Genomic DNA, 525,152 nt, shown 5'->3' with positions numbered 1-525,152 from the left:
TACTCTAATTAAGGGTTATCTGAGCAAATGGCTCACCAAATCAAATAATTCATAATAGAACCTACAAAGTATATAAAATTCTAAGACGATCTGGCGATGTCCGTCTGTCTGTTGTAATCACTCTATCTTTCGAACGAATTGAGATATAAGCTAAAATTTTGCATACATGCATAGTTTACCAGTAGGCAGGTTAAGTTCGTAAATGGGTTGGAATTATTTAAAATGTCCTATTTGAAGTTTGTAATGGGCACTACAGCCTATGACAAAAATTTTTGTATGCAGGTCCAAGTCTTCGTATAGCTCCCATATAACGGTACCTCCCGATATTCGGTATTTTGATGATTTCAGCAATATTATTCATCAGAATCGTTTCAAATTTCGTACTGGAAGATGCTAATGGGTATTACAAGCTATGGCAAAAAATTGTGTATGTAGGTTAAGATCTTCGTATAGCCCTCATATAGGTTAGGTTAAAGGACGCGCAGTTACCATTTGGTAACTACTCCACTCGGAGACCTATAGGTCCATTGTGTTCATCCTAGAAGAATAGTAAGAAAAAAGGAAGGAATGGTTAATAGAAGGGGGTGAAGATAGAAGATAGAGTTATAGAGTGTGATCTATGGCTAAGGAATTTGCGTGTCGTCTTTAGCCACTGGAATCTTCTGGCTAATTGAAAAATTACTATAGGGTCAGAATTAGAAAAAGAAGACAGATCGTGTGACACTAGTTCACCCACTAGCCTGTGTCTTACATTAATGAGTGCTGGGCAATGGCAGAGCAAGTGTTCGACTGTCTCAATTTCTTCTTCATCTTGACAGATCCTACAGTAGTCAAGGTCGTCGCTATCCCATTACCTTACAGTGACCTGTGATGATACCCACCACAAGCCTTAGATCAGGTTTCGACAATGACAGCAGAGACCTTATTCTCTTCTCTGAGAGTGTGGGCCAGATTCTTTTGGAGATGGTGCAACCCATTTCGTCCAGCCATTTTTGTTGGATTCTCTCAGAGTAATGTCTGTGAATAACCTTCAATGGTGGTTGATTCGGATCGTAGCCTGGCCAATTCGTCTGCAGTCTCGTTACCTGGGATGTTATAGTGACCAGGAACCCAACATAGCTTGGTGGACACCCCAGTGTTTTCCAAGGCTTTTCTGCAGTTCAAAACAGCCCCAGACTGAATGGTAAAGGAGTTTAAGGCCTTCAGTGCCGCCTGACTATCGAAATATATAGTCACCGGACCGCTAACCTCAGTATTCCTCGTGACCAGCAGGTCTTTGGCCTTTTTGACCGCAAAGATTTCCACCTGAAATACGCTACAGTCATTTCCAAGCTCGTAGGATTCACGAACATTAAGGGTATCACAGAAGACACCAGCTCCTGTTCCACAGTCTATCTTTAAACCGTCGGTATAAACAGCTATGCCTCTCTGTTAGGTATGTGTATATCAGGTGGCTCAAAGCTCAACCGTGGTGAAATATAGTCACTTGTATTGGCTACCACTTCCACATTCCTTACACGTTTTAAAATCGCAGAATGTCCAAAGGGTTGACTGCGCCATTCGTTTAGTTCTCTGAGTCGAAGAGCACTCCTGAATGCCTGTTCCTCTACATGTATGCTTAGGGATGGGGCTCTTTGAACTTTGTCAATGTGTCGCAAGTAGGTTGACTTCTTCAAGGAATGCCACCATACTGGAGCTCCATAGGATAGATGGGGCAAACAATTGACTCATACATCCATTTAATGATTTGTGCTTTGAGGCCCCAGCTTTTACCTATGGAGTTTTTACAGGAATAGAGTGCGACCAAGCCTCTCTTAGCTCGTTCCTCAGTGTTCCTCTTCCAACTTAATTGGCGGTCGAGGATAGTGCCAAGATATTTGGCTTCTGGAGAGAGGTTTAAAGTGACTCCATCTAGCCTCGGTGGTATAAATGAAGGATATTTACGTTTCTTAGTGAAAAGGACGAGCTCTGTCTTTGATGGGTTCATGCCCAGTCCATTTGCGACGCGCCCATCTTGGTAGGATGACTAGAGCTACCTGGATATAACGGTACCTCCCGATATTCGGTATTTTCACGATTTTAGCGACATTATTTACCGGAATTATTTCGAGTATGAATTTCGTAATGGGTACTACAGCCTATGACAAAAATTTTTATATGCAGGTCCACGTCTTCGTATAGCCCCCATATAACGGTACCTCCCGATAGTCGGTATTTTGACGATTTCAGCAACATTATTTACCGGAATCGATTCAAATTTCGTATTGAAGAATCTTAAGGGGTACTGCATCTTATGGCAAATAAATTCGTACGCAGGTCCACGTCTTCGTATAGCCTCCATATGACGGTACCTCCGGATGGTCGGTATTTTCATGATATTTGCAACATTATTCACCGTAATTGTAATAAATTTCGTATTTGAAGTTCGTAATGGGCACTATAGCCTATGACATCGTATAGTCCCTATATAACGATTTTGTGCAGATATGTAGAGCATATGCAGGACATGTGGGGAAGATGACGAAACATTGGAACATTTTCTCTGCCAATGCCCAGCTTTTGCAAATATCAGATCCCAATTCTTAGGGAACGACTCCATACCAGACCTTAATCAGACCATGGTAAATGATATAAGACAGTTAAGAAATTGCATAAAGGCAACTGAATTTCAAATATAACAGACTGTAAACTGCCCGTCTTCTTCAAAAAAAAAAACGCTTAGTCTAGAGCGCACAACAGGCCTATACTGGCTTAAGTGTATGCCCAACAGGGCATGCGGCGAATTGCTTCGCCCCTCTTTTCAACCTAACCTAACATATATCATTTAAATGGTAGTTTTCGTTTTTTTTTTTAATTTTTCAATTTTCTTCGAAATGGTGGAGGGTATTAAAAGTTCCGACCGGCCAAACTTAGCAGCTTTTTACTTGTTTGTGTTTATGATTGTGTTCGAGTTAACTTTTAAGTATCGAGATGTCAATAAAAAATCTTAAATTGTTGATGTTCTAACATTTAAATATGGAGTACTGAGTTTGTTCGACAGTGGAAAGTAGTTTAGCGTCGTCTTTATGTATGTGATCGTGGAAAATGGGCCCATAAAATTTTATATGTCGTTAGGATCTAAGGGTCAAGGATGGACGGGCGATGCGTGGGAGTAAAACCACCAAACTCGCTTGTTATTGAAGTACAGGGTGTTTGTAATCGTTTTTTTTTTTTTTTGAGTACGTCAATGTAAGTATTAATTATTCGTCCCCTAGGGCTACGGTGTAAGGGTTGGAACTGTCCTGAAGAAAAAGTGCGTCCCTGAGCTTGCTGGTAATACACCGTAGCACCACTGTAGGTGGTACATAACAACACATGTGCTTATCTTGTGTGATGAAAATCGTCGACCGAATGTTTTTTTGTAAGTATGTGACAATTTTCTCTATTTATGTCATGGAGAGAAAACTCTCGTCATGTTATGCTCTGTGTGATCAAACGCATAACAGTACGTGACATCCAACCAAATGCTCGATGTCTTGTCATGTCGGTCAGACTCAAATTATTGAGTAGACAATTGTTTCGAAAAAACCATAATTCATACAATTCGTCTAGTGCTGACCTTTAATATGCACTGATCTATAACTGCAAGAATGTAAATTTTTTACTACGATAAGCCATTTTCCCTTTATGTGAAAAAACTGAAAAACTTGTAGATGCTTGTAGGTACTGGAACAGAGCAACAAAGTTAGTAGAATAATTCGAGTTACAAATGGAAGCATTCGAATTTCAAATGAAATAATTCGAAATTAATATGGAATCTCAAATTAAAACTAAAATGTTACGTTTAACAAATGGAAATCTCGAATTTCAATTGAGATATTACGAATTACAAAAGGAATTCTCAAATGGTAGGAGGTAGAACAGCCCCATAAAACTACAGAATAATGAATGAAAGGCCTATATTTTCTCTTAACAATATGATCTAAAGTTTTCAAACGTTCCATTAAAGGCGAAACTGTTTAATATATATCAGAATCCGTTGATATGTCTGTACGAGTAGCAAATAATGGGGTTGCCAAATTCAATAAAAATTCCAATAAATTCTATGTCCTCAAATTTTGTTAGTTTGACCGCTTAACCTTTTTTTACAAATATAACCTTTTCTGTAAATTTGGTATTTATCGTAAACGATTTCACGTTTAAAAATGTATGGCTTAAGCCACGTGATGTAATAGTCATACTAGTAAAGAATTGTTTAGTTTTTCGAAGCTTGTCTTTGAGGTAGATGAACTAAATTATCTGATCTTTCAACAAATTCTTTGGCAAATGTTTCAGCAGGCCGATATTAGTTTATCGGAAATTTCTTGAGGGACAACATGTTTGGAAGAAATTCTACTTTCTGAATAGCACGAACGAAGTTTGTAATTCTCCAAAAATATTCACCTTCGATATTAGATTTTGTATATTAGTTAACGTCCTCAGCTGTAGTGTCTGGTGCAAAGCTTTGATAGTTTATTGCCACTTTGCGATGTCTGTGCTGAAGCGGTTGGCGGTAAAGGTGCCCTCGCAGAAATTGGTCTGGTTTCTTTTCTCTTAATAGAGGGGGCCGATGAACTCGCTTCACTCATAGGATTAGCAGAAACTCTTAGGGTTTTACACACTTCTTAGCTTGGAGAAGATATACTTGCTACCCTGGAAGCAATAGTAAAAGCTGCAACGACCACTGCTGTGGCAGCGAAGACTTCTTAGTATGCCATTTGCGCTTCGATTCAGACAACAACTCATCATCACCTTAGTCCATTAAATTCTAAATTAAGTGCATCGGGGTTATTCATCAATTCCGACTCAAGTAGCATGTGACCGTTTGAGGCACAACCAACACTCGATTGTCTCATCGGAGCGAAGTCTGTAGCAATAGTACAATTGTCAAAAAACTCGTAGCAGAAAAGAAAATTATTAATTAACAATAAATTGTGTGTAGAAACCGTCAGTAAAGAAAACACACGGGGTATTTTTAGCACTAAATATATTAATATTTGGAAATATGTTTGAGAATTTTCATTATGTATTTCAAAATTATTTTGAAAAAATGTATTAAACGTTACCATTTAAAAACGAGTACGGCATGTGATGGATTACATCGAAAATTCAATATCTTGTATATACTTCTGCCTGTTATTCCACGTACTACGTATATCGTATATGTGAATTTACTTTCCTTACATTTTTATGTAGACATTGATATTCAGTTTGCTTTTTTTCATTCTTATTCAAATTTTTTCATTATTAAGTTTGTTTGTTGTTGTTGCTAATGATGGATTTCAAGTGAAACATTATTGAGTGTATGTAACGTTTGTTTCATAGTTAGGGAAAAGTGTACAGCGTATTGCAGGAATTTATTCTACCACTATAAATACGTCGAATAAAGTTATCTGTTTAGGTTTTGATTAAAAGTCTATGGTATTAATAACGCATAGTAATACGATAATAAGATAGTAAACATTAATTGCTGCATTAACTTTTCGTGTGTGCCACACAGAGGCTAAATTATTAAGCAGATGTGTCGTTAGCATCCTTTTTTGGAATCTTTTCATCCGAAGCACATTCTTCCGTCTCGGCGTTATTGCCGTCTCCATCGGTATTGTCTTTGCCCTGTGAGCGACGACGCTTTCGGTTTAAACGCCACGGACGCGATGGAAATTTTGGAGCAGGAAGTTGATCCATTCCAAGAACTTTGTAAATTTGTCGGAAAGCCATATAACGTAGGAACAGCTGGGCCGATACTGTCAGATCTTCACGCTGCTGCTTAGACAAATCCTCTAGGGCATCTTGTGGCTCCTTTTCACAAGGATCTAACAGGCCTGGACCATTTATAAGGAAACCTGACGCCAAGGCCTCCATAATGCGGCGCAAACAATCACCCGGTGAAATAGGAAAACCGGCGGAAGAGATTACTTTCTCTACAAACAACTCCATGGACCATTGTGGCAATGCTTGCCAGGATTGCACACGTTGGCAGAGATCACGTAATATGCGAATAACCATAACACATGACTGTAAACCAGTAGCACGGGCCTGGAACCATTTAGCATGGCGCAGTTCAGCCAAAGCCTAAAAACAGAACAAAACAAACGGATTGATTAAATGAAGGCGATTCAGGGGCAATGAAGTGTTACTTTACCCTAAGACAAGGTTCTCGGGGCAACAAAGCGGCATCACCACTGGCGTCACCATCATTGTCTGTAGATTTGGAGCTACCAGTAGATTCGCGCAACAACGGTGATGTTAGGGATATTTTTACAGAAACAGCTTCGTCTTGCACTAACACAGCGGATTCTTCAGTAACAACGTCAACTTTATAATCAACAGGATTTTCGCCTAAAAAGCAAAAAATTGTAGGTAATTATGAAAGATCTTGCACATGACTATGTAAATTAGGTGATGTAACTCTAACAGCGTACATTTCATACCCAACATTTAAATGTATGTTGCCGGAAAAAAATCTGCAGTGTTTTATTGTAATTACCAGGAATATTAAATACTACTTTGTTGTAAACATAAATTAAACTTTTCAAATAAAATACCTCAAAAAATCCCAACTGTTTCGTTCAAGCTTTCTGGCATTGAACTGTAACAAATAATCAGTACTGTTTTTATTTAATTATAAAATAATTAAATATTATTTATTATATACTTGCAAATTATATTAGTTTTGTTTTTAACTTAGTTGAGATTTCCCAAGGTCGTCGTTTATTTAATTTTTCTTAAATAGTGTAAAAAAAATTAAAGCCAATAAAAAATCTTGAACTATGGAAGAAAAAAGATAAATATTATCCTATGAGTATGAAATGCGCTTTGAACTATCATTTTTAATTTTAGATTGTACACGGGGTGGTATATTCCACTCATCGAAGGATTCACTTTTGTAAAAAGAGTTGCAAAAATATGAATGTTTTTTTTTTTATTAAAAGAAAAGGTATATTCAATGAAAAAAATGTATGCTTCAAATCAGTTGGTTTGGATCATCTTGCGACGTATTTACACTATCACCCAAAACGCGAGTACAATTTTTTCTAAGTGTGTGCCCGACTTCTGTCACTCCTGAGTTTGTATTTATGGATTGTATAAAAAACAACATTCTTTGCAGAGCGCGAGTAGAAGAATTCAACCAGTTTTGCATTGGAAATTAATACTGAAAATCATTATTTTTTTATTATTTATAGTTTATTTTAAAAATGTATACAGAAAGAGAACATGACATTACCGATTATAGAAACACCTCTGTAACGGCTGCGAGATGTATCGTTTGAATCTAATTTATTAGATTATACATGTTGTAAATTTTCGATTTCCTGATGATCGAGAATGTGGATTCTGTATTCTAGTAATATTGAGCTCAGTTGTACGAGATTTTTATGAATGCAAGCACTTCATTTGCACAAAAAGAGATCAAAAATTTAAAATTTCTTCATAACAATTGGTAAATGTGTAAGCATGGTACAATGAACCACAACCAATAGATTTTGATTTATTATTTGCTTGTCAAATTTAGTTGTGTATGTGTGTGTGTATTCCTTTCAATTATACGAAAGTTGTATAGAAAATATTCAAATTCAGTTGCAACCAAAGTGATTATTACAATGAATGTAGGGATAAATTTTACCCTTTTTGTGGCGAAATAAGTCTTTTGAGAGTTGTTTTGAAAAGAAATCTTGAACTTTCATTCAGTTTACAAGTTTTTTGTTTTTGTATTGAAAATCAATGCAACAATTTGTTTTGTTTGTTTAATAACTTGTTGCATTTTTTGATAGTAATTCTGACATTACAATCTATACAAGTAGGCCTCTTTACTTGCAACATTTTCCAACTTAGCCTATCATGTCATTAGGACTCCCAAACAAGAACAACTATTCACAACCCTTTACAAAGAACATTACTTTCTGGAGTTACCATTAGATGTTGTCTAGAACATTCTCTCCAAGTTTAAAAAAAAAAAAACTTTATGAAAATCAAGCGTGTCAGGGCGAATTGACAATAGCTACCTGAACAACTCTATAACCACAAAAACATCATTAAGTATTTCTTTGACAATTTCTATTTTTTCTTGTAACAAGGCATCGTTAAACATCAACGAATAAAAAGTGGTTTGTTGATTTATTTTTTCCAACAATAAAAATAGAAATAATTCAGGCTCAAAAGCCTGGCTACAATGAAATAAAAATTGGTATGATACAATGAAAACAAGGTAGAAAAGGTTTGATAAATACAACAATTTGTATTTGTTCCGTTCCAGAACCTGCAGAAATCTATTATTTTCGCAATTTTTTACCTTCCACCTTGAAAGGAGGGTATATTGTCATTCCGTTTGTAACATCCCTAAATATATTCATATTCAGCATACAATTCTAAAGCTGGAAATACATAAAGAGCATATTTGGCTGGCTTAAGTCATTGGCTGGCTTCTTCGGAAATGAACAAAGGAGCCCAGGGCTAAAATCGAACTAAGTCAACCTAAAACTCCTTTGTTCATCTACGAAGAAGCCAGCCGATGACTTAAGTCAGCCATATATGCTCTTTATGTATTTCCAGCCTAAGTCGATTTAACGATGTCCGTCCACATTTTCCACGGATTTCTCTAAAAATTGGTATTTGTACAAAAAATGTGAAATGTTACTACGATCATCGTTTTTTCCTTTATGATACGAAAAAAATCCAAATCTAGTACATAGTTGCAGGTTCTGGATTCACATGCCAATCCTTATGTATATTCACAAATCTAAAACAAAAAGGAAAAATTGTAGCAACAGAAGATCCCACGTAAAAAAAGTTAGACTGGCAATGTTTACGCATCAAAATTATTCAGCAGCCAAATTAGTTTGGCCGATTTAGAGTAAAAATGTAAAATAAAAATCTTACATTTTCCGACACAAGTGCTTGGTTAGATTTTGACTTCAAATGCTTAGTTCCAGAACCTGCAAGAATTTACGGGTTTTACAAATTTGTTTTCGATATCATAAAGCAAAATTGGTTATTGTAGTAAAATGTTTTACATTCCTGCAGTTCTGGAACAGAGCAAAAATATCATATTCAATAAGAACGGCCTACATTTAATGTTAATTTTTTTTATTCGACCAATAAAAAAGAAGTAACAAACATAACTGACCTTTAAGACACATAAATATCAGTGAAGGCGCCTATTGTTATTATACGAGTACATTCATTTCCACTCTGATGCAATGTTGCATTTCAAACCAATTATATTTTTGCACGCACACTCTTCGGAAAACATACAAGTACAACATTTAAGAATTTCATGCATTGTTATAACGGCGTTTTTGAGCACGATACTTACTTCGTATACAGATAAATTGACGTTCTGGTAGTCTGTTAATTTATGTATGACTTGTCCTTTGTGAAAAAAAACTGATTTACTTTCCCTTATATCGTTTCATTTTGCAACTCTATTTACATAGTATTTTATTAAAAAAAAAAAACTTTTCATTTCGAAAATATTGGCCGAAATTCGTGATGCCATTTTACTGTGGTATTTTGGCGGATATTTGTAATTTCAATGTCAACATTCGTGTTAAAAATCGAAAATACGCCCCTCAAAATGTCATTTGTTAATTTCGGCCTTAATTCTAATTTTACTATCTGCAATCGTAACAACATAGCGCCGCAAAACACCATATTGTTTATTTTGTATTGAAAATCACACAAATATTAAGCATGACATGTGGGCCCAAAGTTATGGGGCGGAAAGCAAAAAATAGTCGGCTAACTGAAAGGCATAATAAGGATCAAATTTCGAAAATACAAAAATACATACATTCATTATGCTTGATTTGTGTGATCACATATTACAAACTGATGGTAGGTAATTACTTAATGTCAAATTAACCCAAGTTCAAAGGACTTTATTTACACAAAGTTTCTTTTGTGGCTTTGGCTGTTATTCATTCGGTTGTCGAATACAGTTTTCACTGTTAAGACTTGACCATCTTGTCGGAAGAGTGAACACGCTACAGTTGGAAGTATTAGGTTATCTAAAAGCGGTAGAAGATTTATATCGTCTTATCGAGAGCACATTTGTGTATAGAGGAACGACCCTAAACTTTGTATAAATATATTCCTTTGTTGGTAGGTTGGTAGGTTCGTATAGAGCCCACTCGCTTGTGAGACACGAAGATTTGTGTTACCGTTAAATTAAGTTATCCTCATTGCAGCTACGGACCGAATGTACGAAGATACTTTAAGACCTTTTAAGGCGTTAAGTTGGTGGTTCAATGGATGGAAGGGATGATTAGAAGCAATCTCAACATGGCCATGAAATCATCCTGTGAAAAGAGCTGAAAACACCAAATACAGTTTTTGTTTATTTCGTTTCTCATACATATTTATATTGTTGTTTTTCTTGTTAATGCCACCACAATTTCGGTAATCCAAACTTTCAATACTTTTTCCATACAAATTGCCATCGCTTAATAATGTCGCTATTCTAGCTTTTCATATTTTCAATCATTCAACTTTAGTTTCTGTTTCCGTTTCATTTCATTCCATTTGATTGATAACAAAAATACAAATAAATAATCCACAGATATCGAATGGATATTTATCTTTCGATATTGTTAATATTATAATTTCACTTGTTTCACTTTGTTAATTGAAATAATGAAAACAAATAGTGTTGTTTGTTTAACGTGCACTTCTAGCTATTTCTTTGGAAAAAGTTTGTTGGGCAGGGTAGTAAAAGGCTTCGGCTCATGCTTGCAGGGAAGAATGCCACGTCAGCCTTTTCTATGATCCCTTCCAGCAAATTTCTTGTTAGGCTTTTACATATTTTAGCAAATATATTTTAGTCTGATCACTCATAGTCAAACTTACCTGCAACTTCTTTGAGTTTTTGTGGTAGTTCAGAGGCGACACGCTTAAGTAGACCCACGGTTGGTTTTTCGGAGCACAAAACAACAAGCTCGACGGCATTGTCGCCCTGCAATAGCAGTCCTTTGGCCAAGAAGCCGACGCGCATAACTCCTTTAAGAATTCGTAAGTTACCAGTGTCGGCCTCCTTCTGGAAAGAGAGCATTTGGTTATCACGCCCATCCTTTACAGTATTACCATCCGCTTTTTCTTTTTTGGCAGTCGATGGGCCGTTGTCGTTCGGATTCTCAGCTAATGTATCTGAAACAAATTTCAGTGCCCGCTCTGTATGTGACACAATGCGCTGTATTAATTGCAACTCCTCCTCTTTTGGATAAATTTGAGCATGACGAGCAATAGCATGGCGATCGTCATTGCTCTCTGGCCGACGAATACCAGCTCCACCGGGAATCATACCAAAGAATGGCGGCGGTCCATTGCCCATGCGACCTCCAAAACCACGCTGATTACCTGCGATATAAAATCTGAATTTCAGTAAAAGTTTTCACAAGTTTTACTTAAACAATTATTAAAGGAATAACATTTTTGCCAAACAAAGTTCATTCAATTCCCAATCAATTAATTTAGTAAATAAAATATGTAAAATGATATGTAAACACTTTGTTTTAATTTAAGGGCTGTTCCAGAAACTGAAGAATCTACTAGTTTTGCAATTTTTTCGATATCATAAAGGGAAAATCGGTTATCATAGTAAAAATTTTTACATTCTTGCAATTCTGGAACATAACATTATTTTTCAGTTATATTCCTACTTTTTAACGTTGATTATTTGGATAATACATAAAAACATACTACTGATAACAACAGGAGAAAAATACGATGATACAGATGCAAAATACCCAATTACAGCACTTTCGAGTGTTACAGTATTACCCAAAAAACCAATCTTTAGTCCGAGCAAGTATTTGAGAAATCATCATCAATTAACGTACCAAATACGAACACATTCCAGATTTTGTATTTGTCGCACTGTGGCAATGTGAGGCCAACACCTTAATAAGAAACATTTGTTACAGGATTAATTTGATACATCTATCGGTACTATTATCCGATTTTTTTGTACAACCGCTATGAAAAGGTGTGTAATGACAGAAAAAAATCAGACATATTCGAAATTTTAATGAAACTTATTGAAAACCAGCAAAGAAAGACTAAATTCCGCTATGCCTACTTAGTACCCGACAAAATTGTTCAAGGTATTGGAATATATAACGAAAATCACTGTTATGGAGTACATATTTCGGTTTTGGGAGACTTAAATATCGAGATTAAATGTGGGAGCTGTAGCTGAAGGCCTGTTTCTTGTTCTTTGCTTACGTCCCAGAATGGATAGACCTTACAACCGAATTGATAGACGTCTTTCGGTCATGCCTAAATCTACTCAGAAGTTGGTTCTATAAAGATCACCACCTCGTTTCCTTCTAAATGTTACAAACAAATGAATTCACATGACAATTAATGCCATTCGAAATTCCACCCTTAAATTGACCATTCTTTTCAAAAAGCTTGAACATTTTACACGAAGAATAACTCATAATTCTTGTTAGCATACCTCCAAAACTGCGAGCCAACCAGTTATTATAGTCGTATTCGTCATCAAATTGTGCCCGCCTGCGTTGTTCGTCTCCCCAATAACCAGGCTTCTCTCCAAAATTGGCATTTTGACCACGATGAGAACTCATTAACGCACGCTGCGCTCTAGCTTCAGCGAGACGGCGTTGTCTCGGGGTAGGCTTAAAGTCGACCACCAAGTCTGGTTGTACTTTTCGTTTATACTGAAGACGATGGCGACGTCCTTTTGTATGCATTTCCTTGGCATTTGGATCATTGAATTTACAGTCGCAAAGTTTGCAATTGAAACTCAGGATTTTTCCTTCTTCATCATTGACCTCTTCAATGTATTCCCCACCGACCGGTTTAATATTATCCAAGTTTTCAGTTGAATCGTCTTGGTTTTCTGTAAATATAAAATGCTGTTAGACCAAGTACGCACAAAAATATTTAGATGCAAATGTACCTTCATTTTTAGATTCATTCTGGTTTTCGGCAGATTCTCCTTCTTTGGTGCTTGCGGCGCCATCGGCGGTACTATTGCTACCACTGGCAGGGACAAAATTAATTTTGCCCATTTTCTTGGGCTCATCGGCTGGTATAGGTTTGCCTAGCTTCTGGTGCAACTTGACAACTTTCTGATGTTTGGCGCCCCGAACATGGGCAGCATAAGCATCGGTTCCTGTACATGTAACATCGCATAGTTCACAATGGTAGTTGTTACCCCTGTTCTGAGTTGTAGTTTGAGCACTGGCCTGCATTTTCAATGAAGCTTCACGTTTCTTATGCTTTTGACCCTCCAAATGTTCACGATAGGTCTGTGGTCCAGCACATGATATCTTACAAACCTCGCAATAATGTAATTGTTGGGGACGAGGAGGTTGTTTTGGTCGCGAAGTTTTATTTCCAGGGCCTCCAGGACCACCTTTACGATATGGTGGCCAGTTACCACCTGCGCCCATCACACCATTTGATTTGCCAGGATTTCCCCCTCCCGCTCCATGTTGAGAGGGCTGGTGTTGTTGAGCCACATACATCGAAGCAGCACTATAGAGGGCAGCATCATAGTTAGTGTAGGAACCTGATGCTGTTGTAACTGTTGGACCTCCCATCTTTCCTTGTCCACCCGGTCCGCCCTTATCTTTTCCGGACGAAGGTTTCGTTCCAATTGGGGTGACATTTTTTACTGGTGGTGCCGAATAATGAGTCTTACCAACTGTAGATGATGGAGCGGTGTTGTAGCTGGAGGCTGCTTGCTGGTAAAATGTTTTTGACGAATCATAGGCTTGCAGAGAAGCATAGTCGTTGCCATATCCCGCATAACCGGCTGCAGCGGCACCACCTCCAGCTGCATAACTTCCGCTTCCAGCAGCTACAGCAGATTGATAAGCAGCGGCATTAGCGAATGTCGCATTAGTTACAGCCGGATAAGATACAGAGTTGGAACTGTACGTACCTGGTGCACCAGTGGATGTGTACTGTGTACCTCCGTAACTAAAGCCGGCGTAATTGTTCGCCATGACAACCTGGAGATAAAATCACCAATTAATAAAATTTAATAAATAGAAAGGCGAGCCGCCGAATGCAATTGCATCGGTAATTTTTGCAATTACTTTTTTTCAAATATCACTTCTTGAAAACAAGCGGATTTGCTCGGCAAAATAACGATGGCTCAACTTTGTTATACACACACCAATTCGTTCGTACGGTGTGTCGTTAGAAAATTTACCCTCAGCACGGCAAGCCGGTCTAGCCCACTGATTCTATTGAAAAGAATATTTTTCTCCAAAACAACGCAAAATAATTATGTTACAGAATTTTCTATATTTCTTCCTATAACAAAAATAGGTATATTATATGTTTATCGATTTTAAAATGTCTAGTAATGGCTGCGGTTTCGCCAAATTTTTGTCATTTTTCAGACTTTTATTCTAGACCAAAAACTTTTTTTGTAATTACGGAAAACATTTAGCAAAGAATTTTTTAATTACGCCTGATATGGCTACAATTTATTTATAATAATTCATCAAATTAAGCTATTCTATCATTAAAATATATAATTACCAAATAAATTTTCTCAACACAGAAAGCTGGATGAAAATTCGCGTGAGTCCCTGTTAAAATGCTTGTCGGAAGAAAATTAGTTATCGATAGTTTTCGATAAAAACATATGTATAACCAAATTGACAATAGAGGCTCATCGTTGTACTAAAAAGTATAGAAGGCGTTAAAACATGCGTGACTTTTTATGCAAGGACACCCAATACCGCACTACCGAAAATTCGACGTAGCTTACATAAGTATTTAACTTCCCCACCATGGTAAAATATTTTATACATCCGCATTTCCCAAACACACCAGGTCCCTATCTCAAAATCTACTGACTAATAACGTTGTAAAAAGTGATAGTTTTTAATATTCGTCCAATTGTTGTATATTCCAATTATATTCATTTATGTTTTCTATTTCATTCATTCCCATGCAGCGTTTTAAAATAAACAATATGGTACTGTACCGCAGTGTTCTGTACCGTTCCTAGGTTGAGTGGTACACTAATGGTCTGTTCCAGAACTGCATGAATGTAAATGTTTTTACTACGATAACCGATTTTCCCTTTATGATGTCGAAGAAAATTACAAACTAGTAAATTCTTGCAGGTTCTGAAACAGCCCATATGTTAATGTACCGTACCGGAGAACAACCCTTAAAAAAATTTTAGTGATACTGTCGCAGTCGGAGCACTAAAAACGTAGTGTACCGCAGTCGACGCACTACAAAAACGTAGTGTACCATATAGCAGAACATTAAAAAAATAATGTACCGGTAGTGTACCACATATGTGTTGTATACGATTTGTGAAAAAATTAGATATTTGATGTTTTTGATAATGCAAAAATTACTAATACAATTCAATATTAAGAAAATAAAAGCTGAATTTATTTTATTTGTCATATATGTTTAGATTTGTTGCGAAATTGAAGAAAGTAGAAAAATATCAGAATAGGTGGAAATAATAAAAAAGGACAAAATCTGAAGTGATAATAATTTGTATTGAACCATTTAAAAAAATTTTTAATTTTTCGCGAAAAAGGGTTGTTTATTGGTTGCGTTGTAATGGTTATTATATTATTACCTGTTATTATAGGTGTAAAAAACTAAATATTTTACAAAGTATTGCGCGAAACAAGAATGGAATTTGGGGGTTATTCCACAAGATTGAATCTAAAATAGTAGGAAATACAGTTTTACCACAAAAGTGTACAATTTGTTACCCATTTACGTCGAAATTTTGCAACCAAATTTGAAATATTTTCAAATGTTTGTATTTTTTATTTAAAACAATACATACACATACACAAAATGTGTGTATGTTTTTGAGAGAAAAAGGGCACCAAAAGAAAAAAATACATTTAGGGGGTAGCTTTGTTCTACCTTCTGTAATTATGCCATGTTCATTCCTATTTTCAACACACAAAAAATAAATTATTTCTATTGTCAAAGTTGAAAATGTTCAACTTTGAAATTTTGTGCGACCAACGTATTTGTGTAGCACTCGTATAAATACATGTGTTTTACTTGTGTGGTGAAAATCTTCGATCGATTACGTCGAATTTTCGGTAACGCCGTTATTCAGAATGTAGCAAGGGATAATGAAAACAAGTTGGGCAACATGGCCCTTTTCCATGATACAATGAAACCCATGGTACAATAAAAAGGTAAGGTATAGCTACCAGCTGATTATAATTTTTTTTCTGAGTGTGCCTATTTTGTATATGTATTTATTATTTTGAAAAATAAATTTCGTATTTATTTTCAAAATCAATGATTGGAAGAAACGTAGATTGTGGGTGGCGCTTTGAAGATATTAACCAGTTTAGCCATGGAATTGAAAGATTGGACACTCTGGATCATATTTTTGAAATAAAATCCAGGCACTTCATTCTTCTTTCGCTTTATTTAAGTCATTTAAAAAATGAGGAAATAAATGAAAACAATTTGTTGCATATAATTATAATAGGGCAGAGCTATCAATAGATTTTAATTTTTTTATTTTCTTGGCTTAACATGTCATCTTAAGTTGTGTTGTATGTGTATCTTTTCCACTTTTAAGGTGAGAATACTTAACATGCTTTCTGGATTTAAGACTGGCTGGCTTCTTCGTAAAGGAACAATATCGTTTTAGGTTGACTTAGTTCGATTTTGGGTCGACGCTCCTTTGTTCTTTTACAAAGAAGCCATCCGATGAATTAAGCCAGTCAGATATGCGTTTTATGTACCTATTTTACGCTGATCCGGAATATATATATATATATATATATATATATATATATATATAAAAAGAACAAAGGAGCGTCGACCCAAAGTCGAACTAAGTATATATATATATATATATATATATATATATATATATATATATATATATATATATATATATATATATATGTGTGTGTGTGTGTAGTGAATAATTTTTTTCGTGCTGGAATTGAGGAAATACAAATTACATTTGTTGTTGACATATTATAATTGTATTTATTATTTTACTCACTTCTTTCTTTCCGGAAGAAACAATATAGTGGAACCCAAAATTGTCCATCTCCGAAATCGATCCATTCTATTTTCTTTTATTTTCTTGAATGAACACATGATAGAATCAAAAAGGTAAAGTCATGCAATCATAAAAGTAAAGAAAGTCTTAAAGTCGGGGCCGACTTTATGATACCCTACACCACTTTGCTAATTTAGTAGAATTCCGCATAACAATTAAAAGTTTTTATGGGAGAATTCAATCATACTCGCTATGATTATAATTATAATTTAAAGTTCAAAGGACTAAATATGCCGAAGCATATGTATCTTTTAAATTCGGACTTGTATTGCCCATGATTTGTAAAATGATTGATTGATGATTGTGCAAAATTTCATCTGGATAGCGCAATAAATGCGAATTGTACTTTGTTTACAAAAATACATGGACAGACCGACGGACGGACGGACAGACCGACGGACGGACATGCATAAATCGACTCAGAATGTGATTCTATGCAGATCATCAAAAGGAACTATGGGTCTATCTCGTTTCCTTTTACCTGTTACAAACAAATGCACAAAGACCACCTTGTGGTGTAGGGTATAAATAAATATTTATAAATCCATTGTAAATACACAAATCAGAGATGGGAACCCAATTTTTTAGCAGTAAATTTGACAAGGTAAATTACAGAAAATGCAGAGAAATGACTTTACCTTCTTAATTTTACTATGGATTAACATGTCCATTTATTATTTATTTGTTTTGTTAATTTTACCACATGCCTTTGAAGAGAAATTTCGACCTTTGACTATGTTCAAATAATTAAGCACTTGCGCTTTCAATCGAAATTGAAATGATTTGATTGGTCTTTTTTCTAAGTGTTTCCACAATTCTTTTTATAACATTCCGGAAACGGCAGCCATCGCAATTGAATATTATGGCATGGCAGGAGTCTAAATTTGTTGAACAATAGTTCCAAACGCCGAAAACGGTATATATATATATATATATATATATATATATATATATATATATATATATATATATATATATATATATATATATATATTCCGGATCAGCGTAAAATAGGTACATAAAACGCATATCTGACTGGCTTAATTCATCGGATGGCTTCTTTGTAAAAGAACAAAGGAGCGTCGACCCAAAGTCGAACTAAGTATATATATATATATATATATATATATATATATATATATATATATATATATATATATATATATATATATATATATATATATATATATATATATATATATATATATATATATGTGTGTGTGTGTGTGTGTGTAGTGAATAATTTTTTTCGTGCTGGAATTGAGGAAATACAAATTACATTTGTTGTTGACATATTATAATTGTATTTATTATTTTACTCACTTCTTTCTTTCCGGAAGAAACAATATAGTGGAACCCAAAATTGTCCATCTCCGAAATCGATCCATTCTATTTTCTTTTATTTTCTTGAATTAACACATGATAGAATCAAAAAGGTAAAGTCATGCAATCATAAAAGTAAAGAAGGTCTTAAAGTCGGGGCCGACTTTATGATACCCTACACCACTTTGCTAATTTAGTAGAATTCCGCATAACAATTAAAAGTTTTTATGGGAGAATTCAATCATACTCGCTATGATTATAATTATAATTTAAAGTTCAAAGGACTAAATATGCCGAAGCATATGTATCTTTTAAATTCGGACTTGTATTGCCCATGATTTGTAAAATGATTGATTGTGCAAAATTTCATCTGGATAGCGCAATAAATGCGAATTGTACTTTGTTTACAAAAATACATGGACAGACCGACGGACGGACGGACAGACCGACGGACGGACATGCATAAATCGACTCAGAATGTGATTCTATGCAGATCATCAAAAGGAACTATGGGTCTATCTCGTTTCCTTTTACCTGTTACAAACAAATGCACAAAGACCACCTTGTGGTGTAGGGTATAAATAAATATTTATAAATCCATTGTAAATACACAAATCAGAGATGGGAACCCAATTTTTTAGCAGTAAATTTGACAAGGTAAATTACAGAAAATGCAGAGAAATGACTTTACCTTCTTAATTTTACTATGGATTAACATGTCCATTTATTATTTATTTGTTTTGTTAATTTTACCACATGCCTTTGAAGAGAAATTTCGACCTTTGACTATGTTCAAATAATTAAGCACTTGCGCTTTCAATCGAAATTGAAATGATTTGATTGGTCTTTTTTCTAAGTGTTTCCACAATTCTTTTTATAACATTCCAGAAACGGCAGCCATCGCAATTGAATATTATGGCATGGCAGGAGTCTAAATTTGTTGAACAATAGTTCCAAACGCCGAAAACGGTACGCGTTGCATATTCGACATTTCCCACATGCTTAATTCCTTGCCTGTAAACTTTTTTAAACATTCTGTGTATATAAAAAGAATGCTGGAAAAGACAGGACGTCGTATCTCCTGATTTTAATGATAAATTCAGTTCACAATTGAGAGAAACCACGTTTCGTCCCAGTTATTATCAATCGTATGGAGAAGATGAAATTATACTTCTTGCTCCCAATCAACTATTTTTCTATTTCACTAACACATAACGGAACATTATCTCCATCTGAGGGGAATATATGATTGTTAACGTGCATAGATCGTTTTACGCGATGGCAAGAAGAACTTCCTATCCCTGATATTAAGGCGGAAACAATTTGCAAAACGTTTGGAATGAATGGATATGTAGATATGGGTGTGCGAATGCTTTAATTTCAGATAGACGAAGCCAACTTTTATAAAGTATGATAAAGCAATTAACAGCATCTTTTGGTACATCATCGATTCTCAACATCTTATCACCCCCAAAGTAACGGTTTGTTGGAAAGATTCAACAGGACATTAAAAATGGGTCTACAATGATCAGAATACAATCAATGGCCAGTTTCACTGTATCCAGTTCTTCTCGGAATACGTGCAAGTTCCAAAGAAGATTTAAAAGCTTCGGCTGCAGAACTGATGTATGGTCAGCCATTAAAACTTCCTGGAGGTTTCTTCGCAATACCACAATTTGATGATCTTAGTTGATCAACATCAATGCATTTAAAAACAAACCCTTTGTAAGCAAGGACCTCTCAACATGCACATATGTTTGGGTAAGAATTTATACAAAAACCAAATATTTTGGTAAAAAAATATGCCGGTCCTTATGAAATCTATAAAATAGCTCGAAAATATTTCTAAATCATGAAAAACGACATATCAAAATAATTGACTTAAAGCAGCGTTTACTGAATAAGAATTATAATATTTTGACTTTAGGTTGGTACCTACATTTGTAGTACAAAAATTATAACATAGAACTCACACGTTTTAATTATTTTCAATACGTTTGTTTTTCAATTAAAAAATTGAATAATTGGATTTTCCGTTCAGAGAAACTTTCCCATAAAAACCTCATCTATAAAAGAAAAGAAATATAAAATATAATAAAGATAAGAAAATTTTCAATTCAAAGCCAATTCAATGTAACAAAGATAACAGACAAAAATATCTATAATTCGAAAACACTTAAATACAAACAAATAAATAACTGCACCAACTAGAATTCAACAATTATTCTGTGGGAAAAACAGGTAATACATTGATGGAATAAATATATATTAATTGTTATTAGAAAGATGTGATTCAAAACACTTCTGGGCCCACAATAATGTACGATCAGGTGATCCGGTTAGTGTAATAATATAATCGGATCTTGCCTTAACATTAATTAGTTCCACAAAGGTAAGTTTTCTGTCACAATGAAATCACTTTCGAGGAATTCAATCATACAATTTTTAACTATTAAGTTTGGATACTACATAAGCAGAGAAGACAATGGAATTTCCCTCCATAGAACCGTGTTCGAAGTTTTACGATTTATAAAAACTGGATCGAAATGAGGTTTTTCTCGATTGTGGACTGAATATATGATTATAATCTACTTCGGAATCTAAAAAATGTGCAGCGAAAAATTAGGAGATGCGACAAATAATTCAATGAACCTCGTTTCTAATTATTTATTAAAATATTGGATCATATTTTTGAGAGAACATTCAGGAATTTCATTCATTATTCGCGCTTTTGACTTATTTTAAAAATAAACTAATAATATCAAATTGATGAAAACAACTTGTTGCATATAATTTTGAGTAATTCTGACAGGAAGCGGGCATAGCCACAGGGCTGTATTTTTCTAGTTTTATGAAGCTGTTCTACCTCCTTATTGTACCATGAGCATAACCTAAAATAATAAATATAATGGGTCGTAAATTTGTGAAAAACAATTACATGTTGGTACAATTTTTTACCCCTTGAGCATAATCGAATTGATACACAAATGATTTAACAATATTTTAATAAATAATTAGAAACGAGGTTAATTGAATAATTTGTTTCAAGTTCTTTACTTACACCCATGGTACAATGAATTCAAGGTAGGGCAGAACTACCATATGATTTAAATTTTTTTATTTTTCTGGCTTAATATGTCAACTTCATTTGCTTATGTGTGTGTCTTCTTTTCAATAATAAAAAATTGTTCAGAAAATATTAAAATTCGGGTGTTTTCAAAATGCTTATTGCAACGAATGCATCGACAAAATCTACAGTTTTTGTCGCGAAATAAACCATAAGAGACATATTGAACATGATATTGAAAATAAATTTTGACCATTCATTCAGTTTTCGCGGTTTTAAATTATTTATTCAAAATCAATGCAACAAGTTGTTTGCTTTTTTTATTATTTTGATAGTAATTCTGACATTACAAGCCAAACAGGTAGACCTCTATACTTGCATTTTTTTCAAAGTTGACCTACCTTCTCTTCATTGTACCATGCTTACACCCATGTTTTAACAGGAATCAGCTGAATTGACTCTATTACCAGTGTCAATATAGATATGACGTTTTGTTATTTAAATTCTAGATATGCAATAGGTAGGTCAATAGATATAAAATCTTCTCATAAAAAGTTTAACTGCAGTTCAATGTGAACCTTTTTTGCCTAATAATTAATAGAAAAAAACATTCAGAAAAAAACAAACAGAAAATGCACTGTAGCATTATAATTATAATTCGGGGATCAAAAAACAATTGGATAGTCTGCATCTCCAAACACCACTGAAGAAATCGGGTTTTTGCAACATGTCTATTCAAAGATTCTATATGCATACATGATAAACGTATTGAAATTTTCCCTACCCGGTTCTGATTACGTTTTTACACGTCAACCTAAACATCTGGCAATAGGATTCGATGGCAACGTAATGGCTGTTTTGCGCATTATTTTCAATGATATGACGGAAGAGCAACTTCATTGCGCTTTGCAATTTGACCCGCTTAAAGTTACAGACACTGGCGATAACAACACTCCTACATATGCCTCAGGACTGCAGTTAGTAGGCTTGAACAGTGATTGACTTGTAAGATTCGTTCTTACATAGGAATATAATTCATTATTATTGGAATCAATTTTTTATGGCATTTAAGAGACTGCGGTCATTGCAGTTGAATATAATTCTCTGCATTTTCGACTGACAACCCGTCCAGTCTAAATTTGGTGAACAATATCGGGACTCGAATGTTGCGATTATTCCTCTCCCTCCAAACGCCGAAGATAGTACGCGTTGCTTAGCTAATAACTTTTTGAACATTCTGTATACATAAAAAGCATGCCGTGGAAAAGCAGGACGTCGCATCTCCTGATTTTTTGCTACACATTTTTAAGATTCCGAAGTAGACTAAAATCATAAATTCAGTCCACAGTTGAGAAAACCCACATTTCGTCTCAGTTATTATTGTTGTAGTCAGTTATTATATGTGTAGAGAATTGTGCGCTTTTTAACGAAAATATACTTCATGTTCTCAATATAGTTAATTTTTCCAAAGATAAACAATCGAGTCTAGAGGCAACGAAAAAAATGTATGAATGAATATTACAAAGCGTTGTGACAGAAGACCTACCTTTGTGGAACTAATTAATGTTAAGGCAAGATCCGATTTTGTTATTACACTACCCGGATCTCTTGAGCGTACATTATTTTGGGCCGAGAAGCTTCTAATAACAATCGAAGTTAGTAGATATTTGTTTCATCAATGTTTTATGTTTTATTTTGTTTTGTGTTTTCAATTTCATTTGAAATTTATCGACAGGAAGCATGGCCCAGGTGAAAGGTGAGAATACATAAAACGTCTGGCTTCTTTGGAAAAGAACAATGTAGGACTTAAATCGAACTAAGTCAACCTAAAGCCCCTTTGTTTATGTACGAAGAAGCCAGAGTCCATCCATGAAAACTGCTAACAAACTTCATTTGGAGTTTCATAATCTGGAGACAATTTTCGTTACAAAACGAAAAATAAAATCCACTGACCGCGACACAATAAACAAAATTGTTAATGATGAGGAACTCCTCAAGAACGTGTTCATTCCAGTTGAAATCTGTGAAACTTAGACCTGTCGTGCAAATCCCATCTAACGAAGTACTTACTAAAGAATTTCTATACAAAAAGTCAAAAGATCTACCAGGTCCAATATGGAAAACCAGGACGTTAGAATCAACTCTGATGCTTACCATTAATGCATGGTAGAAGAATATAGGTAGACGCGTCGACACAGCTGATGGGACAATGAACTGTCAAACCAATTTTGAAATTGAAATTGTTGAATGAAAAATTATTTAAATTTGTAAAAATTGTGGAAAACGCGAATTATAATAGCCACCGAATGACGTAGTATAAGAAAACATATAAAAATCTACTTATATTTGAAAAAAACATTTAATTTTTTTTGACATATCAAGCGTTGATGCATCTACCTGTATTCTTCTTCCATGCATTGATGCTAATAAACTACCTTCACATGTATGTATAAACAAGGAATTTTTCATGGCGAAGCCGTTTATCGGGCGGTGTCTCCAATGGAAGAAATGCTGGAAGTTTGGACATTCGACAAGAGTAAGTAACCGTTCACTGCAATTGTGTCTCGCTGTGATTCGGCACATGAGGGTACTTGCCTTACGATACCAAAGTGTATCAACTGCGGCAAACCCCATGACGCCAGGCCCAATCACTGTGAACTGTGAATAAAGCTTATGAATAAAGACAAAAATGTAGCATATGAGAAAACTCCTAAACTAATTTATAATGTCACGGCTTTGTTCAGCAAACCACCTCCCCAAAACCTTTTTAATCTATCCTAACACGACTTTCCGGAAATCAATGCCTAGAGGTCGAAATCAAAAGGCAGTATGGAAAGGAAACTACTGTAAACATACAGGACATCCAGACCTTAAATTTTGTCTGCTAACATTGGCCCAACTGGTGATCTTTCGGATACCGAAACTCAATCTCTCAGTGCTTTAGAAACTTCGTCCATTGAGTTTAATCCTATCCCATTGGGCAATTCTACATGCGCTGAAAACGGCAATAACAATTTAAAACCAAATTATGCAAACGACATAAGTGACATTCATATAATAAAGAGAAAATTTGTTGTCGTAGTAATAACCATGGTACAATGAAGAGAAGGTAGGTCAACTTTGAAAAAAATGCAAGTATAGAGGTCTACCTGTTTGGCTTGTAATGTCAGAATTACTATCAAAATAATAAAAAAAAACAACTTGTTGCATTGATTTTGAATAAATAATTTAAAACCACGAAAACTGAATGAATGGTCAAAATTTATTTTCAATATCATGTTCAATGTGTCTCTTATGGTTTATTTCGCGACAAAAACTGTAGATTTTGTCGATGCATTCGTTGCAATAAGCATTTTGAAAACACCCGAATTTTAATATTTTCTGAACAATTTTTTATTATTGAAAAAAAGACACACACATAAGCAAATGAAGTTGACATATTAAGCCAGAAAAATAAAAAAATTTAAATCATATGGTAGTTCTGCCCTACCTTGAATTCATTGTACCATGGTAATAACTTTTTTATTATTGGAGTTCTGGAACAGACCATATATTACGACAAAAGAACAGAACATAATCTTACCAAACTTCAATATGAATATTTACTTTAAGCGAACCTACTTGTTCCAAATGTTTCATTCATGGTAGAAAAATAAAGGCATGTACGAAAATAATTAGATTTTTAATTTAATTTAATTTTTCATTCAAAAATTTCATTTCCAAATTTGGCTTGACAGTTTATTGTCTTATCGGATGCGACTACCTGAATTCTTCTACCATGGTTTCATTTCTTAACGTTTGTAAAAGACGCCCTACAGCTGTTGACATTGTTGATTTATTCGATGTAAACAAGGCAAAATTAAGAAGGTGAAGTCAATTTAGATAAGGATTTTCTATAATTTACCTTATCAAATTTAACTTCATAGAAAAAGGGTTCCCATCTCTGATTACAATGGATTTATAAATATAAATTTTGACAATGAGATATTGTCGAATGAATAAATTTGAAAAAAATTTTAAACATGACTTTACCTTCTTTATTTTACCATGATATTCTTAAGTCAAATTTCACTGCATAAAAACTGGCTCCCGTATTCGATTGGTGTACACACAATGGATTTTTGAAGGTGAAGTCAATTTAGATAAGGATTTTCTATAATTTACCTTATCAAATTTAGCTTCATAGAAAAAGGGTTCCCATCTCTGATTACAATGGATTTATAAATATAAATTTTGACAATGAGATATTGTCGAATGAATAAATTTGAAAAAAAATTTAAACATGACTTTACCTTCTTTATTTTACCATGATATTCTTAAGTCAAATTTCACTGCATAAAAACTGGCTACCGTATCTGATTGGTGTACACACAATGGATTTTTGAAGGTGAAGTCAATTTAGATAAGGATTTTCTATAATTTACCTTATCAAATTTAACTTCATAGAAAAAGGGTTCCCATCTCTGATTACAATGGATTTATAAATATAAATTTTGACAATGAGATATTGTCGAATGAATAAATTTGAAAAAAATTTTAAACATGACTTTACCTTCTTTATTTTACCATGATATTCTTAAGTCAAATTTCACTGCATAAAAACTGGCTCCCGTATCCGATTGGTGTACACACAATGGATTTTTGAATAAGCATTTTGACAATGAGGTGTCAAATGAATGTTTTAGAAAAAAAAATACATGTGATTGCATGACTTTACCTTCTTACCTCAATAGCCACCAGTCACAACCCTGTCAACTCCTTCCCGGAACTGTCCCCTTTATACTTAAAACAAAAAGAAAGATCCTTGGCCATGGCACAATTACAAAAGGTAGAACAAAGCTACCCCCAAATACTTTTTTTGGTGCCCTTATTCTGTCAAAACATATAAACATTTTGTGTGTGTACTGTTTCGAATAAAAATACTATCATTTGAAATTATTTCAAATTTGGTAGCAAAATAAATGCAAATTTTCGACGTAAATGGGTAATAAATTGTATAATTTTGTGATAAAACTGTATTATCCTACTATTGGAATAACATACTAGTGGAATATCCTCGAAATTCCGTCCTTATTTCTCCGGTTTTTCCCGATATAAGAATTCTGTAAAAAATTAAAAATAAACAAAGCCAATTGTAGCATATTAAAAAGTCTATTTGACACTATAAGACTCCAGCACAGGGTTGCATTTCTCTAGTTTCTTTGAAGTTGAGCAACCTTTCTTATTGAGCCATGCTTATACCCATGGTACAATGAAGAGAAGGTAGGTCAACTTTGAAAAAATTGCAAGTATAGAGGTCTACCTGTTTGGCTTGTAATGTCAAAATTAGTATCAAAACAATAAAAAATTAAACAACTTGTTGCATTTATTTTGAATAAATAATTGAAAACCGCGATAACTGAATGAAAGGTCAACACTTCTTATCAAAATCATGTACTATATATCTCTAAGGGATTATTTCACTACAAAAACTCTAGATTTTGTCGTTGAATACGTTGAAATAAACATTTTAAAAACATCCGAATTTGAATATTTTCTGAACAATTTTTTTGTTATTGGAAAGAAAACACATACATAAACAAATAAAGATGACATATTAAGCCAAGAAAATAAAAAAAAAATTAAAATCATATGGTATCATAGCCCTACCTTGATATCATTGTACCATGCTTATACCCATGGCAGAAGATTACAGGTAGATGCATCAATTCTTGGGAACATTGATATGTCAAAAATTTTAAAATGTTTTGTCCAAAATAAGAAGATTTTTATATGTTTTCTTATACAACGCAAATCTGAGGTTGTAATGATATGTCTTTTCCAGCATGTTTTACAAATTTCAATAATTTTTCATTGAATGATTTTCAATTCCCAGTTCATTGTCCCACCAACTGTGTCGATGCGACTATCTGTATTCTTCTATAATGTTAATACCCATGAACATGGTATAATTATTACAGGTAGCAACAAATTCCAGTTGATTTGACTCTATAATAATACTAGTGCAAACTCAATATGAGGGTTTGGTTTCAATTTGAAAGGGATGTTGCATTTTCCACGACTTTCTAGCGATTTCTTGGTGTTGATAGATTAGGACCTACAGCTAACAACTATACATTCAGGGGAATGGTATGAAAGCAATCAAATTAACTAATTGATGAACTATTCTTCTGCTTTTTAAATTTAATAATCAAAATTCCAAAAATGTATATTTTTGAAATCAAAATAATTTATTGAAAATTAATTATTTTGTTTACATTTTTGGAAATATAACTCTGACACCTGCATTACTTACAAAAACAAATTTGTATGTGGTTGTTGTTACGATTGTTGTACAACAACCCTTGCTGTTACCTGTATTATTCTACCATGACCCATGAAAGTGGCAACATAGACATAGATGAAATGAAATATCAAAATGCATTATTGTGATTGATATCAAAGAACAAAACACAAACAACAGACAACAGACAAAAATGTAAACAATTTTTGACAAGACTGTTGAGTTGTTGAAAACACTTTTTGATTTCTATAGATGTTAGAAAGTTATTTAGTTTTCTAGATAGTGTCAGATTCAATCCAAAATGTAAATTATTAATTTTCATAAATTGTTTTTATTTTAAAAGTGTATATCGCTCGAAACCTGAATAAACTATCCCTAAATGTTTAATTTTAGTGCTTTCTTATCTTTCCTCTCGACGTTTAGTTGTCAGTTGCAAAGAAATCGTGTCAAGGAATCTTTAGGAAATCGTGGAAAAACCAACATCCCTGTGATCGATTTATGAAAATAAATGGAAGAGAAAAGTAAGTGCAATGCATATATTCGTGAATGATATCTACCATTAGTTATATTTTTCCTTATCAATCATTATTTCAGAGTATTTAAAACGTAAGGAGAAGGCCCTAAAGGAGGGAAATCGCGAAGTTTTGGCGCAAACATGCAATCATCTAGGAGATTTTTACAATCAACAAGGCCGTTATCAATGTGCAGTAAAAGAATATGAGGAAGAGGCAATTTTATATTCAAAATTGGGAAAACAACTCGAAATGGCTAAGGCCCATCGTATGGTGGGCGAAATGTATATGTTGCTCAGTGACTTTGACAATGCAAAATCCCAAATTAACACCTATTTGAGTAAGTTGATGTGAAAGTCGTAAGAGTCCTGGCTATAAAGCCGCAATATATATTTTCAGAAATTGTGAAGAAACTTCAAAACAAAGTTGAGGAGCAAAGAGCCTTTGCTACACTTGGGAGAGCCCATTTGTTACACGGCCAAGCCCTGAGTGAAACAACTGCCTCCAGTTCAATAAATGAGTTGCGTCAGGCTGAGCGTGCCTTTCTCAAGAGTCTCCTGCTGACAAAAGAGTGAGTATTTTTAAGCAACTCAAGTTGCTACTTTATGTTTTGGACTATAATGTTGCGTTGTCCTCTAAGCGTTGTTTACATGATGGTGTGTTTATTAGTAAAATATTTGTCTTGGTACTGTTTATCAATTATGTAGCAAATGCGTTTACGACTCTCAGACGAAGATCATTGAAGGGAGCAATTGTGCGGAGTGGAAAATATCATTTTTCTGTGTTTAATTTTAGGTTAACTGGTCAAATATCTAAACTTGAGCAACTTGATATGCAGGCGCGATGTTATCTCAATATAGGTGTCGTGAAAGAACACATGGAGGATTTCGAAGAATCTATTGCAAATATGGAAAAGGCCCTAAAAATCAGCAAATCGAATGACATATTCGAACTTACTCACACCTGCTACGTTTCGATGAGCCTGCTTTACCATTGCAAAAAGAATGACCCTACGTCGGCTTTAAGATTTTGCAACTTAGCCTTGGAAGCAGCTAAACGACTGCAGCAGAAAGTAAAGAAAATTTGTGAGACGCTCATAATCAAGTCGGAAATCTTGGTAAAGGCAGGAGATTTTGCCAGTGCTAAACAAATTCTTACAAAAGCCTATAAAAAGAACACTCCGGATGAAAATGATCGCCAAGCTATAGAGAAATCGTTGCGCATTGGTAAGCTGATTTCTTTAATTTCATAATTTCTAAACACTACAGTTCATCAGAACAGAACAACAGTAACATTTTATAGGTTGCTACCAGCTTCTTAAATTTTTTTTCTATGGATTGTCATTTAATTAAGTCACTCTACTAATTTATTGTTCCCGTACTTTATGGAAACAGTAGATTTCACGTTTATTATTATTCTGTTGTTCTTACCATTAAAAAAGCTTAGGTTGTCGTCTACTACAACACAAGCTAATGACAGTTTGCAGGAAAAAGTTTTTACTAGGTATTTCTAGTTTTTAAAAAAACTTAATGTCTTTCCCTCTTTCCGGAGAACTTATCTGGCTTATTTTACTGGAAATGTATACGAATTTATACTTATTTAATCTATCCGATTTCTCGAAAGAATATTCAAATTAAGTATATTTTATCTAGTTTATTAGTTAGTGATATTTTTATCATTCCTAGTTGTAAAAATATGCAGGACTCTTGATGAATTGGTGACAACAAGCTCGATCGATTATGAAAAACGTAAACATCTGTACGAAAAGTTAGGTGACTACTGCTGCAATCTGTTTAATTATGCCAAAGCCTTGGAATATTATGGCAAAATGCTTGAGTGTGCCGAACTTAACAATGAAGCAGGCAAATCGTTAATACCAATCTATGTCAGCTTGTATCAAACGTACAAGGACAACAACCAGTATGATGAGGCTCTAAAGTATCTGTGGAAGGAGTTTGATTTGAATAAAGATGTTCCGAAGGAAGCCTTTTCGACACTGTGCACCATCGCTGAAGTTTGTGAAATGCAAAAACAATCGTTCTGGACCATACATGACATTTATCAGAAAGCAAAAGAGCAGGCTATGTTAGCAGGCGACAAGCAGAACAAATTGGAAAAAATAGTATATGCTCGATTGAGGAAACTTCAATTGAAACACAACATGAATGTTCTAGCAGAAGAATTGGCCCAGGAAGCAACGAGCAGAGGTATGTTCGAAAGTTCATTTAACTCAACATTTTTTGAGATTTTTTAAGATATATTAATATACCTTAACTTTTTTGCAGGCATAGATATAAAATCTCTAGAGGATGACAGCGACACAGAATCCGAGAATGTAAATTCGGAAAATGCGGCCCCCGACTCGGATGAAGATATATGTCTTGAAGATCTTACTGATTCCGATACAAGCGACTTGGATGAGACAGAGAAACCAAGGCCGCATAGAGTAACACGGGGAACGCGATCACTAACTATTAAACGCAATAACAAAGGTGAGACACAACTCCACCAGGCTTGCATAGCGGGTAACATCGAGCTAGTCCGTCGTTTAATAGATCAAGGGCATGTTGTCAATGTCAGAGATCACGCTGGTTGGCTACCGCTACATGAAGCATGTAACCATGGTTTCCGTGATATTGTAGAGTTGCTGCTCGATAGAGGAGCTTCGGTAGCTATAAATGACAAAGGCGGTACAAGCTGCGATGGAATAACCCCATTGTACGATGCTTGTTCTAATGGTTTCTTTGATGTCATTGAGTTATTGTTGGAACGCGGTGCAGACGCTACTGTAAAAACCGATTTTGGTGACACTTGTCTGAGTAGCTTGGATAAATGGCGCCATTCAGCCACGTTAACTGAAGGCGACCAAGCTCAATATGAACAAGTGAGAAGTAAACTTATAAAGACATTATCAAAAGTGGGGATATGTTCGTCACAGTCTGTCAAGCCTCTGACAAATGCAAACGTAAGCTACAGCCGAAAAGATCATTACAAGAAAAGCGATCAAGGTCTTCTGACAGATGACGAAAGCAGCAACAACACGGACGAAGAGGAAAACATTCTTCCCACATCTTCGTCGCGATTGAATCGATCTTTGGATAAATGTAGAACAAAGTCGCCAGTTTGTGCTGGAACGGTATACAAAAATGCAATTGAGCAGCTTAAACGACCACTGCATAGGCAAAATTCGTCAGAAAGTGAGATGGAGGTTGGATTAGTGACAAAGAAACATAAACGGGGCGGCTATATGGATATCGAAGATGTGGATGACGATTCATGGCTCATCGACGATATAGGGCCCGACAAGAAAAGGCGCCGATTCCATACTACCCCCACGAAACAGTTACGGCAGGCCATCAAATCGCCTACTAAAGATAATTACGTCAATGAATCCAATAGTTCAAGATGGAGCAGAGAATCCATATCCCCCGATAATGATGCGTTCCAAGTACTTCTAGATGCGGCAACAGGCACAAGTTCCCAACAACGACATAAGCAAGCCAAGAAACTATCGCTGTCGCGAAAATCAAGCACGTGTAGTAATGCAAGTGGTTCCCAAACATCGCATCGCACGAAACCGAAGCATCAGTCTTCTCTTATGGACAGCGGATTTTGCCGTTTTCGCAGCGAAAGTCCCCATCCGTACAGTGAAGACTCAAATGACACAAATACGGCCATAAGTATTCGCACTGAGCCCGATTCTACCACAGCGTCAATACAATTGTTAATTTCGCCAACGAAATCGTCACCCATAAAAGTGCAAACCACTCAGTTATGTTTACCCACAACCACATCTTTTAAAGTCAAAGTTGAAGATGAAATGCTTTTGGTGCCGATCGAAAGGAAAAAGTTAAACGACATAAATATGCGTTGGCTGGCCGAAGAAGCGGCCCGTAGGTATTACAAGTAAGTGTGGCAGCAAATTTCTTATTGACGTAAAAAGTTTAGTGCTCTTTTTCAATTCAAATGATAGTTTGGTCGGTCTGAAACCCACATTACGTCTTAAAACCGCTGATGGATTTGCCTACGAAGAAAGTGACCTTGTAGCTGTGGCCGTTGAGCAAAGCATGATCCTAGCCACAGTTCTTGAATGGCAAATTTCTCCTTTGGGTCAACGCTACGAGGAAATGTGCATCCAGTTACATAGAGGTATTACAGGCAGTATTTTCTTCGATGCAATTATTCCTAAACTTACACTGAATGTCTTCGTATTCTTCTGCTTGTAGATGTGAACAAGGAAGTCTTGGACGTTTTGCAAAGAGCACAGATATCAAATGTTATACATTTAAACGATTTATGGCTACCACCCATACAAACAGAACCCATATTTAAAGCCGTTTTGCACCAGTCTAATTTGAGAAGTTTAGATTTGAGTAATAATTTTATACAAAATGAGGGCTGTCGACAGTTGGCAAAAGCCTTACCGACTCTAAAGCATTTGCGATCGCTGAACTTAAGCAGCAACTTAATTTCATGCGATGGCATTGAAGTATTGCTATCGAGCGCATCCAATTTGAACTGTATTGAAGAAATTATTTTAAGCCGAAATCCTTTGCGAAATGATTGCGTTCGCATTGTGGACCGATTTTGTAGTACAACCGCGGGAAAATCTTTAAGGAAAGTACATTTGTCTCATTGTTGTTTAACAAATGTATACGATTTTGACTTAAATTTTTATGAGCTCGTGGATTTTGACATAAGCTTCAATCAGCTGAAAGAGGAGGCTCTTCACAAAATACTGACAAAATTAAATTCTAGCCGTTTACAAAATCTGAATTTAAACTATATAGATGCAGGTACTAAGAGTGGATGTGCGGCCTTTTCGTCGAGAACAACTGAACGATTAATTACGTTTTTTGAGAGCGGTACATGTGAGAAATTTCGAAATATTTCGCTGGCTGGGTGGCATCTGAGCGACGTTGATATTTATAAAATTGTTTTATGTTTGAGTAGAGCAAACGACTTGGAATTGTTCAATATTTCCGACAACGAACGTCTATCGAATTCTTCCCTTCATTTTATCTTCGATAAAGTTCCGCAACTACGTAAACTTTTGGCTACAAATTGCACACGCCTTTGGGATGTTGACAATTTACAACGTCTTTCGCAATTACAAAACATTCCAAACTATATGTCCATCAGCATGGGATGCGAAAATGCAGTGTCCGATTTAACCCAGCAACTGTCTACTTTATGGAGCTCGTTGTGGGGGGATAGAGGAAAAGTAAAAAAATACGATAATAACATAATTTTATATGTAAATAATAGTGATTTGTTTCATGCGCAAAGTTTTTAATAAATTCAAAAGTGTTCTATCTCCAAAATGGGTTTTAATTGTAAAGAGCAGCTGCGAAATCAACACAAAAGTTGGGAAGCAAAACCACAAATAGTGAAATTGGTCCAAATAATTAATACGAATGTGGAAGAGGAATCATTTGGAAAAAGGTGCTAGGAATTCTTCTGACTGTGGAATTTCTTCTTTTGAAAGAAATTGCTTTCGAAATTAAGTACAATACTTTTAATAATATTATAAAATTTTATATTAATCGATTTTAACAACTTATTTATACACTGTATAATAAAAAAAGTAAAAGCCACAGATGGTACTTCTTACAATACATGTTAATAACTAGATTTGAACCTGACAAGTTTAGTCTCATTGGGATGACTGTTTGGCTGCCTCAAACATGTTTCTTGAAATGATAAGACGCTGAATTTGGGATGTCCCTTCATAGATTTGATAGATCTTGGCATCACGCATCAATTTTTCTACAGGATATTCAGTGTTGAAACCATTTCCACCAAAGATTTGGACGGCATCGGAAGCAATTTTATTGGCCATATCGGCAGCATGACATTTGGCGATTGAAGCATAGTAACTGTTACGGCGACCCTGGTCGACTTCCCATGCAGCCATACGATATGCAAGACGACCGGTTTCTACACCAATAGCCATGTCGGCGAGCATGAATTGCACAGCTTGATGGTAGGCGATGGGAACACCAAATGTTTTACGTTCCAATGAGTACTTGAGTGCCTCGTCCAGGCAACGTTGTGCTAAGCCAACAGCGCCTGCAGCCACAGGAGCACGAGTTTTATCGAAGGTGCCCATTGCAATTTTGAAACCAGCTCCTTCGCCAATGAGTACGTTTTCTTTTGGTACGCGGACATCTTCGAATGTAATACCACGAGTGTCAGATGCACGTTGACCCATATTCATTTCTTTGCGACCGGGGGTTAGGCCGGGAGTATCGCGCTCAACAATGAAACCGGTAAAAGCCTTGCTAGCTGGGCATTTGGGGTCGGGATTTGTGCGGGCCAAAACGAAATACCAGTTGGCAACTCCACCATTTGTGATCCACATTTTTTGTCCATTAATAACGTATTCGTCACCCTTCTTTTCGGCGCGAGTCTTAATACCGGCGACATCCGAACCAGCACCGGGCTCTGTGACACAGTAAGCGGCAACCAGAGGCTCCTCAATTAGACGACCTAAGTATTTCTTCTTTTGTTCTGTGTTGGCGGCGAGAATAATTGGGGTTTGCTAAAATGCGCATGAAAATAGTAAGTACAAGTCGTTTTTGTGCCTGTTGATAATACTTACGCCCAAGGAACTAGCTTCCAAAGCGGTCATGATACCAGTGCAACCGTATGCCAACTCTTCAGCGATCAAACAAGTTGTGAAGTTATCCAGACCCAGGCCACCAAATTCTTGGGGGATATGATTGTTCATGAGGCCCAATGACCATGCCTTTTTGACAATATCCCAGGGGTATTCCCCGGATTTGTCGTATTTAGCTGCAACGGGAATAATTTCCTCACGGGCGAACTTGCGGGCCATGTCCTGCATTTGTTTTTGCTCTTCAGTAAGACCAAAAGATGGCCCGGTTGCAGAAATGTGCGAAACAGCGGCATAATTACGTCTGCCCAATTGGCGCACCGAACTGCCGGCAATCTGAAAAAAGGAATTTGTTTTGGTTGTGTTCAAAGAAGTCTTTAAAAGGCAACTGAGTACAAAGTTAACATTTGTGGTATAGGGTCTCCGTGCTGTTCATTGCGAAAGTTTTATTACTTTATTGTGACTTCTGACTGCTTCTTTCAGAATTCTATACTTCACGAGATAAATACCTCCAAAAAATTTGCTTTGCCTAATCACTTTAAAGTATTCTAAATAATAAAATTTGTAATAATGCTAACGAGGCCCGATTTCTCTTATTACAAACCATCTAAATGTTAAGCGGGGTAAATTTCAAGAATTTCGAGAAAAGGAATTCCGATATACCTTATTGAAATTCAGCAAATATATATTTTTTTTAAATTAAAAGGTAATAAACATATTCGTTACATGAAGAAAAATAATCTATTTTGTTGTTTTAATAAGCAATATTCAAAGGCTACAATGATGTACAATTATATATTCGCGTTCAAGATCCCAAGAGGTATTTTTGGTAATATGATCGTTGAGGGTGTCCTAAACCATACAAAAGAATGATCTATAGTAGGAATTAAAATTATTTATGCAAGTAAAATCCTTTCCATGGTAAAAAGGATATAAATTCATTGAAAATTAGAAAAATATATGGTCGAATATAAGACAGCAAATCATGAATTGTAAATGCAGGCTGGAAGAGTATCATTCCTTAAAAAAAGTAAATAAATCGATCAAAGGGTAAAATATAAACATCAAAATATATGATTGATAAGGAAACAATCACAATAGTAATAATGCAAAATCACGCGTCACAACATATGTATGTACGTATTCATACATACATTGGTATCTAATATAAAATAATTCTGCAAAACAGACACACACAAATATGTATGTACATTGATGCCAGGGTCAAAGTACAAAGTTATGAAGAAACATTTGCGAAATTTTTGACTTGAAATTTAGAATACAAATCGAATTAGCAGATAATAGCACAAAAATTAACAACAATCGAAAAGGTGCCTATAACTAAGCAGACACTATTATTAAAGGAGTTCAAAAATAATATAAAAATAAGATTGATGCCTGTAAGTAGTACAACGTCAGCATTTTCTTGAACAAAGCAACTGTTAATCAATTCAGATGGGAATTTTATACCGACCGGTGCAAAATTGATAAGATCATTACAGTTGATTTAATTACATTTTTGTTCCACTTTTAAAATTCCCTATCTATTCGGAGTGATCGGCGATTTACACATTTTTTTCAATCATATGCTTATATGCTTGTACATTCTACTAAAATACAAATATATTTTTGTCCCACTTTCAGTTTCAAGTTGAATTCACGATGGTCTTAATTTACACACACATATACGTTTGCTAAAATATTGCACGTAGGTACGTACATATGTATTATGGTTTTTGTTTTTAATTTGCACTGTTTTTCGTACTTTCTTTTATATTTTTACTGTTTCTTACTCACTTTATACAAGAGAGACATTTTTGTTTTTATTTGGCCGTGTATCAACCGTCCGCACTCGCTCGCTGCTTGTTTTCGAATGGAGCTGCTTGACTAGCCCCAAACTCATTTGAAATTGCGGCATATTTGTTATCAATTGGACATTGGACCCTCATTGGCTTCTCTTTGCATTAAACAATGAGGCACAGTGACGAACAAAATATGTGCGACCAACATTTTATATATCAAAGGGATGTTGTTAGTTTAATTGTTAAGTTTTTTACCCTGCACCATGTTCAAATTTGACTCACGACCAAATCGGCTATTCTCATAATTCGTAATGATTCGAATTTTATCTGAAAAATGTTTAATGAACATAGGGACAATAGACCTTTTCATTCTAAAATAATTTATTTGTGCAAAAAAATTAATTATCTCATAAAATAATTTGTTATTATTTCATAACCAACTGTCCATGGTAGAAGAATATAGGCAGGCGCATCGACACAGCTGCTGGGACAATGAACTGTCAAATCAATTTTGGAATTGAAAATGTTAAATGAAAAATTATTTAAATTTGAAAAAAATGTTGCAAAACGCTTATTGTAATAACCTTCGAATGACGCCGTATAAGAAAACATATAAAAATCTATTTATTTTTGAAGAAACATTTAAAATTGTTTGACATATCAATGTCCCCAACTGTTTTTTTTTTCTACCATGCAACTGCCGAACAATGTGCGACCAACATTTTATATATCAAAGGGATGTTGTTAGTTTAATTGTTAAGTTTTTTACCCTGCACCACGTTCAAATTTGACTCACGACCAAATCGGCTATTCTCATAATTCGTAATGATTCGAATTTTATCTGAAAAATGTTTAATGAACATAGGGACAATAGACGGTGCCGTGTCATAATTCCCACGGACATAGTCCATACTACAATTATGGGGATTATGACCGTTTTTTTCAGTCATAGCCCCCGTAATAGAATGGGAATTATGTCCAAAAATAAAATCGGCCATAAGAGTAACGGACATAAACCCCATTATGTATGGGGTAGGCATTTTTAATCTAATTACGGCAAAGTATTTTTTTCGTGGGAAAATACCCGGTTATTCGACTCGAAAGTTCGGATACAAATGGAAACAAGTCAAAAATGAACCCATTATGGGATATAATGATCCATATACTTCATTATGGCCTACACTCTTGCCTTTCCTAAATGCTGTCAAATGTGCAGCTATTTATGTAGTTCCAAAGATAGTGACAAATTGAAATTGAGGTTTTCTTCACTAATATGTATTCAACCTTTATAGATTTTTAAATAGCCGGCCTTAGGCCGGGGCTTGATATTTCTTCACCTGGGGTATGTCCAACACCGGCTACGCAATTTTATAACTTTTGTGGGTATGTCCAACATCGGCTACGCGATTTATAGCATTTTGAATCTTTATAACTTTTGAGGTTTTCTCTTCTGGGGTATATCCAACACCGGCTACACGATCCATAGCATTTCGAAACTTTATAACTTTTGTAAGTAGTCGGCCTTCAGCCGGGGCTTGGGGTTTTCCCTTCTGGGGTATATCCAATACCGGCTACGCGATCCATAGCTTTTCTAAACTTTATATCTTTTGTAAGTAGTCGGAATTAAATTTTAAAGCCAATATCTTCGGAACTACAAGAGATATCAATAAATATAACCTAAACTCATCTTCAGCCACGTTTTCTTCTCTTTCTCTTTTTTCCCAAATAAAGTTCGGACTTTATCGTCACATCAAACGGTCATACACCCCATGGGGATTATTTTTTATTATGTGAGTCATGTCCGTGCACCATAATAGACCATGTATAAATCGACTCTCATATAAAAACAAAAAAATTAATATGGGTATGTGCCTGTTTTTTTGGTACGAAGGAAATTTCAACATTTATTATCAATTTGGAGCCTGCTCATAAGATTCGAGGTTGTGTATCAATTTTACATATGATACGCCCAGCGTTGACCGAGTTTAAAAAAATCTTCTGTGGGAGGGAATCAGGCAAAACCATAATAATTAACAACAAACAAATTTAAGAGATAATCTCATTTACCAAATCGGTAATGGCATTTTTTTATTTTGGAGCTCATCCATGGTAGAATAATTCAGGTAACAGCAAGTGTTGTTGTACAACAAACGTAACAACAACCACACACAAATTTGTTTTTGTACGTAATACAAATGTGAGCGTTATACGTCCAAAAATTTAAACAAAACAATTGAATTTCAATAAATAATAAATATTTCGCAGTAGATACAAATAGTTTAGAAGTTTTATTGGCATTAAAAATACCTTTTCATTCTAAACTAATTTATTTGTGCAAAAAAATTAATTATCTCATAAAATAATTTGTTATTATTTCATAACCAACTGTCCATGGTAGAAGAATATAGGCAGGCGCATCGACACAGCTGCTGGGACAATGAACTGTCAAATCAATTTTGGAATTGAAAATGTTAAATGAAAAATTATTTAAATTTGTAAAAAAATGTTGAAAAACGCTTATTGTAATAACCTTCGAATGACGCCGTATAAGAAAACATATAAAAATATTTATTTTTGAAGAAACATTTAAAATTGTTTGACATATCAATGTTCCCAACTGTTTTTTTTTTTCTACCATGCAACTGCCGAACAATGATTTAGTAAGCAAACCACCTTAGTGTGAACATGACAAAAACTTTCGATTACAAAGATCAATTAAAATATGGTACAAAAAAAGGTAAGGTAAAACTACCAGCTGATTACAATTTTTTCTGAGGGTGCCCGACTTCTGCCAATTTTGTGTCTGTATTTATTGTTTTGAAAATTAAAATCATAATATTTTCAAAAACAATGATTGAAAAAAACGCACGAGCATTAAAACTATTAACCAGTTTTGCCATGTAATCGAAAGATTGATCAGTTTATATCATACTTGTGAATGAAAATCTATGCATTTCTTTAAATTTTCACAACAACTTGTTGCATATAATTTTGAATAATTTTGACAGGAAGCGGACATAGGATCAAGGCTGAATATCTGTAGTTTTACGAAGCTGTCTACCTCTTTATTGTACCATGGATTAACATACGACTCGATTCATGGTAGAAGAATATAGGTAGACGCGTCGACACAGCTGCTGGGACAATGAACTGTCAAACCAATTTTGTAATTGAAAATGTTGAATGAAAAATTATTAAAATTTGTACAAGTTCTTGAAAAATGAATATCATAACAACCTCCGATTGGCGTCGTATAAGAAAACTTATAAAAATCTATTTAAAAGTTTTTTGACATATCAATGTTCCCAAGAGTTGATGCATCTACCTGTATTCTTCTACCATGACACGATTCTGTAATCAAATAAACATTGCAAACATTGACCCGAGAAAAAATGTAACATCTGAACATAATCCATGAACTTTTACTTTATTTTTTTTTTAAATCCATGCTCTTCAAATGATATAATACAGTTCCTTACTCCAAAACATACCTTCCTCTTCTGCTTTGCGCTTGCTTTCCTTCCTCTTTTCCTCCTTCTGTTTATTAGATATTTGAGAGATTGTATCTCATTGGGACGCACACTAAATATGGGTCGTGTCATAATGACATCGATGTCGGCATAATGACGCCACGGAGGATCCATGTCTTTCTTCGATTCCATTTCCTTCTTCAGACTATTATAAAAACACTTTATGTTCTTGATGCATGTGGTTATCTCCTCTGGTGAACGATAGTAGCCATAGGTCCTTTCTTATGTCTTCTCTTTACAGCCCACTTTTGTTATCCCTTACTTTAGGAAAAGTGAAGGATAAAGTTCACATTATTGGGTTCTCATTATTACAGGTTTCATTTAAAATATAAGCATTTTTTAAAGAGATTTGGCTAGCCTTTTGTAAAAGTAACTGGTAGTCACTGCATTTTTTACAATGACATATTCATTTTAGTTTGAAAATAATAAACAAAACAAATTTGTAATTAATTTCGTGAAATAACTTTATAATTTAGTTCTTCAATATAAAATAAACGATTTGCGTTATTAATTTCTTTATTTAAATAAATGTTGCTGTTATTGTCATATTATCAATATAAAATATGGCAACATGAACGTTAAAAGATAAAGGGAAGTTGGTCTGGCCTTTCTATTTCTATTAAATGAGACTTGTAATAACGAAAAACGATTTATATGTCCGACAACATCACTTTTTTATCTATCGGAATGATGTAATAACCGGCCTATATGTACTTTACTCATGTATTTCACAACTGAAATGTCGTCCATGTATTGCACGATGCGTGTATCTTCTACGTATGGAAGTGAAGGATAAAGTTCACATTATCGGATTCTCATTATTACATCTTTCGTTTAAAGTATATGTATTTCTTACAGAGATATGGCAAGTTTTTTGTAAAAGTAACTGGTAGTCACAGGATACAGGTAGATGCATCAACGCTTGGAAGCATTGAAATGTCAAACAATTTTAAATGTTTTTTTAAATATAAGTATATTTTTATATGTTTTCTTATACGACGTCATTCGAAGGTTCTTATAATTCGTGTTTTTCAACAATTTTTACAAATTTAAATAATCGGCCTAATTACGGTTGTCGTTTCTATAGTCGTCGTTGACTTTATGTACAAGTCGCCCTAACTGTCGCTTCGATTCAAAAATGGTATTACGGTAAGTCACGGAAGCGACATCGATACTTTAATATAAAAGTTGGCAACAATTAAAAAGCGTTGGCAACACTCCCTTATTATTGACAAAATAAGATAAAATTTTGTTTATATTTTGAATTCTAATTTCGTCTCTTTCAGAAAAATAAAAAATATAGTGAAAAAATCGGATATTATAAATGCGTTACATATCTCAAGTTCAAGTGAGGATGAAGTGAGGATGTATTAGTAGTGCAGCAGCGAGTGCTAAGGCAGCAAACAAACATATTTGCATTGCCTGAATCTTGATTGTGTTGTTCCAAAAGTTTATACCTCCCTTTCAAGAGTTCAATAGTTTCTTCTTTCCTTGATGTCTTTTTATCATTGTTTTTTTCTGGGCGATCGAGAAGTTTGGGGTAGTTATATCAGTCTCGTCATCAACATTGTCCATTGGCTCATTTTCATGATCTATAACGTCTGTTATAATTATTTTTTTCCATATTTTTTATTCCAAGTGCACGACCTGGTGGATTCAGTAACTTTTGACACTGCATTACATTCGCGAAGAACTCCTCCCAAAGCGACAAAGTCATTTGCTTAAAAATACCACCTCCAGTGCTGCTGGTTTCACCTTATTGTGCACAATTGTTTTTCAGTTTTAAATTTTAAATTATTTCAAACGTAGAAGAACTTATGGTAAAATTAAGAAGGTAAAGTCCTTTCAAATAAGCATTCCCATCTCAGCATTTTCAGTAATTTACCTTGTCACATTTCATTACATTAAAACAGGTTTCCATCTCTGATTTGTGTATGTACAATGAATTAATAAATACAAATTTTGACAATAAGATGTTGTCAAATGAAAAATTTTTGAAAAAAATTTAAACATATGATTGCATGACTTTACCTCCTTGATTCTACCATGGAAGAACTTTAGAAAACTAACTAATAAAAATACCAAAAATAATTTTAATTTTGACATACTTTTTGCCAGTCTCTAATCGGTGACCCGTTTGCATTTAATTTTGTAGCAATGGATTCCAATCTGATTTAAAATTAGCTGGAAAATGGCCTTTGGTAAACCCTTTTGCCAAACATGTTTTTTTTTTCCAATTCGGAAACCAACATTTCAAATTGTTTTGCTGTTGTTAATTTCATGGTCAAATATCAAATACAAAAATGTTAAAATATCAACGTCGACTAAAAGAACAATATCGTCAAAATTTTTTACGGCGACAGATTTTCTTAAAAATCGACTTCACGTCGGCTGTTGTATCGACAATTATAATCGGCCCAATTACGGTTGTCGTTACTATAGTCGTCGTCGACTTTATGTGCGAGTCGCCCTCGCCGTCGCATCGATTCAAAAATGGTATTATGGTAAGGCATAGAAGCGACATCGACAGTTTAAAATAAAAGTTGGCAACAATTAAAAAAATGTTGGCAACACTTCCTTGTTATTGACAAAAAAATATATTTTTTTTTGGTATTTTGAATTCTAATTTGGACTCTTTCGGAAAAATAAAAAATATAGTGAAAAAAATGAAGATTATAAATGCGTTACATATCTTAAGTTCAAGTGAGGATGAAGAGAAGAATGTATTTGTAGTGCAGCGGCGAGTGTTAAGGCAGCCAACAAACATATTTGCATTGCCTGGCTCTTGATTGTGTTGTTCCAAAAGTTTACACCGCTCTTTCAAGAGTTCAATAGTTTCTGCTTTCCTTGGTGACTTTTTAACATTGTTTTTTTCAGCATTGTCCACTTGCTATAACGTCTATTACACTTATGTTTTCCTTATCTTCTATTCCAAGTGCACGACCTGGTGGATTCCATAACTTTTGAAACTGCATTATATTCGCGACAGACTCCTCCAAAGGCGACAAACTCATTTGCCTAAAAATGCCACCTCCATTGCTGCTGGTTTCACCCTTGTTGTGCACAAGTTTCTTTTTAGTTTTAAATTTTTAATCTTTCCAAACCTAGAAGAATTTTAGAAAACCAACTAATAAAAACATATAAAAATAATTTTAATTTTTACATACTTTTTGCCAGCCATCGGAGTCTCTAATCGGAGGCCCGTTTACATTTAATTTTGTAGTAATGGATTTCCAATGTGAATTAAAATTTGCTGGAACATGACCTTTGGTAAATCCTCAATCAATTCGGAAACCAAAAGTTCAAATTGTTTTGCTGTTGTTATTTTCATGGTCAAATATCAAATACAAAATGCTTACAATATCAACGTCGACTAAAAAGTACTATGTCGTCACAATTTTTTACGGCGACAGATATTCTCAAAAATCGACTTCACGTCGACTGTTGTATCGACAATGATAATGGCAACCATTTGTCGCTATCGACAAAAAACGACAACCCTAATATCATTATTGTCGCCTCGACTTCATTTTGCGACGCCGACGATAACCGTAATAGGGCCGAATAGCAATTATTTGTCGCTATCGACAAAAAACGACAACCCTAATATCATTATTGTCACCTCGACTTCATTTTGCGACGCCGACGACAACCATAATAGGGCCGAATTTTTCATTCAACATTTTCAATTCCAAAATTGGTTTGACAGTTCATTGTCTCAGCAGCTGTGTCGATGCGTCTACCTATATTCTTCTACCATGGGAAAGATGTAATAACTGGCCATTAAGTATTATATAACACATGGAAACATTCATGCATAATAAAAGTGACAGTATATATTTAACCCTTATAGCATGGTAGAAGAATACGGGTAGATGCGTCAACGCTTGGGAACATTGATATGTTAAAAAAATGTTAATGTCCTTTCGAATATAAGTAGATTTTTATATGTTTTCTTTTACGACGTCATTCGGAAGTTGTCATAATACGCGTTTTTAAGCAATTTTGACAAATTTAAATAATTTTTCATTCAACATTTTTAATTTCAAAATTGGTTTGACTGTTTATTGTCCCAGCAACAGTATCGATGCGTCTACCTATATTCTTCTACCATGCCTTATAGTCTGATAGCAGCTTTACTGAGTAAATGTTACTGGGAAAGTAAACGAACGAACCTACAATTGTGTATCCCATGGTACTATATTTACCTTGCCCTGATATCCATAAACGCTAATAACTGTGTAAGTCAAAGGGCATTTTAATTTCCACATTTATATTCGATTTGGAGCTTGCTCTTAAAGAAAGATTCGCCGATGTTATTTATCGATCTTAGATAAAAATGATACGCACAGCGTTGAGCGAGTTTACAAAAATCTTCTGTGACAAGGGAATCAGGCAAACCATAATAATTAACAACAAACAAATTTAAGAGGTAATCTCATTTACCAAATCGGGAATGACAATCTTTTTTAATTTGGAACTCATCCATGGTAGAATATACAGGTAGCAGCAGGTGTTTTTATACACCACACGTAAAAACAACCGCATACAATTTTTTTGTACATAACAATTAATTTTCAATAAATTATTTTAATTTCGAAAATATACATTTTTGGAATTTTGAGAATTAAAATTAAAATGTAGATGAATAGTTCTAAAAATATTTAATTTTAATGCATTCATATCATTTCCATTTTAGCTGTAGGTCCAAATCTCTCAACACTTCAAGCAATCGCTAGAAAATCGTGAAAAACAACATCTCTTTTAAATTAAAACCAAAAAAAAGTTTATACCTATTGTATCTCAAGAAATGAAATTTAATCATAAAACGTCAAATCGAATTTGACACGGTATGATTCGTAATTCATAGTAAAATAATTCCTTTTTTCAAAAATTTTGTTTGTTGATTTTAATGGGAATTTTAATAAAGTACATTAAATTCTCACTAATATGAATAGAATAAATGATTGTTTTTCTCCCAAAGATTTATTATATCAATAATTTTATAATTTTCATTCACGTTTTCAACTTTTTGAGTAAATGTTGACATTTTGAATATATTTTTGTATTTTTCTATTTTTAAATTCTGCTGGAGAGACACTTGTCAAACATTTTTTCTGTCAATACAAACATTTTGAAAATATTGCCTCTTTTGTTTGCAGTTTTCTGTGAAAATTTCAACTCGTGGACAAAATGCGTACCTCGGATGAGAGAGAAAACAAAATTTACTTTCGTTTGAATGTAAATACGCTATTCAACATTGTAGTTTTCATTCATAATTTTCAGTCTTCCCAAAATTTTTCAAAATTTCATTAAATTTTTCTATTTTCAATTTTTAAATGTCATAATTTATTTTTTCGATAAATGCTCTCATTTGTTAGGGATGGAACATATTTTTTCGTTGTTCTGAGAGTGATTTGATTTGAACAATGTACAAATATGAGTGTTCGCTCAGGAGATTTTGTGTGAAGAATTAAGTAGTTTTTTCATAGTTAAGGGTCAAACAACGAATAGAGAGCGAATCAAGTGCAGTGGAAACGCCACATTACGCAGGCCGAGTGACATATGCTATGTTCCAAAACCTGCAAGAATTTACTATTTTTACCATTTTGATCGATATCATAAATGGAAAATCGGTTATCGTGTTAACAATTTGTACCATGGTAGAAGAATATAGGTAGACGAATTGACACAGCTGCTAGGACAATGAACTGTCAAACCAATTTTGCAATTGAAAATGTTGAATGAAAAATTATTTACATTTGTACAAAATGTTGAAAATTCCGAACTATAATAACCTCCGAATGACGTCATATAAGAAAAAATATAAAAATCTACTTATATTTGAATAAACATTAAAAACTTTTTGACATATCAATGTTCCCAAACGTTGATGCATCTACCTGCATTTTTCTGCCATGATTTGTACACTCTTACAGTACTGGAACAGATATACATATACTTTTGCAAAATTAAAAATATTTAAATCGCAGAACAAGGTATAAACAAATAGATATTATGCAATATGCAAATATTATGGCTATGCAAATTGGAAGGAACAGCTTTTTATTGCGCCATGGCTTGGACAGCGTTACTTAAAATTCAAAGTATACGGTCGATATTTTTTACAACACAAGTAAAACACATGAATTCATATGAGTAAAACCCATGGTAGAAGATTGAAGAAAACAGGTAGTCGCTCGATACAGCTGCTGGGACAATTAACTGTCAAACCGATTTTGGAATTGAAAATGTTGAAATTTTACAACGCAATTGTTGGGATGTGTTAAGATTTGGTCCTGGCGTATTTGGTTAATACAGACGTTCAAAACATTTCACCAAAGTGGGGAATTTGAATATTTGTGTTCGTCGAATTTTAGATTGCGCCATGGTACAATAAGGAGGTATAACAGTTTCGTAAAACTACAGAAATACACCCCTGAGGCTATGCCCGCTTCCTGTCAAATTTACAATCAACAAGTTGTTTACATTTACTATACATTTTTCCGCATATTTAAATTGAGTTAAATAGCGCGAAAAAATGAATGGAATGCCTGAATTTTCTTTCAAAAATATGATCTAAACTGATCGATCTTTCAATTCCATGGCAAAATATGCGAATAGCTTTAATGTGCATCCCGCAATTTACGTTTCTTCCAATCATTAATTTTGAAAATATTTTGTCTTTGTTTTTCAAAACAATAAATACATACACAAAATTGGCAGAAGTCGGGCACACTGAAAAAAAAAATCAGGTAATCAAGGTAGAGCTAACACCTTACCTTTTTATTGTACCATGGATTGCGCTGTGATATTTATTTTGGCAATCAGCTGATCATTTAATTTGGTTATGACAGCTTTTATATTTCGCAATAAAATTAGGTCTCACTACTCAGAACGTAAACAATAACATCTGTATATGACGTACACATTTTATTTGTTTCCTACAGAGAAAATCTATAAAATTCAGTTGTTTCGATCTACCAAAGAGATTGCAATTAACGACTTCATTACCCTATAATTTCTCTATTATCAGAAGAACAGCCCTTGATATCAAACTACTCAACATCCGTTGTGCATTAAACGCATCAACGGAGATACCCGTATTACGCCGTTGACAATTTTCGTAAAAATGTAGTAGTCGTCCTAATCGGTTCTGTAAATGTTCGTGTGAAACGACACCGATTTCACAAAGAGAAAAAGTTGAGTGCGCTTGATTTATTCCATCTTGCAAAGAAAATTATAGACAATCTACGTTGATATGGATAAGCTAAAAGTAAAGGTGATTGGAGTTTTGAAGGAACGCGAATCGAAAGTGAATTATACCAACGACACTGGCCTGAAGATTGCGGCGACAACAATACCCAGTCAGCGACAGCAATTACAACAGCAGCATCAGCAACCTATAAGAATGTCGGCATTAGATATCTCGGGCATACTCAACTGTCGAAGAAGAATGGAATGGACAAAGGAATGGTTGAAAAAGTATCAACACGAGTTCCTAAACAAGGAGAATTTACGAAAAGACTTGCTTTTTCGCAGTAACGAAGTGTATCACATCAATCACTTCTTTAGCATTACAGAAAAACAGTTTCGACACCTAGTCAACATCCTGGAACCTCTTGTAATGGTGTTAGAGCCCCATAGGAGGAAGAAGCCGTTCAGTGCCGAAGAACGGATTGCCATAACACTGAAATATCTGGCTACGGGTAAGCAATAATTGTTTTGTAAAATTGTCACTGAATCCAACAGGAACCTAAAAATGGGAAGATATAATTCTAATACTATCTTGAAACTGTTCAAAAAACAAGCTATATCAGTATCTATTTGTTTAAAATTCCGAAAACCAGATTGCATTGTTATAGAGATCTATTACGAAAATAGGCCGATAAGTTATTGATTAAAAAAGAAAATACAATATTTAGTAAAGGTATTTACAATATATATATTTTTTTTAATTAAAAATATTTTTTTTTTTTCAAGATCAAACAATTGTAATTTTTAGTTTACAAGTTTTGTTAATGGCCACAACTCGGACTGTTTAGAAATGTCGGAAGTCTTACTAGTCGGCCACCTCATACCTTAAGACACTGTTACGAACGGTACGACTTGTTAACTAAGAACGTGTATGAGCGTAGGCAAATCCTCCGTATTTTGTAATTGTTTTGTTGTTCTGCTAGTGCGAAGAATTGAATCAACGACCTCAGATTTTTTAATCGGACGTACCATTTTTTACAGAATACTTTCTCCTTAAAAGTTCATAAAATGGGTTTGTATGTCGTTTGTTGAACCCAGATTATGTTCAAAGTGGTCGCACTTGGTCTGGACTTAAATGTCCTTCGTACTAAAGAAAGAAGCACACCCCTATTAACTTTTTTGCTTTTATTTGTGAGTCGATACATGGTCTATTGTGGTGCCCGGACATAACTCACATAATAAAAAGTGGGAATTATGTCCGCTTCCCAAACGGGCATAATCTCATTTTGGAGTATGCCCGTGTGATGTGGCGATTAAGTCCGAACATTTTTCGGAACGAAGGAAGAAAACAAGGCTTAAGGTGAGTTTAAGGCATATTTGTTGATATCTCTTGTAGTTCCGAAGATAGTGACTTTAAAATCAAAGGCCGACTATTTATAAAAGATATAAAGTTTTAAAATGCTATGGACCGTGTAGTCGGTGTTGGACATACCCCAGAGAAGAATATCTCAAACCCAGGCAGAAGTGCGGGAACTTACAAAAGTTATAAAATTTAGAAAAACTATGGATCGCGTAGGAGAAAATATCAAGCCCCGACCGAAGGCCGGCTATTTAAAAGCTATGAAGCTTAAATACATATTAGTGGAGAAAATCTAAATTTCAATTTATTACTAAAATCTTCAGAACTATAAGAAATATTAGCACATTTTACAGCATTTTGGAAAGGCAAGAATGTAGGATATGGTGAAGTATTGTCGACATTTTAGGGGGTTTTCAGAAAGTTCCGGTACAAAAATACTTATTTCCTTGTGTCAACTATCAAAATGAGTTTATGAGTCAGTCGTCGTTGAGCATTGACCGAGAGCGGACGCATCTAAGGAGCGTAGAGCATATTACATTTTAAACTTTGTATTTATTCCCAGAATTACTTTTATTTTTAAATAAAAACCATCTTGACAGAATCAGAAGTGGGATAAGAACAGAAATCTACAAGGAATTTCATCATTTTGGATAAGAATTGCAGAAAAATACTCAAAGAGCTGAGAAACTAAGGCGTCAAAGTGATGTAGTAGTGAAGAGCTCAATGCAAAGCAACAACGACGACCAAAGGAGAAACCACGCAAAGGCACCTAAACTCAAAAGTTCGAGTGAGTTTAGTGAGAGTGTGTAACGTGCTCAAAGAGAGCAAAGGAGAAAGCATCAATCAAAGGAGAATGTACAAAGGTATACTCAAAAGTGTGAGTGAGTAGGACAACGATAGTACATCAAGGAGATTGAAAGCAAGACATAAAGAGGGGAACCCCGAAGAAGAAGTTTAAAAAGGGAAAAGTTAACGTATATTTTTAGGGCGTGCGGCTTCTAAAAAAAAGGAATAGTTCTAGATTTGCTGAAGTAACGAATTAAAAAGGAAAATTCACAAGGAAAAGTATGAAGGTGAAAATAAGTTCGTTAAAGGTTGCGGAGCTAGACAAATTATTACTGGCAAGAAGCTTACCACGAACAGGAAATAAGTCCGAGAAAATTGCTAGACTCATGGCTTGCAATGGAAATGACGAAGTGGAAGTTGAAGATTCAGAGTCACAGGAGGATTTCCATGGATTTGATGAAGCTGAGACGGGTGATGATTCTCTAACAAGTCAAATGCGAGAGCTAAAGGATATAATGTTGACTCTAGCAAGAAGTGTGCAACAGTTAACAACACTTTCAACAGAAAGGGCTATTACGTCAAATGCAGGGTTAAATTCAAGGGATACAGAACAGCAAGTTCCAGCTGAAGTAATATCAAGACAATCTGGTTCCGGAACATCTGGTTGTTTAAAGGATTACATAGTAATGATACCAGACTTCGATCCAATTAAAGGAAATGTTACATCAGTCCAATTCATTGACAAGGTTGAAACGTTGCAAAGGCTTCATGGATGGTCAGATGAAACAACTTTGTTTGCAGTTCATCATAAAATGAGTGGTGTTGCTAAAATGTGGATAGATGCTTTACCAGTGGTTGAAACATGGAAAGAGTTCAGACAACAATTTTTAAAGGATTTCCCAAGTCGAGTAAGTGTTGCTGACATTCATCGTGAACTTATAGCTAGGAAACGAAACTCGAATGAGTCTTTGGTGGAATATTATTACGCAATGTTGGCCATAGGGAAAAGAGGAAGCGTAGATGAGGCATCAATACTGTCGTACATCATAAATGGTCTCAATGATAGCAGCTTAACAAGAACACTTTTAGCTATGAACCCGCAGACATGTAGTGAATTATTAAGGTCGTTGGAGAATTTGACCATACAAACGTATGCAAGGAAGCAAACAAAGAATGACGAGGATGACAAAACCGTAAGTGTCTCAGGTGGAGCGCCAACCAAGGGAGTAAAATGTTTCAATTGTAACAGGTTTGGGCATATCTCAACTAGTTGCCCACAACCATTGAAGAAGCCGAAGTGTAGTAAATGTGCAAAGATTGGTCACGATGCATCGCAATGCAAAGGTAAAGGTACAACTGTGGCAGCAATGACAGAAGAGTCTAAGGATTACTGCCCACCGGTTATGAAAGATGTTACGGTCAATGGTAAGACATATGAAGGTTTTGTGGACACTGGAAGCGACTTTACCTTAATGCGGAAAGCTGTAGTTCCAGAGGGTTGCGATATGGAAGTAACGTCAAAAAGAATGAAAGGTTTTGGTGGATCTATTGTTGAAGTGGTGGAAATGTTTGAGGCTAACGTTGTCATCGACGAGGAGAGTTTAATGACTACCATTTATGTAGTGCCGAATGACTTGATGCGATATGACGTTCTCTTAGGAAGAGACGTATTGTGTAAGAAGCAAACAAAACTTACAATTGAGCATGGTGTCTTGAAAGTAAAGTCAACAATGCCAAGTACATTTAATGTCGGAGAAAGTCTGGATGAGCATCAAAAGGAAAAATTAGACCAAATACTGTCGTCATTCAAGGACTGTTTTGCTGAAACCCTTGAAGACCTTGGAAAGTGCTTCAATATTGTCACAGATTGCAATTCCATAGCAACAACAAAGGCGACGTCTCCATTACCCCCTCGTATAGCTAGATGGTGGTTTAAATTGCAGGAGTTTGATTTTACCATTACTCATCGCTCAGGTGCCAAGATGACTCACGTGGATGGGATGAGCAGAAGTCCAACGTTACCATCAAGTCAATCCCGAACAGTAGCGGAAAATGTTCTGGCACTCACAACGAACATTAACGACTGGGTCTATCAACTACAAATGTCGGATAAGAAGCTGAAACACATCTTTGAAGTTCTCAATGGTAATTTGCAAAACGAGGCAAATGAAATTAAGCAGATCAAAGCGGACTATGTAATAGAAAATGGGAGGCTATTTCGCAAAGTCAACAATATGAAACGTATGGTGATTCCAGAAAGAGTCCGGTGGCGAATAACTAAGGCTTGTCATGATGATTTGGGACACTTCGGTGAAGAGAAAACTCTCCAAAGGCTTCAACGTGATTTCTGGTTCCCGAGAATGAGACGTTATGTAAAATCATACATTCAGTCATGTCCGGAATGCTGCTACAACAAGGTAAAAGGAGGCAAGGCAGAGGGTGAACTACATATTGAGGAAGTCCTACCAATTCCATTCAGAAGTATCAACATCGACCACATGGGTCCCTTCCCAAAAAGTAAGAAAGGAAATCAATATGTATTCTTGATTGTCTGTTCGTTCAGTAAGTACACCATTATAAAGCCAACCAGGAATACAAAGACTGCTCCGGTTATAACAGCGCTGCGAGAAGTTATGTCGATTTTCGGACAGCCACGAAGAATTGTATCGGATAAGGGAACGGCGTTCACGTCTAAAGAATTCCAACAGTTTGTGGAATACAACGGAATACAACATGTACAAACAGCAGTCCGAACACCAAGAGCCAATGGCCAAGCCGAGCGGATCAACCAGACAGTTTTGAATGCGTTGAAATGTCTAGTAGGTGATACAAAAGAATGGGACACTGAGACAACGACGATACAGTGGAGTATTAACTCGCAGCTGAATGCGACTACAAAGTTCAGTCCAAATGACTTAATATTCAACTTTAGTCTCAGAGATGTCAGTTACAATAGAATTATCCAGGCGGTTGGTGATGAAGAAAGAGAGAATTTCGATGTTAGGGTAATTCAACAGCAGGCTGTTGCTAACATCCAGAAACAAAAGGAAAAATGGAAAGCAAGATTTGACAGCCGTCATTCCAAGCCAACTCAGTACAAGGAAGGCGATTTGGTGGTGATAGACACGGTACCGCAGCCTACAGGAGAATCGCATAAGTTGGATGCGCGGTATAAAGGACCATACATCGTCACGAAAATTATCGGAAACGATCGTTATCTGGTAGAGGATCTGCCGGATTTAAGTTTGAAGCAAAGGAAATATTGCGGTGTTATGTCGACCGATCATATGAAGCCCTGGTGCTATGGTGATCCAAGTCTCGAAATCGAAGATAAAGATGAGTCTGATGATGTTTCGCCCAGGAGGGACGAAGAGTCAGGAGAGGCCGAATTGTCAACTATCAAAATGAGTTTATGAGTCAGTCGTCGTTGAGCATTGACCGAGAGCGGACGCATCTAAGGAGCGTAGAGCATATTACATTTTAAACTTTGTATTTATTCCCAGAATTACTTTTATTTTTAAATAAAAACCATCTTGACACTTGTATTGCTTTGGAACCTGTTCAGACAACCCCGTTTCCATAAGCTTGGAAATATGAAACCCATCTTGTACATATCATAACCGAATTTTGCATCCGAACTTTTGAGTCGAATAACTAACCGGGTATTTCCCCCACGAAAAAATACTTTGCCTAATTAGGTTAAAAATGCCTAACTCAAAATGGGTTGCGGATATAAACGCAATCGTTTTAATAGTAACGGACGTAATACCCATAATTATGGGGATTATGTCCATTACTATTATAGCCGATTTTTTTTACATAATCCTTCTTACTTTAATGGGGGTTATGTCATAATTCTTAATGTTGATATACAGGGTGAGATGAAAAAAAAATGCAACTAATTTCAGACTATGTCATTTCTAAGACAATCGCCCGGCATCTGTATTGTTGACAAGCGTACAAAATCATTTTTCAGAAAAAAAGCTCTTTTTTCAATATTTGCCGAATGGAATATTGCGATATGTTCAGCTCACGAACCATTTTTCGGCCACTGCGACGCAGGTTTCGATCAAGTCGCTTCTTTACTTTTCAAACCATTTCTACTGATTTTGCTGTTTTCTTCCGTTAACTTCCTTGACGTCGGACTACGCTACCAGTATCACGGTAATGAGCTATGGTGCGAGACACAAAAGATTTATTCACATTTAAATACTGGAGTGCTGTAAATATAGCCACTTTTTGTTTTCCAGCCAAATATAATGAAATCATACTATCACGCTTGAATTCCACCACAAATAACTTTTTTCTAGAAAATTCTCACCAAAATGCTTTTGTACGCTTGTAAACAATATAATGAGCTGTTACTGGAATAATTTTAACAGCTGTCGGACGAGTGGCTTAGAATTGACACCAGTCTGAAGTTGGTTGCAGTTTTTTCGTCTCACCCTGTATAACAATTGTATGACCTTTCAAAACTATAAATTTCTACATCTTTATTAGTTAGTAGATTTTAAGAGATGGGCCTGGGGAAGTTGTATTAATATAGGCTAAGTCGAATTCCAGGTAACGCTGTTAAATTTCAACACAGTGTAAAATGTTTTAAGATTATTTTGTACATATTTAGCTCCCAGATTAATTTTTCATCCGATTTCGATCGAACATTACAAATCTCAATGGGTCTTAGAAAAACTTCTCTCGTTGGCGTATTCGTTTTAGAAGAAGCATTTTTTTTTCTAACGGACCAGTTTTATTTTTATTTTATTCCCACACAAGGCTTTGATGTGGCTCATATAAATGTGTAAATTAGGATGCTTCATTGATTTTCAATAGAGTGTTGGGTTTATTTTTATTCATCTTGATTATAGATAGATAAACATGTATGCCCATTGTAAGACACAAATGTATATTTCTAAAAATAAATGTTGTATTTTTATTTTACAGGCGAAGTAAATTCGTGCCGTAATTATTGTTTCCGTGCATCCAAACCAGTTATAATCAAGATGATTGCAGATATTTGCGAAAAAATATATGAATTATTAAAAGACGAATACGTTTCCTTGCCAAAAACCGACGAAGAATGGATTAACGTCATTGGAGGCATGCAAAAATCTCAGCAGATATCAAATTGCTTGGGCCATTTAATAATGCGGCAAGTGGTTTTCCACGCAGCCAACCACCAACCGGCTAAGCCACGTGCTATTTTATGGGATGATGGAGAGGATAAAAGCTGTTCCAGACAACCGCCACTAATATTAACGGCAATAGTGGATGGCAACTACAATTTTTTGCATTTGGATGTGGAAAAAACCAAAGCAAAGTTTTACGATGAAATTTTTGAAAATTCCAAAATTCGAACACTCATTGAAGAGAACACCATGCTTATTCCTGCTGTTGTCAAAGATGTCAATGGTAGCTGTAGATCGTATTCATTTGCCAGCAGCTATTCACTGCCAGAAAAGCACTACTTGAAAGCGATTTCGGAGTTAGAATTCAGTGCAATCAACAACACTGAGACAAATGATGCATTGTGCATGCTGACTAACATGTTTCCTGTGTTGGGCCAACCACTGCGACTTGGCGAAACAGAGGCGCAAAAAATCATTCTTGGTAGTGTAGCACTGTATAATTATTTGCGAAAAACCAATCAAGAATATTGTAAACTTACTGAAAGAATCGTAGTAGGTTCGTCTATTAAAGTCAACACGAACGAAGACGATGTTGATGACGAGTGTATACTAATTGAACAAGACGAATTTTCTCCGAACGTGTCCGATTCCACATGTTTTAAAACTTTAAGAAAACAACGTGGGGATATTCCAGCTGGTTTGGAATGGTAACTACAATCATTTTTACAATTACTACTGTAGTTGCGTGCACCTGTCTGATTTAAATAAATAAGATAAAAGAAAAACAAAATTAACTAAATGGTGAATTGAATTTTTACTCGACATAAATCATAAACAGGATTAAAGGTTCTCTACCAAAAACAAGTTTTCAAAGAAACATATATTTATTTAAAATTTCTATTATTAAAAAATAAAGCAAAATAAAATGCCTGAAATCAAAAGACGTATTGGAAAGTATGGAGATTTGGAGAAGATTGGACTTTCTTATAATTACATTTCAACTGATTTGTGATCAATTAGATCTTAATCAAATAAATTTGAAATTGAATTATTTGTGAGCTTATAAGGTGTTTTTGTTGCGTAATAAACTAACAGTATTTCAAATAAAAAATTAGATTTATACTCACATTCAAGTTTTTATATTGACGCGTACAGTATTCCAGTTAATAATGGTAAGTACAAATTATGAAAACGTTCTATTATCAAATATAGTAACCTAGCAGCCCGTCCGGCCAGTATCCCAATGTTGTCTACTGAGATATGTGATAATTTGAAGAAAATGTTAAAATGTGCTTCATTTAATACAGACAAAAATATTGGTAAGGGAAAAGTTACAGGAAAATCGAACATTTATATCCAGTTTTATGCGAAATTATAAATTCCATATTCATCTCAGGTTTCTGGTTGATAGAAATATTTAGATATAGTAAATTGTAAAAAATCGCCGATTTGATTCGCAAGTTAAGACAGATAAAATATTAAAAATTGTGTCTCTTTGTGGATGAGATGCCAGAAGGGGCTCGCAGATATATATCATCTTTACAACAGACCTTGTGTTGAAAGAATATTAAGATGTACGAAATTTAAATGAAATCGGATGTTAATTTCGCTTTTTATGATCGATTTGGTTATTTAAATGTTTGGCCTTTTGTGGGGGAGGTACCAGAAGAAATGGCACGATCTCTATAATCTTTGTAACAGATCTTGTGTTGATGAAAATATTCAGATGTAAAAAGTCTCAATAGAAACGGAAGTTAATTTCGCGTTTATATGATTCATGGATTATCAAAATTTTGACACTTTGTGGGGGAGGTACCAGAAGGAGTGGGCCGATATATCCTATCCTAACACCAGACCTTGGGTTAATAAAAATATTGGTATGAAAATTGAAGACAATCGGGCTCTTACTTTACTTTTTATAAAAGTTATAATTATTTAAAATTTTGAACCTTTATGGGGGAGGTACTTGATGGAGTGGAACGATATTGTCCATTTTCGCACCTAACCTAGCACTAATGCAAACATTAGGATTTGCAAAGTTGGAAAAAACCGGATTATCATTTCTCTTTCTGTGCAGAAAATATTTTTTTTTTTGAAAAATTCGACCTGTGTGTGGGGATATATGAAATTTTAGGACAATCGGATTCTTACATCCCTTTCTATAACAGTTGTAATTATTCAAAATTTTGACCCTTTGTGGTGGAGGTACTTGATGGAGTGGACCGATATTGCCCATCTCCGAACTCGATCTAAGTTTGACAAAAGTATTTCGATGTACCAAGTTTTGACCAAATCGGATACTCCTTTTAAGAGTTGTCGTGTGCACCAGACGGACGGACAGACATCGCTAGATCGACTCCAAATGTTCTGAAACGGATTTGGTCGAAACAGACCTAGACACTGTCATATAAGCCTTTCACAACAACACCTCAATCCCACGGCGACCGGTTCTATGTACCGGATTGACTCGGAGGCACATATCTCCGACCAGGGGCCGCCAACCCAGCAAATACATGTTCGTGTTCGTCCATTTTTCTGATGTGGGAGCAACATTACCCGGAATGTTTGCTCCGTATTCTCTTGGTCCGAGCCGGGATCGAGACCAACCCCGGACCATGGTTCTGCTCCGTTTGTCGTAATCGCATCCACCACAGATCGGTTTCGGTGAGATGCAACGGATGCATGGAGTGGGTGCATTTCCGGAATTGTTCCGGCCTAAACCGGATACAGGAGTATAGCGATAGGGACTACATTGCTTCCTGCTGCGTCAATGTAGACCCCAGTGAGTCTTCATCTTCGGCGTCCTCATCGTCGTCGCAATATGAGACTCCCCCGCAATCTCCTCAACAGCAACCTACGCAGCAGTTGACGCCACTCATTGCTGTTCAGGTTCCGGATAATGCATCATTTCTCCAATTTAATTGTGATGGTCTCAGAGGTAAGATTAACGAAATTGTAAGCTTTATGAGTCGGAAGAACATCAAGGTCGCAGCGATCCAGGAGACGAAGCTGAGTACCACCTGCAGGCTTCAAAGTTGTGATGTATACAACGTACTGAGGAAGGATCGCTCCAGAGGTGGAGGTGAGCTTGACTCTAGTGACCCGTACATGGAATGTATGGGGGTAGCGGTCAAGTGTGGAACCGCCGAGGTAGAGGTGCTCAACGTGTACATTCCGCCGTTAAATAGCTGTGCCCCACGTTATATGCCTAATATCAGTTCACTACTGGTAGGCAATAACCGTCTGGTGATAGGGGATTTCAATGCCCATCATGAATTATGGCATTCCGTCCTAGGTAATGACCAGAGAGGCATGGCGCTGGCTGAGCAAATCGATAGCTCCACGTTTTGCACAGTGAATGAGGACGCGCCCACCAGAATAAGGGGAGACTGCCACAGTTCTCCGGACATATCCATCGTGTCCCCAGGTCTGACGAATGACGTAACTTGGCAATCAGTCATTTCTCTAGGCTCAGACCACCTCCCCATTATTATCGCCTTCAATAGACCACCCGACTTCATCGACTCTGAACGCCGCACTTTCCTTAACCACGGGAAAGCTAATTGGCAAGAATTCAGAGAGTATACCAATCGCCGCTTCAGAGAACTGCCCAACCCATCTGATGTTCAGGTAGCAGATAGGTGTTTCCGGGACATCATCAAAGCTGCAGCCGCTCGCTATATACCTGCTGGTCGAATACCTGAAATAAGACCAAATTTCCCAGCAGAGGCAGCGGGATTAGCAAACGAGCGAGATGAGCTTCGCCGTACTAACCCTAATAACCCCCGAGTCAGGGAACTTACTCTGGAGGTAAACAGGTTAGTAGGTGAGCATAAGCGGAAAAAGTGGTTAGAACATCTGAAGCATTGCAACATCGGTACCGGAACGAGTAAATTGTGGGCAACGGTTAAGTCGCTTTCGAACCCTGGAAAAAAGGACGATCGGACATCTGTCTCATTTAACGGCGTAGAAGTGACAGATCCGAAGAGGTGCGCGTGTTATTTTAACCGGCAGTTTGTAGAGCACCCCGAGAGTGACAGGGCGAAGAGAAGGATACTACGCCGTGTACGATCCCTTCCAGCCGAGGAGGTACCACCACAATTTACGTTGGCAGATGTTGCACAGGTCATCAGAAGCGCAAAGTCATCCAAAGCGCTTGGTCCTGACGGAATCTCAATGGTGATGTTGAAGCAACTGGATGAACCAGGAGTTGAGTATCTGACAAAGCTTCTCAATCTGTCGTTAGCCACCCTAGTAGTTCCCGATGCCTGGAAAATGGGCAGGGTGGTCCCGCTACTGAAGCCAGGCAAGGATGCCAGCAAAAGTGATTCATACAGGCCGATATCACTTTTGTCACCAGTAGCAAAGACGCTTGAGGCTTTACTCCTCCCCAGCATAAGAGAGTGTTTCCCAGTAGCCGATCATCAACACGGATTCCGGAAATTGCATAGCACAACAACAGCTTTACACGCCATTTCCACACATGTCAGTAGAGGTCTCAACCAGAGCAGGCCGTGCGATAGAACAGTTATGGTGGCACTTGATTTATCAAAAGCCTTTGATACAGTCAATCATGCCACACTGTTCGAGGACATTGAACGCACCACCCTCCGGCCAAGTTTGAAACGTTGGATAGTAAACTACATGTGTGGACGCAAGTCGTACGTGGAATTCAGAAACAAGAAGTCGAGCATCCGTAGAGTTAAACAGGGAGTTCCCCAAGGTGGGGTGATCGGTTGAACGCTTACCTTGTTGATCTTACCGCCTTTTTCACTGCGAGGAATATGAAGATATCCGCCACCAAGTCGACGGCCACTCTTTTCACCACATGGACTGCGGAGATGGGGCTATCCTTGAATGTGCAGGTCGATAGTTCTATTATTCCGACCACCAACTACCCCAAGGTATTAGGGGTCACATTCGATAGCCTCTTTAAGTCGTCCGCGCATACCACAGCTATCTGCGACAAGATTAGAAGTAGGAACAAGGTCCTCAAGTCTCTGGCCGGCAGTACTTGGGGAGCTGATAAGGAAACCTTGTTGACCTCTTACAACGCGATAGGCCGGTCTGTGGTAAACTATGCGGCTCCAGTGTGGTCCGCTAACGTCAGTGCTACGCAGTGGAAAAATGATCAGTCCTGCCAGAATGCCGCCCTTAGAACCGCAACAGGGTGCCTTCTCATGACACCTGTCGATCACCTACATGAGGAGGCGAAGGTCTTACCGGTGCGACAGCATAACAAAATGCTGTCAATGCAATACCTGCTTGGGTGTTATAGACAAAGCCATCCAAATCACCATCTTGTGGATAGGCAACCTCCGCCCAGGCACGTTAGGAAAGACCTTCATGATCTAGAGAGAGAGGTACAGAGGTATAAGAGAGAGCCTCTAGATCAACAGGCCTATCAAGCGGGACTGAATAGTATTCACTCTAATGCGGTCTCAGAAGCCATTGAAGGATATAGAGTGAATACTGTGCTAGGAGACCATCCCCCTCCCGTCGCAGCTGAAGAACGAGAGCTGCCCCGACAAACCCGAGTAGCCTTGGCTCAATTACGATCCGGATGGTGCAGCCGCCTAAATTCCTACTGGGCCCGGATCAACGGCGACGTGCAGAACATCTGCCCAGCATGTGGCACAGGCCCACATGACACGCTGCACTTATTTCGCTGCCCAGCCAAGCCTACTCACCTAACTCCAGTCTCGTTATGGACCCAACCCATTCAGGTTGCACCCTTTTTGAGACTGGACTTAGAGGCAGAACCCGATTGAACTGAGTCAGAAAATGGAAACCAAACGAACACAGATGTATGAGCTGCTACAACAACAACAACACCTTGAGTTTATGACTTAAGGCGAGGATGCATAACTGTTCATTAACATTAATACGCAACGATACTTATGTATCATCACATTTAAACTAACTCTCGCTTGGAGATCTCATGATTTTACCCCGCATAATGTGTGTTTCATAAAAATGTGAACCGTACAAACCTTCTGTGCATTTTCGCCCAAAATCAGATTTTAAATAAAAAAATTGTTGTTGTAAATATTTGACTTGTTAAATTTTATGAATTTGTTTCCTGATAGTTAAAGCCAAATTATCAGGAAATAAATAAATAAAACAAGTTAAAAAGCAGTAAGTTCGGCCGGGCCGAACTTTGAATACCCTCCACTATTTGGAACGAATTTGGAAATTTTCAAAAAAATAAAATCCTTAAATAAATTCTGTTAAGATATTAACAAGTAAAAAAGCAGTAAGATCGGCCGGGCCGAACTTTGAATACCCTCTACCATTTAGACCGAATTTGAAAATTTTCGAAAAAGATAACATTCGCCAAAAATTCTGTTAACATTTTAAAAATACCGAATATAGCCGTTATATTAGGGCCTGTGCGACGTGCACCTACATAGAATATACGAAGACCTGGACCTGCATAGACAATATTCTGTCACAGGCTGTAGCTTCCATTACGAACTCTAAATACGTAATTTGAAACTGCTACGGTGAATAATGACGCTAAAATCATCAAAATACCGAATATAGGGAGGTACCGTTATATGGGGGCTATTCGAAGACGTGGACCTGCATAGACAATTTTATGTCTCAGGCTGTAGTATCCATTTCGAACTTCAAATGCCAAATTTTAAAAAATTCCGGTGAATAATGTAGCTAGAATCATCAAAATACCGAATATCGGGAGGTATCGTTATATGGGGGGCTATATGAAAACGTGGACCTACATCGCCCATTTACGAACTTAACCAGCCTACTGGCAAAATAAACATGAGTGCAAAATTTTTGTCTTCTATCTCAATTCGTTCGAAAGATAGCGTGATTACAACAGACAGACATGGCTAAATCGACTTAGAATTTTACGCTGATCAAGAACATATACACGTTGTTAGGTCTGACATGAGTATTTCGAGGAGTTACAAATGGAATGACAAAGTTAATATACCCTCCATAGTATGGTGGAGGGCATAAAAAACAAGTAAAAAATCAGCTAAGTTCGGCCGGGCCGAACTTTTAATATATAGGACTTTAAGTATAGGACCTTACGGAGTCAAAATTTTGATACCAGATGCATTGTACAACTTGGAGAGGTTGTATTCAAGATTGAATCGTTTGTGGGCTGGTTGTACGAAGTTGTATCTGGGTTGTAGAACAAATGAATTTTTTTTGTTAATTTCTGGCATGTTGTACCAGGTAATTTTATGCAAGGCATAATTAAAGGAGGTAGGTGCCTGTCAAAACATATACAAGAATAAATATACAAGAAAAGATTGAAATTTAGATGCAACAGAAATGCACAATTTCCACGTTAACTGGCATCAAAATTTATAATTTTGGGGATAAATCAATAATGTCCCTATATCTTGGATTCAATTTTGTAAAAAAATCCAATATTCCATTCATGTCTTGAGGATTTTCCCCAAAACTGCGAAGAAAGTAAAATAAAAATAATTGTTGTATGTTTAAAAGTCTATTTGACGCAATAAGACTCCAGTACAGAATTGCATTTTCCTTGTTTATTTGAAGTTGAGCAACCTTTCTTATTGAACCACGATTTTATTTGATATCCTATTCATTGTCAAACTTATATTTGGCAGCTCTTTCTTAAATATGCGCGTTCAGCTGCAAGAAATTCAAATATATCTCGGACCAAATAATTTGCCATTTCCACGCCCTCGTGCTTTTTAGAGGATATAAAAAACAAGAGAGAAAATAATATAAAACAGAAAACTGAAATATTAGCCTCATAATTCATGTAAGACTTGATTATGGAGTGATTGAATTCTGACTCAAAATATAATTTTCCTGCGGCTAGGTTAAGAATGAAGATCGACAATATCGCGCCTTGTTTTATTATATAGCTGGTAGTCGCATTTGCCTTAACGTCATTGTAGGAAATTGTCAATGTAAGATTTCTGGTCTGTTTCAGAACCGCAATAATGTGAACTTTTTTACTACGATAACCGATTTTCCCTTTATGATATCGAAAAAACTGCAAAAATAATAGATTCTTGCATGGTACAATAAAATCAAGGTAGGGCTATGATACCATATGACGATTTTTTTTTGGCTTTATATGTAAACTTTATTTATTTATGTGTGTTTTCTTTTCAATAAAAAATAATTGTTCAGAAAATATTCAAATTTGGGTGTTTTCAAAATGCTTATTGCAACGCAATTGTAGATGCATACTACAAAATCTACAGTTTTTGCAGCGAAATAAACCTTTAGAAATATATAGAACATGATTTTGATAATGAATTTTGATCTTTCATTCAGTTTTCGCGGATTTCAATTATTTATTCAAATTCAATGCAACAAGTTGTTTGGCTTTTTTATTGTTTTTGCCATGGTAGAACTAAGAAGGTAAAGTCACGTATCATATGTTTAACAATTTTTAAAATTTATACATTTGACAGCATCTCATTGTCAAAATCTATATTCATAAATCCATTGTATACACACAAAATCTGGGATGGGAACTGTTTTTTATGCATTGAAAGTTGACAAGGAAAATTATAAAAATACAGAGCTGGGAATGTTAGTTTGAAACGAGATTACCTTTATTTTATTGTACCATGGTTTTGATAGTAATTCTGACATTACAAGCAAAACAGGTGGACCTCTATACTTGAAAATTTTCAAAGTTAGCCTACCTTGTCTTCATTGTACCATGGATTCTTGCAAGTTCTTGAAATCGCCCTGAGGATATGCCCGCTTACCGTCAGAATAATTCAAAATTATAATCCGCAAATTTTTTCCATTTATTTGATATTTCCCAAATTTTTAAAAAGGTTAAATATTGTGAAAAGATGTTATACTAACAACTATAAAGTACTCAATCATATTCAAGTTCGAAGACGACCTAAACATTTTTCATTCCTACAATGATCCGATTGAACAAAGTTTGCTTTAGTTTGACTTGAATTATTTTTACACATGGTGCAAATCTAATGGAACTAAACATACGCAAGTGAAAACATATTTCATTTTCTAGACTACGATTTTTAGCGCAAAATATTATTTTGAAAACAATGAGCTAGAATTTGTAGAATTTTTCCACGATCTTGGTACATTACTTGATTGACGGCCACGTTTTCGTCAACACATATCAGTATTGGTGAACAAAGCTAATGGTGCACTAGAGTTTATGAAGAGATGGAGCAAGGAGTTTTACATCCTCTAGTCACAAAACTACTATATATTTCATCTGTTCGGAGTTTACTTGAATATGGTTCTATTGTCTGGAACCCATGTTATGCAATATACCCGAACAATTTCTATTGTTCGCTTTGTGTAGTCATTGGCGGAATCATGAAACATTACCCTCTAGTGATACCAGACTTTTCTTAAAACTTCCTTTTTTTAAAATGTCGAAGAACAATGCTTGGAATAAACTCATACAGAGCAAAATATTTTCTGACCTGCATGGAATTTTCAACTGTTTCAAGTTCAATTTTATAGGTATAACCATGACATAATCACAGAAGGTAGAACAAAGCTACGTCCTGTGTGTGTATTGTTTTGAATATTGTTACGTTCTTGGATTTTACTTAATCCCGTGTAGACGTTGTTTTATTTCCCAGTACAGCTCGTACCAAATAAAACGCGGGTTCTTTCGGATTACGATTATTACAATGATTTTATTCACACAACTTTACTTTGCACTTTACTTTAACTCGACGGTTTCAATTCGCGATCTGATTCACAACTGACTGACTGCCTTTCCATTTCCCCTATTTATATGAGCCTCGCCTGTCGCTACAGAAGTTTCTAGACGATCTGGTAACGCCTAGATTACGAACAATCTACCAATACAACGAACGCATACAAACTTACATTGAGTGAACAATAACAACAACACATACACAGGCGAGGGGGTAACAAAGAAAGAGGAATTAAGCGATCATCAATGATGACGTTTAACAAGAATTGTACGTCAGCAACAAAATAGAAAATGAAAGAGGAAATGGAAGGATGTAGAAAAATCTATACAGTAGTTGTTGTTGTGAAGTTATTCAAATAAACTGCGTAGTAGAAATTTACGTTACAATTCAAATTCTTAAATTAACGGAATTCATCTAAATTAACTTAAATCTAATGTTATATTCGTAACATTGCCCCCCGCTTAAGCCTGTTCGTCCCGAATAGGCACAGTTCCCGTTCCGTAGGGGGTCAGCCGCTCCAAATGTACAACTTTCATCTTCGACCTGGGACTGTCGCTCCTCTGGATGCGATAAACGACGTCATTTATTTTCGTGACAATCTTGTAGGGTCCTTCCCAGTGCGTTTGTAATTTGGGGCATAGTCCTTTCTTTCGTTGTGGGTTGAACAATAGTACCAGTTGAAACCCATCGGTATTTGCCGCTCGATCGTACCTTGCCTTCATGCGGTTGCTAACCATTTTTATTCGATGTCGGACTGCATCGTGGACTTTACTAAAAGAGTTTTGACTGTCTTCATCTTGGTTCACATCGTCGTTTGGGGTAGCACCGAATATCAAATCGCCAGGTAGCTTTAATTCATTTCCGAACAGAACTTTGGCTGGGGTCCGGGATGTGGAATCATGAATGGCCGATCTATAAGCCAGTAAAAACTTGGGAATATGCTCATCCCAGTCTCGTTGGCCACTGTCCACCAATTTCCGTAGATGTTCTTCCAGGGTGCGATTGAATCTTTCCACCATGCCATCTGATTGTGGATGTAGGGGCGTCGTTCTGGTTTTCTTGATTCCGTAGGAGTCACACATTTCCTTGAAGATCGCTGATTCAAAATTCCTCCCTTGATCGGAATGAACCTCAGATGGAACACCATAGCGACAAATCCAATTTCTGCTGAACACATCCACAATTGTCCTGGCTTCTTGATTTGGGATAGCATAAACCTCTGGCCATTTACTGAAGTAATCCATGACCACTAAGACATACCGGTTCCCAGAGTCGCTTGTTGGGAACGGTCCAGCTACATCCATTGCGATTCTTTCAAAAGGGGCTCCTGAATTATACTGCTGCATGTAGCCTCGACTCTTCCGTGTTGGACCTTTAGCTCTTATGCACCTTTCATTCCGGTGAATAATGTAGCTAGAATCATCAAAATACCGAATATCGGGAGGTATCGTTATATGGGGGGCTATATGAAAACGTGGACCTACATCGCCCATTTACGAACTTAACCAGCCTACTGGCAAAATAAACATGAGTGCAAAATTTTTGTCTTCTATCTCAATTCGTTCGAAAGATAGCGTGATTACAACAGACAGACATGGCTAAATCGACTTAGAATTTTACGCTGATCAAGAACATATACACGTTGTTAGGTCTGACATGAGTATTTCGAGGAGTTACAAATGGAATGACAAAGTTAATATACCCTCCATAGTATGGTGGAGGGCATAAAAAACAAGTAAAAAATCAGCTAAGTTCGGCCGGGCCGAACTTTTAATATATAGGACTTTAAGTATAGGACCTTACGGAGTCAAAATTTTGATACCAGATGCATTGTACAACTTGGAGAGGTTGTATTCAAGATTGAATCGTTTGTGGGCTGGTTGTACGAAGTTGTATCTGGGTTGTAGAACAAATGAATTTTTTTTGTTAATTTCTGGCATGTTGTACCAGGTAATTTTATGCAAGGCATAATTAAAGGAGGTAGGTGCCTGTCAAAACATATACAAGAATAAATATACAAGAAAAGATTGAAATTTAGATGCAACAGAAATGCACAATTTCCACGTTAACTGGCATCAAAATTTATAATTTTGGGGATAAATCAATAATGTCCCTATATCTTGGATTCAATTTTGTAAAAAAATCCAATATTCCATTCATGTCTTGAGGATTTTCCCCAAAACTGCGAAGAAAGTAAAATAAAAATAATTGTTGTATGTTTAAAAGTCTATTTGACGCAATAAGACTCCAGTACAGAATTGCATTTTCCTTGTTTATTTGAAGTTGAGCAACCTTTCTTATTGAACCACGATTTTATTTGATATCCTATTCATTGTCAAACTTATATTTGGCAGCTCTTTCTTAAATATGCGCGTTCAGCTGCAAGAAATTCAAATATATCTCGGACCAAATAATTTGCCATTTCCACGCCCTCGTGCTTTTTAGAGGATATAAAAAACAAGAGAGAAAATAATATAAAACAGAAAACTGAAATATTAGCCTCATAATTCATGTAAGACTTGATTATGGAGTGATTGAATTCTGACTCAAAATATAATTTTCCTGCGGCTAGGTTAAGAATGAAGATCGACAATATCGCGCCTTGTTTTATTATATAGCTGGTAGTCGCATTTGCCTTAACGTCATTGTAGGAAATTGTCAATGTAAGATTTCTGGTCTGTTTCAGAACCGCAATAATGTGAACTTTTTTACTACGATAACCGATTTTCCCTTTATGATATCGAAAAAACTGCAAAAATAATAGATTCTTGCATGGTACAATAAAATCAAGGTAGGGCTATGATACCATATGACGATTTTTTTTTGGCTTTATATGTAAACTTTATTTATTTATGTGTGTTTTCTTTTCAATAAAAAATAATTGTTCAGAAAATATTCAAATTTGGGTGTTTTCAAAATGCTTATTGCAACGCAATTGTAGATGCATACTACAAAATCTACAGTTTTTGCAGCGAAATAAACCTTTAGAAATATATAGAACATGATTTTGATAATGAATTTTGATCTTTCATTCAGTTTTCGCGGATTTCAATTATTTATTCAAATTCAATGCAACAAGTTGTTTGGCTTTTTTATTGTTTTTGCCATGGTAGAACTAAGAAGGTAAAGTCACGTATCATATGTTTAACAATTTTTAAAATTTATACATTTGACAGCATCTCATTGTCAAAATCTATATTCATAAATCCATTGTATACACACAAAATCTGGGATGGGAACTGTTTTTTATGCATTGAAAGTTGACAAGGAAAATTATAAAAATACAGAGCTGGGAATGTTAGTTTGAAACGAGATTACCTTTATTTTATTGTACCATGGTTTTGATAGTAATTCTGACATTACAAGCAAAACAGGTGGACCTCTATACTTGAAAATTTTCAAAGTTAGCCTACCTTGTCTTCATTGTACCATGGATTCTTGCAAGTTCTTGAAATCGCCCTGAGGATATGCCCGCTTACCGTCAGAATAATTCAAAATTATAATCCGCAAATTTTTTCCATTTATTTGATATTTCCCAAATTTTTAAAAAGGTTAAATATTGTGAAAAGATGTTATACTAACAACTATAAAGTACTCAATCATATTCAAGTTCGAAGACGACCTAAACATTTTTCATTCCTACAATGATCCGATTGAACAAAGTTTGCTTTAGTTTGACTTGAATTATTTTTACACATGGTGCAAATCTAATGGAACTAAACATACGCAAGTGAAAACATATTTCATTTTCTAGACTACGATTTTTAGCGCAAAATATTATTTTGAAAACAATGAGCTAGAATTTGTAGAATTTTTCCACGATCTTGGTACATTACTTGATTGACGGCCACGTTTTCGTCAACACATATCAGTATTGGTGAACAAAGCTAATGGTGCACTAGAGTTTATGAAGAGATGGAGCAAGGAGTTTTACATCCTCTAGTCACAAAACTACTATATATTTCATCTGTTCGGAGTTTACTTGAATATGGTTCTATTGTCTGGAACCCATGTTATGCAATATACCCGAACAATTTCTATTGTTCGCTTTGTGTAGTCATTGGCGGAATCATGAAACATTACCCTCTAGTGATACCAGACTTTTCTTAAAACTTCCTTTTTTTAAAATGTCGAAGAACAATGCTTGGAATAAACTCATACAGAGCAAAATATTTTCTGACCTGCATGGAATTTTCAACTGTTTCAAGTTCAATTTTATAGGTATAACCATGACATAATCACAGAAGGTAGAACAAAGCTACGTCCTGTGTGTGTATTGTTTTGAATATTGTTACGTTCTTGGATTTTACTTAATCCCGTGTAGACGTTGTTTTATTTCCCAGTACAGCTCGTACCAAATAAAACGCGGGTTCTTTCGGATTACGATTATTACAATGATTTTATTCACACAACTTTACTTTGCACTTTACTTTAACTCGACGGTTTCAATTCGCGATCTGATTCACAACTGACTGACTGCCTTTCCATTTCCCCTATTTATATGAGCCTCGCCTGTCGCTACAGAAGTTTCTAGACGATCTGGTAACGCCTAGATTACGAACAATCTACCAATACAACGAACGCATACAAACTTACATTGAGTGAACAATAACAACAACACATACACAGGCGAGGGGGTAACAAAGAAAGAGGAATTAAGCGATCATCAATGATGACGTTTAACAAGAATTGTACGTCAGCAACAAAATAGAAAATGAAAGAGGAAATGGAAGGATGTAGAAAAATCTATACAGTAGTTGTTGTTGTGAAGTTATTCAAATAAACTGCGTAGTAGAAATTTACGTTACAATTCAAATTCTTAAATTAACGGAATTCATCTAAATTAACTTAAATCTAATGTTATATTCGTAACATTGCCCCCCGCTTAAGCCTGTTCGTCCCGAATAGGCACAGTTCCCGTTCCGTAGGGGGTCAGCCGCTCCAAATGTACAACTTTCATCTTCGACCTGGGACTGTCGCTCCTCTGGATGCGATAAACGACGTCATTTATTTTCGTGACAATCTTGTAGGGTCCTTCCCAGTGCGTTTGTAATTTGGGGCATAGTCCTTTCTTTCGTTGTGGGTTGAACAATAGTACCAGTTGAAACCCATCGGTATTTGCCGCTCGATCGTACCTTGCCTTCATGCGGTTGCTAACCATTTTTATTCGATGTCGGACTGCATCGTGGACTTTACTAAAAGAGTTTTGACTGTCTTCATCTTGGTTCACATCGTCGTTTGGGGTAGCACCGAATATCAAATCGCCAGGTAGCTTTAATTCATTTCCGAACAGAACTTTGGCTGGGGTCCGGGATGTGGAATCATGAATGGCCGATCTATAAGCCAGTAAAAACTTGGGAATATGCTCATCCCAGTCTCGTTGGCCACTGTCCACCAATTTCCGTAGATGTTCTTCCAGGGTGCGATTGAATCTTTCCACCATGCCATCTGATTGTGGATGTAGGGGCGTCGTTCTGGTTTTCTTGATTCCGTAGGAGTCACACATTTCCTTGAAGATCGCTGATTCAAAATTCCTCCCTTGATCGGAATGAACCTCAGATGGAACACCATAGCGACAAATCCAATTTCTGCTGAACACATCCACAATTGTCCTGGCTTCTTGATTTGGGATAGCATAAACCTCTGGCCATTTACTGAAGTAATCCATGACCACTAAGACATACCGGTTCCCAGAGTCGCTTGTTGGGAACGGTCCAGCTACATCCATTGCGATTCTTTCAAAAGGGGCTCCTGAATTATACTGCTGCATGTAGCCTCGACTCTTCCGTGTTGGACCTTTAGCTCTTATGCACCTTTCATTCCGGTGAATAATGTAGCTAGAATCATCAAAATACCGAATATCGGGAGGTATCGTTATATGGGGGGCTATATGAAAACGTGGACCTACATCGCCCATTTACGAACTTAACCAGCCTACTGGCAAAATAAACATGAGTGCAAAATTTTTGTCTTCTATCTCAATTCGTTCGAAAGATAGCGTGATTACAACAGACAGACATGGCTAAATCGACTTAGAATTTTACGCTGATCAAGAACATATACACGTTGTTAGGTCTGACATGAGTATTTCGAGGAGTTACAAATGGAATGACAAAGTTAATATACCCTCCATAGTATGGTGGAGGGCATAAAAAACAAGTAAAAAATCAGCTAAGTTCGGCCGGGCCGAACTTTTAATATATAGGACTTTAAGTATAGGACCTTACGGAGTCAAAATTTTGATACCAGATGCATTGTACAACTTGGAGAGGTTGTATTCAAGATTGAATCGTTTGTGGGCTGGTTGTACGAAGTTGTATCTGGGTTGTAGAACAAATGAATTTTTTTTGTTAATTTCTGGCATGTTGTACCAGGTAATTTTATGCAAGGCATAATTAAAGGAGGTAGGTGCCTGTCAAAACATATACAAGAATAAATATACAAGAAAAGATTGAAATTTAGATGCAACAGAAATGCACAATTTCCACGTTAACTGGCATCAAAATTTATAATTTTGGGGATAAATCAATAATGTCCCTATATCTTGGATTCAATTTTGTAAAAAAATCCAATATTCCATTCATGTCTTGAGGATTTTCCCCAAAACTGCGAAGAAAGTAAAATAAAAATAATTGTTGTATGTTTAAAAGTCTATTTGACGCAATAAGACTCCAGTACAGAATTGCATTTTCCTTGTTTATTTGAAGTTGAGCAACCTTTCTTATTGAACCACGATTTTATTTGATATCCTATTCATTGTCAAACTTATATTTGGCAGCTCTTTCTTAAATATGCGCGTTCAGCTGCAAGAAATTCAAATATATCTCGGACCAAATAATTTGCCATTTCCACGCCCTCGTGCTTTTTAGAGGATATAAAAAACAAGAGAGAAAATAATATAAAACAGAAAACTGAAATATTAGCCTCATAATTCATGTAAGACTTGATTATGGAGTGATTGAATTCTGACTCAAAATATAATTTTCCTGCGGCTAGGTTAAGAATGAAGATCGACAATATCGCGCCTTGTTTTATTATATAGCTGGTAGTCGCATTTGCCTTAACGTCATTGTAGGAAATTGTCAATGTAAGATTTCTGGTCTGTTTCAGAACCGCAATAATGTGAACTTTTTTACTACGATAACCGATTTTCCCTTTATGATATCGAAAAAACTGCAAAAATAATAGATTCTTGCATGGTACAATAAAATCAAGGTAGGGCTATGATACCATATGACGATTTTTTTTTGGCTTTATATGTAAACTTTATTTATTTATGTGTGTTTTCTTTTCAATAAAAAATAATTGTTCAGAAAATATTCAAATTTGGGTGTTTTCAAAATGCTTATTGCAACGCAATTGTAGATGCATACTACAAAATCTACAGTTTTTGCAGCGAAATAAACCTTTAGAAATATATAGAACATGATTTTGATAATGAATTTTGATCTTTCATTCAGTTTTCGCGGATTTCAATTATTTATTCAAATTCAATGCAACAAGTTGTTTGGCTTTTTTATTGTTTTTGCCATGGTAGAACTAAGAAGGTAAAGTCACGTATCATATGTTTAACAATTTTTAAAATTTATACATTTGACAGCATCTCATTGTCAAAATCTATATTCATAAATCCATTGTATACACACAAAATCTGGGATGGGAACTGTTTTTTATGCATTGAAAGTTGACAAGGAAAATTATAAAAATACAGAGCTGGGAATGTTAGTTTGAAACGAGATTACCTTTATTTTATTGTACCATGGTTTTGATAGTAATTCTGACATTACAAGCAAAACAGGTGGACCTCTATACTTGAAAATTTTCAAAGTTAGCCTACCTTGTCTTCATTGTACCATGGATTCTTGCAAGTTCTTGAAATCGCCCTGAGGATATGCCCGCTTACCGTCAGAATAATTCAAAATTATAATCCGCAAATTTTTTCCATTTATTTGATATTTCCCAAATTTTTAAAAAGGTTAAATATTGTGAAAAGATGTTATACTAACAACTATAAAGTACTCAATCATATTCAAGTTCGAAGACGACCTAAACATTTTTCATTCCTACAATGATCCGATTGAACAAAGTTTGCTTTAGTTTGACTTGAATTATTTTTACACATGGTGCAAATCTAATGGAACTAAACATACGCAAGTGAAAACATATTTCATTTTCTAGACTACGATTTTTAGCGCAAAATATTATTTTGAAAACAATGAGCTAGAATTTGTAGAATTTTTCCACGATCTTGGTACATTACTTGATTGACGGCCACGTTTTCGTCAACACATATCAGTATTGGTGAACAAAGCTAATGGTGCACTAGAGTTTATGAAGAGATGGAGCAAGGAGTTTTACATCCTCTAGTCACAAAACTACTATATATTTCATCTGTTCGGAGTTTACTTGAATATGGTTCTATTGTCTGGAACCCATGTTATGCAATATACCCGAACAATTTCTATTGTTCGCTTTGTGTAGTCATTGGCGGAATCATGAAACATTACCCTCTAGTGATACCAGACTTTTCTTAAAACTTCCTTTTTTTAAAATGTCGAAGAACAATGCTTGGAATAAACTCATACAGAGCAAAATATTTTCTGACCTGCATGGAATTTTCAACTGTTTCAAGTTCAATTTTATAGGTATAACCATGACATAATCACAGAAGGTAGAACAAAGCTACGTCCTGTGTGTGTATTGTTTTGAATATTGTTACGTTCTTGGATTTTACTTAATCCCGTGTAGACGTTGTTTTATTTCCCAGTACAGCTCGTACCAAATAAAACGCGGGTTCTTTCGGATTACGATTATTACAATGATTTTATTCACACAACTTTACTTTGCACTTTACTTTAACTCGACGGTTTCAATTCGCGATCTGATTCACAACTGACTGACTGCCTTTCCATTTCCCCTATTTATATGAGCCTCGCCTGTCGCTACAGAAGTTTCTAGACGATCTGGTAACGCCTAGATTACGAACAATCTACCAATACAACGAACGCATACAAACTTACATTGAGTGAACAATAACAACAACACATACACAGGCGAGGGGGTAACAAAGAAAGAGGAATTAAGCGATCATCAATGATGACGTTTAACAAGAATTGTACGTCAGCAACAAAATAGAAAATGAAAGAGGAAATGGAAGGATGTAGAAAAATCTATACAGTAGTTGTTGTTGTGAAGTTATTCAAATAAACTGCGTAGTAGAAATTTACGTTACAATTCAAATTCTTAAATTAACGGAATTCATCTAAATTAACTTAAATCTAATGTTATATTCGTAACATTGCCCCCCGCTTAAGCCTGTTCGTCCCGAATAGGCACAGTTCCCGTTCCGTAGGGGGTCAGCCGCTCCAAATGTACAACTTTCATCTTCGACCTGGGACTGTCGCTCCTCTGGATGCGATAAACGACGTCATTTATTTTCGTGACAATCTTGTAGGGTCCTTCCCAGTGCGTTTGTAATTTGGGGCATAGTCCTTTCTTTCGTTGTGGGTTGAACAATAGTACCAGTTGAAACCCATCGGTATTTGCCGCTCGATCGTACCTTGCCTTCATGCGGTTGCTAACCATTTTTATTCGATGTCGGACTGCATCGTGGACTTTACTAAAAGAGTTTTGACTGTCTTCATCTTGGTTCACATCGTCGTTTGGGGTAGCACCGAATATCAAATCGCCAGGTAGCTTTAATTCATTTCCGAACAGAACTTTGGCTGGGGTCCGGGATGTGGAATCATGAATGGCCGATCTATAAGCCAGTAAAAACTTGGGAATATGCTCATCCCAGTCTCGTTGGCCACTGTCCACCAATTTCCGTAGATGTTCTTCCAGGGTGCGATTGAATCTTTCCACCATGCCATCTGATTGTGGATGTAGGGGCGTCGTTCTGGTTTTCTTGATTCCGTAGGAGTCACACATTTCCTTGAAGATCGCTGATTCAAAATTCCTCCCTTGATCGGAATGAACCTCAGATGGAACACCATAGCGACAAATCCAATTTCTGCTGAACACATCCACAATTGTCCTGGCTTCTTGATTTGGGATAGCATAAACCTCTGGCCATTTACTGAAGTAATCCATGACCACTAAGACATACCGGTTCCCAGAGTCGCTTGTTGGGAACGGTCCAGCTACATCCATTGCGATTCTTTCAAAAGGGGCTCCTGAATTATACTGCTGCATGTAGCCTCGACTCTTCCGTGTTGGACCTTTAGCTCTTATGCACCTTTCACAATTGGCGATCCAGTCGGCAATGGATTTTTGACAGCCGACCCAGTAGAATCTCTGCTTTACCTTTTCAGCGGTTTTTGCTATGCCAAGATGTCCTCCACTTGGCCCATCGTGAAACTCCGACAAGACATCTCTTATTTTGGAGTCTGGGACGACGATCAAGTTCCGGTGAGATTTACCGTCCTCACTTTCCCATTTGCGATATAGGCAACCATCTATTATAAGTAGACTGTCCCACTGGGCCCAATAGGATTTTAAAAGAGGGCTTTCGGAGGTAATTTCTTTGCGACTAGGTCGTTTGCCCGTTTCTATGGCCGAAATTACTTTGCCCAGAATGGGATCTCTTCGTTGTTCCGTCGACCAATCTTCACCCGACTCAAATTGCAATAGTCGGACATCAACGATATTCTCTTTATTCTCAGCCTTTGAGCAGTGCTTGCATTCTACTTTGCATGGCCGACGAGACAGGGCATCAGCATTACCGTGTTTTCCGCCTTTTCTGTGCTCGATTCTGAAGTCATAACTCTGGAGCCTCTCGATCCAACGGGCTAGTTGACCTTCCGGATTCTTAAACTGCAGCAACCATTGGAGAGCAGCGTGGTCGGTCCTCAGCAGGAAATGCTGGCCATATAGGTATTTGTGGAAGTGTTTAACGCACTCAAGGACAGCAAGCAGCTCTCTCCTCGTCACACAGTAATTCCTCTCAGGTTTCGACAATGTCCGGCTGTAGTACCCGATGACTTTTTCCTGTCCGTCGATTTCCTGGGAAAGGACGCCACCGATGCCGCACGCACTTGCGTCTGTGTCCAGGACAAACTTGCCGCCAGGTATAGGGTATGCCAAAATGGGGGCTCTGCATAGCATGTCTTTGAGCTTTCTGAATGCCTCCTCCTGGTCGTTGCCCCACTGAAACCTCTGGCCTTTTTGCGTCAAACGGTGTAGACAGGCGGCGATATTGGCAAAATTTTGGACAAATCGACGGTAGTATGTGCAGAGACCCAGAAAGCTTCGCAGCTCATGGAGATTTCGGGGCTGCGGCCAATCTCTGACGGCTTGAATTTTCTCCTTATCCGTCGATATGCCCTCCGGCATCACGTGGTGTCCCAGGAACTTCACCTCTCGTTGGAAGAGACTGCACTTCTTTGGGTTCAGCTTGAGGCCTGAAGACGAAAGCTGCTGTATAACATCCTTTAAGTTCTTGATGTGTTCGTCGAAGTTGCGTCCCATGACTATGATGTCATCCAGGTATATGAGGCACGACTTCCACTGCAGCCCTTTTAACACACGCTCCATCAGCCTTTCAAATGTAGCCGGGGCGTTGCAGAGTCCGAATGGCATGACATTGAACTGCCAGAGACCCCCATTTACGCCAAACGCTGTTTTCTCCTTATCTTTCTCGGCGATCTCTACTTGCCAGTACCCACTCTGCAGGTCGAGGGTGGAGAACCATGACGTCACGGCTAATGTGTCCAATGTGTCGTCGATTCTTGGGAGCGGATAGCTGTCTTTCTTGGTGACATCATTCAACTTTCTGTAGTCCACACAAAATCGGGTGCTTCCGTCTTTCTTCTTGACCAAGACCACTGGGGAGCACCATGGACTTGACGATGGTTCTATTACACCACTCTTTTCCATTTCACTTATCAGCTTCTGAACCTCGTCTCTTTTTGCCAGGGGAACACTTCTTGGAGGCTGTTTAATGGGTCTCGCGTCTGCTGTATTGATTTCATGCTTCACCACTGATGTTCTTCCTTGGTGCTCTTTTGTCAACGCAAAGGTAGAGGCATATTTCCATAATAGCTGCTTAGCCTTGTTCCTCTCGGAAGGTGATAATTGGTGTGTCCACTCTTTTATGTAGCCGTCGAGGTGCTTCTTCTCCATGGCAGCTGGCTTTTCGGTGCTAGTTTCCAAATTAACTACAGCTTCAGCTGGTGTGCATTGTCCAACATCGGAAAATTGGCAAATTTGCTCTTGCTTGTTTGACAGGTTCAAAACTCTAACAGGAATTAATCCGTCCTTGTTGCTTTTCACCAGGGCATTCGCTATTAGGATGTTACTGTTTCTGTTTTCTGCTGGTTCCACCACCCACAACTTCTCGGCTCCACAATCTCCATTCGTTGGTACCCATATTATTGCTTCGGCACAGGGCGGTATTATCTCTGGATGGTCCGTGGTCAGACGTCTAATGGGTGTACTTTCATCGTAGCCCACGTTTAACGGAATTTCGACGTTAGACCAGGTCATCACACGTTCTTTCATATCCAGATTGATACCAAAGGCAATCATAAAATCTGCGCCTATTATCACTTCGTCTACGATATCGGCAACTATAAACTCGTAATTCTCCGATTTATTGGCAATAGTTAGTCTCAGGGTAATCTTGCCGTGTACTGCCGCGGGCTCCCCCGTTGCTGTGCGCAGTCTGACTCCATTAAGTTCCGTTATTTTTCCCTTTACCAGATCTGATCTTACGATTGACTTTGATGCGCCAGTATCTAACGTCAGAACTCGCTTATCACCATTGATGTACCCAGTTGTTGTTAGGTTGTGACTTTCCTGTTGTACTATTGCTATGGAGATTGTGGGGCCATCGTCGATGGGAGCCAGTTCATGCCCCGCTGGACTGGCTCGATTTAGTTTAACTGCGACTCATTGGTGGACTGTTGGGCCATTCTTCTACCATCTTTCGTTGGAGGTGGTGACGATGACCTGGATCGTTTGCGCTTAGCTCTGCATTCGCGCGCAATATGACCTGCTTTATCGCAGTTGTAGCATCTAACCCTGGGCTTAGTCATCCCAACTAACTTTGTCTCTTCTATTACCCGCCTCATGGCGTCTTCGATCGAGTTAACGAGAGATTTGGGTTCGCAACCTTCGGTCTCCAGTTGGCGAATCTTGTGGGTCTGGGGCTTAACAACTATTCTTGCCGTCTCTTGGGCAAGGGCAAACGACACAGTTTCGGAAAATGATGCTTTTGGTGACGCATATGTTGCATACTTAATCTCAGGGTCACGTATGCCATTCACAAAGGTTTCGATTTTCATACGGTCCAGCAATGGGTGATCCTCTCCTGGATACGTCATTAGCACCAAACGTTCCACCTCAGCTGCAAAGTCTTGTAACGTCTCGTTTGCCCTCTGTACTCTTCCCCTTAATTCCATAAGGTAGATGTTTCGTTTATGTTCGCCACCGTACTTACGTTCCAGTGCAGCAATAACATCTTCATAGTTGTTTCTAGAAGCGACAGGTATTGTATAACATCAGCAGCACTGCCCTTCAATGCCAGAAGTAGTGCAACCGCTTTGTCGCTGTCGTTCCACGAATTTCTAGAAGCCACTGTCTCGAACTGTAACTTGAAAACATTGAATGACGTAGAGCCGTCGAATACAGGAGGTTTGATTTTTAGTGTGTTATCAGGAACTCGCACCGGACCACCTTTGATTTCCAGTTCCGAAATTTTCTTCTCCAGATTTGTAGCCCTATGGTCGTGGGACAGAAATTTCTCGTCAACCGACTGCACTTTCTTATCCAACTCTTTAATTTGGACCTCCACGGTTTCCACTCTCCTTCCAATAACTTCTGCAATGTACTCGAGTTTCTCGTTCGTTATTCTTGAATTTTCTTCGAACCTTCTGAAATTTTCCTCAAACATTTTGGCTAGCATTTCTCTGAAATCGTCACCCCTGGCAGCTACTGACGAGACTTCCCCACCGTTGGATTCGCCCATTTCCGATAAATCCACTTCATCCTTACTGTCAAACTCATATGTATCGATGTTCATACCACGGCTCTCGAACTCATCCAACAGACGTTTTTGTAGTTCAGCCTTGTTGCCAGTAGAGGACAATTCCAATTTATTAAGTTCCTTCTTCAAGTCTTCCACTCGTAGATCCTTAAACTTCATCGTAGTATTATCGTAATCTCACTTCTGACACCAATAGTTACGTTCTTGGATTTTACTTAATCCCGTGTAGACGTTGTTTTATTTCCCAGTACAGCTCGTACCAAATAAAACGCGGGTTCTTTCGGATTACGATTATTACAATGATTTTATTCACACAACTTTACTTTGCACTTTACTTTAACTCGACGGTTTCAATTCGCGATCTGATTCACAACTGACTAACTGCCTTTCCATTTCCCCTATTTATATGAGCCTCGCCTGTCGCTACAGAAGTTTCTAGACGATCTGGTAACGCCTAGATTACGAACAATCTACCAATGCAACGAACACATACAAACTTACATTGAGTGAACAATAACAACAACACATACAAACTTACATTGAGTGAACAATAACAACAACACATACACAGGCGAGGGGGTAACAAAGAAAGAGGAATTAAGCGATCATCAATGATGACGTTTAACAAGAATTGTACGTCAGCAACAAAATAGAAAATGAAAGAGGAAATGGAAGGATGTAGAAAAATCTATACAGTAGTTGTTGTTGTGAAGTTATTCAAATAAACTGCGTAGTAGAAATTTACGTTACAATTCAAATTCTTAAATTAACGGAATTCATCTAAATTAACTTAAATCTAATGTTATATTCGTAACAATATAAAAGAAAATAATTTTAAATTCTTTAAAATTTCGATGGACCAGAAATGCATATTTTTCACATTAGCGAACAACGAAATGTATAATTTGGATATAAAACGATATTGTCCTCTATCTTGAATTCAAATTTGAAGAAAAACACCAATTTTCCATTCATGTTTTGTGGGTTTATCCCAACATAGTTATTTTTCGATAAAAGTGTAAAAATCCAAAACCACATTTAAAAGTAAATTTGGTACCATAAGACTCCGATATAGAGTTGCTTGTTTTCTAATTTCTTGAAGTTGTGGAACCTTTCTAATTGGATATAACTATGTAAATAATGATCCACTACGTCGCCTAGTCGTCCAATTCAATAAATTTTACAAAATAATTAATCTATCTGAAAAACAAGTAACAAACATTAACATGACCCACAGGTACCGATTTTTAAACATATTCGTGAGAAAATGTGGCAAAAATCATCAAAATACGGAATATCGGGAGGTACCGCTATATAGGGCTATACAAAAGCGTGGGCCTATACATACAATATTTCGCCAACGGAGCTAGAACTCATTATGACCAACAAATTCAGATTTTTAGACAAATCCGCGATAAAATGTGACAAAAATCATCAAAATACGGAATATCGGAAGATACCGTTATATGGAAACTATACCAAAGACCCATTATGACCTACAAATACCAATTTTCAGACAAATCCGTGAAACCAGTAAAGAAAGTCTTAAAGTCGGGCGGGCCCGACTTTATGATACCCTACACCACTTTGCTAATTTAGTAGAGCTCCACATAAGAATTAAAAGTTTTTATGGGAGAATTCAATCATACACGATATGATTATAATTATAATTTAAACAAGTAAGCAAAGGCTATAGTCGTGCGGGGCCGACTATGTTATGCCCTACAACACTACAATATGTTAGAAGTCCCCTTATGTCCAAATCCACATTGGAAGATTTCGCTTTTGAAATTAGGATTTTGACTAGGGACATTTGCCCAATATTTATGGATTCCTTCGGGCTGTTAGTAGTTGTGGTCCATTTTACAGCTAAATATAATCCAATGGTTATCCAAAATGCTAAAATTCTTCCCTGTCCTTAATTGTGTGATCGGAAAAACATTTCTGTTTTTGGTTAATTTGAACCCCTAAATATTTTGCAATCATCTCCAAAAGCAAGAAGTCCCTCTGTATCTCCAAATTTAGACTCATCTATTCGTCAACGAAATCAGCATAAAAAGCCAGAAGTTCGCCTTTTTGTATTTCGGATATCGCCTGTAAGTAATGCTGTTATTTTTTCACACAAAATTAGTGGTCCATTCTACCCGCTGTCCTAAACTCTAACTTTATGCGAGATTTCGTGTCCTTTGGTTTCTATTTGTGACCTTTATAACGGCTGCGAAATCAGGAACATTTTTAGTTGTTGGTCCATTTCAACCCCTAATATACTGCGGACATCTTTGAAAACAATGGGCCTAACCCTCGTGAGGATCAGACGATATTTGCAATACTTATATAATATACCCAACCTGTGTTGTAAGGTGAAAAAATATTACTAATATTACTATTATAAGTCAAATTGAAAAAATCGCATGCGATAAAAAAATATGAAAAAATAAAAATATGTCACAAAATACTACAAAATCTATATTTACATCATTATTGGCATATTTTTCTGCAATTTTTTTTTGATTTTATACTTTTATGTCAAGAGGGCATTCTGAATTGGTCAAAATCGGTCCAGCCATTCTTGAGATATAGGCATTCTAACTAACATCCCTTTCCTATATACAAAGGATTTGTATGCATTTCGCTATATATAACCGATATATTTACTATCGGCATATACGTAACGGTCAGAATTGACCTGTTCGTCTATTTGTGATTTCGCAGGGATTAAAAATATTCGCGGTTAAATGGAAAATTTGACTTTTATTTAACACAATTGTTATGGTTTATTTCACACACTAAATATTACCCGATGACCATCAAAATTGGAAGGCTTCTGTCCAGCCCTAAGTTCTAGCCCCATGCTATCTTCCGCTTTGATTGGTCTATAATTGCGACCTGTAGAGCAACTGCAAAATCAGGAATTTTTTCAGTTTTTGGTCCATTTCAATCCCTAAATATTATGCGATCATCTCCAAAAGAAATAGGGTTCTATTCTGACCCTAGCCCCACCTCCATTCTAAATTTCGTGAAGATCGGGAAATAATTGCGACCTGTAGAGTGACTTGTATTGCCTATAGTAGCTATATCCAAATATGAACCGATCTTAATAAAATCTGGCAAAGATATTTCTGAGATGTATTTCATATATTTCCCTGAATATCGTTGTTACGGAGTGCATATTACGGCTGTGGGTAACAAATATAACAAATCGGATGAACAATATATATGGGAGCTATAGCTATATCTGAACCGATCTTCACCAAATTTAACATACCAGCTTCTAGACTCAATTTGGTCGTAAGTGCCAAATTTCATCCCATTTGGGCAAATATTAGACGTTTGGTGGACAATAAAAGATAAATCGGACGAAGTTGTAAATGGGAGATATATCCAAATCCGAACCGATCTCGATAAAATTTAGCAAAGGTATTTCTGAGCTGTATTTGATACATTTCCCTGAATATCGTGGGTATGCACTCGTTGGAGTGCATATTACGGCTGTGGGTAACAAATATGACAAATCGGATGAACAATATATATGGGAGCTATAGTTATATCTGAACCAATCTTCACCAAATTTGACATACTAGCTTCTAGACTCAATTCGGTCGTAAGTGCCAAATTTCATCCCATTTGGGCAAATATTAGACGTTTGGTGCACAATAAAAGATAAATCGGACGAAGTTATAAATGGGAGATATATCCAAATCCGAACCGATCTCGATAACATTTAGCAAAGGTATTTATGAGCTGTATTTGATATATTTCCCCAAATATTGTTGTTACAGAGTGCATATTACGGCTGCGGAGGTCAAAAATAACAAATCGGATGAACAATATATATTGGAGCTATAGCCATATCTGAACCGATTTCGATCAAATATAGCATACTTATTTTCAGGCCTAATTTGGTTGTATGTGCAAAACGTTTGATGCACAATAAAAGGCAAATCGGACGAATATATATTTGGGAGCTATATCTAAATTTTTACCGATTATCTCCAATTTCAAAAGGGTTTGTCCTTGGGCCAAACAAATGATTTGTGCAAAATTTCATCTGGATCGGGTAATAAATGCGAACTGTACTTTGTTCACAAAAATACATGGACAGACGGACGGACATGCATAAATCGAGTGAGAATGTCATTCTATGCAGATCATCAAAAGGAACTATGGGTCTATCTAGTTTCCTTTTGTCTGCTACAAACAAATGCACAAAGACATAATACCCTGACCATTTTGTGGTGTAGGGTATAAAAATGTGGTCAAAATCATCAAAACGTGGACCTATACATGCAAAGTTTCGCCACCGGAGCTAGAACCCATTATGAACTACAAATACTAATTTTTAGACAAATCTATGAAAAAATGTGGCAAAAATCATCAAAATATCGAATATTGGGAGGTACCGTTATATGGAGCTATGCCAAAGCGTGGACCTATACATTCAAAGTTTCGCCACCGGAGCTAGAACCCATTATGACCAACAAATACCAATTTTCAGACCAATCCGTGAAAAAATGTGGCAAAAATCATCAAAATACCGAATATCGGGATGTACCGTTATATTGGGACTATGTGGACCGACATATATCATTTTCAATACCAACCATGCTAGACACAATAAATATTATTCTGCTAAATTTTGACGCTCTACGTATCGTGATTTCAACAGACAGACAGACAGACGGACATCGTTAAATCATCTTAGAATTTTATGCTGATTATGTGTATTTATACATTATGTGGTCTACGACGAATATTTAGGGATGTTAGAAACGCAATGACAATGTTAATATACCCTCCTTTCCAAGGTGGAGGGTATAACAAGGAAATTAAAATTGCAATATACTCTGTATGTATCTTCTTATAACAATTGATATTTATAAATGTCTATAAGCTTAATAAAAAAATTAAATTAATTAAACGTCATATAAGTACTACACAGGAACTAACAGCACTGAGAAAGTTTCTTTAAGATGAAGGGTTTAAAATCTCTATTTTTTATTATATGTTTAAGCATGGTAGAATCAAGAAGGTCAAGTCATGCAAATACATGTTTAGAATTTTTTCAATATGATTCGTTTGACAATATCTCATTGTCAAAATATATATTTATAAATCTATTGATAGAAATCAAAGATGGAAACCTAGTTTTTATGCAGTGACAAGGTAAATTTCAGAAAATCCAGAGATGGATATGCTTATTTAAAATGAGTTTACCTTTTTAATTGTTCCATGTTTTTATGCATAAGACAGGATATATATAAATCATCATCCTAAGATATGGAGCATATAACAGTTCTTGCGTCCAAAGGAACGCCGAAAATAATATATTATTTGTTATTTTTGTAAAATATGATACTCGTCATAATATATATAATATAAATATTTTACAGCGTTACTTAAAATTCGACGTAACGTACACATATTAAATGCTTTGTACGTCCGTGTTACCCAAATATGCCAAGTCCTTATTTTAGAATCTACCCATGGTATAATTATTACAGGTAACAGAAAGTCCCAGCTGATTTGACTTTATTATAATACTAGTGTCAAACTCGATATGACGTTTTGTGATTTAATTCCATTTCTTGATATACAATAGGTATACCCATGGTACAATGAAGAGAAGGTAGGTCTACAAAAACTCTAGATTTTGTCGACGCATACGATGAAATAAACATTTTGAAAACATCCGAATTTGAATGTTTTCTGAACAATTTTTTTGTTATCGAAAACAAAACACATACATATACAAATAATGATGACATATTAAGCCAAGAAAATAAAAAAATTGAAATCATATGGTATCATAGCCCTACCTTAATATCATTATACCATGGGTATACCCTTTCTTGATATAAAATTTCACTGCAGGGCAATGTGAACATATTTTTTGCCTAATAAGAGAAAAAAAACGCCGTTGTACTTAACAAATCGCCAAAGGCGATGGTTCGGAAACTTTTTTCGGTTAAGGAACAGCGACACCACGTTAGATAATATATTCGTATATTTCATGTTTCCTAAAATTGCAAAATGTACAATACTTTGTGTATGTATGCTGTTTGGTTTGAACTTGAAAAGGATGTTGCCTTTTCCACGATTTTCTAGCGATTGCTTGAAGTGTTGAGAGATTAGGACCAACAGCTAACAACTATACATTCAGGGGAATGATGTGAAATCATTAAAATTAAATATTTTACGAACAATTCTTCTGCATTTTCAATTTAATAATCCAAACGTAACACGTAACTCTGACACTTGTTGTTGTTATGATTGTTGTACAACAACACTTGCTGTTACCTGTATTTTTCTACCATGGAAGAACCAAAGAAAACCATTGTAAAAATTAAAATTAAAATTTTGGCCGCAGACCTTGGACATTCCAACAGGACTTAGCACTATCGCACTCAACATGCGCCACCCAAGAATGTTCACAAAATGAGGTTCCTCGTTTCATTTCCAGCCCACAATGGCCACCAAAATTTCCGGATACCAATCCGTTGGACTATTGTGTCTGGAGTATTTTGGAAAGCAAGATTGGCACTAAAAAATACCAAAGTTTCGATCACCTATAGCAAGCACTTCGCCGGTAATGGGCCAAAATACCGCAGAGCAACATTCGGGCAACGTGTGACGGTTTTATTGGCCGTTTGAAGGCCATAATTCGTGTCAAAGGTGACCAATTCGAACTAATGTAAACTTATTCTAAAATTTAATGGAATTTCCGACATTTTTTGTTTTCATTAAATAAAATTCAAAAAAAAAAATGTAAAAATTATGGCGTTTGACATTGTTGCAGTTTTTTTTATCTCACCCAACATGTGGGTGATAAGGATATATCTGATCCGATTTTCACCAAATTAAAGTACTTTCTTCGAGGCTAATTTTGGTACTATTACCATCCCATTTAGGCTAATATTAAACATTGGGTTCAAACACATGAACTTGTACTTTGACTCAGAATGTGATTCAATGCAGATTACCAAAAGGTCCAATGGGTCATTACACCGCATTGTGCAAAAACACTGGGGTCTTAAGACCTTAGAATACACAAGAAACTGGTTCGAAATTACATCGAAAAATTATTTTCACTTTAGTGGCTACGTCGTCAAGCAAAATCGTCGGATGTGATTAGAAAAAATCAAGAGTTACCGTTAATACGACTTTCCATCCACAAAGTGTAAGTGTTTGGCGCGGTTTAAGGTCCGGCGAGCTCATTGGAACTTATTTTTTGGAAAATGGGGTTTGTTGATATTATCTGCACAGCATTTACCATCAACAACCCTTGTTATCATTCGCATTTCTCAAATGAAGAAAATTTTCTGTGAACACGTAACCGAACAACTTTTATTTTCGGCATGTTTGAATCGGAAAATTAAAAGTTTTACTTTTAAAGGGAGAAAAAAGAAAGCGACTAAATCGAGCTACGGTCTGGATCGCGCATTATCTTGCCACTTTTCCGTCAAAACATCTCTGATACAGAGATCTGACATAATTTTAAAGATACTGACACGCAATGCCCGGCAATAAAAGTATGCTCTTGCTTCCACTGTTTCTAAAGGTATGCATGTGTGTGTACATATACAGACATGTTGTTTTGGTCGTAAAGGATGTCAGGGAATTTTAATACACTTGCCGAAACAGAGGCAGACGATGCCTTCTGTCCTCCATCCATCTTGAACAGGAACATCAGGAATTTTCATTTAACAGAACTCACACAAATGTAACTTTAAAATCGAAAGCTTCTCTCTGGGTTATGTGGTCTTGGGGGTGTATGTGCGTGTGTTTGTATGTGTGTGCCTACTAAATATGAGTATACAAAAACAAGTAATACATCCAGATGGGATGTATCGTTAATTTCTGTGTGTGTGTGTGCGTGCGCGCGCGATAGCATTGGAGGTGGTGTTAGTACGTATGTGCATGTGTTTGTTCGTTTGTATCGTTATGCGAGAAAATCGAGCATAAATACTTAACAGCAGCTCCATTCCAGAACCCGAACAGAGCACCAGTCAAGTATTGAACAGACTGGCGACCAGGCAAAATAATGTCAGTTATTTGACTTTGCTCCTTCTAAAAGGTTGTTTCCCGGGAAAAACGCTCTACGAAGCTCCACGTCACAAACATACGCACACACCAATCGACAAGTGTAGAGAAGTGTTTTGCAAAAAAATTTTCACATATTTTCGGTATATGTGAACAACGGGAAATCCGAATAAATCTATTTGAAAATTAATTGTTTTCAAGTCAACTCGTGTGTTGCAGCGGGTTTTTTGTTTTGTAAAAGCGAAATTTGAGTCGATAATGACCAAGAAAATCCGTGAGTGAAAAGAGAATTTGGAAAAAAATAGATAGTGTCCATATGCCCAGTATTAGAATTAAGCCATTGCTTGTGTAAATATACATATATGTAAATCGGAGCAGTGAAGTTGACAAGTGCCAATAGCTATCCTAAAAATTATATAAGCTGAGCCTTTGAGAGATTCAAAATGGCCCAGTTCGTTACCCATATACAGCCAACTCTGATGGAGGCCTCGCAGGGCCATGTTCCCCATCATCATGCACATCAAGTTGGTGTCCAACATTCGTCGCATTTGCCACACAGCGGACATAATATGCCATCGCCGCCGACAGCACACAATCATCACCAGATACATCACCAACAGCAACAGCATCACTCCAATCATCATGGTCATCAGGGCTCTGTGTCATCGCCACCAGGAGGACACCATCATCATCATCAACAACAACACCAACATCATCCACATCAGCAGCAGCAGCATCATCAACAACAACATCACCATTCAAATCATGGTCCAGGAAAACAGGCTGGCGCTGGTGGAAAACACGAACACTGTCCCAGTGGTCATCAGAGCTCGGTAATAATATAATTATGACTAATTGGGCGGTTTAGCAATGCTGGGAAAATTTAAAATTTTCTATGAATTTCAATCATTAACTCAGCATTGTGTGTTCGTTTGTGTGTGTGAGTGTGAAATAGTTGGTTGTTTCCAAATCGTGTCATCATCATCCATCAATGATGATGTAATGCTTCCCACAATCCGGACATCCTCTTCATGTATATATGCATACATACATACACACATACATTAGTAGCTAGAATCCGTTTTTCTTGGGCGTCGGAAGTGTATGTATCTGTTCAAAGCGAACCACAAGTATTCACAAAATTTCATTTGCAATTCTGCTGTTGTTGTTTTTCTTATTTGTCCGCTGGTGCGAAATGACGTAATTCTTGTTGTGGTAGTTCATTTTCAAAATAAGAAAGGATATTTAAAAACAAAAAACAGCGTTTTAGTTCAAAAGCAGAAGCACAAAATACTTGGGGTGTGAGTGAAATGCTCGACCACCACCAGCAGCAGAGTCCCGATAGTCATCCCTTAATATACACCCTCGCTCTAAAACTTTGAACAACCATTTCTCGACCTCCGCAGTCGTCGTTTGTATTGTTTTGTTTTGCGTGTATCCTTTGAACTCTTCCCGAATCGTTTATTAGTTCAACGCAGAGATTTTGCAAGTATTGGTCAGTGTATACGCCACTGTATGTGAGTTGTTCATGTATAGCAGTTGCAACATTAAGTTGAAGTTCGTTGCTGGTATGGGTTGGGAGGGAACGTTAAATGCGTTGATTCGCCTTCATAACCGTGTTTTATTGTTTATATATGAGGAAAGTGCATTGAACTACTCTATGTGGATATTGAGTTGACCCTGGCGAATTTATTTGTAATGAATAGTGAATCATCCAATATGTAGGTATAGCTATTTTTTCATAATTCAAACAAGTAAAAAAGCGAATAAGTTCAGCCGGGCCGAACTTTTAATACCCTCCACCATTGGAAGGAACTTGAAAAATTAACAAAAATTTCGTAGATAATACCGTTTAAATGAAAACAATTTTAGGTCTTAGATTGAAATATCCATTACGAACTTTAGATACGAAATTTGAAACAATTCCGTTGAATAATGTCACTAAAATCGTCAAAATAACGAATATCGGGAGGTGTCGTTATTTGGGGGCTATACAAAGACGTGGACCTGCATAAGCAAGTTTTTCTCATAGGCTGAAGTACCCATTACGAGCTTTAAATACCAATTTGAAACAATCATTAAAATTCCGAGTATTGGGATATACTGTTATATAGGGGCTATACGAAGCCGTAGGCCTACATAATTAATTCCTTGTCATTTGTTGTAGCATCCATTAAGATCTTGAAATAGGAAATTTTAAACAATTAATTCTTAATACATTAGTTTAATTCTTAATACGAATAGTTCCTAAAACATTTAATTTTTATGCTTTCATATCATTCCCCTGAATGCATAGATGTTAGCTGTAGGTCCAAATCTCTCAACAGTTCGAGCAATCGCTAGAAAATCGTGGAGTAAGCAAATTCGACATTTTGGAATTTTAGGACACATGAAGTATACGACTTTTTACCTAATGTGGTATCGCTGTTCATTTGCAATAAAAAGAAATGAAATACAAAAAAATAAAAAGTGAGCGGTAAAACAAAAGGATAATGGTGGGAATACACAAAACGCTATTTTGACTGGCTTAAATTGCCGGCTGACTTCTTCGTACAGGAACAAAGGAGTTTTAGATTGACTTAGTTAGATTTTGGGCCTATGTTCCTTTGTTCTTTTCCGAAGAAGCCAGCCGGAGACTTAAGCCAGTCAAAAAAGCATTTTATGTATTCTCTCCCTTAGGTTTGCTATTTTCAAAACAAAAATTGCAAACAGAAAAGGAACCGCATCGTGCAAACATATGTAAGATCCATCAAAACATCTTTGGCGTAACAGCAAAAACATTTTGATTGATTTCTTAAATGGATAATCTAAATAGATCATCTTGCGCTCTTAAATCATCTTTACATACTTTTGTACACAAAACTTAATCGGTAAATCCGGGTAAAAATTTAGTATGTAAAGGCGCTAAAAATCGGCGCTTAATAGTATGTTTGCACAGACATTTTATCAGGAGTTATTTGTTTCAACGTCGTTCACACATACGCTCTGTTCTAGGAACTGCCAGAATCTACAAATTTTGCATTTTTATACCCTACACCACATAGTGGTAAGGTTATTATGTCTTTGTGCATTTGTTTGTAACATGGAGAAGGAAGCGAGTTAGACCCATAGTTACATTTGAGAATCTCCCTAGAATCACTTTCTGAATTTATTTATGCATGTCAGTCCGTCTGTCCATGTATTCTTGTGAAGAAAATGCAGGTAGCATTTATTATCCGATTGAGATGACATTTTCCAAACAACGGTTGTTTGGCCCAAGGACGAACCCTATTGAAATTAAGGAAAATCGGTAAAAATTTAGATATAGCTCCCATATATATCTTCGTCCAAACGTGTAATATCAGCCCGAATAGTATGAAATTTTGCACATACAACCATATTAGGCCTCAAAATAAGTATGTCAAATTTTTTGACAGAAAATTGTCTATGCAGGTGCAGGTTCAGGTCTTCGTATAGCTTCGATATAACGGTACCTCCCTACATACGGTATTTTGATGCTTTTAGTTGCATTGTTCACAGTTTATTTCAAGTTTGAATTTGAGTATGGTAATGGATTATGACAAACCAAGCTTATGTAGGTTCACGTCGTAGAAACCCAAATAAAACGGCTATATTCGATATTTTTAAGATTTTAACAGAATTTTTAACAGATTTTATTTTTTAGAGGGTATTCAAAGTTCGGCCCGGCCGAGCTTACTGCATTTTAACTTGTTTAAACATCAATTGTGTTAATTTATATTAGTCTTTTCGCTAGATCATTTTGGCTTTTTACCTCCACCTTGCAAAGATACCCTCCTTTTCAACATTAACTTTGTCATTCCGTTTGTAAGATCCCTAAGTATTCGTCGTAGACCCCATAAAAAAGTATATATATTCATAATCAGCATAAAACTCTTAGGCGATTTAACAATGTCGGTCTGTCTGTTGTAATCACGATACAACCCATGTTATTTGACGTAGAGCTTCAAAATTTGGCACAACTATGTTTTGCGTCTAGGATGGTTGGTATTGAAAATGAAATATATCCTGATATTCTGTATTTTGATGATTATTGCCATTTTTCCATGGATTTGTCTAATAAATGATATTTGTAGTTCGTAACGGGTTCTAGCTCCGGTGGCGGAAAATTGTATGTAGAGGTCCGCGTTTTCATATAGCCCCCATATAATGGTACTCCCCGATATTCGGTATTTTGATGATTTATGCCACATTTTTTTACGGATTTGTCTAAAATTTTGTTTTTGTAGTACATATTGGGTTCTAGTTCCGGTGGCAGAACATTTGGTATTTAAAACTCGTAATAGATAGCAATCCTTGTCATATAATACTGTCTATGTAGGTTCCCGTCTTGGTATGGCCCCCATTTAATGGACTCACCCACTTTATGGTTTTTTGACAAGTTTAACCGCATTATGGTATTTAAAGCTGAAACACATTTAAATGCAGATACCTTTATATAAAAATTGGTCTGTTCTAGAACAGCAAGAATCGAATATTTTTACTAGGATAACCGAATTTCCCTTTTTGATATCAAAAAAGATATTATAAGATGCAAGACTGGGAGATTCTTGCATGTTTTGGATCAGAGCAAATGTTTTCTTTACCCAATGGTGGAGGGTATTAACTGCATTTACATTTTCTACTGGTTATGTATGCATATGTAATCAAACTTTAGCTGAGCGGATCTTAACTAATCAGTAGTAGCTCAAGTGCAACCAATCACTAGGGTGGTTCTCTAAGTATATATAAATATATATTTTTCCTGCAGCATAGTTAACGGATAGTTAACGATAACAGCAATTTTTTGACGAAATACAGAAGTCGGTAAACATAAGGCACTGTTTGTTTGCAATACCATTTTTGTAGTGACTATCTGTGATAAGTGGGTCAATCACAAATGATGTTTTTCAGAACTGCAAGAATGTAAAATTTTTTTACTACGATAACCGATTTTCCCTTTATGATATCGGAGAAAATTGCAAAAATAGTAGATTCTTGCAGGATGTGGAACAGATCAAATATATTTTTGTTGTTGTTGTTGGTCAATTTATTCGACTTCGAAAAAACATTCGAAATGAAATTATTGAGCTTTCAATAATTGCAATTGTTTATTTGAATATATCTCGATGTCATGATGTAGTGGGCCCTTTTTCTATTCCATAGCACTATTTATAGTTTACAATTCTCTTAGAGCCGTTATTATTTTTAACATTTTAGATTTGAGTTGTCTATATTTTCACTCAAACGCCTGAAACGATTATAAGCGTTACACCAGATTTTCAAAATCGGACGAAATGTCGAAATTTGTTTACTGTGTATTTATCATTCATGGTTGTAATGACAATCAGAGATTTGACCACTCGTATAGGTGATCAGCTGCGGTAAATCAAGTATCTATTGGTTGCGATATTCGGTATTCTGATGATTTTAGCCATATTTTCAGTGGAATTGTTTGAAAATTCACACAAAGTGATCCTTTTGAGTACTTTATCCTCTGGAAGAGAATTGTCTATATAGGTTCAGGATATCGTATGGCCACCTTATAACGGTACGCCCCTATATTATGTATTTGGATGATTTTAGCCACATTTTTCAATGGAATTGACCGAAATTCTACACAAGGAGTTCCTTGTGAGTACTTTACTTCCTGAAAGTGAATTGTCTATCCTATAAGTCTATAAGATCCCAAATGGTGGAGGGTTTTCAAAGTTCAGCCCTTCGAAGTTACATGTTTCCTTAAGGTCAGCATTATAGCAGTTTATCATTACAAACGGAAATGGTTTGCAACAACCATGTTCGAAGTATTGACCACTACCTTAAACTTGCCTCGAGTGTGGATATAAAATGTATCCTAACAAGAAATGAATGTGCGCTGTTGAATATTCCAAACTCAAGTGGTTCTGTGTGGACCATGTGTCTGCGTTAATACTACAAGTTCCACATACTCTCGTTAGATTTTAAAAATAGACCACGCCGAAGAGAGTCCCTTATGGATCGCAATGCTCTCTTCGATGTTAAGAAGAGAGCTGGCCATTCTCCGACTTTTTCAAATTTTGAATACATTTTCTTTTAGATTCAATTATTCGAATCTATTAGAAACGACTAGTGTTGAGATTTGCTTCTGGCCAAAAGAACGAGAAAAGAAACAATAAAACAAGTTCATGTGAAAACGGAAAATTTTCGAGGCAAAAAAATAGATTGGAATTTTTGTAAATCCCTTGTAAATTGATCAAATGTTAACTCCGCTGAAAAAACGATTTCCATCGCTGCAAAGTTTGGGCGTAAGTGAAAATAAAAAAATAACTACCTACCTACAATTCCGCAATGTTTAAATATAACAAACGAATAAGGAGCAACGAAAAGCCAATTTAAATAAATTAGAACATCAAATCTGACGAAATTTGTTGAACTAAAATAAGCATATGTATCTAGATATGCTCATACATATATAAGTCTGTATATTTGCGCAAAGTAATGTGGCTAGCTAAACAGCCCTATCGACTGGCAGAATCATAAAAAAATAATTAGTGAGTTTATGTAATGATATCACGCATAAAAAAGTTTTAATTTGTGACATTAATTAAAAAAGTGACCAGTATGCTGCTCACAATTATTTATGATGAATTTAAATGCAAATATGTGTATGTGTACATATACATATGTATGTAAGCATCATGCAGACAGACAGACAGAGGAATATTGAAACATATTAGTCATACATGCAAGGGATAAATACAAGCAAATGGGTTTGGTTGGGAGGGGTGAGGTGGGATGAGATGAGATGTACTGTGCGGTACGCCTATTTAGAAATAAAAGCGTTTTGAATCAGAATGATATACAAACATTCAAATGTATTCATGTTTGGACGGATATGTATTTGTGTAGACACAGCCGAAAAGCAGATTATTGCAATACATACATACATGCATACACATCCATATATGTATTCATATCTATGTATGTTCATGTTTTTTACACATCCAAAGAACGACGAACGAACGCACAAGAAAAACAAACATCCGACGGATGCCAAATATTTCAGTAAATTAATTGTGTAAATGTTTTTCTCTTCCGAAACTTTTCAATTCCAATTTTCGCTTGAGACTTCTGACGATTTGTGTGTTGCCAAAATGCAGGCAATAAATAATCTCCATGTAGGTCATGTTCGAATTATTTACACTCCATTTTTTTAAATAAGTAAAAAAACAACAACAACAGCCAACAAATAGAAAAAGGTTTCAGAAAGCTTCAATTCTAAATTATAAGAGGAATAACGAAAAACAAGTAAAAACTTTTAATACCCCTACCTTAGGGTAAAGAAAACTTTTTTATATAAAAGTATCTGAATTCAAGCATGTTTCACTTTAAACTGCATATACCAATAAGATCGGTTGGATAATGCAGTTAAACTTATAAAAAAAACTCAAAATTAGTGAGGCCGTTATATGGGACCATACCATAACGGGAACCTCTATAGACAATTTTATACTTCAAGTATTGTAATCTATCAAATCTTCTAAAATACCAAATTTGAAACAATTATGTGGGTAAATAGGACTAGGATTATTAAAATACCGAATATAAATATTCAATGTTCTGCCACCGGGCTATGAACGATAAATACCAATTTTTATCAAGATATCGAATATCGGCAGGTACCGTTATATGGGGGCCATACCATATACATACAATGTTTCGCCACACGAGCTAGAACCCATTATGACCTACAAATACCATTTTTTAGATAAATCCGTAAAAAAAATGTTGCAAAAATCATAAAAATACCGAATATCGGGAGGTACTGAAATGTGGGGGCTATACTAAAACGCGGACCGATATATCACATTTTAAATACCAACACTCCTAGACACAATACAAATTGTTTTGCTAAATTTTGACGCTCTACGTGATTTCAACAGACAGACCGACATCGTTAAATCGACCTAGAATTTTATGCTGATTATGAATGATTTGGGCAGAAAACTATTATTAATTGTCATGGTACGATTAAAAATGTAATCTAGTGCAATCATGCTATTAGATTTTTTATATTTATATTCCAAAGTCGCTAATGTTTCCGCGAAGGTGTTCTTTTCCTTGCAGAAGGTCACGAATGTGAATAAACATTTATTTTCTAACATCAATTGTCTCTATATTAGGTTTCTTGTTAGATTAGATAATGTTTTCCTTTTTTGCATTCTCTTTATATCCTCCGAAGAGTGTATCTAAACACACAAGATGCTGTTGCGTCTAATAAATCCAGTGGTTTAATCGTCAATATTATAAATGCGCTTTAAGTACTTCCGATAGCAAAAGTGCTGCCAACTTTAAGTATACTTTTTATTCATGGTCATGGTAGAAGAATATAGGTAGACGCGTCGACACAGCTGCTGGGACAATAAACTGTCAAACCAATTTTGTAATTAAAAATGTTGAATGAAAAATTATTTAAATTTGTACAAATTCTTAAAAAGTTCATATCATAACAACCTCCGATTGGGGTCGTATAAGAAAACTTATAAAAATCTATTTATTTTTGAAAAAAATACAATTTTTTTTACATTACCTGTATTCTTCAACCATATTCATGGTACAACAAAAAGGTAAAGTAGAGCTACCAGCTGATTATAATTTTTTTCTAAATGTGCCCGACTTCTACCAATTTTGTATATGCATGTACTGTTTTGAAAAATAAAAACAAAATATTTTCAAAATTAATGATTGGAAGAAACGTACATTGCGGGACGTGCATTAAAGCTATTCGCCAGTTTTGCCATGGATTTGAAAGATCAAACTTTTTAGATCATATTTTTCATTTTTCGAGTTATTTGATTCATTTTAAAAATGAGGAAAAATATCGAAGAGAAATATAAACACTTATTACATGCAAATTTAACAGGAAGCGGGCATGGCCTTAGTTGTGTATTTTTGTAGTTTTGCGAAGCTGTTCTACCTCCTTATGGTACCATGATTGCACCTATTTATGTGGCGTTTCCACTACACTTGATTCGCTCTCTATTCGTTGTTTGACCCTTAACTATAAAAAAACTACTTAATTCTTTACACAAAATTTCCTGAGCGAACACTCATATTTGTACATTGTTCAAATCAAATCACTCTCAGAACAACGAAAAAATATGTCCCATCCCTAACAAATGAGAGCATTTATCGAAAAAATAAATTATGACACTTAAAAATTAAAACTAGAAAAATTTAATGAAATTTTAAAATTTTTTGGGAAGACGGACATTTATGAATGAAAACTACAATGTTGAATGGCGTTTGTACATTCAAACGAAAGTACATTTTGCTTTCTCTCTCATTCGAGGTACGCATTTTGTCCACGAGTTGAAATTTCCACAGAAAACTGCAAACAAAAGAGGCAATATTTTCAAAATGTTTGTATAAATTCCCATTCAAATCAACAAACAAAATTTGTGAAAAATGGAATTATTTTACTATGAATTACGAATCGTGCCGTATGAACGGGTTAATTCGTGTACATAATTCTGAGAGCGAACAACGTTGTTCGGTTTCCAATGGAAACATGCTATTACTTTTACCAATATTTATCGATAACTCAAAAAATTAGTTTTTGATTTTCTTTTCCAGAACCTGCAAGAATCTACCATAGTAGTGTTGCAAGTTTGTTCGATATTTAAAGAAAATGTAGGTTATCGTGCTAAAATTCTTTCATTTTTGCAGTTCTGGAACAGACCAAAAGTTAACTATTACTCTGTTCCAGAACCTGCAAGAATCTACCAGCAGTTCTGGAACAGACCATATTTTTAAATTTTTGGTCTCCAATGAAACGAAATGAAAACTCTCTCTAATAAAAAAAATAATTGATATCACAACATCCCTGTGGTTACTGTTTCGCTGAAGGCACATGTCATGAAATTACACGATGGTGAATTCCAATAAATCGAGATGTTAGGTGGGGTATTTTCGTGTGACAAACCATAATGAATGAATGATGACTTAATATGATAAAAAAGACTCTTCCATGCTCATTAGATCCTAAAGGTGGGAATACATAAAGCGCTTATCTGGCTGGCTTCTTTGGAAATGAACAATGGAGCCTAGGGCTAAAATCCACCTAAGCAACCTAAAACCTTTAGGGTGGAAATACATAAAGCGCATATTTGCCTGGCATAAGTCATCGGCTGGCCTATTGCTTAAATTTAGGATTACGTTTTATTTAGAATTTGTTTGTTGTTTTAGTTTTTTTTTTAACTTGAAACTTGGTGGATGTAGAATTGACGCTGTCATTACATCAGTTAAATTTAGTTTATATCGGAAAATTTTGCTGGCTTGATTTTTTCATTAGGATTTATTTGACGTTTATGTAAAGGAATTAGCTATTTAAATCCACTGTGTTTACCAAACCCAACAAATTGTAAATGTAATTTTAATGTTATTAATAGATCTGTTCCAGAACTACATGAATGTAAAAGTTTTTTCAGCGATGTTATTAATAGCTCTGTTCCAGAACTACGTGAATGTAAAAGTTTTTACTACGATAACTGGATGTTTCCTTTACGATATTGAAAAAATTGCAATGCTGGTATATTTTTGCAGATTATAGAACAGATCAGAAATATCCTGAAGGATCTTGCCTTTTCCCCATACCGTAAAAATATTTAATACTGGTAACACTAAATTACTTTGACCATGTTAACATTTCAATGTGATTGACGTCGCTGGTTACCGGTTATTGCTAATGCTTGTTATCGATAATCAGACCGGGTATCGATGTCGAATGTTTATTATTTGTGTTTTTTATTTTTAGTTGTATTTTTAAACGAGACGGGAGATATAGTATTGTTTTCGACATTCCGTACATTTTTCAGTGTATTTTTTAAGAAACTAACAAAAAATACATTTATGCCGCAAAAATGACCGCGATTATTCAAAATGACATTCAAAACGATAAAGTATGTTGAATGGAGATAGTATTTTTGTTTATTTTTGCAATTGTTTGTGCATATTAATATAAAAATTAGAAGACTACAAAAACATGTATTTCTAATCCCCGTTCAAATTTGCATTTTTCTTAATCAATGACGTCAATGTGTGTGCCGATCTTCTTTTGCTGTGAATGTTTGTGTACATGTATTAGAATGTAAACGCACAAATAGATAGCTATCCATTAGATACATAGATAGAAAGAACATCATCGTCGCGTGTAAATGTATGCTCATGAGATAATAGCGAATTTATTATGGGGTGTGGTCAGCACTTTAGTTTGCGCTGTTTACGTTCCATCCATTGGTGTTTGTAGTACCCATCAATTCCGAGCGATATCCCATTCAAAAGCCCTATTCCGAATATATCCAACCACCCACTTCCTGTTGTTATTGGTGGCACCACAAGCTCCAAGTCTAATGCCGTGAAAAAAACTCCCAGTAACAAACCTGTCAAACTCCCACAATTTTAGCGGTCCTAATTTAGTAAGTACTTTGGGTGTGAGTGTGTGTCTGTCCCCCAAATATGGATACATTTTCACTTTGTACGTTTTCATTAACATTTGTTGTGATTGTTATTGTTTTGACTGTTCGCCAGTCGTCACTCGCCCGTCGTCTCCCATCATAATCCCCATACATGCTAGGTGAAAATAATTACTACGTTTTCGATAATTTCTAATTTGCCGAAATGAAGGTTAAACTGTGATCCGGAAAAATTGTTTTTTGAACGTGTGTATCTGCAAAATAAGTTAGTACCTATTGTTTTCATCCTATTAGGCCTAAAAAATCTTCGGTGACTACGCCAGACTTGGTTAGACAAATCATTGGAATTGGACTAGAAAGACACACATACACAGCAGCAGCACGCACAAAACCACTAGACAATCGTCTATATGTCCATCGTGGTATTGCTGGCGATCTCAAGAGAAGAGACCGGTTTTGGAATTTGTGATTTGAAATTGTTCTGCTTTGACGCTCTTAATTGTGCAAATGCTATTCGGTGTTAGCGTAAATGTATTCTTTTTTTTTTGTATTTTTGTTTTGTTTTATTACATGACATCACTACCAAGGGGCAACAAATAATAAAATCCGTATATAATATCTTTAATTGGAATACTGTGTACATTTCAGAATAGTAGTATGAAGCAAGCGTTGATGTATGTCTATGTATGTACATACGTACGAATGTGTGTAGTCTCATTCGAAAATGCTGTATCTTCTAATTTGTAAACTCATCTTCTAGCTACGTCTCTCAGCAGAAATATTGCCTGTCGTTGAGCTTAAGTGCCACTTACTATGGCTGTCGCCAATGTCGCTGTCGCAGCTCGCTTTAATTCTACGAACTTATCATCATAAACGTTCCAGTACACAGGCACCTAAAGTGTAACACAAGCTTGTTGAGTTAAACTGTCAATTTTGCAATAATTATTTCTGACAAAAACCCAACAAAATGAATCTTTAGGGAATTTTGCGAGAAAAGATATATAAAATTGTCTTTCTGGTCATTTGCGGCACAATTACTTTTGTTACATAGGCTATAATTTGTCCTGGAATTTGTGAGGCATTGTCGTGATGCGTTTCTAATTTAATTATTTCGCAGATGTCTGGCTTAATCACTGTGTTATTGCTAAATTCGGAAACCCCTAATTTATTAGTGACCTAGCAAAATGTTTAAAGCCTCTTTGGCTAGTAGTGAATTCAAGCAATTCCGGAAAGAAAACATGGTTTATACAAGGGCGTGGTGCAGCTAGAAAGCAGTCTACTATTCATCTGATCGCTTCCAAACGTTTTGCAGAACAAGCTCAAATCATGCCAAATGATGTATTCGTTTCGTAAAATATAACCACGGATGGTCATATATCATTTTAAGAAAACGAGTGGTATACTTAGTCCTTTACAAGGTGGATTAATAAGGTGTATGTATCAGCCACAACAACTAACATTTTAAAAGAACAACAGTGTTGCTATAGAAACTAACAGCCTGTTTTTTGTAACAATACGTTTTCCTTTTGTTTGGAAATTTGGCGAAAGAATATATATTTTGGGGTTTTGTTGTACATGTTTTTTTACTGTCAGTGTCAAACCCAAGAAAGCTTTTTCCCCTTCTATTTTTGGTTTTTGTGATGAAAAAATACAAACGATGTCAGTAAAAACTATAGGAAGAGTACCTTTGTTTTGAACAGAAATTGGCCCTTTGTTACAGAATCAATCAAATTGCGTATGATAAGGAATAAACTTATGAACTATTTTAACACATCAAGATTTTGCTGGCGCACCTTGCTGGTCCATATTCTTCAAATATTTTCTCGAAATTTTTCAGTTTTATTTTACAATTTTTTGATGAATTTTGAATTTATTGGGACGAGAGCTTCCAAAATATTTATAAAAACCCAAATAAAAACGAATATGTTTGAACACGAACGATTCAAGTGATATCAACTTTTTTTTGACAAAAACAGGTTGCAAAAAGTCATGATGACAAATAGTTTTGATTTGAAAAACATAAATAAATAAATAAAAAAACAAACATCTATTTGGGAAATTGGGGATTTCGATGTATCCGTCCGCCTGGTGCCTACCTACATTTTAAATAATAACTCCCGAAATGTGTGAAATCAATGGACGATGTTCCTAAAACTCCGCACATCCAGTATTTTCAACCAACAAATCGTTGCCGAATGTCGTAATTCCTTCTCAAAGGGTCATATGCTGACTAATCGGAATTATCGAAAATGTAAATCTGCGCAGACAATATTCTACTAGAGCAAGTGTTACCTATTTGAATTCCAAATACCATTTTTCAACAATTCTATTTGAATTCATCAAAATACCGATTACAGTGAGGCATCGTTATAAGTGGTCTATGACACAATTTGGACCTGTTGAGGCAGTTCTGTGCAAGAATGTGTTTCCCCAATTTCAACACAAACGGCCAATTAACATCAATATTTCCGGACGGTACCGCATTCGGATGCTAGAGTGATATCGGCAGAATATATATATTTTATGGGATCTAAAACGTTTAATTCTAAGAGTTACCAATGGAATGATAAACGTAATAATTAACCCTCATGTATAAAAAACAGAACCGTTCTGCACATAAATGTGTTGGGTTTTCACACTTTACAGTCAACAGCAGTAGCATCAGGCAGCAAGATCCGGCTGGTCGGCGTCAGCAATGGCAATACTTAACATCCATGCGTAGAAGAAGCCTTTGGCCGATGTTAATTTAGGCACTATTACTGCCACCAAACAGCATCTCACCAAATTCCTTTTCTCCAACATAAGTAGCAAATTCTCCCAAGAACTCCAATTAGCCTCCGAAATACATAAAAAACAATGTTGAATGTAAGCCACACACGAATATATATATATATAATGGGTCTTTCTTCTACAAATAAGTTGCGCTTTAGAATAATTGAAATGAGTACATATCTTGTTTTTTATTTTATCATTTAACATAAGTTGTGATGGATTTCCTCTTATACATTTTATGTCGTAGAATAAGGTATAGCCCCAAACCAAAAGTTGCATGTCTGTATTAGGCATATGACATTTTAAATGAGGAGATCAAATACCTTTCAGTAGAATCGCTGTGATGTGGAATTGAGATCTCAGTAATCGGACATATGGAAGTCAAATTTTATTTTGAAGATATGAATTATTTGAATTATTTGAATTATTTTTTTTGGGTGTGCAGCTAAATATGTTCATAATTGTTATTATATATGTATAACCACACCTTAATAGATCTGTCAATAAAGTTGGGTCTAGTATTTTAAAAACATATAGTTTCATAAAACAGTTATGGTGAATGTAATCAACATAGAAACATAAAGGGTACCATCAGCTTATAGTCAGGTAGTCAGCTTATATTTACATTTTTCTTGCATATTTGTTGATGAATGTCAGAAATATTTTGCAAATAATTGTACATCGATGATGTTGCAACAACAAAAATATTTAATCCAGCTATTGCAATTTTTGATCTTTCTGTGCATTATATTGGTCCGTTCCAGAACCTGCAAGAATCCAATTCTTTTGGTTTTGCATTTTTCTCCGATATCATAAAGGGAAAATCGGTTATCGTAGTAAAAACTTTTAGACTCTGCTTTTCTGAAACAAACACGGTGAGATTAAAAAACTGCAACAAATTCAAACGCCATAATTTTTACATTTTTTTTAAATTTTATTGAATGAAAGCAAAAAATGTCGGATATAGCATCAAATTTTAGAATAACTTTATATTTGTTCGAATTGGTCACCGAATGTTGCTCTGCGGTATTTTGGCCCATTCCCGACGAAGCGCTTGCTTAAGGCGATCGACACTTTGGTATTATTTAGTGCCAACATTGCTTTCCAAAATACTCCAGACACAATAGTCCAACGGATTGTTTGGTGGCCATTGTGCGCAGGGAACCTCATTTTGTAACCATTGAGTGCAGAGTGCGATGGTGCTGAGTCCTGTTGGAATGTCCAAAATGTTTGCGTTCCCAAGGCTTTTTTCGCGATAGTATTCGGCTGATGCCACGGTCGATTAACATGAGCGGAGAGCGACCATCGGCTGTTATGGCGGCCCACACCATCACCATGGCCGGCGCTTGAGTTATGGTTGCAAACTGAAGATGCACATTTTCAGCTGACCTTTCTGGCAAGTAAACACGATCATTTTGTTTGTTTACAAACTGCTGGACAACGAATGTTTGCTCATCGGAGAAATCCAAATTCGGCTTTTCACCACTTTCGACTAAGCGAAGCTACTCTTTAGCTCTTCTGAGTCTATTTTCTTTCTGTTGCGGTGTAAGTTCTTCTTCTTTAATTTCAATGGCTTTACCCCGAGCTCCTTTTTCAATATTTGCCGAATGGAATATTGCGATATGTTCAGCTCACGAGCCATTTTTCGGCCATTGCGACGAGGGTTTCGATCAAGTCGCTTTATTACTTTTCGAATCATTTCTGCAGATGTTGCTGTTTTCTTCCGTCTACTTCCTTGACGTCCGGCTACGCTACCAGTATCACGGTAACGAGCGATGGTACGAGACACAAAAGAATTATGCACATTTAAACGCTGGAGTGCTCCAACGATAGCCACTTGTGGTTTTCCACCCAAATATAAAGAAATCACACTACACGCTTGAATTGCATCACGAATAACTTTTTTCTGGAAAATTCTTCCTAAATGAAAAATGCTTGTAACCAATATATTGAGCTGTCACTGTAATAATTTTAACAGCTGTAGAACGAGTGGCTTGAAAATGATAGCAGTCTGAAGTTATTTGCAGTTTGTTCATCTCACCCTGTATGCATAAACATCGGAGCTACAGTTATATCTAAATACGTTGAGGCGATGCTCACAACAGAGACATTTAAATAACACAAAATTCATACATTGTAGAGAAGCAGGATGAACACAGTTTTGAGTGAACCAAATAGTTGAACTACGTTATTACCATAACAACGGCCAAAAATCCACCTGGATGACTCTGTAATGTGTCCTATATTTATACGTCTATGTCATTGACATCTTTTTGCATAGGTCTATTTTTATTTTGCTTTTCGATCATGTCTCTTGTATCGGTATTAAATTTTTAAAAAAAACCTTTTTTCTACCTTTTTGATACGTTCATTTAAAGAGATATTTAAAAAAAAAAGCTGCCATTGAAATAATATGAATATCAGTACTTCATATAGAACAAGTTCAAATAAATTAATGCTGATGGGCACGAACTAGGATTTTATTACAATATAAATTGCTATAGTTTTAGTTAAAAAGAAACGTATTTATTGAAAAATTAGATGAAATAGTTCACGCTAATACTTTCAATACAGGAACATTCGCATGGTGGGGGCCCTGGCACACTTGAAATTTGTTACATTTATTTGAATATTTTACGTGTACCAGCTCTTCTTCTTTGAGCCAACCTTTCACATCTGCTTTTTAAGATGATGAACATTTTACCTCTACTATTGGGATCGAGGTACTCATAAATAGTAATACATACATCAGGAACTAACTAACTTTCCTCCCACCTTTAGACTGATGTCATCACTTTTACTTCGACTTAAATAAAAGCTGCGAATTTTCCAAGTTTTATTGCGGATGACATATATCATAGAAATGGTTCCAAAAAAAAAAAAAAAAAAAACTAAACACAATCATCGTCACACAACTCTAAATGCATGCGTTGATGGTTTCCCATATATTTTTCACAAAGCCAACCAACTGCTGCCGGTAATTGTAATCAAAACAATAACACGTGCTTGTTTTTATTTCTCTTCGAATTACGTTCGTCACACAAGTCGAACGGGAAAACAACAAAACCACCCCATTTTTTCAGAAACAACCCTTAGTAATGTTGGAAAAATCCAATTCAAAATGTTCCAATACGAAGTGCTCACTGCGCAGGACATTGGGAATCCTGCTGTCAAAAAGAGTTGATGTAGGCTTACAGGACATTTTCAAGTTGGAATTCTAACCAGTCTGGAGTTACATTTTGAGCTAAACGGAAGCAAATCGAAATAACTAAAAACCAAGTGAAAATAACAAGTGAATTAAAATAGAACAAAAAAATACATCTTCCTTTATGCATATACACACTCAAACACACCCCTAACAAAAGGACACACATTCGCGCATACTACCTACAGCCATATATATATATGTCTCTGCATACATATTATAGTGCATATACCTTAATAGTATATAGAAAAGTGAAAAAATTATTTTTTCCCATTTCAAATGTTCAATAATACGTTTTAATGCACCAATTGATGCCAATTTGTGTTAAATAACAAAAAAAAAAACAAAAGAAATTTTATAAAACAAAAAATCCATTTTAAATCTTAAGTAAAAGCAAAGAAAAAATATGACTAAGCAGCTACCGCAGCAGTGACGACATACGCTTACACAATTTCTCTATACCATAGAAGAAAGTGAACCAATAATATTTTAACAAAATTTTATAAAGACCAAATATAAAGAAAAAACAAAACCTTAGATTTAAACAAAATGGTTACCGAAAACGGAACACAGGTATTTACAATTCCATTGTTAATTTCTAATAACAGAGTCAATTTCAACTTTTCCCAATTGCAAAAATTTCAAGGAATACACACAATAGTCGTCTGGCAGCCATGATGGCTGGCATCCATTTTTTTCTTTTCTTAATGGCTATCGATTTTTCACGGACTGATTGAAAATTTAAAAGTAGTTATTTTAGTTTCATATTAATGAAAAGCATTCGTTTTCAATGCAGGCAAAGGCATAATTTTGTAATTGAATTGATTGAATTGAATAGAAAAGGTTTTGAGATATTTCAGATATACGTTAAAACTTTTAAGGTTAGAAAAAAATTAACAAATTTTAACTAAATTCTACCCAATTTGATTTACATTTATTCGAGAAAGAATGTGCTTATTTTGGTTAAAATTACTATTTGAAGCAGTTACTAAATATAACACCTTTTGCAGTTGGTGGTTAAAAATTGTCTTTGGAAGGGTGTGGTTTTTTATATGGGTTGCATGTGTGTCGCGCCTCGTACCACATACAAGCTGACAGATAAACTTTTTTAATGTCCCAAATTTGGAGAGTGCACGAAATAATTATTGCCCAGTTGTGGGCCTATTTTTTCTTTGGATTAATAAAAAAGGAAACTAATACTACATGCATTACATAATTCATGACTCATGTCAGTGTACAGTGTAGTGTTTGCTGTCAGGCGAAGTCGAGGTGTTCGACAAAGCAACCGACGTTAAATGGGTGGCTAGTTTGGTTGGGGATTACGTGATTTAATATATATAAAAATAGCTCTGTTGAATTCGAACTAACCTAAATAAAATCATATAGTATAGACCAATCATCCATATATGGGATTTGCGAAATCGGAAAAAATCCCCTTCATTTCGTCAGTATGTTTCGAAATTTTCCAGTAAAAGATTTGCACGAGTTCAAATTTTTAACAACAACGAATTGTTGGTTTTTTACATATTCCCTAGGCAGACAAGCATCATTCAATTATCGGGGTTATCAAGGTTAAATATCAAAGTTCAGATGGTTGAGTAAACACGCACATTACGTAATCGATATTAGATAGATAGAAATTAATAAACTATCCATTAGGACTTGTTCTTTGTATCAAGGTTACCTACGCTATATTACAACTTCAGTACAATCTAAACATCATTCAATGGCTTCGATTCGCCTACAACAAACATTAGCATTCTGGTGTTTTTTTCTTTTTTTTTTTTTTTTTTTTTTTAACTGAACGACTCTTCTTCGGTGTTCAAAAAAATGGAACTGGAAATTGTTAGTTTTGCATTAATAATTTCTTGTTATACCAGAATTTGTTTTCTTGCTACAAAGAAAACACTTTTTATTTAAATCAAAATAAAAAAGACAACCTTTTTAAAACCCGATCGATTGGATTTTCGTATATTCTAAAATCCACATTCAATGTTGACCAATCGCATTCTTGTCAACCAAATCGAGTGGCTCTTATTGGAAACAACATTAGCATGTTTCCCATATTCCAGTCGCTCTTCTCACCACTCAGTAATCGAAATGTTCTCTCCTTCTCGCAGGTTTTTGTGTTGGAGTTTGTTTATTTTATTTTCTCTTTCAAAATAATGACGCCATTCTTCGAAAAATGAAGGGTAGTTCGCGTGCAGATTTCGAAAATAAAAATTATAAACAAACGTTTGCGCACACAGGCGAAAGACTTACCAATGCCGGAAATGGAATCATGTGTTTCACGATACAACTACAGCCGACCGTAAACACAGCATATGTACACGATGTGTTTTTTTTTTCTTTTTTGTTGTATATTATGTGTGTGAAAAGTTTAAATGTTGTAGGGGTGGGTGTTTGTTTCAATTTTAATCCACCTGCTTTCCCACCCAATGTTAGCAAGCTGTTAAACAGGTGTTTTATTGTCAATAGCTTTGGCTAGATTTTTGCTTATCAGTAGAGGTCATATTGTACCTAACTTTGTAGGTCAACATTGGAACACGTTCGCGATTTTCCTTCGAATTCGAATGGTTTTACCATTTATTCCAACATCGGATACAAAAACGATAACAATACATTTGAACTAAGGCCTATATAAAGTAGGCCAAGAAGACAACTTTTGAAAATAAAAAAACCGCAATATGCCTTTTGACAGCAAACTTAGGTCATGATGTTACCAAAAGGATTTCGTTGATTTTCAAAATATTTTCAGTATTTGCTAAGTATACAAAAAAAAAAAAAAAAAACGTGGAAATAATTTTCCAAATCGGTTTCAGATGTTTGGCTAGTCTTCCTTGTCAATAACTTGTTAAAGATGTATAGTGGATTTTGGAACATCATAATGTGTAGGATATGTACAAATGTGTTGATAAATGTTCTTATTTTTCATAGACATGGTGCAATAACAGGAGGTAGAATAAAGCTAACTCCTAAATACATTTTTTGCAGTTTGTATATGTTTCTATATTGCTTTGAACAAAGCAAAAAAAGAAAACAATTTGAAATTACTTCGAATAAAGAATCATATTTTCAACGTTACAATTTGTGGATTCTGGATTCTGATTCTTGGATTCTGTGTTCCAACATTCCATTTACTCTTGTTCCGGGCGCCTTTGAAATTAAACAACCTTTCTGGCGGTACCATGTTTACACCTTTCAATAAAAATACATATGAATATTTTTTAGGTATAACTTTCTAAACATGGTCACGTGGAAGGATTAAAAACAATTCCAATCGGACCGTGGGTACTTTCAAAATACTTTTAAAGAAGATGGAGTTTTAATGAAAATTTTCTAGGAAATCAAAACACATAGAGTCAGACAAGTCCATGTTTAAATTTACTTAACACGAAAAACACAGAACTTATTATCTATCTGCCCATTATAATCATAAATGCTAGGTAAACGATAATTCTATTAAACATGGACATCGACGTATTGTCCTTTAACTTGTATTACTTCGATTGGGCGAAAAATTGGTTTTGAAATCTGAATGTGATATTAGAAAAGTATAGAGATCCATACAAAAATCAAGTCATTGAAATTTGAAAAGATGAGCGTTTACGAAAACAACTATAGATTTCTGTGAAAAAAGTGGAAACTTGCATACATAATAGTCCGTCTGGTTACCCAAAAAAAAAAAAAAAAAACAAAAAAAGTAATCATTGTTGCAAATCTTTACTGAAATTCTTCTGTTATCACAAAAGTTCTGCATAAAAGAGGTGTCTTGAAAGTTATTTTACAGAGAGTTTGACAAATCATCTGATTGTGTTATACAGGATTGATGTCTGTTTACTTTGAAAATGGAAGAATTTTTCATGTAAAAGTATGTTTAATAAAGAGCGACTCACAGCTAATTACATATTGCTTTTTTGCCCATTACATTACATTTCTATCAAATTTTCATTTTGATATCCATGGAACAACTTTTTTTCTTGGAGTTTGAAAAAAATCAATAAAACAGTATATTGAGTATACGAATCATTTAAATGTCCTAAATCAAGCTTGATCTTTCACAGAAATATGACACTGATATTTCTGCCAATAAGTGTCTAACAACATAAACGTATTATTTTTATTTATTTTTTTTTTAATTTACGTTTTTTAAAATACGTTTTTCTCCAGCCTTGTTTTTTGAGATATTACACTCTTTAAGCATATGTGCTATTGATTTTTCGAGATAAGCTTATTAGATGGGGGTTGCAATACATAAGTCAAGTCAGAAAGATTTAACAAAATTACTATTGTTCTATACATTTTCCCATTAGCTATGGATAGGTCAAGAAAGGCGTAATTAATTCTGTAAAAGTAATTGAACCATTGGAAATATTTTTATCAATTCACTTAGTTAATTAAAGATAAAAAAAGAAGAAAATATAAAGATCCAACCAATGAATGATAAAAGTATCTTTTGATATATTGTTGTATTTCTCTCCAAGACCAATAAATACTATTTATAAAGTACTCAATACCAAGTAGAAATCTTATAAATAGTTATCACACTACACTATTATAAATCGAGCTATAAAAGGCTTCCCAGTTGAGACTACTAAAAAATAATAAAAATAAATCAATAGAGGCATAATAACCCACACAAATTCCCATAATTGCAATACCATCTCCTAATGGAAGCTAATTCGAAATGTGTGGAACAAAATTCATCAAGTCTTAATTCCGTGATCTGAGAAAATGTTTACCGACTATATCAAATTAATAAAAGTTTTTCGAGTTCAAGTGCGGCGGATTATCATCAATAAAAATAGTTTATATGAATAGCTATTGTCGAATTATGTGGAGAGTTTTGCTTGATTACATCTCTACATTGTGTGACTCGATCTGAGTGACAATTAATTTTAAACTTTTCTTGCATTGTTTGTTAATTGAATTATTTTTTTCTATGTATTTCAGGGCGATGGAAACACATCGTTTCTGCGAGCAGCCAGAGCTGGCAACATGGACAAAGTTCTCGAACACTTGAAGAATAACATTGACATTAACACCAGTAATGCGGTAAGTTAAATAATAAACCAAAAATCCGAACAGGCAATAGCAATTATTAACTTGACTTTTTATTATTGCAGAATGGATTGAACGCATTGCATTTGGCGTCCAAGGATGGTCACGTTCACGTCGTCTCAGAGTTACTGAGACGTGGCGCAATTGTCGACAGTGCAACCAAGAAGGGTAACACTGCTTTGCATATTGCTTCGTTGGCAGGTCAGGAGGAAGTTGTAAAATTGTTATTACAACATGGCGCCTCCGTTAATGTACAATCACAGAATGGTTTTACACCGTTGTACATGGCTGCCCAGGAAAATCACGATTCGGTGGTGAAATTATTATTGTCAAATGGCGCCAATCAGAGTTTAGCCACTGAAGATGGATTCACTCCATTGGCCGTGGCAATGCAACAAGGTCACGATAAGGTTGTGGCTGTTTTATTAGAAAGTGACACCCGAGGCAAGGTTAGATTACCAGCCTTGCACATTGCTGCCAAGAAAGATGATGTAAAAGCAGCTACATTGCTTTTGGATGTAAGTTGAATTTGCTAAATGAATTGATGTTAGTTGAAAATAATCTCGAATAGGCAAAATACTTTATGCTAATATACTCTTTGATATTGTTTACATAGTCTCAAAAATGAAGAATACAATTCAAAACATTTACACAAACTAATTTACTAAATTAAACTATGCCAACAGAACTGAAACCTTAACCAAATTAAATGAGATAATTTCTAGTTGCAATCGAACCCTTTCCAATTGAAATAAAACAAGTGTTTGATCTCTTAAAATGTCTGCAAACTATGTTTTTTTGCCAAGGTATTCGGTATGCATTAATTCAGTTCAAACTATATGATTTCGAACTAAAATTTAATTTTCCATTAATTTGTTACAAGTTGGACGAAGCTATTTTATAATTTTATACAATATATTGAAATGCAACTAATTTAAATATATTTTCAATGATTCTTGATGTTAAAACTTGGGGAAGCTATTAAAATGAAATATTTCTAAGACTATACTAACATTAGAAAAATCCAGTTTTGATTTACATTACTAAGCATGGTACAATAAAAAGTTATGCTACAGCTACCAGATTGTTTTGAAAAATAAAAACCAAATATTTTAAAGATATTTATCACTTTTCGCATGGACTTGAAAATTAAACAGTTTGGATCATATTTTTGAAATAAAATCCAAGTTTTTCATTTATTTTTTGTGCTTTTTTACCTATATTACTTATGAGAAAATTATAAAAAAAAAATGAAAACAACTTGTTGCATCTGATTAAGTGTGTATTTCTATAGTTTTACGAAGCTGTTCTACCTCCTTATTGTACCATGTTACTATGGCGGTGGGGCTATGATACCATATGATTTTAATTTTTGTACCCTCCACCATTGTATGGTAAATTAAGTTTGTCATTCCGTTTGTAACACTTAGAAATATACATTTAGACCCCACAAAGTATATATATTCTTGATCAGCATAACATTCTATGTCGATTTAGCTCTTCCCGTCCGTCTGCCCGTCTGTGGAAATCAATCTAGCTTCCGAACGAAATGAAGTAGGTTGATAAAATTTTGCTCAAATGTGTATTATGTCTTCAGGACTTTTGGTATTGAAAATGGGTGATGTAGGTCCACGTTTTGGTATAGCCCCCATATAATGGTACCCTCTTTTTTCGGTATTTTGGTGATTTAAGCTACATTATTCACCGGAAATGTTTCAAATTTGGTGTTTGAATTTTGTAATGAATACTACAGCCTATGACAGAAAATTGTCTGTGCAGGTCCACGTCTTCGTATATATAACGGTACCTCTCTATTTTCGGAATTTTGATGATTTTAGCAACATTACTCACCGAATGTTTTTATTCAAGTTTCGTATTTGAAGTTTATAAAAATAAACCTTTAGAGATACATAGAATATATAGATTTTGAAAATAAATTTTGACCTTTCATTCAGTTTTCAATTATTCATTCACAATCAATGCAACAAGTTGTTTAGTTTTTTGATTGTTTTGATAGTAATTCTGACATTACAGTTAACCTACCTAGTCTTCACTATACCATGGTACCATGCATGTTACTAAGTATTTATTTATTGGAATTTGTACATGCATAAAAAAATTGCCATGGTCCAATAAAAGGTACGGTAGAGACACCAATTGTTTTTGAGTGTGGCCGACCTTTGCCAATTTAGTATTTTTATATATTGTTTTGAACAATCAAAATTAATGTTTGGAAAAATGTACACCGCGGGGCACCCATTGAAGATATTGACCAAATTTCGCTCTTGAATATTGAACAATTTGCTCATTTTTTTAAAGAAAATGTTTTTCATGCACCTTTCGTGCTTTTTAATCCATTTTGAGAATGTCAAATAAATCATTCTGACAGAAAGCGGGCCATAGACATCTATTTCAGTGCTTTACCGCCTTAGTCTACTATTATTACTACTTATAATATAAAACCAAAGGTTCCCTTTAATTTTGGAAGAGGTTTCATTTGAATCGGAGCTTTAGAATATTTTAAATACTGCTCCATTATAGTTTAATGCAAGCCACACACGATACAACTGGTTGTACAACTTGGAGAGTACTCAAATTGTGTGTTTCGGTCACAAACGATACAACTTTGTGTACAAAACTTTACGCAATTTTACTTTTCGTAGAGTTTATTTGAGTTAAGATGACACCGGAAAAAATCATACTCTATAATAGAATTCATACTCTATAATAGCTTGTATTTATTATTAATTTTTGAAATTCCATTTTATTCCATGCCCACAAACGTTACAATCAGTTGGTACAACATGCCAAATATCAAAAAATTTTGATTTTTTTATACAACCGAGAGACAACTTCGTACAACCGGGCCACAAACGATACAACGATACACAAACAAGTTGTACAACCAGTTGTATTATGTGTGGCTTGCATAATAATTAATTGGTGGGCTAAACGTATTAGATTGCAACCATGTTGTGGGGCCTGGAGCGTTTTACCCAAAAATATTTATTTCCTAAAAAACAAATATACTGTTCCGATCATAGTGAAAATATTGTTATTCATTTTTTGTTATTTATTCTTATTCTTTCCCAATTGTTAGTTTCAGTTTTAAGAGTTACTTTCGAGATTGTTTTGCAAATACAGTCGGAATTTTTATACTATGCCAATATACATAATGTTTATTTTCTTTCTTATAGAATGATCATAATCCTGATGTAACTTCCAAATCTGGCTTTACTCCCTTGCACATTGCCTCGCATTACGGCAATCAAGCTATTGCAAATCTATTAATACAAAAAGGAGCCGACGTTAACTTTTCGGCTAAACATAACATTAGTCCACTTCATGTGGCTGCTAAATGGGGCAAAACAAATATGGTTTCATTGCTTTTGGAGAAGGGAGCAAATATCGAAGCCAAAACCCGTGATGGCTTAACACCCCTTCACTGTGCTGCACGTTCGGGCCATGAACAAGTGGTTGATATGCTACTTGAACGTGGTGCTCCCATAAGCGCTAAAACTAAAAATGGTCTTGCCCCATTGCACATGGCTGCCCAGGGAGAACATGTGGATGCTGCTCGTATTCTACTGTATCATAGAGCACCGGTAGATGAAGTGACAGTCGATTATCTTACCGCATTACATGTAGCCGCTCACTGTGGACATGTGCGTGTAGCGAAATTGCTATTGGATCGCAATGCTGATGCCAACGCTAGGGCATTGAATGGATTTACTCCCCTGCACATTGCTTGCAAGAAGAATCGCATTAAGGTTGTAGAATTGTTGCTACGCCACGGAGCAAGCATTAGTGCGACAACAGAAAGCGGCTTGACACCGTTGCATGTTGCTGCCTTTATGGGATGTATGAACATTGTCATTTATTTATTACAACACGATGCTAGCCCGGATGTTCCAACTGTTCGCGGCGAAACACCATTGCATTTAGCTGCCAGAGCAAACCAGGTATGTCAAGGATATTACTTGCAACCGCTGTTCGTAGAGAACATTTATTCCAGTTAGAATTACACATTTCAAATAACGCGATCATCCTGATTTATCGAATTTTATTGCTTCTGTGTCTGTGGTTAAATCACATAATTTAATAATACCTTTTTGTCCATTCTCTTCTTTGTCAACAGACTGATATTATACGTATTTTATTGCGCAATGGTGCTCAAGTGGATGCGCGTGCACGTGAACAGCAAACTCCTCTTCATATTGCATCAAGATTGGGCAATGTTGATATTGTCATGCTATTGTTGCAACACGGTGCTCAAGTGGATGCCACCACCAAGGATATGTACACGGCTTTGCATATTGCCGCCAAGGAGGGCCAAGATGAGGTAAAACAATTAATTGCCAAAAAGATTATGGATCACATTGATACTGTATATTTGATGCAATTATTTTGGATACGCCATCAGGAGTATTTCATATAAATATTCAGAAAGTTGTTCAAATTCGTTAACCTATTTCAAGTTTTATGTCGTCGTTACATAAGTGTTGTTCTTTTCTCTCTGTTATTATTATTATTTATTTGTTTATTTATTTATTTATTTATTGATGGATTATTATTACTATTATTATTTGTAATAGTTTCTCTCTCTATCTCTCTCCCTTTCTTGATAAAACCACTGATAAATTTAACATCATACATATACATATATTTATTGTTGTTATCTTATAGTTGCACAGATTTTTGTTTATTTATTTATTTATTTGTTATTGCTGCAATTGTTGTTAACTTTTACAAAAGCAAAAAAGAAATTAAAAAGAAAATTTAAAATAAAAAGAAGATATTTTAATTTTCATTAGGTATTTTTATTTTAGTGTAATACACAAAAAAAAAACATTTTTCAATTTTGGTCCGCCTGCGGGAACAACGGCAGACCTATGTTTCTGGTAACGGGAATACAATTAAGTCTTTAGCAAGGATGAACTAGGAGACAAATTCTGTGGGGCTATCTTAAGACAAGAGCACATTTTCTGTAATCACTTATGTTGTAACATATTCTGATTGGGCGAAGGTGTAAATTAGCTTTATTTTTCTTTTCATTATGTATTGATACACTTATTTCACTAATACTAACACACACATCTTCATAACTACCACAAGTCAAGCAAACAGTCATCAATCAATAAAATCAACCAGAGACAAGATAATCAAAATATATCCAGTCCTGGCGTATTCCTTAGACACTTCTACTTCATACATGCAAATGACAAACCCGTTCTACATTTTAGGTGGCTGCTGTGCTGATTGAAAATGGCGCTGCATTAGATGCTGCCACTAAGAAGGGCTTTACCCCATTGCATTTAACTGCTAAATATGGTCACATCAAGGTCGCCCAGTTGCTGCTGCAAAAGGAGGCAGACGTTGATGCCCAAGGTAAGAACGGCGTGACACCGCTACATGTGGCCTGCCACTATGACAATCAGAATGTTGCCTTGTTGTTGCTGGAGAAAGGTGCTAGTCCCCATGCAACAGCCAAGAATGGGCACACTCCGTTGCATATAGCGGCTCGCAAGAATCAGATGGACATTGCTACAACACTGTTGGAATATGGCGCCCAAGCCAATGCGGAAAGCAAAGCTGGTTTCACTCCCCTGCACCTTAGCTGCCAGGAAGGACACACAGAAATCTCGAATCTGCTTATCGAACATAAGGCTGGCGTAAATCATCCAGCCAAAAACGGATTGACACCGATGCACCTGTGTGCCCAAGAGGACAATGTCAACGTTGCCGAAATACTGCAGCGCAATGGAGCCAACATTGATATGGCAACGAAGGCCGGTTACACACCACTACATGTTGCAGCACATTTCGGCCAGGCCAATATGGTGCGTTTCCTTTTGCAGCACGGCGCCAATGTCAATTCGGCCACTTCCATTGGCTATACACCATTGCATCAGAGTGCCCAGCAGGGACACTGCCACATTGTGAAGCTTCTTCTCGAGCATAACGCCGATGCCAATGCTCAAACTTCGAATGGCCAAACGCCCCTGGACATTGCCCGCAAATTGGGCTACATTAGCGTTTTGGATTCATTGAAATCGTATACCAATGATCCCGAGGGTTCCGCTCAAGTCCATTCCGATGAAAAGTATCGAGTCGTGGCCCCGGAGGCGATGCACGAATCCTTTATGTCCGATTCCGAAGAAGAAGGAGGTATGTATCTCAAAGGAGTGAACATGTCACACATTTTACATTTCTGTTATCATGGAACTTTGTTAATTAGATTTAGGGGAATGTAAAATTGCACCACATATTTTGTTCATTCCTTATTTAGTTTATTTGGCTCAAACTATGTTCACACATTCTCCAACATTATTACCATACTAAAACTTGCGAGCACACACAGACACACATAGACATATTTTCGAACAATGCTCCAACTCCAACTCCCAATCCTTGAACGTGACCATCCCTCCATTGTACATTGAATGGATGGATAGTCCCCCTCCAAACAAGAAGCCCTAAACCAAAACAGAATAAGAACACGAACCAACCAAAACATACTTCCCACTTGTGACACTTGAGCCGTTACTTGAAACTGTCCCTTCGTTTATAATTGTAAATTGTGATTTCTTGATTGTGTCATCTACATACTAACAACACATGCCAAATATAGGTGACACAAATGATTGGGATCCGTGTTTGGGCATTAAAAGTGACCGCCAAAAGAACGATAGCCACATTTATCTGCCATATTATCGCGGTGAATCACTGTTCTTGTCCTGTAAGTCTTAATCCTGTGAAAATGGGCTCCTCATTTTACTACCTGTATTCTCATATACCTGTTCATTCATATATACCTCTACCAATCTACATATTACCAACGTTCTAGATGTAATTGTATTGTAAACATCTTATGTATGTATGTATGTAGCCTTTTTATTCACGGCCTATGTTCAATTTACACAGAGAGAAAACAACTAATTTTTGTTTTTTTTTTATTTATTTTGTTTAAAAATCTAGTTATGTATATTGTGTTATCAGTTCAGAATATCGATATTTCGAGTATACGATATTTCGAATTTTCAGGAGAGCAAGATATCCGCTAAAGTCGAACGTTTAATACTCATAATACTTGTTAATATAGTTTGTGTTATTTTTTCAAAGGCCTTGCCAAATCTTTACAAAAAAGAGTTAAGTCAGTTTTACAGAAACGGTTTACATTTCATAAAACAGGTTTTTAATTTCGATTGTTTTTGCGAATTCCGACAACGTGATATCAATAACTCAAAATTGGCATGAGTTGAAAGTCGTTAAGTCGTTTTAACTTCCATAATAATACAGTCAGTAACTCGCTCTATGGTAACGTCAATGTACTAAGACATCGCGGTAGTAAAAGTAATTTAACCTGTCAACACTAAATGGTTGGTTTTCAGAAGTCTACCTGAATAGATTAAAATCTCAATAATTTTTGCTATGAGAAGTAAGTAATGTATTTAGGGTTAACCTTCGTTTCAATATAACCTCGCAATCAGCAGTAGTCTACTTTGACACAAAATGACGCCTGGCTTTATTTTTATGAGATTTTTGTCATCATTATGTAGAAAATCCCAGAGCGACAGTGTGAAAATTTAAAACCACTGCAGATATCGCTTGTTTGGACCTTTGTAAAGGTCAATTACTTTGTGAAAATACAAGTTGTTAACATATTTGATGCTCAGGGTAAATGACGGTAAGCACCCTGAAAGTAGAAAGTAAATGTACATTTTCTTTTTTTTTTTTTTTAAATATGGCCTAGTTCTTCTTTTTTTATTTTAAGAAATATGTTTGATGTTTTTCGTTCTTATCATATATAAAAAAATAGAATATTTTAAGGTTGGCCTCTTCTCGATCTTTGGCGTATTCATTATCCTTTCCGGTTGTGTGAATATCCAATGAATTTTTTGCGAACACATCAATTGTTTGCAAATTTAACAAATAAAGTTTAGAAACATTTCGGTTTTTAATAGATTCGTACAATAGGTTGTGCCAGTATTAATGAGCATGAAGATTAAAGCTTAAAATTAATAAGAGTGTATTAAATTTAACCGAGTGACAAATACAAATATTGTTTTTCATATTTTACACATATGGGATATCGTTGAAATGGGTTGAAACAATCCGTGAATAAGAAAGAACTCTGTTCCCTATTTTTGACAAAACTGAACGTTAAAACTAAAAGCAAGAACTATTTCTAACGGTTATATCTAGGAAACTAGTTCAATATTCCCTTAGACCAAGAATGAGGAAAGCTCGTGTAAATCTTACAAAGTGTCTGTAGGTTAAACCTGCTCAAACAATTAAAAATTTAGTAGCCTATTTTAAGTTTTGCCTAATTTTTTGCAAACGAAAAATCTTTGTTTAAGAAACAAAAGTTAAAATGGCTCATCGTCAGAAAGGTCTTCCCCTTTCTTGTCAAAATGACTTCAGATTTCTTATCTTTCCCTTAATTTAATTTTACTGGCATTACAGCTTAGATTTTTATTATTAGCATGGCTATTTTTGGGCATGGCTGTTCATATATATTCATATATATGTACAAACTCTTTTCTGTGTGTAAAAATACATACATACATTTGGTGGTCTGTTTTCGGCAAACCGGAGACAGAATTCTTTTTGAATCTTGTAAATACAAATTGTGTTTTTACTGCCCCCATTTGCCAATGTTTTAGTGCTCCCTACAAAATGATTCGTACTAGATAATTATATCCACAACACCGCTTCAATCTGTTCATCTTATTATCTTATAATTTTATATTTGTATCAAATTAATGTGGCCGATGACCTTCTGTATATTTTAAATGAAATGGATGAGATTCAACGTCACTATGAAACAATAGTTGGCATTATTAAAAATGGATATCCAAATGTGATTACATATGGGATCCATTTTTATAAATTAAAAAAGAGGATTTTCAATATCTTAATTTTTTTAAGGATGCGTGACCATCGGTAACTTTTGCCACATCACATTGAGTCTTTTGTATGTCCACAATCCACGATTACCCATTTCAATCTTTTACAAATCCCGTTTAGATTTTAAAGTAAATTAAATAAAATAGCCAAAAACAACTGCCGGTATAAACACATTTATTATTATTTTAAAACTGTGACTTGTAAATACGTCCTAATAATAGCAATATAATGTTTTCTATATATATATATATATGTATCTGTGTGTGTGTATCATACAATTTTGAACGATGGTCTGAAATCAAATCATTTTCTTTAAATTGGTTAATAACTTGGATTGATAAGTGGTTATGTGAAAATGCGAATAAAATGTATTCAAAATAAGCTAAGCGAACCAACGAATAATTTGCATCGAAAAAATGACATACTGATTTGATTTCAATAAATTTTTATTAAACAAATAATTATTATTATATAACAATAAAAATAAAATTATGGGAAACAAACAATGGTCGCTATAAGTTTATGCATGAGATTTGATTTATACGTATGTATGAATGTATATATACATATACCATATATGTCATTGTCAAATTTAGAAATCAACAACCAAACCGAAACCGAAACCCTAACTCATTCATCATTTTTGTATGTACTTTCAAATATCTCACTGCACATTACCATCATCCAACTCTGCTGTGTTGAATCAAACAAACAATCAATCGATCGAACAAATTGGAATGCTACAAATCGCTAAAACAAACACTACAACCACCAAAATATACCACTGCCCAAATATGTCGCCAATGCTACTCGCTAATGTTTCCATCGATCAGGCGAAGATAATATGCTTTCCGACCAACCTTATCGCTATCTGACAGTTGATGAAATGAAATCCCTAGGAGATGATTCTCTGCCCATTGACGTGACACGCGATGAGCGTGTGGACTCGAATCGAATGGCCCAGAGTGCTGAATACACCAACGCTGGACTGCAACAACAGCAGCAACAACCGCAACCGGCTGTAGAGAGTGCCATAAGTCCCCAGAAGGCACAAACCTACAACGCTGTCCACACGAAAACGATGCGTGATGGAGGCATTTACATATCCAACGATATGTTGAATGGCGATGATCACCAACACGAGGGGTAAGTTAGATGTCTCCACAATTCTCCACAATGTTGTTTGTTTTTGTTTCCCCTTCTTGTTTTGGAGTTTTCCATATCTTGCGTTTCTTAAGTTCATTACAATCGTTCAGAACGACTGCAAACTAATATGCTAATTTCATACATGTGTATATTTTCCAAACTTTTTTCTTGAAATGCATAGACGTAAATTACAGTGGAAGAGGTTTGTTTATTGTCTGGTTAAGCTCAGAGTGTAGATGCTAAATACTGATGATTTTTCATTTGACTGTTTCAGTTTCTTGGTTTCCTTTTTGGTTGATGCACGCGGTGGTGCTATGCGAGGCTGTCGTCACAGTGGTGTTCGCATGATCATACCATCGCGTTCGACAGCCCAACCAACGCGTGTCACTTGTCGCTACGTCAAACCGCAGCGCACAATGCACCCTCCTCAGCTGATGGAGGGGGAGGCCTTAGCAAGCCGCGTACTCGAATTGGGCCCAGTATCTACGAAGTTTATTGGCCCTGTCATTATGGAAGTTCCCCATTTCGCCTCGTTGCGTGGCAAAGAACGTGAAATCATAATTTTGCGTTCGGACAATGGCGAAACATGGCGTGAACATACTATTGAGAATTCCGAAGAAATTATCCATGATGTGCTGCAACAGTGCTTCGAGCCGGAAGGTATGCATTGAAAAAAAAAAACGCACTTGGATGTGCACTAATATTTATTTCACTCTCTCTCTCCCTCTCTCTCTCCCAGAAATCGCCCAACTTGAAGAACAGGCTGGAAATCATGTATGCCGATTTGTGACATACGATTTTCCACAATACTTTGCTGTTGTGACTCGTATACGCCAGGAAGTACACGCTATCGGACCCGAAGGTGGAATGGTGTCTAGCACGGTGGTGCCCCAGGTGCAGGCCGTATTCCCGCAAGGAGCTCTAACTAAAAAGATTAAAGTTGGCTTACAGGTAAATCTTTTTAAACCTCGCAAGGGTGTTGCGCCGGAAAAATTACGTAAAATTAGCGTTAATCATGTACCAAAGAAGAAGCGTTTTTCCCTTATTTGGTAAAGAAAATGGAGCAACACATAGTATTATTATGAACATGTGGTGCTTGAACCATTTAAAGTCCAAAAATTATAAGCTTATTTAACATCAATCTGCAAGTACTTATAAAATATGATTATTACATATTCAACATTCAGACAATAGCAGTATATAAATCATTAGCGTGCTACTACTTTACTTAGAAGCGTTTACATTTTACGTTCCATTCGAAACAAATCTTGGCATTTGGAGTTTCATGCTGTGCATCTTTGAATCAAATTATTTGTTTGCACAGCACTGTACTGCATTTATTAAGTGAAGTTAAAACACTTCGATTTGTTTCCATTGCTAACCGAGAAATGTATTCTCACAATAAATAATTTTTCAAAATGGATGTAAGTGATTATTATGGAAAAGTGAAAACTCAACACAAAGTATGTAATATTTTTAAATTGTATTCGATTTATAAAGTCTATCTATCTATCAACTACTTGTGGACAATAATAACTGCATATTCAGTATCTGTGCGGTATTCAATGACTACCTTGTTGTTAACACGTTTAAGTTTTAATGATTCTGAAGAAGGTTGATATTCAAATTCATATCCAAGTTATATTCTACATTTATTTTGTCACTTCCGACAATTCTAACTCCTGATAATCCATACATATTTTATAACTGCTCCAGATGTCAAGATATTTAGTAGCCATAAAATGTAAATTCATACAAGAATTTCCTTAAAAAAACTAGACATTTCTTGCAATTTCCTGCTACCAATACTCTATTCCCAATGGCAAATATGAAATAACAATAACAAATAATTGATATGGAAACTATACAATAAATTTATGCACAAATATATGACTCAGAACGTATCTTATATAAGTTAATTTAACTCCAAAATCTAACAAACAATAACAAATGATCATGGATCGATTAAAATAGATTGCTATAAACTGTGAAAAAAATAATAAAATCCAAAATACTCAAATATCAGGAAAATATTTTCCAAAACATGAACAATACTAATAAAGAACAGAAATCATCTGGCGCGTCTGAATCTCTTCTGAATATGATTACAATTACTACTACTACTTCTACTATTATTATTATTATTAAAAACTAAAACAAATAATGTAACCCTTTTACTTAACACAACAACAAATATTAACCAACTATGAAACCCAATAAATTTAGTTACAAATAAAAAAGCAATACCAAATTTCGAATGTTCTGATTTGTTTGTTTCGTTCCGTTCCGTTCGACTAAAGAAAAATGCATATTTGTTCCAATAATTTCAACTTCCAATTTGGGATTTATTTTTGGAATTCCGAACATGGGATATTTGTCCACAAATATTTGTGAACAAGACTTAGGGTCTGGTGAAATGGAAGTGCCTTCATTTGGAATGCTTAATACAGAAAGAAAATGATTTTTCAATGGCCCCAGTTTATGTAGGATATCACACATACATACATGTTTATATTTATAAATTTAAATTTGGAATAATAATTTTAATTATTGTTTCCATTTCTATTTCTATTTCGATTTTGTGTTTTGTTTTTATTTCTCTCTTAAGTTTCTTTCTTTTCCCTTCTTGGAGAAACCACAATTTTTATGCATTTTTCTTTGATTTTAATTTATCAATATAGTCTTCATCGTTTTAATTTTCATTATATCATATTGAAGTAGTTGAAATTTATTTGTTTGATAACTAAATTTATTGGGAAATAAAATGGTGTTGAACATTTTTGTTGGGTCGAAAGTCTAACCCAAACTAGTGGTATTATTAATATGTTTACAACTATAAAAAGCTTGAGATGTATAAAATGTTCATCGCCATTTAATTTCTACCGACAGATCAGAAAGTATGTACCTTATATTTAATTAAAAAAATAGCCCCGCTGTATTTATACTAATCCTTCTAATCTAAGTAACAAAATAACACAAAGAATTAACACATACTTATTGCTTGTAAGCGTGTTAAAATTTGATTCAATATTTAAGGTTTAACTATAATACCATTTAGATGTAAATTGGATGCGTTACTCTTTTAAGTGTTACATACACGGTCATAGATTGAAATAGAAAAAAAAAAAATCATTTCAAAATCAACAACTTTTTGCGTTCCCAAATTACTAGTCTTTTGAAATACTTCACACTTAATTGTTGAAGTATCTATTTATTATTAAGAGTTTTGTTTATGATTTTATTACTTTTGTATTATTGATATGACAGCAAAATTTTTATGTATTTGTTACATTTATATATAAAATATAAATTTGAAGGCCCTATTAATTAAAAAAAGAAGAAAAATCATTTTTTCTAAGTATTCAGCTCCAAATGATGTGAATTCTTTCTTTATTTCATTTCATGCAATAGGCACAACCAGTTGATCCAGACTTAACTGCAAAACTTTTAGGGCGTGGGGTTGCAGTATCGCCTATAGTTACTGTCGAACCACGTCGCCGTAAATTCCACAAGGCTATAACATTAAGTATGCCTGCACCGAAAGCTCACAGCCAGGGCATGATAAATCAATATTCGGGCAATACACCAACTCTTCGGCTGCTGTGCTCCATTACCGGTAAGTACTATTAGTTGCCTATTTCCTAGATCAAATTATCCTCCTACTTTGTACACCTTTGTTTTCATTTCTTTTTGTTTGTTTTCATTTCGAGTAACTCTTTTGTTATATTCCTTCTTTTTTTTTGGAAAGTCTAAGGACACTCTGCATTTAGTTTTTGACCATAAAATCTTTTGCGGACGAGAGCAACTGAAAATATGAGGAAGGCAAGGGAGAGTGGAAGATCTTTTAATCGTTAAAAGTTACAAGCCACACTTGGAAGTTTGAGTTCGCCAGTTAGCTCGTATAAGATATCGGCATGATTTAGCTTCCAAATAAATAAATTTCAAATTATATAAGTAACACATAAAGTCCAATGCGGATTCTAAAATTCTAGTAACAATTGTCAATGGGCTTTTGAAATGATTGAATTGAAGGCCGAATTTTTCATAACTATAAATGAAAATATTATATTTATGCATTATTTTTCACTTGATCCCGTCCGAAAAATATGTTCGTGTTGCCCATTATGATAAGCAAAAAATCAATATACTTAAAAAACACACCCAAACATAGCTCTTGGACCACAATCAGAATGAAGAACTATGAAGAAAAGAAAACAAATTATTTCCTAAAAAATACTATTTCCAATAACAGTACAGAATAATAATAATATTAGGAATTGTTTTCGTTTGAATTAATATCTTTTTTTCAACGTATTATTTTGCCTCTTTGTTTTATTAATTTATTTGATGTTTTTATTATTTTTCTATTTTTTGAGTTATTTATTAACAAGAAGTTTTAATTCAAAATATTTGTTTAGCCAAATAGATAATTAGCAGAACAGTTTCCAATATTATTAATTTTTTTTTGTCATACTCATAGTGGACAGTATTGCAGTAAGATAGATAAATACATACATATATGTATTGAAGTATTTAATTTTTAAATGTAGAATAGTAACATAGGCATTATGCATCTGGGATCATTGCCATCACCGAACCGAAATCCCAAGTGATTGCAATGATGTTTGCATTTTGTCTACATTGGCATTTTGACCTTATTATTCCTCACGTTGAATCATTATAAAATAATGTTGCAGGCATAGAAGTATGACTGAAAATTATAGATCTATCTATATTTATATATTGATACAAATTTACTGAGATCATTTTTATTAGTACATACACAACTATATACATACATACATAGTAATATATCTACAATTCGATAGCAATCTTTATTCAACTGAAGTATTTTTCATTACAATATGTGATATGCTTTTACGTACGTACATACATGCATACATACATCTAATCATATCTAATCATATACTAATATGTAACATCACCGAGTACTTTTTTTCTCCTTTTTAACTGTTTGTTGGTTGTTAAAGAAGCTATTCCATTTCCATTCCCCCATTGTAACTACATGATCTGTCATTTTTATTAGAATTGTATCTGTATGTATGTCAATATTTATATATGAATTTTTATTATTCAACTAGAATAGTGTCAATGTAAAAATATTTGAGAAAAATCAACGTCGCCATCATTAATGTTTTTCCCCCCATCACCATTTCTCCCCTCAAACAAAGTTCATTCTATACGATCCATGTGTACATTCAAATCTCCCTTTCATCCGTTCGACATGGCCTAACCACTCATTAAACTGAAATTCCATATATATATATATATTATTTTTTTTAAATTTTGAGGTTTTCACAATGTATTGAAAACAGTACATTTTAAAGTGAAATAATAGACGAGACAAACATGCTTTGTCACGTGAGTGAATGTTTTGTGGATGCATATCTTGATTACAGGGTGCCACGACTTTTTAAAGCTAATTTAAGTAATACTCTTCGAATCGATAACCATCATTTAAATATTGAATCTACAATATTTATGTTAGTTTTGAGTGGGGTCATCGTTTAATTTATTATTGTTTGTCACAAGTAAACACTTTAGAATAAACAAAGCTTCTTCAGAAACATAAAATGATGGGGTTGTACAAAATAAATTCAAATCAAATGTAATAAATTATAAAGGATATATGATACCGGCTCTGCCGTCGGCTTTCTGATTGACCAAGCGGTCGTTCATAGAAAATGTTCAGCAACCTGCTATTACATAATTTTTGCAACACGACACAGCCACCTTCCCTTCCGGAGACTGCGCCTCAAAGTTTTTTCTCCCGAAGCCTTTGCCCGTTGTGCTCTCAACAGGTCTGGGATTTGTTTTTTTATTAGAATTGGCTTAGCAGTGATTGCTTGTAGGAGAAACCACAGCCAAAGCAATATACCGGGTAGATTGAACACTTTTCCGGCAGTCGAAACAATTTCTGCCTTAAGATTGCCAATTTCATCACAGTTACGTCCTAATAGTTTTCCATGTTAGTTAAGGATAGATTGTTACAAATATCATTCGGGATGCTCTCGTGGATCGGTAACAGTTAAGACTTAAGATCACTGCACTGTCATTGTCCCATATGATCTTTATATTCACAAGAACATGACAAGTATGTCTACTACGTGTAGTGGCGGCCAGTCCACACAACACAATCTAGACACCCACATTGATCGAAATACCAATGGATCACGGTTATTTGGCATCGAGACTCCTCCAAAAGCTAAAGCTTCGTGAAGCATATCCATATGTTTGCATCCGCTAAGGCTTTTAAGTTTTTTTAGAAGGGCGCAGCAAAAATGTGTGTGCTACATGAATAAGCCATTACAACGTAATCAAACAAAATACAAACACACTAATTTCTGCATTACCAACAGTTTGAAAATAAAATATACATGAACGACTTTATGTTAATCATTACCTGACGCATCGTCAGCAATCGAAAAATAGAAGACAAATAAAAAAATATGATGGGTTGTTGATGTGAGACTTTAAACAACTGCTTATGTTCGAGACATCAGCGGACAAAACTATTATTATAGCTAAATATTTCGAGTGACATACAGTGGTAAAAATAATTTATTAGTAGGTTGACTTGTATGTAGTTACGACTTCCAAAAATTGTTTTTTTTTTTTGCCCGGGAGATCCTGCCAAACCTTTTCACTTATTTCATGGAAAATTCAAAACTAAGTCCACCTTAATATGTTTGAAAGATGTATATATAATGATTAAATGATCTAGTAAGAACTTGATAATATCGGGCAAGGAGGAAGAAAGGGGGAGGGTGGGTATTATACAGTTACGTGTCTTCATTATATGATTGATTGAAGATCGTTTTACTTGAATATATATTGTTTTTTTTTTTTTTCACCTATATACTTACCTACATAATAAGTACATACTTTATAATCTTTGTATTGGTGTAAAGTGTTTTTTCGGTTTTATGTGTTCTTCATACCACTTACCATACCAGACAAATCATAGACACACACGTACATACTACATACTAATATACATATATGCCATAAACACACACCCACAACCACACACATACATCAAAGAATGTATGGGTGTGTATGAAATGCGAAACGTCTGTACGCGTGAGTGTTTGAAGATGTCCAACAACAACAGCAACAACAGTGTATAAATACATGTCATTTACCTACATATATATATGGATATGATTTTGAAAATTTATTTCCGTTTTGTTTAGTTTTCATTATTATTTTTTGTGTTTGTTGTATTTTAGTTGTTGTTGTTTTTTTCTGTTCTGTTTTGTTTCCTTTTCATTCTTTCGGTTTGATTTGTTTTATTTTTTACGTGTGTGTTTGTATTTGTTACTATGATAGATTAAAACAACAACCAACCAACCAACAAAAACTTAACTGATTATTAAAATCCGTTTACGATTTTTTTCGTACTGATGCGATTCAATGCATTTTGTGCACGCATTCCGTTCCATTCTGTTAAAATTTCATCATAATGAAGGTGTGTTTCGGAAAAGATCTCTAAAAGGTAATTAGACAACATCATCAACAACAACAACAAACTACATTCAACAATTACAATTGAAATTTACGGATCGATTACGATTTGCAACCGATCTTTTAATGGAATGGCCAAGTGATGTTTCATCATCTGGCACTCCGAAAGAAGTTCGGTCGGCAAACAACAATAATCGATTAACAAAATCAAATTCTGACAAAAAACAGCAAAATGTTTAATTGAGCAAAAAGATTAAAAAAAAGAAATTCTAAAATCCAATCAACAATAAACCCCCTTTTTGTTTTCTTAATTTTATGTTTCGTTATGAAATTTTTTTGTTTTTATGCTGCAAAAAAAAAATTAAGAAAGGACAATGGCAATTCTGCATTTGTTTAAAACTAAAAATAATATATCAGCGAAATACTGTTGCAAAAGTTACAAATTCGCAGAAAGTAAAACTAAAATAAGTTCTTTTCATAAAAAATAATTGTACTCTTAAAATATTAACGAAAAATCATAATAAATATATTCTATTTCATTTAATACAGTACAATAAATAAATAAATAAATAAATAACTTTACTATTCTACTTAATATGCTTTGAAGCAAAGTTTTCTTTTTTTACCATAACAGAAGACGTTCCTTTGATTTGTTAATTTCGGCCTTATTTATTTCTTTTTAATGTTAACGTTTGTTAAATTAATTTGATTTCACCATTTGAGTATTTTTTATGTTTTGATTTGGCAATTCTTGATTAAATGGAATCAATAAATTGATCATTTAGAAAAACAAATCAGGAAAAAAAAAGAAAAATTACTTGGTAAATAGAAAGGCACAAAGGAAAACAATTACCATTCCCTTTTCCACAAGGAAGTACCCTATTGAAATGGACCCTTTTAACTTGCAATTTTGAAACAATCACGCCTCTCAACCCGTGGCTCGTTACTTTTTTTTTTTTTAAGAATTGTCTCATTATTGGTCGTTTTTCTAATGATGGTCGCTTTTGAGTTGAATTATATTTGCTTTAGGGCAAAAGATTATTCATTTCGATAAATAAATCAATTTACATTTACATATGTACAGGGTGAGATAAAAAACTGTAACAAAGTCAAACGCCATAATTTGTACATTTTTTTAATTTTATTGAATGAAAAGCAAATTTGTTCGAATTATGGCCTACAAACGGCCAATGAAACCGTCACACGCCGCTCGAATTTGGCTCTGCGGTATTTTGACCATTCCCGGCGAAGCGCTTGTTTTAGTATTTTTTAGTGTCAACCTTGCTTTTCAAAATATTCCAGGCACAATAGTCCAACGGATTGGTATCCGGAGATTTTGGTGGCCATTGTGCGCTGGAAATGAAGCGAGGAACTTCATTTTGTAACCATTCTTGGGAGGCGTGTGCTGAGTCCTGTTGGAATGTCCAAGGTCTGCGGCCAAAATGTTTGCGTGCCCAAGGCTTTTATACACCCTCCAGAATATTTGCGCGATAATATTCGGCATTTATTCTGATGGCACATTTATTCTGATGGCATGTTTTCTCATCGGAGAAAACCAAATTCTGCAGTTCGCCACTTTCGGCGACTCTTTAGCTCTTTTGAGTCTATTTTCTTTCTGTTGCAGTGTAAGTTCTTGCACTTTTTGGAATTTCAATGGCTTTACCCCGAGCTCATTTTTCAATATTCGCCGAATGGAACGAGCCATTTTCGGCCACTGCGACGCGGGTTTCGATGAAGTCGCATCTTTACTTTTCGAACCATTTCTGCTGATGTTGCTGTTTTCTTCTGTCCACTTCCATGACGTAGGGCTACGCTACCAGTATCACGGTAAAGAGAGAGGGTACGAGACACAAAAGATTTATTCACATTTAAATGCTGGAGTGCTCTAACGATAGCCACTTGTGGTTTTCCAGCCAAATATAAAGAAATTACACTATCACACTTGAATTCCACCACGAGTCACTTTTTGTCTGGAAAATTCTCACCAAAATACTTTTGTACGCTTGTAAGCAATATAATGAGCTGTCACTGGAATAATTTTAACAGCTGTCGGATGAGTGGCTTAGAATTAACAGCAGTCTGAAGTTGGTTGCAGTTTTTTCATCTCACCCTGTATAGTATGTTTGCAGTTTACCAGATTTAGTAAGGTTGAGGTGCACAGGGCAGGTTGTCCCAGCAAAAGCCCTAAAGTAAACATACTATTAGATTGCCCTGCTTCCAAATTTGTTTTACATACTTAAGCTATAAAGCAAAAATGATATTCATAGAAGAAAATATTTTTGCTGAAAACGCAAGGACCTAGTTCAATAAAAGGTCCCAACCAATTGTTTTCCCATTGTGCCTTTATTTTTGCCAAACAGATAAAACCTCTTGATTGAATTTGTAAATACATAGTTTCAGTTGGGCAGATGGCTTAGAAAGTAATCCAAGTTTTCAAGCCAGTTCTCATATATTGTTTCATTGTTCCCTCGAAATTAAACATTGCAACATTCGAAACTTTGTTTGGATTTTTTTCGTTTTGAGTACACAACAATCTGTAAAATAACACAAACATTTTAAAATTAATATCAGCACAAGCAACTTGTTAACTTATTTTTGTAACTAAATTCGAATACGAAAGAGTTCTTCTTTGGGCCTAACATTCCACCTTGTTCGCCCTATTAAATGAAAACACAACACACACCCGCAGAACATCAGAATAATTGCAATTATCTGTTTCTTACTTTATAACTTTATAACTTTGTCTGATTGTTTGTTTATGTCATTTTTGTTGATTCCCGATTTGTTTTACTCTTTTTGGTATTGTTTTATTCTTTTCCTCTTAAGTTTTCTCTACAAGATTTTTTGCCAACAGATTATTCTTTTTTATTTCAATTCAATTCTTTGACTGAGAAGACTTGATACTTAGAAAAAGAGTATAAATTATAACAAAAAAATTGTAATGCAGAATTCTATGGAATTTTTTATCAATTCATGAATGTGAAAAAAAAAACAGCAACAACGATTACTTAAATATTCAATCCAATCAATATTCGTTTACCAGTCTTCGCTTTTGAGAGAACAAGCTTAAAATATCGAAAAAGAGTATTAGTTTTTTTATTATGAGTATACTTTTGTTTTTGTTTATTAACATCCTTGTTTCTTTGTGGCCCCAAAGAGAACTTTTCTGAAACAAAACATCTTTCTGAAATTCGTACGACTGTTTTCGAACATAAATGCTAACATTCTTTTCGGTTTAACGCCTATTTTCATTTCGATTGTTTTAGGTTTGATTAGTTTCGATACAAGTAAAAAATCTAATTTCTAATTTCTCCTTCTCTTCTTGTTATTCACCTACATTTTTTATTGTTTCATATTTGATTTTTTTCTATCACAACATTATTACAACTAACCACTAAAATAACAAATAGTATTTTTACTAATTATCTACATAAATACTCGTATTGTTACTTATATATACATACACATACATTTACACACTTGAATTTTCTACGCATGCTCTTTTTCCCAATACCTTTGCAGTTCTTTCTTAATGTGCTATTGAAAAAAAAAAAAAAAAACAGAATATAAAACATAACTAGCTTTACATTTCAATATAAAACCATATATATAAAAGTAATAATTAATTATATTAGAAAGAAACTATATCTATGTCAAGTTTAAAAAATCATATTCAATCACAATAACTATATCTAGTGTTGTTGTTCTCTCTATAAGTTCGTTGTTCTGAAACGTGGGTGTTACACAAAAATGTAGAATTTTGAATTTGATGTGCATTCACGGTAGGACCACAAGAAGCCTATATACCTCACAGGGCTCTATACTCCTGTGTGAGCTTTTATGTTCGGCTTTTTCGCAATAAAACGGTTATAGCAGCATCTTGGATTTAGCCACCAAGTCTTCTAGTCTTAGGAAAATATTTACTTTGTATCGACAACATAATCAACTCTGTCACGAAGAAAATCCTTTATTAATATCCTAGCTTGCATTTTGTATCGTATCGAATCGCTTTAACTACAATTGATCCGAATCTGCTTACACTTACAAAATGTCAACTTTGTGATTGAAAACTATTTTTGTGTCCGAAAAACTAGTAAAACGTTTAATGTTAATTTAGAGAATGAGACCAAGAGGTCGCTAAGGTGTGTGTGTTTTTTTTTAACTTAAAAATATAAAGTAGTAGCAAAAGGATAAATGCGAATAGATGATTGTTTTGACATATTTACTAGTTTCCCGTTTTTGTAAAAGAAATTATTTCTCGTTTCGATACGGAAAAGTCCTTACGTGTTTTCAGGTGGAAATTCGTAAAGCGCTTATTTGGCTGGCTTAAGTCATCGGCTGGCTTCTTCTTTCCACCTTTACGAAGATTCGTCATTATATACGATATACAATTTAAACAAAAACACCATTTACGAATACATGTTCGGTTAAATAAGGCGCTACTCTTGACGATTTCAGCGGCATTGACGGAAATACTATCGTTTGACGGCTTTCCGGGAAGTACACATTTTAACATCTTATTTGAAATTTGTATTTGTTGTTTTATATGAGGGCACAAATATAATGCGAAATTAATTTTAAATTACAAATAACCAAGAAAAAAAATTATCGTCTTTTTCGATTGTAGCGGTTTTACATTTTTTTTTAAGCGATACTTCAAAAAGTGTTACTTTTAGTTTATGAAATATTGAGTTGTTTAGCCTTATTTACACCAAACTTGTTCTCATAAAGCATTTTATTTAGATTGTCCATTCCGTAGATAATGCGCTAAGGAAGTTTCGTATCTTCGTAGGACTAGTAATTTAGGTTTTGGTGTAAGGCTGACTTTTGAGTAGACATTCACAAGTGTTTAGAGTCATACATCGACTAGGAGTCAGTTGATGATAACCTAATTAGATATTTGTCGATTTGATAGAGAATGCCATCTTTTGATGTCCATGGCAAAAGAATGTCTCATTTTCATAAGCAATGGTAATTAATGTCTTCACTTAAAAATCACCCTAATTACATAAATCGTGACGTCAGAAGAAAATCTTTGACTTAATTTAACACTTGATGTGTTAACTTGGTTTAGATGAAGCTAATCAAAATGTATACCGTCAAAAGTCTTAAAGTGTTCACATTCGTTTTTCACTCATCTTGCATTTGTGGTTAATGACAGAGTCGTCAAGTCTGTCACAAATTTGTTGCTGTATTATGCGTTTCGGAATGTGAATTAACAAAGGGCTATTTTAAAGCTACACAGTTTGAAAGACATACTCTATTTTGCTATTTGACCTTTTTTTAATATCTCGCTGTCTAAAAATGCAAAAAGCATTACAATCGCCTATTGATAGCTTAATTTTTGTTATGCTTTGGCTTGACTGGAAAAAGAAAAATACACAAGCACATTATAAAGAAAAATTTCAGACACTCATGATCCCTAACACCACCAATCAACAACAAATATTATTCGAAAATCATTCATATACATACATTTATATAGAGTTGACATATATGTGGTACAATTGTTAAGGTAAGATCAAGGATTAAGGCTCAAGTGTTTTATAAACTGGATGCATAGGTTTTCAAATGAACCATTCGGAACCCATTCTATGGGCCCAATTGGCAGTCAAATTCACTCCTCCATGTAAAACATAGAAAAAACTTGGCAAAAAGAAGCCATTTCGCAGGTGGCTCGTAAAAGACTAACAAAAATACGATGCTGAGTTTCAGTGACAATTTAACAATACATAGCATCAGTTTGATTCCTAACATACTTTCAAAAAAGTTTTTTCAAAAAGCATAGCAAATTTCCAATTTTCGCGAACTAAGTGCATTCGTTCTACGACCACTCACATATGTCCTTTAGTTATGCTAGGCGTAAAAAAATTGTAAAAAAAATATTTATTTTATAAAAATAATTAAAAATTATAAAAACAATCTTTATTTGTAAAACATTCTCTTCGAGAGTGTCGACAGTCTCAGTTCTCTTCGGCAGCAGTGACGTTGAACATCATGTTTTTTTTTGCACTTTTAAATCAAGAATATTACCTCAAGTTGTGCGAAATTTTGCGAGTAGCAAACCACCGAAAAATGCGCGCTCAAAAACATGAGCATCGTTGATGGTGTTGAAATTGTTGACATGCCACATCCACACTGCCTTTTTGTTCTCAAAACACGGAGATAAAAACCGCATCGAAATGGGAGCTGAACAAGAGCTCTAACAGTTGCTTCTTGAAAATGTGAGGATGTGTGCTATATCTGGGGACGATCGTTTGACAAGAATAAGTAAATACTTCTGAGGAAATACAAAACTCACGATACTTTTTGAACGACCTCGTTCGAAACTTGCCAAAATAAGTTACAAGCAAGTGAGTGTGTGTGTTTTTTTTATTAAAATATGTATTTGACTAAATTCCCGCTCAAATATGCACTAATACATAAATATTATTTTCCATATCCAGTTTAAGATTTTTTGCAACGACTATTTGAAATTATTGAAGGACTCGATTAAAAGTTTAAATACAATATGACAAGCAGATATGGTGTTTATAAAGACACTTTCAACAATAGATAGTATCAACGCTTTTCAAGGCTGCATTACTACATTTAATGCATGTCTATGAAGTTATAGAAAACAGAATTTTTTGAATTCGCATAAGTCTACCATAAAAATTGTATTCGCTCATAAACTGAAAAAGAAGATCACTCATTTTATAGCAACGTTTTATTTAGCTTCATCTTATATGAAGCCTACTTTTAGTCAATATCTTGAAAGTTCTCAATATATTTCCAATCGAAAGTAATTAATTCAAATTTTTATTATCAAATTCCGAGCGTCAACGCGGGCTATTTAACGGTCTTACCAAAATGGTTGTATTGTATCCTCACCTTTATTAAGTATTTTGTACGGCCGTATTATCCTAACACGCATTGAACTAAAAGTTCAAATTAAAAGTTCAAAGCTTAATTTGCAGCTTTCTTTGTTCATACGCAATGCGTATTTTGATATAATTAATTGAAAAGCATGTATTTACCTTTTGTGGTGAATAAAATACCTTTATGCGCACGCAAGCGTTTTGGTAAAGGCCTAATATTACATTCATTTAAATCATTGATGTTCAAAACTGCCCAAAAATGTACGTTAGTGACACTGGTTACATGCGTATTCTCTTTTCTCTCATTCCGTCAGCGATTTTGATGTTGAATTCTCAGTTACGCCCATACTCCCACTCTCAATTTAAGTATGCCCATCATTGATTTAAAATTTAAATCATTTAAATTAAATGTAATCAACTTTGCCGAAAAACATGGCGAGCGAATTTCATTTCGATCATATTGCGACTTCTATGAAGTGCTCTACATAACAAATGACTCATTAGTTTAATTTCAAATATGAATAGTTCAAATATGACCACAAATTTACATATGGCCTGGCGAGGCTTTGGTTTCTAAATCTTCAAATAATTTACAATAATATCAACTGATAGAATGTATGGTACAGTTAAATAGCTTAGCCAACATGAATGACAGCCATGATATTAGGTTGGCTAAGAATCGCATCGGTTATTTTATTATTTTTCTACAGATAAAATGTAATGCAAACGAAATAAACCTACGCCTCGTACTTTAAATAAGCACACCTACTCTCACTCACACACACAAACACACTGAATAAGTACAAAATACAGTCAACTAACTGAATGAAAGAGAAACAGACAAACAAACAAATAACTTAATCAAACGTTGAGTTGATCTTTGTAAATAGTTATTAAAAATAAATAATAAAACTCCATTTAGCACTTGGCCGGATCTACCACAATGCATATTGTACCTCATTTAAACTATTTGCAAAATACGTACATACATACATACTTATTAAATAACGTGCATAGAATATTATTTAAATATTTAGCATTTCTTTTATTGTTACTTAATTTAATTGTTTTTATTTTTATATTAATTTAAATTTTTTCTATATTTATTTTACACTTTCAAGTTTTTGTTGGTTTACGTTGATTGAATTAAGTATAGATCTAAATTTATGAAAAATCAAAATAATACCAATCAAATTTATTACAATTTGTAAAATCGAAATCTACACAAAAAGTAGAAACTTAAATTTATTTATTAACAAAAAAAAAAATATAATAAAGCAAAATACGTGTAGATTAACAAAAAGAGCATTAAATAGCTGCGGACAGTGACGTTTACGTTTTCTGACAGGCATTTTACCTTAAGACCATTGCCATTGACACACCACTAATGTTTTGTATTTTTCTTTTGCCTTGATCGTTTTCTCTCTGTCTTTCTCTTCTCTTTCTCTTTTCGTTCGTCTGTATTGGCTCGTTTGGTTTGATCTGCAATAGGTGGTCCTTCGCGGGCTCAATGGGAAGACGTCACTGGCTCGACTCCATTAACATTTGTCAACGATTGCGTTTCGTTCACCACCACCGTATCGGCTAGATTTTGGCTTATGGATTGTCGTAACATTAGTGAGGCCACTAAAATGGCTACTGAATTATACAAGTATGCAACATTTTATACAAATAAATAATAGTAAGACACGTTCACTTAACATAACTCCCCTTCTCCCATATTGCATCCTAATAGGGAAGTCATTCATGTACCTTTCATAGCTAAATTTGTAGTGTTTGCCAAAAAAGTCGAACCATACGAAGCCCGCCTGCGCGTCTTCTGTATGACGGACGACCGCGAGGACAAGACACTGGAGAAGATGGAACTGTACACGCAGGTGGCCAAGAGTCGAGATGTGGAAGTGCTCGAAGGCAAGCCCCAGTACATTGAGATGGCCGGCAATTTGGTGCCGGTGACAAAATCGGGCGAACAACTACAGTTGCCATTTAAAGCATTCCGAGAGAACCGACTTCCATTTACGGTGCGGGTGAAAGACCAGCACGCCGATATTGTGGGACGTACACTGTTCATGAAGGAGCCGAAGGTTGCCAAGGGAGAGCCGCCGCAACAGCCCATCTGTATTCTGAATATTGTGTTGCCGGAGGCTGTCATACCTGATTCGGTTACGGCATTCTCAGACAAAGTCACGCCCACGTACCGCAGTTCGCTGCTGAACTTCAGCAAGCATCAGAACGATCACTACATCGGGGACATACGTATCGTGGACCTGTCGAATCTCCTGGGCAAGGACTGGATACAGCTTGCCACCGAAATAGGCATATCGACCGAGGAGATTGACGAAATCATCAACCAGAACACGGACAGTATTGCTCGACAGGCTCAAAGTATGATTCGCCTGTACAAGGACAAGCCCAATTACGATTTGCCAGCTCTGGAACAAGCTCTCAAAAACATCGGACGTGACGACATAATGAGCAAATGCAAGAGCGGAAGACTTTCGCATTCGCGCGACTTTGATGAAACCGATATCATGAAAAATTCAGAGTCCGTGGAGGAGCTTGTCCGACAAGAAAGTAAGTACCCATGCATAGTGTAAATAACTCGCATGTCCTTTTTAATGGTAAATTTAATTTTCAATATTCTAGGCAAGCGGATACAGCAAATCCATGAGCGCGAGGAAATCAAATACTCGGCCGAGGAGAAAGAAATCGAAGAATCAGAGTCGGACGAGGAATGTGTGAAGCGTTCGGTCGCTGAGAGGCGCGATAAGATTGTGAAACGGTTGTCGGTGGAACGACAAATTCCCGCCTCATCCCAGAAAAAAGAAATTTCCCGCGAAATAACCGAAATCAAACGAAAAAGCTTGATCGACGACAAGAAGGCCATCCATGAGTCGGAAATAATGATGCAGTTGCCTGCCGACAATATCGTGAAGTCTGCCGTCGTTCCCGAACAGGTAATCAAAATGAAAATGGGCAAGAAGGATTCGTGCGAAGTGAGCAAGAGCGATTTTGACAAGGAGCTAACGCACAAATTCAAAACATCCAGTCGTAGTTCCGAGGAGGAAGACGATACGTCGAGTGCGGCGAAATCTCTGAGCAGTCACGAGGAGGTGGACAATTCAAAAATCGTCAAAGATATCAGCAGTGTTGAAAAGCCAAGCAAAATCATTGATTCGTTGAAGTCGGAGCAGCCATCGCTGGCCTCCGGTACCAAACAATTAACACAAGACTTTTTAGCATTTGAAAAATTCACCCAATTGCCATCACAGCAAACCACCGCAGTGCCTGAAAAATTCGTCGGAGAGGTTAAGGATAAGTCGCAGGAGGTAGTACAAACCGCGCACGAAATTGTGAGCGAGACCGTGGAAACAGCGTCAAAGAAAGTAGAAAATATTATTTCAGCATTTGAGACTAAAAAACCTGAAAACGGTTTAGCTGAACCTCTCGCTACGAAGTCAACTTCCAAGATCATAGATGAGACGGCGGAACGCATACAAGACTCCATAATTGCCGACCAAAAGAGTGCAGCCGATGCCGTTAAAAGCTTCTCTGAAACCAAAGTCGACGAAACAAAAGAATTTCTCTTGACCGAAAGCGAATCTGTAAAGGATAAAATAAAAGCTTTCACTGAACCTAAAATTGCCGAGGCCAAGGACACTTCGTCTCAATTTGCCCAAGGTGTAGGCAAGGCAAAGGAATTTATCGAAAACGAATCTTCAAGTGCCGCCGAATCTGTGAAAAGTGGTGCTAGCCAAGTGCAGGACAAATTAAGCGCTGGTTTCGATAAACTGGGCCAAATGTTTGCCGGTGCAAAAAAGACCGTCGAATCTGAGGTGAAAGAAACTTCAGAAACTATAGAAACAAAAGCTAATGAGACTAAATCTGAAACCAAAGAAAAAATCGAGCAAGGTATTGCCGGTACAAAGGACTTCATTGTTACCGAAACGAAAACTGTTACTGAAACGATAAAAACATTTTCCGAACCCGTAAAAATAGAAGAAAAACTAACAGAAGCAAAGGACTCGGTGAAAACAGAAGCCAACAATGTAGCTGATGCTATCAAATCGTTTACTGATAAGGCAGGTGCTGCCATTGACGGGGTGCAATCAAAGATTAAAAAGGAACAAGTTGTTGCCTCGGACAAAATTGACCAGACCATAGCCGATTTTGAGGCCAAAAAGGTAACATACGAATTTCGAGGTCTCGAGCCTAAGGTAACACCAACCACCACCAGCTTAGAACAAGAACCAACAAGCGTTCCTGAGGCTGCGCCTAGAAAAACTGTGTCTACTCTCGACGATTCCCGGGAAAAACTAGAAGAAATGAAATCAATTGTAGCCGACGCCAGGAAACTAACACGCGATTTCTTATCCATGGAACAGGAATCTCAGTTGCCCAAGCCACGATCAGACATAGTGGAAGAAACCAAACAAATTGAAAAAACAACGGTTGAGACCATTACATTCCCACCAGTGGTGGAGACCACAATAAAGGAAGGCAACGATTTATTAATGAAGGGTAGTGAAACACTCCACACAGCAAAACAACAAATTGACAAACATGTTGACGAAGCCAAACAGATTGTGGACGATGGCATTGAAATCGCTGCCCCCATTACCAAGCCCGAAATCACCACTAGCTCTGTCAAGACCCTAACACAAGATTTCCTTAGCTTCGAACAAGCCGGCCCAATGCACGTCACATCTAGCAGCGAACCACGTAAATCGTTGACAGATGCCGAGTTTTGCAAATCAGTCGAGGAGACCATTACCAAGAAAATGAGTGAAGGTTTAATAGAAATCTCGGAACAGCTTAAACTGGAAGGTGAGTATTACGAACTGAAAAGTGGATACCTAATTCATTACCTCGCCTCTACCCCCTTACTATTATAATTATTATTTTTATTTTCAGAGAGCGATATTCCACATTCGCAAACACCACCACCAACCCCTATTGAAACGAAAAACGAAAAAAGTGAATATGCCGAAGGAACACAGAAAGCAACAATTGACGAAGGTGAACATAAGTAAAATTCAAATACATAACAATTTGTGTGTCCATCACACTTAGCTAAATAAAATGAAACGCCAATGCAATACTATTAAAAAAATATTAAACTAAAAGGAATTCTCGACAACAATAGATTCGTCTCTCGTTATCAATCTCCTTGGAGGAAGAGGAGAAGGTTTTGATTATTGTTAACATTTTTAATTTATTTCAATTTGCTATATAAAACAGTATTTGTGATAACCGAGAGACGAATAGTACCGTGTACGGGGTAAGCTGTGCATATTTATACAATTTTCAGTTCTGTTCTAAGTTTATAAAGTTCAACACACAGCCAGGCCTACAGTGCATTGAATTTAACATTACAATGGTGTTGAGATGTTTTTGGCACACAAAATAAAAATGATTGTGAATAATATACATACATATAAAAAATATCGAAAATAAATATTCAATAATGTGTCGATGTAAACAAATGTTATGCACATTTTTCTTTACTTTTATTTTTTTTGTGTTTTTATTTTTATTTTATTTTTTGGTTTAGTTTGTTTTCAACATGATTGAGAGTGGTTAGGTCTTTGGGTGTCTTTAACATTCAGACTCTGCTGACATTGTTGCCTGATATATAATTTTTCATATATATAGAATATAGAACAGAAGAAGCATGACGAAGGAAAGGTGTTTGTAATATTCTGGGTTCAAGTAAACCAAGCCTAAGTCTCTGATCAATATGTTTTATTTATTTTTTATTGTGTTTTTATTGATATTGTTACGATGTTATATGACATTGTCAGTGTTGAAATTGCAGGGTAATTCCTTTTGCTTCACGCACATTTTTCATTTTGTGAATTTTTACACGAGTTTCGATTACTGACTGGCCCTTTTATAAAAATATTAAGAGACATTTTTCTCATACAAATACTTTCTGAATAGAAGAGTTATTAATTTTCAGTGTACTATTAAAAACTTAGCAAAACTGTGAAACTTGCTGGTTTCAATAGTGTCTTTTTTTTCTGTTACTATTTTGACAACATTGGCATAGTTTAGAATGTGGACAATTAAATACAATAATATTTTTTTAATTGTTTGATTTTATCAGATGAAGTCATAGTTTTTACTTTAATATAGACAAATAAACTGAAATTGAGGCCCTCTATGAAATAAGTCTGTTTTTACCCAGGTCATTTATTGGTCCAAAAATTCCAACTAAGAAATGGCTATCAGCTGTATAAGTTAATTGTCATAACCCAATATACCGAAAAAGCTTGAGAATAATATTACAATAAGCTTATGAATAGAATTTATCTGACAATTTTCACAAAAAATCAAAACAAATTTGTCAACAAAGGACAGATTTGAGAAGAGTTTGTGCAACACAAGTGTTTCTCAAACATTTTTGAAAAATGTTTGTGACAAAATATTTTTATAATATTATTCTCAAGCTGTATTATATTTCTGGTATGTTGGGTAACTTCATGATTTCCTTTGTGCGTGCATTCACTTGATAGATTGTATTTTCAACTGTAATGACTGAGTAGAGTGATATCCATACATGAAGGTAAGGTGATTGTCCTGTTGAATTACAATTCCAATTTAGAGCTAAAAAATACTAAGATGTCCGATAAAGTCTTACCAATAACAACAAATATAACGACTCTTTGCTCAAAATTCTCTTTGGTTTTCCATAAAAATATAAAAAATGCTGAATACAAAATTTTTAAATGATTTTTCAATTAAGTTTTTATTAAATTGTTTTTGTTTGAGTATAAAATATCGACAAAAATCTTTAAATTTAAGTCCGATAACTGAATAGTAGTGGCGGTAATAGAATTTAATTTGTTAAGTATATCGATCTAAATAATGTTAAAAAAGATGGGACTCATGTAGTTATTCAGTAACATATTGACATATAAAATAGTTGACTAGTTTTTTTTCAATACGCGCGCGACAACGCTTCAACTTTAGATATGCATGTAAGCCAATAGTGGATTTTCTCGCATTCATCTAATTTCCGGGTATAAAAATCAGCATGTTGGAGGTCTTCAAGAATTTAATTTTGTGTTTTAATAGAATCTAAATTATGTTGCATACATTTAGGCTCAACAAATAATTAACGCCAATCCACAATAGTATTTGTATGTTGAACATATTTTAGGGCATAGACAAGACATTGCCAGTCATTAAAAATTATCAATACCTTACTCTAATAAAATCAACTCATGGGCGATATATTAAGTAGGATGAAACACAAACTCAAGTGTGTCTCTGGTAGAGGAGTACGTCCCATTCAAAACCAATCGTTTTCTAATTATATGTTAAATGACTTTTAAAACATAAATTTGACAACTACTGTGCTCCCTGCACATAACCACAATATGAATTCTTTAAAAAATCTGATATGTATAATGTTAATTTTAAGGTATTGTATTAGATACTTGCAGTTTTTTAGAAAGATTTAGTATTGTATACAAATGTGAATATATTAAGGTTAGTCACGGCATTATTTCCATTCGTATTAGTAAAAAAATACTCTGAACTAAGTTGGTAAATATCATTTTTTGAGAAGAAATCCACACAAAAAATATTCCGTACAAGTGGCTACCCTTAATGTAGATACATTTATAGATTTTTAGAATACGACAGCATGACATTCAAGTCACTCATACCATGTCATATTGTATATTTTCCTCCATTGCAGATAATCTGATAGATACAGTGAAAACTTTACACAAAACAACTGAATCGACATTTGAACGCATAACTACCATTTCGACTACTGGTAAGTGGATTTGAACATTTTGCAATCTCTAGTTTCTAGCTATGGAATACAACATGAAACTTTATTTCAGTATTTGTACTTATGTATTCTTAAGTATTTAAATGTTTTCTGTTTGCCACATTTTATCAACCTATCAGATGAACTAAAAATTATCACATTCTTAATTTTTCTTTGGCAATGTAGAACGTTTATCCATTTTCATTTTCCCGTTTTAGTTTGGTTTTTGGTTATTCGTCTTTCGTTTCGTTTTCTGTTCGTTTGGTGATTTGATTAGTTCACTTGTTTTTTGTTTCTGGTTTTATTTTCAGTTTGTGTCAAATTAGTTTACGTTATGTTATCCTTTTGTTTGAGTTGAAACAGAAATGTCCAAAGGCTTATTTGTGTGTATTTGCAAACATCCATGATATCATTTGAATAGTAACCTAGTTATGGTACATATTTAGAAATCTACAACAACAACAACCAAAATAACCAACTTTACAAGTTTACAATAACTTAAACCATCCATCTAGCTGTTCATTTTTTGTGTATATCTTAATGAAAATTTCGCGTTAAACTGAAATATATACCTACACACGTACATACATTTGTATGTATGTGTGCATGCAAATTTTGAAATGTAAAAGAAGAAATGTTCTTTTTTAACATGCATATATATGGAGCTTGAAATGTATTAGTGGCGGGCAGAGTGGTCAGGTCCGACGTCATCTATTATTTATCATCCACCTACCACACCACTCACCATCGATGTGTCGTCATAACGCCTACATGTAAATAGATTTTTGGGGCACATTTCAATTGGATTAGAGTTGTCACCGAAAGGGCAAGTAGAATTATCAGGATATGTGGTCCGTCGTTCGGTGTCTGTTATGTCAGAGGGTTGGTCGTTTGTGGGGAAGTGGGTGATTGAATCGTAAACTTTGTTTAAGTCACAAGCGCGGGATTTGGATAAAGTTGCATTAAGTATATTAGAACAATAACCACCAAAACTGAAATTAAAATATTCGGCCTTTACTCGGGAAATAAATAACAAGTTTCAGCTTCTTTTCTTCAAAATACTGAATATCAGGAGAGACTTTGAATTTTGCGATTAATTTACTCTGTTGTCATTTGTAAATACTATGATCTTGTAGTACAAAAAAAGCAATTAAATTAATAATTAAAAATATGAAGACTGTAGCTAATACTGGATTCATATGGAAATTGGAGAAAATCGACTAATAAAATTAAAATTTCCAGGCTATTCTATAGTACAGTGCTGGGTTTTTACAAAGAACGAAATGCAGAAAAGGATGAAAAAGATGTTCTGAATTACTTTGCATTTTTGGTTTCCCATCAGCAGAGCTTGCAATCGTCATTGGATTTTAAAAAGTCTTCGCCGTACGAGTTGTTTTTAAATAACTAACCTGAAGAGAATATGCCAAGACAAAATCCGAAACCATGGTTCATTCAAGTTGAGCTATGAATTAAGGAAATGCATTGAAAATGGGAACCGATCAAAGTTCCACGCATATAACTATTAAGCGATATTTTTGTCGCGGTAGTACCTATAACGAACTCCAAACAACAAGTTCAAGACAATTCTGTTGAAACATGTAGTTAAAAGCATTATAATACCGATTATGGGGGCTATACGAAGGCGTGGATCTGTACAAATAACATTTTCTGTCATAGAAGATAGTACCCACAACGAACTCCTAATACCAAATTAGAAACAGTACCGGTGAAAAGTGTGACACAAGTCATCAAAATACCGAATATCTGGTTGTACAGTAATATGGGGACTATACATAATGGAAAAACAAACTGTCAATTCAGGTTTAAATTGTTGATAAAACAACCAAAAAAACTTTAATCTACAGGTACAGTTATAAGGGGGCTATATCAAAACTATATACACTGGTGGCCAAAACTAAAGCAACTTAAATCGCAAAGACAATAAATGTCCTGTAACTTTTACAAAAATAAACAAATCATAATTATTTTTCCAGTTTTAAATGAGGAGTTTAATTCACTTTTAAGAAACTAAAAATAAAAATACAAAAATAATTTTGAACGAAAAATAATATGTGGAAAACTAAAATGATCCAATTTTTGCTTGGTCAAAACTAAAGCAACTTTTGATTTTTTATTTAAAAATAATTAAATTTTGGCTAGTAGTCGATAGCATAACCATTATTTTTGATATCAGCCGCACACCTGACACGAGGCATTGAATCTATAACACGCTCAATTTGATCCTTGGGTGTGCTTTCCCAGGCACCCAGAATTCTTTAGAAAACGTTGTGCTTATTTATTTCCGAATCTCTGTTGATCTTCCTATCTACGATACTCCAAAGGTTTTCTATGGAGTTTAGGTCAGGTGATTGTGCCGGCCATAAAAAAACATGAATTTTTGACTCCCGCAACCAATATTTGACAAGTTTTGATACAAGTTTGGGATCATTGTCATGCTGAAACACCCAAATCAGCCGAATATTTTACTCAGCGTAAGGGAACAACGTGATGTCCAACACATCTTTGTAAACAAACCGATCCACAACGTTCTTTATTTTATGGATAGGCCCAAGTGCATAGAAAGAAAAATAGCGCCACGCCATTTTTGACCCTCCCTCATGCTTCACTGTACCTTTGCAACACTGCGGCTTGAGTCCTTCATTTTTTGGTCTTCTCACCGTAAAATTTTTCACGTCTGAGCCTTTAATATTAAACGTAGACTCATCCCAGAAATAATGTTTTTTCCATTGAGCTTGATTCCACTTAATATTATCGTTTCCGAAAGCCTTTTTGATTTTTTCAGATAAAAATGGTTTTTTGATGTCTTACGGACATACAGACCAGCTGCCACTACTCGTCTACGCACTGATCTCGAGCTTATATCCAATGATTGCTCTCTCACCAATCCAGTTGAACTCTTAAATAGTTGTTTTTTATTTCTCTCACAATTTGTGGGTCAGTACGGGCTGAAGTTTTTCAGGACCTTCATCCGTTATAGACTGTTACTATTGATCCAGTTTCAAAAAACCGACTTAGTATACAGAAATAAATATGAAATCACATAAATATTTATGAAATATTTCTCGGAAATCATTTTCTGTGATATATTGTTTTGATAGTCACTGATAATTTGCTGTTTTATTCAGGTACTGTATTTGCTTCTAGCCATTTTTAAAATTTGGGCAGTACTTAAAAAACGAAAAGAAAAACACATACTGTTGTAAAAAACTTCTCAAAAAGGATTTATGACAAGCGAAATTGTCGAAGGAAGCAAAAAGCGATAAATATCACAGTAAAAACAACAGAAATTGCAGCGATTATATGAATGTATAACAGAGTTGCTTTTGTTTTGTCCACGCCAAAATCGGGTTAATTGACTTTACCAAACATTATTTTTTATATAAAAATGAATTTTGGTTTTATGTTTTAGGGTTTTAAAAAGTGAATAAAATACCCAATTTAAAACAAGAAAAACTTTGCCATTTTCTTAATTTTTGAAAAAGTTACAGGGCATTCATTCTCCTTGTAATTTCAGTTGCTTTAGTTTTGGCCACCAGTGTATATATCTATGTAGTCAATTTTCAATACCAAAAGTTCTACCTAAAACACATCTGAGTTAAATTTTATCAATTTGCTTCATTTCGGTTGGAAGCTACAGTCATTTCCACTGACGGACGGACTGACATCGCTAAATCGACCTAGAATATAAAATCTACTATCGACCTATATATAAAAATAACTTCGGTGCCCTAACAATTTAAATGCCAACACTGTTCTCTTATTAAGGTGAAACTCAGCACGTTTGAAAATGTGTCTCGATGCAACCGTTCCGAAGTATATTTTACAGGATATAACAGTTCCAAATGTCAAATCGGTTGTAGAATGTCCTCCAAATGCCATATAACTATATAACGGTATCTTGAAAAGTGACCATTAATTCCTTTTGTTCCCCTTCATTCATTTGAAGTGCGCTACATTTCAGTGTGGGGTATGATGACGTAATTGGGTAACGCTGACAAAACGAATCATAACGATCACGAAATTAATTACGATATGAAGATTAATTTGAAATTAATGGTTCCGGTTTAGATATATTGCTCAGGCTTCGAGGTCGAGGGCCAAATCAGCAAAGACACTAAACTTTTCTCTGAGTGTTGCTGGTATTTTTGGAATTACGTACTTAAAGTACTTCTATAGCTAACATTTTGACATTTTTGTAATGCGAATTATTCCATTCAAATTCGAATTGTTCCATACGTAATTCATATTTTTCTATTTGTAATTCGAATTATTCTATTTGTAATTTGGTACAAAAGTCGTGGAGAAAGCTCTGAAACTTGGTACTTTACTTCCAACAATTGTTTTTTATTGTACTAAAATTCTAAAATACTACATAGGACATTTATTAGGTGAACCAAGTCATGGTGCTCAAAGCCTGTTGCCAAAGATGAACTAGAAGCTAAAACTAACCTATTTTCTCATAGACAACAGGTTTGTAATGTTCGAAATCAGTTCTTTATTAGATAATGACTAGTGTTGTTGTTATTGTCTGATCCGGATTAACTTTTGCTTGTTGTTTTGTTTTGTTTCTGTTGTAAGGTATTTCAACAGCCTTGCTGTTGCAGACGCCGAGTGAACATACACTCATATTCACACACTGTACTAAGTATATGCCAGTGTTACCGCAATTTATCGATGCTTTTTGGGTCGAAATTGTAAAATACGAATTTATTTTCTAAAACGACACGCTTCAATTTTATGCGTGACAGACACACCCAAATGACAATGAAGAAATATCACATTTTCTTGAAAGCCGATTTTTCTTTTTCTAGACACTCTTAGTATAGGCACAAACCACTTGCTCAGAATGCATTTTGACTAGTATTTACCATTTTGGGGCTTTGACGACATGTTCAAGAGATACACATATAAGTGTTAATGCTTTTTTAATTGCATTAAAAGAAAGAGCCGACGTTCCTAGTCAAAGTTATGACCGCGATGATGCACAGTCCAATTTATTTAAACCGTTCTGTAATCTCAACTTATGAACTATAACTGCAACATAATGTTCAATTATTTTTTTTAGAGAAAAGTTGAATGTATGTTGAATGTACTTCTCCATAATGCGTCTTGCTTAATTTGGAGAGAATGGACTGCACCTTTTTTCACGACTTGAAACTACGTAGCCGAATTCTTTCCTCGCTAATAGATTTATTTTATATTCATGAAGTGAACGCTATTAGCACAAATAACTTATGAAAGATGACCACGAATTTTAAAAACACTGTAAACAGGGTGTGATAAAAACTGCAACAATGTCAAACGCCATGATTTTTTTTTAATTGTATGAAATGAAAGAAAAAATGTCGGAAATAGCATCAAATGTTCGAATAAGTTTAGATTTGTTCGAATTGGTCACCTTTGGCACGAATTATGGCCTTCAAAGCGCTTGCTTGAGGTGATCGACACTTTAGTCCAACGGATTGATATCCGGAGATTTTGGTGGTGGCCATTGTGCGCTGGAAATGAAGCGAGGAACCTCATTTAATGGAATGTCCAAGATCTGCGGGCAAAATATTTGCGTGCCCAAAGCTTTAATACACCCTCTAGAATATTATCGCGATAATATTCGGTATTTATTCTGTTGCCACGGTCGATTAATACGAGCGGAGAGCGACCATCGGCTGTTATGGCGGCCCACACCATCACCATGGCCGGCGCTTGAGTTCTGGTGGCCAACCGAAGGTGCACATTTTCAGCAGACCTCTTTGGCAAGTAAATGCGATAATTTTGTTTGTTTACAAACTGCTGGACAACGAATGTTTTCTTATCGGAGAAAACTAAATTCGGAAGTTCACCACTTTCGGCCTAGCGAAGCAACCCTTTAGCTCTTTTGAGTCTTTTTTCTTTCTGTTGCGGTGTAAGTTCTTGCACTTTTTGGAATTTCAATGGCTTTATCCCGAGCTCGAATGAAATATTGCGATATGTTCAGTTCACGAGCCATTTTTCTGCCACTGCGACGCGGATTTTGATCAAGTCGCTTCTTTACTTTTCGAACCATTTCTGCTGATGTTGCTGTTTTCTTCCGTCCACTTACTTGGCGTCGGGACGGGCGATGGTACGAGACACAAAAGATTTATTCACATTTAAATGCTGGAGTGCTCTAACGATAGCCACTTGTAGTTTTCCAGCCAATAATAAGAAATCACACTATCGCGCTTGATTTCCATAACGAATAACTTTTTTTGGAAAATTCTCACCAAAATGCTTTTGTAAGCAATATAATGAGCTGTCATTGGAATAATTTTAACAGCTGTCGGACGATTGGCTTAGAAATGACAGCAGTCTGAAGTTGTTGCAGTTGTTTCATCTCACTCTGTATTATCATTAAACCTAGACAGATGAAATACAATTTTTCTATAAAAATCCCTTAAAGCTACCCTTTGAGGTTTCTCATAAAGAATCCAAAACTATTTTGAATGCATAGTTCATACATTTAGATAACAGTTCAATTTCTTGCCGCATCTATTTCTGTCGTTGAATAACAATTAAAATGGTCAAAATATAGAATAAAAAGGTATTTTTTAGTTTTAATACCCTCAGATTTACAGATACAGAAGAGAGGGTACATATAATTTGATACGGATAAAACGCGCTTCATCGAAATAATGGTTTTAGACCCGAAGTCTAATTCGAAGATGGGAAGTATTGGTCCACTTCTTCCGGTGCTTCCTCTACAGAGGACCAACATTTTGAATAACAATTCTCATAATATTTTAGCCTATTTTAGGGCAAGTACAACTCCTTCCGGTGGTTCCTGTACGGAGGAACTGTCAACAAGTCGTAGAGTGAGATATACCCTCCTAAAACAATTATTGCCAATAGACAATCTTTGGTTAATGGTTAAAATGGCTTAGTGGAATATTGCGAGTATGCAGACGGGTTTGCACCATAAAATGGACTTAACAAAAACCTTTCATTCCAAATGTTTTTCACCGTTTTACAGTTGGATTTTGGTCGATTTCCCATATAGTAATACGTTTGTTATGATTGAAGGCGATGGCTTCGGGTTGTATTCTGATCATTAGATAACAATACAAATCACATTTTCAATTCATTGTCGTACAACGTGCAGAGATATATGTCTATGTTATTATCAGAACGCTTTTGTATGATAACACTTTTTTGTAATAAAGGTGCTATTGAGTTGTCATAATCTTGAAATGCATGGAATCATGGCGGTCGCCGAGCGGTTGATGAGTCCTCATTAGAATCATCCAAATGGATTCCTTTAAACTTTATATAAACAAACGTTGTTTTTATAAAAATAACAATAAAGGGATTAAGCCTGACTATTTTGCAACAATAAAGTTTGCGAAGCTACGGATTGTAGGCGGTTAGTCATTTTTAAATTTCTTTCCTTGCCCAGTGTACATATTGCAGGAGATTTAGACATTTCTAAACTACGCCTCATTAAAGACATTGGCAACCGTGGGCGACAGACAATTGAAATCGAATTCAGGGTCATGCCTTTTTGCCTCTCCCACCCAGTACTTAATTTAATTTGTTGGCGAGACTCACATTTCAAAACCTCTCGTAGTGATTAGCTATTTCGTTATGTTTTGTCTTTTGTTTTTGTTACGCGATTCAGTCGGTCGGCTGGAAACGTGCGTCCTCAGAAACTTGTGTCGTTTGTAAACTTTTGATTTTTTAACGGAGAATATTGGAACAAAAAGCGAAAAATATTTTTAATTTTCAACTCAAAATTCCCAAATACCTACGTATATATACTGAAGAAAGTACAGAGTTCAATTAGTTCAAAATCATAAGAATTGTATGTAAATTATAAAATAAAACACAAAATTGAAACGACAACGCAACGGTAAGTTTTTATTGATTGATTTATTGTGGAAGCCGAGCAGACAACAAGCGGTTAATATGGGTCGCTCAGCTATCTATAAAGATGTTGTGTGTATGAAACTTCCAACCTCTCTCTCCCACTCACTCAATTTCTTTTTCGTTTCGTTTGTATGAATATTTATAAATGTTTTCAATAATAATTAAATTGTGTTTTTCATAGAAAACAGGGTACGAAATAAAAAAATAATATATTCAGTATTTTCGTTTGAATAAAATCCAATATTCGTTGTGTCTAACTTTTCAGTGTGTGTAACAGATGTTGCTGAGACAGTGACATTCTGTAGCAAGGACGATTTTTAATATTCCATTTTCATTTAGGTTCATCTGTTCTAAAGTTTATTTTAGAAATGTCGAGACATAGCACACAAGAATTACAACAGGAAATCTTCGATTCATGATTTGTATTCAAAATTAACGTTGTAGTTTAAAAACTAAAATATTTTCATAGTTATGTCGACTTATCAGTCATTGGAAGTTTGTTACAATGTCTTCATTAATTTCACTTCTTGGAATAGGCTTCTCTACACTTAGGGAAGCACAAAATGGTTACTTCTTATATCAAGCGATGATTCTAACATACAGGGTGAGATAAAAAATGCAACAAAGTCAAATGCCAAAACTTTTACATTTTTTTAAATTTTATTGAATAAAAGCAAAAAATGTCGGAAATAGTACCAAATTTTAGAATAAGTTTAGATTTGTTCGAATTGATCATCATTGGCACGAATTATGGCCTTCAAACGGCCAATGAAACCATTACACGCTTCCCGAATGTTGCTCTGCGGTATTTTGACCCATTCCCGGCGAAGCGCTTGCTTGGTATTTTTTAGTGCCAATCTTGCTTTCCAAAATACTCCAGACAAAATAGTCCAACGGATTGGACTACTTTTTTTCTGGAAAATTCTCACCAAAATGCTTTTGTACGCTTGTAAACAATATACTGAGCTGTCACTGGAATAATTTTAACAGCTGTTGGACGAGTTGCCTAGAAATGAGAAAACAGGGTACGAAATAAAAAAATAATATATTCAGTATTTTCGTTTGAATAAAATCCAATATTCGTTGTGTCTAACTTTTCAGTGTGTGTAACAGATGTTGCTGAGACAGTGACATTCTGTAGCAAGGACGATTTTTAATATTCCATTTTCATTTAGGTTCATCTGTTCTAAAGTTTATTTTAGAAATGTCGAGACATAGCACACAAGAATTACAACAGGAAATCTTCGATTCATGATTTGTATTCAAAATTAACGTTGTAGTTTAAAAACTAAAATATTTTCATAGTTATGTCGACTTATCAGTCATTGGAAGTTTGTTACAATGTCTTCATTAATTTCACTTCTTGGAATAGGCTTCTCTACACTTAGGGAAGCACAAAATGGTTACTTCTTATATCAAGCGATGATTCTAACATACAGGGTGAGATAAAAAATGCAACAAAGTCAAATGCCAAAACTTTTACATTTTTTTAAATTTTATTGAATAAAAGCAAAAAATGTCGGAAATAGTACCAAATTTTAGAATAAGTTTAGATTTGTTCGAATTGATCATCATTGGCACGAATTATGGCCTTCAAACGGCCAATGAAACCATTACACGCTTCCCGAATGTTGCTCTGCGGTATTTTGACCCATTCCCGGCGAAGCGCTTGCTTGGTATTTTTTAGTGCCAATCTTGCTTTCCAAAATACTCCAGACAAAATAGTCCAACGGATTGGACTACTTTTTTTCTGGAAAATTCTCACCAAAATGCTTTTGTACGCTTGTAAACAATATACTGAGCTGTCACTGGAATAATTTTAACAGCTGTTGGACGAGTTGCCTAGAAATGACAGCATTCTGAAGTTGGTTGCAGTTTTTTCATCTCACCCTGTATTGTAAACATTTCATTTCCACGCTTCAACGGCGTGCGGAATCTATTACGGTAACCTTTTTGTACCTTTGTGTAGACTAATACAGAATTTACTCAGTCAATTGAATTATGGGAAAAAACACGACTTTTTGTTTTTTTTTTTTTTTGCAGAAAAACAACCGATTTTTCATCTGGCTAAAATTATTTAGACACGACACAAAAAAGTTTAAATTTATACTTTTCATATTAAAAAAAAAAAGATTTTGCTTAAACGTCTGATAAAACCCAACTTTATAGTACATATATCTTCTGGCCAATACCAGTAAAGGTGTAGTTACACAGGCTTGAAGGCATAGCTAGGCATATTTTGTGACATTTCATAAAGGGATTACAGAGCCGCACTAAAAACCTGCCGTCAGTTGTCATTATAATTTGACATTAATATGCCTAGTCATGACTTCAAGCTTTTTATGAACTTGCACCTTAAGTTCTCAGTTGTAGAATTAAAAAAGTATCTTCCAAATCTCTCTCTCTTAAACTACAGCTTTGAGTACACCAGCATAATCCAGTGACTGTTGCAGAAAGACTCTTTCATAGTTTAAGGATAGTTTGACGCAGTACAGAGGTCAAATTCCCGACGAATTTCGGTCGAAATTTTTGCTTAATTAAATTGAAATTTTCAATAGAAAATACTAGATGTGAAAATTACAAATGGGTACAAGTTGGGGTTTAATGGTCAAAATTCGAATACATAATTTTCTTATAGATTAAAATTTTAAGAAGGCAAAAACAGCCTTATTCGTTCCAGAACTGGAAGAATGTAAAACATTTTACTACGCTAATAGATTTTTTTCTTTATAATATCGAAAAAATTGCAAAAATAGTACATTCTTGAAGGTTCTGGAAAATGGCAATTGTTAACTTCTTGATAACTTTAGTATCCTTTTTTTTAGATTTATATGCATACAAAGTATTTCAATACACTTGGTGTCCAACAAAATGAAAATTACATAAAGACTTTCGAATTTTGATTGTGAAACTATTTAAAATTAGTTGAAGTTAGGCGCATTACCGCATATGATTAATCTTATTTAGGTTGAAAGTGTCTCTCGCCCTCACTTATTTTTGGATTATGGATCAATTTTTTTAATTCTTTTCTACACACACACACACACATATTCAGTTGCGATTTGTGAGAAATCGACAGGCCTTAAAGACAACATGATTGGGAACAAAACAGCAAAAAACCAAATGCAAAAAAAATCTTTAATAATCAAATCAGCGAGGAAAGGACAAACACCAAATATAAATATATGACACAAGGTACCCTTAAGAAATTTGTGAAAAGTCAATCATGCTAACAACTATGATCGTTATTGAATGCTTATTAGGTTTTAATTTGTATGTATCTAAATCTCTTTTTAAATCTTATTACATTCTTATGACTTTGAGAAGGCTTCGTGTTAATTTACATCGACGTCTGAATTATGCGTTTAACGAAGAAACGTATAGTCAGTGGCTTGGTAGAAGACTATAGGTAGATGCATTGACACAGCTGCTGGGACAATGAACTGTCAAACCAATTTTGGAATTGAAAATGTTGAATGAAAAATTATTTAAATTTGTAAAAATTGTTGAAAAACACGAATTATAATAACCTCCGAATGACGTCGTATAAGAAAACATATAAAAATCTATTTATATTCGACAAAACATTTAAATTTTTTTGACATATCAATGCTCCCAAGGGTTGATGCATCTACCTGTATTCTTCTGCCATGGTCAGTAGCATTATTAAAACATGTTCGGTTTAATAATAATCCGGGGAAACTTAGATATGGAAGTTATAGCTATATGTGAATCAAGTGGGTCCAAGTACGGCCGAATTTATTTTAGTTGGAGGTAGAACGATCTTAATTTCAACCTATTTGGACAAACGTATCATGTTTTTATTTGCATCATCTACATCCGATTCGAAGGAAATATATGTGGGTGCTGCATCTAAATCTATAACGAATCCGATAAAATTGTGCAATGGCAGACTAGAAATGCCTGTGCCCAAAATATGTGCTATGCAGTGAAAAGAAACGCTTGTGAAATAGATATGATTGCACAAAGGAAAACCGACGAAGTCATGGAAAAATGGATTAAAGAAAATTCGTGTGTCGTGCTGATTAAAAATCAATTGAAAATTCCCAAGTACCGAAATCTAAGGTTTTATGAGTGGAAATAAAATGTGAAAATTACAGAAACAATAATAATGTGTAAATAAAAAATTTAGGCTTTTCTCTAAACCCATATTTGGTAGAAAAACTATAAAATCAGGTGTCCGACAGAACATTTAATGAACTTTATTCACTTGTTAATAGAAACGAACTAGTTATTTTCGTTGTGGAGTATATTATAGCTAGTTTTTCATTATCTTTCGATAGTCTGAGTACACGTTTTTATATTTTAATTTGACTGGTACTTTGATAAAAGGCACTCCTTGGAATGAGTTGTATGTGGTAGGACATGTAGTTACATGTTTCTGTAATATTTTACAATCGAAAAGAAAGCCGTCCAAACTTTAGAATCCAGGTTTTAGGTTTTTTATGACTCCATTTGAACTGCTTCAATATAGACAGTAACATACACTGCATCGCTGCGATTCTTTACAAATTACTTTAATAACTTTTTAATTTTATATATGTCATTAAACGGCCAATGAAACCGTCACACACTGCCCGAATGTTGTTCTGCGGTATTTTGGCTCATTCCCGGCGAAGCGCTTGCTTCGACAACTTGAAATCGACACTTTGGAATTTTTGCTTTCCAAAATACTCCAGACACAATAGTCCAACGGATTGGTATCCGGAGATTTTTGTGGCCATTGTGCGCTGGAAATAAAGCGAGGAACCTCAGTTTGTTACCATTCTTGGGTGGCGCGTACTGAGTGCGATGGTGCTAAGTCCTGTTGGAATGTCCAAGGTCTGCGGCCAAAATGTTTGGCTGCTCCTCCAGAATATTTTCGCGATAATATTCGGCATTTATTCTGATGCCACGGTCGATTAATACAAGCGGAGAGCGCCCATCGGCTGTTATGGCGGCCCACACCATCACCATGGCCGGCGCTTGAGTTCTGGTGGCCAACCGAAGGTGTACATTTTAAGCTGACTTCTTTGGGAAGGAAACACGATCATTTTGTTTACAAACTGCTGGACAACGAATGTTTTCTCATCGAAGAAAACCAAATTCGGCATTTCACCACGTTTGGCCAAGCGAAGCAACTCTTTAGCTCTTTTGAGTCTATTTTCTTTCTGTTGCGGTGTAAGTTCTTGCCCTTTTTCCAATTTCAATGACTTTACCCCGAGCTCATTTTTCAATATTTGCCGAATGGAATATTGCGATATGTTCAGCTCACGAGCCATTTTTCGGCCCTGCGACGCGGATTTCGATCAAGTCGCTTCTTTACTTTTCGAACCATTTCTGCTGATGTTGCTGTTTTCTTCCGCCCACTTCCTTAACGTCGGGCTACGCTACCAGTTCACGGTAACGAGCGATGGTACGAGACACTAAAGATTTATTCACATTTAAATGCTGAATTGCTCTAACGATAGCCACTTGTAGTTTTCCAGCCAATATAAAGAAATCACACTATCGCTCTTGAATTCCATAACGAATAACTTTTTTTCTTGAAAATGCTCACCAAAATACCTTTGTACGCTTGTAAACAATATAATTACCTGTCACGGGAATACTAAAAGCTGTCGGACGAGTGGTTTAGAAATGACAGCAGTCTGAAATTGGTCGCTTTTTTATCTTACATTGTAGAACGATCCTAAATTAAACCTTTGACACTAGGGCGTTTATATTGAAATCGAATTTATAAAGTGTTCAATATGAGAAATTTTATTTTGTTTTTATCTGGCCGATTCAGGTTAAGCATTGATGAACATTTCCGAAAAGAGAAAGAAAAGAACATCATTCCAAATAAGTTATGTAACTTTTTTGTTGTTTTTTTCCCATCAGCATACTGAAAAAGGCCCTATGTTTTTTAAACTTAATTTAGTCAATTTTAGTCCTACCATCCTACCCTTTATATATCATTTTTTCTGGAAGTGGAGTTATAACATATTTCTTAACGTCGGTGACATTGTTCCTTAGTAGGACGAATTGTTGATGGCCATTGCCCAAATTCATTCTGCAAGTACACAGGTCTTTCAAAGCATAGTCGTCCTTTACAAAATATAAATATATAAAAAAAATATTTAATTACTTTAGTAATTATATTGAGCTGTTATACCATTCGATGACTTGATTTTATATATGAATTTATGTATGTAACTTTCAGATGAGTATGTATTTTCGTTTGACAGCAAATTTTATTAAGATAAACACTTGCCAAAGTAACAATGATGCTATTGTAATTAAGTTTTGTCCCCATAAGATTTCTTCGGGCCCAGTTTCATTGTCGATATTAAACTCTGTGTATGTGTACGTATTTATCTATAACATAGATTAATGTTGTGTTTGTGTACATATACATGTATCTATTTGGACCTGCACATAAATAACCCCATAGCCATGTATTTTAGAAATAAATCCGGAAAAGGGCTAGTGCTTAAGTCGTATGGACTGAAGTTTAAAAAACATTGGGACCTTGTGTATATATGGTATTGCTGTCAAATCTCTAGAAAGCGTAGTTCAGCTTAACATGGTTTAACAAAACGAATATAAGGCTATGTTTACATTGAAACTCTTTCCGTGATAATAGATCAATCATGATATTAACGTGTGCAATATTTTTTTGTATGCTGATTTCATGGTACAAGCAAAGCCAAATTCGGCCGTTGACCAGTTTCGGCCAAGCGAAGCAACTCTTTAGCTGTTTTGAGTCTATTTTCCTTCTGTTGCGGTTTAAGTTCTTGCACTTTTTGGAATTTCAATGGCTTTACCCCGAGCTCCTTTTTTTAATATTTGCTGAATGGAATATTGCCATATATTCAGCTCGCGAGCCATTTTTCGGTCACTCCGACGCGGGTTTCGATCAAGTCGCTTCTTTACTTTTCGAACCATTTCTGCTGATGTTGCTGTTTTCTTCCGTCCACTTACTTGACGTCGGGACGAGCGATGGTACGAGACCCAAAAGATTTATTCACACTTAAATGCTGGAGTGCTCTAACGATAACCACTTGGTTGGTGGCTTTCCAGCCAAATATAAAGAAATCACACTATCACGCTTGAATTCCATCACGAATAACTTTTTGTCTGGAAAAATTCTCACCAAAATGCTTTTGTACGCTTGTAAACAATATAATGAGCTGTCACTGAAATAATCTTAACAGCTGTCGGAGTGTTTTAGAAATGACAGCAGTGTGAAGTTCGTTGCAGTTTTTTCATCTCACCCTGTAATGATGTGATATTAGCGGTTAGAATGGAATGATAGGAAGAAAGACACCATGACAAACTCATCTTTATGCGACGTATTTCGCCTTAGGTTACGGTGTAGTACTAATGTTTGAACTAATTTATGCAAATTTTCACTAAAGTTAAGACACCGCCGATTGCTGTAAGAATTTTAGTCGCAGTTCAAATGAAGCCAGTTTTATAAAAACAACAAAGTGTCAAACATGTTGTAGTTATTAAATTACACATTAATGGGACCAATTGCATATGTGTGTATATGCCAAACAGACAGCAATTAATATGATTTCACAAAAGATTAAATGCGATAATGACGGTCAATGTAAACATAGTCTTATAGGCATTGTAAATGGTTTCTCCTGTCTTACGTCACATTTGGCAAATCCAAATAGAATTGCCAACAACTGCCAATGCGAGTACTTTTTCATTTTTACTCTTTAATATCTCTGTCTTCTTCAAACAGAAACTTTCCTCAAGTAAACTGGTCTAATCGAAATTGGATCAAATAAATAAAAACAAAACACTGACATATTTAACAAAAACTATATTTTCAATAAAATTTTGTAACTTACAACAGCAGGCGATTGTGCTGTGCTAGCCATCCGGACCAGTTAACAAAATTAGCCACAATAACATCAGTGTTCTCTCTCATTCCAAGCTACAAAAACTACAACAAAATCATTTCATAACTTGCAACTGCATTCGATTTAAATTTATTTATTTTCCGTTTCTCTTTTTGTTTACGTTTTGTTGGTTTCGTGGAAATTGGCATTGTTTTTGTATGGTTTTTAATATTTTAGAAGCTTTTTTCCTATTATTTTGAAACTTCTTCTTCTACTTTGTCATAGATTTGAATGGCTTTTAAAAATATTGAACGTCATAACACTGAATAAAAAAGAATGTATGCTATATGAAAGCGTAAAAATAGAATTTTCGAAAACTTATGGATGTGAATGTTTTCATTTCTTTCTTTCTTTAAGATATGAGAAATACTAATAATACATTCTCATTAACGGCGTATGTTTGTATGTGATAATGAATGTTGATTTCAATCTTTAAAAACATTAATGAAAAAAAAAATCAAAACGTTTAGAATGTGTGATAGAGTTCTGAGGCCATGAAATTTCTCTTTAAACTCAAAAAAAAAAAGAGGTCGCCCCTTTAAAAATGTATTTCTTGTCAAGAAAAGTATTCTGTGTTTGGCTACGGTGTAGAATACAGCACATACATCTAATACGTCGCCCACTAAATGACCGAACTCTCAAGATTTCGATGATGATATGAGGCTTGCTTCCTTCGGGTCCCATAAGTTTTCAAATTAAATGTTGTTTTTGAATATCATCGGAGGTGAAGTTCGTGAACTTTCACATGACTTAAAACAGACATTGTGACATTCATAGTTAGGGTCATTTCCTTTCTCTGTTGTCTACAAGTTAATTGAAAATTTAATGTGGCAGGAAAACATACGTTTTCAACTTGTTGCCTCAAAGCAATTAATTGTTAAAGTTAGGCCGAAAGGAATTGAAGATTGTGTAAAATAAAAGAAACTAATTTATTTTTTATTTTCTTTTTCCAATTTATATTGTTATTTTTCATTTTTAAATTTGTTCTCGCCTCATCTATTAATTCATTCACCTACATTTAATCGAATGCCGAAATTGAGATAGAATTGCCAGATTTCCTTGCGATTCAGCTTTGTTTAGGTGAGCAAATCAGATGCATGGGGTAGTCTCATCAACGCTCATGACCGTATGAATATATAATTTTGTAAAAAACGAACTTAAAATTTTAAATCTCAAATGCTACTTTTCATTGAAGAAATTGTTCAAAATCTGAGAGCGCTTCTGACAATGTAAATACGAGGTTTGTTGATAAAGTATTGCAAATTCGATTCCTTTAAATATCTACCTTTAATCGGGGTTTCATCTCGTTGAACCTTTGCATGACGTTGCCCTTTGAGGGTTATTTATTTATTTATTTATTACGGTGTTTTTTGTTGGTCGTAGAACCCGTTGGCAAGATCTCAATATCGACGACGTCCCATTCAACTGAAAGCAAATTTTACTCAAATGATGAAATTCAAGCGAAAAGAATACAGATCTCTTGCAGGTCATATGATCATAGGTTTCTTGCAGAATATATTCAGAGATGTGTAATATCAATCAACCCCTTCAAAAGTTCAAAATTTTAGTTAAAAAAAAATCGTATATTTATCAAAACGAGTACCCGATTATACTTCAAAATTAAATTCGGTGCGAAATTGATTCCTTCATGTAACTCCACCACAAAAGGCACAATTTTTGGCAGCAAAAAGATTTGCTAATGTTTTCGTGTTGCGATTTTTAGATTAATTAAATCATGTTTTAGATTGATTATTATAGATCAATTATAGGGGTTTAGGTCTTCAGTGTATACATATCTTTATAGCTTTTGGTGAGAAAGGTACATCCAAGTCTGAAAGAATGCAGGTTTGCGTATTAGATACACACGCACAAGGCCCATTAAACAGGTCCCGTAATACTGTCATACGTTGAACTCACAATTCCATGCATTTTGACAATACGAATGATATCAGCTGGTTTAATCGGGACCTAATAGATATGATATGCACACGCATATACCTAGGCATATGTTTCATTCAACATTTTCAATTCTAAAAAATCGGTTTGACAGTTCATTGTCCCCGCAGCTGTGTCGATGCATCTACCTGTATTCTTCTACCATGCATACACATATGTACAGGGTGAGATGAAAAAACTTGCAACAAAGTCAAACGCCATAATTTTCACATTTTTTTAAATTTTATTGAATGAAAGCAAAAAATATCAGAAATGGCGTTCGATATTAGAATTAGTTTAGATTTGTTCGAATTGGTCACCTTTGGCCCGAATTATGGCCTTCAAACGGCCAATGAAACCGTCACACGCTGCTCGAATGTTGCTCTGTGAGGTAAGGTGATCGTCACTTTGGTATTTTTTAGTGCCAACCTTGCTTTCCAAAATACTCCAGACACAATAGTCCAACTCTTTAGATGTTTTGAGTTTATTTTCTTTCTGTTGCGGTGTAAGTTCTTGCACTTTTTGAAATTTCAATGGCTTTACCCCGAGCTCATTTTATATTCAGCTCACGAGACATATTTCGGCCACTGCGACGCGGGTTTCGATGAAGTCGCTTCTTTACTTTTCGAACCATTTCTGCTGATGTTGCTGTTTTCTTCCGTCCACTTTCATGACGTCGGGACGAGCGTTGGTACGAGATTAAAAAGATTATTCACATTTAAATGCTGGAGTGCCCTAACGATAACCAATTGTCGTTTGCCAGCCAAATATAAAGGAATCACACTATCACTATATATAAGAATCACACTATCATTCTCACCAAAATGATTTTGTACGCTTGTAAACAATATAATGAGGTATCACTGGACTAATTTTATCAACTGTCGGACGAGTGGCTAGAAATGACAGCAGTTTGAAGTTAGTATAGATCCACATCAAAGTAGGTCGTTATTATAGGAGAGTGTAACCATCATTATATGGACAATATCTATAGATGTATATGTGGATCTATAGATCTATATAGATCCAAAGCCTGCTTTACACCAACGTATAAATTACGCATTTTACGAAAACATGTCCGTTTTTTATTATATCATTAAATGCGTTACATACATATCAATCACATACAAACATACATTAAAGTCTGCACACAACGTTCATCGCCCAAGGAAGGAAGGAAGGGTATACTAAGTTATATATTCAGGCTTTCATATGGCATACCTACTTAAAACAATAACATGTCACATTCGTATCTATCTATCTCAGCTATGCACAGTTTTCTACGCGTATATTTGTATTGAACATCCAGCTTGTCAAATGTTACCCAAAATACCTAGACAATTTTCAGAAAAATAAAAATATTCATATTTTTGTGTATTGAGCCTCATATACCCGATGTACACATATAAATGTGCTGACAATTTGGTAAGCTGGACGTCCATTACACATACGTCGTCCACGCATTGTATAAAACTAACCTTGAAGAGTCGCTTTTTAACCAAAATTAAAAAAAAAAACTAATTATTTTAAATTGGCCAAGACACAGCCTAAATAAGCTTTTTTGTTTTTGGAAAACAGTAATCATGTATGTGTGTATGCATGTAGAATGTATCATACTTGTGTATGAGAACACGGATGTGCAATTGAATTTAGGAACACATCCATTGAGAGGTCAAGGAGAAGATCAAGTTCATCGCCCAAGGATGTAGTCATTTATAAATGTATTTCTCTATAAATACAAAACATGTGTGACTATTGTTATATTAAACAGTTCAGAAATTTGTATTTATTGGCATTCGAAAATGAATTGCGTAGCATTCCGTCGCTGTTTAATTGCATTTACTTTACAACATAAAATTGTGTAGAACCACATACTATGGTTTCTGAAGGAATTATTACCAATTTCAATGTGATTTTTTTCCGCAGCGAATGAAATATTTCGCCTTACTTTAAAATGAACAAGACCCACTTCAGTCATTCTTGCATCGGATTTATCAATTTTCTTCCGATTTTTAGTCCAGCTAACAAAATCTTGACTTTTTCAAATTAAAATCTAAACAGTATTTTGGCAGCACAATTGGTAGTCAGTAGGGCTTTCTATGTGACACACATTTAAATTTAAACATAGAAGTCTATATATTCACGGGCATTTGTATTCATATTTAACCTCGCATTTTCACTTTAGTCTGCCTAATTAAACTTCTATTTTGGTTCACACTATAAAGTAGTTGTGTGTGTGTGCGTGTCTGGATTAAAGCCCCTTTGACCATTTGTATGTTCAATCATACTTGTGGGCTACAGATAGTTGGAAATAGAATGATTCTTTGGAAGCAACGCCCCAAAAAATACAAATTTGGCATTAGGAGAGAAAAGTTAAATTAATGCCACGTTCGCATCGTGCGTGATTCGCTAGGTGTATGTTCATCCCTTTAAAAAGAAATATCTACATAACTTTCCACACATTTTTTTGTATTTGTTCAATTCAAATCACTCTCTCTCTCTCAAATGCAAAAATGTCTTTAAACTGTTAACATTTTCGGAAAAAAATTAAAGCACGAATGAAAAGTGTGGAATCAAGGTTTTAATTTTTGAAAAGATCCAATTATTTCTTCTGTACAAAACAAAAAGGTGAAAAAAAAAAACAGTAAGGGGCCATATTAACATTTAGCTTTAGTGCAGTTGTTGTTTGCTATAGAGTGCATGATATCACTTGGAGAAGGATTATATTAAAAAATATATATATCGGAGCCAAGTTGCACAAAATGGGCTGATATTAGCCATTATTTCCACAATAAATCTCAAATCGGATTAAGAATATATATGGGAGCCATATCCAAATCTTAGCCGTTCTCAATTAAATTTGGCAAAGTTATTTAGGAGCTCAATAAGATATCTGGTACAAAATATCATTGCTGTCGAGTGCATATTACGAAAGTGACGTTGACGTACTTGCTTCTAAACTGAATTCGGTCCGATATACCAAAACTCAAGACGCTTTGACAAATTTTGGCTATCAGGTGCACAATTAGCCCGAAATCGGTTGAGGATATATATGGGACCTGTATCCAAATCTGAACCGATCTAGATACATTTCTGGGCTGAATCTGATAACTGGTACAAAATATCATTGTTGTCGAATGCATATTACGAATGTGAGGGACCTAAACACCAAATCAGATGAAACATATATATAGGAGCTATAGCAATATCTGAACCGATTTACACAAAATGTGAAGTAGTGGTTTATAGGATGAATTCAGTCATAATTGCCAAAATTCAGTCCATTTGAGCTGATATTAGCCATTTGGTTCACAATAAACCTGATATCGAAAAAGATATAGGTAAAAGAGAGGTATTTTGGAGTCCGGTACCAAATATCATTCTTTTGGAGTCCATATTAAGCATGTGAGGGACTTAAAATGCCAAATGGGATGAACCATATATGTGGGAGCTATAGCTATATCTGATCTTCTAGACTGAATTCGATGGGATGTACCGACAGGTCATTTACAGGTCATTTGTACCAAATGGTAAAGCGTACTCAAAGTTCGGCCCGGCCTTACTTGCAGCTTTTTTACTTGTTATAAAACAACTCCATTTATTGTTTGTCGTTCTTGCTGTACTCCTTGCAACCAAACAGAAGTCTGGTGTTTATGAAATGTATGGATAGACCTGTTCACATAACCAATTATAACAAGTTTGGCAAATATTCACCCACCACATTTCTCTCAAAAACTCTTATTATTTGCCCAGGTTTACGACTTTTTCGACGTATGTATGATACGTCGGAAAAGTATATCATATACATCACAATTTTGCAGAACTCCATAGACGTTACTTTTCTCTACTCAAAACACTGTGGTGCAAGAATAGCAACAGATTAAGAGAAACTTTCTCGATGGTAGGACTATTTCCACCCTTTTAGAATGTAATGGATGCGCTGAGAAAGATGCGTAGAAAAATATAGATACGATCATTTCCGAATGCCAATAAATACTCAATTTTAAACCTTTCAATAAACCAAACACTAAATATGATTACATTTCATTTAAAATCTAGTTTCCAAAAACCTTTAACTAAATTTTTTGTTGGAGTCACATGGCCGTGACTTGTTGCGTTTTTCTTCATCTATACCTTTATTCGTCTATGGTATTATGTGGTTGTGCACCTGTATGTAACAAAAAGTAGGAGGCGAGATAGGCTCCTAGTTCATTTTCATGAGCTTCATAGGATCACTTTTTGAGTAAAAATAAGAATCCACATTTCTTATCCAATTGAGATTCATTTGTTTGGTCCAAGGGTCCTATTAAATTGGTGATAATCGTTTCATTTATATCTAGAGTTAAAACCGATTTCAAGCTTATTGTGGACCAAATGCGTCATATCTCTTCGACTTTTAGCACACGGAGTCAAACAAATGCAACAGCCTAGAAATACATCTGTCCAATATGTTGTCAAATCGGTTCAGATTTCCAATACAAACAGCAGTAAAGCCATAATAGGCATTCAATAACGATCATAGTTGGTATGCCACATATGTTTTCAATTTAAGCGTATATTTGATACAGAAAATCTGTTAAATGTGTGGCGTAGTTGGGCGCCCGATATTTGGCCTTCCCTTACTGATTTTCGTTTCTCCTTGGCCAAATCATAGCAGCCAATCTCCAGATCTACATACGAAAGTGTACTTCATATCTCCCCATCTCCCTTACCGTCAAACTGGAAATGGCGGCAATTACAGTTATTGCCTTCAATACAACCATGATTATAGTACATTCATCTATACGTACATGCATACATATGTACATGATTACCAAAAAAATAAAAAAAATCCAAATGCATATTTGTAACTCTTCTACTAATATAAGTGGATTGTGTGTATGCATGCTCATAGCATATGTATATATATATAGCCACAACAAACTATTTCTACTTCATGAATAAAACACACTAAAAAAAAACTCATAATCTCTGTTATTTGTATGCCAAACCTTATACGAACGTTTACTCCGACTCCGTTGATCGCTTCGTCGTAACTGCGTATGTGTGTGTGTAACTGTAACTGTCAATTCTGCCATTGCTACTGGTACAACTAACTGCTAATTCCACTACTACTGCTACTACTGCTACTACTACTACCGCTACATCCTCCGCCTCTACTACCATACGTTACCGTATGTCCATATGCTTACTCCAATTGTTCGATGGTAATCGATGCTTTAATAACCGCTACTCTGCCTCTACTAATCGATTGCTGTGTGTTGATAAATAATAATCGAAATCATATTCAAACGACAAAATTACCGACTGTTGTGTAAACACGTAACAGAGCACATTAGCATTCAAACTGTAAAACCTTTTGCCTACACTAGCAGTGTAAAATCGCATTCATTCTTTGAATCTAAGAAGTTGCCCGCTGAAATGTTAGACACTAAGCGTAGCACACCTCCAACAGCATTCCCCCAGACTAAAGACACTCCCTCATTTACAGAAATGAGTGAAAGTAGTCAGTTAAGAAGGCCCGATGCTCAGCCACCTACGACAGCCTCTGCATCGAAAAATGACGGCGATCTGCCATCAGCTGTGGAGGCGAGTGTAACAACGATAATCGCCGACAAGGAGCCGGCTTTAAGCGATAGGGAATATTTAGAGAAAATAATGAAGTGTGGTGATGTCAAGAGAAAAATACAAGAACTTGAAACTCAGAGGCAGCGCCAGGACAATGTTCCGACTGGGAGCAAGACCAATCAACTCGAATCCGAAGCGGACAAGAGCGCCTCAGTGAAGGATGCGATACATGCCATGGAAGAGAAACTGGTATCAACGACTGTAGAGGCCGTGCCGTTTGCTGTCCGAAGGCGCGATTCTCTGCGAGCGGAATGTGACCTGCCAGTGTTGGAGAGACAAATTCTCAGCGAAATCGATGTCCAACTGGTCCAGTTGACAAAAGCCGAACCTGAGATTACTGTTGTCAAACAGTCGCCCATCGAAGCTATGGAGAAACAGTTCGAGCAGCTGCAGACAATCGACGAGCCGGTGTGTGAGAAAATATGTCAGAAAAAGAAGGCCTTCGAGGTGGCTGATGGCCGTGTCGTTACCGACACATTGGACTTGGAAATCGGTGTGCATAATAAGACTGAAGTCGTAGAGGAGACATTGCCGAAAGTCAAGGAGGTGGTGGAATCATTCGAGAAAAAGAAACCCACATCCTCGACTCTCGAGGCAATACCATTTAGTCCAAGGAAGCGTGACGTACGACCCAATATTGAAGTTGATTTAGTAGCCGTAGAAAAACACATCCTCACCGAAACAGATGTTCTTTTGGAAAGTTTAGCCCCTGTGCCGTCCAAAGAGGCAGTGGTCAAAATCCAGCCACTGCAAAGTCCCCAAGATAGCACTGGTATGCCCATAGAAGAGGCATGCGAAATTAAGTGTTCAAAGCGTAGAATTAGTGAATTAGCAAAACTTTTTGAAGGTCAAAAACAAACTCAGGAATATGCTAGTGAGGCTAGGGCCGATCAGAATCTTAGTGATACCAAAGAAATAGAAACCGAGAAGACTGCTCAAGATAGTCAATTAAAGGAGACTATAACTTCTACTATTAGTTTAGATAAGCCATTAGACAATAGGAAAACTGAAGTGGACAGGGTAATTTCCCAGTCCACAGCCGATACTCAGAAGCATTCGTGCGACGATACAGAAATGAACAAACTTTCAGTTAGCAAAGATATGTGGGATAACACCCAGAGGATATTTGAGGCGAGCCCAAGTGACTTTTTCGAAGTCTGCGAAATAACAACTGACGGTTTTGCCAAAACCCGCCAAATCCAACACCCTGACTTTAGAAGATCTGCCGAGACGGAGAGTAGGGCAAACGAGAAGCAGCCTTTGAAGGATCATCCATTCCTGAGCAAAACTGCAGTGGAGACGTTTTCATTTATTGATGACGTCACCGATGTTTCTCAGACCAAGCTTCCTTCTGTTGCCCAATATGAGGAGGAAAAGAACACTGTGAGTAAAGTTAAGAGAGAAATATATAGGTATGAGTCCCAAGTAACAAAATCGCATGACAAGCAAATGCCCAGGAGTCCATTCACAATAGACACAAAGGAGAGAACAAGGACTGGAACAACAAACAAATTGTCCGATAGTAATCTAAGAAAGGACAGAATTGATTCTGAGTTAAGTCTCCAGGGAAGGATTGGCATTTTCGAAACAGGGGATGACAATACAGTTATAACTAAACATGAAATTAAGGGAGAAATGGTAAAAGATCTTTCATTCGTAGGACCCGTCTTCACAAAACAAACACCAGTGCCTTCACACTCGACCGTCACTACTGAAGAGAAACAGGGACACTCCTCTTCCGTCGTTGAAGAAACAATAACCTCATCGACAACAAACAAATCAGCGTTTGGCCCAGATATAGACACGGAAGATAAGACCATAGTGCCTTCTATACTAAAATCAAAAACAATCCTGGAAGAAGAAGTTAGGATCTCGGGTAGGCAAGATTTCTATGGGTCATCGGAAACCAATTCTAGAGTTCAGCTTACAAGAGAAGTTGACAAAGAAAATAAATCCGAAAAGGGACACATCTATAGAGTAACGGAAACAACTTACTCTCCTGTGAAGCCAGGCCACCCTTTGTACTTGACGACTGAACCTGATGACGTAATTTCTCATTCTATTGAAAAATCTATAGGGGAAATGGGCAGTACGATATCAAAGAAAACTGCGACATTAACCACCACTGCCCTATCTCAAAAGTCTGAATTATCTATTTTAACACGGACGACAACGGACTTTACTCATGCATATGAAGAGCAGGAACGACGAGGAGAGACAGCTGGAACGACTAAAATACTTGTACCCATGTCACAGCCAAAACTACCCTCAGCTACAGAAAAAAAACAGGAAGACATTCAATTAACAGACCACCAATCTATTCAGACGTTGTCACTAAAGCAAGAAACAAATCTATTAACCTCTGCTTCTAAAAAAAGTTTTCCCACCGCAGCAGAAAAGGGGGGTGCTTCTGATATTTCTGATGCCATAGCTTCAGGAAAGGGCGTTTTTGCACCCTATTCCGATAAAGAAACGGAAGATGACGATGACAGAAAGGTTCCAGAGGTAAAAGAGGACAAACCTGTTCCTTCTTTGCCAATGAAACCAACTGATCCATTGACTACTACAACTAAACCAGGAGTACCCATAGATTCAGGAAAGGGCGGTGTTACACCTTATTCCGATGAAGAATCGGAAGATGTCGATGACAGTAAAGTTCCAGAGGTTAAAGAGGACAAACCTGTTCCCACTTTGCCAATGAAACCAACCGATCTATTGACCACCACAGCTGACGGTGACAGTAAGGTTCCAGAGGTTAAAGAGGACGAACCTGTTCCTTCTCTGCCAATGAAACCGACTGATCCATTGACCACTACAGCTGACGGTGACAGTAAGGTTCCAGAGGTAAAAGAGGACAAACCTGTTCCTTCTATGCCAATGAAACCAACTGATCCATTGACTACTACAACTAAACCAGGAGTACCCATAGATTCAGGAAAGGACGGTGTTACACCTTATTCCGATGAAGAAACGGAAGATGAGGATAACAGTAAGGTTCCAGAGGTTAAAGAGGACAAACCTATTCCTTCTTTGCCAATGAAACCAAGTGATCCATTGACCACTGCAGCTAAACCAGGAGTATCCATAGATTCAGGAAAGGGCGGTGTTACACCTTATTCCGATGAAGAATCGGAAGATGACGATGACAAAAAAGTTCCAGAGGTTAAAGAGGACAAACCTGTTCCTTCTTTGCCAATGAAATCAACTGATCCATTGACCACTGCAACTAAACCAGGAGTACCCATATATTCAGGAAAGGGCGGTGTTACACCTTATTCCGATGAAGAATCGGAAGTTGACGATGACAGTAAGGTTCCAGAGGATAAAGAGGACAAACCTGTTCCTTCTTTGCCAATGAAACCAACTGATCCATTGACCACTACATCTAAAACAGAAGTACCCATAGATTCAGGAAAGGGCGGTGTTACACCTTATTCCGATGAAGAATCGGAAGATGCCGATGACAGTAAGATTCCAGAGGTTAAAGAGGACAAACCTGTTCCTTCTTTGCCAATGAAACCATCTGATCCATTGACCACTACAACTAAACCAGGAGTACCCATAGATTCAGGAAAGGGCGGTGTTACACCTTATTCCGATGAAGAATCGGAAGATGACGATGACAGTAAGGTTCCAGAGGTAAAAGAGGACAAACCTGTTCCTTCTTTGCCAATGAAACCAACTGATCCATTGACCACTACAACTAAACCAGGAGCACCCATAGATTCAGGAAAGGGCGGTGTTACACCTTATTCCGATGAGGAATCGGAAGATGACGGTGACAGTAAGGTTCCAGAGGATAAAGAGGACAAACCTGTTCCTTCTTTGCCAATGAAACCAACCGATCCATTGACCACCACAGCTGACGGTGAAAGTAAGGTTCCAGAGGTTAAAGAGGACAAACCTGTTCCCACTTTGCCAATGAAACCAACCGCTCCATTGACCACCACAGCTGACGGTGAAAGTAAGGTTCCAGAGGTTAAAGAGGACAAACCTGTTCCTTCTTTGCCAATGAAATCAACTGATCCATTGACCACTACAACTAAACCAGGAGTACCCATAGATTCAAGAAAGGGCGGTGTTACACCTTACTCCGATGAAGAATCGGAAGATTACGATGACAGTAAGGTTCCAGAGGTAAAAGAGGACAAACCTGTTCCTTCTATGCCAATGAAACCAACTGATCCATTGACCACTACAACTAAACCAGGAGTACCCATAGATTCAGGAAAGGGCGGTGTTACACCTTACTCCAATGAAGAATCGGACGATGACGATGACAGTAAGATTCCAGAGGTTAAAGAGGACAAACCTGTTCCTTCTTTGCCAGTGAAATCAACTGATCCATTGACCATCACAGCTGACGGTGACAGTAAGGTTCCAGAGGTTAACGAGGACAAGCCTGTTCCTTCTTTGCCAATGAAACCAACTGATCCATTGACCACTACAACTAAACCAGGAGTACCCATAGATTCAGGAAAGGGCGGTGTTACACCTTATTCCGATGAGGTTCCAGAGGATAAAGAGGACAAACCTGTTCCTTCTTTGCCAATGAAACCAACTGATCCATTGACCACTACAACTAAACCAGGAGTACCCATAGATTCAGGAAAGGGCGGTGTTACACCTTATTCCGATGAAGAATCGGAAGATGACGATGACAGTAAGGTTCCAGAGGTTAAAGAGGACAAACCTGTTCCTTCTTTGCCAATGAAACCAACTGATCCATTGACCACTACAACTAAACCAGGAGTACCCATAGATTCAGGAAAGGGCGTTGTTACACCTTATTCCGATGAAGAATCGGAAGATGACGATGACAGTGAGGTTCCAGTAGTAAAAGAGGACAAACCTGTTCCTTCTTTGCCAATGAAACCAACTGATCCATTGACCACTACAACTAAACCAGGAGTACCCTTAGATTTAGGAAAGGGCGGTGTTACACCTTATTCTGATGAAGAATCGGAAGATGACGATGACAGTAAGGTTCCAGAGGTTAAAGAGGACAAACCTGTTCCTTCTTTGCCAGTGAAATCAACTGATCCATTGACCATCACAGCTGACGGTGACAGTAAGGTTCCAGAGGTTAACGAGGACAAGCCTGTTCCTTCTTTGCCAATGAAACCAACTGATCCATTGACCACTACAACTAAACCAGTAGTACCCATAGATTCAGGAAATTGCGGTGTTACACCTTATTCCGATGAAGAATCGGAAGATGACGATGACAGTAAGGTTCCAGAGGTAAAAGAGGACAAACCTGTTCCTTCTTTGCCAATGAAACCAACTGATCCATTGACCACTACAACTAAACCAGGAGTACCCATAGATTCAGGAAAGGGCGGTGTTAAACCTTATTCCGATGGAGAATCGGAAGATGACGATGACAGTAAGATTCCAGAGGTTATAGAGGACAAACCTGTTCCTTCTTTGCCAATGAAACCAACTGATCCATTGACCACTACAACTAAACCAGGAGTACCCATAGATGCAGGAAAGGGCGGTGTTACACCTTATTCCGATGAGGAATCGGAAGATGACGATGACAGTAAGGTTCCAGAGGATAAAGAGGACAAACCTGTTCCTTCTTTGCCAATGAAACCAACTGATCCATTGACCACTACAACTAAACCAGGAGTACCCATAGATTCAGGAAAGGGCGGTGTTACACCTTATTCCGATGAAGAATCGGAAGATGACGATGACAGTAAGGTTCCAGAGGTTAAAGAGGACAAACCTGTTCCTTCTTTGCCAATGAAACCAACTGATCCATTGACCACTGCAACTAAACCAGGAGTACCCATAGATTCAGGAAAGGGCGGTGTTACACCTTATTCCGATGAAGAATCGGAAGATGACGATGACAGTAAGGTTTCAGAGGTTAAAGAGGACAAACCTGTTCCTTCTTTGCCAATGAAACCAACTCATCCATTGACCACTACAACTAAACCAGGAGTACCCATAGATTCAGGAAAGGGCGGTGTTACACCATATTCCGATGAAGAATCGGAATATGACGATGACTGTAGGGTTCCAGAGGTAAAAGAGGACAAACCTGTTCCTTCTTTGCCAATGAAACCAACTGATCCGTTGACCACTACAACTAAACCAGGAGTATCCATAGATTCAGGAAAGGGCGGTGTTACACCTTATTCCGATGAAGAATCGGAAGATGACGATGACAGTAAGGTTCCAGAGGTTAAAGAGGACAAACCTGTTCCTTCTTTGCCATTGAAACCCACTGATCCATTGACCACTACAACTAAACCAGGAGTACCCATAGATTCAGGAAAGGGCGGTGTTACACCTTATTCCGATGAAGAATCGGAAGATGACGATGACAGTAAGGTTCCAGAGGGTAAAGAGGAAAAACCTGTTCCTTCTTTGCCAATGAAACCAACTGATCCATTGACCTCGACAGCCGACGGTTACATTAAGGTTCCAGAGGTTAAAGAGGACAAACCTGTTCCTTCTTTGCCAATGAAACCAACTGATCCATTGACCACTATAACTAAACCAGTAGTACCCATAGATTCAGGAAAGGGCGGTGTTACACCTTATTCCGATGAAGAAGCGGAAGATGACGATGACAGTAAGGTTCCAGAGGTTAAAGAGGACAAACCTGTTCCTTCTTTGCCATTGAAACCCACTGATCCATTGACCACTACAACTAAACCAGGAGTACCCATAGATTCAGGAAAGGGCGGTGTTACACCTTATTCCGATGAAGAATCGGAAGATGACGATGACAGTAAGGTTCCAGAGGGTAAAGAGGAAAAACCTGTTCCTTCTTTGCCAATGAAACCAACTGATCCATTGACCTCGACAGCCGACGGTTACATTAAGGTTCCAGAGGTTAAAGAGGACAAACCTGTTCCTTCTTTGCCAATGAAACCAACTGATCCATTGACCACTACAACTAAACCAGGAGTACCCATAGATTCAGGAAAGGGCGGTGTTACACCTTATTCCGATGAAGAATCGGAAGATGACGATGACAGTAAGATTCCAGAGGTTAAAGAGGACAAACCTGTTCCTTCTTTGCCAATGAAACCAACTGATCCATTGACCACTATAACTAAACCAGTAGTACCCATAGATTCAGGAAAGGGCGGTGTTACACCTTATTCCGATGAAGAATCGGAAGATGACGATGACAGTAAGGTTCCAGAGGATAAAGAGGACAAACCTTTTCCTTCTTTGCCAATGAAACCAACTGATCCATTGACCACTACAACTAAACCAGGAGTACCCATAGATTCAGGAAAGGGCGGTGTTACACCTTATTCCGATGAAGAATCGGAAGATGACGATGACAGTAAGGTTCCAGAGGTTAAAGAGGACAAACCTGTTCCTTCTTTGCCAATGAAACCAACTGATCCATTGACCACTACAACTAAACCAGGAGTACCCATAGATTCAGGAAAGGTCGGTGTTACACCTTATTCCGATGAAGAATCGGAAGATGACGATGACAGTAAGGTTCCAGAGGTTAAGGAGGACAAACCTGTTCCTTCTTTGCCAATGAAACCAACTGATCCATTGACCACTACAACTAAACCAGGAGTACCCATAGATTCAGGAAAGGGCGGTGTTACACCTTATTCCGATGAAGAATCGGGAGATGACGATGACAGTAAGGTTCCAGAGGTTAAGGAGGACAAACCTGTTCCTTCTTTGCCAATGAAACCAACTGATCCATTGACCACTACAACTAAACCAGGAGTACCCATAGATTCAGGAAAGGGCGGTGTTACACCTTATTCCGATGAAGAATCGGATAATGACGATGACAGTAAGATTCCAGAGGTTAAGGAGGACAAACCTGTTCCTTCTTTGCCAATGAAACCAACCGATCCATTGACCACTACAACTAAACCAGGAGTACCCATAGATTCAGGAAAGGGCGGTGTTACACCTTATTCCGATGAAGAATCGGAAGATGACGATGACAGTAAGATTCCAGAGGTTAAAGAGGACAAACATGTTCCTTCTTTGCCAATGAAACCAACTGATCCTTTGACCACTACAACTAAACCAGGAGTACCCACAGATTCAGGAAAGGGCGGTGTTACACCTTATTCCGATGAAGAATCGGAAGATGACGATGACAGTAAGGTTCCAGAGGTTAAAGAGGACAAACCTGTTCCTACTTTGCCAATGAAACCAACCGATCCATTGACCTCGACAGCCGACGGTTACATTAAGGTTCCAGAGGTTAAAGAGGACAAACCTGTTCCTTCTTTGCCAATGAAACCAACTGATCAATTGACCACTACAACTAAACCAGGAGTACCCATAGATTCAGGAAAGGGCGGTGTTACACCTTATTCCGATGAAGAACCGGAATATGACGATGACAGTAAGGTTCCACAGGTTAAGGAGGACAAACCTGTTCCTTCTTTGCCAATGAAACCAACTGATCCATTGACCACTACAACTAAACCAGGAGTACCCATAGATTCAGGAAAGGTCGGTGTTACACCTTATTCCGATGAAGAATCGGAAGATGACGATGACAGTAAGGTTCCAGAGGTTAAGGAGGACAAACCTGTTCCTTCTTTGCCAATGAAACCAACTGATCAATTGACCACTACAACTAAACCAGGAGTACCCATAGATTCAGGAAAGGTCGGTGTTACACCTTATTCCGATGAAGAATCGGAAGATGACGATGACAGTAAGGTTCCACAGGTTAAGGAGGACAAACCTATTCCTTCTTTGCCAATGAAACCAACTGATCAATTGACCACTACAACTAAACCAGGAGTACCCATAGATTCAGGAAAGGTCGGTGTTACACCTTATTCCGATGAAGAATCGGGAGATGACGATGACAGTAAGGTTCCAGAGGTTAAGAAGGACAAACCTGTTCCTACTTTGCCAATGAAACCAACCGATCCATTGACCTCCACAGCTGACGGTTACAGTAAGGTTCCAGAGGTTAAAGAGGACAAACCTGTTCCTTCTTTGCTAATGAAACCAACTGATCCATTGACCACTACAACTAAACCAGGAGTACCCATAGATTCAGGAAAGGTCGGTGTTACACCTTATTCCGATGAAGAATCGGAAGATGACGATGACAGTAAGGTTCCAGAGGTTAAGGAGGACAAACCTGTTCCTTCTTTGCCAATGAAACCAACTGATCCATTGACCACTACAACTAAACCAGGAGTACCCATAGATTCAGGAAAGGTCGGTGTTACACCTTATTCCGATGAAGAATCGGGAGATGACGATGACAGTAAGGTTCCAGAGGTTAAGAAGGACAAACCTGTTCCTACTTTGCCAATGAAACCAACCGATCCATTGACCTCCACAGCTGACTGTTACAGTAAGGTTCCAGAGATTAAAGAGGACAAACCTGTTCCTTCTTTGCTAATGAAACCAACTGATCCATTGACCACTACAACTAAACCAGGAGTACCCATAGATTCAGGAAAGGGCGGTGTTATACCTTATTCCGATGAAGAATCGGAAGATGACGATGACAGTAAGGTTCCAGAGGTTAAAGAGGACAAACCTGTTCCTACTTTGCCAATGAAACCAACCGATCCATTGACCACTACAACTAAACCAGGAGTACCCATAGATTCAGGAAAGGTCGGTGTTACACCTTATTCCGATGAAGAATCGGAAAATGACAATGACAGACAGGTTCCAGAGGTTAAAGAGGATAAACCTGTTCCTTCTTTGCCAATGAAACCAACTGATCCATTGACCACTACAACTAAACCAGGAGTACCCATAGATTCAGGAAAGGGCGGTGTTACACCTTATTCCGATGAAGAATCGGAAGATGACGATGACAGTAAGATTCCAGAGGTTAAAGAGGGCAAACATGTTCCTTCTTTGCTAATGAAACCAACTGATCCTTTGACCACTACAACTAAACCAGGAGTACCCATAGATTCAGGAAAGGGCGGTGTTACACCTTATTCTGATGAAGAATCGGAAGATGACGATGACAGTAAGATTCCAGAGGTTAAAGAGGACAAACCTGTTCCTTCTTTGCCAATGAAATCAACTGATCCATTGATCACTACAACTAAACGAGGAGTACCCATAGATTCAGGAAAGGGCGGTGTTACACCTTATTCCGATGAAGAATCGGAAGATGACGATGACAGTAAGATTCCAAAGGTTAAAGAGGACAAACATGTTCCTTCTTTGCCAATGAAACCAACTGATCCTTTGACCACTACAACTAAACGAGGAGTACCCATAGATTCAGGAAAGGACGGTGTTACACCTTATTCCGATGAAAAATCGGAAGATGACGATGACAGTAAGGTTCCAGAGGTAAAAGAGGACAAACCTGTTCCTTCTTTGCCAATGAAACCAACTGATCCATTGACCACTACAACTAAACCAGGAGTACCCATAGATTCAGGAAAGGGCGGTGTTACACCTTATTCCGATAAAGAATGGGAAGATGACGATGACAGTAAGGTTCCAGAGGTTAAAGAGGACAAACCTGTTCCTTCTTTGCCAATGAAACCAACTGATCCATTGACCACTACAACTAAACCAGGAGTACCCATAGATTCAGGAAATGGCGGTGTTACACCTTATTCAGATGAAGAATCGGAAGATGACGATGACAGTAAGGTTCCAGAGGTAAAAGAGGACAAACCTGTTCCTTCTTTGCCAATGAAACCAACTGATCCATTTGCCACTACAACTAAACCAGGACTACCCATAGATTCAGGAAAGGGCGGTGTTACACCTTATTCCTTTTTCTTAAAAGAGGACAAACCTGTTCCTTCTTTGCCAATGAAACCAACTGATCCATTGACTACTGCAACTAAACCAGGAGTACCCATAGATTCAGGAAAGGGCGGTGTTACACCTTATTCCGATGAAGAATCGGAAGATGACGATGACAGTAAGATTCCAGAGGTTAAAGAGGGCAAACATGTTCCTTCTTTGCTAATGAAACCAACTGATCCTTTGACCACTACAACTAAACCAGGAGTACCCATAGATTCAGGAAAGGGCGGTGTTACACCTTATTCCGATGAAGAATCGGAATATGACGATGACAGTAAGGTTCCAGAGGTAAAAGAGGACAAACCTGTTCCTTCTTTGCCAATGAAACCAACTGATCCGTTGACCACTACAACTAAACCAGGAGTATCCATAGATTCAGTAAAGGGCGGTGTTACACCTTATTCCGATGAAGAATCGGAAGATGACGATGACAGTAAGGTTCCAGAGGTTAAAGAGGACAAACCTGTTCCTTCTTTGCCAATGAAACCAACTCATCCATTGACCACTACAACTAAACCAGGAGAACCCATAGATTCAGGAAAGGGCGGTGTTACACCATATTCCGATGAAGAATCGGAATATGACGATGACAGTAAGGTTCCAGAGGTTAAAGAGCACAAACCTGTTCCTTCTTTGCCATTGAAACCCACTGATCAATTGACCACTACAACTAAACCAGGAGTACCCATAGATTCAGGAAAGGGCGGTGTTACACCTTATTCCGATGAAGAATCGGAAGATGACGATGACAGTAAGGTTCCAAAGGGTAAAGAGGACAAACCTGTTCCTACTTTGCCAATGAAACCAACCGATCCATTGACCACTACAACTAAACCAGGAGTACCCATAGATTCAGGAAAGGTCGGTGTTACACCTTATTCCGATGAAGAATCGGAAGATGACGATGACAGTAAGATTCCAGAGGTTAAAGAGGGCAAACATGTTCCTTCTTTGCTAATGAAACCAACTGATCCTTTGACCACTACAACTAAACCAGGAGTACCCATAGATTCAGGAAAGGGCGGTGTTACACCTTATTCTGATGAAGAATCGGAAGATGACGATGACAGTAAGATTCCAGAGGTTAAAGAGGACAAACCTGTTCCTTCTTTGCCAATGAAATCAACTGATCCATTGATCACTACAACTAAACGAGGAGTACCCATAGATTCAGGAAAGGGCGGTGTTACACCTTATTCCGATGAAGAATCGGAAGATGACGATGACAGTAAGATTCCAAAGGTTAAAGAGGACAAACATGTTCCTTCTTTGCCAATGAAACCAACTGATCCTTTGACCACTACAACTAATCGAGGAGTACCCATAGATTCAGGAAAGGACGGTGTTACACCTTATTCCGATGAAAAATCGGAAGATGACGATGACAGTAAGGTTCCAGAGGTAAAAGAGGACAAACCTGTTCCTTCTTTGCCAATGAAACCAACTGATCCATTGACCACTACAACTAAACCAGGAGTACCCATAGATTCAGGAAAGGGCGGTGTTACACCTTATTCCGATAAAGAATGGGAAGATGACGATGACAGTAAGGTTCCAGAGGTTAAAGAGGACAAACCTGTTCCTTCTTTGCCAATGAAACCAACTGATCCATTGACCGCTACAACTAAACCAGGAGTACCCATAGATTCAGGAAATGGCGGTGTTACACCTTATTCAGATGAAGAATCGGAAGATGACGATGACAGTAAGATTCCAGAGGTTAAAGAGGACAAACCTGTTCCTTCTTTGCCAATGAAACCAACTGATCCATTTGCCACTACAACTAAACCAGGACTACCCATAGATTCAGGAAAGGGCGGTGTTACACCTTATTCCTTTTTCTTAAAAGAGGACAAACCTGTTCCTTCTTTGCCAATGAAACCAACTGATCCATTGACTACTGCAACTAAACCAGGAGTACCCATAGATTCAGGAAAGGGCGGTGTTACACCTTATTCCGATGAAGAATCGGAAGATGACGATGACAGTAAGATTCCAGAGGTTAAAGAGGGCAAACATGTTCCTTCTTTGCTAATGAAACCAACTGATCCTTTGACCACTACAACTAAACCAGGAGTACCCATAGATTCAGGAAAGGGCGGTGTTACACCTTATTCCGATGAAGAATCGGAATATGACGATGACAGTAAGGTTCCAGAGGTAAAAGAGGACAAACCTGTTCCTTCTTTGCCAATGAAACCAACTGATCCGTTGACCACTACAACTAAACCAGGAGTATCCATAGATTCAGTAAAGGGCGGTGTTACACCTTATTCCGATGAAGAATCGGAAGATGACGATGACAGTAAGGTTCCAGAGGTTAAAGAGGACAAACCTGTTCCTTCTTTGCCAATGAAACCAACTCATCCATTGACCACTACAACTAAACCAGGAGAACCCATAGATTCAGGAAAGGGCGGTGTTACACCATATTCCGATGAAGAATCGGAATATGACGATGACAGTAAGGTTCCAGAGGTTAAAGAGCACAAACCTGTTCCTTCTTTGCCATTGAAACCCACTGATCAATTGACCACTACAACTAAACCAGGAGTACCCATAGATTCAGGAAAGGGCGGTGTTACACCTTATTCCGATGAAGAATCGGAAGATGACGATGACAGTAAGGTTCCAGAGGGTAAAGAGGAAAAACCTGTTCCTTCTTTGCCAATGAAACCAACTGATCCATTGACCTCGACAGCCGACGGTTACATTAAGGTTCCAGAGGTTAAAGAGGACAAACCTGTTCCTTCTTTGCCAATGAAACCAACTGATCCATTGACCACTACAACTAAACCAGGAGTACCCATAGATTCAGGAAAGGGCGGTGTTACACCTTATTCCGATGAAGAATCGGAAGATGACGATGACAGTAAGATTCCAGAGGTTAAAGAGGACAAACCTGTTCCTTCTTTGCCAATGAAACCAACTGATCCATTGACCACTATAACTAAACCAGTAGTACCCATAGATTCAGGAAAGGGCGGTGTTACACCTTATTCCGATGAAGAATCGGAAGATGAGGATGACAGTAAGGTTCCAGAGGATAAAGAGGACAAACCTTTTCCTTCTTTGCCAATGAAACCAACCGATCCATTGACCACTACAACTAAACCAGGAGTACCCATAGATTCAGGAAAGGGCGGTGTTACACCTTATTCCGATGAAGAATCGGAAGATGACGATGACAGTAAGGTTCCAGAGGTTAAAGAGGACAAACCTGTTCCTTCTTTGCCAATGAAACCAACTGATCCATTGACCACTACAACTAAACCAGGAGTACCCATAGATTCAGGAAAGGGCGGTGTTACACCTTATTCCGATGAAGAATCGGAAGATGACGATGACAGTAAGGTTCCAGAGTTTAAGGAGGACAAACCTGTTCCTTCTTTGCCAATGAAACCAACTGATCCATTGACCACAACAACTAAACCAGGAGTACCCATAGATTCAGGAAAGGGCGGTGTTACACCTTATTCCGATGAAGAATCGGGAGATGACGATGACAGTAAGGTTCCAGAGGTTAAGGAGGACAAACCTGTTCCTTCTTTGCCAATGAAACCAACTGATCCATTGACCACTACAACTAAACCAGGAGTACCCATAGATTCAGGAAAGGGCGGTGTTACACCTTATTCCGATGAAGAATCGGAAGATGACGATGAAAGTAAGGTTCCAGAGGTTATGGAGGACAAACCTGTTCCTTCTTTGCCAATGAAACCAACTGATCCATTGACCACTACAACTAAACCAGGAGTACCCATAGATTCAGGAAAGGGCGGTGTTACACCTTATTCCGATGAAGAATCGGAAGATGACGATGACAGTAAGGTTCCAGAGGTTAAGGAGGACAAACCTGTTCCTTCTTTGCCAATGAAACCAACCGATCCATTGACCACTACAACTAAACCAGGAGTACCCATAGATTCAGGAAAGGGCGGTGTTACACCTTATTCCGATGAAGAATCGGAAGATGACGATGACAGTAAGGTTCCAGAGGTTAAAGAGGACAAACCTGTTCCTACTTTGCCAATGAAACCAACCGATCCATTGACCTCGACAGCCGACGGTTACATTAAGGTTCCAGAGGTTAAAGAGGACAAACCTGTTCCTTCTTTGCCAATGAAACCAACTGATCCATTTGCCACTACAACTAAACCAGGACTACCCATAGATTCAGGAAAGGGCGGTGTTACACCTTATTCCTTTTTCTTAAAAGAGGACAAACCTGTTCCTTCTTTGCCAATGAAACCAACTGATCCATTGACTACTGCAACTAAACCAGGAGTACCCATAGATTCAGGAAAGGGCGGTGTTACACCTTATTCCGATGAAGAATCGGAAGATGACGATGACAGTAAGATTCCAGAGGTTAAAGAGGACAAACCTGTTCCTTCTTTGCCAATGAAACCAACTGATCAATTGACCACTACAACTAAACCAGGAGTACCCATAGATTCAGGAAAGGGCGGTGTTACACCTTATTCCGATGAAGAACCGGAAGATGACGATGACAGTAAGGTTCCACAGGTTAAGGAGGACAAACCTGTTCCTTCTTTGCCAATGAAACCAACTGATCCATTGACCACTACAACTAAACCAGGAGTACCCATAGATTCAGGAAAGGTCGGTGTTACACCTTATTCCGATGAAGAATCGGAAGATGACGATGACAGTAAGGTTCCAGAGGTTAAGGAGGACAAACCTGTTCCTTCTTTGCCAATGAAACCAACTGATCAATTGACCACTACAACTAAACCAGGAGTACCCATAGATTCAGGAAAGGTCGGTGTTACACCTTATTCCGATGATGAATCGGAAGATGACGATGACAGTAAGGTTCCAGAGGTTAAAGAGGACAAACCTGTTCCTTCTTTGCCAATGAAACCAACTGATCCATTGACCACTACAACTAAACAAGGAGTACCCATAGATTCAGGAAAGGTCGGTGTTACACCTTATTCCGATGAAGAATCGGAAGATGACGATGACAGTAAGGTTCCACAGGTTAAGGAGGACAAACCTGTTCCTTTTTTGCCAATGAAACCAACTGATCAATTGACCACTACAACTAAACCAGGAGTACCCATAGATTCAGGAAAGGGCGGTGTTACACCTTATTCCGATGAAGAATCGGGAGATGACGATGACAATAAGGTTCCAGAGGTTAAAGAGGACAAACCTGTTCCTTCTTTGCCAATGAAACCAACTGATCCATTGACCACTACAACTAAACCAGGAGCACCCATAGATTCAGGAAAGGTCGGTGTTACACCTTATTCCGATGAAGAATCGGGAGATGACGATGACAGTAAGGTTCCAGAGGTTAAGAAGGACAAACCTGTTCCTACTTTGCCAATGAAACCAACCGATCCATTGACCTCGACAGCCGACGGTTACATTAAGGTTCCAGAGGTTAAAGAGGACAAACCTGTTCCTTCTTTGCCAATGAAACCAACTGATCCATTGACCACTACAACTAAACCAGGAGTACACATAGATTCAGGAAAGGGCGGTGTTATACCTTATTCCGATGAAGAATCGGAAGATGACGATGACAGTAAGGTTCCAGAGGTTAAAGAGGACAAACCTGTTCCTACTTTGCCAATGAAACCAACCGATCCATTGACCACTACAACTAAACCAGGAGTACCCATAGATTCAGGAAAGGTCGGTGTTACACCTTATTCCGATGAAGAATCGGAAAATGACAATGACAGACAGGTTCCAGAGGTTAAAGAGGACAAACCTGTTCCTTCTTTGCCAATGAAACCAACTGATCCATTGACCACTACAACTAAACCAGGAGTACCCATAGATTCAGGAAAGGGCGGTGTTACACCTTATTCCGATGAAGAATCGGAAGATGACGATGACAGTAAGATTCCAGAGGTTAAAGAGGACAAACATGTTCCTTCTTTGCCAATGAAACCAACTGATCCTTTGACCACTACGACTAAACCAGGAGTACCCATAGATTCAGGAAAGGGCGGTGTTACACCTTATTCTGATGAAGAATCGGAAGATGACGATGACAGTAAGATTCCAGAGGTTAAAGAGGACAAACCTGTTCCTTCTTTGCCAATGAAATCAACTGATCCATTGACCACTACAACTAAACGAGGAGTACCCATAGATTCAGGAAAGGACGGTGTTACACCTTATTCTGATGAAGAATCGGAAGATGACGATGACAGTAAGATTCCAGAGGTTAAAGAGGACAAACATGTTCCTTCTTTGCCAATGAAACCAACTGATCCTTTGACCACTACAACTAAACCAGGAGTACCCATAGATTCAGGAAAGGGCGGTGTTACACCTTATTCTGATGAAGAATCGGAAGATGACGATGACAGTAAAATTCCAGAGGTTAAAGAGGACAAACCTGTTCCTTCTTTGCCAATGAAATCAACTGATCCATTGACCACTACAACTAAACCAGGAGTACCCATAGATTCAGGAAAGGGCGGTGTTACACCTTATTCCGATGAAGAATCGGGAGATGACGATGACAGTAAGGTTCCAGAGGTTAAGGAGGACAAACCTGTTCCTTCTTTGCCAATGAAACCAACTGATCCATTGACCTCGACAGCCGACGGTTACATTGAGGTTCCAGAGGTTAAAGAGGACAAACCTGTTCCTTCTTTGCCAATGAAACCAACTGATCCATTGACCACTACAACTAAACCAGGAGTACCCATAGATTCAGGAAAGGGCGGTGTTACACCTTATTCCGATGAAGAATCGGAAGATGACGATGACAGTAAGATTCCAGAGGTTAAAGAGGACAAACCTGTTCCTTCTTTGCCAATGAAACCAACTGATCCATTGACCACTATAACTAAACCAGGAGTACCCATAGATTCAGGAAAGGGCGGGGTTACACCTTATTCCGATGAAGAATCGGAAGATGACGATGACAGAAAGGTTCCAGAGGATAAAGAGGACAAACCTTTTCCTTCTTTGCCAATGAAACCAACTGATCCATTGACCACTACAACTAAACCAGGAGTACCCATAGATTCAGGAAAGGGCGGTGTTACACCTTATTCCGATGAAGAATCGGAAGATGACGATGACAGTAAGGTTCCAGAGGTTAAAGAGGACAAACCTGTTCCTTCTTTGCCAATGAAACCAACTGATCCATTGACCACTACAACTAAACCAGGAGTACCCATAGATTCAGGAAAGGGCGGTGTTACACCTTATTCCGATGAAGAATCGGAAGATGACGATGACAGTAAGGTTCCAGAGGTTAAGGAGGACAAACCTGTTCCTTCTTTGCCAATGAAACCAACTGATCCATTGACCACTACAACTAAACCAGGAGTACCCATAGATTCAGGAACGGGCGGTGTTACACCTTATTCCGATGAAGAATCGGGAGATGACGATGACAGTAAGATTCCAGAGGTTAAGGAGGACAAACCTGTTCCTTCTTTGCCAATGAAACCAACTGATCCATTGACCACTACAACTAAACCAGGAGTACCCATAGATTCAGGAAAGGGCGGTGTTACACCTTATTCCGATGAAGAATCGGAAGATGACGATGAAAGTAAGGTTCCAGAGGTTATGGAGGACAAACCTGTTCCTTCTTTGCCAATGAAACCAACTGATCCATTGACCACTACAACTAAACCAGGAGTACCCATAGATTCAGGAAAGGGCGGTGTTACACCTTATTCCGATGAAGAATCGGAAGATGACGATGACAGTAAGGTTCCAGAGGTTAAGGAGGACAAACCTGTTCCTTCTTTGCCAATGAAACCAACCGATCCATTGACCACTACAACTAAACCAGGAGTACCCATAGATTCAGGAAAGGGCGGTGTTACACCTTATTCCGATGAAGAATCGGAAGATGACGATGACATTAAGGTTCCAGAGGTTAAAGAGGACAAACCTGTTCCTACTTTGCCAATGAAACCAACCGATCCATTGACCTCGACAGCCGACGGTTACATTAAGGTTCCAGAGGTTAAAGAGGACAAACCTGTTCCTTCTTTGCCAATGAAACCAACTGATCCATTGACCACTACAACTAAACCAGGAGTACCCATAGATTCAGGAAAGGGCGGTGTTACACCTTATTCCGATGAAGAATCGGAAGATGACGATGGCAGTAAGGTTCCAGAGGTTAAAGAGGACAAACCTGTTCCTACTTTGCCAATGAAACCAACCGATCCATTGACCACTACAACTAAACCAGGAGTACCCATAGATTCAGGAAAGGTCGGTGTTACACCTTATTCCGATGAAGAATCGGAAAATGACGATGACAGACAGGTTCCAGAGGTTAAAGAGGACAAACCTGTTCCCTCTTTGCCAATGAAACCAACTGATCCATTGACCACTACAACTAAACCAGGAGTACCCATAGATTCAGGAAAGGGCGGTGTTACACCTTATTCCGATGAAGAATCGGAAGATGACGATGACAGTAAGATTCCAGAGGTTAAAGAGGACAAACCTGTTCCTTCTTTGCCAATGAAACCAACTGATCCATTGACCACTACAACTAAACCAGGAGTACCCATAGATTCAGGAAAGGGCGGTGTTACACCTTATTCCGATGAAGAATCGGAAGATGACGATGAAAGTAAGGTTCCAGAGGTTAAAGAGGACAAACCTGTTCCTACTTTGCCAATGAAACCAACCGATCCATTGACCACTACAACTAAACCAGGAGTACCCATAGATTCAGGAAAGGTCGGTGTTACACCTTATTCCGATGAAGAATCGGAAAATGACGATGACAGACAGGTTCCAGAGGTTAAAGAGGACAAACCTGTTCCCTCTTTGCCAATAAAACCAACTGATCCATTGACCACTACAACTAAACCAGGAGTACCCATAGATTCAGGAAAGGGCGGTGTTACACCTTATTCCGATGAAGAATCGGAAGATGACGATGACAGTAAGATTCCAGAGGTTAAAGAGGACAAACATGTTCATTCTTTGCCAATGAAACCAACTGATCCTTTGACCACTACAACTAAACCAGGAGTACCCATAGATTCAGGAAAGGGCGGTGTTACACCTTATTCTGATGAAGAATCGGAAGATGACGATGACAGTAAGATTCCAGAGGTTAAAGAGGACAAACCTGTTCCTTCTTTGCCAATGAAACCAACTGATCCATTGACCACTACAACTAAACCAGGAGTACCCATAGATTCAGGAAAGGGCGGTGTTACACCTTATTTCGATGAAGAATCGGAAGATGACGATGACAGTAAGGTTTCAGAGGTTAAAGAGGACAAACCTGTTCCTTTTTTGCCATTGAAACCCACTGATCCATTGACCACTACAACTAAACCAGGAGTACCCATAGATTCAGGAAAGGGCGGTGTTACACCTTATTCCGATGAAGAATCGGAAGATGACGATGACAGTAAGGTTCCAGAGGGTAAAGAGGAAAAACCTGTTCCTTCTTTGCCAATGAAACCAACTGATCCATTGACCACTACATCTAAACCAGGAGTACCCATAGATTCAGGAAAGGGCGGTGTTACACCTTATTCCGATGAAGAATCGGAAGATGACGATGACAGTAAGGTTCCAGAGGTTATGGAGGACAAACCTGTTCCTTCTTTGCCAATGAAACCAACTGATCCATTGACCACTACAACTAAACCAGGAGTACCCATAGATTCAGGAAAGGGCGGTGTTACACCTTATTCCGATGAAGAATCGGGAGATGACGATGACAGTAAGGTTCCAGAGGTTAAGGAGGACAAACCTGTTCCTACTTTGCCAATGAAACCAACCGATCCATTGACCACTTCAACTAAACCAGGAGTACCCATAGATTCAGGAAAGGGCGGTGTTATACCTTATTCCGATGAAGAATCGGAAGATGACGATGACAGTAAGGTTCCAGAGGTTAAAGAGGACAAACCTGTTCCTACTTTGCCAATGAAACCAACCGATCCATTGACCACTACAACTAAACCAGGAGGACCAATAGATTCAGGAAAGGGCGGTGTTACACCTTATTCCGATGAAGAATCGGAAGATGACGATGACAGTAAGATTCCAGAGGTTAAAGAGGACAAACATGTTCCTTCTTTGCCAATGAAACCAACTGATCCTTTGACCACTACAACTAAACCAGGAGTACCCATAGATTCAGGAAAGGGCGGTGTTACACCTTATTCTGATGATGAATCGGAAGATGACGATGACAGTAAGATTCCAGAGGTTAAAGAGGACAAACCTGTCACTTCTTTGCCAATGAAACCAACTGATCCATTGACCACTACAACTAAACCAGGAGTACCCATAGATTCAGGAAAGGGCGGTGTTACACCTTATTCCGATGAAGAATCGGAAGATGACGATGACAGTAAGATTCCAGAGGTTAAAGAGGACAAACATGTTCCTTCTTTGCCAATGAAACCAACTGATCCTTTGACCACTACAACTAAACCAGGAGTACCCATAGATTCAGGAAAGGGCGGTGTTACACCTTATTCTGATGAAGAATCGGAAGATGACGATGACAGTAAGATTCCAGAGGTTAAAGAGGACAAACCTGTTCCTTCTTTGCCAATGAAACCAACTGATCCATTGACCACTACAACTAAACCAGGAGTACCCATAGATTCAGGAAAGGGCGGTGTTACACCTTATTCCGATGAAGAATCGGAAGATGACGATGACAGTAAGGTTCCAGAGGTAAAAGAGGACAAACCTGTTCCTTCTTTGCCAATGAAATCAATTGATGCATTGACCACTACAACTAAACGAGGAGTACCCATAGATTCAGGAAAGGGCGGTGTTACACCTTATTCCGATGAAGAATCGGAAGATGACGATGACAGTAAGGTTCCAGAGGTTAAAGAGGACAAACCTGTTCCTACTTTGCCAATGAAACCAACCGATCCATTGACCTCGACAGCCGACGGTTACATTAAGGTTCCAGAGGTTAAAGAGGACAAACCTGTTCCTTCTTTGCCAATGAAACCAACTGATCCATTGACCACTACAACTAAACCAGGAGTACCCATAGATTCAGGAAAGGGCGGTGTTACACCTTATTCCGATGAAGAATCGGAAGTTGACGATGACAGTAAGATTCCAGAGGTTAAAGAGGACAAACCTGTTCCTTCTTTGCCAATGAAACCAACTGATCCATTGACCACTATAACTAAACCAGGAGTACCCATAGATTCAGGAAAGGGCGGTGTTACATCTTATTCCGATAAAGAATCGGAAGATGACGATGACAGTAAGGTTCCAGAGGATAAAGAGGACAAACCTTTTCCTTCTTTGCCAATGAAACCAACTGATCCATTGACCACTACAACTAAACCAGGAGTACCCATAGATTCAGGAAAGGGCGGTGTTACACCTTATTCCGATGAAGAATCGGAAGATGACGATGACAGTAAGGTTCCAGAGGTTAAAGAGGACAAACCTGTTCCTACTTTGCCAATGAAACCAACCGATCCATTGACCTCGACAGCCGAAGGTTACATTAAGGTTCCAGAGGTTAAAGAGGACAAACCTGTTCCTTCTTTGCCAATGAAACCAACTGATCCATTGACCACTACAACTAAACCAGGAGTACCCATAGATTCAGGAAAGGGCGGTGTTACACCTTATTCCGATGAAGAATCGGAAGATGACGATGACAGTAAGATTCCAGAGGTTAAAGAGGACAAACCTGTTCCTTCTTTGCCAATGAAACCAACTGATCCATTGACCACTATAACTAAACCAGGAGTACCCATAGATTCAGGAAAGGGCGGGGTTACACCTTATTCCGATGAAGAATCGGAAGATGACGATGACAGTAAGGTTCCAGAGGATAAAGAGGACAAACCTTTTCCTTCTTTGCCAATGAAACCAACTGATCCATTGACCACTACAACTAAACCAGGAGTACCCATAGATTCAGGAAAGGGCGGTGTTACACCTTATTCCGATGAAGAATCGGAAGATGACGATGACAGTAAGGTTCCAGAGGTTAAAGAGGACAAACCTGTTCCTTCTTTGCCAATGAAACCAACTGATCCATTGACCACTACAACTAAACCAGGAGTACCCATAGATTCAGGAAAGGGCGGTGTTACACCTTATTCCGATGAAGAATCGGAAGATGACGATGACAGTAAGGTTCCAGAGGTTAAGGAGGACAAACCTGTTCCTTCTTTGCCTATGAAACCAATTGATCCATTGACCACTACAACTAAACCAAGAGTACCCATAGATTCAGGAAAGGGCGGTGTTACAACTTATTCCGATGAAGAATCGGGAGATGACGATGACAGTAAGGTTCCAGAGGTTAAGGAGGACAAACCTGTTCCTTCTTTGCCAATGAAACCAACTGATCCATTGACCACTACAACTAAACCAGGAGTACCCATAGATTCAGGAAAGGGCGGTGTTACACCTTATTCCGATGAAGAATCGGAAGATGACGATGAAAGTAAGGTTCCAGAGGTTATGGAGGACAAACCTGTTCCTTCTTTGCCAATGAAACCAACTGATCCATTGACCACTACAACTAAACCAGGAGTACCCATAGATTCTGGAAAGGGCGGTGTTACACCTTATTCCGATGAAGAATCGGAAGATGACGATGACATTAAGGTTCCAGAGGTTAAAGAGGACAAACCTGTTCCTACTTTGCCAATGAAACCAACCGATCCACTGACCTCGACAGCCGACGGTTACATTAAGGTTCCAGAGGTTAAAGAGGACAAACCTGTTCCTTCTTTGCCAATGAAACCAACCGATCCATTGACCACTACAACTAAACCAGGAGTACCCATAGATTCAGGAAAGGGCGGTGTTACACCTTATTCCGATGAAGAATCGGAAGATGACGATGACAGTAAGGTTCCAGAGGTTAAAGAGGACAAACCTGTTCCTACTTTGCCAATGAAACCAACCGATCCATTGACCACTACAACTAAACCAGGAGTACCCATAGATTCAGGAAAGGTCGGTGTTACACCTTATTCCGATGAAGAATCGGAAAATGACGATGACAGACAGGTTCCGGAGGTTAAAGAGGACAAACCTGTTCCTTCTTTGCCAATGAAACCAACTGATCCATTGACCACTACAACTAAACCAGGAGTACCCATAAATTCAGGAAAGGGCGGTGTTACACCTTATTCCGATGAAGAATCGGAAGATGACGATGACAGTAAGATTCCAGAGGTTAAAGAGGACAAACATGTTCATTCTTTGCCAACGAAACCAACTGATCCTTTGACCACTACAACTAAACCAGGAGTACCCATAGATTCAGGAAAGGGCGGTGTTACACCTTATTCTGATGAAGAATCGGAAGATGACGATGACAGTAAGATTCCAGAGGTTAAAGAGGACAAACCTGTTCCTTCTTTGCCAATGAAACCAACTGATCCATTGACCACTACAACTAAACCAGGAGTACCCATAGATTCAGGAAAGGGCGGTGTTACACCTTATTCCGATGAAGAATCGGAAGATGACGATGACAGTAAGGTTCCAGAAGTTAAGGAGGACAAACCTGTTCCTTTTTTGCCATTGAAACCCACTGATCCATTGACCACTACAACTAAATCAGGAGTACCCATAGATTCAGGAAAGGGCGGTGTTACACCTTATTCCGATGAAGAATCGGAAGATGACGATGACAGTAAGGTTCCAGAGGTTAAAGAGGACAAACCTGTTCCTTCTTTGCCAATGAAACCAACTGATCCATTGACCACTACATCTAAACCAGGAGTACCCATAGATTCAGGAAAGGGCGGTGTTACACCTTATTCCGATGAAGAATCGGAAGATGACGATGACAGTAAGGTTCCAGAGGTTAAGGAGGACAAACCTGTTCCTTCTTTGCCAATGAAACCAACTGATCCATTGACCACTACAACTAAACCAGGAGTACCCATAGATTCAGGAAAGGGCGGTGTTACACCTTATTCCGATGAAGAATCGGGAGATGACGATGACAGTAAGGTTCCAGAGGTTAAGGAGGACAAACCTGTTCCTACTTTGCCAATGAAACCAACCGATCCATTGACCTCCACAGCCGACGGTTACAGTAAGGTTCCAGAGGTTAAAGAGGACAAACCTGTTCCTTCTTTGTCAATGAAACCAACTGATCCATTGACCACTTCAACTAAACCAGGAGTATCCATAGATTCAGGAAAGGGCGGTGTTATACCTTATTCCGATGAAGAATCGGAAGATGACGATGACAGTAAGGTTCCAGAGGTTAAAGAGGACAAACCTGTTCCTACTTTGCCAATGAAACCAACCGATCCATTGACCACTACAACTAAACCAGGAGTACCCATAGATTCAGGAAAGGGCGGTGTTACACCTTATTCCGATGAAGAATCGGAAGATGACGATGACAGTAAGATTCCAGAGGTTAAAGAGGACAAACATGTTCCTTCTTTGCCAATGAAACCAACTGATCCTTTGACCACTACAACTAAACCAGGAGTACCCACAGATTCAGGAAAGGGCGGTGTTACACCTTATTCTGATGAAGAATCGGAAGATGACGATGACAGTAAGATTCCAGAGGTTAAAGAGGACAAACCTGTCACTTCTTTGCCAATGAAACCAACTGATCCATTGACCACTACAACTAAACCAGGAGTACCCATAGATTCAGGAAAGGGCGGTGTTACACCTTATTCCGATGAAGAATCGGAAGATGACGATGACAGTAAGATTCCAGAGGTTAAAGAGGACAAACATGTTCCTTCTTTGCCAATGAAACCAACTGATCCTTTGACCACTACAACTAAACCAGGAGTACCCATAGATTCAGGAAAGGGCGGTGTTACACCTTATTCTGATGAAGAATCGGAAGATGACGATGACAGTAAGATTCCAGAGGTTAAAGAGGACAAACCTGTTCCTTCTTTGCCAATGAAACCAACTGATCCATTGACCACTACAACTAAACCAGGAGTACCCATAGATTCAGGAAAGGGCGGTGTTACACCTTATTCCGATGAAGAATCGGAAGATGACGATGACAGTAAGGTTCCAGAGGTAAAAGAGGACAAACCTGTTCCTTCTTTGCCAATGAAATCAATTGATGCATTGACCACTACAACTAAACGAGGAGTACCCATAGATTCAGGAAAGGGCGGTGTTACACCTTACTCCGATGAAGAATCGGAAGATGACGATGACAGTAAGGTTCCAGAGGTTAAAGAGGACAATCCTGTTCCTTCTTTGCCAATGAAATCAACTGATCCATTGACCACTGCAACTAAACCAGGAGTACCCATAGATTCAGGAAAGGGCGGTGTTACACCTTACTCCGATGAAGAATCGGAAGATGACGATGACAGTAAGGTTCCAGAGGTTAAAGAGGACAAACCTGTTCCTTCTTTGCCAATGAAACCAACTGATCCATTGACCACTACAACTAAACCAGGAGTACCCATAGATTCAGGAAAGGGCGGTGTTACACCTTATTCCGATGAAGAATCGGAAGATGACGATGACAGTAAGGTTCCAGAGGTTAAGGAGGACAAACCTGTTCCTTCTTTGCCAATGAAACCAATTGATCCATTGACCACTACAACTAAACCAAGAGTACCCATAGATTCAGGAAAGGGCGGTGTTACAACTTATTCCGATGAAGAATCGGGAGATGACGATGACAGTAAGGTTCCAGAGGTTAAGGAGGACAAACCTGTTCCTTCTTTGCCAATGAAACCAACTGATCCATTGACCACTACAACTAAACCAGGAGTACCCATAGATTCAGGAAAGGGCGGTGTTACACCTTATTCCGATGAAGAATCGGAAGATGACGATGAAAGTAAGGTTCCAGAGGTTATGGAGGACAAACCTGTTCCTTCTTTGCCAATGAAACCAACTGATCCATTGACCACTACAACTAAACCAGGAGTACCCATAGATTCTGGAAAGGGCGGTGTTACACCTTATTCCGATGAAGAATCGGAAGATGACGATGACATTAAGGTTCCAGAGGTTAAAGAGGACAAACCTGTTCCTACTTTGCCAATGAAACCAACCGATCCACTGACCTCGACAGCCGACGGTTACATTAAGGTTCCAGAGGTTAAAGAGGACAAACCTGTTCCTTCTTTGCCAATGAAACCAACCGATCCATTGACCACTACAACTAAACCAGGAGTACCCATAGATTCAGGAAAGGGCGGTGTTACACCTTATTCCGATGAAGAATCGGAAGATGACGATGACAGTAAGGTTCCAGAGGTTAAAGAGGACAAACCTGTTCCTACTTTGCCAATGAAACCAACCGATCCATTGACCACTACAACTAAACCAGGAGTACCCATAGATTCAGGAAAGGTCGGTGTTACACCTTATTCCGATGAAGAATCGGAAAATGACGATGACAGACAGGTTCCGGAGGTTAAAGAGGACAAACCTGTTCCTTCTTTGCCAATGAAACCAACTGATCCATTGACCACTACAACTAAACCAGGAGTACCCATAAATTCAGGAAAGGGCGGTGTTACACCTTATTCCGATGAAGAATCGGAAGATGACGATGACAGTAAGATTCCAGAGGTTAAAGAGGACAAACATGTTCATTCTTTGCCAACGAAACCAACTGATCCTTTGACCACTACAACTAAACCAGGAGTACCCATAGATTCAGGAAAGGGCGGTGTTACACCTTATTCTGATGAAGAATCGGAAGATGACGATGACAGTAAGATTCCAGAGGTTAAAGAGGACAAACCTGTTCCTTCTTTGCCAATGAAACCAACTGATCCATTGACCACTACAACTAAACCAGGAGTACCCATAGATTCAGGAAAGGGCGGTGTTACACCTTATTCCGATGAAGAATCGGAAGATGACGATGACAGTAAGGTTCCAGAGGTTAAAGAGGACAAACCTGTTCCTTCTTTGCCAATGAAATCGACTGATCCATTGACCACTACAACTAAACCAGGAGTACCCATAGATTCAGGAAAGGGCGGTGTTACACCTTATTCCGATGAAGAATCGGACGATGACGATGACAGTAAGGTTCCAGAGGTTAAAGAGGACAAACCTGTTCCTACTTTGCCAATGAAACCAACTGATCCATTGACCTCGACAGCCGACGGTTACATTAAGGTTCCAGAAGTTAAGGAGGACAAACCTGTTCCTTCTTTGCCAATGAAACCAACTGATCCATTGACCACTACAACTAAACCAGGAGTACCCATAGATTCAGGAAAGGGCGGTGTTACACCTTATTTCGATGAAGAATCGGAAGATGACGATGACAGTAAGGTTCCAGAGGTTAAAGAGGACAAACCTGTTCCTTTTTTGCCATTGAAACCCACTGATCCATTGACCACTACAACTAAACCAGGAGTACCCATAGATTCAGGAAAGGGCGGTGTTACACCTTATTCCGATGAAGAATCGGAAGATGACGATGACAGTAAGGTTCCAGAGGGTAAAGAGGAAAAACCTGTTCCTTCTTTGCCAATGAAACCAACTGATCCATTGACCACTACAACTAAACCAGGAGTACCCATAGATTCAGGAAAGGGCGGTGTTACACCTTATTCCGATGAAGAATCGGAAGATGACGATGACAGTAAGGTTCCAGAGGTTAAAGAGGACAAACCTGTTCCTTCTTTGCCAATGAAACCAACTGATCCATTGACCACTACATCTAAACCAGGAGTACCCATAGATTCAGGAAAGGGCGGTGTTACACCTTATTCCGATGAAGAATCGGAAGATGACGATGACAGTAAGGTTCCAGAGGTTAAGGAGGACAAACCTGTTCCTTCTTTGCCAATGAAACCAACTGATCCATTGACCACTACAACTAAACCAGGAGTACCCATAGATTCAGGAAAGGGCGGTGTTACACCTTATTCCGATGAAGAATCGGGAGATGACGATGACAGTAAGGTTCCAGAGGTTAAGGAGGACAAACCTGTTCCCACTTTGCCAATGAAACCAACCGATCCATTGACCTCCACAGCCGACGGTTACAGTAAGGTTCCAGAGGTTAAAGAGGACAAACCTGTTCCTTCTTTGTCAATGAAACCAACTGATCCATTGACCACTTCAACTAAACCAGGAGTATCCATAGATTCAGGAAAGGGCGGTGTTATACCTTATTCCGATGAAGAATCGGAAGATGACGATGACAGTAAGGTTCCAGAGGTTAAAGAGGACAAACCTGTTCCTACTTTGCCAATGAAACCAACCGATCCATTGACCACTACAACTAAACCAGGAGTACCCATAGATTCAGGAAAGGGCGGTGTTACACCTTATTCCGATGAAGAATCGGAAGATGACGATGACAGTAAGATTCCAGAGGTTAAAGAGGACAAACATGTTCCTTCTTTGCCAATGAAACCAACTGATCCTTTGACCACTACAACTAAACCAGGAGTACCCACAGATTCAGGAAAGGGCGGTGTTACACCTTATTCTGATGAAGAATCGGAAGATGACGATGACAGTAAGATTCCAGAGGTTAAAGAGGACAAACCTGTCACTTCTTTGCCAATGAAACCAACTGATCCATTGACCACTACAACTAAACCAGGAGTACCCATAGATTCAGGAAAGGGCGGTGTTACACCTTATTCCGATGAAGAATCGGAAGATGACGATGACAGTAAGATTCCAGAGGTTAAAGAGGACAAACATGTTCCTTCTTTGCCAATGAAACCAACTGATCCTTTGACCACTACAACTAAACCAGGAGTACCCATAGATTCAGGAAAGGGCGGTGTTACACCTTATTCTGATGAAGAATCGGAAGATGACGATGACAGTAAGATTCCAGAGGTTAAAGAGGACAAACCTGTTCCTTCTTTGCCAATGAAACCAACTGATCCATTGACCACTACAACTAAACCAGGAGTACCCATAGATTCAGGAAAGGGCGGTGTTACACCTTATTCCGATGAAGAATCGGAAGATGACGATGACAGTAAGGTTCCAGAGGTAAAAGAGGACAAACCTGTTCCTTCTTTGCCAATGAAATCAATTGATGCATTGACCACTACAACTAAACGAGGAGTACCCATAGATTCAGGAAAGGGCGGTGTTACACCTTACTCCGATGAAGAATCGGAAGATGACGATGACAGTAAGGTTCCAGAGGTTAAAGAGGACAATCCTGTTCCTTCTTTGCCAATGAAATCAACTGATCCATTGACCACTGCAACTAAACCAGGAGTACCCATAGATTCAGGAAAGGGCGGTGTTACACCTTACTCCGATGAAGAATCGGAAGATGACGATGACAGTAAGGTTCCAGAGGTTAAAGAGGACAATCCTGTTCCTTCTTTGCCAATGAAACCAACCGATCCATTGACCACTACAACTGAACCAGGAGTACTCATAGATTCAGGAAAGGGCGGTGTTACACCTTATTCCGATGAAGAATCGGAAGATGACGATGACAGTAAGGTTCCACAGGTTAAGGAGGACAAACCTGTTCCTTCTTTGCCAATGAAACCAACTGATCCATTGACCACTACAACTAAACCAGGAGTACCCATAGATTCAGGAAAGGGCGGTGTTACACCTTATTCCGATGAAGAATCGGAAGATGACGATGACAGTAAGATTCCAGAGGTTAAAGAGGACAAACCTGTTCCTTCTTTGCCAATGAAACCAACTGATCCTTTGACCACTACAACTAAACCAGGAGTACCCATAGATTCAGGAAAGGGCGGTGTTACACCTTATTCCGATGAAGAATCGGAAGATGACGATGACAGTAAGGTTCCACAGGTTAAGGAGGACAAACCTGTTCCTTCTTTGCCATTGAAACCAACTGATCCATTGACCACTACAACTAAACCAGGAGTACCCATAGATTCAGGAAAGGGCGGTGTTACACCTTATTCCGATGAAGAATCGGAAGATGACGATGACAGTAAGATTCCAGAGGTTAAAGAGGACAAACCTGTTCCTTCTTTGCCAATGAAACCAACTGATCCTTTGACCACTACAACTAAACCAGGAGTACCCATAGATTCAGGAAAGGGCGGTGTTACACCTTATTCCGATGAAGAATCGGAAGATGACGATGACAGTAAGATTCCAGAGGTTAAAGAGGACAAACCTGTTCCTTCTTTGCCAATGAAACCAACTGATCCTTTGACCACTACAACTAAACCAGGAGTACCCATAGATTCAGGAAAGGGCGGTGTTACACCTTATTCCGATGAAGAATCGGAAGATGACGATGACAGTAAGGTTCCACAGGTTAAGGAGGACAAACCTGTTCCTTCTTTGCCATTGAAACCAACTGATCCATTGACCACTACAACTAAACCAGGAGTACCCATAGATTCAGGAAAGGGCGGTGTTACACCTTATTCCGATGAAGAATCGGAAGATGACGATGACAGTAAGATTCCAGAGGTTAAAGAGGACAAACCTGTTCCTTCTTTGCCAATGAAACCAACTGATCCTTTGACCACTACAACTAAACCAGGAGTACCCATAGATTCAGGAAAGGGCGGTATTACACCTTATTCCGATGAAGAATCGGAAGATGACGATAACAGTAAGGTTCCAGAGGTAAAAGAGGACAAACCTGTTCCTACTTTGCCAATGAAACCAACTGATCCACTGACCACTACAACTAAACCAGAGGTACCCTTAGATTCAGGAAAGGGCGGTGTTACACCTTATTTCGATGAAAAATCGGGAGATGACGATGACAGTAAGGTTCCAGAGGATAAAGAGGACAAACCTGTTCCTACTTTGCCAATGAAACCAACTGATCTATTGACCACTACAACTAAACCAGGAGTACCCATAGATTCAGGAAAGGGCGGTGTTACACCTTATTCCGATGAAGAATCGGAAGATGACGATGACAAAAAGGTTCCAGAGGTTAAAGAGGACAAACCTGTTCCTTCTTTGCCAATGAAACCAACTGATCCATTGACCACTACAACTAAACCAGGAGTACCCATAGATTCAGGAAAGGGCGGTGTTACACCTTATTCCGATGAAGAATCGGAAGATGACGATGACAGTGAGGTTCCAGAGGTTAAAGAGGACAAACCTGTTCCTACTTTGCCAATGAAACCAACCGATCCATTGACCTCCACAGCTGACTGTGACAGTAAGGTTCCAGAGGTTAAAGAGGACAAACCTGTTCCTTCTTTGCCAATGAAACCAACTGATCCATTGACCACTACAACTAAACCAGGAGGACCAATAGATTCAGGAAAGGGCGGTGTTACACCTTATTCCGATGAAGAATCGGAAGATGACGATGACAGTAAGGTTCCAGAGGTAAAAGAGGACAAACCTGTTCCTTCTTTGCCAATGAAACCAACTGATCCATTGACCACTACAACTAAACCAGGAGTACCCATAGATTCAGGAAAGGGCGGTGTTACACCTTATTCCGATGAAGAATCGGGAGATGACGATGACAGTAAGGTTCCAGAGGTTAAAGAGGACAAACCTGGTCCTACTTTTCCAATGAAACCAACCGATCCATTGACCTCCACAGCTGACTGTGACAGTAAGGTTCCAGAGGTTAAAGAGGACAAACCTGTTCCTTCTTTGCCAATGAAACCAACTGATCCATTGACCACTACAACTAAACCAGGAGTACCCATAGATTCAGGAAAGGGCGGTGTTACACCTTGTTCCGATGAAGAATCGGAAGATGACGATGACAGTAAGGTTCCAGAGGTTAAGGAGGACAAACCTGTTCCTTCTTTGCCAATGAAACCAACTGATACATTGACCACTACAACTAAACCAGGAGTACCCATAGATTCAGGAAAGGGCGGTATTACACCTTATTCCGATGAAGAATCGGAAGATGACGATGACAGTAAGGTTCCAGAGGTAAAAGAGGACAAACCTGTTCCTACTTTGCCAATGAAACCAACTGATCCATTGACCACTACAACTAAACCAGAGGTACCCTTAGACTCAGGAAAGGGCGGTGTTACACCTTATTCCGATGAAGAATCGGAAGATGACGATGGCAGTAAGGTTCCGGAGGTAAAAGAGGACAAACCTGTTCCTACTTTGCCAATGAAGCCAACTGATCCATTGACCACTACAACTAAAGCAGAGGTACCCTTAGATTCAGGAAAGGGCGGTATTACACCTTATTCCGATGAAGAATCGGAAGATGACGATGACAGTAAGGTTCCAGAGGTTAAAGAGGACAAACCTGTTCCTTCTTTGCCAATGAAACCAACTGATCCATTGACCACTACAACTAAACCAGGAGTACCCATAGATTCAGGAAAGGGCGGTGTTACACCTTATTCCGATGAAGAATCGGAAGATGACGATGACAGTAAGGTTCCAGAGGTAAAAGAGGACAAACCTGTTCCTACTTTGCCAATGAAACCAACTGATCCATTGACCACTACAACTAAACCAGAGGTACCCTTAGACTCAGGAAAGGGCGGTGTTACACCTTATTCCGATGAAGAATCGAAAGATGACGATGGCAGTAAGGTTCCAGAGGTTAAGGAGGACAAACCTGTTCCTTCTTTGCCAATGAAACCAACTGATCAATTGACCACTACAACTAAACCAGGAGTACCCATAGATTCAGGAAAGGGCGGTGTTACACCTTATTCCGATGGAGAATCAGAAGATGACGATGACAGTAAGGTTCCAGAGGTTAAGGAGGACAAACTTGTTCCTTCTTTGCCAATGAAACCAACTGATCCATTGACCACTACAACTAAACCAGAGGTACCCTTAGATTCAGGAAAGGGCGGTATTACACCTTATTCCGATGAAGAATCGGAAAATGACGATGACAAAAAGGTTCCAGAGGTTAAACAGGACAAACCTGTTCCTTCTCTGCCAATGAAACCGACTGATCCATTGACCACTACAACTAAACCAGGAGTACCCATAGATTCAGGAAAGGGCGGTGTTACACCTTATTCCGATGAAGTTTCGGAAGATGACGATGACAGTAAGGTTCCAGAGGTAAAAGAGGACAAACCTGTTCCTACTTTGCCAATGAAGCCAACTGATCCATTGACCACTACAACTAAAGCAGAGGTACCCTTAGATTCAGGAAAGGGCGGTATTACACCTTATTCCGATGAAGAATCGGAAGATGACGATGACAGTAAGGTTCCAGAGGTTAAAGAGGACAAACCTGTTCCTTCTTTGCCAATGAAACCAACTGATCCATTGACCACTACAACTAAACCAGGAGTACCCATAGATTCAGGAAAGGGCGGTGTTACACCTTATTCCGATGAAGAATCGGAAGATGACGATGAAAGTAAGGTTCCAGAGGTTAAGGAGGACAAACCTGTTCCTTCTTTGCCAATGAAACCAACTGATCCATTGACCACTACAACTAAACCAGGAGTACCCATAGATTCAGGAAAGGGCGGTGTTACACCTTATTCCGATGAAGAATCGGAAGATGACGATGAAAGTAAGGTTCCAGAGGTTAAGGAGGACAAACCTGTTCCTTCTTTGCCAATGAAACCAACTGATCCATTGACCGCTACAACTAAACCAGGAGTACCCATAGATTCAGGAAAGGGAGGTGTTACACCTTATTCCGATGAAGAATCGGAAGCTGACGATGACAGTAAGGTTCTGGAGGTTAAAGAGGGCAAACCTGTTCCTACCTTGCCAATGAAACCAACCGATCCATTGACCTCCACAGCTGACGGTTACAATAAGGTTCCAGAGGTTAAAGAGGACAAACCTATTCCTTCTTTGCCAATGAAACCAACTGATCCATTGACCACTACAACTAAACCAGGAGTACCCATAGATTCAGGAAAGGGCGGTGTTACACCTTATTCCGATGAAGAATCGAAATATGACGATGACAGTAAGGTTCCAGAGGTTAAAGAGGACAAACCTGTTCCTACTTTGCCAATGAAACCAACCGATCCATTGACCTCCACAGCTGACGGTTACAGTAAGGTTCCAGAGGTTAAAGAGGACAAACCTGTTCCTTCTTTGCCAATGAAACCAACTGATCCATTGACCACTACAACTAAACCAGGAGTACCCATAGATTCAGGAAAGGGCGGTGTTACACCTTATTCCGATGAAGAATCGGAAAATGACGATGACAGACAGGTTCCAGAGGTTAAAGAGGACAAACCTGTTCCTTCTTTGCAAATGAAACCAACTGATCCATTGACCACTACAACTAAACCAGGAGTACCCATAGATTCAGGAAAGGGCGGTGTTACACCTTATTCCGATGAAGAATCGGAAGATGATGATGACAGTAAGGTTCCAGAGGTTAAAGAGGACAAACCTGTTCCTACTTTGCCAATGAAACCAACCGATCCATTGACCTCCACAGCTGACGGTGACAGTAAGGTTCCAGTGGTTAAAGGGGGAAAACCTGTTCCTTCTATGCCAATGAAACCAACTGGTCCAGTGACCACTACAACTAAACCAGGAGTACCCATAGATTCAGGAAAGGGCGGTGTTACACCTTATTCCGATGAAGAATCGGAAGATGACGATGACAGTAAGGTTCCAGAGGTTAAAGAGGACAAACCTGGTCCTACTTTGCCAATGAAACCAACCGATCCATTGACCTCCACAGCTGACGGTTACAGTAAGGTTCCAGAGGTTAAAGAGGACAAACCTGTTCCTTCTTTGCCAATGAAACCAACTGATCCATTGACCACTACAACTAAACCAGGAGTACCCATAGATTCAGGAAAGGGCGGTGTTACACCTTTTTCCGGTGAAGAATCGGAAGATGACGATGACAGTAAGGTTCCAGAGGTTAAGGAGGACAAACCTGTTCCTTCTTTGCCAATGAAACCAACTGATCCATTGACCACTACAACTAAACCAGAGGTACCCTTAGATTCAGGAAAGGGCGGTATTACACCTTATTCCGATGAAGAATCGGAAGATGACGATGACAGTAAGGTTCCAGAGGTAAAAGAGGACAAACCTGTTCCTACTTTGCCAATGAAACCAACCGATCCATTGACCTCCACAGCTGACGGTTACAGTAAGGTTCCAGAGATTAAAGAGGACAAACCTGTTCCTTCTTTGCCAATGAAACCAACTGATCCATTGACCACTACAACTAAACCAGGAGTACCCATTGATTCAGGAAAGGGCGGTGTTACACCTTGTTCCGGTGAAGAATCGGAAGATGACGATGACAGTAAGGTTCCAGAGGATAAAGAGGACAAACCTGTTCCTACTTTGCCAATGAAACCAGCTGATCCATTGACCACTACAACTAAACCAGGAGTACCCATAGATTCAGGAAAGGGCGGTGTTAAACCTTATTCCGATGAAGAATCGGAAGATGACGATGACAAAAAGGTTCCAGTGGTTAAACAGGACAAACCTGTTCCTTCTTTGCCAATGAAACCAACTGATCCATTGACCACTACAACTAAACCAGGAGTACCCATAGATTCAGGAAAGGGCGGTGTTACACCTTATTCCGATGAAGAATCGGAAGATGACGATGACAGTAAGGTTCCAGAGGTAAAAGAGGACAAACCTGTTCCTACTTTGCCAATGAAGCCAACTGATCCATTGACCTCCACAGCTGACGGTTACAGTAAGGTTCCAGAGGTTGAAGAGGACAAACCTGTTCCTTCTTTGCCAATGAAACCAACTGATCCATTGACCACTACAACTAAACCAGAGGTACCCTTAGACTCAGGAAAGGGCGGTGTTACACCTTATTCCGATGAAGAATCGAAAGATGACGATGGCAGTAAGGTTCCAGAGGTTAAGGAGGACAAACCTGTTCCTTCTTTGCCAATGAAACCAACTGATCCATTGATCACTACAACTAAACCAGGAGTACCCATAGATTCAGGAAAGGGCGGTGTTACACCTTATTCCGATGGAGAATCAGAAGATGACGATGACAGTAAGGTTCCAGAGGTTAAGGAGGACAAACTTGTTCCTTCTTTGCCAATGAAACCAACTGATCCATTGACCACTACAACTAAACCAGAGGTACCCTTAGATTCAGGAAAGGGCGGTATTACACCTTATTCCGATGAAGAATCGGAAAATGACGATGACAAAAAGGTTCCAGAGGTTAAACAGGACAAACCTGTTCCTTCTCTGCCAATGAAACCAACTGATCCATTGACCACTACAACTAAACCAGGAGTACCCATAGATTCAGGAAAGGGCGGTGTTACACCTTATTCCGATGAAGAGTCGGAAGATGACGATGACAGTAAGGTTCCAGAGGATAAAGAGGACAAACCTGTTCCTACTTTGCCAATGAAGCCAACTGATCCATTGACCACTACAACTAAAGCAGAGGTACCCTTAGATTCAGGAAAGGGCGGTATTACACCTTATTCCGATGAAGAATCGGAAGATGACGATGACAGACAGGTTCCAGAGGTTAAAGAGGACAAACCTGTTCCTTCTTTGCCAATGAAACCAACTGATCCATTGACCACTACAACTAAACCAGGAGTACCCATAGATTCAGGAAAGGGCGGTGTTACACCTTATTCCGATGAAGAATCGGAAGATGACGATGAAAGTAAGGTTCCAGAGGTTAAGGAGGACAAACCTGTTCCTTCTTTGCCAATGAAACCAACTGATCCATTGACCACTACAACTAAACCAGGAGTACCCATAGATTCAGGAAAGGGAGGTGTTACACCTTATTCCGATGAAGAATCGGAAGATGACGATGACAGTAAGGTTCCAGAGGTTAAAGAGGACAAACCTGTTCCTACTTTGCCAATGAAACCAACTGATCCATTGACCACTACAACTAAACCAGGAGTACCCATAGATTCAGGAAAGGGCGGTGTTACACCTTATTCCGATGAAGAATCGGAAGATGACGATGAAAGTAAGGTTCCAGAGGTTAAGGAGGACAAACCTGTTCCTTCTTTGCCAATGAAACCAACTGATCCATTGACCGCTACAACTAAACCAGGAGTACCCATAGATTCAGGAAAGGGAGGTGTTACACCTTATTCCGATGAAGAATCGGAAGCTGACGATGACAGTAAGGTTCTGGAGGTTAAAGAGGGCAAACCTGTTCCTACCTTGCCAATGAAACCAACCGATCCATTGACCTCCACAGCTGACGGTTACAATAAGGTTCCAGAGGTTAAAGAGGACAAACCTATTCCTTCTTTGCCAATGAAACCAACTGATCCATTGACCACTACAACTAAACCAGGAGTACCCATAGATTCAGGAAAGGGCGGTGTTACACCTTATTCCGATGAAGAATCGGAAGATGATGATGACAGTAAGGTTCCAGAGGTTAAAAAGGACAAACCTGTTCCTACTTTGCCAATGAAACCAACCGATCCATTGACCTCCACAGCTGACGGTTACAGTAAGGTTCCAGAGGTTAAAGAGGACAAACCTGTTCCTTCTTTGCCAATGAAACCAACTGATCCATTGACCACTACAACTAAACCAGGAGTACCCATAGATTCAGGAAAGGGCGGTGTTACACCTTATTCCGATGAAGAATCGGAAGCTGACGATGACAGTAAGGTTCCGGAGGTTATAGAGGGCAAACCTGTTCCTACCTTGCCAATGAAACCAACCGATCCATTGACCTCCACAGCTGACGGTTACAATAAGGTTCCAGAGGTTAAAGAGGACAAACCTATTCCTTCTTTGCCAATGAAACCAACTGATCCATTGACCACTACAACTAAACCAGGATTACCCATAGATTCAGGAAAGGGCGGTGTTACACCTTATTCCGATGAAGAATCGAAATATGACGATGACAGTAAGGTTCCAGAGGTTAAAGAGGACAAACCTGTTCCTACTTTGCCAATGAAACCAACCGATCCATTGACCTCCACAGCTGACGGTTACAGTAAGGTTCCAGAGGTTAAAGAGGACAAACCTGTTCCTTCTTTGCCAATGAAACCAACTGATCCATTGACCACTACAACTAAACCAGGAGTACCCATAGATTCAGGAAAGGGCGGTGTTACACCTTATTCCGATGAAGAATCGGAAAATGACGATGACAGACAGGTTCCAGAGGTTAAAGAGGACAAACCTGTTCCTTCTTTGCAAATGAAACCAACTGATCCATTGACCACTACAACTAAACCAGGAGTACCCATAGATTCAGGAAAGGGCGGTGTTACACCTTATTCCGATGAAGAATCGGAAGATGATGATGACAGTAAGGTTCCAGAGGTTAAAGAGGACAAACCTGTTCCTACTTTGCCAATGAAACCAACCGATCCATTGAAATCCACAGCTGACGGTGACAGTAAGGTTCCAGTGGTTAAAGGGGGAAAACCTGTTCCTTCTATGCCAATGAAACCAACTGGTCCAGTGACCACTACAACTAAACCAGGAGTACCCATAGATTCAGGAAAGGGCGGTGTTACACCTTATTCCGATGAAGAATCGGAAGATGACGATGACAGTAAGGTTCCAGAGGTTAAAGAGGACAAACCTGGTCCTACTTTGCCAATGAAACCAACCGATCCATTGACCTCCACAGCTGACGGTTACAGTAAGGTTCCAGAGGTTAAAGAGGACAAACCTGTTCCTTCTTTGCCAATGAAACCAACTGATCCATTGACCACTACAACTAAACCAGGAGTACCCATAGATTCAGGAAAGGGCGGTGTTACACCTTGTTCCGGTGAAGAATCGGAAGATGACGATGACAGTAAGGTTCCAGAGGTTAAGGAGGACAAACCTGTTCCTTCTTTGCCAATGAAACCAACTGATCCATTGACCACTACAACTAAACCAGAGGTACCCTTAGATTCAGGAAAGGGCGGTATTACACCTTATTCCGATGAAGAATCGGAAGATGACGATGACAGTAAAGTTCCAGAGGTAAAAGAGGACAAACCTGTTCCTACTTTGCCAATGAAACCAACCGATCCATTGACCACTACAACTAAACCAGGAGTACCCATAGATTCAGGAAAGGGCGGTGTTACACCTTGTTCCGGTGAAGAATCGGAAGATGACGATGACAGTAAGGTTCCAGAGGTTAAGGAGGACAAACCTGTTCCTTCTTTGCCAATGAAACCAACTGATCCATTGACCACTACAACTAAACCAGAGGTACCCTTAGATTCAGGAAAGGGCGGTATTACACCTTATTCCGATGAAGAATCGGAAGATGACGATGACAGTAAGGTTCCAGAGGTAAAAGAGGACAAACCTGTTCCTACTTTGCCAATGAAACCAACTGATCCATTGACCACTACAACTAAACCAGAGGTACCCTTAGATTCAGGAAAGGGCGGTGTTACACCTTATTCCGATGAAGAATCGGAAGATGACGATGACAGTAAGGTTCCAGAGGATAAAGAGGACAAACCTGTTCCTACTTTGCCAATGAAACCAGCTGATCCATTGACCACTACAACTAAACCAGGAGTACCCATAGATTCAGGAAAGGGCGGTGTTAAACCTTATTCCGATGAAGAATCGGAAGATGACGATGACAAAAAGGTTCCAGTGGTTAAACAGGACAAAACTGTTCCTTCTTTGCCAATGAAACCAACTGATCCATTGACCACTACAACTAAACCAGGAGTACCCATAGATTCAGGAAAGGGCGGTGTTACACCTTATTCCGATGAAGAATCGGAAGATGACGATGACAGTAAGGTTCCAGAGGTAAAAGAGGACAAACCTGTTCCTACTTTGCCAATGAAACCAACTGATCCATTGACCACTACAACTAAACCAGAGGTACCCTTAGATTCAGGAAAGGGCGGTATTACACCTTATTCCGATGAAGAATCGGAAGATGACGATGACAGTAAGGTTCCAGAGGTTAAAGAGGACAAACCTGATCCTTCTTTGCCAATGAAACCAACTGATCCATTGACCACTACAACTAAACCAGGAGTACCCATAGATTCCGGAAAGGGCGGTGTTACACCTTATTCCGATGAAGATTCGGAAGATGACAGTAAGGTTACAGATGTAAATGAGGACAAACCTGTTCCTTCTTTGCCAATGGAACCAACTGATCCATTGACCACTACAACTAAACCAGGAGTACCCATAGATTCAGGAAAGGGCGGTGTTACACCTTATTCCGATGAAGAATCGGAAGATGACGATGACAGTAAAGTTCCAGAGGTTAAAGAGGACAAACCTGTTCCTACTTTGCCAATGAAACCAACCGATACATTGACCTCCACAGCTGACGGTTACAGTAAGGTTCCAGAGGTTAAAGAGGACAAACCTGTTCCTTCTTTGCCAATGAAACCAACTGATCCATTGACCACTACTACTAAACCAGGAGTACCTATAGATTCAGGAAAGGGCGGTGTTACACCTCATTCCGATGAAGAATCGGAAGATGACGATGACAGTAAGGTTCAAGAGGTTAAAGAGGACAAACCTGTTCCTACTTTGCCAATGAAACCAGCTGATCCATTGACCACTACAACTAAACCAGGAGTACCCATAGATTCAGGAAAGGGCGGTGTTACACCTTATTCTGATGAAGAATCGGAAGATGACGATGACAGTAATGTTCCAGAAGTTAAAGAGGACAAACCTGTTCCTTCATTGCCAATGAAACCAACCTGTCCATTGACCACCACAGCTGACGGTGACAGTAAGGTTCCAGAGCTTAAAGAGGACGAGCCTGTTCCTTCATTGCCAATGAAACCAACCGATCCATTGACCACTATAGCTAAAACAGGGGTACCCATAGATTCAGGAAAGGGCAGTGTTGCACCTTATTCCGATGAAGAATCGGAAGATAACGATGACAGTAAGGTTCCAGAGGTAAAGGAGGACAAACCTGTTCCTTCTTTGCCAATGGAACCAACTGATCCATTGACCACTACAACTAAACCAAGAGTACCCATAGATTCAGGAAAGGGCGGTGTTACACCTTATTCCGATGAAGAATCGGAAGATGACGATGATAGTAAAGTTCCAGAGGTTAAAGATAAAAAAGCAAATGATCTGTTGACCACTGCAATCAAACCAGAAGTACCCATAGTGTCTGAAAAAAGCCATTCCCATGAGAAATCTAAAGACGGTAGCGAAGGAATGCCGGTGATAGTGGAGGGTTATGTTGTTCCGTTGTTGTCGGGAAAATCGCCCAAGTTTTCGGCCTCTGGTAGGCCAGGGCAATCAGATGATGATTCCGAAAAGGAGGATATTTCGAATGCAATAATCGAAGAGAGCTCCGTCAAGCTTCATGGTGCTGATGAACCACCGGTCGGCAATGGTCGTGCAATTGCGTATTTCGTTGACTTAAAAGAAAGTAGGGACTCGGTGTCACAAAAAGTTAGGAAACCTAGAATTAAAAAGTCTTTACCAACTGAAAGTACCCCAAAGATATCCATCGAGTCTAAAACGGCGAAATCCACTAGTTCTAATAAATATACTAGCTCCAATACTCGCAAAGTGAAAACTATAGTGAAAGATGTTCCCAAAACGAAACTTCCAACTCAAAGTAGAAAGCAAATAACGGATAAGGTCTTCCCAGAAACAAAATCAAAGCCATCTAGAGAAAGTGATAGTCCGACCACTAGGAAATATGAACGGGTTATTACCGATGCAACTAATATTTCCGCGTTGAACAATCAGATACGCCTAGAAAGAACATTGAGTCCCTTGCCCAAGCAAACCTTCCTTGATACAAGCGAATCGCTAAGTCGTAGCACCACACCAAGGCCGCGCATTCGAACTGATGTTACTAGAGTTCCTCAAAACCAAACGCTGCGATCTTTCAGTCCTCCACCAAATCACCCGAAAGCTAACTATTCTGGCATAACTAGCGTATACGCACACACACGCAAAGCTCAGGTGGTTCCACCTCGAACTAAGAAACCGAAAGAAGCTCCTATCTCCAGAAGTTCCACACCCAACGACGACTCTCAGAGGAGACGTTTGAAGACACCCACCCCATCCGGTGCTACTCACCATTACATGCAGCCCACCATCGCCCATAGTCGAAGATATGGCAGTCTAGGTCGCGCCGAAAGCAACGTCAGTTTGGACGATAAGTCAATATCGAAGTCTACCAAGACGACAAGTCAAACAAAGGTCCCCACGCCCATAAAAAAAACACGATCCGAAAGACTGAATTTTCAATCCAACAAGTACAGTTCAAGCAAAGAGTCCATTCTAAGCACTGCGTCCAAGTCCAAAGAAGACAAACCCAAGATGACTGATAATAGAAAAAGACTAACTAGAACAAGTAGAACTCAAATATCCGCCCAAATAACCAAAGAGAAATCGGTCAAGAGCTCCGAGAAGATAGAGCGTTTTACCAGGTCCATAATGGGGTCGACGACAGCAAACGTGTCCTATGTGAGGCAAATATCGCACGATAGATCAAGCGCCGAAAAGAAAACACCACTAAAACCGAAAACAAAGGCAAAAGCGATTGAAGATAGTAATAGGAAAAAGACGACAACTTCTCAGAGTACGACACCAGTAAAAGAGACAAGAACTACGACAACTAAAGTTCCGGTCCGAACAGCAGCTCCGAAACCCAACCGTCCGGACGAGACGGGTAAAACTCCCAGACCAATTAAATCCAAGCCAACTGGTGGACAATCAGTAAAACGCTCCACGCCAAGTGGTGTAGATGCAAAGGAGAAAATCAACAAGACTGTTGACCTAAAAGTTCAAAAGAAATTAAAAAATACCGCCAATCAATCCAGCACCTCAACCACGTCGAGCAGTGTGTCAACGTCGTCCACCTCGAGGACAATGCAAACTAGAAAGACCACTTCCAGTACTTCGGTCTCGACAGTGAAAAGAGATAGCCAAATTACAAATAAGAGCGAGAAGGAGCTACTGAACGCAAGATTGGCCGAGAAGAAGTCCATCGCCCACGCAACCACCACCAGAGTGTCCACAGTCAGACTGCATCGCGAGCCCATTGCCAGCACGTTGGTGAGCACGGTCGTGCTTAACGACGACAACGATTCAGAGAGCAATGCTCGCTCGATTCGCTCAAATGAGAGCACGAAGAGTTCCAGTTCATCCGCGGGCAGCCGTAAGGTAATAACCAGTGAAGTATTTACTAAAACCTGCGGTCCGGACAAGCCTTTCGAAGTAATTTACCGCCAGCCGGACGTGGACTACATCAGCATGATGCGCCCACAGTCGGTTGAGCAACGCTGCGTGTATGAGCACGACGTCAGTTTTATTGACACCACCGATTCCAGTTTGTCAGACTCGGTTGCGTTGCCCATATTCACCTCAGACCAAGATCGTCTGTGCATAGCTAGTCCAGGGTCACCGAAACCGACCAGAAGTCCTTTTGCTTTGATCGAGGAAACCCTGCGCCGACAACAAGCTGGTGGCTTTGCTTTGGACCCCACATTGCAGCGGCAATTCGAAGCCGTTGACATGTTAACATCGGCATCGGGAAGCCCTTTGCCACCATTGGGGGCTGATGATGACGCCACAAAAGGTAAACTATTCTATTAACATTTTTCTTCTATACTTCATAAGGTAGGTAGGTGCTCGGTAAGTACATGTGTATATTGTAATGGGAAGAGCGTAATATAACACACAAAAGAGGGAGAGAGAGAGTTTCATACATGCACCCACACAAACACACTAAGTACTTTTTTTTAAATCCTACTTTGGTGGAAATACCCAAAAGGAGTTATCTTTTGGTTTTTACTCATCACCCAAAACGCTTTTTCTGATGGCCTGTGGCTGTGTGGAAGGGGCATCGCTCCCCCGACCAACAATGCGGATCGTTATCCATTTCACATGACCACAGCGTCATCAGACATATGAGAACGGCTCAGGCGTTTAGCCAATTTCTAAGTCAGTAAGCAAAATGGATCACAAGCTAACACTTTGATTACGTCTCTTTTCGAACTGTCTTCAGAAACCCACACTCCACACTCCAGAAGCCAGAGGCTTTAAAATTCTCAGTCACAGAACAGCCTAACAATGTCCACGAACGTGCCAACTATATCGGTTACTCCTCATCTTCATCACTCCTCATCATCATCGGATTCCGATTCGGATACATCAAATTCTCATGACAACGACATGAACTACTCCAGAAAGTGGGGCGAATCCACCGACGTCGAGGATTTCGACAGTCAGGCCGACAATGTCAAAGCTCCGTCAAGGAGCTCTTCGAAGAATCACTTAGCTGCTCCTGCAGGCACTTCAAATGACTTGACCGACGTGGAGGACTACGATGCCTCCGATTCTGACTTGGACGGAGATGGGTGTGACAAGGAGCTCACTTTTCCTGAGTTGAAGCTCTCATTGGCGGAATTTCTGAATCACGATGTAGAGGCATTGCAAGCTGTAGACAACGAGGCAGTTGAGAGAGTGGAACGGCGATCTGGAAACTTTCTGCAAGCCCAGAACCTGACAGCAACCAGTGACTACTTAACGGATTGTGAAGACTACCACACGGATTCTGAAATTGAGAACGAATGTGTAAAATCTGTTTGTGTTGATTTGAATGAGGCATTGGTGGAAGCGGGGCGTGTGAACATCGCCGACGCCACTGGTAGCCCGAACGTCAGTTGTGTATCAAACGAGCATGATGACTTATCCATTGCAAGCAACATAAGCGACCTGGCTTTGGATGCAGCTGGGGCAAAGTGTCATCTTGAGCAGGGTCTGTCGGAAGATGAAGTCATGGAAATTTCGGGAGACGAGGAAGTCTGTCAAATTGCATTTTCCGATTCCGATTCTAAGGACGAGGACGACATCCATTCGGGCGAAGACAATTCGCCACCGCTAGATGTAACGTTTATACCTCCTCTAGCCTCGATGAGTACGTCTGCAATGAAGCCGACATGTTCGACGACTTCCAATTGCAAATTTCTAGCTGTGGAAGAGAGGCGGGAGGAGGTATTAACTGATGTTGAGCGGTTGGACGACGACGATGATGACGATAGCTACGATGAAGATGAGAAGCCTATTCCACAGGCAGTTATTTTGGCGCCTGGCGATGTTGGGGATTGCCACACGGACTGCGAAGAAGTGTCCTGTGATGAGAACTCCTATTCGGACCTGTGCACATCCGAAGCAAAAGGCCGAACCGTCGACGTCAAGGTTCTACCCCAGCCGCAACGGGAAGTTGTGCTTCTGCAGGAAGACAAATACGGCGATACTATAACCAGCGTTATGCCCATGGACGAGGAGTATCAATTTGGAATGGGCACTCATGTTAGAGAAGAACACGCCACGGATTCTGAAGAGTACTCCTGTGCCGACGAAGAAGATGCCACTGAAGCTTCGCTAGCCGAGCCGTGTCTGCCATCGCCCGGTGGTCTGATTGAGTCCGACATCACAATTGCCAATGAGCAAATGAAAGCGCACATCAGCAAGCGTCTCGAAATACAATCGAACACTGAATCGGTAACAGACGTCGAGGAGTTCTACATGGATGGCACCCATGTTCGCCGCAAGAAGCTTAAAACGCGCAGCATGAGTAAAAACAAATCTAAATTTTTAGATGTTCCGAAGGCGGGAGAAGAGGGCAAAACCGATACGGAGGATATGGATCTGTCTGAGACAGAACTACCTCAGGGCTTGAAGTACACGCCGAGGACTAACCCCAGCATCAATCTTCCGCCAGTGCAGATCGACAAGGCCACCGATATTGAAGACCTCACAGCCGATGACATATCATCTGCTTCCGAAATGGAGTTGCCCCAAATCGACAGAATGTCCTCAAACCTCAAGGATTACGACACCAGTAGTTCAAACGTTGTCATATCTTCCGAAGCATGCGTCGCGTCGGCTAATTTCCGACAGAGTAAGAAATCGCAATCGGCTCCAAAAATAAACTCTAATGAGCAGCAAAATGCCCAGCAGCAACAAACAGATGTGGAGGACGTGCAACTACCCTCCGATGCCGAGGACTACAGCCCACGGGAGCCTCGCTCCTCATGCCTCCCGAATGAATTGCATGAGATGCTTAATGCCGGTTGCACGACCACCGTGCACGAGAAGTGCCAGAGCAGCTTCAATGTCGACGCCGAGAAGATACACATCAAGGGTATGTTGCGCGAGGCCCACACAGACGTTGAGTATGTAGAATCGGACGAATCGGCCGCCCGGGGCAGCAAGTAGAGGAGCAATTGTTTGACACCAACTCGTAACAACTTTCAAAGCAAAACACCCCACAAAACTCAAACCCAATCAGACATGCACACCTCAATCCAAATCGTTGTAAGTAAGCAAGTTTAAATTTACTCTCGTTCCACACCATTAGGCTCCACCCGGCATCACCAGTCATCCATTTGTACACAACTCATCTGCGCCTGTCTGTCGCTGGGAACCTTTCCAGATCGCACAGTGTAACATTTTCGCTCTCTGTACTAACACGCATTACTAACTATGTAACTGCCAGTTCATGTGTCGTCCTACTAACACTCTAATACTAATCAACTTCACATTTTTTTCCGTTTAGGTTAGGTCAAGAGTGTCCAGGTTACACAAGAACCTAACACTCACACACACACAAAAACTCTGAAGTCTTTGGACCATTTTATTTTCTTTTGTCAGTTTTCTCCCTTCAGTTCTAAATGTAGACGTAATGTCAATTGTTTGTTTGATTGTTTGTTAATATGTCTAAAAGCCTTTCGGCTATCCCTCCTTGTCCAGAGTGCCGTATTCATTTTGTATATCTGAAAATTTACTTTTTACAGAGACACTGCAAGAAATCGTTCCCGAGGCCCAGACTGTAACCGTGGAATCGGTCACCAGGCAAGGTATGTACGCACCACACTCATTGTCATTTTCGTACTGTCTAACTCATCGGTGATCATGTCACAATTTAGTGTATCTCTTCTGTTTCTGTTTTGCTTTGAATTGCTCTCAGTTGTTTTTCTTTTTCCACATTTCACACTATTATTTTAGACGGTGCACAATTTAAATAGATGATCGGATTGATGTTGAGATTGTGGTTTTTATTTTTTTTTTTTGTAATTTTCTGTTGATGAAGGCCTTAAAACCTGTTGATATTTTCGTCAAAATGATAGTTCCCCCAATCTGTGAAATTATTTTTTCTGATTTTTCTTAATTAAAACAACCTGCCGATTGGCGTGCCCATGCGCATGAAGCTTAGCATTGCTTAAACGCACAATTAAGCACATATCTTTAGTATTACTTACGTGGATGCATGGAAAAATTTGAAATCATATTATAAGGTGCATCATAGGTACAATAAATCGATCAGTTGACTCTCTTGCGAGTATTGTTATCGTATACCAGCCATGATCATCATTGAGTGAAAAATCGGTATAAACAGATTCTCATAGCACTATTGATGCACAAAAAATTGAGAACAACACTGTTGAATCTATTCTGCAATATTGCATGATCGTAGACAATTAATATTCCCTTCGTTCTCAAAAATATTTAAAGAAAATGTCCGGAATTCAGAGGTAGTCAAGCTAAGTATAAGGCTAAAAATGTTCCATTCTGTGCGTGCGCATTTAATTAAAAGGAAACTATAAAAAGCCTTTTGCGGATATTGCTACTTGATGTATAAACTCATCTACCTTTAATATTCCAACTCTCGGAGAAATTGGTTCCGAATTCCCGCTAAACTTGCACCCATTTTCTATTGGTTTCCTTGGCAGTTTTCGCTCGTAATTCATTGTCAATGGAATGAAATGAGAAGAGAATTATCTGGCATAAGCAAGGGCTAGCGTGAGCCAAATATCGCACATATGGACCAAAATTCATATGGAACGACAACAGTCTGATTTTCCAAAAAGTGGCATTTTACTAATTTCAATACTGTATGTTTGGCTCCTTAGTATTTCTCTAGCGGCATTTATTGCTCGAAGTAATACAGATTGTTGCAGTATTCTCGACTTGATAATTCTCATGTGGGAAAATAGAAATATAAAAATAATCCAACCTAACTTTGTTAAAATCATATACCAGAATTTGGATATCTAGCTCATCTATTTACGACGCACTATGTCCCAAGTTCATACAAAAGGCGGCCGAAAATAGAAGAAGTTGGCAGAAGTGGGTGCATTTTGTACTTATTGGAGGCGTATTATGTCGAAGACCAAACACTAGGAAGGTAGGTCCAGGCTTTCGTATAGCCCCCATATAACGGTTCCTCTCAATATTCTGTATTTTGACGATTTAAGCCACATTTTCCCATAGAATTGTTTCATATTCCGCATTCAGAGATGGTAATAGATTCTACATCCTGTGACAGAATATTGTCTATATAGCCTCATTCACTGTACCTTAAGGTGTTCAGTATTCTGAAGATTTAAGCCACATTTTTCAACGACAGCATTTCAAGTTTACCAACCAATTGACTACATAGGTATTGACTATTGTTATTCTTGTAATTTAAACACTGTTTTTAACGGATTTTTTTAATTCTATATTTATATCCTGTAATGGGATATCTCCCAAATAACGGCACTTCCCCATATTGGGAACTTTCATGATTTTCCCCACATTTTCAATACAATTGTTACAAATTTGGTACTTGAAACTCATAATATTCCAACCCCATTAGCAGAAAACGTCTGTGTAGGTTCCAGGTTTAGTAAATCCTCATTTGTTTTTAACATCTGAAGTCTGAGGTTTTTAAAAAATTCTCCAACCGAGTTCGCTGGGAATTGGTGTTGGGTGTTAGGCCCAGCCGAACTTAGCGTGTTTTTACTTGTTTATATTATCGAAGTGCTTTCTGTGTAGACAATGTAGGTGAGCGACCTTTTAATGTAGAGTTATTATTAGGTTTTTAATAATAATTTTCTTTGTAGATTAGGTATAACCTTCAAACTTACAGAATCCCAAGCCAATTAACCATACCGACAATATTTTTTATATAGGACAATATTTTTTACAATTTGAAGACAATCGGATGTGAGTGCTTCGAAGTTTTGTTTGTTTGGCATTTCCATTATGTCCTCAACAAATTTTCAAAGTGCAGAAATAATATATGACCTCTGTCACTTTTACCCATTTCCGCAATATTTTTTTACATTTTCTTTATATTTTATTGAATGAAAGCAAAAAATGTAGGAAAAAGCATCAAATTTTAGAATAAGTTTAGATTTGTTCGAATGGGTCACCTTTGGCACAAATTATGGCCTTCAAACGGCCAATGAAACCGTCATACGCTGCCCGAATGTTGCTCGGTGGTATTTTGGCCCATTCCCGACGAAGCGCTTGCTTGAAAGAGGAGAAAACCAAATTCGGCAGTTCACCACTTTCGACCAAGCGAAGCAACTCTTTAGTTCTTTTGAGTCTATTTTCTTCCTGTTGCGTGTAAGTTGGTGCACTTTTTGGAATTTCAATGGCTTTACCCCGAGCTCATTTTTCAATATTTGCTGAATGGAATATTGCGATATGTTCAGCTCAGGAGCCATTTTTCGGCCACTGCGACGCGGGTTTCGATCAAGTCGCTTCTTTACTTTTCGAACCATTTCTGCTGATGTTGCTGTTTTCTTCCGCCCACTTCATTGACGTCTGGGTACGCTACCAGTATCACGGTATCGAGCGATGGCATGAGACAACAAAGATTTATTTACATTTAAATGCTGGATTGCCCTAACGATAGCCACTTGGTTGGTGGCTTTCCAGCCAAATATAAAGAAATCACACTATCACGCTTGAATTACATCTCGAATAACTTTTTTTGCGGAAAATTCTCACCAAAATTCTTTTGTACGCTTGTAAACAATATAATGAGCTGTCACCGGAATAGTTTTAACAGCTGTCGGAGGAGTGGCTTAATAATGAGAGCAGTCTGAAGTTGGTTGAAGTTTTTTTTATCTCACCCTGTATATTCAGTTTTTACAGGCAAATAGAAGTGGAGCTGGCGTTATTACATCCCAAGAGAGCTTACTAATTACATTTGTAGCGACCAATGCTTTAAATTTTTATATAGCTGATCATAAAATAATATATTATTTTAGACAAAAAAGAACGTCAAAATATCGATTAACTACAGTAGTCGGATTTAGGTCTTCAAATAGTAAAAAATTTACCAAAATTCAAATTTCTTTTAATTGATATGTTTCTAGATTTGTTCTACGAGGGACTTGGGTAATCTAGTTTAAGAGAAAATATTAGACCCTTTGAACCAAAAGTACGAATCAACCTCTTCTATTGTCTCTAGATCGTATATGGTACATTTTTTTTTGTCAATCTTTCTGAGGTGGAGTGCATTTTATCACCGTTTTGGTGCACATTTCCCTATAGCCTGTGTAAAGGGGTAGAAACCTTAACTCTAGGAGTATTTTCGCATTTTGACCTACTTCTAAAACGTAAGAATTTTGAAATCGAGTTTTGTAGAACGTTTTCCGCGTACAACATGCCAAATACAATATTAGTAGTTCTTTGTTATTGTCTTTTAGGACGAATTTGCCAAAACTCCCCCCTTATCGAAAACACTTTCGCAGCATTTCAAGGTTTAAGTTCTCAAGTAGTTTAAGTACTTGAAGTGTGGCTTTCTTTTAGTGTTTTTCTTATCAAAAATCGAAGATTATTCCAAAATTGTAGTTTTTAACGAATTTTCAATAACATTGTTGTATCTTTTGTGTACAAAATGTGAACTTCTGCTTTATATCGTACTAAGATTCCAAGATTTTAGCTTTTTCATTATGAGACTATATAGTAGTAGTCATATTCAATATACTCTAAGGTATTTGTATTTCAAGCAATGGTCCATGAAGTATCACTTGACAGTCCCAATTTTTAACCTATAACAAAAGAGGTCAATTAATAAAAATTTGATAAATATGTTAGAAGGAGCGTTTGTGCAGAAGCCAATATCCTTAATAAGGAAGCCGACATCCTAAATGAACTGAATTGATTTTTATACCCTCCACCATACTATGGAGGGTATATTAACTTTGTCATTCCGTTTGTAACTCCTCGAAATACTCATGTCAGACCCAACAAAGTATATATATTCTTGATCAGCGTAAAATTCTAAGTCGATTTAGCGATGTCAGTCTGTCCGTCTGTCTGTCGGTCTGTCTGTCTGTTGTAATCACGCTATCTTTTGAACGAATTGAGATAGAAGGCTAAAATTTTGCACACATGTTTATTTTTCCAGTAGGCAGGCCAAGTTCGCAAATGGCCCATGTAGGTCTACGTTTTCATATAGCACCCATATAGCGTTACCTCCCGGTATTCGGTATTTTGATGATTTTAGCGACATTATTCAACGGAATTGTTTCAAATTTGGTATTTGAAGTTCGAAACGGATACTACAGCCTAAGACAGAAAATCGCCTATGCAGGTCCAGGTCTTCGTATAGCCCCTATATAACGATATTTTGATGATTTTAGCGACATTATTCACCGGAATTGTTTCAAATTTGGTATTTGAGATTCCTAATGGATACTACAGCCTATGACAGAAAATTGTCTGTGCATTTCCACGTCTTCGTATAGGCCCCATATATCAGTACCTCCCTATATTCGGTATTTTGAAGATTTTAGGTACAATACTCACCGAAATTGTTTGAGATGTCGTATTTGAAGTTCGTAATGGATGCTACAGCCTGTGACAGAAAATTGTCTATGTTGGTCCAGGTCTTGGCACAGCACCGATATAACGGTACCTCCCTATATACGATATTTTGATGATTTTAGCTACATTATTGACCGTTTAATACAAGCTTCGAATTTGATTATAGTAATGGCTTATGACAAACAATGCATATGTAGGTCCACGTCGTATACTCTCCAATAAACGTACTATCTTCGGTATTTTTAAAATTGTAACAGAATTTTTTAAGGATTTTATTATTTGAAAATTTCCAAATTCGGAGGGTGGAGGGTATTCAAAATTCGGCCCGGCCGAACTTACTGCTTTTTAACTTGTTTAATATCACTTTTTTTCAATCTCAAATATGTCAGCTGCAATCGGCAGTTGTGGCATTAAGGCGTTATTGAATTCCTTTGATTATACATCAAATAACTGATAAATCTTCATTAAACTCGTAATTAAGGTGTCGGCGTAGATCAAGCTTTAGCTGTACTTACCATTTTCGATGTTTGTACTTGATGCGGTCTTAACTTTTACAATAGCTTTGAATTCAATTTTAATTTCTTAATAGTTTTCAGTTGTTAAAATGATTTTTCATTTTACTTTCGGTGTTATCGCAATTTCGTTCACTTTCTGTAAAGCACACCCATAGACATGCACGTACGTGTGTGTATGTATGTAGCAATTTACAAATTATATTTTATTCAGCTACATTGTTCACAGCAACATTGTCATTGTCACGTCTATTCATCCAACACCACCATCATCATCACTAATCATCCTAATCTTCACCATATTTGATACCAATATACATAGCTCCAGTAAGTCCAGTAGAATCTGTTCCAACCACAATCAATATATCCAACAAAAACAACACACAACTGACATTTGCAAATACGACTGATGACAGCGTAAATAGCTTTAAGTTTGATTGAATGTTGCCAATTTGGTTGAAATTCAAATAATACAGGCCGACGAATTTTGTGATTTGTCTGTATCTGTTTGTAAAACTTTTCGAATAGCGGTGTCGATATGTTGAGAAAGAAACATCCGCTCACTTCTATTACAGTTTCAAATCTTGTCATACCATCCACCGTAGTCTGGAGGGTATATAAAGTTTGTCGTTGCGTTTGCAACACCTCGAAATATACATTTTAGACCCCACAAAGTATATATATTCTTGATCAGCATAAATTTCTATGTCGATTTAACGATGTCCGTCTAACTGTGGAAATTACTCTAGCTTCCGAACGAATTGAAGTAGGTTGATAACATTTTACTCAAATGTGTGTTTTGTTTGCAGGACCAGAAACAAAAGCATTATTAACTGTGTACAGTCCAATTAAGAAGAACAAAATGAGAAATATTTTTTTTCCAATTTTCAATTTTTCCATTCGAAAAACCATTCTGGAACCATTCCACACAAAATTCCATATCAAAAACAACTTTCGGACTTCGCAACTTTTCTGTACGTTTTTCTCAAAAATTTCTTTCATAAAAACCTTCTCGCTGCAATTACAGAGGACCGAAAGAAAATTTAAGTCAAATCGGCTCAGCCATTCTAAATTGGTGAGTTGTTATACATTTTTTTGGCGTCATTCTTATACGTAGAAATATTCGCATAAAACTGGAATGAGGACGATACGAAAGTGAATGCGTCCGATTTAATTTAAAAAAATTATCACTTCCCAATGTTCTTATAGTTATTAGATAAAGTCTCAAAATATAATACATAGGTCCATTTTTTCTGGTACCTCCCGCACAAAAGTTCTTACATTTCGAAAAAATGTATACACATATTCCATATGAAGTTGAGGAAGTAGTCGATATAGTCAAAAAATCATACCAGACTTGGGTCAGATGCGAAATGGACAATACTGGTCCACTTCTTCGGTACCTTCCCCCTAAAAGATCAACAATTTGAATAATCATAACATAACTCAAAAAATATATTTAAATTAAGGGATATAGGCTGAGTATATACATCTACCGGCAGAACGGGCTAGTACTATTTAATTTGTTTTTCAAACTGTTATCTACGGCACAATCGGTGCTCAATGCATTTCTCATAAAATCACAGACATAAGTTTAGACATTTGTGGTACATTTAAATTTTTCTAGAAAAAAAAAACTGGAAAATTCAGTAGATTATTTCACACTTTAGCATCCAAAGTTCTGGCCGTCAATTTTCTAGCAGAAAGTAGCAAAAATAATAATTATTTTGTAGATACATATACGTCTAAGAAGGAAGTTAACTTGCTTTTTCTTCATACTGATATTTCAGTTAGCCTTGATCTTCCATTTTTTGGTGGCAAGGTCTTATACAAGTCCTGTCAGTACATCGAAAAATTACCATTGTACATCGAAAACTTGTCATTGCAATTTAAACAAGTAAAAAAGCGGCTAAGTTCGGCCAGACCGAACGTTTAATACCCTCCACCGTTTGGAAAGAACTTGAAAGACGTTGACCTGCTTACGCTAAAATCATAAAAATATCTGATATCGGGATGCACCGTTATATGGGGGATATGCGAAAACGTGAACCTACATACGAATTTTTTTGCCATAAACTGTAGTACGAACGATTCCGGTGAATAATGTTGCTGAAATCATCAAAATACCGTTCGTTCGAAAAATAGCGTGATTACAACAGACGGACAGACAGACAGACGTACATCGCTAGATCGTCTTAGAATTTTACGCTTATCCAGAATATATATATGTTTTGAAGGGGCTATTATAAATATTTCGAGGAGTTACAAACGGAATGACAAACTTAATATACCCTCCATGGAATGGTGGAGGGTATAATAAAAATTGTAAATCACAAATGGATGCATACGGACAATACGGAGGAAATACGCTGGTCCTATCGGATGACATTTTAAATAGTACTTGGTCAGCGATAAAATTCGTAAAAGGCGATAGAACTGTATAGAAAGTATAGGAACAGATGAGACTCCAATCAGGTAAAAGACAAAAAACCTCTTATTACTAAATAGCATTATTACGGATCCACTGGGACTACATGCTCATTTGTACAAGATGACACAGCATATATTTACTGGACATGTGGGGATGATGATCGTGAAACGTCGGAGCATTATCTCTGTCAATGTCCTGCGTTTGGAAACATCAGATGCCAATTCTTAGGGAACGACTCCATGCCAGACTATAATCAATTCATGGTAAATAAAACAGTTAAGAAATTTGTTTGAGGCAACTGAATTTCTTATATAATAAACTGTAATAATAAACTAGCGTACAACAGGCCTATACTGACTTAAGTGTATATCCACTAGGACATGTGGCGATTTTTCGCCCCTCTTTTCAACCTGACCTAACCTAGAGCAGATACTACTCTTGCTGAGTACTCTTTTAGGTTTTGTAAAAACGACGTTTTTGTCGCAAATCTCGACCAACTAAGCACATCGCTCATTAATTCGACGAGTGTTACATTTCAAATTAAGTTTCGGGAAAACGCATTTGAGTTGTCGCTTGAAATCTGACTTTCGAAATAAAAGATATTACTAGCCTAAGACTAATATAACTTCAAAGACAATTAATTGCAGAAAGGTCGCCAGATATCAGTGCTATTATTCTGTGTGAGATCAACATTTTTTAATGCGTCTTAAACTCCATAAACTTGCTTTGTTGGTTTGTGACAAACTCCAAGTATAAAAAGACTAAAAAACTTTGAAATTTGAGAAAAAAAATATATAGTACAATCCGTAGAAAAAATTGAAACTTGAAAAACGATTTTTTAGAGGATGTACGCAAAATCAAGCAGACATGAATATTTTGCTTCTTCTGTTTTCCTTCCTTGGTTTTTGTACACCATTTTGACTGGAATTCTTTTTTATTCAAAAATGAGCACTTGAGTCCGCCCCCAAATAAGACGAAAGAGTGGAGAATAAGTCTCTGGTAAAATTCGTACTCTGCGGGGAAAATCCGCTCCAGTTTTTTTTTTACACGGGAGGGAAATCTAGCAAATCTGAATACTGGTAGATTTAAAAATATTAAATAATAAAATAGCACAAAATTCACAAGTTAGTTTAACTTTGTGATTAGACCGCAGATGATCAACGATATATGCCATTAAAAATCGCTCGTCATAGCGAAATCCCACAAATAAAAGTATTAACAACAATATATATGGATTTTTTTATTTGGGATTTTTACACAATTTAATGTTTTATACGGTAACCGTCCAGAACTGTATGCCGGTAATCATCGTCCATCTGTAATGGTCTCTACTACTAGTTAAATCAATTAAATTAAATTCTCATTCAATTTTATTTATAGTATTCATACTCTTAGTAAGTTCCGAAATAGGTTTAAATAGCTTGAGCGAATTCATCACGTATATTTAGAAAAGGAGTAGACTGCACCTTAGACTTTTTGTAACTGTAAATATGAGAAAAAAACACTACCGCTTCGCTTAGATGTAGAACCTATTCTAGGTTTTATTAAAAAAAAAAAAAAACGAAGGACTGTTTGTCCTTACCTACTGAGTGCATCGATATCTCTGTGTGTGTGGTCATAACATATATTATATTATACAATATTGTATGCGGCAGCGCAAAAGATCACTGGATACCGTGTTTTATGTTTTTTATTATTAAATTGTCGGGATCGGTTCAGATTTGGTAATAGCTCCCCCCTTCGTCCGATTTGCCTTTTATAGTATACCAAACGTGTAATATTAGCCCAAATGGCATAAAATTTAACACTTACAACCAAATTGAGTCTAGAAACGAGTATGTCCAATATTCATCCGATTAGTTATATGTGTTCTCCACAGTCGTAATATGCACTCCGTAACAACGACATTCGGGGAAATTTATCAAATACAGCTCAGAAATACATTTGCTAAATGTTATCGGGATCGGTTCGGATTTGGATATAGCTCCCATATATAACTTGGTCCGATTTCAAGTTAATTGTGCACCAAATGCATGGTAATGCAAACCGGAATTGAAAAGGCGCAAATGCCTCGGCTAATTTATTAGAAGACGATTCAGAGGAGGATATTCCTCTCATATATTAGTTCTTTGGACTTTAAATTATAACTATAATCATAGTTGGTATGATTTAATTTTCCCAAATTCTCCATAAAAACTTTTATTTGTTATGTGAAGTTCTACAAAAAATTCAAAGTGGTGTAGCGTATCATAAAGTCGGCCTCGCCTGACTTAAGACTTTCTTTACTAGTTTTAAGAAGTAAAGCAAGAACTGTGAACTTCACAAGTTCGTGTGATGCCAACCAATTAATTCTTGTGTTAGGTCTCAAATTTGATATCACATTGATTGCTTACGTCTAGAGAATTCCCACATCGGCGTAACTTTGTATTGCTCTCTACTACAAAGAGAGAGAGAGAGAGAAACTGACAGCTTTGCAATATTTTCTGATCGCTACAAACATCATGATTTCGTCCCGCGAAGGGAATATCACATGGCACTTTTAGCCTTTTAGTTTGCGTCTTTCGGGAAAAGCAATCTAAGCTTCTAGTATCCTTCTTGGCTTTCCCAAAATTTGTCATAACAAATATTCTCAGGTGTCCTAATATACATCAGTTTTTTTAAGGAAGCATGGTTTTTTTAAAATTCTGTACATCTAGACAATAAATCCTAGGCATTCTAATATCCTATTTGATGTCCTCCCCCACGTACCTTTTACCTTGTACAATTGTGTAGATCTTAGGCTGTATTAGTTTAGAGACTAAAAATTTATCTACTTGATGTGGTTAAATGTTGGGAAAAAATGAAAATCTGCTTTTAGGCTGGACTGAAATTAATTAATCGTTGGCTGCAAGTTTGGATTGTGATTGTGGATATATGTATGCGCGGTACAAGCATTGTACATATCAACATACTACTTACGTACGCAAGCGGGTTCTTATTGCATTATGAGCACAGGACTTGGTGTCAAATATCCCATAATTCTTCAGTTTTATTTCAATTTGCACACTTTTTCCCACATCATGTTCTCGTACACTTGAGCGTTCCGTGGTGAAGACAAGCGAATGCGTTTTTTGTCAACTTTTGAAAACGTTTTTGTATCGCGCCATAAAAATCAAGTTCAATGTGCGATTATCTTTCAGGCACTATTACATACGATACTGTCAATGAAAAACAGCCAACCAAAGTCGATGATGCCGATAAGTACAACGGTGGTGCAGAGGACGAAGATGATGATGATGACGATGATGATGAAGAAGATGATCGCAATGGATCTGTGATCGGTATAGATTCAAAGTTAGTTGCATTTTCGCAAAGCAATCAATTGGAGAGTGTCCGCCTCGAGGCCACTGTTCTGGTCGATCGTGTGCTTGAAGAGAGCATTCACATTGTAAACGAACAGCACGATGCCAGTCGTGATGCTGTTCTTGGCGGACACGATAACGGGACCGACAATGTGAATAACGCTTTAGGTGTAACATCCGTTACCGCAGGCGAGGGCACCAATCGACAGGAATACAATTCCGAGAGTGAAAACTATGCCATCACATGTGACGTTGTCGGTGGTGTGGACGTTGTAAAATCGCCAACTATTGAGTCGATGTCGGGCAAATCATTCGATGACAATTTAAGTTCTTCCGACGACCAACAACAACCGCAACACTCGATGGGGCCACCAGAGGCACCATTTCAAAGTGGTGACGATAAGCGTGGTGCCAAAATAACAGTGCAGACTCCCCAGGCTAAAGGTAAATGTTTTATTTATCACGCACCGAACTCATTCATTGTGAACAATTGGTTCAATGCTGAGATAATATAACTTCCGAAGGATTTGGCAATTGTGTAGGTGTTTGAAAGATAGGGCTCTCAATAAACACTTGTTTTATTTATCCACAGATCCAACTTCTTTGGATTTTCTCGAACAAACGCCACACATTCATCGAGATTTTCAATTTACCGACCAGAAGTCCATAGTTTTGGTCATCTCCGTTTTCAGGCATACACATTGGCGACAGTCTATAGTAAAGTTATTGAAATTAATGTAGCGAAATATTAGATCTGAATATTTCCGAACATCGATTGATTTTGTGGACGAAATAGTTTTTACACTGAAACTAGTACCCTTGTATCTGTCAATACAGAGCCTTTTATCGCTGTTTAAAATTTTTTAAAACTATTTTAGTTTTGAATAAATTTACCTTTATACGCACAGAGCAATATTAGAATTGAGTTCACAACATCTTTCCGATCAAAAGTTACGAGATTTGGATAAATAGATTTTGAATCGCGTTTGCAATATTTTTATAAAAATTAGGAAAACGAAGCTTATTTTCTCCAAGGAGTTAACTGAGTTGGTAATATTAACTCAGTAACGTATCAGGACTAAATAGAAAAAAAGAAGTCAGTAAAGAAAGGTCAAAAGGTCGGTCGAGGCCGACTTTATGATACCCTACACTGCTATACGTAGTCGGTAGAGTTACCCATAAGAAATAAACGTTTATATAGGAAATTTATATGAAGCAGATCATACCAACTATCATCGTTTTTGAATGCGTATTATGGCTTTAGAGCACTTATAATTAGAAATCGCATGAGATTAGAGTAGTCTCCAATAAATTTATGTCTGAACAGATTTTACCAAAATCTATTCTAATTGAGCTGATGTTACTTTTTTGGTGCACAGTAAATGTTAAATCGGATAAAAATATATATGAGAGCTATATACAAATCTTAACCGAACTCTATAGAGTTTAGGTATTTCTATGCTATGTCCGGGTGTGAGGAACTTAAATACAAAATCGGGTGAAACTCATATATGAGACCCATAGCCATATCTAAACTGATTTTCAATCAAATTTCATCCAGGCTGAATTCGGTTGTATGTACCAAAATCGTACAGAGATATATATGAAAGCTTTATCCAAATCCGAACCAATTCCGATAAAATTTGGAAAATAAGTATTTCTGAGCTGTATATTGTTGTAATGGCGAACATATTACGGCTGTGGGGGTAGAAATAAAAAATTGGATGAAAAATATATATGGTAGCTAAAGCTATATCTACACCAATTTGCACCAAATTTGTCATACTCAGTTCTACGCTCAATTGGGTCATATGTGTCAAATTCCTTCCAATTTATATTAGACGAAGATATATGTGGGGGCTACAGCTACATTTTGTCTGATTACCTTCAATATCAATAGGGTTCGGCCATGGATCAAACAAATAACCCGTATTCACAAAAATACATGGACAGACGGACGGACGGACGGACGGACATCCATAAATTGATTTAGAAAGTAATTCTATGAGGATCCTCAAAAGCAACTATGGGTCTATTTCGTTTCCTTGTGCGTGTTAAAAACAAATGCAGAAAGACATAATACTCTGTACCACAGTGTGGCGTGGGGTATAAGAAGATTATTTCGAATTGCATTTTAAAGGAAATGTCATTACAATTAAAAGTTTTGGTAGAAACTATAAGTTTTGAACGGGTCTCAATACCTTATTTTAAATTCATCCATACCATGAAGGGTATATACATTTTGTGACTCCTCCAATACCTCGTCTGTCTGCTTTTGTAATCACGATATCTATAGATATTTGAAATATGCATCTTTAATCACAGCTTAGATCAAGTTCATGGCGGATTATATTAGTTTACCTCCAGTTGTAGCCACTACAGAACGGTATCCCCGGATTGGATATATTTTCAAGAGTGGTACAGAAGGTCTTGACAACATTTTTCAAGAGAATTGTCATAGTATGGCCTTACCGAACACACTTAAATCTTTTTGACTTTGTATTAGCATAAAACTTTTCTTTGTCCACGTGAAGAACTAAAATAATCATACCTATTAATCTAATTTGCCTCTTTTATAACACTTTTTAATTCAAAATTGTATCCGGATTAACAAACGTAATCAGAATTGTTTCCATAATCCCGATTTATTTAACCTGATTACAAATATAGATCTTCTTTATAATCTGGTGTAGAATCTACATACAAATGATAGCCAACCCTGTTTAATACTAAAAGTTGCAAGCCTGTTGGCGAAGGCGCTCTTTACACTTTGTCTCAAAAAAGCCTATAATTATATTAGTTCATGCAAATGTATTGGAAAATACATTATCTTCCTTGCAGACACACCAAATTTTAACTTACTTATTTTTCAACATTTTTCTGGATTCTCTTCTGGTTGTGTATGTATATATATATATGTATGAATGGCGGAATAGTAAGTAAGTTTTGATAACTTGGCGAAATGGTTAGCTGCGGCAAATGGAGTACCTATTTATTGGGATAGATCCACGTTTACAGACAAATCTTCATGCCGATTAACACTAATAACTGTGAATGGTGAATTATCACGATTAACCCTGATGAAGTTTTTGTGTGTAAACGCGTTATAATTAAACTTAAACGTCAATAGTATAAACGAGCTGTAAACGGTTATGTACATCAGTACATTTTCGAACACTTTACTACGAATTTCTGACAATGTCTTAGTTCGAATTAATTAAGTCCCGATTCAGTCCGAATTCGGAGCGAAGATGCAAAATATTGACCAACTGTTTCTCATAGCTCCCCCCTAAAGGTAACATTTTTGACTGTTTTCTGAAACTTCAGTGTCTTTGCCTATTTTAAAATTTAGCACATTCCCCACATTTTCCATTCTATGGAGAGTATAATAACCTTGTCAATCCGTTTCTAATTCCTCGAAGTAGACATGTAAGACCCTATATTCTGGATCAGCGTAAAATTCTAATCTGGGATGTCTATTTGTTCGTCTGTCAGTTATTATCACGCTATCTTTCGAACGAATTGAGATAGAAGGTTAAAAAATTTGTACACATGTGTATTTTTCCTGTAGACAAGTTCGTAAATGAGACATGTCAGCCTCCTCCCCCCCCCCCCCCAAGACAACGGTACCACCCAATTTGTATTTCGTAACCGGTACCACAGCCTATGACAACAAAATGTTGTTTGCAGGTCCGCGTTACTCCCGCTATTCGCTATTTTGATGATTTAAGCGACATTATTAATCGGAATTGTTTAGAATTTCGTACTTGAAGTTCGGAATCGATACTACAGGGTGAGACAAAAAATCTGCAACAAAGTCAAATGCCGTAATTTTGATTTTTTTTTTTAAATTTTAGAATAAGTTTAGATTTTTTTCTGATTGGTCACCTTTGGCACGAATTATGGCCTTCAAAGTGCCAATGAAACCGTCACACGCTGCTCGAATTTTGCAACCTTGCTTTCCAAAACATTCCAGACACAATAGTCCAACGGATTGGTATCCGGAGATTTTGGTGGTTGGAATGTTCGAGGTCTGCGGCCAAAATGTTTGAGTGCCCAAGGCTTTAATACACCCTCCAGAATATTTTCGCGATAATATTCGGCATTTATTCGGATGCTACGGTCGATTAATACGAGCGGAGAGCGACCATCGGCCAACAAAAGGCGCACCTTTTCAGCTGACCTCTTTGGCAAGTAAAAAAGCGCATGCGCTTCACCGGGAATGGGCCATTTTGTTTGTTTACAAACTGCTGGACAGTGAATGTTTTCTCATCGGAGAAAACCAATTTCGGCAGTTCACCACTTTCGGCCAATCGAAGCAACTCTTTAGCTCTTTTGAGTCTATTTTCTTTCTGTTGCGGTGTAAGTTCTTGCTTTTTTATGAATCTCAATGGCTTTACCCCGAGCTCATTTTTCAATATTTGCCGTATGGAATATTGCTATATGTTCAGCTCACGAACCATTTTTCGGCCACTGCGACACGGGCTTCGATCAAGTCGCTTCTGTATTTTCTACTTTTTTCACATTTAAATGCTGGAGTGCTCTAACAATAGCCACTTGTGGTTTTCAAGCCAAATATAAAGACATCACACTATCACGCTTGAATTCTATCACGAATAAGTTTTTTTCTGGAAAATTCTCACAAAAATGCTTTTGTACGGTTGTAAACAATATAATTAGCTATCCTGTAATAATTTTAATAGTTTTCTTTACCTCACCCTGTATAATACAAACAGTTTTTGTTTGGGGCCAATGATAATATAAGGTTTGATTTAGTTTAAATGTTAGAAATTCGGGAAAAGAAAATATGACATTTTTGGCAACTCGCCATAGGGCCATGAGTTGTTGCCAGATTGTAATTTTTTGTTTTTAGCTTTCGAAAGTGTTATGAGCATAATTTCAATATGTTTTTGTTCAAATGACTAACTTCAAAAAATAATTTTTTGCCTCCAAACGTGCCATCGACGCCATAGTGTACTGCAGTATTTGTACAAATATCCAATCTTTATGGCGCGTCAAATGTTGAGAGGATACATTAGTTTACCAACTTAACAAGGGGAGGGCGCGGACCTGGAGTCGTCCGATAATGTCAATTTTTAGATTAAAAATGCACAATGCCAATGATCCTGAAGAGTTAATATTATAAAAGAATGAAATCGATTGTTCATAATGAATGCTAATGCAAACGCAAAGGAAAGCTAACACTTTTCCTTGAAATTTTCACAATCTTTAACAATTAAGAAAACATTGTGATTCGGACAAAATGAAAAGGATAACTTTATATGGATAGTATAAGTAGTATAGCCGTCGTTTATCCCCGCATCGAGGCCACAAATGAAATCCAATTCAATTCGAATTACAAATATCAAAATTATTGTCGTTTGACTTTTGTTAATTTTTTTTCATAACTTTTTTTAAACCAATCACTTCGTAGAGAGAAGTAGCATCATTAGAACAGTAGAAGAATCAAAGAGAGATGATGATGGTGAGCAACGCACAGCGACCAGAACACGTCGAATTGAATACAAATTTGAAAAAATCTCGTCGAAGGTTGAGGACGTAGATGTAGAAGCGGACAAATTTGATGATCAGTTTGGATCTGTTGTGGCAGATGACGAAATAAGCAATTTGCAAGGCGAATTTTCTAAATTGAGTTGGGACGATAGTTTATCGCCCACAACCAATACATTGGCTGATATTGGTCAAAATACACCCGACAATGATATTCTAGACATTGTAGCAGGTATTACATATTCCATCGATCCATATGCTTTACATACTTACTTTGTGTACAAAACCTATTTTCACATTTTCACACTGAACACATTCCAAAAAGAAGGCCAAACTCAGTTGTATTGAATTAAAATCGTCCCCTTTTGCGAAAACGTATGTGGCGCCATAGATTGCCCAGCTGAAAATTGCCCAAATAACCCATCAAAAGGTAATGCTAACAGACTACCTTCTGCATTACCAATGGGCTGAAACTAAAGGGTTACTTCTTAAGAAAATACCAACAAAAGAACATACTTTTTCAATGAAGAACGGCGGCACAAAGTCACTTTTGAGTTCGAGAATCAGCGTCGACAAACGAAGAAATGAAAAAAGAACAAAATGCAATGCTTTGTAGGTGTAAGATTTTTAAAAAGTCCCTGCAGAAAAGTGAATTATAAGAAAATATTTGTATCTACTTCTTTCTCAACTTTTTGTGGCCAAAGACTAACTGCATATTTTTTATGAAATGATAACGGGTTATATATTTTTGCGTTGATGTTGTAGTTATAAGTCATTTGACGCCGACACTAACATAAATCGAATCTAAAGGTGAGGGTACATAAGTAGCTTGGCGTCATGGCTAAGCATATTAATGCCAAATTATAAAGGGAAACGACGGTAGTATTTGAGTGCGGTTCTGGCCTCTCTTTATGATATGTCACAATATATGCCATGCGAAGACTTAAAGCTGTTTATGTACTCTCACCTTAACCGATTGATCGATCACTCATAAACATTCATTGTCTTGGTCCACCTGTTTGTCAAAGTCATTCTGTGGTATGGGAGCTACATATGATGCTGACGCAGAATTTGTGTATCTATCCAGAATCAAAAAGTACACGTTAGGTAATCATCGTTGGAATTGCTTTTTGTTAATATTTGTTGTTGCTTTAGAATATTAGGCGAATAGTAGCCCCCATATTGTATGATGTAGTCGTCTTCATAAAATCCCTCGTTAATACTATTCATTTGCCGAATATTTACGCACCTCGTCGTGCTGTTAGTTGTTGTGGTCCATTTTACAGAAAAATATAGTCCAATAGACATCCAAAATTCTAGAACTCTTCTCTGTCCTTAACTATATATGATTTGTTTGTCTACGATAATTGGCTATATTCGTCAACGAAATCAGCATAAAAAGCCAGGAATTTGCCTTTTGTGTATTTTGGATATTGCCTGTAATTTATTTTCAGCGTTTCGGTTGAAGGGAAATGTAGGTATTTTTCACACAAAAGTAGTGGTCCATTCCACCCGCTGTCCTAAACTCTAACTTTATGCGAGAGTTCATGGCCTTTGGTTTGTATTTGTGACCTTTATAACGGCTGCAAAATCCGAAACATTTTTAGTAATTGGTCCATTTCAAAATATTGCGAACATCTTTGAAAACCCTACTCTTATGAAAATTTTCGTGAGCATCGGACGATAATTGCAATCTGTATATAATAAATAATCCAACTTGTGTTGTAAGGTGAAGAAATATTACAAAATGTATACTTCAATATTCTAAAGGTAAGGTCACATTGGGCAAATATTTGACGAAAAATGTCAAATATTTCTATGTCACAATCTGACCATCAAATATTATTTGACGGTAAATACAAAAACAGCTGATTTTGGGAAAACAAAATTATTTGCCGGAAAACAAAAATTTGACCAATGTGTCCATAATGTGAACATATATGATCAATTATTTTCCTATTTTTTGGTCAAACATTTATTTGACGGTGCAAATGTTTTGTAAGGTCAAACAAGGAAAAATATCAGTTAAAACATTGGGCAGCATTTTGCTTTAACAACAGGAGCATTTGTAGCATGATGTTTAATGAATAGAAAAACAAACGAATGCAATAAGTGGCTTTGTTTATTTGATATTTTTGAACTAACTGAATTTGAATGTTTAGTAAAACATGTGTATATTTGGTCTGTTTCAGAACTGCCAGAATGTAAGTGTTTTTACTACGATAACCGATTTTCCCTTTATTATATCGAAGAAAATTGCGAAACTAGTAGATTCTTGCAGGTTCTGGAACAGGATATAGGTAGATGCATCAACGCTTGAAACAATGATATGTCAATAATTTTGAAATGTTTTGACAAAAATAAGTAGATTTTTCAATGTTTTCCTATACGGCGAAAAATCGGAGGTTGCAATGATATTTCATTCGTTATTTTCAATTCCAAAATTGTTTTGACAGTTTATTGTCGATGTAACTACCTGTATTCTTCTACCATGATACAAAAAAATGCAAATAAAATGCAAAATAAAATTGTTCTGGCAAGGAATTTATTCCACAACAGCTGTTCTTTTGCTTCCCTTCTCCAAATAAATTATACCCGATACTACATTTTCTTTATATCTGTCTTTCACTCTCTCTGTCTATTTCTCTCGGCCAAATAAACTTATGTTTCCTCAAAGTTTGATCAAACAATTTAATGGGAAAATATATTTTACGAATGTGAACATGTGTCCAACATGTTTTCCCATAGCACTGTTTGACGCTGTTTGGTGACTGCTTGAACAAACAAAATCTGTCAAATATTTGACTGTAATGTGAACATCGAATCAACTCTGTATGAATTTCACATTTGTTCAGTCAAATATGGGAAAACAAATTTCGATCAAATATTTGCCCAGTGTGACCGCACCTTAAGTCAAATTGAAAAAATCGCATGCGATAAAAAATATGAAAAAATAAAAAAAAAAAACAAAAAAATCATACAAAATCTATATTAACATCATTATTGGCATCTTTTTTATGCGGTTTTTTTATATTTTATACTTTTATGCTAAGAGGGCATTCTGAATTGACAAAATTTGTCAAAATCGGTCCAGCCATTCTTGAGATATAAGCGTTCTAGCTAACATCCCCTTCCTTTGTATATAGACATTGTATGTATTTCGCTATATATTCGGATATTTTTACTATTGGCATCAACGTAACGGTCAGAATTGATCTTTTTGTCTATTTGTGATTTCGCCGGGATTAAAAATATTCGCTGTTTAATGGAAAATTTGACTTTTATTTAACACAAATGTTATATATTTAGTGGTTGAATATTGCCCGATGACCATTAAAATTGGAAGGCTTCTACCCAGCCCTAAGCTCTAGCCCCATGCTAACTTCCGTGTCGATTGGTCTATAATTGCGGCCTGTAGAGCAACTGCAACATCAGGAAAATTATCAGTTTTTGGTCCATTTCAAGTGCTAAATATTATTCGATCATCTCCAACAGCAATAGGCTTCTATTCTGGCTCTAGCCTTGATTTCTTGATATGAAATTTCACTGCAAGATAATGGGAACATATCGCTTGCCTAAAAATAGAAGAATGCGTTGTTGTACTTTACAAAAATGACAACGATGATGATGCGGAAAGCTTTTTCGCGGCAAAGGAACAGCAATACCTCCTTGGGGAATGTGTACTAAAATTTTATATACGCAGTTTGTTTTCAATTTGAAGGAGATGATGCTGTTTTCGACGATTTTGTAGCGATTGCTCAAACTTTTGAGAGATCTGGACCTACAGTTAACAACTATACCTCCTGGGGAATGATATGAAAGTATTAAAATTAGATGTTCTGTGAACAATTCTTCTGCATTTTAAATTTAATAATCCACATTCCAAAAATGTAAAATTTTGAATTTAGAATAATTTATTAAAAATTAATTAATAAAATGGAGTCATATTAATTGATTCCAATCGTAACACTTTTCAAGTGAACTAACTACAATTAACTTGCACAAGCTCCAAAATCATGATCAGTTATTTAGTTCGGACAAAAGCTTTTAGCTCTTTTTTGGTATGCTACCTATTTTTGTTTAGGCCAAACCGACAAGGAAGCATCAAATTCAGCCCACGAAAAAGCTATATCTGTGATTTCTTCTGCTGCTATTTTTGTTTTTGTCGAATGAGCCGCCGAAAATATATTTTTATGGTTGCGTGTTGTCGACGTTCAAATTAATAAGACACGTACATATGTTTTCGAACTTGTCAGCTAATCGAAGCATATTTTTGAAATGTAACTTCCAAATATTTTCATCAGAAAATGTTGACAGGAAATCGACGGGAACTAAAAGCACAAATCGACAGGAACTAAAATAGACTTTAATTAAGAGGCTTCAACAATATTTGCGCATTGTCTATATTTAAAACCAATAAGGAAAAGCAAAAGTCGAGCGGGGCCGACTATATGCTACCCTACCACTATGCATATTTAGCAGAGCTCCCGTAACAAAAGAATTTATTTGAAATATATCATACCACCTATCAACACTTGGCTTTAAAGCAGTTATAGTTTGCTATAACTGACCATTTGGGCTGTACTATTATTATTTGTACAATAAACCTGAAATCGGATTAAGGGTATACATATATGGGTGCTATATCCAAATCTTAGCCGTTCTCGATAAAATTTGGCAAAGGTCCTCTCGAGCTTTATAAGATATCTGGCACCAAATTGGATGAAACTATAGCTATATCTGAACAAATTTTCTCCGAATTCAATGTAACTGCTTCTAGACTTTTGGACTGATGTTGGCCATTTGGTGCACAACTAACCCGGAATCGGTTGAAGATATATATAAGTTCTATATCCAAATCTGAACCGATCTTGATCAAATTGTATAAAGATATATGAGAGCTGTATCTAAATCTGCTCCGATTATCACCAATTTCAATAGGGTTTGTACTTGGATCAAAAAAATATTGTTTGCGCCATTTTGATATTAGGACTAATTTTAATAATGAAATGAAATGGAATAATAATGAATTGAAATTACTTTTCCATTACGTGTTACACATTATATCAAATTTTGTTAAACGAAAACTGTTAATGAAACTATTAACCAATCGCTAAATAAATAAATAATAACTTGTTGGTTGTTCAAAAAACTAAGAGAAATTGGACTAGTACACTAGAAAATATTGTTGATTGGCAGTGAGCGGCATCGACGTGAGACTAAGTAATTTTATTTAAAAAGTCAATTTGTGTATAATTTCGCCATTAGTCCACTGTTTTATCTTTAATATTATTATTATCTTAAATATTCATCATTACAGAAGTAATACCAGCCCGGTTCGAGGTCAGTTGTGAAATTTGGATAGAAGTCATAATCCAAAAGTATTTTATTGGTATATTAAGTATGTTGTTTCAAACCCATTGGTCAATAAATCTATAGGACAAGAAACCCTCCCTTATGAAATATGTTTTCGAAGTCAATTGGGCTGATTAGGATCTGAGCCCCTGAAATTTTTGTGGCGTTCTCAGATAGAAAAATTATTTTATTGCCTATGAAAATTAATTGCATATGTAGTTAGTCTTTGGTATAACAAGTCTTTTATTTTTGAAATAAACCAGTGCATAGAAATGTATTTATTCGGTATTGTTGAAAACCAAAGGTGTCCTGAACAAGCCATTCCAAATGATATAATTTCACACCCAACCAAATATGCATAAACCCAAATAAATGAATCGCTGAAAAAATAAATCTTACTCAATTCCTTCTCGACCACCACATACATTCAAACATATAACGCTCGCAAGTCTCTAATGCATAAACATACACATACATACATAACCTATGATTGCATTCAATGTGGCTTCTTTCCTCTTTTTTTTTTTTGTTCGGTTTGTTCGTAATTCAATTATGCATATTGGGATGTTGTTGTTGTTTCTTTTTTGTTTCTATTGCATCCGTTTCTTCATCACATTCACAGCTTATTTTGTTTTGCTATCAAATGTTTCTTTTGGTATCGCTTTAAACCGCTCGCATTCTTCTTCTTCTTCTTCTGCTACTTGTTCGTTCTTTTTTCGTTATCTGTTTCCCTTTCCAATTTAATTTCACTTCTACATCACTACTACACTTTTTACGATGCTTTTCTTTTGTTCTCACAATCATTATTTTTTATAGAAACAGGTGGTGAGGTTTCACAATCGACCGATATCACCCCCGTCCCACCACCACCTGCTCCTGCTGCTGCTGCTGATGCCACAGCTACAGCTACAGTCACAACAGAAATCCCAATGACTGCCACAATAACATCGGCTGCCACCGTTGCCACTGAAACGGTTGGCGAAGTACCCAAACCCAAACCTCGCTTGGCGAAAGCTTCATCGCCGGAAAAAGACGAAGCTCAACCAATAGCAGCACTTGAGGACGCCATCGAATTAGAGACCAGCCAAGATTCCAGAACATCACCAGCACCAGTTCCAAAGCCACGCTCTCAAATAAAAACCTCCGATTCGTATAAAAACCTAACAGCTTTGGACGATTCGTCAAGTCAAACGAAAACACCTCAGCTTGTTCAGCAGACAGATAGCGTGAGTGTGCGTAGCTTCGACCTTACCGAGGAGACGTCGCATATGGATGATACGTCAGCGTCGCAGAACTTGGAAAACGTGGTTACAACCTCAGCTACCACAAACACCACTTCGGACGATCCGGCCACAGAATCGAATGAATTGACCAGTGATTTGTCCATCGACACCAGCGTCGTTGGTGGGGATCGCAAGACCAGCTTTTATATCGGAGAGTCCAGTCAAAATATTATCATTAAGACGACACCCACCAAGCTCAGTGCTGTCGACGATGATGATGACCAGGGTGACCCTATGGGCATTATGGGCAACCAACCAATTGCGGCAACAGACATTTCCTTAATGAAAGAGATATCGGTCGATTCCGAAGAGGACAATGATGTTTTTAAAGAATATGTCACAATTAAAACCACTGAACCAGCGGCAAGGATACGGCGTCAAAGCTCAGAGACTAGGAACGATTTGCTGGAAGAAGATGTTCTTCCCAAGGAAGAAACAGAAGGTGCCAGCTCTTTCGTCGCTGGAGCAACATCCGAATCATTCGAAGCTGATTCGAAAAAGGAGAAGACAGCAACGGTCGATTCGACGCCCAAGACCAAGGAAGACGATACCGTTTGCGAAATGTCCATCGATTCGGAGGAAGTCAGCATAGAAAGACCTACAGAACTGGACTTGTCATTAGAAAAAAGTGAGTGGGAAATGACAGAAAAAGAAATTCCCCCACAAGGAAAAAGCAAAGTTGAGCATTCACCCCAACAGCCGACGCAAACGGTGCTAACCAAGGAATCCATTACTGAGGAGCTAGTGGCCAAAACCCTTGATGAAGTCCAAGAATCGTTGGAGGCAGCCAAAAATGAACTAAAATCGGTTCTAAAAGATGGCAAATCCATCAAAGAATCACCCTCTGAGTTCGAGTTCCGTTCCTTTTCTCAAACGATATCCGAACGATTCGGAGATGTGGCAGAACAGGGTCTAAAAACTGGAAAAATTATAGAGGAAAATATAGAAATGGTGGAGACTGAGGATATTTCGTCGTTCATAGGCGTACCGGAGACTTTACAGATTCAGCGCGAGGAACATCAGCATCAAATCGAGGGCCTCTTCGAAAGCAGCGTACCCGAGACACTGGACCGAGCTGCTGCCATGATGCATTATGCACAATCCCATATTGCCGAGGGTAAATCCGATGCTGACAAGGAGGATCGAGCTTCGCTTGGTTTCATTTCGACGGGAACGGATGATTACGTTGAGGAAACAGTTGCAAAACAGGAACACGCATCCCTAGGTTTCGTTTCCAATGAGACTGTGGAGGAATTTAGCTCCATGGAAGACTATTATCAAGAGAAACTCGCCAAGGCCGATGTAGTGGAGAGTCGAGAGGAGACAACGCAGCATGCTGTCACTTCTTTCGAAGAAATATCGTCCGAACGTACAATGAAACCCTTTGACGATGTCGTGCATCGTGTCAAACCGGACGGCGTCGATACATCGCAGAATCGATGGTCTGTGCCCGAGGTCGAACAGTCGAGCTCCAGTGAGAGTTACTACAAGAGCTTCGAAAAGAGCGAGAGTCGACCATTGTCATCTGACGTGGACAATTTGGCCACCCAATGTACGTCCGAATACAAAACGGCGGCTGAAGGTTCGTCAACATACCGCGAAACCACAGAGTACATGAGTGCAGCCAGCACCCTGGACAGTTTGTCTGGCAAGACCATTAGTTCCCACGAAAGTATGCGGAGCTTCGACTCACACTCGGAGACCTCAGCCAATCTGATCAGCATGGACAGTTCGGAGTTGACTGAGACACTGGTCGCTTCATCCACAGATGAAGCAGACGAAATCGAACATTTGCGGGATCTGCTGGATGAGGAGGACAGTGAGGAGAGCTTAGATTTAGAAGCAGCCGGTTATGCATTGCCGGAGAATGCCATGCAACAGCAACCGATGATGAAAAGATCTCAAGAAATGATATTTAAACCAAAAACCGAGGATGCGGCCGCAATAATGTCGGATGATCCGCAACCGAAGGAGATGCAACCTGAGACCGCGCCAATTCCTGTGGGACAGTCCAAACCAAAGGAAGTGGAGAAAACGTGGGGTTTGTCCTATCCTCTGGAAGAGAGCAAACCTGAGGACAACAGAGACACTGAAGATATTCTCTTGTACCATGGTGATGTCAGGAAATCGGTTGATGAGTCGAAATACGCATCAAGTTTGGATGAGGGAAGCATTCTCTCCGTCAGTATGTCAAGCACATCGAACATTGACACTGTCGTTGAAAACTTCGAAGACACTGTTGGATCTTTCGGTGCATCGTCGCTGGCGGGTATTGAGGGATTTGGAGGCTCTTCGCTTCCCGACGAAACAACGTTTGTTATGGAGATGGAGGGTAGCACAGATTACTCCCCCGAGGAATGCAGTGCCACTACTCCACCGGATGCTAACCAATCCAAGCGTGGCCATAAACGTTCCGAAAGTGAGGTAGAATCGGCCGAGGAGACCCAAGCGATACCAGACAAGGAGACACCGGCCGGCAGCATAGGCGAAGGCAAAGAATCGGGCAGTGAGTCCGACACTGATCCCTACGAGACAGAATATGCCCGCCAGTTCCGCTCACCGACTGACCGTAAAAACAATAAGAAAAAGAAGCAAGCAGCGGCCGAAATGGATCATAGCTTTGAAACCGAGAAGCGGCCATTCACCCCCTCTCAGCTGGTCGCAGAGGTTATTGTAGAAGACGTTGCCACCGAGGAGCTTGAAGCGGAGGCATCCATGATTGAAGACCGCCGGCCTTCACAAAACATGCTGGACTATTCCAATATTCCTGATATCACAGTCACTGAGGACACTCAACAGAAGTCCCCGATCTTAGAAGAAGAAGAAAATGCGGACAAATTCGAAGAAAAAATTCTCTACAAAGTTAAAACCCAGGAGGAACTTCACAAGGTGACCGACGACCGGCCGATTTACCAAGAGCAGCCACTTACCGATCTCAAGGAGGAAAACTTCCAAAAGCTTGTGCAGGAGCAGTACAAACAAAAGCTGGCCGAGCTGCAGAAGGCCGACATTGGCGATTCAGATTACGACGAAAACAAAGCCCCCGATTCGCCAGACTCCTTTGAAATGGTAGACCAGCCAGACATCTCGGATGATTTTGTCATCATCGAGGAAGTGGCCAAGGAGGCGAATGAAGATGACTTGGGTGGCAAGAGCATACGCATTAAGCCCACCAAGTACGAACCCAAGCATGATGAAGAGGTTGAAAAGATTATAATCAAATCGGCTCCAGCCGATCCCATGTTAGGGTCGCAGATATTCCGAGATGATTTGAATTTCGAATTCGAGGAAAGTCCGCCCACTGCCAGTAGCGGCGGCACTGGCAGTGAAGTTCAGGAAGAAAGCGACTCAGGCTCAGATATGGCGGCCACTAATAAGCGATGGGTTGAAATGCAATTGACCGATAACCAGCTGCGCTATCCATACGAATTGACTGGTGGTGTCCTGGAGGACATCAAAGAAGAGGATGGTGAGTTCGAAGTGGGCAGCAGTCGCATCAGCAGCTTCAAAGACTCCTTCTCAAGTACGCCGGAATATGACGTACTCGCTGCTCGCCGTTACTACGGCCGTGGCGAACACGACGATGTGTCCATGAGCAGTTTGCAAGAATTTGAATCGCTGGAGCAGGCAATATCCCTTGAGAATCGCAACCGAACACATCAAGGATCGACCGATTCCAGCAATGGCAGTTTCCAACGGCGTTACCTCATACGTCACAGTGCGAGTGGAACAGCACCAGGTGACGACATATCCATTTCCAGTCTCAAGGAATTCGAAGGCTTGGAGAACGCTTGTATCGAGGCCCATTTAATTGAGATCAAGGCAAAGGAGGAAGCAGCTATGCTCTCGCGTTCCGATGAGTCGAACAAGTCGAATAGCAGTGATCGGGATCAAGGTGCAGACTCTAGCAATGTTGTTGTATCCAAAGTGACACGAACCGTGACGCACACAGAAGTGTTGACGGGCCAAAATTCTCCGGATATTGAAGCTCTGCTCAAACAGAAACTTCAGGAATGCGAGCAGGGTCAAAGCGGCATTCGCTTGACACAGCAGCAGATCTTGGACCTTAAATTCAAGGGGGACTCCGATAGGGGAAGCATTGAAAGTCTGGAAATGAACAAAAGCATAGAAATGGGATCCAGCAGTGCCGACGACAGCTACGACATGTCTAAGGATGCCACAAGATCCGACATAGATTCCCTGGAAGTGGACAAGCCGCAGCTGACACGCGAAGAAAGTATTGAATCCGCCGACATGCAACAAATCGATGACTTGATGTCAAAGTTCGGTGCCACGATAGGAGAAGGCTTGACCACTACAACTACCACAACGACGACCAGTACGGACGCGGAAGGTCATGAACATACCACAGTAACGAGACGAGTGGTGACTACGACGACGACACTGGCCGGAAGCGGTCCCAGTTCAACGTCACTCGACCAACAGCTGGCCCAGACTCTGGTCAAGGATATTTCCGCCGACTCATTGAATCAGATGAGCACAGTGGAGCAAACCACCACCACCAGTTCGGCCGGTACCACAGCCACGTACCAGACCAGTGCCGGCAATTCACAAATGTCGGGCAGCATCACAAGCTGTGCATCCAGTATCCTCATGGAGGATTCTACAAATAGCATTGCCACCTTCAACATAACCTCGACCGCGACAACTACACAATTCTCAACAACCGACCCCAACCAACCGGCTCACCCCGTGAGTGGCACAGACGATGCCGCGCTCAAAAAGGACGAAGTCAGGCGCTAAGAATGGTCAACAGCTTTCGATAATTATTTGACTGCGCAAATAATTTGATTTCGTTTTTTGTACTTTGATAAACTCGACTAGGTAAGATGGTCTCCTTTGATTGCAAATTTATTACCGTTACAATCTATGTATGATGCTTGAATCCCGCCCTCGCAATGTCCATTCATGTCATTCCCCCCACCCCCGCTCTTTCCATCTATTGCAAAGCATTCATTTTTACCATTTGCGATCACCTGCAAAAGTTCCAAACTGAAAAAAGTTTAAAAAAATCTTTTAAATCCCATTTAAATTTGAACAAACCCCGGCCACAGCACCGCAGTGTAAAATTAATTGTGATTAGAAGATTAAATGTCAATTTGTGTTGAAATACTAGACTGCACTGGTTATCGTGAATCTTATAATTTTAGAAAGTACGAAATTTGTTTTTCAATTTAATTATTTTTTTTTTTTTTGTGTAAAGCATTGAAATAAATTAAAAAGTGATTTAAAACTTTTTATCGTTTTTAGCAGTACATTCACAGTTAATGTCTTTTGACATCAATCCTGCAGTAGTTTCCTCGTAATTAAATCAGCTTAAATCGTCCGAACGGGGTGAAACTTAATAAAACGGGGTCGAATTAAAAAAAAAAAAAAAACGTTTAGGTGAAGAACGTTTTCTACAAAAAAAAGAAGTCGAATACGACTAACACTTTTGAAATACCTATGGTACCCCCTCAAATTTCAAAAATGTTGGTCGTATCCGACTTCCATTATATGTGGGGTATGCCACAAGTCCAATCGATTTTAAAAACCTTTCGCAATTCTTTTTTAATACATTATCGTAAGACTAATTTTGAGAAAAATCGTTTAAATAATCTGTGTCGTTACACTACTTCAATTGGATACTAAAAATATTGGCGAGTGTTGGAAGAAAGCAATTTCTGAATAAATTAGTACAGACGAAGTCGATTTGGGAACAATAATGAACTATTTTCCATGGTTTTAATAAATTAAAAAATGATAGAAAAGAACAAAGCAGGTTACGTATCATAATTGGAAATTAAGTAAAGCGTTTAAAATTTGGTTCTTTAACAAATATTTTGTTTTTATGACCAAAGAGAGGCTTATCCGACCTAATACCATTTTGAAGGCCCATCAGAAAAATAGAATGTTTTTTTGAAGAAAATTTTTCAGAAAATGTTTGAAAATTAATAACTTTGTGGGCAGTGCAGGCCTTTGATGTTTTTGATCTGACACCAGGCAAATCCGTGCTCAGTTTATTTCATTTTGCACTGCGGAAAATTTCGTCATGATTTTAATATTTGAATCAAATTGTATGGCGAATTTCGTTTTCTAACGGAACTCCGTCAATGTTTTGCAAAACTATCGAGTAGACGGTTTTAGAGAGGGTCCATGAGATGGAAATTATGGTGTTTTATCGCTTTTTTATTTAAAGATGAAAACAGATTTAATATCCAATTTACGATATAAGTAGTTTTTAAAGAGGAAGAAGGGATGCCATTTGAACTCAGTTCTGAGATGAATAAGTGGGCAAAAATGTCAGGGTGGTAGTTTTAAGGCCCAACTTTTTTGAGCAAAACTGTTTTTATGATACACTTTGATAGAAATATTTCGATTCCAGAAATGTTGCCATTATTTCTTAGGGTACGGATTCTTCCATACCTAATGAATTATTTTAAGTGCACTTAATCCATTTTATCACCAAAAAATTGCAACTGAAATTTGAAGTTACTTTGGCTACTAATTCGGGATATTTCAAAGAAAAAGTCGGTTCTGGAACAGAGTAAATAAATTAGAAATCTGAGTTTTAAGTCGCGTGGATTGAGATTTGCACTTCCAAACTAATTGTAGGCTTGCAAAGGTCCTCGTTTTGTTATTGCGACCATAAAAGTTGATATTTTGATTCTTCTTAGGGAAGAGGAGTTCCTTTGTTCCTGGCTTGGTGTCAGTGATGGATTTTCAGAACATGGAAGCGGTGAAATAATAATGCCTACTTCCGGATATATGATAAAATTAAACTAAGCCGAAATTTACGCTGGGCAATTAAAATTGCCTCAATTGTCAATTTTAGGCACAAGAGGTTATTGGAAAGTAAAGAAACTCAATTTTCCTCTCCTCCCTTACCCACAAAATTAAATTTTTCATACCCTCTGAAAAAATTCCAAGTATCTTTATATATTAGCTATATCGAACAATGAATAACATAACAAAGTATTGCGATAACTTGACGACTTTTTATTTTCTGTTCAGGACCATAGGAACTATCGGCAAGACAACTTAGAATCCTTTTGGGAATTTTAAATTAAAATTAAAGTTTTTTTAAGGCTAGTCAAAGAAAGGCATTGTACTCAAATTCGTAAAATTGACACCTACCCTATTGCTAATCGTATAAGTAAGCATCTGGCGTTAAAAAAAAAAAAAATATTCAATTACCAGAGAGTCTCAAAACACGCCCACTTTCCTTAAAATTTGACTTTTGTACTAATTCTCCACTTCATTTTTTTATTTCTCTTTCATTGCAGAATTCAAACATTAGGCAATTTTTACGCCGGCTACGTGTTTTAAGAGCGCAGTGGAGTAGTGCTGCTGAAATCCGATGTCACACATGTTTTCAACAAAGCTGGAAACATCCTCAAAGGGTCTGTCATCATCGGAAAGCAAAAAAGTGTTGTCGTTGTGCGACAACAAAAAATCAACTACACATCCCAAAAATCAACTACACATGCATCCAACTAAAATAACAGTATTCTCTTTGCCCATGGGTAACTCGAAGGTCTTTGGATCCGGATTGCAAAATGCTTTTGTTGTGGAAATTCTATTGGCGTCATTCGGCAGAATAAACACAAATCATCATCATCGACACAGAATCCATTTCTAGCTTTAGATATTTTATTAAAATAAAAACAAAAATCTTCTAAAGGTCCACTCTGTCCAATAGAACAGTCATCATCGACTAAAGATAACCGAATTACATGCATACATACACTACATACCGCAGACAAACACAAATATCGGATATGTATATTTAGTGTTACTTTTTTTAACATTACTTATTGTTTTCTTTTTTACCGACGAACAAAAACAACAAGAACAACCAAGGTTAATGTTTTAAAAATCCGCTTAAATGTGATTAGATTTATTCACAAAAATATTTGTACTGCAGAACATAATGCCGTTTAGGCCTCACACACACATACATACCAACACGCTTTCCATTGCATTGTGTCCTCTTTGGGCGCATCGACTTTGGCGATCGCAAACAGGATAAGAAAGGAACCATAAACATTGCGTGTTCGTGGACATGTTTGACTTGAAACCTCTTCTCACAGGCACATTCTAATTAATAAATTAAGCAAACAATTGCAAAAAAAAGAAACTAAACTCTTCTATTATTTATTAATATTATTGATATTCTAATAATGAAATAAATTGAAAAAAAAAAACAAACAAAAAACATAATAATAACAATGACAAAAAAAAAAAAAACATTCCATTTTTATTAGATGTACTATTTAATTATATTTGAGATTATATAAGAGATTACAACTCATACACTAACATTATATAAAACCAAACAACAAATTAAATGTAATGCTAGCCACGCATCTATAATTAACCAAATAAATGCTTAAAAGAAATATTAAAATACTTATTCACTGTGTTTTGATTTTACATGCTGTGGGATATATACAGGGTGAGACGAAAAAACTGCAACAAAGTCAAACGACATAATTTTTACCTTTTTTTTAATTTTATTGAATGAAAGCAAAAAATGTCGAAAATAGCATCAAATGTTAGAATACGTTTTGATTTGTTCGAATTGGATGTCCTTCAAACGGCAAATAAAACCGTCACACGCTGCCCGAATGTTGCTCTGCTGTATTTTGGCCCATTCCCGGCGAAGCGCTTGCTTGAGGTGATCGACACTTTCCAAAATATTCCAAACACAATAGTCCAACGGATTGGTATCCGGAGATTTTGGTGGCCATTGTGCGCTGGAAATGAAGCGAGGAACCTCATTTTGTAACCATTCTTGGGTGGCGCGTGCTGAGTGCGATGATGTTGAGTGCTGTTGGAATGTCCAAGATCTGCGGCCAAAATGTTTGGCGTGCCCAAGGCTTTAATACACCTTCCAGAATATTTTCGCGACAATATTCGGCATTTAATCTCATGCCACAGTCGATTAATACGAGCGAAGAGCGACCATCGGCTGTTATGGCGGCCAACACCATCACCATGGCCGGGGCCTGAGTTCTGGTGGCCAACCGAAGGATGGCAAATAAACACGATAATTTTGTTTGTTTCAAACTGCTGGACAACGAATGTTTTCTCATCGGAGAAAACCAAATTCGGCAGTTAACCACTTTCGGCCAAGCGAAGCAACTCATTAGCTCTTTTGATTCTATTTTCTTTCTGTTGCGGTGAAAGTTCTTGAACTTATTGGAATTGCAATGTCTTTATCCCTAGCCCAGTTTTTTCAATATTTGCCGAATGGAATATTGCGATATGTTCAGCTCACGAACCATTTTGTTGCTGTTTTCTTGCGTCCACATCCTTGACGTCGGGCTACGCTATCAGTATCACGGTAACGGGCGAGGGTACGAGACACAAAAGATTTATTCACATTTAAATTCTGGAGTGCTCTAACGATAGCCACTTGGTGGTTTTCCAGCCAAATATAAAGAAATCACACTACCACGCTTGAATTCCATCACGAATAACTTGTTTTTCTGGAAAATTCTCACCAAAATGCTTTTGTACGCTTGTAAACAATATAATGAGCTGTCACTGGAATAATTTTAACAGCTGTCGGACGAGTGGCTTAGATATGACAGCAGCCTGAAGTTTTTTGCAGTATCTTTACACGATTTCAAGTTTATTATAAGACCGAATTTAATGGATTTTGGCACATACGAACGAATTCAGCCTGGAAGAAAGTGTAAAAATTTGGTGAAAATCGGTTAAGATAAATATTTTATCCAATTTTGTATTTAAGTCCCTCACACCAGTAAAATGCTTCCCACACCAATGATATTTGATCCCAGCTATCGGATACAGCAATGAAATACATCGCATCAGATTTGGGTATAGCTTCCATATATCAAATAAGATTGATATTGACGAAAATAGCTTCAGTTTTTCAAAATTGCTAGATATCGATAAAGAGGAGGATATATTTCCATATATTAGTTTATCTCGTCTTTAAATTATATCTGCTTTGAAACCATAATACGCATTTAATATTCCCCATAAAACGTTTCTATGGGTAGGTCTACTTAATATGCAATTAGGTTTAGGGTATCATAAATTCGTCCCGCTCAATTTTTGACCTTTCTGTAATGGTTTTGCTTCGTCTTTGTGAAACATACGTATGTTGGCAATTTGTACGAATACGCAATGTATAAATATTAGCTTTTGAATCGAGTTAATATAATATATGATGCTCAATAAGAGCACGTCTAGCATATACGTCACGTAGATGGTATACAAAAATCCAGTGGATATTATGACGTATATGCTAAGGAATTGACATTTGAAATCGAGTGGATTTTGTAAATCTTTAACCCTTAATAGCCTGGTGGTCCCTTCAGGAACCTCAACTTTAGAGATTTGTTTTTCAAAACTGTTACATTTTTTTGCGCAATGTTTATTCAGCAAATATTCTCTTTATAATTTATGTTATCTAGCGGAAAAGAAAATCATATGCTTTTCGGTGCTGAACACCTGATTTTTGACGTTTATCTGAAAACACACACAAAAGCTTCAAAGTGAACAAATCGTGCTTTTTCAAATTGATTGAAATCAAAACTTTTGCTCCAAAAGAACCAAATAAAATTAATTTTTATTATTTGTGCACTATATTCAAACCATGTAAGTATCTTTTTAGTAATATAATTTTTTTTCGTTTGTGTTTTTCGTGTAAAAGTCCTTCAGTCCTTCAAAGAACCAGTAGGCACCCATTAGAGAAGTGAAATTCGTTAGTGCTTTAGCGTCTTTTTCTAATTTTGGTGTAAATTTTTAATTTTTCATAGAAAAATGCCACGTAAATACAAAGATTTTACCACGGCTGAAGAGTTTGAAGCATTCGTCAATGATTTTGAATGGTCAGTAAGTGAAATTGGCGATATATCAGATTTTGACGACGACAGTCTAGACGATCCCGATTTCAATATAGTGACAAATGATGATGCGAATATCACTGATCAGTTGGAGGATGATGTGTTCGAAAATGTGAACGAATTAGATGCTGAACAAGTTGTAACTGCAGATGAGAGTGTTTAAAATGAAGATATTGTTGTTACTGGAGATAGCACACGCTGGCATCAAAATGCAACATTTTACAAAGATATGACAATTGACAAGGACTCTTCCGAGTTTAAAAAATGTATCTGGAAGAAAAACCATATACAGAATCATGCAAGTTGGGTTCAGTTTGGCAGCGATTCTGAATTGACAACAGAAATAATGGCACTAGATAAACCTTTCAAATTTGTTTCTTACTTTGTAAATGACGATATAATTTCTAATATTGTAGACCAAAGCAATTTGTACGCAATTCAAAAGGATTCATCGAAACCTCTAAATACAACGCCAGACGAAATAAAACGCTTTTTTGGCATAACATATTTTATGTAATAAGTGTACCGTAAATTTTCAGTGCCCTGCGATAATCCACGAGTACAACAAGTACATGGGAGGTGTTGATCTTATGGATTCATGCTTTGGTAGAAGCCGCATAAGAATAAAGCCACGCAAATGGACAAATCGTCTTTCATACCATATGATAGACATGGCCATGATAAATGCATGGATTTTATATAAACGCCAATTCTCTTCATCTCCTCGTACAGATAAAATGCTGACTTTGCATGAATTTATCGTAGACGTCAGCAAAGTTTTAGTAAAATCTAGGACACAATCCATAAGGAAAGGACGTCCAAGAAACACTGGAGGATGTGAGACCCCTGAAAATGTGCCAAAACGAGTTCGGGTAGTAATGCCGCCTAGTGACGTGCGGTTTGATAATGTTGCGTACTTCCCGAAATACCTAACAACAGGCAAACCTCTTTGTAAAATGCCCAATTGCACATCTAGAACAACAGTGTATTGCATTAAATGTGAGGTAGAATATCATACAAAACATTGAATAAATGAACTGAAATATGTATAATTTAAATGAAAATAAAAAAATTTCATATAAAAAACCATATGCAATTTACTTGTCAAGGGAGTGCCTCCTGGTGGTTCTTCAAAGAACCAACAAACAAAACCTCCCCTAAAATGTCCGAAACTCAAAATTGTGAAAAGTCGTAGAACAAACGTTGTTAAGGGTCCTAAAATACAACACATAAAATTTTTTCATTGAAAAAAGTCAGGCTATTAAGGGTTAAGAAAGGATGTTCAACCTCAATGCAATTAGAAAAATTCAACTTTGTACTAGTAGGGATTATTGTGTCAAATAGACCTTTGAACATTTAACAATTGTCTTATTTATTTTACAGTTTTTCACAAAATTCTTCTCTTGTGGGAACAACCACAAAACATGAATGAAATATTGAGGTTATTCCACAAATATAGATTTCTGTTGCAATTGAATTTGAAATAATCTCAAATTGTTTTCTTTTTTGGTTAAAAAAAAATATATGTATCAAACTGTGTATATGTTTTTACGAAAAAATTGCATTTAGTAGGTATGTTTATTCTACCTTCTGTTATTGTGCCTATTGTGAATATACCTAAGAATATGTACAAATACGTTAAATCAATAAATTACAAGAGTGTTTAAATTATTGGGCCTATAAGTCATTCGACCATTTTGGCCAGGCTTGTATTTCCGCGTAGAGTGCATCTCCCGGACTCACGGTCGGCGATAGTTGCCGGTGGCCAAAGATCTTGTAATCCTCCTTCAGTTTCTGATCTGCCTTCAGTTTGTCTAACAGCAATTTTGCAGCATCCAAGGCATCTTGGCTGGGCAGTTGGTTATTGAAAACACCAATAAAAGCTATGTTGATTGAACCCGCATTCACACCCTTGGCAATAGCGCCTTGATACTTCCAACCACGACCCTCGTAGACGTTTCCATCGTTGCCGATTAAGTAATTGTAGGCGATGTCATCGAAGTGAGCTCTTGTCATATGGAAATTCTGTATGCTGCGCATTTCTTCGATGCAAATAGTCTGATGTAGAGAGATCAAATTAGTTAGCCATTTCTAACACTTTTTCCGAATATCGAAGCGAATCGTCTTGACTTACTTTGGTTTTGCACTCTTTGCCAGCCGTATGAGCAATTATTACTCGCTGCGCTGGCAATTCGAGGGTTGTCATCTGCTCAGCTGCTGGCTTTGCTTTCCATTCGGCACGAGTAACTATCTGAAGATCCCCTTCCACTCCTAGAATCAGCAGCAACAAGCCCGCCAGCAAAGCAGCCCTGTTCAAAATCTGCTTAGAGGACATTCTCTCAAACAATATACAGCAAAAGATCGAAATCAGAAGAACGCGTTACCGAACTTGTCTACGTGACGGTTACACACTCAATGAATTATTCCATTGAAAATTTATACTTTTATTGTTCCTTTCCGAACAGTGTCTGCAAAGTATATTAGGACGGTTTTTGTTTTATTTCTTTCCCTACCACGCTCTACGAAATAATAGTATATATATTGTCACTCCCCAACGATCCCACGAGAAGTAGCGTGCTACTTTCATAGGCGAAGATTGTGCAAAGATGATGTGATGTGATTAATCGCAAATATTTTTTCTTTCTCCGAGCGATATGCGGTGAATTGAGTCATGTTGTGGTGTCTGTTGATAAGACTTGAGTAAATAAAGAAGGGGATTCCTCAAAATATGTTTTTTATAGATGTTCGCATGGGTACATATTTATTTTACAAATACGGAGATGATACATAAATGTCGGATCTGAATTGGGCAATTACTGGGCCGTATTTCAAACAATAACCTGGGGTTCCCCCTTAACGAGTTATATGAAATGAGTGGGGAATTAAGGGAATAGTTGCCAATATATTACGGGGGCTTTATTACATGCTTTCGATAGTTAAATATGAGAAGATATCGGAGCGATGGAACCGCGCCGTGTCACAGGGTTCTACTTGTAGGAATGGGATGGAGCTATAATTTCTTTTGGTAATCTGGATATGTAGGTATGTACGTCCTATAAACATTTAGAAAAATTTTACTCCTCGCATTTATTTTTCGATTGAGACAAAACTAACTCTCTTTTACATCTTCGGATTTTATAGTACCCACTTGCGTTATATCTGAACATATAGCACAGATTTTGGCACATACGACAGAGTTCCCGCCCGACTTCACCTTCACCCCGCCCGACATTTGTCTTTTCCTTGATGGCTCATTATTAAAGCGTTTTTTAATCCTGCACTATACATAGTATGGAGGATATATTAAGTTTGTCATTCTGATTGTAGCTCGTAAGGCTCTAAAAGAATAACGTTTACAGGACCATCTGTACATGTTTGTTTTGTAATCACTGTACAGGTCACAATTATGGATAAGGATCTTCCAATCGCATTTGCATGTAGTAAGGATCAGAAAAAATATTTATGCGTTGAGACAGACCAAAAACCGAACATTTTCCTGATTTTGCAGCTGCTCTAAAGGCCAGAATTACAGACCAATCGACGCGTACTTTAGCGTGGGGTATAAGTTCAGGAAAGGACAGTGAAATAGGCCATAACTTTTGTGTGAAAATTGGTTTTAATTCTAAATGTCATTCCGCCGCGAAATTACAAATACATGAAAAGGACAATTCTAATCTTGAAAATGAAGCTGATTTCGATGCCGCATAAAGTCAGATATTGGATATATAGCAAATGATATACAGTAATCTAAATACCAAATATTGTTTTGAATGTCCGTTAGCATGGCAGGTGGCGCTAGTACAGAGCAATTGTAGTGGTCTCTTGGCTCCGGCCAAAACTATGATAACCCCTTCGCATGACTACGTGACATCCTTTCGAAGATGAAGTGACCCAAATAATGAAATGTTCCTCCAACGAACTTAGTTCTATGGAAAATATTAGATTCAGATCTATGAAGATTGTTCGAATGGAAAACCGCAAAAATGTCAACATTCGACCTGCAAATCGTTAGGAACGAACCATTAATTGATTTTAAAAGGCCCATTTATGTCGAATCTATCTACCTATAATCAATTTATAGTTATGATTGCATCGACTTCGTCCGACTATCTCCTTTCCTTACTGGCTCTAATAAAAGCATAGTTTCAACGTAGTCGTACGAGTTTAAAATTTTTAATATCGATCTTCGTTGTAAATGGCACCACATCAGTTTTTCATAAATTTCATGTATCGTGTTATTTCATGATACCACTAGAAAGAACCCTTTAAATTTGGTTGGTGAATAAGCCTTTATTGGCCATTTAAGCGAAAATCTAAAATACAGAGTGAGATGAAAAAGCTGCAACCAACTTCAGACTGCTGTCATTTCTAAGCCACTCGTCCGACAGCTCTTAAAATTATTTCAGTGGCAGTTCTCTATATTGTTTAGAAGCGTACAAAAGAATTTTGGTGAGAATTTTCCAGAAAAAAGTTATTCGTGATAGAATTCAAGCGTAATAGTGTGATTTCTTTATATTTGGCTGGGAAACCACAAGTGGCTATCGTTGGAGCACTCCAGCATTTAAATGTGAATAAATCTTTTGTGTCTCGTACCATCGCTCGTTACCGCAACACTGGTAGCGTAGCCCGACGTCAAGGAAGAGGTCGAAAAAAACAGCAGGTTCGAAATGTAAAGAAGCGACTTGATCGAAACCCGCGTCGCAGGGGCCGAAAATGGCTTGTGAGCTTAACATATCGCAATATTCCATTCGGCAAATATTGAAAAATGAGCTCGGGGTAAAGCCATTGCAATTCCAAAAAGTGCAAGAACTTACACCGCAGCAGAAAGAAAATAGACTCAAAAGCTAAAGAGTTGCTTCGCTTGGCCGAAAGTGGTGAACTGCCAAATTTGGTATTCTCCGATGAGAAAACATTCGTTGTCCAGCAGTTTGTAAACAAATGAAATGACCGTGTTTACTTGCCAAAGAGGTCAGCTGAAAATGTGCAACTTCTGTTGGCCACCAGAAAACAAGCGCCGGCCATGGTGATGGTGTGGGCCGCCATAACAGCCGATGTTCGCTCTCCGCTTGTACTAATCGGCCGTGGCATCAGAATAAATGCCGATTATTATCGCGAAAATATTCTGGAGAGTGTATTAAAGCCTTGGACACGCAAACAAGGAATAAGGCTGTGTTTTTCTACGCAATGCAAACATTTGTATACCCTCCATCATGAAAAGGACATTATATTTAACTTGTCATTCCGGAAATAAACCATAACTTTTGTCTTTCACCTTAGAAATTCGTCGTAGAAATCACGATACAGCCCACATAATATGACGTAAAGAGAAATTTGGCACAATAGTTTGTATTGCTATTGAAAATGAGGTATATCGGTCCATGTTTTCTAAAATTTCGTATTTGTATTTCGTAATGGATTTTAGCTCCGACGGTATACCAACCATCCTAGACCCAATACAAACTATAGTGGCAAATTTCGAAGCTCCACGTCCAATAATGTGGATTTGTATGGCGATTTCAACAGACAAACAGACGGACATTGTTAAATCCACTTACAATGTAATGCTGATAATGAATATATATTTAATATACCCTCCTTTCCAAGGTAGAGTGTATAAAAACACAATAATAGAGCAGCATGGAAAACAAGTATTACAAGTGACCAGAAATTTTGCGCAAAATTTTATTCCATTAAAATTACTAATTAATAGTCTATTGACTTAAAATCACTTGACATAGGTCTAGTTAGTTGTTATGATAACATACAAACGAATGTAAATCCACCAGCTAACTACTTTCGGACTCTGTGTTGTCCCATCTTTATACTTCTTTGTCTGGTGTGAGGAATAAAGGCAGCTTTTTAAATGATTTACAGGACAAATGATAACGAATTACAACCAATGACAGTATTCCAATGATTCGATTGGCATTAAACTTATTTTAGGTATTTAAAACTATGCTGATCAGTGATCTGACCAATGAGGCCAGTCTTTGAAACTTTCATACAATGCATCGGCAGATGTTGCAGTCGATGTTGGGTCCAATTTATTTGCTCCGACTATTCTATAATCCGACGACAGTTTGCCCAGGCGAACACCTTCGGCCAGCAATAACCTGGTTACGTTGAGCTGTTTCTCCGACGGCATTTGTTTCTTAAACGACCCGATGTACGCCAGACTTATGCTATCATCGTTGTAACCCTGGATGACGGAGCCACGATAATCCCAACCGCGACCCTCGTAAACGTTGCCATCTCCACCAATTAGGAAATTGTAAATGATATCATCCTGTTGCTGGGACTCGATGTTGAACGTCTGAGTGTAGCGCACCGTGAATGTACAGGCAGCCTAAATATTCAAAGGGTGTTGTTTCTTATGAATGAAGAAAACAGTTATGAAATGCATTCTCTCAACATACCTGTGTTTCACAATCTGCAGTTCGTGTATGGATAACAATGATTCGCTCAACAGGAAGTTTCAGTGGAATCATATCTTTAATCGGAGGCTGGGCTAACCATTGATCGCGCACCACAATTTCCAGAGCTGGCAAACATGAAACTAAGATATATTAATAAACTGTGTTTTTTGATCGGTGTTTAAAAAAATGTATACATTTTCGTAGTTCTTCTGAAGAATCGAAATCTTGTGTGATAAGAAGAAAACAAACTTGTAATTTTCACTCTAAGGATATGAATTGTATTAAATCTGTATAAAAGAAAGATGTATTGGCTACTACGCTTATAACTGAAGAAACGCAGGTCTGATTTTAACGATTCATACAAATTCGGAATTTTCTCTTGGCAGAAAAGCTTAAAATCCAAAAAAATAAAAAATTTGCTTAAAAATTTGAAAATTTTATTGACTCCAGAACGCCTTGGCTGTTTTTGACAATTCATACCATTCCGGTGGTATCTTGGTACAAAATCGCTTGAAAATATGCCAACAAAAATGTAAATGAAAACAGTCTTTTTGGCGTGAATTTTTTTTTCAATTTGACATAGTGTATTGAAGAGTAAATTTTTTATTGTTTTACATTCTGAATGAATAATATTAAAATTAAAATAAGTGCCAATGCGATGTTAAATGGCAATACAATGGACCGACAAAGCGTTATGGGGCTCATTTAAAAAAGCTGCAAAATTCATTGGCACTGCAATCAGGGAAATACCGAATGTAAAGAGTGCAAAATATTAGAGCGAATTTCACATTTAGTAAGAAAATGATTTCTATCCTTCCAGAAATTCTCCCTAAAATTTCAAGATACCTTAAATCGCTTTTGCAGGTCATTATATGGGTCATAACCCCCGCATAAGGGTACAACCCGATTTCAAGTATATTTTACATTTTAACCATATTTTTCATACCAATTTCGTCAAATGTTGGTTGTTTGAAAAGAAATCATTTTTGCAAAATATGTTTTGGTTAAGATTTAAGCTATTTTCGGGGACTTCGCCCACTTTTTTCATTTTTTTTTTTGAATCTTTTTTTAAGTGTAGAAATTTTTTTCCAATTTTCGGATAGGGTCTTGGTCTTGACCACATTCATTAATTGATTTGACTAAAAAATTGTATTTAGGCTACCCTCGGGTAGAGAACCATCTTACAGATAATTGTCCACATAATCATTTATTTAAGTATAATCCCCATATTAGTGTACCCCCAAGTGTGGTCAGAAAAAGGAAATTTTGCATTCTATTAAATTTGTAACCTCCAAGAGAATATTAATTGGGAACGTAGATTTGGGATGAAATAAACTCCGAAATGTCAAACAGGGACCCATTCAGTCGGAAATTGTGGCAGAAACATGAAAGAAATTAAATATTAGGTAGGGGCAAGGGACCGAACATTTGTTTAATAGTCATTGAATTATACTATGATGAAAAATATGGAATTTATGGGGTCTCCAACGCACAATTTAAATGACAACAAAATTAATTCCCATCTTACGGTAATGGGTGATCATTCTGAAATCATTCTGCCCTCAATTAGGAGTCGGACAAAACTAAATACCTCGCATCACAGTATTCTAAACGGAAATACAAATTTCAAATTACAGCTCATTTGAATGGAAAATGTTGCTAAGCTCTTTATAAAACCAAAAATTGAGATGAGTTTCCACATGGGGCTATTATAGATGTTCTATATCATATAGGTTTTTAACACTCAAATTAAAGCCTACGGCTGAAAAATAAGATCAGGCTATTCAAAATATCTAAATCCGACGGTAGGTGAACATCTATTATAATTTTTTCCACGAATATTTATTTCTATTTAGAAATTACTATGGTGTCATTACTCATAATAAAAATTGTGCTGCTTACATAACTCAGATCTGTGATTTATTATGCTTTAAAAATATGCATTAAAGACTAACAGTACGGGCCGACAACGCGGACCAGACCAGGTAGTTTCTAATAAATTAAAAAAAAATTTTTTTTCTAAAATATTTTTTAAAATGTTAATCCATATTTAAAGAAATACATTTTAAAATTCTGGCGACTACAGGTGTTTATCCCAAAATGCATGGCAGTCGTGCGAACACTGGCTAAAATGACCACATTTGACAACATTTTATTTTTGTGTATTTTGGCTAAATTGTATCACCGTGGAGAAACGAATACAACGACTCAGTTTAACGCAAAGTTCTCTAAACATTTACCCTTTCGGAGGGATCCGGGCCCACCTTGGCTACGTCGGTGGATTCATCCAGCACAATTAATTACTTAATTTCTCACCCAAAAATCGCACAATCAGTATTTGCCAAGTTTCAGAAAGGAGGGTAGGAGCATCCACCTTGAAAAGGAGGGTATATTAACTTTGTCACTTCGTTTGTAACATGCCTAAATATTTGGATTTAACGACTGTATTTCCGTTGAAATCACGATACAGCCCACAATATAAATGTTGAACTTCAAAATTTGGCATAACGATTTGGATTGTGTCTAGGTTGGTTGGTATTAAATTTGGTACGGCCCAATATAACGCTACCTTCTGATATTCGGTGATGATTTTCGTCAATTTTTTTACGGATTTTTCTAAAAATTGGTATTTGTATTTAATAATAAATTCTAGTTTCAATGGCAGAATATTAAATATTTAGTTCCAAATTTTTCTATAGAGCACATACAGCGGTAACCATTGATATTCGGTATTTCTTTAATCCTAGTATAAAATTGTCTATAGAGGTTCCCGTTCTGGTATGGCCCCCATATAACGGCCTCAACCACATGGTTTTTTGAAAAACTTAACAGTATTATCCAAACGGTCTTACTGGTATCTGTAATTTAAAGTGGAACACATTTGAGTTCAGATACTTTTATATAAAAACTAGCTGGCCCGGTCCGCGTTGCCGGCCCGAAGTTTTAGGTTTTAATGCAAATTGTGTATAGCATAATATTTCACAAATCTGGCTCATAAAGGTGAACAAATTTTAATATAAATATTGATCCGACTAAATAGAAATAAATACCTATCAAAGTTAATTACGCTTTTTCACCCATAGCACCTGAAATTGCGCATTAGAGTCCCCAAAAAGTCTATGTTCTTATTCATAGTAAAAAAAAAAGACAATTAAACAATGGCCGTGTTGCTGTCCGCCAATCGGTAAAAATCACTATAGATCGGTGGCCCTGGGGACTGTACCAAAATATTTACATATGTTCGCATTTTTCTGTAAGATGGTTCTCTACTCACAAAGTAGCCTAAATACAGCAAAATCGATTGGAAAATGTGATCAAGACCCTCGAAATAGGAAAGCCAAGATGCCAAATAAAGGCCAAATCAGTTGAAAAACGTGGCCAAGAACACGGTCATAGCTGAAATCAGGTATACATTCATATGAAGGTTATACCAAAACGTAGCCCAACCAATATTCTCTTGGGGGTTGCAAATGCAAATACAAATACAAAACTTTCTTTTCTGACCACACATTAGATGTGAAAGTGGACTTGGGGACACTCCAATGTGCGGACTTTACTTAAATAAATTCCGATGTGGCAATTATCTGTGTGATGGTTCCCTACAATTGGTCAAGGCCAAAATGGGCCCTTCTCTGAAAATTTCAAATTTTATGCGAAGAGGTTCTCTACCCCCTTAGAAACAAAGATGCAAAGGTCCAAAATATGAAAAAAGTGGACAAGACCCCAAAATAGCTTAAATCATACGATGGTTATATAAATATGAAATCGGGTTGTACCCTTATCCGTGAGTTATGATCGATATCATGACCTGCAAAAGCGATTTAAGGTATCTCGAATGTTTGGGAAGAATTTCTGGAAGGAAATAAATCCTTTTCTTACTAAAAGTCCCATTCGCTCTACTATTTTGCACCCTTTAAATTTGGTATTTTACTGATTGTACTCCCAAAGAATTTTGCATTTTGAGCTCTCATTGGACGGATTATTGTCACATGAAATGACACGCTTTGAAATGAGCCCCATTAGGCCTTTTCGGTAATTTTTTGAGATTTTTTGCAATGAGATCTCTTTTTCGTGATTTTTTAGCGATTTTGAAAAAGCAAAACCCAATTATCTTTTAACTTTGGTGTGACTGCGTTAAATTATTTTGATATCATCTATTCCGTTTCTCCACCACATATTCGGTACTACACTTCCATGTAACACGCCATCAATTTCAGTTCCCAAAAAATCAAGTCAATTAATAAATTGGTATTAATATTCGAATTCAAAAATAAAATATAAAAAAACACTACAAATGTACATTAGAAAAAAAGTAAGCCAAAATGGAAAAAAAATCCTGCAAACTAAAACATTACTATTGTACATTTCAAAAGTCAACATGAAAATGTTAATATATTACATTTTTCCTTTTCGGACAGGAGAAAATTTCGAATTCGTATGAATCGCTAAAATCAGTCCAGCGGTTCTTAAGTTATAAGCGTAGTAACTAACACAACTTCTATATATATATATAAATCAATTGTTGTTCGTTGGCAGTGGAATCAGTTGCAAACGGCTGGACCGACTTGCATAATTTTTTGTACAAACGTTCATCATAAACCGAGTTAGGTTTTTAAAGAAAAAAATATTGACCGCGCCTACTTTTACGCCCACTATCTTGATTTATCTAAAATCTTTATATTTGCCAGATAATGAAGACATCGGTTTGAAAAATATTACACGAGATACTGTTGACTTTCCCTCCAACCCTAGGGATTAATCTATCTATATATATCAAATAAAGTTGTGTTAATTGCTACGCTTATAACTCAAGAACCGCTGATCTGATTTTAACGATTTACACAACATCTCTTGGAAGAAAAAGATAAAATCCAAAAAACATTGCGTAAAAATCTGAAATTTGAAGATTTTCAATTTGACTTTTGAGGTGTACAATAGTAATGTTTTATTTTGCATGATTTTTTCCATTTTGACTTACTATTTTGGAATGTACATTTGTAGTTTTTTTTTTTTTTGCATTTAATTCTAATATGATGTGTAGTCTTTTTGGGTAGTATAAAGCGACGACAATTATGGAGTGGCGGACCTAAATAGATTATGTCAAATTAATTTAACGTGGTCAAACCAAAGTTAAAAGATAATTACTTTTTTTCAAAATTGCTAAAAAATCAAAAAAAGAGCCTATTGTATTGCAAAAACATTAAAATCGGGAAAAAAATAGAGAAGATTTTTTGAATGGAATCAAATTTCAAAATAATAGTAAGGACCAAACTTCATAAGGGCCTTTAAACATTAAACAAGTTGAAGATTTGTTTTCAATTTGTTTATTAGTTACTATGCTTATAACTCAAGAACGTTTTTTTCGGATATTCACAATTCATACAACTTCGGAATGGAATCTTGGGGAAAAAAAATTGCGTAAAATATGCCAATAAAAATATAAAAGAAAAAATCCTTTTGGTGTGAATTTTTTTCAATTTAAAAACTATATAGAAGTGTACATTTTTTATTGTTTTGAATTCTGAATGAATAATATCAAAAATTAAATAGTACGCAATACGATGTTAAATAGCGATCTTTCATGTCTGAAATTGGAATTTAGCTTTCAACTCCAGGATCTACATCGAGCTCGAAGAGCAAAACGTTATGGGGCTCATTTCAAAACGGGGACCTACCTACTTCTTTCACATGACAAAAATCCGGCCAATTAAAACCCAATATGCAAAATTCATTGGGACTGAGATCAGTGAAATACCGAATACAAAGGGCGCAAAAAAGAAGAGGGAAAAGGATTTCTATTCTTTCAGAAATTCTTCCTAAACTTTCACGATACCTTAAATCGCTTTTGACCCGGATAAGGATACAACCCGATTTCAAGTATATCATACATTTTAACAATATTTTCTAACTAATTTCGGCAAATGTTGGTAATTTGGGAAGAAACCATCCTTGCAAAAGATGATCACGTTTTGTATAACCATCATATGATTTAAGGAACCGGACATTTGTTTAATCGTCTTTGAATTATACTGTGATAAAAGATATGGACATTATGGGGTCTCCAACGCGCAATTTCAATGACAAGCAAATAAAAAAAATTAAGTTCGACCGGGCAGAACTATTATTATCATCCACTTTGGGGTAAAGGAAACATTTTTATGTAAAAGTATCTGAATTCAAGCGTGTTTCTCTTTAAACTTCATATACCAGAAAGACGGTTTGGATAATGCAGTTAACTTATCCAAAAACCATAAAGTGAATGAGCCCGTTATATGGTGCCATACCAAAACGGGAACCTCTGTTGACAATTTTATACTTCAAGGATTGCCATCTATCAAACCTTCTAAGATACCAAATTTGAAACAACTATGTGGGTAAATGTGACTAGGATTATCAACATAGCCAATATCGGTAGGTATCGTTATATGTGTTAGACAAATCCGAGGAGAAATGTGGGAAGAATCATCAAAATACAGAATTTCGAGAGATACCGTTATATGGGAACTATACCAAAACGTGGACCGATAGATCATTTTCAATACCAACCATCCTATACACAATACAAATTGTTCTGCTAAATTTGGATGCTCTACGTCAAATAATGGAGGCTGTATCGTAATTTAAACAAACAGACATACAGACGGACAAATCGACTTAGAATTTTGTGCTGATTATGAATATACATATGTATATTTTATGGGGTCTATGAAGAAAATTTATGGATGTTACAAATGGAATGAAAAAGGTTATATACCCTCCTTTCCAAGGTGGAGGATATAATTAGCATTAAAGACTAAAATTACGGGACGGCAACGCGGACAGGGCCAGCTAGTTCTTTTATACATACATACATATATATATTAAATATATAGTTAAAACAAGTAAAAAACATTAAGTTCGGCCGGGGCGAACTTATAACACCCCCCACCATTGTGTAAAGAAATCATCTATATATATATATATATATATATATATATATATATATATATATATATATATATATATATATATATATATATATATAGATGATTTCTTTACACAATGGTGGGGGTGTTATAAGTTCGCCCCGGCCGAACTTAATGTTTTTTACTTGTTTTAACTTACATCGAATAAAATCAAATCATGCGAATAGTTACATGAAGACAGCTGTATATGAAGAGAGCTGTATATTAAATCTGAACTCATTTTGGCAAAATGTAGCACAGATATATTGTATGCTAGCTGGTCCGGTCTGCGTTGCTGGTCCGTATTTTTAGTCTATAATACTTCGAAGATCTGGTTATATTATATGGGAACTATGCCAAAATATATACCTATTTTGAATTGGTCTGTAAGATTGTTGTCTACCCCTCAAAGAAGCCTCAACTTCGCTACTTCGGAATATTGATCTACACTGAAAATTTTCTGCGAAGAGCTTTCAACCCCCATAGAAACCTAAATGACATATGAGGGCCAAATCAATAGAAAAGTGTGGGCAAAACCCCGGAAATGGATGAAATCAGGGGATAGCTTCATATGAGGGGTTAAACCAAAACGTCGGCCTAAATTGGTAATTTTTTGCAAGGATGATTTCTTCTTTCTAAGAAATTGTTCGAAATTAGTATGTACAAGTAAAAAAACAGTTAGTTCGACCCTCCGCCATTTGGAACGAATTAGAAAGTTTTCAAAAAAAAAAAAAATAAATAAATAAAATCCATTTGAAATTCTGTTAAAATCTTAAAAATACCGAATATCGGAAGTTGCCAATAAATGGAGGGATATACGATATTGTGGACCTATATAGACAAATCTATGTCTGGGGGTAAAGTACTCACAAAGAACTCCTTGTGGGATTTTCAGATAATTCATTTGAAAAATGTGGCTAAATTCATCGAAATACCAAATTTGGGGGGGGGGTGTTGTACCGTTATATGGGTCTATACGATATCGTGGACGTATATACATAATTCTTTTCCAAGGGATTAAGTACTCACAAGAAACTCCTTGTTTGGAATTTCCGACAATTCCATTGAAAAATGTGGCTGATATAGCCCATCTGTGCGTGATTACAACAGACAGACGGACGGACAGGGCTAAATCGTGTTAGAATTTTACGCTGATCAAGAATATATGTACTTTTTTGGGTCTAAAATTATTATTTCGATTAGTTACAAACGGAATGACGAACTTAATATTAATATCTATTAATACTTGAAATCGGGGTATACCCTTATGTGGAGGCTATACCAAAACGCTGACCGACATAATCCATATTTTGTACAAATGATTCTACATATAACCCATTAGTCTGTATTCCAAAGATGTATTTTTAAATTTTTGGGCCTGGGCGACCAAATTCAATAGTATGTGCCAAAATCTGTTCTATAACCTTAAACCTGAATCGATTACAATTACAACTAGTTGTTATTTTGCAGCTTCGTGTACACACCAAACGCGTGCCAACTCTACACTTCAACAGAAGTCTACATATTGAAAAAAAAAAAGTATCTTCCTTCCGTTCCTATTTCCAAAAACAACATCCTAGGAACACCTTTCCCTACTCCAATTCGAACTACCGTATTTCACTCTCATACAACCAAAATGTTCCATAACCCAAAGGAAAGGAGAAATTATTTTAAAACTAGTAAACAAGCAGCTAAGTTCGTGCGGGCTGAAATTTTAATTTTGGAATTGGAATTTTAAAAATTCCAAATATTGGGTGTTATTATTTTTCGTATATACGAACACATGAACCTCTGCAGTCAATTATCTACCAGAGGGGGTGGTACCAATTGCGAACTCCAAATTTTGAAAAGTGTGGCTAAAATTGTCAAAATATCGAATATTGGGAAGTACCTATACAAAAACGTGACGTGAATTTGTGTGGACAATCTTCTGTCATAAGAGGTAGTATCCATTACAAACTCCAAACTCCAAATTTGAAATGATTCCGGTGAAAAGTGTGACACAAATAATCAAAATACCGAACATCTGAAGGCATAGATATATGGGGGCTATACGAAAACGTTGACCTCTATAGCCAATTATCTGCCAGAGAAGGCGGCGCCAAATACCAATAAAATACCGAATGTATATGGTTACTACACCAAAACTTGGACGTATATACTAACTGTCAAACGGAATGACAAACATAATATACCCTCCATACTATGATTTTAACAAACGGGACTGACAAACTGGCAGAACAATAATATCTAATGCCATCAAATCGATAGTTCCTATTTCATACTTTCGAAATTTACAAAAAGAAACGGTATTTTTAAACTCATCAATTTGTAAACAATAGTCTCGAAATATGGTTTTGGCGAATACCTGAGTTTGAGTTGGTTTGAATATTCGTTCTCGGTTCTTCGCTATTTCCGGGTACAAGATTACATTTGCCCTCCACCGAAACTTGGATCGCAACAAAGAAAGCGGCCATTATTATCAGGGTTAGCATCATGCAGGCGCCGAAGGTCAAATACTCTTTCCGTTTGAACATCTTTGCATTCGCTCCTTCCAAATGAGCAAGGGCTGATGGCTCGGCTATAACTTTGGCTGAAAATAGAGAGGGAAGAGATGTTTATTAGACAGCATTTGGATATTACAATTTTCTTATATTGCGGTGAGAGAACGTGTAATTCTAATAATTTTTTCGTTTCCAATTTTAGAGGGAATTATATCGGAAAAACTAGTTTTATTCCAAATCTTGTTCTACCTTAAGTGGAAATGTGCCATTGTCAGTTCGAAAAATACCAACGCATTAAAACATGTTCACTTGCGAATTGTCCTTCAAATCACCTCGCAATGTACTTTTTGGCCAGTAAACCATGTCTTGGGAGAAACTTAAAAATGGTCCCAACATTTACGCATACAAGTATCAGTTCGAAAATATATAGTTGCCGCAACTGTCTGTTTTTAGCAGCACTGCTCAAAACCGTGTTCTAGAACATGAGTCGAAAAAAGAGATGATTTAAGAGAAAATTAAAATTCTGTTTTTCTATATTTTACCATTCCATTTATTTGTTTTTTTTTTTAAACATGAATGTTTGCCAAAATAATTTATAAAGCAAATGGATAAAAAATATTTATATAAATAATGAATTGACACTGTTTTGTTCTTGATTTAAATAAGCAAAGAGAAATTTGGCTGGAAAGAGATAATTTTTCTTGAGCAGCGCTGTTTTTAGGTACGAGAGACTGGTGAGAAGTAATTGTGTCCTCATTCTCTTCACCCCTGTCACCCACAAATTGATACTTGCCTAATGTAAATCGAGGAATATACGCAAGTTGCTGTTGTAATATATCTATAATTAGTTTATCGGATTTAGTAAAGGCGGTGGATTTCCACTGCATACACATCAAATAAAGAAGGCTAATGCGGCAAAAATGCTGTAATGTATACAAACAAACAGATAACCATGTTTTGATTTGGGAAGATCATGACTTCTAGTTACAAAATAACATATTCGAAATAATTTTTAATTTGTTTTCCATGAGACTATTTTTCGTGATAATGTGAGAAAGGATATTTTTTGGAACCCTCAATGCCTTCAGTACTTCTCAATTGCTAGAAACTGTATCTTAAGTTATTTTAAAAGGACTCAAATTTATTCCATCCGCCCATTGTAGAATTATTAGAAGGTCGAAGCAAAACTACAAAAAAAAAAATACAACTCAACAACAACCACTTAGAAATTTGTTATTGTAAGTATTGCAAGTTTAAGAGTTATATGTCTAAAAATTAAAACAAAACAATAAATTTGTAATAATTTCAAAAAAAATATATTTTTGGAATTTTGGCTTTTGGGCTGAACTTTTAATACCCCCCACCATTGGGTAAACAAAACATCTTTTATAAAACTATCTGAATTCAAACGTGTTTCACTTTAAACTACAAATACCAGTAAGACCGTTTAGATAATCCTGTTAAACTTAAAAAAAAACAAAGTGGGTGAGGCCATTATATGGAGGCAATACCAAAAGGGGAACCTCTATAAACAACTTTTTACTTCAAGGATTGTCATCTACCAAATCTTCTTAAAAACCAAATGTAAACCATTTTCGTGAGTAAATGTGACTAGGATTATCAAAATACAGAATATCGATGAGAATCGTTATATGTGCGCTATAGGAAAAGGTTGATCTAAATATTCAATGTTCTGCCGCCGGAGCTAGAACCCATTATGTACAACAAATACCAATTTTTAGACAAATCCGTGGAAAAATGTTGTAAAAATCATCAAAACACCGAATATGGGGAGGTACCGTTATATGGGGCTATATAAAAACGTGGACATATATCTCTTTTCAATACCAACCATTCTAGACACAATACAAATTGTTTTGCCATCTTTGAAGCTCTACGTCAAATAATGTAGGCTGTATCGCGATTTCAACAAACAGGCCGACAACTGGACATCGTTAAATCGAATTAGAAGTTTATGCTGATTATGAATATATATTCTTTATGAGGTCTACGACACGAATTTTTGGGGATGTTACAAACGGAACGACAAAGTTAATACACTTTATGATATGGAGATATAACACATTTTTCCAGCACCAAATCCATCTATTGAATCAACGCAACAATGAGTTATCCTTGGTTCTTGTATACCATATGTGCGTGACAAAGACATACAAAGTCAAATGCCATAATGTGCACATTTTTTTTAATCCTATTGAATTAAAGCAAGAATGTTGGAAATAGCATCAAATTTTAGAATAAGTTTAGATTTGTTCGAATTGGTCACCTTTGGCACTAATTGTGGCCTTCAAACGGCAAATGAAACCGTCACACGCTGCCCGAATGTTGCTCTGCAGTATTTTGGCCCATTCCAAGCGAAGCGCTTGCTTGAGGTGATCGCTTTGATATTTTTAGTGCCAACCTTGCTTTCCAAAATACTCCAGACACAATAGTCCAACGGATCGGTATCCGGAGATTTTGGTGGCCATTGTGTGCTGGAAATAAAGCGAGGAAACTCATTTTGTAACCATTCTAGGGTGGCGCGTGCTGAGTGCGATGGTGTTGAGTCCTGTTGGAATGTCCAAGGTCTGAGGCCAAAATATTTTCGTGCCCAAAGCTTTAATACACCCTCCAGAATATTTTCGCGACAATATTCGGCATTTATTCTGATGCCACAGTCGATTAATACGACCGGAGAGCGACCATGGGCTGTTATGGTGGCCCACACCATCACCATGGCCGGGGCTTGAGTTCTGGTGGCCAACCGAAGGATGGCAAGTAAACACGATAATTTTGTTTGTTTTAAACTGCTGGATAACGAATGTTTTCTCATCGGAGAAAACCAAATTCGGCAGTCAACCACTTTCGACCAAGCGAAGCAACTCTTTAGCTCTTTTGAGTCTATTTTATTTCTGTTGCGGTGTAAGTTCTTGCACTTTTGGAATTTCGATGAATTTACCCCTGGCTCATTTTTCAATATCTGCCGAATGAAATATTGCAATATGTTCCGCTCAAGAGTCATTTTTCGGCCACTGCGACGCGGGTTTCGATCAAGTCGCTTCTTTACTTTTCGAACCATTTCTGCTGATGTTGCTGTTTTCTTCCGTCCACTTCCTTGACGTCGGGCTTCGCTACCAGTCTCATGGTTACGAGCGATGGTACGAGACACAAAAGAGTTATTCACATTTAAATGCTGAAGTGCTCTAACGATAGCCACTTGTGGTTTTCGAGCCAAATATAAAGAAATAAACACTATCACGCTTGAATTCCATCACGAATAACTTTTTTTCTGGAAAATTCTCACCAAAATGCTTTTGTACGCTTGTAAACAGCATAACGAGCTGTCACTGGAATAATTTCAACTCCTGTCGGACGAGTGGCTTAGAAATGGCAGCAGTCTGAAGTTGTTTGCAGTTTTTTCGTCTCACCCTGTATATCTTTGGCAAAGACATATAGGCCGGTTATTACATCCTTCCGATAGATAAACAAGTAAAAAGCAGTAATTTGGAACGAATTTGAAAATTTTCAAAAATTAAAATTCATTAAATATTATGTTAAAAAATTTAAAATATCTAATATCGGAAGGTGCCAATATATGGGGGATATACGATATCGTTAACTTATATAGAGAATTCTCTGTCAGGGGGTAAAGTGCTCACAAAGAACCTCTTGTGTACAATTTCAGACAATTCCGTTGAAAAAATGTAATTAAAATCATCAAAATACAGAATATCGAAGGTTACCGATATATGGGGGCTATACAATATCGTGGACCTACATAAACAATTCTCTTCCAGAGGGTAAAGTACTTAGAAAGAACTTCTTGTGTGGAATTTTAGACAATTCCATTGAAAAATGAGGCTAACATCATCAAAATACCGAATATCGGGGGGAAGGCTAACATTTTGCAGGTTAAGTTCGTAAATGGACAATTTCGGTCCATGTTTTCGTATAGCCCCCATATAACGGTACCTCCCGATATTCGGTATTTTAATGATTTTAGCGACATTATTCCCCGGAATTGTTTCAAATTGCCAGAAAATACTTTCGCAAATCCACGTTTTCGTATAGCCTCCATATAGACGCATAACGGTATTTTTCCGACCTAACTTAACTGTTTTTACTTGCTTTTAATTAAAATATAGATGCCATTGTGAGAAATATGTAATGCCACTCTGAAAAAAAAAACATTTATTTTAAAGAAAAGATGTAAAAATGAAGCCTGGATAATGTGAACTTTATCCTTCTCTTTTCTAAAGTAAGGGATAACGAAACTGGACTAGAAAAGTGGTAAGAACGGGACATAATATAATGAGATGAATATTTGTTAGGCCGTCATTTAGCAGTCATTCGTTAAGAAGTTAAAAAATTATGATATTGACCTATTTTAGTACTTGGTGACCTCAATATGCCCTAGGTTGCTTGGCCTATTTATTTTAAAAAGGATCAGACTTTGACTACGCTAACTACTCTATATCAAGGTCTAGAGTCAGGCTCTAGAGTCTCGTAGAATAATAAAGATTACCTTGTTAAATTAAAAGAAACTCTAAATTTAGTCCAAAATCCAAAAAAAAATTATGAATTTTCACATTTAAAAAGGAAGACTTTGACCAAACCCCGTGTTTTCAAATTCAAAAACAAAGATTATGTTAATGATAACGAAATCGCTCAAAGCTTTGCAAATTTCTTTTCAGATTTTTTTTTCAAATAATGACTGTCAACCAACTAATCAATAAGGAGTGCAGGCTCTGATTGTGTCCCTACCAAAATGTTGTTATACCAACTTAGCTATCCATTAAAACTGATTTTTAGTAATTATTTTTTATACTCTACACCAGGGTAGGGTATTACGTTTTTTTTTTTTTTTTGTAACAGGCAGAAGAAAACGTGATAGACCCATAGTTTCTTTTGATGATCTGCATAGAAGGACATTCTGAGTCGATTTATGCATGTCCGTCCGTCTGTCCATATATTTTTGTAAACAAGTACAGTTCGCATTTATTGTCCGATCTAGATGAAATTTTGCACATGTCATTTGTTTGACCTAAGGACCAACCCTATTGAAATTGAAGATAATCAGTTAAAATTTAGATATAGCTCCCATATATATCCAGCACCAAGCGTGTAATATTAGCCCAAATAGTACGCAATTATGCACACGCGATCAAATTGAGCCTGGAGATAAGTATGCCAAATTTCATCGAAATCGATCCAGATATAGCTATAGTTCCCATATATATTTTTTGTCCGATTTGTTATTTTTGTCCTTCGATATTCGGGGAAATATATCAAATACAGCTCAGAAATACTTTGCCAAATTTTATCGAGATCAGGCCAGATTGGAATATAGCACCCATACACACCTTCATACGAATTCAAGTTAATTGTGCACCAAATGATTAATACAAGTCCGAATTAAAAAGGCATAAATGCCTCCGCAAATGTAGTAGAAATCGATTAAGAGGGGGTATTCCTCCCATATATTAATTCTTTTGGACTTTGAATTATAACTATAATCATATGCGGTATAATTTTATTCTCACAAATTCCCCATAAAAACGTTTACTTGTTATGTGTTGCTCTACAAAATATGCAAAGGGTTGTAGGGTATCATAAAGTCGGTCCCGCCCGGCTTTTGGACTTTTCTTATTGGTTTCTTTTACGTCCTTACCAACATGATTTTCGGGCGGGGTTGTCGACTATCACAAATCTTATCCAATTTATCTGAATAGTTGTAAAGCGGTTTATCAATAGTATGCAAACTGATGCAATCTATTCAGATTTTAGTAAAGAATTTGATCGTGTCAATCACAAACTTTTAATAATAAACTAAATCATGTAGGCTTCGGTAATAAATTATTGTAGTGGATGTTCATTTATTTAATAGATGACACAATTAGCTTTATTTGAGGTTTTTAAACTAACTAAAATACATTCGGGTGTTCCGCAAAGAATCCATTTTGGACCGGTCCTTTTTCTCTTATTTGTAAACCATTTGTCGGCTTCAATAAAATAGACCAAGTCAGTGATGCATGCAGATGATGTAAAGATATTTTTAACACACATCCAATGAACAGTCAGATTTATTGCAATGTCATCTCAATAGCTAGTTTTCGTGGTGCGATTTAAATTTCATGGATGTAAATAAATGTGCTTTTCACGATCTACTTCCTTATCAACTGTATGTAATATTAAGGGAAACACTTTAACACCCGTGGAATCCTTTGTTGATCTTGGTCACCTAAAGGACCCTAAATTATCTTTTAATAATCATATTATATCAATGATTAATAAAGCAAATGGTGTTTTATGATTTATAAAACGGTGGACCAAGGAATACCCTGCCACCGTATGTTACCAACCAATTATTTGTATAACTTGTTCGGCCTATAATGGAACAGGCTTCAGTTGTATGGGATCTCAAATATGCCATCTACTCTGATAAAATTGAATCGGTGCAAAAACAATTTCCGCTTTTACGCTGAGAGATCTCCATTGAAACAGTGGCATTGCCTTATCGCCCTATACAAGCAGACTAAAATTAATTCGATTATCTACATTAGGTAGTAGACGTATTATGTTCAATGCCATAACGGCATTTAAAATCTTAAATGGTAATGTGCCTTTGGACTCTCTTATTTCTTCTTTTAGAAGGAATATCCCATTGAGATTAAGCAGATATTATCAGTTTTTAAACACTGATTTCCACCGAAATAATTAATCTATGGGCGAACCCATAAATAGAATGGGTCTAGATTTCAACTCTTTGTATGATATTGTAAATTTTGAAACTAGTATTGTTATAAAATAATCTAGAATAATTATGTTTTTAAATGAGTCATATGGCTGGGAGTATAAAAACACACCCGGTCAGAATCCGCCCAATATTTTGAGCATGTTTCTTAGTTAGTGTGTGCTTATTATAAGGGAAAATTCTATTTACCTTTTTCAAAAACATTTTTCGATTGAGTTGGACGCAGCTGTTGGAACGGCATCAGCAGTGATTGCGATTGAAGATACAATTGCCTACATACACACTGGTCACACATCCATTTAATATTCGCCGATGAAAGGAGCGCTAATTGATCTTTTGTTAGATCGACACAAATGCTATGGAATCTTTTGGCACACTCCCCACCGCAAATGATGTACGCCATTTCATCAAGTGGGTTTTCACACTTTTTACAATAGTTCATTTTTCCCGTATTCCTAAAAAACGATCCGGAATGTACAAGTTTGCCGAAGCTACTAGCACTGCCTAGAATTGCACTGGCTATAATGAGTTGTTGATAATACAAGCCAGTGCCACACATTCACACATACCTACATGTATACAAAAACTTATTAATAAAACGATTTAATTGATGTAGGGAATAAAAACCCCCGCAAGCACCGCAGTGCATGAACTGCATTGGCGAAGAATAACTGTTTGTTGTTTTCAACCTAGCTTATCGTGTTCCAATCACCTCGTTCGTTTTGCTTACGTTTTTAAGAATATTTTAAAGCTTTCGTTGTGAGTAATTTCCAGGTGGATTTCCAAGAACTATTAGTTAACATATTAATTGCTCGATGGAAATCCTCCTAATAAATATTTACAGCTCGAAAGAGAAGGGTTACGTTTTTCAGACACATCGGCTTCTTTTTTATTTTAAGAGTTATCAAGGCAAGATGACTTCACTTCCATTCAGATTCTGCCATAGTGAAGAAATTGTTGTAGTGGAAGAATTCAAAGACCGTTCTTGCATCTTTACGGCAGAGGCCTACTTGAACACGTGAAATGCAGCAAGCTGTTTAGCTTGGTTCTCAGTCAACTAAAACAAATGCAGGGATATGGCATCTGGCGAACCAAACTGTCCGAGTTCGAACCGAAAGTCGGATGAAATTTCCGATTTCCGATGGGTATTCGGTTCGACTTCTGACCGAAAGTTGTATGGAGTGACTGAGGTTTTGTCGAAATTAAGGGTAAGATGTAAAATATGTAATTTTTAGCCGACTTTTAAACCGAATTCGCAGGGAAAATGGAATTAATGGTAAATTTGAAAGGGAATTCGGTAGTTGTCGGAACGAACTAGGAAGTAATATCGTGCGAATTTCTGTTTTTTTTTGCCGACTTTTTTCGTTCCGAATTCTGCTCAGAGGACTTATGAAGTACCGATTTACATATTAACAACAACTGCGACAAAGGAAAAAGCTATAACCGTTGACTTTTCAAAAACACAAAGTATCATACACTGGAATAATGTTTATCCAAAAAGTCAGCTAGTTATACCCACTTTGGGAAGGAGGGCACATTAAATTTGTCATTCCGTTTGTAACACAAAAAAATGCACAAAATTAGTGCTATTGAAAAATATCAAAGTTTTTTTTATGAACTGTGTAATATTTATTGTGTTTTATTGTTTGCACCAACATTTAGTTGTTGTAGACATTTTTTAAATACCACTGAATGGTTAGGTGTAGTGCAATTTGATTTTTCACCACTACAACACTAGTCCTGACTTTAACAGACGTGTTAGATATCCGACATTTGGTTTCCTGGGATGTTACTTTACGCAATCAAAAAAATCATAAATTTCAATTTTTTTCCAATTATTTCACAATTTATGGCATGACATTGTACCAGAACTTTTATTGTAAATTGTCTTTGTATCGATAAAAATATGGCTCAGGTCGACACGGGCTCAAGTTCACAGAACTTTTGTTTAAGGCAGACAAGCAATTGCTACCCAGACAATCAAATATTTATTTCTGTTCATTTAATATTCTCGTCTGGGAGTAAAAGCTCATTTCACCTATTGCCCTACTGTCAAAAGTGTTATATGTTTCCAAAAAGAAGATTTGTTTATTTTTTATAAGTAATTGCGTTAGTTGGTTTTGGAGGTGTCGTGTCCGAACATAATCCCCATTGCAATTATGGGATTATGTCCGCTTCCAAAGTGGAAACAATCCCCTTAGGCAGTATGACCGTTTGCTGTATCGACAATTTACAAAAATAATTAATTTTAAAAATCTTTGATTCGCGGTAGCCTGTGCAGGAAATACCCAGAGGACCTAAATAAATATGGTATAAATATTGCGACGTGCCACATTTGGACTATATTGGTTACTTCCCTCACATTACAGGGTGAGATAAAAAACTGCAACAAACTTCAGACTACTGCCATTTCTAAGCCACTCGTCCGACAGCTGTTAAAATTATTCCAGTGACAGCTGAATATATTGTTTATAAGCGTACAAAAGCATTTTGGTAAGAATTTTTTAGAAAAAAAAGTTATTCGTGACAGAATTCAAGCGTGATAGTGTTTATTTCTTTGTATTTGGCTCGAAAACCCCAAGTGGCTATCGTAAGAGTACTCCAGCATTTAAATGTGAATAAATCTTTTGTGTCCCGTACCATCGCTCGTTACCGTGATACTGGTAGCGTAGCCCGACGTCAAGGAATTGGGCGGAAGAAAACAGCAACATCAGCAGAAATGGTTCGAAAAGTAAAGAAACAACTTGACCGAAACCCGCGTCGCAGTGGCCGAAAAATGGCTCGTGAGCTGAACATATCGCAATATTCCATTCGGCAAATATTGAAAAATGAGCTCGGGGCAAAGCCATTGAAATCCAAAAAAGTGCAAGAACAGAAAGAAAATAGACTCAAAAGAGCTAAAGAGTTGATTCGCTTGGCCAAAAGTGGTGAACTGTCGAATTTGGTTTTCTCCGATGAGAAACAAACAAAATGATCGTGTTTATTGCCAAAGAGGAATAAATGCCGAATATTATCATTTCCAGCGCACAATATCCACCAAACTCTCCGGATACCAATCCGTTGGACTGTTGTGTCTGGACTATTTTGGAAAGCAAGGTTGGCACTAAAAAATACCAAAGTGTCGATCACCTCAAGCAATTGCTTCGCTGGAATGGGCCAAAATACCGCAGAGCAACATTCGAGGCCATAATTCGTGCCGAAGGTGACCAATTCGAACAAATCTAAACTTATTCTAAAATTTGATGCTACTTCCGACATTCAATAAAATTAAAAAAAAAAATAGAAATTATGGCGTTTGACTTTGTTGCAGTTTTTTATCTCACCCTGTATGTTGGTTCAGTTGTATTACTACCTATAATGTCTCTAATATCAACAGAATTTAAACTTTAAATCAATAAAGAAAGGCTTAAAGTCGGGAGGGGCCGACTTTATGATACCCTACGCCACTTTGCATATTTAGTAGAGCTTCACATAACAAATAAAAGTTTTTATGGTGAGTTTGCGAGAATTAAATCATACCAAGTATGATTATAGTTATAATTTGAAGACCAAATTCGTGCACAGTCAACTTGAAATCGGATAAAGATATATATGGAGCTATATTCAAATCTGAACCGATCTCGATAAATTTTTGGCAAGGGTTATTCTGAGCTGTAGTTGATATATTCCCCTAATGTCCATGTCTCGAAGTGCATACTACGGCTGTGGATAACACATATAACAAATCGTATGAACATTATATACGAGAGCTATAGCTATGTCTGAACCGATTTTTACCAAATTTGACAAACTTGTTTCTTGACTCAATTTTATCGTAAGTGCCAAATTCCATTCCATTTGGGCCAATATTACACGTTTGGTGCACAATAAAAGACAAATTGGATGAAGATATATATGGGAGCTATATCCAAATCTGAACCGATTTCGATAAAAATTGGCAAAGGTATTTCTGAGCTATATATGATATATGACCCCAAATATTGTTGTTACAGGGGGCATATTACTGCTGCGGAGGACAAAAATAACAAATCGGATGAACAGTATACATGGGAGCTATAGCTATATATTAACCGATTTTCGATTTGGCATACTTATTTTCAAGCCTAATTTGGTCGTAGGTACAAACTCCATATTATTTGGGCTGCGTTAGGTGCACAATAAAAGGCAAATCGGACGAAGATATATATGGGAGCTATATCTAAATATTGACGGATTATCACCAATTTCAGTAGGGCTCGTCCTTGGGTCTAACAAATGATTTGTGCAAAATTGCATCTGGATCGGATTCAATAAATGCGACCCGTACTTTGTTTACAAAAATACATGGACAGACGGACGGACATGCATTAATCGACTCAGAATGTGATTCTATGCAGATCATCAAAACTAATGTACAAAGACATCATGCCCTGACCATCTTGTGCAGTTACCTGTACGCTTGGAATTTTGCTATGACAATAAGTAAATCGCAAGGATAAACTCTTCGTGTATGGGGACTGCATTTGGCGTTTTCCCGCTTTTCTCATGATCAGCTGTACCTGACATGACATGTTCACGCGTTGGCAGACCGAGCGATTTGTTTGTTTACGCTCCTGAAGAAAATTCAAAAAATATCATGCACTATGCAGCAATGTTATTTGGTCTAAAAGTACAAAAGCCTCCGTCAAATGTATTGAAAATCGATTCAGGGTTGGATACAGTTCCCAGATTATGACTCCTCTAAAGCCATGATACGCATTCAAATAATGTTCATAGTTGGTATGATCTACTTCACATAAATTCCCAATATTTTTTTCGGGAGCTCTATTAAATACGCATAGTGGTGTAGGGCATCATATAGTCGGCCCCGACTTTTGACCATTCCTTACTGGCTTAGAATAGTTGTTTACCAATATTTTTTCTAAATTTATTGAATATTATCTCATAAAACTAAAATAAGTTTTAATTGATAGGCTTCGATATCATTTTCGCATTGTTTATAAATGAAAATACCGAATATATAAAATCGCGATTTTTATCGCTTTTCATACAATATGAACTTATTTATAAGGAACACTGAACTCAAAAATAAATACTTGTTTTTGTTAACAAAAAACAATGCTAAGCTGTAGTGTTGTAAGGTATCACATGGTCGGCCCCGCACGACTATAGCCTTTGCTTACTTGTTTTTTTTTTTTTATTTTTTAGTCCATTTGAACCCCTAAATGTACATCTTAAGAACAATAGGCTTTAATTTTGACCCTAACCCTACCGCCATACAAAATTTCGTGAGGATCGGACGATAATTGCGACATGCATATAATACCCTCAAAACATAGTGTTGCGGAGTGTAAAAATTAAAAAAAAAAAATACAATTCAAAATTGGAAGTCAAATTGAAAAAATCGCATGCGATAAAAAAAATATGACAAAAATTGAAAAAAAAATTGGAACAAAAGCTATTAACTTTTCTACTGCTATATTTTTCCGCGAATTTCCTAGATTTTAAGCGTTTCTGGCAAGAGACCATTTCGAATTAATGGGAATTGTGAAAATCGACCCAGCGGTTCTTCACTTATAAGCAGAATAAATAAGATCTATTCTTTTACATATATATTGTACCTATTTTGCTATACATTCGATTTCTTGGCTATTAGCATCACTGTACTGGTCAGACTGTTCTTTTAATGTATGAGTGATTTGGCTGGGTTTGAAAATATTAGCGGTTTAGTGGAAATTTTCCTATTTTCTTACATAAAAGTTGGGGTCTATTTTACCCGCTAGTTATTGTCCGATGGCCGCCTAACTTAGTAGGTTTCTGCCCACTCCTAAACTCTAACTCCATGTAAATTTTCGCGTCGATTGGTTCATAATTGCGGCCTATAAAAAAACTTCAATATCAGGAAATTTTTCTGTTTTTGTCCATTTCAACCCCTAAATATCGTGCGATCATCTCCAAAAACAATAGGGTTCTATTCTGATCATAACTCTACCTCCAGTTTCAATTTCGTAAGGATCGATTTATAATTGCGACCTGTAGCTTGATTACAAATTAACATGGACAGACGGACGGACGGACATACATAGCTAGATCGACTCAGCTCGGCGAGATAGGAAGATCCAGATATACTTTCTTATGTGGGAAATCAATATTTCGTGGTGTTACATAATTTTTGGCCCAATCAAACTTATAATACCCCCAACACATAGTGTTGTAGGGTATAAAAACAAACGGGGTGAGCTAAATAAAACCGTTTAAAATGGGAGGTACCGTTAAATGTGGGATCTGCATAGAAAATTTACTGTCATAGGTTAAAGTGCGCATTAAGATCTTCCAATATGAAAATAGAAACAATTTCGGTATGTAACGTCGCTAAAATCATGAAAATACCGAATAAACGGTTAGAAAGGCGTGATTTTGCAAGGAATACAAAATAGAGTTGTAACCACAAAACATTTACCACTCAATAAATAACAATTGCAACCATTGCCACTTCTAAAGCACAACATATAATTATCCAGGAAGTGTTTATCATACCCATGGTACGATGAAATCAAGGTAGGGCACTGCTACCACCTCGAAGTATACATTTTAGACCCCACAAAGTATATATATTCTTGATCAGCATTCTATGTCGATTTAGCGATGTCCGTCCGAAGATTGATAAAATTTTACTCAATCGTGTATTATGTCTGCAGGACTTTTGGTATTGAAAATGGGCCATGTAGTGATTTTGTAGATGATTTTAGCGACATTACTCACCGAAATTGTTTAAAATTTGGTATTTGAAGTTCGAAATGGATACTACAGCCTATGACAGAAAATTGTCTGTGCAGATCCAGATTTTGGTATAGCCCCCATATAATAGAATCTCCATATATTGATGATTTTAGCTACATTATTCACCGAATTTTTTTTTATTTCAAGTTTCGCATTTGAATATTGTAATGTCTAATGACAAAAGTCGCCTATGCAGGTCCACGTCGTCGTATAAACCCTATAACGGATACATTCAGTATTTTTTAGATTTTAACAGAATTTGTAACGGATTTTATTTTATCTTTTTTTTTGAAAATTGCCAAATTCGTTCCAAATGGTGATGGTTATACAGCTTACTCACAGCTTTTTTAATTGTTTTATTTCCAAACTATGTTGACCTTGCGATTAAATTGTTTACCAATACAATACGGGTAACTCGAAATTAGAAAAATTTATTAATATATGTTAATTTTTAATTTTATGATTTTTAAATATATTTTTCACTTTATTCTCTAAATGTGTATGTATGTATATCCATTGCAGTCGTTTCTTATTGAATTTTGATTTTGTTTAGGGGGACTAGTAAATTACAATATTAAAATTTAGACTTAAATTACCCGAATCAGTTTGTCATTCCTCCGCCAATAGATCTAAAGATAATTTCTAATCGGGTCACAGCACAAATCGGGTCATAATTTATAAAATATACAAATGTAAATTTTGCTGGGGAGGCATGATAATAACAATTTTGAGAACAATATTACTAAATGGAACAACGTTGTATATATACAATGTGGATGGGAATTTTCAGGTACCTTACTATCTAATGACAACGCTCACCAAGAGCTCAACAAATGATAACGAATTACAACCAATGACAGTATTCCAATGATTCGATTGGCATTAAACTTATTTTAGGTATTTAAAACTATTCTGATCAGTGATCTGACCAATGTGGCCAGTCTTTAAAACTTTCATACAATGCATCGGCAGATGTTGCAGTCGATGTTGGGTCCAATTTATTTGCTCCGACTATTCTATAATCCGACGACAGTTTGCCCAGGCGAACACCTTCGGCCAGCAATAACCTGGTTACGTTGAGCTGTTTCTCCGACGGCATTTGTTTCTTAAACGACCCGATGTACGCCAGACTTATGCTATCATCGTTGTAACCCTGGATGACGGAGCCACGATAATCCCAACCGCGACCCTCGTAAACGTTGCCATCTGCACCAATTAGGAAATTGTAAATGATATCATCCTGTTGCTGGGACTCGATGTTGAACGTCTGAGTGTAGCGCACCGTGAATGTACAGGCCGCCTGAAAATTCAAAGAAGAAGGTGTTTTGTTTTTAAATGCGGAAATAAGCTTTGAAATTCAATTTCTCGACATACCTGAGTTTCGCAATTTGAAGTCCGAGTATGGATTACAATGACTCGTTCAACAGGCGGATCCAGTGGAACCAAATCATTTATTGGAGGCTGAGCTAACCATCCGTCGCGTGCCACTATCCGTAAGACATTTCCACCGCCCACATTATCCAGAGCTAGAAAATATTCAATAATCATTTCTTGATATCGGCAAATAAATATTATTATTATAATATATGTAGAACAAACATAAAACAGTCCTGATATGAATGAGTCGAAAATGAATACGTGATCATAGATAGCTTAAAACTGTATGAAATGGGGATGTTAACTAGTTGGGGATGGTGATAGTATAGATGCTATATGTCGTTCAATATAGTTTTTCGGGAATGTTGATACTAGGGGCATTTTCGAACCAAATAATTGTTTTAATGTTGGCTTCATTAGAAGGCTCAGCAAACTCGGTAATTTTGGAGGCATCCATGGGAAAAATTTCCCAGCGACATTGAAATTTTCACAATTCAAATAAAACAAGTAAAAAACAGTTAAGTTCAGCCAGGCCGAACTTGTACAGAAATTCCATTGGAAAATGCGAATAAAATTATTAAAACACCGAAAGCGGATGCTATACAGACAGGTTCAAGTACCAACTTTAGAAACATCCCGTTAAAAAATGTGGCTATGATCATCAAAATGCCGAATAAAGGGAGGTTCCGTTCGAAGACGGGGACCTGTGTATATAGTTAAGTATCAGAGAAGATTGTATCTATTGTCAACACCAAAGCGATGGTGCGAGACAGAAGAGATTTAATTCACATTTAAATGCTGGAGTGCTCTAACGATAGTCACTTGTGGTTTTCCAGCCAAATATAAAGAAATCACGCTTGAATGGAATTCAATAAATTTATTTCTGGAAAATTCTCACCAAAATGCTTTTGTACGCTTGTAAACAATATAATGAGCTGTCACTGGAATAATTTTAACAGCTGTCGGGCGGTTGACAGCAGTCTGAAGTTGGTTGCAATTTTTTTCATCTCACCCTGTATATATATCTTCTATATCTATAAAAGAGGAAAATGTTTGTAATTTTGACTGTTTGTTTGTTTGTAATTGATGAACTCAAAAATTGGTAACCAGATTTTCCTGAAAATTTCCAAATATTCTGCAGCATCGTCTGAAAGTAACATAGGCTATATAAATTTTGAAATTTCACTTGGAATTGGAAATATAGCATCAGAATCGGAAGTACCCTCAAAAAACCGACCGATTTCATGTATTTGATGCATCAAACATGCTATCTATCTCCAATTTCAATGAAATTTGGTATGAGTGACGGAACTTGGTTTACAAATGAACTTGTCAAATCATATTGAAATCGGTTCAGATCTGGATATAGCTCCTATATGAATTTGCGGCCGATTTCGCACATTTACATGTAACACTAAGAAATCATGCAAAATTATAATTTGGGATGAGTGTATAATGGTCCACAAATAGTTCTTGGAATCTCTACATCGTTCCTTGCAAGATTTAAGAAAGGACTCAACACTATTTGGAGGTGGAGCATTAGTTTTATTAGCTGGAGATTTTCGTCAAACGCTGCTCGTTATTCTTGAATCAACACCAGAAGATAAATAAAATGCATGCCTAAAATCCAAAGAAATTTCTAAACAAATGATGGGTCTAGGAAATTAAAAAAATAAAAGTTGGTCCAGCCACGAAATATATAACATTTCCCTCCGACTTCTGTAGATTAACAAAATGTATTGAATAATACGTAGATTGTGTGTTTCTTGATACTGAAAACAATATCAATAATTGTCGGTGATTATGTGAACGCGCAGAACTTGCCGTGAAATGTATGAGGACCAAATTTGGCATGTTCCAGCTTTATTTCCTGGTCAGTTTTGCGAGGCATGTTCACATGTCACTAGACCAAGCGATTTGTTTTTCAGTATTCCTGAAGGAGCATTGCAATAAATAGGTCTTTTAAATTTTTGAATTTATTTTATTTTTATTTGAAAACCACACAATATTCTTATATAAAATTTTGGAAGCGTATAAAATATGAAAACGGCGTAGCGACAGGTTTCAGCTAGTTTATACATAGAAATAAAAATACATATATATTTTTAAATAAACTTAAAGAATACAAATTTATTATGTTATTTGTTTAGCAAGCATACACACATATTTTTACTAATACATACTTTTTATCATTACCCTTAATCAAATACATACACTGAGATATTGTTATTATTATTTTTAAATATACAAAACGACCTACGCACATATACAGATTTATACGAATATCTTTACAAATAGATTTTGGAGGTCCAATGTGGCCATGTTTGAATTATTCTATAAAGAGCATCGCCAGGACTTTCTGTAGCCGACAATTGACGGGCTCCGTTTAGAATATAATCGGGTTTTAATTTCTTGAGGCGGACACCTTCTTCCAACAACAGGAGGCAGGCTTTCAGCTGGGCTTCAGTGGGTTTTGTTTTCACATAGGTGCCGATGAAAGCAATTCCAACACTGTTGGTATTGAAGCCTTTCACTACGGCACCAACATCGTCCCAGCCACGGCCCACATATATGCGCCCATCGCTGCTCACAAGAAAATTGTAACCGATATCGTCCCATTCAAACGAGTTCATGTGGTACTCCTGGATGACCCGAACTCGTTCGCTGCATGTTGCCTGAAAATGGGGATAACACAAACGATTGCTTACGACAATTGCTTTCCGAAAAAAGTACTGAGACTTACCAGCGAGTTGCATGGTTCTGAAGCCGTATGAGCAATTACTACCCGCTGCAGTGGCAGCGTTTGTGGATCCAATTTGTTTTTTTGCGGGTGAGCTCTCCAAGTGCCGCGATCCACCAGACACAACTGTCCTTCGACACAGCCGTCATCTTCGTATGTTCCGCCAAAGACGCCCGAAGTTGTATCTACAATACAATGTGTGTATGTGAGTTTTGGAATGTTGTGTACAGTTATCGGCTAAGGACATACTATAGCATTGGCTAGTTGGAAAATAGTTTGAAACCGACCATTGGCAACCAACTTTTGCCAAGTATGTCCATACATTCCATTCAACTTAATCCTTAGGATTCATTTGATCTCTTTGTAAGGACTTGAAAGTATTTTTAGAATTGTCACTTTTTATTTTGCGAAAACGTTAAACACTTGAAAATCCGTTAAAAAAAAAAAAACACTAAATATAAATTATTATTATTTTTTAAACAAAATGTAAACTTAGCGGATCGACCGATTACATCTGATACTCACGGCGGTGGTGAGGTCTGTACTATTATTAATTATATTATATTAAAAAAACAAGTACAAAAGCAAGTGGCATGTGGTGTCCCACACCACTTCACATACATACGTTGCAACATTTTGTTCGTCTATTTAAATGGAATGGCCGCCGGTAATGAATGGCAACGACATTCACATTTCTAACTTGACCTAAACCCGTAAAGAAAATATAAAAGTCGGTTGGGGCCATTTATATGATACCCGCAGTAGAGCTTCACGTAACAAAAAAAATATATTTCAAATTTATGGGAGGTAAATCGTGCGCGTTACAGCTTTAAGGCAGTTTAAATTGGAAATAAACTTGACGAATATCTTTGCTATAGAGAGCGTGATATAAACCAACCGATTTGCCACAAACTTGGCATTTGATCTAACCTCAAACTTCAACCTACTTGGGGGAACATATGTAGGAGCTATATTCAAATCTGAACCGATGTGGATATCTGTATCTTGCACCGTACATTACACATGGGAGTATAAAATATCAAATTGAATAAAACAAATATATGGGAGCTATATAAATATAGCTATATCTGAGACAATTTCAATAAACTTCGTCTCTGGACTAAGCAAAACAATATCATCGCAATTGGTCAAAAATACATGGGCAGACGGAAGAATGGACATGCATGAATCGACTTAAAAAGTGAAAATAAATAAAAAATAAATAAATAAATAAATATACTGGAGCTATCTTGTCTCTATTTGCCTGTTACAAACACATGTACAAAGATAGTACCTTGTATCACAAAATTATGTGAGTTGTAAAAAAATTCGAAAAATGGTAATATTGCCCTCCGAGGATCTTGACTAGCCAAATATTAATATTTTACCACAGATCTCAATTTACATTAACATATTTGGATACCCTCGGTAGATATATCGTCTTGATGGTGCTTTTGCTTTTGATATAATTTAGCGATTCAACTTTAAGGGGACCGAATCTCCTTTCTTACTGGTCTAATTTTCTTCATAAATTTCTTTAAGTTTTAAAGCCACTTTCGGCATTTTTTAATGTTTCCAATACCATGAAAGTCCTTGCCGAGCATGTTGGCAATCGAGAAAGACAAATAAGTCATAATTCAAACTATAGACAAGTAACAAGTACTTCACGCCCCATATATTTGGTAAGGGTATTATGTCTTTGTGCATTTGTTAGTAACATGGAGAAGGAAGCGAAATAGACCCATAGTTACTTTTGAGGATCTCCATAGAATCACTTTCTGAGTTGATTTATGCATGTCAGTCCATCTGTCCGTCTGTCCATGTATTCTTGTGAACAAAATGCAGGTCGCATTTATTATCTGATTGAGATGAAATTTTCCAAACAACATTTGTTTGGCCCAAGGACGAACCCTATTGAAATTGGAGATAATCGGTAAGAATTTAGATATAGCTCCCATATATATCTTCGCTCGATTTGCCTTTTATTGTGCACCAAACGTGTAATATCAGCCCGAATAGTATGGAATTTTGCACATACAACCAAATTAGGCCTGAAAATAAGTATGTCAAAATTGATCGAAATCGGTTCAGATATAGCTATAGCTCCCATATATATTGTTCATCCGATTTGTTATTTTTGACCTCCGCAGCCGTAATATGCACTCTGTAACAACAATATTTGGGGAAATTTATCAAATACAGCTCAGAAATGTATTTGCAAAGTTATATCGAGATCGGTTCAGGTTTGGATATAGCTCCCATATATAACTTCGTCCGATTTCCCTTTTATTGTGCACCAAACGTCTAATATTTGTACAAATGGGATGGAATTTGGCACTTACGACCGAATTGAGTCTAGAAGCTATTATGTCAAATTTGGTGAAGATCGGTTCAGATATAGCTATAGCTCCCATATATACTGTTCATCCGATTTGTTATATTTGTTACCCACAGGCGTAATATTCACTCCGTAACAACGATATTCAGCGAAATATATCAAATACATCACAGAAATATCTTTGCCAAATTTTATCGAGATCGGTTCAGATTTGGATTTAGCTCCCATATATATCTTTATCTGATTTCAAATTATTTTTGCACCTAATGGGTAATACAAGTCCGAATTTAAAAGATACAAATGCTTCGGCATATTTAGTCATTTGAACTTTAAATTATAATTATAATCATAGCGTGTATGATTGAATTCTCCCATACAAACTTTTAAGTGTTATGCGGAGCTCTACTAAATTAGAAAAGTGGTGTAGGGTATCATAAAGTCGGCCCCGCCCGACTTTAAGACTTTCGTTACTGGTTTTAATCTGTCGTTTCGAAAGACCATAAAGACCAGGTGAACCTGTAGAATAATCTAATGTTAGTACAAATATTGTAATGTGCGAATTACCACCAGGTACCAGAAGGAGTAGTCCGCTTAATCCAATTTTCACAACATATCTTGTGTTTGTAGAAATATTGGAATGAGAATGAGAGAATCGATTATGTTTTGAGATTGGAGAAAACCAGGCATGCATACAATTTTGACAGTTAAGCTATTGTCAGTCTTTGACATTTTCTCAAGAGCTAAAGAGTTGCTTCGCTAGGCCGAAAGTGGTGAACTGACGAATTTGGTTTTCTTCGATGAGAAAATATTCGTTGTCCAGCAGTTTGTAAACAAACAACATGATCGTGATTACTTGCCAAAGAGGTCAGCTGAAAATGCCGAATGGAGGGTGTATTAAAGCCTTGGGCACTAAAAACATTTTAACCGCAGACCTTCGGCAATCCCACAGGTCTCAGCACCATCGCACTCAGCACGCGACACACAAGAATGGATACACAATGAGGTTCCTCGCTTCATTTCCAGCGCACAATGGCCAACAAAATCTCCGGAGACCAATCCGCTGGACTATTGTGTCTGGAGTATTTTGGAAGGCAAGGTTGGCACTAAAAAATACCAAAGCGTCGGTCACCTCAAGTAAGCGCTTCGCCGGGAATGGGCCAAAATACCGCAGAGCAACATTTGAGCAGCGTGTGACGGTTTCTTTGACCGTTTGTAGGCCATAATTCGTGTCGAAGGTGAGCAATTCGAACAAATCTAAACGTATTCTAAACTTTGATGTTATTTCCGACATTTTTGCTTTCATTCAATAAAATTATAAAAAAATGTAAAAATTATGGCGTTTGACTTTGTTGTAACTTTTTTTATCTCACATAAAGTATATATATTCATGATCAGCATTAGCTTCAAACTCGATTAAGGGCTGTTCTTCGTCTGTTGATATGAAGATAGAGCCCATATTAGTCGGCACAATAGTTTGTATTATGTCTGAAATTGTTGGTATTGAAAATAATATATATCGGTCCACGTATAGCCCCCGTATTTCTGGACCTCCGGATATTCAGTATTTTAGCCAGATTTTTTAAAGAATTTGTCTAAAAATTGGTAATTGTAGTTCAAAGAGCCTTCATATGACGGCATCCACTGATATTTGGTATTTTGATGATCCTAGCCAAATTTTTTCAGGGAACTGTTTCAAATTCGGTATTAAAGACTCGCAATAGACAACAATCCTTATAATAGAAATATTCTTTATTTTTAAACAAATAGTGGAGGGTATTTTGTTTTTACTTGTTTTATAAAAAATTGTGATTTGTTGAAGTGGAAGTCGGATGAACATGGCTAGATCTACTTCAAATGACCTGATAATACCGTTATTTCAATGAGACAAATAATAGCCGTATTAAAAGATTTATGGTATGCAAATAATATACTGCCGACGTAGATCTGTAGCACCTCTTGTAAGTATTTTGATCTCTATTTTAACGAGCACAAGAGTCGGACGTATTTTTTAATTTTTTACCTGTGTTCTAATAATTGTTTACCAGGTTACCAAGACTTGCAACATTTTCCTTTCTAAAATATCATAATTATTATAGAAAATTGATTTATCTTGACCGAATTAAATATAATTTAAATTAGATAATTTATCCGACCAAAACAATCACACAATATGGTTTAACCGCGATTTTCTTATCGAAGGATTTGTATGTCTGTGTGTAGGTTGATAATTGTGTCATGAACTTTTGTTCTGTGATAGGAAATGCAAAATGCAAGTGTTTCGAATGGATAGAGATTGAACGAATACCTATGGTTGAATTGATTGGAATATTCTTTCTCGATTCTTCGCTATTTCCGGGTACAAGCTTACTTTTGTTCTCCGCCGACACCTCGATCCCAAAGACAATGGCCAGTACGATCAAGGTTATCATTGCGCAGGCACCGGCGATCAAATACTTTTTTCGCTTCAATATGCTCACACACCGCCCATCCGAATCCGCTGGCGCTGATGGTTCGTTAATATCTTTGGCTGTAAAATACAAAAATACAAGAGAAATTTATTAGAACAAATGCGAATGATGTTTGTTGTATTTAAACATTTCAAAGTGTGTGTGTGTGTAGGAAAGTACATATGTACCCATGTATGTACCTGCGTGGTATTAATGTGTGTATGTACATGGAGAGAGGTGTTAATGAAATGATCCAGACATTAGACCAATTACGAAAATAAATACAAACAAAATATTCATTATTCACCAATAATAGAAGTGATGCTTCGCTTTTTTAGTAATTATAAACAAAGAATATTTAATTTAATGTTCACAAAATTTTCCACGAATTTTCCACGGCATTTCATCACAAATATAACAAACACTGAAGTCCAATTAAGTTTGCCTAGGTTGGAAAACCGTAATGAGGTTATATAAAAGACCCTGAAACAGCAAATCCCAGCTAAAATACTCATTACAAATCGGCCCTTTTTTGGAACCAGCGAACGAAAACAAACGAAACAAATAACGTACCGCTCACACGAAGTCAAAAATTTTAATTTTTTTCAATCGTTTTGTACTCTATACAAAACAAAACAGCAAACTTTTTAATGTCAGAAGTACACAAATAATACGATCGCCTTAATGTACTTCGGCTGTGAGTTGCCGAACTATATCGATTGCGAACAAATCGCTGGGAAACGTTTGCAAACGTTTGTGTGCGAAATGATGGCTGTTATATTTAGAGTTGTAATTCTAAATTTTGTTTTTTTTTTTTTTTGCAATTTTTTACAATGAATGAATAATAAATGGACAAAAAGCAAGAATTTGACTTAGTTTTTTCTTTATTTGCAATGAGTTCAAATACAGGGAAACGTTTGCAAACATTTGCAATGAATTTTGCACTGTTTCGTTTCCAATGCTGCGTCATCCAGCAGAGTACATTTGAGTTTTGTTTTTGTTTCCACTCATCTACGCAAACAGTACAAATCAACAAGTAAAAAAACTGTAAGTTCGGCCGGGCCGAACTTTTAATACCCTCCACCATTTGGTACAAATTTGGCAATTTTCAAAAAAAAAATCTGTTAAAATCTTAAAAATGCCGAATGGCTATACGACGACGTGGACCTGCATAGTCAACTTTTGTCATAAGTTATTACAATATTTAAATGCGAAACTTGAAGAAAAATCTGTTTAAAATATAGCTAAAATCATCAAAATACTGAATATAGGGGGTACCGTTATATGGGGGCCATACGATGACGTGGACCTGCACAGACAATTTTCTGGGATGGGCTGAAGTATCCATTACGAACTTCACATGCGAAATTTAAAACAATCCCGGTAAATAATGCCGCTAAAATTATCAAAATACCGAATATCGGGGGGTACGGTATATGGTGGCTATACGAAGGCGGGGACCTACATGGCCCATTTTCTTTTTTATGCTGCAGTATGTATTACGAACTTCAAACACCAAATTTGGAACGATTCCTTTAAATAATGTCGCTAAAATCATCAAAATACCGAATAACGGGAGGTACCGTTATATGGGGGCTACATGAAAACGTGGACTTATACATATAATGTTACCCCACTGGAGCTAGAATCCATTACGACTTACAGAGGTCAATTTTTAGACAAATCCGTGGAAAAATGTGGCAAAAATAATCAAAATACCGAATATCGGGAGGTACCGTTATATGGGGGCTATACCAAAACGTGGACCGATATATCCCATTTCCAATACCAACCATCCTAGGGACAATACACACACTTGTGCCAAATTTCAAAGGTCTACGTCAAATAATGTGGGCTCTATCGTGATTTCAACAGACAGACAGACGGACAGACAGACAGACAGACAGACAGACAGACGGACAGACAGACGGACATCGCTAAATCGTCTTAGAATTTTATGCTGATTATGAATATATATACTTTATGGGGTCTACGACGAATATTTAGAGGTGTTACAAACGGAATGACAAAGTTAATATACCCTCCTACCCATGGTGGAGGGTATAAAAACAAGTTCCGTTATTTTAATATCGGTTTTTTTTCGTTTCGTACTTCGAGAAAATACAGAACAAAACGATTGCAAACGTTTAATATAGTTTATTTTCGTACACTGATTCGAACAAGGGCTTATCACTCGAAATATGAAGTTCTGCCTTTTGGCGCAGCTTTAAAGCTCAGCTAACGGCTTTTTATAGTCAAGAAAGCCCAACTTGTTTCAAACGACATGTCCTCATTAAAATAATGAGTTGGTGGTACGCTTCGTAGTTAGTATTCTTGCTGGGATGAGCATGGACAGCAGGGTTATAGGCAAAAAACAGTAAAGAAAGGTCAATATTCGGCCGGAGCCAATTGTATGATACGCTACACACTTCGTTTGTATTATGAATTTATGTGAAGTGGATTGTATCAACTCAGAATCTTTTTTGAATGCGTATTCTGACTTTAGAGCAGTTATAACTTGGAATAAGAGGGAACTAATATATGGGAGGTATATCCAACTCTGAATCGATTTCCACCAAATTTGACTGAACCGTTTTTTTACAGAATTTAACCCTCGTTTTTTCAGGCAAAAAATGGTAGTATGCGGCAAAATCCATCCAACTTGTAATGGAATTTATATTGCGGCTGTGAGGGACAAAAATAAAAAAATTGGATGAACATTATATTTGGGAGCAATTGCTTTATCTGAACCGATTTTCACCAAATTTGACATACTTGCTTAAATTTGGTCGCATGTATCAAATTCCATCCTATTTGGACTAATATGACACATCGAATATATATACAGGAACTATATCTGATTTTTTAATTGTGGAAAACACATGTCCGGAAGCACGCATTCCGAATTATTTTTACAATCTATTTTTATTTGATAAAAATACTAAAATGTCTCCACCATGTCTCCATATGGAGGGTACATAAAGTTTTTTATTTCGTTTGTAACACCTCACAATATACATTTTAGAACCAACAAAGTATATATATTTGGGTTGGGTCCTAAATGTATATTTTTAGGTGTTACAAATGGAATAAAAAACTTAATATTTGAGCGTCTTAGCAGCAATTTTAACCCCAATTTACTCTAAATTGGCAGTATGAGTTCCCATTGCATTGAACTGTCAACATAGGCCTGGCTGTTGGTATAATCTCCATACAACTGTACCTCCGGATATTCGATACTTCGATTATTTATAACACACTTTTCATGTTGCAAATTTAAAGTTTCAATGGATATGGAACGGAATAACGGAACCTACCTATATTCCTTATTTTGATGATTTTAGCTACATTATTCAATTGTTTCAAATTTTGTATTTGGAATTCCAAATGTTTACTACAGTCTGTGACAGAAAACTACCTTCGTATAGCCCTAATATGACGGTTATTCCCTATTCGGTATTTTGATGATTTTACCGAAACTATTCATCGGAACTGTTTCCAAATTGGTATTTGACGTTTCTAATGGGTATTAATACTTTTTCTACGAAGTAAAGTATACATTGTGAAGTCGAAATAGCAAATTTTAAATAATTGTGGTGTAAAATGAAGCGATATACAGAAAATACCTAATATCGTTAGGAGTTTTTTTTTAAATCAATGGAATCGGCAGAACCTTTAAATGGGGCTATATCAAACGTGGCCCTATATCAAACACTTTTCTACAGACTCCAGGTATTTTCATTAGCAAGTGTCGCCAAAACATTGAAAATTGGGAATTGGGACGTATCCCTACATGCCTCTCCGTTACACCTTGTATTTCTTTGGCAACTGCGTCCTAATTTTGTTGACAAACGCTGCAGAATTTTACGCTCGGCTTTAAATGATTATTTGGCTGAGCTACATACAGAATGACAAACTAAATATATCCTCCATAACATCATAAAGGGAATAAAACGAAAATGTTCCTATAAAACATTTTCTTTGTTGAAATAAAACAAAAGACAAGTGTTTTTCACTGGACGCCGAGAAATCCAAAACATTCACAAATGTCAACAATATATTCAATTTTCTATGATTTATGGGTGGAGTAGACAAACTTACGTTTCTCATGAATATTCGCCAAGTTCTCCAAACGGGTTAGACGATACTGTACTTGGGACAGTACACTATCGTGCCATTCATATTGTTTCAGTACTTGGTTCAGCAGCATTGATGCCGATTGGAGGGTATCACATCTACACACACACTTGTCGCACACCCATTTAATATTTTCGGAAGAAATAATGAGCGCTAATTGATCTTCATTTAAACCGACACAGAGACTGTGAAATTGTTTCGAACATTCTCCGCCGCAAATTATGTAGTGAGCTTGGCCAAGCGGGGTTTTACACTTTTCACAATTCTCCATGTTTTTGATGTTGTTTTTCGAATCGCTTTATTAACACGCATAAAGTTTTACATGGAAAATTTAAATCCGAATAAACGCATCCGGAATGTACAAGTTGGCCGATGCTACTGACTAGACTGGGACTGGCAATAATAGGTTGATAATTGAAGTCATTGCCATTCGGTTCTGGGGTGCTTTTTTGGATAATGATACATATTTATAAAAAAAAAACATTTAATTAATGCGAACGAATCGGAATATAGGGAATAGAAAAAAATCCCCGCGATCACCTCGCCATATGAATTGCAGAGGTAAATAATAAGCGATTAATTCCAGTTTGTTAGTAGTACGAACAAGTGGCTTCTGTCAATTATGGCAGACGTATTGAGACGCACAAGTAAATCAGACTAAAAGTCAAAAAATCACATCTAATGGAATGCTACGACGTATTCAAGGCATCGCATGTCAGCTAACTGTTTGAAGACCACGGAAAAATGTAAAACATCTTTAAATGCACTTTTATCCGATTCTTTTTATATTTTTACGACTTAATTGCGCCAAAATATGAAAATACATTCTATATCTTTTATAGAAATTCCGAGAAGCACAAGATAATTCAGAAAAGTACGAATGTGATTCATCTAAGTAATAAACCCTCAGGCGTATTTATTTCTTCAAATAAAGATTTCTGGGGAATGTACAAGTTTTTTAAAATCTTAACATTTAGAATATGATGATAGTGAGGTTGTGGGGTTGGCAAACATTGTTATCCCAGTATCGCACACAATCTATTTGGGATCCACAAAGATTGGAGAAATTATAAACTAATTTCACATTTAATACGACTTATAACTTTTAAAAACGTTACGAACATAACCTGACGTTTCAAATCAAACTTCCCTAAATAACATTTTGTAACAACACCATTCCTTTATCGTATATGACACTCTTATGGACAAACTCTTGTCGAAGGAGTAGCTAAAGTATAATTTTCTTCTCTTCTAAAAACTCCAGTCCCATTGTGCCGCACACAATGCTTTCAGCCCCTGATTTAGCGGTGCCAAAGTCAACAGATTAAAAAGCAAATTAAAAAATCGCTTTATCCACAACCATCGCGGTATTGAAAATTTGTTCAATATTACATAATTATTTAATTCTACTCTGTTCTATATGCATTCAACATTTTATATACGATTATTTTGTGGTTTTTAAATACACATAAAATTAATTCAAGTATTAAACCAGTAAAGAAGGTCCTAAAGTCGGGCGGGGCCGATTTTATGATACCCTACACTACTTTGCTAATTTAGTTGAGCTCCACATAACAATTAAAAGTTTTTATGGGAGAATTCAATTCAAAAAAATTCAAATTTGTCATACTACCTTCTAGACTCAATTCGGTCGTATGTGCGAAATTCCATCCCATTTGGGCAAATATTAGACGTTTGGTGCACAATAAAAGGTAAATCGGACGAAGTTATATATGGGAGCTATATCCAAATCTGAACCGATCTCAATAAAATTTAGCAAATGTATTTCTGAGATGTATTTGATATATTTCCCCAAATATTGTTGTTACAGAGTGCATATCACGGCTGCGGAGGACAAAAATAACAAATCGGATGAACAATATATATGGGAGCTATAGCTATATCTGAACCGATTTCGATAAAATTTGGCATACTTATTTTCAGGCCTAATCTGGTTGTATGTGCAAAATTCCATTCCATTCGGCCTGATATTACACGTTTGGTGCGCAACAAAAGGCAAATCGGACGAAGATATATATGGGAGCTATATCTAAATTTAAGCCGATTATCTCCAATTTCAATAAGGTTCGTCCTTGTGCCAAACAAATGATTTGTGCATCTGGATAGGACAATAAATGCGAACTGTACTTTGTTTACAAAAATACATGGACAGAGGGACGGACGGACATGCATAAGTCGACTCAGAATGTGATTCTATGCAGATCATCAAAAGGAACTATGGGTCTATCTCGTTTCCTTCTGCTTGTTACAAACAAATGCACAAAGACATAATACCCTGACCACCTTGTGGTGTAGGGTATAAAAAACGCATTTATTGTATACAATACTAGCAAGTGCCCTCTACTCCGCATGCGGAATAAGGAATTAAGTTATAAATTGAATGAATAATTTCCACCTCCCAATCAACCCTAATGTTAAAGTTGAGACTTCAAGCACTATCCCACATATAACAAAATCACCTCCTTATATCAACACTATTTTTCAAATTTGATTTTCATATCAAATTTCAGGGTTCAATGGTACCAAATGTATTGTACATTAGTTCTTCTGGTACGCATGTTTTTAAAATTTCGAAAAATACTTTAGTTTGTTTATCCTACGCAACATCAAGAATTCTCACTCCAACTTTCTTGCTCTATTTCTTCACCATGTACCAATGTTATAACTATTTAATAGCTTCCGTACTTTATCAAACAATTCGCACAAAAGGTGATCCTAATTCCAATTTTAGACTTCCAACTAAATTCCTTAGCCAAATACAAAATTTAGTACCACTTTTTAGTACGTAATTCCAAAACCACTTCATATCTCAAACTTACACCCCAACATCGATCACAATTAAAATTTCATTGCCATTAATACCTTTCATACACCTACGGTACATATTTCCAATGCCAGCTCCATATCTCAACACTATACACTAATTCTGACCCAAACGCCAAAAAGAATCTAACTAAACTAAATTTTGTACCCTTCTTACCTTTTGTACTCTTGTAGTACTTATTTCAAAAAATAATTCCAAATTTCAAAACTCCAGGTTCACAGGTTCACCTAAATCCAATTTATAACAAATTTAGTATCAAATTTAGTATCAACTCAACCCTAAAAAAAGTAATCTTATTTCCAAATTTCGAGATTCCAGCCCTTTCGGTTCACACACACCCAAATTGTACGAAATTTAGTACATATAAGCATGAGTTTATACCTCTGTATCTCAATCATACCATCCACAGAAATATTATTCTAAATTTTCAGCTCTACACAATTTCAACTTGTACCAAATTTAGTTCCATTTAATATACATAAGTACACATTTCAATAACAACCTGCATCATACAATCCCATAAAAATCTTACTACCCATTTTCAAGATTCCAGCCATATCGGTTCACCCAAATCCAAATTTAGTAGTATATAGTGCACTATAGTACTATATAGTACTAATTTTGAAAAATTATCTACATTTCTCAGTCCTAGAATGCCATAGAAATCCTATTTCCAATTGTGCCAAGTTTGATACCATTTCGTACACATAAGTACAAATTTCCAAAACCAAAAAGTAATCTTATTTCAAATTTAAGAATTCCGACTTTATCGGTTCACCGAAATCCAAATTGTACCAAATTTAGTGCCGTTCCTGCATATAAGTACAAATTTTGGAAATTAAGTACATACCCCAACCCTACAGGCCAGTAATGTTAATATCAAATTTAAGGACTTTGGCTCCACCCCTTCTTCCTAATTGCAATTGTACCAAATTTAGTACCGTTTAGTACATTTCGTATTAATGAGTACACACTCCCAAAACTACCTCACTACATCGACCCCAATCCTCAACCTCCATTTCCATTCCAAATTTCAAGTTTTTAGCTCTAACCGTTCACATAATACGAAATCGTACCAAATGTAGTACTTTTCGTACACTTGTAGTGCGAATTTCCAAAATCCATTTGGTACATCCATCACTAACTCCATCACTCCAGCGACCCTTATTCCAAATTAAAGAGTTTTAGCTATACTGGTTCGTCAAATACAAAGGGTATCATATACAGTATCTTTTAGTACTTTTCGTAACATTCTAGTACTAATTTCCAAAAACCCTGCCTTATCTCACCCCTTCGGACCAAGAGCTCAAAATTTCAGGATTTTAGCTTTAGCCGTTTCGTCTGGGCGTTGATGAATCATTAAGTCAGTCAGTCAGTCAGTCAATTACTTTACTCTTTTATTAATATAGATTTTTTGCTTTTCCTTCAGGAGCGTAAACAAAGAGATTGCAGGGTGTACCCTCACGTGAACATCCCTTTTACAGCTGAGCATGAAGAAACCAGGAACATGCTAAATTTACTCCTCACACACGAAAAACTTGACCTTGGGATTTATTGCATGCCAAGCGAAAAGGAAACTGCAATTTTTAAGTTGGACGGCATTTTTGTTGCTTTTAGAGAGATTCGATGTAGCAATACAATTGAACCTACATACTTCCTCGTAATAATTGTAGACTCAATTAAATTGTTGTGTAGTTTTTTACTGTTAGCCTGGTAACATGGCAAAAGCTTGGTGAGCCAATGTTCCATGATAAATGTAATATCCGAATCGAATGTAGAAATTAACAACATTTATTTTTAGACCAAATTCCATCAAATTCACATTCCAAACTTCATTGAAATTTTACATAAACAAGGAGTTTGATGCATAAAATACGCGAAATCGGCCGAAAATATACATAGGAGACATATCCAAATCTAGACCGATTTCAATTTGGAATAAATTCTTTTAGTAGCATATGGATTCATTGTATCCGGTCAAAAGGGTCCACAGAAACTTTACACAAGATTTTAGTGGCATAAGGTATGACATGGTTGGGCCTATCCGACTAAAGGGTGAGATAAAAAAACTGCAACAAAATCAAACGCCGTAATTTTATTTTTTTTTTCAAATGTTATTGAATGAAAGCAAATGTCGGAAACATCAAATTTTAGAATCTATATACATAAAAATCAATTGTTGTTCGTTGGCAATGGAATGCATAATTTTTTGTACAAACGTTCATCATAAACCGAGTTAGGTTTTTAAAGAAAAAAATATTGACCGCGCCTACTTTTACGCCCACAATCTTGATTTATCTCAAATCTTTATATTCGCCAGATAATGAAGATATCGGTTTGAAAATTATTGCACGAGATACTGTTGACTTTCCCTCCAACCCTAGGGATTTATTTGGGGGCTGAGGAACTGACCACGCATACTTCTAATCCATCTATATATGTAAATCAAATAAAGTTGTGTTAATTGCTACGCTTATAGCTCAAGAACCGCTGATCACACAAAATCGGAATTGTCTCTTGGAAGAAATAGATAAAATCCAAAAAATCGCGTAACAATGTGAAATTTGAAAATTTCATTTGAGGTAATGTAATGTTTTATTTTGCACGATTTTTTCCATTGTAACTTACTATTTTGGAATGTACATTTGTGTTTTTTTTTTTTTTTTTGAATTCTAATATGATGTGTCTTTTTGCGTAGTATAAAGTGACGACAATTATGGAGTGGCGGACCTAAATAGATGATGTCAAAATAATTTAACGTGGTCAAACCAAAGTTCAAAGATTATTACTTTTTTCAAAATTGCTAAAAAATCAAAAAAAAAGAGCCTATTGCATTGCAAAAACTCTAAAATCGGAAAAAAATAGAGAACATTTTTTGAATGGAATCAAATTTCAAAATAATAGTAAGGACCAAACTTCGTAAGGACCTTTAAACATTCGCTGTAAAAAACCTGCGAACAAGTTGAAGATTTTTTTTCAATTTGTTTATTAGTTACTATGCTTATAACTCAAGAACGTTCTGACGGATTTTCACAATTCATACAACTTTGGAATGGAATCTTGGGAAAAAATTGCGTAAAATATGCCAATAAAAATATAAAAGAAAAAATCCTTTTGGCGTGAAATTTTTTCAATTTAAAAACTATATAGAAGTGTACATTTTTTATTGTTTTGAATTCTGAATGAATAATATCAAAAATTAAATAGTACGCAATACGATGTTAAATAGCGATCTTTCATGTCTGAAATTGGAATTTAGCTTTCAACTCCAGGATCTACATTGAGCTCGAAGAGCAAAACGTTATGGGGCTCATTTCAAAACGGGGACCTACCTACTTCTGTCACATGACAATAATCCCTCCAATGAGAACTCAATATGCAAAATTCATTGGGACTGAGATCAGTGTAATACCGAATAAAAAGGGCGCAAAAAAGAAGAGGGAAAAGGATTTATATTCTTTCAGAAATTCTTCCTAAACTTTCACGATACCTTAAATCGCTTTTGCAGTTCATGATATTGGTCATAACACCCGGATAAGGATACAATCCGATTTCAAGTATATCATACATTTCAAACATATTTTCATACTAATTTCGGCAATTTGGGAAGAAACCATCCTTGCAAAAAATGATCACGTTTTGTATAACAATCATATGATTTAAGGAACCGGACATTTGTTTAATCGACTATGATAAAAGATATGGACATTATGGGGTCTCCAACGCGCAATTTCAATGACAAGCAAGTAAAAAAATAAGTTCGGCCGGGCAGAACTATTAACTATTAGGTTAACTTAGTTAAAGTTAACTTACCAAAAAACCATAAAGTGAATGAGGCCGTTATATGGGACTATACCAAAACGGAAACCTCTGTTGACCATTTTATACTTCAAGCATTGCCATCTATCAAACCTTCTAAGATACCAAATTTGAAACAATTATGTGGGTAAATGTGACGAGCTACTGTTGTAAACAATCGAATGGAAATTGTTAGAACGTCTACAAGAGGCTTGTTAACATTGTGTGAAAACACCTAACCTCGATTGGACAAGGAACTATTTGCTATCTAGAGTACCACTTCAATATTACATTGGCGAGGTATTTGCATTGGAAATGACTTTGAGAATTCTCACTTGACGTCAAGTCGTTAAAATTGTCATTTGTTTTATTTTTTTTTTTAACTTGGGTCCCCAAAGGTTTAATTAACTTTCTATCGGAACTTACCATTTTTTCGACTATCACCGTTGTCATCGACAAAGACGACATTATCGTTGCCATTGCTTTCGTTCCATTTGTTGCGACTGTCGATTAGGAACTGCTGTATGGTCACCGGACCCTCGTAGAAGTGCTTGTCGCCAATGGTGACATCGGTGGAGCTGCTAATGGCAACCTGCGGCCGAATAGAGGAACTCGCTGCCACTTGCCTATGGGGATGTAGCACCGCCACATTGTCACACATATTCTTGATGATGTCCAGCGGTGATGCTGGCGACGGTCCCATGCCGTTGGGAGTTATTTTCTGGTCCACCACCTTGAGGCCGTCGTTGATGACCGGAATATCAGGATGTTTCGGCGGGTATGTCACTTGAGTGCCCAACTTTTTTATCACATAGTTTTTGTGTTCACCTTCGAGATTGCCATTCTCATCGGAATCACTGTCACTGGAATCAATGACACTGGAGTCGATGCTTCGCATCGAAACCACCGGCGATCCGTTGTGGTGGTAATGGTGGTTATGAAAGGGCGGGTTTTCCGACACATCCGAATCCGATGAGGACACAACGGACGACGTTGACGGCGAGGGGACACGAGGTGGGACACTAAATAGTGTCGCCTTGCCTATAGCTCTCGCTCCCTTGTCTGCGGTCACGTCTGACGCCTCTGTTCCGTTCGTGGAAGCGGGGGCATTGCTATTTATCACATTTTCGATTTTAATGGCATTTGGATTGCTGGGCGACAAAGCACCACCACAACTGTTGTCGTTGCTACTGTTTATTCTTAACTGCTCTCCACTTCGAGACTCATTGTCGAAAGTGTTAGTACCACCCCTCCTCCCCTCAGCGTCTGCGCCAGCAATGTTCCAACTTTGCCCAATGTTTTTGTTGTTGGTATTTTTTGTGTTATCACTGGGTGCAAAACTGGGTGAATTGTTGTTGTTATAGTTTTGTTGAGACTGTTTTCGGTATGGAGTGTATGTTATTGCCGTCGATGTTGTTGACGCTGCGTTCGAGCTAGAGATGGCTGTTGGCATTTGTTTTGATAGCTGCTGTGAGTTGGGCAGGGGCGATGGTGGAGATGTGGTTTCATTATCGCTTATATTTACACCAGAGTCTGTGGAAGACGTAGAAGATCCGCCGAACTTTTCCGTGTCTGTTGCCTGCAGCAGGGTTTTTATCTCATGGTCACATCCGTTCGATGCCAGTGATATGGTCCTATCAGAGTTCTTGGTAAAGTCAACATCTGAAATTTGGTGGGTATTTTGTTGTGGTGGTTGTTGTTGTTGTTGATGCTGCTCTTGCTGTTGATGTTTCTGTTTGAGTTGATTAAAATGCATTTTCTACTGCGCGAAACTCTCGTTTTACACAAAAGGCCTGTTGGATGTCGTCTCCGCCTATCATCATAATATCATTGTGAGTAAACGATCTGCAAATAGAAATAAAAATGGAATTCTTAGTAAATTCAATGTGGTATGAGCAGTATTTGTCAAGAAGATGAAAGTCAATTTTTCTCCAAATGTAAAAAAAATGTAAAAAAAAACTACTAGCAGCCCGCAGTCTCTAATATTTACGTTTGACAATTTTTTTCAAAAAATCCATAAGATAACCATAATCTGATTTTAAGGTTGTCCAGATGGCCGCACAAGTAGTGAACAGAAGAATGCGTAAACAATTTTTCATGTCTGTCAAGATAAATTTAAATTTAACCAGTAAAGAAAGACTTAAAGTCGGGCGGGCCGACTTTATAATACCCTACACCACTTTGCTAATTTAGTAGAGCTCAGCATAACAATTAAAAGTTTTTATGGGAGAATTCGATCATACACGCTATGATTATAATTATAATTTAAAGTTCAAAGGACTAAATATGCCGAAACATTTGTATCTTCTAAATATTGCCCATTTGGTGCACAATTAATTTGAAATCGGATAAAGATATATATGGGAGCTATATCCAAATCGGAACCGACCTCGATAAAATTTGACAAAGATATTTCTGAGCTCTATTTGATACATTTCCCTGAATATCGTTGTTACGGAGTGCATATTATCAGATGAACAGTATATATGGGACCTATAGCTATATCTGAACCGATCTTTACCAAATTTGACATACTAGACACAATTCGGTCGTAAGTGCCAAAATCCATTCCATTTGGACAAATATTAGACGTTTGGTGCACAATAAAAGGTAAATCGGACGAAGGTTTATTGGGAGCTATATCCAAATCTGAACCGATCTCGATAAAATTTAGCAAATGTATTTCTGAGATGTATTTAATATATTTCCCCAAATATTGTTGTTACAGAGTGCATATTACGGCTGCGGAGGACAAAAGTAACAAATCGGATGAACAATATATATGGGAGCTATAGCTATATCTGAACCGATTTCGATCAATTTTGACATACCTTTTTTCAGGCCTAATTTGGTTGTATGTGCAAAATTCCATACTATTCGGGCTGATATTTCACGTTTGGTGCACAATAAAAGGCAAATCGGACGAAGATATATATGGGATCTATATCTAAATTTTTACCGATTATCTCCAATTTCAATAGGGTTTGTCCTTGGGCCAAACAAATATTGTTTGGAAAATTTTATCGCAATCGGATAATAAATGCGACCTGCGACCTACGGACGGACGGACTGACATGCATAAATCAACTCAGAAAGTGATTCTATGTAGATCCTCAAAAGTAACTATGGCTCTATCTCGCTTCCTTCGCCATGTTACAAACAAATGCACAAAGACATAATACCCTTACCACTATGGGGTGTAGGGTATAATTAGCAAAGGCACAAACCAAGATGATTTTTTCTCCGGTTTAGAAAGGTTTAATAGAGAGTGAGAGAGAGGTAGGAAACCAGACAAAAATTAAAGATATTTTAATTTATTTTAGTTTTTATCAAATTTCAAATGTACAAAGAACTCGCTAAATAAAAACGATTTTGTTAACAATTATAAAATTTGGAACCCTTAACTGTACATTTAAACCCAGAATATAGAATTTAAAAATGAAGCGGTGTAGAGGCTGGGCACAAATGAAAGGGTACTCTTCGAATATATAGACTTTATAGCAAAAAAATTCCATTGAACAGAAGCGGTGTTGAGCACAAATGAAAGGTCTCAAGGAGTACTTTTCATACTTAGGAATTTTTCGAATTTTCTGACATCTATTTTTTTAGGATGGATTTTAGCCCATATAAACAAATTCAGGCTAGGAACAAGTGTGTCAAATTTGGTGGAAATCGGTTTAGAAATAGTTAAAGCTCCCATATATATTCTTCATCCGATTTGTTAAAATTCTCTTCCACTGCCGTAGTAAGCACTCCGTAACAACGATATACAAGTAAATATATATTAAATACAGCTCAGCAATACTTTGGCCAAATTTTATCGGTATCGGTTCAGATTTGGATATGACTCTCATATACAGGGTGAGATAATAAAACTGCAGGAAAGTCAAACGCCCTAATTTTTATTATTTATTTTACTCCCGGCTTGCGCTTGCTTGAGGTGATCGGCACATTGGTATTTTTAGTGCCAACCTTGCTTACATCCTCCAGAATATTTTTGCGATAATATTCGGCATTTATTCTGATGCCACGGTCGATTAATACGAGCGGAGAGCGACCATCGGCTCTTACCATCCCCACACCATCACCATGGCCGGCGCTTGAGTTCTGGTGGCCAACCTAAGAAGCTCATTTTCAGCTGACCTCTTTGGCAAGAAAACACGATCATTTTGTTCGTTTAAAAACTGCTGAACAACGAATATTTTCTCATCGGAGAAAACCAAATTCGGCAGTTCACCACTTTCGGCCGAGCGAAGCAACTCTTTAGTTCTTTTGAGTCTATTTTCTTTCTGTTGCGATGTAAGTTTTGCACTTTTTGGAAACTCAATGGCTCATTCTTCAATATTTTCCGAATGGAATATTGCGATTTGTTCAGCTCTCGATCCATTTTTCGGCCATTGCGACGCGGGTTTCGATCAAGTCACTTCTTTACTTTTCCAACAATTTCTGCTGATGTTGCTGTTTTCTTTCGTCCACTTCCTTGACGTGGTACGAGACACAAAAGATTTATTCACATTTAAATATATATTAAATGTATATCTCTACTCGATTTCAAGTTTATTCTGCACCAAATGTTTAATATAAGCCCGAATTGAATGGATTTTGGCACATAGGCACGAATTTAGCCTGAAAGAAAGTGAGTCAAATTTGGTGAAAATCGGCTAAGATATTATCTTAAATAGGATGGATTTTGAAGAATATCGGTTCAGACACAAATGCCTCCGTCAAATTTGGAAGAATGCAATAGAAAACCGTCATCTATTAGTCCCTTTCCGCTTTAAACGATCTTATGTAATTGATGTGTTTTAATTCTCATAAATTCCCCACAAAAACGTTTATTTATTGTAAAGTGAAATCGGTTGGTAAAAGGTCTTAAGAATTTCGTTAATTCAATGGTACGGGTGTCCGGCCAAAGTGGTTGTCAAAGTATTAAATACCAAATAAAATAAGATCTGCTAAAAAATGTGGCTAAAATCACGAAAATACCAAATTTTAGATGGTGTCGCCTCATCAAAATATGGAATATTGGGATATACGAAGACGTGGATTTGTATGGGCAAATTTCTGTAATAGGAAGCAGTACCCACTGCAATTTAAAAATTCCTAATTTTAAATAATTCTGGTGAAAGTGTGGCTAAAATTCTCCACCATATTATGGAGGGTATATTAACATTGAAATTCCTTTTATAACTACTCGAAATACTCATACATACTCATGTATATGTATTCTTGATTATCGTAAACATCTAATTCTTCTCTGACAGATAGTTACACGTTTTCCTATAGGATGTCACACCTGACATTTTGAATTTTTAAAATTGTGGCGGCATTTTTCAACGTGTCCTTTTTTACATTTTCCAAGTTCCTTCCAAATGGTGAAAGCTATTTACATTTCGGTATATTCTTCTTCTAAAAGCAAGGGATTTTAGAAGGATCGGTGGCTCTTTTTGAAACCATGGTATTCCCTGCCTTACTGCCTTGTAAACATTGTGATATTTCTCCTTTAATAAACAAACCTTGTTTTCATAAGTACATATATGTGTTTGCGTTCTGGTAATCTGGTTCCAGCTCCAGGTTCAGAAATTCGGCTACTTTAACGGGCTGTAGCCAGAGATCTTCTGGAGTGAGTTGGATAGGTTTGGCTGTGCAATTAAAGAGGTGTAGCGTATTGTGCGGGCCTGTATCGCACGCCGGGCAGGCGTCACGCACATCTTCATCAATTCGTGCCCAATACGAATGGAGACGACTACGCCATCCTGAACGTAATTGCGCCAAAACTACCCTGGTTTGTCTAGGCAACTGACGTTCTTCAGCTGCAATGGATGGGGGGTGGACTCCGAGGACGGCATTAACTTTAAAACTGCTAATAGCATCCGCGACTGCATCGGTGTGAATGCCACTCAGACCTGCCTAATAGGCTTCTTGATCTAGAGGTTCTCTCTTATAGCGCTGGAAAAAAAATCCCACGGCAGCGGGTTCTACGATACCGGATTGACCCGAAACAACAAGATCCCAGTTTCGGCCAGCGGCTGCCAACCCAGTATATACATGTACAAAAAAAATGGTATTAAGTCTGACTATTTTTAATAGCAAAAAAATAATAGTCAAATGTTAAGTAAGCCATTGTAGTTTTACTACCATTGTCTGGCGTTGTTATTGCCCTGATTATTTCTGGCCATTGCATGATCTCTTCCCCGTAAACGAAATCTTATGGGATGATACTTATATTATAGACATCATATGACATATCATTGAAGAAGTCTTCTATGTTTTATACATTTTATTTATTATAAATGCATAGGTAGGAGGTATTTGTATAAAAACAAATAAGGTCGAATACGACGGAATTTGCCTCTTGAATCAAAACTTACGGACTGCAGACTAAACAAGAAAACAAACAAAAATACAACAAAGAACTTATTGCGGGCTACAACTCCGTGTTGATGTTAAAAATAACAAACATTTCCCAACTCATTGCCAGTGCATTGCCTTTTGTTGTGTCGTTTTGGACCGAATTCTGGGAAATGATAAGAAAAGCGAACGGCACAATGACAGTGATTGTTAATGCGATTAAATGGAGAAATGTCACAATGGACAATACAATTCAGAATTCTTACAAAATGGGCTTGCAGAATTTAACACCCTGTAAATGCTACAATAAAACGGTGTTACATAGCTACCAGCTGATTGTTATTTTATCTGAGTGTTCCTGACTTCTGCTGCATTTGAGATTTTGTATTTATTGCAGAACACACATAGAAGAAAATCCAGGCATTATCGAAATGGTTGCATGTGCGTATGATTTTATTCACCACAAAAGTTAGATAAGTGTTGCCCGAATACTCATTGCATACGGAAAAATTAAATTGAAAATGTTCAACTTTGACTGTGCGCCTAATGGTTGCTGGAATTGAAGCATTCAAATTAGATAACTCCTCAACCTAATACCTGAAGTACAAATTTGACGCTTTTCTCAACAATAGTGGAGCACATTTTTAAATTACATTTATAATTTGGAATAAAAGGGAACTAATGTATGGGAGGTATGTACAACCAACTCCATCAATTTTAATGGAGGTATTAGTCTCGTACCAAATAACATTACTATAGAGTACATGATATGACTTCGAGAAGGATTCTATTAAAAAAATATATATCGGATTAGTTTCACCAAAAGGAAAAATTAGGTTGAATGTGCAAAATTCCATCAAATTCGGGCTGCTATTACATATTTGGATCACAATAACCGTAAAATCGGATTAAGACATATATGGGTACTAGAATCGGGATGGAAGAACCGATCTGTATAAAATTTGGTTGAGGTATTTCGGAGCTGTATGAGATGTCTGAAACCAAATATCATTGTTTTGGAGTGCATATTGCAAATGTGAAGGCTTTAAACACCAAATCAGACCAAATCAAACCGATTTAAACTAAATTTAAAGTAATATCTCCTAGGCTGAATTCGGTCGGATGTGATAGAATACACTTATGGCGCACAAAAAATTGAAATCGGGAGGTACCGTTATATAGGGGCTATACGAAGACGTGGACCTGCACACACAATTTTCTGTCTTAGGCTGTAGTATCCACTTCGAACTTCAAATACCGAATTTGAAACCATTCCGGTGGATAATGTCGCTAAAATCATCAAAATACCGAATATCGGGAGGTACCGCTATATGGCGGCTATACCAAAACGTGGACCTACATGGCCCGGTTTCAATACCAAAAGTCCTGCAGACATAATATATTTGAGTACAATATTATTATCTAGGCAAACGGACAATCGACATAGAATTTTATGCCGATCCAGAATATATAAACTTTTTGGGGTCTAAAATGTATATTTCGAGGTGTTACAAACGAAATGACAAACTTAATATGCCCTCCATACTATGGTATGAAAAAGTATGGAGTATATGTGTGCGTTCACTGTCAGTTCTTAATTATGTGCTTATCAATTGAATTGACATCCAGGTGACCCTGTGTAATTGCACAAATTACAAAATTTGCTAATTATTTTAAACGACATGACTACAGGTCTTCACATATTATGATATGGCGGCAAAAAGACAGGCGGGAGAGGTGTGTGACTGATATATCTCGTTTCATATCTTCTCTGGTTGTTTGTTCTCTTCTGGCAAAGATGTAAACAAAGAAATTGATTGCTTTGTTTCGTAGTTGGCGTAGTGTTGATAACATAATTTCAGAAAATAAAAAAGGTGGAGTGTGTGAGAAGGCGCAATAGCAAAATTGTATTTTTTTTTTTTTTTCAATAACCAGATGTTTTTGTCTGCGAATAAAATTGAAAACGCGTGTACTTGACTACGTATCAACATATATATATACATATCTTAGCATCAAAAATATTATATGGACAGAGTAGACAAACTGTTACTGGGTTCCAATAATATTCGATTCAATCTTTCACTTGTATGCCGTTATATGGGACTTTGCAATGTCGAGCCTCAATAAAAACTAAAGTTGCGAGAGTACAAATAGTTCACTGCAGTGCCAAGGTGCATAGGCAAGGTGATACAGCAAGACAAGCAAAAAAATGTAAAATTTTCCCATGGAAATGTCAGATTGCGCCATGTAACACTTGGTTAAACGTGGATGTCATACTGTGACGTCACCCTAAGTCTAAGAGTGACATGTTCTCGCCGTTCCACATTTACATAGAAAACGTGTATGCAATAGTTGTTAATTTATTTCTCAAACATAAAATGGTCAAACAGATATTATCATTTGTTATAACTTGACGAAAGAGAATCAAAGATATAATGAATATTTTGGACCTGATAAAGATTCTCACCTTCCATACTATAGCAACATGTCCTATATGCCTTTACTACACATATGCGCAAAGTTTAAAATTTTCCATATTCAAACATTCAAATTTCTACATTATTTGTTTTTATTTTCAACATAAAAATGCTAAAAGGGTGTCTATAAAAGCTGAATTGGTTGAACTTTGAACTGTTGCATGTTCAATGTCTTTCTGTAGCACAGATATAAATACATGTGTTCAACTTTTTTGATGAAAAGCGTCGACGGTCGAATTATTGGTAATCGGTCCCATAACCTATACTGCACCAAAATCCAACTGCAGATGAACTCTAATCGAACAGTGTGTGGCAATTGGATCGATAGTCAACAGTTCGAAATTTACTTTAAAAATCAAATTTATAATTAACAATTCAAGGGGTTCCCTAACCAAACATTTGTTTCTTCTTTCAAATATATGGGTATCTTCCGGCAAGCCCAGAGAGTAACAAGACTTAGGATTAAAATGTCATTCATCTTGCAATTGTGACTTAAGAGGAATGAAGCTACATACAAAACAAACAAGCCCAGAATGTAACAATCGCGAATATTTTGCTATTCTGTCTGCGTTTGGCTATAGCCTTATATAATGGTATCTCCCCATTTAAGTGTTTTGTAAGTTAGATTTTACAACAGAGTTTTCTGTAATTTAATATATGCAAGATTAAACCACCCTGCATTTGGCGATTGTCCACATTAAAATCCTAAAAGATATTCCTAAAAATATACTTATAGTTTTTAACAAGTAAAAAAGATGTAAGTTCGGCCGATACCTCCACCATTTGGAACGAGTTTGGCAAAATACTTAAAAATGTAAAAATGTGCCGAATGTAGCCATTATATTAGGATCCATACGATGACGTGGACCTGTATAGGCAACATTTGTCATAAGCCATTACAATATTCAAATGCGAAACTTGAAGCAACAATTTCGTGAATTATATAGCTAAAATCACCAAAACACCGAATATAAGGAGGGGTCTTTGCCAAAACGTAGACCTGCACAGACCATTTTCTCTCATAGGATGTAGTATCCATTACGAACTTCAAACACCAAATATGGGGGCTACACGAAGACTTGGACCTGTACAGACAATTTTCTGTCCTAGATTGTAGTATCAATTGCGAACTTCAAATAACAAGTTTGAAACCAATGTCGCTAAAATAATCAAAGTACAAAATATCGGGAGGTACCGTTATATGGGGACTATACGAATATATAGACCTACATGGCCCATTTTCAATACCAAAAGTCCTGCAAACATAATATACCTTTGAGTAAAATGTTATCAATCTACTTCATTTCGTTCGAAAGCTAGAGTGATTTCCACAGACGGAAAGACGGACTGATTACTGATCAGGAATATATATACTTTGTTGGGTCTAAAATGTATATTTCGAGGTGTTACAAATGGAATGGCAAACTTAATATATCCTCCATACTATGGTGGAGGGTCTAAAAATATTTATACAAAGTATTAACTTTTGTCCTCGAGAGTACTCGGAAATATATTTTTTAAAATTTTCGCTCTTTGACCATCTAGTCCTCAAATAATCTCTAAGTTATACACTCTCAGTTCATAATATTTGAATTTAAACAGTCACGCCATACAATGGGCCTACTCGTCGGAAACTTCATAAATAATGTATATAGTATTTATCTAAATTACTTTAAGTAAAGCTCTGAAATTTGGCATGATTGGCTATAACACCCTATAAACAAGACTTCTTGGGTTTTGGTATTTTGAAGGCTCCAGCAGTAATTTTGATTAGACCCAATTTCTCCTCTCAGAAGGAAACCTTTCTATATAGGAATATTGTTGTCTGTAATATTGCAAATTGGGTTCTCACTGGATGGGTAGAACACATTCTGGTTTCACAATGCATACCAATAAAACAAACTTCCACAATTATTCGCATTTTGAAGGTCAGATCGTCAACTGAAATGTTGTTATTTGTATTAGAAACAGATAGAAGAAAGTTTCTCAAATAGTATCACCGACTTAGTCAAGAGTCTTCCCGGAGTGCTTAATTCTTATACCCAATACCACAATGTGGTACATGGGATTATGTCCCTTTGCATTTTTTTGTAATTCCTTTTGATTATCATCATAGAATCATATTCTGAATTGACCTTTGCGTGTCCGTCCATCTATTTTTGTAAGCAAAGTACGCCCAAGGACGAACCTTGTTGTTATTAGTGATAATCATATCAGATTTCGATATATCTCACACATATATACCTTACCAAATTTTGAAGATATCGGTTTATATTGGAATGAATGTTGGCACAAACAACTAAAATTATCCTAGTATGTCAAGTATGTCAAATTTGGTAAAAATCGGTTGAGATATAGCTTTAGCTCCCATATATATATTCCATCCCATTTGATACTTAAGTCACCTCAAAGTCGTAATTTGTGCTCCATAATGACGATTTTCGATTCAAGATAACTGATGCAGCTCAGAAATTCATCTGTCAAATTTTGGATATATGCTTCAGATTTGGATACAGTTCCATATATATGTTTATGAGATTCTACATTTTTTGTGCACTTAACTTCATTGTGCCCCAAATATGTAATATATATAACAAAATACGATGGATTTTGGCACATTGGTGAAAAATCGGCAGAGATATGGCAATATCTCCGATATATATGCTTCAGCCGTTTTTAATTTAAATATTTTCCAAGTTATAACATGCAGCAGTGATATTATGCACAAGAGGTCATTTACATACAGGTCCGTCAAATGCATTAAAAATAAAATGTAGCTTCCACATGTTGGTTCCAAAATAAACGTTTATTTGTTACAGGTGGCTGTACTAAATATGCATAGTGGTGTAGGGCATCATAAAATCGACCTGGTTCTCATTTATTCAATTTTTATGAGGAAAAGTCATATTTTGTCATTGTGCATAGCCCTCGGTCAGGAATGGAATTGCACCTGCATAGGTACTTTTTCTAGCCATTTTAAACATGTGAATAGAGTCTTACACTGTGTGTAACTTTTCTAGTTATGATGAAGCTTAAAGCATTTGTATTATTTAACAAGTAAGCAAAGGCCGACCATGTGATACCCAACAACACTACCATATGTTAAAAGCCTCCTTATGACCAAATCCATTTTGGAAGATTTCACTTTTGAAATGATGTCATAGAGCACTGCCCAGTTATTTGCCTTAGCTTTTTGACCAGGGACATTTGCCCAATATTCAGCACCCGGTCGTGCTGTTAGTTGTTGTGGTCCATTTTGTAGCTAAATATAATCCAATGGTCATCCAAAATGCTGGACTTCTTCCCTGTTCTTAACTCTCTTCTCATGCAAAATTCCGTGTCGATTGGTCTCAATTTTGTGATCAAGAAAATTTTTCTGTTATTGGTTCATTTGAACCCCCAAATCTTTTGCGATCATCTTCAAAAGCAAGAGTCCTCTCTGTATCTCCAAATTTTAGCTCATCTATATGATTTGCTTGTCTACGATATTTGGCTATATCCGTCAACGAAATCAGTATGACATAGCCAGAAGTTCGCCTTTTGTGTATTTTGGATTCCGCCTGTGAGTTTTTTCAGCGTTTCGGTAGAATGAAAATTTACTTATTTTATTTTCGTATCCTCTACTTTGTATTTGTGTCCTTTATAACGGCTGCAAAATCAAGAACATTTTTAGGTTTTTGTCCATTATTATATATTGCGGACGTCTTTAAGAACAATAGGCCTAGTACTTTTGAGCCTAACCCTACTCTTATGAGGATCGGACGATAATTGTAATATGTATTTAAGAACCCCAATCTGTATTTTAAGGTGAAAAAATATTACAAAGTGTTAAGTTAAGTTAAGTTGAAAAAATCGCATGCGATAAAAATATGAAAAAAATATCACAAAATACTACAAAGTCTTTATTAACATCGTTATTGACATCTTTTTATGCGATTTTTTTTAGATTTTATTCTTTTTGCCAAGAAGGCATTCTTAATTGACAAAATTTTCAAAATCGGTCTAGCCATTCTTGAGAAATAAGCATTTTAGCCAATATCCCTTCCCTTTTGTATACAGTTCGCTATATATATCCAATATATTTACTCTCGGCATTTACGTAACAGTCAGAATTTACCTTCTGGTCTATTTGTGATTTCGCCGGGATGAAAAATATTCGCGGTTTGATGGAAATGTTGACTTTTATTTAACACAAATGTTATGGTCTATTTTACCCACCAAATATTACCCGATGATCATCCAAATTGGAAGGCTTCGAGGTAGAAAGATCCATATGTACTTTCCCATGTGGGAAACCAATATTCCGAGGTGTTACATAATTTTTGGCCCAACCAAACTTATAATACCCCCAACACATAGTGTTGTAAGGTATAATTAACTATATTCTGACACCATAGCGTCACTGATGGTCCAAAAATGAATGACACGTGTCCTAGCGTTTCCTCTCATCATTCGCACTATCCCGTTTATGATCCCACCAAAGATTAGAGAGCTTGGTACCAAAAGGGATCATTTTGTCAGGCTCATATCCTGCGAAATAGCCAAGTATTGGTTCGTTAACAACACACATTAAAATTTTTCCGAAAATTTTCGAAATCAAAATTTTTAGAATATAGGAACTTTCTCGTGGCTGGCAAAATAGCTAAAAGTCTTTCAAAAATCAAATTTTGTTTTCTTCGGTTTTGGTACGTTAACCCCAAATCTTCCGAAATTTTAGACGAAAAGACACTACGAAAAAGTACATCTCTGTGGAATCTACATTTCTAGGAACAGTTCTTAAAGATCCATATAGCTAAAAGTTTCACATCACATATTATCGTTAACTACGCAAGATAACTCCAATCGCCACTAGGGGTTTTCTCCAGCTCCATAAAAAGGTGTTTCGAAAATTAGAATTTTCAATATAGAGTACACACGAACGAAGAACTCCTCCGTCGAAGAGTAGTACTTGTTTTTATTGTAAAACCATGCTCGTGTTAAATTTGGGGCCCCCAATAACAATGTCCAAACAAACAAACAAAATAGCGCACTCGCTTTAATGGCCAAATCGATATCTGCGTATGTATTGAGGATGTACACATACAAACCTCGCCGTGATTAATCCACCTTGATGAACGCTTATTTGCTTATTTCATTAGATATTCCTCTCTGCATGTACATACGTATGTATGGGTGCGTGTGCGGATAAACAATATTTTTTGCGAAGAATATTTGCATAAATGATTTTTTTTCTTTTTTCATTAAATATTATTCTACTATTATTTATTCACATAAATTTAAAAATACTTTATTATTTTCGTTTTCTTCAACTGCTCCTCTTTCGTTTTCTTTTGGACTGTTGTTTATTTACACCAACACAGAAACACAAATACTGATGAAGCTCAAAGCTTTCGTATTATAAAACTCACTTTAACAAAGCAAAGCTTTGCTTTTGCACTTGACTCTGGTGGTTGTTGTTGTTGCTGTTGATACGCTTCGTCGTCGTGCCTGTGGCTATGCAAACGATGTCGCACACGATTTCAATTTCTGCACTCAATAATGTTTAAATTATTTATTTTGTAATTAGCACTTTCAATAAATTAATTATTCATGTTTTCATTCCATTTCATTTGAATTCCTCTTTCACGTCATCTCAACAGATGAGTTTGTGGGTTGTTTGATTTTCTTTTTTTTTGTTATTTTGTTGTTGGTTGATTTGTATTTGTTTTGGGTATTGAGGTACGCTGAAACGAGGTATTGTACAGGTTTCCGTAACCCGTCTACGAACGACACGTTCAAGAGTTTCCGACCAACTAAACTCTCAACGGTAATTGTGTGTTTCAAAAGAGATACTCTCCGGGGAAACGGCCGTTTTCCGAAATGAACCGCTACACAAAGAGATCTCCGCACACACACGATCTGTGCTTTGTTTCCGTGAGTGCGATCGACACAGCAATGTATGTGTGTTTTCCAAAGAGTTGCATTGCTCTCCGGTCTAGAAACGATTGTGAGCGTGAAATGATCTTAACAATGTTTTGATGAGAAGATATGTATTTGAAAGTTACTGATACCGACCAATTCATAGTTCCCTAGTTTTCAAATGAAAATAATTTGAATGAACTATGTATCTTTGTATGAATAAAGATGTATCTTCATTTAAGAGACCTTCAGAAGCAAGTGCAAGTCGTCCGATGTTTTTTTTTTTCTTAAACTGGAATATACGTTTATCGTTTAAACGACTTATGCCACACAATTTGAGAAAGCCAATCGATCTTAATACCATCTTTGTCTTCGTCTTCTATATATAATCTGTATCTGTGTATCTTAAGTATAAGGGTCTATAAATATATACATATACCCTCGCTAATAAGTACTCCTATTATTTAGAAATTTATTGTAGTAACGTAGGATCATTGTTTAATAAATGCATTTCTATTTTTAATCCAAGTAACCAGTAAAGAAAGAGCAAATGCGATAAAGTGGTTTAAATTATAAATTGGATTGAACTAACATATGGGAGCCATATCCTAATCGATTTCCATTTGTTTTGTTATTGTGAAAGACCCAATCAATTGATTGTATAACTCTGGAGTATTATCCCATTGGCTTAATATAACTCGCTATGAATTAACTTACAGAACTCAATGACTTCTTGGTTAAAAACGTGCTGGTAGCTTGCAATATTTGTTATGGAGATTTTGGGAAAGGCAAGAGGTGAGTATAAAATTCGTGATTTGAGAACACTCGATACCTAGAGAAATTGCTTTTCACAAAAATAGTCATATCAAAAATCTGAAAAAGCCAAGTGGTTATTTCTTTTGTAGTGATGAAATCGATCAGAAAACATTGAATACTTTCAGTTTCGTTATGAAAAGCATTACCCTCTGTAATAGAGAGCTATATGACCTCTTCACCAAATATCAATGCTATATATAACGTCGAGTGATTTTGTCCTAACTTAGCCGGCTTTAGCATGATTGACGTTACATTTACATCAAAGCAGAGGGACATGCATTTGAAAGCTTTATCCAAATCTTATGTATGTATAAATGTATAGAACATCTTGTACTGTACCGATTTAAGGTTTTTCGGCTGCTTTAGCATAAATTTTAGCCCAAATTTGCTGTAACTTGGCAGCATATATTCTCATTATGTAAGAAACATCATTGCATAGAACCGTCAATGTCTACAGACCCATATAACTGTACTTCTAGATATTCGGTATTTTGGTGATTTGTCTCACACTTTTCACCGGAAACGTTTCAATTTTGTAGTTTGAAATTTCTAATAGGCTGTAGCGAAAAATTTCTTCTAATTGGCGGAGGGTATTCAAAGTTTGGCAAGGCCGATTTTCCTATTTTTTTACTTGTTTATTCACATTTAATTGGAATATTTTTAAGCGATTTTTCCTGTTTCTGTATTTCCTACTAAGAGACTATTCAGTATTGGCTTATAAGCGTAGTAACTAACATTACTTTCATAGAATTTTTTATGCAGCCCACACTTAACGATACCATCTAAATTTAGTTATTTTAGTACTTTAATTTGGTTTAGGCCTTTAAAAGTTTCAGACAAAAAAAAAACACATTATGGACACACGCTTTAGTATAGACCCACAAAACAGCAAAATATATAACATATACCTATTGTCACATACCGTTATTGTGTACAGGACAAACTGTTATATTCGATAATATTTTTTTATTTGTAATCCATATTACTTAGACAAATTAAATAAATAGATAAATAAATTCTTAGATTTGCTTGAAAATGTTAAACATCTTCCGACTTTAGGACCACTGTTCCCCTTTATTTGGTAGTTGGGTCATATTTATGAATAATATTTTTGATGACTTATTAAAAACTTTTTTTTTAATATTTCGTTAGTAATGGTAGCTAAAATTCACGTTTTCCAACCCATACCATGGTAGAAGAATCCAGGTAGCCGCATCGACACAGCTGCTGGGACAATGAACTGTCAAACCGATTTTGATACTGAAAATCGTGAATGAAAAATTATTGAAATTTGTAAAGATTGTTGAAAAATACATATCCGATTTTGTGTCGTATAAGAAAACATATAAAAATCGACTTATTTTTGACAAAGCACTTAAAAAATGTTGACATATGAATATTCACAAGCGTTGATGCATCTAACTATATTCTTCTAGTATAATTCTAGTATAATTACATATATAGTATAATTATAAATATTTTATAATAATTATCCTGTGGAGAGTTTTATTTTGACAATTATTTACTATTGTAAAAAGATCCAAAGGAAATTAGTTAATTTTAATTACAAGTATATCAATTTGTTGCCTCCCTTCATTTCCTCCACTTTGAAAAAAGGTTATTTTTTTACTTTTTAAGAATGTTGTCTCACTCGTGCTAAAGGACCCGCACTGATAATATTGTACGTTTATCCCAAAAAAAGTATTCTCCTATAATTTAATAATATAAAAAAGCAATATTTCCAATAAACGCTGATACATCAGCTGATTCGCTTAAATCATATTTTGCGCATTTCTGGCAACTCTCCAACAAGATTGTGACAAAGACATCGATTACAAATTACCTCTCGCGTTGTAAAACTTCAAGTTTGCTGCCAGCCAGTTTGGCAATCAATATTGGCATTCATTCGCATCGCCTATTCAAATACTTACCGAAAACATTTTGAACCATTATAGTTTTCTTGGAATTGTTGTTTTCTTTCCAACGCTTTGTTTCTTTGTATTTAATAATCGTCATTCATTAAAAGCGTCTACACATACACACGTACACTTTTACACAAACATAAATCTGTGAAATTCCATTTCCAAGAGTCTCTGGGACAAACAATAGACACCGACTCGGGTGTAAGCAAAACAAGTGCGAAATGTATTGAGTTGGGCGAAGCCAACCTTAAAATACCCTCATCAATCGTGGTAACATGAAATGAATTTTTTACTACATTAAATATCGAACTTAGCCAACTAGGCTTTCTACTCATTGATAGTGAAACATACGAACATTTAAAATCCCGCAATTCGATGTTCAAATATTACATCACAGATACGAATGAAACAAAGGGGTTCGGGATGTTACAAACGGCATTGCTAACGTAGTATATCTTCCATACCCCATTCCAAGGTGGCGGCGCCGATTACGGTATATTAAAATGTAATAAACAATTTAATTACTTTTTTAGAGATGTTTAAAACTGTATACCATTTCCTGGCTAGTTTATTAATACAGATATGATTTTGTGAATGAAAATTCACAATTCAGGAATGAAATAAAACATCGAAGCATAAGCGAAAGCGAAATGACCGTATAAGCTCTTAATGTCCCTAATAGCAGGGATTAGGACCGCGAAGGCAGTACAATATAGTTAATTAACAAATTATTAACAAACTTTCGGTCCCTTGAATTTAGTTTATTCCTTATATACGACTAACTGGCCGGGTACGCATTCCCGGCCCGTATTTTTGATCATTGATACATATTTTTGTAAAGCATTTAAATTCACAGATCTGGCTCATACAAGTGGCACAATTTTTATTATAAATAATGACTCGACGAAATGAGGCCCCATACCGCAAAATATGGATATTTTTATTGTCCAGTCCACATTTTTCACTTGAGTGAAACACAAGTTTCTAGTTAGAATTGTACCGTCATCTCACCCTGTAGATGAAAAAACTGCAAACAATATCAGACCGCTGTCATTTCTAAGCCACTCGTCCGACAGCTGTTAAAATTATTCCAGTGACAGCTCATTATATTGTTTACAAGCATACAAAAGCATATTGGTGAACATTTTCCAGAAAAAAAGTTATTCGCGATGGAATTCAAGCGTGACAGTGTGATTTCTTTATATTTGGCTGGAAAACCACAAGTGGCAATCGTTAGAGCACTCCAGCATTTAAATGGAAATAAATCTTTTGTGTCTCGCTCGTTACCGTGATCCTGGTAGCGTAACCCGACGTCAATGAAGTGGACTGAAGAAGAAGAACAGCAACATCAGCAGAAATGGTTTGAAAAGTAAAGAAGCGACTTGATCGCAACCCGCATCGCAGTGGCAGAAAAATGGCTCGCAATGTTCCATTCGGCAAATATTGAAAAATGAGCTTGGGGTAAATCATTCAAATTCCAAAAAGTGCAAGAACTTACACTGCGACAGAAAGAAAATACACTCAAAAGAACTAAAGAGTTGCTTCGCTCGGCCGAAAGTGGTGAACTGCCGAATTTGGTTTTCTCTGATTAGAAAATATTCGTTGTCCAGCAGTTTATAAACAAACAAAATGATCGTGTTTGCTTCCAAAGAGGTCAGCTGAAAATGTGCACCTTCGGTTGGCCACCAGAACTCAAGCGCCGGCCATGGTGATGGTGTGGGCCACCATAACAGCCGATTGTCGCTCTCAGCTCCTATTAATCGACCGTGGCATCAGAATAAATGCAGAATATTATCGCGAAAATATTCTGGAGGGTGTTGGGCACGCAAACATTTTGGCCGCAGCACTCAGCACGCGTCACCCAAGAATGATTACAGAATGAGGTTCCTCGCTTCATTTCCAGCGCACAATGGCCACCAAAATCTCCAGATACCAATCCGTTAGACGATTGTGTCTGGAGTATTTTGGGAAGCAAGATTAGCACTAAAAATATCAAAGTGTCGTTCACCTTCGCCGGGAATGGGCTAAAATACCACATTCGGGCAGCGAGTGACGGTTTCATTGGCCGTTTGAAGGCCATAATTCGTGCCAAAGGTAACCAAATCGAACAAATCTAAACTTATTCTAAAATTTGATGATATTTCCGACATTTTTTGCTTTCATTCAATAAAATTTAAAATTATGGCGATTGACTTTGTTGCAGTTTATCTCAACCTGTATACAAGTCTTCCACATTTGCAAGTTGCAATCTCAAGCCAAACAAACCAATATCCTAACATAATTGAAATGTTCTCATGGTAAACTGATTAAACAATGTATTTGTGATTTCGCCGGGATTGAAAATATTCACGGTTTAATGGACATTTTCGTATTTTTTGATATAAAAGTTGTGGTCTATGTTACCCGCTAAATATTGTCCGATGGTCAAACAAAATGTTAGACTTCTGACCAACACTAAACTCTAGCCCCATGTTAAATTCCGCGTCGATTGGTCTATAATTGCGACCTGAAGAGATGCTGCAAAATCAGGACATTTTTCTGTTTTTGGTCCATTTCAACAACGTAAAAATTTTACAATAATCTCCAAAAACAAAACCCCACCACCATTCTTAATTTTCTAACGATCGGGTCATAATAGCGACTTGTAGCTTGATTACAATTTAACATGGACATGGACGGACGAACATACATAGGTATATCAACTCAGCTCGGCGAGATAGGAAGATCCATATACAGTTTCCTATGGCATGGACCAATATTTCGAGGTGTTACATAATTTTTGGCCCAAACAAACTTATAATACCCCAACACAGAGTGTTGTAGGGTATAACAGGAACTGGTTTTTTCTTCTAACATAAGTCACTGGCTGGGGCCTTGGCATTTTTTTACCATGGGTAGATTCAGATTTTAGAGAGCCTTCCAATCATTCTCCGCGATTCTCTCTTTAATCAAAATATTGTGCGAAAAGTGTCCAAAAATGAAAATAACTTTTTGCATTGGTTATTAGTAAATTTGAAGTTACAATACTCCAGTTTCTGAAATGTGTTTTTCGAATTTAATCCAACTGCCCTACCTTGTAATGTTTGTATTATGGGTACGTAGGCCAACACAGTCAAGTTTTTGCTGAAATATGCTTTTGTCATTGATCGCATTTGAAATGTCAACCAACTTCATTTCTTTTAATTTTTGTCTTCTAAACCCTTAATTTGTACTTTGTATGCTTCCATTTCAATCTTTCCCTTGTGTTTTTTTACTTTTGCTGATGGGAACTAATTTTGCTGGGGGTACATTTTAATGACAACGTACATACATTTGAATGTAGGTTTACAGGTTGATATGGTTTATACTAGCGATGTAAAGAACTGCCTCGGGGAAAATTAAGTTTCCACATGTTTGTGTAGAAGATTTACATTTTAAGACTCTGCCATGGTTTTCAAATGCGATCGTTTGTTACCTTTAAAATGCGTTTGACACTCATAAAACTGGCTGCCAACTAATGGTTTTCTTTTGTCTGCTTCGATCTGTTTGGTTACAGCTTCCACAATAGTATCGAGTCTGTCGGTGCCCACATCCAAGCCACTCAATAATAATCATGTAAATTAAATTTCGAATTTCAAACTCAATGTGTTAATTTTGAACCGGTCTTCAGTAGGGTTCTACTCGCGTCACATCTCTTCACTCATTGCCTGCTCTACCGCCACCCTCCATTAGCAAACAAACAGAAATCCGAAATTAATCTCTCCTTTTAATAGCCACAACTGCTGCGACGATCAACAACATTCATTTTACAACGCCATAGAAAACTAAAACAGCAGCAACAACAACAACTACAGCAGCAACAGCAGAACACACAAATAAACGTAAAACCGTAAACTCGTTTCAAAACAAATGTTTGGAAAACCCAAGCTTTTGGAATGCACTTGCCGCGATCTCTCGTTCAGTCTGCGGCTTGAATTCTTTTATCGGTTGTACGTAGCAGTTCAATGGGCTGGCAGTACTCACACAAACATACATGAGAACTGTGCATACTCACACCAATGCAAGCTCTCACATTACAAACTCTTAAATGATAAGAGAATCTATTTTAAACCGACGAGCAGTTAATGCCTAAACAACGAAGAGATCTGAAGCGGCATTCATGAAATAAAAACATTTGATTTACAAAAAAAAAAAAAAAAACATTCAGTTTAATTTACATGAAGCCCATGTGACTGTGACGAAAACAACAACACACCGATCCATACCGTCGTCGCCCTAATCCCCTTGATATACGAAATATAAGTAGAGTTTTCTTCAGGTTCTATCGGTATCTTTGGATCTTGAAGTAAAACCAAATAAATTGAATGCCTCTCACTATGAGAGTGTATATTTTAACCCGATCGTGTACTAGTTGTGCTCATTTGGCATCGCTATGCCATTGTTTTATTCATTACAAGGCAATAATAATGCTCCTTATCTATATTATAAAGTAAACGTATTCATAACGACCCACACAGCAATTTATGTGGCCATATTTCCCCCAGCCATATGGCTATAGATGATATATATGATTTGATACCGTCAAAACGTTTTGAACCCCATTTGCAGTCGTTCTAGGGGTGTCCGTCCGTATGTCTGTCTCTCTGGCTGGTGTGCATGATAACTCTTGAAGGCAGTATCCGATTTGGTCCAACCATGGTGCATCGTAATATTATTATCAAAACCAGATAGAGTTTGGCGATGGGCAATATCGGTCCCCACCTATATGTACCTCACCACAGGACAAATTTTCACTTTAATTTATCTCTTAAACAAGAAATTTATACTTGCTATCCATAACACTCATAAAATGCGAAATAACCATCCTATTCTTTTCAAATCTCGCACATCCCAATACTTATAACAACACAATATCTAGTGTGGATAAATCGGTGCACTCCTTTTGGTCCTTCCCCACAAAAATTTAAACAATTATGATCCTTATACATGCAAAAAAGGTTTCTTTATTTCTAATGTAAATATGGAATATGTCAGTCCACCCTTTTTTGTACCTCCCCCACAAAGAATCAAAACTCTGATTAAGAATTATTCGCATAAATTTTGGAAGTAAGTGTTCGATTTTCTTTAAACATGGAACATCCCAAAAATTTTTTTAGTATTAAATGAAGTGTGAAAATGTAATACATCGGTCCACTGTTTCTGGTACTTCCCGAACAAAAGGTGCTTATATTCCAAAAAAAAAAAAACACACACACACACACATCTCATATGATGTTGCATCTCAAAAACTATTTAAATAAACAAACTAGTCTGAGGGTATACATCAATCGACAAACCTGACTGATGCTATTTAACTTGTTTAAGTGTTAAATAGTCGTATATCCACCATTAAAGTACATGGTCCTGTAAGCTGTTATTCATATTTTATCATTTGATATGACAAGCTGTGCCTCATCGAAACATCGCTTTTAGATCTTAGGTCTCTTTGGGCACAATCCGTTTCAGGACATTTGGAGTCGATCTAGAGATGTCTGCCTGTCTGACTCTGGAACTTATATCAAGTTCAGAGATGAGCAATATCGGTCTACTCCTTCTGGTACCTCCCTCACAAGGAGTAAAAACATTTTTAAAGAAATCTCATAAAAAGAGAAAGGATCGTCCAATTTCGTTTACATTTTGCAAATCCCAATATTTGTATCACTAGGTACTAGGTACGGGTCAACATTTTGATAAAGATTTTGAATAATCACAATGCTTGTACAACACTATATATTGTATGATATGGAGTCAAAATTTTGAACCACAATAACCCTCATAAAATGCAAAATGAACATCCAATTCTTTTCAAACTTGTCACATGACAATATTTACACCAACACAAAATCTGGTGTTAAGATGGGGTATATCGGACCACTCTATCTAGTACCATTCTCACATATGGTTGGCATTTTGCACAATTTGAAATGTCATAAAAAGTGAAAATATTCCCAGTGCTATTCAAAGATTGCACATTTCACTATTTGTACTAACATTAGATTTAGCGAAGAGTTGGTATATGAAGGTCTATTCTTTATGGTACGTCCCAAACAAAAATATATGTTCAAATGTTGAGGGCATTTATCTGTCGGTAAATCGACTGATACTTGTTCACTTGTTTATGGACTTGCGTATGCGCTTCACATGACATTTTGTATTGGCCTAAACTTGTAAAAGCAGCCGTTACACCTTGTTATATCTTGAACTAAATAAATAGTTCAGACGACAATATTTATTGCCAAGACATTTGGCGAAGGTATTTATACCCGACATCACAGGGTAATATATCTTTTTGCAATTGTTTGTAACAAGCAAAATTGAACTAGATAGTGCCATAGTGACTTTTGATTATCTCCAGAGAGTCACATTCGAAGTCGATTTATACATGTCCGCTCATCTCTCCATATATATTTGTTAGCAAAATGTACAATGCAAATTGGCCACAATCTGTTCAAGATTAGATATAGCTCCCATATATATCATCATCTGATTTGATGTTTATTGTACAATAAAAGTACTAAATTTGAAGGGTGAAGGGGTAGAGCTGGAATCATGAAATATGATATGGTTGTCACTGTTGGTGTCTATTGTTGAGAAAAGGAGCTGGCTTTGGATATGCGTAGTATAATTGAACTAAATTTGGTAATGGAAGAAATTATAGAGCTGAAATTTTTAATATTGGTAAATGATCTTGGTAAATGAGGTTGAGATATGGAGATTGTTTTGAAGATTTTAAATTGTACGAAAACAACTAAATGCTGCTACATTTGGTATTTTGGCGAAGAATAGAGCTGAAAACGTGAAATTTTATATGGCGATAACTGTTGGCGACTTAGGTTGAGGTGGAACTGTTTTGCAAATGATTACTAAAATTATACGAAAAGTACTAAATTTGGTATTAATTTCCACGAATTCACAATTTGCCTTCGTCGTTTTTTACTACAAGATTTCAGCACATGTACCTAATTTTTGTACGGCACGAGGGATATTAGAAATGGTCCTAATTTTTATACGCTCCATACTATGGAGGGTATATTAACTTTGTCATTCCGTTTGTAACTCCTCGAAATACTCATGTCAGACCCTACAAAGTATATATTCTTGATCAGCGAAAAATTCTAAGTCGATTTAGCGATGTCCGTCTGTCTGTCTGTCTGTCTGTCCATCCGTCTGTCTGTTGTAATTACGCTATCTTTCGAACGAATTGAGATAGAAGGCTAAAATTTTGCACACATGTTTATTTTTCTAGTAGGCAGTTAAGTTCGCAAATGTCCCATGTAGGTCTACGTTTTCATATAGCCCCCATATAGCGGTACCTCCCGATATTCGGTATTTTGATGATTTTAGCGACATTATTCAACGGACTTGTTTCAAATTTAGTATTTGAAGTTCGAAACGGATACTACAGCCTATGACAGAAAATTGTCTGTGCAGGTCTACGTCTCCATATAGCTCCCATATAACGGTATCTCCCAATATTCGGTATTTTTATGATTTTAGCGACATTATTCACCGGAATTGTTTCAAATTTGGTATTTGAAGTTCGTAATGGATACTACAGTCTATGACAGAAAATTGTCTGTGCAGGTTCACGTCTCCATATAGCCCCCATATAACGGTATCTCCCAATATTCGTTATTTTGATGATTTTAGGTACAATACTCACCGAAATTGTTTGAGATGTCGTATTTGAAGTTCGTAATGGATGCTACAGCCTGTGACAGAAAATTGTCTATGCTGGTACAGGTCTTCGCACGGCTCCGATATAACGGTACCTCCCTATATGCGATATTTTGATGATTTGAATATGGTAATGGCTTATGACAAACAATGCATATGTAGGTCCACGTCTCAACACTCCAATTAAAGTACTATCTTCGGTATTTTTAAAATTTTAACAGAATTTTTTAAGGACTTTATTTTTTGGAAATTTCCAAATTCGTTCCAAATGGTGGAGGGTATTCAAAGTTCGGCCCGGCCGAACTTACTGCTTTTTAACTTGTTTCCCAGTAAAATAGGTTGATTCGATAAATGTTGATTTCATTCATTGATATTAAAAATGGCATTGTTAGGTTAGGTTGAAAAGATGGGCAAAAACGATCGCCACATGCCCTTGTGGACATACACTTATGCCAGTATAGGCCTGTTGCACACTCAAGACTAAGAGGTTCTTGAAAGAAGACGGGCATTATAATTGAAATTCAGTTGCCTTTAAAAGATTCCTTAACGGCTTTATTTCATTTACCATGACCTGATTTAGGTCTGGTATGGTGTCGTTCCCTATGAATTGAGATCTGATATTTGCAAACGCTGGGCATTGGCAGAGAAAATGCTCCAAAGTTACATCATCTCGCCCGCATGCGCTGCATATGCTGTTATCTGCACAAGCTATCCTGTAGGCCCAAGTGCCTCGTAAGGATCCCTGTTAGCCCACTAATCTCTTTCTTGACTAAAAATATAAGGTTTTATGGGGTCGCCCATAGGATTTTTGTGGTTTTCCCTATGCCTTCATTGTTCTATAGGGATATATGGTTGCTGCTGCTAACCCCCTGCCTGTTTTGACGAGAGAGTTCGTTATCTTGTTACCTCTAATTGACGCATAACCTGGTACCCACATAATGCGTACTGGGCCGTGTTGGGAATAGTTGTTGAATAATTTATACATTCCAATACATATTTTGAATTTACTGTTTTGGATGTTATGGCTTTTATAGCGATTTTACTGTACGTTAGGGCGTTAACGGTGACCTGCCTCGTGTTGACATTAAGCCAATTCAGACATTCTGCAATCGCCTGGACCTCCGCTTGAAGGATCATACTATGATCTGGCAAGTGGAAAGAGTTTACGGTATATGGGTCAATAATTAAAAGTTCCGGTCCCGCTCTCCCCCTATCACTGAGCCGTTTGAATAACAACAGTGTGATAGGAATCCGAAGAATGGCATAGTACAGGGTGAGATAAAAAAACTGCAACAAAGTCAAATGTTTACATTTCTTTAAATTTTATTGAATGAAAGCAAAAAATGTCGGAAAATAGCATCAAATCTTAGAATAAATTTAGATTTGTTCAAATTGGTCAACTTTGGCACGAATTATGGCCTTCAAACGGCCAATGAAACCGTCACACGCTGCCGAAATGTTGTTCTGCGGTATTTTCGCCCATTCCCGGCTTGCGCTTGCTTCAGGCTTGCGACACTTTGGTATTTTTTAGTGCCAACCTTACTTTCCAAAATACTCCCGACTCAATAGTCCCGTCACCATGGCCGGCGCTTGAGTTCTGGTGGCCAACCGAAGGCGTAAATTTTCAGCTGACCTCTTTGGCAAGTAAACACGATCATTGTGTTTGTTTACAAACTGTTAGACAACGAATGTTTTCTCATCGGAGAAAACCAAATTCGGCAGTTCACCACTTTCGGCCAAGCGAAGCAACTCTCTAGCTCTTTTCTCCGAGCTCATTTTTCAATGTTTGCCGAGCCATTTTTCTGCTGATGTTGCCGGTTTCTTCTCTCCACTTCCTTGAAGTCGGGCTACGCTACTAGTATCACGATAACGAGCGATGGTACGAGATACAAAAGATTTATTTCCATTTAAATGCTTGAGTGCTCTAACGATAGCCACTAGTGGTTTTCCAGCCAAATATAAAGAAATCACACTATCACGCTTGAATTCCATCACGAAAAACTTTTTTTCTGGAAAATTCTCACCAAAATGGTTTTGTACGCTTGTAAATAATATAATGAGGTGTCACTGGAATAATTTTTAGAGCTGTCGGACGAGTGGCTTAGAAATGACAGCAGCCTGAAGTTGTTTGCAGGTTTTTCACCTCACCCTGTATATGGGAGCTATATATAAATCTGAACCGATATTCTCCAATTTCCATGGAGTTTGTCCTTGAGCCAAACTCATGATTTGTGGAAAATTTTATATCAATCCGACAAAACGATCTGTGCATAGACAGATGGACGAACACACATAAATTGACTCAGAATGTGATTCTATGAAGATCATCAAAAGTAACTAGGGGTATATTTCTTTTCCTTCTGTGTGTTACAAGTAAATACACAAGGGCATCATACCCTGTACCACTGTATGGCGTAGGGTATACAAAGAAAAGTTAAAGTTATTGTGAGGATTTAATTTATCATAATACTTACTTTTATGCGAAATTAAATTGATTAAAGATACTAGCAAATGTTTCTTATCAAATATTCTTTGAAAAAAGTTCGGTTTATTAAAAAAATAAACAAATAAAAAATATTTTTGTAGACTTATTGTATTCACAACACTTAAAACTAAAACAATATTTTTGTATAAAAGAGAGAGAGAGAGACACAGAGAATAAAATGTATAAAATGTTAGAGAGGAATCGTAAGGAAGAGAGCAAATGGCGTGTGTTCACATTTTGGCATCCCACGGATACGGTAAACCCAGCTCGCTGCCACACGGAGGATTGTCATTCAAGCCACAGGGATAAAAGTGCGGCCAATTCTTTATGATACGATAAACATTGGCTCCGGGGCTCTTCGTTTGCTTAGTCTGAAATGAAGTATGGCATTTGAATCAACACCGCGGTTTTCTCGCCTTTCATTCATTGGCTTGCCTACCTGGTTTTGAGCCACTAACTTGTAATTCAAATCGATGAATTTATTGGTCAGGCCGTAGGCCAACAAATACTGTGTAGCCTCCACCTGTTTCTCGTTCGGCTCGTAGCGTCCGTAGTCGCCCATGAAAGTGATCGCCAATGAACTGTTGGCATATGTATTTGCCCAGTTCCAGCCGCGACCGACGTAGACGTAACCATCGGAGCCAACCTAAAATGGCAAACAGGCCGTCGTCATCAACGATAAGTACGCACGTGAATTGTTTCGCCGTATTCGGCGCAGCATTCAGATGTTTATTCACGTATGTATATATGTCCGCATATGTATGTACACGGATTTATAACTATTTCTATGATTTTTTATTTGTGCAAATTCGCTTGACATGCATCATGAATAATAAAACCTCGCATACTTACGTAAAAATTAGACTGTATATCCGGAAGACCTTTTTCGGCTATGGCCGAGTCTTGAATGGTGCGCATTTTAATGGAACATTTATAAATGGTGTAGCAAGATGTTGACTGAACTCCAATGTGGGTGATTACCACGTACGGTATGGGATGTGGCAAGGGCACCTTCAGCTTATTGGCCAATTCCGAGGCACCCCACTGCAAGCGGTCGACCACAATGTGGCCGTTTCCTAGATTCGGAACTAAATCACTCTAAATAAAGTTAATAACAAAAGATTTCAGATCGGCGGACGTTCTCTTACATGTGTCATGCTCGTAGTTGTTGCTAAAAAATATTGGGCCCCGCAGCGGTTCGGGGGGTTTTCGTGTCAGTTCCACGTAAATTATGATAGCAGCTACAATCAGGACCAGCGAAATGAGAGCCACCAATAATTTCGATGTTGTTGTAATCTTCTGTGACACTGAAGTACTCGAAGTGTTTCTTGTTTGATTTATTCCTGCGACAAAAGAATATGGACTTAGCTTTTATACAAAACAAACAGTAAAGAAAGGTCAAAGTCGGGCGGGCCGACTTTATGATACCCTACACCACTATGCTAATAAAGTGGAGCTAGGCTGAATTCGGTCGGAAATGCATGCCATTTGAGCTGATATTAGCCATTTGGTGCACATTTAACCCGAAATCGGATGAAGATATATATGGGAGCTATAGCTATATCTAAAACGATTTTTACTAAAATTGGTGTACATACTTGCTTCTAGGCTGTATTCGGCCGGATGTGCCAAAATTCATGCCATTTCGGCTGATAATGGCCATTTGGTGCACAATTAACACGAAATCGGATGAAGATATATATGGGAGGTATATCCAATATCTGAACAGATTTTTAATAAAATTAAAATCAACTATTTTTGGGCTTTATCTGATATCTGGTACCAAATATCATTCTTGTGGAATGCATATTACGAATGTGAGGGAGTAAAACACTAAATCGGATGAAACATATATATGGGAGCTATAGCTGTATCTGAACCGATCTTCTTTAAATTTGATGTGATTGTTTCCAGACAGACAGGATGTACCAAAATCCAGGTCATTTGGGCTGATATTGGCCATTTAGTGCACAATTAACCCGAAATCGGTTGAATATATAGCTATATCTAACTGTGAACCGATTTTCACTAACTTTAATAGGGTTCGTCCTTTGGCCAAACAAATGTTGTTTGGAAAATTTCATCTCAGTCGGATAATAAATGTGACCTGCATTTTGTTCAATACATGGACAGACGGACGGACGGACAGACGGACTGACATGCATAAATTAACTCAGAAAGTGATTCTATGGAGATCCTCAAAAGTAACTATGAGTCTATCTCGCTTCCTTCTCCATGTTACAAACAAATGCACAAAGACATAATACCCTTACCACTATGTGGTGTAGGGTATAAAAACAGTCTCTATAAACTGATGAGGAGTTCTATGTTGGAAACTAAATATATGTAAATATGTGAGTAAGTAAACTGTCAAGAAGATTAACTCTGGAGTCGTTAACTAACTCCCAATCCGGGTAACATGGCTTCTTCGTCAATTTGTTTCCCTTTTTAAACCTTCCAACTTTTCCACAAGCCAATATGAAGGTTAACCATATTTGGGAATAGTTCTCCTTTAACTAGAGCTTTGGATTGTCGCGCAATGACTTTGTTCGGTTTATTATGATTGGTACTGATTATGGGAGCCTCTTTAATTCAGAATTTTGAATGATCCAACCCAATTTCTTACCGAATGCGATGAAGACATTTCGGTTTCTTTGTAGGCATGTTCTCGTGTAAATCGTCAATATAAATGCAGCCCTCATATAAAGTTTCCTCCTGAAATTAAGTTTCCATAGGATTCTGATGCAAAAAGGCTAAGGCCGGAATCGTGTTTTTCATTGTCTAGCCTCAAATATATTCGACAGATAAAACTATATACATATTATACAATACTCCTGAAATATTCTTCATTTTTATTTCTATAAATATAACTTGTGTAGAAAAGTTAATTTCTTAAAATACATCGGAATTATAAATTCTAATAACATCTGATATCAACTCTACTTCGTCCATAATGGGATTAAAAACTATAAACTAACTCAATAAACCATGGTCGAATTAAAAAGTAATTTATCGGTATAGAAATAGGTACACATCTCTGATTGGTGTGTATACAATGGATTTATGAATATACAGTTTGCCAATGAGATGTTGTCAAATGTATAATTTGGAAAAAAGAGAATTTAAAACTATTAGCCGGTTTTGCGATTTTAAATCTTTGTTGACGTGCTTTATGATTATTCAAACTGGGTAAACAGTGTGAATAATCATATGAGGGCGTTTCCGAATGCGGGGGACAATATTGTCCACTTCTTATTTGACCTAAGTCTGATATAAATATTAAAACCTGCAAGATTTCGACTACAAGATGAGATGAAATAAACCGCAACCAACTTCAGACTGCTGTCATTTCTAAATTCATTTCTGTTAAAATTATTCCAGTGACAGCTCATTATATTGTTTACAAGCCTACAAGAGCATTTTGGTGAGAATTTTCCACCAAAAAAGTTATTCGTGATGGAATTCAAGCGTGATAGTGTGATTTCCTTATATTTGACTGGAAAACCACAAGTGGCTATCGTTAGAGCACTCCAGCATTTAAATGTAAATAAATCTTTTGTGTCTCGTACCATCGCTCGTTACCGTGATACTGGTAGCGTAGCCCGACGTCAAAGAAGTAAGCGGAAGAAAGCAGCAGCATCAGCAGAAATAGTTCGAAAAGTAAAGAAGCAACTTAACCGAAACCCGGATCGCATTGCCCGAAAAATGGCTCGTGAGCTGAACATATTGCAATATTCCGTTCGGCAAGTATTGAAAAATGAGCTCGGGATAAAGTGCAAGAACTTACACCGCAACAGAAAGAAAATAGACTCAAAAGAGCTAAAGAGTTGCTACGCATAGCCGAAAGTGGTTAACTGCCGAATTTGATTTCCTCCGATGAGAAAACAATCATTGTCCAGCAGTTTGTGAACAAAAAAATGTGAACAACAAAAGAAGTCAGCTGAAAATGTGCACCTTCGGTTGGGCACCAGAACTCAAGCGCCGGCCATGGTGATGGTGTGGGCTGCAATAACAACCGATGCTCGCTCTCCGCTCGTATTAATCGACCGTGGCATCAAAATAAATGCAGGATATCATCGCCAAAATTTTCTGGAGGGTGTATTAAAGCCTTGGGCATGCAAACATTTTGGCTGCAGACCTTGGACATTGTAACAGGACTCAGCACCTGCCACCCAAGAATGTTTGCAAAATTAGGTTCTTCGCTTCATTTCCAGCGCACATGGCCATCAAGATCTCCGGATACCAATCCGTTGGACTATTGAGTCGGGAATATTTTGGAAAGCAAGGTTGGTACTAAAAAATACCAAAGTGTCGCAAGCCTGAAGCAAGCGCAAGCCGGGAATGGGCGAAAATACCGCAGAGCAACATTCGGGCAGCTTGTGACGGTTTCATTGGCTGTTTGAAAGTCATAATTCGTGCCAAAATTGACCAATTCGAACAAATCTAAACTTATTCTTAAATTTGATGCCATTTCCGACATTGTTTGCTTTAATTCAAAAAAAAAATTTAAAAAAAAAATGTAATAATTATCGCGTTTGAATTTGTTGCAGTTTTTTTTATCTCACCCTGTACTTCCTTCACTATGTATGAGATATGTAATATTCTTTAAAAATGTTGAAATGCGCATTAGTTACCAGATATAGTGGCCTGTAGTATTAAATAAATTTTATGTTAATCAAAATTTTAACCTTTTGCAGGGTAGGTACGAGAAGGAGTGTGCCGATTAATTTCATATTCACACCAGATCTCTGGTTGAGAAAAATATTAACATATAACAAGTTTGAAAATAATCGCTGACTTGTTGTGAGAAATATGGGTATTGTAAATTGTGACCCTTGTGCGGGAGGTACCAATAGAAGTGAGCCGATGTATTTCACCCATCTTCACACCAGATATTGTGTTAGTAGCAATATTGGGATGTGTGAAGTTTAGAAAGAATCAGATGCTTATCTCGCATTTCATGAACATTATGATTTTTCAAAATTTCTTTATACCAGATCTTCAGAGTTGAATACAATCAGACTCTCATTTCACATTGTAAAGCATTATAATTATTCAAAATGTTGAACTTTTGTATGGGGGGGGGGAGTACTTGATGGAGTGGGCCGATATTGTCTATTGACTGAAAAAACAATGAGGATTTGAAAAGTTTCCGCGAAATTGGAAATAGGAGGAAAAAATTATTCGTAAACATTTTGACCTTTTGTGCCGTAGGTAGCAGAAGGAGTGTAATGATATTGCTCGAATCTGAATTTGATCTAAGTTTGATTATAATATTACGATGTACCAAGTTTGGACAAAATCGGATTCTCCCTTCGAGAGTTGAGTTGATGGTGCCCACCAGCCAATCAAACGAGAGGACGCCCCTAAATCGACACAAAATATCCTGGAACGCATTTGGTCCAAATATACCTAGGGTCTGAAATCGTTATTTCGATGAAGCACATTTTGGACGTATCAAATGATAGCCATATTGCTGAGAGTATAAAAATGAAAAACATACAAATAATTGAACGATATTACCTTCTTAATTCTAGGATCCAAGATACCTTCAAATCTGTGGAGGTAAATCTAAAATCAAGAGTTTTTGATGAAAGAATAAATAGAATTGAGTTTCCAAAGTCGTAATAATTTAAATTGACCGTTAATGAAACTCGCAGTAGCTATTATTATCAATATTACCAAAATTTTTATACCCTCCACCATTCTATGGAGGTTATATTAACTTTGTCGTTCCGTTTGTAACTCCTCGAAATGTTCATAATAGACCCTACAAAGTGTATATATTCTAGATCAGCGTAAAAATCTAAAACGCTCTAGCGATGTCCTTCTGTCTGTCTATCCGACTGTCTGCCTGTCTGTCCGTCTGTTGTAATTACACTAACTTTCGAACGAATTGAGATAGAAGGCTACAATTTTGCATACATGCATAGTTTATCAGTAGGCAGGTTAAGTTCGTAAATGGGCCATGTCGGTCCACGTTTTCGTATAGGCCCCATATAACGGTGCCCCCCTGTTCCGTATTTTCATGATTTTCATAGCCACACTATTTACCGGAATTATTTAAAATTTCGTATTTGATGTTCGTAATAGGTACTACAACTTATGGCAAAAAATATTGTATGCAGGTTCAGATCTTCGTATAGCCACCATAGAACGGTACCTCCCGATATTCGGTATTTTGATGACTCTAGCGACATTATTCACCGGAATTGTTCCAAATTTGGTATTTGAAGTTCGTACTGGATGCTACAGCCTATGACAGGAGACTGTCTGTGCTGGCCTACGTCTTCGTATCGCTCATATATAACGGTGCCCCCGATATTCGGCATTTTCATGATTTTAACGACTTTATTTACCGGAACTATTTAAAATTTCGTATATGAAGTTCGTAATTGGTACTACAACTTATGACAAAAAAATCGTATGCTGGTCCACATCTTCCTATAGCCACCATATGACGGTACCTCCCGATACTCGGTATTTCATGATTTGTCCGACATTATTCACCGTAATTTGTACAAATTTCGTATTTGAAGTTCGTAATGAGCACTACACCCTATGTATGAAGGCCCACGTCTTCGTATAATCCCCATATAACGGTTTTCATTTAAGTTGTAGTTTTCCGATTTTTTTTTAAATTTTTCAATTTCCTTCGAAATGGTGGAGGGTATTAAAAGTTCGCCCAGGCCGAACTTAATTGTTTTTTTTTTTTCTTTTTGTTTATGGAAGTTATGTATATAGGAAACACATAAAACCGATTAACGTGAATATATTTCTAACCGAATAACATAAATATAATATGATTCAGCTCCATCTTGCTGTTCAGAATAATTTACAGATATACACTGATGGGTACACTGTTGTGGTATCTGTTTTTATCTTCAAACAATCTCTCATTTATTGTTCAATACTTTACAAAGACAAACAAAGAACTGCACAACCTACAGACGTCTATTCGTGCAGATGTATTGATATAGTTTGATAATATTCGGCAGTCGGTCCATTTAAAAATTCCCCTGTTAATCTTCTACTGCCAAGAAAACATTTCCAGCCGTCAATAGTACCCAGCAAAATTAAATTAAAGTTGTTCTATACGAAGTGGCGATTCTATTAACAATTTTGAAACAGTCCATTCGGAGGCGTGAAAAATGCATTACTCACTTCAAATTTTCACTGTTTTCAATTAGCAGCGTTTCCACAATACTTTATAAATGAACTCACTAATAGCACACCTGTGTTTCCGTGTAAAATTATCTTAAAAAGTAATGTGAATCGACAATGTGGAAACGAAATCCAAAAATTGATTTGACATTACCCCCAATTGAAGATATAGCCAGGAGAGCATAGTAAAATAAACAAACATACGAAATAATTGTTTGAAATCGGCTATCCATTTCACTATTGCACTTGAGGCCATGAATATTATATTTTGGTCAAACCCAAAACGCAGATATCCTCTTGTCGGCTGTATTTACAACAGTTACAACAAACAAACCCAACCTTTTGTTGTTTGTTGTTTTGCAAACACGCTTCCCTACTTACGTTTGCTAGGTTTCGATGGCGAATCTGCTGCAGAACCATAGGAACCATATTGATTTAGACGCTGACGAGTTCGCTGTGAATTGACCTTCAGTAACAATTTCATGTTCGTATTCCGAAACACTTGTCTGAAACAGTTCACCAAGAGATGTGGGGGATGGGAGGATACTTGGTACCTCTCTAAAAAATTATTTTTCTTATTTCACCAACGGCGAAAAAAATAAACACACGAGTTGTTTACGGGCATTTAGTAAATAAAATATTTCAGCGATTCATAATTCACAATCCGCACTGGTATGTATGGGGTTTATACAACAGATGTAGATAAATAAGTTTGCTTGCACTGTGACTGGTCGGCTTTCGGATACAAAACACGTATTGCACTCAACAAAGACAGTTGGTTGTCCGCGTTTTCTTCGTCGTCGTCTTCTTCTTCTTCTTTCGGTTTCAGAATCGCAGGTAATGACGATGAATCAATGGGCACAAGTATTATTTGTCATTATCTTTCACTACGTTTATCTTCTTTTGTGACGACCGGGGCTATCCACGACTGTGTCGATGGGTGTGACTGTGACATTAGTGGTACGTTTATTTTTATTCCGGTCTTTTCTATTCTCTGCCGCGCAGTCGACATAAATCGGATGACAAATTCACTTTTTACGATATGCCCCACTCTCGGATTATTAAATGAGAACGAGAACGATAACGAGTTGAATATTCGCTTAAATCTCGGATAATTCTTTCACTTCGAATTGACGATGGTGGCTAATTAAAATTGTGGGACATTTTGCCGGTTATTTAAGCGTGGCGTATGGTGTCATAGCGTCGACTGTTGTACGAGTTCCGCTGTAGCGGAGCAAATCACACACAAAATACAATTTTGAACGAAAGACTGCCAACCAGCCATCGTTTTAGGTGATGGCTGTTGGATGTTTGAGGTCTCTCAGAGTGATATTGCTGGTTTGACTGGTCTTCCTACGAGGCGACAATGTGAGTAAACCATTCACAAATCAATTAGAGATGACACAAGCTGTTATTGAGTACGTTTAAAATGTACCGTAGTGGACAGAAAATGCGAACCTCTTCCGATGTGTTTGTGGAAACTTTTAAAGTTGCATATGGTTAGCTATTTGGCTCGTTTTTTATATCTTACCTATATATGATAATATTTAGGTATAAAAACGAGATGATGGGCATCGAGATGAAATTATGGACAGCTCATATGTCTGGAACGAACTCTATTGAAATTTGTAATATTCATCATATCTCAGGTATATTGTGCACTATATGTGTAATATCAGTCCACTTAGGTTGAATTTTTGAACACAAGATCCAATTCAGCTGTTCAATAATTATACCAATTTTGGTGAAAATCATTTCAGATATAGCTACTTATAGCTTCCAAACGAACCAGATTATCAGATTTGATATATAAACCTTTTAAAATTAGTGAAAATCGTTTCAGTTTAAGATATTATTCATTTATATTAGTTTCTTCCGATGTCAAATTAAGCCGAAATATGCATTAATTTCAAAATATCATAGTTGGCATGATTAACTTAACATAAATTCCCAATATAAACGTTTATTTTTACGGATAACTAGATAGATGACAGTCATTTGTCCATTTTCGAACAAATTAATGATAAACTTAATACTTGATCAAAATAGAGTCTATAACAAATAATTATTTTTAGAGTAACAAAAGTGAAAACCCTTGATGGGGGGATGCCTTACCATCTCTAATGGCAACAACTTTTGTTTGTTCGTTTTTTGTTGTTATTTTATAGCCAGCATTGCCGGTTATGGCTGACTGATAAAAAGTCACGAATTGCGAATGCCTCCAATTCATTTGGAAAAAGTACTAATTCAACGTACCTCGTCAAATGACGATTGCATCTGAATACTGTTGGCGGGGGAGCTGGTTCTTATTGCAGACATCTGCTATTTTTTATAAATGTAATGAATAACAAGATATGGTCATTGTACTGTTAATGTAATTTTTATACGATTCTCTCAAAAATAAAAAGACGGTAGATCTAATGCGAAGAGTGGATACTAAATGTTATACATGTTATGTATAATAATTGCAGAGGGAATTTTGGACTCAACACAAATTAAACAAGTAAAAAATCCAGTCTGAACTTTTAATACCGTCCACCATTTTGAAGGAACTAGAAAAATGTCCACAAAAATCCATAGAAAAATACCGCTCAAAGAAAACCCGTTATATGGGGACTATACGAAGCCGTGAACCTTCATACGCAATTTTTTGTCATAGGCTGTAGTACCCATTGCGAACTTTAAATACGAAACTTGAAACAATTCCGGTAAAAATGTAGCTAAAGTCAACCAAATTGCGAATATAGAGGCTAAAATCATCAAATACTGAATACTTACCTGCAGACAAAAGGCTGCGAAATTTTAGCTTCCTATCCTAACTCTCGTTTTGACTCTAGCGTGATTACAACAGACGGACGGACAGGGCTACACGTCTTTGAATTTTACGAAGATCATGAATATTTATATACTTTGGTGTGTTTAAAATTATTTTGATGGTGAACTTAATATGCCCTCCATACTACGTATGTTGGTGGAGGGTAAAAAAAATAACTTTCTGTTTATTTAAATATCTGGTAAATATTCATATTCGTAGAGAAACGTATTACTTACAGAATTTCTATTTCAAAAGTAGAAACATTTATAATTCTCTTTGTCATCTATCATCCTGCAGATAAGAAAAGAAGTAGCAAGTACAAAACCAGTAAGTTCGGCTGGGCCGAACTTTGAATACCCTCCACCATTTGGAAAATTAGAAAATTTTCCAAAAAAATAAAATCCATTAAAAATTCTGTTAAAATCTAAAAAATACCGAACATCTGAAGGTGCCGATATATGGGAATATACCATATTCTGAACCTACATAGACAAATCTATTTCTTGGGGTAAAGTACTCACAAAGACCTCCTTGTACAGAATTTCAGAGAATCCCGTTAGAAAATGCGGCTAAAATCATCAAAATATCGAATATTGGGAGGTACCGTTATATGGGGGCTATACGATATCGTGGACATATATAAGCAATTCTCTTCAGGGGGTAAACTACTCACAAGCACTCAGATAATTTCATTGCACAATGTAGTTAAAATCATCAAAATACCGAACATTTGGGGTACCGTTATATGGGGGTTTTACGATATCATGGACCTATATGGACAATTCTCTTCCAGAGGATAAAGTACTCACAAAGAACTCCTTATGTAGAATTTCAGACAATTACATTGAAAATGTGGCTAAATCAAAATCAATCATGACATCGTGGACCGATATAGCCCAACTTCGAACTGGATCTTCCTGCAGACAAAAGACAGATCGATGCAAAGTTTTAGCTTCCTATCTTGATTGGTTTTGACTGTAGCGTAATTACAACAGACGGACGGACGGACAGTGCAAAATCTTCTTAGAATTTTACGCTGATCAAGAATATATATATATATATATATATATATAGTATCCATAGTATGGAGGGTAGGTTCCGCTTTTCGTTCCGTTTGTAACACCTCGAAATATACATTTTAAACCCTACAAAATATATATTCTTCATCAGCATAAAAATCTATGTCGATTTAGTGGTGTCCATCTGTGAAAATCACTCTAGCTTCCGAACGAATTGAAGTAGATTGATAACATTTTACTCAAATGTATATTATGTCTGCAAGACTTTTGTTATTGAAAATGTAGGTCCACGTTTTGCCCCCATAGCCCCCATATAACGATACCTCCCGATATTCAGTATTTTGATGATTTTGCGACATTTTTCTTCGGAATTGTTTCAAGTTCGGTATTTGAAGTTCGAAATGGATGCTACAGCCTAAGACAAAAAATTGTATGTGCAGGTCTACGTCTTCGTATAGCCCCCATATAACGGCATCTCCCGATATTCGGTATTTTGACGATTTTAGCGGCATCACTCACCGGAATTGTTTCAAATTTGGTACTTGAAGTTCGTAATGGATACTACAGACTATGACAGAAAATTTTTCGTGCGGGTCCACGCCTTCGTATACCCCACTCATAACAATACGCCCTTTCTTCTCGATATTTTGATGATTTTAGCGACATTATTCACCGGAATTGTTTCGGACTTCGTATTTCAAATTCTGCAAATGTCAAAAAACTACTCATACAGGTCCACATCTTCGCATAGCTCCTACATAACAGTTTTCATTCAAGCGGAATTTTTCGATGAAATTTAAATCTGCCAAGTTCCTTCCAAATGGTGGAGGGTATTAAAAGTTCTGCCCGGCAGAACTTAGCTTCTTTTTTTCTTATTTTTCAAGGACTGTTGATATATTTGTCGAAAATATCACCCATTTTGACAACTTCCTTCCGAGTGCCATATTGGAAGCGTAATGTAATTAACAAGGCAATTGATATCGCTTGACAGGTTAACATTTTTCATATTGAATATTATTCATTTTTCACACCCATTTTAAGATCTCGGAAGATGTTTTCTAAAACCTACTTCAGTTTTATACCCTCCGCCCGTGGTAAATAGGAATTTCTTATTGTACCACGGGCGGAGGGTATAAAAGGAGAAAAAAGGATATGGCCGCTTCCTATCAAAATTAGATACAACTACTTATAACTCTTTATTTTAAAATAGATTTAAAAACCACGAAGATGAATCACATACCTTAATTTTCCTTCAAATATGTATTTCAAAATGTTGAATATTTCAATTCCACGAAAACTGATTATATATTTAATGTGCGCCTCACAATGTGCGCCTCACAATGTGCGTTTCTTTTAATCGTTGGTTTTGATCATTTTATTTATTTAATTTTTTTAACTATAAATACTCGTACAAATATAAAATTGGCACAAATCACAGCTCTTTGCTTACATGTTTATTTACGCACTCTTATATTTTATGGAAGCCAGCTCAGATTGACATGTAGCATGTGTTAGTTCCAACCGTTTTCATACATAGAATGGAGTTTTCATACATTGAAATAATAATTTTAGAACCAATAAAGTATATATATTCTTGATCAGCATAAAATTCTAAGACGATTTAGCCCTGTCCGTCTGTTGTAATTACGCTACAGTCAAAAAGAACAAAGATAGGAAGAAGATAATTTTGCACAGATCTGTCTTTTGTCTGCAGGCAGGTCAAATTCGAAGATGGACTATATCGGTCCACGATATCGTATAGCTCCCATATGACGGTACTCACCGATATTCGGTATTTTCATGATTTTAGCCATGTTGTTCAATTGAATTGTCTGAAATTCCACACAAGGAGTTCTTTCAGAGTACTTTACCTCTTGAAGGAGAATTGTTTATATAGGTCCACGATATCGTATAGCCCCCATATAACAGTACCCCCTGATGTTCGGTATTTTTAATAGAATTGTCTGAAATTCTATACAAGGAGTTCTTTGCGGGTACTTTACCGCCTGGAAGAGAATTATATAGGTCTACGATATCGTATAGCCCCCATATAACGGTACACCCCGATATTCGGTATTTTGATGATTTTAGCCACATTTTTCAAGGGAATTGTCTAAAATTCCACACAAGGAGTTCCTCGTGAGTACTTTACCCTCAGAAAGAGAATTGGTTATATAGGTCCATGATATCATATAGCCCCCATATAACGATATTTACATGATTTTAGACACATTTTTTCAATGGAATTCTCTGAAATTCTACACAAGCAGTTCTCTGTGAGCACTTTACCCTCCGAAATAGAATAGTCTTTATAGGTCCACAATATCGTATATCCCCCATATATCAACACCTTCCGATGTTCGGTATTTTTAAGATATTAAGAGAATTTTTAATGTTTTTTTTTTTTTTTTTTTTTTGAAAATTTCCTAATTCGTTCCAAATGGTGGAGTGCTTACTGCGTTTTTCCTTGTTTAAACTCAAAAGCAGTAAATCTGTAATACGCCTTCCATTGGTGTGATTTACTTCACACAAATTTCCAATATAAACGTATATTTGTGACGGGTAGAACTTCTATACATTTGTATCAGAGTGTGGTGTCATACAATGGGTCCTGGTCGAATTGTATCCCTTCTTGGTCGTTTTCACTTCTATTTGTCAGTTTCTGATATCTGTAGAAAACAATTCAGTTTAAGACAAAATTATTTTTATTATTAAAATATTTTACAACAATTAGTACTACTATTATCATATTTTAGAGATTTATTATTGCATTTGGCATTTTTTGTACAATAACGCCCTTGATATAAATGTATTTGTTTGTTTAATAATTATATCGATGATTCATAACTGTTGTTGTTACTGCTGCTATTAGCGGTTTCAATTAATATTGTTGTTGCAAAATTTATTTAAATTTAAATACAATAGGTTATTTTAAATGGAAAACAACTGCACTGGTGCTATTATACGTTATATCATTCCCTTAAAGGAATCCCCTTGGAAAAATATTCAAAGCGTTTCCACACAATAGAACCAGCAAGAAAAGACAAAAGTCGGGCGACTATTTAGTAGAGTCACAAGCAGCAAATAAACCTTCATATTGGCAATTTAGTTATTTGTTGCGTATTCCGTCCTTAGAACGGATTAAATTTGGAATAGTTTATAACGAACCTGTAAAAGCTAAACTAAAACTTGCCTGAGGTAAATTTATGTTGTACTAGCTGGCCCGGTCCGCATTGCCGGCCCGTACTTTTAGTCTTTAATGCTTATTTTTCAAGCATATTAAATCACAGATCTGACTCTAAGGCATAATTTTTGTAATAAGAAATGAATTCATAATAATTTCTAAATGGAAATAAATATTCATGGCAAAAATTATAACAGATATTGACCTGCCGTCGGCGTTAGATATTTTGAATAGTCTGATCTTATTTTTCAGCCACATGTTTTGATTTGAGTGTTAAAAATCCATATGATATAGATGTTCTTTATCATATGGGTTTGTGAAAACTCAGCTCAGTTTTTGGTATTGTAAAGAGCTTAGCAACATTTTTCATTTAAATGAGCTGTAATTTGGAATTTGTTTTTCCAACGTTTACAATATCGTGCTGCGTGGTATTTAGTTTTGTCCGCCTCATAATTGAGGGCAGAATAATAGTCAAAGATAATTACTCTTTTATGGGGATTTTTTGTCACATTAATTGTGCGTTGGAGAACCCATAATGTCCACATTTTTCATCATACGAGTAGTAAAATTGAAAGACGATTAAACAAATGTTCGGTCCCGTGCTACATCCCAATATATGTAATTTTTTTCATGTTTCTGTCGCGATTTCCGACTGAATGAGTCCCAGTTTGACATTTCGGAGTTTATTTCATATTGACGTGCATTTCAAATCTACGTTCCTGACCAATATCCTCTTGAGGGTTTCAAATTCAATAGAATTCAAAATTTTCTTTTCTGACCACACGTTGCGCAGTGGCTGCTGCCATTGGCCAAAATTCAAAAAATGAAAATCAGATATTTATTGTCAAATATGTACACATGAACTCTTAAGAGGTTAAGCTTTTTAGAAAACATAATAATCATGGCTTCATTCTAACGGCCCACTGCGAGAATAGCATAAAAAAAGAGAAAATATAGTTAGTTGCTTTTTCCAGTGGGATCAGTGCAAAAGTGGAGTAAAAATAGAACTGTATTACAAAATTAAATGAATTTCAAAATAACAAATCTTGGCATTATTATTGAAAAGCAAGGTATTAACTTTTTTATACCCTACAACACTATGTGTTGGGGGTATTATAAGTTTGATTGGGCCAAAAATTATGTAACACCACGAAATATTGGTTTCCCACATAGGAAAGTATATATGGGTCTTCCTAGCTCGCCGAGCTGAGTCGATCTAGCTATGTATGTCCGTCCGTCCGTCTGTCCGTCTGTCCATCTGTCCATGTTAATTTGTAATCACTCTACAGGTCGCAATTATGGTCCGATCTTCACGAAATTTAGAATGGAGGTGGGGCTAGGGTCAGAATAGAACCCTATTTCTTTTGGAGATGATTGCATAATATTTAGGGGTTGAAATGGACCAAAAACTGAAAAAATTCCTGATTTTGAAGTTGCACTACAGGTCGCAATTATAGACCAATCGACACGGAAGTAAGCATAGGCTTAGAGCTTAGGGCTGGGCAGAAGCCTTCCAATTTTGGTGGTCATCGGGTAATATTTAGTGGGTGAAATAGGCCACAACATATGTGTTAAATAAAAGTCAAATTTTGCATGAAACCGCGAATATTCTTAATCCCGGCGAAATCACAAACAGACGAACAGGTCAATTCTGACCGTTACGTAGATGCCGATAGTAAATATGTCGGTTGTATATAGAGAAAAATATACAATGTATATATAGAAGGAAGGGGATGTAAGCTAGAATGCTTATCTCTCCAGAATGGCTAGACCGAATTCGGCAAATTTCGTCAATTCAGAATGCCCTCTTACCATAAAAGTATGAAATCTGAAAAAATCGCACAAAAAGATGCCTATAATGATGTTAATATAGATTTTGTAGTATTTTGTGACATTTTTTTATTTTTTCATATTTTTTATCGCATGCGATTTTTTCAATTTGACTTATAATAATGAATTGTACATTTTGTTATATTTTTTCATTTTACAACACAGGTTGGGGTTATTATATACAGATTGCAATTATCCTCACGAAAAAGAATAGGGTAAGGCTCAGAATGGCTAGGCCCATGCTTTTCAAAGATGTCCGCAATATATTTAGGGGTTGAAATGGACCAACAACTAAAAATGTTTCTGATTTTGCAGCCGTTATAAAGTTAACAAATTGAATCCAAAGGAAATCTCGCATGAAGTTAGAGTTTAGGACAGCGGGTAGAATGGACCACTACTTTTGTTTGTAAAAATACCAACATTACTTACAGGCGATATCCGAAATTCACAAAAGGCGAACTTCTGGCTTTTTTATGCTGATTTCGTTGACGAATATAGCCAAATATAGTAGACGAGAAAGAATATAGATGAGTCTAAATTTGGACCGCAAAATATTAGGGGTTCAAATGAACCAAAACCAGAAAAAATTTGAGAAGAGAGTTGTGGACAGGGAATAATTCTAGCATTTTGGTTGACCATTGGATTAAATTTAGCTTTAAAATGGACCACAACAAATAAGAGCACGACGGAGTGCGTAAATATTGGGCGAATGTCTCTGTTCAAAATGCTGAGGGTAATATCTGGGCAGTGCTCCGTGACATAATTTCAAAAGCGAAATATTCCAAAATGGATTTGGACATAAGGGGGCTTCTAACATTGTAGTGTTGTAGGGTATCACATGGTCGGCCCCGCACGACTATAGCCTTTGCTTACTTGTTTATTTTAAGTGCAGTAATTTTTGTGTTTAGTAGTTGTGTACAATATAGAAGATGTACGTGTTCTGAATCGCCTTTAAGATTAATTTTGACAATAAAATTGGATTTCAGTTAAAGTTTTAATTGTTTTCCCCCCTGAATCCTCCAATGTGATTTTTTCACACTATTAGTAATGGTCCTAAGATTCTAAAAGTGATAATTTAAATCTCTGATTTTGTCAGATGTGTATGGTATATCCAAAATACTGAATGCAATTTGGTCAGGTTTATGGTCCTAGTGACATAGAATATGTTTTTGTTGTTTAGAATTGTTACAAGCATTGACTTCTGGGTGCAATATTAATGTCGAAAAATTTATGGCCTTTGCACGGGAAGCTGCTAAAGAATTAACAAATAGATATCCGTGGTACAATCTTCGACCCACAGTTCCTAAAATTTTAATACATGCACCCGACATTATAAAATATGCCATTGTATCGATTGGTGAAATATAGGAGGAGGCAGCGGAATCTAGAAACAAATATATAAAAAAACTTCGACTAAATCATACCCAAAAATTCTCGTGTTTCAACAAATACAGATCTTATTAACCGCCTTCTTCTGACCTCTGACCCTTTTATAACGGGACAGCGAACGTTACCATACAATAAAGACTCTATATTATTAAAACCTGTATTTGATTAACTTGTTATTTTATTTTGTTTACAAAAAAAAAAATTGAAAATGATAAAATTTGGAATTGATTTGTATAAGAAGGAGGCCGGTTCCAAATACTTTTCAGTAAGAATATTCTTTAACTCTTTAGAACGTAAAATGTCAAATAACAGAACAATTAGGTGTAGAAATTTGACAAGAATTGGGCAAATAACTCTTATTCGGGGGGTACGTTATAAGGGGACCATGCTAAAACATTCACCGACCATATCCATTTTGTCACATTTTTTATTTTTATTCCATCAAGGTACCATAACCAAAGATTCATATTGATATCTGCACTGATAGTATTTTTGGCCTCTGTTCCCATACGACCTCGACCACTGTGCGTTTGTTAGAAAAGTGGACTTGAAAGGTACACAAAATGTGGGGACTGTACTTAAATAAATGCCTTTGTGGACAATTATCTGTAAGACGGTTCTCTACCCCAGAATAACCTAAATACAATTTTTAGCCAAATCAATTTATGAATATGTTCAAGACCAAGATGGGTCCTACTCTGAAAATTGAAAATTGTATGCGAAGAGGTTTTCGACTGCCTTAGAAACAAGGATACAAAATATAGGGCCAAACAAATGGAGAACGTGGCCAAGACCTCGAAAATATCATAAATCATATGATGGTTATACCAAAACGTGATCAGTTTTTGCAAGAATGGTTTCTTCCCAAATTACCAATATTGAATATACTTGCAATATCATGATCTGCAAAATCGATTTAAGGTATCTTGCAAGTTTAGGAAGAAATCCTTTTCTTGTTAAATGTTCAATTCGCTCTACTATTTCGCATCCGATCTGTCTTTTGTCTGCAGAAAGGTGCAGTTCGAAAATGAGCTATATCGGTCCACGATATCGTATGGCCCTCATATAACGATACCCTCTATATTCGGTATTTTGATGAGTTTAACCACATTTTTCAATGGAATTGTCTGAAATTCTACACAAGAAATTCTTTGAGTGTTCTTTATCCCCTAAAAAAGAATTGTATATATAGATCCACGATATCGTATATCTCCCATATAACTGTACCTCCCGATATTCGGTATTTTAATGATTTTGTGCACATTTTTCACTGGAATTGGCTTAAAATTCACGCATGGAGTTCCCCTGAATGAGAATTGTCTATATTGGTCCAGGATATCGTATATCCCCCAGCTAACTGTACCCCTCCCCCAAATTCGGTATTTTGATGATTTTAGACTGTTTATACCCTACACCACAATGTGGTCAGGGTATTATGTCTTTGTGCATTTGTTTGTAACAGGCAAAAAGAAATGAGATTGACCCATAGTTCCTTTTGATGATCTGCATAGAATCACATTCTGAGTCGATTTATGCATGTCCGTCCGTCTGTCTGTCCATGTATTTTTGTAAACAAAGTACAGTTCGCATTTATTGCCCTATCCAGATGAAATTTTGCACAAATCATTTGTTTGGCCCAAGGACGAACCCTGGAGATAATCGGTCAAAATTTAGATATAGCTCCAATATATATCTTCGTCCGATTTGCCTTTACAAACAAATTAGGTACATACAACCAAATTAGGCCTGAAAAAAAGTATGCCAAATTTGATCGAAATCGGTTCAGATATAGCTATTGCTCCCATATATATTGTTCATCCGATTTGTTATTTTTATCCTCCGCAGCCGTAATATGCACTCTGTAACAACAATATTTGGGGAAATATATCAAATACAGCTCAGAAATATATTTGCTAAATTTTATCGAGATCGGTTCAGGTTTGGATATAGCTCCCATATATTACTTCGTCCGATTTACCTTTGATTGTGCACCAAACGTCTAATATTTGTTTAAATGGGATGAAATTTGGCATTTACGACCGAATTTAGTGTAGAAGCTAGTATGTCAAATTTGGTGATGATCGGTTCAGATATAGCTTTAGCTCCCATATATACTGTTCATCCGATTTGTTATATTTGTTATCCACAGCCATAATATGCACTCCGTAACAACGATATTCAGGGTAATATATGAAATACAGCTCAGAAATATCTTTGCAAATTTTATCGAGATCGGTTCCGATTTGGATATATCTCCCATATATATCTTTATCCGATTTCACATTAATTGTGCACCTAATGGGCAATACAAGTCCGAATTTAAAAGGTACAAATGCTTCGGCATATTTAGTCCTTTGAAATTTAAATTATAATTATAACAAGTAAGCAAAGGCTACAGTCGAGCGGGGCCGACCGTTGAATACCCTACAACACTATAATAAACGATACTGTTTATATAGGCGAGATACTCGAAAGAATTCCACAAGATATTGTGACAAATAATAAAAGAAAACCATCAGGTTTCGTTCTCTAATTTTCGAATAATAGCAACTTAAACTAATTTGCTCATTTCCAATTTATTGGTAGATGTTGCACGTAAATGGTCTTCCTAGATCTGGAACCAATATTTCCCAAAGACCTATAATCTCTCAGAAGTGACAAAGGATTAACATTTATTATTGGTTTTTGACTGAAACGCATCTATATGAGATACAGACATTTGACTATATTCTTCAACGAAATCAACGTTAACGAAATAGTCAGAAGTGCGTCTTTCCTGTATTTGTGAATTCTCCAAAAAGTCACTTTAATGGACATTTTCGTATTTTGTCTACAAAAGTTGGCAAACTCCTTCACACATTGAATATTTTTGGATGGCCATCCAAAACTGTTTGGCTTTTGCAATGTCCAGTAACCCCCATTAAAATGTGCGTGAGGATCGGGAGATAATTACGACCTCCTGACAATTTTGAAGTTTTTTGGTCCATTTCAACCCCTAAATATATTGCGATCATCTCCACAAAAAGTAGGCTTCTATTCTGACCCTCATCTTATACCCATGCAAAATTTCGTAAGGATCGAGCCATAAATGCGATCTGTATATGATATCCTGATATCCTAACTACTTAGTTTTGTTAGCTGTAGAAATATTACCAAATGTTTAATTCAAAATGAAAATATGCCAAAATTTGTGACAAAATTGAAAAAAATATGAGAAAATGTTACAAAATCAATATTTTCATCTTTAGAGAGATATTTTAATGCGATTTTTTAGACGTTTTTTGTTTCCTGCCAAGAGGCCATTCTGAATTAATGAGAACTGTCGAAATCAGTTTAGCCGTTCTCGACATATAAGAGATCTTTCAAGCAAATGTTCTTTGATAGACATATATATCGCACATATTTTGCTATATATCCGATTTGTTGGATGTTAACAGCAATGTAAAGGTCAGGAGTAACCTTGTCATGGCTTCGTGATTTCGCCGGGATTTAAAATATTTGCGGTTTAATGAAAAATATTGAATTTTTCAACACAAAATATATGGTCTATTTTACCCGCTAAATATTATCCGATGACCACCCAAATTGGTAGGCTTCTTCCCCGCCCTAAACTCTAGCTACATGCGATATTCCGTGTCGATTGGTCTATAATTGCGACCTGTATAGCTACTGCAAAATCCGACATTTTTTCAGTATTTGGTCCATTTCAACCCCTAAACATTTGGCGATCATCTACAAAAGAAATAGGGTTCTATTCTGACCCTAGCCCCACCTCCATTCTAAATTTCGTGAAGATCGGGCCATAATTGCGACCTGTAGAGTGATTACAAATTAACATGGACAGACGGACAGACGGACAGACGGACAGACGGACAGACGGACGGACGGACATACATAGCTAGATCGACTCAGCTCGGCGAGCTAGGAAGATCCATATATACTTTCCTATGTGGGAAATCAATATTTCGTGGTGTTACATAATTTTTGGCCCAATCAAACTTATAATACCCCCAACACATAGTGTTGTAGGGTATAATCATTACGTGTATGATGGAATTGTCCTATAAACACTTTTAATTGTTATGCGGAGCTCTACTAAATTAGCAAAGTGGTGTAGGGTATCATAAAGTCGGGCGGGGACTTTCTTTACTGTTTTTTCAATGGCATTGTCTGAAATTCTACACAAGGAACTCTTACTTCTTAAAAGAGAATTTTCTATATAGGTCTACGATATCGTATAGCCCCATACAATGGTGCTTCCCTTTTCGGTATTTGGATTATTTTAGCCACACTTTTCATTGGAATAGTCTGAAAATCCACACAAGGAGTTTCCTCTGAGTACTTTACCCCCTGGAAGAGAATTATTTTTACAGGTCTACGTTTTAGTGTAGCACCCATATAACGCTTCCCGGAGATATTCTGTATTTCTAGGATTTGCGCGACACTATTCACCGGAATTGCGTCAAATTTCGTATTGGAAGTTCGTAATGGGTACTACAATCTATAACCTATGCAGTTCCACATCTTGGTATAGCCCCCATACAAGGGTATCTTCCTTTGTTCGGTATTTTGATAATATTAGCGACATTATTCACCGAATTTCGTATTTAAAGTTCGGAATCGTTACTATATCCTATGACAAAACATTTCTTATCCAGCACCACATCTTGGTATAGCCCCCGTTTAAAGGTTTTCATTTGACCCGTATTTTTCGACGTATTGTTTTTTTGTTTTTTTTTTTTAAAAATTTTGAAGTTCCTTCGGCCGGATGTTTATTCGTGGCTTATCCTCTTCTGAAATGATATTATTCGTATAGTTCCACTTAACAGTTTTGTCCATTGACAAACAAATTCAAGAATTTAAAAAAGGAACATGTCAAAATTAGTCCGCATACACGAAGAGTTTGTCTTTCGGATTTATTAATTTCATAGCAAAAGCCAAACGTGTAGGAAACCGCAATCTTTTGAAGTTGAGTGGCATTTCTGTTGCAATTAGAGAATTCGAGGTAGCAACATACTATCCTCAATTAAATTGTTGTGTAGTTTTTTACAGTTAGCCTAATACTATTGCAAAGGCGTTGTGGATCAATGCTTCTTAATAAAATCATAAATCTGAACCGATTTCAATATAATTTGAAAAAAAATTACTTCTACACCAAATTCCGTCACACCTTCCATATTTTATTGACATTGGAGGTACATACCGTGTTTAGTGCATCAAATGTGTGAAATCGACCGAGAATATATATGTGGGAGCTATATCCAAATCTTCACCGATTTCTAATTAATTTGTCAAATTTATTATTGTAACCAAATTCCGCCACACATTCTGAATTTCATTCGAATTGGACATACATATCGTGTTTGGTGCAAAACATACATGAAATCGGCCAAAATATATTTATATATGGAGCTACACCCAAACCTCAACCGATTTCAATATGATTTTACAATTTTTTATGGTACCAAAATTCGTTTCTTAGTCCGAATTTCATTGGAATCGGAAATATGTATGGTGTTTTGTGCATCAAATATATGAGATCGGCCCAAAATATACATGGGAGCCATATCCAAATCTGAACCGATTTCAATATAAACAAAAATATAAACAAACAAACATACAAACATTTTCCTCTTATATATATGGGAGCTATATCCAAATCAGGGCCGATATCCACAAACCTGCCAGACACATTTTGGACTGCTAAAATTCATTTGATTCCGACTGATGTTACGCATTTGCTGCGCAATACCTATAAAATCGGACGACACTACATATGGGAGCTATCTCCTGGCTTAAGCTGAGATCTAAGGTAAATTTTTGTGCAGAATATTTCATTTGTTGACACTCAAAAAAAAAACGAGAAAAAATTTATAAAAAAAACTTAAATAATTTTAATTTTTTGTTTTTGACAACATTGATGCAAATACTTTCTTAATATTGATGAAGAATGATTTTTCTCTGGCGTCAAACCCCTTGAAAGATGCTTTGTAGGATAGTTTTGTAAAATTAATATGAAGTATGGCTTTAACCCTAAAATGTGGCGTTTACCTAAAATTTAGACTTTTTATGTTTTCCAGGACCTATAAATTCCCGACCAAAATATTCCTCGTAATATTGCCAAGGACACCACATACCTAAAATGAACGGATCCGAAGGAATGTTAATCCGAAAATTTCCAAAAGTGTAAAAGAGATGGGAATTTACTCTCTTAATTTTTGTTATGTTGCGGTGCAAAATGTTAAAACGGCGACAAACATGTCATCATTGTTATCATTGCACAACCTTATCAACAAAAGTCATCCTGTAATTGAAGTTAATTGTAACATGTAAGCGAAGGCAACAGTGGGGCGTTCCGACCATAGGAAGGACGGATGGACACACATAGCTAGATCGACACACCTCGGCGGGGTATAAAGATCGATAGGTAACACCATGGGTCTAGGATCAATATTTCGAGGTTTACAAACTTTTTGGCCCAATCAAACTTATAACCCCTCTAGGAAATAACAATTGAAACCCCCTCATGATAATACAATAATTTAAAAAACTCTAAGATCGATTTCGATTAATAATATTAATTGAAGAAAAGGGTAAGGTGTCACCTGTCCGAGATCGACAAATCATTTTGTTAACCCAAAAATTGTCGATGTTAGAATTTGTAATCTTTAGTTAGATTTGCTCCCATTGGAGATTTCAATTCTTCTGTACAAAGAAACACATTCGGTTGCAAGCAATAATTTGATAATTACTTGTCAATGGGGCAGTGCCAAAGGTTTGTTAAAGCCACACTCTTCGCAATCCTATCGTTACTTGTTGGTCATTTTCGAATATATTTTTGTATTTATGGCACTTGTCAAATTGGATGGAAATTAGCAAACCGGTTTTCCGTCGAGCAATAAAATCAGCTTTTCATTGCAGTGTATTTATGTGGGTTATGTATGCCTTGTTGAAAAGCTCTGAAATAACAAGCTTTTCCAAAGAAAACAGACTACAGTATTATTTATATGTGTATGTATAGGTGATATTTTTTAATATTCATACGTGCATTGTTGGTATATGTGTGGTGTAATTACAACGAATTTAAATTAATTTTATTAATATAGCACTGTGCAACATTAATATAATTGGAGATTGACTGATAAAACGGCAGCAAAAAAAGTACAAAAGTCGGTCCCTGACGCCTGTATCACACTCTACAGCACATTGGGTACTAAGCAGATGTAATTTCCGTAAAAATTGTATACCCACTTTTCTTTCAAATTGGGTTTTGTTATTTAATGCTCCTACTTAAATTGTTGCTTTGCTTAGAATAATACTCAACCAATCGACTGTGAAAACACAATCCAGTTCTTTTTGTGGAAAAACACTGAATTTTTCCATCTTTTGCATTCTTTTAATCATTCTGGACGATATGTTTTCTAAATCGTAATCTGCCATGAATTCTTAAGTTATGCGGAAACACTATTTTCTTCAGAATAATAATGTGAAAAATCCGTATTTACGGGAGGACTATGGGAACCGGTAGCTCTTTTAGCTGCAGAAGCCGTCTGTGAAAATCACTCTAGCTTCCAAACGAATTGAAGTAGATTGATATAATTTTACTCAGATATGTGTTTAGGCCGCAGGACTTTTGGTATTGATAATGAGCTTTATAGGTCCACGTGTTGGTATAGCCTCCATATAACTGTATCTTCCTATATTCGGAATTTTAATGGTTTTAGCGACATTATTCACAGGAATTTGTTTCAAATTTTGCAGTTCGTAACGGATACTACAGCCTGTGACGAAAACTTTCTATGCAGGTGGAGACTCCATTTTAACAGCATTTTCAACGTTTTTATACCCTACAACACTATGTGTTGGGGGTATTATAAGTTTGATTGGGCCAAAAATTATGTAACACCTCGAAATATTGGTTTCCCATATAGGAAAGTATATATGGATCTTCCTAGCTCGCCGAGCTGAGTCGATCTAGCTATGTATGTCCGTCCGTCCGTCTGTCCGTCTGTCCGTCTGTCCATGTTAATTTGTAATCACTCTACAGGTCGCAATTATGGCCCGATCTTCACGAAATTTAGAATGGAGGTGGGTCTGGGGTCAGAATAGAACCCTATTTCTTTTGGAGATGATCGCCAAATGTTTAGGGGTTGAAATGGACCAAATACTGAAAAAATGTCGGATTTTGCAGTAGCTATACAGGTCGCAATTATAGACCAATCGACGCGGAATGTCGCATGTAGCTAGAGTTTAGGGCGGGGAAGAAGCCTACCAATTTTGGTGGTCATCGGATAATATTTAGCGGGTACAATAGACCATATATTTTGTGTTGAAAAAATTCAAAAATTTTCATTAAACCGCGAATATTTTAAATCCCGGCGAAATCACAAAGCCATGACAAGGTTACTTCTGATCTTTACATTGATGTTAACATCCAACAAAACGGATATATAGCAAAATATGTGCGATATATATGTCTATCAAAGAAGATATGCTTGAAAGATCTCTTATATGTCGAGAACGGCTGAACTGATTTCCACAGTTCTCATTAATTCAGAATGGCCTCTTGGCAGGAAAGTAAAAACGTCTAAAAAAATCGCATAAAAATATCTCTCTAAAGATGAAAATATTGATTTTGTAAAATTTTCTCATATTTATACCCTACAACACTATGTGTTGGGGGTATTATAAGTTTGATTGGGCCAAAAATTATGTAACACCACGAAATATTGATTTCCCACATAGGAAAGTATATATGGATCTTCCTAGCTCGCCGAGCTGAGTCGATCTAGCTATGTATGTCCGTCCGTCCGTCTGTCCGTCTGTCCGTCTGTCCATGTTAATTTGTAATCACTCTACAGGTCGCAATTATGGCCCGATCTTCACGAAATTTAGAATGGAGGTGGGGCTAGGGTCAGAATAGAACCCTATTTCTTTTGTAGATGATCGCCAAATGTTTAGGGGTTGAAATGGACCAAATACTGAAAAAATGTCGGATTTTGCAGTAGCTATACAGGTCGCAATTATAGACCAATCGACACGGAATATCGCATGTAGCTAGAGTTTAGGGCGGGGAAGAAGCCTACCAATTTGGGTGGTCATCGGATAATATTTAGCGGGTAAAATAGACCATATATTTTGTGTTGAAAAATTCAATATTTTTCATTAAACCGCAAATATTTTAAATCCCGGCGAAATCACGAAGCCATGACAAGGTTACTCCTGACCTTTACATTGCTGTTAACATCCAACAAATCGGATATATAGCAAAATATGTGCGATATATATGTCTATCAAAGAACATTTGCTTGAAAGATCTCTTATATGTCGAGAACGGCTAAACTGATTTCGACAGTTCTCATTAATTCAGAATGGCCTCTTGGCAGGAAACAAAAAACGTCTAAAAAATCGCATTAAAATATCTCTCTAAAGATGAAAATATTGATTTTGTAACATTTTCTCATATTTTTTTCAATTTTGTCACAAATTTTGGCATATTTTCATTTTGAATTAAACATTTGGTAATATTTCTACAGCTAACAAAACTAAGTAGTTAGGATATCAGGATATCATATACAGATCGCATTTATGGCTCGATCCTTACGAAATTTTGCATGGGTATAAGATGAGGGTCAGAATAGAAGCCTACTTTTTGTGGAGATGATCGCAATATATTTAGGGGTTGAAATGGACCAAAAAACTTCAAAATTGTCAGGAGGTCGTAATTATCTCCCGATCCTCACGCACATTTTAATGGGGGTTACTGGACATTGCAAAAGCCAAACAGTTTTGGATGGCCATCCAAAAATATTCAATGTGTGAAGGAGTTTGCCAACTTTTGTAGACAAAATACGAAAATGTCCATTAAAGTGACTTTTTGGAGAATTCACAAATACAGGAAAGACGCACTTCTGACTATTTCGTTAACGTTGATTTCGTTGAAGAATATAGTCAAATGTCTGTATCTCATATAGATGCGTTTCAGTCAAAAACCAATAATAAATGTTAATCCTTTGCCACTTCTGAGAGATTATAGGTCTTTGGGAAATATTGGTTCCAGATCTAGGAAGACCATTTACGTGCAACATCTACCAATAAATTGGAAATGAGCAAATTAGTTTAAGTTGCTATTATTCGAAAATTAGAGAACGAAACCTGATGGTTTTCTTTTATTATTTGTCACAATATCTTGTGGAATTCTTTCGAGTATCTCGCCTATATAAACAGTATCGTTTATTATAGTGTTGTAGGGTATTCAACGGTCGGCCCCGCTCGACTGTAGCCTTTGCTTACTTGTTTTTTTTCAAATTTGTCACATTTTTGGCATATTTTCATTTTGAATTAAACATTTGGTAATATTTCTACAGCTAACAAAACTAAGTAGTTAGGATTTCAGGATATCATATACTGATCGCATTTATGGCCCGATCCTTACGAAATTTCGCATGGGGATAAGATGAGGGTCAAAATAGAAGCCTACTCTTTTTGGAGATGATCGCCATATATTTAGGGGTTGAAATGGACCAAAAAACTGCAAAATTGTCAGCAGGTCGTAATTATCGCCCGATCCTCACGCACATTTGAATGGGGTTTATCGGACATTGCGAAAGCCAAGCAGTTTCGGATGGCCATCCAAAAATATTCAATGTGCGAAATAGTTTGCCAACTTTTGTAGACAAAATACGAAAATGTCCATTCCAGTGACTCTTTGGAGAATTCACAAATACAGGAAAGACGCACTTAAGACCATTTCATTAACGCTGATTTCGTTGAAGAATATAGTCAAATGTCTGTATCTCATACAGATGCGTTTCAGTCAAAAACCAATAATAAATGTTAATCTTTTGCCACTTCTGAGAGATTATAGGTCTTTGGGAAATATTGGTTTCAGATCTAGGAAGACCATTTAAGTGCAACATCTACCAATAAATTGGAAATGAGCAAATTAGTTTAAGTTGCCATTATTCGAAAATTAGAGAACGAAACCTGATAGTTTTCTTTAAATATTTGTCTCAATATCTTGTGGAATTCTTTCGAGTATCTCGCCTATATAAACTGTATCGTTTATTATAGTGTTGTAGGGTATTCAACGGTCGGCCCCGCTCGACTGTAGCCTTTGCTTACTTGTTTTTTTTTTAATTTTCAAATTCCTTCCAAATGGTGGAGGGTTCAACCCGAACTTATTGTTGTTTTACTCGTTTGTAATTATTTTATATCGCATGAAATTTTCAATCTGACAGCTGTGAAACGACCAACGCATCTATATATAGATTGGGACCTCTTTTATAATCGCAAAGAAAGGGGAAGACAATATTTTGTGGTATTAAAAACTAATGGCAAAATGATTTTCGTCCTAGCTCTGGTTGGGGGATGTGGTCATAAAGGAAAAATTAAGTTGGACAGGTCAACAGTCATGAAGTGGACAAAATTAAACACCTTGCAGCATGACTTCTGAACTTTACAAATTCAAAATCATAACCCATTTGATTGGATTTGATTCCGAAATTCCTACCGCTTCGAAGTACGAAGCCTTCAAACTACACATACTATATACAGGGGTAAAACTGTAACAAAGTCGCCATAATTTTTACATTTTTTTTTCAATTTTTTTTTTAACAAGTCGGAAATAACATAAAATTTTAGAATAAGTTTAGATTTGTTCGAATTGGTCACCTTTGACACGAATTATGGCCTTCAAACCTTTAAACTGCCAATGAAACCGTCACACGCTACACGACTGTTGCTCTGAGGTATTTTGGCCTATTCCCGGCGAAGCGCTTGCTTGAGGAGATCGACACTTTGGTATTTTTTAGTGCCAACCTTGCTTTCCAAAATACTCCATACTAACACAATAGTCCAACGGATTGGAATCCGAAGATTTTGGTGGTAACTATTCTTGGGTGGCGGGTGCTGAGTCGTGTTGGAATGTCCAAGGTCTGCAGCCAAAATGTTTGCGTACCCAAGGCCTTAATACACCCTCCAGAATATTTTCACGATAATATTCGGCATTTATTCTGATGTCACGATTGATTAATACGAGCGGAGAGCGACCATCGGCTGTTATGGCGGCCCACACCATCACCATGGCCGGCGATTGAGTTGTGGTGGCCGGTGCCCAACCGAAGGTGCACATTCTCAGCTGACCTCTTTGGCAAGTAAATACGATCATTTTATTTGTTTACAAATTGCTGGACAACGAATGTTTTCTCATCGGAGAAAATCAAATTCGTCAGTTCAGCACTTTCGGTCCAGCGTAGCAACTCTTTAGCTCTTTTGAGTCTATTTTCTTTCTGTTGCGGAGTAAGTTCTTACACTTTCAATATTTGCCGAATGGAACATTGCGATGCGGGTTGCGATCCAGTAGCTTCTTTACTTTTCGAACCATTTCTGCTGATTTTCTTCGGTCCACTTCCTTAACGTCGGGCTTCGCTACCAGGATCACGGCAACGAGCGATGGTACGAGACACAAAAGATTTATTCACATTTAAATGCTGGAGTGCTCTAACGATAGCCACTTGTGGTTTTCCAGCCAAATATAAAGAAATAAACACTATCATGCTTGAATTCCATCACGAATAACTTTTTTTCTGGAAAATTCTCACCAAATGCTTTTGTACGCAATAATTTTAACAGCCAGTCTGGAGTTGGTTGCAGTTTTTTCATCTCACCCTGTACTAACAAGGAAACCTTATTGAATATATGGGGTGTGATATAGTGAGTCACTTATAGGAATAGAGTTCAAAAGACAACTACTATAAAATTTGAAATATATAAATGATCTCAAATCATGAATGTCGGCAATTTGATTGATTAACCGCAGTTTAAAGCCGATATTTTTTAGCAATGTTTAGGGACATGATATACGATTGCAACTTATATCGTTTAGACAATTCAATGTAATTTGAACAATATAATTTTCTTAAAAATATACGTTAAGTGCTAAAACTTGGTTCAGAAACGCGGATCGGGTCAATCAGTATTTTCTGTATTCCATTTATGTATTGGAAGATCTGCAACGTATACAAGGAAAAATAATTAAATACGACGTTGAATTATTACTCCAACTTGCAACATCGTCTGGCTTCAAAATACCAAACGTTGGTAAGCGTTACAAGGACAATAAGCCAAATCCCTTAAAAAATTTCTACCCGTGGCGAACCAAATCTTGGCAGGATGAGTTCTATCAATTTCAAATTACAACCACTTCGTCTGCAAAATGTTGACAAGATTCGTACTCTATAAGGACTGAACATTGGATGTGCTTCATGAAAGCCTATTTACATTACACATCGGTAACTGTTTTGTCGTATCTCTATACGACTATGTTCTTCATAGTGGAACTATTTTAAAAGAAAAGAAACAATCAAAGAGTAAAAACATGGCAACTCTACACCTCCACTCAGTTTTAATCTCAATCTTAAAATCAGATGAAGCATCTATATCGGAGCTATAGTATAGCTATATAGATTTGGTCCAAACTTGACAGGCTTTATTCTAGTCGGAACTTGATTGTTAAATCCAAAACTCAACTTATGACAGACATCATTTGGCAAAAAATGTATCTCATTATTGTTATGGAGTGCGCGTAAGGTATTTGGGGGGTGAAATAACAAATCAAATGAAACGTGCACATTATATATTTGCCTCTGGGCCATATTTGGTTGTATGTCCCAAAATCGATCCTATTTATGCTGATACAATACATTTAGTGCACAATAAACTTGACATCGATTAAAACGATATCAACAAATTTCGGCTGAGTTTTTTGCTATTAGCTTAATTTTGATTTATGTGCCAAAATACATCCTATTTTGACTGATGTTGGAAATTGGAAGCACAATGAACTTAAAATAGGATGAAGATATTTTTACAAAGGGTTACAAAGGGTCCTAGGGCCAAACAAATAATTCAAATCAGAATGAGATTCCATCTAGGAGGAGGTCAACCGACATAACTATGGGTCTATCTCATTACCGTTTAAATGTTTTAAAAAAATCCGCAAAGATATAATACCATGACCACAGTGTGGTAAAGGGTACAAAATGCATGAAACTTTAAACAACTTCTACCATGAGCCAAAGAAACTTTTAAAAAGTAACAAGTAAAAAAGCTGTAAGTTCGGCCGGGCCGAACTTTGAATACCCTCCACCATTTGGAACGAATTTAGCAATTCTCAAAAACAATAAAATCCGTTAGAACTTCAGTAAAAATCTTAAAAATACCGAATGTAGCTGTTACATTAGGGTCTATACGACGACGTGGACCTGCATAGGTAACTTTACAAAAAAATTGGTGAATAATGTAGCTAAAATCATCAAAATGCCGAATATCGGGAGGTACCGTTATATGGGGGCTATACTAAAACGTGGACCTACAAAAGTCCTGCAGACATAATATACATTTGAGTAAAACGTTATCAATCTACTTCATTTCGTTCGGAAGCTAGAGTAATTTCCACAGACGGATAGACGGACGGACATCGCTAAATAGACATAGAATTTTATGCTGATCAAGAATATATATACTTTGTGGGGTCTAAATGTATATTTCGAGGTGTGACAAACGGAATGACAAACTTAATATACCCTCCATACTATGGTGGAGGGTATACAAATATAGGATTCCATATTTGAAAGAAAGTGAAATCGTTTGGAGAATGCAGATAAAATCTTCAAAATACATTGTATAGGGGCTTTATCAAAGCGAATATCTGGAAGTAACGTTGCAAAGGGGCTATCCAACAACGTGCACCTAAGAAGGCAATTCCGTTATAAATTGTGGATTAAATCGTCAAAACATCATATATTGGGAGGTACTTAATCTGCCTATTGACAAAATACTAATACATATTTGTTACTTTTTACCTTCATAGAGCAGTAAATACAGCCAGATATCGGTAAATTGATTTCGAACATACATACGTAAAGTCTGACGTGTTTTTTTCGGGCAGTTACAATCGGAAAGACAAAGTTTAAATACGAAGCGGAGGGTATAAAATTCATAAATTTCACGTCAAGCGGATTGTGTCTATGACGTGGCAGAAATTGTACTCATAGATTGTACCCAATTTAGGGCAGTTACGAAAATTGCAATATCGATCCAATCATTCCTGTATCTTTCCCGGAAAGGGAAAGGCAATGATAGCTCTCAAGTTGGTCTATCGTCATCATAATACATTTGCTATGTCGGAACATTCTCTCAGGCCATACAGCGATAGCTTTTGAAGCGAGTTCCAATATTTCTATCAATCACATTCGAAGATGGTCCATTTTACCTGAGACTCTTCTGACATAAGATACAAATTCTACAGAACCATTAATCATGTATAAAGTTTATTGTTGCACCGTGAATTTGTCACCATCAAATACATACGTACGTATCAACAAGTAAAAAAGCTGTAAGTTCGGCCAGACCGAACCTTGAATACCCTCGACCATTTGGAATGAATTTGGCAATTTTCAAAAAAAATACGACGACGTGGTCCTGCATAGGCAACTTTTATCATAATATTCTAATGCGAATCTTGAAAAAAATCGGTGGATAATGTAGCTAAAATCATCAAAATACCGGATATAGGGAGGTACCATTATATGGGGGCCATACCAAAACGTGGACCTGTATAAACAATTTTCAGTCATAGGCTGTAGTATCCATGACGAACTTCAAATACCAAATTTGAAACAATTCCTGTGAATAATGCGCTAAAATCATCAAAATATCGAATGTCGGTAGTTACCGTTATATGGTGGCTATACGAAGACGTAGACATGCACTGACAATTTTCTGTCACAGGCTGTAATATCCGTCACGAACTCCAAATGCCAAATTTAAAACAATTCCGGTGAATAATGTTGCTAAAATCATCGAAATACCGAATGTCGGGAGGTACCATTAAATGGCGGCTATACGAAGAAGACGTGGACCTGCTCTGACGATTTTCTGTCGCAGGCTGTAGTATCCGTTACGAACTTCAAATACCAAACTTGAAACAATTCCGGTGAATAATGTCGCTAAAATCATCGAAATGCCGAATGTCGGGAGGTACCGTTATATGTCGGCTATACGAATACATGGACCGATATATCTCATTTTCAATACCAACCATCCAATACATAATATAAATTGTTCTGCCAAATTTTGAAGCACTACGTCAAATAATATTGGAATAAACAAATGATAAAGTTAATATACCCTCCTTTTTAAGGTGGAGGGTATAAAAAGAGATATCCATATATACGTTTGTAAGTATCTATGTATATTCATGTGTACGCAGTATCTTAACAAAAGAGAATCGAACAATTTCAAAATCTAGAAACGGCGCTCTTTCTTGGAAAGGGAATTATACACACTCATGTAGATATAAATCTCTTTATCAATATCTATATACACACGCATGCATGTACATATGCATGTTTGTGTACTCACATGCATGAGTTTTCTTGCTATCGAGTTTTCTTATGCAACACTGCCACACTTACCGCCACCATTTGCCTGCATCGAACGGGCCTCCACTGTGGCATCCATGTACTGGTAAATTGTGACGGGTCCTTGGTATTGGGTCATTGGCCCGATAACCACATCGCTGGAATTGGACAAATTAACCACACTAGACGGCTGCACGCTGGGGTTGGTGAAAATGCTCTGCGGAATCGATGTGGGAAGAGAAGCTGCATTCGAACTTTGGTGCGAGCCAGGGCGGCCCGTTAAATTCCAGAGCGCATTGTTGGCCGGGTTCTGATCGGAGCTATTTCTCTGTTCATACATATTTGAAACAAAGTCGCTTTATTTTCGTATTATTTATATTTCTCTGTCTAACCGCAAATGATGAAAACATCAAGCGCTATTTGTTTGTTTGTTTGAACAATTTTTATTTAATTATTTATTTTTTTTATTTTTTCCCAACACGGCATTCAACAATTCCAGTCGTATCTCCGAAGAGGAGGACCGCCAAGATTTTCAACCTTCCCGAAAGCGATCACAATTTCTACTGAGAGTTGCATTTTGCATTTCAGCCGAGTGAGCGTTTCAAGTTTGTTTGCGAGTCGAGTTGAAACGATTGACCGGCTGTCGAGCCAGCCAGCTTCATATCTGGCGCACTCAACACGATAGTATTTCTATTCAGTCTTATTCGAAATGACAATACGTAGCGATAATAGATACTGGTTAGTATTTTACCACTTTTAGGCTCATGACACAACAACTTTGGCAACTACATATGTGCGATCAATGGTGAGTGCGGGCCTAACAAGTGCATGTATGAATGTAGGCATGTATATATGTATGTGTGTATGTTTTACTTGCATATATTCATATGTAGTTTTGCAGGTGCGTTGACTTGTCAACAAGTGTTATGGCGTTTTATCTAAATACTAATGAACGATGAAATAGAGTTATTTATTCTGAATCTGGTCAAAACCAGTGAGGGATTTGGTTAACCTAAAGTAATCGGGTCCATCCATGCATGTTGTCTTTATGAGAAGCCAAACTTATTCTCCCGTTGCCTATGCAATTACTCTCCCAAATTTCTGGGCACCCATAATTTAATGAATATGAGAAGTGATTGGGTTATTAAGAACATTGCTCTTAACTGGTTGACGATCTCATCAGAACTTCAATTTTCAGAACTTTCAATTTTTAGACGAACGATAATACAATTTATCAACATTTCTTAGATATATTTCTGGGGGTAACAAGGTAGATCCGTAGTTTATATTGATAACACTGCGCAACCAAATTAAGGTTTTTCCATCATTACAATAGTTTATTAGAGTAGATCTCAAACAATATGATATTGGTCCGGGTCCATTCAGTACTCATTTGTAGTTTTGCTCGTATGCCATTATACATCCGCACTTTGAAATTGTCACACCCTATAAAAAATTAGTTGGGAACATAGGCTTAAATGTTAAAAATGATCTATAAATCTAACATCACAGATTGCCTGTAATTTTAAACCAAAAAGTGCCAAATTTACAATGAATAATATATCTTATAACATTAACATTACTTTACATATTTCATTTGTTCAGGGACTTGAAAGACTGTGACTCCGATTGGAAGCCTATTATATTGCCAGTCAAAAACGTTAATGTATAATTTCTACTTGTGATATAAAAATAACAATTGCACTTTTCCTAGAAATTTCAGCTTTTAAAAAATTTTCGTCTAAAATTAAGTTTTATGTACTAAAGATTGAATACTTTGCATTGGACAAACGGAATGAGCTAGAATACTGAAATTTGGAATGGAGTGAAGGACAGATGTATCAATTGGTTTTTGGAAATTCGAGTTTTAAGGTTACGAAAAGTTCTAAAATGGTACTAAACTTCTAAGATGGTACCATTTTTGGAATTATTTGACCAGATAGATAAAAAATTTGAATTGAACTGGAATTTTGAAATTGTGTATTGGCTTCCCTTTGGTGGTATTTCAGGTTTGTGATAAAGGCATGGTTTTGGAAATTTGTACTAGATGTGAACTAAAAGTTGTAAATAGTACTATATTTGGTATGATTTGGTATTGGGTAAAATCTGCAATTTGGTATTAGAGTCGCTGTTCATGTGTAGCCTGGGCATTTGGAGTTGATTTCGGATATGTGCACCATAATTGTACGAAAAATAATGAATAGTACTATATTTGGTATTGGGCGAAGGAATAGATATCATATTCTAAAATTTGACATCTTTGTTTGACATTGAAGCGGTGATTTGAAAATGCGTCTTATATGTTTACGAAAAGTACTAAATGGTTATAAATTTGGTATTTGGTGAAGGGATGTCACTAGATTTCTCAAATTTGATATGGAAGTTTCTGTTGGTATCTGGAATTAAAATTTGACGGGGCTTTGGAAATACGTCTTACATTTGTACGAATAGTACTTATGGTAATTCAGTTGGTATTGGGTTAAGGAATATAGGTGAAACCTTGAAGTTTGTTATATATGTCACTGTTGGTGTCTGTGATTAAGATATTGGAAATGTGTTCTATAATTGTTCGAAAAGTACTAAGTGGTAGTAAATTGGGTATTAAGTAAAGATAAAGCTTGAGTACTCAAATTTTATCTTCGGGTCACTGTTGGTTTCTAGGGCTTAGAGACGTTGAAAAAGTTAGGGACAGAAAAATTGGATGTGGGTCAATTGCGCAGTGTTTTTACTGATATCCTCCTCGGAAAACATAAAATAAAAGATTTTGAGAAATATTTAGTGCAAAAGGAAAGCATTTTCCTATTACTCTTTCCGAAACGGATATACTTTAATAATATATAAAACCTGGAAAATCGGAAAATTTGTGTTCTGGTACAAATATTACGTTGTTCAAAATTTCTCTACATCGACTTTTTTGAAAATTTTGAGGTAACATAAGGAATTTACCATAATAATAATAATAATAATAATAATAATAATAATAATAATAATAATAATAATAATAATAATAATAATAATAATAATAATAAAAATAATAATAATAATAATAATAATATTTTTGATGATAGTTCGGCTGAAGATCAGTAAAACAATTTTTATTTAGTTATCTCCTTTTTTTCTTTATTATATCCAATATTTCGATTGTCATCGACAATCATCTTCAGGGATCTGTTACAAATAACACAAATTATTACAAATTAATAAGACAAATTACACAACACACAATTCTTACATTAACTTTGTTTTAGAGGAAAACGTCTGCTCTAATTTAACGTCAAATTCGAACTAAATCTTTTTCCATCTGTGTTTATGTACTAAATTTCTCTAAATATGTGCACAGTGGTCCGTATCAGTTTTAAAGTTCATTCTTTTTTCCGGTGGTACATTTATGATAACATTTCTAATGTGAATCGTCTTTTGTAGTTGTTTTCTTGTGCCATTATATTAATATCCTTAAAGTTCGGTCTATGTCCTGTTAATGTGCAATGTGCTGCTAGAGCTGTCTTTTGTTCTAAAGGTTTGTCTGATTTTTGATCCGATTTATGTCCGGAAAGTCTAGTTTTTAATTTTGTTTTTGTCGTGCCAATATATACTTTTTGGCATATATTGGTTTCGTCGCCGTTGCATGCTATCTTATAAACGACATTGCTCTTGTCCTCCTTTTTTGTCTTCGTTTTAGTTCTACTGAACATATTGTTGACACTGTAATTGGTTTTTAAAGCTAATTAGTATTTGTCCTTATTATACGCGTTCGATCTACAAAATCTCTCCGAAAATCCTGGTATATACGTCAAAGATTTGTATGATATTTCCTTTTCTTCTCTAATTTTAACATTTGTATTCTCCTTTGCATGTTTTATTAAACCGTCGATTGTTTTTTGTGGGAAATCATTCTTTGTTAATATGTTTCTTATTTTTAATTCATTATTTTGGTGGAATTGTTGGTCACTTATATTGAAAATTTTATGTATTATATTTACATAAAATGTAAAATAAAAATTGTTTTACTGACCTTCAGCCGAACTATCATCAAAAATATTAAAATCTACCAGGTCAACAATAAATAACAACATTAATAATAATAATAATAATAATAAATAAAATAATAATAATAATAATAATAATAATAATAATAATAATAATAATAATAATAATAATAATAATAATAATAATAATAATAATAATAATAATAATAATAATAATAACAATAATAATTTTTTTGCGATATAAAAAGTAACAAGTAAAAAAGCAGTAAGTTCGGCCGGGCCGAACTTTGAATACTCTCCACCATTTGGAACGAATTAGAAAATTTTCAAAAGAATAAAATCCATTAAAAATTCTTTTAAAATTTTTAAAATATTTAATATAGGAAGGTGCCAATATATGGGGGATATACGATATTGTGGGCTTATAAAGACAAATCTATGTCTGCGTGTAAAGTACTCACGAGGAACTCCTTGTGTGGATTTTGAGATAATTCCATTGGAAAAAGTGGCTAAAATCATTAAAATACCGATTATCGGGGGTACCGTTATATGAGGGCTATACGATATCGTGGACCTATATAGATAATTCTCTGTCGAGGTATAAAGTATCCACAAGGAACTCCTTGTGTGGATTTTCAGACAATTCCGATGAAAAATGTGGGTAAAATCATAAAAATACCGAATATCGGGGGTACCGTTATATGGGGGATATACGATATCGTGGACCTGTATAGACAATTCTCTCTCAGGGGGTGACGTACTCGCAAGGAACTACTTGTGTGGATTTTAAGACAATTCCACTGAAAAATGTGGCTAACATCATCAAAATACCGAATATCGGGGGTACCGTTATATGGGGCCCATCTTCGAACTTGACCTGCCTGCAGATAAAAGAGAGATCAGTGCAAAATTTTAGCTTCCTATCTTAATTCGTTTAGACTGTAGCGTGATTACAACAGACGGAAAGAGCTAAATCGTCTTAGAATTTTACGCTGATCAAGAATATATATACTCTATTGGGTCTAAAATGATTATTTCGATGAGTTACAAACGGAATGACGAACTTAATATACCCTCCATACTTTTTTGGTGGAGGGTATAAAAAGAATAACTCTGACTTGGTTCGCATGTTATAAGGGAAGTACCCGAAGGCATGACCCTATTTTCACGCCGGATCTAGAGTTTGGAAGAAGTATCGGGATGTGCGAATGTTTGAATACAACCTGACTCTTATTTCAGATTTAATATGAGTTGTAATTTTTTTTTTTTTCAAATATTAACGCTTTTTCGGGGAGGTACTAGAATGAACGAGTATGCCGATATTGTTTATCTCCGTACTCGATCTAAATTTGATAATAATATTGTGATGTACTACCAAGTTGTTGCTGGATTGTTGTAGCAGCTCGTTCTGATATTTAATATGTACGGGTTGAGCCCATAGTAACATTTTGGTTTGCCTACAGGTTTGACTTGGTACATAACAGGTGTTCTGTACTCTACTATCCCGAGTCCTGGTTTCCCCAAATCAGGTATGACTCTCACAATTTTAGTCCCGTATCTTTCAAGTAGAATAGAATACAAACGTTTTTTTTGATATGTTGATGGTCTCCGCGTGTTGTTTTGTGGCTTTTATAGCCTTTACATGTAAACCATGCAACAACAACTATATTTACGTTTGTTGGTAGAAGCGTCACCTAAAAATGTAATATGAATGTAAAGAAAGACCAACAAGACATAGAAAACTCACTTCCAAATAAAATGTTTAAACTTGTCAGCCTTGGATTCAATAACGGCAACCACAAATAAATAATTCCTTCGTAATAAGAAACAAGATTTATGCCCATACTTACGGTAGAATCATAAAGGTCGTCTATTGCATACTTAGGTATGGATAAATATATATATCGCCGATTTTGTACTTTTTTATATAATCCACCATTTTAGATCCCACAAAGTATATATTCTTGATCAGCACAGAATTCTATATAGATTTAGCAATGTTCTGTAGGTCTGTGGATATAACTCTAGCCTCCGAACGAAATTAAGTAGGTTGCTAACATTATAATTAAATATGTTTTAAGTATTTTTGGTATTGAAAATGGCCTATGTAGGTCAACGTTTTGGTACAGCCCCATATATCTATAGCGGCAGATTCAATGTTTTTTTGGAGGTGCTAGTCACAATTTCAAATTTTTTCTGTAAATTTTGAGTATGTGTTCCTATTATGTAGGAAACATCTTTGTAGATAACTATACATATAGGCCCAAGTTTGGGTGTAGACTCCACATAACTGTAACTCCAGGTATTCGATATTGTTGTGATTTGTGCCACTGTTTAGCCCCGGAAACAGAGATATTTGGAAATTGTACAGCTACATTTTTTAAGGATTTTTTGTTTTACATATTAAAAATTTCTTCGAAATGGTATTTGGCGCGACCGAACTCAGTTGTTTATATAATCCCCCAAATAGTGTTGATTTGCTTCTCGTGAAGTTTTCGTTTACGCTTAAAGATATATTATATGGTCCAAGCAAATTAATGTTTTCCGTGCCATCTATGAATAAAAGTTAAAACTAAAAGCAATTAATTCACCATTGTTGTATAAGGTGGTGAGTTTCACCATTTAATGTTCTTCAGCAGAGACGGAAACCACAGTGGTTGTCCATGGGTTCTTCATAGATGTCGCATTTAGCTTTACCTTCGAATTCAATGTTAAAACATAGAATCTGTCCTAGATTCAACTTCGTATTAGTAGATGTCATTCACTCATGCTAGAGGAATACAGGTAGATGCATCAACATTTTTAAACTGTTTTTTTTTTTTTAAATAAATAGATTTTTATATGTTTTATTATACAACACAAATCAGAAGTTGTTATGATATGCATTTTTCAATAATTGTAACGAATTTAAATAAGTACATTTCCAAGCAAAATCTCAAGAAAATGCACAGCAATTCCATTTAATTGATAACTTGGTTTTAAATTAAAACTATCATAAAGGCATCGTCCACGTCATATAAAAGTTGTTATTTGAATAGTTTTTGAGTAAACAAGCCATGTTATAAATACAGGGTGAGATTAAAGAACTGCAACCAACTTCAGACTACTGTCATCTCTAAGCCACTCCGACAGCTGTTGAAATTATACCAGTGATAGCTCATTATATTGTTTACAGCCGTACAATAGCATTTTGGTAAGAATTTTCCACAAAAAAGGTTATTTGTGATGGAATTCAAGCGTGATAGTGTGATTTCTTTATATTTGGCTGGAAAACCATCAACCAAGTGGCTATCGTTAGAGCACTCCGGCATTTAAATGTGAATAAATCTTTTGTGTCTCGTACCATCGCTCGTTACCGTGATACTGGTAGCGTAGCCCGACGTTAAGGAAGTGGACGGAAGAAAACAACAACATCAGCAGAAATGGTTCGAAAAGTAAAGAGACGACTTGATCTTAACCCGCGTCGCAGTGGCAGAAAAATGGCTCGTGACCTGAACATATCGCAATATCCCATTCAGCAAATATTGAAAAATAAGCTCAGGGTAAAACCATTGAAATTCCAAAAAGTGTAAGAACTTACAGCGCAACAGAAAGAAAATGGACTCAAAAGAGCTAAAGAGTCGCTTCGCTTGGCCGAAAGTGGTGAACTGCCGAATTTGGTTTTCTCCGATGAGAAAACATTCGTTGTCCAGCAGTTTGTAAACAAATAAAATGATCGTTTTTACTTGTCAAAGAGGTCAGCTGAAAATGTGCACCTTCGGTTGGCGACCAGAACTCAAGAGCCGGCCATGGTGATGGTGTGGGCCGCCATAACAGCCGATGGTCGCTCTCCGCTCGTATTAATCGACCGTGGCATCAGAATAAATGCCGAATATTATCGCAAAATATACTGGAGGGTGTGAATGGACCAACTAACAAATCGAACAAATCTAAACTTATTTGATGCTAAATATTTCCGACATTTTTGCTTTCATTCAATAAAAATTAAAAAAAAAGTAAAAATTATGGCGTTTTTTTTTATTTCACCTGAAGTACTCGGTGTAACGAGTTTTTCATTATGTAGGGTATATTAAATTTGTCATTCCATTTGTGACACCTCAAAATATAAATTTTAGTATATATATTCATGATCAGCACAAAATTCTAAGTCTAACGATGTCCGTCTGTCTACCCTGCTGTTGAAATCGCCGTAGAGTTTTAGCACCATACGTAGCTTGTATTGTGTTGTATCTAGAATGGTTGGCATTGAAAATGAGATATATTGGTTCAATTTTTGATGTAGCATTCATATAACGGAACCTCGCGATATTCGTATATTTTTGTTCCTTTCCTTATAAAATTTGGTATTTGTACTTCATAATGTCAACGGTTTCTATATAACGGTACCCTCCGATATTCGATATGTTAGTAGTCCTAGTCACATTTACCCACGAATTTGTTTTAATAGACAATAACCCTTGTAGTAAAAATTATTCAGATAGATCCACTTTTTTATATACAGTAATTGACATTTAAATGGAAACTTTAAGATTTTTTTAAGTTTGCCATCTTGCTTACGTTATTTTTTTATGAAAGCATTTAATTACTACAAAACAAATCTCTCTTACTGTTTTAGCAAGCGAATCATACAGTTTTCGAAGCATCATGTATAATTTACTTCAAAAATTTTATTTTGACAGTAAAGACGATTCTGTTGGCTTTGCCAAAACAATGGAAAATTTTGATTCGACAGATCAAAACTTATTAAGAATTGTAGTTCGTAATTACACAAATAAAGTAGATTTCATATAGGTTGGTAACTTTTAGAGAATTGACGTGCTTCACGCTTTTATTTTAGTCTAGTCTATGCCTATGTTTTTAATTCCCACGTCTGTATCTATTTTATTATTTTTTGGTTTTTAGTACATTTATCTTAAATCTTGCCATGTATGTTTAACACAAAACCTTTTAACTTATTTTTTTTTTCATTTCCTAGTTTTTATTTCGCATTCTGTTTAATTCATTTAGTGCTTCATCATTGCAAGGTTTCTTGCCCGTTAGTTTGTTGCAGTCCAACTCCTCTATACGTAGTCCCTGCAAAGATCTTACTCTACTAAGAGCCACATAGGCTTGACCTTCTTCAAACAGTTTCACACCTAAGTATTCGACTGCGTGATCCACAGTGCTGCCCTGCATTTTATGTATTGTAGAAGCCCATGGTAGTATTAAAGGCAACATTCTTCTTTCAGTCGTCCCGTAATTGTACTCAGCTGCAAACTGTATAGCTTTCGGGTGTATAAGATATAATCCGTCTCTTGCGAAATCAATTCGGACGGAAGGAACATCTGTTGCATACATCTGAGTTCGACGAAATTGAGGCCAAACGATTTCGTGGATGTAGCCTATAACGCCATTTACTAATCCCTTTGAAACTTTTGCCCCACAAATATTTCAAGTTCCGCTGGTAAACCCTCAGTTTTGTTGATATCAGCTGGTATTATATTAGCTATATCCACATTGTCTGCATTTCGTGTGGAATGTACCAGCTAATTCTGCGCTATTATTTTGTAAATGCGAGCACCATTACTTCTGTATAAATTCAATAGAGCAGAGTTGTGACACAGGCGAAACAACGATTACTGTGCCGAATTATTCCATTTGTTAAAATCGTGAAATTTAGTGACCTCTATGGGCAGTACGGTTTTCGCGGACAGGCAGTTTTACTCGTGGGATTGTAATTTTATATAGTACAGTGTATTCTACTGGTTGAGCACTTTCATTTGATGCCCATATTGATGGGATTAATAAAACCTACGTTACCCGCAATTTTGTAGCGACCGCCATCTTGAATTTATAATGATAATGAATAAACATAATTGTCATAATTGTATTGTCACCAAAATCCAAAGTGTATATAAAATTTCAGATTAATAGGTTGACAGGAAGACGGTGAAATTTGAGTTACTAAATTTGACCCAAGAATAAATAAAACAAGTAAAAAAGCTGTTAGTTCCGCCGGGCCGAACTTTTAATACCATCCACTATTTGGCACAAATTTGGCAATTTCCAAAAAAAAAAAAAAAAATAAATAAAATCCGTTAAAAATGTACGGTATATGAGGGCTATACGAAGACGTGGACCTACATGGCCCATTTTATGTTTTATGCTGCAGTATCTATTTCGAACTTCAAATACCAAATTTTAAACGATTCCGTTAAATAATGTCGCTAAAATCATCAAAATACCGAATATCGGGGGGTACCGTTATATGGGGGCTATGCGAAGATGTGGACCTGTACAGATAATTTTCTGTCTTAGGTTGTAGTATCCATTACGAACTTCAAACGCCAAATTCGAAACAATTCCGTTAAATAATGTCGCTAAAATCATCAAAATACCGAATATCGGGAGGTACCGTTATATGGGGGCTATATGATAACTTGGAGCTACATGGCCCATTTACGAACTTAACCTGTCTACTGGCAAAATATACATGTGTGCAAAATTTTAGTCTTCTATATCAATTTGTTCGAAAGATAGCGTGATTACAACAGATAGACAGACAGACAGACAGACGGACATGGCTAAATTGTCTTAGAATTTTACACTGATCAAGAATATATATACTTTGATGGGTCTGACATGAGTATTTCGAGGAGTTACAAACGGAATGAAAAAATTAATATACCCTCCATAGTATGGTGGAGGGTATAAAAAACAAGTAAAATAGCTGTAAGTTAGGTCGGGCCAAACCTTGAATACCTTTCACCATTAAATACAAATTTGGCAATTTTCAACAAGTTAAAAAGCACTAAGTTCGGCCGGGCCGAACTTTTAATACCCTCCACCATTTGCAACGAATTTGGAAATTTTTAAAAAATAAAATCGTTAAAAAATTCTGTTAAAATTTTTAAAATACCGAATATAGCCGTCATATTGGGGTCTATACGAAGTGGACATACATAGGCATTGTTTTTCATAAGCCATTACCATATTCAAATTGGAAACTTGAAATAAACGGTAAATAATGTAGCTAAAATCATCAAAATATCGTATATAAGGAGGTGCCGTTAAATTGGAGCTGTGCAAAGACCTGGACCAGCATAGACAGTTTTCTGTCACAGGCTGTAGCATCCATTACGAACTTCAAATACCACATTTCAAACAATTTCGGTGGGTATTGTACCTAAAATCGTCAAAATATCGAATATGGGGAGGTACTGATATATGGGGCCTATACGAAGACCTGGACCCGCACAGACAATTTTCTGTCACAGACTGTAGTATTCAATACGAACTTCAAATACCAATTTTCAAACAATTCCGGTGAATAATGTCGCTAAAATCATCAAAATACCCAATATAGGGAGGTACCGTTATAGGGGGGCTATACGAAGACGTAGACCTGCACAGACAATTTTCTGTCTTAGGGTGTAGTATACATTTTGAGCTTCAAGTACCAAATTTGAAACAATTCCCGTGAATAATGTCGTTAAAATCACCAAAATGCCGAATATCAGAAGGTACCGTTATATGGGGGCTATACGAAGAAATGGACTTGCACAGACAATTTTCTATCTTACACTGTAGTATTCATTACGAACTTCAAATACCAATTTTCAAACAATTCCGGTGAATAATGTCGCTAAAATCATGAAAATACCGAATATAGGGAGGTACTGATATATGGGGCCTATACGAAGACCTGGACCCGCACAGAAAATTTTCTGTCACAGACTGTAGTTCCTATAACGAACTTCAAATACCAAATTTGAAACAATTCCCGTGAATAATGTCGTTAAAATCATCAAAATACCGAATATCGGGGGGTACCGTTATATGGGGGCTATGCGAAACAGCATCAAAGTTTAGAATAAGTAGATTTGTTTGAATTGGTCACCCATGGCATATGTGGGTGTATTCCTTTCAATAATAAAAAAATTTGTTCAAAAATATTCAAATTCGGGTGTATTGAAAATGTCTATTGCGAGGTATGCATCAACAAAATCTGCAGTTTTTGTAGCGAATTAAACATGAAGAGATATATAGATAGATAAGTCAAACGCCATGATTTTTATATTTTTTTAGTTTTATTGAATAAAAGCAAAAATGTCGGAAATAGCATCAAATTTTAGAATAAGTTTAGATTTGTTCGAATTGGTCACCTTTGGCACAAATCATGGCCTTCAAACGGCCAATGAAACCGTCACACGCTGCCCTAATGTTACTCTGCGGTATTTTGGCCCATTCCCGGCAAAGCGCTTGCTTGAGGTCTTTGGTATTTTTTAGTGCCAACCTTGCTTTCCAAAATATTCCAGACACAATAGTCCAACGGATTGGTATCCGGAGATTTTTGTGGCCATTGTGCGCTGGAAATGAAGCGATGAATCTCCTTTTGTAACCACTCTTGGGTGACGCGTGCTGAGTTGGCAAGTAAACACATTTTATTTGTTTACAAACTGCTGGACAACGAATGTTTTCCCATCGGAGAAAACCAAATTCGGCAGTTCTCCACTCTCGCCCAAGCGAAGCAACTCTTTGCTCTTTTGAGTCTATTTTCTTTCTGTTGCAGTGTAAGTTCTTGCACTTTTTGGAATTTCAATGGCTTTACCCCAAGCTAATTTTTCAATATTTGCCTAATGGAATCTTGCGATATGTTCAGCTCACGAGCCAATTTTCGGCAACTGCGACTAGGACTTCGATCAAGCTTCTTCACTTTTCAAACCATTTCTGCTGATGTTGCTCTTTCCTTCCGTCCACTTCCTTGACGTCGGGTTACGCTACGAGTATTACGGTAACGAGCTATGGTACGAGACACAAAATATTTAGTCACATTTAAATGCAGGAGTGCTCTAATGATAGCCAGTTGTGGTTTTCCAGCCAAATATAAAGAAATCACACTATCACGCCTGAATTCCACCACGATTAATTTTTTTTTTTTTGGAAACTCTCAACAAAATGCTATTGTACGGCTGTAAACAATAAAATGAGCAGTCACTGGAATAATTTTAACAGCTGTCGGACGAGTGGCTTATGAATGACAGCAGTCTGAAGTTGGTTGCAGTTTTTTCGTCTCACCCTTAAAAAATTATCTTTATTACTGCTGGTCTACACAAAAAAATCTAAATTTAGAATGTGCGCTTGTCGTGCCAGCTGTCTCTGAATTGTCGAATTGTTGTGATAATTCGATCAAAATAATAGAAAAATTTATTAATTTTGTTGTTGCAAAATGGTCAGGCTTAATCCCTTTATTGTTTTTTTTTTTATAAAAACAATATTTGTTTATTAATGGAGAACGACGGCAATGTTTACAAGGGGGTAAGGCAGGAAATACCTAGTTTTCGGAAAGAGCCACCAATCCTCATCAGTTCCCTAGTTTTTTGTCTGGAATATTCTCCCCAGAAGTTATTTTGAAAATAACTTCTATGACAAAAAACTTTTTTTACCCAAGTGACGAGATTGTAAGCTCAATAGAAGAGGAACCAAAGAATTGCATAAAACTAAAATTCTTTTAGAAAATCTTCTAAATCTTACAACCGCACTTATAAACATTTTCATCTTTCTCCACTTGTTATGCTTTCGTTTTACATAAACGAAGTAGCATAACCATGTAAGTTATGCTCCCTCGTCGACCGTGCCTTGTCTATAAATAGAAAAGTGTTGGCTTGTTTGTTCGGGATACCATAGTATTTTGTTGTTGCAAAATGGTCAGGCTTAATCTCTTTATTGTTGTTTTTATAAAAACAACGTTTGTTTGTTAGGGGGAGAACGATGGTAATGTTTACCAGGGGGTAAGGCAAAATTATAAATTAATTAATTAATAAATTAATAATTAATGGTTAAAAATGGTTAAAGAAGGTTTGTTTTCAAAAATGCCTTTAGAAATACTTTTTGAAGAAGAAAGTGCCGAAGGAATCGTAATTTGTTGAAATATTCAAACGAGAAAATTACTCACTTCTTTACCTTCTAAAAATTGTCTAATTTTTCTTGTTCTAAAGAAAGGAAAGAAAATTTTGTTTTTAGGAGGGGTCTTATTTAACTCCTTTATTTCACACTCACCTTTCATTTTTCGTTTCTTTTTCCCCATCTGTTTACGGACTATTCAAAATACGATGAATCAGTTTTAAATTCCCGAAAACCAAAAAATAACATCGTTTTGAAAGCTCAATAAGAATTTTATTTACAAAATGTTTGTTTTTTATTAATTCCTTGTAACTAAATTCTCTGTATGTTCTAATACAATAAATGTATGCAAGTGTGTGAGTGTGTGTGTGTGGGTATATGATATAAGTAAGTATATGTGTATATTTGTGTATTGACATTATTAATATGGCTAAAATGTATTTTGACTCCAAATGTGTTCGCTTAACTGCATTCGTATTGTGCGAGGACTTGTAAATATAACTTGACCTCGAATTCAATCTGTTTCCTCTTCCATTCATTCTCCTGCATTTATGTCGATCGCTAAACGAGGTTTCATTTATCAAAATAAATTATTAACAAAATAATGGAATAACAATATTTGCTAGACTAAATAAACTTGAATATGTTTGTATGCCATTGTGATACTGGATGTCAGGCGTGTGCGAGTGTGGGTGTGTGTTTGAAAACACATAACAAATTTGACTAGAAAATAAAGCACAGACTCGTTGGAGTCAACATCTCAACAATGTAGATTAAATATTTCAATAAAAACTCATTTCTAACAAATATAACGAATTGATTTAATTTGAAACGTAACAGATACTCAGATTCCGAAACAAATCCAGATTCGCTGCTTAATCTCGAATGCATGTTGCTTGATCAGTTTACATAAATGAATTTATAAAATACCATATGTAGGGTATTGCACTGGGTTGTCCATGGGCTACGGTGAGATGGAAGGAAATACATGAGTGAAGGTGTGGGAGTGTGAACATGATTGTAAGTACTTGTGTCTGAAAATAGTAATGAAAACTGAAATTAGAAGTACTCAAAAGGATGCATGGATGGATGGGTTGATGAACTTAAAGTCGATGTGAATGCTAAATCTAACGTCCATGGGTCAAGACTTCACATTGATGTTTCACTGGAAAAATCGTACAAGGTATTGCAGTCATCTCCAATACCCTAACTCTCTCTTTCTCTAATGGAGAATTTATTCTCAATCGAAAATACACGCAAACACTGCCAGACAGTTCAGACCAAAGTTCTCCCAGCATCCCTCTTCGGTGACACCCTTTTCAGCTCGTCTCATCTTTTTCGGATAGTTTTTCGGATTGCTGCGATCGCTCAGATGTATCGGCATTTTGGCAAACTCTGGTCGTGCCGTTCGAAACTTGTCCATTAATTGACTTTGTTCGGGTGTTAAATTCTTCAGTTTTTTACCTAAATGAAATAGAAGTACAACAAATATTGTCGATTATAATTACGAAGGAATCTCTTTAGAGATATCACAAAATCATTTTATATTTTTATACCCTCCACCATGATCCTCGAAATACCAATGTTAGACCCAGCAAAGTATATATATTCTTGATCAGCATATTATTCTATGTCAATTTAGCGATGTCCGTCTGTTGTAATCACGCTATCTTTGTGAGTAGGAAGTTTACAAATGGACCATGTCGGTCCACGTTTTCGTAACGTTACCTCCCGATATTCCGTATTTTTACGATTTAGATTTCATTTTCTAACAGAGTTGTTTACAATTCAGTACTTAGGGTTCCGCATCCTGTGGTAGATCGTTGCCTACATAAACTCACATTTTGTCCATGATTCAGTATTTGGCTTATTTGGTATTCTTATGATTTTAGCCACATTTTGCAAGGGAATTCAAAAATTTGGCTTGTAGAGTTTGTAATAGGATCTGTCTTCTATGATAGAAGTCTGCTGGAATAGGCTCATTACTTATTTTATCACTCGTAGAGCGGTACCTCCGAATATTTGGTATTTTGGTGATTTTAGCCACATTTTTAGCAGATTTTTCTAATTTGGTATTTGACACTCACAACAAATTTAACAGAAAACCGATACTATAGACTCGCCATTTGAAACACTTTTTTACCAACCGATTTCACTAGCAAACAAGTAAAAAAGTAGTTAGTCGACCGGGCCGAACTTTGCGTACCCTCCACCACTTGGTAGGAAGTTGGAAATTAAAAAAATACGTTGAAAAATACTGTCAAAATCATAAAAATACTGAATATAGGGAGTTACCGTTATATTAGGTTCTAAACGAAGAAGTGGATCTGTATAAGTAAATTTTGTCATAGGTCATTACAATATTCGAATACGAAAATTGAAACAATTCTGTTGAATACTGCCGCTAAAATCAACAAAATACCGCATATGGGGAGGTACTGTTATATGGGGGCTGTACAAATACTTGGACCTGCAGAATTAATTTCAAATTTAAAGAATTACGGTGAAAAATGTCTCTAAAATCATCAAAATACCAAATAAAGGGAGGTAACATTATATGGGGGATATACGAAGACCGTGACCTGCATAGGCAATTTTTCGTTACAGGCTGTTGTATCCGTTACGAACAGCAAGTATGAAATTTGAAACGATTCCGGTGAATAATATCCCAAAAATAATCAAAATACGGCTTTGGAGGAGGTACCGTTATATGTGGACAGTACCAAAACGTAAACCTTTGTTCTGCAGAACAAACAAACATCTGTGCAAAATTATAACAACTTGCTTCAATTCGTTGGGAAGCTAGGTTGATTTCCACAGACGAACAGACATTGCTAAATCGACATATAAGTTTATGCTGATCAAGAATAAGTGGGGTCTAAAATGTATATTTTGAGGTGTTACAAACGGAATGACAAACTTAATGTACGCTCTAGTATGAAGTAACCGATTTTAGACTTTTAAAATACCTTCAATGGCGTCACTAACTAAGGACGTCTCTAGGGGATTCAATAGTTCCACACGGTCACACGCTTTACGAAACTCAGCAGCTGTCATCAGACAGTAACGTGGCGTCAAACAGAGTGGCCCCAGAACACGACGACGATTTTCCGCTGTCGCATCGATTTTTTTACGGCTACACTCCGCTATGCTCCAGTCGGCTAGGCAGGTGAAAAGTGTCAGTTCTGTGCTCAGTTGCAAGGCTTCGCGTTTCGCAATCATTTCCAACTCCTCAAAACGCAATTCACTCATTTCCGGTTTGCTGAGTATCAGTTCCGCATGCATGTCAATGAGTTGCAGTGCGTTGTGCAGCAAGGCAACTCCGTAGTCTTCGGTTGTGAAGGGATTCGGGTTTGGGGCGGGTATCTGTGTTGAGTTTGTGCTCGGAGCGGAATTTGGATTGGCACTTGTTGAATTCATAACGGCTTGCTGGTGGGCCTTGCGTTTGCTCTTCTTCGAGGCCAACTCCTGTGTCGTTATAACCGAGCCGATCTGATGGGGATTGGTCGGCGTGATGCCCTGGTAGAACCACAGAGCCCGAAACACATCGATCACCGTTGCACTGCTCAGCTGCAGATCCAATTCTCGAATGCAGTGTATAATCTGATATTCACGAATCAGTGGGAAGACGAAACAGAATCAGCGGAAAATGGGAGAGGGAGAGAAAGAGAAGAATAAACTGAATAATTTCTAGTGGGTAGCGACAAGCAAATCTCATCATTTGAAATGGAACATACCAAATCGGGACAATTGTATCGGTCAGCCAATTCAAGGATTTTCAATATATGCAAATGATCACGATATTTGACAAATTTTGTTTCCAAAAATCGTATGACAAGTTCGAAATCATGTTTATCTACATTTGAGATCTGAAAATGATTATCACCTTTGCGTCCGCTGTTGGGGCCGGCATGGATCAGTTTGGCCAGCTCCACGCTATTCTCCAGTACGGCTTTTCGTTCGCACCGTATCATATAGCGATCGTCGCCGTTGACAATTATGAAGTCAATGTAGGGACACGGAATTACGGGTACACCGGTCGACACATTTGTGTGCGCCCGCCCAAAGTAGGGTGGCGCCGTGGGTGCATAGGCCACTGTTCGGTTAGTATTGCTAGTTGCAGTATTGCTGCTGCTATCACCGCCGCCACCACCGGCCGTACTAGTGGCCGCCTTGTTCTTGCCGTCTGCACTGCCATCCGGATTATGGTGTCCATCCGAACCTAGGCCGAATGGCAGGACCATTTTCTTATCTTTAGAGTCGGTGGACTGAGCTTTTGAACTCTGGAACTCAGACTTTGAAGTCTTTGAGGAAATTGCTTTCAGTAGTGTTTGAACCGGGATTCAGCAATGTATCGTCATCGAAGGCAGTGTTAATCGTTGGAGTCTGAAATGAAAGAAAAAAAAAACGAATATTTATTAAAATGCTTGAAAAAAACACTGCACACATTCCACCTGTAATTCAAATAAGTAAAAAAGAAGTTAAATTCGGCCGGGCTGTAGTACCCATTACGAACTTTAAATACAAAATTTTAAATAATTCCGGTGAATAATGTCGCTAATATCATTAAAATACCGAATATGGGGGGTTATAATTAATGGGGGCTATTCGATATCGTGGACCATCTTCGAACTTGATTTGCCTGTAGACAAAAGTATGATCGTTTGAACTCTAACGTTATTACAACAGACGGGCGGACGGACGGACGGATGAGGCTTAAATCGTATTAGAATTTTACGCTGATCAAGAATATATATACTTTGTTTGGTCGACGAAGTCAATGTACCCTCTATACTAGGTATGGTAGGGATATTTTTTGAAGGAAAGAAGAAAACTAACGAATTAATAAATATAGCGCACAATCCACAAAATAAACAAAATTCAATGTATCAAAAATAATTTGGCCGGATATCTCCTTGTGAAGAACTCAGTCGCTGCTAAATACGGGAAAATCCACGTTGCCGATAAAAAACTGCATACTGTGTAAGAATGATTGGGGCAGCATATGTCCCTCGCTCTCTCGTGAAAGACTATGATTTGTGGCGACCACTCACTTCACAGTCTCTTGCTTATTCAACCATATTGTGATTAAACGTTCTCAAAGCAACCGAGATCCAGCAGCTTCTGCATTAAATTGAATTTTCAATCCATGTTGGTAATTTTCGTGTTGGAATTCCAGCGTGATAGTGTGATTTCTTTATATTTGGCAGGAAACCCACAAGTGACTATCGTTAGAGCCCTCCAGCATTTAAATGTGAATAAATCTTTTATGTCACGTTCCATCGCTCGTTACCGTGATATTGGTAGCCTAGCCCGACGTCAAGGAAGTGGACGGAAGAAAACAGCAACATGAACAGAAATGGTTCGACAAGTAAAGAAGCGACTTGATCGAAAACCGCGTTGCAGTGGCCGAAAAATAGCTCGTGAGCCATTCCATTCAGCAAATATTGAAAACTGAGCTCGGGGTAAAGCCATCGAAATTCCAAAAAAGTACAAGAGCCTACACCGCAACTGAGAAAAATAGACTCAAAAGAGTTAAAGAGTTACTTCTCTTGGCCGAAAGTGGTGAACTGCCGAATTTGGTTTTCTCCGATGAGAAAACATTCGTTGTCCAGCAGTTTGTAAAAACAAAATGATCGTGTTTACTTGCCAAAGAGGTCAGATTAAAATGTGCACCTTTGGTTGGCCACCAGAACTCAAGCGCCGGCCACGGTGTGGTGTGGACCGCCATAACAGCCGATGGTCGCTCTCCGCTCGTATTAATCGACCGTGGCATCAGAATAAATGACGTGAAAATATTCTGGAGGGTGTATTAAAGCCTTGGATACGCATTTTGCCCACAGACCTTGGATATTCCAACAGGACTCAGCACAATCGCACTCAGCACGCAAAATGAGGGGACCCATTCGAACAAATCTAAACTTATTCTAAAATTTGTGGTAAGGGTATTTTGTATTTGTTTCTTAAATGGAGAAGGAGGAAAGACCCATACCTACTTTTGAGGATCTTTTTAGAATCACTTTCTTTGACCATTTATGTATGTCAGTCCATCCGTCTGTCCATGTATTCTTGTGAACAAAATGCAGGTCGCATTTATTATCCGATTGAAATGAAATTTAATTTATCTTCAACCGATTTCGGGTTAATTGGGCACCAAATGGCCTGAATTTTGGCAAATGGCATGCATTTTTGCACATGCGACCGAATTTAGTCTAGAAGCAGGTACATCAAATATGGTGACAATCGGTTCAGATATAGCTTTAGTTTCCATATATAGGTTTCATCCGATTTGGGGCTTTAAGTCCCTCACATTCGTAGTATACACTTCACGAGAATGATATTTGGTGTAACATATCTTATAGAGCTCAGAAAAATATTTACCAAATTTATCTAGATCCCATATATATCCTTAATCCGATATCAGGTTTATTATGCAAATAATGACTAATATCAGCCCTAATGGAGTGATTTTCGGGACGTACGTTTATATTAGATGAAACTCGGCTCCGACATATATTTATTTTAATGTAATCGTTCACGAGTGATGAAAGATAAAAATGTCTCAGTCAAATTTAGTGACAATCGATTCGGAATTGGATATGCCTCCCATATATTAGTTCCCTCTGAAACCATGTTATAACTGCTCTAAAGCCAAATGTTGATAGGTGGGGTGATCTACTACAAATAAATTCTTTTGTTACGGGGGCTCTACTAAATATGCATGGTGGTGTAGGGTATCATATAGTCGGCCCCGGCCGACTTTTGACTCTTCTTTACTGGTGTATTTTTATGTATTCCTTATTATCCACCATTCTCGTAAGAATTCTGATAGTTTGCATGTTTTCCAGTTAATGTTACCCTACATCTTTGCTTTTTGAAAAACGTATTTTAAAACAGATATCTGAAATATATTATTGAACAAAATTTTATAATAATTCAATGTTTTCAATTGCTGAAATTATCGCATCATTTGAAACAAAGGGTTTAACATTGGAAAATCCATCAGCTTCTTTAAGTAACCCATACAGGTTGTCGCATCGACACAGCTGCTGAGACAATGAACTGTCAAACTGATTTTGGAATTGAAAATATTGAATGAAAAATTAGTAAAATCTTGTAAAAATTGTTGAAAAATTCATATTATAACAACCTCCGATTTGCGTCGTAGAAGAAAAGAAATAAAAATCTACTTATTTTTGACAGAACATTTTAAAATTTTCATATATCAATGTTCCAAAGCGTTAAAGCATCCACCTGTATTCTTCTACTGTGGATGAACCTAAAGGAATTATTTACAACACAAGTGGTAATATTGGAACGGATTTGGAAGAAAAATCCTAAAAAAGACGAAGACGATTTTAAAGTACAGGAATTCCAAATCATAACACAAAAAAATATTATAAACAGTGTATATTTTGCGTTATTAACACCCCGTGATGTGGTATTTTCTAGAACGCATTATAATTTCCGGTTAAAGGCATTTTCTGAATTACAGTTGTGTTAAGTGTTCAGAATGCATATGTTATTGGACGCTCTTGATACGCCAATGCAATGCATGGTTCATTCACACCCCGACAAAGTTTGGTGCCTGCAGAATTCCGTTGCTTCAATAAATTCAGACACGATAGTCGACATAGCCATTCATATGACGACTACCAACTCGTAGGCATTGCAAAGTAATCGTTGCATGAAATCCACTTAACTTGGCCTTAACTTTGCTACCTTGCTGCCACAAACCAAAAAAAAACTAACATTGAAACACAAAGTTGAATTTGTGCAATTAATAAGTTGCCTTCAATTGAGGCAACATAAATGTAATTGATTGGTACTGACCGACTGGAGGGGGTCTGAACTAACGATCGCAGTTTAATCATGGCGAAGGTTCATACTTCAGATAATTTAAATCTTTATGTAAGAGTTTATGAATGTCTTTAATATTTATTTCCGGGTGATATGGTTCCAAAGATATCTATAAGTTATGATAGTATCACGAGGGCAGTTCGGAAACTTCTTAGCCTAGCACAAAAAGCGCGGCATAAAGAGAAAAAAGTTAAGTGTTGTGGAAACTTCCATCTCTGTTATGAATACATGTTAAATTTTGTTTCGATCTGGCAACTCCTTCATATAGAAATAGTTGTTCAAAAAACGCGTCCGCATTTTTACACCAAAAAATTAGAAATGTGTACTGTCGTTAAATATTTCCATAAAAAAGGTTTATCGGGACAAGAAATTCATAATGATATGGTGAATGTGTTAGGTGAAAGTGCTTCTTCATATGCAAGAGTAACAAATTGGGTTGCTGAATTTAAAGGTGGTCGTACAAGCATTGAAGGTGAAACGAAAACAGCAACAACAACATAAATTGTAGCCAAAGTGCATGATATGGTATTAAATGATCGATGAATGAAAGTGCCTTAAATTGCAAATATCATGAGCATCGCAAATGATCGAGTCCATTTAATTTTGCATGAAGAACTACAGATGAAAAAGCTTTCCGCAAGATGGGTGCCGTATTTGTTACCAGTCGACCAAAGCCGCATAAGAATGAACATTTCTCAAGATTGTTTGGATCGTTTTAAGCGAAATAAAATGGATTTTAAGCGTTGTTTCATAACTGTTGATGGGACACGGATCCTCCACTATACTCCAGAGACAAAAGAACAATCTACACAATGAACTGAAACTGGAGGAAGTGCCCCAAAGAGGTCAAAAACAATTCAATCGGCTGGTAAGGTTATGACAACGGTTTTTTTTGAGACTTCAAAGGTATTTTACCGACTGACTATCTGCAAAAGGGTAAAAGAATAAATTCAGAGAACTATGGCAACCATTTGGATCAATTAAATGCATAAATTCGTCCTGGCTTACAACACAACATTTTTTGTTTCATCAAGACAACGCACCAAGAGTGTTTTAACAATGGCTAAAATTAACGAATTATAGTACGACTGGGAGCTAAATCAGGAGAATAAGGTGGGTGGTCAAGCACCCACCTTATTCTCCTGATTTAGCTCCCAGTGACTATTACTTGTTTCCAAATCTAACAAGTAAAAAAGCTGTAAGTTCGGCCGGGTACGAACTTTAAATACCCTCCACCATTTGGTACAAATTTGGCAATTTCCAAAAAAAACAAATAAAATCCGTTTAAAATTCTGTTAAAATCTTAAAAATACCGAATGCCTATACGACGACGTGAACCTGCATAGGCAACTTTTGTCATAAGTTATTACAATATTTAAATGCGAAACTTGAAGAAAAATCTTTTTATAATGTAGCTAAAATCATCAAAATACCGAATATAGGGGGTACCGTTATATGGGGGCTATACGAAGGCGTGGACCTACTTGGGTCACTTTTTGACTTTGGATGTAGTATCCATTACGAACTTCAAATACCAAATTTGAAACGATTCCGGTAAATAATGTCGCTAAAATCATCAAAATACCGGATATCGGGAGTACCGTTATATGGGGGCTATACGAAGACGTGGACCTACATGGCCCATTTACGAACTTACAGGCAAAATATATATGTGTGCAAAATTGTAGCCTTCTATCTCAATTTATTCGAAAGATAGCGTGATTACAACAGACAGACGGACATGGCTAAATCGTCTTAGAATTTTACGCTGATCAAGAATATATATACTTTGTTGGGTCTGACATGAGTATTTATGAGGAGGAGTTAGTTATGGTAGAGGGTATAAAAAAATCCTTGCTGGCAAGCGTTTTACCTCAAATGAAGATGCAATTACAGCTGTAAACCACTATCTTGAAGACCTTAAGGAAAACTATTTTAATCAAGGGATAGCATTTCTAGATAAGCGTTTTACTAAGTGTATTTAAGATTTAGGAAATTATATTGAAAAATAAAAATATTTTTGAAAAAATAACTATTCTCTTTCATTTATAGGCTAAGAAGTTTCCGAACCGCCCTCGTAGCATGCTAATAGTAAGTTTACATTGTAGTGGCTTTAGTTAAAAATTGTTAAATATTTGCATATACCCCGATGTAATACGTGCATAAGATTTCAATCTAATATAAAAATTCTCAAATTCAACGTTGTCGTATTGTATTGTTGTGTTCAATTGAATTTATACAGAACCTGAAAGTGTCCATAAACAATGGCATTCCATTAATTAGTACTGAATTGTTTATAAACTTCGTATGCTGTGAAATAACCGTTTCTCATAAAAGACGTCATTCGTGATATTAGAAGAGAATATATGTATATACACATTTTTTTAAGGCCCACTAAACGATTGCTAAGCACGTGTGACAATTAGAAAACAGTGGTCACGAGAGAATGCCTTAGGCGGTCATGTGCAAAAATATCGGTGATATCTGTCATAACATGGACCGTATATTAATTTTAGCCTTTCATTTGTAACACCTCATAATATTCGTTAACGACACCATAAATTGCACTCATTCTTTCTAATTGTATTTGTGTTCCAGAACCTACAAATTAGTACTAATTAGTGCTAATTCTGCTACAACGCGTTCCCGTACTCGAAAAACTAGCAAAACTTGCAGTTCTCTCGGGAAAAAATGGCGCTGAGTGGTGCACATTTCTGCTTGTTTTAGCTACATGAATTTTGCCGAGCAGAAATGTGCATATTGTAAATTTGACATTTAATTGGCAGGACTAACAAGGTTGAAAAATGTATTGATACATTTCAATATTCGCGCGTGACAACAAATGTAAAGAAAAAGATAAACTTAAAAACTGAAGAAGAACTAATATTTGTCGTGCAAAAAAACAAAAAGAGAAAATATGGAGCAACTGATGTATTCCTTTTGGACGATTCCAGGAGTGGAGAGGACTGCCTGAATGAGGAATCAGACGAAGAAAACGTATTGGAAAACAGTGCAAAATTAGTGAAAGGTAAATTGAAAAAATAAACTTAAAATCAAAGATGTTTGCTTATTACTGCGAACATTTTCTTTTTATTTTTTAGGTTGGCTTTCTTCCCAACTTGTGGCATTAAGTCTTCTGGCAGACTTAACATTAATTTAACCGGCGCCTCCAACCATGTCAGCTTCTCCGGGGTTGGGATTTGAGAAAACTCCACCTCTAAATACTCTTCAACGCATTCTGAAAACAAAACGGCTTAAGTTGAGTTTAGGGGCTATGCTCGGATTGACCTGAAATTTTTACGACGTGTAGATCTTTTTAACCTGATTACAGCTAGGTAATTTTTTTTTTGGGGAAATACCGGTTACCCGGTTATTGAACCCGAAAGTTCAGATACAATATTCGGTTTTTATCCGGTTCTACTGAACCGATAAAAATAACTATCCAACAAGGGGTCACATGATGAGGTTACTAGAACCGGTTCTAGAGAAATGCAAGAAAATTGATATTTTTACCAGTACTTTTTGAAAAACCCATAAAAACTCAAAAATGGAGCCGTTATGGGGTATTAAAAACTGCATACTACATTGTAGCCTACACTCTGGCCTTTCCAAAAAGGTGCTATTGGTATTGATATCTCTTATAGTATTGATATTAGTCTTGCAAATCATGAAATTGAGTTTTCACCCACTAATATGTATCTCTTACAGCTTTGTAGTTCCGAAGATAATGTCTTTAAAGTCGAATTCAAACTACTTACAAAAATTATAATATTTAGAAAAACTATGGATCGCGTAGCCGGTATTGGACATACCTCAGAAGAAAAAATCTCAAGCCCCGGCCGAAGGCCGGCTACATATAAAGTTTTCAATGTTTACAAAAACTATGGATCGCGTAGCCGGTGTTGGACATACCACAGAGGAGAAAATCTCAAGCCCCGGCCGAAGTCCGGCTACTTACAACAACTATAATGTTAAGAAAAATTATGGATCGCGTAGCCCGTGTCGGACATACCTTAGAGGAGAAAATCCCAAGCCGCGGCCAAAGGCCGGCTACTTCAGCACCGGCCGAAGGCCGTCTGTTTCAAAATGCTAGAGAGGTTAGATACATTTGACTGGAGAAAAAATTGGAATTTAATGATTTCTATTACTAATATCTTCGGAACTACAAAAGATATCAACACGTATGACACTATTTTAGAAAGGTAATAATGTTGGCTGTTATAAGGTAGGCAGATTTTAATACCCTATAATGGGTCCATTTTTGAGTTTTTATGGGTTTTTCAAAAAGTACTAGTAAAAAATATCAATTTTCTTGCATTACTCAAAAGCACGATTCTCCATCCATCTACCATCATGCGACCCCTTGTTGGATAGGTATTTTCATAAGCTTTCAAATGATACCCTTTTTGTAGGTATCGGTTCAGTAGAACCGGATAAAATATTGTATCTGAATTTTCGGGTCCAATAACCGGGTAACCGGGTATTTCCCCCACAAAAAATTACTTTGCCGTAATCAGGCTAAAAATACCTACCTGTGGTAAAAATTTCAGAACGATCCGAGCATAGCCCCTAAACTCAACTTGCTGCAAAATTTTGGCGTCCATTCAGTAAGGTTTCACCAGTCCGATTTAGACTGTTTTCTTTTGGAATTTTGAATGTTGACATTTTATCGAATTTCTGCTAACTTTCCGTTCCCTTATTTTTTGAGCACACCTAAATGAGAATGGCTTTTCGTATTATTCTCTCTTCTGCTAGTTTTACTACTAAAAAAGTACTGGAACACAACTTGTTTTTATTGTTGTTGGCCTTTTTGGTCAGGTATTTTTTAAGGGAACAAAACCAATTAGTGTCCTTCTTTTGGTATTACGATATTAAGATAGAGCCTTGATCTCCAACATAAAGGTACATCCTGAAAATTGGCATTTGCAATTTTTCAGCTCCAATTTAATATTAAATATAGATCTGCTATTTAGTAAAGGAGCCAAGGTTAAAAGTAACTCTTGAATACATGTACCTTACATATTTCAGAATTTATATACTTTAAATGTTTCTATCGCATATTGTATATTGATTACATTTTGACCCAATCCACACAACTACGCAACTATCAAAAATTTCACTTTTTCAAGTAAAATGTATAAAACTAAGGATTTTTGGTGGGGTTAAGGATATCCAGGTATCTTTAACCTGCAAAAGATATCTGAAGTGTTTTCTACATCCTAGATATATATATTTACCCACAGGATTTCACAACTGATTTAGGTATACCCTACAGAGTGGGATGAAAAAACTGCAACCAACATCCGACTGCTGTCATTTCTAAACCACTCGTCCGACAGCTGTTAAAATTACTGGTAGCGTAGCCCGACGTCAAGGAAGTGGACGGAAGAAAACAGCAACATCAGCCCACCAACGGTTGCCCACCAGAACTCAAGCGATGGCCATGGTGATGGTGTGGGCCGCCATAACAGCCGACGGTCCCTCTCCGCTCGTATTAATCGACCGTGGCATCAGAATAAGTGCCGAATACTATCTCTAAAATATTCTGGATCTTGGACATTCCAACAGGACTCAGCACCATCGCAGACAGCCCTCGCTTTATTTCCAGTATCTTAGGCTGTACTATTCATTATGAACTTCAAATACCAAATTTGAAACAATGCCAGGGAATAATCATGACCCATTATCAATACCAAAAGTCCTGCAGACATAACATACATTTGAGTAAAATTTTATCAATCTACTTCAATTTGTTCAGAAGCTAGAATGATTTCCACAGACGGAGAGGTGGATAGAGGGACGGACATCGCTAAATCGACATAGAATTTTATAATGATCCATAATATATATACTTTGTGGGGTTTAAAATGTATATTTCTAGGTGTTACAAATGGAATGACAATCTCAATGTACCCTCCATACTATGGTGGAGGGTATAAAAATAATATTATCTATTTTCAATTGCCGTTATAAGAGGAAAATCTTGAAAAGAGTTTCAAATATGAACAACACTCCAACAAATGCATTTTTTATATTTTCAAGATTCCATTGTTGTTAATGTTACAAAACAAGGTTTGAGGCTGTAGGACTCCCAGTTTTACTTTTACAATTCCTTCTCGTGAACAAAAAGGATCTACCAAAATATTTAATCATAGTTCCGACATAACATCACAAGAAGAATGTTTGCCAAACTCCGAGACTACATATCCATTAGAAAAAGAACTGTCGTAGTTTGGATACAATAATAATTTCCATTTAGTCGCACGCTGTCATTACTGGTATCTCGGTTCGGCGTTGTCTTTCTATCAAATTCGCTGAATTATTTTTTTGATCAAAAGAGGTTTTCTTCGAGCATACGTATGAGTACAAAATTAATATTTTTTTTTAATTAACACCAGAGAAGAGTTTTACAACTCCCTCGCCACAATGAGAGATCTGATAGAAAATAATTCAATTAGCTGACTTATAAAAGTTCATAATTCGTGCTAACGTTTCCACATCATTCGATATAAACGTTATTTTTTATTTATCCGTGAATTTATTTTACGTCCAATTTTTTGGATGGGTAAAGAAACTGTGGCATACTTGATCTGGGCTGCTGAATATTATCGACACAGCCGCTGAACGAAGATGATCTCTTCTATATCTGCACACTTTCTTACAGTTTTCACATAAAAACACTTACGAAATTTCCGGAAAATATATTTTTGTTAAGACACGCTGTTCTGCACTATCAGTTCATGTCTAACCGTTAACCACATTCAAATTTGTTTTGATCGCGTTCGTTATCGCTCTCTTTCGATGTCAATCACTGCTGTCACTTTTAATGCGGCTCATCAATCTTTTTCGCAGACCTCTAAATCTAATTTTGGACGTTTGTTTTCTTAATTTGTCAACTTTGATTTAGGCGCTTCACCACGCGCACCGAAGCGTGTACTCTTCGTGATTGGATTGAACGTTGGAGCGCGTTGCAAACGTTCGGTGATCTTATAAAAGTTGCGACTTTTCGGCACGAAGCAAAAACTTCGACTGCAAAACCAGCACTGGCCAGCATTGATCTGGGGTAGGCAGATGGGTACAACCCCATTTGCCCATTTGCCATTCGGCCACAAAGCGAGAGGTTTACAATCGTAATCATTGTTGTTATTCTTTCTTGCCAGCGATGAGCAGGCCGCTGCCGAAGTTAACGGTGCGTACGGAAATTCAATTTCGCACACATCCACTTACACAAAGGTAGTGCGAAGCAGAACTCTGCTCCTTATCGCACACTAGTGAAGACAGACATGTTTACATTTTCACACCCCCAACATTCGAAGTAAGCTACGTGTTATAATAACGATTATTGTCGCTCGATTCTTTTACGCTGGGGAGCTTCGGCTATCTCGTGCTAAATGATTTCGTATTTATTGTATAAGATTACAATGTAATCCAAGCGAAATCCATTCCCATTTCGAAGAGCTGTTGGTAATCTCGGCATTGGGTCTCTTTGATAATTCAATATTTTTATACCCTCCACCATATTCTTGATCAGCATAAAATTCTTTGTCGATTTAGCGATATCCGTCCGTCTATCCGTCTGTGGAAATCACTCTAACTTCCGAACGAATTGAAGTAGATTGATATTATTTTACTAAATGTATATTATGTCTGCAGGACTTTTGGTATTGAAAATGTGGCCATGTAGGTCAAAGTTTTGGTATAACTCCCATATAACGGTACCTCCCGATATTCGGTATTTTGATGATTTTTGCAACAATATTCATTGGAATTGTTTCAAATGTGACAAAGACAAAAAATTGTCTGTGCAGGTCCAGGTCTTCATATAGCCCTCATACAATGGTACCTTCGGATATTCGGTTCTTTGTTGATTTTAGCGACATTATTTATTGTTTCACTTTTGGTATTTGAAGTGCGTAATGGATACTATAGCCTAAGACAGAAAATTGTCTGTGCATGTCTTCGTGTAGCTCCAATATAACGGTATCTCCCGATATTCGGTATTTTGATGATTTTAGCTACATTATTCACCGATTTTTTTAAGTTTCGCATTTCAATATTGTAATGGCAGGTCCATGTCGTCGTATATACCCTACTGTAACAGCTACATTCATTTTGTAAGATTTTAACAGAATTTTTAACGGATTTTATTGTTTTTGAGAATTGCCAAATTCGTTCCAAATGGTGGAGGGTATTAAAACTTCGGCCCGGCCGAACTTACAGATTTTTTACTTTTTGTTTTTTAATTTCGCATCGATTGGCTCTCATACGTGTGAGGGGTCCCCCATAATTCAATAAATTCTATACCATGGTAGAATGAAATGAAGGTAACCTCATTTCAAATAAGCATTCCCAGCTCTTCATTTGCTGTAATTTACCTTGTCAAATTTCACTGCATAGAAAACACTTCCCATCTCTGATTTTGTGTGTATGCAGTAGATTGATGAATATAGATTTTGACAATGAGATGTTGTCAAAGTTTAAAAATTTGAAAAAATTGTAAGCATATGATTGCATGACTTTACCTTCTTAGTTCTACAATGAAATATTATACAGAGTTTTATATATTTTTTCGTAGTTGTTTTGTTTCAGACATAATTTTAATATTTTTTTGCTTTTTGTTTATTAGTCATGCTGCTTGGTGTCAAAAAATAAAAATTGTTATCACAAAAAGTGACGACACAGCTCGAGTTTATATTAAACTTTGAAGTGTTTTTCATGGTATATGTATTCACGTAGATTTAGGATACTTCCTAAAATCCACAACAATGATTGTAAATACATATTACGCAGTATTGAAAACAATGACTCAGTTCGACGGGAGTGCATAGTAGGGAATTAGATGCATATTGGATACTAAAAATCATGCATTAATATATCGCCAGTGTAGATACTTGGTTGAAGTCAACATCCCTGAATTCGGCAATCCATTGGCTTGATATGTAAAAATTTCTAAATTATTTAAATCATAACTTAAACTTCTAAGAAATGAACCAAACGAAATTATAGCATTTTACAAAACACTCAAAGAACGACGGTCTGGAATGAACGTTCCTATGACCAACTTCTGATAAATATGGTCGGTAAATATTCCATCACTCACCCAAACCTGGTTTAATTACAAAATTAGATGTGTCCAGCAAAATTTTGATGCTATACAGGGTGAGATAAAAAAAAACTGCTCCAAAAAAATCAAACGCCATAATTTTTACATTTTTTTTATTTATTTATTTTTTTTTTTTTTTTGAATGAAAGCAAAAAATTTCGGAAACAGCAACAAATTTTAGAATAAGTTTAGATTTGTTCGAATTGGTCACCTTTGGCACGAACCTTCAAACCTTTAAACTGCCAATGAAACCGTCACACACTACATGAATGTTCCTCTGCGGTAATTTAGCCCATTCCCGGCGAAGCGTTAGCTTGAGGTGATCGACACTTTGGTGTTTTTTAGTGCCAACCTTGCTTTCCAAAATACTCCAGACACAATAGTCCAACGAATTGGTATCCGGAGATTTTGGTGGCCATTGTGCGCTGGAAAAGAAGCGAGAAACCTCATTTTGTAACCATTCTTAGGTGGCGCGTGCTGAGTCCTGTTGGAATGTATAAGGTCTGCGGCCAAAATATTTGAGTGTCCAAGGCTTTAATATACCCTCCAGAATATTTTCGCGATAATATTCGGCTTTTATTCTGATGCCACAATCGATTAATACGAGCGGAAAACGACCATCGGCTGTTATGGCGGCCCACACCATCACCATGGCCGGCGCTTAATTGGCCAACCGAAGGTGAACATTTTCAGGTGACCTCTTTGGCAAGTAAACACGATCATTTTGTTTATTTACAAATTGCTGGACAACGAATGTTTTCGCATCGGAGAAAACCAAATTCGGCACTTCACCACTTTCGGCCAAGCGAAGTAACTCTTTTCGCTTTTGAGTCTATTTTCTTTCTGTTGCGGTGTAAGTTCTTGCACTTTTTGAAATTTCAATGGCTTTACCCCGAACTCATTTTTCCATATTTGCCGAATGGAATATTGCGATACGTTCAGCTCACGAGCCATTGCGACGCGGGTTTCGATCAAGTCGTCTCTTTACTTTTCCAACCATTTCTGCTGATGTTGCTGTTTTCTTCCGTCGACTTCCTTGTCGTCGGGCTACGCTACCAGTATCACGGTAACGAGCGATGGCACGAGACACAAAAGATTTATTCACATTTAAATGCTGGAGTGCTCTAACGATAGCCGATTGTGGTTTTCCAGTCAAATATAAAGAAATCACACTATCACGCTTGAATTCCATCACGAAAAACTCTAGATATTCTCACCAAAATGCTTTTGTACTTTTGCAAACAATATAATAAGCTGTCACTGGAATAATTTTTACAGCTGTCGGAAGAGTGTCTTAGAAATGACAGCAGTCTGAAATTGGTTGCAATTTTTTCATCTCACCCTGTATGTACCGAATAACAAACTTAAAGTTAATTCATTACCAATAGAATAAAATTAAGAGTTCCGGTACAAAATACGTTTTGTTTTCATTTGCAACGTAATGAGAAACATCGGAATAGCCTGGAATGAATGAATTCCACAAGATATTTAGATCGTTCTTTGTATATGGGTAAAACAACTGATTTGTGGATAGTTTCCTTTCAATCGGACAATAAATGCGACCTCTACTTTGTTTACAAAAATATATGGACAGACGGACGGATATGCGTAAATCGACTCAGAATGTGATTCTATGGGGATCATCAAAAGGAACTATGGGTCTATCTCGCTTCCTTCTTCATGTTACAAACAAATGCTCAAAGACATAATACCCTGACCACAGTGTATAAAAATATTTGGGATTAAATATAAATTTTGAAATTGTTTTAACAAAAAAATGGATAACAGGGGCAAATATATCTATATTTACTATTGAATGTATTGAGAGCCATATCTATATCGATTTCCGATAGATTGAAATCAATTTATTTTTTATAGGCTTAGAAAGGGTTTTAATGTGAAATCGGATGATTGGATAATCGTTGTTTGGTTTATGCATCACATGCATCAAATTAGAGGAAAATATATGGGAATTTTATCTAATCTCGAAACGATATTAAGAATATTCGGAAAAGGTATTTCCAAACTATATCTAATATATATTTAGGGAATATGGCAAAAATATTACGATGTACCAAGTTTGACCCAAATCGGATACTCCCTTCGAGAGTTATCGTGCACCCAAACCATCCAGAGAGACAGACGGACGGACGGACATCGCTAGATCGACTCCAAATGTCCTGAAATGGATTTGGTACAGAGAGACCTTTGGTCTAAAACCGTTATTTCGAAGATAATTTTGTGTAGCCCCTCTGTAACGGTCGTTTTATCAAGATATATAAGAATCAGGTACTGAATCGAACACCAAGCTTAACATAGCACTGTCTTAAACGCTCACTAATTATTTTATCCACGCTTGACATGTTAATTGCTCTGAAGTGCTTTTTCACAAAATTGTGAAAGTAATTTCTTATCAACTAGAAGTCGGGCAATCTCCGCTAAAGCCCTTATCAAGAAGTGGTACTTGTATTAATTTGCAATTAATGGCTACTAGCAATTCGCTGGAGATAACGACAATAATGTCCAGTTATCTTAACTGGGAATTGTCCCGATATTCAGATTGTCTGTTGATTTCCGTTCTGTTTTTTTAGTTACAAGTTCTACGCATACTTTCTGCTTAACTTCTATGCTAACTCTAAGCTACGTGAAATCTTAACTTAGTCATCAGTTATCGAAGGTTGTAACATAGTCCCAAAACTCTACCATAGCAAGATCGTGTAGGGTTGTTTCTAGGAATCGAATAGCGACAGCAACAACAATAACAACAACTCAAAGATTTGGCAGTGTCATGTGTTTGCATTCAATCGTAATGACTTCCACAAATATTCTGAACTGTAAACACACAATGTTATCGCATATCGTACATACGCGCACATGTACGTATATCTCTATTTTTATATTTTTGTCCAAATATTGTTAAGTGTGTATGTATGTATGCTGGAGAGTGTGTGTGTGTTGAACACTTAGGTGGGCAGTTATAATAAAACAAATTTTCTAATTAAATTATCAAAAGTTTACATTGAACGGAGCACAAGTAGCTAACAGCAGCGACAGAACAACTTATCGGCAATGGCAATTACAGTAAGCGTAATTTGAATACGGCCACGTAATGTAGAATATCGAACTCATAGCAGTATAGCCAGTTAAATTACACATATAGTTAATGGTTTGTCTATCATTCAGATAGATTGAATGCTATAAATAATGAAACTATCAATATTTAACACTCAAAGACATTTTCAATTAATTAATTCAGTACAAATAAACTCTTAAAATGTCCTTCTATTTGACACTGTTTGTTGAATACTGTTGAACGAGGTGCAGTTCTACCTCCTCGGTCATTCCTGGCCACTCTCGAACGTTCTTCCAGAATAATGAAATAATGATGTAGATCACGAAAAATTTGTTTTGTGGTTTCTACACCAATTTTAACAGGTCAATTAAAGATTTTAAAAATACGACAATGTGGATGTATCTTGATATGGGAGGTATATCAAAAAGTCAGACTGTTTTCACAATTTTTTTTTAGCAGGGAAGTATATTTTGTACTCAAGCCCCAGAATACCAAATTGCATTTAAAACTACTGAAAAATTTTGCCAAAGTTTTGAAAATCCTGTGATACAGAGTTTACTTCTACATTCTTAGCAAAACAATGTAAAACCGATCCGAAGTGTTTGATCAACCAAAGAAAAAAATACTATTCCAGTACCATGAGGGGAATTTTGTCTCTATAGGGATAACGAGTTTTTTTGGTCGGATTTGTGAAAAAAAAATGTTCCCGCATTTACTCAGATCCAGGACATAAAATGGTAAAGACTAGACAAAATACATGCTGAGAAAATGGTTTGTGGCTTTAACATCCAGAATATCAGCTGATTACAGAGGCATGTTAATGACAAATAAAAGTTTGAAAAATCTAAAAATTTGGTTCAAAATTCTATTCCATAGACCTTCCCCATACTACCTTAGCGGTTTAAATCATTTAACACGAATAACAACAGGGTGAGATGAAAAAATTGCAACCAACTTCAGACTGCTGTCATTTCTAAGCCACACGTCCGATAGCTGTTAAAATTATTCCATTGACAGCTCATTACATTGTTTACAAGCATACAAAAGCATTTTGGTGAGAATTTTCCAGAAAAAAAGTTATTCGCGACGGAATTCCAGCGTGACAGTGTGATTTCTTTATATTAGGCTGGAAAACCACAAGTGGTCATCGTTAGAGCACTCAAGCATTTAAATGTGAATAAATCTTTTGTATCTAGTACCTTCGCTCGTTACCGTGATACTGGTAGCGTAGCCCGACGTCAAGGAAGTAGACGGGAAAAAACAGCAACATCAGCAGAAATGATTCAAATAGTAAAGAATCCATGTTGATGGTGTGGGCCGCCATAACAGCCGATAGTCAGAATATACCAAAATACCGCAGAGCAACATTCGGCAGCGTGTGACGATTTCATAGGCCGTTTGAAGCCACAATTCGTGACAAAATCTCAACTTATTCTACAATTTGAAGCTATTTCCGCCTCTTTCTAAAATGTAAAAAAATGTAAAGATTATGGCGTTTGATTTTGTTGGAGTTTTTTTATCTCCACCTGTATGTGTAGGCATTTCATGATAGTCCATGTTTTCATATATCTCCCATATAACTATACCTCCCCTTCCATACTTAGTAATTTAACGATTTCCGCAACATTATCTCACGATTTTTTTTTCCAAATTTTAGAGTTCTTAATGGGCTCTACCTCCTGTGGCAGAACAGCGTTTTTCATATCCTCAATATAGCGGACTCTCCAGGTATAGACCACCTTCAGTATCATATCTCTCCACTGACGTTAGCAGTTTACAAACGAACAAAATGGAATAGTTCGAATTTGAAATGAATTGGAAATGGTCCACCTACTTCACGGATTGTTGTGTTTAATGAATACTGGAAGAGAATTTGTTTTATTTTTAAATAAAACTTCGAATGTGTTTGATCAATATTCAGTTGTACGTTTATTTGAAGTCTACGCTCTTAAACGGCAATCATTCGTTTTAAATTCGATAAAAAAAAATTCAGTTTGGATGTCGTTGATAACTGATTTGAAGAACCTCCGTATTATTGCAAAAATTTGAAGAAAACTAAGAAGCACATAGATTATGAGCAGCATTTATTAATTTTTTGATTAGCCCATCCCCACGCTATTTAAAGTCAAGATCTTAAGAAAAGAATTAAAAATTTCTCCAAGACAAACAAGTTTACCACAAAGAATAAAATAGATGAAGCACTAAATGGCAGATAAACTAAAATGTGGACCTAGTCTGAAAATGTTTAGCTTTCCAACTAAGCCTATTTAAGTTTCGTGCACTGCTTCCACAGCCAAATATTTTGCTTTTCTTTGTTTGGCCACTGAATGTGACGTTTTTCGTTGGTAAGTTACTGCTCTCGTACGCTTAAACAGAAATTAACACTTCGACAGAACAGACCCGCAGACCCACTAGCGACCGTCCCGTGATTAATACCGCAAATAAATATTTGACAATTGTAATTACGATAAGAAAAGTCAATATGGTCGACAGTAAACACTTTGATTACTTTGATTTCGAGACCGCGATAAACTTCCCAATTCGAGCACAGATAATTGGCTTGGCTAGGTGCACTGGTATCTTTATGATAAAAACAGACCGGGCATACCAAGTGCGCCCACATTTTGGGACATACAGACGTATGTGGTAAATACATCAACAACGAATTGTTGTTATTGCTGGCCCACCAGCAATGTAAATATTTATTTTACATTTATTACATGTTACTCGCAAAATTGTAAAGTACAATACTTCCGGAAACCACGACATTAACTGGAAGTTATCTTAGAGAATCCAAAACATATTCTTTAAAGACATAGCATTCGTTGTCGTTTTCATACAGTCGTTTGTAGTAACTTTTGAATTCGTCTTATTAATGCAGTGATATACAACTGTACATACATATGTCCGATCTTCCGAGGAGGAAATATATTTCTAATTGAAAAGTCAGGGATTTATTTTGACATCGGCGTTTACGGCGATGGGCTGTAACCTTAGTTCCGTTGTAAAACTGAAAATCACTCGTTACGCAAACAATAAAATCCATTCATTCGCAAACGGGAAGTTTTCAAGTTCGAGGTGAAATTTATTGTCACACGCACACACCAAAGGAGAATGTTTAGTTACGTTGTGTATGTACACTCAACAAATTCGAAAAAAAAGATTATTTTTTTAACATAACTTTACAACGGTAACGATAAGGTTTGTGTAATGATTTGCGCTTATCTTCAACTGTTGTAATTTTACTTTTTCGCTTTTAAAAGCGTTATTAAGGATATCATTATCTTTCTAACAAATTTGCATATTCATATCTGTAGAACACTAAAAAAGGGGAAAATGTTTGTAATTTATGGACTCGAAAACCACTGCACAGATTTTCCAGCATCGCCTGAAAGTAACATAGGCTATACACATTTTTGACATTCCACTTGGAACTGGAGATATAGCATTAGATCCGGAGGTACATTTTATATGCATATATCTATTGATCGATAATAGATACCGTCTTTAAATTTAGAACAAAAATAAATTTGTTAAAATATATTGAAATCGGTTCTAATTTAGATATAGCTCCCATACATATGTTCAGTCGATTTCATGTATTTGATACACCAAACACTCTATATATCTCTAATTTCAATGAAATTTGGAATGTGCAACGGAATTTAAAACGAACATACATTTATCATATATATTTTCGGCCGATTTTACATATTTGATGCACCCAACACGATAAGTATATACGATTCCAATAAAATTCGGCTAGAGAGACGAAATTTGGATGTACCTCTCATTTCAATAAAATATGGAAGGTGTGACGGAATTTGGTGTAAAAGTAAATTTTGTCACATTATATTGAGATTGGTTCAGATTGGGATATGATTTTATTAACAAGCATTGACCCACAATGTCTTTGTTATGGTATTAAACTAACAGTAAACAAGTAAAAAAACAATAAGTTCGGCCGGGCCAAACTTTTAATACCCTCCACCTTAGGGTAAAGGAAACATTAGAAGAAATTTGACAACAACCATTAAAATGTCGAATATTGGGAGGTATCGTTATATGGGGGCTATACCAAATCGTGGACCTACACATGCAATGTTTCGCCAACGGAGCTAGAACCCATTATGATCTACAAATGCCAATTTTTAGACCAATCCGCGAAAATATGGGGCAAAATTTATCAAAATACCGAATGTAGGGAGGTACCGTTATATGAGGGCTATACCAAAACGTGGACCTATAATTACAATGACTCGCCACACGAACTGGGAGCCATTATGATCTACAACTACCAATTTTCAGAGAAATTCGTGAAAAAAATGTGTCAAAAATCATCAAAATACAGAATATTGGGAGGTACCGTTATATGGGGATTATACCAAAATGTGGACCTATACATACAATGTTTCGCCACACGAACTAGGACCCATTACGACACACAAATACCAATTTTTAGACAAATCAGTTCAAAAATGTGGCAAAAACCATCAAAATACCGAATATCGGAAGGTACCGTTATATGGGGACTATACCAAATCGTGGACCCATACATGCAATGTTTCGCTACCGTAGCTGGAAACCATTCTGACCAACAAATACCAATTTTTAGACAAATCCGTGAAAAAATGTGGCAAAAATAATCAAAATATCGAATATAGAGAGGTACCGTTATATGGGGACTATACCAAATCGTGGACCCATACATGCAATGTTTCGCTACCGGAGCTGGAAACCATTCTGACCAACAAATACCAATTTTTAGACAAATCCGTGAAAAAATGTGGCATAAATCATCAAAATACCGAATATCGGGAGGTACCGTTATATGGGGATTATACCAGAACGTGGACCGATATATCTCATTTTCAATACCAACAATCCTAGACACAATATAAATTGCTCTGCTAAATTTTGGCGCTCTACGTCAGATAATGTGGGCTGTATCGCGATTTCAACAGACAGACAGACAGACAGACAGACAGACGAACAGACAGACGGACATCGTTAAATCGACTTAGAATTGTATGCTGATTATGAATATATATACTTTATGGGGTCTACGACGAATATTTAAGGATGTTACAAACGGAATGACAAAGTTAATATACCCTCCTTTCCAAGGTGGAGGGTATAAAAACTGCACAACAATTTAATTGAGGATACGATTATTACGGGGAAGTATGTTGCTACATCGAATTCTCTAATTGCAACAGAAATGCCACTCAACTTCAAAAGATTGTAGTTTCCTGCACGCTTGGCATTTGCTATGAAATTAATAAATCCGAAGACAGACCCTTCGTGTATGCGGAATAAATTTGGTATGTTTCTAAATTTCTCATGGTCAGCAGTTCCTGACATATGCACGCGTTGGTACAGCGAGCTATTTGTTTGTTTACGCATTAAAGTATTACAATAATTACGTTTTTTTAAATTTTTAAATGTTTTAATTATTTTTTAATAATAACAATTTTTTTTTGTTTTTAAAATTTTGCACACAGGTTTATTTTGCCAGTAGGCAGGTTAAGTTCGTAAATGGGTCATGTAGGCCCACGTTTTCATATAGCTCCCATATAACGGTACCACCCTATATCCGGTATTTTGATGATTTTAGCGACATTATTCACCAGAATTGTTTCAAATTTGGCATTTGAAGTTCGTAATGGATGCTACAGCTTATGATAGAAAATTATATGTGCAGGTCCACGTCTTCGTATAGCCCCCTATAACGGTACCTCCCAATATTCGGTATTTTGATGATTTTAGCGTCATTATTCACCGGAGTAGCTTCAAATTATGTATTTAGAGTTCGTAATGGGAACTACACAAAATTTTTATGCATGATCAGGTCTTGTATAGGGCCCATATATCAGTACCTCCCTATATTCGGTATTTTGACGATTTTAGGTGCAATACTCTCCGAAATTGTTTGAGATGTCGTATTTGAAGTTCGTAGCGGATGCTACAGCCTGTGACAGAAAATTGTCTATGCAGGTCCAGAACTTCGTATAGCCCCGATATAACGGTACCTCCATATATACGGTATTTTCAGCATGCTACATTATACCCGTGTATAATATGATAATGGCTTATAACAAACAATGTATATATATATATATATATATATATATATATGTATATATATATATATATATATATATATATATATATATATATATATATATATATATATATGTATATATATATATATATATATATATATATATATATATATATATATATATATATATATATGTTTTGGTATATCTGCCATATAACAGTACCTCCCGGTATTCGGTAGTTCGATGCTTTTGACCCCATTTTTTCACGGAATTGTCTTAAACATAACATTTGTAGTACGTATTGGGTTCCAACTCCGGTGGCGGAACTTTGTACATATAGAACTACGTTTTCTTATAGCCATCATATAAAGGTAGGATGGTTTTAAACACATTTTTTTACGGATTGGTTAAAAAAAAATGTGATTTGTAGTTCGTAGGGGGTTTTATCTCCGGTGGCGGAACCGGTGGCGGAATATTGAATATCTAAGTCCTCGTTTTTCCATAGCGCCCATATAACAGTGCCAACCGATATTCGGTATTTTGATAATTCTAGCCACATTTACCGGCGAAATTGTTTCAAATTTAGTATTTAAGACTCTCAATAGATAAGAATCCTTGCTGTATATGATTGTGTATATAGATTTCCGTTTTTGGTATGGCCCCCATATAAACGTTTCACGCACTTTATGTTTTTTTTTTATCTTTAATCGATGTTTACTAATCATAACCCATTCAAAATAATTGTTTAAGAACTATAACAATCGAATAACAAACTCACAATTAGTTGTTGTACAAATCTTTTTTATTTAGCTGTTTTAGCTAGCTATTGTCTTTCCTTGTCACACCTAGCCAGTACTTGGGTTTGAGATACCACGAAATAATCAAGTATTAGTGCAACATTTGTATGTTTCATTGTTGCCTTTTTGTACACAACGCCTCACTGTGGTACCGGGTATTATTCCTTTGCGCATTTATCATTTACCAGAGTTACTGTTGATGATCTCCAAAGGATCACGTTCTGAGTCTGAGTGCATATCCGTCCATGTACAAAGTGCAGGTCGCATTTCTTGTTCGATTGAGCTGGAATTCTTTCTGAATATCCTGAAACGGATTTGGTCCAAAGAGACCTAGGAACTATAACTGTTATTTAGATAAAGCACGTTTTGGTCGTATCAAATGATATATACCTTTTCTAGCTATATGTTTGAGGGATAAAACTTGATCCTCTAGATGTAATCCCTTATGCATGCAGTTTTGTCTTAATGGCACAGTATTGAATCGTTTGTTGATCTAGATCTGTTGACGAATCATAAACTTAATTTCAATAGCCACATTACAACTGTGATAAATAAAACGATTGGTGTATTAGAATTTTTTTTAACGATGGGCTTAAGAAATTTCTGATCCGCACTTCACAAAACAACTTTATACCCGAGTATGGATCTTAGTTTATTCAAAAAAAAATGAATCAGTGGCTCTTAGAGGTTTAAATTGGAATTGCAATTTTATGCTTCATTTGTATGCCAGCCGTAATGGGTTTTGAGATTCTAAATGGAGATGTCCTTATATCATCCATCCATTAATCAGAATAAATGTGTATTTTAGAGCATCTAGATGTATTCAATGTTCGGTCCGGCAGAACTTACTGCTTTTTTACTTGTTCTGCATACTAACTTTCATCCTACTAACCATTTATTTAGTGAACCTATTAGTCGGATGTGTTCAGACTTTAACTATCTTAATTGTAAAAATAGATTTTATCATGAATATAAACGTTATTAAATCGAATATCATTTATTTTTTTTAAATAATGTTTTTAACTGTAGGTTTATTTAAAGGCTGAAGAGATTCTGTAGATATGTGTGGCGTGGAACGTTCTATAGACAAACAAGTAAAATAGCACCTAAGTCCAGCCGGATCGAACTTTTAATATCCTCCAACATTTGGAAGAAATTAAAAAAATGTTAAGAAAAAATTTTTCGAAAAATGCAATTTAAATAAAACCTTTACATGAGGACTGTACAAGTCTGTAGTTCCCATTAGGACCTTCAAATTCGAAATTTATAACAATTCCATTGAATAATGTCGCTAATATCATCAAAATACCGAAAATAGGGGGTACCCTTATATGTGGGGTTTAAGAAGACGTGGACCTGCATAGGCAATTTTCTGTCAAAGGCTTTAGTAACCATACAAAATTTGAAACAATCCATGCCTATGATGTCTCTAATATCATAAACAAGTAAAAAAACATTAAGTTCGGCCGGGCCAAACTTTTAACACCCTCCACCTTAGTGTAAAGGAAACATTAGAGCCCATTATGACCCACATATACCAATTTTTAGACATATTCATGGGAAAATGTGCCAAAAATCATCAAAATTCTGAATATTGGGAAATACGGCTATATGAGGCTATACAAAAACGTGGACCTATATATACAGTGTTTCGCCAAAAGAGCTAGAACCCATTAAGACCAACAAATACCAATTTCTAGACAAATCCGCGAAGAAATGTGGCAAAAACCATTAAAATGCCGTATATCGGGAGGTACCGTTATATGGGGGCTATACCAAATCGTGGACCTATACATGCAATGTTTCGCCAACGGAGCTAGAACCCATTATGACCTACAAATTCCAATTTTCAGACAAAAAACACGTGAAAAAATGTGGCAAAAATCATCAAAATACCGAATATCGGGAGGTAGCGTTATATAGGGACTATACCAAAACGTGGACCTATAATTACAAGGATTAGCCACACGAACTGGGGCCCATTATGAGCTACAACCACAAATTTTCAGAGAAATTCCTGAAAAATGTGTCAAAAATCATCAAAATACCGAATATCGGGAGGTACCGTTATATGGGGACTATACGAAAACGTGAACCTATACATACAATGTTTCGCCATACGAACTTGGGCCTATTATGACCTACAAATACCAATTTTTAGACAAAGCAGTGAAAAAATGTGGTAAAAACCATCAAAATACCGAATATCGGGAGGTACCATTATATGGGGCTATACCAAAACGTGGACCCATACATGCAATGTTTCGCCACCGGAGCTGGAACCCATTATGACCAACAAATATCAATTTTTAGATAAATCCGTGAAACAATGTGGCAAAAACAATCAAAATACCGAATATCGGGAGGTACCTTTATATGGGGGCTATACTAAAGCGAGGACCTATTCATGGAATGTCTCGCCACACGAACTGGGACCCATTATGACCTACAAGTACAAATTTTCAGACAAATCCGTGAAAAAATGTGTCATAAATCATCAAAATACCGAATATCGGGAGCTACCGTTATATGGGGAATATACCAAAACGTGAACCGATATATCTCATTTTCAATACCAACCATAATAAACACAATACAAATTGCTCTGTTAAATTTTGGCTCTCTACGTAAAATAATGTGGGCTGTATCGTGATTTCAACAGAGAGACAGACGGACAGACTGACGTCGTTAAATCGACTTAGAATTTTATGCTGATTATGAATATATATACTTTATGGGATCTACGACGAATATTTAAGGATGTTACAAACGGAATGAGAAAGTTAATATACCCTCCTTTCCAAGGTGGAGGGTATAAAAATACCGAATATTGGGAGGCACCGTTATTGTACACTGTACACCTAACGTCTGATATAAGCCAACAAATGATGGATGAGCGAATTTATCCTCGAAGAAAATACGTTACATTTTTTTGAAAATCGATTCAGATATTTCTGGAATACATATCACTTAGCCGGTTATTATTTAAGTCTTCACAAAGTTATAACATGTACTCTGTAACAATGACATATGGTACGAGGAGTCACACCGTTCTAAAGCCACCAATAAACATCAATGATCAAATTTACCAAAATAAACGTTTATTTGATTTTACTGAATATAAATAGTAATGTAGAGTATCATATAATCCCAGTCCCCGCCCGACTTTTGTCCGTTTCTACTGGTTTAGAAATGACAAGAGAATTACAATATTTTACAAGTAGAAAATACATACACGGTTTTAATAGCAATATTTTAATTGCAGCAACTAGCGTGATTTATAGATTAAAATACAAAATATATATTACAAATTATGGTATCATAATGTATCCAGGGATAAACCTCTCCTACAGCAATTGTATTTGAAAATATTGTGGATTTATTACTTATAATAGTAAAATTCTGTGGCTCTACACTGCCCAGTACCTTGTTCATTGATATCATCGTTTTTTTTCGCATTTCCACACAAATTTTGTTTAATTTGAATAACACATTTCTCTTTGGTAATTGGATATATTTGCGATTATTGGATTACGCTGTATGAGAATGATTTAAGTATGTAAATGTTCACAATTGAAAACTAAATGGCTAAAGAAAGTTGGCCTAAATCCAATTAGAAAAATATTCGCAGAACCCCGCAGGGGTGAATGGTATCATAAAGACATTTTAGTGTATCATCACAATTCCGAATGGGAGACAAACATTAATGTCATAATGGAAATGCATTGGTATGTGCAAAAAAGTGTTTTCGTTAAAAAAAAGTATTCCCCAAGCGCATTTTGAACAGCATTTAGGGATCAAATAACATTTTTTTGACTCCGAAAAAGCGTATTTGTTATGTACATTTGCATGAAGGAAAGGTAAACAAATAAAAAACATTAAGTTGGGCAGAACAGAATATTTAATACCCTCCCCCATTGGATAAAAACAATATTTTTATATAAAAGTATCTGGATTCAAACGTGTTCCACTTTAAAGTACAAAAAGCAGTAAGACCGGATAACACAGCAAAACTTAAACAAAGCATAAAGTGGGTAAAGCCGTTATAAGGGGGCCATACCAAAATGGGAACCCATATAAACACTTTTAGATAACAAGATTCGATATATATTGGGAGTCCTAAATACCAAATTTGGAACAATTTCGTGGGTAAATATGACTAGGTCTATTATTATGTGTGTGTCCCTATATTCGATATATATATATATATATATATATATATATATATATATATATATATATATCATGTAGGCCCCATATAACGATACTTCCCTATATTCGGTATTTTGATGATTTCATCGGAAGATTTGTTTCAAATTTCGTATTTAAAGTTAACCGTCGGAACTAATGGCTATGGCCAAAAATTACTTATAAAGGAACACGTCTTTAATTTGGCAGGCATTTTTCTACGGCACTTTTTTATACCCTCGACCATAGTATAGAGGGTATATTAAGTTTGTCATTCCGTTTGTAACACCTCGAAATATAAATTTTAAACCCCACAAAGTACATATATTCTTGATCAGCATAAAATTCTATGTCAATTTAGCTATGTCCGTCCGTCTATCCTCTAGCTTCCGAACGAAATGAAGTAGATTGATCAAATTTTACTAAATGTATATTATGTCTGCAGGACTTTTGGTATTGAAAATGGCCCATGTAGGTCTACGTTTTGGTATAGCCCCCATACAACGGTACCTCCCAATATTCAATATTTTCATGATTTTAGCGCATTATTCACAGGAATTGTTTCAAATTTGATATTTAATGTTCGTATTGGATACTACAGCCTATGAGAGGAGATTGTCTGTTCAGGTTCGGGTCGTATAGCTCCCATTTAACGGTACCTCCCGATATTCGGTATTTTGATGATTTTAGCGACATATTTGAATATTGTAATGGCTTATGACAAAACTTGCCTATGGGTCCACGTCTTCGAATAAACCCTAACGGCTTCATTCGGTATTTTTAAGATTTTAGGAGAATTTTTAACGGAATTTGTTTTTATTAAAATTTCCAAATTCGTTTCACATGATGGAGGGTATTCAAAGTTCGGCCCGGACGAACTTACAGCTTTTTTACTTGTTTACAATTACAAAACTGATTTTCCAAATATATAAATATACATTTATTTTATTTCGTAATTTTCACTTTATCTCTTTTTATTACTTTTTTATTATTTTGAGATAGGTAGTTGGTTTATTAAAAACAAATTTTATTTGTCTGCGTTGCTATTATCAATGTAAGAAAATTTATTTTTTTGTTAAAATCACTTTACAATTTCACAACTTATTCACAGTTCGATGGTAGCTGAGTCTCCTTTGAACTCAAATCTGCAACTGGCACATGTCTATTTCTATCTGCTACTGTTGTAGAATCGGCAACCACAGTGGTACCACAGAAATCCCACATTTCATTGGGCATATTCGTTAATATCGCCGGTGGTTGGCAACAGTAATTAAATTTGCAGAGTTTTTACATAAACCATATAGGTTCTAACTAGGAGAATGTTTGATCTAAAGTTCACAAGAGGCACAGGTCCCAAATGTGCATGAGTCATTTTGAGTTGAGTTTTATGAATTACCAATGTAATCTATATCTACAGTGGTTTGCAAAATCTTGAGGCGCATACTCATCACCATCATCATGGACACCAATATTGTTTAATTTAAATATTATAATTTAATAAACGTTCATCCGCCCTTCATACGAATGTCCTCAGTTTAGACTGGTATATTCAAATAAGTAATTTACGTTTTATTAGGGCACATTTAAATCCAAACCAAAACAATTTGTTTGCAGTCGAAATGGTCTCACTTGTCATTTAGATATATAGATATTGTGTTAGCAAAAATGTTTGTATGTGCGAAATTTGAAGAGACTTGGATTCTCATTTCACTTTCTTTGAGCGTTTTGTTTTTCAAAATGTTGAACCGTATGTGGAGCAGGTAGCAAAAGAAATGCTCCGATATCTACCATCTTTATAACAGATCTTGTGTTGATGAAAATATTGAGATGTACCATGTCTGGAATGGAATCGGATGTTGATTTCGCTTTTTATGAACTTCATGTATATTCAAAATTTTAAGCGTTTGTGAGTAGGTTCAAGAAGGAGCGGACCGATATTTTAAATTTTCGCACCTAACTTAGCACTGACGCAAATATTAGGACGTGCAAAATTGCAGCAAAATCGGATTATAGTTTTTTGTGCAAAAAATATGTATTTTTTGAAAATTTCTACCATTTGGGGAGGAGGTACCAGAAGGAGTGGACCGATATATTCCATCTTAACACCAAACCTTGGGTTGATTGATAGGATGTGTGAAATTTGAGACAATTTAAATCTTACATCACGTTTTATGAGAGTTGTAATTATTCAAAATTTTTACCATTTGTGGGGGAGGTACTTGATGGAGTGGACCGACATTGTCCATTTTCACACCTGACCTAGAACTGATGCAAATATTAGGATGTGCAAAATTGGAGCAAAATCAGATTATTCTTTCACTTTCTGTGCAAAAAATATTTTTTTTTTTTTTGTAAATTCGACCTTTTGTGCGGGAGGTACCAGAAGGAGTGGACCGATATTGCCTATCTTCGAACTCGATCTAAGTTTGACAAAAATATTACCATCCACCAAGTTTGGACCAAATCGGATACTCCCTTCGAGAGTTATCGTGCGCACCAGCCAGACAGAAAGACAGACAGACGGACGGATGAACGGACGAACGGATCGACTCCAAATGCTCTTAAACGGATTTGGTCCAAAGAGTCCTAGGGTCTAAAACCGTTATTTCGACTAGGCACGTTTTGACCGTATCAAATAATAATATCCTCTGCCTGTAGCCATATTGCTAGGGTATAAAGTTATTATAATTCGAAATGTTGACCCTGTGTGTGGGAGGTACACGAAGTAGACATGATAAGACTATCTCAAGCATCTTCGACTTTCGAAAAAGGTATTCACTTTTAATATAGAATGTCAGATTATACTTATTCAACAGGGGACACTTTTAAAGGATTTTGGGCAAATTTTTCAAACACTGGTTAATAGCGGGGTTCTTAAACTACTAACTACCTGTTTTAGAATATTCTACATAAGAATATCCTACATAAGCTCCGAAAACAGTTTTCGTGTTACTCGCTATACAGTTTCTAGGAATTATTATTTCTTCCAAGAAAATCGTATCATCAATATTACTTGGCGGAATGATCTCGAAAGCTCCAACAGCTATGTCAATTAATCATGAAGATCGCATTAACGACGGAAAGTTTAATAAAAAATGTTATTTTTAATTCGAATCATATTAACATCCACATCTGAATTTAAAAATAAATCATTCAATTTTTCAACGCAAATTGTGATTACTTTCTAAACAATTCCATGTGCCCCGTGCCCAGTTTTATTTTTAAAAGACCAACATGGAATTTCGCAACAACTCAACCTAAAACATGTTGTGGTTGGCACAACATACCTAGAAATGTTCCCAGTCCCGTATGCGAGACGAACTAGCACATCATAACACGAGGGCAATGAATCCTCACCTCTCACAACCCATTCTAAAAAGAGAATGCCCGCATAATTGCATTTCGAGCAATTGTTGCAACACCAACCACGAAGTCTAAAAATATCGAGAGACGGAAATGTCAGAATAGATAGCTGGAACATCAAGCATTTGTGTGATGTAGCTGAGAATGTAAACAAAAGTAAATGAGAATTCGGGCAAAACAACCTGCTATGCAATCTTCCTCTTCTATCTATATCTACAAAAGAGGAAAATGTTTGTGTTTGTGTGTTTGTAATTTATGGACTCGAAAACCGCCGAACAGATTTTCCTGAAACTTTCCAAATATACTACAACATCGTCTAAAAGTGACCTAGGCTATATAAATTTTTGAAATTCCACTTCGAACTGGAGATATGGCATCAGAATCGGAGGTACCTCCCAAAAATTTAGATTTTATATGTACATATCTATTGATAGATTACAGATACAGTCTCCAAATTTGGAATGCATAACGGAATTTGGAACAAAAATAAATTTCCCAAACTATATTGAAATCGGTTCAGATTTAAATATAGCTCCCATATATATTTGTTGGCCGATTTCATGATTTGTGTGCCTCACATTTCAATGAAATTTGGAATGTGTGATGGAATTTGTCCAAAAACTGTTTTTGCCAAATTATATTGAAATCTATTTAGATTTGAATATAGCTCCTATACATATTTTCGACCGATTTCGTTTATTTGATGCACCGAACACGATATGCATGTTCTATTTTATTGAAATTTGGAATGAGTGACGGGATTTGATTAGAAAATCAATTTACCAAATTATATTGAAATCGGTTCAGATTTGGATATAGCTCCCATATATTTTCGACCGATTTCGTTCAATTGATGAACCAAACACGATATGTATGTTCGATTCCAATGAAATTTAGAATGTGTGGCGGAATTTTGTTCCACTAATAAATTTAACAAATTAATTAGAAATTGGTTAAGATATATGAGTGACTAAATTTGGTATAAAAATAAGTTTGTCAAATTATATTCAAATCGTTTCAGATTTGGATATAGCTCCCATATTTATTTTCGGCCAATTTTGCATATTTAATGCACCCAACTCGACATGTATGTCCGATTCCAATGAAGACGAAAGGCAGACGAAAAACTCTTTCCCAAATTATATTAAAATATGTTGTTGTTATATATTTACACACACATGGGGTATGTGCACGTGTGTATGTAATTATACCCTTCAACACTCTGTGTTTGGGGTATTATAAGTTTCATTGGGCCAAAAATTATGTAACACTTCGAAATATTGGTGTTCGACATAGAAAACTATCTATAAATCTTCCTATTTCCTTCCGCCGAGCTAAGTCGATCTAGCTATGTATGTCCTTCCGTCCGTCCGTATATCCATGTTAAATTGTAATAACGCTACAGGTCGCAAATATGGCCCGATCCTCACGAAATCGAAAATGGTCAGAATAGAAGCCTATTGTTTTTGGAGATGATCGCAAAACATGCTTACTTGTTTTATAATAAATTAAAATGATCATTATTATAAAAGAAGTAAGTGATTTTTAATAAAAAGAGGTTTTTATTACTTCTTTGACAGCCGGTTGTGGTTCGTGGGTGTGCTGACAATACTCGATTTGTAGCAATTGTTTACCAATTAATTAAAATATTTGTAATACTTGAAAAATTCTATTTCGTTTTTGGTGTCTTGCCTCGTTTGTCCCACAAGTTTTGAAACGGAATCAGTAATCTAAATATCAAATTTCAGAATATTATCTCTATGTGTTCGCCCAATACGAAATAAAGTCCAATTTAGTACTTTCCGAACGCATTCCCAAATCCACTTCCATTTCTCAATACAATATTCCAACCGTGACCCTCCATATCAAATTTCAGAATTCCAGCTCTATCCTAATCCCCAATCCCAAATTTATTACCATACGTGCAGTTATACTACGCATGTCCAAAACCACTTGCTTTCGGTATTTCAGCTCTATCCCTTCATCCAACACCAAATTTAATACTATTTAGTACTTTTCGAACAATTATGGTACGCATCTTCAAAACGACCACCAGATCTCGACCACAGACACCAACAGTGACATCCAAATAATATTTCAGGATTTCAGCCCTACCCTTCACCCCATACCAAATTTCCGAAAGCACCTCCTTATGTCCAGGCTATCTATGAACAGCGAACCTAATACCAAATTTCAGATTTTAAGCACTATCTGTTCACCCAATACTAAATTTTACCACATATAATTTTATATTTTTATACAGTACTATTATTCTTTCATTTTTCGTACACATACCCAAAACCACATATTAGGATATAATACAAAATTGCAAAATTCCAGTCTTGTCCGTTCACCTTAAGCCAAACTGTTCCAAATGTAGTACCATTTGGTACATCTATCCTGCACTCCATTTGTGACTCTCATTTCATTTCTCATTCCTCATTCTCAGCTCATTCCGTTTGTCCAATACAAAATACTCAATATTTAGTACATTTTCGCGCTCTTTTGCTACAATAGGAGACAAATTGGATGAAGATAGCTACATCTAAATTTTTACAAATTATCTCCAATTCCAATGAGGCCCACACGTGAGTCAAACAAATGATCTGTGTAAAATTAATTTACCTAAATCGGACTATATATATGACTTGAATTTTGTTCTCAAAAAAGAAATTTACAGAGAGATGGACGAATGAATGAGCATCCATAAATCGACTCAGAAAGTGATTCTATGAGGATCCTCAGAAGGAACTTTGGGTCAATTTTGGTACAAACAAATGCATGAATGCTGTACCACAGTGTGGCATATCTATATATATAAATGAAAGTTGTGTTAGTTACTACGCTTATAACTTAAGAACCGCTGAACTGATTTTAATGATTCATACAAATTCGGAATTGTCTCTTATCCGAAAAGGATAATATCCAAAAAATCGCGTAAAAATGTGATATGTTAACATTTTCATTTTGACTTTTGAAATGTACAATAGTAATGTTTTATTTTGCATGATTTTTTTCCATTTTGACTTACTTTTTTCTAATGTACATTTGTAGTGTTTTTTATATTTTATTTTTGAATTCGAATATTAATACCAATTTATTTAATTGACTTGATTTCTTGAGAAATGAAATTGATTGCGAGTTACATGGAAGTGTAGTACCGAATTATGTGGTGGCGAAACGGAATAGATGATAACGAAATAATTTAATGCGGTCACACCAAAGTTAAAAGATAATTACTTTTTTCAAAATCGTTAAAAAAAACACGAAAAAAGAGATCTTATTGCAAAAATTTTCACTATATACAATTTTTCACTAAAAAAATGAAATAAGTGCGAAGTACGATGGTAACTGACATCTACCTTTTAACTCCAGGGCCTACATCGTGCTTCAGCTGGAAGATGCGCAGACATTTAAACAAACAATGACCGAAAAAGACTAATGGGGCTTATTTCAAAGCGCGGCCCTACTTCTTTCATGTGACAATAATCCATCCAATGAGAGCTCAAAGTGCAAAAATTTTTGGGAGTACAATCAGTAAAATACCAAATATAAAGGGTGCAAAATAGTAGAGCGAATGGGACTTTTAGTAAGAAAAGGATTTCTATCCTTCCAAAAATTCTTCCTGAACATTTAAGATACCTTAAATCGCTTTTGCAAGTCATGATATCGATCATAAATAACCATCGTATGATTTAAGCTATTTTTGGAGTCTTCGCCACTTTCTTCTATTTTTGTCCTTATTTGGCATCTTTGTTTCTAAGGGGGTAGAGAACCTCTTCGGATAACATTTTCGGAGTAGGGCCCATATTGGTCTTGACCACTAAAATAATGTATTTATGCTACCCTGGGGTACAGATAATTGCCACATGGAAAATTATTCATGTAAAGTCCCCACATTGGAGTATCCCTAAGTCCACTTTCACATCTAATGTGTGGTCAGAAAAGAAAAATTTGTATTCTATTGAATTTGTAACCCCCAAAATCGTCATTGAATTATACTATGATGAAAAATATGGACTTTATGGGGTCTCCAATTTACAATTTAAGTGACAAATAAAATTAGTTCCCATATTACGGTAATGGGTGTAAAATAGTAATTATATTTGACTATTCTGAAATCAGTCTGACCTCAATTATGTGGTGGATAAAACTATTTTTACTTATTTAAATCACGTGATTTTTTTCAGTTTGACATGCTATGTTGTTCTGATATATTTTCGATTTGGCCTGTATTTGTCATCTTGGATTATAAGGTGTGAAGAAAGTTTGCAATGTAGGTCGATGTTTCGCATTTTACCATATTTCAAAGGATTTAGCTACAAATGTGTATTTGCGGGTGAAAATCTTACACAAAAATTTCAACATATCTACAAATTTTACAATTACCATGTAATAGTACACCCTCAAGTCCACCTTTTGGCGGAAAAACAGACTGACATGGTTAGGGGGACTTATGAGGACTCTAATGCACAATCTGAGGTGCTAATGGGTTTAAAAAAGTAATTAACTTTGGCTATTCTTAAATCAAATAGCCCTTAATTATGAGGTGTACAAAGTACAGTAAATTCCAAATTACTGCTCATTTGACTAAAAATTAAAAACTAATCGACCAGTACGTGAACATTTATAACATTCATATCTTTGAATAATTATGAATTGACAAATATGCATAATAGACAAAAACTACGGGCCGGCAACGCGGACAGGGCCAGCTAGTTGTATATAAATCGTAATTGGTGTCCTGCTAGCGGTATTTAACAATCGTAAATGTCTGTCATTAAATTGTAAATGTCTGCTAAATATTCAATTTCAATAATTGCAAATAACGAAACGAAAGTTTAACAGTTTTACGACGGTGCGTATGATTATCACTGGTAGCACAATAACTCCGTATTACTCATACGAACAATACACAAATTACAATTCCAGTTCATTGGATCTTGTGAGCATGTGTGTGTGTGTGTGAGTTTATGTTCCTATAGATTAGCGACAAGTTCGATGGAGACAATTCAAGTTCAAGCACTAAAGTCTGTCTGCTGCTGCACACATCTGTTCACCCAGTTCCCGCCGCCCTAACGCAACACATTTCGTGTCACCCATTCATGGCAAACAAACACACCACTGACACAGAAATGGCGATAAATTATAAAATCAAATGGAACACAACAAATGTAACAATGAAAAAACCACCCCTGAAAGGTACTATCGCACATTAAAGAGTTCTTTACTGGAGCAACAGAGAAAAAGAATGGGCAGCGACGCCGGCAGAGTGATTCTCCAAACAGCCAACATAGATGGTGGTTACAAATGCTAGCGTCGAACAAATGAGAACATAACAACAAACATAAAGTGGAACAAAACAAAAACGAAAAGCGAAGAAAAAGCAGCAACAACAACATAATGGGCCTGCCCGAAAGCTTCCTTCCCTTACGATCGAACTCACACAACATGTTTGGTGATGTGTGTGGGTGCGAGGGTGGGTGATTTTTGACAGCTCCCCCATAGCATATTGCAAAAGTTGTACTAGGAGCAGATGTGAAAAAAGTACGCCAATAACAAAAAATAAAAGAATACGGAAGAAGGCAAGCAAATGTTATGCTGCCAAATTTGTTGTGCACACGTACATGTATGTACGTTGGTGTAGCCGAGAGCAAACAAAAAAAAAACATGGTCAACAACGATGGAATAGACAAAGGTTTTATCCATTCACATCAACATACCTATCGCCAACTTCGGGAAATTCCTTCAGTTCAATGTTTGAAAAACCCCCGAAAGGGTGGGGTATTAGAATTCGGATTTAGTTAAAAGCCTGGTAATGCATTGAAAATAAAGTTGATAAAAGTTGTGGATCCTAACATTTGTTTTTATCGAGGCATATAATTGTCAATTTCTCTTTAGACACATATACATATGTATGCATTTTGACTGGACTTATCATTGTCGATCGCACTCTGTGCAGTTCGCGGGTCCTTCATTTTGCTAATTTATAATCACTTTCTTAAGTAATTAGGTTCCAGTCTTAACGAAAATTTACATGGGATTGTGGTTGTTAATATGGATTAAAAGCGTAGTATAATTAATCTAAGCCATGATTTTGCCCCCGAAAAGTTATTTGGTATTCGTTTTATAACAATAATTTTGAAAAAGTTTCGCGTTTATGTTTTTATTAGGCTGCTGAAATTAATCATTATTTTTGTACGCAAAGAACAAGTCTCCAAATGTAACTCCCAAAAATAACTCCTGGTACCAATATTCTTATGTTAGATGTCCTAAAGAGGGGAAATATAGGACGACAATTCTGAAATTTTTCATGAGCTCGTAAATTCAGCCATTTCGCTGCTAAAGTATCATTAGATAATAAAAATACTTATGTTATTTGGTGATTCTGTCTAAGATTTCTATTCAGGCAAAGTCTCGTCAACGGATTTTCAAACCAGTTTGACTATGATTCAGCATTTCAAGTTGATGTAAAAGCTTTCTACAAGGGCTCCGACTCATTTTAAGTGAATGGAATCGATAATATAAGTCAATTTTCTTATATTGTATATTACAAATTTTTACGAACAATACAAAAAATGTGAATGTTTGTAATTGGAATGTCTTAGAATTGGCGAATTAAAAAAATTATCAATTTGGGTAATACGTTTTACCCATTATACGGAGGCTGAACGTCGAATTTAAGGTAGCCCGCTAAAAGGGATGTTCCTCCTTCAATTATTATTAGTTAAATGAGAGACACTAGCATTACTTACAATAACAAATGTCTCATTGTTGTTGTCAAATTGTATTTGTTTTAGTTTTGATTCTAAACGAAAAGCGAAACATCCATAAAATTGAGCAAAACAACAAAAAATTGACCTCAAATTGAATGATATTGGTTTGTATTATTTACATCCGATAGATTTCGTGTTAAATTCACTTTAATGACTCAAATTAGTGAATCACATTAGATGGCAACAAACTGTCAGCTTCTGGATTTAATTTTTTTAGTTAAGTCTACTTTTTTCAAAATAAAATAACTTTAGATGGCCCATTCCTATTGTTTTTATTTATGAGACAATTAAATTAAACGTCACAGATTTTTCACAATATTGAGTTCCTAATAGGATTGCAATTTTTTAACCCAAAACGGAAAAATTATTCCAACAGAATATTAAAAATGCAAAAACAATTTTGTTTATTATTCAAAACATAACATACAGGATGAGATGAAAAAACTGCAACCAACTTCAGACTACTGTCATCTCAAAGCCACTCGTCCGACAGCTGTTAAAATTATTCCAGTGACAGCTAATTATATTATTTACAAGCGTACAAAAGCATTTTGGTGAGAATTTTCCACAAAAAAAAAGTTATTCGTGATGGAATTCAAGCGTGATTGTGAGATTTCTTTATATTTGGCTGGAAAACCACAAGTGGCTATCGTTAGAGCACTCCAGCATTTAAATGTGAATGAATCGTTTGTGTCTCGTACCATCGCTCGTTACCGTGATACAGGTAGCGTAGCCCGACGTCAAGGAAGTGGACGGAAGAAAACAGAAACATCAGCAGAAATGGTTCGTAAAGTAAAGAAGCGACTTGATCGAAACCCGCGTCGCAGTGGCCGAAAAATGGCTCGTTAGCTGAACATATCGCAATAATCCATTCGTCAAATATTGAAAAATGAGTATTAAATTCTTGGGCACGCAAACATTTTGGCCGCAGACCTTGGACATACCAACAGGACTCAGCACCATTGCACTCAGCACGCGCCACCTAAGAATGGTTACAAAATTAGGTTGTTCGCTTCATTCCCAGCGCAAAATGGCCACCAAAATCTCCGGATACCAATCCGTTGGACTATTGTGTCTGGAGTATTTTGGAACGCAAGGTTGGTACTAAAAAACACCAAAGTGTCGATCACCTCAAGCAAGCGCTTCGCCGGGAATGGGCCAAAATACCGCAGAACAACATTCGGGCGGCGTGTGACGGTTTAATTGGCCGTTTGAAGGCCATAATTCCTGCCAAATGTGACCAATTCGAACAAATCTAAACTTATTCTAAAATTTGATGCTATTTCCGACATTTTTTGCTTTTATTCAATAAAATTAAAAAAAAAAATGTACGAATTATGGCGTTCGAATTTGTTTCAGTTTTTTATCTCACCCTGTACACACACACTAAAACTTTGTATTTTCTTTGATATTACAGTACTATTATATATATATATATATTACAGTACTTATATATTTATATTCCAGGGTTTTCCATGCCCTACCATGGAAAATTTTTGAATACGAAAAGGTTTTGTTTCCCCCAACAAATATATCTATGTTTCATAACTGGATATTGCTGAATCACTTTACACGTCCATGTATGTGTGTACATATGTGTGTTTCCGAACCGGAAATCGCCGACACTTTTCACGACGTCAATATCATCATATACAGAAATCGGATCTATGGCCATGTATCCAGATCCATTGCTGTGATGAGTGATATCATGATATGGATTTCAATGTAAACGTAGACTAATGCCAATGAAATGACATTGCATCTTTGTCTCATTTTTACAAATGAAAGATATCTTAGAAATCTATTAAATCACTTTTCATGCAGAGACAGCTTTAAGCAATATCGTGGGATATGCAATTGAGCTGGGTCCTTTTGTATGTATCCACATGGTTCGCAGCCTGTTCACATAGCTTTAACAAATAGTAATTAGACCAAAGTTGTTCATTGGCTTTCGAAAAGTTCAAAATAGAAATTGTTGTTACAACGTTTATTTACGCAACTCGTCCACAGCCAACAGAAGCGAACATTCCGACATTCCGATGATGTTGCTGCTCATATTTATCCTTTTCTCATTTTCCTTCACCTCTGATGTTTTGCTTTTCGTTTTGTCGTCATCGTTGTTTTTGTATCTACTGACACACTTATTTTCCACACATTGACTCACTGTCACACACACACACCAACACACTCACGTGTACGCAAGACACGGACAAGGATGACGACGATGATAAGTTTGCAATACCTATACACACACACTCACCCATTGACGTTCATCTGGCGTGTAACACTTTTCTCAATTATGTAGGTATGTAGGTGCTTTCTGTATCCACAGAAAATATTTATGGCTACGAAAGTTTACAAAATTCCATGACAATAAAAACAAACAATTGTTGTAAACAATTCAGCATATTCACCTACATACACATGTCGGCATATAGATATTGAATTTTGACATCATTATTTGCAAAATAAAATATGAAAATTCCCTCAAAAACTGGAAGTTATTTCGCTTTCCCCGTGAAATATAAGCCCCATGATTTAATACATGTATCTTTCTTTGCATGTATGTATGTTTGTATGTATGTATTTGACATATTGACAGTGGCATTTCCGATTAAACAAAGAAAAGCGTCCGTCCACATTGAATGAAATATTTTTCAATTGCACATTTTCACAGCGATCCTGAGGCATTTCTTTCGCCATGACATTACTCACCGTGTGTCGTCGTATTGAACTAACTGGGGTTTAGCGTTTTCCTATTATTATTGTTGTGTTGTTGCTGCTGCTGTGATTGGGAAATTTCACTTCTTTTTGTATGAATTTCTTTCACTCGAAATAAAAACACAAGATTTGTTGTGTAAATTTACTTTTTTTTTGGAAAATATTTTCACTAAACGCGATTTTGTTGTTTTCCTCACGATTTTCCACTTGTTTCCGCGTTCGACTCGCTGCGTGCAGTTCGGTGTGACCGTTGAAAACCGTATACAAGAATTTTTCTGTTGTTGCTGATTTCGAAGTTGCCCAATCTCACTCACACCAAACAAAGATGGCCAATAACAACAACAACTAGGCCACAAACGGAGACGCCGACGTCGAGCAACGGCGCCAGCAGCCACAAAGGCTACGCGATAAACAAATTAACAAGAGACAACAAAAAATTCTGAATGAATTTTCCGTTGAGAATATCTGTTTTGTATTTTTCGAGTGTTGTGTTGCTTTGAAAATTCGGAAAATGTTTGAAACTTTGTGCCAGTGGCATTACTCGGCGTACTCGCTCTCTCCTCTTTGCCGCTCTGACTGATGTCACTGGAGGTGAAAGCTCTAACGATTGTGGAAAAAAGTTCAAAAAAAAAAGATTGCACAGATCAGACATGCGCAGTTGTTTGTTGGCTGTTGGGAAAATGTCCTTTTATCCCAAAAAGTTTTCCTACCTGAATTATTTTGAAATTTAAACGTTATTGTGTGAATGTTTTCCAAAATCAAATTAAAAACAAAAGACACATACACATACAGCAGCAGTTTGCTGTAAAACTTCGCTCTTCAAAATAAGGAACAAGTTTAAAGGCAGAATTTAAAAATTCCACTCTATTTTCATACGAAGAAATTGTAAAGTTTACTTGGAATTTTAGTTAAACTTCGAAATACGTTCCATTAAAAGTTGATTTATCTTTTTGCGATTTTCTGAATGAGATACATTTAAAGAGAAAATTAATAAAATTAAAATATTTTCAAAATTAATGATTTTAAGAAAAAATAAAATTCAGAAGAAACGTAGAAGAAGTTTACCAGGTTTCCCCTTCATTTATATTTCAGTAAGTAAATCCTGACATTTACCAGGTTTCCCATATTCATATTTCAGTAAGAAAATCCTGACATTCCAAGAATGAAGAAACATATCAATCATTTGCAAGAAAAGCTGTGATTGAAGTTTCGAGATCTTCTACTTACAAAAGAGTTATAGAATTCGTTTCGTCATAAATAAGACGAACCAAAGTTAATTCATTTTTATATTGCACCAAGCAGTTAGATATCAATACATGCTTTCAGGGATATTTTCAAAATCAGTATAGGCTTCTAAAAAACTTATTGAGAGTAAGTTGTATTTGTAAAATTTTTAGGTGTTGCATTCAAAGCAGTTTCTTTAAAAACATATATATACCTTGATCCTCAATTAATTTGCCAAATTTGTCATCTGTATTTTGGCCAATACAAGAGATGATAACAGAATAATTCATTTTATTAAAATCGTATTAAAATCAATCTCAAGTTTCTCCCTCCTAAGTGTAACACAATAAATTGTAGCACTTTCAATAGGATTAAAAGTTGTCTTATTAAACAAAGGTATATATATTTATACCCTCAGCCATATGGCTAGAGAGGGTATATATCATTTGATACGGTCAAAACGTGCGTTGTCGAAATAACGGTTTTAGACTCTAGGACTCTTTGGACCAAATCCGTTTCAGGACATTTGGAGTCGATCTAGCGATGTCCGTCCGTCCATCCGTCTGTCTGGCTGGTGTGCACGATAACTCTTGGTGCGCACGACAAACTTGGTACATCGTAATATTTTTGTCAAACTTAGATCGAGTTAGGAGATAGGCAAAACCGGTCCACTCCTTCTGGTACATGCCACAAACAATTTTCAAAGAAAATAATTTATTGCACAGAAAGAGAAGGAATAATCCGATTTTTCTCCAACTTTGCAAATCCTAATATTTGCGTCACTTCTTGGTCAGGTGGACAATATCGGTTCACTCCATCAAGTACATCTTCCACAAAGGGTCAAAATTTTGAATAATTACAACGCTTATAAAATGTGATGTAAGAATCCGATTGTTTTAAAAATTTCACACATCCCAATGTTTTTATAAACTCAAGATCTGGTGCTAAAATGGAATGTGTGCAATATAAAGAGAACCTGTTGCTTATTTCGGATTGTATAAACGTTTTGGTTATTCAAAACGTTAACCCTTTTTAGAGGAGGTACCAAAAGGAATGGTCCGATCCCTACCGTTTTTATACACTCCACCATACTATGGAGGGTACATTAATTTTGTCTTTCCGTTTCTAACTCCTCGAAATACTCATGTCAGACCCAACAAAGTGTATATATTCTTGATCAGCGTAAAATTCTAAGACGATTTAGCCATGTCCGACTGTCTGTCTGTCCGTCTGTTGTAATCACGATATCTTTCGAACGAATTGAGATAGAAGTCTAAAATTTTGCACACATGTTTATTTTGTCAGTAGGCAGGTTAAGTTCGTAAATGGTATCTCCCGAGTTCATAAATGATACCTCCCGATATTCGGTATTTTGATGATTTTAGCGACATTATTCGCCGGAATTGTTTCAAATTTCGTGTTTGAAGTTCGTAATGAATACTGTAGCCTAAGGCAGAAAATTGTGTATGCAGGTCCACGCCTTCGTATAGCCCCTTATATAACGGTACCTCCCAATATTCGGTATTTTGATGATCTTAGCGTCATTATTCACCGTAGTAGTTTCAAATTACGCATTTAGAGTTTGTAATGAGAACTACAGTCTGTAACAGAAAATATTCTATGCAGGTCCACGCCTTCGTATAGGCCCCATATATCAGTACCTCCCTATATTCGGTATTTTGATGATTTTAGGTAAAATACTCACCGAAATTGTTTGAAATGTCGTATTTAAAGTTAGTAATAGAAGCTACAGTATGTGATAGAAAATTGTCTATATAGGTCAGGGTCTTCGCATAGCTCCGATATAACGGAATTTGATGATTTTGGCTACATTATTCACCGTTTATTTCAAGTTTCGAATTTGAATATGGTAATGGCTGATGACAAACGTCGTGCAGGCCCTAATATAACGTCTATATCTTGTGTTATGTTAACAGAATTTTTGGCTAAAGTTATATTTTTGGAAATTTTCGCTTTTCACTTGTTATAACAGATCCTGTGTTTATGGAAACATTCAGATGTTGACCTTTTGTGGGGAAGATATTCAAAGGAGTGGTCCAATATATCCTACCTTCATATCATATCTTGTTTTGGTAGAAATATTGGGACGTGCGAAGTTTTAAAATAGCCGTATGCTTATTTCGCATTTTATAAGCGTTTGATTATTCAAAATTTTGATCCTTTGTGGGGGAGATACCAGAAGGAGTGTTCCGCTATACTCCATCCTCACACCCGATTCTATAATGGTAAAAATATTGGAATGTGTGAAATTTTAAGAGCGTCTGCATTATACTTCGCATTTTATGAGCGTTTTAGTTATTCCAAATTGGGACCTTTTGTGGGGGAGGTAATAGAAGGAGTAGTCCGATCTTGTCCATTCTCGCACCCAATCTTACGGAAACGCAAATATCACGATTTGCAAAGTTTGCACAAAAACTCTCTTACTATGCGGTAATTATTTTCTATGAAAATTTTGTGGGGGAGGTACCAGAAGGAGTGTCCCGATATTGCCCATCTCCAAACCCGATCTAAGCTTGACAAAAATATTACGATGTACCAAGTTTGGACCAAATCGGATACTCCCTTCGAGAGTTATCGTGCACACTATCCAGACGGACGGACGCACGGACGGACGGACATCGCTAGATCGACTCCAAATGTCCTGAAACGGATTTGGTCCAAAGAGACCCTGGGTCTGAAACAGTTATTTCGACTAGGCACTAGGCCGTATCAAATGGTACATACCCTCTCTAGCCATATGAGGGTGTAAAAACTGTGTAAGTGACTGAACAATAGCTGCAAAAGCTTACACTCATTTTTCAATGTGCTGTAGGAGCTTTCTTTACGTTAGCCTATGTAAATTTGCAGTAAGAAAGCTCTTAAAAAGCTCTCTGAGAGCAACACTTTTGCAGGGTGAGGAAGACGAACACTGCGCAACACCAATAAATGGCAAAAGGCACAACAGAAATGCTTGAGGTAGGAAATGCGTTAACCTAGGAAAAATATTTGCTCTTATCTAGAAATGGAAAGTGGTTCAACGTTTTAATTTCATCATCCCCCTGGATAGGTCTTTTATGCCATAATATGAAGTAGAATATCTTTGTTGATGTTTTTTCTTCTTCTTGGCAATTCTGCCGAACTTTGTGATAAAGCTCTATAATAATCGAAATTTGTTTCTAGCCAGGATATACAATTAGAAAATTTATATAAAGGAAAATTATCATCAACTTTTTAAGAAGAATCAAGTTTGGAAGTATCAATCGGCTTGCGGCAGATATATACATTCGGCATAATACCAAGTTGTCATTGCAATTTGAATTACGTTATTCGCTCTCCAAATTGACACATTCATATGGTACAATTCGTAATTCATAATTGGAAATATTGTAAGTTGTCAGTTGCGTTTCGAAAAATAACTTACTCTCTGTAATAGAGACTAATGCAATTTTAGCCCGAGTTTTCTGTAAATTGGCAGCATGTGTACCCGATAAGTAAGAAACATCATTGCAAAGAACTGTGTAGTTTTGGCATAGTCCCCATATAACTGAACCAGCCTATATTCGATATTCTGACGATTTTAGCAACATTATCCACCGGAATTGTTTCAAGTTTGGTATTGTAAATTTGTAATGGGTGCTAAGCCCTGTGACAGAAAATTGTCTATGCAGACCCAGGGTTTCGCAAAGGCCCTATATAACGGCACCTATATATATTCGATATTTTGATGATTAAGCGACACTATTATCCGAAATTGTATCAAATTTCATATTTGAAGCTCCCAAATTCTAGAATAAGTTTAGATTTGTTCGAATTGTTTACCTTTGGAACGAATTATGGCTTTCAAACGGCCAATCAAACCGTTACATGCTGCCCGAATGTTGCTCTCCAGAATTTTGGTCCATTATCGGCGAAACGCTCGCTTGAGGTAATCGACACTTTGGTATTTTTAGTGCCAACATTGCTTTCCAAAATACTCCAGACGCAATAATCCAACGGATTGGTATCCGTAGATTTTGGTGGCCATTGGACGTTGGAAATGAAGCGAGGAATCTCATTTTGTAACCATTCTTTGCGTGCCCAAGACTTTAATACACCCTCCAGAATATTTTTGCGATAATATTCGGCATTTATTCCGATGCCACAGTCGATTAATACGAGCGGGGAGCGACCATCGGCTGTTATGGCGGTTAGTTATTAGATTTTTAGAGTTATGGTTGCCAACTGAAGGTGCACATTTTCAGCTGACCTCTTTAGCAAATTAACATGATCATTTTGTTTGTTAACAAACTGCTGGACAACGAATGTTTCCTCATCGGAAAAAGCCAAATTCGGCAGTTCACCACTTTCGGCCAAGGAAGCAACTCTTTTACTCTTTTGAGTCTATTTTCTTTCTGTTGCGGTGTAAGTTCTTGCTCTTTTTGGGATTTCAATGGCTTTACCCCGAGCTCGTTTTTCAATATTTGCCGAATGGAATATTGCGATATGTTCAGCTCACCAGCCATTTTTCGGCCACTGCGACGCGGGTTTCGATTAAGTCGCTTCTTTACTTTTCGAACCATTTCTCCTGATGTTGCTGTTTTCTTCCGTCCACTTCCTTGACGTCGGGATACGGTAACGAGCGATGGTACGAGACACAAAAGATTTATTCACATTTTTATGCTGGAGTGCTCTTGTGGTTTTGCAGTCAAATATAAAAAAAATCACACTATCACGCTTGAATTCCATCACTAATAACTTTTTTTCTGGAAAATTCTCACCAAAATGCTTTTGTACGCTTGTAAACAATATAACGAGCTGTCACTGGAATAATTATAACAGCTGTCGGACGAGTGGCTTAGAAATGACAGCAGTCTGAAGTTGGTTGCAGTCGATTATGAGTATTTCGAGGATTTACAAACGGAATGACAAAGTTAATAGAATGGTGGAGGGTATAACAAGTAAAATGAGATTAAGTTATACAGGCCGAACTTTTAATAACCTCCATCATTAGGCAAAGAAAAAATGATCATATAAAATTATCTGGATTCAAACGTATTCCACTTTAAACTACAATCACCAGTTAGATCGGCAGGATAATGCAGTTAAAGTTTTCAATAAAGTGGCTGGAGCCACTTACATGGGGGCCATCCCAAAATGGGAACCTATATAGACAATTTTATTCAACAACGACAAGGACTAGGATTATCAAAATACCAAATATCGGTGAGCTGTAGGAAAATGTGGAGCTAGATAATCATTACGAACTACAAATACCATTTTTTGGACAAAACCGTGCAAAAATTTGGCTAAAACATCCAGATATTCGGTGTCAATATGTTGAAGTTCCGTTATATGAGGGCTATACCAAAACGTGGACATATACATATGTACAATGTTCCGGCATCAAAGCTAAAACCCATTACGAAGATCAAATGCCATTTTTTAGAAAAATCCGTGGAAAATGTGGGAAAAATCATCAACCAAAACGTACATGAGATCATTTTCAATACCAACCCTCCAAGACAGAATACGAACTACTGCGGGCTGCATCTTGATTTCAACAGACAGACGGACAAACAGACAGACATCATTAAATCGACAAAGAAGTTTATGCTGATCATGAATATATATACTTTATGGGGTCCATAACGGATTTTTAGAGGTGTTGCAATCGGAATGACAAATTAATATACCCTCCTTTCCAAGATAGAGGGTATAACTAGAACTATGATGCACAAAATGAACATTGCGCTTGTGTGTGTGAGAGAAACCAAAAAGCACGTAAAAAATATCTCCCTTCTTGTTTTGGACGTTTTGTAGCAAGAATTTTAATTTTATGTTAGCAAAATTATCAAAAAACATTAAATATAAATACCATATATTTATATTTTTCTACAAAATATATCTATAATTTGTTTTCTTAATGTTAACGGAGCAACAATGCGTGCATCTCGCATGCATGTCTACATTCGTTGAAGTCTAAGAACTGGAATGATCTGTCTCGTAAAACCAATAAATAAATGCCTAAAAATATGCAATATTAATTTCAGTCATTATAGTAAACATTTATTGATCGGTATTTTTTTTTTTTTTTTTGTTTGGATAAACAATACTGCATGCTGTTGTTGTTTTTGTTTCTCTTTTAATAAATTCGTTTATAATAATTCATGCATTCATTAGAAATATTGGTTTGCGACAACAACAACAACAACAGCAAGAAAGCACGTTTGTAACTCAAGTTAAACAATCTTATGAAATATTTCAGGAAAATGTAAAATAATAATGAATGGACAAATTTGCATTGCGTTGATATGGCATGGCATGACATGGTCCGGGCCGGGGCCGGGGCCGGGGCCGGAGCCGGGTAATCCGGTAATATTCACTTCACTTCTGATGCTACGATGGCGGGAACTTAACTTGATAATACTGATGGTGTGTTCTACACACACACCCATGGATAGATTCAAATATTTATGCTAATTAGGTACAAAAGCCTATTGTTATCACTAACTTATGACTAATTTTAGAAGTAAAATTTATTTGGACGGAACCGGAATTTTCGACTCATTGCTATTCCAAGAGACGGACGGAACTTTTTCAAACAACTTTCTCAACAGAAGAAATCCTCATCGCATTTGTGGAAACAGCAGTACGAAATGCTGCTGCCGTAACTGTCCTCATTCCGCTTGAAGCGTAACTTCTCACCGTGCTGCATCTGCCAGACTTTCTTGGCCTTGTAACGGGGATTAATGTCCAGCGTGCTGAGTTTCCTGTAATGATCGATACCCACTTTCAAATAGCCACCTTGTGGATAGGAGCTGCGTCTGACATAGCGAAACGAACTGGTAGCTGTAAAGACAGGGGGAAGAGAAGGCGATAAATCAGTTATTTGTAAACACATGTGAATACACAAATTAAATCAAGTTTAAAATCAATAACGGTATTTATATTTCCGTTTTTGTTTTCAAACGATTTCAAATAGTAACAGTTAACAGTAAAGTGGGTTATTGGAAAAATCTCTTGATCTCTTTTTTTGTATTTAAAAAATGCGGAAAATAGACATACTTGAAAAGATATTATATTATTGTTATTGTTAATGTAAATGTGTGTGAATGAAACATAACGATGATGATAAAGCAAGAAAGCATTCTTATTACCAAAATATAGGGTGAGAGGAAAAAACTGCCACCAATTTAAAACTGCTGCCCGACAGCTGTTAAATTATTCCAGTTACAGCTCATTATATTGTCTACAAGCGTACAAAAGCATTTTGATGAGAATTTTCCAGAAAAAAAAAAGTATTCGTGATGGAAATCAAGCGGGATAGTGACGACGTCAAGTAAGTGGACGGAAGTGGAAGAAAACTGCAACATCAGCAGAAATGGTTGGAAATATGAAGAAGCGACTTGATCGAAACCCGCGTCGCAGTGGCCGAAAAATGGCTCGTGAGCTGAACATATCGCAATATTCCATTCGGCAAATATTGAAAAATGAGCTCGGACTAAAGCCATTGAAATTCCAAAAAGTGCAAGAACTTACACTGCAACAGAAAGAAAATAGACACAAAGTGGGGAACTGCCGAATTCGGATTTCTCCGATGAGAAAACATTCGTTGTGTAGCAGTTTGAAAACAACCAAAATTATCGTGTTTACTGGCCAAAGAGGTCAGCTGAAAATGTGCACCTTCGGATGGTGTGGGTCGCCATAACAGCCGATGGTCGCTCTCCGCTCGTATTAATCGACCTTGGCATCAGAATAAATGCCGAATATTATCCCGAACATATTCTGGAGGGTGTATTAAACCCTTGGGCAAAATGTACGTTTTGTACGTTGTAAAAATATATATTTTTAAATTCTCCCAATTGTAATCAGTCCAATTATAAACATTCACATTTTTTTTGTATTTTTCATTTCTTCACACACCAAACGGAATTGTTTCAATTGACTATGTTGAAAATGTCCAACTTTGAAATTTTGTTCGCCCGACTATTCGGGCACGTGTTTTACTTGTACTTTTTTACGATGCTGAAATTTGAATTTCTTTGAGCTTTATCGAACCCAACTTAATAAACAAACCATACATATTTATAGGTGGATGTAAACGCCACATGGACAGGGTCAATGTAAATTTTTGAGGTCACATGAATTACTATTCTCAAAAGTAAACGGATTGTTTTTTTTTTTTCTTCACCAATAATTTTAGTATTGATGCATTTTTTCTGGTTTTCAATTCATTCATTTTTTTTAAATTGGCTACGTACACATCGTGCGTGTGAATGTGTTAAAACTCAACTTGATGGCCTGGTAAACCTGTATCTCAAAACCAACACTTAAGAGTTGATTGACTTTTTGACCTTTAAATACAAAATTAATTGTCAGTATTCAGTCCTGAAGCATCTGAAGAGGACATTAGTTTGAGGACAGCGACGAAAAGGCTAAACTCGATAGCAGCCCACAATATAATGGTGAAGAATTGTAAATTGGCAGAAACCCGTTCCTGTACCTGAAAATCTTACAAAACTTGCCAAAATTTAAGAGAAAACAAGCAAAAATGACAGCGAATGATTTTTCCTCTAAAAACATTTTACAAAGCAAATTTAGCCGAGTATAAAATAGTAGCCCACTTCCGATTTGCTAAAATGTTAATTTTGAAGAAATGCATTTTTTTGTTGACATTTTTACTAGTTTTCTGTTCCCGTACTTTCTGGCTAATAATGAATTTATACCATTGAAAGTTAACCGACGGGATATAATAGATTCATTGGGTTAATCGTGTGTGTGTGTGTTTAGATACACCATAAGGACCAACGAAAAGGAAATGCAAAAAATAGCCAAAAATGATCTATCAAAAAACCTAATATAGAGACAATTGATGTTGGAAAATCGGTGTTTATTCACATTGGTGACATTCTGCACGAAATATAATACAACATCCAATATATGAGCAAATAAATTTTGTTGTTATTGATCGAATACAAAGTATAAAAAACGCCTTGGCGGAAACATTTGCGACTTTGCAGTGTACATCGCTAATGATGTGCGTACTAATGCTGCGTCCAGTGATGCGTCCCGTTAGTATATTGATTCCACTCTGGATTAAAAAAATAAATCCGGCTATGAAACGATACATTTTTTAATTCATACGGCCAAAATCATCAAAAAACCGGGTTTAGACCATAGGTCTCTTTGGACCAAATCCGTTTCAAAACGTTTGGAGTTGATCTGGGGGTGTCCGTCCGCCTGTCTGTTTGGTTTGGTCCAAACTTGGTGCATCGTAACATTATTATCAATCTATAATCGAGTTCGGAGATGGTCAATATAGGTCCACTGATACCTCTCCGACAAAAGATCAAATTTTTTAAAGAGAATAATTTGCCTTTTACCAATGCTAGGTTTAGTACGAAAATGGACAATATCGACCCACTACATCAAGTGCCTCCCCCACGAGGGGTCAACATTTGGAATAATTACAACTCTTATAAAATGTAAAATAAGATTATCTTCAAATTTCACACATCTTAACATTTTTACCAACAAAAGATCTGGTGTGAAGATGGAATATATCGGTGCACTCCTTGTGGTACCTCTCCCACAATAGGTCAACATTTTAAATAATCATGAAGCTCATAAAACGCGACATGAGCATCCGATTTCTCTCAAACTCCGCACATCCCAATATTTTTACCAACAAAATATCTGGTGTGAAGATTTTTGAATAATCATGAAGCTCTTAAAATTCAATATGAACATCCGATTCCTCTCAAACTTCGCACATCTCAATATTTCTACTAACACAATATCTGATGTGAGGGTGGGATATATCGGCCTACTCCTGGTACCGTCACCTCAAAGGGGTCAACATTTCGAACAAAAAACGCTCATAAAAATGCGAAAAAAAAATTCTCAAATATCACACACTCCAATATTTCCACTAACGCAAAGATCTGATATGAAGATAATAGATATATGGTACCTTCCCCACAATGGGTCATAATTTTCAATCCTTATGTCTCTAATAAGCATTGAAAGTCAAAATTATTCGCATAAGATTGAAAACAAATTGTTTAAATGTTAAAAGAGTCCAATCACCTTTTCAATTGTCATCTGTATTCTCTATTTAGATCCTTCTCGGAGGATCAATGTAGAAAATGAGAAAAGAAAAAACAACCTTATTCTTTGGACGTAGTTTCTTCTCGATTCTCGATCCATCCGATTCCGATTCATTCTCGATCCGGCTTGAAGGATCAATGTTTACATAAGAGAAGAATCCAACCTCACTCTTCCGTTATCAATTCAATTCCTTGTATTTGGATCGAAGTGCCAAATATAAAATGTGAGAAAAAATGAACAACCTTATTCTTTGAATGTAGTTTCAATTCTAGTTTTCATTTAAAAATAATCGCAGCCACAAAATTATTCTAATCTATTCTAATACTGAATAGAGAACATTGCAGGGCTGCTTGTCATTTCATTCAAGTGGTCTTGTACATCTACTGAGCGCATCGATATCTGTGCGTGTGGGTCATCAGCTTTATTATCTCATTATCGTGTGCGTCACCGCACAAGATCACCGAATTATTCTCATGGGAAGTATGAAATTTTAGAATATTTATTGTTTATTGCTAGATTATCCCAGCGCCTCAACCGCACTCAAAAGTATGTACAAAGTATTTTGAACACAAATGTTCGATTTACTTTAAATTTTGCTCCCCAATCAGTATTAGATTAAGTGGAATACTTCGTTTCACTATATCTGGTATCTGACGCGCACTTCAGCATTTGCCTTAGTCCAAATCGATTTAATATAATCTTAATCTGGCACTTTGTAATATTCACATTGGACTTAAGGTGAGAGTACATAAAACTCTTTTTTTTGACTGGCGTAAGTTATCGGCTGGCTTCTTCGTAAAATAACAAAGGAGGGTAGGGCAAAACCGAACTAAGTCAACCTAAAACTCCTTTAATCCTCTACGAGAAAGCCAGTCAAAAAAGCGTTTTATGTATTCTCACCTTTAGGCCGGATATGAAATAAAAAATATTGGCTCACTCTTTCGGCACCTCCCCTACAGAGGGTCAACATTTTCAGCAATCATAGCGCAAATCAATCTGTCGACATAACCGATTGATATTTTTAACAGGTTGTCTTGTAAACTTGATTGGATCATAAATTCTGATAATGTGGATTAATCCGGTAAAATGTTGTAGCTGAACTCGCTACAGTTTTTACTATTAGACATGGTACAATAAAAAGATGAGGTAGAGCTACCAGCTGATCACAATTTCTAGGTGTGCCAGACTCCTGCCATATTGTGTATGTATTTATTGTAAAAACAGAAAATTTTCAAAATCAATGATTGAAAAACGCGTAAATTGCGAAACGCGCATTAAAGCTATTCGACAGTTTTGCCATGGAATTGAAAGATAGAACTGTTTACAAAAATGAGGAAAAACGCTGAGTAAATGAAAACAAGTTGTTGCATACATATTTGAAAGGAAGCGGGCATAGCCTCAGGGCTGTATTTCTGCAGTTTTACGAAGCTGTTCTACCTCCTTATTGCACCATGCTGTTAGAAAATTATACGGAAACATGACAAATTATGACCTGGTAATCTAACACTTCACCCCATGATATGCAGGTCTGAACTTTTGTGATTTACTTTGTTTTTAACTGCGTAGGAAGTAAGTACCCACCTCCGATTTCTGTATATAATACAATGGATTCATGAAAAGGAATTACAGGCCTACCTAAAGCCCGGAATACGCATTCGCATTCAACTATAATGTTTTGTTTTAATGACTAAAGCGTATTTTCAGCGTCTGGCTTTAGTTAATTAGTGTACTTAATTAATTAGTTAGCTAGTGGTACTGAAATTGTTTTAAATGCATATACGAAGTATTTTTCTTTCTAATATCCCAAACCCTTTTATTACCGTTGGGGAGATTGGGAACCATATAGGTAGTGCGTACTCCAGTACAGGCCTAATGCTAGTTTTGTACAGCATTATCTTTGTTTTCTCCGGTAATGTCTTGTTATTAATAAGTCTTCCAAATGACACCTTAATACCATATGCCTTACCTAAGTAGCCACGCGCATTTGCATTGAATTTGAATAATTTGTTTTACCAAACACCCAAATATTTAAATCTATCTCTAAATGGTATTTCTACTCCATTCAAAGGCAACTCCAAGGACTTGCTTTCTGGTATAACCCATCTCTTACATTTCTCTAAAGCGTTCCTCAAACACATAGCCTTGCTCTTAGAAGTATTGATTTTTATACCCCAATCAGTATAGAAAGCATTAACTGTGTTTCAATGACAAGATAGCATAGACAACGCCGCACAAGGAGATTCAGCGTGCGCTACAAAAGACAGTCGTCTGCGTGCAATACACCCAAAGAATTGTTCAAAGTATGAGGGAAGTCATACATGTAAATATTAAATTAGCCTTGTTGTGTAGGTTTTTGAATGGTTCGCTAATCAAGCAAAATTTCGAATTTCAGTCCTGTCCATTCTTTTTATAGTAATAAGGGAATACATTTGTTTCAATTCCTTTTTTTTTGCGTTAAGTATAAGAATATTTAATATGGAAATATTATGAAATAATTTTAGTAAACATAGATCTTAATAATCAATTAAAATTCTTTTTCAACTATATATTAGTAATAATTAGTTGACTTAAGTTTAAACCTAGTAAAAGTAAAAATGTTTTGTTATATTTTTTTCTATAAATCTAAAAGTTGCATTTGATTTGCAAAAAGTTTCTTTGCGGTTGCAAAAGGTTTCATTTTCGCTGCAAAAGACTTCATTTCAATTGCAAAAGTTTCATTTTTGTTGCAAAAGGTTTCATTTAATTTGAAAATGCTATAATTGAACTACATAAACTATCATTCCAAACATCAAGATTCGTTCTCTAGCATTCAATTGTTAGGGGTTACAAATAATGTATTTCCAATTTAAGGTTGGAATGTTTTCATTATTACGTTTTTCGGTTCTCATGTCTTGCACAAACTACGTTATTTCGAAAAAAGAAAACATTTCAGGAAATTCTTGAAATAGTGCAATAGGGTTACCTTGGTCTGGTCTGTCCTCCAAATAGGAATTCAAACGAATATTTAAATATTTAGAATTATGTATATATTTAGCTGCATGTTCGATATCTTCAACGAAATCAACATGAATGTTAAAGTCAAAAGTGGCAGTTGTTATTGAATGAAAATTTTCACACAAAAGTTGTGGATCGGTCGATAATTGCGACCTATAGCGTTTTTACAAATGCGAAAAACTTACGTTCATATTCTGCATTATTATCCATGTGTCCATGATCTATAGAGCGCCTTTCCCTCACATCGTAAGCTTCGAAAAGATGTTCACATGCTTCCATAGCTAGTTTCTTCATTCGATCTAGGGAACAGTAATTCGCCGATCCTCGCCCACACATAACTCCCAGTAGGCAAATCAAAAAAATGCTTCGAAGAAGACCACTCTGAAATTTATAAAAACAAAAAAAATAATTTCTTTCTTACTTATATAAATATTTACAACATGTCGTAAAGTGTTACATTTAACAAAACGGTATTCATATACATATGTCCATGTGCACACATATGAACGCATGTTCACTCAGTTTAAATAAGTAAAACACCTGGAAAACTGTATCAAATTCAAATTCCAAACGTATTTTACGACCAGTGATGGTACGTCGTAAAATGGAGCGTAGTTGTCCAAACTTTGAAATATGTTAAGAACACAATTATTATAAGGTTGAAATAATAAACTACAACAAATGCAATTCAACAACAACCACATTGGAGTTTATTAATGTATTCTCTGTTTTTTACTACAACAACCGATCTTTCCTTTATGATAAATGTATAGTTGCCAGTTGTAGGTATAAAACTTGGAACACTTCAAGGAATCGCAAGGAAATCCTAGAAAGTGCTACATTCATTTTAAATTGAAAACAAATTACGCATATGCATTTGGTATACTGCATTTTCCAATTTTTGGAAAACATGAAAAGTACAAGTTTGTTAGTAAATGCGGCATGGTTTTTCTTTTCCCTCGAAAAAGATTGAGCGCCTTATTAACTAAACATTTTTTTAATATTAACTTTCTTTCTGCGATTTTTTGGTTAATTAAATAAATCAAATAACCAAAATAAATGAATGCATTTGTTTTGATGGTAGTACTGACATTTCAATCCATACAGATAGGCCTCAATTTTCTCAAACCTATACCACCTTGATTAAGTGTACCATTGCAATATCTTGATTTCAGCGTTTTTATATGGCTTATGTGTATGTCTGCAAGGAGATCTGTTAACATGTCTTCGCCTCCCGTTTCTTTTCTTCACTTATTACACACTAATAAAAACAAAACAAAATACTCTTGCCATCTCTGGTTGCATTAAATATTATTTTTAACCATTTGATAAAAAAAAATCAACCAATTGAATAAAGTGTGAATTAACTCGCCGCTACACTGTCGTAAAAAAGAAGAACCTAACTGGTTTATCTGAGAAAAAGCATGCCTAGCGGCACCAGCGTATCCAATGAGATACATAATACCTTTTTTGTTGTATTTAGCGAGTTAGAACTTATCAATAATTTGTCAGCTTTCTTAGCATTTCTGATTGCCAGACATCCAAAAAAATTTACAAGGGAATAAGGAGGAAATTCATTACATTCATAGTCTCTTTATTTCCGTCGCTTTGCATCATGGCTATGCATATTAATGTCAAATTATAAGGAATACCGACGGCAAGATTCGCGTGCGGCTCTGACAATCCATGCGAAGATTTCAAGCTTTTTATGTACGCACACCAGAGGGCTGCAACGAGTATGAAAAAATTCAATCATACTCGGTTTCATACATGATTTTTGTTGATGCAGTCGCATCGGATCAAACACTCAGTTTGAATCACTTCACTCACAATCAAACATGAGTGTTCGAGAGCGTTTGATGTGTTCAGCGACATGAGTTGATCGAACACGTGAACTGAAGTGAGCAAACACAACTGTGATTTTTTTTCTTTCAATCGAGTTCGCTCAGCATCATTATTTGTTCAACCATTCAATCAAGTTGGGACAGTTTATTTTGACTTTTATAATATTTGAAATGGAAGAATATTGTGATAGTGCGAACGAAATTGTTACAAACACTGTGTAGGTAAACAAAAAGGTCGAAGTTTTGTGTGAGAAATCTTGACCAATATTGTAAAATAAAATACCATTAATGTGTTTCTTTATTAAAAATATTAATTTTGTTTGTTAGAAATAAATCACTGCAGTCTAAAATACCAAAACCCCAAATAAAATTAAAAAATATCTATTTATTAAATATTTCTTCGAAATTTATTTTATGTTATGAAATCCTTAGTAAAATTAAAATCAGATTTCGCGCAGATTCGAACATTTGCGTTTTAATCAGACTCATCATAAATGATCGCCCCGATATGAACAACTCAACATAAGTCCGTAAACAAATAACTTATGTGAGCTGTTTGATTTCGAACACAAAGCTTCGATCAATTCATGTTCACTCACAACTTTTTCGTTTCGCATGAGCAACTCGAATAAGCACGCTACACCTGACAGACTGTTTGAGTTTGATTGTATTTCCACTGAGTGAGATCAAGCCTGCTCAATCATGCTATTGCTGCCCTCTGACGTGACTTTTTAACATTTTACAGTTAAGATTTCTGTAGAAACCTTTTAAGCGGTTTTTCTTTTTTATTGTCAACATAAAAAAACCAAAAATTGAAACTGCTCTACTTTGAAAATTTGTACGGTCGTCGTATTTCGTTAACATCATATAACTAAATGTATTCAATTCCTGTAGTCTGATATTAGTTTGAGCTATAAACAATAAAATATTCTCTAGCTTTTGGCATTGCATTCGGTTAGCCCGAGATATTGCTATTTGCTTTATAACTTCCACTGGTATTCCATCATGTCCGATTGCCTATCTATTGTTAAGACTGCGTGCGGCTGCTTGTAACAATTCTGTTCAGAAAGATGGCATATCTGCAGTGGACTCAACGCATTTCACATTTCAACATCGTCCATCTTTTCCACTGAGCTTTTGCTAGCACTTGTTCTTATTGGTCTTGTTTATGCATTTTTATAGCAGTTTTTTGCCTCTTTATATGCTACATACAGCTACACGTTTTCTTGTAACTCTGGTATATTCCCGCCTTGTCCTGATACATTTTCGTCGATATAAGTATTCCACCAGCGTTCTTCTTTTCAATGAGGCCCAACTTTTGCTTTTGCCACATTCTATATTCGGAAAGTTCTGCGACATACCTAGTCTTGTGATCATATACCCCACACGCTTTTCAGAATCAGTTATTGGCATTCGCCAATCAGTAATAGTCTCTAGCTACTAAGTCTTCAATGGAGTCTTATTTCTCTTTAAAAAAAATGTCGCTAGGTGAGAGATAACAGCTTACAATAGTCACGATGTCAAAGAGCTGCTACGGATTTTGACTAGTCTTCGAACCACAGATAATGAACTTTCAGTATTTTCTTTCTTTGACTTTCAATATATTTTTAATTGAAAACAAGCCAAAGTATGCAACGATTTCTTTCGCTTAATTATTAATTACTCTTTCTTTATTCCAGATCCCGCAAGAATCTACTATTTTTTTAATTTTTTTTTTTTTTTTGCGATATCTTAAAGGATAAATCGGTTATCGTTTTACATTCTTGCAGTCCATCATATATTCTAGGATGGAGTATGGATTTGAAAGTAAAAAATTGAAAATCAACGTTTATCTGATTAAAAGTCGGAATCTAATTTCTAATGCAAGTTTGTAAAAGTTTCTTGGATGTAAAAATTGAAATCTTTATGTTATACGGATTGTAAATAAACCACAACGCAATTCGACACTTTTTAGGTTTATATAAGTTCCGAGTTAAAATTGAATAATTTAAACACGTTTTTTTAAAGAGTCTAGTCTCTCACAATAATCTAAGCTTTGCTACATCATTTTTTAATTAATCGAGTATTTGCTTCAAATGCTGCCACAATTCTGACGGCTTTTAAGGTGTTAAGGATTATCATATTGACACAGTTAATACTCCGACAAAAACAAAACGCATTCAATTAAATATGACCAGTTTAACGTATCAATAAATGTTCTTGGTAACAAGTTTGCTCGCAATATGATAACGCTAATGTGAGTCGACTGATCGATGCGCGTTTGTTAAGTCACTCAATATGGTTGGCCTACAGTTTCTGACAAACAATTTACAGTTAGAAGATAAGTGGCTACTTTCAAGAATTTTAGGTGCTCTAAATTCGCTTCAGAAGGAACAGATATGACAAATGGCATTTTCCATTGCAAAGATTGTACATACATACTTTGTTTGCACAGATAACGTAATAAGATGAAGCTGAAGACGGTCATTTAAAATTCATTCAATATTTAAATGACACACCCAGATCTTTCAATAATTACATAACCAAAAAATATGTCCGTAATATAAGTAATTATATGTATTTGTATGTTATTACAGACTTGTGCCACTGATCGCAGTTTAATGTTGTTATCAAGGTTCTATAATCTTCACACATCGCATAGAAGCATTTAAAAATTCAAGCCATACCGCAAAGGTCAAATTTCGCATATTTCGTAATTCATATTAGAATTTAATCATAAATGATAATGGAAGTCACATTTGAAATAAATTTAATTGTCAATGATTGGACAATTTTCGAATTTACTAAATTCAAAAATATGCAAAAATATGCAATTGCTGTGGAGTAATAGAGATCCTTTGGCTGTTTTTATTTCAAACCACCCCCACCCTCATCCTCCCGCTCATCGAATATGTACGCCCTAATATGTACACCCAGCAGGACTACCTGATATTCAAAGTGTTAGTTTACTCAATACGACCAAACTACTTAAATACAGATATTCACAATTGATGGATGTTTACATTTCGCAATGGTTTCTCTGGAAAGAGAGAAACTTTCTCTTTACTATCGGCACCTTCTCACTGAGTGGAAAGATGTTGTTGTAGTAACCAAGACAATTTAATAAGGTATAACCATGGTAGAAGAATACAGGTCGACACAGCTGCTGGGACAGTGAACTGTCAAACCGATTTTGGAATTGAAAATGTTGAATGAAAAATGATTGAAATTTGTAAAAATTGTTGAAAATGCATATCATAACAACCTCCGATTTGCGTCACATAAAGCAGAAATATGTTATTGTATAAAATGCTTGTGTCAGATTTACATATACTTCAATGAATTATTTTCATTTAAAAAATTTACACCTTTCGAATTTGGTTATTAAATTGAAAAGGCTATTTCTAATGCCTTCACACGTTCCTCTGAACATAATTTCTAAATATTTATTGAAAATCTGAAATTTCAATATATCTTATTAAGAATATTTAACACTATGTCCATGGTAGAATAATAAAGGTAACAACAAGTGTTGTTCTACAACAATCGTAACAACAATCACATACAAATTTGTTTTTGTCAGAGTCATACAAGTGTCAGAGTTATGTGTCCAAAAATGTAAACAAAATTAATTTTCAATAATTTTTTTTAATTTAAATATACTTTTCTGGAATTTGGATTACTAAATTTTAAATGCAAAAGAATAGTTCCTCAATTATCTAATTTGAATGTTTTATTATCATTCCCCTGAATGTGTAGTTGTTAGCTGTAGAACCTAATCTCTCTACACTTCAAGCAATCGCTAGAAAATCGTGGAAAAAGCAACATTCCTTTCAAATCGAAACCAAATTACATACACACATAAAGTAATTTACATTTTGCAATTTTAGCAAATATGAAATATACGAATAAATTTTCTAACGTGGTGTCGCCGTTTCTTAACCGCAAAAAAAGGTCTCCGAACCATCGCCTTTGGCGTTTTGTTAGGTACAACAGCGATTTTTTCTATTAGTAGGCAAAAAATATGTTCACATTGCACTGCAGTGACATTTTATATCAAAAAAGGGTATACCTATTGTATATCGGGAAATGGAATTAAATCATAAAACGTCATATCGAAATTTACACTAGTATTACTGGGACTTGCTGTTACCTACAATAATTATACCATGCGCTATGTCCAAAAGAATGAAAACACAATATGTCATATAGAACTTGACACTAATATTACCAATTGTACCCTGTGCAGGCTTATATAATAACCAGGTACAATAAAATCAAGGTAGGGTTATGATACCATATGTTTTTTTCATGGCTTAATTTGTCAACTTTATTTGTTTATGTGTGTGTAATTTTTCATTAACAAAAAATGTTCAGAAAATATTCAAATTCGTGCGTTTTCAAAATGCTTATTGCAACATAAGCATCGACAAAATCTACAGTTTTTGTAGCGAAATAAACCTTTAAAGATACAGGGTGAGATGAAAAAATACTGCAACCAACTTCAGACTGCTGCCATTACCAAGCCACTCGTCCGACAACTATTAAAATTATTCCAGTGACAGCTCATTATATTGTTTACAAGCGTACAAAAGCATTTTGGTGAGAATTTCCCAGAAAAAAGTTATTCGCGATGGAATTCAAGCGTGATAGTGTGATTTCTTTATATTTAGCTGGAAAACCACAAGTGGCTATCGTTAGAGCACTCCAGCATTTAAATGTGAATAAATCTTCTGTGTCTGGTACCATCGCTCGTTACCGTGATACTGGTAGCGTAGCCCGACGTCAAGGAAGTGGACGGAAGAAAACAGCAACATCAGCAGAAATGGTTCGAAAAGTAAAGAAGCGGCTTGATCTTAACCCGCGTCGTAGTGGCCGAAAAATGGCTTGTGAGCTGAACATATCCAAATATTCCATTCGGTAAATATTGAAAAATGAAATCGGGACAAAGCCATTGAAATTCCAAAAAGTGCAAAAACTTACACCGCAGCCGAAAGAAAATAGACTCAAAAGAGTTAAAGGGCTGCTTCGTTTGACCGAAATTAGTGAACTGCCGAATTTGGTTTTCTTCGATGAGAAAACAGTCGTTGTCCAACAGTTTGTAAAGAAACAAAATGATCGTGTTTACTTGCCAAAGAGGTCAGCTAAAAATGTGCACCTTTGGTTGGCCACTAGAACTCAAGCACCGATCATGTTGATGGTGTGAGACGCCATAACAACCGATGGTCGCTCTCCTCTCGTATTAATTAACAGTGGCATCAGAATTATTGCCGAATATTATTGGGAAAATATTCTTGAGGGTGTATTAAAACCTTGAGCACGCAAACATTTTAGCAGCAGACTTTGGACATTCCAGCACCATCGCACTCAGCACCCGCTACCCAAGAATGGTAACAAAATGAGGTTCCTCGCTTCATTTCCAGCGCACAATGGAAACCAAAATCTCCGGATACCAATCCGTTGGACTATTTTGTCTGGAGTATTTTGGAAAACATGGTTGGCACTAAAAAATACCAAATACCACCTCAAGGCCATAATTAGTGCCAAACGTGACCAATTCGAAAAAATCTAAACTTATTCTTAAATTTGATGCTATTTCCGACATTTTTGGTTTCACTTAATAAAATTAAAAAAAAAATTAAAAATTATGGCGTTTGACTTTGTTGCAGTTTTTTTATCTCACCCTGTATTTATGGTTTTAGCATAGCTTAAGTGATTATTGAAGACATCAAAATGTTACTTATAGATTATGGTAGATTCTTTCAAGTTCTGGAACAATATCTTCTCGAGATAATATATATTTCTCAAAGGAATTATTTACAATTTGGTATTTAAATAACGGAAGGTCTAAGTATTTTAATGATTTTATACATGTTTTTCAACTGAAGTGTTTCAAATTTTGAATTCGATGCTCACAAAGATAGCTTCCGTATAACGGGTTCTCCCAATATTCCGCATTTTGATCAAATACACCAGAACCATATAACTGTACCGCCCATTTTATTACACTTTGAAGTGCAATAACCGATATAACTGAAATTTGTGTTTAAAAAGGCAATTTGTTCGAACATAGAATCCCAATACTTTTATTGATGAAAGAAAAATTAAATAAGAATAAAATGATCACTGTTCTTTGATTCAATACAATTTCTTAAATTGCAACGGTTGTAGTCCAATCTGCTTACTTTATGAAATATGGTTGGCTATATATACAATATTTGTTTGTTAAGGCGGATCAGGACAAAAGATATTCCTTTCAGAGAAAACATTCTCCGCAATCCCCTACAATACATTTGTAATTGTGGACTTTGGACCCCTACACATTTTCTGATCTAACGAAATTCATGCCACCCGGCATGAAAGGCAAATAGCCTGTAGACGTTAGCACTATGTGTTACAATATTTAGACCAAAATTACCTTTTATGGCCCAAGTATTTAAGCCCAAGTAAAATGTAATAAATAAGATATCCGAAGACATAACATCAGCCTGAGCCACTTGACCGAGTATAGAGTGCATGCACCAAAATCAAAACATACCTTCACTCCTGGCAAATATTCGAATTCATTCATTTGTTCATATCACTGCGCGCGCGGCAATTCTCTGAAATACGAAATGCCTTAATAATAAATGCGGAAATGTTTACATTTCCAAGATGTTATCCAAAACACGAAAAAGAGTAACTTATTTTTAGAAAAATAAAAAAACCACCACAGTAAAACTTCATTTTTTGTGACCTCTCTGGAGTTTGTAACTGACCGTGTCTCTAGGAAATCCTGGGAAAATATCCTCGCTATGTTTAACAACACTTACCTTAAGGAACATGATTGTGCTTCGACCTCGTACTCAACTTAAAGCCCCGTATCGAAAATATTTCAAATATATAAATTATTTGAGACTAAACGCACGTTTTTTTTTTGTAATTTTATTTTCAAACTAGTCACAAGTATTTTCTAATTGTTTTTTTTTTTTTTCGTTAAACAGTTTGTTTTTGTTCTATTCTGGCGGGAATTCACTATAACAATGTTTTTAGCAAAATTGTTTTTGTATTTCATTCGTTTTCTTCGATCCCCGGTTGCTGTGGCTTGTTTCGCGACCGATGTGCCGTTGTTAAGCTTGTTTCATAATTGAATATTGAATACAAATGAAACCGCCAATTTCAGGTGAGAGCTTTTTATATCAAAGCAACACAACAAGAGGATTTCGAATTTCTGCTGAAAAAATGATCAGAATTTAAGCCAGACACTTTTGACTGAATAAAAAAAGAGGAGAGTGAAACACAATGACGTCGTCGCCTGCGAAGTGAGTCGAATTGAATGTTTGATCTTCCGAACGAAAACTAAACAAATACAGAATAGAAATTGGTTCAAATATTCGAAGAGGATTGAACTATTCCCGGTAGGGTTATATGGCCATAGATGTGGTGAAGTAAATTAGAGTAGAGCTTTTACAAAAATATAATGGCCAAATGTGTGTAAATCCAACTTAATTTAGTTTTGAATAGAATGTATAGTTGCTCTATTCCAGAACCTACAAGAATTTACTAGATTTGTAATTTTTTCCCAATATCATAAAGGAAACATCGGTATCGATCCACGTTATTGTATAGCCCTCATAAAACGGCACCTCGCGATAATCGATATTTGGATTATTTAATTCTTTATTTTGAATTCGATATTTAGAGTTCGCAGTGGCGGAAAATTGTCTATGTAGATCCACGGATTCCTTTAGAACCCATATAACGGCCCCTCTCTATTTTCGGTATTTTACGGTTTTGGTCACATTTTTCAACGAATTATTTAATCTTTTTAATACATACCAAACACTTTGTTTCTACATGGCACACATATACACGTTATTTCCCGGTATTCGGTATTCTGAATTAACTACGCCCTTTCTCTCAATTTTGGTATTTGAAACTCGTAAAGACAACAACCCCAGTCTCACGATTTGTTAAAACTCCCATAAAACGCTATCTCCCACTTTATAAAGACCTCAACTGTATTTTCCAACCGATTTCACTGGCAATTTTTTGCTATTGGAAAAATTTACACAGCTAGTAAATTCTGAAACAGAGCATTAATGTAGGTGTACGATTTGGAAAAGTCACCGTATTGGGCTTGAACTGAATAGGCAAATCTTTAAACAAAGCATGGGTAAAAGAGTCCCGAAAAAAAGTTTACTTTTAATGGAAGTTAAAGCACTTCAAATAATAATGTCCATCTCTGTGCGTTTCCTGTAATTTACCTTGTCAAATTTCACCGAATAAAAAAAGTTTCCATCTCTGAATGGATTTATGACAAATAAAAAATAAATAATTTTTGAAAAAATTTTAAACAAATGATTGCATGACTTTACCTTCTTGATTTTACCATGGGTGGATGCTTTAAAATGTTCGGACATTAGGGACAAATGAAAAAAAAAAAAAAACTATTGAATATTGCTGGAAAACAAAAGAATAAAATATTCAAACGTTTTGTTTTGCAATGTCACGGACCAACACGGAGAAATTTTCGTGTTTTGACAATTAACACATATAATCTGTCTTGTCTGTCTTGTCTTTTGTAAGGATCGCAGGACAAGGATAATGTAACAGTCAAAAGTAAAGCGATTTTTCCATATTTATCTTTAGAATTTTCATAGCATACTATTAGTATTCTAGAGAGCTTTTAACATTTGTAAATATATGGTATAAATATAGTATAAGTATATTTTATATCATAGCGTTTCTTTAAAGTATAGTGAATATTGCGAGCGCTTAAAAGTATGCTATAACATTCTGAAGATAATTATGAAATAGGCACCTAATGTCGCATTTATACTATTGAAGATCTAATAAGACCGGTGGGTTAATGTAGTGTGTTTAGATACACCCATGGTAGAAGAATACAGGTAGTCGCATTGACACAGCTGCTGGGACAATGAACTGCCAAACCGATTTTGGAATTGAAAATCGTGAATGAAAATTTATTGAAATTTGTAAAAAATTTTGAAAAATACATATCATTACAACCTCCGATTTGCATCGTATAAGAAAACATATAAAGATCTAATTATTTCTGACAAAACACTTTAACATTTTTGACATATGAATGTTCTCAGGCGTTGTGGCATCTACCTACCTGCTCCGGTCTTGAGAAGATGTAATTTTGTATAGCAAATCTCGTTGAATAAATATAGATTATGTAATTAATCCTGATAATGTGGGTTAATCCGAATTAAAATTTGCATGTAAACCCGCTGTAACATATGACTGCAACGGAAACGCTTTTCCGTCCACAATTCAGAAAAGGCGGTCTCATTTCTTATATCGATAACATTAAGATAACATCTTACAATAGAGAGGTAGAACAGCTTTCGTAGAACTACAGAAATACAGCTCTGTGGCTATGCACGCTCCCTGTCGGAATTATTTAATTATATGCAAAAAGTTGTTTTAATTTAAGGTGGTGAGGGTATTATGTCTTTGTACATTTGTTTGTAACAAGCAAAAGTAAACGAGATAGACCCAATAGTTCTTTTGGATGATCTGCGTGGAATCACAGTCGATTTATGAATGACCGTTATTTGTACAGGTTGCATTTATTGCCCGATCTAGATGAAATTTTGCACAAGTCATTATATGATGTGTAATATCGGCCCAAATAGTCTGGAATTTTGCATATACGACCAAATTAAGCCTAAGTATACCAAATTTGATCGAAATTAATTTAGATACAGCTATTGCTCCCGTTTATATTGTTCATCCGATTTGACATTTTTATCCTCCTGTAACCGCGATATTTGGGGAAATATATCAAATACAGCGCAGAAATACCTTTCCCAAATTGTATCGAGATCGGTTCAGATTTGGACGTAGCTCCCACATATATCTTCGTCCGATTTGCCTTTTATTGTGCAACAAACGTGTAATATTAGCCCGAATGGGATAGAATTTGACACTTACCACCAAATTAAGCATAGAAACAAGTTTATCATAAATGATATCGGTTCAGATATAGCTATTGCTCCCATATATATTGTTCATCCGATTTGTTACGTTTTCTATTTTTTATTTGTTACTAGCTGAACCAGGTGCGCCTCACTACCCATTTAGATTTTATATGCATTCAAAATTTTATATACGAATATTTTGTGGTTAAAAAATAAAATATAAGAATTTGAAGAATTAAAAAAAGTATTTACTGTAAGACTTTAATGCGTAAACAAACAAATCTCTCGGTCTATCAACGCGCGAACATGCCAGGCGCAGCTGTCCATGATAATCACGAATAGTTTGTCCTTCGGATTTATTAATTTCATAGCAAAAGCCAAGCGTGCAAGAAAATGTAATCTTTTGAAATTGAGTGGAATTTATGTTGTTATTAGAGAATTTGAGGTAGCAACATACTTCCCCATGATAATCGTATTCTCAATTAAATTTTTGTGTAGTTTTTTACTGTTACCTGATACCATAGCAAAGGCGTTGTGGGACACAAACATATCCCGAACTAAACCAATTTCAATATAATTTAACAAAATTTATGTTTGGACCCTATTACGTCACACCTCCCATATCTCATTGAAATTGGGAGGCAAATCCAAACCTTAAACAATTTCAATATAATTTGGAAAATTAATTTTCATTCCACTAAACATTCTGATCCGAATTTCATTGGAATTGTGTTTGCTGCATCAAATATGTAAATCGGCCGAAAATATATATGGGAGCTATGTTTAAATCTTAACCGATTTCAATATAATTTGCAACATTTATTTCTGTTCCAAATTCCGCCACATATTTTGAATTTCATTAGAATCGGACATATATATCGCGTTAGGTGCATCAAATATGAAAAAACGGCCGAAAATATATGTGGGAGCAATATCCAAATTTGCATATTTTTGTTACAATTTCTACCAAATTAACTGTAATTTGACATTTAAAGTTTTAAGTGTTGTTAAATCTATACCGGCAATAACTGTTAACTATTGATTCCCCATTTGGCATAGTCGCAACTGAAAAAGTACGTTAAGATTTTGAGTATTTTTATGCTCAAAAATTTCGCGAATTCTTAGGAACTTTTCAATAAGAATTTTCAATTTCAAATGCATTCCGTAACAATTCTACGCAAAATTGTATGTCAAAAAGCAACTTTCGACTTATTCAGTTTCTCAACTTTTCTAGGGGCTTTTCCCAAAATTTTCTTGGTAAAAACTTTCCATTGTCCAATAATTCAATAACAAATAAGCGTAGGAAGATTTGAGTCATTTGTGTAACTATACTTTTTTATACTATCTTTATACATATAGATTCAAAGAAATGGGCAGGGCCTGACTTCAAACATATACTTAGGGTTGGAGGGAGAGTCAACAGTACCACGTATACTAACTTTCAAACAGATATCTTCATTATTTTGGCAAATATAAGGATTTTAAGTAAATCGAAAAAATTAGCGTAAAAGTGGGAGTGGTCAATTTTTATTTGCATAAAAACCTTTGTAAAAAAATGTTGAAATCGGTCCAGCAGTTTTCAACTGATTCAACTACCAACGAACGACATTTGATTTTAATACATGTAGATTAAAAAGTAGGCGTGGTCAGCTCCTCAGCGCCCAAATAAAAACATAGGGCTGGATGGAAAGTCAACAGTATCTCGTGTAATAATTTTCAAATCGATATCTTCGTTATTTGGTAAATATAAGGATTTTAAATAAATAGCGAAATAGCGGGCGTAAAAGTAGGCGTGGTCAATATTTTTTCTTTAAAAAACTAACTCGGGGTATGACGAACTTTTGTACAAAAAATTATGCAAATATATATATAGATATGAAGCTCTACTAAATATGTAGGTGTAGGATATCATACTTTCTTTACCTGTTTTTAAAATGAGAAAGACTAATGTCTCGAGTTTTACTGCCTCCAATCACCGATTTTGAACATATTTGTTTTTCATTTATCAATACAATAAATATATACACGAAATTGGCAGAAGTCGGTCACATTTAGAAAAAAGTGTGACCAGCTTGTAGCTGTAGCATACCTTTTTATTGTACCATGGGTAAAACCGTGATAATCCTATGATTGGTTATCATTTTTCATGAATTTTTTATTATTTTATTATTTGTCATACTATGATGAGATATTTTGTTAGATTTTTATAAAGGTTCTTGTTTCTGGTGCATTACCAAGAAAGAACAAGCATTAATTTCTTTTTCTCTAACCCACTTCTGTTTGTGGCCCAAACCCATGTATTTTCAAATAATAATTTGCTGTGTGGAAGCATGGCGCAATGAAAAGGTATGGTAGGGTTACAAGCTTATTGCTGCGTGAGCCCGTCTTCTGACAATTTCGTGTTTGCATTCATTGTTTTGCAAAGTTACGCTTTTCATGTTTTCATCGTGTATAAACAAGATGTTCCCATACATCTATGAGGGTACATCGATGTTTTATCTGACTTTTAGCGTTTTAAGCGGCATAGTATCCATTAAATTCTTGTGAAAACCAGATTTCATTGTTTCTCTGCAGCCGAACGCAAACGCTGTGGTTGTGTTCTGTCGTATGTAAAGAAGAAAAATAAAACAAACAATATCTCTCTTTCTGCCCGCTAAACAAGCACTCCAGTGTGAACGGAGGTGTGGGTGACGGGAAGTGATCACCGGTCGGGAGATTTCGGTCAAAAAATATGGAAGACAAGCATGTCTATGTTTGTGTCTGTGTGTGTGTATATATGTGGGTGAAGTATTAGTTGAGTAAGGATTAACGGCACTCTTCATACGTCAGCAATGTATTTTAGCGTTAGCGCCAAGACCCTGCAGTTCTCATTCGCTGATGCGGTGATGAACGAGGTAGTGACTGGCTGTGTGACGCATGCGCCGGCAAAAAGTTATTTTTTACTCGCAAATTTATGAAAACGGTGTCAGCGAGCGGCAAATTTATAAACCAAATTTATAAACCAAAGCGAAGAAGCATTAGGAACGAGGATGGGCATGTGAAAATTACCCCTTGGTACGGGTAACGACTATAAATAGGGGTCCAATGCCCCACATTGTGACACCTCGATGATGTGTGACTGTTTATTTGCGTCGTTCACCCATATTTATAAATATGTGCCGATAATAAATATCGCCAAACTGAAGCTGTACATTTACTGACTGGGGTAATTTTTCTACAGTTCTCTGGCGATTTCCGGTAAAATGATAGACTCGAAGGTGACTGTGCAATATATTTAGGACTGTGCAATAACTGTTCTTACTCAGTAAAGTTTACTGAGAGAATTTTCTCTTTCTCGTCCAAATATTGGAAAAATTTATCGAACAACGTTCAGGAAAATTTAGCAAGAAAACCGCTGTATCGCACAATACATGCGTTACACTTCAAAAATTGTTGAGAAAATCAAAATTGCAATGTTAATGGTGAAAAATAAGTAATTCAACAGTGTAATACAATGTTGAGTACTAATTATCTGAAAAAAATAATTAAAATGTGTAAATTATTGTCTAACATTTGGAAATATTGTTCAGCTGGTGTTACTGAATAATTCTTACTGAGTAAATTTTTCGAAATCAGAATTTGCAAAGTCAACTGTCAAAATTGCTCTCTTTACTCGCTTTTGGTACAAAATATTGCATAATATTAGTTTATCGTATTTATCTTTTAAAAACCGGCGCTCCGCTACATTTTTAATTTAATTGGCAATGTTTATTACCCGACGAAATTATATTACGCATTACGTGTTTCCAAATTCGTATGCAAAACTGCTACAAAAGTTATAAATCCGTGTCTGCGAATTTGAGATAATTTTCCTGTAGAAAGTTCTGTAAAAATATTCGATTTTTGAAAAGTTTTGAAAAATTCAGAAGAAAATGTCGATTTTTTTTTGAAATTATTTATCATACAAATTTCCGAAATCCTCAAAGGCATGGTACATAAACGTCCAAGGAAAAAGACGGCAGAATTCGAGTGCAGTGATTCTGATGTCATAATACCATGCTGCTGATTTTGAAATTCTCTGTAATTTTGATATTTGTTTTAGTTTTTTTTTTTTTTTCGAAAATCCTAACGTTTTCTTTTTTTTAAGGATACGACAAACGGCTAAGCATGTGCGCTAACATTGAGACTCTTAGAAGATGTTTGGGATATTTTTCCAGATTTTTTTAAAAAGCACTGAAAATGTACAGAAGATCTTAAAAGAAATGTTAGAAAATTCTTCCAATTTCTGAACAATTTTACGAATCCTTTGAAAAAAATCTAATTTCAGAGACGGCAAAATTGTTGGCGAGCTACACGCGGATTGCAAATATTCAATGTACAAATGTTCAATGGTTAACAATTTAAATTTTGGCAGAACTTGTTTTTTGTGTTGAAAATTAAATATAATAAAAATGATATAAAAAAACTGCAACAAAGCCAAACGACATAATTTTTACTTTTTTTTTTAAATTTTATTGAATGAAAGCAATAAATGTCGGAAATAGCATCCAATTTTAGAATAAGTTTAGATTTGTTCGAATTGGTCACCTTTGGCAGGAATTATGGCACTTAAACCGCCAATGAAACCGTCACACGCTGCCCGAATGTTGCTCTGCGGTATTTTGGCTCATTCCCGGCGAAGCGCTTGCTTGAGGTGATCGACACTTTGGTATTTTTTAGTGCCAACCTTGCTTTCCAAAATACTCCAGACACAATAGTCCAACGGATTGGTATCCGGAGATTTTGGTGGCCATTGTGCGCTGGAAATGAAGCGGGGAACCTCATTTTGTAACCATTCTTGGGTGGCGCGTGCTGAGTCCTGTTGGAATGTCCAAGGTCTGTGGCCAAAATGTTTCGTGCCCAAGACTTTAATACACCCTCCAAAATATTTTCGGGATAATATTTGGCATTTATTCTGATGCCACGGTCGATTAATACGAGCGGAGAGCTACCATCGGCTGTTATGGCGGCCCACACATCACCATGACTGGCCCTTAAATTCTGGTGACCAACCGAAGTTTAACAATTTTAGCCGACCTCTTTGGCAAGTAGACACGATAATTTTATTTGTTTACAAACTGCTGGACAACGAATATTTTCTCATCGCAGAAAACCAAATTCGGCAATTCACCACTTTCGGCCAAGCGAAACCACTCTTTAGCTCTTTTGAGTCTATTTTCTTTATGTTGCGCTGTAAGTTCTTGCAGTTTTTGGAATTTCAATGGCTTTACCCCGAGCTCATTTTTCAATATTTGCCGAATATGTTCAGCTCACGAGCCATTTTTGGCCACTGCGACACGGGTTTCGATCAAACCGCTTCTTTACGTTTTGAACCATTTCTCCTGATGTTGCTGTTTTCTTCCGTCCACTTCCTTGACGTCGGGCAACGCTACCAGTATCACGGTAACGAGATATGGTACGAAACACTGGTAATGTATACCAGGGAGTAAGGCAACCGAAACCTAGGTATTCCCTGCCTTACCCCCTGGTACACATTACCATCGTTCTCCACTAATAAACAAACGTTGTTGATATAAAAAAACAAGTAAAATAGCAGTAAGTTCGACCGGCCCAACTTTGAATACCCTCCGCCATTAGGGACGAATTAAGGAATTTTCAAAACGATAAAATCCATTAAAAATTCTGTTAAAATCATGTTATCTGATACGATAATTTGTAAACAATTCTCTGTCAGGAGGTAAAGTACTCATAAAGAACTCCTTGTGTGCAATTTTGGACAATTCGATTGAAAAAAATGTGACTAAAATCATCAAAATACCGAATATCGGGCGGTACCGTTGTATTCTCTTCTAGTGGGTAAAGTACTCACAAAGAACTCCTTGTGTACAATTTCAGACAATTCCATTGAAAAATATGACTAAAATCATCAAAATACCGAATATCGGGGGTACCGTTATATGGGGGGGCTATACGATATCGCGGACCGATATAGCCCATCTTCGGACAAAAGAGATCTGTGCAAAATTTTAGCTTCATATCTGAATCCGTTTTGACTGTATCGTGTTTACAACAGATGGTCTGACAGACGGACAGGGCTAAATCGTCTTAGATTTTTACGCTGATCAAGAATATTTGTACATTGTTGGGTCTAAAATTATTATTTCGATGGGTTACAAACGGAATGACGAACTTAATATACACTCCATACTATGTAAGTGGTTATAACAACAATAATGGGATTAAGCATTGGTATCAATCGGTAGATCTTAGCGACTACTTTCATTTCGTCGCTAGCTCACCGACAAATTTCGTTAATCACTGAAATAATAAGCATTGGAATTTTACTAAATTCAAATTATTTATTGTATCATATTGTTATTGTTCAGATATACCACAAATGTTGTGCATTCCAATATTTTTCCACCGCATTTTCAACTACTCGAAGTACTTGTATAGATTCATATATTATTAGGGTATCATCTAAACGAATTGAGTAAAAATAATTTCCTAAGACGCAATTAAAGATTTGTCGGGCTTGCACGTGATATTTCCTTGCTCCCTCCTACACAATCGTCTAATTAAAAGTCTATAGTTGGCTGTAAACAATCTGTCTACTGGAATGTTGAAAATTTCAAGGAATCGCACGTTTTCTGGAAGACCGGTAGCATCGCATATTTGTATTTTTTTTTTTTTTTTTTTTTGTTAGGTTTGTTTTATGAATTATTTATTTTTTAATGGTTAAGAATGTTAGCATTAGAATTCTCCAAAGAAACCTAAAGTTAGATTTTCGAAACGAGAGGGACGACAACGATCGCCACATGTCCTGGTGGACATACACTTATAGACCTGTTGTGGGCTCTCGACTAAGATGTTGTTAAAAGAGGACTGGTAGTTTACAGTCTATTATATTTGAAATTCAGTAGCATTAATAAAATTCCTCAACTCTTTTATTTCATTTACAATGATCTGCTTAATAAAAACAAGTAAAAAAGCTGTAAGTTCGGCCGGGCCGAACTTTGAATACCCTCCACCATATGTATGTAGCCATTATATTAGGGTCTATGCGACGACGTGGACCTGCATAGGCAACTTTTACCATAAGCCATTACAATATCCAAATACGAAACTTAAAAAATAATCGGTGAATAATGTAGCTAAAATCATCAAAATACCGAACATAGGGAGGTACTATTACGAACTTCAACTTCATAGACTGTAGTATCCGTTGCGAACTTCAAATACCAAATTTGAAACAATTCCGGGGAATAATGTCGCTAAAATCATCGAAGTACCAAATATCGGGAGGTTCCGTTATATGGGGGCTATACGAAAGCGTGGACATGCACAGACAATTTTCTGTCGTAGGCCGCAGTATCCTACATGGCCAATTTTCAATACCAAAAGTCCTGCAGACATAATATACATTTGAGTAAAATTTTATCAATCTACTTGATTTCGTTCGGAAGTTAGAGTGATTTCCACAGACGGATAGACGGACCGACTTCGATAAATCAACATAGAAATTTATGCTGCTCAAGAATATATATAACTTGTGGGGTCCAACATGTATATTTCCAGGTGTTACAAATGAACGAAATTTTGCTCTTCTTGGTATCACGTAAACGAGTGATAGTAGAGCTTTAAAAATTTAGAAAAATATTCTGTTTTAATTAAAAAGAGAAAAATGTGCAAAAAATATGCTACGATTGGTATTTCGCGGCCGAAAAGAAAAATAACTCACAAATTTATTGGTTTATAGAGCAGGAGAATTTTTAAGAGAATCAGCACTTCGTCGTTAAGATTACAAGTGACCGACAATCTTAGATAAACGAAATGCTCTTTCACCGCGTTTAGTGGGAAATTACCTAATATGGTGGTACGAAAACTACCTAATGCTGTTATGTTGTAGTATTATAGATACTTAGCGAATGTGCTGAATGTGTCTGTTTAGTTTTGTAGAAACTGTACATGTTGTAAAAATAGTTTGTGTGTTGAATGTTCTTCTTTAAATTCTTATCTCATTTTTATTTGTCTTTTCCGAAGAATGTAAATTAGTTAAATAAAGAAAACACTTAAGATGCATGTGTTTTCCAAATGCTAGGTTTATGGTCGGTAATAAATAATGTAATAAATGTCACGGCCATAAATAGAAGATAAGAAAGAGTCGATCACAAATTAGGTACGTTTCGTTCTCCCGCAACGTATTGTGTGCGTTAATACACAGCGTGCATTAGTAAATAAAATGCATATGTTAATGTATTAGATGTAAGCTTTAGTGTTAAGAATATGTTGTAAATAAATTGAGTTCCCTTCCAGCCACGGAACAAGAAAGATCATCTCGCGGCGTTTTCTTTTTTCTTTCTTTAGTTAGATCGCTTTGTGATGAGGTTAGGAGTCGACCTCATCATTTGGTGACCCCGACGTGATAGTATCGTGTGTAGTTAGTGAAGTTATTCGATAGGCTATATTTTCAGTGTCCGAGAAAATATTAGTTTATGCGAAATAAATGACGTGATAGGCGCGCATTTTCGTAGTAGTGAAGTGTGTTAGGCTTATTTGTTGTAGCGACGTAAAAGGTGCACTGTTGAAGCAAAGATAGTGTAAGATCTTTTAGTTGTGTAAAAGGAGATATGATAGGTAGCAGTGAAAGATTCTGTCTATCTATCTCTCCATATACTAACGCAATAGACGTGTAGAAAAAAGTGATTAGTTTATTCGTTTATTTTTTGAGTGCACATATATTTCGTCAATATGAATTTTGTAGACTTCATTCAACATCAAAGGATGTTGGGCGAGTATATTGTGTCACTTTATTTAGAAATGGAAAAAATTGCTCTGTGTGGTGTAACTGAGGAAGTTAGGGAAAAATGTACCAAATTAGGTAGTTCCTTTACAGAAGCAAGAAAGGAATATTTAGATAACGAGAGGGAACTCCGTCGTATGAAAAAATTTACATACTCGGATTACATAGACACCTTGGGAGTGTGCTATGCGACTAAAGAAATCGAGGGAGTTCTAAACGGCATAGGTGTTTTTGTGCCCATAGAAATACCACGTTTAGATATCGATTATTTAGCTGAGGTGAACAGCTTAAGTTCATCGGAACAGTGTGGGAAAAATGCCTTACTGTTCCATTCACAGCCGCCAGACATTGGGATAACGGTTAAACTTATCGATGCTTTATTTGATTTTTGGGAGGAGATTAGAAAATGTTATTTCTCAAAAATAGAAAACATCGATAGAAAATTTCAAACATTATCGTCACAATACGTGCGGTATTTGGATGTAGTTGGAAAACAGAATGACTACACAAGTCATTACCATTTTCTTAGAATTTGTTACCGCATAGTGAGAAGTGGGAACATTTCAAGAATAGCACCTAAAAAGGTGAACATGAAGAAGCATGTTGATAATGTTAAAGGTAGTTTAGGGACTCATCAAAAGGTAGTTGAGGACTTAGAAGCTATCGAAAGTAAAAATGAAAACGTTCGCCATGATGTTCCGCGAGTCGAAGAAAAAATAACGAGAAAAATTAAAATTGAAGACGGGCTGCCAACAAGGAATTTACAGGAACACAAAAATCTTGTATTTGCTGCTCCTGACAAAGAAGAAAGTGAAATCCGGGCCAAGGATTGTATTGACGATGGACATAAAGAGAAGATTGATAATTTCCGTCTGGAACGTGCGAAATGGTTCAGAAGTCGTGGAGAACATAACAACATTAGTATAAGTAAACGACGTATCCATGCAGTAGATGTGTCCTTGAATTATGGAAAGGATTTAAAAATATCCCAGGTATCTGATCATCGCTGGCGGAGAGATCCAGACTTCAAGTGGTTGGTGGATGTCATGGGTGCAATTACCTAGTTTCAAGCAGCATACTTCGGAGATTATTTTTACGTTAGAAATTAATTTTGAAATAAGATATAACTTTAGCACAGTTTTATTCAATTCTTAATATTAAGAAAATTATGTTTATTTTATATAATTTAAAAAAAATAGAATCGATCGAAGTTTGTTAAAAGATTAGGATCTTTTAAGGCCGGGAGTATGTTTAGTTTTGTAGAAACTGTACATGTTGTAAAAATAGTTTGTGTGTTGAATGTTCTTCTTTAAATTCTTATCTCATTTTTATTTGTCTTTTCCGAAGAATACAAGAATAAGTTTGTATGTGGTTGTTGTTAAGCTTGTTATACAACAACACTTGCTGTTACCTTTATTATTCTACCATCGCGTAAAGGGTACAATATTGTAAGTGCAAATAAAATTATTTAATGAAACTTACCGGAAAGTGAAAAAAGAAACAAACAAACAAGTTAAAATGCATCGGTCGACAGATCTATACCCACAGTCATTGTTCGATTTTTAAATATATTTTGACTTCTGTTAAGATTATTCAAATTGTTGACCCTCTATGCAGTAGGTACCGAATGAATGGACATATCGTATCGGGCCTAAGTAAAAACTTATCTAATACAAATAAAACCAGTAAAGAAAGTCTTAAAGTCGGGCGGGGCCGACTTTATGATACCCTACACCAATTTGCTAATTTAGTAGAGCTCCGCAATCATACACGCTATGATTATAATTATAATTTAAAGTTCAAAAACTAAATATGCCGAAGCATTTGTATCTTTTAAATTCGGACTTTTATTGCCCATTTGATATATATGGGAGCTATATCCAAATCGGAACCGATTTCAATAAAGTTTGGCAAAGATATTTCTGAGCTGTATTTGATATATTTCCCTGAATACCGTTGTTACGGAGTGCATATTACGGCTGCGGAGGACAAAAATAACAAATCGAATGAGCAATAAATATGGGAGCTATAGCTATATCTGAACCGATTTCGATCAAATTTGACATACTAGCTTCTAGACTCAATTCGGTCGTAAGTGTCAAATTCCATCCCATTCGTACAAATATTAGACGTAAATCGGTCGAAGTTTTATATGGGAGCTACATCCAAATCTGAACCGAACTCGATAAAATTTGGCATACTTATTTTCAGGCCTAAGTTGGTTGTATGTGCATAATTTCATACTATCCGGGCTGATATTACACGTTTGGTGCACAATAAAAAGCAAATCGGACGAAGATATATATGGGAGCTATATCTAAATGTTGACCGATTATCTCCAATTTCAATAGGGTTCGTCCGTGGTCCAAACAAATGATTTGTGCAAAATTTTATCTGGATAGGGCAATAAATGCGAACGGTACTTTGTTTACAAAAATGCATGGACAAACGGACGGACAGACATGCATAAATCGAATCAGAATGTGATCCAATGCAGATCATCAAAAGGAACTATGGGTCTGTCTCGTTTCCTTTTGCCTGTTACAAACAAATGCACAAAGACATAATTCCCTGACCACCTTGTGGTGTAGGGTATAAATATTGGTATGGGCAAAATTACAAGAGAATCGAACATTTATATCCAATTTTATGCGAATTCATAAATTCCAGATCCATCTCAGGTTTCTGGTTGAGTGAAATATTTAGATATAGCAAATTGTAATGAATCGCTGACTTGTTTTGCAAGTTATTCCTGAAGGGGTTCGCAGATATATATCATCTTCACAACAGATCTTGTGTTAGCAAAAACGTTTGTATGTGTGAAATTTTTAAAAAAGGGGCGGATACCCGAAGAAATCGTCCGATCTCTAACAGATCTTTTGTTGGTGAAAATATTGAGATGTACCAAGTTTGAATGGAATCGAATATTATTTTCGCGTCTCATGAGCTACATGAATATTTAAAATTTTGACTCTTTGTGGGGGAGGTACCAGAAGGAGTGGATCGATATATCCCATCTTCACAACAGATCTTGTGTTATTATAAATAATGGGGTGTGTGAAATGTAAAGAGAACCTGATGCGTATTTCGGTTTTTATAAACATTTTGGTTATTCAAAACTTTGTCCCTTTGTGGGGGAGGTACCAGAAGGAATAGTCCGTTCTCTACCATTTTTATAACAGATCCTGTGTTGATAAACATATTCAGATGTGCCAAGTCAAAATGTCGGATGTTAATTTCGCATTTTATGAGCTTAATGGATATTCAAAATGTCGACCTTTTGTAAGGGAGATACCAGAAAGAGTGGACCGATATATTCCATCCTAAAACCAGGTCATGGGCTTATAAAAATATTGTGTGAAATTGTGTAAAAAGATGTGTGAAATTTTAAGAAAATCGGATTCTTACATCACATTTTATAAGAGTTTTATTTATTCAAAATGTTGACCCTTTGTCTATCGGATTATCGTTTCCCTTTCTGTGCAGAAAATATATTTTTTGAAAATTTCTACCCTTTGTGGGGTAGATACCAGAAGGTAAGGACCGATATTGCCCATCTCCGAACTTGATCTACGCTTGACAAAAATATTACGATGTACCAAGCTTGGACCAAATCAGATACTACCTTCGAGAGTTATCGTGCGCACCAGCCAGACAGACAGACGGACGGACATCGCTAAATCGACTCCAAATGTCCTGAAACGGATTTGGTCCAAAGAGACCTAAAGTCTAAACCGTATTTTCGACTAGGCACATTTTGACCGTATCAAATGATATAGTATACTCTCTCTAGCCATATGGCTGAGGGTATAAATAGTTGTTAATACCCTCTTACTTGCTTATAATATGACACAAATTCCGTACATTCTCTATTTCATATCTGTTATTTCATTCAGACAATTTCAAGTGAATTTCTTTACCAGTTATTTCCGGTATTATAAATGACTCACGTTTCATGTAGAGTCGAGACATTCGTGCCAACATTGGAGGAGCAAGACATCCTTCTAACGAAATTCTCCAAGTTCTGATGAAATTTCTTTATCATCAAGCAAACGTTACCGCAAAGGTCAAAGCTCTTTCGTCCAATTCTTAGCCGGCGAAGAATGAAATCGGTTACCCATTAGGAAATAATTGCGATAAAAGGATACATTGGTTAGCTGCATAGCAACCCAGCAAACCAATTGTCAGACATTCGAAAAGGGTTCAAAAGAAAAAAAAATAAAAAATGAAAGTAAAATGATAGATTTCAATTTTATAAATACAATTGTATACATTTTTAATTATAATTTTGAAAGTTATATATCATATGTATGTTTACATATTAGTCCATGACATTTCTCTTATACAGTTCTTACTGATATATATAAGAGAATTCGTATTTTTTTGTGGAAAAAATCAATGAAAAGGTCTTTCATGATAGAATTAAAAAGATAATCATGTGTTTAAATGTATTTTTTTTTAAATTTATTTATTTGACAACATCTCATTGTCGAAATTAATATTTAAAAATCCATTGCATACACAGAAATCAGAGATTTTTTTATAAAGGTTCTCCAAAATCTCGATATTTTGAAATCGGCCGTTGAATTTGAAGGTTTTCCTGTGTGTGTCTTAATTCAGCTTGGTGTCCGTGGTCGAGGTGATGGAATTAGTCAAAAGGAATCAGTTGACCACAAAAAAATGCTGATCGCAAGTTGCCCTCTCCTGTGATATAAGAATTAAGATTTTGCCACTTAGTATGGAAAGACGTCCACGGTCGGGTAATAGGCATCCGTAATACTATATTTATGTGTTAGAGCACGTAAGGAAGCCAAGGTTTAGAGACAAAAAACTGCAACAAAGACAAACGCCATAATTTTGTCATTTTTATTTAAAATCTATTGAATGAAAGCAAAAAATGTCGGATATATCATCAAATTTTAGAATATGTTTAGATTTGTTCGAATTGGTCACCTTTTTCACGAATAATGGGCATTAACGGCCAATGAAACTGGCACACGCTGCCCGAATGTTGCTCTGCGGTATTTTGGCCCATTCCCGGCAATGCGCATGCTTGAGGTGTTCGACACTTTGGTATTTTTTAGTGCCAACATTGCTTTCCAAAATACTCCAGACACAATAGTCCAACGGATTGATATCCGGTGATTTTGGTGGCCGTGCGCTGGAAATGAAGCGAACAACCTCATTTTGTAACCGTTCTTGGGTGGCGCGTGCTGAGTCCTGTTGGAATGTCCAAGGTCTGCGGCCAAAATGTTTGCGTGCCCAAGGCTTTAATACACCCTCCAGAATATTTCCGCGAAAATATTCGGCATTTATCTTGACGCCACGGTCGATTAATAGCGGAGAGCGCCCATCGCCATGGCCGGCGCTGGAGTTCTGAGTTCTGGCAAGTAAACACGATCATTTTGTTTGTTTACAAACTGCTGGACAACAATTGTTTTCTCATCGGAGAATACCAAATTCGGCACTTCACCACTTTCGGCCAAGCGAAGCAACTCTTTAGCTCTTTCTAGTCCCATTTTCTTTCTGTTGTGGTGTAAAATCTGACACTTTTTGGAATTTCAGTGGCTTTCACCGTTGCTGTTTTCTTCCATCCACTTCATTGACGTGGGGCTACGCCACCAGTACCACGGTAACGAGCGATGGTACGAGACACAAAAGATTTATTCACATTTAAATGCTGGAGTGCTCTAACGATAGTCACTTGTGATTTTCCAACCAAACATAAAGAAATCACCAAAATGCTTTTGTACGCTTGTAAACAATGTAATGAGCTGTCATTGGAAAAAATTTAACTGCTGTCGGACGAGTGGCTTAGAAATGACAGCAGTCTGAAGTTGGTTTTAGTTTTTTCATCTCAACCTGTACAGTCGTAAGTCACATTTGTTAATAATAATGTTGTGAATAGTTAATTATAGTTAAAAGAAGTATGTGTTAATTTTTTTATAATAGGGCAATTTCCTAACTAGATAAAGAGGTGAGTGTGTGTGGGGTCTTCAGCAAATGAATTTAAAAAGGAACCCTGAAGATCAAGGAAGGTTGGGCAAATGCGAGAGTAGAAACATCAACACTCCCTTGTCTGAGCAGGTGTTGTGTTTGTAGTATGTAAAGTTCCAATTAAAAAACCAGTAAAGAAAGTATTAAATTCGGACGGGGCCGACTTTATTATACCCTACACCACTTTGCTAGTTTAGTAGAGATCCGCATAACAATTAAAAGTTATTATGGGAGAATTCAATCATACACGCTATGATATTACGCTATTTATAGTTCAAAAGACTAACTATGCCGAAGCATTTGTATCTTTTAAATTCGGACTTTTATTGCCCATTTGATATATATGGGAGCTATATCCAAATCTGAACCGATCTTGATAAAATTTAGCAAAGGTATTTCTGAGCTGTATTTCATATATTTTCCTGAATATCGTTGTTACGGAGTGCAAAGGTATTTCTGAGCTATATTTGATATATTTAAATAATATAACAAATCGGATGAACAATATATATGGGAGCTATAGTTATATCTGAACCGATTTCGATCAATTTTGGCATACTTATTTCCAGGTCTAATTTGGTTGTATGTGCGAAATTCCTATATGTATATGCGAAATTTCCTATACTATTCGGGCTGATATTACACGTTTGGTGCACAATAAAAGGCAAATCGGACGAAGATATATATGGGAGCTATATTTAACTGTGAACCGATTATTTCCAATTTCAACAGGGTTCGTCCTTGGATCAAAATTTTTGCAAAATTTCATCCGGATCGGGTAATAAATGCGAACTGTACTTTGTTCACAAAAATACATGGACAGACGGACGGACATGTATAAATCGACTCAGAAAGTGGTTCTATGCAGATCATCAAAAGGAACTATGGGACTATCTCGTTTTCTTTTGCCTATTACAAACAAATGCACAAAGACATAATACCGGGACCACCTTGTGGTGTAGTATAATAAAATAATAAAATACAGGTCGCTACCTATCAAAAATACATAAAGTACTGCTGAAATTTCCTTCGCAGTTAAGTCCGAAAGCCGCAAAATGTCCCCACTTCCATTCTTTTGGTCAGAGAACAAGTAACACAATTAATGTAAAATTAAATCCTTAGTCGGGCGAGCTACAAACCAGTATTAGTATTCTGACTCGCTGATAGTTTGGTTCGCTGGGAATATGTATTTGTGTGTATGTATATCCATCGAGTCTATGTGCGTGTCTGTCGGCTCAACCAGAACTCTTTGATTCATTGGCTAAACATCTAAATGGGTTTTTGAACTAAATGTTCCTTAGCAACAAGATGTTTACCTGAGAATGAATAAACATCGTGCGTGAAAGGGAATGTGATTGCAGTTTTTTTTCTCATTTTTCCACTTTCGCTTTCAAAATACAACGGCATTAAATCAAATGCCAAATGTTGAAGTTTTTGAGCACAGTGTGGATTGATAGTTTCAAAAACGTTATTCACCATGCCACACAGTGGGGTTTATTCGATAAGGCATCTGAAGGAAACCTATTTAAATTTTTTATTGTTTAGTGTTTATTTTTAAGAAAATTATAATCTTTAATAAATTATAAAAATATCGACTTTCAGCTGCAGTCAATCTTTCAATCTGCTTGTTTTCATGGTTAAAGATCATTGATTCATTTCTTGTTTTCTGCGTAATTGCTGCAGTCTTTTGAGTCCATTTCTTTGGGGGACTTGCTATGAATGAGTCCAATAAACTTTCTATATTAGAATATATATTTTCTGCAGTTTGTAGGTTTCGTTCACCGGATCGGTAGACATTTCTGAATCAACATTTAGAAATCAAGCTGCAAGGTGTTTAATTTTGTCCGTCTCATGATTAAGGGCATAAAGAGGACAGCCGAACCTAACTTCTCTTGTATGACCACAAAATACTCTTTGGGGACATAGGGAGTAAAATTCTACGTCGATTAAACTGGTGGAATTAGAGAAGAATCTAAAATTTTAAGGTGGACATTTCACTGACGAAGTAGAGTGCATTTGCTAGTATAACATACAAAGATGGGACTTTTCATTATTGGTTTGATTCAATAGATGGCGTTCGTAGTAGAAAACAAGTAAGCAAAGACTATAGCCGTGCGGGGCCGACCATGTGATACCCTACAACACTACATAATGGTAGATGTCGCCTTATGTCCAAATCCATTTTGGAAGATTTCGCTTTTGAAATTGTGTCATAGACCTTTTTGACTAGGGACATTTGCCCAATTCTTACGCAAACCGTCGTCCTTTTAGTTACAGTTAAATATAATCCGATGGTCATCCAAAATGCTACACTTCTTCCCTGTCCTTTACTCTTTTCTCATGCAAAATTTCGTGTCGATTGGTTTCAATTGTGTGATAAGGAAAATTTGGTACATTTGAGCACCTAAATATTTTTCGATCATCTCCAAATATGTCTGAATTTAGACCCATCTATATGATTTGCTTGTCTATGATATTTGGATATATTCGACAACGAAATCAGCACAAAAAGCCAACAGTTCGTCTTTTTGTGTATTTTGGATATCGTCTGTAAGTTATTTTCAACGTCTCGGTAAAATGTAATTTTTTTTCTCACAGAAGTAGTGGTCCATTCTTCCCGCTGTCCTAAACTCTAACTTCATGCGAGATTTCGTGACCTTTAATTTCTATTTGTGACCTTTATAACGGTAAAATGTAATTTTTTTTTCTCACAAAAATAGTGGTCCATTCTACCCGCTGTCCTAAACTCTAACTTCATGCAAGATTTCGTGACCTTTGGTTTCTATTTGTGACCTTTATAACGGCTGCAAAATCAGAAAATTTTTTTTGGTTGTTGGTCCATTTAAAATCCTAAATATATTGCGGGCATCCTTGAAAACAATAGGCCTAGCCATTCTGAGCAGTGTTGCCGTTTGAAATTTTTATTTCAGCCCAAATTTTTTCTAAAAACCGCCCAAAATCGACCATATCCGCCCAAACTGTAAAAAGTTGAATAATTTATATGTAGTTTGTATTCAAGTAAGAAAATGAAAATTTTACACTATACATAAAAAAATATATATAAATACATATAAAATTTTGATGGTCATCGGGTAATATTTAGTGGTTTAGTAAACCATAGCATTTGCGATTAATAAAAGTCAATTCCATTAATCCGCGAATATTGTTACTGCCGGCGAAATCACAAATAGACGAACAGGTCAATTCTGACCGTTACGTAGATGCCGATAGTAAAAATATCGGATATATATAGAGAAATATATACAATGTATATATACAAAGGAAAGGGATGTCAGCCAGAATGCTTATATCTTCAGAATGGCTGGAGCGATTTTGACAAATTTTGTCAATTGCCCTTGTGGCATTAAAGTATAAATACTAAAAAATCGCATAAAAAGATACCAATAATGATGTTGATATAGATTTTGTAGTATTTTGTGACATTTTTTTTATTTTTTCATATTTTTTATCGCATGCGATTCTCACGAAATTTTTCACAAGGGTTATAGTACGTTTATATATATGAGGGTTAACCCACTGGATTTGGATTTAAATTGTCATATCCATTACTTTTACTTCAAATAAATCCCCTCAAAATAGGTTAACCGTACAAAAACTTCTAACGTAAACATGGCATTAGGCTCAGAAGGGCAAGGCCTATTGTTTTCAAAGATGTCCGCAATATATTTAGTGGTTGAAATGGACCAGCAACTCAAAATGTTCCTGATTTTGCAGCCGTTATAAAGGTCCCAAATATAAACCTAAGGATACGAAATCTCGCATAAAGTTAGACCTTAGGACAGCGGGTAGAATGGACCAATACTTTTGTGTAAAAAAATACCAACATTACTTACAGGCGATACACAATAGGCGAACTTCTGGTTTTTATACCCTCCACCAAAAAAAGAATGGAGTGTATATTAAGTTTGTCATTCCGTTTGTAACTCATCGAAATAATCATTTTAGACCCAACAAATTATATATATATTCTTGATCAGCGTAAAATTCTAAGACGATTTAGCCCGTCCGTCTGCCCGTCCGTCCGTCTGTTGTAATCACGCTACAGTCTAAACGAATTATGATAGGAAGCTAAAATTTTGCACAGATCTCTCTTTTGTCTGCAGGCAGGTTAAGTTCGAAGATGGGGTATATCGGTCCACGATATCGTATAGCCCCCATACAACGGTACCCCCGATATTCGGTATTTTGATGATGTTAGCCACATTTTTCAATGGAATTGTCTGAAAATCCACACAAGTAATTCCTTGTGGGTACTTTATACCTCGGCAGAGAATTATCTATAAAGGTCCACAATAGCGTATATCCCCCCATATATCGGCACCTTCCGATATTATTATTTTAAAGATTTTAACAGAATTTTCAATGGATTTTATTTTTTTGAATATTTTCTAATTCGTTCCAAATGGTGGAGGGTATTCAAAGTTCGGCCCGGCCGAACTTACAGCTTTTTTACTTGTTTTATGCTGATTTCGTTGACGAATATAGCCAAATATCGTAGACAAGCAAATCATATAGATGAGTCTAAATTTGGAGACACAGAGGGGCCTCTTGCTTTTGGAGATGATCGCAAAATATTTAGGGGTTTAAATGAACCAAAAGCAGAAAAAAAATCCTGATCACACAATTGGAGACAATCGACACGCCTGAGAAAATAGGTAAGCACAGGGAAGAATTCTAACATTTTGGATGACCATTGGAATATATTTAGCCGTAAAATAGAACACAACAACTAACAACACGACGGAGTGCATAAATATTGGGAAAATGTCCCTGGTCAAAATGCTAAGGGTAATATCTAGGCAGTGCTCCGTGACATAATTTTAAAAGCGAAATTTTCCAAAATGGATTTGGACATGAGGGGGCTTCTAACATATTGTAGTGTTGTAGGGTATCACATGGTCGGCCCCGCACGACTTTAGCCTAATTTGTTTGTTTGTAATTTATGGACTCGAAAACCGCTGAATAGATTTTCCTGAAAATTTCCATATATACTGCAACATCGCCTGAAAGTAACATAGGCTATATACATTTTTGAATTTCCACTTGGAACTGGAGATATAGCATCAGAATCGGAGGTACCTCCCAAACATTTATAATTTATATGCACATATCTATTGATTGGTTGAAGATACAGTCTCCAAATTTGGAATACGTAACGGAATTTGGAACAAAAATAAGTTTGCCAAATTATATTGTAATCGGTTCAGATTTGGATATAGCTCCCATATATATTTTCGACCGATTTCGTTCATTTGATGCCTCAAACACAATATGAATGTTCGATTCCAATGAAATTTGGAATGTGTGACGGGATTTAATCCGAAAATAAATTTGTCAAATTATATTGAAATCGGTTCAGATTTGTATATAGCTCCCATATACATTTTCGGCCGATTTCAAGCATTTGATGCACCAAACGCGCTATGTATACCCAATTTCAACGAAATTTGAAACGTGTGATAGATTTTATCTAAAAAATTGATTTCCCAAATTATATTGAAATCGGTTCAGATTTGGATATAGCTCCCATATACATTTTCGGCCGATTCCATGTATTTGGTGGACCAAACACGATATGTATTTCCAATTGTAACAAAATTTAAAATAAGTAACGGAATTGGGAGCCAAAATGAATTTGTCAAATTAAATTGAAATCGGTTCAGATTTGGATATAGCTCCCATATATATTTTCGACCGATTTCATGTATTTGATGCACCAAACACGCTATGTATCTCTAATTTCAATGAAATTTGGAATGTGTAGCGGGAATTAAAACAAATATACATTTGTCAAATTATATTAAAATCGGTTCAGATTTGGATATAGCGCTCATATATATATTTCGACCGATTTCATGTATTTTATGCACCATACACGATATGTATGTTCGATTCCAAAGAAATTTGGAATATGTAATGTATGGATTTTGATTAGAAAATAAATTAGTCAAATTATATTAAAATCGGTTCAGATTTGGATATAGCTCCCATATATATTTTCCGCCGATTTCACATATTTGATGCACAAAACACGATACGTATTTCCGATTCCAATGAAATTCGGCATGAGTGGCTAAATTTGATACAAAAATAAATTTGACAAATTATATTCAAATACGCTCAGATTTGATTATAGCTCCCATATATATACTCAGCCGATTTCACATATTTGATGCACCCAAAGCGAGAGAGACAAAATCTGGCACCAGAAAAAATTGCCAAATTATATTGAAATCAGTTGAGGTTTGGATATAGCTAACATATATATTTCAGCCGATTTCATATATGTTATGCACCAAACATGATACATATGACCGATACCAATGAAATTCAGAATGTGTGGCGGAATTTGGTTACAATAATAAATGTGACAAATTAATTGGAAATTAGTTAAGATTTGGATATAACTCCCATATATATATTATCGGCCGATTTCACATATTTGACGCACCAATTTCAATGAAATATGAAAGGTGTGGCGGAGTTTGGTGTAAAAGTATTTTTTTTTAAATTATATTTAAATCGGATCAGATTGGGATATGATTTTAATAACAACCATTGACCCCAACGCTTCGCTACCCCTTTTGATTTTATATGCATTCAAAATTTTATTTACGAATATATGTTGGTTAAAAAAAAAAAAACAAATTTAAAAATTAAAAAAAAATTATTGCACTACTTTAATGCGTAAATAACCAAAATGACATACATACACGAAGGGTTTGTCCTTCGGATTTATTTATTTCATAGCAAATACCAAGCGTGCAGTAAACTGCAATCTTTTGAAGTTGAGTGGCATTACTATTGCTATTAGTGAATTCGAGATAGCAACATACTTCGCCGTAATAAGCGTATTTCAAACCAATTGTTGTGTTGTTTTTTAGTGTTAGCCTAAGGCGTTGGGGTCAATGGTTGTTATTAAAATCATATCCCAATCTGATCCGATTTAAATATAATTTAAAAAAAAAATACTTTTACACCAAACTCCGCCACACCTTTCATATTTCATTGAAATTGGTGCGTCAAATATGAGAAATCGGCCGATAATATATATATGGGTGTTATATCCAAATCTTAACTAATTTCCAATTAATTTGTCACATTTATTATTGTAACCAAATTCCGCCACACATTCTGAATTTCATTGGTATCGGTCATATGTATCATGTTTGGTGCATAACATATATGAAATCGGCCGAAATATATATGTTAGCTATATCCAAACCTCAACTGATTTCAATATTATTTGGCAATTTTTTCTGGTGCCAGATTTTGTCTCTCTCGCTTTGAGAGCATCAAATATGTGAAATCGGCTGAGTATATATATGGGAGCTATAATCAAATCTGAGCGTATTTGAATATAATTTGTCAAATTTATTTTTGTATCAAATTTAGCCACTCATGCCGAATTTCATTGGAATCGGAAATACGTATCGTGTTTTGTGCATCAAATATGTGAAATCGGCGGAAAATATATATGGGAGCTATATCCAAATCTGAACCGATTTTAATATAATTTGACTAATTTATTTTCTAATCAAAATCCATACATTACATATTCCAAATTTCTTTGGAATCGAACATACATATCGTGTATGGTGCATAAAATACATGAAATCGGTCGAAATATATATATATGAGCGCTATATCCAAATCTGAACCGATTTTAATATAATTTGACAAATGTATATTTGTTTTAATTTCCGCTACACATTCCAAATTTCATTGAAATTAGAGATACATAGCGTGTTTGGTGCATCAAATACATGAAATCGGTCGAAAATATATATGGGAGCTATATCCAAATCTGAACCGATTTCAATTTAATTTGACAAATTCATTTTGGCTCCCAATTCCGTTACTTATTTTAAATTTTATTAAAATTGGAAATACATATCGTGTTTGGTCCACCAAATACATGGAATCGGCCGAAAATGTACCGATTTCAATATAATTTGGGAAATCAATTTTTTTAGATAAAATCTATCACACGTTTCAAATTTCGTTGAAATTGGGTATACATAGCGCGTTTGGTGCATCAAATGCTTGAAATCGGCCGAAAATGTATATGGGAGCTATATACAAATCTGAACCGATTTCAATATAATTTGACAAATTTATTTTCGGATTAAATCCCGTCACACATTCCAAATTTCATTGGAATCGAACATTCATATTGTGTTTGAGGCATCAAATGAACGAAATCGCTCGGAAATATATATGGGAGCTATATCCAAATCTGAACCGATTACAATATAATTTGGCAAACTTATTTTTGTTCCAAATTCCGTTACATATTCCAAATTTGGAGACTGTATCTTCAACCAATCAATAGATATGTGCATATAAAATATAATTTTTTGGGAGGTACCTCCGATTCTGATGCTATATCTCCAATTCCAAGTGGAAATTCAAAAATGTATATAGCCTATGTTACTTTCAGGCGATGTTGCAGTATATATGGAAATTTTCAGGAAAATCTATTCAGCGGTTTTCGAGTCCATAAATTACAAACAAACAAACATACAAACATTTTCCTCTTTTATAGATATAGATTGTATATATTTCGCTATATATATATCCGATATATTTATATATCATTAAAAATATTCGCGGTTTAATGGAAAATTTGACTTTTATTTATCACAAATGCTATGGTCTATTTTACCCACTAAATGTTACCCAATGACCATCAAAATTGGAAGGCTTCTGCCCAGCCCAAAGCTCTAGCCCCATGCTAACTTTCGCTTCGATTAGTCTATAATTGTGACCTGTAGAGCAACTGCAAAATCAGGAAATTTTTCAGTTTTTGGTCCATTTCAACCCCTAAATATTATGCGATCATCACCAAAAGAAATAGGGTTCTATTCTGACATTAACCCCACCTCCATTTTCAATTTCGTGAGGATCGGACCATAATTGCGACCTGTAGAGTGATTACAAATTAACATGGACAGACGGACAGACGGACGGGCGGACATACATAGCTAGATCGACTCAGCTCGACGAGATAGGAAGATCCATATATACTTTCCAATGTGGGAAATCAATATTTCGTGGTGTTACATAATTTTTGGCCCAATCAAACTTATAATACCCCCAACACATTGTGTTGTAGGGTATAAACATGTTATGTCACCATGTCAGAGCTTACATTAAGAGTACATGCAGATACAAAAACTGTGCATAAATTGGTTTAAATGTTTTCATAAAGTATTTGATTAATATTGGCCTACCGGTTCAGAATTGAAGCAAGCAAAACTTCAATTTTACTTAAAAGTACAAAAAATGGTAACAGCCGGGGTTTTATTGGGAAAACGGAGAACCGCAAATGTGTGTCTTTGATTAGCTTTGCCGGTATACTGGCGTTTTGCGTGGCTACGACTCGTCGGATGAGGTGTGGTTCTTGCCAATCTGGGACATTTCAGTTGACAAAAGAAAAGATACAAAATCATACCGGTCTTAGACCAACTGAATGGGGTTTATTTGTGTTGTGAAGAACCTGAAATATGTCTAACAAACAAGAAGTAAAGCTATATACCCTAACATTTATATCGAACTCACCTTTAACATTCGAATCAGCTTTCCCCTAGCGGTTCTCCTGCTAGGGAAACTGCCCACCCACCGAGATTACCTCTCGCCATGACACCTCCATTCACAGGGTGCCCCATATTTCACCCCTTCACTTACCCATCTATCTCATCCCTACCACTTTACCGTGGTACTCCCTACCGAGTACATTGTTTTCAATTTCAATTCTACAAATGTATTGATGTTTTTTGTTTAACAAAATGAATTTTAGTGAAAATTAGATGAACATCAAAAACAAAATATTAAAAAAAATCAAAACAAACTACATTGTTAATAAAAAATGGATTTCTTGATTTCAATAATATATTAAATGTTGTTCTTCTTTCTTCGTTTTCAGGCAACCTCTTTCTTTTCAGCTAATTTCTTTTCAGGCAATCTCTTTCTTTTCAGGCAACCTCTTTCTTGTCAGATGACTTCTTTTCAGGCAATATCTGACGGCTGATAAAGATTATTTAGGCTTGATCTGGATGCGGCCCTTCCCAATGTGTAAGTAAAGTGTTTAAGTTTGTGCATTGTAATTACATTCGGAAAACACTGCAAAACCATTTATAACGTTTCTTTTTATACCCTACACCACAAGGTGGTCAGGGTATTATGTCTTTGTGCATTTGTTTGTAACAGGCAAAAGAAAACGAGATAGACCCATAGTTCCTTTTGATGATTTGCATAGAATCACTTTCTGTCTTGATTTGTGCATGTCAGTCAGTCTGTCCGTCCGTCTGTCTGTCCATGTATTCTTGTGCGCATTTATTATCCGATTGAGATGAAATTTTCCAAACAACATTTGTTTGGCCCAAGGACGAACCCTATTGAAATTGGAGATAATCGGTAAAAAAATTAGATATAGCTCCTATATATATCTTCGTCCGATTTGCCTTTTATTGTGCACCAAACGTGTAATATCAGCCCGAATAGTATAGAATTTTGCACATACAACCAAATTAGGCCTGAAAATAAGTGTGCCAAATTTGATCGAAATCGGTTCAGATATAGCTATAGCTCCCATATATATTGTTCATCCGATTTGTTATTTTTGTCCTCCGCAGCCGTAATATGCACTCTGTAACAACAATATTTGGGGAAATATATCAAATGCAGTTCAGAAATACCTTTGCTAAATTTTATCGAGATCGGTTCAGATTTGGATATAGCTCCCATATATATCTTTATCTGATTTCAAATTATTTTGCACCAAATGGGCAATACAAGTCCGAATTTAAAAGAAACAAATGCTTCGGCATATTTAGTCCTTTGAACTTTAAATTATAATTGCAATCATGGCGTGTATGATTGAATTCTTCCATAAAAACTTTTAATTGTTATGTGGAGATCTACTATTTTTAGAAAAGGTCAAACAATGCAGATCGGGACCGTACAAATTTTTGGCGAACTAGGACAAAAAAAAGGTCCTTTACACTGGCTTGAGCTCAACCCTGAGTGGAATCCTGTACCCAATGTCGTAAGTAAACACTAAACTTAAACAGTAATTTAACTGACAGTACTACAGTCCTACAGTACAAGTTGGAAGGTACAGTCTATGGGAATTATACCAGAGACTTGTCAGACTGACAAAGCCGCTATTCTGGGCCTCCCTCCTTGGATTGGACGGTGTTGGTGTGGCTCCCGATGTAAATTTTAAGATTGTTTCCAAGTTTTGTGTTCGTTTAATGTTTGTTTAATATTTAAATTTTTCAGTTTATCTCCGCAGAATTTAAGTTTAGTTGTTTAATTAGCTATATTTAATCTTTCTTCAAACTTTTTTTATACCCTCCACCATACATAGTATGGAGGGTATATTAAGTTCGTCATTCCGTTTGTAACTCATCGAAATAATCATTTTAGACCCAACAGAGTATATATATTCTTGATCAGCGTAAAATTCTAAGACGATTTAGCCATGTCCGTCCGTCTGTTGTAATCACGCTACAGTCAAAACGAAATAAGATATGAAGCTAAAATTTTGCACAGATCTGTCTTTTGTCTGCAGACAGGTCAAGTTCGAAGATGGGCTATATAGGTCCACGATATCGTATAGCCCCCATATTACGGTACCCCCGATATTCGGCATTTTGATTATTTTAGCCACATTTTCTAATGGAATTGTTTGAAATTCCACACAAGAAGTCCCTTCTGTGTACTTTACCCCCTGAAAAAGAATTGTTTATATAGGTCCACGATATCGTATAGCCCCCATATAACGGTACCCCCCGATATTCGGTATTTTGATGATTTTAGCCACTTTTTTCTACGGAATTGTCTGAAAATCCACACAAGGAGTTCCTTGTGAGTACTTTAACCCTTGGAAGAGAATTGTCTATTTAGGTCCACGATATCGTATATCCCCCCTATTACGGTATCCCCCATTATTCGGTATTTTGATGATTTTAGGCACATTTTTTAACGGAATTGTCTGAAAATCCACACAAGAAGTTCCTTGCGAGTACTTTACCCCCTGAAAGGAATTGTCTATATAGGTCACATCAGCCACATTTTTTAATTGAATTGTATGAAAGGAGTCCCTTCTGAGTACTTTACCCCCAGACATAGATTTGTCTATATAGGTCCACAATATCGTATATCTCCCATACATCGGCAGCTTCCGATGTTAGGTATTTTAAAGATTTTAACTGAATTTTTAATGGATTTTATTTATTTATTATTATTATTATTATTTTTTTTTTTTTGAAATATTTCTAATTCGTTTCAAATGGTGGAGGGTATTCAAAGTTCGGCCCGGCCGAACTTTCTGCTTTTTTACTTGTTATGTTTAAAAACAAAACTTGTCGGTTGGCTGGAGCAACACAACCAATCTTCTCACCAGTGGAAATCAAAAAGGACTATTTTCCTGCGAAAATTTGCCACTAAATTTCTGATTGTCATCTTATTTTCTTTTGCCTTTTATACCCTCCACCATACTATGGAGGGTATATTAACTTTGTCATTCCGTTTGTTACTCCTCGAAATACTCATGTCAGACCCAACAAATTACATATATTCTTGATCAGTGTAAAATTCTAAGTCGATTTAGCGATGTCCGTCTGTCTGTCTGTCCGTCTATCTGTTGTAATCACGCTATCTATCGAACGAATTGAGATAGAAGGCTAAAATCTTGCACACATGTTTATTTTGGAAGTAGGCAGTTTAAGTTCGTAAACGTATAGCCCCCATATAACGGTACCTCCCAATATTCGGTATTTTGACGATTTTATCGTCATTATTCGCTGGAGTAGTTTCAAATTACATATTTACAGTTCGTAATGGGAACTACAGTATGTGACAGAAAATTGTCTATACAGGTCCAGGTCTTCATATAGGCCCCATATATCAGTACCTCCCTATATTCGGTATTTTGACGACTTTAGGTACAATACTCACCGAAAATGTTTGAGGTGTCGTATTTGAAGTTCGTAACGGATTCTACAGCCTGTAACAGAAAATTTTCTATGCAGTCCAGGTCTTCGTATAGCTCCGATATAACGGTACCACCTTACGATATTTTGATTGATTTTCTTCAAAAGATTTATTATATCATTAATCTGCTGGAGAGACGCTTGTCAAACATTTTTTCAAGGTACGCATTTTTTCCACGAGTGGAAATTTCCACAGAAAATTGCAAACAAAAGAGGCAATATTTTCAAAATGTTTGTATCGGCAGAAAAAATGTTTAACAAGTGCCTCTTCAGCAGAATTTACAATTATTAAAATACAAAAATATGTTCAAAATGTCAACATTTACACCAAAAGTTGAAAACGTGAATGAAAATTGTAAAATTAGTGATATAATTATTCTTCGGGAGAAAAACAATAATTTCTTCTATTCATATTAGTGAGAATTTCATGTATTTTTGTATAAATTTCCATTAAAATCAACAAACAAAATTTTTGAAAAAAGAAATTATTTTACTATGAATTACGAAGCATGCCGTATAAACGAGTTAATTCGTGAACCTCATTCTGAGAGCGAACAACCTGATTGAAAGTGTAAGGAGAACATAGCATTAAGCAGTTCCATTAAACTAATTCGTTTCGGAACAACACAACTCACAACACGATAGGATAAGCTAGTCCCACGGCTCATTTAAAGAATATGTTCAGTTTGATTGTGTATTCCTCATGTCTCATTCGTAAACAACAGGGTACTCGGCGTTATGAGTTACGCTCATTCGTAAACAGCAAAGCACCCCGGGATTTGGCTTTCTGTTTATTTTTTATCGGGTATTCCTTTTCGGGCTTCATATTCGTTTCGTTGGGGACGTCTTTCATTTTGGTTTCCCACGCATTCGCTCTGTTCTGCAACAAACGGTTGGTTGTGATCAAAACAATCCTCAAAGTAAGGAAAAAAATAATTAGATGGAAAAAATGAAGTAAGAAACAATTATGGAATTATTTATGGAGGACAATTGAATATTGTTTGCCGCCGAACTGAGGCGTCATTGTCAAAGACTTATGGTTGTGTTGTGATTTTTGTTGACATTTGAATATTTGTGTGTTCTAGACTTTACGTAACACTTACCGGATCGGCGGAGGGGGCATTGGTTAAGTGCGTATTTACAATTATAACTGCATATGAATCATGAAATAGTGTGCTTTTGGACTGACAGCATGCTTTGGACATATCTACGCCTTGCCATATCAGATGCCTCCACCTGTTATAGCATTTCAAATATTTACATACAATACACGCTTAGCCCTTTGCCGCCGCCAGTAGTTAATCGTTCCATTTTTGTACTTCTCTTTGCAGTTGTTGTTGCGTCAATTTGATTTGAATGTCAGATTTCATCGCATGCTGTATTCTCGTGTTGTTGTCAAATAAGAGAGAGCGAAGAGGACGGAGGAGCACTAATATATTTGTTAGTAATACCAATTGAGACGGTAACCTCATATGTGTGGAGAACAATACAAATGAATTTAAGGCAATAAACAGCAAACACAGCAGCCGCACTCATCCTAATTTGTTTGGATCGATTTGATTTGCTCATTGCTGGCTGCCAGTCACATCTGACGATTTCGTTGTTACGCTGCTCCATGCCGACACAGTATATATGGCTTCCAATGCTAAGGTTGGCGAAATTGTACTCGTAATTGCTGTATCCGTATTTCTGTACTATTTCTTTTGGGTATCAATTCTGCCGTTTATGCTCATTGACGAAGGTAAGTTGGAACTAAGACATGAATTCAATAGAATCAACATATCAATAATGTTCGCCAACCTTTGCATATTTTAATTATTTCCAGTACACATTCGTCGGTCCAAAAACAAAAATGTTGCCAAGAAGCTAATTTTAAATGAATGAAATGAAAATAATATTTATTAAGATTATGAGTTCAGTATCAGTGACACGGCAGTATTCCGCTAGCTAAATTATGAAATTTCTAGTTTTTCCTCCAGTGCCCCCACTTTGGTTCACTGATAAGCGTTTTAGAATGATATATAGACGCTAAGGTAGGCAAAAAAGTTTGGACGAATAGACTACTTCTTGACTTATACATTTCCGGCGTAGTCCTGGGTAATCCATATAGTTTGCTAAGTGGTCCAATATGCCCATTTTTGTGCCATATTAGAAATATACGGCAGATAAACTTTAATAAAATTAGCCTTAGGCCACAATGCAAAGATTTCTACATTTGTCCAAGTCGTGGTTAGATGAGAAATAGTTTAAAGATATTCTATTGAACCGTTTAGTCCTAAATTTAGTTTGCCAAAAGACGTCGCGAACACCTATCAATAAAGTATTCATACGCTCCTCCATGCATTCATTTCATTATCAGTGCTTTAGAATCATGCAAATACATATTTATAAAGCTTGTTAGAACAAAATACAACGTGACATCTAAGATTATTGTAGACTTAATAACATCTCATAAACAGGAAAATATTTGCATTTACTGCAATAATGATAGCGCAGTGATAATCTTAAATAACAATAATAATATTGATGTGATTTATTTGGTTGCAGGCAATCTGATACATTCGTTCTTTCCCCCATTGGAATACGCATTCATACTACCGGCTATATTTGGAGTCCTCTTTTTGGGTGGCATAGCTGTATTCTCATTGTATCACATTTGGGATTTTATACGAACAAAAACGGTATAAGCGTCCTGATTGCAAGTGCAGCTGGAGCAAAGCAAAAGCATCACCAGCAATATTTAAAGAGGCAAACCTTTCCCGAACTGCAAAATGCCACAGTGGCTGGTAATAGGAATATCTGGCGTTACGTGTGGCGGCAAAACAACTTTAGCTCACAATTTACGAGATTATTTTCAAAGCTACCGCAATGCAACGCTTTGGAACACACCATACACGGTTAGTGATGTACAACTCATATCTCAGGATGATTATTTTCTTCCTGTAGATGATTTGCGACACAAGTGGGTAGAACCACTGAATGCTATTAATTTTGAGTTGCTTACATCGTTGGATATGAAACAAATGCTCTCTGACATAACATGGACAATGAAGGGACGCTATTTGGCAGGGGATCCAATGGAGAATGTGGACTACAATAATGATATGGTCCTTTACAGTGGCAAGTTGGATCACTTCCCTCCGCAAACGCAACAGTACAACACCAACTACATTGGTCAGCAACATCAGACGACACACCATGACAATATTCATAATATTTCATCGAAATCCGCTCCCAACAAGTACGCCTATCACCAGCATTTCGCCCAAAACACATCATCCCATCATCATAATTTAACAAACAATTCGAATCAGAATCATTCAACGGCACACATAATGCGCATCAACTCACAAATGATGGCCCAAATGAGGGATAACAAAATTAACATCTTGATTATAGAAGGCTTTATGATTTTTAATCAGCCCGAGCTGCTAACACTTTGTAACATAAAGTTTCACTTTCATTTGCCGTATGAAAAGTGCTTCGAACGCCGCCGCAAACGCACCTACGACCCTCCAGATGTTGTGGGTTACTTTGAAATGTGTGTGTGGCCACATTATGAGAAGAATTTTATGGAATTTCGAGATCGCAAGGATATAACATTTTTAAATGGCGAAATTTCTAAGGACAAGATATTTCGATTCGTCTTGAAACGTATCGTACACTACTTCGAAGAGCGTTGTGATGTGGCATGTCCCCCGCCCCAGAAACTACTTGGGATACCGAGCTGTAGCAATGGTAACATGACAAACAACTGTCTTCAAACATGTCCTATGGAGCAACAGTGAACACTAGGATATCCATTTAATCGCATTACATGTACAATAATCGACAATAGGGTCGATTATCCAAAGTTATTTGTAGAGATATATTTTATTTCAAATTATTTCAACAGATTAAGGTTGAAAATGTCTCATCATACACATCTATTTTTTGTGGTTAAGCCCGGTGCACATTTTATGTAAATATGTATAAAATACTATTATTTTTAATTTACATGTATAGGTTTTATATATGTATGTATATGCTATTAATACCCAACATACCAAAATGGCTTGAGAATAATATTACAATAAGCTTATGAACATAAGCCTTAAGCTTGAGAAAATCTTGAGAAAACATTGAAAAATGTTTGTATAACAAGTATAGAATAATCGAAACGGAACCCTTATTTATAAGCTTATACTTGAAATTGTAGAATATGCTTACAAAAATAATATTATAATAAGCTTATTTTTGTAATAGTATAAAATATTATTTTTTTTAGTTTTTAATCATTTTTAACGTTTTTTCTTGATGGACATCCCAGTAGTCACTGCCGCATGTGGCCTTGATACCCTGACGCTTTCTTCTCCCTTATTTGAACTTCTGCATCTCTTCCACTAAGACTACACATTTATTGAATTCCTGCAACTTTTTTGATGCTTCCAATCTGAAATGGGATTGGAATAATTTATGTGAAAGATTCCCGGATTTATTATTCATCCATACCTTAAGGGTTCGGTCCACAAATGGGTCCTAAATTCGCGTGATTTTGTTTTTTGCCAAAGAAAATAATTTCTTGCTGACAATTTTCACAAAAAATTAAAACTAATTTGTCAACAAGGGACAGACTTGAGAAATGTTTGTGGAACATAAGTGTTCCTCAAGCATTGTTGAAAAATTATATTTTTATAATATTGTTCTCAAGCTGTATTGTATTTTTGGTATGTTGGGTATTCGAATGGTACTACTACTAGTTGTAATCTAAAAAATATGAATAAAACTTAAAACATGGAAGAACTGTTTCCCATAAATATAAATCAATTGAAAAACATTATTTAAAGGTGAGATTTGGACTAAGGCTCAATAAAGGTGAGAATACATAAAACGCTTTTTGGTTGGCTTCTTCGTAGAGGAACAAAGGAGCGTAGCGTAATTAGAAATATTCTTTATGTAGTTACACCAATGTGAACATAAATTCTAAACCAAAATTCACAACATTAATACAATTGATAACTAGTCTGCAACAGAGGGATAGACAATTATTTTGATCTCAAGATATAAAAAACGTTAATACCTGGGGAAGTTTTAATCCAATTTAAATCCCACATTTATATCCGATTTAGAGATTGATTTTGGATAAATATTATGCGCAGTGCGAGTCCATCGAGTTCACGAAATCTTCTGTGGCATTTAGGGAGCCAGGGAAAAATTAAAATTTACAACAACGCACAATGTTTACAATTTTAATGAAAAAACGCAATTTATCATGTTTCAAAAATCCAAAGTTCTGATTGGTGCAAACCATGGTACCGTGGTGCAAACCAATTTGCCCCAAATTTTATACTTCAAATAAATTCGCCCTGATAACAACTTTGACATATCAAGTTTCCAAAAAAGTTACTTTGTTGTGATTTTCGCCTATGTTGCTACCTGGTATTTCTACCATAGACGTGCCTATATTGGGGAAAACCCACAAAACATAAATGGAATATTGGATTTTCTTCATGGTAGAATAATTCAGGTAACAGCAAGTGTTGTTGTACAACAAACGTAGCAACAACTACATAAAAATTTATTTTTGTACGTAATACAAGTGTCTGAGTTATATGTCCAAAAATGTAAAGAAAACAATTAATTTTCAATATTTTTTTATTTTAAAAATATATCTTTTTTGGAATTTGGAATTCTCAATTGAAAATGCAGAAGAATATTTCTTAAAATATTTAATTTTAATGCTTTCGTACCATGGTCGTACCATTCCCCTGAATGTATAGTTGTTAGCTGTAGGTCCGAATCTCTTAACACTTCAAGTAATCGCTAAATAATCGTGAAGAAAGCAACATCCAAGGTAGAAGAATATAGGTATACGCATCGACACGACTGCTGGGACAATGAACTGTCAACTGAACTGCTCAGTAGCTTCTTGAAGGAAAAGATGTTCAAAGGAAAATATGGCAAAACGTTTTCGTATACTTCAAATAACAGTGCCTCCTGACATTCGGTAATTTGTCGTATTAAGCCATATTTGGAGTTCATAATGGGGTTTACCATCGTAAGGTAAGAAGGTAAAGCATTTTCCTAAAACTATTGAAACACAGCCCTAAAGTTATGCCCCATTTTTGACAGAATCATTCAAAATTAAATGCAACAAGTAATCATTTATTTGATATTTTTCCTCATTTTCAAAATGGATTTTCCTTCAAAATTTTAATCAAACTGTTCAATTGCATGTCAAAACTGGGAAATTTCGCCAAAACGTGTAATATTAACGTTAACTTTTCCAATATTTAAAAAAGAACCGGTCTTTAAATTTTGCGGATGTTTCTTAAATGTGCGTTGACTTAAAGAAAATTTATTTGAAAGATTATATTATTGAAAATTTATTTTGGCTGTAACTTATGCATATATTCATGTTAAAATTATACAATGTAATTCATAGGTGTGTCTGGTTACTTTTCCTGCAGGAATTGTCCAGCAAAATTTTTCTGAGAGAGTAAGGTAGTTTTATTATTATTTTTTTTTTTTTTTGCAAGGAAAATGCGAAAAGTAAACAGACGGAATTCCTGCAAAAGCTTGCAACTAATCAGCTGATTTGTCAAAACAAACCAATTTGTCCCCTATTATAAGAATAAAAAGAAAGGAAGCACCATCAATTTTACAAGTTTTTTAAATAAAAAGAAAATTAGCAATTAAACAAAAATATGAGCAATAAAAGAAAGATAGATTTTATGTGTTCTCCGGAGCCCTTTACATTTTTTACTAATGGCGTTTGTCTAAAAACGTGGGAAATAGCCTTTTATTTTCTTATTACATATTAATATTTACGCTTTTCACATTTTGTTTATCTCAAAAAACAATTAGTCTTGCCCATTCCAAAAAAAAATATTTTCAAATTGAAAGCACAAAAAGAAATAAACAAACAATAGAAAACATCTGATTGAATGCCGATGAATGTGAAGAAGAAGAGTTGCAAGTGATTGCAAGAAGAAATTTGTCCAGCAAGAATTTGCAAACTCTCACTGAAAGAACTGTCAAAATTTTCTCTCCGACAGAACTTTTGGGTTAACAGACGACTTCCAGTAACAATTTGTAACAATTGTTACAAATTTTAGGTAACCAATAACCAAAAGTAACCAGTAATAAAGTAGCGTTTGTAACTCCTCCAAATACTCATGTCAGACCTAACAAAGTATATATATTCTTGAAACGTCTGTTGTTATCACGCTATCTTTCGAACTAATTGAGATAGAAACATATGTTTATTTTGCCAGTAGGCAGGCCCGATATTCGGCATTTTGATTATTTTAGCGACATTATTCACCGGGATTGTTTCAAATTTAGTATTTGAAGTTCGAAATGGATACTGTGACAGATGTCTGTGACAGAAAATTGGGAACAACTCTAGTTTAGTAAAAACTCTTAGATTTTTTCGAAATTTTTTCCAGAGGTAGGTATTTTTACGCTGATCCCGGGAAACTATTTTTTTCTTGGGGGACGGACCCGGGACCCCAGATTTTTGACCCGAAAGTCCGGGATCAAGACCCCGCCTGGACCCGGATCCACTTACCCGATATAGACAATATGGGTATCGATTGAAAGCTTATGGAAATACCTATCCAACAAGTGGTCACATGAAGGGGTAAATTCTCATGGTTCGGAAGTTATAGTCAAATTATCGATTTTTTGGACCCGAATTTTTTATGAAACCCCCAAAAAGTCAAAAAAGGGCCCATTATGGGGGTCAACAAAATTGCTTCCAAATTATAGCTGACATTCTTACCTTTCCAAAATGCTACAATTTGTGCTAATACCTTTTTCGGTTCCAGAGATATGGGTCTTTCCATCCGCATAACCCGATTCTAACCAGTTCATTAAAATGATGTTTTTAATAAAAAAAGTGTTTATTTCGCGTAGCAGTCGTCGGAATAACAAAAGTTTTCTAAATTTGGCACTTTTTGTAAATAGCCGGCCTTCGGCCGGGGCTTGAGATTTTCTCCTCTTGGTATGTCCTACACCGGATAACGCGAACCAAAGTTTCCTAATTTGGATACCTTTTTTTAGGTAGCCGGCCTTCGGCCGGGGCTTGAGATTTTCTCCTCTGGGTATGTCCTAAACCGGCTAACGCGAACCAAAGTTTTCTAAGTTTGACACTTTTTGTATATAGCCGGCCTTCGGCCGGGGCTTGAGATTTTCTCCTCTGGGTATGTCCCACACGGGCTAACGCGAACCAAAGTTTTCTAAGTTTGACACTTTTTGTATATAGCCGGCCTTCGGCCGGGGCTTGAGATTTTCTCCTCTGGGTATGTCCCACACGGGCTAACGCGAACCAAATTTTTCTAAGTTTGACACTTTTTGTATATAGCCGGCCTTCGGCCGGGGCTTGAGATTTTCTCCTCTGGGTATGTCCCACACGGGCTAACGCGAACCAAAGTTTTCTAAATTTGGCACTTTTTGTAAATAGCCGGCCTTCGGCCGGGGCTTGAGATTTTCTCCTCTGGGTATGTCCCACACCGGCTAACGCGAACCAAAGTTTTCTAAATTGGATACCTTTTGTAAGTAGCCGGCCTTCGGCCGGGGCTTGAGATTTTCTCCTTTGGGTATGTCCTACACCGGCTAACGCGAACCAAAGATTTTTGAATTTCATTCTTACGCAAAATATACCTTTTTTATTGTTATGCGGATGGAAAGACCCATATCTCTGGACTCAGTAAAGGTATTAGCACAAATTGAACCTTTTTGGAAAGGTAGAAGTGTCAGCTATAATTTGGCATCAATTTTGTTGTCCCCCATAATGGACCTTTTTTTGACTTTTTGGGGGTTTTATAAAAAATCCGGGTCCAAAAAATCGATAATTTGACTATAACTTCCGAACCGTAACATCTTACCCCATCATGTGACCACTTGTTGGATAGGTATTTTCATAAGCTTTCCAAAGATACCCATATTGTCTATATCGGGTAAGTGGATCCGGGTCTAGTCGGGGTCTTGATCCCGGACTTTCGGGTCAAAAATCTGGGGTCCCGGGTCCGTCCCCCAAGAAAAAAATAGTTTCCCTGGATCATGGTTAAAATACCTACCACTGAAAAAATTTTCGAAAAAATTGAAGAGTTTTTACTAAACTAGAGTTAAGCCGAAAATTGTCTATGTAGGTCCAGGTCTTTGTATAGGCCCCATATATCAGTACCTCCCTAAATTCTGTATTTTGACGATTTTAGGTACAATACTCACCGAAATTGTTTGAGATGTCGTATTTGAAGTTCATAATGGATGCTACAGCCTGTGACAGAAAATTGTCTATGCAGGTCCAGGTCTTCGTATAGCTCCGATATAACGGTACCTCCCTATATACGGTATTTTGATGATGTAAGCTTCATTATTCACCGTCTATTTCAAGTTTGGAATTTGAATATGGTAATGGCTTATAACAAACAACACCTATGTAGGTCCACGTATAGTCCCCAATATAAAGGCTATATTCGGTATTTTTAAGATTTTACCATAATTTTTAGCGGATTTTATTTTTTGAAAATTTTCAAATTCGTTCCAAATGGTGGAGGGTATTCAAAGTTCGTACCGGCCGAACTTAATGCTTTTTAAATTGTTATTTTTACGAAAAACATTTCACTCATCTCGCATTACGGAATTATTTTTAAAATTATTTAAAAATAAGTAACCAAAGGCTACAGTCGTGCGGGCCGACCATGTGATACCCTACAACACTAGAATACATGTGGTAGAAGTCCCCTTATATCCAAATCCATTTTGGAAGATTTCGCTTTTGAAATTATGTGATAGAGCACTGCCCAGTTATTACCCTTAGTTTTTTGACCAGGGACATTTTCCCAATATTTACGCACTCCGTCATGCTGTTTTTTACAGCTAAATATAATCCAATAGTCATCCAAAATGCTAGACTTCTCTCTTGCAAAATTCCGTGTCAAGTGGTTTCAATTGTGTGATCAGGAAATTTTTTCTGGTTTTGGTTCATTTGCAAGAAGCCCCTTTGTATCTCCAAATTTCGACTAATCTATATGATTTGCTTGTCTACAATATTTGGCTATATTCGTCAACAAAACCAGCATAAAAAAGTCAGAAGTTTGTCATATGTAGGTAAAATGGAAATGTTGCTACTTTTTTCACCCAAAAGTAGTGGTCCATTCTACTCGCTGTCCTAAACTCATTGCCCTAAACTCATTTTTGGTTGTTGGTCCACCCCTAGATATATGCGGACATATTTAAAAATAATAGGCCTAGCCCTTCTGAGCATCTTTTAATGCGATATTTTTAGATTTTATTCTTTTATGCCAAGAGGGCATTCTGAATTGGCAAAATTTGTCAAAATCTGTCCAGCCGGTTTAATGAAAAATTTGACTTTTATTTAACACAAATGTTATTGTCTATTTCACCCACTAAATATTACCCGATGACCATCCAAATTGGAAGGCTTCTGTCCAGCCCTAAGCTCTACCCCATGCTAACTTCTGCGTCGATTGGTCCATAATTGCGACCTGTAGAGCAACTGTAAAATCAGGATATTGTTCAGTTTATAGTCCATTTCAAGTCCTAAATATAAAGTGATCATTTCCAAAAGCAATAGGCTTCTATTCTGACCATAACCCCACCTCCATGCGCCTTCGTGAGGATCGGGCCATAATTGCGACCTGTAGCGTGATTACAAATTCATACATAGCTATCTCGGCGAGATAGGAAGATCCATATATACTTCCCTATGTGGAAAACCAATGTTTCGAAGTGTTACATAATTTTTGCTCCAATCAAACTTATAATACCCCCAACACATAGTGTTGTAGGGTATAATGATAAAAAGGGTTTGCCATTATCGATTTGGCAAATAAGATTACCTATTTAATATTGCTATGCATATGCACTGAAACAGGGCAATCGCGAATATTCTCGTAGGATTTTTCCTTTCGAAAAGCATTACCTTTGATATGGAAAACATATAATATATTCCTTTATCAACTTCTTATACATGTTTGTTGGCTTTACACTTTTCACAGTAGTTTCGGCATCAAAAATGTTCGAAATAGGGAAAAGGAAAAAATCTGTAAATAAATGTACTATGGAAAAAGGAAAACTAACGAATTTCGATAAGAATTAGCGAGAAATAAGCAAAGCTAGTAAAAGCATTCATTTCGTTAACAATTTCGGTTCTAGTCGATAAAATATTACCACTCATTTGCCGGAACAATTCCAATTTCAAATTTGAAAATAGAAACAGCAGCTGCCTTGCAAGATCTTGCTGGACCCAACAACAATTTGGTAACTTTTAGTAACACAGCTATGAACATTTCATTCGTGATTTTCAATCTTTTACTAATCCGATCTCTCGACCAATTCATTAAAAAAGGCCCTTGCATTTAAGAAATGTTACCCAATTTTCCCGCCTTCTAATGCGCGCTGCCCAATCTGTTGCGCTTCGAGGGTATGCACGATGAACACATGGTCTCTCTTGGTTTCCAACGTAAAATACTTAAGAAACACGAATAACTATCGATGTTTTCTTGTAAATCTGTGTTTTATTACGTTTTAATAAATTATATATGTATTTTTATAACATTTATATGTATTACATTAAACATTACATTAAATGTATTTATGTGTCCATGTTTTGTTGATGTTGTTCTTAAATACCGAATGCTACTATTCGATGGGAACTGCAAATAAATGTGTTGCTGACGCTGTCAAATAGCAGTGCTCTTCCGTTCAAAGCATGAATGTATAATTAATGCAGAATAATACATGCGACGTTTAAACTTTGCTGTTAGTGATTTTGAAACTGTGTTTTAATTTTAAAAAAATCATGCAAATGTTATCGATTTAATAATAAACATAATAAATAAATGTTGAATTTGAACAAATTAAGACAAAAATAATAATAAATGATTTATTTTTACTTTTTTTTTTTTGTTATTGCATATCTGTGGGGAAAGCATTCATTTTAATCTACTGTCGCACATTGGGAACTTTGACTAAGTAAATAATTTCATCGGCATGCTCTCGAAATAAAGAATTCTTAGTCGCTAGCGATAGATGTTAATTTGTACAATGTTGACTCATAAATATGCTTTTATGTAAGTTGTGTGTGACCGCGTATTCATAAGAATTCATTTCAATGATATTGCGTATGAGAAATTTGAAGTATTTAGGTTTCGAATTTCCACCACTCGTGTACGGATATTATCTTTTTGAAGTGTTAACGGAACGTGAACTATGTATTGGAGTTTCCCTTGATTATTTATAAAAAGAGTATCTAATGATATATAGTATGCTATAATCTATTTGTATGTCATATTTGCTATGGTCGCACCAGTTACTGCTGATGTAGCTCTGAATGTAACCGAATGTAAAAATTATTTGCGGGAATCCTAGAATATGCAATGCGATCCATATCTGAAATGAATAAAAAATATATATATTTATAATCAGTTAGAATTAATTGCAATTAAATACATGTTTAAATAAGTCAAAACTTTTTATTGATAATTTTACATTATTTGAAAACTATATTTATGACATCGACTATTTTGATCTCTTATTACAAGATGCTTTTTTAGAACTTTCAAATCATGTTAAGATAAACAAAATTTCATTGAAATTTATTTTAGGTCAGTAGAATTTTTGGTGTGGAAAGGGGACATATAGGTCAAATATTCGGTATTTTTTCAATTGAACCATATTTTTCTATTATTTCATACTTAATATTTCAAGTTTGCCATAGGCTATTTCCTTCCAAATAGTGGAAGGTATTAAAAATTGTTTCTGCGTACATTAAGAATGTAGGATAAATGTACGAAAAAGAAAAAAAAAATAGAATTTGTTTCAGAAAAGGGCCCCTTTTACGGGGGACCACCTGACGTACATCCATGAAACACACAATTGTACGTATACAAAAAGGTGGAACAAAATCCAGCTAATATTTTAAATATTAATATTAATTTCAGTGCCATGTGGAGAATTTTTCTAATGATAGTTTTACTAAAACACACCATATTTGTTAGTACAAAGTGGGTCTTGATTTTTGTAATAATTTATACTAATGTTGCCCGAATGTTGTCTGTTTACTGTCTGTGAATGAAAATGTATTGAAAGAGTATTCCAATATTTATTTTGAGAACTTACAAAATTTTTACTGGAAGAATTGTACAAGCTTTGTGAATTCAAACAAGTGGCTTTTTCAATAGAATATAAAGAAATCTTGTAGAAACATATTTCTTTATTATGATATGATCAATACTTTTTGCAATATTTTGATGAAAATAATGACTAAAAGGTGATTTTACCTCGAGAAAGAGTTCACCGAGTAAATGTTACTGAAAAAGTAACTTAAGCTCGTATTCAGTGTAGAATTATAAAGATAACCTTGTGCAATCGTATGTCAAAATTTTTTCAAAATTATCCTTTGACAGTATCTAATTGTCATTTATAAATATTTTGTTTATAAAAAATCAGAGCAGAAAAATATCGTAATGAGTAATTGCAGTTCTCCTATAAATGGTTTTACTTTTGGGTCAAACAAATGACCAGTTCAAATTGGATAATTTTGATTCGGCAATAAATGTTCAAAAAGTACATGGACAAAGGGACGGACTGCACAAAGACTTTGTACACTGAACTGTATAATGTGTCATAGGGTAAACAAACAAAATTATAGAAAAAGATTTTTATCAAATCTATTACCTGTGTCATGCCCTTAAAGAGCATCCCAGTCGGTCTGGTTATTGTAGACTTCCTCTTCTAGCCATGTTGTATAGTTGGCCTTGAAATAATCAGTAAGTTCCACCTTTCGATCCCACCAGCCAGAGTGGCCGAAGAAAGCAAAATCTGAATGTGTCAATATTTCATCGCTTGGGAATCCACCTTCGATCCCATAATCCTGCAATTGTCCCCCAACCCCTGTAGTAATACCATTGCCAGAGTTGGTCGCACCGTAAATACCGCCAGCACCGTTGCTACCTACATTTCCATCCACATTTCCACCCGCAATATTTCCAGATGTCGAGTTTTCTGCGTTATTGCCGGCATTACCGTTGTTACCGCCAGAACCACACTTCTGGGTGGCTTCGGGATATCGCCTAAGATTGAAGCGATCAACACAGGCACGTAGTGTACATTCCTCGGCTTGAAAGTCCCATGGACGAGATTCTAAGTCATTACCAAATGCCCAATCGTCATTGAGACGATGACGAACTTTGGAATAGATGGCACTCATTGTCTTCATATTTGATTTTCGCCACTGACGACCCAAATATTTTGTTTGCATTTTCAGTAGTTTCAAAACATACAATTGCATCATGGCGTGGCGCACCTTCAAGGTCTTCTTGAGTATGGGTGCGGACTTGAAGACCACCAGCATCATTACTCGCGAATGTTTCCACTTGATAAGTTTGTTCAGGATGCGCAGCAAGTTAATGCAGGAAAATACATTTCGCCAGGAATAAGGCTTGTCGGTCACATCTGCACTAAAAACAAAACTCTCTGCCGACAGGTCAGGTTGCTCCCCAATCACGCAGGATGGGAAATCCAAGAGGGGTATGGTATTTTTCATGCTGACATATTCGGTAATGTTTTGGTTAAAGAATTTCAGAACCAGGGGAATACAGTTGGCAAATACCAAGTGTTGCGACATGAATTCGAATTGATATATGTGATTCAATTTGAAGTGTTTCAAGTACAGTAAAATAATTGCGGACACTGCTTTGACGATTATTTCCTTATGGCGACCCATGTCTACAGTCAGTTTGGTGGATTGTGTGGCGGTCAGTGGCATCTTTTTGGGAAGCACATCAGCCATAATGTTAATACTTTCTGTCTTTGACTTGGAAGTGGGCGATGCTGCCAACAGCACTTTCAATAAGGCGATCATGTACTGTGGCAAATTGGGCAGTATGGCCTGGTAGAGGATCTCGGCTGGTGTTAATACTACTTCATCTTCCTGTGTTGATATTGGGTTGCGTGCAATCTCCTCCTCCTTCTTGATTTGTATATCAGCCAAACTAATGTACATGTGCCGTTTGAGAGTTTGCACACCTTCATGAATGGGCTGAGGTAGGCCGGCCAGGCTTTCGTGATCGTCAATCAGAGAATAACCTATGAATTTATTCCGTGAAATATCCAGGAATTGGTCAATATCCTTTTGTCGCACTTTTGGTGTCCAAGGCAAACACGTTGTCAGCTGTGTGGGTTGCACAATTGGCGGCTGTGCGTTATAGCATGGCAGATTGTTTGGGTTCGCTGTTGTTATTGTTGACGACGAAGCACCAGTGGAGGGGTCTTCGAACGGTCGATAATACTCATCTTCCCCATTTTGTCCGCTACCATTACCGCCGCCTCCGGTTCCATTGTTACCACCATTCGGGGCACTCTCATTCCCCGGCGTGAGTTCCATATCCATTTGTTCCTGTTCGTCTAGAAACCTCTGTTTCATTAACGACCGACGAAAAGCATTTCTTTTCAGATTTTGGTTATCGAGATAATCGGCCGCTGTGACCGGCGGAGAACTTGCACGCATAGTTTTCGTTACTTCCAATGTATCTTCGGTGACTGGGCTCAGACCGGCTTTTACACGGTACTCGTTTTTGAGATTCTTGAGAACTTCCATGCCGCCTAATCCCAATAGTGATATTTTCCACAACAAAAGGACAACTTTTTTCATTGGGAAATGGGGTGCAGCTCCACTGCAGAATCGCGTTATCATTCCCAATAATTTTACGGTCAACAGTTCTCCATCCGGCAAAGGACTGTTGATCTCTTGCACAAAGGCTTCTGCGATTTTGCGGTAATCCTCACTACCTTTCTCTTTTTCGTCACGTATGGTCTCGGTTATAATGTATAGTACAGATAAAATCACTCTCAAGTCCGCCGAATCACCCAAAGTGACATTCGTTATTTTTACTGCCACAATGTCAGGCGAACAGGCACTTTCGATTTCCATGTTCAAAAGATCTAGAAACGACGAAAATATACCTAATTCATATAGCACAATAACATTGTCGCGTGTGTTCTGCTGCTGCTCCTCGTCCGATTGGATTTCTGCCCAACACCCCTGAGCCAAATACAGAATACATCGGGCGGCCTGCATGCGAAATTGCCGATTGGACACCTCTAGCTGGTCAATCAACTTCATAATAATCCCCCTCTGACTAGATGCGTCTAGCTTTTGCCAATTAGGTGGCAAATTGTACATGTCCATTTGGTCTTCGAATGCCTTAACATTTTGTTGAAATTCGCTGAATTCAGTGTAGCTATATAGCTCGGCGATCTCGTTTTGGTATGTATCAACGTCAGCATATATAAAATCCAAATCGGGACCATCGCAATTGCCGTCTGTGTCATGGGTGTCCTGCTCGAACGAGTTGTTTATCGATGAAAACATCATTTTGCTCCTGAAAATTTTCACACTTCCCTGCTTAGCAAGTATCCTTTTTTTATTGTCTGAAATTCACTTGGTCGTCGTATTGCTCCACTCTTTGCAGACGAGCAGCGCTAGAGAAATGTCCTTATTCCCACATTTCAGGGAGAAATTCACGAAGCAATGTTGTCTTAATATATTTCTATTGAATGATATTTTTATAATATTGTGTAAAATTGAAAATTGGAAAATTTTGTATTCACGAAAAAATTCTGTCACTGTCTGCCAGTGATGTAAATTGAAGTAGTAGTTTTTGACAGCAACAGCAAGACAGCTACAGCTGTTTGTGCAGATACGTATGCATGGTAGAAGAATACAGGTAGTCTCCTCGACACAGATGCTGGGGAAATTAACAGTCAAACCAATTTTGGAATTGGACATTTTCAATGAAAAATTATTCAAATGTATAAACATTGTTGAAAGTCCATATCATAACAACCTATGATTGGTGTCGTATAAGACAAAGTATAAAAATCTACCTATTTTTAGAAAATTTTGACATATCAATGTTACCAAGCGTTAGTGAAAATATATAAAACGCCTTTTTGACCGGCTAAAGTCTTCTTCGTAAATTTTTCTTTCTTCTTCTTCTTCGTAAATTTACAAAGGAGCCTAGAGCCAAAATCGAACTAAGTCAACATAAATCCCATATCCCTTACTTTAGGAAAAGTAAAAGAAAAAGTACACATTATGAGGATTTCATTAATACATCTTTACGTTAAAATAAATGATATGGCAATTTTTTTTATAAAAAAAAGCTGGTAGTCGCCGATTTTTCTTAATCGGATCTTCCTTTTCGGTTTAAAAATAAACAAAACGAATTTGTAATTAATTTCGTGAAAAAAATAATAATAAACGATTAGGTTTATCCATTTTTTTATTTAAACAAATTTTGTTGTTATTACCATATTATCAATATAAATATGGCAACATGAATTCTGTAAACTTTCGGTTAAAAGATAAAGGGAAGATGGTCTGACATTTTGCTTATCGGACATTTAATACATAAATTAATCTTTTAATAATGAAAAACAATTTATGTGTCCGACAACATCATTTTTTATCTATCGGAAATATGTAATAACCGGCCTTAGAATTATACAGCTAAATGAAATGCACTCTATTAGTTGTCCAAAAGCTCAAGTTGCATTAGCATTAACTGTATGGCAGGTGATTGAATCTTTTTGCTAGATAAAACATGATATTGCCGGACAAATAAATCTTTTTTCGTTATTACAAGATTCATTTAAATATGAACTGTATGAACAGACCGTCTTCTTTTTATCTTATAGTATACTGAATTAATGTTGTCATATTTTATATTAATGATATGGCAATAAAATGGACTGGTTTCCATTTGGTTTTCCATTTTCATTTCTGACTCCTTCTGCAGAAATAATTAGAAATAATCTGGTTACTTTTCCTGCAGAAATTATCCAGCAACTAATTTCTGAGAGAGTAAGGTAGTTCCATGGTAGAAGAATATAGGTAGACGCTTCGACACAGCTGCTGGGACAATGAACTGTCAAACCAATTTTGGAATCGAAGTTGTTGAATGAAAAATTACTCAAATTTGTAAATATTGTTAAATAATGCATATTATAACAACCTCCGATTAGCGTCCTGTAGGAAAACATATACAAATATACTTATTTTTGAAGATATATTTAAAAATTTTTAACATATCAATGCACCCAAGCGTTGATGCATCTACCTGTATTTTTCTACCATGGGTAGTTCTATTCTCTTCGCTAGAAAACTTTGAAAATTAAACAGACGGAATTCCTGCAAAAACTTGCAAGCAATCAGCTGATTTATCAAAACAAAGCAATTTACAAATTAAGAACACAAAAATGAATCGAAAAACAAAACAATTGGTCTCACGATACGCAAAATAAAGATGTTTCATATTGCTTGTCCAAAATCACCGGAAGGAGAAGAAGAAGAGTTACAAGTGATTGCAAGGAGAAATTTGCCCAGCGCGATTTGATAACTCTCAGTGAATGAATTGGAACAATTTAAAATTTTTTGGGGTAACCAGACCTATAGTAATCATTTTGTGATCATATTTCTGGAAAAATGCATTTATGCAATGCTATGTTCTCATTGCAATTTCAATCACGTTCAAATCGCACGATTCGTAATTCGTAATAATAGAAGAAATTATCGTTTTTCCTCCAAACATTTATTTTATCTTTCATTTAACAATCTTCATTCATGTTTTGAGCTTTTTGTATATACATTTTTTTTTAATTTTTCAAAACAATAAATGCATACACAAAATTGCCAGAAGTCGAGTACACTTAGAAAAAAATTGTAATCAGCCTGTAGCTTTACCTTACCTTTTTATTGTAAAATGGGTGTGTATCATGGTAGAAGAATATAGGTAGACGCATCGACACAGCTGCTGAGACAATGAACTGTCAAACCAATTTTGGAATTGAAAATGTTGAATGAAAAATTATTTAAATTTGTAGAATTGTTGAAAAGCACGAATTATAATAAACTCCGAATGACGCCGTATATGAAAACATATAAAAATCTAGTCATATTTAAAAAACATTTACAATTTTTTGACATATCAATGCTCCCAAGCGTTGATGCATCTGCATGTATTCTTCTGCCATGGTGTGTACTTTACATTATATTTTTTTGTTTATAAATCGATTAAATGATCGGTTACTCGGTTTCGTTGTTTCAATGCGGTTTCTCAGTTTTAGAGCCCTAATCTGGGTGCATTGGGTTGGAAGGTCATTCTTTTATTTGCCGGAATCATAACACTCGATATATAAAGTACGACAAACGTTATCCATCTGTAAAGTTATTGTGAAATTCTTCAAAAACTAAAAGTAAGCTAAAATAAAAACATATGTCAATATCTGGAAATAAAATATCAAAAACAATATATTAAAAATAATACAGCGGAGTTTAGAAAGAGTGTCAAAAAGTGTTCGAACAAAACATTGAACTTTGCCCATTGTAGTCATCATGAATGATTTGCAGTTTTTGGAGAAAGATTTGTAACGATTCATGGTTAAAATGCTCTAATTTCCTAGATTAAAAACCGCTGTTCACAAATATACTCGGATCAATGACCACAAAAAATATGCTGCACTTCTTTCTCGGAGCTATTGCTATCGGCGTTGGCTACTATTTTTATTATAATCATATAAAAGTAAATATATTTTTTCTATTTTTCCAAATTCCATACATATATGCTACTTTTTAGACTACTAATACATTTCGTAATTGTTGCAAGCAGAAAATTTGAGTGAAACCATTAGGAAATAATAGAGATACCTGTAAACCTAAAATTAAGTGGGAGGATCAAGCAGACTTTCTCCCCACATAAGTGTAATTTTTATTTTTTTTTGTACGCCCCTACCAGTCCTCCAAGAAAAATACTTTACCGTGATTTGGGTAAAAACGTTGAGATTTGCCACTAAATTAAGTACAATCCAGCAAAAGCTTTGATGTTTGCGAGCGTTTATATGGAGTTACGAATAGTGCAGTTTTTATAGGGGGTGATAAAATGTTCTTTAAAGGCTTAACTCTGGTTTAGTAAAAACTTTAATTTTTTCCAGTGGTAGATATTTTTACCTCATCTCGTGAAATTATTTCTTTCTTGGGGGACGGGACGCCAGATTTTTGACCCGAAGGTCCGGGTTTAAGACCCGACTGGACCCGATATAGATATAGGTATCGTTGGAAAGCTTATGAAAATACCTATCCAACAAGTTGTCACATGATGGGGTAATTAGTAACGGTTGTTATAGTCCAATTATCGATCCAGAGATATATGGGTCTATCCATCCGCATAACCCGATTCTAACCAGTTCATTAAAATTATGTTTTCAATAAAAAAGGTTTATTTCGCGTAGACGTCGTTGGAATTACAAAAGCATCAAAATTAGAAAACTTTGGTTCGCGTGAGCTGGTGTGGGACATACCCAGCGGAGAAAATCTCAAGCCCCTCAACTCAACTTTGTTTCGCGTTAGCCGGTGTGGGAAATACTCAGAGGAGAAAATCTCAAGCCCCATCCAAAGACCGGCTACTTACAAAAGGTATCAAGTTTAGAAAACTTTGGTTCGCATTAGCCGGTGTGGGTCATACCCAGAGGAGAAAATCTCAAGCGCCGGCCGAAGGCCGTCTAGTTACAGCAACTGTTAATTTTAGAAAAACTTTAGTTCGCGTAGTCGGCAGAACGGAAAAGAGAATTTCTCTGGACCCAAAAAAGGTGTTAGCACAAATTGTAGGATTTTGGAAAGGTAAGAATTTGGTATAATGGGCCCTTTTTCGATTTTTTGAGAGTTTTATAAAAAATCCGGGTCCAAAAAATCGCTAATTTGACTATACTTCCGAAACCGTGACCACTTACTCCATCAAGTGACCACTTGTTGCATAGGTATATCATAAGCTTTCCAACGATAGCTATATTGTCTATATCGGGTAATAGGATCCGAGTCTAGTCGGGGTCTTGACCCCGGACTTTCACAGTGCAGTGTATTATATCTTTGTGCGTTTGTTTGCAACATGGAATAGGAAGCATGATAGACCCATAGTTCCTTTTGATGATGTACATAAAATCAAATTCTGAGTCGATTTATGCATGCTCGTCCTTCCGTCTGTCCATGTATTTTTGTATTCAAAGTACAGGTTGCTTTTATTGCCCAATCGGGATGAAAATTTGCATCGTTCATTTGTTGTGCCTAAGGACGAACCTTATTGACAATGTCCAAATTTAGATATAGCTCCTATATGTGGTATTGGCCCAAATACGATAGAATTTTGTTCCGGTTCCGATATAGCTCCCATATATACTCGATTTTAATTTAAGTTCACTCCAGTCGTAACATGAACTGTATAGCAGTGATACGAAAAGTGAAACACAACATAAAACTACCTCCATCAAATTTAGTGGAAATCGATTAAGATTAAAATCTAGTTTTCATACAATTTCGCAATGAAAAATCACAAAATTCCTTACATAAGCGTTTATTTGTTCAAGGTGGCTCTACTAAATATGCATATTGGTGTAGAGTATCATAGAGTCGGCACGCTCGATTTTTGTGATTTATTTGCTAATTTTTAAATAAAAATAACAATATTACCGAATATCATTGACACAACAAATTATTTGTCAGTAGAAAAATCATTATCTACTTGCGATTTTTACCGATGGGTGTAATAAAGCATAAACATCATGAAATCTTCAATGTTGCAGTGTTAATGATAGAAAAACTTTATTATGAATACAATTTTCAAGATTAAAAAAAAAAACTTGGGAATAACCCTAAAGGACAAATATAATGACTCTGTTGTAGAAACCTATTCCGTGTATAAAAAGTTCTAATGCATATAGACGAATTTAAGAGAACAATAAAATCCTAGATTTATAATTTTCTTTACAAAAAGGATAATAAATGTACATTGTATCAGACATTTTTGACGGGCTTAAGTCATCGGCTGGCTGGATGCGACATACAATTTCTTGATGTATAGTAGGTAAACACTTTCTGATACAAAATTGTACTGCAGGACAAGGTGAACATATTATTGCGAATAATAGAAAGAACACAGTTATAATTTACAAAACGCCAACCGCGATGGTACGGAATCTTTTTTCATGACAAATGAACAGAATTTTATTATTTATCAAAAATGTTGTCCTTTTCATCTACCCGTGTATAAATTGATTTTGCCCTAATGCTCTTCAAAAGTGTCTCCTTTCTTGCTATTGTTGCTTTATTAAGGGCATCACATTAGTTAATATAGCCTTATATTTCATGTTTCCCAAATTGCAAAATGTAGAATACTTCAATTGTTCATTCAGTTTGGTTTCAATTTAAAAGAGATATCGATTTCTCCACGATATCGATTGTTTTTTTAAACAACCGCTACATTTTTGAGAAATTTCGAATAGCCATCGTTGAACAGTCTCATCGTTTCAATTCAGTCACTATTCTATTCATAGATAATAAACCAAACCCGATAAAGTTATTAACGTTTTGCCTTTGCAGCAAAATATGGGCCTGTATATGAGTAAATAACTTTTTGTTGTCGTTTCAGCTGCAATGTTTCTCACGAAAATTCTGAACAACCGCTCAATTATAAAAATGTCACCTCTGAGTGTGTTCCGCACAAAAAGGCGACCAAGTCAATTTTCTCAACAGCAAAGCCGTGAATACACACATCTTAGCCCTCGAGCCAATACTAATAGTAGAACACTCTGTTTAGTCCTTTTACCAATAATTGATGTTGGTTGTGCCGCTCACAGTACATCGTCATCAAATATGCATTCGGTAAAGCACGATGTGAGTAAAGAGATTTGTGTTACAAGATTTTTAATAGAAATGTCCAGGTGAATCTAAGGGTTCATTAAAGTACTTAAATTAAATGCTATTTTAATGTTTTGATATGTACCAAGCAATTTCTCTGTGTATCTCTAATGGACTTGATGGTTGTAGCATGCGTGTCAATTCATTTTGAAGAATTTTTAAAATCTCTAATATCAACATATATTTCCTCGAGTATCTATAAAATTGTTCAAATTATCCTGACATGCATTATCCTTTGTATAAAATATTAACGACTCAATCTAATGACCTCCAAAGCAAACCATTTGTTACAAAAAACACACACACCCACACTTTTTAAATTGTAAACCATGGCTACAAATGTCATGTTTACTACTACTCGCATAAGGCAGTCGACAAGATAATCGCTTTTAAGGTAATATAATTCCAGAAATATTTTTTTTGTCTTTCCATTAACCAGTTGTAATTATTCTGTACAATTACCCGTATAGTTGACAAACGTTACAGCAGAATTTATAAAATATTCATAGGGCGACATTTTTACAATTAAAAATATCCAACTCTGCCAACAATTTAACCCCTCTAATGCTTTCGATTCGTTTACTGTTTTCTAATTTCGTTTCGTAGTCAATGCATGACTAAAAGCGTCAGTACATTTTCAGTATAACAGTTGACAGTGAGTTAACGTGTATTTATTGTTCTATTTCAGTCCGAAATCATGTCCGAAGAAGCAAAGAACGCAAAGAGCATATACGATTTTACAGTTCAAGATACCAATGGCGAAGATGTCTCTTTGGAAAAGTACAAGGGCAACGTTGTGTTAATAGTTAATATTGCGTCACAATGTGGCTTGACCAAGAACAATTATAAGAAGTTGACAGATTTGCGAGAGAAATATGGCGATAAAGGTCTAAAAATCCTTAATTTCCCATGCAATCAGTTTGGTTCTCAAATGCCTGAAAGCGATGGGGAGGCAATGGTTTGCCATTTACGCGATGCTAAAGCCGACATTGGTGATGTATTTAAAAAGGTAAGTTTGATATACAGAATGTTATGCAATGTTTTTTAATGTCTTCCATTTATAGATTGATGTAAATGGATCCAATGCCGCACCTTTGTATCAGTACTTGAAGGCCAAGCAAACTGGAACATTAGGCAGCGCAATCAAATGGAATTTTACCAAGTTTTTGGTCAACAAGGAGGGAATACCAGTTAACCGTTATGCTCCTACAACAGATCCCATGGACATTGCCAAAGATATTGAGAAATTGCTATAAGCAGTAAACAAATCAAAAAACAGATTGCATTCATTAAAACTTTTTAACAGTTTAAAACAATATTGTTTATATTTTTGGTAATATTATGAAAGATTGACCATGTATTTAATAAGAGTTTCTATGGTATGCATATATAATATGCAAAATATAAATTACTAATAATAAACGATCAAATGTTTTCTCGATGGAATGGAGAGAGAAATTTTAGTGGACAAACTGCTACTGCACTATAACAAGTACTTAATTAATATAATACTGTGCGTGACTGATACTAACACGCACGTTGTGATTTTAGGTAATTTTACATGACTAATTGCCTTTGTATCAATAGAAATTTTATGTATCCCATAGTAAAAATGCAGGAAATGTATGTTGCCATTAGCTCCGGCAACATTGCAAGAAAATATCAATAGCGAAAACACATTTGTAGTCCATGTTAAAAATAGTAAAGAGGACCTTCAAATACATACAAATCCCTTGGTCAACCAATGCATGAACAAACATGCCAGGTAAAGCTGACCATGAGAAAATCAGAAACACGCCAAATTTAGTACGCATACACGAAGGGTTTGTCTCTGGGATAAATTAAGTGTCATAGCTAATGGTAAACGTACAGGAAACTGCATTCTTTTAAAGGTGACCGGCATTTATGCTGCTATTAGGGGGATTCGAGATAGCAATACAATTAAATTGTTCTGCAGTTTTTCCACCGTTAGCCTAATACCAGTGCAAGGTCATATCCAAATCTGAACCAATTTCAATATAATGTGACAAATTTATTTTTAGACAAATTTCCGTCACATATTCCAAATGTCATTGAAATTGGAGATACATAGCGAGTTTGGTGCATCAAATATACGAAATTGGTTTTAGTGCCAACCTTGCTTTCCAAAATACTCCAGACACAATAGTCCAATGAATTGGTATCCGGAGATTTTGGTGGCCATGCGCAGGAAATGAAGCGAGGAACCTCATTTTGTAACCATTCTTGGGTGGCGCGTGCTGAGTGCGATGGTTCTGAGACCTGTTGGAATGTCCAAGATCTGTGGCAAAAATGTTTGCGTGCCCGAGGCTTTAATACACCCTCCAGAATATTTTCGCGATAATATTCGGCATTTATTATGATGCCACGGTCGATTAATACGAGCGGAGAGCGACAATCGGCTGTTATGGCGGACCACACCATCACCATGGCCGGCGCTTGAGTTCTGGTGGCCAACCGAAGGTGCACATTTTAAGCTGACCTCTTTGGCAAGTAAACACGATCACTTTGTTTGTTTACAAACTGCTGGACAACGAATGTTTTCTCATCGGAGAAAACCAAATTTGGCAATTCACCACTTTCGGCCAAGCGAGGTTAACTCTTTAGCTCTTTTGAGTCTACTTTCTAGTCTACTTCCTTTTTTCGTTCATGCGCTTTTTGGAATTTCAATGGCCTTACCCCGAGTTCATTTTTCAATATATGCCGAATGGAATATTGCGATATGTTCAGTTCACGAGCCATTTTCCGGCAACTGCGACGCGGGTTTCGATCAAGTCGCTTCTTTACTTTTCGAACCATTTCTGCTGATGTTGCTGTTTTCTTCCGTCCACTTCCTTGACGTCGGGCTACGCTACCAGTACCACAGTAACGAGCGATGATACGAGACACAAAAGATTTATTCACATTTAAAGGCTGGAGTGCTCTAACGATAGTCACTTGTGGTTTTCCAGCCAAATATAAAGAATTACATCACGAATAACTTTTTTTCTGGAAAATTCTCACCAAAATGCTTTTGTACGCTTGTAAACAGTATAATGAGCTGTCACTGGAATAATTTTAACAGCTGTCGGACGAGTAGTTTAGAAATGACAGCAGTCAGAAGTTGGTTGCAGTTTTTTCATCTCACCCTGTATATGGGAGCTATATCCAAATCTGAACAGAGTTCTATGTAATTTGGAAAGTTTATTTCTGTAACCGATCAAGAGATATGTGCATACAAAATCTAAATTTTATGTAGGTACCTCCGCTTCTGATGCTATGTCTCCCGTCCTAAGAGGAATTTCGAAATTTTTCATGATAATCTGTTTAACGGTTTTGAAGTCCATAAATTACAAACAAACAAAGAAACAAACAATCAAACGTGCAAATACTTTCCACTTTAATAGATTAATTGAGATTATTATTCCATCCGGCAAATATAAGTTCTTTACATATCAGTTGCCACGCCGCCCTATATGGTATTAATTCTTTTCAAGACATTCACAACATGACTTTCCGAATATAGTTGGTATAACAAAGCAATGACATAGTTTTCTACCAACGATTTCAAGTTCAAACAGAACACAGAATTGTCCGATCTGAACTTGTTGACGTCGCGAATAGTTGACCTTCCGGCAATTAAATAAAAAATGTAGTTTTGCCAAAACTGTCGATCATTTGAGAATTCCAAATTAGAAATAAAGTGTTGCATTGTCGCCGCTGGTGGCCAAAAGTAGATACGCGCAACATGCCACAGTCGCTTAAATAAAAAAAGCCAAAAACAGAAACATCTTCACTATAATCTCACAGACGTGCTGCTTAAATACTTAAATGTTACTTAAATGGCATCTCAGATTGGTTATAGTACTAAACGTGATACTTGGAAACTCGGATAAACCATCATAGCAAGAAGTATCATTTTTTTGCCATATTACCATTTTGTTGGTAGTTTTATTGATATTACCGGTAATTTGCACGCAATTGGTGTGTCTTCACATGATTACACATAATTTCATCGAACCATTTGATGTATTAAAACCCACAACAATAGTACTTTCCTATCATGTTTTATCGAAAGTTCTTAACATCATGCCCAATAGGCTAACATCACATTTATTTACTTAATCTATTGTCACCTATAAATATGCACAACCGTTAAAAAATATCGTTGTGCCTGAAAATATTTTTGTACAGTTGATTTTAAAAGAATTTTGGCCTGCTAGGGCATTTATTAAAGAATTTGTGGAGAGATCCGATAATTTAGCTCATTTGCCTCTTAGACCAGATTCGGTGCCAAAAAACTAAATGACTCATTTTCTATTTGCTATCAGAATGTAAGGGGGCTTAATACAAAATTAACCAGTTTATATACTGATAGCATTGGTTTCAATTATAATGTATTGGTTTTCTCCGAAACTTGGTTAAAAACATCTATATTAAATAGTGAAATTTTATGTTCAAAATATCAATTATTTAGAAAAGATCGTGTTTGTAAAAAAGGCGGTGGCGTCCTTATTGCAGTTGATACCAAATATACCACTAATTTAATTGATCTAAATGATTTTCTTGATATAGAATTTGTTGGTGTTTCCATTGAATTGGGCATATCTAAATTGTTTGTAACTTGCTCTTATATTCCCCCTTCATCTTCACTTGACATTTATAATCAGCATTTATCAGCAATAAATTTAATCACTGAAAAAATGAAAGATTCCGATCGCATTCTGATCCTTGGTGATTTTAATATGCCCTCCATTAGGTGGCTTCCAATGCCAGATTCTGAAGCTTTGATTCCTTTGCCATCCGAAATGAACAGTACCCAGTATACATTTGATGTTATAAATAGTTTGTGTGACTTAAATCTTTATCAAATAAACAGTGTGAAAAATTCCCTCGGCAAAATTTTTGATTTGGCGTTTGTAAATATAACACAGCATTTTGATATATTCAAAATTCCTCCAATATGCACTCCTGAAGATATATACCATCCAACTTTATATATCTCCATGACTCACAGTTATGTAATTGAAGAAAGTCAGTCCGACTCATTTAAAACTGTCCTTAATTACAAAAAAACTAATTTTCGAAAATTTAATACCCTCATTTCCTCCGTAAATTGGGCTTCTGTGTGCCTGTGTAACAGCCATAAAGATTTAGAATATGTGATTGATAAATTTTATGCTATTTTAAATAGATTTAAACTGGAATGTGTTCCAACCACTAGAGTTAAAAATTCAAATAAATATCCATGGATAACCTCTGAGTTATTAAGTTTAAAAAAACTCTAAAAATAAGCTTTTTCGTAAATATAAAAAATCAGGCTTAACAATAGACTACACTAATTACTCTGTTGCTAGATCTAAATATACTTTAGAGTCTCGTAGATTGTATAATCTTTACCTAGACAAGATTAAAAATAATTTTAAATCCAATCCTAAATCTTTTTATGATTTTGTTAATCTAAAACGAAAAGTTTCCTCAAAGCCCTCAGTATTGAAATATAACAATAAAGAATTTGTCACAGGCACAGATATTGCTGAATGTTTCGCAGATTTTTTTGCCACAACCTATTCCAGTACATCTTGCCAAATTAAAGATTCGTATCCTTATAAGTTATCACAGGCTGATCAAATTTGTATGCCTTTTCTACAACGTCAGGATGTGTACAATAGTCTGCGTAGTTTAAAATCGATTAAATCGATTGGCATACCTAATATAATTCTTAAATATTGTTCAGAAACACTGAAATTTGGTCACTTTCCTACTTTCTGGAAAAAATCTTATATTATACCTTTACATAAGTCTGGTAGTCTTACTAATGTGTCAAATTATAGAGGAATTGCAAAATTAAGTGCCATACCAAAATTGTTTGAAAAATTAATTACTGCAGTAATTTCACAGAAAATTCAATCGATATTGAGTCCATATCAGCATGGTTTTCGTAGTGGTCTTTCAACTACAACAAATCTTATACAATTTACGTCAACAGTAATAAAAGGATTTGTTCAGCGTAAACAAACTGATACAATTTATACTGATTTTAGTAAAGCTTTTGATAGGGTTAACCATGAACTCCTAATATATAAATTAAATTATATGGGTTTCAACACAAACTTAGTCAAATGGATATCATCTTACTTAAAAGATAGATCACAACTAGTTTTGTTTTGTCCAAAACGATTAACGTTCCATCGGGTGTTCCGCAAGGAAGTCACCTTGGACCGGTCCTCTTTCTTTTATTTATCAATGACTAGCTGGCCCGGTCCGCGTTGCCGGCCCATAGTTTTTGTCTATTATGCATATTTGTCAAAGCATGATTATTCAAAGATATGAATGTTATAAATGTTCACGTACTGGTCGATTAGTTTTTAATTTTTAGTCAAATGAGCAGTAATTTGGAATTTACTGTACTTTGTACAACTCGTAATTGAGGGCTAATTGATTTAAGAATAGGCAAAGTTAATTACTTTTTTGAACCCATTAGCACCTCAGATTGTGCATTAGAGTCCTCATAAGTCCCCCTAACCATGTCGGTCTGTTTGTCCGCCAAAAGGTGGACTTGAGGGGATACTATTACATGGAGAAAATCCTAAAATTTGTAGATATGTTGAAATTTTTGTGTAAGATTTTCATCCCCAAATACTCATTTTTAGCCAAATCCTTTGAAATATGGTAAAATGCGAAACATCGACCTACATTGAAAACTTTCTTCACCCCTTATAATCCAAGATGACAAATAGAGGCCAAATCAAAAATATAGCTATTTTACATCCATTACCGTAAGATGGGAATTAATTTTATTTGCCATTTAAATTGTAAGTTGGAGTCCATATTTTTCATCATAGTATAATTTAATGACGATTCAACAAATATTCGGTCCCGTGCTACTTTCTTATATTTGTAATTTGTTCATGTTTTCACAATTTATTTCATATAGATGTATATCCCAAATCTACGTTCCCAACCAATATTCTCTTGGGGGTTACAAATTCAATAGAATACAATTTTTTCTTTTCTGACCACACATTAGATGTGAAAGTGGACTTGGGGATACTCCAATGTGGGGACTTTACATGAATAAATTTCTATGTGGCAATTATCTGTACGATGGTTCCTTACCCCAGGGTAGCATAAATAAAATTTTTTAGTGGTCAAGACCAATATGGGCCCTACTCCGAAAATTTTATGCGAAGAGGTTCTCTACGCCCCTTAGAAACAACGATGCAAAATAAGGGCCAAAAATAGAAGAAAATGGCGAAGACTCCAAAAATGGCTTAAATCATACGATGATTATTTATGATCGATATCATGACCTGCTAAAGCGATTTAAGGTATCTTAAATGTTCAGGCAGAATTTTTGGAAGGATAGACATCCTTTTCTTACTAAAAGTCCCATTCGCTCTACTATTTTGCACCCTTTATATTTGGTATTTTACTGATTGTACTCCCAAAAATTTTTGCATTTTGAGCTCTCATTGGACGGATTATTGTCACATGAAAGAAGTAGGGCCACGCTTTGAAATAAGCCCCATTAGTCTTTTTCGGTCATTTTTGTTTGTTTAAATGTCTGCGCATCTTCCAGCTGAAGCACGATGTAGGCCCTGGAGTTGAAAGGTAGATGTCAGTTACCATCGCATTTCGCACTTATTTCATTTTTTTGGTGAAAAATTGTATATAGTGAAAAATTATTCTTTATTTTGTTCACAAAAAATCCACTGAATTCAATATGTATTACAAATTGAAAAAAATTGACAAAAGAAGAATAACAAATTGAAAAAATCTTTAACTTGTTCGCTGATTTTTTACAGCAACTGTTTAAAGATCCTTACAAAGTTTGTCAATAGAATGTACTTTTATTTTAAAATTCAATTCCATTGGAATTTTTTTTCGTTATTTTCCCGTTTTGAGAATTGTTGCAATGAGATCTCTTTTTTCGTGTTTCTTTTTAACGATTTTGAAAAAGTAATTTTCTTTTAACTTTGGTGTGACCGCATTAAATTATTTCGGTATCATCTATTCCGTTTCGCCACCACATAATTCGGTACTACACTTCCATGTAACCCGTTATCAATTTCAGTTCTCAAGAAATCAAGTCAATTAAATAAATTGGTATTAATATTCGAATTCAAAAATAAAATATAAAAAACACTACAAATGTACATTAGAAAAAAGTAAGTCAAAATGGAAAAAAATCATGCAAAATAAAACATTACTATTGTACATTTGAAAAGTCAAAATGAAAATGTTAATATATCACATTTTTACGCGATTTTTTTGGATATTATCCTTTTCGGATAAGAGACAATTCCGAATTTGTATGAATTATTAAAATCAGTTCAGCGGTTCTTAAGTTATAAGCGTAGTAACTAACACAACTTTCATTTATATATATAGATTTACCTAATTCCATAAATTACTCGAAATTGTTAATGTACGCAGATGATGTTAAATTATTCATTTCCCATAATTGTGATAAACGAGCCAGTTTACTTCAAAACGATTTAGATAGCCTTTTTAAATGGTGCAAGTTAAATTGTATGAAGTTAAATTTAAGCAAATGTAAGCATATGTGCTTCTCCAGATCTTCTTCTCTGATATTACAATATAATATTGACGGTCATTCATTATCAACTGTAGATTCATTTGTCGATCTAGGCCTCTTGATGGATCCAAAATTAAATTTTAATTGCCATGTAATAACAATGGTAAATAAAGCAAATGGTGTTTTAGGTTTTGTTAAACGGTGGGCCAAAGAATTTTCTGATCCATATATAACAAAACAGTTATTTACGTCTCTTGTTAGACCTATATTGGAATATGGTTCTGTTGTATGGGATCCTCAATATGCAATATATTCAGATAAAATAGAATCCGTGCAAAAACAATTTCTGCTATTTGCCTTACGAGGTTTACATTGGAATAGTGATTTTGTTTTGCCTTCTTATGCTAGCAGGCTAAAATTAATTAGATTGCCTACACTTAAAAGCAGACGTATTATGTTGAACTCCATGTTTGTACTAAAAATATTAAAAGGTTATATACCTTCAGATTTCCTAATCTCATCTATTAGAATTAATGTTCCTTTTAGATCTAGTAGATACTACCAGCTATTATATACTGATTTTCACCGCACGAATTATTCAATGGGCGAACCTCTTAATAAAATGTGTGTTGACTTTAATTCTGTGTATTGTAATGTAGATTTTGGTATGAGTTTAGAAGTTATTAAATCTAGAATAATTTTATTTTTAAACAATTAAAATACATGTTTTATTATTTGACAAACTAGCTGATGAATTAGATTCTGTAGCTGGTTTTCAATTTCCTACTGAATTCCCATTATGATGCGGATCATGATGTGTACGCGATCCCTCCGTAAAGGGAGGTCGCCCCCTCGGTCGGCAGGGGTGGGAATGTGAGGCGTGGGAACGTTCGAAAAAAAAATAAACTGTAATTATATGTTTTATCGTCGTATTGTAATTCGCATTTGTGGGTTCATGAAGTTTAAGCCATCGCAAAGCAATAAAGTTTGGCTCATTTGCTAAATCGGCTAAATAATATGGCAACCATTTACAACGTACTCGACCTTGTTTGTCATTATATCCTCCACCATAATATGTAGGGTATATTAAGTTTGTCATTCCGTTGGTAACACCTCGAAACATACATACACAAAGTTGCGATGTCCGTCCGTCTGTGGAAATCACTCTAACTTCCGAACAGATGTGTGTTTGGTATGTAGGACTTTTGGTATTGAAAATGGGCTATATATGTCCACGTTTATGTACAGACCAATATATTCGGTATTTTGATGATTTAAGCGACATTATTCACCGGAATTGTTTAAAATTTCGTATTTGAAATTCCTTATGGGTACTACAGTTTATAACAGCAAATTGTCTATGCAGATACTGTCTTCGTATAGCCCCCATACAACGGTACCTCCCTATGTTAAGTATTTTGATATTTTTGCGACATTATTTACCGGAATTGTTCCAAGTTTTGTATTTGAATACTATAATGACTGTGACCTGTTGCCTACGTACATAAGGAGGTAGAACAGTTTCGTAAAACTACAGAAATACAGCCCTGAGGCTATGCCCGCTTCATGTCATTCAAAATTATATAAAACAGTTTATTTTTACTTTTTTCGTCGTTTTCCTCATTTTTAAATTGAGTTAAATAGCGCGAAAATGAATGAAATTAAAAAAATGGAAAATATGATGCTCTGCTGCTTTTTTATTTGTTTTTAATTCTAATGCGATGGTAGCTGTGTAGTTTTTTGGTAGTTTAAAGCGGCAACGATCAAAACTGTTACTAGCTGACCCGATTCGTGTTGCTGGTCCGTAGATTCAGGGACTAATTCGAATTTCAGAGAATATAATCAAGTAGAAATGGAATGCAATTTTCCTGTTCATATAAAAAGTAATGTTATGAATTCTCTATTTGAAAAAAATCTATACTTTATCCAGATAAAAACTGCAGTAAACCTAAAAAATACTTTGTTTTCATGGTTTAAGATCATTGATGTTTTCCATATTTTGTGGGTTATTGCTCCAGTTCTTTCAACTAATTTCTATATTTGTGATAAAGTATATATTCATGTACCGACCTATTTCACATCCAAATTCTAATTCCCATAACAGATCAACAACTTTGTCCAATGAAGTGGTCTGTGTTTGGCAGAGGTTTAGGCACACATCCAGCTTTTGGGTTTGTCTATCTCATTATTGTCGTTATTCTTATTTAAATCTAACATAATAAATGTATCTATCAAATAGTTTAATATAGGTTCACAATAGATTTTATAAGCATTTTCAACAAAATCAGAAGACCCATTATAGCCTTATATCAGTTAGCCTAATTCTTAGTGGATGGATATTTCCAATACTGATCCACGTTTTGATATAAGTCCAATATAGCTGTTTCGCATATTTTAAGTGCTTCGAAGGCCCAATCCGTTTTTATCAGCCGAATGTAAACATACATACATTTTTCAAAAAGACCGATTATAAATTTGGTTTTTGAAATAGAAAGCTAGAACACATTTCTGGTAACATTTCGAACTGAAGGGAAACAAATTTGAATTTCGGAATCTTCAGTTAGACTATAAAAGTTTTTAACCCACGATAACGATGTTTCAAGAATACTTCAAATTCGTAAGAAAAATGATCGCTTTTCGAACCCGTTATTGTTATATCGTCGGTAAAATTATAATGTAAATGGCATCACGATATTTTAAATGGTCGATATTTTACTGTATTCCGCACTGTTGTGTCAGTCGTTTTATTCTGCATATTAAAGCTGCAAAATGGAGCGGTTTCAAAACAATAATTATCCTTTAAATTGGAGTGACCGCGTTACATTATTTCCACAGCAACTATTCAATTCCGCCACCACACTTTAATGTATCCCGCACACAATTTCCGTTCACAAAAAATCGAGTCACCTCAATAAAATTAGTCAAATAGAAAATAAGATCTCACACCTTGATTTGTTTTCATATTTTATACTCTTTTGGAATAATTGTTCCACTTATCCAATTTCAGTTCACAACAAATGTGGACCTACTTCTTTCAATAATCCGCCCAATGAAAACTCAAAACGCAAAATTCATTTAAATTGCAATCAGGGAAATACTGAATTTAAAGAGGCACAACAATATGCGGACTATACAAAATTGTAGAGCGAATTGAAAATTTGGTAAGAACATGATTCATAAACCCTGGTACTTAAATCGCAGGCACCGTTGTACGGGGGACTATGCGCAATTGCAAGTAATGACATTGTGCAACATCCAATCTGGGATTGGGAAATTCTAAGTGGATATAAGTTTAGATTTGTTCGAATTGGTCACCTTTGGCATGCTGCCTGAATGTTGCTCTGCCGTATTTTGGTCCACACCCGGCGAAGCGCTAGCTTGAGGTGATCGACACTTTGGTGTTTTTTTTTGGTGCCAACCTTGCTTTCCAAAATACTCCAGACACAATAGTCCAACGGATTGGTATCCGGAGATTTTGGTGGTCATTGTGCGCTGGAAATGAATCGAGGGACCTCATTTTGTAACCATTCATGGGTGGCGCGTGCTGAGTGCGATGGTGCTGAGTCCTGTTGGAATGTCCAAGGTCTGCGGCCAAAATATTTGCGTGCCCAAGGCTTTAATACACCCTCCAGATTATTTTCCCGATAATATTCGGCATTTATTCTGATTAATACGAGGGGAGAGCGACCATCGGCTGCTATGGCGGCCCTCACCATCACCATGGCCGGCGCTTGAGTTCTGGTGGCCAACCGAAGGTGCACATTTTCAGCTGACCTCTTTGGCAAGTAAACACGATCATTTTGTTTGTTTACAAACTGCTGGACAACGAATGTTTTCTCATCGGAGAAAACCAAATTCGGCAGATCACAACTTTCGGCCAAGCGAAGCAACTCTTTAGCTCTTTTGAGTCTATTTTCTTTCTGTTGCGGTGTAAGCTCTTGCACTTTTTGGCATTTCAATGGTTTTACCCCGAGCTCATTTTTTAATATTTGTTGAATGGAATATTGCGATATATTCAGCTCACGAGACATAATTCGGCCATCAACTATTTCTGTTGATGTTGCTGTTTTCGTTCGTCCACTTCCTTAACGTCGGGCTACGCTACCATTATAACGGTAACGAGCGATGGTACGAGACTAAAACGATTTATTCACATCTAAATGCTAAAGTGCTCTAGCAATAGCCAGCCAAATATAAAAGAAATCACACTATCACGCTTGAATTCCATCACCAAAATGCTTTTGTACGCTTGTAAGCAATATAATGAGCTGCCACTGGAATAATTTTAACAGCTGTCGGGCGAGTGGCTTGAAATGACAGGTCCACGTTTTCGATATTTTGGCGATTTAAGCGACATTATTCACCGGAAATGTTTCAAATTTGGTATTTAAAGTTCGTGCAGGTCTGTGCAGGTTCACGTCTTCGTATAGCCCTCATATAACGGTAACTCCGATATTCAGTATTTTGATGATTTTAGCGACATTATTCACCGGAATTGTTTCAAATTTGGTAGTTGAAGTTCGTGTAGGTCCACGTCTTCGTATAGCCTCCATATAATGGTACCTACATTCGGTGACGGCTACGTTCGGTATTTTTAAGAATTTAACAGAATTTTTAACGAATTTTATTTTTTGGAAATTGCCAAATTCGTTGTAAATTGTGGAAGGTATTCAAAGTTCGGTCCGGTCGAACTTACAGCTTTTTTACTAGTTTCTTTTGTTATCGGTTTGAAACAATATATTTTTGTCTGACTCCGTTAAGAAATATATCTAAAATTACTGAAAATTAGGAGAATTCGGACCAACATAGACACTTTTCTAACACCGGAGAGAGAACCTATACAAACTTTATACACTTGAAACAATTCCGTGGAAAAATTTGTTTAAAACCCCTAAAAAGAATACCAGGCAGTCCTGTTATGGACAAATGGACCGATATGCCATTCCATTGCATTTTCAAAAACAATAATCCCTGATACAATTCAAATTATTGTAAACATTTTCAAAGCTCTACGTCAAATAAGATAGGCTGCGTCTTGATTTCTACACACAGACAGGAGTACGGACAGACATCGTTAAATCGCCTTATTTTGAGGTGTTACAAACGAAACGACAAATTTAGTTTCAATGGCGGAGGCTACAAATTTTAAACCGTTTGGTATCTATGAACAATGCCAGGAAAAGCGTAGAAGACCGAATTTTGAATTTACACAATCGTTGCTAAAAATAGTTTATTGAGTCCAACAATTTTAAACGCTTTGATTTTTAAGGACCAGAACACAAAAAGAGTTTCCAAGAATCAAATTATTTAGAGTTATTTACGATTTTGGCTCAAGAGATGAAAATTGTTGACTTCTGTGTTATAGTCGGCCCAGGCCGACTTTAAGACTTTCTTTACTTTTTTGTGAGTCAGTCTCATCTTGGAAGTACTTGCAAAGCTTCGCATAGTACCCGATGCACACCTGCGGGAGTTTTCACCACAGAAGTTATAGCAGTCGACCCTACGATATTTCAATAAAACTTTAATTTTTCATAATTGGCATGACTTACTTTTACCACTACGGCTACGTCGAATTTAGGTAACGCTATTACCATAATGGGGAAGGTGAGTATTTCTGTGCGATGCGTCGGGTATTAAATAGCTTTTTTCTAAACATTTTAATATTAGTTTTGACCGATTACTTTGGCTAAAGGAATTATTCAGCAATTTCTTTCTGAGAGAGTTGGAGTTTTATTCTCTTTTCAAAGAAACCAGTGAAAAGTAAACAAACGGAATCCCAGCACAAACTTGGGAGCAGTCATCTGTACGAAAAAAATGTTGTATTTCATTGAAAACAAAAGAAAAATGTGCCAAACGAAAAGAGTTTCTAATTTTGCAACTTTGTTCTTCAAAGGAAAAACCAAAACAATTCGGCTTCAGAGTTTCAAAATACAAACGTTTTCAAATTGATTGCATAAGAATGAGTCGCCGGATACTCAACAAATAAGAAGAAGAGTTGAAATTGATTGAAAAAATTTGTCCAATAACATTTTGCAAACTCTTAGTTAAATAATGGTCAAAATGTCTCTTTTGAATTATTTTTATTATTTGGATTTGGAAATTAGGGATTCTTGAAATATTCAGGCCACTTTGTTTTGAGGATTCTTTTTATTTGATTTACATCGCCTTATCATTTCTCTGTAGGGAACGTCAATGGTGAATAACTAATGAATTTGTATTGACTTTGTCACAAGTACTACGGACCAAGTGCAGACAAGCAATGCATTTTTTCTATCGACATTTTGCATGAGCTTGTCATTCGGAAGTAAATAAACTATTTTTAACAACGGTTGTGGAAAGTTAAAATTTGATCTCCTACGCTTATCCTGGCATTATCCATAGAGACCAAACGGTTTAAAATACAAATACAACACCATTGTAAACTGCTACCATTACAATCCCTTTTTCATTCTTAGACGCAGAAATCTATTCTCTCCATAAGCTGTAATTATGTATTTAAATTTCAACAAGATTTGAACATCTGGAAAGAAATGCTCTGTACCAGAACCTGCAAGAATCTACTAGTTTTGCATTTTTTTCGATATCATAAAAGGAAAATCGGTTATCGTAGTAAAAACTTTTACATTCTTGCAGTTCTGGAAAATATCATAAGTTTGTCTTTCCCTTTGTAACTAACTGTAAATTTCTATTATTTTCATCTAGAGCTATATTTCCAATAAGAGAGCATGGCTCCATTTCTATTCTGTCAATAATAATCTTATTGTGGATTTTATCTTATATATACAGGGTCAGATGAAAAAACTGCAACCAAATTCAGACTGCTGTCACTTCTAAGCCACTCGTTCGACAGCTGCTAAAATTTTTCCAGTGACAGCTCATTATATTGTTTACAAGCGTAAAAAAGCATTTTGGTGAGAATTTTCCAGAAAAAATGTTATTCGTGATAAAATTCAAGCGTGATAGTGTAATTTCTTTACATTTGGCTGGAAAACCACAAGTGGCTATCGTTACAGCACTCTCGCATTTAAATGTGAGTAAATCTTTTGTGTCTCGTACCATCGCTCGTTACTACACTACCAGTAGCCCGACGTCAAGGAAGTGGACGGAAGAAAACAGCAAACATCAGCAGAAATGGTTCGAAAAGTAAAGAAGCGACTTGATCGAAGCCCGCGTATCAGTGCCAGAAAAATTAGTCGAGCTGAACATATCGCAATATTCCATTCGGCAAATATTAAAAAATGAGCTCGGGGTAAAGCTATCGAAATTCCAAAAAGTGCAAGAACTTACACCACAACACAAAGAAAATAGGCTCAAAGTAGCTAAAGAGTTGCTTCGCTTGGCCGAAAGTCGTGAACTGCCGAATTTAGTTTTCTTCGATGAGAAAACATTCATTGTCCAGCATTTTTTAAACAAACAAAATTATCGTGTTTACTTGCAAAAGAGGTCAGCTGAAAATATGCACCTTCGGCTGGCCACCAGAACTCAAGCGCCGGTCATGGTGATGGTATGGGCCACCATAACAGCCGATGGTTGCTCTCCGTTCGTATTAATCGACCGTGGCATCAGAATAAATGCCGAAGATTATCGGGAAAATATTCTGGAGGGTGTATTAAAGCCTTGGGCACGCAAACATTTTTGCCGCAGACCCTGGATATTCCAACAGGACTCAGCACGCGCCACTATTGTGTCTGGAGTATTTTGGAAAGCAAGGTTGGCACTAAAAAATACCAAAGTGTCGATCCCCTCAAGCAAGCGCTTCGCCAGGAATTGGCCAAAATACCGCAGAGCAAATTCGGGCAGCGTGTGACGGTTTCATTGGTCATTTGTAGGCCATAATTCGTACCAAAGGTGACCAATTCGAACAAATCTGAACTTATTCTAAACTTTTATGCTATTTCCGACATTTTGCTTTCATTCAATAAAAATTAAAAAAAATGTAAAAATTATGGCGTTTGACTTTGTTGCAGTTTTTTATCTCACCCGTATAGCCTTAACCATACACAAACGGCCTCAAATATTTTGCTCTATAATTCGCAAAATTTAGGATAGAGTTTTAGATTTGATTCAATCCAATGGGTTACATGTAGTTGAACAAAATATCGGTCATGTCGGTATACGTTTTTATATTGCCCACATATAAGGGTATAACCCGATTTCAAGTATTTTTTTATATTTTTATACCCTCAGCCATATGGCCAAAGAGGGTATATACAATTTGATACGGTCAAAACTTTCCTAGTCGAAATAACGGTTTTAGACCCTAGGTCTCTTTTGACCAAATCCGTTTCAGAACATTTGGAATCGATCTAGCGATGTCCGTCCGTCTGTCTGGCTGGCTGGTACGCACAATAACTCTCGAAAGAAGTATCCGATTTAGTCCAAACTGGGTACATCGTAATATTTTTGTCAAACTTAGGTCGAGTTCGAGTTCAAATTTCACATATCCCAATATTTATATAAACCCCAGGTCTGGTGTTAAAACGGACAATATCGGTCCACTCCTTCTGGTACCTCCCCTAACTGTTCCAACTTCGCAAATCCTAATATTTGCGTCAGTGCTAGGTCAGGTGTGAAAGTGGACAATATCGGTGCACTCCATCAGGTACCTCCCCCACAAAGGGTCAAAATTTGGAATAATTACAACTCTAATAATATGTGATGTAAGAGTCCGATTGTCTCCAAATTTCACACATCCCAATAATTTTGTTAACCCAAGGTCTGATGTGTAAATGGAATGTATCGGTCCACTCCTTCTGGTACCTCCCAAACAAAAAGTCGAAATTTCAAAAGAAAAAAACAAAAATATATTTTTTGCACAGAAAGAGAAGCAATAATCCGATTTTGTTCCAACTATGCAATTCCTAATATCTGCGTCAGTTCTAGGTCAGGTGCGAAAATGGACAATATCGGTCCACTCCATCAAGTACCTCCCCCATAAAGGGTCAAAATTTTGAATAATTACAAATCTTATAAAATTATTTAATTAAAATTAATTAATAAATTCAGAGTCCGCTTGTCTTCAAATTACACACATCCCAATAATCCTATTATCAAAAGATTTTGTGTTAAGATGGAATATATAGGTCCACTCCTTCTGTTACCTCCCCCACAAAAGGTCGAAATTTTGAATATCCATTAAGCTCATAAAACGCGAAATTAACATCCGATTTCATTTAGATTTGGTACATCTGAATATTTCTATCAACACAGGATCTGTAAAAAAAAAACGGTAGAGATCAGACCATTCCTTCTAGAACCTCCCCCAAAAAGGGTAAAGGTTTTGAATAACCAAAACATTTATAAAATCCGAAATAAGCTTTAGCTTCTCTTTATATTTCACCCATCCCATTTTTTCCACATAACCATATAACAAAAGATATGTTGTGAAGATTGAATATATCGGTCCACTCTTTCTGGTACCTCCCCACAGAGGTTCAAAATTTTGAATATTCATGAAGCTCATAAAAAGAGAAATTAACATTTGATTCCATTCAATACTTGGTGCACCTCAATATTTCTATCAACACAAGATCTGTTATAAAGATGGTGGAGATTCGACCATTTCTACCTGCCCCACATAGGGTTCAAGATTTTAAAAAATAAAACGTTCAAAAAAAGCGAAATAAGCATTCAACAAAATTCAAATTTCACACATACAAACATTTTATCTAATACAATTCTGTTGTGCAGATGATATATATCTGTGAACCCCTCTGGTACCTCACTCACAAAGGTTCACGATTTTCAATACTTTTATCTCTCATAACTTGCGAAACAAATCAGCGATTCTTTACAACTTGCTATATCTAAATATACCTCTCTTTGCCAGAAACCTGAGATGAGTATGGAATTTATGATTATCTATAAATTGGATATAAATGTTCGATTTTATTGTAATATTGCCCATACCAATATGTTTATGTGTATTAGATGAAGCATGAAATGGAATACTTCGGTCGACTATATCTGGTACCTTACGCATATGTTAACATTTTCTAAAAATTATCATATATGCCATTTAAAGTGAAGGAAGTTACCAATATAGTCCAACCCTGGTACGTCGCAATATTTATATCATACTTATTTAGGTCCGAAATAGCCAATATTGTCCCATTCCTTTGGAACATACTCCATAAGGGGTTAAACATTTGAATAATCGTAACAGAAGTCAAAATATTTTCAAGTAATCGCACATTGGCTGAAGGTATACATATTTCGATAAAACCGACAGATACTTTTTAAGTTGTTTAAACTTATTTCGAGAAATTTGGGTAACTTGAATATTTCGGGTATTTGGGTTACAGGGTAGTTGTTACAAAAAATTATAAGTAGGGACCCACGTTTTTGTATAACCCTCATATGAAGGTTTCCCCTAATTTGAGCCTTATTTGGCATCTTGGCTCCTAAAGGAGAAGAATACCTCTTCGCAGAAATTTTTTCGAAGTAGCGTCTGTATAAAGGTACCTCCTGAATTAACCTATTTCGAGGGTCTTGACCCCATTTTCATTTCTGGCTAAAAATGTGTATTAAAGTGTAAAGTGTAGGTATATATTTTGGTATTGCCCCTTGAAACAGTACCTCCAAGGTCCACCGATCTATAGAGATTTTAACAAATTGGCGGACATACAGACGGATATTGTATAATTGTCACTGAATTTTACTATGATATACCAATATTTTTTCGAACTAGTATGAGCTTTTAGAAAAAGAAAACGTCTTTTCGAAAAAAATATAAGTATGGGTCCACGTTTTGGTATATCCCTCATATGAAGGTATCCCATGATTTCAGCTGTTTCCGGGGTCTTGGTCACAGTTTACAATTGACTTGGCCATTATTTGGCATCTTCGCAGAAAATTTTTTAGAATTTTTTCTGGTTTTACCTTTTTCGAGGGTATCGACTTGGGAATTGAGAACCACCTTACAGAAAATTTTCAATATATATATATAATAGTCCCCATATAACAATACCTCCGAGGTCCATCGATACTGATGTCTACCGATTGGCGGACACACGGACATAAAAAAACATAGATGTTATGCTCACTCGGATGAAAAATTTAAGCCTAAATAGACTGAAAAATTGAAGAAAAAAAAAATAGAAAATTGCATAGAAAGTAATGCAACTAATATAAGCCAGATCTGTGTATTATTATATTTGAAAACATAGGCATAAAAGATCATAACTCCGGGCCAGGAAAGGGGGCCGTTTGTATAACACAAAAATAGGAATATATTTGAATTTTATACTCTATCGTTGCTTCATGGTAGTATCAAGAAGATGAAGTAAGGCAATCATATGTTTATTTTTTTTTCAAAATAATTCATTTGACAACATTCCATTGTCAAAAATTTTATTTACAAATCCAATGTTTCTTTCTGATTGTTTTTAAAATTGGACAAAATTAACCGACAAGAATTAATGACATCTCTTGCAGTTGTTAGGCGAATTCAAATCAAGCTGACAGTAAATGTAGGTATCGGCTGGGCCATGGTAGAATTACAAGGTAACCCTTTCAGGCCAGCTGTAGTCAACTTGATATGTCAAACAAGTTGTTGTAATTCGAATTCGCCGTAGAAATACATAACAGAAATTCAAACATCATAGAGGAAAAAATAAACACAAAAATATAAAAATCAAATTTTGTGATATAATTCAAATAAAAAAAAAAACAGAATATGAGGTGCTGTGCTGTTTGCAAAAGAAAGGATAGTGAACGACAAGCAACATTTTTCAATTTACCCAAGGAAGAGAAGATGTACCAAGTTAGGACCGAATCGGATACTCCCTTCGAGAGTTATCGTGCGCACCAGCCAGCCAGCCAGACAGACGGACGGACGGACATCGCTAGATCGACTCCAAATGTCCTGAAACGGATTTGGTTCAAAGAGACTTAGGGTCTAAAACCGTTATTTCGGCTAGGCACGTTTTGACCGTATCAAATGATATATACCCTCTTTAGCCATATGGCTGAGGGTATAAAAACATTAAGTTCGGCCGGGCCGAGCTTTGAATAACCTCCACCATTACCTAAGAAAACATTTTTATACAAAAGTATCTGGATTCAAACATGTTCCACTTTAAACTACAAATACGACTGAGATCGGTAGGAGAATGCAGTTAAAGATTTCAAATACCAATAAAGTGTGTGGAACCGTTACATTGGAGTCATACCAAAACATGAACCTATATAGACATATTTATACTAAGTGGATTTCTATCTACTGCAAGTTTTAAATACCAAATTTGAAACAATTCCGTGGGTAAATGTGACTAAGATCATTAAAATACAGTGGGGACCTTTATATTGTACACAATTCCGATAGATCCACCGTAGTTACACACAGGTTTAAATTCACAAGTTCCACGCATATATGTACATTTATTATTTACTCACTTTTAATGGCAAAGCATCAACCCTAATTCTAATACAAAAGGATAACTTGGAATCTTTACACATTTCTTAAAAACCTATATCTAATCATGGTACAATGAAGAGAAGGTAGGTCAACTTTGAAAAAATTGAAAGTATAGAGGTCTACCTGTTTGGCTTGTAATGTCAGAATTACTATCAAAACAATAAAAAAGCAAACAACTTGTTGCATTGGTTTTGAATAAATAATTTAAAACCGCGAAAACTGAATGAATGGTCAAAATTTCTTTTCAATATCATGTTCTATATATCTCTTATGGTTTATTTCGCGACAAAAACTGTAGATTTTGTCGATGCATTCGTTACAATAAGCATTTTGAAAACACCCGAATTTGAATATTTTCTGAACAATTTTTTATTATTGAAAAGAAGACACACACATAAGCAAATGAAATTGACATATTAGGCCAGAAAAATAAAAAAATTTAAATCATATGGTAGTTCTGCCCTACCTTGAATTCATTGTACCATGTATCTAATGCTACAAGGAGAATTATTTATTTTATTAAGAGAATACAAAATAAGTGATAACATTACATATATTTCGTATTTTCGCACTGGATTCTGGATGTCGTGAGGGAGGAACCGGAAGGAGTGGGACGACATTGCCCATCTCCGCATTATGTTTGTTAATAATATTGCGATGCACTATGTTTGGATGATGATCCATTCTACAGCTATCGTACGCACCAGCAAGACAGACGGACGGGTCGCCTCCAAATGTCCTGAAACGGATTTCGTCGAAAGAGGCGTTATTTCGATCAGATACATTTTGGTCATATGAAATTATACAGACCTTCTCTAGCGATATGACTGATGGTATAATACGTATACACTTCCAGTTATTGTAGTATTTTCAGTTTATATGTTAAAAATATACTAATCTCAACTAATATATACATATGAATAAACCAAAACAAACTTATTCAATGTTTCAGAATGAAGAGTTCTGATTGGTGCAAACCAATTTGCCCCAAATTTTATACTTCAAATAAATTCGCCCTGGTTAAAACTTTGATATATCAAGTTTCTAAAAAAGTTGCTTTGTTGTAATTTTCGCCTATGTTGCTACCTGGTATTTCTACCATGGGCTGGGCCATGGCGAATTGATTTGAAGTACAAAATTTGGGGCAAATTATTTTTCCAATCAAAATATTGAATTAAAATTTTTCAAAATTGTTGTTTTTTCTATTACAAAAGCAAATATTCAAAACTTCCAACATCGATTGAAAGTAATGCTGAAGCCGCTGCATCTTGGTTTGATTATAGCACGTTCAATACAACATTTTTGAAAATCACAGAGACTGGAAATGGAGTGATCGTAGTCTCCAGCGCGAAGGACATTTGCGATAATAGATGTCCAATCGTTGTTATCTCTTCATCATCCTTATACAGAATGCAATCTTGGTAACGTTGGCAACGTTGATTTCATATTCAACAGCGATAATGTACTTTACTAGAAAATATCCGGAAAATTATTTTTGATGCTTTAAAATTAGGTTTTGTGGTGGTACTTTTTTTCTTTTGGTACATCGTCAGCTTTCTCGCTGTAGTGACATGCTACCTAAAAGGTACTTTAGGGTGTATTTACTCCTCAGGCTTACTTAAGATTTGGATCAAAGATTTCAGAAGATACAGGGGGCTGAGTCTACTGTGAGTCCACGCATATTATTTGCTTAGCTATGAAATGTATAGCAGACAGGAAGTCTTTTATGTATAGATAACTTTAATACATTCGAACAATTTGAAATATCTCAATATTTAATCACACCCCAAAAATTGCCAATGTTTTGTTCCCCAAACCAATCCAATATGCTTTGAAATCATTCACCTTTCACTGTTGAAGCCCTATAGTGTGTAACATAGTTGAAAATCCGTACAAATAAGATGATGAAATTCCATGTATCGGTTTATCTCCTATATGAAATTGATTCCCTGCTTCACTTATTTCAAATATCCACGAATTTTAGATCTCCATATTACCTATGCCTACCATATGTTGAATATACACTTTTTCCCTCATACTCTATAAAAACGTAAAATCTCTATTTTCTATCAATAGCATTGTTAAGGTTTGAAATCATGCAACAATTTTCTTATGTGTAAATGAAGGCGAATTCAAATTACAACAATTTTTTGACATATCAAATTGATACCAGCTGGCCTGAAAGGGTTACCATGGGCTGGGCCATGGCCCAATTATAAGGTCGACAAATAAGCCCAGCTGATACCTACATTTTCTGTCAGCATATTTTGAATTCGCCTAACAACTACAATAGACGTCAAAATTATATTCCAATTATTTTAAAAATGACCAGAAATATTTCTAAACATAAGTATTTGAATTTAAATGCCAATGTCGAGTCCTAAGCAACGAAAGATACGAAAGGAAGATCAAAGGAAGAAATCTCAAATCTCTGCCGCTTTGTCTCGCTGTTCCAGCAGCTTGTTGCTGAACAGGAATATGTTGCCGAAAAGAGTGCTTCACTCAAACATCCCGCTATCTGAATAGCATTGTCATCTTGACCATATTAATGATTATCATGTTTACATGGGTAACCAGCAATTCCAATTCTTGACCCTACTGATGGCATGGATCATGGTAAATTACACAACTTTGGTGAATACTTATACATGCAACAGTCAGAAGGCCTGGCGGGGAGCTCCATCTCCTCTACTCAAGGTAATGCCTATTAAATTGTCACATCTATGGATTTGGATTACGTTGGTGGTTTTATCGACGATTTTGACGATGTTATAAAAACATTTAACATGCGCAAAATTAAATATATTGTTAATTGATACATTCGATGTGTGGTGAATGATTTTTACTACTAACATTTGTAACACGATGTCATGATAAGGTGCAGATAGAAATCAGAGTGATTTTTTACAAGGAATAACAAGATTAATAATGTAACTCCAAAAGGGATGGATCGGGAGGCATGTAATACATACTGCCGCCTTCAAACTTTCGTGAGAGCCTTAAATCTCTCAATGATTTAAACGCCTACTATCACTAACTTTTTACAAATATTTGTCCTGTATTATGCCGCTTTGCCAATCTTGAAATCAATATTCGAGAGCTTTAAATTCGTAAGAGGCGTGAGAAATAGATCGAAATAGAGAAATATATACAGTTTTGAAATCTTTACAATCACACGGTCTCAGAATTTCAAGGGCATAGTGATGCCAATATTTTCATCAACTGCTTTCAAAACAATGAGATAAAAATGATGCTTGCGGGAGTTTGAAGGTCTTAGGAGGTGCAAGATTCCACAGGAAACAATTATAATCGCGTATTTAGGGCATGTAGTATAGACAATTTTGGCTTAGGCTGGAAATACATAAAGCGCATATTTGGCTGGCTTAAGTCATCGGCTGGCTTCTTCGTAAATGAACAAAGGAGTTTTAGGTTAACCTAGTTCGATTTTGGCCCTAGGCTCCTTTGTTCATTTCCGAAGAAGCCAGCCAAATAAGCGCTTTATGTATTCTCAGCTTTATTCCTCTTTTTTAAAATTTCACACAAAATTCTTATTGTCAGTATTGACAAAACACGAATACGCTGAATTATTTTTATGTCCAGGCGAATATATATATATTTTTTTTGCCCCAACAACAAATTTTAAAAATATATGTAGCTGAAGAGTTGTATTTTTGGGGAATTCGCCTTCTGGACGACCTTATAATTGGGCCATGGGCTGGGCTTACTTGTCGACCTGATAATTGGACCATGGTTTTACAGAAAACGTCCCTTATTTTAAAAATATATGCACATGATGTATGGAGTTCAAATTTGGTTTCAGATTGATATGGCTACAAAGATTTAAGATAAGGATTTTAGACCCGATGACTTTTTGGATGAAATCCGTTTGTGGCAACTTATGTTTGGTCTATGCCAAGATGAATGGTGTAGAGATTTTTTTATGTAAACGTGTACGTATCAGTGGCCGCGTAGATAGTACCATCTTCTGCTGTTGTGGTCTTCGAATTCCCCTATAAGGGATGGAAATAAACGCCACACATTTCTTATAAACATATAAATATTCACTTAATCATACGTACATGTAGAACATTTTGATTGTTTTTGTAAATTCTTTTATTTTTTATTTTCTACGAAAATCAATGCAAGTGCAAATCTCGATTGAGAATCTAGGCTAGATGCGAGAACATCATTCGGCCAGACAAAAAAAATCGCGCATTTCTTATTTAGAAGTTACAAATATTTGACTGGCATTTTTCACCCAATTTGTGGTGGAGATACTTATGTTTGCGTGTACATGTTTATTTCGTTAGTACTTATTGTTAGATAAATGTACTTTTTTGGGAAAGTTAGTATTCAGTCAGCCAGTCAGTCTGTCATCCCAACCAGCCGGCCGGTATGGTTGCTTGTGTGGATGACAGTGCTATCGCTGAATCTGAACGAAATTGCATTCCAAAGATGTAACAGCAATTCGACGAGATTTTCAAATCGTTTTGTATAAAAACGATACATTTGTTGGGAAACACCATCACTCATCTGCCACAGTTCGACGTTGGAAAAGGCATAGCATCATAGTTTGAGTCTACGTGAATCGTGTTGCCACTGAGTATTCAAGGAACTGGAGGATTCTGAGCTTATCGAAGGCTCTCTAAACTAGAGAAGGCAATATGAAGAGGTTTTCAGTCCTGTGCGTCTTGCTCCTTGCGGTGGTTGGCGCACCTGCAACCCATGTGAATATTTCGATTTCCCAACAACAGGCAAAAAGTTCAGCCCACTCTGCATCTACGCCAATTATAGCAGATCATTCGAAACTGAAGTCCGAATCAGGCGAAGTCTTTTCGAGTGAAGGACGAAGTGCGAGAATTCAAATTGAAAACAAGGATGAATCGAAATCACACTTTGCCAATCACCGAACAGACGGTTCCGAAATAGGCGGACATAGTAACCATCGTAGTTTCGTACAGTCGGGACATTATGTTGCAGAGCCCGAATTCCAGTTCAAGGGAATGTACCAATCCAGTCCGATTGAATACCAGCGCAATGCTCAGTTTCGGCGAATGGATGAACAGCAAAAACAGAATATGGAATTTGAACGTTATATTCAGAACTTCCACAGTGGCCCAACGGTTGAAACGGTGAGTTTTGGAAACTAACGAAATCGTAATATTTTTTTTTTAAATTTATGTTTTGAATTTCCTAGGTATTCGAATCGGCGGATGCCATGCCCTCCTCCCATGCCACCTCATCGCGTGTTAGTAGCGAGGGATCTCAAATGCAGCGCAGTGGTAAAATTGTCCAGTTTGAACGTCAGGTTGCATTGCCGGCTCCGGTTACAGAAACCGAGAAGCAACAGCATTCGCAACAAAGTACTCAGCATGCCTCGTCGGTAGGGACATCCACCGCCTCGGCTAAGACAACGACATCGAACTCAGGCGTGCCCAGTGTATCTGTAAGCACGGCAGGTGGCTCCAGCCTCAACATTAACATCAATCAAAGACCAGCCTCGGTGGGCAGTGATGGATTGAACTTCGATCAGTCGAATAGCTACAACAAACCAAACTACAATGACGCCAACAACTTCAAATATCATAACGACGGTTCTTCAGATAGTCACTTCCACAATCAGTATCCCCCTTCGGTGGAAGAACCCCAAGGTGGCTATGGGGGTTATTTTCAGCCTTCGAGCCATAATGCTGGCGGTCAAGAAACTCAGTTCTACAATGGCAATGGCGGTTATGACCATTCACAACTGGGTGGTCAGGGTTATCTGCCACCGGAAACGGTTAATCAACGACCTGTCGTGACCAAGACCATTCAAATCGCCCAGCCTGCTATCAAAACGAAGAAATACGAAGTGCGTCATCCAGCCATCCAAAAGGAATTTTACGACATTGAGGAACGGGTTGTCATAAAACCGGCCGGAACCGTGGTTGTAGAACTGGAAAGACCTGTTGCGAAGATACCGAAAGGGGAATCGATCCTACCCTTGGGTCATCCCCATCCTGCAGTGGCCAATGCATATATGAACAATGGCAACACGCCTGCCTTCAGCAACATAATTTACAGTGCTGCTGGATCATCTAATCAGGGCAACCAGGCCAACAATCAATACCCCCATGGCTACAATTCCAAGCAGTCAAATGATCGTTCCACAATTAGTGGGTCTACTATTGCCTCGTCCATCACTTCAACGCCATCGTTCGATCAGGGTACCAAAGTCATGGCGGTCGAAGCCAATCTAAATAAACAGTACAATGGGGAGAACCATTATTCCGCAACTGCCGCACCCGTCACAGAAGACCCCAAACTTCGCAGCCGAGAAGTGATTGTAGTCACCGATGGACAGGGTAATCAACGCCAGGTGTCGTCCGATCGGTTCCCCTATTCCCAAACAAGATCAGGATACAATTTACGTTCCTATTCCAACCAAAATGTGGCGCCCCAACGGCCAAGCAATGTCCAGTCAACTTCGTCCAACCGCGAGCCATACAACTTCGATGCCGAATACGTTAATATCGGTGCAAATGGCAACATAGCCAGAGACTCCAAACCGGCCCGTTTGGAAGAAGCCCCCATACGAATGGAACCGGTAATAAAACATGGACATAGCATCGCTTTGCCTGCTAGCCAGCATAAAATTTACCTCACACAAAAGTACGCAGTGCCGCAAACTCAATATGTCGAGGAAAACGCCCATGTTCAGGAGGTGACTCCGCACCACTTAATCAACCGCAAAGGACCAGTTGTGGTATATGCAACTAGTAAACATAGACCAGAAGTTTCATTCAGACAAAGCGGCTCGGCGGCGGACTATCAACCCCATACAATAACTGCTGGCTATCGTTCCTCAAGTGCTGTGGCCGAAAAATCCGTCGGCAGTAGTCGTTTGGAAATCAGTGCTCCGTATGCCCAAATGCGTTACAACTCCGATGAACGCAGCACGATTAACAACTATGCAGCGAATCAAAATTTAGGCAACGACCGGGAAAACCGTAAATTCGGTCGGCTTATTACGGAGGAAAAGAACGCCAAAGAGGGGAGCTCAATCTCCAATGCCAGTGGTGGTATGAATACAACTCGTATGGAAGGACCACAAACCCACATTGAGATTAATATCCCGGAATCTTCACAAAGTTCGAACAAACCTATCACCGTAAGTTCCACCATCAGACCCATGATGTCCGACGATGGCAAAGCCACCCACAACGCAAAGTTAGAAATTTCAGTTACAAACAATGGGGAACCGAAAAAAGATGATATGCCGCTGGCTGAGGACATCAGTTCCAAAGAAATACGTGACAGGGAATACGTGACCAGCTCCCAGGACAGCGTCGATTGTGATAAAACAACAAAAATGGACTCGAAACAAGCGGATCACAAATTCATGCGGCTCGTTGAGGCTCCCAGTGAATCCCACGATTCATCTTCCGAAACCAGTTCATCCTCTTCGACGCATCAACCCACCAATGTAGATGTTACCAATAAAGGGTCATCCGGTCATGTTATTTCATCTGGGCACTCGGGTCATGCTGCCACGCCCGGATCTCGAGTCATTGCTGCAACACCAGCACCTAGAGATTCTACAGCTGGCAGTGAAAGTTTCCACAAACGTCGGATCGTAGTTAACCATCCATTCCAGACCGTGCGCGAGGTTGTTGAGCATGAACCCTATACCAATTATCACGAAGTCCAGGTAAGTGAACCTGCCTCGCCAGCCCTGTACCACTCAGCTGCGTATTTCCGCAGCCACGGTGCTCTGCGCCAAGCTCCGACCGAGGAACGTCACATCGGAACACCGATTTTCTACAACTGATGATTCCAGAGAACTCCGGCTAGTGGGCTAACCTTGACATCATCCGACAAATGTGTACATACCAATTATTAACGTCTATCTTACGCATGTCCTGCGACTATATGGTGGTGGTTGGGTACGATTAAGTTTAAGCATTATTTCTTGTATACCGTCACAATAAAGACAACAACAATGAAAAAAATATTAACAGCCTATTTTTGTAACTATATTTTTGCCAATCGTTCGCAAATTTGTTGACTGAAAACCATTTTTGAGTTTTTGAAGCAAATGTTTTATATCAGTGACACACATACACACGAAAGCTCTTACCGCCTGTTTTTGTAAAAAAGTTGCTTTCACTCGAATCGTTCGTGTTCAAACGTATTCGTTTTAATTTGTTTTTTTTTTTTTTTAAATATTTTGGAAGCTCTCGTCCATTCTCGAAAAGCTTTGATATGTCAGTGTTTCCATAACTATTATTTTTTTAAATTTTTTTTATTTAATTTCAGTAGGAGTTGTGCTGGTTGTGGCAAACCCAATAAATTCAAAATTTATCAAAAATTGTAAAATAAAATTGAAAAATGTCGAGAAAACATTTCAAGAATATGGACCAGCAAGATGCGCCAGCAAAATCTTGATGTGTTAAAATAGTTCTTAAGTTAGTTCCCTATCATATTTTGTCCGTCCGTCCGTCTTTCAAAGAGAGATCTGACATACATATGTGAAAGACTGAACCCCTATCTCACGGAGCTTGCCGCATACTACCACGCGAGGAATATGAAAACAAGTAAAAAAACATTAAGTTCAGCCGGGCCGAACTTTTAATACCCTCCACCTTAGGGTAATGAAAACACTAGAACCAATTATGACCCACAAATACCAATTTTTAGACATATTCGTGGGAAAATTTGGCAAAAATCATCGAAATAGCGAATATCGGGAGGTACCACTATATAGGGCTATACAAAAGCGTGGACCTATACATACAATATTTCGCCAACGGAGCTAGAACTCATTATGACCAACAAATTCCAATTTTTAGACAAATCCGTGATAAAATGTGACAAAAACCATCAAAATACCGAATATCGGAAGATACCGTTATATGGAGGCTATACCAAAGCGTGGACCTATACATACAATGTTTCGGTGCACGAACTAGGACCCATTATGACCTACAAATACCATTTTCAGACAAATCCGTGAAAAAATGTGGTAAAAATCATCAAAATACCGAATATCGGGAGGTACCGTTATATGGGGGCTATACCAAAACGTGGACCTATACATGCAAAGTTTCGCCACCGGAGCTAGAACCCATTATGACTAACAAATACCAATTTTTAGACAAATCCATGAAAAAATGTGGCAAAAATCATGAAAATACCGAATATGGGGAGGTACCGTTATATGGGGGCTATACCAAAACGTGGACCTATACATACAACGTTTCGCCGCACGAACTAGGACCCATTATGACCTACAAATACCAATTTTCAGACAAATCCTTGAAAAAGTGTTGCAAAAATCATCAAAATACCGAATAGCGGGATGTACCTTTATATGGGGACTATACCAAAACGTGGACCGATATATCTCATTTTCAATACCAACCATCCCAGACACAATTCAAATTATTATGCTAAATTTTGACGCTCTACGTCAAATAATGTGGGCTGTATCGTGATTTCAACAGACAGACGGACATCGTTAAATCGTCTTAGAATTTTATGCTGATTATGAAAATATGTACATTATGGGGTCTACGACGAATATTTAGGGATGTTACAAACGGAATGACAAAGTTAATATACCCTCCTTTCCAAGGTGGAGGGTATAATAATATCTTTACCACACGGTCTGCGGAGATGAGAATGTGCAGGTCGAGGGGAATCGAATACCGACTAAAGGGCTGCAAGTGTGACATATTTCTCAATTTATGCCATGGAGAGGAAACGCTCGTCATGCTGTGCCCTGTTTGATCAAACGCATAACAGTACGTGACATCCAACCAAACGCTCGATGTCTCGTCATGTCGGTCAGACTCAAACCCATCGTCATAACATGTAATGACCAATAAAAGGGGATGTTGAATAGTGTGTCATACAAAAATGTTCTACCACAAAAATTACAACAATAATGAAACAATTGCCAACGAAAAAGACACACACGTAATGAAGGCAAATGCGCAATCGCTACCTGTTTTTCCGATATGAGAAAAAAACATTTTTCGTATTTATTGGCGAATAATAACATATTTCAGGTACTTCTAATTGGTCCACACAAAATTTTCACATTTCGGCTATTGACGAAACAATCCAAAATGACAATCCTTATTAAAAAAACACTGATAAATTTTCTTAATATCTCTGCCCTCAACTACGTCATAACGAATATTTTTTAATTATTGATTTCGTACTCACTTTTATATGTATACCGTGTTTGTTACTTCATAATTACAGCACACACAAAAACACATCCTCACCGTCGAAAGTAACACACACACTCTCTCAAATTAAGCACACGTACACAAATGACACACAATTTGACGATGACATGGTTCGATGTCATCGTCGACACCCTGCATTGATGGAGAACACCATGCAAATATTCGAGTCAGTCATGTCACGATCGAATCTTAGACAATGGCACACATTAATCAAAATGGGGGATGTTGTTGGTTGTCATTGTCTATCAAATACATTGCACATGATTGAATAGACAAAGTCAGTGTGTCAAAAAAGGCATAATTCATACAATTCGTCTTGTGCAGGCCTTTAATACCGACCACGAACTACCCCAAGATTCTAGGGGTCACGTTCGACAGCATGTTCAAGTCATCCGCGCAAGCCACAGCTATCTGCGACAAGATGAAAAGTAGGAACAAGGTTCTCATGGCGCTAGTCGGCAGCACTTGGGGTACGCTCAAAGAAACCTTGTTGACCTCTTATAACACGATAGGTCGGTCTGTGGTCAGCTATGCGGCTCCAGTGTGGTCTGCTAATACTAGTCCTACGCAGTGGAAGCATACCCAGATCTGCCAGAACGCTGTCCTGAGAACTGCGACAGGGTGCCTTTCTTATGACACCAGTGGACCATCTACAGGAAGAGGCAAAAGTCCTCAGAGTCATCCCAACCATCATATGGTGGATAAGTCTCCCCCACCCAGGCGTGTCAGGAAGGAATACATGGTCTAGAGAGGGAGGTTCAGCGCTACAAGAGAGAACCTCTAGATCAAGAAGCCTATCAGACAGGTCGGAGTGAAATTCATACCGATGCAGTCACAGATGCTAGGGTATTTTTGGCACAATTACGTTCAGGATGGTGTAGTCGTCTCAATTCGTATTGGGCACGAATTGATGAAGATGTGCGTGACGCCTGCCCGGCGTGCGATGCAGGCCCGCACAATACGCACAGCCAAACCTACCCAACTCTACAGCCCATTAAGCCTGATTCTATTTTTCACCTATAGGCTTTAATTTGAGTGTAAAACCCCATATGATAAAAAAGATCTATGATAGCCCCAAGTGAAAACAACATTTCCATTCAAATGAGCTGTAGTTTGGAATTTATATTCCCTACGTACAGAATACCGTATTTCCAACGTATAGAATACCTAAATACGTGGTATTTAGTTTTGCCATAATTGAGGCCAGAATGATTCAGAATTGTCAACGATAATTACTCTTTTACACCCATTAACGTATGAATGGAATTAATTTTAGGCTATGCGAGCTATGCGAATGTGACTCCTAAAAGAGAGGCAGAGAAGTTTCCCCATTGATCTCGAGTGAGAGGCCAATTAATGTAATTAATTGGAATGCTGGGGAAGGGGGGACAATGTATCGAACATATACCTTGACGTAACCAAAGTATCGAACTTATACACGATGTGTTACATTACATCTTTGTTTCTTTCTGGTCCCAACCCAACTGGGCGAACATAGCAATTCGACTCAGATTGTCGAGAAACCAACATTTCTAGTACTTAAAAATTTCTGTACCAAATCATATAATACATCTTCACAGATTATGTTGTCGTTAAAAATAAATTTTTGCTAATTGAAAAAAAGCAGTAAAGAAAGTCTTTAAGTCGGGCGGGGCCGACTTTATGATACCCTACACCACTTTGCATATTTAGTAGAGCTTCACATAACAAATACAAGTTTTTATGGGAAATTTGGGAGAATTAAACCATACCAACTATGATTATAGTTATAATTTATCGTCCAAAGGAACTAATATATGAGAGGAATATCGTTCCCTGAATCGATTTCTACTAAATTTTCCGCCCATCTCTACGTCTGTCCATGTTAATTTGTAATCACGCTATAGGTCGCAATTATGGCCCGATTCTCACAAAATTCAAAATGGACATGGGGTTTGGGTCAGAGTAGAAGCCTATTGCTTTTGGAGATTATCGCATAATATTTAGGGGTTGAAATGGACCAAAAACTGAAAAATTTCCTGATTTTGCAGTTGCTTTACAGGTCGCAATTAAAGACAAATCGACGCGAAAATTAGCATGGGGCTGGGCAGAAGCCTTTCAATTTGGATGGACATCGGTAATATTTAGAGGGTGAAATAGACCATAACATTTGTGTTAAATAAAAGTTAAATTTTCCATTAAACTATGAATATTTTTAATCCCGACAAAATCACAAATAGACGAAAAGGTCAATTCTGACCGTTACGTAGATGGCAATAGTAAATGTATCGGATATATTTAGCGAAATATCAAATATGTGTATATACAAAGGAAGGAGATGTTAGCTAGAATGCTTATATCTCAAGAATGGCTGGACCGATTTTGACAAATTTTGTCAATTCAGAAGCATATTCAATAATAGAACAAAATCTAAAAAAAAACGCATAAAAAGATGCCAATAATGATGTTTATATAGATTTTGTAGTATTTTGCGATATTTTTTATTTTTTTTTCACATTTTTTAACGCATGCGATTTTTTCAATTTGACTTATAATATTAAAGTGAACATTTTGTAATATTTTTTCACCGTTCAACACAGATTGGAGTTATTATATACAGATTGCAATCATCGTCCGATCCTCACGAACATTTTAATAAGGGCCGGGTTAGGCTCAGTAGGTCTAGGACTATTGTTTTTAAAGATGTCCACAATACATTTAGGGGTTGAAATGGAGCAATAGAAACCAAAGGACACGAAATCTCGCATGAAGTTAGAGTTTGGGACAACGAGTAGGATGTAAAAAATGTCTGAAAAAAATACCAAAATTTCCATTCTACCGAAATATCGCACAATATTTAGAGGTTCAAATGAAGGAACAACAGAAAAATTTGCTTGATCACACAATTGAAACCAATCGACACGTCATTTTGCGTGAGAAGAGAATTACGGACAGGGAAGAAGTCTAGCATTTTGAATGACCATTGGATTATATTTAGCTGTAAAATGGACCACAACAACTGACAGCACGACGGAGTGCGTAAATATTGGGCAAATGTCCCTGGTCAAAAAGCCAAGGGTAATATCTGG

The 525,152-nt window shown here is 36.4% G+C and overlaps 20 protein-coding genes and 2 long non-coding RNA genes across 57 annotated transcripts; 12 read left to right on the top strand and 10 right to left on the bottom strand.

The window, feature by feature from the left end:
• Positions 1-4,988: 4,988 nt before the first annotated feature.
• LOC101887626 (zinc finger RNA-binding protein 2) lies at positions 4,989-14,660 on the bottom strand. Of its 6 annotated transcripts, none has more exons than XM_011293468.3 (8): positions 14,536-14,617; positions 14,085-14,304; positions 13,928-13,997; positions 12,938-13,843; positions 12,473-12,877; positions 10,864-11,370; positions 6,161-6,357; positions 4,989-6,090 (listed from the first exon to the last, which is right to left on the bottom strand). In XM_011293468.3, exons 3-8 carry the CDS (start codon positions 13,989-13,991, stop codon positions 5,530-5,532), a joined length of 2,640 nt encoding a protein of 879 aa, XP_011291770.1. In that variant the 5' UTR covers positions 13,992-13,997; positions 14,085-14,304; positions 14,536-14,617; the 3' UTR covers positions 4,989-5,529. The 6 variants fall into 6 exon arrangements, 5 of the variants coding, with proteins under 5 accessions (XP_011291770.1, XP_019891696.1, XP_011291769.1 ...); XM_020036137.2 differs by having other exon boundaries at positions 12,938-13,657; positions 14,536-14,616; XM_011293467.3 differs by lacking the exon at positions 14,085-14,304 and having other exon boundaries at positions 14,536-14,656.
• A 13,261-nt stretch (positions 14,661-27,921) lies between these two features.
• Positions 27,922-33,586, top strand: LOC101888007 (tonsoku-like protein). Of its 2 annotated transcripts, none has more exons than XM_011293469.3 (9): positions 27,922-28,053; positions 28,144-28,271; positions 28,345-28,602; positions 28,662-28,833; positions 29,058-29,488; positions 29,948-30,469; positions 30,548-32,168; positions 32,236-32,411; positions 32,489-33,586. In XM_011293469.3, exons 2-9 carry the CDS (start codon positions 28,259-28,261, stop codon positions 33,556-33,558), a joined length of 4,263 nt encoding a protein of 1,420 aa, XP_011291771.1. In that variant the 5' UTR covers positions 27,922-28,053; positions 28,144-28,258; the 3' UTR covers positions 33,559-33,586. The 2 variants fall into 2 exon arrangements, with proteins under 2 accessions (XP_011291771.1, XP_005181793.1); XM_005181736.4 differs by having other exon boundaries at positions 27,928-28,053; positions 28,174-28,271.
• Positions 33,587-33,778: 192 nt separating this feature from the next.
• Positions 33,779-36,836, bottom strand: LOC101888184 (medium-chain specific acyl-CoA dehydrogenase, mitochondrial). The gene is made up of 3 exons (XM_005181737.4): positions 36,679-36,836; positions 34,867-35,217; positions 33,779-34,806 (listed from the first exon to the last, which is right to left on the bottom strand). The coding sequence occupies exons 1-3, from the start codon at positions 36,694-36,696 to the stop codon at positions 33,919-33,921; spliced, it is 1,257 nt and encodes a 418-aa protein (XP_005181794.1). The 5' UTR covers positions 36,697-36,836; the 3' UTR covers positions 33,779-33,918.
• On the top strand, positions 35,211-45,058 carry LOC131806938 (uncharacterized). The gene is made up of 3 exons (XR_009344235.1): positions 35,211-36,281; positions 36,526-36,593; positions 44,913-45,058. It is a non-coding gene; the product is annotated as an uncharacterized LOC131806938 (long non-coding RNA).
• Positions 45,059-47,099: 2,041 nt separating this feature from the next.
• On the top strand, positions 47,100-55,481 carry LOC101888354 (Gap junction alpha-1 protein). The gene is made up of 2 exons (XM_005181738.4): positions 47,100-47,922; positions 54,498-55,481. The coding sequence occupies exons 1-2, from the start codon at positions 47,475-47,477 to the stop codon at positions 55,391-55,393; spliced, it is 1,344 nt and encodes a 447-aa protein (XP_005181795.1). The 5' UTR covers positions 47,100-47,474; the 3' UTR covers positions 55,394-55,481.
• On the top strand, positions 49,226-53,097 carry LOC131806936 (uncharacterized). Its single transcript, XM_059131869.1, has one exon. It carries the CDS (start codon positions 49,838-49,840, stop codon positions 52,970-52,972), a length of 3,135 nt encoding a protein of 1,044 aa, XP_058987852.1. The 5' UTR covers positions 49,226-49,837; the 3' UTR covers positions 52,973-53,097.
• Positions 55,482-77,325: 21,844 nt separating the features above from the next.
• Positions 77,326-78,382, bottom strand: LOC131806937 (uncharacterized). Its single transcript, XM_059131877.1, has one exon. It carries the CDS (start codon positions 78,332-78,334, stop codon positions 77,759-77,761), a length of 576 nt encoding a protein of 191 aa, XP_058987860.1. The 5' UTR covers positions 78,335-78,382; the 3' UTR covers positions 77,326-77,758.
• An 8,185-nt stretch (positions 78,383-86,567) lies between these two features.
• LOC101900112 (ankyrin-3) lies at positions 86,568-243,190 on the top strand. Of its 12 annotated transcripts, none has more exons than XM_059131859.1 (22): positions 86,725-87,225; positions 108,773-108,874; positions 108,946-109,398; positions 112,078-112,842; positions 113,019-113,222; positions 114,124-115,048; positions 118,624-118,936; positions 119,118-119,138; positions 119,211-119,596; positions 119,676-119,887; positions 122,348-122,552; positions 126,429-126,455; positions 134,776-134,935; positions 135,020-135,858; positions 135,931-138,111; positions 138,199-138,303; positions 140,993-141,073; positions 211,800-211,862; positions 222,735-223,340; positions 228,331-228,639; positions 234,579-239,890; positions 242,332-243,190. In XM_059131859.1, the coding sequence occupies exons 1-21, from the start codon at positions 86,836-86,838 to the stop codon at positions 239,807-239,809; spliced, it is 13,578 nt and encodes a 4,525-aa protein (XP_058987842.1). In that variant the 5' UTR covers positions 86,725-86,835; the 3' UTR covers positions 239,810-239,890; positions 242,332-243,190. The 12 variants fall into 12 exon arrangements, with proteins under 12 accessions (XP_005189467.1, XP_058987846.1, XP_058987842.1 ...); XM_059131864.1 differs by lacking the exon at positions 86,725-87,225 and adding an exon at positions 92,476-92,673; XM_059131865.1 differs by lacking the exon at positions 86,725-87,225 and adding an exon at positions 97,174-97,329.
• Positions 140,993-243,190, top strand: LOC109612511 (uncharacterized). 6 transcript variants are annotated; one of them, XM_059131872.1, is made up of 4 exons: positions 140,993-141,073; positions 209,006-211,320; positions 211,800-211,862; positions 222,735-222,813. In XM_059131872.1, the coding sequence occupies exon 2, from the start codon at positions 209,071-209,073 to the stop codon at positions 211,219-211,221; it is 2,151 nt and encodes a 716-aa protein (XP_058987855.1). In that variant the 5' UTR covers positions 140,993-141,073; positions 209,006-209,070; the 3' UTR covers positions 211,222-211,320; positions 211,800-211,862; positions 222,735-222,813. The 6 variants fall into 6 exon arrangements, with proteins under 6 accessions (XP_058987855.1, XP_058987853.1, XP_058987858.1 ...); XM_059131870.1 differs by lacking the exon at positions 140,993-141,073 and adding an exon at positions 148,690-148,952; XM_059131873.1 differs by lacking the exons at positions 140,993-141,073; positions 222,735-222,813 and adding exons at positions 148,785-148,952; positions 242,332-243,190.
• On the top strand, positions 187,460-208,593 carry LOC109612510 (mucin-2-like). Its single transcript, XM_059131909.1, has 2 exons — positions 187,460-192,333; positions 206,170-208,593. Exons 1-2 carry the CDS (start codon positions 187,537-187,539, stop codon positions 208,591-208,593), a joined length of 7,221 nt encoding a protein of 2,406 aa, XP_058987892.1. The 5' UTR covers positions 187,460-187,536.
• Positions 243,191-247,522: 4,332 nt separating the features above from the next.
• Positions 247,523-248,387, bottom strand: LOC101898829 (peptidoglycan-recognition protein SD-like). The gene is given in 2 exon segments (NM_001287225.1): positions 247,523-247,986; positions 248,063-248,387. Coding segments are annotated over 2 exon segments (582 nt in total). The 5' UTR covers positions 248,264-248,387; the 3' UTR covers positions 247,523-247,605.
• Positions 248,388-251,579: 3,192 nt separating this feature from the next.
• On the bottom strand, positions 251,580-269,061 carry LOC101898661 (peptidoglycan-recognition protein LC). 2 transcript variants are annotated; one of them, XM_011294088.3, is made up of 4 exons: positions 268,736-269,061; positions 261,657-261,881; positions 252,345-252,484; positions 251,580-252,274 (listed from the first exon to the last, which is right to left on the bottom strand). In XM_011294088.3, the coding sequence occupies exons 1-4, from the start codon at positions 268,986-268,988 to the stop codon at positions 251,891-251,893; spliced, it is 1,002 nt and encodes a 333-aa protein (XP_011292390.1). In that variant the 5' UTR covers positions 268,989-269,061; the 3' UTR covers positions 251,580-251,890. The 2 variants fall into 2 exon arrangements, with proteins under 2 accessions (XP_011292390.1, XP_005183249.1); XM_005183192.4 differs by having other exon boundaries at positions 252,345-252,469.
• Positions 269,062-275,720: 6,659 nt separating this feature from the next.
• On the bottom strand, positions 275,721-316,171 carry LOC101897511 (peptidoglycan-recognition protein LC). 6 transcript variants are annotated; one of them, XM_059131856.1, is made up of 5 exons: positions 309,224-309,626; positions 295,414-296,832; positions 284,066-284,287; positions 276,680-276,831; positions 275,721-276,605 (listed from the first exon to the last, which is right to left on the bottom strand). In XM_059131856.1, exons 2-5 carry the CDS (start codon positions 296,741-296,743, stop codon positions 276,222-276,224), a joined length of 2,088 nt encoding a protein of 695 aa, XP_058987839.1. In that variant the 5' UTR covers positions 296,744-296,832; positions 309,224-309,626; the 3' UTR covers positions 275,721-276,221. The 6 variants fall into 6 exon arrangements, with proteins under 6 accessions (XP_058987839.1, XP_058987841.1, XP_058987838.1 ...); XM_059131858.1 differs by having other exon boundaries at positions 284,129-284,287; XM_059131855.1 differs by lacking the exons at positions 275,721-276,605; positions 276,680-276,831; positions 309,224-309,626 and adding exons at positions 278,805-279,357; positions 279,426-279,607; positions 315,906-316,171.
• A 6,487-nt stretch (positions 316,172-322,658) lies between these two features.
• LOC101898142 (peptidoglycan-recognition protein LA) lies at positions 322,659-357,025 on the bottom strand. Of its 3 annotated transcripts, none has more exons than XM_005183188.4 (5): positions 356,511-357,025; positions 323,780-323,974; positions 323,484-323,719; positions 323,071-323,277; positions 322,659-323,002 (listed from the first exon to the last, which is right to left on the bottom strand). In XM_005183188.4, exons 1-5 carry the CDS (start codon positions 356,794-356,796, stop codon positions 322,862-322,864), a joined length of 1,065 nt encoding a protein of 354 aa, XP_005183245.1. In that variant the 5' UTR covers positions 356,797-357,025; the 3' UTR covers positions 322,659-322,861. The 3 variants fall into 3 exon arrangements, with proteins under 3 accessions (XP_005183245.1, XP_005183247.1, XP_005183248.1); XM_005183190.4 differs by lacking the exon at positions 356,511-357,025 and adding an exon at positions 330,177-331,124; XM_005183191.4 differs by lacking the exon at positions 356,511-357,025 and having other exon boundaries at positions 323,484-323,729; positions 323,780-323,923.
• Positions 357,026-370,575: 13,550 nt separating this feature from the next.
• Positions 370,576-414,812, bottom strand: LOC101897225 (uncharacterized). Of its 3 annotated transcripts, none has more exons than XM_005183181.4 (4): positions 414,265-414,812; positions 374,062-374,710; positions 373,294-373,927; positions 370,576-371,788 (listed from the first exon to the last, which is right to left on the bottom strand). In XM_005183181.4, exons 2-4 carry the CDS (start codon positions 374,566-374,568, stop codon positions 371,565-371,567), a joined length of 1,365 nt encoding a protein of 454 aa, XP_005183238.1. In that variant the 5' UTR covers positions 374,569-374,710; positions 414,265-414,812; the 3' UTR covers positions 370,576-371,564. The 3 variants fall into 3 exon arrangements, with proteins under 3 accessions (XP_005183238.1, XP_005183239.1, XP_058987641.1); XM_005183182.4 differs by lacking the exon at positions 414,265-414,812 and adding an exon at positions 384,870-385,228; XM_059131658.1 differs by lacking the exon at positions 414,265-414,812 and adding an exon at positions 384,770-384,793.
• Positions 414,813-421,565: 6,753 nt separating this feature from the next.
• Positions 421,566-437,550, bottom strand: LOC101897048 (uncharacterized). The gene is made up of 3 exons (XM_005183180.4): positions 437,213-437,550; positions 428,763-428,958; positions 421,566-422,322 (listed from the first exon to the last, which is right to left on the bottom strand). Exons 1-3 carry the CDS (start codon positions 437,222-437,224, stop codon positions 422,084-422,086), a joined length of 447 nt encoding a protein of 148 aa, XP_005183237.1. The 5' UTR covers positions 437,225-437,550; the 3' UTR covers positions 421,566-422,083.
• A 6,387-nt stretch (positions 437,551-443,937) lies between these two features.
• On the top strand, positions 443,938-444,786 carry LOC131806919 (uncharacterized). Its single transcript, XR_009344226.1, has 2 exons — positions 443,938-444,575; positions 444,639-444,786. It is a non-coding gene; the product is annotated as an uncharacterized LOC131806919 (long non-coding RNA).
• A 24,326-nt stretch (positions 444,787-469,112) lies between these two features.
• Positions 469,113-470,820, top strand: LOC101896573 (uncharacterized). The gene is made up of 3 exons (XM_005183178.4): positions 469,113-469,263; positions 469,465-469,874; positions 470,681-470,820. Exons 2-3 carry the CDS (start codon positions 469,766-469,768, stop codon positions 470,818-470,820), a joined length of 249 nt encoding a protein of 82 aa, XP_005183235.1. The 5' UTR covers positions 469,113-469,263; positions 469,465-469,765.
• An 84-nt stretch (positions 470,821-470,904) lies between these two features.
• Positions 470,905-472,935, top strand: LOC101896880 (nicotinamide riboside kinase 1). Its single transcript, XM_005183179.4, has one exon. The coding sequence runs from the start codon at positions 470,905-470,907 to the stop codon at positions 471,919-471,921; it is 1,017 nt and encodes a 338-aa protein (XP_005183236.1). The 3' UTR covers positions 471,922-472,935.
• Positions 472,936-479,638: 6,703 nt separating this feature from the next.
• LOC101896396 (striatin-interacting protein 1 homolog) lies at positions 479,639-484,800 on the bottom strand. The gene is made up of 2 exons (XM_005183176.4): positions 481,820-484,800; positions 479,639-480,532 (listed from the first exon to the last, which is right to left on the bottom strand). Exon 1 carries the CDS (start codon positions 484,515-484,517, stop codon positions 481,833-481,835), a length of 2,685 nt encoding a protein of 894 aa, XP_005183233.1. The 5' UTR covers positions 484,518-484,800; the 3' UTR covers positions 479,639-480,532; positions 481,820-481,832.
• A 2,441-nt stretch (positions 484,801-487,241) lies between these two features.
• LOC101896012 (uncharacterized) lies at positions 487,242-492,335 on the top strand. Of its 4 annotated transcripts, none has more exons than XM_005183173.4 (4): positions 487,258-487,399; positions 490,621-490,865; positions 491,578-491,898; positions 491,954-492,335. In XM_005183173.4, the coding sequence occupies exons 2-4, from the start codon at positions 490,626-490,628 to the stop codon at positions 492,143-492,145; spliced, it is 753 nt and encodes a 250-aa protein (XP_005183230.1). In that variant the 5' UTR covers positions 487,258-487,399; positions 490,621-490,625; the 3' UTR covers positions 492,146-492,335. The 4 variants fall into 4 exon arrangements, with proteins under 4 accessions (XP_005183232.1, XP_005183230.1, XP_011292387.1 ...); XM_011294085.3 differs by lacking the exon at positions 490,621-490,865 and adding an exon at positions 487,607-487,725 and having other exon boundaries at positions 487,265-487,399; XM_005183175.4 differs by lacking the exon at positions 490,621-490,865 and having other exon boundaries at positions 487,242-487,399.
• Positions 492,336-516,090: 23,755 nt separating this feature from the next.
• LOC101901609 (uncharacterized) lies at positions 516,091-519,818 on the top strand. The gene is made up of 2 exons (XM_005192056.4): positions 516,091-516,978; positions 517,044-519,818. Exons 1-2 carry the CDS (start codon positions 516,511-516,513, stop codon positions 519,654-519,656), a joined length of 3,081 nt encoding a protein of 1,026 aa, XP_005192113.1. The 5' UTR covers positions 516,091-516,510; the 3' UTR covers positions 519,657-519,818.
• The last annotated feature ends 5,334 nt before the right edge of the window (positions 519,819-525,152 follow it).

This window comes from Musca domestica, unplaced genomic scaffold, assembly GCF_030504385.1.
Source record: "Musca domestica strain aabys unplaced genomic scaffold, Musca_domestica.polishedcontigs.V.1.1 9, whole genome shotgun sequence".
NCBI lineage: Eukaryota > Metazoa > Arthropoda > Insecta > Diptera > Muscidae > Musca > Musca domestica.
The sequence above is the reverse complement of the archived record's forward strand: the minus strand, read 5'-3'. Positions and strand labels throughout refer to the sequence as shown.

Excerpts from the sequence above, each read along its gene's own strand:
- LOC101897511 (XM_059131855.1), bottom strand. The coding sequence starts at position 296,743 with ATGCATTTTAATCAACTCAAACAGAAACATCAACAGCAAGAGCAGCAT. Across the intron at positions 279,608-284,065 it reads TCCAATCAATTCAACCATAG|ATACAACTTCGGGCGTCTTT; the intron begins GTATTCGTTCAA and ends ATTGTATTGTAG. Across the intron at positions 279,358-279,425 it reads CAGAACCATGCAACTCGCTG|GCAACATGCAGCGAACGAGT; the intron begins GTAAGTCTCAGT and ends CCCCATTTTCAG.
- LOC101897048 (XM_005183180.4), bottom strand. Across the intron at positions 422,323-428,762 it reads TAATAATGCAGAATATGAAC|CTACCAGTTCGTTTCGCTAT; the intron begins GTAAGTTTTTCG and ends CTGTCTTTACAG.
- LOC101888007 (XM_011293469.3), top strand. Across the intron at positions 28,834-29,057 it reads AGTCTCCTGCTGACAAAAGA|GTTAACTGGTCAAATATCTA; the intron begins GTGAGTATTTTT and ends GTTTAATTTTAG. Across the intron at positions 30,470-30,547 it reads CCAGGAAGCAACGAGCAGAG|GCATAGATATAAAATCTCTA; the intron begins GTATGTTCGAAA and ends ACTTTTTTGCAG.
- LOC109612511 (XM_059131873.1), top strand. The coding sequence starts at position 209,071 with ATGTCCACGAACGTGCCAACTATATCGGTTACTCCTCATCTTCATCAC.
- LOC101887626 (XM_005181733.4), bottom strand. The coding sequence starts at position 13,991 with ATGGCGAACAATTACGCCGGCTTTAGTTACGGAGGTACACAGTACACA. Across the intron at positions 11,371-12,472 it reads GTTGGCTCGCAGTTTTGGAG|GTAATCAGCGTGGTTTTGGA; the intron begins GTATGCTAACAA and ends TTTATATCGCAG. Across the intron at positions 6,091-6,160 it reads CCCGAGAACCTTGTCTTAGG|GCTTTGGCTGAACTGCGCCA; the intron begins GTAAAGTAACAC and ends TTCTGTTTTTAG.
- LOC101900112 (XM_059131859.1), top strand. The coding sequence starts at position 86,836 with ATGGCCCAGTTCGTTACCCATATACAGCCAACTCTGATGGAGGCCTCG. Across the intron at positions 115,049-118,623 it reads CGATTCCGAAGAAGAAGGAG|GCGAAGATAATATGCTTTCC; the intron begins GTATGTATCTCA and ends TCCATCGATCAG. Across the intron at positions 141,074-211,799 it reads AACTACCATTTCGACTACTG|AGACACTGCAAGAAATCGTT; the intron begins GTAAGTGGATTT and ends TACTTTTTACAG.
- LOC109612510 (XM_059131909.1), top strand. The coding sequence starts at position 187,537 with ATGAAACCAACTGATCCATTGACCACTACAACTAAACCAGGAGTACCC. Across the intron at positions 192,334-206,169 it reads AAGTTAAGGAGGACAAACCT|AAATCTAAAGACGGTAGCGA; the intron begins GTTCCTTCTTTG and ends CATTCCCATGAG.
- LOC131806936 (XM_059131869.1), top strand. The coding sequence starts at position 49,838 with ATGAAGGTGAAAATAAGTTCGTTAAAGGTTGCGGAGCTAGACAAATTA.
- LOC101898142 (XM_005183188.4), bottom strand. The coding sequence starts at position 356,796 with ATGTATGAACAGAGAAATAGCTCCGATCAGAACCCGGCCAACAATGCG. Across the intron at positions 323,720-323,779 it reads CAACTACGAGCATGACACAT|TTCCGAATCTAGGAAACGGC; the intron begins GTAAGAGAACGT and ends AGAGTGATTTAG. Across the intron at positions 323,278-323,483 it reads ATATACAGTCTAATTTTTAC|GTTGGCTCCGATGGTTACGT; the intron begins GTAAGTATGCGA and ends TTGCCATTTTAG.
- LOC101896573 (XM_005183178.4), top strand. The coding sequence starts at position 469,766 with ATGGCTTCCAATGCTAAGGTTGGCGAAATTGTACTCGTAATTGCTGTA. Across the intron at positions 469,875-470,680 it reads GTTTATGCTCATTGACGAAG|GCAATCTGATACATTCGTTC; the intron begins GTAAGTTGGAAC and ends ATTTGGTTGCAG.
- LOC131806937 (XM_059131877.1), bottom strand. The coding sequence starts at position 78,334 with ATGGGCGAATCCAACGGTGGGGAAGTCTCGTCAGTAGCTGCCAGGGGT.
- LOC101888184 (XM_005181737.4), bottom strand. Across the intron at positions 34,807-34,866 it reads TGGAAGCTAGTTCCTTGGGC|CAAACCCCAATTATTCTCGC; the intron begins GTAAGTATTATC and ends TGCGCATTTTAG.
- LOC101896012 (XM_005183173.4), top strand. The coding sequence starts at position 490,626 with ATGTTTCTCACGAAAATTCTGAACAACCGCTCAATTATAAAAATGTCA. Across the intron at positions 490,866-491,577 it reads TGCATTCGGTAAAGCACGAT|TCCGAAATCATGTCCGAAGA; the intron begins GTGAGTAAAGAG and ends GTTCTATTTCAG. Across the intron at positions 491,899-491,953 it reads TTGGTGATGTATTTAAAAAG|ATTGATGTAAATGGATCCAA; the intron begins GTAAGTTTGATA and ends TTCCATTTATAG.
- LOC101901609 (XM_005192056.4), top strand. The coding sequence starts at position 516,511 with ATGAAGAGGTTTTCAGTCCTGTGCGTCTTGCTCCTTGCGGTGGTTGGC. Across the intron at positions 516,979-517,043 it reads GTGGCCCAACGGTTGAAACG|GTATTCGAATCGGCGGATGC; the intron begins GTGAGTTTTGGA and ends TGAATTTCCTAG.
- LOC101898661 (XM_011294088.3), bottom strand. The coding sequence starts at position 268,988 with ATGAACTATTGTAAAAAGTGTGAAAACCCACTTGATGAAATGGCGTAC. Across the intron at positions 252,485-261,656 it reads TCAAACCAACTCAAACTCAG|TTTCATGTTTGCCAGCTCTG; the intron begins GTATTCGCCAAA and ends AATATATCTTAG. Across the intron at positions 252,275-252,344 it reads CTGCAGATTGTGAAACACAG|GCTGCCTGTACATTCACGGT; the intron begins GTATGTTGAGAG and ends TTGAATATTTAG.
- LOC101897225 (XM_005183181.4), bottom strand. The coding sequence starts at position 374,568 with ATGGTCCTGCCATTCGGCCTAGGTTCGGATGGACACCATAATCCGGAT. Across the intron at positions 373,928-374,061 it reads GATACAATTGTCCCGATTTG|ATTATACACTGCATTCGAGA; the intron begins GTATGTTCCATT and ends CGTGAATATCAG. Across the intron at positions 371,789-373,293 it reads AGTTAGTGACGCCATTGAAG|GTAAAAAACTGAAGAATTTA; the intron begins GTATTTTAAAAG and ends TATTTCATTTAG.
- LOC101888354 (XM_005181738.4), top strand. The coding sequence starts at position 47,475 with ATGGATAAGCTAAAAGTAAAGGTGATTGGAGTTTTGAAGGAACGCGAA. Across the intron at positions 47,923-54,497 it reads ACTGAAATATCTGGCTACGG|GCGAAGTAAATTCGTGCCGT; the intron begins GTAAGCAATAAT and ends TTTATTTTACAG.
- LOC101896396 (XM_005183176.4), bottom strand. The coding sequence starts at position 484,517 with ATGATGTTTTCATCGATAAACAACTCGTTCGAGCAGGACACCCATGAC.
- LOC101896880 (XM_005183179.4), top strand. The coding sequence starts at position 470,905 with ATGCCACAGTGGCTGGTAATAGGAATATCTGGCGTTACGTGTGGCGGC.